The sequence below is a fragment of the Gouania willdenowi genome, chromosome 9 (genome assembly GCF_900634775.1).
Source record: "Gouania willdenowi chromosome 9, fGouWil2.1, whole genome shotgun sequence".
Taxonomy (NCBI): Eukaryota; Metazoa; Chordata; class Actinopteri; order Blenniiformes; family Gobiesocidae; genus Gouania; species Gouania willdenowi.
In genome coordinates this window covers 38,257,762-38,834,477 of record NC_041052.1, presented here as the reverse complement: position 1 = coordinate 38,834,477, position 576,716 = coordinate 38,257,762, and the positions used below count along the sequence as shown (strand labels likewise).

Below are 576,716 nucleotides of genomic sequence, written 5' to 3'. Positions count from 1 at the left end.
CAAAAAAATATACTAAAAAATCACACTGACCATGAAAAACAAGTTATGAAAAAGGAAGTTATGTTGAGTATGAACACTCTTCATTACATTTTACTTCATAATTGCAACCACGTGTGTTCTGTAAATAGTTCATTTGCTATTGTGATCTATTTGCATCAGCAAAGTGATGTAGCTGTGCAAAAACTTGTAAACTTGAGGTCCACTTTTTCCAGATTTTCACAACATGCTCTGGCAGATCTTCATCCCAGATGTATATCTGCCTACAGAGATCTTGGAGAATTATTTTGGGGGACAGTGTCAATTGACCTAGAAAGCCCAGGAGTCCCACCAGAGAGCTTGTGAAGTCAGGTCCCTGCAGGAGCTGTTGGTTCACTGACGTTCCTTGAAAACTTGCTCCACAGTCAAAGACAACACACAGCTTTTGCTTAACTCCATGGTGAAGCAAATACCATGTTCGTCCATCATTTGTCCTTTTACCATCACTTTCAAGCTTTATTGCATAGTCTTTTTTCGATGTCATCCATGAAGGCAACTTACTCTCCGTAAAACTTGACATCTCTGGAGATTATTTTCCGTAAGTTCAACACACGTTGCTCAGCGACAGTTCGGTTGTTTGGCATATACAATGATTGGTTCCTAGTTCGAAGGCAAATAGTGTAATGACCACCCACAAGTTTCAATGATTGAGACACCATGTTGATTAACTGGTGATCATCCTTGGACATCTCAATGTCTGCATTTTGTCCAGCATTAAGAAAGTCCTGCTTGAACTGCAAAAGCCAGAGCTCCTCTACCCTGGCCACAGAGATTCGATTTGCAGTAACTTCTGTCAGTTTGTCTGAGTCCATTTAACTTCCACCTTTCAGAGGGCCATTCACTGTCCAGCCTAATATTGTTCTCACGCCATACGGTCCATCATCCACGCTGTTGACCATTTGCAGTGGCTCCATCGCCTTGGGAACATTTTCTCCAATGCAAAATCCAATCTGTGCTTCTATAGTGGGAAGTTTCACCTCCTTTAGATGAGGCCAGCTGATAATATCCTCTTGGTGGGGAATATTATCTTTGGTTATTGGGATGTTATCTTGTGCATATACCTCTGGAAGTTCAATAAACTGCATGCCTTCAAGGCTGCTGATTTCCAGTCCAGTCACAATGCAAGTGTTCACCACAGATCCACTTACCATCGTTCGCAATGAGATACTTGTATGGTGTCCATGCATGTTAAGCTGACTTATCAGTGACTCTGTAGCAAAAGCAGCAGCGCTACCAGTCTCCAAAAATGCGTATGTAGTCACTATCCGGGTTCCCTTTTGTGCCTTGTCCCACACTGGAATGATTGACAAAACACAATCACCCATACCAGCCCCAGTGATGCTAAATGTTTCAGTGGTTTGTACAAGAACACTTGAGATAGATTGTTGTTCACAACTCTGTTTTACTGTTTCTTTTTGTGAATCTTTGTGCAGCAATGTGGGATGCAGTTGAGAGCTTTCATGACATCGGATCTTTTCTTTACAGCTGCTACTCGTACCATTTTAAAACATGTGAAACACAGACCTTTGCTTTTCAGAAAGTCAATCTTATTTTTATGTGACTTGTTCTTGAGTTTTCTGCAGATCGTGAGGTTGTGTTGCTCTCCTTTGCAAAAAACACAAGGCTTCCTATTTGCGTCCACAGTTAGAAGTGTTTTATTGTTACCTGTTTGGCATTATCCGTATTGTCTCTGTTTTCAGTTCTGGGGGGAACAATGGTTGTTGTGAATACCTTCTTGGATTTGAAAGTTTCATAATATTGGGGTTTTGGTTTCTGTCGTACTTTATCTTTTTTGCCTGTGGTAGTTTCTATACAGCGGATGTAACATATCCTTAACTTGCTTGGTGACAAAGTCAGACTCCACCTGCAGGTGGATCACAGACTTCCTGTCTGACAGGAAGCAGCACGTGAAGCTGGGAAAAACCATCTCTGCTCCCCGGACCATCAGCACTGGATCTCCTCAGGGCTGTGTTCTTTCTCCTCTGCTCTTCTCCCTGTACACCAACAGCTGCACCTCCTCTCACCAGTCGGTCAAACTCCTGAAGTTTGCAGACGACACGACCATCATCGGTCTCATCGCTGATGGAGACGAGTCTGACTACAGGTGGGAGACAGACCGGCTGGTGTCCTGGTGCAGCCAGAACAACCTGGAGCTCAATGCTTTAAAGACAGTGGAGATGATAGCAGACTTCAGGAAGAACCCAGCCCCCCTCACCCCCCTCACCCTGGGAGACTCTACAGTGAGCTCTGTAGAGTACTTCTGCTTCCTGGGGACCATCATCACTCAGGACCTCAAGTGGGAGCTGAACATCAGCTCCCTTATCAAAAAAGCTCAGCAGAGGATGTACTTTCTGCGGCAGCTGAAGAAGTTCAGTCTGCCAACAAAGATGATGGTGAACTTCTACAGCTCCATCATCCAGTCCATCCTCTGCTCCTCCATCACCATCTGGTACGCTGCAGCTACGGCCAAGGACAAGGCCAGAGTGCAGAGTATCATCCACTCTGCAGAGAAGGTCATCAGCTGCAATCTGCCCTCCCTCCAGGACCTGTACGCCTCCAGGATTTTGAGGCGTGCAGGAAAGATTGTGGCCGACCCCTCCCACCCCGGTCATAAACTGTTTCAATCTCTCCCTTCTGGTAGGAGGTTTCGGTCCATCAGGACCAGAACCTCCAGACACAAAAACAGCTTCTTTCCCTCTGCCACCATCCACATGAACACACCCCAAGTCACCCACTGAACCCCCCCCCCCCCCCCCCCCACCCGATCACCACCTCCACCAGCTTGATACCATGCTGCACTGTATATATATATTTATATTTATCCTATTTATCCTTTATTCTCTATCTATCCTTTATTTATCCCTCATCCTTTATATTTATCATTATTATTATTATTATTGTTGCTGGGTTGTTCTTTGTTGTTTTGTTTTTATTTCTTCTATTTCTTTTTGTTGCTTGTTTTGTGCACCAACCACCAAGTCAAATTCCTTGTACTGTCCTCAAAACTGTACATGGCAAATAAAACATTTCTGATTCTGAATCTGATTCTGATTCTGAAGTCTTGGAAAGTTCTCCAACTTTCTTTAAGCTTGTAAGGAAGCTTGTCAACAAAGGCCTTTATGTTTACTGTGTTGTCCAAGTCTTCCATGTACAGTATCTAATATTTTTCATAGTGTTGGAGCAGCCTGTAAGAAACAATGCAAATGCCTGCAATGCAGCCCCATCTTATGACCTGGTTGTCTGCCAATCCAAGGCCTTCCTTATGTAGGTTTCTGCTATCTTGTAGTCGTCACCAAATAATTCCTTTAGCGTTTCGCTTCAGCATAACCAGCTGATGGTTCCATGTGAACACAGCTCTTAACCAACTCCTGTGGTTGTCCACTTGTGTACTGCAGCAAAAATTGCAGACAGTCACAATCATAATCAGTGCGACCTTCAATACCATGTTTGATAGACCTTTTCATGATAACTGGAAGTAGCGCCTCTTGGTGCCGACTTGGAATCACTTCCTGTTTTTGCGGGTCTAAGGGAAAATGGCTCTTGCTTTTTCAACAGCGTTGTTCAACTTGCCAGCTTTTTCATTCGCTGATGCGGAGGCAATCGCATTGGCAAATACCCGAACAAATAAACTTGATAAGGGGTATAAGTTCTTCCATAAAAAATATATCCAGATCTATCAAGGTCAACACACTGGTGCTGTATCATGCCCTGCAAATGTAGTTATGGTTATATTTGACTAAAATTATCTTGTATAACAAATATATACATTTACATGACAAATTTATTAGATATTTCTTAGATATTTACCTGTGGGTGGATGTGCCACATAATTGTAGTCCGCAGTAGCAGCTTCAGTCTGGCTAGCTTGCTGTGAGAGGACAAGCTGCCTTTTCTGAGCCCTCTCAAAGGCAGACTGTTTCTTCGGTGGTGCGATAAGATTATTCCACTGCAAAAGAGATGAAACAACTCCACTTTTAAGGCGACTGATAGTGGATGCACTGACAAAATCCTCCTGAATGAAGTGCCGGCTGCATACAAAAGTGCTCCCTGGCTTTATAAAGAATTCCGAACCCTCATTCCTCCTAACTGTTTGGATCTACTGCCTCCTTTGGTCCGGGTCTGTCTAGTTGCTCTTGCCCCACAAGAGCAACTAGGAACAGAACAAAAACAACCATGTGGAGACTGAGCAATTTTTGTCACTGTCTAACGCTAAAGCTATAGCCACAAAAAGTTGTTGCGCACCATTTCCAGTTTAAAATGCGGAAGTGTGAAAAAAGTTTATAGATCTGATAAAAGGATTTATACTCAAGTGGGTCACCCTTGAATATTGAAATGTGGAGATCAGGAAGTAATGATGCTTTGTGATTCTTCACAAGGTATTCTGTGACAGTGGCCATGGTCACATGATGTTTTTTTTAATTCGGAACTAGTTATTCCAAATTAAATAATTTGGAAATAAAGTATTCTGCTTTGTGTTTACATGGAAATAGTAATTCCCGAATTGAGGTTTACATGGAAAACCGGTTTATTCGGCTTTAGTTTATTCCGCTTTAGGTCTGGGGGTTGGGAACACTCTGATTGGACAGGGGCTAACATGACGTATCGTGTCGATCACGTTTATCGGGAGAAACACAACGTTTTATTGTTGGTTGTATCACAGAAGACCACACATGAGAACTGTTTTCACCTTTACTTTGATTGTAGTTTTGAAGCAACAGCTCGACAATAACACACTTTGGTCTACGGAGCGGAAGGGAGAGATGACCTAATCACCAGAAAATAAAGCCCAGTAAAACTCTGGAAAACAATAACCAGGAATAAATAGTTTCTCCCTGGTAATTATAGTATCTCTAACAACTGTTACAATGATTAACTTGGTGATATTACAGCCTGTGCAGCAATATGGGGACACATTTACTCCGTCTCCGGGTGAACAGGCTTCACCCGTCCAATGAAGCCTGTTCCGTTTGCTGATCTCCGTGTGTGATAAGTTCATGTGTCCGTGTGAATGTCTGCATGTTTATGCCTCTGTCCATCCCCTCTTTTCATTATTTTCATGTCTTTTAAGGCTCTTATTAAATAGTCGGCTCCATTCCGGGCCGCCAGGTTGGATTATGTCATCACCAGCGCGTCATTGCCGCAAGTCGCACATGTGCAAAACCGGAATTAATTTAAAGCTGTTTACGTGTTGTTAACTGTTTACAAGAAAGAGGAATTATTTGATTCAATAGTAAAAGCGAAATAAACCAGCCACTTAATTTGGAATTAAGTTTAATTTGGAATTAAATTTCATTAGGTATTAAGTGTTTACATGGTCAGGTTAAAGAGGAATTAACTTTTATTTTGCTTTAAAGAGGAATTAAAGCTCCCATATAAATGTGGCCATTGGCTTGCTGAGAGATGGCTTTGCATAAATTATCAAGCACTGGTCCATTATTGACTTCCACTTTCTGAGCGGTTGAGGTTATTATGGCTGTTGTTGGCTGTTCGTAGTGTTAAACATTGGGTGCAGAGTTGTCGAATAATGGTGTTTTATCATTCTGTGCATCAGTCTCAAAAACGCTATCTGTTTGTTTGTATTCATACTAGTACAGTGCCCATTGGAAGTATGCATTCATATAGTGGGAGCTTAAGTAGCGTTGTCAATTATGGCCAAATGAGTATGTGTTTTAAGGTTGTATGTACAAGAGGTGTAAATACTCTGTAGTGTTATAAAGGGGTTTATTTGTGGGTGCAGAGTAAAATAGCGTCTGCAATTTTACTGGTTTATTTCTGACTAATTCGGACATGCGCATGATAAATGTATTTGCTGTTTTTTTTACTCATTTTTATATTTTTTTCGCTTGGTGTATTTTTCTGGAACGATGGTATGTTTTTTGGAGTCATTATGTGTAATTTTTTGTATCTTTCCGTTGTGTTTTTGTGCATTGTTTGTAAATTAATTGTTGTTTTTGCCATTGTAGTGCAATTCTGGAGTCATTTTGTGTATTTTTGTATCTTTTTTGGTGTAGTTTTGTGCTTTTCTGTTGTCATTTTGTGTATTTTTTGTATAAATATTTAGTTTTGTGTATTTTGAGTCATTTTCATATTTTTGTTTTTGTTTGGTGTATTTTTCTGTAATGTATGTTTTTTGGAGTCATTTTGTGTGTTTTTGGAGACTTCTTGTATGTTTTTGTGCATTTCTGTTGTCATTTTGTGTATTTTTTGTATAAATATTTAGTTTTGTGTATTGTGGCTCACACACACATGCACGCACTTTAGCCGCGCACATGCACGCACATCAGTGACTCGCATCAGGCCCAATAAGTGAGACTTGACAGCTTCAGTGTGAGCGCGGCTACTCAGAGACCCCTCCCCCCTCTTCAGTCTAAACTCTCTTCCTCTCTCTCACTCGTGTGTTTACAGTCTGTCTGCTTTGCTGTGTGTGCAGCGATTGGCTCTGGCCGCACACGTGACTCTTGCTTGGGTGAAGAGCTATGCAGTGAAATAGATATAGATCGTGCGCTAGCGCCCCCTCACACACAGAGGTCAAAAGCTGAATAGGTTTCACTTCTTGGCTGTCCAGAAGTGAAAAAGAATTAAAATAAAAATTTAGAAATTACCAAATTACTCCAAAATAACAGATGCACAAAATCGGGGTTTTTGGAAGCCGTTGGCTAAGTTTCAGGTTGAACTCATACCGCGTAGGGGAGATATTTGTTCCAGACACATGCACGCACGCACAGACCTTCTTTGCTTTTATAGGTAGATTTTTGCAAAATTTCCATTTTTGCATCTGACTCAGCAAGAGCATTTCTTTTTTTGCCTGAATTGCAGCTTCAATACCTCTTTGTTCAGCTTCAAACTCTGCTTTGCGACATTTTTCTTCTGCTTGCAGTAGAACCTCTCCGTATCTTTTTTGTGCATGCCAATCTGCTTCTTCCTTTTCTATGGCCAACTTCTCCTTTAAAGCTTTAGCCTTTGCCTGTAATGCTGTACGATCTATTTCTGCCTTCAATCTGATTGACGAAGATGATGATACACTTCCAGATTGTGATCTTAGTCTACTTTGATGTTTAGTGGTCGCTTTTGAAGATGTAGACTTACTATCTTCTGCCTGCTCAATGTGCTTCATGATCTCTTTCATCCATTCCTCACATGTCCAGAAGAAATAAATCATTGACTTATTTTTTTTTAGAATAAATCCATTCTTCTGATTTTCCAAGAATTCTGCCTCTGTCATAAATTGTTGCAAACTAGAATTTAGGTCAGAAAACTATTGCTGCAAACCAGTGAATTCAACAGGTAGTTTATTTTTCACAATGTCCACATTGGCATCATCTTAGATTAATTGCTCAATTTGCTTTTCTATGCTTGTTTGTTGGGATAGCTTGTGCCTATGAGCATTAACTTGTTTAGCCTTACACTCTTCTACAACCTTTTCAGTCATTTTTACTTTTTTCACTGTCCTCATCCTCCATAACTAGTGAAAGTTCCACACTTACTGCATTTAGAAGAAATGACTGTTGAAGAATCAGCTTTTTACGTATGTGTATGCTAACCCGATCCGATCCTAGTGTGCTAGTTTCAGCTGAAAGTCCATGGCAGAGCAAGAAAAGATGCAACTTACAGTGTTTTTTCCTCCCAAATTATCTGTGAAATCCATGAAAAGTTAGTATTCCTTCATCTGTTTCCATGCAGAGCAAGTCTTTTGACTAATAATGTATGTGTCGACTGAATGCAGCCTTCAGCTTGACGCTCCCAAAAACTCCTCATACGTTATTTGCAGTGTTTGGAAAAACGACGTAGGTAACGGCGTTTTTTTTCCAGTATAGGGGGCAATCTAACGAATTACTTTTTAAGCCGTTACAACGCCGTTAACGTTAAATGCGGTGCGTTACATGCATTGATTGAATAAACTGTTATCCCAAAGCAGCCCCGGCTTTATACTCAGCTATAGTGAGGAGGTGGGTTTAAAACAAGGTGAGCGATTACGATTGGCTAAGGCGGCGTCATGTTTCATGGTAGCCAATCAGAGCCTGTGTTTTTACATATGCCAGCACACTCACTACAGATTTGATGAAGCAGCAGAGATGGCGAGCGTGGAGCAGTCCGATGAAAGGTTGGCTTTTTTAAGGCGACGATACAAACACTACTTTAAATGAATTGTGGTCAAAGACAAGGACGTGCATGTGAAGTGTTCATTATATCCAGGAGTGAAGTTTGTCGACATCTGTTGTAAGCAACTCAAATTTAATGAAGCACCTCAAGGACACACGCATTTCTTTGACATATAGCAACTTTTTTTTTTTTTTTTTTTTAACAGTAACGCAAATAGTTACTTTACTTGGTAATGAGTTACTTTCATTATAGAGTAATTCAGTTACTAACGCAGTTACTTTTTGGAACCAGTAGTGAGTAACTATAACTAATTACTTTTTTAAAGTAACGTTCCCAACACTGGTTATTTTTATGCAAAAAATACACAGGACCACGTAATCAAAGTTAAAATGTTTACTTGAAGAAAAATTTACAACAAAATGGATACAGGTTAATCCAAAGATATACAAAATATGAAAGAGCTGGGAAGAGAGGTCAAAAGACTATGCGGCTACCGGTTTCACCAACCCCAGTCAAGTCCACAAGCCCCTCCCACTCCCACATTCAATGGACTAAAATTATTTCTTGCAACCTTAAATTTAACATGAGCAATACAGCTCCTACACTAAACGATATGAAAAACACATGTACAAAAAAAAACACATAAAATGACAGTAATAGAGTCAAAGAGTTAGTGCTCCTCAACTATTGTCTGTCAGAGTTCAGGTGTCTTTTGAAGCGTCTCTATAGCAGCAGTCAGTCCTGCTTCCTCTGCAGTGTGTGAGGCTGTGGTGGATGTGACATGGAAGCACACACTCACACATCTCACCACCAGATGGTGTCTCCAGTCCCTTTGCAGAGGAAAAGGAAGGAGGTGCTTCACTTGTGTCTTTTTCTCTATCCATCTCCATGAACACAAGCATCTGAAAACACCAACACAGATACATTGAGGCAAAGCTTGGTTGGCTCAGGCTAAAGACGATGTGTTGTTTGGTTTCACCAACAGGCCATGGGAATAGAACTTGGTCATTTCACCAGAACACTGTGATAAGGTGTTAACCTTAATAAAGGACTTGAACCTTTCACGCATTTGACTTTTTGTGAATTTAGATTAATGCAATTACACAAAAGCAAACATCAGTAAAAACTTACTTTGTGTACACTTTAAAGCAGAGCTGGGCAACTTTTATCACAGCGAGGCCACAAACATGCGATTGTATCTGATCTGAGGGTCACATGATCAATATTCAGCATTAAAATAATGACCAATTAGAGCATTAACAGCAATGGGTTTGAGTGTTTTTGGAGGAATTTTATATTTAACCCTGATTTTGCGTATTTTTGTAATTTTGTAATTTTTTTTTCCTCTGTATGTTGTATGTTTTGTTTGTTTTTGGTGTTTGTTGTGTTTTCATTTTGTTTGTTTTTATTCTGTTCATTTGATGTTTTTATGTCATTTGTGTGTTTTTGGTATCATTTTGTGTGTTTTCAGTGTCATTTTTGAGTATTTTTGGAGTCATTTTTGTGTGTTTTTGTTGTCATTGTGTATTTATTTTTACCTCTCTATAAAGTATTTGTTGTTTTAAATGTTTTTTCAATTTGTGTGTTTTCAGCGTTATTTTTTAGTCTTTTGTGTGTTTCTGTTTATGTTGTCAGTTTTTTTTCTGTTTTTGTGTTTTTGGTGTCATTTTGTGTATATATTGTCATTTTTCATTTTTGGAGGACTTTTTCATAATTATGTTGTCAGTTTCTCATATTTACAGTATGTGTGCATTTTGTGTGCATTTACTTCAGGGGGTTAAGAAAATGATCCCACATGTGGCCCCATATCTGCATTTTAGCCTAAAAGCAAAGCAGAGAGCGATTTATCTTTTTAACCACCCGTCAGATCCTAAAGCAGCAGAGCGGACATGCAAAGCACCAGCCAACCTCGGCTTCAGTGATTTGTTCAGAGACACTTTGAATTATGGACAAGAAAAGTCAATCTGAACAGTAACAGAACCTGCTCTACCACTGCAACACCTCAGAAACACCCAAAAGCTGCAGTTTATGTCTTTGTGTTTAAAGAAGCTCTGTATTATATGACGATTATTACCATGAATTAGGAAGGTATTATCAAACCCACATAAATCTGTGTGCTCTTGACAAAGAAAGCCAATTCTTAGGAACTGATGCAAATTTGTTGCTTTGAAGAAGTGTTTGATTTCATTCATTCATAATTTCATATAAATTGTGACAAAATAATTGTTTTAAACACTTAAAAATGGTTCAGAGTCACATTAAAACAATTCAGAAATTAAAGCAAAACATAATCAGAAATTGAAAGAGCCCTATAACAGGACTAGACCATGACATTACAAGAATGACTTTGAAGGCGTGTTCACACTCGCAAATTTTGCTGCGTTTTCTCAAAGTGAACATGCAAAGTCTAGAGTCTCAAGATGAAGCGATAGTTTTGGACAATTTCGGAGTGTTTTTATTCAAATTTATACCGCTGCAAGTGAAAACACAACATGAAGCATTAAATGTGGCTCATATGCAGACAGAAAGCAGTAGCGTTCATCAGTAACCTTCGAAGGAGAAGTTCAGGAGAATGTTGACAGGAAACCCCAAAATTCTTTGGTAAAGTTGTGTCATTTCAAGGTTGAAAAGAAACAAGGCTCGTCGTAGTTCATGTACGTCTGACGCACACGTTATCATCCAAATATTATGATGAAGTGGGACAGGTGAACTTCAACCAAACATGAAAATGCAGCTTCTGTCAGGTTTTCCAACCTTAAGTCCTACATTCCTCTAAAGGGCGAGTCTACAGAGATTTGGGAGGAAGAGCCTCCCAAATATTTCTAGATTTTGTTTAAGTTGAAAAGCTGCAGGCCCCAGTCATGCCCCACAATTTATAGGCCCTGTCTGCCTCCTACACTTTCTGAGAGCTTTCTACGTCTGATCTCATACCACACCATCTCCTTGAATTACTGTGCTTCTTAAATATCTCTGCACATCTTAGTGTTTTACAGATGAATTGGCTTTGATTAACCACGTTACTGAGTAGTTGAAAGAAAAAGGAATAGTAAGGAAAAGGTTTACTTTTTCAGTCAATTTAAACACTGAACTAAAGTATTAAAATCAAAAAGAAAGTTGATGTATGTGGCCATACTTCAGTGTTGATAAAAAAAAAAGTCAATTATATACACTGTATTAAGGAATTAAGACTTTAGTTTAGAATGTATAAAACATCCTAAGGCTGCAAAGAGTCCGTTCATTTTCTGACCCGCTTTTTTCAGGTACACCGTGGACAGGGCGTCAGACGTCAGTCCATTGCAGGGCAACACAACCACTCACACTCACTCCTGTGGGCAATTTAGAGACTACAATTCATCTTACAGTCATGTTTTTTGGATTGTGGGGGGAAAAACACGCAGCACGGGGAGAACATGCAAACTCAACACAGAAAGGACCCAAGTGTCCACCACAGGACTTGAAGCCAGGACCTTCTTGCTCTGAAAATACTGAAAAATAAAGTACATTTCAGGATTATACAAATAGGCCTTTTTCAGGGAACACGAAGTGGGTTAACAATTTAAAGCTGTTCTGCAGCAATGAAGGTTGAATCAGCCTTGAAAGCTGGTGCTACTCATTCCTACAGGTGTTTATAATACAGTTTATAATAAATTTTGGTCATTAAATTGATTCCGTGATTCATTTTTCAACTCAAATTTCTTATTTGTTCTATGCTTTCATTTCAGAGTGCAATGACACAATAAATGGAAGCATTTTCAGTAAAGAACTAGAAAAAGTGTGGTGTTCTAAAACCTTTTGACCGGTAGTGTATATTTTGTTGACAACTCAATTTTTAAACTCTGCATCAGGAGGTTGTGAATTTGTTCCGCAAACAAAAGAATAGCAAAAGCCGAATTTGTGACAAATTGTGTAGATTGAAGAAGAGCTGATGTGTACAGTAGGAGTCCTGACTCAGGACGTGCAGCCATACAGAAATAAGCTGTAACTTACTCAATACAGCCTAAAGCTAATGTTGTTGACTGCTATTTTTTACGCTGATGTCCTGGTGTGAACCTTCCGTTGGAATGAAATGCTCATTGTTCCTGTGTTTCAGCTGTGAATAATTACTCAGTGCTAACGTGGTTGTACACGGTTCAGGAATTTAACAATTAATGTTGCCTTAAAGCAAAACACTTGGACAGTGTTGACCCAAAGTTATTTATATGGTTATTATTCAGTGTGCTCTAAACCAAATAAAGCACATTGAATTGTCTTTTGTATGAAATGAGCTATACACACACAGTCAATGACCCTTGCTGTGTGTGTCCTTGTCAGTGTTTTGGTGTGTTTTCCTTGTAAATGACTTGCAACATGTCCAGCAGACTGTGCAGTGACTGTAATTGTCACAGTGTAGTAGCAAGCTGTGTTAGTGGTTACTAGTCATTCAGCCTTAGAGCCAAATGATCTGGATTTGATTCCTAAGCATGACCCTGGGAGTTTTATGTGTTAGTATGTAGTGCATTCACATTAGATAGTATGAAAAGATTGAGTATGAATATATATTATATGGGGACATTTTTAGGTATGCATGGTGGGCACACTAGTCATACTCAATCGTCCCATGATGCATTGCGAGCAGAGCTTAAAATCATCCTGGGACCGGTTTCAAGCTAAAACTCAAACATCCCCTTTTCAAAACAAAAGCATCTCTTTCTTGTCTTACATTAACCTTTTTGTAAATAGGGCTCTTATTTTGAAGGTAACCGGAAGTTTTGTCAGTAGCACAATGTGGGGCAATATGGAATCTCCGAAATGTCGGAATCCAATGTGTATATTCAAGTTTTATGGTTCAAATGACCACATGTTTATATTCTACTTCATCAATTTCTCACTTAAAATGTTTTCAGAACTTTCAAAGGTGGAGAATCAACGAAGATATTTAACCTCAGCGTGATTCAGGTTTTTGTTGTCGTAGGTTCCAAATGCATCTTGGGAAACTTGGAAGTATACTTCAGTGGGAACGCTCATCAGCCTAATCATATTCATAGTATATAGTAGACCGTATGCACTCATTAGTGTATAGTACATTAGTGGGACAATTGGAGATAAAAAATAAACCTATGAATGTCAATTTCAGTCTTTTACATCTTTTTTTTCCAGCAAAGTTTCTTTGATTTATTGATATGAGGCCTACAGTTTGTCCCTATCTGATAAAAAGAATGATTGTTTCCAGCAAGTCAAAGGGCATCTCAATTTTCCTAGAATCCTGCTATTTTCCTTAAATTATTCCACAAAATTATATTAAAATTGGTCAAAAAATCAAGGAAATTTAAGTAAACATCCAGCAGGGACTGAAATCTGTCACTTAGTGCTTGGATATAGTCAGTGCCTTACATACGAAGTGCAAACTCGGGCACATTAATGTTGAAATAGCTTGTTTGATCTGAGGCCCTTTTGACCTGAAACTGCTCCATATTTAACTCCTGAACGTCAGGGTTAAATGGACACAGAAGATGAATTAGCAAAGTCGTGAATGAAACTCACTTCAGCTGGTGTTTTTTGATTCAGGATGACGAGTCAATGAGTGTGAGTGTGGTATTAAAGCAGGCTGTGTATTCCTGTTTGATCCTAATCCTCCTCCTCACTGTGTGCAGGGTACAGTCAGGCCATTCCGGCTGCTTTCCAGGCCTCAGCAGATGCAGTCGTTTGCTTGCAGGTAACACTGCTGGTGCCAAACGTTCAATCAGCACTACACACTCACACACTTTTGGGCAGTTCACACTGCATCCATGGTAACAGAAGAATTTTACTAGTTGGCAGGAGCCAATAGATGGGCACTTCCTGCTCAGCTCTGTCCAATGACGGAGCAGCCTGCTGCCCAGCCCACCAAGCAGTGACACTGATGGGCCAGTGCAGAGGATTTAGGTGTGTGTGTGTGCGCGTGCATGTGTGTGTAAGAGATTGTGACCAGGTGAGGCTGGAACATAATCTGATCAGAGGATTCCCTCTCATTTAACCTCAGCCTGTAGACATACAAAAAGACGTTTGAGCATAAATGTAATATCAACCATAGTTAAGCTCTACTAGTACTGTACTCAGTTTACTCAATATCGGTTTACTAGTGCATGAGTACACTTTACTAGTATAGTGAAGCAAAAACTGTCACTAGCATCAGTGTGTAGCTAGTATAATTTGCATTAGGTCCACTAGAGCAGCGGTCCCCAACCTATTTTGCCCCACGGACCAGTTTAACGTTATTTATTGATATTTTCTCGGACCGGCCTTTAAAGGTGCAGTCTGCAACTCTTTTAAAAGTGACTTTTTGTCATATTTGCTAAAGCTGTCACTATGTAAGGACAGCTTTACATCAAACTAGTAGATTGCCAGAATGCACCGTGACCGAGCAAAAAGAACCAATCAGAGCCAGGATTGTGTTTGATGGACTGTCTGACAGCTGTTGCTCACAGTCCCCGCCCCTTTTCCCGTAGCTGGAGCGCGATCTTTTTTACAGTGTATAGTTTGGAGGAGTAGAAGATGGAATTGGTGACTTTTCTGTTTGAAAGGTAATTACTGCTGCTTGATTTACACGTTTATATGTTTGATTTGTAATTGTTTCGCTAGAACTCTGTAGTGCATGTGTTCATGTGCGTGCAGCAGCCTCCATCTGGCTGCTGTAAGTGACACTGTGTTGTTGCTGCTGCTAGGTTGGTGTACTGTGTGCACATTGAGAGATGGAAGCACTACAGTAATATGCTTTTAACATAGCATGTTATATTACTGTGATGTTGCTGTCGGACTAACGTTAGCTTGTTAGCTCCTCTGAGGGAGGGACTTGGAAAGTTTGGAGGCAGGGCAAGAGAGAGGGATCTGAGAGTCGCGGACTGCAGCTTTAATAATGAAAATAATAATGGCTTGAACTTACTGTATATAGCACTTTTTTTCATGGAGACTCAAAGCACGTTACAGAAACCATTATTTATTGACCCCAGTCACTAACATCAGTCATACAGATGGAGATAAGCTACATTGTAGCCACAGCTGCCCTGGGGCACACTAACAGAAGCTTGTCTGCCCTTTCGTACCTACGGCCCCCCTGACCACCACCAACATTCATACACAATTCATACCCATTCATACACTAATAGTAATAGTAAAGCCAAAAGATTCACTAGTAGTTCTAGTAGACCTAATGCAAACCAAGTAGGAGGGATTATAACCAAATCCAGCTCCCTGATTGGTTGAAATATTTTTTTTGAAGCTAGCGCAAGCATGCATTTACTTATCCTGCCCACTTATTAGCATATAAAGCTAAGTAGTTGTACTAGGTACACTTTTGGCAATCTGTTTGAGCATAATTACGCCAAAAACCTTTAATAATAAAACTTTTTTGTTTACTAGTACTACTAGTACACTAGAAATATCTCAGTACTATATGTAGAATGTTTTTACTAGTAGTATTACACTGTCAGCACAACCAAAGTTGTCGACTCTACCCCAACCCTTCCATTGTCTTACCCTAACTTCCTCTTCCCTGTTCCTTTCCCCCCACCAAAGTGTAACACTGCCTTCTGTTTTTATATCCTCCATTTAATAAAGTTTTTCTTACCCTTCCTTAGGGAGGGCTGGTGATGGTCACAATTATGCAATAAAATACATGTATTTATTCACTTGCACTGATAAAATATGCAGAGCTGTCATAAAAAGATTGCACTACATGTATTGTTGACCTTCGACAGCATGTGCAGACCAGGTAGAAAAAAAACCTAGTAGTACTAGTAAAGCCGAAATATTCACTAGTTGTACTCATAGACCTAATGCAAATGAAGTAGGAGGAATTATAATCAAATCCAGCTCCCTGATTGGATGTAATACTTTCGAAAGCCGACGGCACGCCTTAATTTACTTTCCCCGCCCCCTTATGAGCATGTGATGCTTATTAGTGAGGCTTTTTGCATCACTAGTGCCATTTTGCTTCACTAGTACTACACGTGCACTAGTAAACCAAAATTTTGTACATTGATTTACTGCACTCCAAATTTGAGCAGTAGTAGAGCTGAATAGTTGATATGACTTATCAAATGTATGCTCAAACTGTTTTTCATAGTAGCAGTCTTTATTATATTGACATTCAACTGTGGAAACACGCACGCACGCACACACACACACACACACTGATGAAGACGCTTCCCACCACAGTCAGCTGTCCATAAAGTCATTTATTATTTCACACAATGGATAACATGAACAACTTCAAAATGGAGTTCTTCTCAATAAGTGCTCAATGTTGCCAGCCAGCAGAGGGGTAGCAAAAAAAATGAGCCTTTCTTTTAGAGGACAGAGAAATAAAAAAAAAAATAAAAAAAAGAGCCTACGAGATCATGAAAGAGAAACATGACCAAAAGCATGCCAGCAGACATGGCTATACATATACATTACATGTATATATGTGCTGAAGACATATATCTGTTTGCTACCGACTGCTAACACAAAATACATGTACATTTACACATACATACTGTAAGATATATATGCATAACCATGAGCATCTAGTATTTACTCTATATTTCAAATATTTGCAGTTTTTGATATTCATACAATGTACAAAAATGCATCATGAATTGAAAAATTTATTACAAAAAGAAACATATCAAACAATGTACAGGTCTTGGTTCAAATTTAATCGAAATTCGACTTTCGGCTTGTCTAAAATATTTATGCATACAACCAAGTTGAGCATGCAAATAAAGAAAAGTCACTCTAGAAAAAGGTTCAAATACACTATGTATACAAACTAAAATATGCCCACACTGTTAGTAGAGCTCACTTTGTGCTCTAAAGTAGTACATTTATTGGTTCTTCTTAACTTTTCATGTGAATTTACACCTTTGAACATGTTTTAGCTTAGATTGGTGGTGTGTGCTATGAGGACGACCACATGTACATGGATGAAGTTGTCCGACACTCCACGAGGAGGACTTTACAAAGGGAATGGTGGGGTTATCAGGGTTTAGGGGGCGGTTATCTCAGTCTCGATGCTGCGCTGTCTACTGGTCAATACAGATTACAGTAAATGATTCCCCCAAAACGAATGCAACATCAAACACCGCAAAGACAAGAGAAAGGATCATTATAACCAGACTCTGCTCTAATACATGAAGACAACTCAAACCTCAGATACAAGCGCATCCCTCTCTGCAGTCTCTGTGAAGAGTGAAAGCTCTGAATTTAGGACAATACTCGTCAGTGTTAGAAGGCACTGCAGCATTGGCTGGTAGAAAGGACAGACAGGACAGACAACATCTCTAACTTCAGACGCTCTTTAACTCTAGCCTCAGAGATGCTTTACGTTACTATGTGTGTAATCTCTTTGCATCGTGACTCAAGTATCCAGACCTCGTCTTCACCCTAACAGACTGCAGACCCACTGAAAGTTATGGAGCAAAGCGATGTTCGGCATAGCAATGTCAGGTGTATTTTTGGCTAATTCCTCTGAGAGCTAGCCCAACACAAGAGCATCCTGTGCGCAACTAGCTGCTGGCTAAGTAGCTCTTCCTATTTTTGGTCAAGCACACTACTTTCAGTCTCCGACAATGTTTGAAAGTTTAGGACGATAGAGCACATCTTGACGCTTAGCGTACGAGGAAGGAACTATTACTGCTATGAGAAGTGTGTATTTTAGAGCGTTATCGTGTGTCTGACGCAGTCCGCCTTAATAGAGAGAGAAAGGTCAACTGTGGTAGTAGGGGACAATCCCGGCTGGTATCCATTTAGAAAGGACTTACTGACACTATTTACAGCAAACACGTTAACACTATGGTTTATATCTGTTTAAGGCGGTGCTGCATCCAGCTGCAGCAACTATAGTTTCCATGAAATGATAGTCACTTTAGTTATTCATTCTTGTTAGATGGGTTTACTCTAATAATAAGTGGTCTACTTAAATAAGACCACTTATTATTCTTCGTCTGAGGGTGGAGCAAAAATAGAAATTCATCGCCAGGCACGGCCTAATGCATAGCAAACGTATGGAAATATGTGTTTCATGTCAACCTCCTTACACTATATGTTCACACTTACCGAGACGACATAATGTCACTAGATAGAAGCCTGTTAGACGTGTACTGTATGTATGAGTGACATGTCATCATCAGCCTATGGTGACAACCAGGGTTGGGGTCAATTACGTTTTTAAAATACAATTACAACTTCAATTATCCATGTTCAATTACGACTCAATTACAATTACTTTGACCAGCATTTTTTCCAATTATAATTAAAATTACAATTATTATTTTTGCCCTGAAAGTCAATTACAAATATTTTGTCAATTATTAAAGTTCAATCACAATTAGTTAGCCTTTAATAAATCCCATAAAACGTAACCTTCCTCAGGTGGTAGCTTTCTGTTAGCATCTCTTATTATTATGGGTCGGTTTAGACCCATGTCTAAAGTCAGCTGTAAATTACACAAAAAATGTAATATCTATATCTAATTTTGTTTCATCTCTTGGTTACATTGTTATGATTCTTTATCCATGAAAATAATAGTATTAATGTTTTGGTGTGGGCGTCTGAGCCTGTTTTGTGTCACTATACCCCTCTATTTAATTTATTTTTTAATGGTAAAATGATCCTTATGAGAACAAACAGTTCAAGTCCAAGTTTTCTGTTTAATTACATTGTAAATGACAGTTTTAATAGAATGTCCATGCCAATACAATTATCTGAACTCAGTTACAATTACAACAGCAAAATATTTTTTCAATTACAATTACAATTACAATTGGCCCCAACCCAGGTAACAACCCTTCAAAGAACACGTGGGAAGCTGGGAACCAGGGAGGATACTGGGTGTCATGGAGAAAAACATGTACGCAATATCACGAGTCGTCCCTCTTGTTGCCACTTGGTTTTTCTCAGGTCAACTGCACGTGTCGGTAGGAAAGAAAAGAAGTATAAGGCACGAGTCGAACTGCTGCGACCAAGAACCTTAGCCCGGCCTAAAAAAGCTCCAGAAACAAAACACTGATAACATCCAAAATACTCTTTTCTTTTCAAAAAACAAAAAACCAAGCACTAGCCAAAGCCACAGATACTGTAAATAGAAAGTTGAACAAAGGCTTAACATATTGACCCAGAAAATGGCTACATTCTACGGTGCGCATGGGAATGCTTTACATTGGTGCCAACATGTTGGAGACTTTGTAAATAATACATCCTTACGTTGAATACTGAAACTTTGGTTTCAGACGCTGAATTTACATTTCAAAAATACTTCCAAAGATATGGGTTCAAAAAAGAAAATAAAAAAAAAAAGACAGGGATTAGCTAATCAAATACACTGGCCGAAAGCCCACCAATCACAATTCAGAACTGGGCTTGGTGTTGACGCTTTTGGCTGCGCAGCCTGCATATACAAATTGATTAAATAACGCTCTCTGGGATGGACGTCCATACCATCCAATGCCACAACGTAAGGCTGGGACAAGCAAGTAAGTGCTGCTTTTGATTGATCCAACTGTACGTTTTAATAGTGCATCAGACCAAGTTTTAAGGTTTACCAAAAACCAACCTGACAACGCTCCTGTAGCAATACCCCCTGCTTACACAAACACAAAGAATGAGCGTATGAATGAAGACATGTGGAAAACAACAAACTTGGCTTGAGTCACACCCATGTCTGTTTTTGGTTATAAAATGATGCACACTTTCATTGTCTATGGTACAACAATTCTATTTAATACACTGTATGTCAGTACACAAATATGAGCTGGTTTCCCATTGTACAAAGCAGGCAACAGTGGATATTTTTTCTATATACAGTCTAGGACAGTTTCGTCCAACATATTGCCTTCATGTCGTGCCCAGGAGCGGCCTGAGCAGGTCGGGGAAACAAAACGCAGGGACGTCAAGGACGCAAAACAAACCATAAAACCCTGACGGGGTAAATCATATATGAAGCTGAGAAACTGTGAGTAGGGCCTCCGATTGTCCGTGATTGCAGAAAACCATGGAGAATATCAATTTCACTTCCTGAAACGACAATATTGTTGTTGTTATTATTATTATTATTAACTTCACCAAGGAGGCATGTTTTAGGGTTACGTCAAAAGTACTTCACGGATTTTGACAAAGTTCTAACCAAAGATAGACCTTACACCATAGAAGATTCGATTAAGTTTTGGTGGGGATCCAGATCAATATTCTGATTCTGGGTCAGTTTGAGGAATCAGAAAATCCCCATCTGTTATCATTGGTGAAATCTTAAATATGCATATCTTGGTAATTAATTAACTGATCTTTATTAAATTTGACTCAGGTATGTTGGATTGGTTTCTTAAGCACCACACCGAGTTTCATTTGGATCGGATCCGGATTGCAGATTTAATCGTGATTTTTCAACAAAATGGGTGTTTCCATACATTGTGACCTACTGTATGTATGTTCATTAAGGAAATATTTCTTCTAAGACTTTATAATGTGAATAATCAAGGTACCATGTTCAGGATTACTGGTCCAGATAACTGACAATATCTTGAAAGAGGAGAGTCTCTGAGTACTTTGTCTAGCTGAACCGATGAATTCTCGCACAAAAACTGACGTACAATTATGCAACATCAGACTTCACGTTCTGAAATGGAAATACCTGCATGACACGGACTAAACCCTCACCCATATGCTTTAGGACAAAATCACACATTTCCACCATATTTTTCACAGTAAAACAGGTGGGCTATTATGTAGCTTTAGCATGTGTATTAAGCACACCGTAAGAAGCATTTTTGGCACAATTTGAAGAAGTTAAAAGCGAAAACGAAAATGTGTAAACTTACGGGGAGATGAGTAAACTCTGAGACGTAAAATCGGAGGCTCTAACCGAGGGTTACTCAGGAGGGGGGAGAATAGAGAGAATTACCTCTCAAATGTAGCTAAAGAACAAGGGAGTGCAGATGGCTAAGGACAGAAACATGAAGAGAAAATGGCATTCGGAGGCTTATTTAATGATGCATTATCTCATGTTACTCAGGAAGGCAAAAGTAAGTAGAGCTGCACAGTTTTCAACCAACCGTTGGCCCTCCCTTTGCTGGTAAATACATGGCAAAAGCCACATTCAGATATAGCATCATGAAGTACCACATCACTGTATCAGATACATTAAGAGTCACATTATCCTACTCTATCATAAGTACCACACACTTCTATAGCATCAGAGTCCGTTTAAAAAAAGTACCACGTAGTGCCACTGTGGATGAAGGTCCAACGTGTCTCTCAAAGGCCCATATCTGCTCGGTTTGGCAATACTGCGCGACATCACTGGAAGTGTTCTTTCCTTACGCATCAGCATCAACCAACTGTGGAGAAACAAGTGAAAGTGCACCGAGGAGTCCCAGGTTTAAGGGCACTGCATCTGGTAGTTCTAAATCAGCAGACTCCGATAACTGCTCAGCAGGTCTATTGATTAGTGGGAGCCCATAACTCGTCTCTGCTTTGGCCCCTGCCTCTACGCTTCCCCGCTTTAGGCAGCGCAGACACGGAGCGCGCCTGATGCACAACAGTCTCAATAGTGGCTGAGATGGAGTCATGATTGGAGAACTCGAGAGGTTCGGGGGTGGCGCTGGGCCTGCTGCTCTGCCTGCCTGCTAGACTATCACACCTCTCCAGGACAGGCATCCCCAGAGTCCTGCCGTTACCTCGCATGTTGACCAGCATGTCCAGGCCCTGACCATCGGCCCAGTCAGCCTCCCTCCTGTCGGCTGCTTCCGATTCCTCTGGGGGTTGTTTCCGGGGCCGTCCAGGCCGTCGTTTGATGACGTTGTTCCCTGTCTTGGCTTGTCGTTGTAGCCGTTTGGCACGAAGGATCTTCTGCACGTGCTCAAAGTTCAATGAATGCATTCGCCGAACATCCTTCTGGATCTGCTCCACCTCCCGACGTTTATACCTTTGCTTATTGGGAACACCTGCAGAGGACAAAATGTCATAGAGTGAGGTGAGACTTCACCGAGTGAGTAAATAAAAAATCACATCAGAATTCAGATAGTGGTGTGTGTCAAAACGATCTGTATTATGAACACTAGGAAACACATCAGGCCAATTCAGCTCATCTACAGAATGTCCTTTTTTTGCTTCAAGAGCTTCCTGCTAATTTTGAGACATTCATGTAAGCTTTTCAAAGCCCAGCTGAGCCAAGAATGAAGATCTTATCTACTAATTGTCTACAAGAGAGCAGAGTTAAGAGGAGAGAGAAGGAGATCCTATTCTGCTGGCAGGAAACCCACAGAAATGTCTCCTTTAACCATTCAATGTGCCTCTACACAAAAACAACCCTGAGCATCTGGAGGACAGGCTGTTTAAAAAAATAAAAATAGATTTAAAAAAAAAAAAAGCCACACGCACACACATGCATGCACATACACACCTATGCAAACATGCACAAATAATGAATTCAGCAGTTCAGAATGGCTGAGCACAAGAAACTGGAGCTGTATTGTTTCCTTCACGTTGGTGAACTGGGCTCTTTGCCCTGTACACGCTGCTCCATCCTTTCTTCCTCCTCCCACTGTCCCCATCACTCCTATTTTCAGCGGCTTTCTGACTTTGTATCAAACTGCTAGTGCCACACCATTTTAATTTCTACAATTGTTACAGAAACTGCTTCCTGATCTTGATTCTTCATTTTGTTTTCCATCACTGGAACAATCCCTTGCCACCTCCTCCTCCTCCTCCTCCCTTGCTGGGCTCTGTTCCTGGGGCTCAGACGGAGGTGCAGCCAAAAGGGAAGAAAAGCACAATCAACCCCTAACCAGTCTGCAGAGAAAAAGCATGATTTCTTTCCCGTCTCTTTGAGCTTTAAGGCCTCCTTCAGGATCTCATAACCATCTCCTTTAACGCCAATGTCAGGCTGAAATGAGAGATCCGGTCTAAGCACCCAATTGACATTGACAGTTTATTTCAGCGGCTATAACACCAAACCAAATTCTCGTCAATTTTTCTTTCTTTTTTTTTTTTTTTAAACCCTTTTGGCCAAACCTTAAACAGTTTAGGACACAATTCACCAGTTTGGTATTTAGGATAAACATTAAAATGCAAAAACATAAAACCTAGGCAGCAAAATAAGATACCTAAATGATAAATTACTATAGTTACTCAACAATACCTCTTAAATTGAATGTAGTAAAAATTCATTTCTATTCCTATAAAATTCCTATTAATTTCTATTTCTATACGCACAGCAAATTCTACTTCAAGAAATCATTAAAATCAACAATAACATAAGGTAACCTTTTCTTTTTTGTCTCAAAGGTATAAACATGTGGCACATGATAGACAATATTTTCAAACACCTGCTGTGTTTAAACCCAATAATATGAATCTTTCTATACCATATATTTCTACGTCAGAGATGGGGAAAATGTAACTGAATCTGATCCGAGGGTCACATGATCAACGTTCATGTCAGCATTTAGAATTATGACCAATCAGAGCATTAACATAGGCAACAACAAAGAGTGTAGTCTGTTTTTGTGTGTTTTTTTTGGTCTTTTTTGTGTATTTCATTGTTTTTTTCAGGTTTTTGTTATTGTTTTGTGTTATAGGAGTCATTTTGTGAATTGTTGTTTTGTGTGTGTTTTTGGAGTCCTATTTTGGTGCTGTTTTGTATATTTTTCAGTTATTTTTGTGCGTACTTGAAGTCATCTTGTGTGTCTTTAGAGTATCTTAAATTTGTGTTAGTTTGTCGTCCTTTTGAGCATTTTTCTGTCATTTTGTGTAAATTTGATGTTGTTTCGTGTACTTTTCTGAGACTTTGTGCATTTCTTTTTTCATTTCTTTATTCACTTTGTTGATGGCACAATATTAGACCGAGGGCCGCATGTTGCCCCCCAGCATGTCTGTTTTACATTAAAACACTACATACTACATTTTAAAGCTTGGTGTTGAATGGAATAAATAGTTTGTAAAAGACTGAGCATCCTCAGTGACATCAGTCTATTGTTTCTGAGGACGACCGTGCAGACAGTGACATTAGTTAATGCAGAAAGCACTAAGTAGCAGTAGTTTATGAGCTGAGCAGAGGTGAACACACACACACACACACACACACACACACACACACCACAAAGTAGCACAAATTTATGAGCTCCATACACGGAACATAAAACCAGTGACCTTCAGCCGTGTGAAGGGCTTTATAGCACTGTGGAGTGTTCTCTCAGTGGCTCCACTGGAATACATGCTCACTGGTTCCCAATCACAGCAAAAGCTCCGATCAGGTTCAGAGCAGCAGACCATCCATGGTCGCTTAAAACAGACGGAAAATACGGAATTTGCTTCCTGAAAAGCCAATGGCAATATCACAAATATTATTGTTGTTGTGAAAAAGTTGAAAAGCCTTCTGTTGAGATCATTTTTCCATATTATTATTATTTTTCTGTATGTTTTATTCACAGATTATCGTCCCTCACATTTAATCTGATTATACCAACCAGGTTGCCTCAGCATGCTCAATATTAAGGACAATCCTGCTATGGCCTGGCATTTTGCTAAGTTTAACTAAACATTTTTTAATTAATCAATATCGTTATACTGACTCCGAGGGGGAATACTGAGGGGAGTAGCCTTGTGAGGTCCAAGGACAGTAAAACAATATTTTGATGTTTGTCTTTGAGCGACAAAATTGGAAAACAGCATTATTTTGCAATTTATCTGTACATTTTCTTGTTATTATTAAATTATTACTGTTACTTTTTTGAAACAAAATCAAGCAAAAATGGCAATATGAGATGTTAAATACCCTCACATGCATGTTTTATGACAATATCATGCATTTACATGCAATTTTTCCCTGTAAACGGTTGGTCAGAGAGACAGAAATGTCAATTGTCACACAAAATATGATAAAATATGACGTGGACTAAAACGTCAGTGACATGTTTTGGGAGAATATCACACATTTCCAGCACAATTTACCCATAAAACAGGCGGTCTAATGTTAGCTTTTACAAGTGTAGCAAACTTTGTGCTTTAGGCCCATAGAAATATGAAAATGAAAATAGTAGTTAAACTTATTAAACAAGGGAACGATATCAAAGTATTAAATCTGATCATCCATTTTCGTGGAGAGAGATGGATAAACTCTGAACTGGAATTTGGCAAATTCTGAAACTTAAAATGGGAGGGTCTAAACCAGAGATTCATAATCTAATTTTACTCATTCTCGACCAAGGACGGCAAACGCCAGGTTATCTAAAGTTTTCTAAGATGATCCTGTGGTCTGAGGTCTGTTCAGAGTGAATTTGTTTTGATAGTGGACTCTGAAATGAGTCGGGGACGACAATCGTAAATTAAACTTCAATTAACCAATATTTACGACCAAAACTCCTCGTGTGTGGAAAGCCAATGTAATGCTGCGTTTAAGGCAACTTGGAACTCATCATTTTCCAGTTAAATAATTTCATGTTCAGTGGCAGCACATGGAAAGATCTCACACTTGTCTGACACACAGTACAATCAAATCAGTTTTATGTCTGATTTTTTTTATCTTCATGTTTACAATTCAGATTTAGAAAATCCTTACATGTGTGTGTGAGACGCTTTAGAGAGCAATAAGCTATGTGACTCCTCTTCATTACAGCTGCACTTTACTTTCTAAACGTACTCAGTCTATTTGTTATTGTAACTGTCTGATTACTCCAACTACATTTATGGTTCCACTCCTGATATGGTATATTATGCTCATTATGAAATATCATTATGCTCCCATCCATATAAGAAATGCACTTATCCGGAGTGCACCGTGTTGATTAATGAAAAACAAACGCAGGCGTGCACACACTGACGCACACGGCTACGGTGATGGATATAAATTCATGATTTACCCACATAATGATATGAATATTGCATCTGTATCAGCTGCTGGATAAGCAGCTATCTGCATGCGTGCTTTTTTTTTTGCGTGTGCATGCACTCGTGCACACGCGCCTGTGTTTTAATTGGGCTAAAGCTGTGAAGTGAAGCAGTAAGTCATGCTAGGGGAAAGGAAGGCAGGGGAATGGAGAGGGTGGTGGGGGAGAAAGGGGGAGGGGAAGCGAGAGGAAAAGCAGATAGAAGAAGGGAAGAAGGAGAGACATCAGAGGAGGAAGAGGAAGGGGACAACAGGAAATGTGCGCACTGAGAGAGAAGGCAGATCTGCAGAGGCTGCAGAAGAAAGAGGAGGGATGTGGAGGTCTGTTTTTGGGCTAGAGGATGGAGCGGGTGTTTATGAGTCATCCGTTCTGGATCCCCGGGGTGGGGGGGGGTGTATTCTAACAGAGCCCCCAGCTTCTCCTCCCTACAACTGGACTAGGCCCCAGTCATTAAACCCCTGGCTGCCAGCCAGCTCTTTTAACACAGGCATGGGCCTTTTACAGCATGTCTGTAGAAAATAAATCACACTGTGTGAATAATATATCTCTGGCAGAGGCATTGGCAGGGGAAAAGGAGATGGGGGGGGTTAGGGGAGAGCTGGTGGAGGAGGACGAAGAGAGATTGTTGAATTATAGTCATCTCCATCCATGCATTACCTTCTCTTTATCCCCAGCCAGATGTGCTCAAAGACAGCATATCACACAATGTTCCAAAACACACAAAAGCATGGAGGTGAGCATTCAGGGTGATGCTGTGCTGTCTGCTTTGTGTCCCAATGAGGCTGTGCGTGAAGTCTTTAGGAAAACAAAGTAGCTTGGTAAGTTATTTAGCCTTTACAGCTGGGATAAACCCATTAATAGCATTAGTACACAATCAGGAAGGAACATAGAATTACAGTTGTCCCTCGGTATATCACGGTTCACCTTTCACCTTGGTGTTTCGCAGATTTTTTTACAGTGCAATTTTGGATGCATATTTTTAACAGCGTATGAATGCGCATTGTGTTCTGCGTCCTGATTGGCTAAAGCTGCGTTCACCCACCAGCGACACATCCAACTCTGTGAGTTTCACTGCCTACTGAAGAGAGGAGCTGTGCTCCTTTTTCTCCTCTCATAAACATAAACCACCAGTGAAAAAAGCCGGTGTGATTAGCAGCTAATGCTATGCTAGCTCAGTGCTACAGAGACCTGCTACTACCACCTCCTCACTGATTCTCCTCCATGCCTAATCCTTCCTAGTCCGGTCCTGGTTATAAAGGCCGTGTCATACAGCTCCAGGTGGTCACACACAGCTTCTACTCCATGGTTGAATGGGTGAACAGACTGGTGTCTATGTTGACGTGACATCATCGTCAACAAAGACTCTGAATGCGTTCGGCATCAATGTCTGATCGCTAGCAGTGTGACTCTGAAGTGCTGTATGTTTTAAAATCTACGAACGTTTGAACTTTGAGAGAGTTTAAACAAGAGATAAATGTTCATTCCTGTCTGAGAAAAGTGTATAAAGTGTGTGATGAGGGGTTTTACAGCCTTAAAACATGTAATAATTAAATAATAATTAAATTATTATTACGTGTAAAAATAAAGCTGACTACTTCGATTTTGCCTATTGCGGGTTATATTTAGAACGTAACCCCCGCGATACATGTGGGACTACTGTATTTATTTTAGTTCAAAGCAGAAATGGCTACGGTAATAATAAATGTGAGTTTTCTTTAATTCTTGGGTCAAAGTCACGCAGGCGCGTCTCACCCGTGAGGGATGCAAAACCCGCACTTTCATAAAAACAAAAATTCATCTGCCTGACTTTTCAAAGAAGGATTCATTGTTGAAAATGTATTGGTTCAGTTAGATTGATTGAATGATGATCAAGCCAATCACAGCCATTCATATGAAGAAGCTGCTGTTCCAAGAAGTCAACAGCGATGCGTAAAATACAAGTAAAGTGACAAAAAATTAGTAAGAGGTGGCAAAAATGTATCCAAAAGTGACAGAAATGTGGAAAAAAGAGTGAAAACTAACTAAAATGGGCCAAAAGCAGTAAATAGTGGCAAAAAATGTAAAGGCAAAAAGTAGCTTAAATAAGCAAAATGTGGCAAACAATAGTGAAAAAATGTGGAACAAAAAAAGGGCAAAATCTAGGAAAAAAGGAATCAAGTGTAATTTATTGGGCAAAGTTTGCTATTTTGGATGAAAAAGAAAATGGCTGAAGAAATTGGATAAAAATTTATTGAAACGCTAAAATCTGAAGAAAAAAAAAAAAGTGTAAATTTTTTTGGAAAAGGGGCAAAAATGTGACAAAGGAAGCTGCAAAATGGCCAAAGAAAAAACTAAAAAAGGGGTTAAAAAGTTTCCCCTTTTAGGGTTTTCTGGGGAAATAATAATATAATGATACATAAAATGAAGACAAGAGCCACACGTTGAGTATCACTGACTTAATAACAGCTTTATCATAGTTTTAGTAAACTAAAGTGGGAGTCGACGATTGCCTACCCTTAGAACGCTCTCACTTTTAAAATTGCTGCTTCACCCCTGAAAATGCCATGTAAGCACGTCATACAGGGCGTCTTATTTTCCGCAATTGCAGAAAACAGACAAAAAATACAGAATTCTAATTCGGAAATACCAATATTATTACTTTTATATATTTGTATTTTGCATGTTCTCACAATTAGTATCTCTCCAAAATATGACAACATGATGGACTTGACCTTCTGAAATTGTAGACAGCGATACGACAAGGACTGAACCCTCATCAACAATATTTGGGTCAATATCACAGACTTACACCATAATTTTTTCCGTGACACAGGTGGTCTAATGGTCTAATTTTGGGATGTTTAATAGATTAGAGAAAGACGATGAAACAGAAATAAATTGGAAAGGGGTCAACTGAAACAAAATTGGAGACATTTTACAACTAAAAATGTGAGGCTCTACAATAGCACAAATAATTGTGAGTTACATTGTGGATGTTCAAAGCCACCGGATCTGTATAACAAGGCGATGTTTCAGCATACACACACAGGGCACTATAAAAGAACAGCTATTCATGAGGCTGGTTATAATTACCAATGACTTCTATTCACATACAAGTGTTCTCATTATTTTATAATTTTCTCTCATTATTCGATGAAGTCCATGATTCAGTTACCCACAGTTGCTTTACGAATTAAGATATAAAAGTTAGAACCTTAAACATCACTCATCTTATCAAAAGTTAGAATTAGAGTGCATAAAAAGTTTAATTTGTCTCTAGGAACACTCCACCTCAGAGGAGTTTCTTTAAGGCACCCACAGTTTGTTTTGCTAGACATAAAGTGGTTTTAAAGAAACAAACTTAACTTGCCCAAGCAGCTGAAAGTGATTTACAACAGCCATAAGTATGCCATTTACTACACTGTCAAAGGAGGAAGACTTCCTCCTGTCAGACTTTATGATTATGAATGCTGCTGTGTAAATAAACACAAGAACAAAAACAACATCTCCTACCTTTGAGTGATGGACTTGAACACTGATTCGTCTGTTCAGGCTCCTGCCTGGCGGATTGGAATGACATCATGCCCTGATCTCCGAAAACATCCAGCCTCGTCCTCCTGTTTCTTCCACCACACTGGTCCACCTGTGACCCGAAAAACAGGCCAGAAGCAGTTTCTGCTCTCTGCGATTGGCTACTGTAGCTTTTGATGAAGCTATTTATTGGCTGTCCACTTTGACGGGAGAGGAACTGGTTATCAGATAGAGGGCGTGTCGAGATCTGGTCCGTGTCAAAGATCCCCAAGTTGGATCCCATGCTCGTGTGGCTAGCAATGCCCCTTTGTTTATCCAGATGGTTTGCGGACCCCTGACTGGACAAGTCTCTCCTCTCAGTCAGCATGCTGAGACGTGCATTGCTCTTTGCTCCACTGAACAGTCCACCCAACTCCTGCCGGTCTCGCTGTGAAAGTAAGGGTTCGTCCTTGTGCTTATGTTTATGCTTGTGCTTCCTCTTATGGAGACGAACCCCAGAAAGACCAGCAGTGCTGGCACTGCCGAGGTGTGCTAAGCCCTCTCCTCGGACAGAGGGGCCCTGAAGTGGACCGAGCTTGCCACCCTGCTGAAGCTTAGACAGTCCACTGGGGTGAAAAGCCTTGGGAGGAGGGACAGCAGGCCTCATGAAGGGAGATGGAGGGGCAGGGCCTAGTGAGTGGTGGGGAAGGTAAAACGGGGGAGCAGGGGGAAAGTAGCCCAGGCTTAGAGGAGCTGCGTAAGGCATGGCATAAGGTGCTGCATAGTAATTATCCCCTGCTAACGGATAACCGTATCCTTGAACATAGGGCAGCTTTGACGTGATTGGCTCGCTGGCTTTAGCTGGGCGACCGCGTCTCCTCTTGGCTTTAAGGTCAGCGTTCCTCCGAAGGTAAGAGCCCGAGTCACAGGAGTAGGAGTCGTACGTAATAGGGTAATAATGATGGAAGTTGAGGCGGAAAATAGAAGGATAAGGATGCTGTGGGAAGCAGGTGAATCGTCTGTGAGATACTCGAAGCTGCTGAAGCTTTACCACAACCTGCAACAAGGATGAATACGGAACAAAATTAAATAAAAACAAAACGCTCCCTCATGAGTGCTTGTGAAGAAAAACTCAATTCATGTTTGTTTCTCACCTCTTCTAGTTCAGAGAGAAAATGAAGATGATCGCGACTTTGTAGGCACTTCCTCTTCCGTCGATGATGTTTCTGCTTCTTCTCTTGTTGGGACAGGAAGTTGTCAACGGCGGCAACCTGTCGTTCACAACGTGCTCGGTTACTTCTGTTGGACACGTCCACAGTTGCTGCTTCTGGAGTCTCAAAGCCGCATAGATCAAATGAGTACCTGGTTAAGAATGACAAATACACACATTTTAATGCAATCTGCAAACAACCCTTCATGATATAAGGAAAGAAGGTACGTTATCTGTACTGAACCTGCGTCGGGAGGCGTGACCCTTCTCAGTTTGATCCGAGGTGCTGTTGTTGTCTGTTCCAATCCCACTGTCACTTGGGATAGTCTCCTCACTGTGGGACTCACTGATGGGGGATAGAGTGACTTCCTTCACTGAGGCACCCTCTGACAGGTGAGATGGAGAATTAGCCAAAAGACGAGGAGGAGACAGTTTCCAGCCTCCTGAGAGAAAGCTCCTGCCCAGCGGTTTAGTGGGGAGAGCTGAGATCGGCTGCAGATTGGGCATCGTGGCCTCTGACATGCTGGATCTGATAGACAGGCCACTGGAGCTGGGCGATGAGGTCGTGGAAGGCACTGCAGAGCTATCGTAGAGACTACTTGTGGCGAGAGGAATCAGTGGCTTGTCCTTGGTGATTTTGGGAGGGTTGGGGGACTGGTTCCCCACTCTGGGTTTTCGCCCCCTCTTCTTCCCAATGTAGATAGTCCCTCTTTTGCTAACATTTATTTGTTTTCCAAAGCGAGCCTCGATAGTTGATGCCATTGCGCTCATTGCGGATGAAACAGGGACAGAAGGTGACTTCAAGCCCAGTGTGCCGTTCTGACTGGAACTTGAAAGAATCTCATTCAGGATGCTCTGCATTTTTCCAAGCTTTGTCTTATTTATTTGTCCGGGATTACCTCGGCCGCGCTTCAGTTTGGAGCTGGCATTGTTTATGGACGACGCTGTTTGCGTTAATGTGTTGACTATATGTGTCTTTTGTCTGCAGTTCACACCAACTGTGGCTTCCTGGGCCAGCGGGCTCGGTGGAGACGTGGAAGTGCCTTCATGAATGGTCTCCACAGTGAGGAGTGGCTGTTTCTTTGGACGTCCCCGTTTTCTCTTGATGGGAGTGTGGACAGTCAGACTGTCTGTGTTTGTGTAGAGTGGACTAGACGGGGTAATGGGAAAAGCGGACGGTGGATCAGCTAGGGTGGAGGCACTGCCCAGGCTGTCCCTCTGTGGTGATGTGAGGCTAGCATGGCTTTTAGCTTTTAAGTAAGACCATCTATCAGTGACCTTGGATGGTCTGAAGCTGGCTGTAGAGCTGGTGCTGTGGCTAGGACTAGGACTAAGGTCCATCCTGGATCTTGGGCTTGGGCTGATATTAGCCCTCGGTTTGGGGCTGGGAGCTGGACTAATGCTACCCCTTGGGCTGGGGCTTGGATTAGGACTGGGGAGTCTGGTGTTCATGTTCAGACTGGGCTTATGAACATGATTGTAGGAAGGCTCTCTCAGCTTCAGGGTCTCCGTGCTGAGCTTCATGCGGCTGGCAGAGTTCTTCTTGGACTTGTCTGACTCTAGATTGGGTCCACTTGTCCCAGTCTCTGCTCCATGGTCTGCCTTATCTTCTTTTTCACGTTTATCAACTCTCTCTATCCTCTCTCCACAAACATCTGCTAGCATGGTGACTCTAGAATCACTTTTGTGTGTTTCCAGCTTATGTCCTGCTTTAGGTTCTGGAAGTCCAGGGGGGTGTTTGTCTGTAATGGCTGTGTCTAAAAGCTGATCGGTTTGCTCTACCACAGAGAAGGAATTGTCCAAAGATGGCCTCCTCCTCCTTTTTCTTCCTTTCCCTTCTTCTGCTAATATATGAATCCTTCTGTCTTCGTCGTCTCCTTTCCTTCCAGAAATCAGTCGCTCTCTTTCCTCCGTTCTCCGTTCTCCTTTTTCCTCATGGAATTGCTCAACCTGCTCCTCCTGCCGGTGTCTATGGCTTTTCTCTGAAGTGGATGGGCTTGCTGATCCTTTTTCTGGCTGCCTGCTCCAGAGCGTCTCAGCACCTTGGGGATTTTGAAACACTCTCTGGGAGTCCTTCCTACCATACTTTCTCTTGATGTTCCCAAAGAGTTGCTCACTGACCTCCTGCAAGCCTCTCCCTCTGGAAAGACATCAATAGATATAAGAAGAGAGATATGAGAGTCTATTTTGTTTTTAGCCACAATACACAGTTGGAATTTTTAATTTAAAAAAATGTATATCATGAATATCGTAAAACATAACTCCTGATGGATAGATCAACTTAAGATCCTTAAGATCAAAAACATCTGTCTGTCTGTTTGTCTAAATGCTTTTTATCTATATGGTTTCCATCTATCTATCAATCTATCTAGACACTCTCAATCTAGACTCTTTCTATATGCTTTCCATCTATCTAGATGCTTTCTATATATATGTTTTCCATCTATTTAGACACTTTCTATCTACTTTCCATCCATCTATCTAGACGCTTTCTTTCTATATGCTTCCATCTATTTCTCTAGATGCTTTCTATCTAGATGCTTTCCATCTATCTAAACACTTTTTGTCTAGACACTTTCTATCGGCTTTCCATCCATCTATCTAGATGCTTTCAATCTATATGCTTTCCATCTATCTATCTTGACGCTTTCTATCTGTATGCTTTGTCTATCGAGATGACACTTTCTATCGAGACACTTTCTATATGCTTTCCATCTATCTTTCTAGATGCGTTCTATCTATTTATCTGTCTGTCTGTTATTACAGAAGGATATTGAATGGGAGGTAAGCAATGAGATTGACACACCAGGTCAATAACAAGAACCAAGGCAAAGCATTTATTTGTCTTCTGAATTGACTTGACTTCCACCTAGTTACGAGATCAGATCATTTTTACTTGTATCGTAGATGATTACAGGTTGAGAAAGAGGAAAATACAAAAGCAATGCTTGTCTTGTTCTCTAACGTGACACATATAAAACAGAGGGAAGCACAGCTTTTACCTGCTGAGAGAGGTCAGATTGAGGATACTGGCATCTGTAACCACTGGCAGCTGCAGCTCTGGAGTGGAGGATCTGTGAGGTGAGGGGCTCTGAGTGGCTGTGCGTGAGAACGCTTGGGCTAGATCAAGCAAAGAGCTTCTGCCCACTCCTGCCAAATCTCTGGCTGGCTCGGACTCCAAAGTCTGGGCTGGGGATGCAGAGGGTGCTGTAGACGTGATCCAGTCCGGGCTGACGGGGTGCGGGTGATGTTGGTGCTGGCTTTTTTGGGTGACGGTGAGCTGAGTTTGTTGTGTGTGGGCAGGGAGAAAGGAAGTGGGAAGCTGGTGCTTGGTTGGAGTTTGATCTCCCAGCTGGCGCTCGTACGTCTGCAGACGACAGAGGAGACAGACAAAGACCGCTTAATACAAGCTGCCATCATACGACAAATGCTATGATAATGATAATGTGATCATCTCTATTTCCTGTCTTCATAACATCAATCTGAGTTTACAGCTTAATGCAACACAATGCAGAGATGCTTTATTTAATTGGCTCATATAAAGTTTAGGATTGTTTCTACCATTTTTTCGCTTTACTGTACACCAGAAATGAAATCTGAATCAATTTTGTGTGCATGGGCAGACGGTGTACAACACAACAAAGGCTTGTTTACAGAGCAATTAAATTCCCGTGGAAAGGATGAAGCTTTTTGGGATAGCCAAGGGGACGGAGCGTGAAACGTGGAGGTGGTGCTTCACTTCTGACCTACAATCACAAGGCTTTGCCTCATATCTTTACTGACAGTCGTAATTTACACAAATTATTATTAACCACTGTGTTGTGGGGTCCCCTAATGTACCTAAAGGTGGTTGAATACAGACAAACATTCAAGAACAGTCATGTGGTGACAGGGCCATCGATAAGGGGGGATAAATCCATAAAGTCAGCAAAATGATGGCCCATTGTTCTGTGAATCTGTGATAACCATGTTTATTTATTTATCTGAATAATATCCACTGTTATCCAGGAAGTTTATTATTATTTGCACCCTAGTATAAAGTCATTGTAAAGATGTATATCCTTGTTTTACTCAGAAATATATTGGGTTAAAAGTTACCAAAAATTGTGAGAAAAGTGGTTGAAAGGGTTTATAAGTGCCAATAATGTCTTGAAAGTGGAAAATGTGCAGAAAAGTGAAATTTAATAGAGAAGTGGCAGAAATTGGAGTAATGTAGGAAAAATGCATTGAAAGGAGCAAAAATATAGCAAGAAAAAGTGATGAAAATAGGTAAAAAAATATGACAAGTTTAGTGTAGTTGCAGAAAATGGGCCAAAATGGACTGAAATTGTTCAGAAAACATTCTTAGTTGCAGCAAAACAATGACGGAACTTTATTTTTTGGGCTGACAGAGAAAAATCCCCAAAATTTTAAGTCTGGTGGAGTGAGTTAATGTCACGGGGAATACCGGGAACAAAGAAGAAACAAAGATGAAGTCAAACCAATCACTGTCCACTGTTCTAGAATCACATTAAATGTCTCTTTGACATGGAAAAAACCCTCACTTCCATGTTTTGGGAAAATATCACACATTTCCAAGATATATTTTTTTCGGAAGTTAGCGAGTAATTAACTCACTCAGTGCCATTGATGAGATAACTCGTTATTTCAAATCCAAACGCTCAGTGCCATTGACGAGAAAACTCGTCATCTACGTTTTTTCACGGAGATTACTAGAAAACACCCTGGTGGAGGTCCCTCATCAATATCTAAGCTGTAGTGTAGCAAATAATAATAATTTTGCCATCAAAAGCCTTGTCTGTGTTGTTATTTTTTTAGAAGGAAACCAATGTTCAGATGTTGTAGTTTTCAATAAAGCAAAAAAAAAAAATGCTTCAAAGTCTCTGACAGATTTTTTTTTTAGAAAAAGCCTGATTTCTCTGAAACTGGCAATTTGTGTAAAACTTGCTCTATTCAACTGCTGATTACAGGAGAACGAAACAAGCCAGAAACATTTTTTTTTTCTGATGAAAGTAAAGGCTTCAATCTTTCAGAATCTGGTGTCAGATTTCAGATAGTCATAGTACACAATATTATGTAAAAAAATATTTGTATTCTTTAAAAATCAGTCAAAATGCTCAAAAAACGGCCGGCACTCAGGGATAGAAATTTTGAAAATGGCTGGCACTGAATGAATGGACAGTTAAAAACTCAGAACAGAACGGAAGGATCCCACCTAACTTCAGCCACCAGAGCGTCAGCCATGCACTGTTTAAGGGAGAGTACAGAGAGTAAAGAGACAGAGTTGGAACTGTCCCCCCAGCGGTCACAACTGTTTTTATCCTCTTTTGGTAAACAAAAAATGTTTACATCGACATTTTTAACTTTTCCTTGTTTTTCAGAGCAACCAAAAGCAGCACAAATTTAATTTTGACTAAAAAAGCTGTTAAATGATCTAAAAATGCTGGATGAATGTTTCACTCCAATAGAAAACAATGGGATGTTTCCAGTCAGTGGGGCCGTGTGACATCATCAATCACGAAAACTGTAAAGTAGTCCCATTTTTAAAAAGAATATGGTGCACAATATTTAGTTTTGTTAGACATCAATCTTCAAAGATTTAAGGCCAAATTTGTAAAAAAAAAAACAGTGAAGGATCCTTTTCACGTCATGTCCTGCCTTTTCAGGCAAACTTAAACTTACACCATAAATATGAGCAACTAATATGACATGGATGTATTTCTTAAAAAAATAATAAATTGATTGTAAGTCCCAACATAACATAATCCATAAAGTATATTTACAAACTATAAATGAATGATCTTTACTCAGTGCATACTTGTGCATGCTTGTTTAGCTGCGCTAACATAAGCGTGTGTTGTAATTCGACGTGAACATGTGCACATATCGTAGCAGAATAATCCACGTAGTGTTGACGGATGGGAAGCGAGCGGCGGATGGCCTTTGTGGTTTAGCCTGTTATTAACAGGCTCAGTGTGATGCAATGAGACACTGTTCTACTGCGCTGCAGGGAGATGTACCCTAACCACAGGCCTGCCTCTCAGCGTGAACACTGCCGCACGTGCACGCACGCACACACAAACACTCTTACAGTAAATGTCCACATTTCAAAGGCTTCACAGGAGTCCAGCATCATGCAGTGAAACAAAAAATGCCAATGCATGAGGACAAAATCTGTCTTATTTGGATCAACATGCACACACACACACACACACACGCAAGCACGCACGCACACACAAAATGACTCCAAAAACAAACAAAATGACTGAAAAATACACAAAACAGCAAAAAAAAATTGAAAATATCTCTAGAAAAACAAAACATACAAAGTGACAGAAAATGACACGAAACAAAAGCAAAACTACACAAAATGACAAAAGAAATTATAAGAAAAAACAAAAAAACAGCAAACCTACACAAAATGACTCCATAAACACGCAAGATGAACACACAAAACAGCAAGAATACACAAAATGACTCAAAAAAATAAGAACATGACTTAAAATACACAAAATAAAAAAGCAAAATGACTCCAAAAACAAATGACTGGAAAATACACAAAGCAACAGCAAAAATACACACAATGACTCCAGAAAACATACAAATTGACAGAAAATTACATGAAACAAAAGGAAAAATATACAAAATGACTACGGCAAACCTACACAGAATGACTCCATAAACATGCAAGATGACTTCACTACACGGAAAACTGAGAAATACATAAAACAAAATACACAAACATAACTATAAAGACACACAATATGATTCATAACAGACACAAAAAAAGTACAGAATGACAGAAAAATATATGGGCAATAAAATTATGTAAAACAACACACACACACACACACACACACACACAGGTGTCCATTTGTTTGCAATCCATCTTCCACATTTGTTGCAGTAGCTTTTTGCTGAACAAATAAATGAATTAAAACTACAACGTCACAACAGAGCACACACACGTGAACAAGTTAGCTGTGAGAACGACTAAACAAAAACAGCAGCTCTCATTTAGCTATTAAACCTAACTGTCAGAGGTGATGTGTGTGTGTCTGTGCATGAGACTCCAGGGGGGTATTCCATAAAGTGGGTTATGTTGTTATGAGGGAAACTCTGAGCATCTCATTCCTAAATGCGAGGTATGTTCTTCTCTGAGTATGTTACCATGGCAACATTGTCCGTGAAGTAAACCTGGTCGCTGGCAGGTTTTATCAAAGAAACCCTGGGTTTCTACCTGGCTCCGCCCACCTGAACACTGTTTCTGAACACTTTAATGAAACACATTAGTAACATCACACACCACAGACGTGTTCACATCATTACTAATGTTGTGTTGCTTTACGTTTTTTTTTTTTTTGCGTAAACGGTAGTTTTCTTTCTAACATTGTAGATGTAGATCATTAAGTGAAAGACACTGAGAGGTTGATCTACATTAAAACATCTACTGACGTCTGTAGTAAAGTTCACTGAATACAAACCTGTGGATAATAAAAAGGAGATGATAATTTAAATGAATCCACTTTTAGGACTCGATTATTGTTTTATATTGTTATACAGTTAAATCTGTAGATCATCCATCTTTGAAGGTATGATGGCGCAGTGAATTATGACGCTGCTCTTGAAAGCGATTGATCGCGGGTTCGTGTCCCGCGTCAAGGTTTCTTTATGACATTTTTTAGGACGTTGAGATGACTCTGGCGACAATATTACATTAAAAATCAATATAAATGATTCGATATCAAGCGGCAGTTACTGTCTTTATATCCAGTGTAACAGGAGGACTCTCTATGCAGACATCCTATGCTGCTGCCACGTCTCCTCAGACACATTTTATTCATATTATTCTCCACTCGTCACGTTACTGAAGTAATAAAGTGATGAAGTGACCAAAAAGTGTGACTAATTACGGGTGATTTAAGCCACTATAGTCACTGAAGACTGAACGCACCTTTAGAACAGGCTCATATTCATCAAACACTGGCTTATTTCACCCATTAGGGTGAATAAATCACTCTTTTCTGGGTGGTTACCATGGCAGCTCGAATAAATCTCTGATCCATTGATGATGGCTTTTTGTGGTGCGCATGCACATCAGTAACCCAAGGTTTACATACTCAGGGTTGATTGACCCACTTCATACCAGCTGTAATGGAATCAGATACCCAGAGTTTTCCATCGTGGGGTATGTTGACCCAGAGTTTATGGATAGACTCAGAGTTTGTTAACCCTCCTTTATGGAATACACCTCTGAGTACAGACACTAAGTTTGGAGCAGATAAGATGACTGACACTTGATACACTTTCTCATTTAACCTGTGCCTGCGTACCTGCTGCTTCAGGTTAGAGGAGAAAGGGAAATAGACAGACAGAAACAGACAGACACCTTCACTTTCACGTTAGCGCTGCATTACTGGCACCAGCCTCAGCTTTATGCTGTCCTGTAGTAGACGTGTTTGTCTCTGAACTACGGAAGCAGATTAGGGACAATTTTGATAAAAGAATTTTGGGAAAATGAAGAATAAAGTTGAAAATACAAGATTAAAGTCGAAATTTAGAAAATAAACACAAAAGACACTATTGTGATAAAAGTCAAAGGTTTGCTAATAAAGTCAAATCTACGGAAGCTGACGAGGATAAAGTCACTGTATGACAACAGTCTCCATCAAAACTGGACCTAATCTGTTTCCGTACAGCTCCTCTTCTCAATTTGACTGTTTTTTCCTTCTGATCAGATTACATTTTGGCCAATATCTCTTCAAAGTCCTTAAAAAGATTACAACGCCGTGTTCATGATCTAAAAGAGAAATAATCTCTTTGTTATTAAACCCAACTTCGAAGTATAGTTTAATGCAGGGGTCACCAACATGGTGCCTGCGTGCACCAGGTATTCCACATGGACCATAAGAGGTACCCTCAGGCCTTTTCTAACAAGAACACTATTAACCAATGATCTGGTTTACTTGCCAGGCTTTAAACTCATAGAGATAAATACAGGTGACAGATGTAGTCAGAGCTTCACTTAATAAGTTTTTGTATTAATTTAACCATCTTTAAATGTTTTTTTTTTTTCCGCTGAGACATTGAGGAAAATTTGTTTAAGTGTTGCAGATAGGATTTTGTTAAAAAGCCCATGTTGCGCTAAATAGAGTTTTCTGTGCTTTAAACATCATAAAGGTCTATTATGGCTTCATACACATGTCTAAAGTGTGTTTTTCATTGATTCCCTCAATCATTAGTTAGAGGGTGATTTACTCCTTTCTTACTACAGGGTGAGCCCAAACACCTCGCTATAATTTGATGACGCGTTCCCACTTTGATGACTAATTTGACGCGGCACTGAGCTGGAGAAGCCGCGCCTCCAGGAAGCTTTCTGCCGTGATTGACATGTAAGCAGACACGCCCATGAAGGTGAGCATTTCAGCGTCCTTCACGCAGTGCTATGTATGTATTTTCTACAGTCTATGTATGTACCGGTGAACGCCCCGCCCCCACGCTCTGTCTCATGTTCATAAAGCAGCATGAGCTCAGCTACGGAGTGGGTGGGAGGAGGGTGGGCCGTCCTCTGGCCCTACGTCACCGTGCGGGGAGGAGGAAGTCAGTGTCCCATCTATAGACACGCCCACTCATGAATATGCATAAGTTGGAATAAATCAGCCTGTTTGTGTAGAGTTGCTCAGAAAGTGATTTTTCAGAGGCTAAAACTTTGAGTTTGAGAAAATAAACCTCAAATACTATGTTTTTAGGGTTCTTAGAACAAATGGAGATGAGTGGAAAAATAGCATGACATGCTGCAGATTGTGATAAGATATGTGCTTTTAAAAAAATGCAGAGTGGATTTTTCTAAATATTTCTAAAATTACACAAAATCGTTAATTTGTACAAATTTATCATGTTTTAAAATTAGTTAAAAGTTGCCAGTTAGTGGCTAGTTAATAGGAACATAAATATTTTCTATGAAATGGAATACAAATGGAACAATTGCATGAATTAAGAAAAAAAAGTGTTGCATGTTGAAACATTTGTTATCCTTTAATTAAAGTGAAACGTGAACATTTAGTATTTTAGAAGTGTATATTAAACCAGTCGTCCTTTGGATTACTCAGTACCTTTGAAGTAACTCAGTTTCAGAAAGGTTGGTGACCCCTGGTTTAACGCATTCATCGATACACAGCCTTTTGTAGACGGCCACGATCCGCTCTTGTCGTATATGGCGAATCGGCCCTCGTCAGCTTCGACTTCATTAGCAAACCTTCGACTTACATCATGATGTTGTATTGTGAGTTAATTTTCAATTCCAAAATTCAACTTTAATCTCAAAATTTCTACTTTAATCTTGACATTTTGACTTTATTCTTTATTTTCTCCATGAAAATCATCACTACTCCACTTCCCTACTAAACCGTTTCCAATAACAGGCTGATTTTCACTTAATGAAAAATAAGCACTGGTTCATGGTAATAGATGCTTTGTTCTCTGAATAAAAACCTTTCCAATTTGTTTTTATTCTTAGCCGTGACTTCATCTTAATCAATACATCAAACGTCTGCACTCGCTGTCTGTCTCTTTTATCACTCTGCTACTTGTGTTTATCAGTCACGCTCCTAAAGTTTAAAGCAAACTGATAAATAATGTATTCTACACTGCCCACTCTTCTCACAGTTCTCAGTTGGTCTTAACTTTATGCTGCTGCTGGTCTACAGCGGGGGGGGGGGGGAAGTGGCAGTGATTGGTAAAAGCATGGACTCTGACCCCTGAAGCAGCTCAGCCACTCACACAGATAATCCTACAGTATCGACGCATGCGTTGTGTACGCGTAGTTCCCAATCGATTTGATCCCGTCCTTTTCCTTCAGGCTCTCCTGGCTCCACTCAGGAATATTTCACACCGAGGTCAACAAGCATTTCTCAGATCTCCTCTTTAGGTCAGCGCTGTGGCAACGAGGATTTAGCAGCACAAAGCCTGTCCAACACCTGAATGCAGCAGCACATTCCTTTCCTTTGGTGATGTAACTATCAGATAAAGACAGAGCACAGCGCAGCGGGCCAGGAATAATACGCCACTAAGTGCTGCAATCATCCTCCTGAAAAGCACTTTGCAAATGACTCAGCGTATATTTATTGGCACACCAGAAAGTGTGTCTGAATTTATCCATAAGGCGTGTGTAACCGCAGGCACGGGGGCCACATTCAGTCTAATTTATGCGGCCCCCAAAATAAACGCACAAAATGAGTTCACAAATAGTTCGAAAAATACACAGAAAACAGCAAAACTTTACAAAATGACTGAAACAAAACACCTAACAGCAAAAGTACATAAAATGACTTTAAAAACCATACAATGTGACCAAAAAATACACAAAAAAAACAGCAAAATACACAGCATAACTCCAAAAAATATCCAAAGTAAATATACAAAACAGCAAAAACACACAAAATGACTTAAAAAAATAAGAAAATGACTGAAAAGACATAAAAAACAGCAAACCTGCAAAGCAATCACTTCGACAAACAAACGATGTGACAGAAAAATACACAAAAAAAACTGCAAAACTAATAACTGAAAAATATACAAAACAACATAAGAAAAAGACTCAAAAATGACTTTAAGGACACGCAAAATGATTCATAACACACAAAAAATGTACTGACTGACAGAAAAATATATGAAAGGACAACAAAAATAACAGAAGAGAACAACAACTAAAACAAATCTGATTGGTCATTATTTTAAATGCTGACGGACACACCCAAGTCACCGTTTACATGTAACAAACAAACATGTACACAAAGTCCACGCACGCCCACAGCCTCGCACACAAACACGCTACACTTCAAATACTTTTTCACAGCCTTTTCTTTGGCACGGCGCCCGGCAGTTAGAGTGTTTCATTTTTGCCTGTGTAGAGAACTGGGCAGCTGTCCAGACAGACACACAAAGAGAAGGAGAGAGAGAGAAAAACGGCGAGGAAAAGATGGGAAGAAGGAGGGGAGGAATGGGCGGTTAGGAAAAGAATGAGAGCGACTGAGGGAGAAGAAGGAGACCCGCAGAAAAACAGGAGGAGAGGTGCCTCGACTAGTTTAGGCGTCTGAAAACAAGATGATTTATACAATCTTCTCTGTTTCACCTTGTTACATGTTCGCTCTTTTGCTACAAAACAATTTAGGATCCTAAAAAGATCCTGCGTCCACACAAAAAGGCCAAACACAGCAATAGATCACACTGTACAGTAGGACCATTGCTTCATTTTGTTGACAAAAAGAGACTAATTAAAGAAAAACACGTGTTGACGACATTTTAGTCGACTTATAAAAACTCATGGCATGAAATCCAAGCAGATGAATGATCACATGAAAATATGTCTGTGTTTACAAACATTAATATCCTCCAATATCAGGTTGATCAATGCTAATTGAATCTTTAAAAAATTCATAAAGTCTTATGCTTTACATTTTAGTTGACTACGTCTGTAACAGATTTAGTCGACTAAAATCGTAACTATAACGTTATTTAGTTGATTAAAACTTGAACTGAAATAGTCGATGATTAAATTGTGGACTGAAACTAAGTGGAGTTTTAGTCAAAAGACTAAAACAAAATTAAAATTGGCTGTCAGAATTCACACTGGATGGTGTACAAAACCTATGAAAAATGACTCAAAAAACATACAAAGTGACGGAAAAATACACAAATCAACAGCAAAAACACACAAAATGACTCCAAAATCATGCAAGATGAAAATGAAAATATACAAAACATAAGAAAATGACTACATTAGGACTAAAACTAAACTATACTAAATTAAATTGAAATTGGCTGTCAGAATTCACATTGGCTGGTGTACAAAGGTTTTGTGCTCATGCAGAACATACAAAGTGAATACACAAAACAGCAAAAATACACAAAATTACTTCTTATTTTACTAAAAAATGAGAAAAAAACAACACCAAACCTACACAAAATGACTCCAAGAGCATACGAAGTGACTGAAAAATAGACAAAATGACTCCAAAAAACATACAAAGTGACAGAATAATACACAACAAACAACAAAATGACTCCAAAAACAACCACAAAAAGACCCGCAAAATGATTCATGAATTTCGTTTAGTGTTGAAGTACAACAACAAGAAGCAAGCAAACAAAAGGGATGAAAAGGAATTTAACAAAGTTACTCTTTTTCCTCCAAATCCTTCCATAGAAAGACTAAAAACTGCTCATCTTCCTGTGGCTTTGCTGCAAACACATGCTAACGGATGCTAGCGCTATGATTAAGAAATTTATAGAACAGTTGCCATGTGGACAGCGCCTCAGTTTGAACACCATTGGCCTCCTCCTCCTCCTCCTCCTCCTCCTCCTCCTCCTCCTCCTCCTCATCCTTTTCTTCTTCTTCTTCTTCTCTTTTCTGAGGCTGACAATTCCCACCCTGGGAACTACCACCCGTCCCCCCCCACTCACCCACCCTCCGCTTCATTCAGGGTGCTGGTTCTCTGTGATCTGTGCTTGTGACAGTTCTGACAAACACACACACACACACACACACACACACACAAACTGCAAACAAACCCCATGAATACTAACAGGGCTTTGTATCGACAGCACTTAAAACGTGGTGGACTAGGGGACGGGGGGGGGGGCAGAGAAAAGGAGGGAAAACTTTGTTGATCTTGCAGCCACTCTTTCAGACCTCCTCTCTCTCTTCTTCTCTCTCTCTCTCCCTCCTCTCAACCCTGTTTCTCATTCCCTCGTTCTTCCCACCAGTTCTCCCGGGAATAAAGACTTCCATTCATGTGCCGAGGGAGACCCACAGCAGGGGAGAGGATAGAGGAGGGGGTGTCAAGGTGGGACAGTTTGCGGATCACTGGGATCAGGCCAGCTGCCTGTGCTCGTGTGTGTGTTTGTGCGTGTGTGCATGTGTGTGTGTGTAGGTCTGTTTTCACTCAGTGTGCAGCCTCAGCCAGCTATTCCCTCTCTCAGATCTGGTGGCATCTGTGCCAGACAAAGCAGCTTCTGGGAAAGTTAGTTGGGTGGGAAAGTTTAGGAATTGGGCTCCATTCAAAACTTCCAATCTTGATCTAATGCTGCGTCTCTGAAACAAACGCTTGAGCGTGCAATCCCAGTGTACACACACACACAGGAGGGAGATTTACTAGTTTATTTGTCCAATAACTCACATTTATACATAGTACTTTCCAACTTTCCACCAGTGTTTGCTTTCAAAACACAAAATCATTTTACACACAGTAGCATAGCCTTGAATTTCTTTTTCCCTTTGTCTGCATTTGTTGTTGAAGGTTAATGCTTCATATTGTGTGATCGTTTTGTGACAGATATGCATCTTTTATTCTTGCAAAAAATAAACCATCGCCAGCCCTCCCCTAAGGACGGGTAAACTAAACTTTATCAGAGAGAATAAATAAAAAAGAGGGCAGTGTTACACCCTAGAGAGGGGGAGTAATGCTGCGTTCACACCGGATGCGTCACGAAATGTTCGATTACATACAAAGTCAATAGATAGATCAGAATCAGAATCAGAATCAGAAATGTTTTATTTGCCATGTACAGTTTTGAGGACAGTACAAGGAATTTGACTTGGTGGTTGGTGCACAAAACAAGCAACAAAAAGAAATAAAAGAAATAAAAACAGAACAACAAAGCACAACCCAGCAACAATAATAATAATAATAATGATAAATATAAAGGATGAGGGATAAATAAAGGATAGATAGAGAATAAAGGATAAATAGGATAAATATAAATATAAATATATATATATACAGTGCAGCAGGTATCAAGCTGGTGGAGGTGGTGATCGGGTGGGGGGGGGGGGGGGTTCAGTGGGTGACTTGGGGTGTGTTCATGTGGATGGTGGCAGAGGGAAAGAAGCTGTTTTTGTGTCTGGAGGTTCTGGTCCTGATGGACCGAAACCTCCTACCAGAAGGGAGAGATTGAAACAGTTTATGACCGGGGTGGGAGGGGTCGGCCACAATCTTTCCTGCACGCCTCAAAATCCTGGAGGCGTACAGGTCCTGGAGGGAGGGCAGATTGCAGCCGATGACCTTCTCTGCAGAGTGGATGATACGCTGCAGTCTGGCCTTGTCCTTGGCCGTAGCTGCAGCGTACCAGATGGTGATGGAGGAGCAGAGGATGGACTGGATGATGGAGCTGTAGAAGTTCACCATCATCTTTGTTGGCAGACTGAACTTCTTCAGCTGCCGCAAAAAGTACATCCTCTGCTGAGCTTTTTTGATAAGGGAGCTGATGTTCAGCTCCCACTTGAGGTCCTGAGTGATGATGGTCCCCAGGAAGCAGAAGTACTCTACAGAGCTCACTGTAGATGCGGCCCAGAGGCGAAATTTTTCCAGTGCGGCGGTGCGGTTCGATCGGCGCGTCAGGAGCGTCGGCCGTGCGATTGCGCTCCCGATTTTTTGTCATATTCGCAAGAGTTGAAAATATTGAACTCCTGCGACTGTTTCGCATGACGTAAGCCAATCAGAGTCTTTGTTGATGATGACGTCTGGCCGTTCACATGGACACCGGTCTGTTCACCCATTCAACGATGGAGTAGAAGCTGTGTGTGACCACCTGGAGCTGTAGGACACAGCCTTTAAAACCAGGACCGGACTAGGAAGGATTAGGCATGGAGGAGAATCAGCGAGGAGGTGGTAGTAGCAGGTAAAAGTTCTCTCTGTAGCACTGAGCTAGCATAGCACACCAGCTTTTTTCACTGGTGGTTTATGTTTGTGAGAGGAGAAAAAGGAGTGCAGCTCCTCGCTTCAGCAGGCAGTGAAACTCACCGAGTTTGATGTGTCGCTGGTGGGCGGGGCTTCACTTCAAACGCGCATATGAAGCAAATGGGAACATTTTTTGATCCTACCGAACGTTTTGTGGGGCAGATGCGTCCATGTGCTGAAAATATAATGCGATGTTGAGTTTCTGATTTTCAAAATTTCCAAAATTCCAAATGAACACATTTCTGTTTTGTTTCCGTTTTCTTATCAGACGTCATTACAGGTTATTAATCTTCCAAAAGTCATGCCAAACATGGTTAATATGATTGATAGAGTTACTATTGTATTCATTTCATATTCATACATTCAGTTATCACCCAGCCGTTAGCTATACTTGCTAAAGCTAACATTAGACCACTTATTTCAGTCAAAAATATCACTAAAATGTGTGATAATGTCCCAAAACATACAATGAGAGTTTAATCTGTGTCATATTTCCATTTAAAAAAGGTGAAGTCCGTCACATCGCCTCATATTACGTCAGATTTTGTGCAACAATTGACATTTAAGTCTCTCTGACCACTCGTTTACCAAGAAAAATTGTGTGCAAATGTGTAATATTCAGGGACTCAAAAGGAACACAAAAAACAGATTTCACGTTCTGAAGCAGAGAATGTAATCCATCTGTTTATTTTTCTCTCTTTATTTAAAATCGGGCTCCAACATGACATGGAAATTCTTCACATGCAGAAGTCATTTCTGCTTCAATTTTGTAATAAAAAAATAAAATAACAATATTACCATTTGCCTTTCAGGAAGTGCATTCCGTATTTTCCATTTGTTTTCTGCAATCACAGCCCTAAAGTACTGTAGCAGCCACAATGTAGCTTTGTTATGCTACCTGCTGACATGTAGGAGTATTTATGTAATCTGTAGCGAAACAATTAGAATACAAATCTGAACATTTTCAGGAGGCCTGGATAATGATCTCTTACTGTTGGATTCATCTACATCTATTCATCTATAAACATAAAGAACAATATACAGATTTCCCTCCTACATTCACAGCAGTAATCCTTCAGATTTGAAGAGGACCTAAAGATAGCAGCTGAACATTAAGTAGTCTCTTCGTCACACACACTCTTCAGACATGCTTACAAGTAGATGACTCAATTTGAACAAAAGCTGGTGATTGGCTGAACAGAGGCATGTTATTACTGTGCAATTGAAGGCTTTCACCAGCTCCATAATGACAGACACATTTACATGCTGCACAAAGTGTAAGCACGAGCATGTGTGTGTCCTGTCAGTGATTAGCTCTAAGAAGCAGGTTTGCCCCTAATAATAATGACCACGGCCTGCCCTCGATCTAATTTTGAAAAAGGAACTCCGAAAACCCAATCTGACAACAAAAATACTCAAAATGACAGAATAAAATACAAAACTACACCGGAAATACACAAAATCACCCAAAATGACAAGAGAAATCACAAAAAAATATACAAAACAACTACAGAAATGCACAAAATACCAAAGAGATGCAAAATAACCACAAAACCATGCAAAATAACAGAACAAATCACCCAAGACAACTATAAAAATAACAAAAATATGCAAAACAACTAAAATACACAAAATGAAAGAAAAGAATACACAAAAAAAACCTCCAAAGACACCCAAGGTGACTATAAAAAAGCCAAAAAATATACAAAATATATACAAAAATGTACAAAATGAGTCCAGTAATGCAAAATGACCACAAACGTACACAAACACGACCCAGGACGACTACAGAAAAACATGCACAAACACAAAAAAAATGTATTCATGTTAAGATTGGTTGTTATTCTAAATGCTGACATGAATGTTGATCATGTGGCCCTCAGATCAGATTATAATCACAGTTTTGTGATTCCCATCCCTGTCTTTATGGATACAACCATGTGTGTCACTACTTGTTGTGCTTGGCGGTTCTCCGTTTGACCCAAACCATGCCACTTTTGTGCAACAGGAAACAATTACCAGCCAATGAGCAGCTCTAAATCCTAAAGGATGACTTCCTGTGTGGAATGATGGGTAATTCAAGTCAGAGGAGGGTGAAGACTAAACACTTCCTCTCTGCAACGGCACTGCTTCCCTCACTCATCACCCATTGAAAGATGGAAACACTATTTGTGTTATTGTTACTCATATCATCTGTTTGGTTCACTAATACTTCATATTCAGCAGAAGCTTCCATTCAAAGTGATGCAGAAACAAACATTAATTTAAATCAAGCACAGCTTCACTCAGTTTTCTCTACTTTAAAGCTTGTAAATTGGAGGAATAATTCATTTTACTACAAAGATCCAACTATCCAGGTCAAAATGAGTTTATTACAAAGGAAAAATAACTGCCTTACTCCTACAATACTTTAGTACGTTTCAGATGACCTAACATTAGTCTGTTGATGGGACATAAAAATCAAAAATAAGTGCTCAGATCTTCTCTAAACTGTGATGACTCCTTTGGAAATAATTTTAAATTTTTAGGTCCAAAATGTCAAATGAATTATTGAAGGACAAACAAACATCTGAAGAATAAATATATATAGAAGGCTCTTTCATCGTCTACTATTCAAGTTTCAAAGTTTAGAGTTGCTCAATTTAGGACTGTAGGGAGGGACTCCAATTTTTTTAAATCACAAAAAACCAAAAGAAAGAAATGCAGATTCCACATTCTGAAATGGAAAACGCAACATGAACATTCTTTTTTTTAAAAATGACATATCATTTATATCAGGCCCCAATATTTGGGGTGCCCCGATCTGATATTGATATGGTATTATGTCAGCCTGCATCTCCAATCTCTGATATAAGCAGTCTATTCCAGACTCCACTCCAGTACTTCTATCCAGCCGCTGACAGAACCAAATACTGAGATTAAAAAAAATCATTCATCATTTGTTTTTACTGAGGTTATTTTTCAGGTTCTTCTCATTTATTTTCAGTGTATTCTTAATGTTTAATAATAAATAGGTCAGTTTTCTTCTCATGGCAACAGCAGTTTACTGTTTCTAAGCAGTCACACAACACCTCAATGGGACCATAGTCATCTGGGTTCAGTGATAGATATAGTTGTGTGTCATCTGCGTAGCTCTGATAATCAACCTTACAGTTCTGTAATATTTGTCCTAAAGGAAGCATATAAAGACTAAACAGAAGAGGTCCAAGAACAGAGCCCTGAGGAACCCCACAGGACTTTGGTAATCTATCAGATTCAAAGTTTCCAATGCTTACAAAATAACTTTGCTCCTCCAAGTAGGACTTAAACCATTGCATTACTTTTCCATTTAGTCCAACCCATGTTTGCAATCTGTGCACCAAAATTGTATGATCTACAGTGTCAAATGCAGCACTTAGATCCAATAGAATGAGAACAGACACTTTTCCTGAATCATGTTTTTGATAAAACCTGCTGTTACTGACTATTGTTCTAAGTTTGTGTAATAAAACGTGATTAAGCCTTGTCTAACATTCCACACTACAAAATAAGTCTTAAAAGTAAGTATGATCCAAGCTGATATTGCATCGGATTGATATCGAAATCGGCCAATATAAAAGGCAGCAATATCGATATCGTATTGGAAGTAAAAATGTTAGGTTGGGACATCCCTATACAATAGGTTACAGGAATATCCACATGCATGTTTTGGGACAATATCTAACTTTTATAAGCTATTATTCCCAAAAAAAAAAAAAGGTGAATTAATGTCTATCAACTGTACAAACGCAAGAATATGGCTGTGTTGGAAATGGCATACACTCTGTACCATGCACTACAAACTCAATGAGTATATCTATCTATCTGCTATATATCTGCTATATACAATAAGTATGATTAGGATGGTGACCGTTCCCACTGAAGTATACTTCCAAGTTTCCCAAGATGCATTTGGAACCTACAATGACAAAAACCTGAAGCACGCTGAGGCTAAATATCTCTGTTGATTCGTCACCTTTGAAAGTTCTGAAAACATTTTAAGTGAGAAAGTGACCAAGTAGAATATCATCATGTGCTCATTTGATCCATAAAACTCACGTAGACACATTTCATGCCGACATTTCTGAGATTTTTGGAGACCCGCCATTGTACTGCTGACAAAACTTCATTTCAAAACAAGAGCCCTATTTACAAAAGGGTTAAAAAACTAATGGAAGAGATGCTTTTGTTTTGAAAAGGAGATGTTTGATTTTTGGCTTGAAGCCGGTCCCAGGACGTTCCGCTCGCAATGCATCATGGGGCGGTTGAGTATCTCTACGTTCACAGTGCACAGTGCAAATGCGACCCAAATCCAATGTTTTTGCCCATATGTGACCTTAATCCGATCTGTTAAACATAGTCCAAACAGCACAACTCAAATTTTTTCACATCCGACCCAGGTCGCTTTGATATGGGGTTCTAAATCCATATCCGTTTTTTGCAATGCGACTGCAGTCTGGACGGTCGAGGCACTTTCTATCCGACTCCCACATCATCGCATCCAAACAGTCTGTTGTAAAGACGGAGCAGCAATCACAGCAAATGGCTAGAGCAATAATTCTGGCTCTCTTCTTTTTCAGTCTCCTTGAAGTTATGAAGTGTTAACTTCTGTTGGAAAGAAAATTTCTCAGCGCAACACACAGTCCTACACGGGACGCCTCCGTATTTACTTATGTTAACACCGTACGTACTTCTTCTGCTCATGCGCGTCAGGGTCACATTCTATTTATACTCCAAACTGATTGAAAACACATTCAATTTTTAAGATCAACATGACATTTTGAAAAAAATCCCCAATTGTGCATGTAAACTAGTGTTAAACTAGTGTGGCCACCGTGCACACTTAAAAATGTCCCCATATACGTACATCCGGGTATTTCTCGCGTACTTAATCTTTTCATACTATTTAAAGTGAACGCACTACATACTAATTTTCAGACTTAGTATGAGTAGTTCATTAGTATGGCATTTACATTACAGCCTATGTCACATTTCTCTCAGGTAGTTTAACAGTAGTAAAGTCTGAACAGGGAAAGGATGAAACGGAAAATCCGAGGCCCCATCCACATGGAGACAAAACGAAAAGCGTTGTCCCATAAAATGACACAAAAAGGTGAAAAACACTGTTGTCAACATTACAGGCCTCTATGTGGCGCTGTAACGCTGCCACAGAAATAGACAGAAACAGGGAAGAAGACGCCCAGAAAAAGGCGCCCTCTGTTACCAATGTCTGGATTAAGAGTTGAGGTTTTTTCTATTTTTTCTTTATTTGGTCATAAAGAGAACCACCAGATGATTTTTAAGGCTGTGTTGTTGTTCCTGCATGACACTGGAACATACGGGAGGATCTAGTTGTTACAATAAAGACCAGTGAAGGGGAGTAATAGTACATCGTGTGGCGTCCACTCTGCCGTAAATACAGAAGAAGGAGAAGGAGACACCCGAGGTGGCACATAAAACTCATGTTAGGAAAAAACAGGACATACAAAATAAAAGAAGAAAGAGATGGAGACAAAGACATGACAGGAGATTTGCTTGTGGACGGTTGACAAAGTAGAGCTGCTGCTTTGTTATTATGACTGTTGTTGTTGTGGGGGGGTCGCACATGCGTGTTAAGTGAGAGGTGGGGCTATGGCGTCATTGTTTGCACAGTATGCGTATACGTTGTCCCACTCTGGGACCCGTTTTCATTGGTTATCGTATTCGACTTCCAAATCCTCATTGCCGTGTGGACGATTGACCGTTTAGATAACCCGTCTCCATGGGGACAGGGCCTGAGTATGTTTCAGAGGTCCTCAGATGATCCCCGGTTTGTTGTGTGTGAGAGTGGGTAGGGGGAGGCGGGAAAGAGTCAGAGCGCTGCTGTAATGACCTCCTCAGTGACAGCGAGAATGGCCAAAGTGAGACATAATAGTCTTAACCAATCAGACGGTCAGCCTCCCCTCAGGCCCCCGCGCACTAACAATAATGCCTTTGTGTAGGGCTGCACTCCACTCGTGTGTGCACGCACGCACGCACGCACACACACACACACACACACACACACACACACACACACACACACACACACAGAATGTGATCTAAAGTACAGCATCCTGGACGTTCTCAGCCAATTAGCGAAGAGAGGCGGCCCAAGAGGGGACCCAGTCCAAGTTGTAACACACAAAACTATGCTGGAGTGGCATGTGTGTGTGTGTGTGTGTGTGTGTGCGGCTCTTTGCAGGCCTGGGCACATGACTGCAGCTGCCCCCTCGTTCCCTTGTCTAAAGCAGCGCCCCGCCTCGCTGTAGGTGAGAGGTCACACGGCGTGGCATTCCTCTCGCTCTGAGAACAAGCGAGCACAACTCAGAGCAGGGGCATGCACACGGGGGGGGTCAAAAACACAAGCCAACAGGGCAGGTAAAAGTGAGTGTGTGAGCATGCACGGACGCTGAAATGGAGCCGTAAACAGACGACCCTTGTGGTTATCCTTCGCTTATTAAACACAGCTGTTTGTTTGGTCTGAGCCGTCCCGAGGGACGGACAGGACGACAGACAGACAGACAGACACATTTATATTATTTATTCATGATGACATCCAGAGGAGACAACCAGCTAAATAAACAGCAGAACAACTTTCATCTTTTTTTTTTACTTCCATAACCTGTGCGTTACATGCAGTGTTATTTAAATGTAATCCAACTATTACACTAGCTGCGTTTCCATTACCCTTGGAAATGCAAAATAAACTAAATAGTGCAATAAAAACTGGTAATGAATTTTGAAAAAACACTCCAATATCGCAAAAAAGTGTTTATGCTTTCATGAAGAGGTTTTTCCACACGTTTCGATATTGAAATGTATGGTAAAAGCTCAATAGAAACACTTTTTCTGCAATTACACGTCACAGAATGTGACGTATCTGGTCACATGACTACTTCTCTCTGAGAAAACATGACGTGGTACGTGTGAATAGAGGAGGAGACCGAGACATATCTTTGCAATATACTTAAAAAGCTAATTGTGTTATAAGGAGGTTTTGATCGTCCAACTTCCTGCAGCGAAGTCTCACGGGATGAGATTTCCCGAGAGATTCCAGCTCAAAACAACCTTCAATGGAAACACGTTCAAAGCGCTGTTGTTAAAATTTCAAAAATATCGCTTTTAATTTGCGTAAAAATGCAATGGAAACACAGCTACTGATGGTCTGTTAAAAAGCTCCGCCTCTAACCCTTAGTTAGGTGCCTAAATTTCACCTAACATACAACCAAAGGTGTTTATCCATACCACTCGTTTCAGTTACTTTAAGTGTAGAAAAAGTATTACGAGAACATTTTCAGTGGAAGTTACCAAAAGTACTTCAAAGTGTTGTTACGTTAAAGTGAAAGAAAAACAAATTGCAGAGATACTACATTAAAAATTCATAATACTTCTGAATTTCATAGAAAAACGGATAATTAAATTAATTAAATTAATGATTTAAAATCCTAAAATGGAAATAACATTATCATTATTGTTATTTTACATTCTTATTATTAATGTCTTATTTGTTGATATGTCAGTTGTGTTTGCTATGGACCTTGTATGTGTCCGAAATAAAGTTTTGATGATGATAAATAATAAATAATAATAATAACTAAAGCTGAAATTACATTACATTATGTATGTTTTCGGACTAAGCGTGTGAGATCTGATGATATTAGATCGTTATGGATTTCAACATGACAACAATCTCCCAAATCACGGAGATCGTAGAACCGTCTGTAGTTCACATTTTAACCCTTGCGGTGCCGTGTCTGCGTCATTTGTCTGTCGTCCATACACAGAACATCCAATGGTTTTTTTTCTCTGCAAAATCACACCATTTGCTAGTCAACATGTCAGCATAACAGACATTATAGATTATTAAGCGCTTAAACAGAGCAGAAGTACGCTCCGCTCCCCCTCCCCACCAGTGCACGGACACAGAGTTAGCTGTGCTGCTTCCTCCGTGTTAGCGACTGTCTGTCAGAGGCTCAGTGCAGATGTCTGTCTGTCTGTTAAACTCCATCAGTTCTGAGTGTTGAAGCACTGAAATATGTTTGAGAAAACACTGCATGTGTTTCTCTTCTCTAACTAACTCTCTGTCGCTGCGCTGTAGCAGAGATCTGCTGCTGTAGCTAACGAGGCTGTTTCCACATTCTTAAAGAGACAGTGTCCTGAATGTCATTTACTTTAAAAACTACTTTCATCAACTCAGAGCTGCCCTGAAAAAAGCAACACTACACAATTTAATCACATTTATGCCTGAATTAAGGAAGAAGTCATAAGTGACACAAAATGTTGTTATTGTGCTGCTAATGATTAATAAAAGAGTCTTTGTGGCATTTTTATCCACTGACTTTGACCCATTATTGTTTTTCTTGTAAAACTACTGAAAAAAATAAAAAATAATAATAAATGGAGTTTATATCACCTATTGCCATTGTGAGGAAAAATATATTGATATGAATATTGGTCCATATCATCCAGGCCTAATGTAACCAAAGCAGTAACGTTTTATCTTGTAAAGGATATGATTGTCTAAACTGTGTGAAATTAGGCGTTCAAACACTGCTTAAAGTAGGATTTTATTAATATGAGTGTGTTACCTCAATAACAAATAGAAATCACTGATTGATATGCTGCCTTGTTATGTAGCAAGTGATGCTAATGCTAATGCTACACCACTTTAGCTAAACAAAGTAAAAATACTTTGTTTGATGTTAATTGTACTAGGAACCAGTTTGATGATGTGCTTACATACAATAAAATTAAAAAAAATTAAAAAAGATAATTACCTTGTCCTAAATTATCTTTTATTCCTTTTTTCCATTTAGGGTGATGATTTTAAGAAGGTGATTTGGTTTGTTTTATTGGTAAATAACTTTAAAATAGTCTAAATTATTTGAATGAAAAAAATCGTGATAAAATCGTGATTGTGATTTCACAAAGAAAAAATCCTGATATGATATTTTTCCCATATTGCCCACCCCTATTTCGCACAATATTCCACATTCACATGCAATTATATCCCCTTAAACATTTCAGCAAAGAAGCAAATATGTCAATCTGGAGCAAAGTTTGACAAAATACGACGCTAGTAGGTAGCATTAGGTAACACAACAAGGCTACATTATAGGGCTGGGCGATATGGATATATTTAATTTTTTGTTTGGTTACTTTGAAGGCCACACGAAAATAGATTGAGGGCCGCATGTGGCCCTGTGGCCACAAGTTGCAAACAGACTTCATTGATACATTCGGACTCCAGCTTAACATCATCTACAAACCTTTAACTAACGACAGAGGCAGACGTTTCATCATGTTTCCCTCATCAAACTCATTAGAGGCTACTAAACTTCCTGAAACTGTGACAAACATGGTTAACCCGAATAATGAAAATAAAGCTGATCGATCAATAGATCTTCAGATAAAGACACAGTGTTACAACAAATGATGTAAAAGATTGATATTGTTGCTAAAAAGTTTCGTTTTATCTCCACTGTAAACACTCACTTTACTGATGTTGTTGGAAAGGTTTGGTGCATTGCATTGTGGGACGTGGAGTGATTTCTTGTGATTCTTCTCTAGACAAGGAGGACTGGCTTCATTCTATTTTTGTTCTAGTTGGTTCCCAGTATTTCCAGTGATATATAACAACTTCAGATGAAAACACCAGAAATGTGTTGGGAAGTTACATTCTTAGAGTTTTTTGGGTAAAACACAAGAAATCACAGTAAGAATGAAGTAAAAACTCTTCTATGCATTTGTCTACAGGACTCCACATCCCACAATGCATTGCACCAAACCTTTCCGACAATGTTTGAAGTGGAGATCAAAACAAGCTTTCTATTGGAAAATTCAACCTTTTCCATCTTTTTTTAAGCAAACAATCTTTGATTTATTGATCTATGAGGCCTACACACTGTTTTGTATCTAATGAAACATTATTGTCTTCAGCAGCTTTAACCATATTGTCATTAGATTCATAATTACCACAAGCACGCACTGAGAACACGCCAGATTTTGTGTGAGATTTGACGTTAGCTACACTTGCTAAAGCTCACATTCGCCCATGAAAAACATGGTGAAAATGTGTGGGTGTGGGTTTAGTCTGTGTGTCATATAGACATCTACATTTAAAGGCGGAGTTAATCATGTTATGTAATATTATGTCAGATTTGTGTGAGAATCGACATTTACGTCTCTCTGTTCACCCGTTTACGAAGACAAATTGTGTGTAAATGTGTGATGTTGTCCCAAAATATGCATGTGAGGATATATTCAGTGTTGGATTGCAATTTCTGCTGGATTTTGTTGTAAAAAGTAATAATAATATCAATAATATTTCCATTTCTATTTAAGGAATTGAATTCTGTATTTTTCGTGTGTTTTCTGCAATCATAGAAAATCAGAGGCCATATAAAGAAGGAGCTTTAAGTCTTGATCACATTGCGTCTCAGACCAAGCCTGCTCTTATTGTCTGCCTGCATCTGCCTGAAGAAGAACAGCAGCCCACTGGGACCGACACAATAAGGAGTGAATAGGGCTTGACCTTTGGCTCAGGATTCAGGAGACGGTATGTGTGTGTCCGATTTAGAAATTAGCTACACCTCCGAGCAAATGGTCAATACACACACACAAACACACACACACAAGCATAGACACCGCACACAGCAACACACAAGCATGCACACAGATGCCTAATCCAGCCCTAGGGGAAGAAAGCAAAGGCCAGACTCCAGTTGTCTCAACCCTGACCCACTCGCACAAACAACACACACACATGTACACACGTGCGCGCACAGACACACATGCAGCACAAAGGTGCAAAAAAAGTGGTACAAGAGGAGATGAACTTTGACCCTGCAGGACTTTCAAAAAAGCGTTGATGATATCTGAACCATTGTGTGTGTGTGTGTGTGTGTGTGTGTGTGTGTGTGTGTGTGTGTGTGTGTGTGTGTGTGCGTGTGCGTGTGCGTGTGCGTGTGCGTGTGCGTGTGCGTGTGCGTGTGCGTGTGCGTGTGCGTGTGCGTGTGCGTGTGCGTGTGCGTGTGTGTGTGTGCAGTCACTCATTGTGGATTTGCTACACTACAGCAGCTGATACAGGAGATTCGTGTTGTGTTTTGTGTGTATTTTTGATGTAAATCTACATTTTATATTTTTTTAACTCTTATTGTGAAGCAGGATGTATCCAAACAGTGACAAAATGTATATTAATAGTATATATTAAAGTGTGGAGTTTCTGTTCAATGAATGGGGATCAGTGTATATATTCTTCTGTCATTCCATACATTTTTTTGTGCGTGTTGCGAATGATTTTGCATGTCTCTAGAGTCATTTTTGTGTATTTTTCTTATGTTGTTTAGTATATTTTTCAGTTATCCATGTAGTAAAGTCATCTTGCGTGTTTTTAGAGTCATGTTGTGTATTTTTGCTGTTGTTTTGTGTATTATTCAGTCATTTTGTTTGTTTTTGGAGTCATTTTGTGTAGATTTGCCGTTTTTTGTGCATTTCTGCTGTTTAATGTTTTCATTTGTATGTTTTTTGGAATTATTTTGTGTATTTTTGCTGTTTTTTTGTGTGTGTGTGTGAGTAAATCTGAACAGATTGTGTTTTGTCTGGACTTTCTTAAGATTTGCGAGACACACGGGGGCAGATCAGAGGTGAGATAAGACGTGCACGTGTGTGTGTGCACGTGTGTGTAAGTGAGGGTGTCGGTGTATGTTTCAAGTGTGTGCGGGGCGCGCATGGGGGTCAGACGCAGATGGACAGCTGGTGTTTCAGTGGTGCTAAATCACTCACCCCTCCCCAGCGTTCGACACACACACATGCACACGCACACACACACACGCACACATTTGTGTCTCCCATCCCCCCACCCACCACAGGGAAACGCCCCTTAAAGCATTCCCAGTTCATACCCTCAAAGACTGCATACCTAGGACACGCAAAAAAAAACACACACACACACACACACACACACACACACACACACACAGAGCTTGGAACAGAACAACTGATTTCATCAAATCAAATCAGTATTACTTTTATTAATACACACACACACATACACACAAACACACACACATACACACAGACATATAAATGCACGCACAGACATACACACACATGCACGCTTCTCTTTTATGAGCTCATCAAGTCCCTCAGGTCACCAAACGCCATCTCAGCCAGGCTCACTACCTTATCACCTACACACACACACACACACATACACACACGCACATTAGTGTAGTAGCTGCAGGAGCATTAATTTTCTTGTGAATGCACCCGATTAACACAAATTAATCCCAAACACTACTAATAGTACACACACACACACACACACACACACACACACGGAGTGCCAAGAAGACCACCACACACAGAGAGGCTGTTAGGACAAGATAAGTGTGTGTCTAGCTTTCAGATGCAGCTCTAAACACACACACACACACACACACACAGAGCCAGTGCTGGACTGCTGGAAAAGCTCTGTCTTATCTCTGCTCACAGATAGTGGAATGGATTAAGAGCCACATTTGGCACGTCCAGGGAAGTGGACCGATAACCAGGAAAACACTCACTAACTGCAATCACTGCTCACCATGATGTCTGTGCGTGTGTGTGTGTGTGCGTTTGTGAATGAGAACGACAGGGATGGAACTTGAACTAGCATCTGCTGCCCCATGTGAAGGCATCAGAGCGCTTACTGTGTGTGTATGTGTGTGTGTGTGTGTGATGGTCGGAGTGATGCAGCGGTTGACCCAGGACCCGATCCATATTCATCTTCCAAACACACACGGCGAGCGGGCTCAAACAAAGAGCTGTGTGTGTGTGAGGGGATGTTCAGCATGTGTGTGATGTCAGAGCAGGGTAGTCCATCAGATCTGCTTAATGTGTGTGTGTGTGTGTGTGTGTGTGTCCTGACACAGCATTGACTCACTCTCCTGGTCGTCTGCCTCCCATTGGATACTGAACCATGCAGCATCACTGATCGCTCACATTGTGTTCTATTAAAACTGCTTTATTGATTGTTTTAGAACCAATGAGTTAATTATCCAAAAAGTTCACAGCAAAAGGTTTGTTAACAAACACAGGAAGAATGCAAAGAATGAACATCTACAGATAAATACGAGTTTGTGTTGTTTTCTGTCAATAAATTAACCATTGGCTTCATAAGCATCACTTTATAAATGATTGAAGAACCTTTTTACACCATTAATCTAAAGGTTTTTGCCTCATTCTTCACATAACTGTACATGTAACGAAGCATCAAAACTTTAATCACAGCAGCGCCACAAAAATGTGTTTGATCTAAGGGTCACATGATCAACATTTATTTATGTCAGCATTTAAATTTATGGTGAATCACAGCATTAATCGCACAGGAAACAAACAGCAAAGGGTTCTGTTTACTTTTGAAGACATTTGGTGTGTTTTGACTTTCATTTTAAATTTTCTGAATATTTTTTGTCTGTTTTTTGGTCATTTTTGTCTTTTTTTCCATGTTTTGTCACTGTGTGCTTTTGTTGATTTTTTTGTGTGTTTTTATGTATGTTTTTGTGTGTATTTACTTTTCTTTTGTGTAAATTAGTTATTTGGTATTTTTGTGTTTTTCGAGTCAATTTTGTGTGATTGTGTTGTCACTTCCTGTTTTTAAAGCCATTTTGTGTATTTTTGTTTATTTCATTTCTTATTTAGTTTTATTTTTTTCAAGTCACTTCGAGTTATTTTTTTGTGTTATTGTTAATTTTATTTGTTGTTTTGTTTTTTTGTGTTTTTGTTGCCCTATCTTTTTGTTGTTTGTGTACATTTATTGTTTTTTTGTATATTGTTTTCTCAACAACAACAAACAAACAAACAAAGCAACAACAAAGTGACAGATCAAAGTGTTCCGTTGACCTGTAAATTGATCAGCAAATTACAACGAAAGTCATCTCAAAGCACCATCAAAATATAAAATTTGTAATAAAAAGGAAAAAAAAAAACCGACAAATCCACATGAACAAGCATTTAGTGACAGTGGGAAGGAATGAGTCCCTTTTAACAGGAATAAATCTCCAGCAGAACCAGGTTCAGAGGTGGCAGCCATCTGCCTCGACTGGTTGTTTTCAAGTTTCGTTGCTTTCAACTTTTCAAATGAAAAAGCAAAAGTTGTGTTGCGTTTTGTCTGTCCGTGTTTTGGTGCTTGAAAAGTGAACTTTTTAGAAACGGCCAGTGGAAGGTTTTGAAAACGTTTCCATCTCCGTCTACATGTAAACAGGGAACCAACACTTCCTGTGTCACGGGCATGTTGGTGTGCATCACTCTTTGGAATTTAACTGAACTTCTACAACAAAGTGTTGATTTATTCACGGACAGTATCTGGACCAGATTCTGACCACAGTCACAGTGCTGCACTCTTACTTAGAGCTGCAGATATTTACCCGAGATTCATTTCTCTTTTTAACACAGATTCTGACTTGGACGCTGCACGAGTGAATGAACGGTCAGGTGATGTTTAGATTAGTGCGAGAAAGAGGCACAAATGTTTGCTGAGGAGGTGAATGGAGGCTGTCCTCTGGTGCATTACTAAATGATGTTAGGAGATGTAGAATCACAAGAAGCTGCTTGTCATGTTTATAGTTGTATACAGAACAAAATGTGTTTTTAAAGAAACGCCACGCACTGATTTGCATAGGTTCTGCAGCAATGGCTTCAGGCTTAAAGAGAGATCGGCTTTTTTTGGGTTTGGGCCGTATTCTGATGGCTACGGGCCAGGTCACGCTTATTTCATTCATCGCATAATCATACCGCCATCTATTGGCCTGGCATGTTTACTAAATCATTTTCGATGCTTCCCGCAGTCACGTGTGAACAGAGATCCTTTTGAAAACGTTGCTGTGTCAATGCGGAACTTTTTGGAAACAAAAACGTAAACAGTAGCAAAACGTTGTTACGTAAACAGGGCCTTAGAGCCTAGAGATAAGAATTGCACATTCATCACACGTCTCTGTGTCCAGTTAAAGTCCCTCACAAACCTTCATCCCAGGCACAGTTTGGATGTAGAAATAAAAGTGGATTCAAAGCCTTTAATAGGACTAACTTGTCCTGTAAACTTTGAGACGTGAGCTCTTGGTTTTGTCAGTGAGTGGAAATGATTAACATGTAAAAAACACACTGTGGGTTGGTTTTTCCTCCATGTCTGCCTGTCGGCTTCAGCCCTTCTCTGGCTATTAGAGTCAAATCTCTGTCTTAATGGGTTTCTATTGTATCCTGCATCTCCCCCTCCTCTATTCACCGCGCTACCACACGCACATACCCTCTTTCCCTGTGAGTGGGCCCCTTAACCAGGCTCTCCATATGCCTGACCCCCACCTTCTTTCTTCTTCTCCTCCTCCTCCTCCTCTTTCCACAACCCCCTTTTCTCTCCCGCTCTCTCGCTCACACCCTGGCTTCTGCTCGGCTGCTGCTGCTGCCCCTCGCTACCATCTGGTTCAGGACAACGGAGGGAGGAAAAAAGGGAGGATAAGGATAAAAGAATGAGGAAACAGAACTCTTAAAAAGTGGGAAGGCACGAGGAAGCAGAGTGTGGATAGCGGGGGGGGGGGTACTGATGGGAGGTTTGAGCGGGAAAGTGCAGACGTGGAGCCGTCCATCTGCTCCTCTTGACACATTCACCACAAAGAGAGTATTTAACCTCAGCAACACACAAAACACACGCAGAGGCACAAGAAGCTGGCCAGCCACTCACTTTAACCCCTTCCTCTCCTCCAGTCCGACCATGAGGTGGCAGGTGATGGCTGATGAAGGGAGGGGGAGGGGCTGATTGAAACTGATCTGAATCAACACCAACACATCCTCCCCATCCCCGCCCTCCTCAAACCTCAATAGGGAGCAGCTTGCTGCCCCTGTCACTATGACAACCTCTGTCAATCACACCAAAGCCGTGCGCTTCCCCATGATCGACGGCGCCGTTTGATTAGGAAGAGCAGCCCAAACGTCAAGATCTCCCTCAGCTCACAGAGGAACGTGAGCAGCTAACTTTGTCATTTCCAAACTTTGTTTACACAGAGGTGAACGCAGGTCAGACGCTCTCCTTTGTGCACAAAATCCCCATCACTCAGTGAAAATAGCAGCAATGCTGGGCTGCAGATGACTGTTAACTGCCCACAACAAAGCAGCAGCCGCATATTTTTATTTGACAGTAAACACTCCAATTATTAAAAAAAAAAATCCTTCAGAAAGTGAACAAAGAAACTCGTATTAGCAGAACTAAACACACATAACCCACAATTCTAAAGGCCATTGTTTATAAAATAATCACAATATGAAGTGTTTGTAGCTGAATTCACAAAAAATGTATGAAAAAAAATTGAAAGCACATTCTGAAACTGAGAAATCAATCTGACCTGTTTCTATTTTCGCTCTTTATTTAAAATTGGGCCCCAACATGACGTGAAAATACCTCACGTGCCTGTTTTGGGACAATATCACACATTTACACACTATTGTTCACTGGGAAATAGCCTCGGTGATTGAATGTCCAGCAAGTGACGCAAACAAACAAATATATCAAATTCAATCCACAATCCTGTTGAAAATCTCACGATACGTGTTACAGTTGGACTCGTGATCATGTTATCCTGTGCAGAGCTTCATCTTCAAGTGTGTTTTCATTTTTTTGGTTCAGATTGTTATGCCTGCATTCAAATGTGAAAAGGTTCTGGTACAAGACAAGTTAGGATGATGACGAACCAAATAATCAGTAAATTAAATAAGTTACTTTTTAAAGGGGTAATCAGCAATCAGTAGTTTACTTTTTCAAGGCAACAATGCTGATTAAGGGTAGAACGATTGGTTTCGATTCGTTGTTACCGATTCGATTCAAGGTTGTTAATGGTTAATTTAGAACAATTCAATTTGAATCGATTCAGTAACTTTTTAGCCAAAATAATAATGTAACTAGTGTCACCTGAATACTGGGCAGTGCAGGTGAGGTTTCATAGATTCCAGTTGATTCCTATAAAGGAATCATCTACATAAATTGTCTATGGACATAATCTAGCAAGTAAACAACATTTAATGGCAAATGTATTCACATTTTATTTGAATAAAGTTCAACCAACACTTCAGTTTAAATTAACAGCATGTTAATTTTTTTGTTCTCATTTTCAATAAAAATGAGGTTTACCTGACGCTTCTGCTTTGTTTTTTCAATATAAAAAAATTTGATGCAACCAAATTCTGTTCAGGTTAAATGAGAAGTGGTTGAACCTGCTGCTTTTCATTTTAACGTTATGTTTATCATGAAGCTTCTGCAGCGCTAATGCTAACGAGCAAACGCTGCATGTGCTGCTGCTCCTGCTACAGTGAACACTGTCAGAAGGTTCCGGTGGTCTATGGTGGAGTCAGTCCTTTAGAATATCTCTGTCTGTGTTAAAACCAAAGTGTTTCCACACACTGGACCCCAAAGGTGATTAATTCATTTCTCGTTTAGTATCTTCTCCTCCATGCTACGTTTGTTGTCTGCTGGCGCGTGGCAATGACGCCACAGACAGTAACATCTTTATTACAAAAAGAACACATCCTTATATGTACTAAAATCCAATGTGTTATTTTCTTGTATCGATGCAATCGATTATCTTTTAAAACTATTTTAGATCAATTAGCGTCATCAGGAAGGCCAACTTGCCGGACACAGATCAATGTAGTTGGATCATAGGAATATAAATCGTGTCATCGATCTAATGGATGAATTGTTACACCCTTACTGGTGACACGTCACAACAGAAGCCTCTCCAATCACACGACTTAACCAGTTTTTGTGCTAAATGTGAAGTTAAAACTACGATGGTGGTAATTTCACAAATAATGTCATTTTCATGACATTTCTCCTGTTAAACGGGTGGCTAAGGGTTGGCAGTAGGGATGCACAGAATATTCGGCCGAATATTGCAAAAACAGCATCATTCGGCCTTCAGTTTTGTGAATTAAATGCAAGGCCGAATAGTAACGTGTGACGCAATCAAACAACGTGCAGTGATTTTGAGTCGGAAAAGTGTGTGCGCTTTGCTGCAGGAGCAGAGCAGCAGCAGCTCCTCCTTTCCGTACACAAACACCAATAAAGTATAATATATATTCTTTATTAAACAGCAGTCTTTGTTTTAGCTGTTAGATAGTTGGAGAGGGAGGAGCTCACATTCTAGGAGGCGTGTTAGGTGACGTCACCTGCCAATGTGGGAAAAATCCAACTGTCCCGTTTGGAGCTGATTTTTTACTAAATGTGGAATAACAAGGGAGGAAACAGAACTTCTTAACTCTGTCCCTCTGAATGAGGCTAAAGGATGTACATCACTGTATCTAAAGTATCTAAACAGAGAAAGATGATGAAAATGAAACAAAAAAGGAAAAAATGCAACTTGAAGCAGAAATGGATAAACCCTGAAACGGAATTTCGGAATTTTTGAGACAGAAAATCAGAGACCCTGCTTATATGAATGTATTTACATGACTTGAATATAAATATTTCTAAAAGCTCATTATCATTATTGACTTTGAGTAGAAATTGTCTGATGATGGAGTGATGGAATCAAACCGCTGAGAGCCCAACGGAGCTCAGTGACATGGAGATAGCATTCAGGTTTGGACACACACACACACACACACACACACACACTGTGTAGGTCAACACACACAGTGCAAACATGAGATTCCCCCAAGGACCCGTACATACACAGTGTCACACACGACAAACAGCGGTGTGGTGTGTAAAGGGTGTGTTGGAGGAGGAGGAGAGTGAAAGCAGGGACCCACATGGGCTGATTTCATTACAGCAGAGCAGAGAGGGAAGGAGAGGTCTCTCTGTGTGAGTGAGTGTGTGTGTGACCACAAATGGAGACAGCGGTCACCAGCTGTCAGCCCTATTCCCAGCTCCAGTATGTGTGTGTGTGTGTCACTGTGTCCAGTTTCAATCACAGAGCAAACTTTAAATACCTAGAAACCATTGGCTGACATTACGCTGTCATTATTATGACATGACACCTGTCATTGGCATGACTATGGTGTCATTAAGGTTGTCCTTAAGTGTCATTCGTTACCCTAACCCCCAACCCTAACCCCACTAGATCCCTCCACCTCAGCCAAAAAATGCCAACATAGCTCCAAAGGTGTCATAATTTAGCGAACAACACTTAAAGAGTAACTAAACCCCAACCTGTTCCCTCTCTCCTGTAAAACATGAATGCGGTGGAAACTGTGACTTACCCTTTTTCTGGGTGGGGCTCGCTCTTCATCTTTAGAGCCCCTCCCCGCTGCAGACCCCCCTCCACGTGCTAGCCGCCCCCCTTTGGCCTCTCCGCTGGAGGGTCTGATGGTCATCCTGATCTCAGGAGGACATATGTAGTTCTCCAGATTCTTCGGGGGCTTCTTGGCCCGCTTAGTGGTTTGTATCTTCAGTTTGAGACTTCCTTCCTGGAAACTCGCTTCCTTGATGGAGAACTCCTGCTCTTCCATAAGCCCCTCCCCTTGTTCCTCAGGCCCCTCCCCTTCACTGATGGTACCGTTAATCACATTGTCACTGCGCACTAACCCAACGGGCCCTACTCCATCTCTGTCCCCTTCATTCAGCCCCGCCCTGCCTCCTTGAAGGTCCGCCTCTTTGGGTCGGGCTAAGCCAACCAGATCTCTTGACTCCATCCAAGCTCCAACCAGCCTTTCAGGTTTGGGGAAGCAGTGGTTGTTCAGCCAACAGGAAGTTCAAGAGTAGTGGTCTTTCTGCCTGGATGCGTGTTGTCAATCAGCTACTGGTGGTGGGTGGGCGGTCCCACATGAACGCAGAGAAGCCAGGGACAGTCTGTGGGAGGAGGAGGTGAAGGACATGGTTAGAAACAACAAGGCATCGCCAAAGCATCCCGTTACCGACCCCGGTCTGCTACCATTAGCATCACTGCATGTCTGTAGAGGGTGAAAACCCACACATACTGTACACAGAGGAAGGCCTACGATTTACTGGAAAAAACAAAAAGAATTCACGAAAAATAAATCTGGTACGTTTCTTTTCTCTCTCTCCCTACACGGAAGTAGTCTCACAATATCAGCTCATTCACACACCAATGGGACTGAGCTGCCATGCAAGGTACTGGTCAACCACTGGGAGCAATTTAGGGTTTAGTGTCTTGCCCAAGGACACTTTGACACATAGATTGGTATAGATTGGGATCGAACCCCCAACCTCTTGCTTAGAAGACAACCTCCTCTAGCCATGCATGTTTTGGGACAATATCCCGCATCTACATAACATTTCTCAGTGGAAAAGTGTGACACTTATGTCCAATCCCATTCAAATTTACGTGTTAAGATTTGTGTTATCATGTTATCCTGTGACTGAAAATGAATGCAGAGCTGAATCGTTTTGTGTTTTTCAGATTGAGAAATGAAAATTCTTGGAGAAAACCCAGGCAGAGGAATTAAAATAATGACATAAAACACGTATTTTTTAGTGTAGTTGTTATATTTAAAACAATCATTAATAAATGAAATGTCACAAACTTAAAGTGCAAGTTGTCTTGAACAAAGTAGTAATAATAGTAAGCAAAGAGTGTAAATAAGTAACTTTACAAAGCTGAAGCTAACCTGCCTGTAGGTTGTGGAGGTAATGAGGTTTAAACCAAACAAATAAATAATAACATCTTGTTTGAAAGAACTCTTACACATTAAGAGGTGTCTAATTCATGTTATCCAAATCACCTAGTTGTTAATAAATTAAAGAAGTTTAATTTTCAGAATAAACACTAGTAATATTTCAAAGCAGGTACGTCACTAACTCACTGATGAAAGACTGTCGGCGAACAAACACATTTGCAGGTAATTAGAAATGAAAGATTGGGGAAATATCAGCAGTAGTGATGTCACTCCTCTCTCGGTCCGTGTACAAACCGGAGCTACGCTGTGTTTCTGTTTCAGGTGTCCGCGGATCTCCTTCATGCTTTACTGATTGAGAGTTTACACTTCAGTGCTTGTTTTTGCTGAATAGTTCTGAAGCTTTAGAAACTTTAGGTTGAGTTAATCTTCTTCACTTTTTTCCTATTCCCTCCATTCTTCTTCACTGTTTACTTGCACAAAGTTGGTTGTGCAACATCTATCAGTCAATGTGAAGTACTACAGCAGAAAGAAAGCAAGAAGCGGCCACGGGCTGGATTTGATCATGAAATTACAATAATAAAGAACACGTTGAAGATACCTTTTTGAAAACCATCTGAAGTAAGGCTAGGCGGTATACCGGTTCATACCGAATACCGGTATATATTTTTGTTATGATATGCATTTTTAATATACCGCCACGCTGCGCCGCGTTTCAGACCGGATCCTTTTCAACATTGCACTTCTAAATTGGAAGGCAAACAGTAGCGCTCTGATGTTAGTTATGGTGTAAATCATACGTGTAAATAGATAAGAAAGATACATTTGAAAGCTCTGAAGCTACATGTGAGCATGTGCCTGCGTGCGCATGCCTGTGCTACAGGAGAACAACACTCGGAGACGGACACGGAGGCACGGTTAGCTCAGCATGTCGGCAGTTCGGCAGTAATACACAAAAAAAGAATCGCAGTTTGTAATTCCTGTAACGCAGAAATAAGTCCTGGTGGAGCTGCAAACAAAACGTTACCTTATTCACCATAAGAAACCACCACACCACTGAGTATGCAACATTTAAAGCTAGAAATCAAGCTAATGCTAAAGCTTAGCTAGTGTGGCAAAGAGCCATTGGGCTGTATAACTACAATTGTGGATTTATTCTACAATATTCACTCATAACAGTAAAATAGACCATTCTAAGTCAATATACTGCAGTAATTCCTCTCTCAACCAGTGGAAAATGCTGTGAACACCTGATTATGCATGAAAAAAAGCAAAATACCGTCATATACCGTGAAGATGTGAAACCGTTAGAATTTTGAAAAATATCGTGTTATACATTTTTGGTCATACCTCCCAGCCCTAATCTGAAGCATATAAAATGTCAAATTAATTACAGTAGTTGACTCTATGAATATGAACCCTATTTATCATGTTTGATATGATTTCAGGAAGTTTAAAAGCAATGAAGTTTCTAAACAGGGAAATCGTTAAACCTTGGAACAGAATGAAAATAAAAATCTGAGGATCTACCAGAGCTGCAAAAAAAAACGCTGCCGCTCTCTCATCTGCGTTCAGAACCTTCCATAAACAAGCTCATGTTTCCTTCACTTTCCCTTTGTTACCCACTATCCTCACACAGCCTCTCAGACACACAGACAGTGATCAGCGTGAAATGAAGATTTCTCTCTCTGCTCTGAAATCCAGCTAAAGTAAGCCTGAGGGACGCAGGACACACCGACTCAACTCAACTGACTTCTGTTTGTCTTTTTTTTTCTTCTACTGGGCAGAAAACGAGGGAGACAATCCCAAAGGCAGCAGACGGAGGAAAGGAATCTAAATTATTTCCCCAGATGTGGTTTACGAGGTGGTTTGGAAAAAACTACGTCTGAGCTGTTTTACGCACACACGTTCAGCAGCATTGCTACACTCGTGATTTATTTAAAAAACAAAAAAAAAACATGCATAGCTACACATCCAAATGACAATGTTGCTGTGACAGTGTACGGTTCTGCGACCGCGCTGCTATTTCTGCTCTATGGGGAACATGTCTCTATGGACTCACTATTTCTGTTCATAGCACAAGAGGTGTGTATACTACACATCATGATCTGACACACATACTCACACAGAGTGCAGGGTTTTCTCAGGTGGATCACATTAACAACTAAGATACACAAAATAACAAAAACCACAAAAAACTACAACAAAAACACTTCAAATTAGAGAAAATACGAAATAATCCCCAAAACACACAAAATAACAGAGAAATACACATTCTTCCGCTCCCTGGGGACCATGTTGGGCGACCCTGTCTCAATGGATTAGGGCTGAACGATTTTAATTGCATTTGCGATATTATCACGATATCATTAACCGTGATTTTCTAATCGCAAAAGCTGCAATTTTTTTTTTCTTGTCCTGTCTTGTACTGGCCTGTTAAGTTCAGAGAGTGTTTAAGAAGTGCAGTCCACATGAAACGTGAAGTTAGTTAGATATGTTGAAGAGGTAAAGCCACAGATTTCTTTGCTTTATTGTTGTAAGTTTTAAAAAATGTACATTTTATATTTATTTAAAGTTTAAACAAATCTGAAATTGTTCATTATGAAACAGATTGATTTATTGCTTGTGTTCAATGAAAAATACATGACAAGAGGCCCTTGAAAAAATAATCGCATATTAAATCGCAATCGCAATATTGCGGGGGAAAAAAATCGCAATTAGATTATTTTCCAAAATCGTTCAGCCCTACCATGAATTCACTATTTCTGTTTGGATCATAGCACGAAAGGTGTGGATACTGCACACCTAACACACACACACACACACACACACACACACACACACACACACACACACAGGCATATAAACAGAAAGCAAGCAAAGCAAACACTGGGCTACACTTCTCACTGCAGCTCCAGGGAATCCCATCAGTCAATATGACATGAGGCATGAATGAGCTGGAAGTGGGGAATGCTGCCTCACACACACTGTGTTCAGTCCCACTCCATTTACACTGATGTGAACCCAGTCCAGACCACTACCTGTGCACTTGGTGTAAAAGACTTACAAACACACCACAAACAGTCACATCATCGTTCCATTCTGACCCCCTTTCCGCCAATGTTATGTAGGCCTGGTTTTTTTCTGTCCAAAGAGCCCAGAGTTGTGACTGCAGAGGATAGATCGTGCATTGATTGGAGCACATTGTGTTGCACAAGCCTCAGGGTTGTGGTTTGCTCAAAACCAATCCTGAAGCCTTTCCTCTTTGTGTCACAGCATATCCTCCAGCTGCTGCTGCTGCTGCTGCTGCTGCACATTCAAGGTTAAACACAGCCTGTAAAAATGCCCCAAGTATCACCTTCACATGGATGCAAGAACCTACTGATGAACGTTAGCCTTTTATACCAGAGGTGTAAAGAGTACTGATATATCCCTACTCAACTAGAAATGCTGTTACTTAATTGAAATTGTACTCAAGTACAAGTACAATTAAGTCATACATAAAATAATCATGTGCAAGTAAAAAGTATCTCAATGAAATAGTCTTCAAACTAAAAGTGACTTTCACCCCCCATGTTTATTTTTGGTAATAAATCTTGCCACGGTTCCCTTGCATACAGTAAACATCTCATGTAGAAACCTAAAAAGGAATAGACCAAATCTACCACAATTGAAACTTAATTTATTTTCCACAAAGGTAATTTAATGCAAAATAAATTTAAAAAAAAAGTATAGCTCCATTAATCAACTCTAAAACTGAGAAAATAACCAGCATTCAAAGCTGTTTTGATGCGATACATTTGATTTAGTCGTTGATTAGTAGTTTCACAATGTCCGTTGATCATTTTAAAACAAAAAAAATGTATTTACTCAGTTGGGTGTAGAAATGTAATGAATTAGTTTACTTCTTTTAAAATTACTGATTTAGAAATATACTATGCTATATATACAGCAACTCAATTACAGTAACATGACTACTTTCACCTCTGCTTTTCCTCCAGTTCCCATCAATCAGTGGTTCCCAAACTTTCCACAGTCTCGTACCATTTCAGACATTTAACCTAAACCATGTACCCCCTACTCCTGCACACTTAAAAAACATAAAAATGTAATGTCATAAACATTGTTTATCTACATTGAAATTTGTCTCTGAATTTTACCTATCCTGTTGAGTAATTATATATAATAAAAAAAACAATATTAATCTGTATAAGCACAAGAAAACGTCTTATTCAGAATGATCACTTGTTCACTTTATATAATTAATTAATTAATTAATTAATTAACCTACTGGCATTTGTTGATTGAACATATACCAGTAATACATTCATCATCCTAAAACTGTGAAATACAACTCGCTACAACTTTAATGAGAAGGTTGAGGTTGAAAGGATGCACAGAACTCTGCAATGTTTGACTGAATTTTATGTTTTTCTAAACATGGCAATGCATAGAGGCTCCTGACTCCAGGTCAATTTATATTCTTGTTTTTTTTCATTTCTATTCACGTACCCGCATGACAATTTGCGTACCCCACTTTGGGAACCTACACCATAGATCACACTGGTAGCCTATGTGATAAACATGCACCGATTCATCCATATGATCCAACAAATGTGAGCCAGCAGTTCATGAAACTGTCATAAATGATGACTTTACGTCATTTTTTCTTAACTCACGCAGTACCATTGACGAGATAATTCGTCATTTCAAATCCAAAGGCTGAGTGCCATTGACGAGAAAACTCGTGAATTCCGTTTATCACGGAGATTACTAGAATACACCCTGGCGGAGGTCCCTCATCAATATCTAAGCTGTAGTAAACAACTGGTGCCCTGAAGGTGGCAGCAGCGTACCTTTAGATGATAGATTAGCCACTGATGCTACCATTAGCTAAGGAGGAAGAAGCAGGAACGAGGGAAATTATGGTGCTATGAAGTGACATTGTAAAGTATCCAGCAGCTCAAAGCACCACATACTAAAGGCAGGCATACACTGTGCGATTTTTGGCCCATTTTGAGCCGATTTTCGACTTGTGCAACTATTTTGTGGGATCGTGCTAGTCTCTGCTAGATCGCGTGTCGTGCATCATGTAGTATACATGGGGTCACGAGAAGTGATTAACACCTCACTACCAGCTCCTGATCAGCAATCGTAGGTTGTAAGGAAATCAAACATGTTTGAAATCCAGTCGCTCCTCATGAGGGTATCTCACAGTTGAAGCAGTGCCAAGGACCGGCTTACCGTAAACGCTCACACTGCGCATGCGCGAACACCGTAGGAGCGCTGTAAAATTGACGGACTGTAGTGCCCACGTCTGTCCAGCAGCTCCTGGTCCATCACGTCGCTGTCTTTTCTTTTTTAAAGCTCTTTTTGCTGAGATTTGCGAATGTCTCTCCACTTCCGGGTTTTTCTTCTTTGTCTGTTTTAATGGCGACGCTTCAGTGCTCTTCTTCTTCTTCTTCTAATTTGTACGTTGCATTTACGGAAACAAGACTCCAACGTGTCGTGTATGAACGCACAGTGTGAGCAGTCAGATCGTGTCAAAGTGTCGGTCCATACAGTGTGAGAACATGAATCATGAGCTGCGCACATTCGGGCTCTGCGTTTGAGTCGCACAGTTTGAGCTGGAGCTGAGTACAACGATTGAAAAAAATCGCACAGTGTATGTGCGATGTCAGATTTTATAGTTTTCAATAAAGCAAAAAAAATTGCTTCAAAGTCAGAGTTGAGAAAAAAACTGTTTTCTCAGCTTTTTGCTCTGAAACTGGCAAAAACTTGCTCTATTCAACTGCTGATTACGGAAAAACAAAACAAGCTACAATCAAGATTTCAGATTGTCATAGTACAAAATATTCTGTGGGCTGGCACTGAGTGAGTCAATGGCAACACGATTCCCTTATATTCTTCCTGCTGAAGGAAACGACTAGTTTCTCTGCTGCTTGACAATTTTTTTTCGATCAGCACGACGCAAATTTGTTGTCAATGTCATTGATCACTTCAACCATAAACCAAACCATGAATGAAATGTTCTGATAAAATGCATCTGCACAAAATGACTTCCAATTAAAACACGAGTTTGAAAGTCGTGTCCCGGAGCACAAAAATGATGCAGAAGTCGTGTTGACTTGCACGAAAATTTGTGACAGTAGCTGTGTTTCCATTACAGTTTTTCAAAATTTCGACAAAGTATAACTGTCCTTTGAACATGTTATCATTTAAGGTTGTTTTGAGCAGGAGCCGAGTTATAACTCCTGTGAAATCTCATCCTGCGAGACTTCGCTGCAGGAAGATGGTTGTCCAAATCTCCTTATAACATTCCTTTGTTGTTTGCTGTCTAATGTGGCACTAAAAAGCTTTAAGTATAATTCTAAGACATGTCTTGGTCAGAGAAGTGGTCATGTGACCAAGTACGTCTTGTCATGTGTGTAAGTGCGGAAAAAGTGTTTCCATCGTGGTTTTGCGGAACATTTTTATTTCGAAACGTCTGAAATTCCTTCTCATGAAAGCTTAAATACTTTTTAGCTACATTTGAGTGTTTTTTTTTTTCAATATTAAGGTATTTCCATTCCCTTTTTTATTGCGCTATTCAGATTTTGCACATAGAAATGCAGCCAGTGTCACGTTTCCCTGTGAGATGGTGTTGGCAACTGGATAACCTTCTTCCACGTGGTTCTGATAGCAACACGGCCATTGTTGATGCTTTCTGTAGTGGACCGTGTCAACAGGGACGACATCCCAAATGATGAATAACCGCTAAGTAGGACATGATATGATGATGTGATAAAAAATGTAGGCGAAAGTTTAGTCCGTGTCGTAATGCTTTTTCACGTCATATCGCCAGATTTCGTAGCGACCTTTTACACGAGATCTGAAATGTCCTTTTCTCTGACCTTCCATTTACAGTGTGTGATAATGCCCCAAAAAATATGCATGCGAAGTGAAGCTTTATTCTGTCATATTTAAATTTTTGCTTTATTTTTTTTGAACAAAATGTTATAAAATAACAATGTTGCCATTTCCATTTCATGGAAAATGAAAGGACAGATGAAAGCCAACTGAGCTTTAATTTAATTTAATAATTTAATCCGGTGCCAAACTAAAAGGCAACAAAGCCATTTTTACAAAGATTACAGTCACAATTTCATTTATCAGACACTTTTATCCAGTGTACTGACGTACAACACCAGCAGTTAGGGTTAAGGGACTTGATCAACATCCCATAGTGATGACCCAGGTTGGATTCACACTGGTGACCCTCCGATTACAAGCCATCTTCCTTAACCGTTACAATAGATAATAATTGTTAGTTTGTGTTTGCAAACAATGGATGTCATGGAGTGACTCCGATGTCACGTGATCACTGAAAACAGCAGACAGATTTATTTATTTAAAATCAGGCCCCAATATGATGCAGAAATACCTCACATGCATGTAAACCAATGGCTATGTCGAATTTCTCTCATTGCTCTATGTCGCATGTCAAACTCAAGGCTCGGGGGCCAAATCCGGCCATTTAGAGCATCAAATCCAGCCCGCTCGAGAAAGGAAAAATGATAGAAAACGCATGAAACCATTAGGAAATTACCAACCACATCAGATGTATATATCTCAGCCCTTCCAGATACAAAAATTCAATTAAAATCCACAATATTTGCAGAGGTCAGATTTCCACTTCTCATAGTCATTTTTAATCTCAAATTGTTGAAAGAACTCTCAAGATTTTCAAATCTGGCAAATTTTCCTCAAATTATTCCACAAAATTTCCCTAAGTTCGCAAAATCAGGAACATTTTAGTGAAAATCCTGCAGGGACTGATATACTCACAATATCACTTATCATTTAAATATAATCCAAACATGGAAGTGCAAACCATGGCATATTAATGTTGAATTTGACCTTTTTCCAACAAACAATCTATGGCCTACTTAAGCTCAAACTGGTCCGTATTTGGCCCCGAACTAAAATGAGTTTGACACCTCTGCTCTAAGTAATCACAAGGCTACACGAGATTTCATGGAAAGCATTGGGGTGGTAGTTGGATAAAAATAAAACGGAACTTTATCTCACCCTCACCCTTCCATATTTTGGGACCAAATATCACGCATTTCTATGTTATGCTTCCTGAATGTCAACAAGTGCAGTAAACATGACACGTCAAATTTCTTGTGACTTAATCTCGCATGAGTCAGCGTAATTCTCCTGGATTACGTTGATCATCTGAAGCATATACTGTAAAAGTGAAACTGATAGTTGACACTATTAACCCTATTTAGCATGTTTTGTATAATTTCAGGACGTTTAGTAGACGCAAAGTCATCTAAAGAGGGAAAGAAAATGAAACAGAAACAAAAAGATAATTGATAAAGTGACGTGGAAATAAATGAATTCTGAAGCAGAATTGAGGAAATTTTGAAACGGAAAATAAGAAGCTTTGCTTTTCTCTTGTATAAGAATGGAACAAATTATTTTCATAGCATGTTCTTGCACTTTGTATTTGGTTTGAACCAAACCTAATGTGTTTTTTGAGCCTTTCTTTTTAGAATAGAACATTCACTGTAGCATTGCTTGCAGTCATGCTTGTTTGTTAAACATTAGCATTATAATATGGAAAATACGGAACATTTTTACTGCTTTCATACAAAGTCCTGATTCTTACTGACATGTTTCCAAGATTAAGGATATAAAGCACCTATTTCAACCATTACTCTTTACTTTTTCAACCTAAGTAGAGTCTTTGATTTTCTGTGTCAAAGTTCACACATTTCCACGTCAGTTTTACACATTTCACAGGCTAATAAACCTGCCAAATTATGCCAAACATGTTTAATACGGTTAATGAAGTTACTATTGTCATTAATGTCATATATAGATACAGCAGAAATGAGCTAAAAGGGAGATTTGACATCAAGCTAAAGTTAACATTAACTCATCTGTGTTACAGTGAAAAATATGGCGGAAATGTGTGATATTGTCCATAAACATGAGGGTGAGGGTTTAGTCCGTGTGTCATAGAGATATTTCCATTTCAGAAGCGGAAGTTTGTCATTTTACGTTAGATTTAGTCTCTCTGTTCACCCGTTTACGAAGACAAATTGTGTGTAAATGTGTGATATTTGTCCAAAACATGCATGTGAGGCCATATTCAGAGTCAGACTGCAATCTCCCTTTGATTTTGTTTAAAAAAAATTAAAATAACAATATCATCCTTTCTGTTTCAGGAAGGGAATTTTGTGTATATTCCGTCCATTTTCTGCGATTGTAGAAACCAGAAGCCCTACATGAATCGCAAAAAAAGCTTTTACAATTGCTAAGCGTTTGTAAATGTTCAGAAATGTTTTATTAAAAAGTCCATGTTTTTTTTTTTAATCATCTGTATCATTAGGTTCTCATCCATAAATTTTCAAAGCCTGTTTTTTTCTCTAAAAAGAACTGATCATATCATTCAAATCCCTAATTAATATTAATTGTTAGTCTTGTGTTAATATAATCATTGTCTTTTCCTTTTTAATCATGTATGTATGTCTTGTTAGTGTTTCTTTTCACCGTGCTAGAATTTCTACCTGGAGTCACTGTAATAAAAGTCATTTCCCCCTGGGATCATTAAAGTATTCCTAATTCTGATTAAATAACAACAATCCACAGAGAAGCCTGGAAACCAAGGCTAAGGCTGTGCTGTAAATGTCTACAATAGCTGCTGACAAACAGCTCATGGGCTGATATTCTATGGAATACATTTGTACATGTGGATCACTCTATTATTTTCACTGTATGTAATTCATTCATTTCCTCTCTTAAAATGACATTATTTTCTAAAATAAAAAAAGTGTTTTTACTGCTGTAAATCTTGTTTATTTTACATCTGATAATGAGTTACATAAAGTTATGGCTGATAAATATTTCTCTAATAATTCTTATAATTAAACCAGATCAAGCTTGATGATTTAATCATTCAGGATATTTAAGTGTAATAATCACATTAGTTGAATTACTGTCTAATGGGACCAGCTTTGTCTCGTGAACAGTAACATGTGAAATATAATATAAAAATATTGCGTTTCACAAGCTGGGAAGGGTGAATAGTGACATTAGTATTTATGCTAACATTTATTTCACACGACGTGTGACATGTTAGCTTTTAGCTTTCCATGCAGGTGTTAAATCTGACCATAAGCAAATAGGTGGTTGTTTGTGGTTTGATGACAGTAAGCTGTAATTTTTTTACTGGGTCTATTCCTTTTATGAAGTTGTTAGCTTTAGCTCTTAGCCCGGCAGTGGTGCACACCGCGGAGGCTCCGCGGCAAAGCTCCCATGAACCGCGCTCCACTTCAGAGAATAATGAGTTGTTGACAAAAAACATGGGGGCAATTTTGACCCGTGGAACAAGGTTTTTATGACATTCTTGGCTAAATTGAGGGAAAATGGCCCTTGGTCCTCACTAACTTCCAACATGGGAATTTATAGTTTCTATCGTAGGATGAAATATTCTTACCGGTGAGAATGTTTTTGACGATATAAACGATAACAAATCGCACATTCTTACTACATGGGGACATTTGTATGTATAAGTATGCAAGGTGGGCACACTAGTCATACGCCTCATGATGCATTACGAGCAGAATGTAAAATCATCCTGGGACCAGCTTCAAAATAAGATTCTAACATCCCCTTTTCAAAACAAAAGCAACTCTTCTTGTCTTACATTAGTTTTTTAACGCTTTTTGTAAATAGGACTCTTGTTTTGAAGTTAACCGGAGGTTTTTTAACTTGTAACAATGGAGGGTTTCCGAAAATCTCCAAAATGTGAGAATGAAATGAGTTTTATGGATCAAATGAGCACATGATGATATTTTACTGAGTCACTTTATCACTTAAAATGTTTTCAGAACTTTCAAAGGTGGAGAATTAACAGAGATTTTTAGCCTTTCCAAATGCATCTTGGAAAACTTGGAAGTATACTTCAATGGGAACGCTCATCATCCTAATCGTACTTATGGTATATAGTAGACAATACTGTATATACTCATTGAGTTTGTGGTGTATAGTACAGAGTGCCATTTCAAACACAGCTTAAGTCTTAGCACTGGCGTTGCATTTGTTTGAGAAGGATTACAGGGATAAGTGAAAGGTCGCGAGTCCAGGCTTTGCTTCCAGCTCGACCCTGTTTGGTGCTCCAGGAGCCGCCCACTCAACCAACGTGAGCTGGGTGACTCGCCCCCAATGGCATGTGTGAAAGCCACCCTGACTGTCATGTGACTGAAGACAATGACAGGAAAACCAAGCAGCTGCCAACCACAACATCGCCGTGTCAGAATGTTTCCAAAGTGTGTTGAAGGCACGATTCTATTCTATCACTCTCTATTAGCTCTGTTAGCAGCCGCAGAGTTTATATAAGTCTGACCCCTCCTCGGGCCTCCCTCACTTACGTAGCCTGAGCCTTAGTGTCTCTCTCTTATGTACACACAAACACTCTGCTACACACACAGCCTCAGACAGCAGTGTGATTGTGAGAGGCCAGACTCGCTGCATAAATAGCTTTATTATGTTCTCCAAACTGCCAGCACTCAGCAGCTTCCCTCTTCCCTGAGCTGGATGTGAAAGGTTGGGCAAGAAGCTCCTCCAACACTTGGCCTGTGGCAATTATAAAGCATCAATAAGATGCACTTATGAGCAGGACGGAGACGGCCAATGAAACAGACACGCCGAGCAAACAGAGTGAGTGAGAAACACAGGCAAGAAACGGCAGCAGCGCAGACGCAGCCTTTTAAGGCTGCAGAGCCAGCAGCTCAGGGGCTGAGGTGGGCTCACAAATAGCAGCTCACACACACACACACACACACACACACTCCCCCCTCTTTTGATTGGACGTATGAACGTTTCCCGACTGGATTTGAGTGCAACTTCCAACCTTGACTGGACGCTTTTTTTTTTAATCCCATAACAACTTTTTATTTTTTACCCCAAAGCAAAGTAAGATTATCTCTTCTTTACCTTAACTAATGTAGGGCCTCCCATTGTCCGTGATCGCCAAAAGCAGACGGAAAAAAATGAAATTTACAATCTGAAACCCGTTTTTATTTTCTTCCCTCTTTATTAAAAATAAGGCTCCAAAATGACTATTTTCACACTAATACCTCACATGCATGACACATTTAAACACTATTTTTCACCACAACATGCTAATTTCTAGAAAATGTGGCTGACAAATATCCAACTAGAGCACTCGGAGAGCGCAGACCTCCGCCAAGTCCAGCACGAGTACCGGGCAGGACATACCCACAATGCACTTCCCTACCACTACTACATTACCCATAAGCCACGGCGCTTAAAGCAGCAGGCCCAAGCTCACCAAAATTTCACCTGTTCCTTGTCCCATTATCAACATTTCCTGAAAATTCCATCCAAATCCATTCATAACTTTTCAAATAATCGTGCTGACAGGCGGACAGACAGACACGGGGTAAAACATAACCTCCCGCTCTGCGCTTCACACTTGGCGAAGGTAATTACAAGATTACAATTCCTTTTTACACGATCAGTTTGGAGTCAAAGGACTTGATCAACATCCCACAGTGATGGACCAGGTTGGATTAGAATCAGTGACCATCCGATTACAAGCCCGCCTCCTAAACCGTTACACCACCGCTGCCAATTCCACCAATAATCCTGTTCAAAATCTCTTGCTAAGTGTTATGGATTGAGTAGTGACCATGTTATCCTGTAACTGAAAATGTGTGTTTTTGATGTGTTGGGATAAACAAGTGGTTCAGATCATTTTCACTGCATTCAAAGACAAAGGCTGTGTTGTAAATGTCATACAAACTTATGACTCATACTAAGTTTTAGGGGTGTCCAGATTCAATATTGATATCGGTTATCGGCCCAATATCAGCCAGAAAACTAAAATCGAAACGTATCGGACAGCATCTAAAATCTCCGATATATGTTTTATTATATTTATTTAATTGTAGAATACTATAGATACTATGTTGAAAGCTCTCATACCTACTGTTGTTGACTATTGTTCTTTGTTTGAGAAACATCACTTGATCAAGCCTTTTCTAACATTCCACACTACAAAATAAGTAATAAAAGTATGATTGATTCGTGCTGATTTCGTATCGGATCGATATAGGTATCGGGACATCCCTAGTAAGTTTGACGTCAAAATTGGTACGTAGTATGTTCTCAATAAAAGATTGAGTATGTGAGAAATACCCGGATGTATACTACATGGGGACAGTTTTAAAGTGTGCACGGTGAGCACACTAGTCATACTCAACCGCTCCATGATGTATTGCGAGTAGAATGTGAAATCGTCCTGGGACCAGTTTCGAGCTAAAAATCAAACATCCTCTTTTCAAAACAAAAGCATCTATTTTTGTGGTCCAAAACTTTTTTAACGCTTTTGGAAATAGTTCTCTTGTTTTGAAGTCAACCATAAGTTTTGTCAGGAGCGCATGTGGCAGGTCTCTGAAAATCTCTGAAATATCGGAATGAAATGTGTATACGTGAGTTTTATGGATCAAATGAGCACATGTGGATATTTTACGTGGCCACTTTCTCACTTAAAATGCTTTGGGATCTTTCAAAGGTGGAGAATGAGTTATGGGCCAATGGAAATAGTAAAAAAAAAAAAGTCTTTTTTCAGAATTCAAGAGACTGTCACCCAAGAACCAATGCATATATGTGACTAATCATTAGTGATGTGAACAGTCTATGTACATAGCTCACAGCTGATCGAATTACAGGGAGCTGAGGCATATATGAAGTTGTTTACTGAAGGCCCAAACATGTTCCAAACCCCAAAAAACTTTTTTCCAAATTTGGGGGTTGGCATATTCACCAGATAGGATGTATAGCAGATATTTTTGCTATATTCTGAGAAAGTAGATGTATTACGATTTGTAGTGTAGTTCCTGAGATATTCAAAGCTGAAAATCTAAGAAAAGTAAAGATGAGCGAAAATCGACATACAGTACATCCCTCACTTAATAGGCCATATCTCAAACAGTATTCATCCGATCAAACTAAACATTTACAGTGTGCCACTATTGGATAATCACAAAACAATTGGTAAATAATTCTTTTTTTTTTTTTTTTTTTGGACCAAAGCGCGTAGGCCATTTGTGACATGGAATGACCCTCCTGTGTTCAGTCAGCAGGAAGGACAATGGTGTGTGGGACAGCCGTAGACATGTAATGATGGCCTTGGAGCCACTTTGTGTAATCAGACGCTGTAATGGGCCGTGGATGAGACTCATGCCCGGGTCTAGAACTCACACATCTCCTCCTTCACCAAAGCTCACAGTAACAAATCCAATGTTAAACCATTTGAAGTGCAGCAGAAGCCACAAAATGGCTGTCAGCAAAAACACCTCCCCTTCTCCCTAACTGTGTTCCTCCATCCCATCCCCGCACCTCACTCCCCCAACCTCTGTTCTCTCCTCTCCTCTCCTCTCCCCCTCTCTCTCTGTGTGCTCTGCCAAAAGGTGCTTCAGTGCTGATATTCTGTGCACAGTGCCTGCCAACAGTTAGATTTGTCCTTGGATCCCGTTCACATTCCCTCCTCCTCCCCCATCGCTGTGATCCTGTTTCGACCCGAGGTGTCCGGCTCAGGGGAGACGGACCTCATCCATTCCTTACGCTGTCATTTAAAGGTGGCAGGAGCATCTCATCACTTCCTCACTTTGGGAGTTGGATTCCTACTTTTTCACCTCACAAACACTGCAAAGACAGTCTGAATCCTCTCTTTTTTTCCTCTTTCATCACTTATTCAGAGTGTTTCTGGGTACCCACTTATCCCATGTTGATAGAGCTTGGATCACACCGGTTATAACCTCCATGTGATACTGAGCAGGACATCCTCTATAGTCCCTTTATTGATGATGATGATGATGATGATGATGATGATGATGATGATGATGATGATGATGATGACAAGGAGCAGGAGGAGGAGGAGGGTTCTCTATGAATGTTCTGCTACGGATGAAGATGCAGAGTGCCATCCCATAATGTGACACCTGTCCCTGTGTCTGTCTATCACTGCATGTCACACACACACACACACACACACACACTGGAAAGCCATAAGCCTGCAAAGAAACCCAAGCATGTGCACTGGGAGCACTGGTTTAACTGGACTCCTCTGTTCATTAGACTGTAATTAGCGTTAATATGTCACTTAATCATCATGAAGGTGTTCCACAGTAAAGATTAAAGATGGATGAAGGCGCAGGCTGGAGCTTAGGGACATAAAAACGCGCTTAAATCAAGATCATGGAGAGAGAGAGAGAGAGAGTTGTTGGCTATAAAAACGCACAGAGTCATGGGAATCATGATACACATAAGGACGTGTGTGTGTGTGTGTGTGTGTGTGTGTGTGTGTGTGTGTGTGTGTGTGTGTGTGTGTGTGTGTGTGTGTGTGTGTGTGTGTGTGTGTGTGTGTGTGCGTGTGTGTGTGTGTGTGTGTGTGTGTGTGTGTGTGTGTGTGTGTGTGCGTGCGTGTGTGTGTGTGTGAGTTTGGACAATCACTTACCCATGTCTGATGTAGTCACGCACTGTAAATATTTCATCCTGATCACTTACAATCCATTTACGCACGTTTTGCGGCAGCGGGGGACGCGCTGACAACCTCCCGGGGAGCTGTCACAGGAGCGGCTGCTTCTTCTGACAGAAAAGCCCGAGGAAGATGGCGTCAACCGGTGAGGAGGGGGGGGAAAGGTGAGAAAAATAAGAAGGAGATCTCAGTCGATGAGGGGGAACAGGATGGGTGAAGTCCCGCCGAGGATGAGCGTTTTGTTCAGTGTGAGGAAGAGGAAGAGGACGGTGCGTCTCTGCTGCTCTGCGGGATCCTCTGGTCACACGGTGAGAGCTGCTCCAGCCCAGAGCCCTCACAGATCCGCTACTCGGACTGTGAGGAGGCAAATGAGGAGGAGGAGGAGGTGTGTGTGGGGGGGGGGGGCACCGAGCACGGCCGTGCGTGCAGCCAAAACAAGCCCCGAGGACGAGCCCGAAATCCAAAGAGCGCGTGCAGCGGAGCGCAGCCACGGTGCCCGCGCGCCTCTCTCTGCGTTCGTTTCCAGGCGGTGAATGAGAGTCCGCCCCCGGAGCCTGGAGACGGTAATGATCTCAGCCACTGGCCTCACACACACACACACACACACACACACACACGCACACACACGGAACGACATTGCCTCCCACTGGTGGCGAACACGCACACTTCAGCGCGTCTCCGCTCCTCAGGGAGAGCTGTAGCCTCACGTGCACGGATGCACGGGCACGGTGCGGGTTTAATGCCATACATGCAAATTAAAAAAGCAACATCTGGATAATAGCGTATTTACCATATTTACACACAGTAGTTCACTGTTAATAAATAACAACAATAACGCAACATCATTAGTGACCGTGTTTACATTAAATGTCAAATAATTTTAATGTTAGAACTGAAGTTAGGCTCTAAATTGTCCAGTGTTGGGAGTAACTAGTTGTTTTTGTAATATAATACAGTAATATATTCCTTTTTGAAGTAGCTCAGTATGTAACTCATTACAAAAGTAAAAAGTGGTAATATATTACTAGTTAAAATTAAGTAACTCAAGTTACATGTATATTAGATTTAAGTGCATATTTGCTTTGTTTTCTCACTGTTTGCATTTATTTGAGGAAAAAAATATGATCATTATAGTTAAATATAACTTAGGGGGAACAAAAAATAGCTTTGTGCTCCTGAAACAGCAGAAGTATTAGAAACAAAACTTAGATGGATGTTATTCGAACACTATCAGTGTGATATAAAAATAGTTATGGACCAAAAGTAACTCAAAGTAGTGTAACTGAGTTACATTTTTAAAAAAAAACAGTATTGTAATACAAATATATTACATTTTTATCCCAGTAACTAGTAATATAAATATTATAGTACCCAACACTGACTATAACTGATTATAGCTCAGCATGGGAAACGTTTGGCCCGCGGACCACATGCGGCCCTCGATCTAATTTTGTGTGGCCGCCAAAAGCAAATACATTTAATGACTTTTTAAAACCACCCTGGTGAAAGAAACAAAAGTACTTTATTGTATTTCAAGTATATAAAAAATCTTCATGAGTATTTTGAAAATGTACTTACACAAATTGTACTTTTTGTAAATATATAAAAAGTATACTAACATCACACTTTCACAAAAACATTTTTAACACACTTCAAAGCAATTGTGATTTATTACACTTTATGAAAAACATATTTTACTGAAATATACTTTAAAGAATTGTATGTGTACTTTTTAGTGTTCTTATTTGAAATTCTCTATTTCGGGTTCATTGCAATTAAGCCAAATTAAAGGAAAACAACAACAAAATTTCAACATAAAAACACTAAATGACACAAACGACAAAAAACAGCAAGAAAAACACACTAAATAAAACACACACACACACAAAACAACAACAAAGACACACAAAATGTCAAACAATATCATACAAAATGACATAAACACACAGAAATACTCCTAAAACTCACAAAATGAAAGACAAACACACAAAAAAAACCAACAAAAACACACAAAATGAGAATAAATAAATAAATAAATAACACAAAAAAACTGTGAAAATTTAAGAAAAACATAAACAGGAACACTGAATATGACATAAAAGACAGAAAACAACGAGAAAAAACACACAAAAAGAGTCTAAAAACATGACAGAAAAAGAAAAAATAATTTAACAAAAACACCCAAACCCTTTGTTGTAGTTTCCTGTATTACAGTAATGCTCAGATTGGTCATTATTCTAATGCTGACATGAATGTTGATCATGTAAACTTTAGATCACATGTTTGTGACCCCGCTGTGATAAAAGTTTCCCATCTTTGCCTATATCGAGGGCTCTTGTTTTGAAAGGATCAAAGGGAAGTCTATGTGAGCAACAAAGCATTTAAGTTCATTTCACAGGAAGTTGCAGTCACAATCAGGATGTTGTGGCACTGTAGGAATAAAAAGCATTGGTCAGATGTGTTTTACATAGAAAGAGAAAATCTCAAACCTGCGATTGTGCGTTATCGAATATTATGAGTCGGAAATAACTTCTACTGACTCACAACAGAGGGAGGAGTTTAACCCTCTGGGTTTCTCAATTTGATCAAGTTTAAAGTAGGGATGATGAACTTTTATTACAGCAGGGCCATGAACATGTGACTGTGTATGATCTGAGTGTCACATGATTAATATTCATGTTAACATTAGATTACTGACCAACAACCTGAGCATTATAGTAAAACTATAAACAACAAAGGTTTTTTTTTTTTTTTTTAATGTATTTATTTATGTCATTTTGAGTGTTTCCATTTTGTGTATTTTGTTTTTGTCGTTTTCAATATTATTTCACATTTTTTGTGTGTTTGTTGTTTTTGTGTGTTTTAGGAGTCATTTGGTGTATTTTTATTGTTTTGTATTCTTTCTGTTATTCTTCTGTCACTTTGTTTGTTTTTACAGTAACATTTGATTATTTTAGGGTTTTTTTCCTTCTTTTTTGTGTATTTTTTTTTTTGTTGTCATTTTGTGTTTACTTTGGGGGCTTTACAAAATGAGTTGCACGTGACCCCTAGATCAGCAGTTGAGAGGATGTCAGTAGTACTTGAAGACTTTCTGAAATTGGTGTGGAGATGGAGAGTTATAGGAATTACAATGAAAACAATTATTTTAACATTGTTGTGGTAGAAATGAATGGAAATATGTGATTGATGTCACGCAACAGATGCTGACCTGATAAATGTGAACAAGTGAATCCAGCTCAGGATGATTTGGGTCAATCTCTAAAGCACTAGGAGCAGATAATCACGTTCTATCAGGAAAAACAGAGCCATTCTTCATCATAAGCTGTAACAGACAGTCGACCCTCGATATCCTCTGAGGTTACAATAAATCAGACCTGCTGCTCCATCACAACCTACACGCGCGCTGTTTTAATGACATCACACCTGAACCAGTAGTAACCACATCAGCAACTTCCTCTCACCTGTTTTGATGACTTACATTTCTTCCACCATCTTATTCTATATATCCAGTAATAAATGTTTACAAACAACGCTTGGCTCTATAATCAATGAAGCAATATCATTTTTGATCATATAAACACACAGTGTAGGCCTCATGGATCAATAAATCAGATATAATTTGCTAATAAAATAAAAAAAAGATGTAAAAGTTTGTTTTGATCTCCACTGTAAACACTCTCCTATTGACATTTTTGGACAAGTGGAATCCATTGCATTGTGGGATGTGGAGTCCTGTAGATCAGTGGTTCCCAAACAGGGGTACGTGTACTCCTAGCGGTACAGAAGCACATTGCAGGGGGTACTCGGAATGATTTACCAATCAATTAAAAAAAAAAATCGGGAAATGTTCCCAGTTCCTTTTTAGGCTATTTTTTGGACAAATTCACTACAAGCTAAAAGTAAAATTGCTCAATAAAATACTGTATTTTCCTGTAATTTATTGAAACATGATTCTTTTATGCTGGAGAGGCCATTTTATCACACTTCTGACAATAGACAATAATTAGCTACATTTTGCATAGGAGACCGTATTTACTTACTATAAAAGTAAATATATACTATATACGATACTATATAGTATATAGTACTATAAAATACTATAAAAGTTGGATTGATGTACTCATTGCTTTAAATTTGTAGATTAAGCCTTAGGGAACCAATGTTTAAGAGACATTTAGGGGTTTAGGAGATAAGTGATAAAGCATTTGAAATTATGGAGACAGTTGTTATGATATGGAGAGGGGGTACACAGGACAAAAAACACTGCTGTAGATGGATGCATAGAAGTGTTTTTACTTAACTTCTGCCCAAAAAAACTCTGTCAAAATGACTTCCAACACATTCCTGTTGTTTTTTTACCTAAAGTTGCAGCAAAACAATGCTGGATGTTTATTTTGGGGGTTTACACAAAAAAAAACCTGAATCTGGGCAAAATTGAATGTCTGGTGAAGTGATATCACTGGGAAAACTGGGAACAAACAGGAACAAAAATGGCGTCAAACCAATCACTGGCCTTGTTGCCTGGAGAAGAAACACAGTAAATCAAAGTAAGAATGAGGTAAAGAAAAACAACAATAAGCCTTTTTGCACTCGGAAATCGTTCAGTTCTCGCACGTGAGGTCAAAGGTCAAGAGGGATAAACTTCCCATAGCTGACAGTGTAAACAGCCAGTCTGACAGAGATTTAGATTATGTTTTATATGTTGGAGCATTGATTCTTTGAGAAAGAAAGCTAACTTTTTCTCCTCTAGGGGACAGCATGTGTGAGTGAGTTCTGTAGTGTGGCTTGATAGGGAAGGTCTGAGCTAGGACACACTGAGAAATCTAACAGAGCTTCTCATGCTGTTCTGAGAAGTAGCGAACGCAGCGACTCCTATAAAATTTATATATATACTGTATATATATATATATATATATATATTGTTCTAGGTAATATTGTAATTTTCTGTATCGCCAAAATAAAAATATTGATATATCTCGAAACTTAATACAGTGCCCAGGCCTACACAGCTACCGTATATGTTAAATATTAGCTTATGCCGGTAGCCGATATTGTCCAACGCTAAATTTCTAATTACCAATATTAATTATTACCTATATATACACAGATTACCTCCCCACAAACCAAATTTAATCTTGTGTTATATATTTCCAGGTCCAGGCTACCTTTAATGTGATGCCCCACTGGATGTGTTACATATATAAAACATTATCTGTGTAAAATAAGAAAACATATTCAACTTTAGGAAAATAAAAATTGTAATTTCTTTTTGTAATTTGTTGCCTCAAAAGACAACACATACCGATTTTTCGATATCTTTGGAAAAACAGAAAACGATGTCAATCGATAACACATTTTATAGCAAATATCGTCTGATAAAATCAGCCATCTCTATTCACGACCCATACTGTATATCATCATTCTTCAAAAAGCAGGCAGCAATGCGCCAAGAGAAACAGGAAAATGCTAAATTTAACTTAAGATTGACATATAGTCCCCTCCAAAAGTATTGGAACGACAAGGTCAATTCCTCTGTTTTTGTTACTACACTTTTAGATCAAACCATGAATATGAGACAAAAGTTCAGAATTTCAGCTTTTATTTCATGGTATTTACATCTAGATGTGTTAAACTCAGGACAGAGCACCTTTTGTTTGAACCCACCCACTTTTCACATGAGCAAAAGTATTGGAACATGTGACTGATGGGTGTTTCTAGTTGCTCAGGTATTGCCTTTTAGATTGTTTGCTTAAACATGAATTAGTTCTTGTTTTTGTCTTTGGGTTTCACCTGAGAAGAGGGAAAATCAATCAGAGCTATTACACAAACATTGGCCATAGCCAATACAACATTTTGGAATGTCCTGAAAAAGACAGAAACTACTGGTGTACTGAGCAACAGACATTGAACAGGTCGGCCAAGGGTATCGACTGTAGTTGATGACAGAAACATTGTGAGAACTGTGAAGAAACACCCAAAGACAACAGTCAGTGACATCACTGTCAACCTCCACAGGGCACGGGTGAAGGTATCACAATCCACTGTTTGAAGAAGAAATATAGAGGCCATACCACAAGATGCTAACCACTCATCAGCAAAAAGGCCAGATTGGATTTTGCAAATAAGAACAGAGATGAGACACAAAAGTTTTGGAACAAAGTTTTATGGACTGATGAGACCAAGATGAGCTTCTATCAAAGTGATGGAAAGACCAAAGTATGGAGAAAGAAAGGATCTGCTTATGATCCAAAACACACAAGCTCATCTGTGAAGCATGGTGAAGGTAATGTAGTGGCTTGTGCTTGCATGGCTGCTTCTGGAACGGGCCCACTCGTCTTTGTTGATGATGTAACTCATGACAGTAGCAGCAGAATAAATTCTGAAGTCTACAAAACCATTTTGTCTGGAAATTTACAGAAAAATGCATCCAAACTAATCAGGAGAAGCTTCATCATGCAACAAGACAATGACCCAAAACACAACAAAGAACTTCATCAGGGGAAAAAGTGGAAGGTCTTAGACTGGTCAAGTCAATCACCGGACCTTAACCCAACAGAGCAGCCATTTTCAACTGGTGGGTCGGGACCCAAAAGTGGGTCGCAGACCTGTACTGGGTGGGTCGTGAACAGCTGGTCAAAAATTAAATTGTCTCTCATGTTGGACTTGTCTTTTATTTTTAAAAGAACCTTTTCTTTTGACAAGCAGGCTGTAAAATGCATGTTGCAATGAAAAATATATGGATTTATGTTTAAAAAAATATTATATATGTGTGTATGTTTTCAACAGGTTTTTGAAAAACTAAATTTAATTGGTTGAAATCTATAATAAAAAAATAGAAAAATAAATGGGTTGTGATTGAATGACCATGAAAAAATGTGGGTCCCAGGGTGAAATGTCAAAATGTCAAGGTGAAGGTCGCGTCAAGTGTTAAAAATCATAATTTTCCATATCTCTACGAATATTTATTGTACAAGTTCGATGCTTACATTTACGGAAAGTTCATCTCAAGTGGAGTATTTTATTTAATTGGACTGAAGCTGTACGACCTACCAGTAAAAGGATCAGTAGGGGTCAAAGTTCATGACATCACAAAAAAAACAAAAGAACACTTTTTTTTTCCCATATAACTTGGCCACAAATTGAGATACAGTGCAGTGAAGAGGAAAGAAGCAACAAGTCATTAGCATCATTGCACTTGTTGAAGATCAGATCAAATGTGAAAAAAAGCCCCAGTACCACATTAATGATGTTAAACTTGTGAAAGGACAGCCATTCATTTGGTTTGTTAAAAACCTAATAGTTAAATATTCTGTCCAGAATGGTCTGATAGGTGAAAGCATACCAGGCATCATCCTAGTGGGCCGTCGACCCAAAGTGGTCCGGTCCGCTAAGTTTCTTTTTTTGATGAGCAAGCAGAGGTAGACATGGTAACAGGTGGCCAAAACCTGGCAAGAAAAGAGTGAGAAGTGACAACAATGGGCCAAAAGCAGTCAAGAGTGGCCAAAAAATGGGCAAATAAAGTTGGTATGTAATGGCAAAGGGTAGCTTAAATGGGCAAAATTTGCCAAACAATAGTGAAAAAGGTCAAAATGTGGCAAAGGATAGTGAAAAAGGGCAAAAATGTGAAACAAAAACCAGCAAAATGTTGGGGGAAAAGGAAACACGTGATATTTATTGGGCAAAAGTTTGCTTATTTGGATGAAAAGTGGCCCAAAAAATAGGGGGAAAAAGGGATATTTATTAGCAAAAGGTAGCTAAAGTCTGAAAAAAAGTTGTTATAAAGAGCCACATGTTGAGCATCACTGACTTAATAACAGCTTCTCGCTAACTGTTTAGCTGTGCTAATCTTAAACACACAGACACACACTCTAAACTGTGCTGAGGCCGAGCTGCCAAACGTGTAAATCATATCAGACGTTTCAGATTCAAATTCACGAGGATGTTTGGACATGAAACCTTCCTGTGGGCTGAACTATAAAGAAGGTTTATCACAGTTGTCAGCGTGCTCGTTCGCTTCGCTCATAAACTGCTGCTACGGCGATGACTCGCAATGATGTTGTGCGACAAACCAAGTGTAATTCACTCTGAGGCGACGTGCACGTTCATGCACATTCACTGAAACCAAAGCTGCTCACGTCACACTTGGTTGACACCGTTATTCCAGGTTAGAGCAAAGTGGGCGTGTGAGTGGGAGTAAGTGGATGAAGCAAAGCCAAGACTTTTAAGCGCGTGTGTGTGTGTGCGTGGGTGTGTGTGTGTGTGTGTGTGTGGGTGTGTGCTGGTGCTTTCCCCTGTATATGTCAGGCATGAACGTTCCATTCATTCATCTCTGTCCTTCGTTCTGTTTGTTTGTGCACAGGAGAGGTTGTTCAACACTAAACATGTGATGCTAATGATGTCACATGACCTTTCCTCCACTTAATGTTACTGGTGCTCGTCTGCTCTGTCAGCGTGCACGCCACCCACTGTGAGCTGCTTCATTAGCCAAGGTGATAATGGTGTAAACAACAACACAATCTGCAATGCTACCAGCGGTCGTAACCAGGCACCAACCGTCCTTTCAATATATACAATCATTTCATATTTAAACTCCATAAAAAAAGTAATCTTAATAGTTAGAGACTTTGTAATTAATTGATATAAATTATTCACAACAATATTTCACACGAGTAGCCACATTTTTCAGTTTAGTTAGAGTTTGGTGTATGACTGAATCAATGAAAATAATAAATGACCTTAAACAACAAAATTGTGTTTATTTTCATCACTGAGTGCTAACATAATGTGCAATATGAATAAAGAATATTATGAATGCATGGTTCACAACGCACAAACTTGAAATTTAAGTAAGCCATATTCATGCTTTTCAGGATTTTTTGTAAACTTTCTAAAACAAATGTGTTTTTGTGTATTAAAATATAAAAACAGCCCTTGGTTCAGAACATTCCAGAGAAGTGGAAACTGAACGCAAAATAATAAAATAAACTGTGCAACTGATGAAGCTGATGAATTTCATTTGAAATAGTTTTTACTACGTATAGTTCATAAGTTGGATCAGACGATGTTATTTGTCGCAGCGCTTCTAGCCCCGCCCACATCCTATACCACCGATAGTGGTCGACTGTCCACTACAATCATTTATACACTAACTTTGTTCATGTGTTACTCATGGACTTATTCATTTTGGTTCTGAAACCTGTCATCCTGTCCAGTGTGGATTGGAGAAACTGCCTGCTCAGAGCATGTTGCAGCTAGCACTGTCTGAGTGTCTGTGTTAGCTGTCCATCAGTGACGTGCCGTGACCACTAGGGTTGGGTAGGCACGTTGCAAATCGAGACCACCAATGACAATTTCATGTTTCTGCTGGCAAGTGTTAATTCGACTCAAATCCATTTTATTTGTATAAAGCCTTTTCCAACAGTCATCTCAATGTGCTTATCAAAATATAAAATTCATAATAAGAAAGAAAGAAAAAACCCAACAAGATCCACATGAACAAGCATTTAAGCCATCTCACAAAATCAACATCATAAACACCATTAAAGAAACATAAACAATTATTTTATATAGCCTCCATACTCTCCTAACAAGATATATCTCATGACACAGCAGCGCATCCGTTGTTTGTGTTGGAAACACAGAAACAGAGAAAATGACAACAACAACAACTCAGAACAGCCTCAGTGAGGATCATCCACAAAGTCAATCCTTCCTTTTGTTCCATTCACTGTGAAAAGTATGAAACATTTTCTGACCTTATCTTAGCTGAAGCTCTGGTAACTCAGGTGTTGGTCTCCATCTTTTAAAAGCTGTCGTTTTTCCTCAAAAAAGGTTTCTCTATCATCTCTTGCGCTGTCATCCTGACTGTAGTGTTATCCCGCCCACTAGCTAGAGAATGTAGCAGCAGCGGCCACATGGCATCAAAACTACTACTACAACTAATGTACTGTGAACTTACGTATAACATTTAGCACAGCGCGGTTACGTCCAAAGGCAGCTCTCTACGCTACCTTTGGACGTAAATGGTTTTCATCTTGGGGACCTGACTGCGCATGCGCAAACACGTAAAAACACGCAATGGGAACAGAGGCAGAGGAGCAATGTGCCTTTGGGAGGGGGTGTGGCCTCCTTCTGCCTTACAGTGGAGTGAGACTGTGCAGCTGTTCCAGGAAATAGCGCTGTTTAGTAATTTGTGCAATGAAACTCACAAAATGCTGACACTTTCAAACTTATAGGTACTGTAGGTTATTGGAAATGAAAAAATAAATAATTTATAATTATATTATAATTAAAACAAATAATCAAAATATAAATTCACCCTTGGGTAGGCACTGCCTACCTTGCCTACCCTGACGGCACGTCACTGCTGTCCATGCTAGCTGCTACATGTTTAGCATTGAGGTGGTAGCGGAGGCTGTGAAGCCACGGTGATCGACAAACTCTTTCTTGCACAGTTTGCACACAACTGGACTTTTGTTTTCCATCCAGTTTTTTTAGGCCGGGCTACCAGACACAAAACGCCTCTCACTTTGTTGTTGTTGTTGTTCTTCTTCTTCTTCTTCTTCTTCTTGTGTACACGAGTTAAATTCGCTACTTCTCTGTTATTCGTGAACGGATCGGGCTAAAATTTGGTATGTTTAATCTATGGATGTGTACGTATCGACGCTCAGAGCCCGATTTTTGATTTGGCACTTTGGTACTAAACAAAAGTCAATTTCTCATTTGTTTGCGAGTCAAATATTACGACGGTTGGTGGTACCAAATCATTAGCACATACTAATATATAAATGGGGCCCATTACCTCTAAGTGTCCCAGGGGCCCCCTGACCCCATTTTTCAAATGACTATCCTCTGTTAGTTCTCATTAGATTGGAATGTAATTTGGTATGAATACTCTATGAATGAATATGATGAGAGGCTCGGAACCCTTTTCCGATGATTTCTAAATTTATGGGAACATATTCATGTAATATTTTGTTTCAAAAGTAATTCAACGTAGATTACGATTATGCCTCGCACAATTCGATTAGGGGTCCACAATTTCTATTAAAGTTGTTTTCTCATTTATTTGTGAATCAAATATTGCGACAGTTAATAGTACCGAATCATTGACACATACCAATATATGAATGGGGCACATTACTCCGTATGTGCCACGGGGTGCCAGGGGGCCCTCGGGGGCCCCATTTTTTTGCTCGGTATAACCGAGTCATTTGACTGAATTCTTGGTAACGTGGTAAGTGGTAATTGGCGCGGAGACATTTCGAATAAGAGAGTTCATTCGAACTTGTTAGTTAAGCTAAAATTAACGCCCACAAAGCAGAGCAATGACCTGTTTCTTCTATTGTACTCTGTCCATCAGTATATGGGTATATCCTTTGTGAAAGGATTTTTTTTTTGTGTGTGTGCATTATTTGAATAATTTCTAGCTTGGAAATGCAGATTTCTGAGTTGTATCGAACCCACCACTAGCCGTACTGTTAGAAGCCATACAGTATGTGGTTGAATTTTGTATAGCGGCTCTTTAATTTCTTCTTTATTTTATGTGGAATTCATAGAAACAAACTGCACTTCTTTAATTTCTAGGCTTTTTTTATCGTAACTTCAGTAACACAAGTGTTGACTGTCATAATCATGTGACTATTCCTTATTTTCTACTGCCTTGTTGTGATATTCTGTATTACTTCAGCTGAAAGCTGCTCCATATTTGTATTTATTGGTATTCAAGTTTAATCTTTTCCTCACTTTGTGTCATCTGTGTGTGGATCATTATTTAAAGGTGATGTTAGTTGGTAATCACTGTATTAAAAGGTACATTTAAGTACCTATAAAGCACATGCATCAGGAGGCCAAATCCGGCCCTTTTAAACATCCGTACATGCAGGGTAAAGTAAAAATGACTGAGAAAACATCAATCATTGTGTAAATTATAAAATAATTTAGGTGTGGATATATCAGTAGGGTTGCAAAGGGGCATAAATTATCTGGCAAATTTCCAAAGGAACTTGAGCTGGGGAATTTTGACAATATTAAAAAATTAAAACTTATTTATTTATTGAAATTAACCAGAAATTGGGAATGATTTTACTTGACTGTATCATATCAAAATATAAATATGCACTTTAAAAAACATATTGTTTCAACAGATTTATCGGAACTAGAACTTTACAATTAATCAAGTGGAGTTTCATTGAATTTGTCACAAATTCATTGAAACTCAACAATATTTGCAAGGGTTTTTAGTTTTCCCATGCTTGTATAATACGATCAAAGACATTTTTACTCTTGAATTGTTGGAACAAACCTAGTTTTTCCAAAATCCTGCTCAATCCTCAAATTATCTGCCAAAGTTTCCCCAAATTGAAAAAAACATTGTCACTACCTTTCACGTATTGCTTGGATATTGTCAGTGCTTTATATCATTTATACACGGAAATGCAAAGTAGCAGCGCTTGTTAAGCACGACTAAATGTCCTATATTTATGTAGTTTTTTTTTATGTTATTTCATGGCTTTGCAGGAACAGGAGGAAGTTTGACTTTAAATTGATTGTGTGGGCACAATCATGAATCGATTCTGGGCGTGTGCGAGAACACAAAGAGACCCCTGAGAGTGAAGGGTCAACAGCTGCTCCCCAACAACCAATCAATGTCAGTGTATCAGTAAACACTCGACACTCTCGCTCACACAAACACGATCGTGAAGACGGCGCTGTGTCTTTTCTAAAGTGTTGCCATGACTACCAGATAGCAGCAGCCAAGAGGGAGCCGTTTTCCAGCTTAAACTGTAAATATTGAATTATGATGGAGGGGAAGGAGACGGCCGCGCTGGGCTCATGTTCCTGCCTGAATGATCCAAATATCTGGATAATCTGTTCATCTTTATGTACGGCTGCAGGAAATCTGGTGCATCATTCATGTTCATTAAATTCAACATCAAAGAGATCAATCTCCCTTAGCTGTGCAGCGAGAACAGAGCTTATACCCTCATTCCTTCATCCCTTCTTTCTTTTCTTTGGGGATGATCCTTTCCTCAAGTGTGTAGCAAAGGAAAAGGGATTTATGCATGTGAAATCTAACATTTAAAACTATTAAAGATGACACGTGGCAAGAATTGATGTAAAATAAAGCTCAGAACAGAAGAAACGAGTAAGTGAGGAAAGTGAACATTAATGAGTGTTTCAAGCTTGGCCACAGAGAGAAAGAGTGAAAGGAAAACCAAGGAGACACAGAGGGTGGAAGCCTTCTTTATAAATAATACAAGCAGCAAAGGCAGAATAATAATGTCCCACTAAAACCAGTAACGGAGCTTAAGCACTTGGTCTGTCCTGAGGAAAAAGTCAGCGGCTGACCTTGAGCTGACATTGCGAGCAGCAGAGACTCGTGTTGAATCGATGAAGAGCTTTTCACTAATCTGGCAACGCACAGAGGGTTGATCAGAGCTGAGAGACCCTCGGGACGGTAATGGGAGAAGACCAGTACAGGTGTACGAGCTGGAGGAGAGACCATGAATGCACATGAGGAGCCTCAACATGTGTGTGTCTATGCTAAAGCTAACGGGACATTAATGTGACATGGTTGATTACCAAGGCCTCCCTGATCTGAGTGAGTTAATGAAGTGAACGACTCACTGCTGTGACCTTCTGCAGCTTCTAGTGCACACTATAGGGATGTAATGAAATCTCACGGTTCGGTATAATCACAGTAGTAACCTCATTGTACAATAATTATTGCTATATTGTGGAAAAGCTCACAGTTTTACACGGAGGCACACAGTTAGCAGCAATGCTAACAATAAAAATAACGATGATCTTTGAGAAATTGTCAGTTTACTATTTTGACTGTATTCATTGTCATACTTTTAGATTTATGACATGATAAACTGAATACTGTCTACTAACACATACAGATTCTTTAGAAATGGTCTACTAACAACACTTTTTAAAACAGCCAAGGAAATCAATCAAAGTAGTGCAAACTGCCTTATTCTGTGTAGAGATTAAAGGTGCAGTCCGCAAATCTCAGATCCCTTTCTCCCCCTCCCTCCCCACTGCTCTCTTGCCCTGCCTCCAAACTTTCCAAAGTCCCTCCCTCAGAGGAGTTGAAGTTAGTCCAACAGAAACATCACAGTAATATAACATGCTCTGTTAAAAAACGTATTACTGCGGCACTTCTCTCTCTCAATGTGCACACACCTCAGCAGAAGCAGCAGAAAAGTCACCAATTCCATCTTCTACTCCTCCAGACCATACACTGTAAAAAAGATGGTGCTACAGCCCGGGAAAGGGGCGGGGCCTGTGAGCAACAGCTGTCAGACAGTCAATCAAACACAATCCTGGCTCTGATTGGTTCTTTTTGCTCGGTCACAGTGCATTCTGGCAATCTGCCAAAGGCTGCAGGAGCAGCAGGGGGTGGGACTCAATGAGCCTGTTTTTTTCACACAAAGTGCTAGTTTGATGTAAAGCTGTCCATACATAGTGACAGCTTTAGCAAATATGACAAAAAGTCACTTTTATAAGAGTTGCAGACTGCACCTTTAATTCTTGGTTTTCGAGAGAAAGATGAACAAGTCAACATTTAGGGTAAGGAGCAATCTCTAAGCATTTAAAGTAGAAAGTGTCTATTTGTACGGTTGCTGTACGGACAACCCCCGGTGCTATTGGTACGGTTATCGAAGTACACGTCTTACTGCGTTCGCCCACCAGCGACACATCCAACTCGGCAAGTTTCACTGCCTACTGAAGTGAGGAGCTGTGCTCCTTTTTCTCCTCTCACAAACATAAACCACCAGTGAAAAAAGCCGGTGTGATTAGCAGCTAATGCTATGCTAGCTCAGTGCTACAGAGAGAACTTTTACCTGCTACTACCACCTCCTCTCTGATTCTCCTCCATGCCTAATCCTTCCTAGTCCGGTCCTGGTTATAAAGGCCGTGTCATACAGCTCCAGGTGGTCACACACAGCTTCTACTCCATGGTTGAATGGTTGAACAGACCGGTGTCTATGTTGACGGCATCGTCAGCAAATACTCTGAATGCGTTCGGCATCAATGTCTGATCGCTAGCAGTGTGACTCTGAAGTGCTGTATGTTTTAAAATCTTTGAAGGTTTAAACTTTGAGAGAGTTTAAACAAGAGATACATGTTCAGAGAAAAGTGCATAAAGTGTGTGATGAGGGGTTTTACAGCCTTAAAACATGTACAATAATGGTAAAAAATTAAGCTGACTACTTCGCGGATTTCGCCTATTGTGGGTTGTTTTTAGAACGTAACCCCCGCGATAAACGACAGACTACTGTAACCCAATAACGCAACAATTTTAATGTTAGAGTTAGAGTTAGGGTTAGATTTAGGGGAAGGTTTAGTCTTAGACACGCGACATAAACTGACCAAAGACTGACCTATCACGTGACCTAAACTGGCCAAATAGTACGGATAGACTGTCGGTATATTGATACGGCAACCGTTTGGATAGCCACTGCCTTAAAAGTATCCACTAACCTTTTAAAGCCCTTGTTGTCACCAACAGAAAACGTTTTTTTATTTCTTGAGCCCTTGAGCTGCTCTAAGGGAGCATGGTTGTAAATCTTTCCTGTAGAGTTTTTTGACCAGACTAGATTGTTTGTTTCACACGATCCTTGAACTTTTCTGGATGCCGGGTTGTTAAGTGGTTTCTCATGTTGCTTGTATTTCCTGAAAAGTAGCACACGGTATTCTTGCAGTTTTGGCGTGTTCACCACATTTGCTCCTTTATGGTTTCTTGATGCGGTGAAACCAACATTTTTCCACACCTCTGACTTGTAGCTGCTGCATTATGCACAATTTCTACAAACTCCTTTGTTTCTCGCTCTGCCAGCTGCCACTATCCGCCATGTTTCCTGGAGGTAGATGTAATAATGAAAATAAACCTAAATAAATACAAGACAATCATTATGAAACAGTATTTGGTGACGATACGTCCATGCGTAACAATGCACGATATTGGATTTTTGGCCGATTTCCAATACTTTCCAACTCGTTTACCCTACATTGGGAACCAAGGGTCTAGATTCTGTTGTAGAATTAATAAACAGAATTATTCTTCATATTCTTTATCAAATCTCATCTCAATACCTGAGGAGGTTAAACATCTAACCACTTACAAGGTCTTTACAAAATGGCTCATTAATATTTGGATACCATCACCTTTTGAACATGTTTTGTTTTGTTTTGTTTTAATATTGTAACAGGTACTGTGTGCCTTTAGCTATTTAACAGTGTCACTTATATTGTTGTTATTGATTTAATAATAATAAAGATACCAAATCTCAAAGTGCTACAAGATTAAAACAGTACAACACAACATATATGACAGGACTAAAACAAGCATTTGCTGTTAATAAAAAAAAAAAGAAAAAAAAAGAAGACAGGACTAAAAAGAGGCATTAACTGTTAAAATAAGCTTGTGTAAAAAGGTGAGTTTTAAGTCAAGTCTTTGATTGATTGATTTACAACTCTTTGATTTGTCAAATACATGTAAATGCATTGTCATGTTTGTATTTTAATGCTTTTTTTACATCATGGCCAGGGGACTACGGATGAAAAATAGCCTTCTGGCTAATTCTGGCTTTTTTAAAACCATGATTGTTCATGTGTGATATGAAATTCCAATCTAATCTAATCTAATCTAATCTAATCTAATCTTATTGTCGAACCGCTGGAAAATGCAGACATAAAACGAAGCTGAAAAGATAATCATTCCTTTTGCAAAATAAGAAAAATACTTCAACTTACATTATATAAAACATGTTATATATTCATGACAATTGTTTTGAAACCAAAAAAATGTAAAAACGTGCAGCCTATCAGTTACAATAAGATCCAAGCATTCTGTCATAGCTATATGTGAGGGAAACAAATGTAATTGTTTGGAAATGTGTATATTCAGTGATTAATTCTACTTTGAGACTGTTGAGTGTCTCTTACCTTCATTGATTTCCAAACACTCCTGCAGTCTGCTCCACTCACAGAAGATGGCGGCGCTTAGTCAAGCATCTCCACGGGCGATGAGGCGTCATCTACGTTTACGATGTCTACGGGTCGATCAAGGAAAGAAGGAAACCTATTATATGTGTTCATTATATCGACGGAATCGCCGATATCCAATACTTAACTTTAAAGCCGTTAGCGGCCGAAACCGATATAACTGTACATCACTGGAACATATGATTTCAGAACAATCTCAAACAGTTTGTGAAACTATGACGAAAATTGCCAAAAAAAATCTTGTGTGCGTGACAACACCATTTCCTCATATTTCTTTGTGCTGAGCGGCACAAATTTGTGACGAGCTGCTTGGAACGGTTTGCAAACCAGTGTATATCAAAGAGATTTATCACCCCAATCATAACCCATATGTGTCAAACTCAAGGCTCGGGGGCCAAGTCTGGCCCTTTAGAGCATCCAATGAGCCCTGCATGAGTAACGGTAAAAATGACGCAGAAAATATGAATCATGGTGTACTGTAAATGACCAAATAATTCAGTTGTAGATATTTCAGTCCCTCCAAATACACACACTCAATGAAGCTCCACAACATTTGCATATGTCACAGTTTTCTCACACCTAATTTCACAGGATGGAAGTCATTTTTAATCTGAAATTGTTGAAAGAACTAAATTTTTTCCAAGTTCCTGCAAATTTCCTTGAATTATTCCACAAAATTCCCCTAATTCAATAAAAATTGGTTACAAAATCCAGAAAAGTTGAAGTGAAGCTCCTGCTGAGGCGGACATCTGTCACCTATTGCTTTGATAATGTTGGTTCCTTACATGTTATTTATTTTTTTGGAAGAGCAAACTCGGGCTCAATAATGTTGAAATCACATATTTTTCCGCCTAGAATCTGCGTCCGTATTTGGTCCGTGAACTAAAATGAGTTTGACACCTCTGCTCTAACAATAACCCAAGACCTGAATTAAATGTTCTAATAAGATGTTATTGCACAACATTTCTTCCAATCGGAACACACTACAAGAACCCGGAAGTCGTGTTGTTTTCGTGTAATTAAAAACAGAAGTGACATTATTTAATCCTTATTAATGAGCCTTTACACCTCACAACACTGTAGAAAGACTATTTAGCTGCTCCCTCATGTGAAATAATCATCAAATATTGATAACAAATGAAAACTACTCACATATTTACATATGAAACACAGGAAATTCTATCGACTGTTTGAGTTTAATTAAAGAAAAAAGCCTATATTTACATTAAAACTACATGACATTCCATGTTTGAATTAGTTATTAGAAAATTCCATTTATTACCAGTTTATCATTTATAAGTACATTGCATGAGTGTTTTCTGACATGTATCAATACAAGATGAGTTGTTTCTGTGCAGACACAGCTTGTCCAAAGCACCAAACGTACAAACAAACAGATAAATACAAACATCCTCCCCCGACTTTGTTGTGCATTTGTGACTGAAATGGGAGATGGTCCTAATGAGAGCGATAATGATGTGTGAGGAGGAAAGACGCAGAGCAGGAGAAAGCAACAACAAAGAAGGCCTAAATGTATTGGACTGTGGACTCCCTGCTGGCTGTGTTTCTGTCTCTGACAGGAGGACAACAGTGCCCATCCCCCTGCTGCTACTTACAGGGACATTATCATAATGTTGGCTCGCTATGAGCCCAGCGATCAACTCATGAAGTGCTCCACAAAGCCCAGTGTATGCTAATGCCCGAGAGAATCTGCCGTGAGATGGATTCACACTGACAGCTCCAGCATGAGACGATCACGACTCAGCACTGACAGATCTCTGTTTGTCCTTCTGTTTGTCCTTCTGCTCCTCGCTGGCTCATCACCGTCCACACACATCTGCACAAAGTGAGGACCGTTGGACACGTGTCTCCCATAGCGACACTGGTGTTCTCCCAGTCTGAAGGAATGTGATGAATCAAAGGAAGGAACAGGAAGCAGCTAAAGATGATGGGACATTATTTTCTCTCACATCGATACTGCTGAGGAACAGAAAACGTTTGTCACGGCTTGTGTAACCTTCACACCTCAAACACCTACAGACAGCATCCTGTCGTGTTAGAAGTGTGTGTGTGCGTGTGCACGTGTGCGTGTGCGTGTGTGAGTCAACTCGAAAGTGAGTGGCCACTTCCCCACAGGCTGAGTAAAACAGAGACAAACACTGACAGCAGGTGTAGCATCACACTGCACACACTGAATCATTTGTCACTTACACCCAGTGGTTCTCAAACTTTTTCGGCTCACGTACCTCCTTTCTCTAGCTTTTGAATCCAAGTAGCCCCTTATGTTTGACTACTATACATACATTTTGTTCAGAATTCTGTGAAAAAATTACTATAGAGCACAATTATGGAATGAAAGAGTGATAACACATTTTAAAGAATCAAATTTTGTTAAAGAAGTGATGAAACACTATTTAGTTCCTCCCAAATAGATTTTTTTCAATTAATTTTCTCATCAAGATCATTTCTATCATCATTTTGTGTGTTTTTGTGTCATTTTGTGTGTTTTTGGTGTCCTTTTGTGTATTTTAGTGTTGTTTGTCTGTTTTTTTTTAGTATTCAGTAATATTTTTTTAATTTTCTGTGTTTTTGTGTGTTGTTGCGATTATTAGGGTCCGAAGGCCATAATGGCCGTAGAGAACCTATTGTTCTTGCTTTTCTTGGGTATTTTTGTTTTGGCCGCTTAGAATGCCCAACGTCTCACTGAATAATTAGATATTTTGGCGCAATGAAAAAAATTGCTAAAAAGATGCGCGCACAGCGAGCATTAAGGATGCCAAAAATGCAATGGAACCGCACGACCGGCAGGTTTGCCCGATTCATACACAATTCACCACATGTATTCTTGACCCCAAGATGAACAAACAGGAAGTCAGCCATCTTGAGTCAAAGGTCAAAAATAGCAAAACGCATTTGCGCAAATTAGTCTGAGGGGCTTCATCCGATTCATTTCAAACTCAGCCAGAACACTTAGGACCCACTGAAGATTAAAAACTGTCAGAGGAATTTGCGTATCTCTAACGATTTGATTGTGGCGTCGCCACAAATTTGTAATGCTAATTTCTGAAGCATGGAACAATTTTAAAAAACCCATATCTCTGACACACAAATGACATTTGCGGTCATGTTCCCTGTTAGCAACTGTGGCACGCCATAACAGAAAAATGCATATAACTCTAATATTCAATGTTCAAATCTCCTCATATTTGATACACATGGTGGTTGTCCATCCCTAAACAAGAATCAATGTAATCATTACCCATCATGCCTTGCGTTCTCAGAGGGCGCCGCTTTTAGTGGCGTCCAATGCTTACAGCTCTAGCGGAAAGACGATATGTCGTGCTGACTTCAAAATAGTGTTGGATTAATTTTATAAGATGGGAGCAGGACGCTGATGAAGAAAAAACAGGCTGTGAACAGTGGGAGGGGCCTATATTGTCATTGGAAAATCCTTCGCCATCACATTCTAAGTGCAGTGACGTGCAATGATTTATTTTTCATTTTCCAATAGCCTACAGTACCTATAACTTTGAACGTGCCAGCATTTTGTGCTTTTCATAGCCTAAATAACTAAACATCGCTATTTCTTGGTACAGCAGAGACGCTGCACAGTGTCACTCCGCTGTAAAGCAGGAGAAGGCCACACCCCCTCCCAAAAGCACACGGCTGCTCTGCCTCTGTTCCCATAGCGTGTTTTTACGTGTTTGCGCATGCGCAGTCAGTTCCCCCAAATGAAAACCATTTAAGTAAAAAGGCAGCTCTCTACGCTGCCTTTTGACCTAACCGTGCTATGCTAAATGCTATACGTATATTCACAGTGCGTTAGTGAATTGATCCAGCATGGCTGCTGCTGCTCTAGCTAATGGGCAGGATAACACTACAGTCAGGATGACAGCGCTAGAGACGATAAAGAAACCTTTTTTTTGAGAAAAAACTACAGCATTTAAAAGATGGAGACCAACACCTGAGTTACCAGAGCTTCAGCAAAGGTAAGGTCGGAAAATTGTTCGTATTTTCTACAGTGAATAGAACAAAAGGAAAGATTGGCTTTGTGGATGCTCCTCACTGAGGCTGTTCTGATGTTGTCATTTTCTCCGTGTCTCTGTGTTTCCAACACAAACAACGGATGCGCTGTCGTGTCATGAGATATATCTTGTTGAGGAGAATATGGAGGCTGTATTGAATAATTGTGTTTGTTTCTTTAACGGTGTTTTACGATGTTAATTTTGTTAGATTAACACTTGCCAGCCAAAACTTATGAAATTGTCATTGGTGGTCTTGATTTGGAACGTGCCTACCCAACCCTAGAGGTCACGGCACTGTCTAAATGCTGTATCTTGGCTATTTTTCAATGGATTCGCATCAAATTTGCTACATTCAGTCGTAAAGATCTACTTTCAAGCCTCCAACTTTGAAGCTCCTCTTCATCCTCTCTCCACCTTGGTGCCATTTAGCACACCATAATAGGAAAATGCATATAACTCTCAAATGCAAAGTTCAAACTGCTTCATATTTGATACACATATTGACTGTCCATCCCTAAACAAGACTCATTGTAATAAATACCCATCATGCCTTGCATTCTTAGAGTGGCCTCCAACGCAAACAGCTCTAGCAGAAAGATGATAAGTCTTGTTGAATTCAAAATAGTTTTGGATGAATCTAATAAGATGGGAGCAGGTCGCTGATGAAGAAAAAACAGTCTATGATCAGTGGGAGGGGCCTATAATGTCACCCCAAAATCCTTCGCTATCACATTCTAAATGCTGTATCTTGGCTATTTTTCAATGTATTCGCATTAAATTTACATGTATTTTTGACTCCAAGATGAGCAAAATGTTACATTATGACCCTGCCCAAAACCAAACAGGAAGTCGGCCATCTTGGGTTAATGGCGTTTTGATATACTGTAACTCTCAAATGCAAAGTTCAAACTGCTCCATATTTGATACACATCATGACTGTCCATCCCTAAGCTGGGCTCAATGTTGTATTTACCCATCATGCCTTGCGTTCTCAGCGGGGGCCACTTTTAGAACAAAGAGGTCAGAACACATTACTCCAGTTTTAAAGTCTTTACACTGGCTCCCAGTCAGCCTCAGAATAGACTTTAAAGTTCTGCTGCTGGTTATAAATCTGTGAATGGGTTTGGTCCAGAATACATCAGTGACATGTTAGTCAGGTATGAACCCAGCAGGTCTCTCAGATCTATGGACACAGGTCAGATAGTGGAGCCCAGAGCTCACAGTAACCATGGTGATGCTGCTTTTAGTTGTTATGCTGCAAAGAAGTGGAACAAACTGCCAAGCAGAGCTGAAGTCAGCATCACATGTGAACATTTTTAAATCAAAGTTAAAGGAACTTTTTTCTCTACTGCATCTGATTAAGAAGGATATTTTTGGTCATGTTGTTGTTGATGTTTGTTGATGATTTTAAATGTTTTTACTGATGATTTTAAATGTTTTATTGCCTTCTTTAATGTTCTTATTGATTTTAAGCTGTTGTCTGTTGCACTTTTTGACCATGTAAAGCACATTGAGTTGCCTTGTGTATGAAGTGCGCTATATAAAAAAATCTGCCTTGGCTTGCCTATGTATATATATCAATATGGTTCATTCTGTGAGAGCCATGAATGTGCAAAATGAAGATTTAAATTTTAAATTTAAGATTTTATTTTTAACATTTTTACTTATATTTTGTATTTAGACCTGCATTTAAAATTAATTTACATTGACATTAACATTTTATGGAAAATGGATGGAGGGTGTATTTTAATTTCTGTCTTCAAGTGAAGAAAGTGAACTAAATATTGAAAATATATTTGAAAAAAATTCATCGCAAAGTTTTTAGATTCTCCACAATCTTAAGTTATTTTAACTGTTGATACTCCAACAACAAACAACATTGCTGTATACTTGTGGAAACATCAGGGCCTCTTTCCACACATCATTTTCAGACATGACATTGATTTATTTGTTGGTTTTCTATAATCCAAATGTCCACACATCATGTTTGGTAAGAAGAACAGCATGATCACAGACACCTGTTGTTGTTTACTGTAGCTGGTGTGAACGCTGTCCCATCAGCAGCAGGATGTGGTGAGGCGACACATCCTCGCTCAACAACAACCACTTCCTCTGAGTTTGATCAACAGTCAGTGGTTTCTCCTGCCTGTCACTCAGAGACATCGCTACACTAATACCAGAGGTGGATTACAAGTCCTCACGTTTCTGTAATTTAGTTGCTTTTCTGGGAACTTGTACTTTTCTGACTATATTTCTAAATCAGTTAGTTTACTTGTAGGCTACTTAAAGGGACACCGTGGACTTTATGACCTAAAGAGTTGACCCACATGAGTTATTTTAAATGATTCTTCAGGCCAATATACAGCACTTGACATTATCAATGCTCCGAGCGGAGCTTCTCTCTGGAAATACCGACTAGTTTGGAGAGACGGACCGTCTTTCACCAGGTCATGTGTCCTGGAGAATGCCTGGAGAACGTTTCACTTTACGACAGTCACGTGACCACAGGCTTGGATATAAATAGTTCCCACGTGACGTCACAACATATGGGCATTTCCCGATCCGGCGCCATTGTTATGGGCAGCTAAAACGAGTTAGCCTCTGTTTACAGCCAAAAGAGCAGAATATGGTAGTTTTGTGTTGGGTTAATGGTGCACTAATCGCTGTGACAGTTCAGTTAAACGTGGATTCTTTAGTAAGGGAAGTCGGCAAGTCAGATCCGTAACTTCGGGACAAGGATTGGCTCTCAGGCATGGACTCGCGCCGTGGCTACAGTCTATGGGCCGTGAAAGTTTCCTACGGTAGACAGTGGACATGTGCATGCGTGTCCGTCATTTTGAAAAAAGGTAATAATCTGTCCTTTAATTTTTAGGGTTAGGGTTAGAACTAAGGTTTATCATAGTAGGAATAATTAAGGTAGCAAAATATTGTACGTATTAGTGTAAATTTTTACTACGTTATTAGTGTGCATGTGTCTGTAGGAGGCTTTCATGCCAAAGATTATTTTTCACTACACCTCCATCGCCGCACTCTTCTCCCCGCCGCCGGAGAAGTGGGTCTGTCTCGCCACGTCGTGGCGCTCCCCCCCAATCCCTGGCCTCGCCCCAGTTGTCGGCCCCCCTTCGCCTGCTAATTTTGAATTTAATTGAATTTATTGGTGTAATAATAATATACAAATATATACCAATATGATTCAGATATTTACAAAAATTATACAAATGTGTGTAAAGATGTTGAAGGACCTCAGCCGTCTCAGAAGATAGAGGCGGCTTTGGTCCTTCCTGTAGAGGGAGTCAATGTTCCTCCCCCAGTCCAGTTTATTGTCAATCACCACCCCCAGGTATTTGTATTCCTCCACAATGTCCACACTGACCCCGTGGATTGAGACAGGGCTGACTGGCCTCTTGGTTCTCCTCAGGTCCACAATCAGCTCTTTGGTCTTTGTCACATTGAGCTGTAGGTTCCGCTCACTCCATGTGACAAAGCTGTCCACAGCAGCCCTGTACTCCACCTCGCCCCCCTCCCTGATACATCCAACCACTGCAGAGTCGTCCGAGAACTTCTGGAGATGACAGGTGTCAGTGCAGTAGCTGAAGTCCGTGGTGTAGGTGGTGAAGAGGAAGGGAGAGAGTACAGTCCCTTGAGGGGTCCCGGTGTTGCTGACCACTTTGTCAGACACACAGTGTCGCAGACGTACAGTACATACTGTGGTCTGCCAGTTAAGTAGTCCACAATCCAGGACACAATGGAGGAGTCAACCTGCATCTCTGTCTGCTTCTCACCCAGTAGAGCCGGACGGATGGTGTTAAAAGCACTGGAAAAGTAAAGAAACATGACTCTCACAGTGCTCGCCGGCTTGTCCAGGTGAGAGTAGACACGGTTGAGCAGGAAGGTGATGGTGTCCTCAACTCCAACCTTGGGCTGGTAGGCATGGGGGGTGAAGGTAACTAGTAACTTTGGCACTATTAAATTGAGTTACATTCTCTATTAATTTGTACTCAATTATTTTATGTATGACTTACTTGTATTTGTACTTGAGTAACAGTACTTTTATTGAGTAGGATATATCAGTAGTCTTTACACCTCTGGCTAACACTGCTGCTGCTCATGAGCATCACCATTAACCACTGAGACCAGGGTGACACACACAATGTTCTCCAAGGCACCCAATGATTTACTGTGACAAACCGCATGAATGCTACAGGAATCACTGACGCACCTGCAGCCACAACATCAATGTGTCACATTTATTTTAGAGCTCAGAGAATGGGAGTTATGCAATAACCAGTATATAAAGCAGGGATTTTAGTTCAGGGGCCAAATATGAAGTAGTTTGATCTTAAGTGGGCCACAGATTTTAGGCTTGAAAACCAACAATTTCATCCTTAATGTACCAGAGTTTACATGATGTATAAATGATACATAAAGTTTGTATAAGTGAAATGATTTTCCCTTTCAAATTTCAGTGATATTGTGACCAATTATTATTTAATTTGTGTAAATTATGTGAAACATTTTCAGGAAAATAGAGTTATTTGAACGATTTGATAATTAAAATGACTGCAGTCATGTGATAAAAGAATAGAAAAATTGCGATCTTCCAAATATTGAATTAGTGTATTTAGAAGGGAGGAAATATCTACAACTGAATTATTTGGTAATTTACACAATAATTCATGCTTTTTCTGTCTTTTTAACTTTCTCCTGCGAGCCAAATTGGATGGTCTAAAGCAGGGCCAGGACCCCATTTGGGGTCGCGAGACACTGTGAGGGGGTCGCCAGATGCCTTCAAGAAACGAAGAATATTTTTAAACAATTTGAGCACATTTTTGCTTGTTTTTTACCCTTTTTCTGCAACTACATCAAACTTGGCATAATTTAATCCATTTCATCACTTTTTCTTGCCATATTTTTTGCTACATTACTCCCATTTCTGCCACTTCTCCATCAAATTTCAATGCCTTTTTTTCATATTTTTTCCACTTTCAAGACATTTTCGGCCTTTCCACCACTTTTCCCACCTAATGTTGCATATCTTGACCCATTATTGTTGCTTTTAACCTCTTTTCACCATATTCCATGCTTATTTTTGTCAATTTAACCACATTCACGATTTGTCATGCCCACTATTTGCCAGTTTTAACTTGTTGTTCCATTATTGACACTTTAAACCCTCTTTATTTACCACTTTTTCTGTCCATTTTTGGCCACTCTAATTTACAATCTTTAACCAATTTTTGTGGTTTCTAAAATCCTATTTCACCAGCTTTTCCATCATATTTGTGGTCATTTTTAACCCATTTTATTTCTTATTAAATCAAGGATTTACATCTTTAAGCTGACTATATACTAAGGCACAAAACAGTAGTTCCCAATCTTTTTGTTCCATGTACCCCCTCTTCATATAGGTAGACTAACCATAATTTCATATGTATTTTCATTTGTAGAACAGCGGGCTCTCCTAAACCCCTAAATGTGTCTCAAACATTCTCTAAGGCTTAATCTACAAATAAAAACAATGAGTGGAATTGAGTTAAACCTCAACTTTTAGTAAATATTTCAGTAGTAGGTAAATACAGTCTCCTTTGTAAAATGTAGCTAATTATTGTCTTCTATTGTCAAAAATGTGATAAAATGGCAACAACAGCATAAAATAATGCTGTTTCAATTCATTATAAGAAAATATTATAATAATTGAGCAATTCTATTATTAGTTTGTGGTGAATTTGTCCAAAGAATTGATTAAAAAGGAACATTATTTTCATATTAATCGTTAAATCATTCCATGTACCCCCTGAAATGTGCTCGTGTACCCCTTTTTGGAACCACTGGCGCAAAAAATAATAAACTTCCTGTATAACAGTGGATATTATTCAGATTATTAAATAAATATGGTTATCACAGATTCATAAAACAATGGACCATCATTTTGCTGACTTTATGGATGGACCCCAAAAATCTCTCCCCTTTATTCCCCCTTATGGATGGTCCTGTCTCCACATGACTGTTCTTCAATGTTCATGTCTGTGTTCAACCACCTTCAGCTACAGTGGGGGTCCCCGGTCTCTGGCACCTTTATTTTAGGGGTCCTGGGCTGAAAAAGTTGAGAACCACTGGTCAAAAGGGCCAGATTTGGCCCCCGGCCCTTGAGTTTGACACCGATATAAAGGTAGACAGCTGCAGCAGGCCTCATCTCTCTCCTCCTCTGTCATTCTTTGCCAGTCGTTGCATGCTTGCACGGGCACATACGGTCCTGTCAGTCACATGTGTGAGTTATCAGACTGTCAACGTGCACACATCTGAGGAGGCTTGTATTAGGCCTGCTTAGCCTTCACACTCTTCTTGTCAAACGTAACATGAAAATGAATGAAAGCCAGCCTTGGCTGCTGGTGTCCACGCCTGTGTGTGTATACGTGGGTGTGTGTACGTGGGCGGATGAAGCAGGAGACATGGAGGGTCAAAGGAGAGGAGGCGTGCCTAATCCTGTGGGATGAGAGGCTTTTATACAGCATATGGAGATGGGATGTAGAGATGTGCTCAGCCGGGCATGGATCACAAAAACCTTCCTAACTGACAGAAGAGACTCCCAGGAGAGCAGTGTTCAACTACTACAGGAAGAAAAACATGGAAAAGGCAGAATTTCAAGGAAAACAACTTTTCGTGCAAAACATATACATAGATATAGATTTTTTAAAAATATAATAGATCGGGAGTGTATAATATATTTTAGTTTAGGGGCCAAATACAGACCACTTTGATCTCAAGTGGGCCACAAATTTTAGATGGGAAAACAAGAAGTTTCAACATTATTCTGCCCTAAATTCAATATAAAGTAATGAAAGTTAAAGAAAATGTCCAATCTTTAAATTGCCTTGAATTTGTGGGCAATTTTTATCCAATTTAAGAAAAAAAAATGTGGAGTAATTTTAATAAATTTGCAGGATTTTGCAAAAGATGAAAAATTTTGTGATTAGAAATGACTGTAATCATGTGATAAAAGCGTGGGAAAACTGTCCGCCCTGGGCAAATATTGTGGATATTCATTGAATTTATGTATTTGGAACTGCTGAACTATTTTTACTCAAAGATTCATGTTTTTTGTAATCTGGACTTTATCCTGCGGGCCGAGTTTGATGCTCTAAAAGGCCGGATTTGGCCCTTGGGCCTTGAGTTTGACACAAATGGAATAGATGTCAAAATGCAGCAATACATCTGAATAATGACACAAAGATATTTCAGGATTTAATCTTCCAGCTCGAATTTCACACATTTAATAGTAGTAAACCGTTGTTTAATGTAACTTTTATGAATTATTTCAGTCATTTTGGTTTGTTGTCATATAAAACAAATATGTATATATATAAAAAAAAAAAAAAACATGTATACAAAACAGGTCAGAAAATCCGAGTAAATTTCAAAGTAAATTTTCTGATAAATGTTGTTTGAATAAATGAAACTTTAACATATTATTTTAAAAAAAGAAGAGAAAATGAACTTGCTGGAATTATGTATATCTGCCTAACTGGATTCTATATTTGCTGCTGTAGTGAATGTGTGGAAATTAAACATCTTTATTTATTTATTTCAAACAAATGAATAAACAGAAGAAAAATAGATTAAATTAAATAGATGAAAATGAATAAACAAATCTTTTATCATTTATGATTTTAATTTTATTATTAACAATTTCTACTTGTATCTAATGGACAAATACTAGATAATGATAATAATCATAAAGATTATGTTTCTCTTGTAACTGTAAAAATGACAGAAGTGTGTACAGTTGTTGACAGAGTCCACCGCTGGATGTCGCTCGTGGATAAATTAACCGGAAAAAGCACGCACGGACTTTTAACAAAGCGGAAGCGGCTCTCTGTTAGCAGTTAGCATTTAGCATTTAGCCATCATGGCGCAAGATGTGAAAGTCAGAGCCAAACGATATGAGAAATTGGATTTTCTGGGAGAGGGTCAGGTAGGTGGCGTGGGGGATTCTTTCACATGCATGCCTGTATTTCTCTCTGTGGTAGTTTGTAGATATTTACTGCTCCAAAATACACAGAGAAACAATGTAGGATGGTTGCTAATGTCAACAGTATCTAAATGGTGTTATGCATCCACTGGTAACACGGCTAACTGATGACGGTTTGGTTACGGTTTAGATTCGTCTATTTTTTGACGATGTAGGCAAACGTTATTATTATCCTTCTTGTTATGGGTTTGCTTCTAAAGTTTTGTGTGGATAAAAGTATTTTTATTTTATTGAAAGTGAGGATATAAAAATATTGATTTATCTTTTTTTTTTATTTTTTTATTTCTTTTTTTCAATTCACTGTTTGAACTAGTACGACTATTCGGATACAAAACTAAGTGTTTTCTTTTCTGCTATTTATTTATTTATTTATTTAATACTTTTAATTGCCAGCCAATGTACTGAAGTTAGAAGTTGGTCACCATTCTCCTGGAGAACCAGTCGTTCCCAAACACCGGACAGGAGTCACAACAGCAAAGCTAAATCAGTGTGTGTTTTATTCTCTTTTTCCAGTTTGCTACAGTATACAAAGCCAGGGATAGAACTAATGACACCATAGTTGCCATTAAAAAGGTAAGAACAATAAGAAGTGTCATTTTGGTCCTATAGGAACTATAGGAATTTGTTAATTTGTTGTTGTTTCTTCTTTCAGATTAAGGTTGGTCACCGCACTGAGGCTAAAGACGGTGAGTCATGACTTCATTCTAGCTTACTTGTACTTTTGTACTCACAACATAACTAAACCGTCCTCACTGTAGGTATTAATCGAACTGCTCTGCGAGAAATCAAGCTGCTGCAGGAGCTGCATCATCCAAACATCATTGGGGTACTTTTACTCACACAGCCTGTGGTTACTGGGGTTACACACTGGTTACACACTGGTGTCACTATTGTCTGCCCTGTTTGTTACAGCTGCTGGATGCTTTCGGACATAAATCAAATATCAGCCTGGTGTTTGACTTCATGGAAACAGACTTGGAGGTGAGATGAATTCCTGATCAGTCTAAGAAAACGTAACCCTGTAGTCAAACTACTCATAAACACTGTCAGGTGTTTGGGGATGGATGAATGGTATCTGAAGACAGATGCACTACAAATGATAGTCGTTGGTTGTCGTTGGCCCCCAAAGTAAATGCACAAAGTTTGTTTTTTTTAAAGCACAAAATGACAGCAAAAATAACAGGAAAACAATAAATATACAAAATTATATACAGAAAAAATATAAAATGACTCCAAGAACTCACTAAATGTCAACAAAAAATGACAGAGAAAATATATAGAATGATCACAAAATGACATAAATAGACAAAAAAGGCTCCATAAACACACAAAATGACAACACACACACACACACACACAACATACGATATTTACACAAAATGACAGAAAAATATACAAAACCACAACAAAAATACACAGAACAAATCCATAAACACACAAAGCAACAAAAAGTCAGAGAAATATACACAATTACAACAGAAATACAGAAAATGACTCCAAAAAACACACAATACAACAAAATTGACAAAATACATAGAATGACAAAAAATAAATACACTAAATGGCTTCAAAAATACAGATCAATAGACTGGCTCCAAAAACGCACAAAACAACAACAATACACACACACGCAACATGCTGTAATTACACAAAATGACAAAAAATGATACCAAACCATAACAAAAATAAACAAATTAACACTATAATTACAATACAACAAAATGTCAGAGAAATATACACGTTTACAACAGAAACACACAAAATGACAAAAAAAACACAATGCAACAAAATTGATAAAATACATATGACAACAAAAGTACACTAAATTACTTCCAAAATACACATAGACTAAAAAGGCTCCAAAAACGCACAAAACCACAACAAACTACATACAACATACTGTAATTACACAAAATGACAGAAGAAAAAAAAACATAAATCCATAAATACACAAAGCAATAAAAATGTCAAGGAAATGTACAAATTTACAACAAAAACACAAAAATTACAAAATACGTAGAATTGACAAGAAAAAAAAAAGCACTAAAGGACTTTCCAAATTACACATAAACACACAAAATCACCCCCATAAACAACAACCTAAAAACAAACTGTAATTACATAGACACAGAATGACAACATAAATATATACAAATACCTGAAATGGCTACAAAAACATACACAACGAAAAGTATGTGTCAAAATGACAGGAGTACAAATTGACGGCAAAAACACCCTTTGTTGATATTGTTGATGAAAACACGTCGTTGTAATGAACAATGCTGAAGTATTTGTTGTTTTATAACGTTTTTCAAACAAACACTGTAGGTTTTTGTAACACTGTGATATATTTGGACTTGTAATTAGAATTCATGGAAAACTCAAGTGAATCCAGGTCAGGGGTTTTGAATCTGGGGCGAAACAAAAATAAAGCGAGGACAAAGAAATCAATGTGAGCCCTCAAGGTCAGAACATTTTTCCACTTCCCGCCTCTTCTTCGTACATCACGCTGACTGAACCGTTGCAAAACAAGATAGAAATGCTTGAAAGGAATCAATATCACACAATAAACGGATGCCCTTCGCAGCTCACAGGCCACAGACCCACCTGTGTGATTTAATCACTGCTGCTGAAAACCTATTTGGAGCTCACATATAGCTCACTCACACGCTTGGATTTATTCTCACCATTTGGAATTTTTTAACTGCTCCATCTGCCACAATGGGTGTAATTTCATTTTCAAACGTGTGGACAAAAGGCACACGATCCTAGAAAAGGTGAACAATGATTACACTCATTAGGTCAGACGTGGACAAATGAGCAAAACACAATAGGAAAAAGAAAATACACAAAATTGCTCCAAAATACAAGAGGACTACAAAAAGAACTAAAAAATATATGAAACGACAACAAAACTCCACTTGAATAACAAGAAAATATATGAAATGACCACAAAAGTAACTCCAAATATAAAATCTGACAACAGAAATACACAAAATGACAGAAGAAATGTACAAAACGACTACAGAAATGCGCAAAATGAATCCTAAAACACACAAAATGCACAAAAACAACTGAAAAACATATAAAAGGGCAACAAAAATAATAGGAAAACATATACAATGGCAACAACAATCTGTTGAAAGACCACAAAAACAAAAAATGACTCAAAAATTGCACAAGACAGCTGCAAAAAAAGTATGACTGAAAAGTATGTAAAACGACCACTAAAATAACTGGAAAATACATAAAAGAACAGAAAATAACAGAAAAAATGCGTGAAAAAGTACAGAAAAGGACTTCAATGATACACAAAAAATAACAGGAAAATATATAAAATGATGACATAAATAAACAAAATGACTCCAAAAGTACGATCTAACAACACAAAATGATAGAAAAACGACTTAGAAAACACGCAACACATCTAAAAATGCACAGAAGTAACTGAATAATGTATGAAACAGCTACAAAAACACACAAAATGCACAAGACACCTACTAAAATGGAAAAAAGAAAAAAACAACTGAAAAGTATATAAAAACGACCACCAAAATAACAGAAATATATATATATAATGACTACAAAGATACACAAAGGGGGTATGCTACGAAGCCAGATTACCTTATCGCGCTAACTTCCGGGATTTAATCAGTGTGTGCTGTCCTACGAAGCTCGCTAACGTTTTGCAGAGCTAAATCTCCATGGTAACTTAGGCTGAACGAATAGCCTGGTCAGGACCAGATTTTTTTTTTTCTGGCTAGGATGGGAGTGGTGGCCTAGTGGTTAAGGACGCCTGGCTTGTAATTAGAAAGTTGCCGGTTCAAACTTCACCTGGGCCATCACTGTGGGATGTTGAGCAAGTCCCTTAACCCTCCCCAGGTGCCGCAAAAATGGCTGCCGACTGCTCCTCAGGGATGGGTTAAAATGCAGAGGACAAATTTCATATGTGTGTAACAAACATATATATGACCAATAAAAGCAAAAAGCCCAATTTAATTAAATTTTTTAATTTAATCAGAGCCATATAAAGAGAGTTGCGACAATGGAAGTCCAAAATGCTTGACGGTCACGTGATTCATGTAGACGAATTTGTTTCCCGGAAGTTGTTGGCAGACAATTCGAATTCATTGATTCCTAGTGACATAACTGGGATTTTTGGTCATTTGTCATTAGGGATGTAACGATTCACTCAACTCCCGATACGATTCAATTCACGATACTGGGTTCACGATACGATTTTTTCATTTACAAAATGGGACTGTAGACAAATTTTTTTTTTTTGGGAAAAAAACTAGAAAATACTGTACTATTTTCCTTTTATTTTTCATTGTCAAAATAATTCCTTGATAAACTATTCAAAACAATGCAATTTAACTAAAAATAAATCTTGAATGAAATAAATAAAGGAATAATACAAATGAAAATGAAGTCTATTAATTTAAATTCTGGTTCTATAATAAACAATGCAAAACTGCATAATAGTTATTTTTCTTTTAAAAGTGCAACTGAAAATGTATTTTGTGCCTTAACAATTGGACTTTAAAAAAAAAACAAAAAAAAAACGTGATTGCACTGATTTATGTCATATTTGTTTGGACCAGCAGAGGGCGCTGGTAACACAGTGGTCGGTTGGCATGCAGCTATCTTGCAGTGAAGAAGAGAAGCTATGCTAGCAGACAGAGCTAATAGAAAAACGTGAATTTTACAGATATTCAAGTAATATTACAGATATTCTTTAGGTGCTAAAGGGGTAAGGAATCATTTATTAACATATTTAAGAGTAGAAGGCGGCCAGAAAAAAAGTATTAGCAGACTCCGCCCGCCACCTAAACTAGTGGATAAAAAAAGTACTGCGATTCAATTTTCAGAAAATCGATATCAACCGTGATACCTATTAATCGATTTTTAACTGCCTTGCGATTAATCGTTACATCCCTATTTGTCATCAATAACTGCATTCATTTACAATATTTATACAGTACACCATCATATGTATATGTATATACAATGTGTTTATGTAGTTTCCATAAATAGTTTTTTTTCCTAATGTGAGTTTGTTTTAAAATGAGTGTAAACTGCTAACTTACCTGCTTTTTTGACGTAGTTGAGGCCAACATTAATTTTTGGTTAAAATGTAACCGTGTTAATATGTATTATATACAGGATGTATTGCTTTGAATTTTCTTTTATGTGTGGTATTAAGAGCAATCACATTTCAATGTTTATTGACATACTAATAGCCATACAACTGTTATGCATACAACCAACTTCTATGTAGAAGGGGGAGGGTGTTTAAAAATTCATACTAGTTTTTCTTCCATTTCAGTAATCCCATGGTAATTAAAGGTTTATGTAATCTTAATTTAATTTGTAATTTTTTCAGGTATCTATATATTTCAAATACCCCTGTATGTCATATTTATAACACAATATATAAATGAATACATAACATTTACAAGGCTTAGGGTCAGAATAACTCCACTGTCTACTTTTTGTTTTGGAAAAGGCAGAAATATATCTTTCGCTTGCATGTGCAGAAATCTGAAAAAACATTTATTATGTTTATACATTACATATATAAAAATAGACATTAGATTTTTACTATTCACTTATGTACCAAGATGAATGTATTAAATAAACGTCCAGTCGCCACTCGCTCTGAAAAAGGAGTGAAAATGTTTGGCTTCTCAACCGAACCAGAGAAGAGAAAGAAATGGTTAATAAATCAAGATTATAACTATAAAAAAATCTATGAGGTAATCATATTCAAACACCTCATTTGCACTTTTTCACAAATGACACAATTGAAAAGCTTACTGTTTAATTTTTAAAAGAAAATGAAGATATGTAGCCTATGTGGTATAAAACTGAGTTGTGTGTGTGTGAAGTAAACTCAAGTTATTCTGCAGGCACATTTTCAGGCATTGATTGATTAATTATTATTATTAATAATTTAATTTACTACAGCAAAATAATACACGTTTGAAAGTGTTATCTCTAATTTCACATCGCATTAAGAAAATAAATTGAACTTTGTGGTTAAGGCTGTGTTTATCCAGTAACGTTAGCATATCCTAGCCTCATCATATATAGGAATAATCCACTAACTGCTTTAATGCACACATTAACGGGTTTAGATACTCTGATGATGATAATAATAATAATATCCAAAATGATTATTTAAATGTCTTATCGTTCAAAAGTGCATCACAAACTGTCTAATCCGCTGTAGCTTCATTAGCTGCAAAGTCAACTGTTCACTTCCATCGAGCGATTGAGGCTCCATGAGCCATTGCTGTAAAAAAAAAATGAACCATTGGAGTGAACGGAGGTGTCGCAGCTCTTTCTCTATACGGCTCTGCTTCTGACCAATTAATGGAGAACCTGGCAGAGCGACCATCTTTTACAATATTCTCTCCTGTCAGCTGTCAGATCAGATCCACACAGACGTGTTCACACATCACCTTTTATTGGACTTGTTTTCTAAGAGAGCTGATTGGTCAGAAGGCGGGACTTTAGCACTCACTCAGATCCTAGCCAGAGCAAAACCTGCTCCCAACCAGGCTAGTCGTTCAGCCTAAGTTACCACGGTGATTTAGCTCCGTAAGATGTTAGCCAGCTTTGTAGTCCAGCACACAATGATTCAATCTTGGAAGTTAGCGTGATAAGAGGAAATCTTGCTTTGTAACATTGGCCGGGCCCTAAATGCTAACATAAATGTTGATCATGTGACCCTCAGAACAGAGAGAATCACTTGTTTGTGATAGAATTTGCTCATTAAATGATAAAATGTGCTGAAAACTCTAATGCGTATGTGTGTTTTCTAGGTGATCATCAAAGACACCAGCCTAGTTTTGACTCCAGCCAACATCAAAGCCTACATCCTGATGACTCTGCAGGGTTTGGAGTACATGCATCACCACTGGGTGCTCCACAGGGTGGGAAGCCCCGCCCACCACTCACTGCTCTGTGTAAATTCTCAACACAAAACTTTTTAACACACATGATTTTTTACATATGGTCAGGATCTGAAGCCAAACAATCTGCTGTTGGACGGTAGTGGAGTGCTGAAGTTGGCGGATTTCGGCTTGGCGAAGTCGTTTGGCAGCCCGAGCAGAGTCTACACACATCAAGTCGTTACACGGTTTGTCTCAGTGTTGAAAGGAGATTTTTTACTGTTGATATTTCAAAGTAGATGATCGATTAACAGGGTTCTCACCATTAACTTTTCACATCATATGGATGCGAGTGAGCGCCACCTGTGTGGAAAATTTTGAAATATATAACTCTCTGAGGGCCAAATTTAGTGAAGTAAAGCTAAAGTTTTTTTTTTTTGTTGTTTTTTAAAATCTTTGTTCCAGTCTTACTTTAAAGCCAAAAGTTATTTGTTGAATTGGTGAAGGGTCATGATGAATGTAGTTAGATTCTTTTCTTTCTATAATGCTGCTGGAAATGTAATTTCCCTGACGGAGCCTTCCCAAGGGATTAATATAGTTTATTTAGTCTAAACTAATCTAGTCACTCATGCATGGTATATATTTTCCACTAACAAATCCTCACACACACTGTTTAGACAAGAAATAACATTTTATTCCAAAGGATGATTCCAAGATGCGCTTTTCAAATTTAAATGAGGTGTTCTAATCTGAGTAGCATTCGTTCTTTGGTTAAAGTTTGTTATCAAAATAACAAATATGCGGTGTGGTTATTTTGTTTTACTAACTTAACACCAAAACGGAAAAATACAGAAAAATCATAAAACAGATAAGCAGCGTTTTTCTGTTTTAAAATTAAATCTTGTTTTGTTTGTGAGATATTTGGATATTGTTTTAATCTCATCACACAGATGGACTTTTACTCCTAGACAAAGGAGCAATAAGGCACATTACTGATGAACTGGTGAAATGTAACGTTATTAATACATTAATAAACTGGATGTTAAGTAAAACATACACATGATATGTGACAAAAGAAAACAGAGGTGGTGTAATGAATCTACTGGTGCTCCTCATTTCTTGTGATCAACTTCGTGTGTGTTGACGACTGCCGTCAGTGACTAGTGGTATTAAAACGTGCAAAATAAATACTTTCACCGTCCTCAAAAAGCTGTAATTGTTTTCGTAAAAGTTCTAACATCTACAGGTATTGTTCCTCAAACCAACCTCACAGTCGATAGTCAGTCACCAGTTTATTTGGATACTATTTGGAACATAACATTGTAAAACAAAACCACAACGTGAGCAGCTTTTTACGAGCTACAACATCCACAGACGACATAAAAACAAGAGCAGGACCAGGAAACTGCTGAAATAAATCCTAAACAGTCCTATTGTTTGAGGAGACCTGGTCCAGGACCTGTGGAGGGAAATGAGGTGCCGCAGACTTTAGTTCTCACTCTAATTTCCCCGTAAATATTCAATTATCTCACAAACGGAACAAGTTTAAAAAAATTAAATCATTCAATCAATCAATCAATCAATCAATCTTTTATTTGTATAGCGCCAAATCATAACCAATGGTATCTCAAGACACTTTACAGTAGAGCAGTCTTAAGGACGGACTCTTCATTTTATGGATATACACATGCATATATACGTATATGCACATACATATATATCCCACACCCAACATGAATTCATCATGGAGGCAAGGAAAACCTTCTGTTAAGCAGCATGAACCTTGTGTAGATCCCATTCCTATGATGAACAGCCATCCATTATGCTGTGTTGGGTGTGTGCAGAGGAAAGGGTGGAGACAGAGTTGTTTAGACTCTGTAACTCCACACTGAGGATCCCACGGACCTGCAAGACAAAAGCCTGAAGGAGTACAGGAGCAAACACACAAGGGAAGAAGCAGACATAGAGGGAGTGTTTGAGAGAGGAATGGGACCCTCTCCGGTCTCTCTCTAACCTAAATGACCTCTCTCTTAAAGCCCTCTCCAACCTCTCTCCAACTGAGCATGCCAGACCCCCCACCGGCAGTCTATGCCTATTGCATCTTAACTATGAGCTATGAGCTGGTTCCTAACTAAAAGCTTTACCAAATAGGAATGTTTTGAGCCTAACCTTAAAGGTAGAGAGGGTGTCTGCCCCCCGAACCGTGGTTGGTAGATGGTTCCAGAGAAGTGGGGCCTGATAACTGAAAGCTCTTCCTCCTATACTACTTTTAGAGACAAATGGAACAACGAGTAGTCCAGCATTTTGAGAGCGTAGTGTTCTGGGGGGATTGTATGGCACTACAAGCTCCTTGAGATAGACTGGTGCCTGTCCATTTAGGGCTTTATAAGTGAGAAGAAGAATCTTGAATTATATTCTATATTTTATGGGAAGCCAATGCAGAGAGGCTATTGCAGGAGTAATGTGATCTCTTCTAGTTTTAGTCAGTACACGTGCTGCAGCATTTTGAACCAGCTGAAGTGTCTTAAGCGACTTGCTCGGGCAGCCTGCTAAAAGAGAATTACAATAATCCAGTTGAGAGGTAACAAAAGCATGGACTAGCTTTTCGGCGTCGCCCTGAGACAGGATAGATCTGATTTTAGCAATGTTACGGGGATGGAAGAAGGCAGTTCTTGAAGTTTGTTTTATGTGAGAGTTGAAGGATAAATCCTGATCAAATAGAACCCCAAGGTTTCTAACAGTTGTTCTTCGTGCCAGAGTAATGTCATCTAGGGCAGTTAGGCTAGCATAGGTTTCTCTAAGGTGTCGTGGGCCCAGTACAATGACCTCAGTCTTGTCTGAGTTGAGAAGAAGAAAATTTTGGTCCATCCAGGCCCTAATGTCCTTTAGACAGGCTTCAAGTTTAGATAGCTGATTTGTCTCACCTGGCTTCATTGATACATACAGTTGGGTATCATCAGCATAGCAGTGAAAGTTAACAGAGTATTTTCTCATAACATTACCAAGGGGGATCATATAGATACAGAAGAGGATTGGACCTAGCACAGAGCCCTGAGGAACCCCGTAGCTTACTTTAGTGTACACAGAAGACCTATTATTCACGTGTACAAACTGGTACCTATCAGATAGGTAGGACTTAAACCAGTTTAGGGCAGTCCCTGTGAGTCCAAGTAATTCCTCTAATCTCTCTAGTAGAATATAGTGATCTATAGTGTCAAAAGCTGCACTAAGATCTAATAAAACCAGCACTGAGAGTCGTCCTTCATCTGAAGCCCAGAGTAGATCATTAGTTACTTTAACTAAAGCAGTCTCTGTGCTGTGTTGAGCTCTAAAACCTGACTGGAAGTCCTCGAACAGGTTTTGAATGTTTTGAAAGAAGTCACAGAGCTGAGCCGCCACAACTTTCTCAAGAATCTTTGAAATAAAAGGAAGATTAGATGTAGGCCTGTAGGTTGCTAAAGTGCTGGAATCAAGAGTAGGTTTTTTGAGAAGGGGTTTGATTACAGCTACTTTAAAGGACTGTGGTACGTAGCCTATTGATAGGGATATATTTATTGTCTCCAACAAAGATGGGCAGACTAGGGGAACAACTTCTTTAAACAGCTTAGTTGGGATCGGATCTGAAAGGAAGGTCGATGGTTTGGAGGATGAAATAATAGAGTTAAGTTCCTGAAGTCCTATATGTGTGAAACAGTTTAGGTTAGGCCTATTTACATTTAATGGTACAGCAGGCCCAGGTGAAGGCAGGGAGTGGCTAATTTTATCTCTAATCTTATGAATTTTATCGTTAAAAAATGTCATAAAGTCCTCACAGCTGAGGGCTAGAGGAATCATGGGCTCAATAGAGCTCTGACTTTGTGTTAGCCTGGCTACAGTGCTGAAAAGGTACCTCGGATTATTTTTATTTTCTTCAATTAGTGAGGAATAGTATGTAGATCGACTATGTCGTAAGGCTGTCATGTATTTACTATGGCTTTCTTGCCAGAGTATTCGTGACTCCTCTGTTTTATTGGAGCGCCACATTCTCTCTAATTTACGGGTTGTTTGTTTGAGTGTGTGAGTTTCAGAGCTAAACCACGGAGCTTTCCTCTGACGTTTAGTAGTTTTTTCCCTCAATGGGGCAATTGAGGCCAAGGTGGATTTTAGTAGACTAGCAGAGCTATCGACAAGCAGATCCAGTTGAGAGGAGTTATAATTAATATCATAGTTATTTATTGGATGGTGCACTGAGTTTAAGGCAGCAGGAATGGCCTCTTTAAATTTAGCCACAGCACTATTGGACAGATTTCTACTCGTAACTATTTTATTGCACAGTGCGAGATCCTCTAGGATAATGTTAAAAGATATTAAAAAGTGATCTGATAGCAGAGGATTTTCAGGGTAGACTTTTAGTTCACTAATATCAAGGCCATATGTTAGAACAAGATCAAGAGTATAATTTAAACGATGAGTAGCTTCATTAATAGTTTGAAAAAAGCCAACTGAGTCTATTAGGGACATAAAGGCTGAGCTCAGGCTATCACTATCTTTGTCAACATGGATATTAAAATCTCCTACTATCAGTATTTTATCAGAACTGAGGACTAAGTTTGATATAAACTCAGAGAATTCTGATAGAAATTCAGAATAAGGGCCTGGAGGACGGTAAATTATCGCAAATAAGACTGGCTGGCAGGTTTTTGATTCGGTATGAGATAAATTTAGAACCAGGCTTTCAAAGGAAGTGTAACTGGCCTTTGGTTTAGGATAGATTAGGAGAGAGGAATGATAAATAGCTGCTACACCACCTCCACGGCCTATGTCTCGTGGCATATGAGTATTTAAATGACTGGGAGGAGTGGCTTCATTTAAACTAACATATTCATCTTGATACAGCCATGTTTCAGTTAAACAGAATAAATCAAAGTTATTTACTGAGATAAGGTCATTTACTAGTAGAGATTTGGATCTCAGTGATCTAATATTTAATAGAGCACATCTAATGGTTTTATGTTTTGGTGTTTCTAGATTTGAGATTTTAATTTTTTTCAGATTTTTATAATTGATAGCTCTTTTATTTGATTTTATGTTAAAATCATTGTGAAATTTGGGTCGGGGGACAGACACCGTCTCCATAAAATAATATTCATCACCATCACAACAGTTGTCATGGCGATGAACACAGCTATCACAATAGCAATGGGAGGGAAACTGTCCTAAGGCAAGCGCAGAGGGGCGTGGAGGACTCCACCTCTGTAACATGGTCTCATTCATGAGATGTCATAACAGTGACTGTGCCATGTTTTCTGATAGTAGAGATGCTCCCGCCAAAGTAGGGTGGATTCCATCTCTTCCTATCAGGTTCGGTTTTCCCCAGAAGGATCTCCAATTATCAATGAAGCCCACCTCGTTTTCTGGACACCACCTCGATAGCCAGCGGTTAAATGATGACATGCGGCTATACATGTCATCACTGCTCAGATTTGGTAAGGGACCAGAGAAAATTACGGAGTCCGACATTGTTTTAGCATAAGCACAAACTGATTCAATGTTCACTTTGGTTGCTTCCGACTGACGACGTCGGGAGTCATTAGTGCCGACATGGAGGACTATCCTATCAAACTTACGGTTACTCTTTGCCAGCAACTTTAAATTTGATTCTATGTCGCCCGCTCTGGCCCCTGGGATGCACCTCACGATGCCCGCTGACTTTGCTAGCTTCACGTTTCTCACTATGGAGTCGCCAATTATCAGAGTTTGTTCCCTGGTGAGTGTGTTGTCCTCACGGAGGGGGGAGAACCTGTTTGAGACGTGAACATGGTGGTGTCCCGAGCGGCTTTTTGACCTTCGACTATGCTTACCACGGACAGTAACCCAATCATTGCTGGCCGGGGGGGAGGCTCAGCTAGAGCTAGCACGGTCCGCACCGGCTAGGTCCTGCTTGCTAGCTTCGGTTTTGGTATCAGAGGTGCGGAACCGCTTCTCCAGATTGTTGATCCTCGCCTCCATATCTAACAGTACGCTACACTTTATGCAACTACCATTGTCCCTAAAGGAGGACGAGGAGTAACTAAACATCTGACACACCGGGCAGGAGAGCGGAGGGGAGGAGAGAGAAGCCATAGGTGCTAAATTTAAGCTATGCTAAGCTAAGGACAAAAGGAAGTTTAAAGGAGATTACGCTGCCTATAAGAGGCGAGATTGCTTTTTACTTAACCTTCGTACGTTTAACTGTACGGTAAAAAATTTAAACAAGTGTTTTCAAGGCTAAAATATCAATGACAACAAGTTTGATTAGAGTTAGCAGAACACAGTAGTAGAGCGCTGCAAGCAGCGGTAGAGCGTAAACAGGAAATGATCGATACGTCAGCACGTCACAAGCCACCAGCACGCCACCAAATAAATAAATAAAACAGGAAAAGAAACAAACCTGTACCCTTTGTTCTTTGGTTATTTTTTTTCAAAACCAAATAAAAAAATAGAAAAAACTGATTACCGGTATTTTTTTGTTTTATTCATTTAAAACCAGAAACAGGAAAACGTAAAACCAAATTCCAAAAGAACTGTGTATTTCTGATTGGTTTTAATATCCAAATAACAATGGCCACATATTATATTGTTTTGTATGTTTGTCTTTTCAAAAAAGCGCAGTTGATTCTATATCTATACCGGTGTTATAGTTTAAATGGCGATCATTTTAACTGGAGACTGACTTTCCATGTAACTTTACATTCAAGTTGAAAATAATATTTGATACAGAAGTGTATAATGCACCCCATAATCATGTTTAGCCAGCTGTTATTTATCGTTTAGTGTCTTTGAACAGGTTTATATTTTATTCAGGCCCAGGCTACCTGTGAGCAGCTGTAACCTGTGGGATGTTGCTACTGTCAGAAGTGGGTCACCAGTTGACATTGACAAGAAATAATGCTTTGCTCAGTTAAAAAATAATAATAATTTAAAAATATATAAATGTATACAGTATATAGAAAACTCTTCTCACATCACTATATTTGTGTGGATTTACAATAATTCCATCGCAAGTTAATATGAACTCATAGCGTTTGTTTCGCTGAATACATTGCATACGTGTGCTGTGATTAAACCTGTGATGGGATAGCTGAATTTATAAGGTGTTGGACACTCGTTGGACACATAATAGGTCAATGAAAATGTGCAGCATAAATCTCTATGTGTAAGACATGTCTTCTGCATTATGTTTAAGTGTGTTTATGTCATTTCACTTGCTTAACGTTTACCGCCGACACATTCAAGTCGATGTACAAACAATGAAACACATCTTATAATCATATTTAGTCAGATGTACGTGTTATTCACTCTACAGTGACAGTAAATAGGCTAGATTTTATTTTTGACTATACACTACCTGTGACCAGATGTAACCTGTGGTATATTGCAACTGTCGGAAGTAGGTCGCCAGTTGATCTGAAACAAAATCATAGTTTTGGACCGTGAAGGCACCGCGCTTAAGTTTCGCGGCACAGATTGTTTGAAAAAGGTTAATTTGTGAACAACAACAATTATGGAGATAGCTTCTACGTGTGTAAACTCAGGTAAACGCGGTCACAAGTTAACAGTGCGTTTCTCCTGCGACCTCTAGTATAAAAGGTATGTAGAAATTAGAATAGTGAGCTGACAGCTGATCAGTGACCGAGCGGTTAATGCAGCGGATGGATTTAACTTTTTCTCAATGACGCAGGATCGATTCCCAGTGGAACTGACTCAAGTGTTTATGTAATTTTATTAAACAGATCATATACGTGTTCATTGTTTTATTGTTTCATCACATTATACAGACTGTAGATTTAGTAAAAATACAATAAGATCACATGGGGTTGAAGAAGTGCGAAACACGTAACTTCCTGTTTACAACGGTGAGTCCACTTTACAGTCCAGCTGCAAACACGATCACATATTAACACTTTAAACAGATGTACAACGTAAATAAAAGGTACCCGGCATCGACGAGAGCAGTTTAGCATCCTGGTCCTCTTTGACCACATCTGCCGTTGCTGTAGCAACTAGCCACACTAACGGAAGTCGGTCACCAGTTAAAATGGTCGCCACTTAAACTATAACACCGGTATAGAATCAACTGCGCTTTTTTGAAAAGACAAACAAACAAAACAACATAATATGTTGCCATTGTTATTTTGATTGATTATTTAGAAATACACTTGTATTTGGTTTTTCCGTTTTCCTGTTTCTGGTTTTAAATTAATAAAACAAAAAAAAACACTTTTATGGACACGCCCCCTACACACAACTCGACTATTCACATCTGTGTGCGAGCATGTAGAATGATCCGTGACGAGCAGCTTCATGTGTCGCTACGCGCTACGTCCGATTGAAGCTCACTATTGAACCGTAATTACGTTAACCAAACGGAGGATGCACACAGGCAGCAACGGGGGCAGCTAAGTGGCTGCAGGGCTCCTTGGGGTCCTCAGGTAAAGACGGGAACAGATCGCCTGTAATAAATAGACGGTGTGGCTGATGTATGCGTTTCTGGGTTATTCAGATTAAAATGCAAGCCTGGAAGTCCCTTTTGTGTCCAAGTGTGCACCAATTATTATGACTGTACCAATTAAAACAATAAAAAACAGAAATCCCTGCTGCTGAAAACGCACCGTAGCGGGTGGCATCGCTCCGTATGGGATCAAAATTAGGCCCGGGCCCCCTACGCGAGAATCCTGAGAAACATGTCTGCCATTGTTTGGTGTTCATTCTTATTAAAATCCAAAGTGAATCAGGTCATGAAGCGACTGCATGTGTTGTGCAGGTGGTACCGCTCACCTGAGCTTCTGTTCGGTGCCAGGATGTACGGCGTGGGCGTGGACATGTGGGCGGTCGGTTGCATCCTGGCAGAGCTGCTCCTTCGGGTATAGCAGCCGCCTCCTCCTCCTCACTGCTAACATTAAACCCACCACCAGGGGGCAACACTGTTCCTTCACACATCTCTGTTCTCTCTCTGCTGCAGATCCCTTTCATGGCTGGAGACTCAGATCTGGACCAGCTAACAAAGATCTTTGAAGCTCTCGGGACTCCCACAGAAGAAACTTGGCCCGTGAGTGTGTGCTTTCCTCTTCATTGCTCGTTATCTCGATGAAACATGCATCTTATATTGCCAGTGTCTCCACAGGGAATGAGCAACCTTCCAGACTACGTGTGTTTTAAACAGTTTCCCGGCACACCTTTGGAACACATCTTCAGTGCAGCCGGAGATGATTTACTGGAGCTGCTGGAGGGTCTCTTTACCTTCAACCCTTCAACACGGACCACGGCCACACAGGTAATGCTTAAAACCACCAGAGCTGGTCCTAGTTTAGTGTGTGAGGTTTAAACTATTGACAATAACAATTTGTTATAAATAAAAAGTATTATTATTATTATTATTATAAGAGCTTTTCAGAAACTCAGACACATTACAGTTGTCAAAACAACTCGGGCAGTGCCCGTAGGAAGTATGTATTACTATAGAAAAGTGGGAGGTTAAGTAGCTTTGGATGGCCAAATGAGGTTGTGTTTGAAGGTGTATCTGAATGTGCAGAGTGATAACTATTGTTTTCATATATTTAAATGAATAAATTGGGAAAAAGCAACGCACCAGCATGAAGTTATGCCTGGAGAAACACTTTGAGACACTCACGTTTACGTGGGAGCTTTAATTCCTCTTTAATTCAGAATAAAAGTTAAATCATCTTTAAACTGACCTTGTAAACACTTAATTCCTAATGCAAATTAAATTCTGAATTACACACGCGCGTGGTTCAGCCAAAGCGAGCAAAAAATTAAGCCACAGTGGAGCATCGTTCCTTGAGTTCCCCTGTCTCAAGTCTGCTTTCCCAACACAGAGCCTCTGCCCGTCCCGCTGCGCACTCGCAAGACACACACACAGCGGATCGCTGCTCCCCTCAAAATCAGTAGGCGGGGGTGGGCTCTCCAGCGATTGGCTCTGGTGCACATGTGACTGTAGTGGCTCCGCTCTGGTGGACAGTTTTATGAATTAATTAATCAACAGTACTATTGCAGTCCAAATGAATCCGACATTGCACACCTTTGAACCAAAAGGCAGCCATGTTGAACGTCTCAGCTCTGTCTGTCCCTGAACGACAGAGATGGTAAATGGTAAATGGACTTGATTTTATATAGCGCGTTATCACCACACTGAAGCAGTCTCAAAGCGCTTTACATGTCAGCGCTTTACATGTCAGCTCATTCACCCAATCACTCTATTTGAGACACACACAGAGACAGACAGAGATTCGTTGCTTTTATAGAGATTACACACAAGTCAAAAAAGAAACTAACAACAACAAAGGTAAATGCGTAACAGTACGTTAAAAGCTTGTTTAAAAAGGTGAGTTTGAGAGTTGGAGGGTCGGTGCAGTGTGTGTTCCAGAGGGAGGGGGGCAGCTATGGAGAAGGCTCTGTTCACCCAGGTTCCGTGCTTGGTTCTGAGAGGGAGAGATAGGAAGTTGGCTTTTAAGGAACAGAGGCTGCGTGCAGTGGCATGAGGGTGAAGGAGAGCCGTGAGGTGGGAGGGGGCGGGGCCTGGTGGTTCAGGGCTTTATGTGTGAGGAGAAGGATTTTGAATGGATACGGTAAGGGACAGGGAGCCAGTGGAGATTTTGAAGGACAGGGATGATGTGTTGGTGTGTTAGGTGTGGGTGCGAAGGCGCGCAGCAGAGTTTTGGATGTATTGTAGTTTATGAAGGACTTTAGATGATGTGCCAAGCAGAATGTTATTGCAATAGTCAAGTCTGGATGTGATGAATGCATGGATAAGGGTTTCAGCACCAGAAAATGAGAATAGTGGACGCAGGCGGTTATGTTTGAGGTGGAAGAAGTTGGGTGACATGGTGGTCAAAGGAGAGCTGAAACTCAAAGATGACTCCCATATTTAGGATATGAGGGGAGGGAGAGAGAGTGGAGTTGTCTGTTGTGAAAGGAATTGGTGAGTGATTTGTGGGCTGATGATAAGGTGAGAGAGAGGAAGTTGGTGAGCATTTATTTCCTCTTTTAGGCAGTTTGTCAGGGTAGAGCGGGTTTCAGTCGTGATTGAAGTGGTAGAGATAACCGAAAAAACAAAGTACAACCTAAATTTAATTTTTTTTTGTTGCTGTAATCATGTAATGCTTCTAGTTACTGTATGTTTGAATGCAAATATGTGTTGAGAACTTGTCCATCCACAAAATAATAGTTTAATTACAAACTACAGAGCATCTCATTATAAAAGCAAGGGATCTCTGTCTGTCTGTCTGTCTGGCTGTCTCTGGATCAGGATCAGACTGACCTGAGAGTTTCAACATGGCTGCTGCTTGTTTCAAGGGTGTGCAGTGTCGGTTTTGTTTGGACGCCCCACCCCCATGCCACAGTTAGAACATTGGAACATTGGTTCTTTCTCTACAGTGATGTCATCAGTCCTACCTCCACAGTGATGATGTCATCAGTCCTACCTCTACAGTGATGGTGTCCCACCTTCAAACACAACCTAATTTGGCCATCCATGAAAAAGCTACTTAAAATCCCACTTTTCTATAGCATTACATACTTCCTACGGGCACTGCACTAGTTGTTATAAGTATTTATTGCTATCGATTTCTGTGGTCATTCATATTCATGCATTTAAGCTTCAGTTTTTATGTTTATGTTTTTCATATACATGATGTTTTGAAAAATTTATATGTAGTTACAGTGGGTACATGTGATTTAATACTTCAGTGCATCCATTCACATGTAACTTTATTTTTAATAAGTAATTAAATTGACAAACTTATGGTTCTCCACCCATATTTACAGGTAAATGTCGGGCTACATTTAGAATCAGTGTTTTGCAAAGAAAAGTGATCAACCTGACCTGTGGTCACCCTTTGATAAGTCCGCAGCATTAAATAGATCCTCCTGTTGAGCTGCTGCTGCTGAAATGCTAAAAATGCATCACATTGAACACCGCACACACTGATATGCTTTTGTTCAGTGTGTAATGATCCCACACTTTCAGCCACCATCTTTTTCTTCTCCATAAACTTTGATTTTGGACGTTTTTAAACTACTTTTTTATCTAATAATTTGCATAGATTCCTTTTCTCAATGGGTTTAGTTGGTTTATTTTACGAATCATTTTGGCCCTAGATCCAAATATAGATTGTTGGTCAAAAAAAAGGGTCAGACACCAAGCTGTTGATAGTCTGTGCTTCACAAATTGCATCACAGTTTTAAGTCCTGGAGTTAATTAATACTTTATTGCATTAATTAACAGACAGCTGTCCTCAAAAGTACACTGCATATTCATATATATGCACAACACAACACAAAACAGACAAAAGCAGAAACAAAATAAATAATTGGGGATAAATAAAAAGTGTAAGTGCCTTTTTTGTCACACATCCTTTGATAAGTCTACTTAGTCTATTTTCAGAGAAATTTTTTTTCATGTTTTGCAAGTTATCGCTAATTGTTAATTTGTTATTTTATAGCAAATTAACAATTAGCTGCAACACATTAAAAAGTGGGATATCCGTCTTGTTTATTATTAATAGTACTGGTATTCTTAAAAGATGTTCTAATTTCAGGTTTTTATTTAGTTCAAAGATATGTCGGTGCTCTCTCTTCCTCTTTCAAGAATTTGCTCAGAGTAGGGCATTTACGAAGCATATGTATATCATTTGCTTTTTCCTTTCCAGTCCTGGACTTATTAATACCTGTAACTTAATAATTTTCTCCAACAGGTCTTGGACATTTTTTTATTATCACGCAAGAGTAATGACACCTTTTTAAAGGTATGATTACAATAGAGTTTTACTACAATCAATGGCAAACAACTTTCACAAAATCTGTTGGAGTTGTAATGGGCCACCTTTATCAAAAATGTGATTGTCTGATCTGAGTGTCGTGTGGTTTTGTGCATTTGTGTTGTGTTTGTTTTTGTATGTTTTCTGTGTCTTTGTAGACGTCTTGTGTATCTTTCTGTAATGTGTGCTTTTATTTTGTGTTTTTGTTGGGTTTTTTTCTGTGTGACTTTTGTTGTCGTCGTGTGTTTCATCAGATGTTTTGTATTTGTCTTTCTGTGGCTTTGTTTCAGGGGCCACACAAAACGAGACCAAAGGCCGCCTGTGGCCCATGTCTGTATTAGAGTATAACAAAAATGTCATATTATTAAAAATACTAAAAACTAGACTAAAACTAAAACTTCATTATACGAACTAAATTTTAAAGGTCCAGTATTTTGCTACTTTTCACCCATTTCCATTGAACCCCAACAACATAGTATTTGAGGTTTATTTTCCCAAACAAGAGTTTTAGTCTCTGAAAAGTCACCCTTTGAGCAGTTCTAAAAACGGACTGTTTTAAGGCCTACTTATGCATATTCATGAGTAGGCGTGTCTGTAGATGCTGACTCCACACGACAGCTGATCACTAGTAATTTTCTTTTGCTAATCACGCACTAAACTGCACATTACAGTAAAATACATGGCTATTTAAGCAGCTATTGTGAATGTGAGTCAGACAAACACAGTTTCAGGGTGTGTGTGCAGCAGCAGCAGTGGAGTCAATCAGCTGTATCAGCTGCTTCAAACACTCACCGGTGCTTCTACATCGCTTTCTTCTCCTCTCCACTACTTATTACAGGAATAGTCCATTCAAGGTGATGGTCCACTGTTTTGTCCAACCGGGTCACAAACACGTCAGATCATCTCAATGGCGAAACGAGGCGGCATAACGGATACTAAAAATGGAACTGATTGTAACTGCTCCTTGGGCGCTACTCCGTGGCTACCCACTGCTCCTATACAGTTAAAATGCTATCAAACAATTTTACGAGTTAATGGATTTGATGGGCTACAAAAAATAACTTGAATTTGATAACACATGATTATATCAAGCATGCATAACTAGCCAGCACGTTAAATATATATTTCCCCACATAAATAAAATCTCTATTTTCTTCCACAATAGTATTTTTGTTAGTTTAGTTATCTTACGCTATAGGGAGCCATTGCACAAGAGTCAAAGAGCCACATGAGGCTCCAGAGCCGCAGGTTGCAGACCCCTGACCTAAGCGAATAGAAATCAAGGAACAAAAGGTCACGCAGATGTCGTGACCCAGCTGGCATAACAGGTGCTTTCCAAAGGGTGGTTTTTAAACAAGGTGTTGCATTTGTGGTTAACACGTGCTTTACAAAACAGGGAGTTATAACACTTCAGCTGTCTGTCAAGCAAAGTGTTACTTCTAATACCTTCTGTTGAAGTAAGGTGCATGTCAGAACAGGAAAATAGCTGTCATGATTAAATAAGCATTTTTGCAGGATAATAATGAATGATTAATACACATCATACAACAAAAACTAAAATGAGTCAAAACAGAAAAACACTGCTTGTCTGGTTTTGGATTTTTCTGTATTTCTGTTTACGTTTGAAGTCAGGAAAACAAAATAACCACACAGTTTATTTTAATTTGGTTTTAAAACAGAATAACTAAAGAACGAACAGTACACAGATTATTTTCCAACCAAGTAATACATTATTTTCTGGTGCGACGCCGACTCACGTGATTTGAAATTGAGTCGTTGGCCCTCCTTAGAGCGAACATGGCAGACTCGGAGAATAAAGAACCATATTAAACAATCACCAACTGCAGCTTTGTGCTAACACATGAGATGCTAACCCTCCAGCTGTTCTTCTTCTTTTCCTTCCTCAGGCTCTGAAGTCGAGCTACTTCAGTAATCGACCTGCACCGACTCCCGGTCCTCAACTCCCTCGACCAAACTGTCCACCAGACGCTTTACGGGAGAAGGAAGCTGTGGGACACAAAAGAAAAATCGAAGGCCTCGATACAAGTGAGGAACAGCCACTCTGCTTCTGCTCTGAAGCACCTTTCTTACAATTGAATTGTGGATCAAAGTGTTTCACAGAAAGTTGCTAATGTGATTAACAAAAGTTAAAAATGATTAAAAAAAAGCTTTAGAGATTAATGCACACAGATGTAATTTAATAAAATAATTATAAAGATGATAAAATAAGAGTGTTAGAAATAAAAAACAAAGCAGAAAAGGTAACAATTTTAAAAATATAAAACATTAAAATTAGCATTAGAAAAATTGAGAACCCTAAAAGTTATAAAAATCATAAAGCACTACATAAAAGCCAGACTGAATGAGTAGGTTTTGAGCTTGCATTTAAAAATCGTGATACTCTCGGCTCATCTCTACTGTTCCACCGTCTTGGAGAACAAAAACTAAAGGAGTCTCCAAACTTTTTAGTTTTGCTCAAATAAAGCTCCTGAATATTCTGTGGTTAGCAGAGTTTCTACTGTGGAATGAGGTGTGAGGCAGCAGCTTCTCAAACATCCCATTTAGACCCAGAACGTGTGACACGCCCTAAAAGCTCCCACTCCATTTGAACCTTTCATTTCAGTGGGTGTTGGCTGCAGTTAGAGGCCCAGAATAGAAAGAAAGCGGAGCACGCGTTACGTTTGTTACTAAAACACGGACCGCTCTGAGAAGTTCAAAGCGTTCCCAGTTCTTCCTGTGGTTTGCAGCATAACGGCCACTGACTAAAGTTCACAGTCAGCACTGTGCTGTGTTACAGGGAAACGCTCCTAACACAGGGGATCCAAACCTAAAGCTGCTGGAGACCATCTGTTTGTACTCAGATAAAGACATGAAGTATAGTCCTCATAGATCAATAAATCAAAGATGATTTACCTAAAAGGTTAAAATTGCCACTTAAAGTTTATATTGATCTCCTCTGTAAACATTCTCTTATTGACATTGCGGGAAAATTTCCCCACATTACCTTGTGGGAGGTGGAGTCTCATAGACTTGTTTTATTTTTGCAATGAAACAAATGCATTTATTACAGGAAAGGTCTCCAGATATACTTTTTAAGTTTTTGGTTGAAATTGTCTTTATGCCCTGACAGAAATTAAGATCTTATGTGCTCTGAAAAAGGAAAGAAGAAAATATGTCATCTGTAGCAGCTGTAAACCTGAAAAACTTCGACCAATGAAAAAAGACTGCGCGTCACCGGTGACGGAGTTAAAGGCGGAGCCCTTGGAGGAAGCTACGTTCAAAATCATGCTAGCTTTCGAAAATTACCTACCCTGCCTTTAAGTGAAGTGAGCTGATTGTGTTTGGTGGCTCGTGATTGTACACGTTGATCACATCAAATCTGTGTGTGTGTACAAACATTGATACATCAAGGTTAATCTATGCCAGTGGTTCTTCACAGTCCTGTAGCCTGTAGTATGACATTTACAACATAGCTGATGTCTTTATCTGATTAAAAAAAAAAAAGGTATTGTCTCCAGCGACTTTCAGCAGCGTCCAGGTTTTCTTCCGTGTGTGAGCTTCTATCTAAAATATGAATACATTTTTGTTTTTTTTCCAGCTGTGATGAAGAAAAGGTTGATTTTCTGAGCGGATCAGACCTGGCACGTCCCACGGTTCCCGCTGAAAGAACTCCGACTCCTGCTGCAGTCTGGAAGTGTCGTCAGGAGTTAAAAACTACAAAAGGTCCAAAACAAGCAGCTGTGACTAATGTCATGTTGTGACCTCTGCCTGGAAACGGTTTGTGAGCTTTGGCTCTGAACATGTTACAGTGCAGCTATGAACAGAACTGTGTGTGTGCGTGCGTGTGTTCACTACTTGAAATGAACTGTTATAATGTGTATTTATATACCGGAGTAGACAACAACAACAAACAGGAAATCTGTTTCACAGAATGGTAATTTTATTTTGTATAAAAATAAATAATTGGTGTAAATGTTCATAAATCTTCTACGTCTCTGACTTTGTCTTTCAGTTTGTTTCTCTGAGAGATTTGTTTAATAATTGTGCGCCTGTCTTTGACTCTATTACACAGAATCGAGGATTCACTTATTTTAGTTTGTTATTCTGTGACGGAAAAATACACTGCTGCTCTGTTTCTGAGTGACAGCTGACATTTTCTGAGTTTCCTAAATGTATTTTTGTTTATTTTTTATAGATTGAATTAGAGCTGAACGATTTTGGAAAATAATCTAATTGTAATTTTTTTCCTCAATATTGCGATTGCGATTTAATATGCAATTATCTTTTTTTTATTTTAGTATTATTTATAAAATGTAAATTTTAAAGCACAGATTACAACAATCAAGCAAACAAATCTGTGGCTTTAGCTCTTCAACAAATCTAACTAGCTTAACGTTTCATTAAACATGTGGACTGCGCTTCTTAAACACTCTGAACTTAACAGGACAGTCTGTAAATAAATAAAATAAACAGATATAAATAAAGCTTACTAATATCTAGTCCGTAACATCACACATACTAAAGTGCAGGAGAAGTAAGAACTAATATCTGCTTTAACCAATTGGATGTTTTTTTTTAGGTAAATCAAACTCCCAACAAACTTAAAATAAATTAAATAAAAAATTAGAAAATTGCATTTTAGATCGCGATAATATGGCAAATGCACCAGCATTTTTCCAATTACAATTAAGATTATAATTATTTTCCCCCTGAAATCAATTACAATTACATTCTCAATTACTAAAGTTCAATTGCAATTACTGAGCCTTTAATTAAAAAAACCCCATAAAACATAACCTTTGTGTTAGCTTTCTGTTAGCATCTCTTATGATAAAGGGTCAGTTTTGACCTATGTCTTAAATAAGTTGTAAAATACACTAAAAATAATATCTATGTAATTAGTTTCTCATCCCTTGGTTAGGTTTCCTTATCTATGAAAATATTGGTATTAATATTTTTTATGTCGGTGCCTTTTTTCTGTCACTATACCCCTCAATTTATTTTTATTTTTTAAATGGTATATTGATCCTCAAGAGAATGGACAGGTAAACTTGATATGAAACATATTTCAATAGTAGTTTGATGGAATTTCAAAAGTCAATTATCTGACCTCAATTACGATTGCAACAGCAACAAATTTTTTTCAATTACAATTTTGGTTATGATTATATCGTAACTGTAATTGATTACCAATTACAGTTATAATTGACCCCAACCGTGTGTGTGTGTGTGTGTGTGTGTGTGTGTGTGTGTGTGTGTGTGTGTGTGTGTGTGTGTGTGTGTGTGTGTGTGTGTGTGTGTGTGTGTGTGTGTGTGTGTGTGTGTGTGTGTGTGTGTGTGTGTGTGTCTGTGTCTGTGTGTGTCTGTGTGTGTCTGTGTGTGTCTGTCTGTGTGTGTCTGTCTGTGTGTCTGTCGTGACCAGGGTTGGGGCCAATTGTAATTGCATAATTGATAATTAGTTACAATTAAGATATAATTGTAATTGTGATTTTAAAAATCTGTTGCTAGTTTTGTGTTTTTAAGAGTATTTTCTGCGTTTATATCTTGTCTTTCACTGTGTTTTTCTGCGATGTTGTAATTCTTTGTATTTTTTATGTGTTCTTGTTTTGTGTATTTTTCTGTCATTTTCTACATTTACTTTGGGGGCAGCTAAAACTTAGACCGAGGGCCGCATGTGGCCCCCGGGGCGCCAGTTGCCTACGTCTGTCATACAGAGTTCAGTCAAATACATTTGAATTAAATAAATATGATGATAATAATCTATCTATGAAAGCAAGGAATTTCTGCATGTGCGCATGTTTGTGAAGAAAATTTCTTGCTGACGTGTTGTCGGTTCGACCTGAAACTTGGATTATTACACACACCCGGAGAGTAAACGGAAGCAAACGGCAACAGGCTTCATCGTACGGGTGATAGTATAACCCAGAGACGAAGTAAATGCGTTCCCATACTGCTGCACAGGCTGTAATATCACCAAGTTAATCATTGTAACGGTTGTTAGAGCTACTATAAATACCAGGGAGCAAATATTTATTCCTGGTGATTGTTTTCCAGAGTTTTACTGGGCTTTATTTACTGGTGATGAGGTCATGTCTCCTTTCCGCTCCACTAAGTGTGTTACTTCAAAATTACAATTAGAATAAAGATGAAAACAGTTCTCATGTGTGGTCTTCTGTGTTACAGCCGACAATCAAAGGTTTGTTGTGTGTTTGTGTCTGTACAATCAGAGCCTTCCCAACCATCAGACCAAAAGCGGAATTAACTTAAGCCGAATAAACCAGTTTTCCACCTAAACCTCAATTCGGGAATTACTATTTCCATGTAAACACGAAACAGAACACTTTAATTCCGAATGATTTAATTCGGAATAACTAATTCTGAATTTTTAAAAAAACATCATGTAACCGTGGCCAATGATATACTAGCAAAGCTCTCAAGTCTCACACATTGGGCGTGAGACACACGCATTTCAACCTGCTGTGAGTGACTGAAAACATGCCAAATGAAGTTATTCTCAGTCTGCTCGCTAAGTTACATCTGTTTGTGTATTAATTACTAACCTTGGATGATAAGCACCCCTACACTAAGAAATGTTAAATGCTAAATAAATAGATTTATTTGTAAGAATGTATGTCTTTTATCAGATTCTACCTAAACCGCTACATTGGTGCAAACTTTGTCAATTTATCATGCACATGTCCCATAGAATTAAACCAGGGAAATTGCACATGCTTTGTACATCCAACATTCAAACTCTACTTAAAGCTGATATCCAGAGTTTCTGAAAACTCTATGTCTCCTTGTTATGTTCCGCGATGCAGAAAAGTCGAGGCGTGGCTTATGTAGATTGGCAGAAGCAGGGGGAGGGAGTGGGGCTGTTTAGGGCGGGACATAGAGACGTTTCTCAGAAACTCCGCATATCAGCTTTAAACTCTCACATGAATACATACCACTGTACTGGTAATAATAATGAACCAATTTCATAATAAAAAATTTTGTCTTTTGTTTCTTTAAAAAAAATATGGTATATCGCATCGTGGGCTTAGTATATCGTCCCACCGTTTATAATAATAGGTGTCAGTTGACCAGTACAGATGTGCGGTGTGTGTGCGCGTGCGTGTCAGTGGGAGGGCTCAGAGGGAGAAGGAGGCTGTGTTGGTTTCAGGAGGAAGAGGAGGAAGAGGAGGAAGCTGCTCGTGGACTTCCTCTCACAGGGATTTGACTGATATCGTCTCTTCGTCATGTGCACACCGTGTTGTGTATCGCAGGTGAGGAGCAGCAGTGTCTGTAAATGTCTGTTCATGTCTGTCTGCTCTTTGTTTGCTTCTGTCTATCGGAATCATAAAGAGTCACCGACGGACGGAGCTCTGTGTTTATCACGTCTGTCTGTCTGTCTGTCTGTACTGGTCACTTCTTCTCAAAGGTGTCGGAGCTCAATTTATGAACTTATCATCAGCCGTTTAATGTAATATAATTCATTTTAACGGTGTTTTCCCGATAACTTGACTGTAGTCTGTCAGCTGCTCGAGACAAAGAGCGGAGCTCCACGAGCGTTACGTGACGTTACCCTGACAGGTTTTACCAGAGCTGTGCATTGCCATCACTCCGACGATACGATTCACGATTTTAATTTCACAATACGATATACATCGCGATATTTTTAAATAAATAAATAAATGAAAATATTTTTGCATATGAATTTTACTTTTTATTTCATTTTTTATTCATAATTATTATTCTTTTTTTTAATTTAATATTTATAACGCAGCAAAAACGTTTGGTCAACAAGTGGGAAGTCATATGCTTTTATCTGGGAACACTTTGGGTTTGATGATGAAAACCTAGAGCAAACATCACGTGCAAGAACTGTTTTGTTTTGTGCAAAAGTGAAAAATAAAATAACATTTTTAGTTGACGAATAATCGTGATTTCAATTATAACTAAAATAATCGTGATTGTTATTTTTTTTTTAATAATCAAGTCACCCTAGAATTAGGGAAATTTTGAAGCAGAAAATCTGAGGCTTTAGACACACAGTGTATCTTTAACTTTAGACTTTAGGATACTTTATTGGCTGTTGCTATTGGTCCGGAACCGGACCTCAGACAATCCTCACTATAGTTCCGGCACTTCCTGTGCTCGTGTCCGTATGCGTCGTAAGCCGAATGCCGGTAGTTCCGTCACTGCCGGACCTGTGTGCTTCTAGCTATACTTCCATCGCCCAGGAAATATCCTATAATGTTTCTTTTTTTTCATATACTGTATGTATTTTTAAAGGTGGAATTTGCCGTGTTAAATATGTTCAAATGAAGATAAAAAAAATGTCATAAGTGGGATTCAAACCCACATCAGCGGAAGGAAGAATCCTTGAGTCTCGCGCCTCAGACCACTAGGCCATCTGAACATGGTGGAAACACAGGCACATTATGCTTATGTTTTTCATAAAAAAAAACTGTGCATATGCGCACAGGAAGTGCCATTGTTGAACTACAGGAGTATTGATCACAGAAATGAAGAAATGGGAAAACATCGTCCATTAGCAGGGACTTAAAAGACACAGAGGAAAATGTTTCAGCCAAACGAGGCGAGTCCTGGTCTTTGTGATCGTTTCTGACCACTAAGTCACCACTGCTGAGCTGGTTTTGGCAGGAACTTATTCTTCATCTTAGGGAAGCTCTCTTCTATTTCCTGTTCTTTTCACAATTTAACGACGGATGGTTACGGCCTGAAGAGTAAATCAAGGCAAACAATAATCACTTTTGTGTCGTCTAATCCTTGTTCCAAAGCCTGGGTTTGGTTTTTCTTTGCCTGCGTTTGTGCTGTTAGCTTCTTAAAGTGAGGCTACTTGTGGAGCTGTGGAGGTCGAGAGCAGGTCCAAATAGATGTGTGGTCTTTTAATTTCCTCTTTGGCTCAAAGGTGCAAATTAGAGATGGGTGGGCCTTGCTTGGGTTAGATCAGAAGGAGGTGGGCGTGCAGGCCCAGTGTGGGATAATTACTAGTGTAGTTTCTCAGTAGGTTTGGGCATGTGTGCCACGCTGGAGACGACGGAGCCTGGATTTAAACTCACTGTTGGTGACTGATGTCCGCATGGATGCCAGGGTTGGCTGTGAGTGTGGGACTGGACTTAAAGCAGGCATGGCAACTGGTGGCCCAGGGGCAACGTGCAGCCCACCCCACAAAATGAATCCAATAACACACACAATGACAGAAGAATGAACAACAATACACACAAGTACTCCAAAAACAGACAAAAACCAACAAAATGACAGAATAAACAAGAAAAATACAGAAAATGACTCGAAAAGCACATAAAACTGCTACAAAAACACACAAACTGACTATAAAAACACATACATTGACAACAAAAACACATAAAACTGCTACAAAATCACAGAAAGAGGAAACAAAATGACTCCAACAACACACAAAACTGCAACAAAATGCACAAAATGACAGAAGAATAAATATATTAACAAAAATACACAAAATGACCCCAAAAACGCATAAAGAACTGTCACAAAAACTCACAAAAGGATTCTAAAAACACATAAAATAACAACAAAAACACACAAAATGACAGAAGAATATTAAAAACACACTAAACAGCGACAAAAACACAAAATGATTAGGAAAATACACAAAATGGCTCGAAAAAGCACAAAACGGCTATTAAATTATACATAAATGGTGGGAAAGCGATATACAAAACAACTCTTTGTTGTTTCCTGTGTTAATGATCAGGTTGGTCATTATTTTAAATGCTGACATGAATTCTAAAAATGTGGCCCTTAGATCAAACAATCGCTTTTTTTGTGGCCCCGCTGTGATAAAAGTTGCCAGTCCCAAATGTAAACTGTGTGGGTTTTGTTTTGTTTCCGTATCTTCGTCTTTCCACAATCAGACGTCATTACAGGCTACTAAACTTTCTGAAATTGTGACAAACATGCTTAATACTGTTAATATAGAGTTACTATTGTTATTAAATGTGTATTTTTTCACTGTAGAAATACACCAAAACACGTGCTGAGAGATTTGATGCTACACTTGCTAAAGCTAACATTAGCACAGCCGTTGTACAGTGAAAAGAGGCTTTAAATGTGATGTTGTCCCAAAACACGCGGGTGAGGGTTTAGTCCGTGTCATGCTGAGATATTTCTATTTCAGGTAAATAGGTCTGTCGTATCGCGAGATTTTGTGCTGACATTTTGCGGCAGATTTGAAAGTAGAATGTGTGATATTGTTCTAAAACAGGGGTTCTCAACAGATCTTGCCCTGGGACCCACAATTTGCCACGGTTATTAAATCGTGACCCACTTTTTTAGAATTCAACCAACCAATTGTAGTTTTTTTTTTTTTTTAAAAAAGCTGTTGAAAACAACACATATATAAACTTTTCAAAAACATAAATCTATATGTTTTCCTGTGCTACATGTATTTCACACCTGTCAAAAGAAAAGTTTTTATCAAAATAAAAGACAAGTCCAACATGAGAGACATTAAGTATTTATTTAATTTTGAAGAGCTGTCCGCACCCCACTTTTGGATCCCAACCCACCAGTTGAGAATCGCTGTTCTAATACATACACGTCAAACTCATTTTAGTTCATGGTCCACAAATTTTATGCAGGAAAACAAGTAATTTCAACATTATTGTGCCCTAGTTTACACTTCTATGTACAGTATATACATGAAATACAAAATATGTAAGAAAGACACAATATCCAAGCAATAAGTGGTAGATATCAATCCCACTTTAAATTTCCTTGATTCTGTGACCAATTTCTATTTAATAAGAGAAATATTATATAATAATTTGAGGAAAATTAAAGGATTTTGTAAGAATTTTAATTTTTTCAACAGTTTAACATGAAAAATGACTGCAATCGTGCGATATAAGCAGCGGGAAAACTGTGAGCCCCTGCAAATGTTGCTGAGTTTCATTTACACAATGATTCATTTGTTTGATTTGTGAAATAAATCTCTAGATTAGTTATATGTCTGGAATTGCCTCTCTACTCTTTTCATGGAATACACGTGTTCTATTTTCCACTTCCTCTCTGGAATGTTTCCGTGGTCAGCAGCAGCAGGAATTGCTTTTCCCACGAGGACAAAACTTGCAACTTTTTCCTTGCTTTTAGCGCAGACTGACTGGTCATGTGACACAGGATGTCTTTATCAAACTTCTTTTTGACTCTGTGACAATGTTGGGTTCAATTATAATTGTAATTGCATAAATATAATTGTAATTTTAAAAATCTGTTGCTGTCATAATCATAATTAAATTGTAATTGACTGTAATTGTAACTGCCATGACATTTCAGGGCTCTACACTAACTTTCTCAGTTGGTTCAATAATCATTAATAACCTCTGTAAAAATTTAAATAGTTTTTTTTTTTTAAAGCTATAGGGAGCCATTGCATAAGAGTCAAAAAGCCACATTAGGCCCCAGAGCCACAGGTTGCAGACCCCTGCCCTTAGAGAACCACAGCTGAACATCTGGCCTGGCATCATAGTCCATCAGTTCTGGTCCCTCCATACTGGTTCTGATGATGTCCTTCTCTTTGGTGTGGAATTGTGTATGCGCTGCGCGTGTACGCTCTCCGCTCGGTGCCCCACATGCACCCCGATCGCCAGCCAGTCTGCTCGTCACGCCCCCCATGCTCTCTGTTGCTCTGCGTGCTCGGACGCCTGTCCCCAGCGTGTATTTGTCCCAGTATCCGTGAACGCAGCACGGACCGTGTCCCTCCCCAGTGTTGGTGCAGCAGCAGTTGTGTGTTTGGGGACATGGCAGCGCGTGTAGTGACCATGTTGGACCCTGATTCACAGGAGGAAGACTCAACAGGACGAGGAAGTTTCCTCCTTTTGGATTTTCACTGGCACTCGTACAGATGCGACCACATGAAATTTTTACTTGCACACACTGAAAAAATAGTCGCATATGCGACCAATTTGGTCGCAGTCTCGAGCCCTGCAATTTTAAGAATTGTCAATTATAATTTAACACAAAACTGGGAACCATGTTACAGGTCTATGTACAGTTCTACACATATGTAGTTAACAATTAATAAAATATGATTCATATCAAGCTTTCCCTTATTTTACCATTTACAAAGAAATGAAATCGAGGGCTATACTGACACAAAAAAGGCTCAGATGCCCACACCAAAAATATTAAATCCTATGTTTTAATTGATTAGGAAGCATAACTAGGTAACCAATAGATAGGAAAGAAATTAGATGATAGATATTTATTTAGAGATGCTAACACAAGATGAAGGTTAACTTATTTGGTTATTTGGGATTAAAGAAACAGCGCTGGGTTGGTTTAAATCCTACCTATCAGACAGAACCCACTTTGTTCATGTTAATAATCTCTCCTTAACGCACGCCAGAGTAAATCATGGAGTTCCACAAGGTTCAGTTTTAGGACCAATACTCTTTACATTATATATGCTTCCACTAGGTAACATTATCAGAGAACTTAATATAAATTTCTATTGCTATGCGGATGATACACAGCTCTATTTGTCAATGAAATCAGATGAAACTCATCAGTTGTGAAAATTCCTGGCTTGTCTTAAAGACATCACATCCTGGATGAGCTGTAAATTTCTTCTTCTTAAAAAGGATAAAACTGAAGTGATTTTATTTGGTTCAAATCACCTCAGAGAGAAATTATCAGAGCAAACATTGTCTCTGGATGGGATTACTCTGTCACACGGCTCAGCTAGTTTAGCACACTCTCTAGGGCCGGGACAACGCATCGACGTAAACAATGACGTAGACGTAGCAAAATATGCGCGCCGATGCGTTGTTTGACCAAAACAAAGATGGCGGCGCCAGAGAATAACTAACGTGTGTGGCTCCGCCGAGTTTCAAAAGTGCAAGGCAGCAAAGGCAGGTACTCGTTTGTCATAGGTCGATGGGACAAGGAGGAAACACCCATCATGACATCAGCGGCAGCAGCAGCAACGCGCGCGCACACACACACACACACACACACACACACACACACACAAAAAGGAAAGTTTTTGTTGGAAAAGCACTTTCTGATTAGTATTTGGAATTTTGAGCACGTGACGTCACCTAACACTCCTCCTAGAATGTGAGCTCCTCCCTCTTCAACTATCTAACAGCTAAAACAAACACTGCAGTTTAATATAAAATATATATTATACTTTATTGCCATAAATGTAAATACAAACGGCACATTGGACGCCCAAACTGCACTAGTTTTTCTGTTGCTGATCGTGTTGGGAGTCACTGCTTGGAGCCACGGACCCATTGCACTCTGTGCTAATGCTACACTAGTCTATGCACCCGGTGTAGAGTAAGGAGGAAACGATGGGAATGTTTATGGATTCGTGGCTCACAGCGCTAATAACAGACTTTGTTGTGGAATTAAACGGTTTCCAACTTTGACACAGAGCGGAAAGGAGAGAGTCTGGTTGTGTTTGTGTGCGGAAAAGAGGAGCTGCTGCTGCTCTGGTTCTGCAGCAACGCGTGCACACTTTTCCGACTCAAAATCGCTGCACATTGCTTGATTGCATCATTGCATCACACGCTACTATTTGGCCTTGAATTAAACTTACCAAACCGAAGGCCGAATGTGGTTCTTTTTGCAATATTCGGCCGAATATATTCGGTGGCCGAATATTCGATGCATCCCTAGAGATAATTGAATCGAGTCCAATCGAATCGAACTGGAAAAATTAATCGTTGGATTTATCAATGCATCGAAAAAAATAATTGCTAGATTAATCGTTTAAAAAATAATTATTTATGACTACTGTTGTAATTTGCGCTATATAAGTAAAGTTGAATTGAACTTTAGTAATTGAAAACATAATTGTAATTGATTTTCTGAGGACAACAAATAATTGTAATTTAATTGTAATTGGAAAAAATGCTGGTCACTTTAAGTGTAATTGAACATAAAAATGTAATTGTAACTGAAAAATGTAATTGACCCCAACCCTGCTCTGTGATGTTGGAAGCTGCTGGTGTAGCTGTGCTAACTCCTAAACTGTTCCCACTCAAAGTAGAAAAGGTCGCTGGGTAAACACAGTATGTTGCGGTAGGGAGCTGAATGAGGTTTTTTGGGGGGCTCTTCATGGTCTTTCTCTCTGCTGGTTGGAGCTCGGGCTATATTTGCAAAGACAGAAGCAAAGGCCTCCCTTTGTGTACAGGAAACGGAGCAGTGTTACATTTGTGCTGTGTGTATACAGCTGCCTAGCTATACGCACAATAGAGGAAAGACCGTGTGAGAAAGCTTTAAACTCACATTCACTAACCTGCAATTACCACAAGTCCTTCACTCATATCCTGCAGAGCCTCAACACAAAGAATTGTAATTTGAGATAATAAAAAAAAAAAAAGAGGGCGTGTCTGTTTCATCTGAGTCTCTTCAGTTCATGGTCGGCTGCATCCAGCCAAGAACGCCATTAGCACGGAGGTCCTTCAGTCCACAGTGAAAGATGTCTATACACCAGGGATGGGCAACTTTTATTACAGCAGGGCCACAAATGTGATTGTAACTGTTCTGAGGGCCACATTATCAGCATCCAGAATAATGACCATTAACACAAGGTTATTTTAGTATATTTGTCTTGTTTTGTGTGCTTTGGAGTCATATTATGTGTTTTTTGTTCCTGTTTTGTGTGTTTTAGTTGTCTTCATGTGTGTTTTTGGTGCCGTTTCCTGTGTTTTTGTCATTCTTTGGGTTTTTAGGTACATGTGTGTTTTTGTTCCTGTTTTGTGCATTTTTGGAGTCATTTTGTGTGGATTTGCTATTGTTTTGCATGTTGTTGGAGTCATTGTGTGTGTTTTGTTGTTTTAATAAACTTGAACTTTGTGTATTTTTGTTGAAGTTTTGTGTGTTTTAGTTGTCATTATGTGTGTTTTTGGGAACGTGTGTTTTGTTTCTTTGTTATTTTGTTCAATCTTATCAATGTTTTTGTATTTGTTTTGTGTGTTTTTGAAGTTTGTGTGTTCTTTTGTTGCTGTTTTGTGTGTTTTTTTTGTTGGCATTTTGTGTGTTTGGAGTCATTTTGCATGTTTCTGTTGACATTTTGTGTTCTTGTGTTGCTGTTTTATGCATTTTTTGATTCGTTTTGTACGTTTTTGGAAGAATAATGTGTATTTTTGGTATTTTGTTTGATCTTGTGTGTTTTCTGAGTAACTTGGTGCGGTTGCTTTGGGAGCCACACACATTCGACTGAGCGCTGCATGGATTACCTCTTATGTCTGCTCTAAACTTTACATATTGTAAGCAAGAAACAACACGTCGTCGTGTCGGTAAGATCCATGAAGCTGTGTAGTTCACTTGTGTTACGGTCCGACAGGCGCTGTCTGCCCCCTCCCTCGGCAAACAGGGAATTGCAGAGATTTGGTCAAATAAGAGGTTGAAGTTATCGTCTTTTGGTGTGAGTCATCGTGTGTGTGTGTGAATATTTTTGTTTGGGGTGGTTTGCTGGTGGTTGTGTATCTGAGGTGTCTGTCTTTCCTTTTTAACAATAAGTCTCAGAACACATTCATAACATCTGTAGCTGAGTTCTGTCACTGATGGTCAGGCTACGTCTTCTTTTCTTGGTTCCTGATCGAGGAAACCGCTAGCACAATTGATATTTTTTCTTGCTCTACTGTCCATGATCTAGTGTATGACCTGTTTTTGCATTTGACCTGCATGTTTGCATTGCATAAGCACGTGTGCTCCAGTTTTTGTTTGCTTTTGTGGCTGCCCTTGATGCAGACTTCAGTTTCCATTTCCTGTTTATCCAAAGCTGCAGCTGCTGAGATGAAAAGCTGGTTTAAAAATGGAGAAGGCTTGAATCTGATCTACATTATTTCTTCATAAAACAGGTCTCAGTCTAATCCAGTATGTAATCTTTGGATTAAATGTCGCAGTGTGTCAGATTGGTATATGAGGCTTTGAAAAGTAAAGGTTTAGTGACTGTTTGTGAACAAAGAGCTCCCTGTCTGTGAATAATTTAAGAGCCCACTCAGTGGTTTGTCTGGCCAACCCTCCTAAAGTAGGAATGACTTCTTTTTATCTGTCCGCTTCGAGTGAGGGAGTGAAATCTAATCTTTCTCCTCTTCTGGACACATTGCAGCAGCACATTTAGGAGTGAAGGCTCGAGGTCAGCTGATGAAAAACAAAGAAAGGAATTCACATTCCCACAGAGAAGGTGGGAAGGAAACAACAAAGTGTTCCCAAGATCAGTGGTTCTCAACCTTTTTAGCCCGCAACCCCCTCAAAATACAGGTTCCAGAGACTGGGGACCCCCACTGTAGCTGAAGGTGGTTGAACACAGACATGAACATTGAAGAACAGTCATGTGGAGACAGGGTCATCTATAAGGGGGAATAAAGGGGAGAGATTTTTGGGGTCCATCCATAAAGTCAGCAAAATTATAGTCCATTGTTCTATGAATCTGTGATAACCACATTTATTTATTTATTTATTTATTTATTTATTTATCTGAATAATATCCATCACTGTTATCCAGGAAGTTTATTATTATTTGCTCCGTAGTATTGAGTCATCTTAAAGATGTAAATCCTTGTTTTAATCAGAAATAAAATAAAATAAAATTAAAATATGGCAAGAAAAAGTGATGGAAATGGGTTCAAATATGGCAAGTTTGGTGCAGTTACAGAAAAGGGTTAAAAAAATTCTTCATTTTTTAAAGGCATCTGGCGACCCACTCCGAAAAGACATTCCGTTTCAGTGTTTACACAGTTCCGCATCACGCACACTTAAGTTTAATCATATTTCGGTATTTCAATGACTTTTCTAGCTTTTAAATGACCAAACATGCTAAATGGGTTTAATATAGTCAACTACTGTTAACAATTTTAGATTCTTCCAATGATTTATAACATAATGATGGTAATGATGAAATCAATCAAAATCGAGATTACATCACCCTCACGTTTTTTTTAGAAAATCCCACGCAGCCATGTTATTGTAGATGCTTCTGCCATAACGTGTCACTATGTAAAATGATCACCAGCTAATACACCAACAGCTAAACCTCCTCAATGATAACAGATGGGATGTGGGTCAAACTGTAAAGTTGAAATACTCATCACATCATTTTTTTCCAAACCTAAACTCTGCTGTGATCATTAGTTATCACCCTACATTGTGTTCAAGTGCTCATTTTTATGTGAAGTTTGTTTTAAACAAGTTATTTGAAGTTGAAAAACAGGATTTGACGTCTCATATGAATAGCATAAGCAGTTATGTCGTGAAGGAAAGCCGAGACGCCATTTAACTTTTCCGTTCAGTTGTTAGTACTAGTACTAACCTCCATGTTCTGATCATCTATACAAGACGGTGGTAGAATTTCCAGTGGGAAAGATACTTAAGTTCTTGGCGTAGCTGGGCTGCGTAAGTCATCAGGGCAGTATGCAAAATGGGCGGGGCGTGTTACCAGGGCTCCTCCCGCCATACTGCGCACTGGTCGTGAAATATTTGTCCATTTGCGTGTCTTCAAAGTGTGACACTCACCCATTTTCATGTGAAAAATGGCGTGTAAATGCATGATATTGTCCCAAAACATGCATATCATATTGGGGCCTGATTCTAAATAAAAAGAGAGAGAAAATAGAAATGGGTCACATGCTATTTTCATTTCAGAACGAGCATTAATTTTTTTCCGTCCGTTTTCTGCGATCATGGAAAATCAGAGGCCCTACAAATGTTATTACGTTAACATTTCTATGTAGTAGAAATGTGCCAAAAGCACATGCTGAAATAGCAGATTTCTCGTCCAGTCGTTTGATGCACTTGCTAAAGCTAACATTAGACCAGCCGTTTTACAGTGAAAAATCCAATGTAAAGGTGTGATGTCCCAAAACATGTGGGTGACTGCTCAGTCCATGTCATAATTCCATTTCAGAAAATGACGTCTGTCTTATAGCGTCGTATTATGTCAGATTTTGTGTGAGAATTAACATTTTGTCTCTCTGACCACTTGTTTTCCGACAGAAATTGCATTTAAATATGTGATGTTTTCCCAAAACATGCATGTGATGCAATATTCATTGTCTGATTAGAATTTCTGCTTAAATGTTTTTGGAATTTTGCCATGGCGTGACTGTGACTCGCAGACACGTCCACCACCTGTCGACATGTTGGTGGGACAGACGGGCGGCGGAGGGTGGTAGGGGGCGGGGGGACCCTATCGAGTGGGTAGGGTCAGCGCTGGTTCCCATGGATACTGTTGTTATATCTGTGTGCTGGAATTCCTGAAGACATTCTTCCTGGCTCACACTGAGCTCCGTTTGCTGCTGGGGCCCCCCCTCACTGTGTGCAGTGTGCTGGTGAAACACCCCCTAACTAATGAAATCTAAACACCCTCCAGACCTAAATTGTCCTGTTTTTCTCCCCACTCACTTTCAGTGTTTTGTGGTTAATTAATCGCTCATTGACAAAGTCATGTGGGTGCAACAGAGACCAAAGGAAATGGATTATCCTGTTAAGGGCTGTGCAGGCCACTGAAGACTGGGAGGGTACTGGTAATACTGGTAATAATGAGACTAAGTCATTCACGTATGGACTGAATTCTAACCCTTCCTAATGGACACGATGTAGGCGCCAAAGGTAACTGTGGCTCTGTTTCACTATGTGCAGCTTATCCTGTATTACATGGAACACTAGACCAGACACGGGCCACGTGCAGTACACATTATGATTTTAAATGGCCAACGAGTTTTGGAAAAAAAGACTCACACACCTAGACAACAAAAAACTCACAAACATAACGGATTTTTACAAAATGACAGAAAATACACATTAAACAGGAAAAATACTTTCAAATTGACTGAAAAATGCATTAAAAGGAAAACAAAAATTCACAAAAAAATGGAAAAATACACAAAATACCTACAAAGTTACAGAAAAAAACCATTTAAAGGAAAACAAAAATACCCAAAATGACTCGAGCTCACAAACGGAAATTCATTAAATTATGGAAAAATATATAAAATACAGGAAAAATACACAAAAAAAACTGGGAAGACAAACAATACACAAAAGCCTTAAGAATTACAGAACAATGCATAAGTAGGACAACAAAAATACACAAATTGACTCCCAAAACACACAAGATGACTTCAAATAAATAACTAAAGAATATTTACAAAACAACAACAAAAAGCACAAAATTGACTCCAAAATGCCTAATAACACAAAACAATAAAAATATAGAGACAGTAAGAACAACAACAATGACATAAATACACAAAATACCTTCAAAATTAGAGGAAAAATGCATAAAAAAAAAAACAAATGTACGTATACAGAAAGACCAAAAGATATACTAAAAGTAATCTGAAATTACACTGACCAAAAACAGAAATGACAAGAAAAATATACAAAACGATCAAACAAAGCCTTTGTTGTTTCCTGTGTTAATGCTCAGATTGCTCATTATTCTAATGCTGACATTAATGTTGATCACGTGACTCTCAGATCAGATAAAATCACATTTTTGCTGTGATAAAAGTTGCCCATCTCTGTCCTAAAGGGAGTGAGGAGAAGGTCCATTGTGGATGTTTAAAGGGTCAGAGGTGACTGAGGACCCTGAATGTATAATTACTTCTTTCCCTAAAACAACACAGAGGGTTTCTTTATGTTGCTATGCTTCAATATCACAGCCTGTGTGAGTAGGCCTCTGTTTAGAGTGTGTGTGTGTGTGTGTGTGTGCGTGTGCGTGTGTGTTCCTTCACATCTGAGAAGTTGTTTTCACAAAGGGGGGAGAACAATGATTTTTCCATTTCAAAACTTCCGTTTCCGAGTTGACATATTTCCGTGTGATCTGCGTGTCAGATTACACATTTCTTTGCTTTGTTTTTGTTTCTACAGCACATGTCAAACTCAAGGCTCGGGGGCCAAATGCAGTGGTTCTCAAACGTTTTTGGCTCAATTACCCCCATATTCTTATTACTGAATCCAAGTCCCCCCTTTTGTCCAACTACAACAACTATAGAGCATTATGATGGAATAAATGAGTGATAATACACGCTAAATAATATAGTTTGTAAATAAGCAGAATGAAACAGTATTTAGTGCCTCCTGAATATAATTATTTCTAAAGTTTTTATCATTTCAGACTGACCCTTGTATTACAAGATCATTTCCATCACAATTATTATGATTATATTTTAAAGGTCCAGTATTATGCTATTTTTTACACATATCCATCTATTTGTTCTAAAAACCCCAGCAACATAGTATTTGAGGTTTATTTTCCCAAACTCACCTTTTTTCTGGAGTTTTAGCCTCTGAAACGTCACTTTTATGACACTTCTATAAACAGGCTGTTTTGGGTGGGCGTGTCTGTAAACACAGACTTCATGTATCGCTCTTGCGAGGCAGATCAGTGATCACCAAAGCAACCTTCTTTTGCTATCCACACACTGTTGTTATTGTTTTCAGCCCAAAAACTGCACATTACAGTAAAACACACGGCTATTTAAGCAGCTAATGTGATTGTGAGTCAGACTCAGCGTTAGTCATCTATTTCAAACACTCACCGGAGTGTTAAGCTGCTATGTCACGTTCTTCTTCTCCTCATCGCTACTAACTACAGGAGTAGTCAATTTAAGGTGATAATAATTAGTTTTATCCAACTGCTGTGTCGCATTGTGTCACAAACACGTCAGATCATGTTAAACGTGATACGAGGCGATATAACGGATACTAAAAATGGAACTGCTCCCCGGGTGCTACACTGTTGCTGCCCACTGCTCCTCAGGGAGGGGTTAAATGCAGAGAGCACATTTTGTGTATGTAGCTTTACATATATTACAATAAAGCACAATATAAATTCTATATTAAATCGCAGTGTTTGTTTTAGCTGTGAGGTAGTTTGAGAGGGAGGAGCTCACATTCTTGTATAGGGTAGGAGGAACCAGGATTGTCAGGAGGAGGAGTTTCTGCGAGGTGACGTCAGGAAAAAATCCAACTCGGCCGTTTGGAGCTGACTTTTTACAAAATGTGGAATAACAAGAGAGGGAGGAAATAGAACTTTTTTTAACTTTAACCCCCTGAATGAAGCTAAAGGAATGTATTATAAAACCCTATATTTTTAATACTTTCATTTATTAATTTTTCATTTTCTTTATCTCAAGTAGTGCCATCACATATGCCTAGGGGTACACGTACCCCTGTTTGAGAAATGCTGCTTTAGTGCATTCAACTCGCCTAATTAAACACCCCTGATCTACAGCTATCAATTCTATCACATTAAAGAACGGATTTGAAAAATGTGCAAAAAAATTTTAAATAGTTAAATGAAATATGATTAAAAAAGAAAAAAAACTAGACTTAAAATGATTGACTATTGCTACATATGACAAAGTCATTTATTTAATAGTTTTTCTAATTATTTACATGGACAGAAGCTAGATGCTGTGTGCAGTTAACATCTGGTAACATGGCGTCCATTTTGGGATCATTCTGAGCAACGGCCGAAAACCGAACCAAACATGTCCCTTTTTTCTTTATTATATTCATGGTTATTTATAATCCTGGTGGTGAAGTGTGTTGCAACATTCTGCCTCTTTGCCTCCCATCTATGGTGAAACATTTTGTGTATAAGCGTGATATTCTGTTTAAGGAAATCAATTTTGTAATTTACGTCTTTTTTTTTCAATCACAGAAATTGCACGACCCTGTTTAAAATGCTGAGTACTGACATTTCCCTCGTCCTGTCTCTAATCTTCTGGTCCTTGTGTCCTACAGCTGGCCTGCTGCTGTGGCTCTGCAGCTTGCTCCTGCTGCTGTAAGTGCTGCCCTAAGATCAAACAGTCCACAGGGACCCGGATCATGTACGCCTTCTACTTCCTGTTGGTCACCATCATCTGTGTCATCATGATGTCCCCCACGGTGCTCAAAGATCACGTAAGTCCATAACAGACTTTTTAATGAGGAGACACACACACACAGGTTTAATAAAATGTGGAACAACAAACTTTGAATTGAATGTATTTGAACTAGTCTTAAAGGGATCATCCACTGTTTTACCTAGTTTGGCCAAAAATCTTCTAAATGTTGTTATTGGAAGATCTATACCTAACAAAACACATTATTATGCATCATATTCAGTTAATTGGGAGTTTTAGAGCCTTTGTTCAACCTTCTTGAAATCACGTGATTGATGACATCACAAGGCCCCACTTCCTGGACACATCCCATTGTTTTCTATTGGAGTGAAGCATTCAGCCTGATTTTTTTAGATCATTTAGCAGATTTTTGATCAATATTACAATTTGTGCTGCTTTTGGTTGATCTAAAAAATCAGGAAAAGTTAAAGATGAAGAAAAAGCTTTCCTACAGGACCTTTACTCTCCCTTAAACAGTGTGCGGTTGACATTTTGGTGGCTGAATTTAGTGAGTAATCACGAACTGTTGAAGATACGCAAACCCTGAGGATCTATCTCCTTTTGGGTGGAAAGCCTTCAACAGTCTGTGATTACTCGCTAGCTTCGGCCATCAGTGTGTTAGATTTCTCGGGTTCTTTTTTTATCTAGAATTGGATTGAGAAACAGTTATTGAAATTTGTCTAACAGTTTTAATAAAGATTTGATGGACACACAAGATACATGTATCAGTGAGGACTTTTCGGCGCCTGCTTACGAGGCCGCTAGTGTCGAATCCTCTCGAACCAAGAAATACACAGAAGTTTATACCCTTAAAGGGCCGGATGTCCAGTCCCAAAAAAGAGATGTCATTTCTGTTCCTGCCTGTAGCCTGATGATTTACAGTTAGAAGTGTGTTGAAATCTGCTGACCGTCTGTCTGGAATAAGCTGGCTGACTGTAGGTTTGTTATTTCTGGCTTTTAAGGAGAACTTATATGTACAGAGTCAAAAGCAAGGTTTTATGCTGGTTTTCACATATGGTGATGTCTCAGGATACTAAGCAAAAGGTAGAAGGTAATGGTGTTTATGTTACCGTAAATCAGCCACTAGTGTTATGTTATCGTTAAGTCATGGCCAAAGTATATTGGTAAATGGTAAAAACATATGTCAGAGTGTTATGCTGGGACTAAATGTGCTGACACTGCAAGAAGGCATACAACAGACAGGAGCAGGAAGTAAGTGTCCCTGCTTTGCACTGTGATGACCTAATGACCTGAGCTAGACACAAAGTTCCCCATAGCAGAGCCCTGCAGCGAGGATGTTAACTATAAAAGAATGAGAAGATACATTGATATGTATTATCAAGTGTCAACAGTGCACTGCTTAAGGAAGAGTCAATGTCCCTTAGGAGAGCTCTTCATCTCTGCTTCATTGTCTACTACCACGTAGACACGTAAAGTTGGAACTGTCGCCCCCTATAGTCAAAGACGTTTTTTGGGTCACAACAGTTTTTATTCTCTTTCGGTAAACATAAGAGGGTTACCTCAACATTTTTCATTTTTTTCAGTTTTTTTAGAGCAACCAAAAGCAGCACAAATTGTCGTTTTGACTGAAAAAACTGCTAAATGATCTAAAAATCAGGCTGAATGTTTCACTCCAATAGAAAACATTGGGATGCTTACAGGCAGTGGGGCTGTGTGACATCATCAATCCTGTCATTTCAAGATGGTGGAACACAGGATCTAAAACTGTAAAGTAGTCCCATTTTAAACAGTTAATAAAATGAATATGGTGCACAATAATTTGTTTTTGTTAGGCATAGATCTTCCAATAAGGACATTTTAAAGATTTTAGGGCAAACTTGTAAAAACAGTGCAGTTCTGTTTTCTTTTTTTAAGCCTTCTCCAACATCTCCTGAATATTATAGTCACAAAATGTGTTTGAAATTAAACCATTTACGTTTGAGAAAATACAAATGGGTCAAAGGGAATGATAAAAACTGCTGAAAATGTCATCCCACAAACAGGCATCGTGTGAAATATGTAAATGTCTACTAAACACGGGTTTTAGGGTAGTTAGTGACACACACACACACACACACACACACACACACACTAGTGGAAAAGAGAGCAGCCATTGTGTCTTTTCTTCTCTGAAGTGATTTAAAGGGATCTAAAGCAGCCCCTCCCTCACACCATGCTAATGCTAGTGCTAACACCACCCTCCACTTGAGACTAAAGAATATGTGACTGTGTGTTTCTGTTTCTAATCATAATGAGATATGACTGCTCACTCTTCACTGTGTATCTGAAGGACAGCGCGAGCTCATCGTCTGCTTTAAAACCATTTTTATTCATAGTTTCACGTTAGCATTTCTGTGCCTGTGCTTCCCCTCCTCCTCCGTCGTTGTGCGAGTCGCTGACAGAAGGCAGTTAATTTATTCATGTCAGGCCTTTGTGTGTGTGCACTGACAGTTGTAAAGGCCTCTCTAACAGGCTGTAGTCTCTTTCTGCTCCTTTAGAGGCGTGACGTCTTACAACGGGACACGTACTCCACAGACATGAGCAGAGGTGGCGCTCTTTTCATCCCCGCACTCGTTCCAATTTGATTATTTGCTTTCAGATCCCGCTCTACAGCAGCCTCTGTGAGACGGCGACTGTTGGGGAGGTCTGTCAGACCCTGGTGGGATACGCTGCGGTATACAAGGTGTGCTTCGGAATGGCCTGCTTCTTCTTATTCTTCGCCATCTTCACCATTCGAGTCAACAACAGCGTGGGCTGCAGGGCGGCCGTTCACAACGGGTATCACTCATTCCTTTTTTTTTTTTAACAAACAATTTTTAACCGTCAACCAATCACAGCTTGATCATTCCCATAAACACGTGCTTACACAGTTTACCTAATATAATGTTATATATAACATTATAAACCAAAGGGTTCAATTTTGAAGCTTTCAGTGCCTCAATTATATTTCTTAACATTAGGTTTGAATCATATCTGTAAGTTTTTATTGATTAAAAATGTACAATTAATGTGTTGATGTACGATTATTTATTAATCAATGCTTGTTACACTGGAGTGATTTAGACATTACAATAGATCAGTTCCTCCAAAGCAGAGATGGACAACTGTTATCACAGCTGGGCCGCAAATCTGATTTGAGGGTCACATGATCAACATTCATGTCAGCATTAGAATAAAGATAAGTGTGAGCATTAACACAGGAAACAACAAAGACAAAGAAACAAAAACCCACACAAAATGACAACAAAAATGCAAGAAAAACACACAAATCCAAAACGCAAAACAACAAAAATATACTAAAATTACAGGAAAATATGCAAAATAACAACAACTGACTCCAAAAATGCAAAAAAATAAACAAAACAACAAAAATACAAAAAACAACAAAGATATTTTAAATTGACGGGAAAATAAACAACACAAAAAAAAGACAAATACACAAATACAAAGCGCTAAAAAATGTACTGAAAAAAACAGCAAAAATGTTCGGAATGTTAGAAAAATATACAAAAACACAACAAAAATACACAAAATAACATCAATAACACACAAAAACACACACAAACCCTTTGTTGTTTCCCGTGTTAATGCTCAGATTGGTCATTCTTCTAAATGTTGACATGAATGTTGATCATGTGACCCTCAGATCAGATACAGTCACAGTTTTGCGGCCCTGCTGTGAGAAAAGTTTCCATCCCTGTTGGTTGTTGATTTGCTTCATTGGAACGTGTACGTTTAGTATGTTTATCTTTGTTTTTGTGATCAGACTTTGTTGCACTGCATGTGATGCTGAATTTCAGATTTTGGCTGCTGAAGTTCATTGTGCTCGTGGCGTGCTGTGCTGGAGCTTTTTTCCTTCCTGAAGAGAAAATCTTTCTCGAAGGTGAATTAAAAAAACAAAAAACAAAAAAAAAAAAACAGTTTATGTTCCTGAATAGGAGTGAGCTGCTAACTTGTGTTCCTTCTCTCAGTCTGGCGATATGTGGGGGCCGCTGGTGGCTTCTTATTCCTGCTCATCCAACTCATGCTGTTGGTGGAGTTTGCACACAGATGGAACACAAACTGGTGAGAGAAATGTTTTCAGTGTCTTCCTCCTCTTAGGGAGCTCTGAGGGTGGGAATCATGTGCTTTTAATTTTTGTGGGTGGAGTGCAGTCCGTGTTGATCTAATGCACAGGAAATGTGGTTTATCTAACACACACACACACACACGCACACACACACACAGAGACACTTCAACCCAGCGTTTAAAGCAGCTGGAGACAATCAGTTTTTAATCAGATAAAGATAAAGTGTAGACCTCATAGGTCCATAAGTCAAACATCATTTCATCTAAAAAAAAAAAAGAGATGGAAAAGGTTGAAATTGCAGCTTCAACGGTTGTTTTTATCGCCTCTGTAAACATTATCTTATTGACATTGTTGGAAAAGTTTCCTGCATTGCATTGTGAGATATGGAGTCCCTTAGACCTGAGTTTCTCAAATGGAGGTATGTGTACCCCTAGGGGTATGTGATGTCACTATGGGGGGTACTTGAGAGAGAGAGTGGAAAAATTAACAAATAAGGTTAGATGACCCAAAATTATAAAAAAAAAAAAAAAAAAAAACTATAGAAATAAATGTATTCAGGAGCCACTAAATCAGTGTTTTTCAACCTTGGGGTTGGTACCCCATGTGGGGTCACCTGGGGTTTAAATGGGGTCACCTGAAATTCCTGAAAAATTGAAATGTATTTTTTTTTTTATTATTCGTTCTTTTTTTAATTAAAGCAACTCACAATCTTAAACAACTGTATTTCTATACGTTCACTTTGTGAAACATGAATCTAGTAAAAAATATATATCTGAGCTCAAACATGATCAAAAACTAATTCTTGATATCAAAATGAGGTCACAGTTTGGGCTGGGTATCATGGCCAACTTCCTGAATCCATTAGATTTCGATCAAAAAGGTTTTGAATCGATTAATCACGATTTGATTTCGATTCAGTATTGATTGATTGATTTTTAAAATTTGACTTGGATATTGATAAGATGGTTCCAAACTTCTGACTGGTGTGTCTCACCCAGCAGAGCTTTGACTGCATCCGTCATATTTGACTGAATGCAGTTTTGCGTTACACAGACTCAGTAATTGATGTTGCTATCTATAGTGTGAGAAAACAATTATTTCAGCATCAATGAATCGATTTTGGAAAAGTTAAATGAAATCGATTACAGATAAGTTAAATCTATTTTTTTACTCGGCTCTAGTCACGATCCAAAAAACTACTCCAACTACTGCACTAAATACTGTTTCTTTCTACAAAATGAGATTCTTTAAAATGTGTTTTCACTCTTTCTATTCTATCATTTTGTTCTATAGTTACTAGAGGTGTCCCGATCCTATATCGATATCGGTCTGATAGCAGCCAGAAAATGATTATAGGATTTTATCCGACTGCATCTAAAATCAGTATAAGCTCTCCGATAAAATGTTCAGCTCCAGCACTTTTATCTATAGGTGACAGTGGTTCACACTCCAACAAAGTGACCTATTGTTACTGACTATTGTTCTCTGTTTGAGTAACATCACATGATCAAGTCTTTTCCAACATTCCACACTACAAAATACAGTAAATGATAAAAGTATGTGTGATTTGTGCTGATATCATATCGGATCAATATCGGCTGATACACAAAGCTGCAATATCGATATCATATTCGAAGTGAAAACGTTGTATCGGAACATTAGTTGTTTTGAAACAGTTTTCTAAGCAAAATGTTTCAGTCGGACAAAAGGGGGTACATGGATTCAGAAATAAGAGAAAGGGGTACTTGAGCTAAAAGGTTTGAGAACCACTGCTGTAGACAGATGCAAAGAAGTGTTTTTACTTGATTCTTACTGTGATTTCTGGTGTTTCTTCTCCAGACAATGAGGACAGTGTTTGGCTTCACTTGACATTTTTATTCCCTATGGTATCTCCTCACTCTGCCACACATTTATTTTTATGCTGGATTCAAATCTTTCTGTGTGAACCTCAAAATAAACATTCTCCATTGTTTTGCCACAACTTTCAGTGAAAACATCATGTGTTGGGAAGTCACTCTGGAAGAGTTCTTTGGAGCAAAATCAAGAAATCACAGTAAGAATGAAGTGAAAACACTTCTATGCATCTACGGGACTCCACATCCCACAATGCAATGCGCAAAGCTAATCATACAATGTAAATAAGAGAGTGTTTGCAGTAGCGATGAAAACAAACATTTAAGTGGAGATTTCAACCTTTTACCATAAATTCCAAACTATAAGGCGCTGCTTTTTTCCCACGCTTTGAACCCTGCGGCTAGAGTGTAGAGTGGGTCGTCCAGTAACCGAAGGGTTGGAGGTTCGAATCCTGCTCTATCCAAGTCATTGTCGTTGTGTCCTTGGGCAAGGCGCTTTACCCACATTGCCTCGTATGAATGGGTATGAATTGTGCATGAATGTTGGTGGTGGTCAGAATGGCGCAAAATGGCAGCCACGCTTCTGTCAGTATGCCCCAGGGCAGCTGTGGCTACATTGTAGCTTACCACCATCAGTAAGACTGATGTGAGTGGCTGGTGTGAATGAATAATGGTTTCTGTATCGCGCTTTGAGTCTCCTCAAAAAAAAGCACTATATAAATCTAAGCCATTATTATGTTTACAGTGCAGTTAGTGAATAAAGTACAGCTCTCTAACAACAAAACGGCTTCTTCTTTCTGCGCTCTACCACTTTTATTGAGCGTGAGGTCTATGGGAGTTAACCCCGGACGAGAAGCTGGAGAGTACGGATCTCCCCTGTCTCTCCCAACCACGGTTAGGAGGCGAAAACAGAACAGAAACAATAAACCATATGACGTTGCCAAATCACCATGTTTAGTTTGTTCAGAAGCGATCACGTCCGTATTCTGACTCAGAGTCCGGACTCGGTGTGATCGCTCCGCAGTAGTTCATGGTAAGAAGAACGGACGGACGGAGGTAGCGGTGTATCAGTCTGGTTCCAGTAAGAAGTGACCATAAATAGCTGTAAATGGACTGATATACAGTACGTGGAGGAGATGGAAACTCATCAGTTGAAATGCGGATATCTCTGTTAAAGCGCACGCCTATCTGCCCGTTCTAACTGGCCTAGTTGTCTGAAGGGCACCCTCATCAGCCAATACTGTTCGGCCTATGTGACAAGGCCGCCTTTGTATGGATTTTTCTTGGCTAATACAATTAACTTTATCAAAGGTTTGCTATCATTGCCTTGAGAAGCTCCTTTGGTTTGTAAATGAAGGTTTTTTGGGGGGATTTTAAACTAAATAGATGTAAAAATGCAAACTGATTTTGTAAATCTATAATCCTTTTTTCCTTTTCTCCCCACCTTTGAATTTTTCTTTAGGACAATTTATCCTGAGTTAATCTTCTTTGCTGTTTCCCTTTTTGCTAATTTTAATTTGCTCTTTAAAATCAGTTTTTTTTACTTTGTGTCTTTGCCCTGCTCCCTCTGCTTTCTCCCTGCAGGACTTCAGGAGTGACCTATAATCGTATGTGGTACGCAGCTCTGGCCCTGGTGACTCTGCTGTTGTTCACGGCTGCAGTGGGAGCTGTAGTGTTCATGGGTCTTTTCTACACTCACCCTGAAGCCTGTTTCTATAACAAGCTTTTCCTGGGCATCAACGGCAGCCTTTGCCTCGTTGTGTCCCTGCTGGCCATCTCTCCCTGCATACAGAAACGTGAGAAACACTACACAAGTTTACACACATTCAGAACACCAGCACAGATATGGGCAGCTGGTGGCCCAGGGGCCACACGCGGCACTCGAGCTGATTCTGTGCAGTCTCTCAAAGTAAACACACAGAATGACTCAAAAAAACATAAAAATAGACAAAAAAACTAGAACATACAGAATGATGGAAAAATATACAAAACGACAAAAAACACAAAACGAAAACGCACAAAACAACAATATTACACAAAAACAACTACACGACAATATACACAAATGACAGAAAAACTCACAAAACATCAACAAAAATTAAACCGCATCAAATATTACAGAAATGCACAATAAGGACCTATACTACGAAGCTAGATTTCCTCCTCGGTGCAGGCCGTACTACAAAGCTGGCTAACATCTTACAGGGCAAAATCACCGTGGTAACTTAGGCTGAACGACTAACCTGGTCGGGACCAGGTTTTGTTCTGGCTAGGATCTGAGCGAGTATGAAAGTCTGCCCAATAAAAGGTGGATCATTGTGAACACGTCACTGTGTGGCTCTGATGTGACGCTGACAGGAGAGAGAATATTTAGACATCGACGCAATCCTTTAATTTACCGATGACATCCTATAAGAAATATAGGTTTATGTCTGATGGACTGACCTACATTAATCAGCTGATTAAAACCTGCGTGCGTCGGGCACTTTCAGACCAATTAATTAATTAATTCATTCATATATTCTGTGGTGACGCTAAGAGCCTCAGTCCTATAAGATAATATAAAATACAAATATATATCAAGGTAAAAGAGAAAGTGAAACTGATCAGTGTCTGTTTATTCTGCGTATCTCAAATATTTAAGCGTTAACACTCATCAATTCCTGCATTCATTCCTTCCTGCTTTTACTGCAGCAACTGTGTTGTTTTTGTTCTGAATTATGTATTTTAATTCTTCATATTTTGAAAGAATTATTCCTCAATTGTGACATAAATTGCTCTCCAGTTTCTCAGTGGTTGTGATTGGTCTGACGCTGTAATCTCCACATTTGCCACAAGAGCGCGTACGTAGCCAGGCTGAAATCCACTCACTTACTGTAACTTAGCGCGTTGTAATCGAGATTCGTTGTTCAACAAAAACACAAAAAATTGACCCTAAAAATGCACAAAACAACAAAAGCAGAATGATGGAAAAAATATACATAACTACAACAACAACAACAACAAGAAACCACAAGATAAAAATGCACAAAACAACAATATTACACAAAAACAACAACAATTTCCAAAAAAAAAAAAAAAAGCACACAAAATGACAACAAAATTGAAATGGCAACAAATATTACACAACTACACAAAACAATAAAATAGAAAAAAATACTCCAAAACACACAAAACAAAACATATTGAATGACGAAAAAATATACAAAACGAAAACACACAAAACAACAGCAAAAATAAAACAGAAACAAACATACAAAGAAAAAAAAACTACTCCAAAAACACAGAATGATGGAAAAATATTCAAAACGGCAACAAAACACGACAAAAATGCACCAAACAACAATATTGCACAAAACAACAATATTACACAAAAACAAAAACGACAATGTACAAAAATGACAGAAAAACACAGCAACCTTCGCATCATTGCTAAATTGACCAATTGCATCAAGTCCAACCCATTGTCCGAGACATGGCCGCCCAAGAACAAACACGGAAGTATAAACAATCTCTAGGCCCTCGGCTGTTTTCCTGGGAGCCAGTCGCCGTCCAGCGCTGCCATTGCATTTGACTATCTTGCACGAATAAATAAATGTAGGCCATTTTATAAGTTGTCACAGAGTTTGCTATTCAGGTTGTAGCCAAGCATAGATCCAAGACCCCAGGCTTAGGTCGGATCGAAAAGCACACAAAATGACAAAAATACAAAACAGAAATACAAAACACACCAACAAAGCTCCAGAAAATGACCCCATAACACACAACAAAAGTATATGAAATTACAAAATAAATACTGAAAATTAATTCAAAATGCACAAAATGACTGGTAACACACAAAACATTAACCAAAAAGACAGAAAAATACACATTACATCAACAAAAAATACACAAAACAACAAAAATAATGGAAGAAAAACACACAGCAAGAAATTTACACAAAAACAACAAAAATGACTCCAAAAACACACTAAACACAACAAAAACACACAAAAATGCAAATAAAAACAACAAAAATGATAGAAAAACACACCATCAACAAAAATACACAAAACAGCAACAATAACCCTTTGTTGTTTCCTGTGTTAAGGCTCAGATTGATTATTATTCATGTAAGTATTGACATGAATGTTGATCATGTGATCCTCAGGTCAGATGCAATCACAGGTTTGTGGCTGTGCGTGATATAAGTTGCCTATCTCTGCATCAGTCATATGAATTAAAAGATTTTGCAAAGCAGAAAAGTTCAGTTGTAAAGTCACTGTGTGACTAACACTAGTTAGTACGTTTGTGTGAGACAACAGGACGTCACTCGGCTTCATCTTGAAGCTCCATTGTTGTGTGTTTGCAGTGCAGCCCACGTCAGGCCTTCTGCAGCCCGGTGTCATCAGCGTCTACGTCATGTACCTCACGTTCTCAGCGTTCTCCAGCAAACCTGCAGAAGGTGAGCATCAACACGCACGTGGATTGTACATGACGGAGCTTTTTGTCCAGATTCATGAGCTCAGTGTGTAAACATCTGCAGGAAATGTTGGTTTATATCTGTTGACAATATGCAGAAATCCATTTCATGAGTTAGTAACAGATGTTCATTTTAAACCCGCTCATTCATTTTCTTTGTTTTTTTCTTGTTTCTGGTTTTCTTTGTCCAGTGTTGGAGGTCGATGGTGTCAACACAACCGTGTGTGTGTTCCCTTTCAAATCCGGCAGAGAAAGCGACAAAAAGATTGTGACGGCCATTGGCACGGTCATCCTGTTTGGCTGCGTCCTTTACTCGTGGTAAGACACGTAAAAGTTTAGGGCTCTATTCTCCCATACGCTAAAAAAAAGCCGTGCAGTGGCGCTGTACTTAAGTCAGTCGCTGCGTGCCTTCATCCCACTTACGCACTCTGGGTGGAGCAGCCCTGAAATGTGGGCGTTCCCATTCAAATCTGGTCTTGCACGTATTCTCACATCATCTTAAGTTGTTTTCCTCTTACGCGCTTCTGAACCTGGAATAAGTGCAGCGCCTCGATAAGGTGAAACATTATATTTCACTAGAAGTTTGGACTTAAAATCAGGCTTTCCACACAAACAAACGTTAATCTGTCGTTAATATGAGATTTTAACTGTGTCTCAGACAGAAAAATGTGTCCGATCCTCACACTGCAACAATCTGATACATTGTTTATCAAAGAAGTCGTTTCAAATTTAAAGTGCTCTTTATCATTATCACGGATTTCAATGACATTTACAAGCATTAGGAAAACTCCCATGTTCCGTGATTTCTAGACAGCCCAAAAATAATGACATCATGGTCCAGTCTGCCTCCTTTGCTTCAGACCGCCTTCATTTCTAGACTACGTGCTTTTGGTCGATTTACGCGCGCAGGGCATGTGAATAACCTGGACCAGAGAATACGCACAGGAGAGAGACGCGTATTCTCCAGACCATAGTTTGCTCCTCAAACCAGTTTCTCTCTCCTTCCTTCTGGTTTTTCTCCAGCTTGACGTCGACCACAAGACGAAGCTCTGCGGCGCTCCGAGTGTGCAGGAACAGCGAGCCAGCAGCTGAGGTAAACACAGAATAATGAGTGATGGTCAAAGTGAAGCACTGATGCTGAATCTGTTCCTCCTGCAGAGAGCTCGCTGCTGTTTCTGCTTTGGAGACGACACAGGTGAGAGAACACCTGAGCACTTCCTGTAGTTTCCATCCTTTCCACAGTCTGCATTAGGTCATTAATAATCCTTCTGAGCCACAACAAAGATGATGTCACTGTTGCTGGGATGAAGCACGCCGCCCTCTGCTGGAGGACAAAGGCTCTTTCAGCTCTTTATTGTTTGTCCTTCAGAGGATTACGACGAGGAGAAGACGGGCTCGGGTCAGAACGTCCTGTACGATGAGAAGGACGGAACCATCTACAGCTACTGGTATTTCCACTCCGTCTTCTTCCTGGGATCCCTCTATGTCATGATGACCGTCACCAACTGGTTCCAGTAAGTTTTATTACAAGTGCCTTTAAACACTGAATGAGTCTTTATTATAACACTGGGAACAACATGTATCACCACTGAGATGAGATTTGCTGCTGTTTTTGTTATATTCATCCATCCATTTTCAGACCCGCTTGTTCCTGTTAATCAGGGTCACGGGGGTCTGCCGGTGCCTGTCTCCAGCTCACACTGGGCGTTAGGCAGGGGTACACCCTGGACAGGGCACCAGTCCATCGCAGGGCAACGCATACACAGACAAACACTCACACTCAAATCAACATAACAGTCATGTTTTTGGATTGTGGGAGGAAGCCGGAGTAACCGGAGGAAAGACAGGGAGAACATGCAAACTCCACACAGAAATCACCAAGTGTCCACCCCAGGGCTTGAACCCAGGACCTTCTTGCTGTGAGGCGGATGTGCTAATGTACAGTTTTAAAGTGGATAAGTCCCTATGTTCAGCTCTTCCCGGTATACCCATGATACTGATGCACAAGCTACAATACAAGACTGGAGACTACCCTGAGACCACGGAGCTTCTCAACTTTGTTTACGTTAATTTTGGCTGATAAAAACACCGGATGGAAAACACATGCCCAGTTGTGTGCAAATTGAGCAAAAAAACATGTAGCAGCTAGCACAGACAATGCTAACTAGAGATTAGAGTTTAGATTTTTGGTCCGAGTCCGACCCAAGTATTTTTTTAAACTTCTATTACATTAGCATTATTTTTTAATAAACACAAAAACACTTCTATATTGTTGTGGTATCATTTCTAAAGTGATTTCTGCTTGTAGAGGGACGGGATATCGATGGCGTTGTGTTGCTTTTAGTTGTTCAGCGTTCACATTCACTGAATATTATTTGCTGATTTTGCTCATTCCTCACTTGCTGCTGGAGCACAGAGAACAAATATGATTGTGTTCTTCAGTCTGATCTGTGATCCACGTCTGCATACTGTAACGGACTGGGTTCTATGTTCTGGTTAACTGATGCTGAGATTTCCCATGGCCGTGAAGGCATCGTGGTTACGTGCAGCTTTCTCTGCCAATGTGTGTCTTTGTTTACATGTGTTCTGAGCGTTGATTGGCTGGGAGGCTGGGGAAAGGGCGGGCGTAAACGGGGAACAGACTAGTGAACAATTCTGTTCCCCCCTCTCTCCCCCCTCGCTGTGCGAGACACCGCACTACCAATCTACCGGCTGCAATACGTTCAATAAAATAATAATTTACGTCGGGTTTGCTTTGTGCAGTTTAAATTCTAAACTCTACTAGGGATGTCCTGATATTTTTTTCATTTCCGACATGATACCGATATTGCAACCTTGCGTATCAACTGATACCAATATTGATTCGATACGATATCAGCATGAATCATACATACTTTTATTAATTTTTTTTTCCTAAAAAAAAAATTGACTTATTTTCTAGTGTGGAATGTTAGAAAAGGCTTTGATCAAGTGATGTCACTCAAACAGAGAACAATAGTCAGCAAAACTGACCCATTTATTATTAACCAATAGGTTACATACATTTTAACCTTTAACATAATATCTACAGTATTCTACAATTGAATAAAATCAATAAAAAGTTAATTGCAAAAAAAAAAAAAAATCGGAAATTTGAATTCGATAACCGGTATTTGTTTTCAGGCTGATATTGGACCGTTATTGATATCGGATCGGGACACCCCTAGTGCTAACTACAACATGCTCTGAGCATGTTGTGTTGTCAAAACTGGACAAGATGACAGGGTTCAGAGCCAAAATAAATAAGTCCTGATGTTATCAATATGACAGGTATCCATTAAAACTAGTCTCATATACAGTAGAATGTAAATGTTACGCCTGCATCTGTTCTAGTCTTTATAAAGTCATTTATTGTTTTTAACAGACACTTTGTTTTATATCAATGTTTTGATCTGCCACAATAATGTGATTTAAATGAAAATACATCAAGTTGAGGGCGTTTCTCAGCTATTTTTAAGTGCGATTAAAAAATAGATTCATTTATGACATTAATTAATCGCACCATTTTTTTAATCTCTTGACAACACGACATACAACAGCACAACCACGTGGTAGAAATGTCTTCCAAGCCTTTAAGTGTGAATGATCACGTTACCATGATCAGGATCATTGATCCAGATAACTGAGATTTGGAGCTTAGAGGAGATTTGTGCTCTTGTTTATTATTATTATTATTATTGTTATTCTACCCTTGTTAATCATCTTTTATTTATATTTGATGTGCTAGTTTATTTTATTCTTCTCACTGCTGCACCAAAAATACATCCACACTGTAGAAATCTTATCCTGATCTCTTTATTTGATTTATATCACTTCATCTATCTCATTCCTCACCCTGATCTCTTATTTTAACCTTCTTTGATTTCCAAATATTGAAATCCACAACATATTTTCTTTGTTTTCCACAGTTATGACAACCATGAGATTGAGAAGCTGCTGGATGGAAGCTGGTCCGTGTTCTGGATTAAGATGGCGTCCTGCTGGGTGTGTCTGGTTCTCTATTTGTGGACCCTGGTGGCTCCTATGGTCTGTCCCAAGCGTTTCGAGGCCTAGGAGGACCAGGACCAGGACCAGGATCGCTATGAGCTCCACCAAACACAAGCCCAGACGGTTCAGCAATGGCTTTAGTTTTACTTTATTCCACATACCTCAATGGTAAGATTTAACTCCCACTGAGTTCTGGAGGAGAGTTTTTTTTTAAATTTGATTTGGATTCCAATGAAGACTGGTTTACATAGTAAAATGATTGGCTGCAACAGAAACCCTCAGTGTTCCCTTCACGTTGTGCTTTTACTCTCAGCCTTTCCCTTTGTTTTTAGAGCCGGACTGTACAGAGTTTACAAAGTTTTGGGACAAATTCATGACAACAAAAGAAAAGGAAAGATGACTGGACTGCTGGATGAATAGTATTTATTAGAAAGGATTGAAGTGAACTCATAGATTTGTCTCAGGCTCTGTTGAAAGCTCATCTCTCAGGCTACCTTTGATATTTGGTTAAATTGTGTCTTTTTGTAAAAGTTTTTATGAAGCTGGTGCTCCTTTTTGAGCCAAATCTTTTCACAGATAAAAGTCACACATTCCCACGGTTAAACCAAGCGTTTTCCAGCCAAATGTAGCAGACGTAGCAGGCTGGCGTTACAGAGGAACTCTTTGGAGGAGCTGTTTACTTTCCACATGTTTGATGGCTATTGTTACATCATTAAGAACCTGTTACTGGTCACACGTACAGTAAGTGTTTATCAGAGTCTATTCAACACTGGATGTTGAGTTTACTGTCTTTACATTTTCATTTTTAATTGTCTTTGTTTTCTATAAAACAAAACTGTTTTATTGCTCCAAATGTGTCTGATTTATTTCCGTCTGATTACATTCCTCACAAACTGACGGATTAAAGAATGATTTTTGTTTTAATTTCAACTCATTTAAAGATGCATTGAAATTAGAACATGTGCGCAAAATCGTTCAGCCCTACGTTCCACACTACAAAATAAGTAATAAAAGTATGTTTGATTCGTGCTGATATCGTATCTGATTGATATCGGTATCGGCCAATATGCAAGGCTGCAATATCGTATCGGGAGTGAAAAAGTTGTATCGGGACGTCCCTAAAAAAAAAAAAGAAGGTAAAAAGAAACAACTGCATTTTAAAAATACGAAAAAGGACATGATTGTGTTTGAAAAAATCAGAAAAAAAAGACACGACTAAAAAATGCAAAAAGAAAAAACTGAAAATAATAAAGACACATTTAATGATCTTCACTCAAACGAATCCATCTTTTCTTCTTTTTTGCACATTCCTCATTGCTTTAATGCCCTAAATTATATGTACAATATGTAAAACAACATTTCCTGTTAAAGCGTAGAGATAATGCACATAGAACGCCTGTTTATAATGGCTTCACTGACACTACTTTCCCTCCAATGGAAGTGTTTTCTCCATCTTTGGCCTGTGTGTGCGTTATTTCCACATGCCGTCAGTGTCTCCGTCTGTAGTTGGGCTCTGTTCTGTGGCCGTGTAATCAGTGGGAATGGCGTCTGTGGAAAAGAAGAAGAACAACAACACGCTCAGGGGGTTTTTGTGGGTCAACGTTGTGTTAGCGATGCTCACCGTTGCAGCGATACTTTAAGTTGGACCAGATGATGTTTTCCTGGGAGAAACAGAAGACGCCCAGACGTCCTCCTCTCATACTGGTGTCCAGTATCACCCCAGTGTCTGCCACCAGCTTAGAGCCCTCATAGAAACGAGCCCTGGTTTATAGGAAGTAGCGTTGGGGCCAATTACAATTATGACGTAATTATAACTGTAAAAATAAAAATCTTGCTGTCATAAACATAATTGAGTTTAGATAATTTCCCTAATTGTAATTGACATGTGAATTCTATTAAAAAAAAATGGGAAACTATGTTACAGTTCTATGGTTCACACATATGTAGTTAACAATTATTAAATATGTTTCATATCCTGTTTACTCATCACTTCTTATTGAGAATCATTTAAAAATAACTTAAATCTAGGGGTAAACTGACTCAAAAAAGGCTCAGACGCCCACATCAAAAACATTAATACCAATATTTTTCATTGATTAGGAAGCCTAACAAGGTCACTAATAGATGATATTTATTAGTTTATTTTACAGCTGATTTAATAAATGTTATAAGAGAAGTTAACACAAGAAGAAGACTATGTTTTAATTTCTGACTCATTAAACGTGATTAATTACAATAGAACTTTTGTAATTGAGAACATAATTTTAATTGAAAAAATAATTATTTTAATTTTAATTGTAAAAAAAAATGCTTGTCAACTTAATCATAATTGAGTTGTAATTGAACACTTAACGCTATTTAAAAATTGTAATTGACATTAAGTGTGTGTGTGTGTGTGTGTGTTTTATTGTTATGAATAATGCTGTGTTCCAGGACACTCAGAACGTCCTTGTTGTTTTGTGTATTTTTTATGTTGCTTCATGTGTTTTTGGATTAATTTTGTGTGTTTTTGTTGCTCTTGTGTGAGTTTTTGTGGTCGTGTGCAGTTTTTGGAGTCATTTTGTGTGTTTTCGTTAGTTTTAAAATGCTTTTCCATCATTTGTGTGTTTTTAGAATAATTTAGCATATGTACGTTGTACAATTAGATGGTGTGTGTGTGTGTGTGTGCGTGCGTGCGTGTGTACCTGATGTATCCAACCTGTGGCCTGTGCTGGAGGTACCAGCGATAGGAGACTTTATCCTTCCATCCTACGTTCCTGGGGTCTTTCCACAGCAGACGGACCTGCTCCGAGGTGTTCCCAGTGTGCCACAGAGAGTTCCTCATGTACTCACCAGGACCCGTCCTGGATTTCACCGCCTGTGCACGTGGAGAGCAGGGTTGGGGTCAATTATGATTGTAATCACGTCATTTATATTTAATTACAATTAATTATAACTGTAATTTAAAAAATCTGTATGGAAATTCTATAAAAACTAATTTCATTAAACACAAAACTCAGGAACTATGTTCTACGTTCTATAGCTTACACATGCATAGTTAACAATCAATAATAACAAACAATAATATTTATATGCTTAATAAAATATTTTCTATATATATAAATATAGGGGTATACTGACAGAAAAAAAGGCTCATACGCCCTAACCAAAAATATTAATACCAATATTTCCATGGATAAGGAAGCCTAACAAGGTAAACAATAGGTGTAAAACTAATTAGATGATAAATAATATTTTTAGTGTATTTTACAGCTGATTTAAGACCTGAGTCAAACTGACCCGTTATCATAAGAGATGCTAACAGAAAGCTAACACAAGAGCAGTGATACGTTTAATGGGGTTATTTATGAAAGATTCAGTTATTGTGATTAAATGAATTTGAACTTTAGTAATTAAGAACGTAATTGTAATTGACTTTCAGGGGGAAAATAATCATTGTAATTTTAATTGTAATGCCGGCCATTGTAATTGTAACCCACCTAAAAGTTACTGTTATTTGATGTGTTAAGTATTCAGCATTTATAAATACATATTTAAGTTTTCAGTAAATCATTAACAAAGTACAAGTTTTCTATGTCAGTGTGTCAGTGTTTATATATTTGTGACAATTTTTAGATTTTTTTTTACGACACTTTACAGCAGTTGACAGACACTTGAGGGCAAACTCTGCTGGGTGGGAGTGTGACTGTGGGGTTTTCCACGTGCACTGTGGAGGGAGGTTGAGTGATAGTCAGCTTTCTTTAAAACTAAGGAGAAAAAAAAGATCAAAACCTGGGATTTTTGTCGTGGTGTCTGAAACTTTGTACTTGTCATGATAAGTAAGCTCATATATATTGTTTTCTGTAACTTTCTATTCTGTTAAAGATGTTAAATATTATTGTAAAGCCATAGTGAATGTTCCGATATTTTTCTGCAATACTGAACTCAGCATCAAACCTGTCAAGTTTTGGATTTGAAAATAAGGGAAATTTTCTGGCGCCCACTACGAGCCGTCCCACCCGCCCAACCAAGCTCCAGTATCCCTTATATTTTAAGACAAGTGTACAAGAAATGTAAAATACCCACTTATCAACCACTTACTAAACACAATTATGTGATTAGAATCTGGTAGGTCAACCTTAATTGACATTGAAATGCTGTGAACATTCCTACTAGGGCTGGTGATATAGACCAAAACTCATATATCAATATATTTCTCAAAATGGTGATATATGATATAAATCTTAGATCATTTTATCAAATAAAGTCTGACCAGAAAAACAATTCTGGGTTAAATTTGCTGATGCAAAATGCAAATGCTACATAGAGACATTTATTAACAAACAGCTGATCAATATGTGACACTCATTAATCATCTAACTGATCTTTACATGTTGTTCTGAGAAGTAAAAGCAGCGACTCCTAAAACTAGTATTTTGTTACATAATAATAACCCTATTATAAATATATATATATATATATATATATATATATATATATATGAAATAATATAGTTTTCTATATCGCCAAAATAGAAAACTCGATACATCTTGAATCTCGATATATCGCCCAGCCCTAATTCCTAAATTATAAAACAGCCTAAATAAAAACATAAATGTGTATATGAAGCACATGTGTTTATTTAATATACTTAGTGTTTATATACAAGTCAACACGTTGCATATATACTGTTAATTTCACATTGCTTGTCTTTAAGTTCGACATTAACATTTTATTTTTATTACATATTTTCTTTTAATTTCTCATGCTCACTCATGTGGTTCTCTGGTATTCACTAATGACTTATTAGACACGTTTATTACAGACTTTACATTCTTTAACACTTTTTAAAACAGTGTATATTTGTGGCGCTTGTGATTGGAAGATTTTTCATGGTGACGTTAAAATCTCAGTTATTAATTTAACAGAACGTGTAACTGTGTCACATCCTGATGGTCTTTATGAAGATAAACTCTATGTCACATTTTACAACATATTTACACCAGTTCTTTGTTTTTTTTCACCAGAACGTCTTCATTCATTCATCATCTCTTTTCTGAGTTGTTTCCAGGTTTATTGCCGCTGTCAGCACTAATCTCGCGAGAATTGCCACCCAGTCTACTTCAGGTGGCAGTTCTCGTGAGGCTACTGACGGCGTTCAGTTTAGTAAGACATCTTTTAATAATTATTATATTAAAATACGGGATATTTACGGGAAAATACTAATACGGGAAGATGGCGGGAAAGAGGGGTAAAATACGGGAGTTTCCCGGCCAAAACGGGATACATGACAGGTATGATCAGGAATAGTCTGAATGTCGTTCAATGTCGTGGCTGTAGAGTTGACAATCGTTTCGGATTCTCAGTGCTTCAGTAGGACTTGGATTTCATGTCTCCTACACCTAGTAAGATCTTTCCAACACCTGTGACTCAGAAAACCACTCCTAAAAACTAGGGATGTAACGACTCACTCAACTCCCGATACGATTCGATTCACAATACTGAGTTCACGATACGATTCTCTCACGATTTATTTTACAAAAGGGACTGTACACAAATGACTGAAAAATATTCCTTTATTTTTTTTGTGAAAATACTGTATTATTTTCCTTTTATTTTTCATTGTCAAAAGAATCCCTTGATAAACTATTCAAAACAATGCAATTTAACTAAAAATCTTGAATGAAATAAATAAAGGAATAATACAAATGAAGAAGAAGCCTATTCATTTAAATTCAGTTCTGTAGTAAACAATGCAAAACTGCATAATTGTTCTTTTTCTTTTTAAAAGTGCAACTGAAAATGTATTTTGTGCCTTAACAATTGGACTTTAAAAAAAAAAAAAAACAGTCATTTCACTGTATTTACATCAGATATTTGTTTGGACCAGCAGATGGCGCTGGTAACCCAGTGGTCTGTTGGCATGAAGAAATTCTTGCAGTGAAGAAGAGATGCTTTGCACTAGCAGACAGAGCTAATAGAAAAACGTGACTTTTACAGATATTCTTTCGGTGCTAAAAGGGTAAGGAATCATTTATGAACATGTTTAAGAGTAGAAGGCGGCCAGAAAGAAAGTAGTAGCAGATTCCGCCCGCCGCCAACACTTTTAAACAAGAGAAGGATAAATATATATATATATATATATATATATATATATATATACATATACATATATATATATAAATATATATATATATATACATATACATATATATATATAAATATATATATATATATATATATATATATATATATATATATATATATATATATATATATATACATATACATATATATATATATATATATATATATATAAAGCACCCTCCGCTGTTTTAAAAAAGTACTGCGATGAAATTTTCAGAATATCGATGTGAACCGTGATACCTATGAATCGATTTTTAACTGCCTTAAGATTAATCGTTACATCCCTACTAAAAACTGGTTTCTTTTCAACATTTTTTTTTTGGACTGAGTTAAAGTTGTGCACAGCAAAAAGGGACTAAAGCTGCAGCGTATTTATTTATTTTTTCTGGCCAGTGTTTATTTTATTTTTGTTTTGGGGAATTAATTGTGATGTTGTTAATGCAAAAACTTGTGAAAATTGTTAAACTATAATTTTGGTATAACAACCTAAGCAGTTTGTGTCTGTGCATCTGTGTGAAGTCATTCATTTTCTACAGCCAAAGACTAATTTGTTTATGTTTTTTTTTTTTTTTTTTTTTTTCCCTGAACCAGGACATCATTTAATGTAAGTGGTGATTCCAGACCTTGAGTTCAAATTTTCACAAAATTTGTTTAGAACCGGTTACATAATCATAATTGAGTTGTCATTGAATATGGATAATTGGAGATGTAATTTTAATTGAAAAATGACCCCAACGCTGAGTGAGAGCCATGTTGGACCAAAAGAAAAACAACAGACAAAGGATTTGGGAAGTCGGGCATAGTTGTGACGTTTGTGCCTAGCAACATCCGTCGCCATATTTGTTTGCAAGTAAAACAACGTTAACAACGTATTAACTCTCGTTGTAACGGAAGAGGTATGTATTATATCATCCCAAAAGAAAGAAACGCATTTTTTTCTTCATAGGACGGATGGAAATGGGTAAAAACTGGTCTCTAAAAACGTCTCATTCTTACGTGTGCTCTACATTTCATAACGAGTAAGTGAACAGTTAAGAACTGAAATGAGAATTTTAGGGGCATCTCAGTGGCTTTAGTTTTAATTCTAGATGGTAATATGTTGTATTTATATCCATTGTAAAGTACACTGTGATTAATGGTATGTGAAGTACTAATCTAGTACTCAAGTGAAATATAGATACTTGAATAAAAAATAACAAAAAAACCCATGGCTTATGTTGTCTGTACTCATTAATGTACGCATTAAAATAAAAATTAAAAATAAAATAAAAATGTAAATAAAACTCGTGCCCCTCCCCCGCTTCCAGCTCCGGCAAACAGCTGAGAGATAACTGCGTGTCAATGGATGTGCTACAGAGGGAAATTTCTTTTAGTATTTCTTGCATTTTCCCCCCAAAAATGTAGGTAACATTTATTTGAGTTTGCTATAGAATGGTATGAGCCAGGAAAAAACATGATCCCCTCCTTTAAGAACTTGTAGAAAACTGGTACATAGAAATTAATTGAATATGTTTTATTAACGCCTGGAGAATTTAGCGCTCAATATAGATAAAATTTGTAAAAAAAAATAAATAATTAAAACTACCAAAATTGTACGTCTTTTTACATCGTGACGTCATCTTGGAAGGTCTTCAAAGTAACGCGCTCATTTTTAAAATGTAAGGAGTAGAAAGTACAAATATTTGTTTAAAAAAGTAAGTAGTAAAAGTAAAAAGTACTTAAAGTAAAAGTACAGATACCAGAAAAAACAACTTAAGTACAGGAACAAAGTATTTTTGGACTTTACGTGATATTTCATAAAAGCAAACAAAAAAACTGAATAGATTTAGCGTTATTTTAAAGATTTTTTGAAGCAGCAATCGTGTCCAGACAGTCGCACCACATGATCATTTAACATTCCGGGATATAAATCCCTCTTGTATTGAAATACAGTAGTCCCTCGCTATATCGCGGTTCGCCTTTCGGGGATTTTTTTATAGTGCAATTATGGATGCATTTTTTTTTTTACAGCGCATGAACGCGCATTGTGCTCTGTGTCCTGATTGGCTAATTCTGCGTTCATTCACCAGCGACACATCCAACTTGTTGAGTTTCACTGTCTGCTGAAGCGAGGAGCTGTGCTCCTTTTTCCCCTCTCATAAGCATAAACCACCAGTGAAAAAAGCCCGTGTGATTAGCGGCTAATGCTATGCTAGCTCAGCGCTAAAGAGAGAACTTTTACCACCTCCTCGCTGATTCTCCTCCACGCCTAGTCCGGTCCTGGTTATAAAGGCCGTGTCATACAGCTCCAGGTGGTCACACACAGCTACTACTCCATGGTTGAATGGTTGAACAGACCGGTGTCCGTGTTGACGGCCTGACGTCATCGTCAACAAAGACTCTGATTGTGTTCGGAAACAAAGTCTGATCGCTAGCAGTGTGACTCTGAAGCGCTGTATGTTTGAAAACAGGTTTTATGTTTTAAAATCTACGAAGTTTTGAACTTTGAGAGTGTTTAAACAAGAGAGAAATGTTCATTCCTGTCTGAGAAAAGTGTATAAAGTGTGTGATGAGGGGTTTTACAGCCTTAAAACATGTATAATAATAGTAAAAAAATAAAGCTGACGACTTCGTGGATTTTGCCTATTGCAGGTTGTTTTTAGAACGTAACCCCCGCGATAAATGAGGGACTACTGTATAGACGTTTCTGTCATCGGACGAGTCGTTTACTTTATTTACTACTGCTACCGCTATTTATTTTTCTACTACCGCTAACGTCATCAGTGACGTAAGCCCGACTTCCTGAATGAGCAGAACCAAACCTTCAGCTGAATCCCCGGCTCGGCCACGGCTCTGAACGGCGCCGCCTGCCAGTACGTCTGCTCCGTCTGTTTCCACATCACCACGTAGAAGGAGGAGGAGTCCTGGTAGCCGAAGATGAAGCCGACGTAGTCGTCGTCTGTCACCGTGTTCACGTGGAACGTTCCCTCAAAGTCCACTCCGCTGAAAGCTTTGTACCCTACGGACGGGAGACAAACCAAACGCACCAATGGGTGAAGGACACAAAGGGAAATCATCTGCAGGGGTTTTTACTCACCCACAGCTAAGCCGGGGTCAGAGTTCATGGTCTGCACGATCTCCATTCCCTGTCATCAAACACACAAACTCACTATCAAATAATAACGCACTCATTCCTCAGAAACGCTTCTGTTTTTTGTGAATAGGAAACCAGTGACATGCACGTCAGATCTTTGCTGAGTGCAGAAGGTTTTCTTACCACAACAAAAGCTTCTCAATTTGTCAAAGAAATTAAGATTAAGATTAAGATTAAATCGGGCTTTCGCCTTTAATTGGCCATGTAATGTTAGTACATTATTGGAATTTGTCTTCTGCACTTAACCCATCCCTGAGGAGCAGTCGGCAGCCATTTTGCGGCGCCTGGGGAGCAGTTCGGGGTTAAGGGACTTGCTCAACATCCCACAGTGACGGCCCCGGTGAGGCTTGAACCGGCAACCCTCCGATTACAAGCCCAGCGTCCTTAACCACTAGGCCACCACTCCAAATACAGATATATCAAATCATTTTGTGTTTTAGGAGTCATTCTGTGTATTATTGTTTGTCATTTTGTCTATCATTGTTGTTGTTTTGTGTGTTCTTGGATGAATTTAGTTTATTTTTGTTGTTTTGAGTATTTTTCTTGTACTCTTTGGTAACACTTTACTTGAAGTTTTATACCTAAGGCTGACATTACTCTGTTATTATCTGTCATTAGCATGAATAAGGTGTCATGAAGACTGTTATTAAGTGTCGTTGGCTATGTTTTTGGGGTTAGGTGGAGGGATTTAGTGGGGTTAGGGGTTAGTGTAACAAACGACTCTTAATGACAGCCTTCATCACACCATGTCCATGCTAATAACAGGTCTTATGTCATAATAATAATGACAGTGTAATGTAATAGTCTATACAATTTCAAGTAAAGTGTTACCTACTTTTGTATATTTTTGGAGATATCCTCTATATATGTATTGTCCTCATGGGTTTTTAGTATATTTTTTATATTCTTATGTGTGCTTTTGTGAATTTTTGTTGAAACTGTGTTTTTTGGAGTTGTTTTGTGTATTTTACTTTATGGTTTTGCATGTCTGGAGTCATTTTGCTGTTTTTGAAATAATGTATTTTTGTTGTCATTGTGTATTTCTGAAGTTGTTTAATTTAAAAAACATTTTTGTAATTGTTGCTTTTTTTTGTGTTTTTTTAATTTTTATTATTTAGTTGTTTTGCCGTCTACTAACGCCCAGTGTGAGCCGGAGATAGACACCGGTCGACCCTCGCGACCCTGAAAAACAAGAACAAGAAGGTCTGAAAATGAATGAATGCTGTTTTTTTTTGTGTTTTGTGTTTTGTGGTGTTGTTGTTCATTTATTGTATTTTTCTCATTTTGTATGTCTGGAGACATTATGTGTGTTGCCGTTTTGTGAAGTTATTTTGTGTATTTTTTTGGTAAATCTGTTTGTTTTGTTGTCTTTCTGTGTGGTTTTGTTGTCTTTCTGTGTGGTTTTGTTGTTTTTTGTTGTCTTTTCTGTGTTTTTGTTGGCTTTTTGTGTATTATGTTCACTTTGTGAATTATTTCTTAAATCTGTTTATTTTGTTGTCTTTATGTGTGTTTTTGCTGTTTTTTTGTTTTGTTTTTTTTAGCTTTGTGTGTTTTATTAGCTTTGTGTGTGTGTTTTTCTGTCTTTATGTATTTTTATTGTCTTTTTGTGTGTTTTTATTGTATTTTTGTGTATTATGTCCCCACTATTGTCTTTTTGTGTATTATGTTCTTATTGTTGTCTTTTTGTGTGTTTTTATTGTCTTTTTGTGTATTACGTTCCTATTGTTGTCTTTTTGTGTGTTTTTATTGTCTTTTTGTGCGACCGTGGCTCAGGTGGTAGTGGGTCGTCCTCTGATCGAGAGGTTGGGGGTTCGATCCCAGTACCTGACTATGTGTCGAAGTGTCCTTGGGCAAGACACTGAACCCTAAGTTGCTCCCAGCGGTCGACTAGCGCCTTGCATGGCAGTCCTGTCCCATTGGTGTGTGAATGTGAGAGTGAATGGGTGAATGAGCTGATATGTAAAGCGCTTTGAGACTGCTTCAGTGTGGTGATAAAGCGCTATATAAATCAAGTCCATTTACCGTTTATTGTTGTCTTTTTGTGTTTTTATTGTCTTTTTGTGTATTATGTTCCTATTGTTGTCTTTTTGTGTGTTTTTATTGTCTTTTTGTGTATTATGTTCTTATTGTTGTCTTTTTGTGTGTTTTTATTGTCTTTTTGTGTATTATGTTCTTATTGTTGTCTTTTTGTGTGTTTTTATTGTCTTTTTGTGTATTATGTTCCTATTGTTGTCTTTTTGTGTGTTTTTATTGTCTTTTTGTGTATTATGTTCTTATTGTTGTCTTTTTGTGTGTTATGTCCCTATTGTTGTCTTTTTGTGGGGCCTCCAGTTGCCCGTGTGTGCTTCACCTGGTTGAGGACGACCCAGTGAGGATCGATCTGTGAGTCTCCCTCTGGGTCCAGCACTACGGTCTGATAGGCTCTGAAGTCGGTCAGGGTGATCTCAGCGTTCTCAGGGCAGTGGTCGATTGGATCCAGGATGTTGTCTTTGTCAAAGTCTCCTTCACACGCGTCTCCCACGCCGTCCTCTGAAAAACAGTTGAACGTTGCAGTGAATCATTCCACAGAGACGAGGCGAGACACTCACGGTCAGAATCCCACTGGTCTGGGTTGGAAACTATTCTGCAGTTGTCGTCTTTATCCAGGATGCCGTCGTTATCGTCATCATCATCACATTCATCTCCCTACCAAAAGAAGGAGGAGGCTCAGCACAAACAGAAACATCAGTGTGATTCATTAGTGAGGATGAGATAGTAACCGTTCCATCTTTGTCCGTGTCCAACTGTGCAGAGTTGATCACTGTGGGACAGTTGTCCTTTGTGTCCTGGTGTCCATCACCGTCACTGGAAAACAAATGAAATACTGCACAGCAGACATTGGCAAAGGGCCTCCAAAATAAACACAAAATAACTGAAAAATACATGAAAAAATAAATATGGCAAGACAAACAGCAAAAGAAATGCACAAAATGACAATAAAAATACAATAAATGGCAGCAAAAACACAAAAAATGACACAAAAAAACAGGAAATGACTACAGAAACATACGAAATGGCAACAAAGAAACACTCTGTTTCTTGTGTTAATGCACTGATTGGTCATTACTAGTGAGGACGTAGGAAACCTTCACAAAGTTCCTGAGATGTATGCTTGTACTTTTATAATTTATAACATTTAAACTTTTTGAGTTTTGGACAGCTCGTTAAGCTGGAGTGCAGCTGCTCCAGTTTTTACCTCCAAACCATTCAACCTTTAACATGTTCAGCTAATACGTTCAACACAATTCAACCTTTTTCAATCATATTGCTAATGTTAGGGTATTGCTAAGTTGATGCTTAGCTAATGATAGGTTAATGCTATAGACCAATGCCACATGACCTCACAGGTCACGTGATGTACGGCCCTCGGCCATGTTGGAAGAACAAGCCACCGTGTGGATTTGAAACCATAGACTGTACACAGTGTGTGGGTGTTGTACGGGACATTCCTGCTGATCAGACCCACTTTCTCCTTGTACCGACTTCTCTCAGCTTCTGGTAAAGTGTCAACATAATCCTTAGCCTCCGACCTATTGAGGCCAAATGGAGACGACCTTCAACAATTGTTTAGCATATGGGCTGCTTTCAATGAGTCAAAAAATAACACTATTATTCAAGTAAACACACCCACGCAGGTGCATCCGTATAGGGCCGTCATCTTCCAAGATGGCGCTGGGTCAATGTACCGTGACGTCAGTCATAAGGGTCTATTGCTTGGCTAATGCTAAGTTAGTGTTGATGCTAGGTTAATGCTAACGCTCATGCTAGGTTAGTGCTAATGATAGGCGAATACTATTAATAAACTAATGTTAGGCTATTGCACAGCTAATGCTAATGCTAAATTAGTCTTAATGCCAGGCTGATGCTATTGCTAGGCTAATGTTAATGCTAGATTAATGTAAATGCTAGGCTAATGCTATTGCTTGGTTAATGCTATTGCTTGGTTAATGCTATTGCTTGGTTAATGCTAATTATAGGCTAATGCAAACATTAGGGTAATGCTAAAATTAGTTAATGCTAATGTTAGCTAATGCTATACTAAGAGTTAGGGTTCTTCTTATATCGGCTTTCCGGCAGGCTGTACACTGTATAGTGTAATGCTGCCCTCCACTGTTATTCTTCTTCTTCTTCTTCTTGAGGTTTTAAGGTGGTTTTAGTGCATTACTGCCACCCACTGGAGGACGAACTACCGCTTCCGCCTCCACTGTTCTGACAAATTTGGAACTTTGCAATATTTACCTTCCTTATTTTCTAACCCTAACCTAACCCTTCTTTTAAGGGGCGTCGCTTGCACTGTACCCGCAGCTGCAGTTGGATATACTTGAATGCTAATGCTAATGCACGGGCCAACACCTGCATAATATTCTAGTTCTAAACGTTTACATAAATATTGGTCATGTAACCCTCAGATCAGATCTAATCACGTTAGTGATCAAAGTGGTCCATCTCTGCTGCATCTCAGACCTACGTGTCAAAGTTATCATCACACATGTCCCCCACGAGGTCGTCGTCTGAGTCCGACTGCAGAGAGAGAGAGGAGGGGCGGGGTCAAAGCTGAGTCAGCAGGACATCCAATCAGGCTGGTGGTCTCACCTGGTTTGGGTTGAAGACATTAGGGCAGCTGTCACAGGCGTCCCCCACCCTGTCCTTGTCTTTGTCCCCCTGCCCCGGGTTGGGGACCCTCGGGCAGTTGTCCACAGGGTTTTTCAAGCCTGGAAACAAAGAGTTATGAGCAGATGGCTCATATATAGAACAGGTTTCAGGCAAAGGTGGAACAGTTTCCAGTGGGTTTCAGTGTCTGCCAGAGAATCCTTTGGAAAAACACTTTGGAGAAGTCAGACATGAGCAAGCGTTCAGCAATGAGAGGAAAACGGCCCCTAAAGCCAGTCCAATCATCCAACACAACATAAGAGATCACAAGCTAAAGAAACAGCAATAATACCCACTGAAGTGTTTGTCACAATAAAAATAAGAAATACATTTGCATAATTAAAGAAGTCAACTAAAATCCTTCTGGGACTAGAAACATTAAGTAAAATGTTCAGAAAGTCACCTGTCAGAATCAGATTTATGAAAATAAAAGAAATACTTAAATTTGAGAATAGGATGAAATATTTTGACTTTAACAAGCATTCATTTGAAATAAAACTGAATGAGAAAATCAAAAGTATGCATGGATTTAATTTGTCCTGCATATTTTTTTACTGTTCAAAAGTTTTTCTTTTTGTAGCTTCAGTAAATGTTTAATAATGTAGTTATATTTAGATTAAATATCATCCCAGAAAAGAGTAAATATGCAGGGGAACAAAATGTGTATTTGATGAACATTTGCATTCATATTTATATTTTCCATTCTCTGTTTGCTGTGATCACATTGTGGTCCAACCTGAGTCTTACCGTCTCCGTCCATGTCGTCGTCACACTCGTCCCCTAAGCCGTCCTGATCCGTGTCTCTCTGGGACGGGTTTTCAATCATTTTGCAGTTGTCGCAGGCGTCGCCAAAAAGATCCTTATCGCTGTTTTTCTGCTGCACGTTAGGAATCAGCAAGCAGTTATCCTGAAACACAAGCACAAATTCTATTATTATTATTATTATTATTAATAATAATAATGATAACTTACTGTAAATACATGTTTTCGTGCACCTAAATATTTAGGTTTACTATCAGCAACACATCACCTAAATTTACCATTTGGATTAAAATTGATTTAAATTTACCATTTAGATTTAAATCTATTTCCTTATTACATTTAAATTTAACATTAGCATTTAAATGTAAAACTTAGACTCAAATTTAACATTAAGATTAAAATTTTACTTAAATATTTTTGATGTAATAATAGCATTTAGATTTAAATGTAACATTTATTTTAAAATTTAGATTTCAGTTTAACATATACATTTTACATTTAGATTTAAATTTAACATTCAGATCGAATTTCTTAATCTAATTTAATCTAATTTAAATCTTGAAAATGTATTTGCACTTAAATTTAACATTTAAAATTAACATTTAGATTTAAATTTAAATGTTGAATTTGAAATTTAGATTTAAATTCAAATGCTATGTTTAAAATTTGATTTAAATGAAAGATAAATTATGATAAATTATTAATTATAATTTAGAATCAAATGTATTTAAATTTATCATTTGTATTTAAATTAATCATTTAATATTTCAATTTAGTTTTTGAATTCAAATTTCATGTTTACATTTAAATACATTGCATTTAAATTACATATATTTTTACATATAAATATATTGTTGACAATTACATGTAATATTAGCTAAATATGAAAAAGTAATGTTTTTACATTCAGCTCTCCATACAGTAATAATAACATTCACTAATAAAAGCCACTTTATTTTTAGTGTCTTATTAGTTTCTTGCAACATTGTTATTGTGACTAATGTGAACATGTGTTTTTGAGCTACACATGAAGATGACTGATACATTGTGATGTAAAAACATGATGAAAACCAATAGTTGTATGGTGTGCTGAATGTAAAAACTCGGTTTCTTTTTCATAACTAACAGATTTAGCTAATTTTTCTTTCATTTGAGACATAAATTCATGTAAAACAGCATGTTTTATGTCATTGTTAACAATGTGTACACATAAAAAATAAATCTAAATGTAAATTTTAAATCTACATGTTAATGTAAATCTAAATGTTAAATTTATATCTAAATGTTAAATCGGTCGCCAAGTGAAAAGCTAAATGTTTAGAAATTATGTGAAGTGGGCAGGTCAGCACCTGTCAATCATGAGGCCCCGCTCACACTCCACACACCCCACCACTTACTGAGCCGCAGTTGATCGACAGGCTCTGGCCAGCCCACTTTGTATAATATCTAAATATTTAGCTTTACATTTGGTGACCGAATTAACATTTATATTTAACATTTTGCTTTAGATTCAACACTTAGATTTAGATTTAACATTTAGATTGAACTTTTACATTTAGATTTAACATTAACATTTAGATTTATTTTTCATGTTTACACATTTCTAACAATGATATGTAACATGCTGTTTTACATAAATTTGTCTCAAATGACAGAAAAGTGAGCTAAATATTCAAAACATGTCGGCTATGAAACAGTGGCTGAGGTTTTACATTCGGCAGCCCATATAGTTGATCATATTTAGTTTGCATGCTTCTTTTAAAGGCTTATCTACTGAGGTGTCACTGAAATGATGTCACCTACGTCGTCATTACGAATGCCATCATTATCTGCGTCATTATCACAGGCGTCTCCCACTCCATCCCTGTCTGCGTCCTCTTGGCCGGAGTTGGGCACAAACACACAGTTGTCCTGTAAACGATGAATGAAGGAGCGTCTGTCACAGAGTGACACAGACAAGAGGGCAGAGATGCAGAGGTGAGCACCTGTAAACAGCTTCTCTCGCTGCATTGGAGCTTCACATCAGGATAACCATCAATGTCTGTGTCCTTTCCACACACGTAGCCACTGCCGGCCCAGCCAACACCACACTGACATCACAGACAGAGATGGAAGAAACATTAGAGCAGGCAGCAGGCAACGGGGCCCCCAAATCAACTGCACCGAAGGACTCAAAAATACACAAAACCAGAGGAAAAAACCCAAAAAGCACACAAAACGGCAACAAAAAAGACAAAAAATGACAACAAAAACACACAAAATTGGAGAAGAAAACCAATGAAGCACAAAAAAAGTCCATAAAAACACACAAAATCATTCCAAAAACACACAAAATGAAAGTTAAAGCCCAAAAAGACAAAATGTGAGGAAAAAAACCAATGAAGCACAGACAGTAAAATGTCAATAAAAACCCACAAAATGACAACAAAACCACAGAAAATGACAGAAAAATAACAATAATAGACATAATAGCAAAAAAAAACACAAAACGGCAACAAAAAATGCAAAAAATGGCTCCAAAAACACAGAAAATGACAGCAAAAAAAACACATAACTGCAAAAAACACAAAACTGAAACAAAAAACCCACAAAATGACAAAATTAACAAATTAACAAAAACAAAAATAAAAATTAAACCACAAAACTACAACAAAAAGCATAAAATTATTACAAAAATGCAGAAGACAGTAACATAAACACTCAAAATTACTTCATGACAACAAAACAAAAAAAGAAAATATATCAAAATTATAGGAAACAAAACAAAAACACAAACTGTTAATGCTCTGATCGGTCGTTATTCTGAATGTTGATCATGTGACCCTCAGATCAGATACAGTCAGAGTTGGGATCAATTCACAATTATACTTGTAAGTGTATTTGACAAAATCTGTTGCAATCATGATTGGGTGTATAAAAACGCCAAAATATAAATATGGAACAATTTTGGATTTTTTTTTTTCTGAGATAAGGCTGTCATAAGACCCTAAAAACTACAGTTCAAATATGATGAGCACAACTTAAACTGGGGTGAAAATGTAATCAGTATTTGGTTTACACATACGTAGTGAACAATCAGTAAAATATGTCATATCAAGTTTATCTGTCAGTTCTCTTAAAGATCATTTTAATATTAAAATGAAATCCACACCAAAAACATTATTACCAATATTTTCATGGATAACAAGGAAACCAAGAGATGAAAAACAAAGTGAATGATAGATCTCTTTTTTTAAGTGTAAAAAATGTTGGTCCCCATAATCATAATTGAGTTGTAATTGAACGTGAATAATTGAAGACGTAATTATAATTGACAAATGTAATTGACCCTAACCCTGGATACAGTCCCATCATGTTTGTGGCCTCGCTGTGATAAAGGTTAATGATTTAGACTCAGTTGTTCTACTTGTGGTTGAGTCCTACCAAACAGCTGATGCTTCCATCTCTCTCCACCACACACTCAGCGTGGGCGTTACAGGGATTAGGTTTTCCATTGGGACACAGTCTGCTTCCCTGGCAGCCTGTCACTTGGTCGCCTGTGAAGCCGGCTTTGCACTCGCCACATTGGAAGGATCCCTGTGAGCACAGCACCAAGTCAGGAACACACACACATGCTGCTACAAAACATCATAAAACACGCACAACAGCAACAAAAAAAGATAAAAATGAGTCCAATAACACAAAAACATGACTCCAAATAACACTAAACTGCAACAGAAACACAACAAAATGACAGAAAAACAAACAGAATAACAAAAAGACACAAAATGACTCTAAACTACAATAAATTAAACACACAAAAATTAAAACAAACACTGTGTCTGTTATGCTGCTCTTCACACCGAAAGCGTCTTCTGCAGCACCGGACGCAACTGCCGTACGAAATGTATCGCAGGGTCCGCAGGATCAAAAAATGTCCCCATTCGCTTTATACGTATGAAGCAGCAGCTGTGCGCATGCATGTGAGTGAGACGGAGCACAGAGGGGAGGGGGAGGGGGATAAAGGCAAAAATCGCCTACCCTACCTTTAAGTCCAGTTTTAACACGTTCAAAAATGACATCTTTGTTTTGTTCCACCTCAGATGTAAGGATGCCGATTTTCATCTTAAAAAAGCTTTGTTTCTTTTTTGACCTCAGTGGGCGGGGCCTCCGAAAACAGGAGGGCTCAACAAGTTAAAGATGACCAAATTCAGCCGCCAGATTTATCAACGCTGGGATTGGTCAGATACGAATGTTTCATAAATCATACGTTGGTCCTGTCGTACGAGCAAATGTGAACTCAAATTTACACCCGTTGTCACGCAAGGTTGATAAATGACAGTCAGTGACACCACAAACACACATAATGACACCACAAACACACCAAATAACTTCACAAACACCAAATAACTCCACAAACACACCAAATAACCTCACAAACACACCAATGACTTCACAAACACACTAAATAACTCCACAAACACACCAATGACTTCACAAACACACCAAATAACCTCACAAACACACCAAATAACCTCACAAACACACCAAATAACTTCACAAACACACCAAATAACTCCACAAACACACCAATGACTTCACAAACACACCAAATAACCTCACAAACACACCAATAACCTCACAAACACACCAATAACTTCACAAACACCAAATAACTTCACAAACACACCAAATAACTTCACAAACACACCAAATAACTCCACAAACACACCAATGACTTCACAAACACACCAAATAACTCCACAAACACACCAAATAACTCCACAAACACACCAAATAACTCCAAAAACACACCAATGACTTCACAAACACACCAAATAACTCCACAAACACACCAATGACTTCACAAACACACCAAATAACTCCAAAAACACACCAATGACTTCACAAACACACCAAATAACTCCACAAACACACCAATAACTTCACAAACACCAAATAACCTCACAAACACACCAAATAACTTCACAAACACACCAAATAACTCCACAAACACACCAATGACTTCACAAACACCAAATAACCTCACAAACACACCAATAACTTCACAAACACCAAATAACTTCACAAACACACCAAATAACTTCACAAACACACCAATGACTTCACAAACACCAAATAACCTCACAAACACACCAATAACTTCACAAACACCAAATAACTTCACAAACACACCAAATAACTTCACAAACACACCAAATAACTCCAAAAACACACCAATGACTTCACAAACACACCAAATAACTCCAAAAACACACCAATGACTTCACAAACACCAAATAACTCCACAAACACACCAAATAACTCCACAAACACACCAATGACTTCACAAACACACCAAATAACTCCACAAACACACCAAATAACTCCACAAACACACCAAATAACTCCAAAAACACACCAATGACTTCACAAACACACCAAATAACTCCACAAACACACCAATAACTTCACAAACACCAAATAACCTCACAAACACACCAATAACTTCACAAACACCAAATAACCTCACAAACACACCAAATAACCTCACAAACACACCAAATGATTCCACAAATGCACACACAGTGTCCTGCTGTTGGACTGCTCAGTAAAGGTCTCACCATGGTGTTGTAGCAGTAGGAGTTTGGAGTGCAGCCGCCATTGTCCGGTGGACTCAAACACTCATCCAAGTCATCACACACCTGAGGAGGAAGGATGTTATTGAAATAATTTCAAAAGAAATAAATGACGTCTCAGCTCTCCATCACGTGTCGTACCTGCTTGTTAGTTTGAGCGTAAGACACGCCCACTCCAGTCAGCTCTGGTCCCGTGTATCCTAATGGACATTTGTCACAACGGAAACCAGGAGCCGTGTTGACACATCGCACACCAGGAAAACATGGATTAAACTTGCACTGAAACACACAACATGTGTCGACAGATTAATGCACGGTCACTTCCTGTTTACACAACGCAGAGCGTACCTCGTCCACATCATCGCAGTGCACTCCGTCTCCAGTTAAGCCATCAGGGCAGGGGGCGCAGCTGAAGCCCCCCGTCTCCAAGGGGACACACATGCTCTGTCTGAAACACGTCCCCGCCGGGCACGACGTTTGAGCCCCCAGGGGCACTTTGATCACCCCGGGGCCTGGACCTGGGTTGGGGTTGGGGTTAGAGTTGGGGTTAGGGTTGGTCGGGCTGCCTCCGAGACCTGGGACACCCAAACAGGAGCAGAAAGATTCACATAAACTCCCCATGGAAGGGAAGGACTCTCTACAGGGTTCACTGCTTACCACAGGCCAGACACTCGGCTATAGTGTTCCTCAGGAAGGTCGTCTCTTTAATCTGAGATAAAAGAAAGAAAGTACGTTTACTTTACCTTCTACTCAAGAAGAAGATTTTAGGCAGGCAAACAAGTTTCAACTTTAATGTGCCCTAACTTGGACTTTAATGTATAAATGATATAAAAACCACATTTTTAATGAACTTGGGGAAATTCTGTTGAATAATAGATTTTGGGAAAATCTATATTTCTTTAAATCTATATTTCTTTCCACAATTTGAGATAAAAAAATGTCTACCATAATGTTATATAAGAATGAGAATACTGTGAGCCCTCCAAATATAGTATAGTTTCATTGAATGTGTGTATTTTGAGGCACTGAAATATCTACAACTGAATTATTTGGTCATTCACACAATGTTTCATGTTTTCTGTCATTTTTCTTTCTCCTAAGGGACACACTGGGTGCTGTAAATGGCCACATTTGGCTCCTGGGCCATGATTTTGAAACATGTGGTCTATTCTATTAGAGTGGCAAGGCCAATGCTGCATTCCAGGCAACTCTGAACTCAGGGTTTTCTGACCTCCTACTTGGAAACGTGACTTGGAACGCCACCAGATGTTGGAGCTCCCACTTGGTAAATGGTAAATGGACTTGATTTTATATAGCGCTTTATCACCACTGAAACAGTCTCAAAGCGCTTTACACATCAGCTCATTCACCCAATCACTCTCACATTCACACACCAGTGGGACAGGACTGCCATGCAAGGTGCTAGTCGACCACTGGGAGCAACTTAGGGTTCAGTGTCTTGCCCAAGGACACTTCGACACATAGTCAGGTACTGGGATCGAACCCCCAACCTCTCGATCAGAGGACGACCCACTACCACCTGAGCCACGGTCGCCCTCGAGTCGGGGGTAAAATTTACCCCAACTTCTTCTGGAATCAGTTCTCTGACGTCGCACAATAATGGCACCAGTGAAGAAACCCGTTAGTAGTAAAACATTGATTAAAAGCCTTAAAAATCAGGAAATAAAATACACTTAGAATTGGAGATTACAGTGACAGTAATAGTCTATATTTATATCATTCATTCATTTTCAAATTTAAATTTAAATTGAAAATGCTTCTTTAACGTGTTGCAGATAAGATTTTGGATTTATCTGAAATATTACAAAAATAGTGAAATTGTACTAATTTGACATGTTTTACGATTAGTTAAAAAGTTGTTAGTTAGTGGCTAGTTAATAGGAACATAAAGATTTCCCATGAAATGTAATGAAAATGAAACAATTGCATGATTTAAGAAAAAAACATGTTGCACTTTGAAACATTTCTTACCTTTTTAAGTTACTGCTAGTTTTTCTTATTATCTTACCCTTTAATTAAAGTGAAAATGTTAAAATGTTGTATTTAAGAAGTGTATATCAAACCAGTAGCCCTTCAGATTATTCAGTACCTTTGAAGTAACTCCCAGTTTCAGAAAGGTTGGTGACCCCTGGTTTACGTCAATCAACTTTCAAGGCCTTGTTGCTGAAATGTGCTAAATTATGTTAGCTTGTGTGGCCAATTAAATAAAAAGCTATTCTGAAAAATTACAGTTTAAATAACACACAACCCACACACACACACACACACATACGGCCCTCTGTCGAATTGTGTGGGGCCCCAAAGTACACACACTAAATTGTTCTAAAAACACACAAAATGATGGAAAAACATTTCAGAAATAACAAAAACAAACAAAATGACACGGCATCAAACACGACCACAAAAATACACAAAAGAGCAAAAAAAAACATGTAAAAAAACAAAAAAAAAAACACAACAAACCAGATAAAAAATACACAAAACAACAGGGACGGTCCAAGTTCTGAGCGGATTTGAACGCAGCATTATCCATCACAATAACACACACACACACACACACACACACACACACACACACACACACACACACACACACACACACACACACACACACACACACACACACACACACACGGCCCTCATATCCACACGCTAAATTATTCTAAAAACTTGTAAAATGGCTCCGAAAACCACACAACGATCACAAAAACGCACAAAAGAGCAACAATAACACAAAATTAATCCAAAAATTGTGAAAAATACACAAAACAACTAGGACGTTCCAAGTTCTGAGCGGGCCTGGAACCCAGCATTATCAATCACAATAACACACAAAAGTGTACGTTTCGTGTGAAAAACCATGAAAAACTTCTTGAATCACATCCAATCAAATCATTTCAATAATCCAAATTATGGGATGGGATTTTATGGGATGAGTAGCTGAGTTCTCACCTGCTGATGGAGCAGCTGCTTCATCTCAGCCATCATGCTCTTCAGCTGGTCCATGGTGGTGTGGTCTCTCGTCACATGGCCTCCCTGCACACCTGAGGAGGGGGTTCAGGTCCCACTGATCAGCTGTGCTTCCTGATGCGAGCGTGCACGTGCAGCATGATTCTCACCCAACAGCTGCAGGGATTCAGGCGAGTCTATGTTGCAGTCCTGCAGAGTGGCAACGTTGTCTATGGTGTCCTCAATCACCAGCTTCAGATCCGTCAGTTCATCCTTAGAGAAATATCACAGCTGATCACACTGATCAATTACTGTGGGATCATCAATTACTGTAGATATCTGCTGCTGGTGTCTCTGCTCTCTTTAGGGTTGGGGTCAATTATAAATTGCATAATTGCGTAATTGATAATTAATTACAATTATTGAGTAATTATAGTTGGAATTGTAATTTTAAAAGTCTGCTGCTGTTGTAATCATAACTGAATTGTATTTGTAATTAAATGCAAACCTGGTGAACCATGTTATAGTTCTATTTCTTACACATACATTGTTAACAATCAATAAAATATGCTTCATATCAACTTTTCCTACAACCTGTTCTCTTCAGGATCATTTATCATCTAAAAAATAAAATAAAAATGAAATCAAGGAATATACTGACAGAAAAAAAGGCTCAGACGCCAACACCAAAAACATTAATACCAATATTTTCCTGATAAGGAAGCCTAACAAGGTAACAAAGAGATGAGAAACAAATTAGATGATAGATAACATGTGTGGGTGTATTTTGTAGTTGATTTAGGACATGAGGTAAAACTAAGAGATTCTAACAGAAAGCTAACACAAGAAGAAGCTCACGTTTTATGTCATCGGCTCAATTGTAATGGAACTTTAGTAATTGAGAATGTGATTGTAATTGACTTTCAGGGGGAAGAAATAATTGAAATTTTACTTATAACTGGAAAACATGCTGGTCACTGTGATCATAATTGAACATGGATAATTGATGACGTAATTGTAATTGAAAAATGTAATTGATCCCAACCCTACTCTCACCCGCCCACCCGCCTGCAGGGTCCTCAGGGCCACTTTGTTGGAACCAGCAGGAAGTGACCCGAACGCAGCGGGCAGATCGTCTAAAGTGTGAGCCAGAACACAGTCCACGTAGATGTTGAGACGAGGGGGGCCTCGCTGAAGCCCGGATCCATGGAGTATGACATGGTGGTCACGCCCATCTGCCAGGGAACCGTGGATGAAGCTGGTCGTGCTGAACCTGCCATCGCTCTTCATGTAGCGGACAGTCACTGCAGAGTGAGGACACGACGAAGGAGTGAGAGTCTGACACCAACCAATCACATGAAGGCGCTTTAGCTCTCATTTAAAGGGGACATATCATGCTAAGTCCACTTTTTGGTTGTATATTTAGAGTGTTTAGAAGTACAGAAAAAATCAAATTAGTCTCTTCAGGTGCTCCGTTGATATCTTTATGTTCTGTTTTGCTCATATTTTTCAATCTGTTTCGATGTTTCTATTCTCTATTACGTTTTTTGAACAATAACGTCACAGTATTTGCAGCGGAACTGCCAAATTAGGACATCAACTCCAGGTCCAACACTTCGAGCAATCCGCCATTTTTATTTCTCGCTTTTATTTTGTAGTCCAAGCTCAATGATGCCGAAGTTACGAAAGGATAAGTCCAACTGTTCGGTTGTTGGATGTAGTAACCCACACGCTTCATTACACCGTCTCCCAGCATCAGAACCTTTTCAAAGTGCCTGGTTGAGTTTTATTTTTTCTCGCTCCGCCGGGTCAGACTCTGGCTGGAACATGTAAGGCTGGATGGACAAGTCTTCTGTTGTTGACATTTTGTAAATAACGTGTGAATAAAAAGTTTATGCGCCGCTACATAGCCATATCTCTTCTATCAAACTACAAAAATGGCCGAGCACGTTCGGATCTCATCCAAATTCACGCAAGCTTCGGTATTTAACAATTCTGACGTGAGTGTACGCTACGGTCAGTTCTAACGTCAGGTTTGACCTTGTGTACGCAAATCTAAGTGTGTGTATTTGTGGTACAACACATCAAAATCTGACTGAGACTGAAAATAAAGTATTCTCAGCTGTCATTTAAGCATAAGCAGACAAACATTCAGGCCTAATAAACACAGATGGGACAACATTTAGTCATTTCTTTTAACGCGTTATTTATTGCCTAAAGCGTGCGGATAACTAAGGCCAGTATAAATGCCATATCCATGCGTGTCTCCAGGATCTCTGTTGTGAAGTTACTTGCAGCGCACACAGGGGGGCAGACTTCACCTGCTCGGTAGCTGATTCCTTTCCACAGAGCGTTGACATTAGCTCCTAAGTCCAATTTTCACACGTTCAGAAAGCACATATTTGTATTGCTCCACCCCAGATGTGAGGATGCCAGTTTTCATCTTGGAAATGCTTCTTTTCTTGTTGGACCTCAGTGGGCGGAGCCTCCAAAAACAGGAGGGCATAACAAGTTATTATCGATCGAATTCAGCCGCCGCATTCATCAACACCCAATCATTGGTGTGCTGTGATTGGTCAAATACGAATGTTTGATGAATCACACGTTGGTCCTGTCGTATGACACAATGTGCGCACAGATTTGCACCCGTTTTCACTCAAGGTTGATAAATGAGAGCCATTGAGATTATTTCACTGACAGTATCCAGAATATCTTGATTATGCGCATGGCTCCTGGAGTAGTTAAGACACGCCCAGTCACTCTCTAACAGCAGCCTACTGGCTACTAGCTAACTAGCTACTCATTGCTCACTAAACCTGTTTATTCACAATTCTGTCAATCCAACCTACTCACCACAGATTGCAGAGCCCACCTAATAGAAGGGGCGTTGCCAACAGCGCTGGTTCATGACGTAACAAGCCACCAAAACGTCACAAACCTTCATTCTCAGCCAATAGCAAAATTTGGTTATAATAGCTGGGTTTCCACCCATTGAGGGCAGTCACTCTTACATATTTACGACAAAATACACCAAATTTAAAGTGTAACTAAACCTCAGGGTTTTTGCTGATCTGACACTAAGCAATTTAAAAAATTGCCTTGATTATGGGCGGGGCCCCTGGAGCAATTAAGACACGCCCAGTCTATACTATAAAATCTCCAAACAACAAGCTATAATATGCTAACTAGCTACTCAAAACTCAATACCTCCCTATTCACAATTCTCTCAGTTCCACCTACTCACCAGATTGTAGAGCCCACAGGTGCTAGGTTTTATAAAAGGGGCGGGGCTAACAGTGCTTGTTTGTGACGCATGATGGTCCCAAAACGTCACAGAATTTTGTTCTCAGCCAATAGCAAAATGAGATTGTAATAGCAGGGTTTGAACAAATAGAGGGCAGTCATTCTGACATTTTACAACAAAATACGCCAAATTGAAATACTTTGAGTAAAATGTTGAGAGTTGGATCAGGAACAATTAACATAAGTTTTCAGCAGAAAAAAAATGGTCGTGCGGTTTAGTTACTCTTTAAATATCAGAATCACAATCAGAATCAGAGAAAACTTCATTTATCCCCGAGGGGTAATTAGAAACCCCTGATATTTTGACAATAATGTCAACAGTTTGACAAGACTGAAATGACAACCCTTTTTGATACCTATACATTTGTTATTTATCAGACAAAACGTGTCTTTAGTTACTTTATGACGGTAAAGCAATAAGATGCACGTATCAGTCTCTCCATCTCGACTTCAGCGACTCTTAAATTTATATCCTTTTTTTTCCCTCAATCTAATTTATGGGAATTGTATAGAATGTATAGGTGATGATTATTTTTAATGATGATATATTTTCAGTGTAACTTTACCTTTGAACAAAATCATCCTATGATCCGAATGGTAAGATCTAGCAGGCCGGATTTGGCCTACGGGCCTTGAGTTTGACACCCATGTTTTAGATGATCATTCCAAAGCTGAATTATAAAACTGTCATTAGCTATTGTCATTTATATTAACTTTTAGCCTCTAATACTCATAATATCACCTCTTTATTCAGTATGTGGGAGCCGCCATTTTGCAGATTTTAGCCAATCGGTGTTCACACATCATGTTGTCTTTGTATTTCTGCTACTATAGAGTGTATGGGGTTAGTGATCCCACCTTTGCTGAGCTTGGGCTGCACACTCAGCTCCAGGTACTTGGTGTTGTCTTTGGGGTTGATGATGCTGTACAGGGAGGAGGGGCCTTTACTCTGGAGCCTGAAAGACGACAGCAGGAACGCTTCATCCCGTCCTTTGTTTTTTAGGCTTCCTTGAAGTAAATCTGGCAGGCAGTCCGGAGACACCAGCAGTTCGTACACTAACAGGAGACGATATAGTTAGAAACGACTGGAAATGCTCTGTAGTATTAGTTTGAAAAGGCATCACAACAAGAGGCCCGACATAAACACAAGCATTAGAGACATAATTAAGTGATCTTGTTTTGTAAATTTTTCCTGTGATTTTAGGATATTTATGTTGTTTCATGTATTTTTTAGTCATTTTGTATATTTTTGTTGCAATTTGGTGCATTTTCTGAGTAATTTTGTGTGTGTGTTTTTGGAATCTGTGTGTTTTTGTTGTTGTTTTATGTGTTTTTGGAGTCACTTGTGTGTTTTGTTGTGATTTTTTGAGTTTACGTTGCAGTTTTGTGTTTTTTGTTGTCATTTTGTGTGTGTGTTTTTACTCATTGTGTGTGTTTTTGTTGCTGTTTTGTGTTTTTGTAAATAGAAATGTTGGTGCTTCTGTTGTTTTCATTTTGTACGTGCGTGTGTGTGTGTGTGTGTGTGTTTATTGAGTTATGTGCTGTGTTTAACAGAGTAGCGGGAAAAGCAGTAAACTCTTTCCACTGACATGCAGAAACACACTAGAGAGAGAGAGAAGTTTGGCAGACACACACGATAATGGATATTTTACTGGAAAAACTTGCAAAAGCTTCCACTCAAACTCTTTATTATGTGATTTAACCTTTATATTAAGCCTTTGCGTGTTAAACTACTAAAACAGTCATTTCACATGCATGCAGAGTGACTCAGTGTAAATATGTCAGATAAAAACTGACATATTTCATCAGCATAATTTTGTATTTTTTGCAGTGTTCTTTCTAACTCACAGTAAGTGCAAATAAAATCTATATGACTCAATTACAATTGCTTTTTACATAGTATACAAAAATGCTCTGATGGAGTAAACTAATTAAACTAATTTACCTCAATGATCAGTTGAGAAAGAACGAGTATGCATAATAATAAATACAATATAATAATAAAAATACATAAATACTACAATAATACATACAAATAAAATAAATACAAAATATATAAAAATAATAAATCATGCACAATGTAAAAGGAATTTCAGAAAATTTGCAAATAAACTTCCAGATTGCATTCTGACAGGACTTACCAATGCCTTGGGCGGTGACAGTGAGCAGCAGCTGCAGAAGCTGCAGCAGGGAGAGAGAACCTGCAAACCTCATGGATGCACTCACCCACTGGACAGCACAGTCTCAGAGGTGTCCACAGACTTATTGTCCACAGACCTATTGTCCACAGACAGAGTTTGAAGGAAAAGGGGGTGTGTCCATGTGGGTGTTTAACAGCCAGGGGAGTGTCCCTTCAGAGGCTGTGGTCCCTGAGGATGTTCTGGTGCTGCCTTCTCACGTTTGGTAGAAACAGTAGAAAAAATGAGTCACAGCATCTGGAAAAACAAAGAAGTTCAGACTATAAATGAAATTAAGACAGAAATGTATCTCCTAGAACTTTGCAACACTTTCCCGACACTACAAAATATTTTATGCCTGATTTCCTTTTATAATTTCCATTTTAAATATGAGCAGTGAAGCTATTTTACAGTAGGCTAACTGTCTCTTATGAAGTAAATACTCACAGCTTTGGATGTGAGACTTTTTTTTCATGATGTATCCAACTATTGCATTGCAGCATTAAATATCTATGGTTTCTAATGATGTACTGTGGCTACACATTAACACACTACTACACACACTACTCTATCTACATTCAATATACAAACAATGTCTTAGTGTGGCGTTTGATGAATGTTTTATAGAAACTATGTAAGTAAAGTGAACAGCACCCACAACACCAAACACAGAATACTCAGTTCTCATGGTGCCATACACAGTCCTGTTGACTAATATTATTAGTATTATATTTTTGATCATCTGTTGACCCCCCCTTTTAATTTCGACATTTATCATTCATAAAATATTGAAAGGTTTCTACATTAAACTGGCTTCTTCTCTCAAGCAAATGAGATCATTTTAAAATGTATTATTCATTTAGTATTTATTTATTTACATGTTCTATATATTTTAAATTAATTTATTTATATTCATGCTTATTTCTAATTTTTTTATATATATGTTTTAATTAAATAATTAATTTCTTTTTGTTTTTTCATTTTAATTTTCTATAGATTTTTTCAAAAATATTAATTTGATGGATTATATATTTACATTTATTTATAAACGTAGTTATTTATTTCTATTATTGTTTACTTATATCTATTTTCTATATTTGTTTTTTTGAAATTATTCAATGTACTTATTTCTTCGGTGCTGTTTTTTTTTTATATTTATATATATATTTCTGCAATTAATTATTTTATTTTATTACTATTTTTTTATTTTATACCTATATATTTTTACATTTATTGATTTATTTTCTGGCTTATTTACTTATTTAATTTTTTGTTTATTCCTTAAATGTATGTATAAATTATTTTACTTATTTATATATTAAAAGTTATTATTTTTATCTATTTCCCTACACGCGCTGAAATGAGCGGTGCGTGGTGACGTCACTAGCCCGTGCACGAATGGAAACATGGCGGCCGCCCTGGAGCTGAGGTGCTGGGGAGGAGACTGGGGCTTGCCCTCCGTCCACTCCGAGTCCTTGGTAGTCCTGGTAAGAGTCTCTGCCGGTCCGCATGCAGTGTTGTCTGCGGTCGCTTCTGGTCCTGCTCCGTTCAGGTTTCTGTAGGCGGTCTGGAACGCACGTAAAAGGCCGTCGTGCGTGCGTGTGTGTGTGCGCGCGCGTACGTGCAGTCCTTGGTTTGTCCTGCAGTTCCGGGTCTGGTTCTGGTTCTGGTTCTAACTCTGAGCTGATGGAGGAAAAAAAGCACATCTACTGACATTTGTCTGTAATTGTTCACTGTTCTGACCACAAGGAGGCGCCGTCACAATGTTTCCATTTTAAAGATAAAATAAGGCAGCGGTAGGGCTGGGCGATTTTGCCTAAAAAAAATCTCCGATTTTTTAAATAGAATTTAGAATTTCGATTCGATTTTTTTTCTTTTAATGCACTTAAAAATGACTGCAGAAATCAGATATATTGTCAAAAGTGCAACTTTATTGTCCGAATTTAGATATTCAATTATGCAATACACTATTAAAGGTGCTGTGAGGTGTTACGCAAGAGAATATTTCAGCAGCTGACTGAAGTTAAATGGAAGATCAACAATCAGCAATAATCAAAATTTAATTGATAATTGTTAGAAATCATAAATTGGTTTGTAATTGAATTGAGACTTCAATAATCTGAATTGAATCAGGAAATTAGGCTGATTAATCACCCCTGATAATACATAATATATATATATATATATATATATTAAATATAACTTTATGTTATGTTGAATTATTTAGTTTTTTAATATATTTTTTTTACTGCTCTTTGAATATTTTTGCTGTAGTTGTTTTTTAAGCTTTTTGTAATAGAAAAAAAAACTTGCTGCTCACCACAATGTGTTAAAATTCTGGCTGTGCTTGTCATTAAAAACAAAACATGAAGTAATAATAATCATGATCAGTCTCTGTGTCGTGGGAGTTTGGTTTGTGAGCTACAATTGATTTGTTTTATTGCACTAATTATTATGTCTGGAAACCTAACGTTTGCTTTCATTCAAAGTCTAAAGTGATTTATTTTGTTCCTTCCAGGCTTACAGCAAGTTTTCAGGAGCTAAATTGACAGTTTGTCCCATAGACTGGACATGGAAAACAATAACAGGTAAGCTTTGGTTCACGTCTGTGCTGGAGATGAACAGTTATTTTTGTATTCATCCTGTCACAGCTGCTAACGCAGGATAATCTCTCCATGCTCGGGTACTTGTTCCTCAAATAAATAGAAATTAGATGGTTTTTTTAAGGCAGACATTGGCATTGTGGGGTCCCCAAACCAACAGCACAAAATGACTCCAAAAACACATAAAAGGACAGAAAAATAGATATTTCTAAAAAAAAAAAAAAAATACACAAATTGATGCTAAACACACACAAAATGAATCTATAAACACACCAAAGGACAGACAAATGAACAAAACAACAAAAATACACAAAATCACCCAAACGTACACTGAATTACTTCTAAAATACACTAAAGGACAGAAAAATTAGCAAAACAACAATAATTCACAAAATGAAGCTAAAAATACTCAAAATATCAAGAAATACTGAACACTAAATGATTCTAAAAACACGTGAAACCATGCTAAAAATACACAAAATGACCCAAAAATACACCAAAGGACAAAATTTCCTCTGAAACTCACTAAAGTACAGAAAAATGAACAAAAATACACAAATAGACTCCAAGAATACGCAAAATGAATCTAAAAATATTCAAAATAACGCACCAGAAGACCTTAAAAATACACAAAAGGACCCAGAAATACACAGAATGACTTTAAAAACACATGAAACGACTCCAAAAACACACAATGACTGGAAAAAAAAATACCACAAAAGGAATTAAAAAGTACACAGAAGTGCTTCAAAAACACACAAAACAACAAAATCCCACAAACCCGTTGTTGTTTCCTGTACTAATGCTCAGATTGGTCTTTATTCTGCCGACATGAATGTTGATCATGTGACCCTCAGATTAGATACAATCACATGTTTGTGGCGTTTAACGTAGCCGCCTCCTTCTTCTTCTGTTCTTCTGACGTTTGTTCCCAGCGAGCGTCCCAGAGCTGCTCTGTGGAGACGCCGTGGTTCAAGAACCTGCACAGATTCTCCACTTCCTGAGAAAACAGGTGAGGGTTTCCTGTTTCACAGTCACCAGTGGACCAAACAGTGGATTCACAGTGACTTTGTGTCTCAGAGGTTTAATGCTGACTATGAGCTGACAGCCAGACAGGGAGCAGACACCATGGCCTACATCGCCCTGCTGGAGGAGAAGCTGCGCCCGGCTCTGGTAAAGCCCCTCCTCCACTTCTGATGATTGATGATGATGATGAACGTTCTGCCCACTGTCTGTGTGACGTCCCTATCCTGCAGCTGCACACATTTTGGGTAGATGCAGAAAACTACAGCAACCTGACGCGACCGTGGTTTGCTTCACGATCTCCGTTCCCGCTCAACTTCGTGGTCCCGAGTCGCCAGGCCAGCGCCGCACTGTCCCGGATCCTGGTGACCAAAGGAGAGGCGCCGCTACACAGGATCAGTGAGGTGGAAGGAAAGGTGGGGAAGAGTTTGTCTGTGAGGATTCAAGAGCTTCACAACAGACTGTTAATGTGTGTGTGTGTGTGTGTGTCTCAGATCTACAGCGACGCCAAGGAGTGCCTGAACCTGCTCTCCTACAGACTGGGAAAGACCAAGTACTTTTTTGGAAACTCGTGAGTCCTCCTCCTGGCTTTTTAGTTTGCTTTTAACAATGGGAGCTAATATTCAGGTACTTTATTTTTCAATCAATTATAAATTTAACAACGTTGAGGATACTGCTTTGACTGGACTATTATTTTGAAAAGCACTTTGAGCTAACGGCTTTCCTAACTCGTCTTTAAATCGCACAAAGTCTCAGCTTAAGAAGAAATGGTCTCAACTATAAACGTACAAGCTTAAGTGTGTATGATGTACATGGAGCAGACATGGGCATGTAGTGGCACCAACTGCACAAAAAGAAAACACACAAAATAACAACAAAAACACATAAATTGACATCAAAAGTACACAAAATGACTCAGGAAAAACACAAAATGACATCAAAAACACACACAATGACATCACAAACACATAAAATGACAACGAAAATACACAAAGGGCTTATACTACGAAGCTAGATAATGATATCCGGGATTTTTCTCCGTTAGCGGGCTTCACCTAAGTTAAACGAGTTGATTTCAGCCTGGCAACGTGCGCGCTCCTGTGACAGAGGAGGAGATTACAGCGTCAGACCAATCACAATCACTGAGAAACTGTGGAGAGCAATTTACGTCACAATTGAGAAATAATTCTTTAAAAATATGAATAAGAATCAAAATCAATAATTCAGACCAAAAACAACACTGTTGCTGATGAGTGCTAATGCTTAAATTGGTGAGATTATAAACGAGAATAAACAGACTTTCTTTTACCTTGTCCGTGGCTCTGATGATGCGTTCATACATATCAGAATAAATCATAAGGTGGAATATATTTATATTTTATATTATCTTCAGGACTGAGGCTCTTTGCATCACCCCAGCGTACATGAATGAATGAATGAATTAATTTCTTATTTTACTTTATCAGTCCATCAGATAAAAATCTTTCTGTGTCCTATAGGATGTCGTCGGGGAAATGAAAGGATTGCATTGATGTCTAAATATTCTCTCCACACAGTGACGTGTTCACACAATGATCCTCCTTTTATTGGACAGGTCGCTTTCTAAGAGATCTGATTGGTCAGGAGGCGGGACTTTAGTATTTGCTCAAATCTTAGTCAGAACAAAACCTGGTCCCGACCAGTTTAGTCATTCACCCTAAGTTTCCATGGTGATTTAGCTCCGTAAGACATCCAGCTTTGTAGGACAGCACACAGCGATTAAATCCCGGAAGTTAGCGCGATAAGAGGAAATCTAGCTTCATAGCATAGGCCAAAAATGACAACTGAAATACACAAAATTAGTTCAAAAACACATTAAAGAGCATCGAAAACACACTAAATGACACAAAATCAGTCCAAAAATAGATAAAAACACACAAGTGGCGAAAAACAGAAAGTGACAAAAACCCAACATACACTAAAATGACTAAAATTAAACACAAAACAGCAAAATCCCACAAAGCCTTTGTTGTTTCCTCTGTTAATGTTCAGATTGGTCTTTATTCTAATGCTGACATGAATGTTGATCATGTGAAAGTTGCCCAACTCTGATGTGTCTGAAGCTCTGAATGTTCCTTTCCTGTGTGTGTGTGTGCGTGTGTGTGTGTCTGCGTGCGTGCGAAGGCCAAGCAGTCTGGATGCCTTCGTCTTTGGCTTCCTGGCGCCGTTGTTTAAAGCCACACTTCCCAGCAGCACGCTGCAGAGCCATCTGAAGCAGCTGGACAACCTCACACACTTCTGTGACAACATCCTGGCAGTTTACTTCAGCGCTCAGAACCCAAGTACGACTTCTTTGTATCCCTCCACGAGAACACAGAACTAGAGCCTCCCATTTACCATGATTGCAGAAAACACAGGTTTCTATTTCTCTCTGTCGCTCTTTATTTAAAATCAGGAATGAAAAGGCTTCACATGCATGTTTTAGGACAATATCACACACTACTTTTCACCAGAAAACAGGTGATTGGATGTCTAGAAAGTGGAACAGATGGACAAATTGTTACAAGTTTGGCCGAAAGTCTTTGAAACGTACTTCAATTCAATCCAATCCAAATACATATTTATATATAAAATTTGTGCTGCGTTTGGTTGCTCTAAAAAAAGCAAATGTAACCCTCTTGTTTACCAAAAGAGGAGAAAAACAGTTGACGAGATTTCAAACTCTGCAGTTTGGTAGTAGACAATGAAGCAGAGAAGAAGAGCTCTCCTAAGGGACCTTTACTCTCCCTTAAACAGTGCACAGCTGACGCTCTGATGGCTGATGTTAGTGAGTAAATCATGAACAAACAAACCCTGAGAATAGCAGTGCTTTTCAACTTCAGCCATCAGATCTGTAAATCATGGTAAGGGCCCCTAGGAGAGCTCTTCTTCTCTGCTTTATTGGAACTGTCACCCCCTGTGGTCACAGATTTTTTTTGGGTCACAACTGTTTTTATCCTCTTTCGGTAAACAAAAGAGGTTTACATTGACATTTTTAACTTTAACCTGTTTTTGTTAGAGCAACCAAAAGCAGCACAAATTGTCATTTTGATTGAAAAAGCTACTAAATGATCTAAAAATCACTCCAGTAGAAAACAATGGAATGTTTACAGGCAGTGGGGCCGTATGACATCATCGATCACGTGATTTCAAGATGACGGAATACAAGCTCTTAAACTGTAAGTAGCCCCATTTTTAAAAGCTAATTAAATGAATATGGTGCATAATAATGCGTTTTGTTAGGCATTAGTACATTTCAAAGATTTTCGGCCAAATTTGTAAAAACAGTGGAGAATCCCTTTAATGCAAACCGTGAGGGTGATTTTGTTCCAGTTGGCGGTAATTATATCACACATTTCCATGGGATTTTTCCTGTTAAACGGGAAGCTGGGGGTTAGCAGTGTGGCTATCGGACATGCTAAGCTCTTGCGATGTGATTTCAGCATAACCCTTATGGTGGATATTTGAGGCTTTCTTTTTAACAAAGCTTCCATTACAAATTCTCTGTCTAACACCAGCGTCTCTTCCTGTCTGCGTTTTCTGCTTTACTACTTCCTGTTTAACGGCCTAACGCTGCTCCTGTCTCACCGTGTTCTTCCTCCCTCACTCGTTCGCTCTCCAGGTCTTCCTCCGCCTGTTCAGGAAACCATGGACGCCAACCTGCAGAAACTAACTCAGCTTGTAAACAAAGAGTCCAACCTAATAGAAAAGGTGCTTCTGCTTCGTGTTTGTCCTCCAAGCCGCTTTTTTCAGTTTCGTCTCTATAGACTCGTGTGGAGTTGAAGCATATGTTCTCAATCTGCTGTGTTGTCTTTTTTGCAGATGGACGACAACCTGCGCGGCAGCCCTCAGCACAAAACCCACAGAGCTGAGAGCAGAGCCAGAGTTTCCACAGTGACTGACTGAAGCTTGATTTCAAACCAAAATGACTTTAAAATAACCATATAACTAAAACTATATAACTAAGATCTATTGACTAAAGGAAAGATAAGCATATTATTTATTTTTACAGGAAATGGTGATGAAATGGTCATGAAAGCTGAGTAAAAGTGTGTGGATGAGTGTGACTACAGGAAGTGGCGCTCGATGAGGGACACAGGAAGTGCAACGAAAGCCAAAGCAAATGAGAAGTCCAGCAGGGAAAGACAAGGCTTTATTTTATAGACATACGCTCTCTATGCACCGTCTGATTCTCCATCCAATGATAACATCCTAAGTTATCCCATGAATTCCTAACGAACGCCTTAAATGTGTACACGATACAGCGTTCATAGTTGGACTCTAAAGGGCCTTACGCGTGCTTTCACCTTATTTATTCATGTTGTGTGCAGAAATATTTTGTTAGAAGACGAGAAATTATGTGATATATCAACAAGCACTTTTTAAATCTAGTAACGTTCACCTGCCTACTTTGTGTTTGGTTACAGTGTGCCTTCATAGCTGACCTCACTGTGTCCTTTGTTTGGTTTCATGCGTGTCAAAAAGAATCATTCATATTCTGTCTGTTGTAAAACAAATGATCTTTGTTGCCTTTTTCCCTTATTTATTAAAACTCTGTCAAATCTTTTTTGTTGCCTGTTTAAAATATCTCACTGCTTAAATATCACTGCTCTTCCTTCATATCGTTTTTTTTTTTTTTTTTTTTGGACATTTTCTGTAAATCTAAAACATGGTTGGATGAATAATCCAGTAATCTGTTTCCAGCCGTATTGGGCAGTTACGCGTTACTGTAATGGTGTAAGTTTCTGTTGTAGCGAATACTCAGTTACTGTATGTCCATGATGCGTTACTGCATTATTTTTATGTAGTAAACTACGGTACTTCATGTTTGGCCTAGTTCTATGTCTTCCATTTCTAGACACATGTAGACATGTTGTGGATGTTTTTGTTCACCCTGAACAGTCTGAAAGGCTGCTGCAGGTGGGCTTTGCTACTGTGAGGTAGCTGATGGTGGCAGAACTGGTTCACGTTAACCTGTAGCTGTTCTATTGGTCCTCTGCTCTTTGGCTCCATCTTTCATGAGCTTTCGTTTGCTACAGCTAAGCAAAATAGTTGAACCAGGTGAAGACAGTGGGAAAGTGAGGACAGGAAACGTTCTATTTAGTGGGGCACAGTTTAAATCTCAGCCAGGGTCTGCAACCTGCGGCTCTGGAGCCTCATGTGGCTCTTTGACTTTTTTGCAATGGCTCCCTATAGCTTGCAAAAATATTGAAATAAATTATTTTCTTACAGAGGGTATTAATGAGTAATGATTTTGACACCAAATAAAATCACCATATAACAATTTGTTAACCTAAAAATAAATCAATGACTCAGCTGCTTTCCTACTTCACCTGTGGCTAACCTTAAGTTTTAAATCCCTGGTAGGAAAACTAAACCAACAAAAACACTATTCTGGAAGAAAATATACATTTTAATTGTGTAAGGACATATTCATTTAACTGCCAACGTGGCTGCTAAATATGCATGCTTGATATGTGTCAAATTAGCAATTAGCATGTGTTGACTGACATTGTGTTATCAAATTCAAAGTTTTTTTGTGTAAGTCTTCAAATATTCTTTAAATAACATTATCAGATATCATTTTAACTGTATAGAATTTAATACACTGTATTGTCTTCATTAAAAAGATATTTTTTTGGCTTCAGGAGGATTTTAATCCAGGTGAGATGACGCAAAATGGCTCTTTTGAGAGTAAAGGTTCACTTCTGGAAGAAAGCATGAAAATTTGTTCATGGGTGTTTTTGAATATGCTAAATCTATTTTTAATGGGAGCCACGCTGACAAACCAGTGGTTCCCACTCAAAATCGAGACACCAAAGATAATCGCCATCCATATTTCTAATTTGGATATTTTCTCATAACTTTAATTCTATTTGACATAGAACTATATGATCTCAAAATACCGTAAATTGTGCTAAGAGCAAGATCCAAGATGGCCGAAATTCATAATGCGAATTTAGATCTTACCATAACTTCGGGTCTGTTAGATGTAGAAACACAGGCGTTACTATCGACTGTGCAATAGGTGCAGTGCACCAGGGCCCAGGTGCCTTAAGGGGCCCATCAAGGAAAGAATAATAAAAAAAAAAACAGCAGAACTCTCAAGAAGCACCATCCCTATGGTTGCCGTATCAATATTCAATATTCCAATTCTATCCGTATGCAGCGCCCATATTTTGGCCAGTTTAGGTCACGTGATACGTCAGTCATTGGCCAGGTTAGGTCTCATGACTAAGACTAAACCATACCCTAAACTTAAAAATTGTTGCGATATTGGGTTATAACTTAACCCTAAGACAATACGTACTTTGTGTTTCGGTTACTGTACCAATTGCACCGGGGGTTGTCCATGTGGCAACCGTACAAATAGACACTTTCTTTTGTGAATAGAATAGCTTGGGTCTCATTGGTAAGGTAACGCTTAGTGGCTGGTACGGGAGGGGGAAATTACAATTTATCCAATCATCTTGACACCTGTGAGTCACGACGACTCATTCAACATGGAAAAAAAAAGCGGTGCGCAAAAGAGGAAGGAAAGAAACAAATAGGATGAGAGTAAAGCTGAAATGACCAAGTTAGACAAGTTCTTTACTCAAACCCAGGCGGCCACAGTTAGCATCCCGCCGGAGGCTCACGGTAACTTGACAGTTAGCTCCACAGAAGTGCACGGGCAACATCATCGTCACTACCGCCGCGTCTCGCTTCTCCAAGCGCCCAGAAGGAGAGAGATGGAATTGGTGACTTTTCTGCTTGAACGTTTATTACTGCTGCTTGATTTACATTGTTTGATTTGTAATTGTTATACTAGAACTCTGTAGTGCATGTGCTGTTCATGTGCGCGCAGCAGTGAGCTGCTGTAAGTGACACTGTGTTGTTGCTGCTGTTGCTGAGGTGTGTGCACATTGAGAGAGAGAAGCGCTGCAGTAATATGCTTTTAACAGTGCATGTTGTATTACTGTAATGTTGCTGTCGGACTAACGTTAGCTTGTTTGCTCCTCTGAGGGAGGGACTTTGGAATGTTTGGAGGCAGAGCAAGAGAGCAGCGGGGAGGTAGGGGGAGAGAGGGATCTGAAAGTTGCAGACTGCACCTTTAACACAAAATGCTTGAGTTGTTTGACTTGGACGTGTAAATACAAAGTTTTAACTAAAAAAAGTAAACTTCTTTATTGGAATTGTTCTGTCTTCTATTTCTAGACACACGTAGACATGATGTGGACGGGTTTGTTCACCGTGAACCAAACGAGGCCTCATGGCAGTGCCTAGTGTGAGTGCTGAGACGCATTGCTACACACAGAGATATTCTCACTATTTCACTTTTATAGAGGACAAAGATTAGAAGATTGTGGTTAAATGTGAGCTAAAAGCTCCAATCTACTGCCAGAAACTAATTTTAAATTCTGAGGATTTAAAATCATCAATCAGATCATATTAAATCTGCTGTGAAATGTTTGACCACCGTTAAAAGTAAAAAAAATGTCACTTCTGGGAAGGAAATACACACAATAATAATAATAATAAAAATAATAATAATAATAATGCCGTGTTTTATTTCAAGGTGGCATTTAGAGACTAGATTAAAAAAGCAGTAATGAAATACATTTTGCTCCATAAGCCCTGTCTAGTTTTCTTCTAAAATAAAAAGAGAAGATGAGAGTGTTTGTGTGCTTTGTGTTTGGATGTGAGAACAGGAAGCTCTTTTTTGTACGTGATGAACTCCTCTTTTATGTTTTGGTCAAACTGAAAGTCAAAGCCATTACCTTGCTGCTGTGTTCACATACAGGAGAGATCCAGCAGCTGTTCTCTGATGGGTTGCATGTGTGTGTCCTCCACCCAGTAATTCCACTCTTCCTTCCATTCCTCAGGCGTTTTTCCTCAGAAGTGAGGGGAGGTGTCTCACATGTAGGGAAAAGACAAGGCCTGCATGGAAAAGTGAAACGTCATTGTTATGAATGTGCTCTGGAAAACCCTGTGGATTGACGGAGAGGACATGCACTAAATACCTTCCATTAATTAGTTAACTAATAGACATCCATATCATGTTCTTGTACACACAATTTGTAACACAATAGCATGATTTAACTTTTTTTTTTCCTTAAAAATAGAACGAAATAAAAATGTGACTATCAATGATGAAAGATGTCTCCCCTATTGGAACATTATCAGCATAAACAAGCTTAGACGTTTCATGATGTCGTGTGATTTCTCTCCATATTTTCAGTCACTCTTCCAAACTAGAAACACACACTGGGTTACTGTTTTCATTTAGAAAGTAGAAAACACAAAATCAACGAGACGAACTGGTTTTAACAAAGAAATAGAATTAAAAAAAAATTATATTATGTATGATTTTTAAATAATTTATTTGTATTTTATTGCACAACATTTGAACAACAAGAGCTGTGTGGAGGAGTGGCCCAAACCTCTGTTGCAGTGTGTGCAACCCTGGTCAAAAACTACAGGAAGTTTGACCTCTGTAATTGCAAACAAAGGCTTCTGTACCAAATATTGACACTGATTTTCTCAGGTGTTCAAATACTTACGTGCAGCAAGAAAATACAAATCAATTATCTAAAAATCATACAATGTGATTTCCTTTTTATTCGGTCTCACAAAATGCACCTACAATGTAAATTTCAGACACCTCCATAATTTCTAAGTGGTAGAACTTGCAAAATTGCAGGGTGTTTAAATACTTACTGTATGTTCCTCACTGTAATCCCCCTCAGAGTCAGTATAACCCCTCAGAGTTAATATAACTCATTCTTAGAGTCATTATAATCAGCACTCTTTTTCTCTACTGTAATGTGTTTGTTGATGATTTTAAATAATTTCACTTATTTTTTTGCTGACTTTAAAGCTGATATCCGGAGTTTCTGAGAAACGTCTCAATGTCCCGCCCTAAACAGCCTCACTTCCTCCCTCTGCTGCTGCCAAACTACCAGAAGCCACGCCTCTACTTTTCTGCACGTGCATCGCAGAACATAACAAGGTTACATCGGGGCGCATTGATATAGGTCTATGGGTCAGGTAAGAGCCAAAACCATATTTACCTGTTTGCTGTTGTGACGCGGGGCCTTGTTTCCATGCATTCACTTTGATTGACAGTCTCAAAAACAGGAAGTTGAAGCCTATTGACTGGGCGCACTTGGCGTTTGTTTCCATTTGTATAGGAGTCTATAAGACGAAGGAGGGACTTATATACATCAATGTATATGAATGACCACCAGCAGTAGATCATAGTAAAGGACTGCTTTGGTTTTTTTCACATTTCAAAAGAATCATACATAAATATAGATATCTCAGAAACTCCGGATATCAGCTTTAATGATCTTATATATTTTAAGCTGTTGAATGTTTTCTGTTGCACTTTTTGATCATGTAAAGCACACTGAGTTTCCTTGTGTATGAAATGCACTATACAAATAAATTTGCCTTGCCTTGCTTATAACCCCTCAGAGTTAATATAACTCCCTCAGAGTTGATAGAACCCTTCCTTAGAGTCAGTATAACTCCTCAGAATTAGATTCTCCTTGGAGTCAGTATAACCATCAGTACTATAACCCATATGAGTCAGTATAAGAAGAAGTCAATAATCTTTAAACTCTAGTGCATCCTTTGTTTGTTGTTGCTAATGCAGGACAAAGACTTTACAGGACAGTGATCTCATGGTATTTTATTTGGGTTATTTACACGATACAGAACTATTCACATAATGAAACACAAAGTGCTGCAGTGTTGTTATGAAGAGAACAACACGTGGTACAAAACACTCAGCTCTCCTCCTTCATTCTACTAAACTCTGATATTTACAAAATTCACATGAACAATGAGCGGACACAGGTCATTTGTTTTCATAAACACTCTGGAGTGGAAAATGTAAGCATGCATGAACCTTTTTCTACCAACGGGCTTAAAACATCAAGAATCGGTAATTGTTTTAAAATCTAAACTAGAATTAGACCTTTATCACAGCAGGGCCACAAAACTGTGATTAAATCTGATCTGAGGGTCACATGATCAACATTCAAATGACAAAGGAACTGTGTGTTTTTGTTGTTTTGTTTTTTTCTGTATTTTCATAGATTTTTTGTGGGTTTTTGTTGCCATTTTATGTGTTTTTGGAGTCAAATTGCATGTTTTTGTTTCTGTTTTGTGTGCTTTGTTGTCAATTTGTGAGTTTTAGTTGGAGTTTTGTGAGTTCTTGGGACCTATGCTACGAATCTAGATAATTATATTCTGGATTAATCTCCGTTAGTGGGCTTCAACGAACCAAACATCGTCCGTCAGACAGAAGCTGTTTTACGAAGCATGATCACAACTCAGCGTGTTGATTTCAGTCTGGTTAACAGGCGCACTCCAGTGACGGAGGTGGATATTACAGCGTCAGACCAATCACACATGGAGGAACTGTAGAACGTCACAAATGAGGAATAATTCTTTAAAAATATAAAGAAATAAAATCCATAATTCAGACCAAAAACAACACTGTTGCTGCAGTAAAAGCAAAAAGTGTGTTAATACTTAAATTAGTGAGATAAAAAAAAACAGAGAATAAACAGACACTCTGATCAGTTTCACTTTCTTTTACCTTGTCTGTGGCTCTGATGCTGCGTTCATGCAGATCAGCCTACATCATAAGGTGGAATATATTTAAATTTTTTATTATCTTACAGGCCTGAGGCTCTTTGCATTACCCCAGAATACATGAATTAATGAAGGGATTTATTAATTTATCGGTCTGAAAGCGCCGGATGCACGCAGGCTTTATCAGCTGACTTATTTTACTTTATCAGTCCATCCAGATAAGAATCTCAGATGTAATCGGTAAATGAAAGGATTGCATCGATGTCTAAATATTCTCTCTCCTGTCAGCTCAGATCCACACAGAGACGTGTTCACACATCACCTTTTATTGAACAGCTCCCTTTCTAAGAGAACTGATTGGACAGGAGGCGGGACTTTAGCACTCACTAAGATCCTAGCCAGAGCAAAACCTGCTCCTGACCAGGTTAATCATTCAGCATAAGTTACCATGGAGATTTAGCTTCGTAAGACGTTAGCGAGCTTCGTAAGACGTTAGCGAGCTTCGTAGTCCAGCACACACTGATTAAATCCCGGAAGTTAGTGCGATAAGAAGTAATCTCGCTTCGTAGCATACCCCCGGAGTCTTTTTGTGTGTTTTCGTTGCCATTTTGTGTGTATTTGTTGTTTTGTTTGTTTTTCTGTCTTTTTGTGTGCTTTTGTTGCAGTTTTGTGTGTTTTTAGAGTCACTGTGTGCAGTTGCTTTGGGGGCCACCAGGACTAAACCATTGTGGGTGTATCACACCAAAGGTGTCTTCACTCAGACCAATGTCAGTGGTTTTCCATTGTGGTGTGTAAACATTGAGGAGGAGCAGAGCTAGCAGGCTTTGCTAAAGTGCGGTGCCTCCAGCACCATGCTGATCTCCAGGCTGCCCGGCAGCTCCAGGGCCAGAGCCGGGTGGCAGGGCTGGGTGAAGGTGTGTCTGAAGGTGCCGATCACCTGACCGCTCTGGGCGTTGTAGAAGGACAGACGTCCCCCCTGGTAGTCCAGGAGGGTCCCCACACGCTCAGGCATGTCAATGAAAAACACACTGGACTGGATGTCCCCATGGAGCAGCTGATACCTGCACCTGGACACACACACACACACACACACACACACACACACACACGTTGGGCGTCTCCCAGCTCACAGAGAGCATTACGTGTCACACCTACCCCAAAGGTGTAGGAAAACACTGCAAACACCAACTCAGGCTGTTCTCCCCGAGGAAGCTTGTCCTATTGGCTGAGCTGTAAGCCACGCCCACCCTGTACGCAGCACATCTGGATACAAGCGTCTCCCAGTAGTAAACGCCGTGTGAGGGCAGCAACTCCCCCAGGATGGACGGACACCTAGAAGAAAACCACACAAATACTCACACTGAATAAGAAGTGGGGGCGTGTAATTCACATGTGTCAAACTCAAGGCCCAGGGGCCAAATCTGGCCCTTCAGAGAATCCGATTTGGCCCGCAGGAGAAAGTGAAAATAACATGTGAAAACATGAATCATATGTTAAGGTTTCATTTATTCAGATAAATGATTCAAAAAGAGTCTGCAATATAACGCGGAAGTCAAGAAAACTTCAAATAATTTTTTGTTTTGTCCAACCGCTTTGTCAAACTGTGTCACAAAGACGTCAGATCATGTCAAAGGTGATACGAGGCGGTTTCACGGCTACTAAAAGTGGAACTGCTCCCTGGGCGTTACACCGTGGCTGCCCACTGCTCCTCAGGGAGGGGTTAAATGCAGAGATACATTTTGTGTCTGTAGCTTGCAGTCAGGGTAGGTAGTGCTTACCCAAGGATGAATTGATATTTTGATTATTTGTTTTAATTATAATATAATTATAAATTAATTATTTTTCCATTTCCGATAGCCTACAGTACCTATAAGTTTGAAAGTGTCAGCATTTTGTGCTTTTCATAGCCCAAATGACTAAACATTGCTATTTCCTGGTACGGCAGAGACGCTGCACAGTCTCACGCCACTGTAAGGCAGGAGGAGGCCACACCCACTCCCAAAAACACATTGCTGCTCTGCCTCTGTTCCATAGCGTGTTTTTATGTGTTTGCGCATGCACAGTCAGTTCCCCAAGATCAAAACCATTTACATAAAAAGGCAGCTCTCTACGCTGCCTTTGGACGTAACCGTGCTATGCTAAATGCTATACGTACCTTTAGAGTGCATAATAGAATTGATATCACCTGGCTGCTGCTACGTTCTCTAGCTAGTGGGCGGGATAACACTACAGGCAGGATGACAGCGCTAGAGACGATAAAGAAACTTTCTTTGGAGGAAAAACGACAGCTTTTAGAAGATGGGAGACCAAAACCTGAGTTACCAGACCTTCAGCAAAGGTAAGGTCAGAAAATGTTTCATACTGGAACAAAAGGAAGGATTGACTTTGTGGATGATCCTCACTGAGGCTGTTCTGAGTTGTTGTTGTTGTCATTTTCTCTGTGTTTCTGTGTTTCCAACACAAACAACGGTTGCGCTGTCGTGTCATGAGATATTTCTTGTTGGGAGAATATGGAGGCTATACTAAATAATTGTTTATGTTTCTTCTTTCAATTTTATTTGATTAACACTTGCCAGCAGAAACTTATGGAATTGTCATTGGTGTTTGACATTGGTGGTCTCGATATGCAACGCCCTGCCTACCCTACCCTTGTGCTCACGGCACGTCAATGCTTTACATATATGAAAATAAAGTATAATATATATTCTATATTAAACCACAGTGTTTGTTTTAGCTGTGAGGTAGTTTGAGAGGGAGGAGCTCACATTCTCACATTGTTGTAGGGTAGGAGGAGTAATTTCCAACTCGCCCATTTAAGCTGACTTTTTACAAAATGTGGAATAACAAGGCAGGGAGGAAACAGAACTTTTTCGACTTTGTCCCTCTGAATGAGGCTAAAGGAATGTATAACACTATAGCAAAAACATCATAAAGTGATTTTTTTCACAATACTGCCTCTTTAAACGCAAACCTGGGGAACCATGTTACAGTTTTATGTGTTACACAGACGTAGTCACTCATTTTTTACTAATCTTGAGGAACATTTTCCCATTTTTAAAATAATTGTAATCCAGGGGTATAGTGACAGACGCCCACACAAAAAATATGAATACCAATATGTTCATGGATAAGAAAGCCTAACAAGGTAACCAAGAGCTGCAAAACAAAATGGATGATAGATAATATTTTTGAGTGTATTTTACAGCTGATTTAAGATGTGGGTCAAAACTGACCCGTTATCATACGAGATGCTAACAGAAAGCTAACACAAGAGGAAGGACAAGTTCTATGGGCTTATTTAATAAAGGCGCAGCAATTATGATTCATTGTAATTGATCTTTAGTAATTGAGAACGTAATTGACTTTCAGGGGAAAAATGATATTTGTTATTTTAATTGTTATTTGAAAAAAATGTCGGTCACTGTAATTGTAATTGAGTTGTAATTGAAACACCTCTGAGCGGGGGTACAGGGGAGCATGTGTTTGTGCGTCACACTCACTGTTTGTCTGAAGCTGCTGCAGCTTTGTGTGCGTCCTGGCTGTAGGTCAGCGTGGTGCCGTCCTCTGAAAGCTCCACAGCTGGGTGGGCCGACTCCCTCAGCAGCTGGAACCTGCTCCCTGTCATGGATGATGAATCATGGATCAGCTTTCCTTTACAGAGGCTTATTCCCTGTGGTGCTACTGCATGGATATCATTAAAGTTAGAGTTTGAGCTCTATCTTTAACCAAGCCAGTCGTTTATGTTTCTTTGTGCTTTATCACACAGGAAGTTGCACACATAAGCAGTAGCCCCACAGATAATGTAAAAACTGCATTGGAACGCTGTAAGTCGGACACGGGGTCATATGAGGCCATTGGTTTGAATGTGTTTTTGTGTGAGTGGTCCAAATGTAAACACAAAATTACTCCAAAACCATACAATATTGCAGAAAAATATACAAAAGAATGACAAATCGACACACATTTACCCTAAAAACTTACAAGATGACTACAAATATAGAAAAGAACATCGCAAATACACAAAATGACGACAACAAAAAAACATAAAAAGAGTCCAAAACCACACAAAAATCACGAAAGACTTTAAAAACATACAAAACAACAAAAATACACAGAAAGTGGGGAAAAATATACAAAATGACAACAAAAATACACAGAATGACAGAAAAATATACGAAACAATAAAAATACATAGAATGACAGAAAATAGACAAAACAAGAAAAAATACACAAAATTACTATCAAACAAACAAAAACACAAAAAAGACTCAAAAAACACACTAAACCACAACAAATATACACAGAATGACAGAAGAATAAACAAAACAATGAGCAAAATATACAAAATGACAGACAAATATACGAAACGACAACAAAAATACACAAAATTACTACAAAACACAAACAGTAAGCTAACTTGGCTCATAGATCATCCATAAAGAACTGAGAGTTTGTATTATTTGTTAGTATTAATGTGGTTAAATGGATGTGTTTTTTTGCACCTCTTGTAGAAACGAGAGCAGCTTCACTTTGCTCACTGGCTCCAGCTTCATTCACAGCTTTGATGTAGAACAGGTAGCTCTCACTGGGCTGCAGCACCACTTTATGTTCACAGCTGCTGATCCCTGCGATGGATCTGAAACATTTAATGCACACAAACATGGAAAGTGAGTGAGGAAAAACTTCTATTTCTGACTGAAATGATGTGCGCTCTCCCACCTCAGCCCCTCTCCCTCCACTTCGTACTGACGGCAGTACTCCAGTGTGTAACTCTGTCCAGGAGTGTGTTTGGAGGAAGTCCACCTCAGTGTGGCTGAATCCCAGAGAACAGTGCAGAGCTCAGTGTTGATGCTCGGAACAGACGGAGCTGTCAGGAACACACACGAGAAACACCAGTAACTCACCAGGACTCATTGATTTATACAGACAGACATCAGAGCCGTTCACTTTGTAGTTTGTCTTTACTTTAAAAGGAGAAAAGAAGAAGAAAAAAGGGGGAGAAAGAAAAGGAAAGAAAGGACAAATAAAAGAAAGTGGAAAGAAAAAAGCAAAGGAAAAAAGGGGTAATATGTATTTTTATGTTTACCTCCGTACTGAGATTATAACCCGAACATAATCCAATAAACAAATAGGACACGTGTACGTTCACTTTGAAAACAAAAATAAAGAAAAATGAATTTTTTTTTATTATTCTTTTTAGCAAAAATTCATTTTTCGGTAGTGTGCATGTGCATATATGTGCATATACAATCTCAGTACGATGTGAACTCAGTACATGACACCGGGCTACCGGACTCAAAACGCCACTCACTTTGTTCTTCTTCTTCTTCTTCTTGTGACCACTAGTTAAAATCGCTACTCCTCTGTAATTTGTGAAAGGATCAGACTGAAATTTGGTAGCTACAGTATAATCTATGAATGTGTACGCATTGACACTCAGAGCCTGATTTTCAATTTGGGGTACGGGGGTCCCCAAGGGGCCCCCAAAAAAAGAAGAAAAAAACCCAAAAGTCGATTTGTCATTTATTTGCGAGTCAAATTTTACGACGGTTGGTGGTACCAAATCATTGACATATACCAATATATAAAGGGGGCCCATTACCCCGTGCGTGTCACGGGGGTGCCAGAGGGCCCCCGGGGGCCCCATTTTTCAAATGACGACTACTCTGTTGGTTCTCATGAGATTGGAATGCAGTGGTATGAATACTCTATGAATGAATATGATGAGAGCCCTTTTACTAAAATGGGGACTGGGGGCCCACCCCCTATTTCCGGTAATTTCCCAACTTATGGGAACATAGTTGTGTGATATATTATTTCAAAGGTAATTCAACGTATATTATGATTATGCCTCGCACAATTTGATTCAGGGCCCCCCTTTTCCAGCAATTTCTACATTTATCAGAACATAGTCGCGTTATATATTGTTTCAAAGGCAATTCAACGTAGATTACGACTTTATGTCGCACAATTTTGTTTTACTCGGTGGAACCGAGTCATTTGACTCGGCCCGGCCGTAATTCATCCAAACTTGTTTTTTAAAGAATAGGAAAAAAGAGGAAAAGAAGGAGAGAAAAAAAGGACATTGCAAATTAAAAAAGGGAAAAACAAAAAACAAAAAATAAAGAAATCTGAAAAATGGGGAAAAGAAATATGGAAAATAAAACAGTAAATAAAGGGTGGAAGAACAAAGGAGGAAAAAAAGGAAAAAACAAGATCAAAAAATGAAAAAGGGTAAATATGAGAAAAAAGAAAGGAAATAAGAAAAGAAAAAGGGTGTAAAAAGAAAATGTAGAATGTGGAAAGAAAAAAGAATAGGAAAAAGAGCAAAAGAAGGGGAAAAGGACAATGCAGATAAAAAGGGGAAAAAGGAAAAAAAAAAGAAAAAGAGAAAAGAAATAGGGAAAATAAAAAAGGGGAACCGAAAAGGAAAAGAAAAAAAGGTGGGAAGTAACAAAAATGAAAAAGGGTAAATATGCAGAAGAAAAAATAAAGGAACAAAAGTAAAGAAAAAAGAGTCAAAAAGGGGGGAAAGAAAAGAAAAAAATGATAAAAATAAGAAAAGTAAAAAATTAAAAAGAAGAGGAAAAAGAAGTGTGCATTAAAAATGTTTGATGTAGGATGATTTAGATCCATGTTACCTGTTCTAAAGAGCAGTCTGTCACTGGGCAGGGAGCAGCCGGAGTAGTTGACGGCCATCACCCACACTTTGTACATCTTATCAGGCTCCAGCTCCTCCAACACACAATAACTCTCCTTCACAGTCACTCGATATTCCTCTGATACGGCTGTGAGCAGGAGGACAAGACAGGAGTTCATCCTCCATAAGATCCACTTCAGAGAATAATCAAATGTTCTTTTTACTAAGTCCAACTACATATCATTTCTGATCATTTGATTCTTTAAAATGACAAAAGGATGGAAAGACTTTACCGCCTTGAGGATCCTCCATGCAGTAGACCTGGAAGCAGTCGATAACGTCTTCAGGGTTGACCTTCCAATAAACGGTGACACTGGTGCTGGTGGCTGAGCCCGGCTCCTGCACATGTAGTGAAGGTCTCTGAGGAACTGGGACACAAACCAGCAAGAACCATGACTGCCACAGCCACAGTCTGTGTGCATTGTGTCTTTTTGTTGTTATTTTGTATATTTCTGTTGCAGTTTTATGTTTTTGTTGTTTATTTTGCATTTTGTGTATTTTTTTGATGCAGTACTGTGTGTTTTCTGCATATTTTTGTGTATTCGTGTTGCAGTTTTTTGTTTTCTTGTTGCATTTTTGGGTGTTTTTGTTGTTGTGTTTTGTGTTTTCACACTCATTTTGTGGCTTTTTGGAGTCCTTTTGTTGCTATTTTGTGTATTTTTGTTGCTGTTTTGTTCAGTGTATTTTTGTTACACTTTTTGAAAGTTTTTGTTGATGTTTTGTCTGATTTTGTTGCAGTAGTGTGTGTTTTTGGCATTTTTTGTTGCAGGTTTGTGTGTATTTACAGTCATTTTGTGTATTTCTGGAGTGGTTTTGGATATTTTGCTTGTGTTGCTATTATTTTTTGGATTTCTTGAGTCCTTTTGTTGCTGTTTTGTGTGTTTTTGTTGCCGTCTGGTGCATGCGTGCGCGTGTGTGTGTGTAACCTACCGGGGATTCCTTTACGCTGTGTGAGGTTTGAACTGGAAGAATTGGCCTTGGCATAGTCCTGAAACACCAGCAGGCCCTTGGGACCCAGATCCAGTGAGGACGCTGTGACCAGAGCGGCTTTGAGTCTAATTAAATAACAGCAACATTTAGTTCTGTGTCCACACGCACACGCACGCACACACGCACATTACCTTTCCTGAATGTCTTCAGGTGGCTGGTGAGAGAGAACAGAAGGGATTCATTAGTCATAAACCCTTAATGCAGATGTGGGCAACAGGCGGTCTGTGGGGCCACATGCGGCCCTCGCTCTAATTTTACGCGGCCCCCAAAGTAAACGCACACAATTACTTTGAGAAAACAAACAAAAAAAATACTCTGGAGTCTAGACAAAAAAAATTAAAAAAAGGTAAACAAAGAAACATGAGAAAAAACACTCAAACAACAACAAACATACACAAAAATGACAACAAATACACACAAAAATACACAAAATCAGAAATTGACATCAAATATACACAAAATGACTCAAAAACACAACAAACAACAACAAAAATACACTTACGGAAGAAACATAAACAAAAGGAACACAAAATGACAACAAAAACAGGTAATTGGTCATTATTGTAAATGAATGTTGATAATATGACACTCTGATCAGATACAATCACGTGTTTGTGGCCCAACTATGATAAGAGTTTCCCGCCCCAGCCTTAGTGTGTGATGAATAAACCCTGAGGACTGACCCGTGCTTCGGTCTCCGCCTCTCTTAAAGCGCTCTCTATCGTAGCCTTAGCAGAGTCGATGCTCTCCTGAAAGGAGACGATCTGGTCGTAGAGCTGCTCCAGCTTGGCCTTCTTCTCCTCCTCCATGCTGACGGACATGTTATTGTACTGGTCCATCACCAGCGCCATCATCTCCTCATTCTGAGCCTGCATGGCCACCTCGCTCTCCACACACTGGTCCTGAAGCAGAGACAAGGGACAAGTAGCACACTGTGTGTTCTGTTGGCAGTGTCACTGTGCTGTGGGATGTACCTCCACAGAGTTGTAGGCCAGTTCCAGCTCAGACACCAAGTCCTCAATGTTCTCTGTTCTCTCCTGAAGCTCAGAGATCCAGCCGCTCAGCGTTTCCTGTTGGACAAGGGTCATTTCCACAAATGGTCCATGCACTTTGGTCACAAAAAGTTCTGAAAGTTAATTTAATTATATTCAATAGGCACACTGTACATTTTTTGTTTGATTGGATGAATACTTTTTGAGATATGCCTAAATTAGTTAGGGGGGTATGTGTTGATTTTTGTGTGTCCTTATTTTTCTTCCATTTTCAGGTTCCTATAGATCGTTGCAACTGACATCACGGCACATTGACCCAGCGCCATCTTGGAAGATGACGGCCCTATACGGATGCACCTGCGTGGGTGTGTTTACTTGAATAGTCTCTCATCTAGCTCACACACAATGGACCACATGAAAAGTTTCAAGGGACTGGAAGTTTACAACCAGTTTGTTTGTGGCTGGATTTGTGAAGTAGCTGCTTTTATTCATAAAGGACTCCATGTGGTTAAATCCAGGGTCATTTTCATAATTCATCTGTAATATGAGCGTGTTTTTCAGACTCTGAGCTATTTTATTGACGACATAAATTTGTGTGAAAAGTAGATCTGCACACTTGGATCAATGTAAATAAAACAATTAAGTTTAGTTTAGTTTAATTGAATTTCCTGAAGAATGACTTGTGTACTCCAGTCCCAGCCGTGTTATAACACCCAAACACAGCGCTAAGTTTACCATCGCTGTGGACTCTCTGCTTCGCTAAAACGTTTCCTGCGGTGACTTGTTCTTCCATCATAGCGGAGGGCCGTACATCACGTGACCTGTGAGGTCATGTGGCATGGGTCTATTACTCAGGAACTGCATCACATAGGAATCTGAAATTTAGTATAGTAACATAGCTCCACTTACTCTCTCAGAATATACAGTCTGCTATACGTCCTCTATGGTGGATATGCCAGCCCTTCAAAATTGCAAAAAAAATTGTTGGAATTTGGGGCTCCAGCATGTTTGGGTCTACTATACACATGTCTCAGCTCACAGTAATTTCATCAGTTTTGAGCTATGTTTATAGACTGTTCTATTTCATAATACTACGTGAGATGTCTAGTAAAGTGTATTTGGCGGCGATCGCAGCCTGTTATGTGGGTTTTGGGATCAAACGGTGAGTCAGCTCCCACTGATTGTCCGTTTTTTATGAAGTGAGCACACGGGCTCCCCCAACCCTCCTCCTCCTCGCCCCTCACGTTTGTCCGGGTTTACATGCTGGACTGTTTGCTGTCCTGATGAATGACGGACTCTGCCCTGCAGGCTGTTTTTTTTGCTCGACTACGGGAGTTGCCATATCCCATAGTGAGAAATCTCACAAAATATTAGGAAATAGAACTTTAGGTTATGTATATGGACTTGGACTTGATTTTATATAGCGCTTTATCACCACACTGAAGCAGTCTCAAAGCGCTTTACATATCAGCTCATTCACCCAATCACTCCCACATTCACACACCAGTGGGACAGGACTGCCATGCAAGGCGCTAGTCGACCACTGGGAGCAACTTAGGGTTCAGTGTCTTGCCCAAGGACACTTCGACACATAGTCAGGTACTGGGATCGAACCCCCAACCTCTCGATCAGAAGACGACCCTCTACCACCTGAGCCACGGTCGCCCTCATAGAACCCCAGTTCTATGAGTAATATGAGTGAGATGTCTCGCCAGACAACCCTTCTTGCTCGAACAAGTGAGAAGAGGTGCTTATTTTGAATGAGGAACCGTACATCCGCCCTCCCTCTTTTAGAGGGTGGGAGCGTCCCCGGCGGATGAAAAGTTCTTTCCAGCCAATCAGGGCTTGGCGGATTGAGAAAGGTGCTTCTGAGGGCTACAGGGAGTGTGTATCCCCATAGTGAGATATCTCACTCATATTACTCTATTTTAACATATAGTATAAAGGTTACTCTTTCTTGAGATATAAAACACATTTATGCAACTTCCCCAACTTTGGGTCTTTTCACCACTCACAAATATTGAATATCCTTTACATGAGGCCATTGTAGCTTGCCTCTGTGTCTTACAATCATTAATTGTTTATTAACAAATGTTAAAACCATTGCATTTATTTTTTGACATGGAATGTGCAGGTGGAAACCACACAGGACTGACATGGATGATAAATATCTTCATAATCTTATTATTTTATCACAGCATTCAAAGACTGTTTCTAAAAACTGGATTATTCAAATATCAGACACTTTTTTTGCGTTGCTTTTGCCCCACAATGAATTAAAACCCAAAGAGTGAGTCCTTGAGCTGAAAGGCAATTACATTTCCACACAAATGTTCAAGGATTGATGCAAAAAGCATATTTTGGACCAAATGAATGGACTGAGTGTATCCTGTTCCAGGACCTTCCTATGTGAACGTAGATTTGTGTCTTTATTATTCCATCAAAAAGAAGTTGCTTCAATTCAATGAATTAATAAATTAAAAAAAAAACGTACACAACATAAACATTCCTTTTTATATTGCTATTGTATTTCATAGCAGAAAGTGGAAGTTGACGTGATGCCACTTTATCACGTAGAGCAGGGTTGTCAAACTCATTTTAGTTACGTTTATTTCAACAATGTAAATTATATATAAAGTATGTAAGACACCGACAATGACATACATCAGTCCCTGCAGAATCTTCACCTTAAATTCCTTGATTTTGTGAAATAATTTGAGAAAGTTACGGGGTTTAAAAACAAATACGAAGAGTTCTTTCAACAATTTGAGATTAAAAACAAAACAAAAACCCGCCATCATGTGACGTAAGCATGTAAAACTGTGAGCCGTGGGAAACATTGTGGAGTTTCTACAACTGAATTATTCTGTGATTTCCACAAGTTTTTTCTGTCATTTTTACTTTCTACCACGGGACATGTTGGATGCTCTAAAGGGCCGGATTTGGCCCGTGTGCCTGAAGTTTGACACGTGACGTAATGAAAACATACGCATATACATAACTAAGGAAGAGTCAACAGTGAACTTCGCTGTACCTGCACAGGGAGAACATGCAAATGACACAGAACAAGTCGCTGACATGTTTTTGTCCAATAGATATGATTTGTGAAAGATGGATGGGAGTATATAAGGTACATTTAACTCTCTATAGATGCTTGTTTATGCTGAAAATTTTATTTTTATATTGTTGTCCAACTAAAATTCCTAAAAGCAGCAACAAAGGAATAAAACGGCTGAAATAAAAACAAGAATAATGATAAAAATAGAATTTATATCTGGAAAGAATGGCCTGTTTGTGAACGGATCACATATCGGTCTATGCTTGATGAAGTCATGTTGAACCTTTGCACTGATAAAAGCAGAGCATTGCATCATCAACACTTCATGAGCTGGGCCTGAAGTCTGGGAGACAGGAAGCTGCAGCTTTACTGGAAAAGTCAGAGAGAGAACTGGTTTACGGTCAACCAAAGCTATGATAGTGTGTTAGCTGCACCTTCAGCGCTAGAACTCGCATTAGATCTTTTGATTATATTTTTTACCGATTTTATTTTTTATTTTATCTAGTTATCTATTTATTTATTACCTCCACAAAGGAACTATCATTTTTTTCCTGTGTTTATTTGTTTCTCTGTTTGCAGGATTACATACATCAAAAATATTGAACCGATTTTGACCAGATTAAAACCTAAGACAGACTTTAGGCATGGAAGATTCCATTACATTTTGGAGAGGATCCAGATCCATAATCTGATTCAGGATCAGTTTGAAAAAAAGTCCCTGTCTCTCATCATTGGCAAAATTTTAAAAATTCATATCTTGGTTCGTTACTGACCAAACTTGATAAAATTTGACTCGATTATGCCAGGTTGGTTCCTCAATAACCCCCACCGAGTTTGGGGGTGTCTCTACATTTGGACACTGTATGGTTATTAATGAGGGTAAACATTTCTTCCAAACCTTTAAAGTGAGAATGATCATGAAACCATGATCAGGATCATTGATCCAGATAATTGATAAGATCTAGGAAAGAGCAGATTTGGAGCTTGGCGGAGGTTTGAGCTCTCTGAGCGCTTTATTTATTTATTTATTTCATTTTGTTTATGTATTTATCTTATTCATTTATTTTGTTTTAATCTTTTGATTTCTTTTTTTTTAAATTTATTTTTATTTTAATCCCAACCTAATCATTAAGATTACAATTCAAATGTGGATGGATGGATGGATGAACGGATGGACGGATGGCTGACCTTGATCTCCTCGTAGCACTGGTCCACTGAGCTGATCTGGTGGCTGTGGTCTTGCTGGGAGCTGTGGTGTTGCTGGTCTTCCAGTGTGAGCAGACTCCCACAGGGGACACAGAACCAGTCCATCCCCTGCAGCTCCGCGGCCAGACGAGCCTCCCTCTCCTCCTCAGCATCAATGATGTCATAGTCGGTTTCCATCAGCTCCTCGTCCACACACATATCCTCCTTCTCTGTCTCCTCCTCGTTCTTCAGGACCGTCTCACGTTCTCCAGGTTCTTCCGTTTCTCTCCATGCTTCAGGTTCTTCTGTTGCTCTCTGTGCTTCAGGCTCCATGATGTCCTCAGCCTCCTGTGGATGTATCACCTCATACTCCAGCTCAGTGAGCACATCCTCAGACTTCACTAAGGCGTCCTCTTCCTCCTCCGTCTGTCTTTGTTCTTTTTTGCGCAGATTAAATTCCTGAACAGCTTCTTCTGTGATAATCTCAGCCTCTGGACCATCCTCCTGCTTTTCTTCTCTGTACTGCTTTGTTGTTTGAACATCATCTTCTTGAAGCTCAGACAAATCCTCCAGAGGAGTGAAGCTCCTCAGGGAACACTGAACATCTTCCTCCTTCTCCATGTATCTCTCCAGTTCTTCTCTGTTTGTGTGAAGCTCCTCAGGGGGAGCAGGTTCCTCACACTCATGTACCGGTTGTACTTTCACAGGAACTTCTGCTTCTACCTCCACATGTTGGTCAACTTTAGAGTCTTCCTCTTCTGTCTGAAGTTCAGGTTTATCTTCAGGTTGAGAAGTTGTGGTGGCATCACTTGTGGCCGCCTCGATGTCCATTTCTACAGCTTGTCCTTTGGGAACCAGCGGGACAAACTCATCACCTGCACTGATGATGTCCTGGACAGAAGATACAGTTTCTTCTGTCACTGATTTTGCCTCTGCGTGATGGTAAACCTTAGAGTCTTCCTCTTCAGTCTGAAGTTCAGGTTTATCTTCTGGTTTAGGAGTTGTGGTGGCATCACTTGTGGCCGCCTCGATGTCCATTTCTACAGCTTGTCCTTTGGGAACCAGCGGGACAAACTCATCACCTGCACTGATGATGTCCTGGACAGAAGATACAGTTTCTTCTGTCACTGATTTTGCCTCTGCGTGATGGTAAACCTTAGAGTCTTCCTCTTCAGTCTGAAGTTCAGGTTTATCTTCTGGTTTAGGAGTTGTGGTGGCATCACTTGTGGCCGCCTCGATGTCCATCTCTACAGCTTGTCCTTTGGGAACCAAGAGGACAAACTCATCGCCTGCAATGACGATGTCCTGGACAGAAGATACGGTTTCTTCTGTCACAGATTCTACCTCCATGTGTTGGTCAACCTTAGAGTCTTCCTCTTCAGTCTGAAGTTCAGGTTTATCTTCTGGTTGAGGAGTTGCGGTGGCATCACTTGTGGCCGCCTCGATGTCCATCTCTACAGCTTGTCCTTTGGGAACCAGGAGGACGAACTCATCGCCTGCATTGACAATGTCCTGAACCAAAGATAAGGTTTCTTCTGTCACTGATTCCTGCTGATGCTCAGTTACGGTAATGTGATGTTGCTCCTGTTGAGTTTCTTCTCCTTTCACGTCCATCTCCTGCTCAGTTTGCAAAGCTTCGGGTAAACATTGAGGGACCTTCTCAGCAGTCGCTTCTTCTGTTCGTAGTTTCTCTCCTTTGGGTTCCACACATGTGACATCCTGAAGGTCAATCTGCACTTGGGTTAGACTCTCTTTTCCACTCACTGCTGTTTCTGTGACCTCCACCACGGTGTGCACAGCACCGTCACAGTGAGTGAGAACCTCCACTGGAGCATCATCTCCTGGGTGAAGCTCACAGGGTGAAGGTGCTTCAGCCTCAGTCTCCATCTTCTCATCAGCTGCCAGAACCATGACACCCTCTGCCTCACAAGAAGAAGAACCTACATCAGCGGTTTGTGGCCTTGTGACTACATGAACCTTCTCACATCCTTCTGGTGTCACTATTTCCTCACACCTTTTTTCTTCGTCTTCGTCTTCTTTCTGTCGTTCTTTACTCGTCCCTTTGGTTCCAAGATTCCAATCCTCCTGGTGAGTGCCGGGAATATTGACCTGCTCTGTTTTTAACTCAACCATCACTTGTTGATCTTCTCCTTTCATCCCTGGAGGCTCCTGAGAATAATCCTCGCTTACATCCTGGTGATGATCCAACGCAGGAGGAAGCACATCTTCACTCTTCTCCTGGATCTTCGCTCCCTTCATCTTTGTCCTCTCCTCGTGTTCCTCATTGACGGCTCTGGTTAGACATCCAGTCATTTCAAACATACTCTGTGGCCACATCATCCTGACATCACTCCTTTTATCCTCCGTCTCCTGTGGTGGATGGTCCACTGAGGGGATATCATCTTTCAGAGTGAATTTTTCCAAGTAGCCCTCGGCCTCCTCAGGATCAGAGAAACGTCTCCTGTACGGCGGCTCAGACACGACGCTCTCCGCCTCAGAGCGCTCCTCATCGCTCCTCCTCCTGTCGCCCACGGCGTCTTCGTAAAGGTCTGAGTACATGAAGGACATTGCAGTAGGCTCCTCCAGCAGGATGGGGTCGATGATTTTGGGAGGTCCAGGGGAGATGAAGATGGGTGTCAGGATGGTCTCTTCACTCCCAAACAACACAGAGCCATTCTCCTTTGTCGACCTTTCAGTTTCCCGGCGTGTTCTTGTCGGGGCCTGGTCCACCGGAGCATCTGCTGGAGGAAGTTCTCCATAAAACATCTCATCCAGGTGCTCCCCATTGATGTCCACATCTGTCACAATCACGAAGGGTTCCTCTGAAGCATCAGAGCTGTCTTTGGGTGTCTCCTTTGCAGGTTCCTCTGGTGGTAATCTCTCCTCAGGTTCCTGAATCTCCTCCTGATGTTCAGGGACTTGCTCTCCAGGAACCGTCTCATCCAAAAGGGTGAACTTCTCAAAATAGTCAATGTCACTGCTACTGTCCTTCAGAGTAGACGCATGGACGAGCTCCACCTCCGTCTCTGCTTTTGATTTCAATGGCTGTGGAAACAACAAACGCAAGGAGTTAATAAAGCAACGTCTGCCCTCACAACGCGAATAAACGTGGATCATTTCATGTAATTTCACAAATGGCCCACGCACTTTGGTCTCAAAAAGTCTGATGATTTTTACCAATTGCTCCGTGATTATTCAATTGGCACACTGTACATTTTTAGTTTGATTGGATGAATACTTTTTGAGATATGGGCATTTTAATGGAGGTTATGTGTTGATTTTTGTGCGTCCTTATTTTTCTTCCATGTTCGGCTTCCAATATCTCAGAAATGACATCACATGGGAAACAAACCTTTTTCCAATTTTGAGGGGCTGGCATGTCCACGGGATTAAGCAGGTGTTTTTGTATACTCTGAGAAAGTAGGAGGAGCTTTATTACTATACCAAATTTAAGTTTCCTATGTGATGTAGTTCCTGATATGATCTTTTCATTGCCTTGAATCTGACGATACGATGCGCTTTACGATTTGCATGTCATATTACCATATATCCCGATACTAAACAATACGATATATCGCAATATCAATAGTTACAAATTTCACCTATACAAGTACAAAATTGTATGAAATACAACTTTCGAGAAAAATTAAATGGTAACTGACTGTAATTCAAGTAACGATATCAAAAACATAATTATCAAAAATAATATAATATAAATAATAATATTTAACAAAAGTTGAACTTTTGCTTTTACAACAGATTCTGTTAAATTCTTAAATTCTTTAAGAAGTAACCACATACAGTATATCTATAAAAGTGCCCAGTATGTTTTATGAAAATAAAACTTGTAAGCTGAAATGCATTGATTAGTGAGGTCGTTTAACAAGGTCTGATGTGGTTCACTGACACCTAGTGGCGTTTACGTGCTACACATATGTTGGCGCAATTAAATGGGTTTTTCGTTAAAAAACATGATTAAAAAAATCGATTTGGAAATTTTTTGGATCGATACGACAATCTTGCAGTGAAATATCGCAATATATTGCCGAATCAATTTTTTCCCACACCCTCAATATCTACGACACAGAATGCTTGGATCTTAATGTGAATAAATACGACATGTTTTACATAATGGTGTCAGTTGAAGTATTTTAACTTATTTTGCAGAAGGAATGGTTATTGATGCTCCATCATTTTGAGCTTCATCCTATGTCTGCGTTTGCCAACATGATGAAGAGTAAGAGAATAAGTCTGGATCTGTAAATAGGCGAGGAGGGAACAATATTGGTATCTGTGATCGACCAAATGAGTTGTGATGAAATTAGGAAATATCAGCACAAACTCCAAAATTGAGCATCATTATGGGTTGCAGATAGACGTATGTGGTTGAAGCAGTGATTATTCTGATTCCTACCTGCTCCTCTGTCACATGCTCAGTGTCACTGGGCTGTGACGTGTCGAGCTGATTTCTGGACTTGATTTTTGATGTCTGCTTTAAATAGGACAAGTTGTCCTGGAGCTCTGTGCTCTCCTCCTCGTCCACAGTGGGAAGCTTGGAAGGAACTCTGATGTTGAGTATCTCGTATCCCTCAGAAATCAGGCTGAAAAGCTGCTGATCTTTGCTCTTTAATCCTTCCAGGTCTGCCTCGGTGCTGCTTTTCTCCTCTCTCACGTTGGGCAGGGACACTTCCATCATCTCAGGCCTCTCTGCTCCCAGAGCTGACGCCGACCTGGAGCTGCCGGCTCTGCTCAGCCTGTCTCGCAGCCTGCTGCTTCTCCCACCAGACCTAGTCCTCCTGCGGACGATCTTCTCCTCGTCAAAGACAATGGTGATCTTCCCAGCGGCCCCGGAGCCCTCCATGCTATAGGCCTCTGAGGTGGAGCTTGTCTCAGAGGCCCAGGGCGTGGAGCAGCGACTGGAGGCTGTCTCCCAAACAATGCCGCTGTCCTCGCTCTGAACAGTCACCATGGAGAAGGACGGATCCACCATGAGACACTGCAGTCTGGGCCTCACCGAGGGGTCCTGGACCACTTCTCGAAGACTGAGGGAGAGAAGAGCAAACTCACGAGTTAGAGGACTGAGTTTAGAGTGTTTGTGTCATTCATTGAGAAGAGGAAGAGCAGAACTCAAAGGCCAGAATAAAGCCAGGAATCAAATATAAATCTACATCACAAACAGGTGACATCTGTGTCTGCTACACGCTGCTCATACTCCAGGGCAGTAAATCCTCAAAACATTCTCAGTCAGAGTGCCATTGTACTAGGAAGCAGGATATAAACATGCTCACTTAACCCAGGTGATTTCAGCCTGGCTACGTGTGCGCTCCTGTGACATGGGTGGAGATTATAGCGTCAGACCAATAACAAACACTGAGAAGAGGGTTGTGGGTTCATCCAAGAAGCTGTGATTGTCTTTTTATGCTACTAATAGAATCACCAAGTAGTTACAATGCCTAACACTAGTGTTGTAGTAGTCGAGACCGGTCTTGAGACCAAATTTTAAAGATCTCGGTCTCGTCTCTGCAGCATTTTGACTCGGGCTGCCCAGACTCGGGATTTTCCCTCAAGACCGTTCAAGACCAGCATTAATTCCTGCTATTTTTAAACTTTTTTATAATGTGATAATAACGAGAAGAACGGGATAAAACAATCCTTTATTCATTCTTTAATCTACCCCGTATAATGACTGCAACATTCCTTAATGTGACTGAGTGACGTGTGTGACACACGCACACACAATCAGGAGAGAGAGGCGGAGCTAAACATGTCCTCTAACTTGTTGGTTGTGAAATTTGGTTTCACGAACCACAAAGAATACATTTGTAAAAGCACAGCAAAGAGGAAACACTCTGTGGTGTGTAGGTGACCAGACATGTTATTTCTTGGCATAAATACTTTTAAACACTAGCTGTACATTCAGCTGACATAAAAATCTTGTTTTCAAATATGTAGAATAATTGTGAATTTATCAGTAGCAGTAGTAGTTTTAATATTTTAGTTAATTTTTTTGCAGGCACCTTTTTTGTCCGTCAAATGTATTAAAAAGAAACTAAAACTAAAGAATGTTATTTGACTGTCGAACCTTGTCATAATTTTATTTATTTATATATTTTTTTAAATTTAAAAAAAATGTTTATGGTCTTGACTCGGTCTCGGCTCCCGAAAGTCTCGGTCTTGTCTTGGTCTCGGTGCATTCTGGTCTCGGGCAAGACTTGGTCTGGGATAGTGTGGTCTTGAACACGACACTACCTAACACACAAACAGCTGGAACAAAAGGAGGTTTGATACCCACTAGTTTCTCTAACTCTTTTTCTATACCTCTCCAGAACTCTACTATCTTGGGGCAATTCCAAAATACATGAGTAAAATCCCTCATCGCTCCACAGTTCCTCCAACATAGATTAGATGTTAGTGTTGTTGTATTTTGCTGTAATAGTTGGAGTAAGAAAAAAGAAGATCTTTCTTTTAAATGTTTTAATGACTCTGCGTGATTGTACAATAGTTCCTATGTGTGTAGACTATTAGTGTGTGCACACATGGTTTCATCAGCTGACTAATGTAGGTCAGATAGAATCTACGTATGTTTCCTATAGGATGTCAACGGGGTAAATGAAAGTATTGCATCAATGTCTAAATATTCTCTCTGCCTGCGTCACATCAGATCCACATAGTGACGTGTTCACAGAATGATGATCCACCTTTTCTTGGGGGGGTTATTTTTTAAGAGAACTGATTAGTCAGAGAGCAGGACTTTTAAACTCGCTCAGATCTTATCCAGAACAAAACCTACTCCCGACCAGGTTAGGGTTCATCCAAGATTTAGCCCTGTAAGAAGTTAGCCAGCGTCGTAGTACACCACACACACAATAGATCCTGGAAGTTAGCGCGATTAGAGGATATCCAGCTTCGTAGTACAGGCCCAAAATGATCAATCAATCAAATCCAGGCTTGAATATATGGTCTCAGAGCACGGTGACATCCAGAAGCGTCGACAGATGCCTGGCAACATATCAATGCTCGCTTATAATTCCAACATGGCAACATTAGCAAAGGAACCCAGAGTGAATCTAAATAAATGTCATGTGTGACTAAATCCAGAGATCATGCATTAACAAAGCACTGACCCTATAATGTGTTCACAGGAAGTCGTGCTTTATTTATATCCTCAAGAGAAGAAGAAGAGACCTCCAAGCTTCTCTCTCCCAACAAGAAGATAAGATTAAGAACCAACACACTTGTTTATTGGAGACTTAAACCAAGTCTCACCTGTTTTGTAGCTCCTCCACTTCGTCCTCGTCTGAAGCTTCACACTGAAACTCCGGCAGGCTCTCACACTCCTCCATATCGCCTGATCTTCACTGGATCCGGGAGTTTTTCTGTGTTTCGGGTTCTCCTTTGCTTTGCTCAGGCTGTTTGTGTGTGTCTAAGTTGGGAGCTGTCCATCTGACTCAGCGAGGGACAGAAATAGAGCAGTGGGGACTGAAAGAGGAGAGTGGAGGTGAAGACGGGCAAATAATGCTCTCAGATAGTAAGTGTTTCACCTGCTGCTCAACCATCATGATGGGAGGTAAAAGCTGGGAATTATCTGGTTTTAAAGAGCGTGATTATTAAAAAACAAAGGGGAGTGTTTCAGAGTCCGGGGGCTAATGGAGTAGTGTGACTTTAAGTTCAAAAGGGTTAAATATAGGCCTCAGGATGAAACATTATCCCAGACCCTGCTGCTGCTGCACACAATACAGACACACACTCTCACACGTGTGACACATGCAACCTCACAAAACCACAGAACAGGGAAGAGTTTTATCATTATATTTATCCAGACAGTGAGTACACAAACACAAATCTGTATAAACATGTTTTGATGAACTACGGACGGGCCTGTGGAACGTCTCAGCGCCAAATACCACGTACTACGTTCTCGAGGATTCAGTGAAATGACTTGGTTCCACCGAGTAAAACAAATGAAGTTGTGTGACATAAAATTGTGATCTACGTTGAATTGCCTTTGAAACAATATATCACACGACTATGTTCCGCTAAATTTAGAAATTACCGGAAAAGGGGGGGTGGGCGCCCCCCCTTTTAAAAAGGACTCTGAGAGGCTGTTGACATCTGCTCATAGAATTTTCATGTCAAATTACAGCACGATTCAACAAGCATTAACGGAGGAGTAGTCATTTGAAAAATGTGGCCCACGAAGGCCCCCTGGCGCCCCCATGACACATACAAGGTAATGGGCCCCATTCATATATTGGTATGTGTCAATGATTTGGTACCACCAACTGTCGCAATATTTGATTTGCAAATAAATGAGAAATAGACTTTCTTTTTTTTTTTTGGCGGGGGCGAAAACAGAGGAGTAGCAATTTGAACTAGTGTACACAACAACAACAACAACAACAACAGTGAGTGGCGTTTTGAGTCTGGTAGCCCGGCCTAATAAACAGAGACAGGGAACTAGCATCACAGCAGGGACACAAACATGTGATTGTATCTGATCTGAGGGTGTGTTAATTTATAGTCGTTGTATTTTTAGTGATTGTGTGTTTTTATGTCATTTAGTGTTTTTGGAGTCATTTATGTGTATTTTTGGGGTAGTTTTGTATACTTTTCATATTTTGTGTTTGTTTGTAGACGTCTTGTGTGTTATTAAAGTAAATTTGTGTATTTTTTTCTGCTCTTCAAATAATTTCTGTTTATTTAGTTTGTGTTTTTAGAGTAAATTTGTGTATTTATCTTGTAATTTAGTAGGTTTTTTGTGCTTCTGAAGGCATTTATGTATTTTTGTGTACTTTTTCAGCTATTTTTGTGTAAATTTGTACTTTTTTAGTGATTATGTAAGGTTTTTTGGAGTCAGTTTTTGTTATTTAGCATTTTTGGAGTGATTTACTTTTTTTTGTGTAGTTTTTATACTTTTTAGTTATTTTGTGTTTATTTGTAAACGTCGTGTGTTTTGAGTAGATTTGAGTATTTGTGTAGTCCTTCCGTGCATTTTCTTGTGATTTCGTAAAATTTTTTATGTTTCTGAAGTGATTTATGTGTTCATTTAGTGTTTTTTCTTTATCATTTTGTAATTTTTTCTTTTTTGTGTGTAGTTTTGTTGTAGTGATTTTGTATGTTTGTTGTCATTTAGTGTTTTTTGAGTGATTTATATTTATTTTTGGTGTCTTTTTTGCATACTTTTCAGTTGTTTTGTTATTTATTGATGTGTTGTGTGTTTTTAAGAGTTCATTTGTGTATTTTTGTAATTCTTTTGTGTTTCTTGAGTAATTTATAGGTATTTTGTGTCTTCTTGTGCATTTACTTTGGGGGCTGTATAATACTAGAGCCGCATGTGGCCCCGGGGCCGTCAGTCGCCTGCATCTGATATGAAGTATCAAGTTTAACTTGACTTAATCATATGCCAATGATCATTGTCTTTACATGCAATTTGGATAGAACAGGGCAGAAATGTTTACACATTATTGCGTTTTAAACCTCCTGCATCTCATTATTGTACTCGACCAGCCAGTGTGCATCTTCATTCTCCCCATGCATATTAACTCATTCAGTGCCAGCCATTTTCAGATTTTCTACCCCCCTCAGTGTCAGCATTTTGACTAATTTTAAAGACACAGAATATTTTCTACTATGACTATCTGAAATCTCACCAGATTCTGAAATATTGAAGCCTCTACTTTCATCAAAAAAAAAATTGTTTCTGGCTCGTTTTGTAATCACCCATTGAATAGAGCAAGTTTTACACAAATCTTACAGTTTCAGAGCAAAAAGCTGAGAAAAAAGCCTTTTTCTAAAAAAAAAAAAAACCCTGTCAGCGACTTTAAAGCCATTTTTTTTTTTTGCTTTACTGACAACTCTGACATCTGAACATTGTTTCCTATATAAAAAAAAAAAACACTGAGACAGGGCTTTTAATGGCAAAATTATTATTTATCTATCTGGATCAGAGTTGAATGGATTTCTTACTGTATTTTGGTGTTCCTCCAACTTTCTCTCCTGTCAGTTTGCACACACGCAACTTCCTCTTCCTCCTGGACATGCAGAGTATCACTGCTTGCTCCGTTTTTTTATGGTATTATCTCACCATCGCCACATTATCCATGAGTTCCACATATGCTCTGATTGAGTATGCGCTCTCGCATGTAGCACCAATTTCTGTCTCGTAAACGCCTTTCTTCCTCTCCCTCTGAGCTCTGCTGAGCATGGATGATCTCTTAACCAAAGGTGCGCTGCTACCTCCTACATGTCACCTATTATTTTGCTATCTGTTTCACAGGCTGGGGGTATTTTGAAAAAAATGCAAATGACGAGTTATCTCGTCAATGGCACTGAGTGAGTTAAATAAATGTATGTTCTTAAATCAAAAAGTAAAAACAAATGTAAAGTTTGTCATCAAGTGAGTGAAAATAAGTTGAATCTAATGAAACATGCACATGTCTGCATATCATACTATGATTTAAGCACATGGCAGTAGAAGTATTCACATGGACACATAACGGTCAAAATAAAACTTCATAAAAATAAAGAATAAGCTGAATCAGCTTTTGTCTTTTTAAGCATTACCTTTCCTCACACAGATTGAAAACTTCAGATAGTTTCATATATTTACAGACATTAAACCTGTACCGTGCACCACTTGTTCAACCGCAACTGACCCTAAATCAGGTCACCATTCCTTCTTAAATTTTAAAAAAAAGTAGTTTCTTAGTGTTTGTGTATTATTGTCTCATAAAATGATTACACAGCTGCACCACAGTATGCAATATAAATAATCCAACATATTTACAAGTTTATTTTGTCCCCACGTAAACATTTTAATCGTGGATAAAGCACAAAAGGTACAAAAAAAGAGTGGGGAAAGCAAACCCTGAGGAGAGAAACACTAAAAAAGTGTCAGATACATAATCAGATACAAAAGTCATTCTTATCAAAAAATAAATGAAAAAAAGACTCACATCTGTTAATAAAAAAGAACGCACCAGCACCGCAGGAAGCAGGTGACAGATGTTGGAAGTCATGAAGAACCTTAAAGCAGATGTTTGTCACGATCAGAAGTCTATTCAAAAACACTTTTCAGAACAAATAGCAACACTAATGACTCAAATGTAGAGTTGATCAGAAGAGAATGGAATTATTAATGAATACAGAAGGTTGTAACATGGACTCAGATGCTTCTCCTGGACACTGTGGTCTAACTGTGGGAAACCTCCTTGTTAATGATGTCTCTCAGTGGGAGGATGGAGTTCAGGTTCCCATGGCTTTGCACGATCCGATAGGACTGCACGGACAGAGAGAAGCAGCAGGATGAGAATGAATGAATAAAAGAACACCTTCTGTTTGGCTAACGAGGATAACTCTCAGGATTATGAGTGAGTTACCTTCTCAAACTGAGCAGTGATCAGGTCAAATTTGATCTTCTTGTGAACGGCTTGGGCCACGTTTCTTCTTTCGAAAGGCTCTGAAACACGAGCACTGCGTTAGCTTACGATTCCTCACGTTTCGCCCTGTGATGCTAATGTTTACCTTCCACACAAATGAACTTGTTCTTCCACACTGTAGAAGACGTTGTGGGAAAAGCTTTGGCCAATCGGACTGAGATCACCTGTTGATCCCACCTGTTCAACCCAGAAGAAAAAAGAAGAGTGGATTACAAAGATTCTCCTTTTATTTTGACGTGAAAACAATGTTAAACTTCCCACTTCCTTTTAAAGTTGTAAGGTAACATTTAAAGCTGCTGGAGTGATTTATATGTATTTTTGGGGTCGTTTTGTATAGTTTTTTATTTATTTTGTGGTTATTTGCAGACGTCTTGTGTGTTATTACAGTAAATTTGTGTATTTTTGTTGTCCTGCACATTTCTTCAAATAATGTTTATTTATAGTTTGTGTTTTTAGGGTAAATTTGTGTATTTCTCTTGTCATCTTTATGTGATTTAGTATTTTTTTGTCAGCGTTTTGTGCTTCTGGAGGCATTTATGTATTATTGTGTATTTTCAGTAACATTTTTCAGTTATTTTTCTGTAAATTTGTACTTTTTTAGTGATTTTGTAAGTTTTTTTGGAGTCAGTTTTTGTTATTTTGCATTTTTGGAGTGATTTACTTTTTTTTGTGTAGTTTTCATATACTTTTCAGTTATTTTGTGTTTATTTGTAAACATCTTTTTTCAACATTTCACACATTTTCATTTGATTTTGTCAGTTTTTTGATGTCCTTTTTTCCTTGTTTCTGCAGTGATTTATGTGTACGTTTAGTGTTTTTTCCTTATTATTTTGTAAATTTTTCATGTTGGTGTGTGTAGTTTTGTTGGAGTGACTTTGTAAGTTTTGTAAGGTAATATTTAAAGCTGCTGGAAACATTATATATACAGTATATTCCGGGCTATTGAACGCACCACTGTATTGGCCGCATTACACCATACCAGCCTGTCATTACCCGACCTCGTTAGATCTCAGAAGCTAAGCAGGTCTGGGCCTGGTTAGTAGTTTGATGGAGACCACTGAGAATCCCAGATGAGACGGTGGGGGACAGTCACCCCAGTGGTATCTGTCATTGTGTCCATGGGCAAGGCACTTCACCCACATTGCGTAGTGACTGTTGGCGGTGGTCAGAGGGGCCGATGGCGCACTATGGCAGCCTCGCTTCTGTCAGTCTGCCCTAGGGCAGCTGTGGCTACAATAGTAGCTTACCACCACTAAGTGTGGAATGACAGAATAATACCGTAATTCTGTAAAGCACTTTGAGTGTACTTCAAACGACTTGTTTCTATCATAAACCGGCTGATTTTTACTTTATTCGGAGCGTTTCAGGGCGCACTCTCTAATCCGTGTACCCTTCGTTCTTTGGTTATTCTGTTTTAAAACAATCACACAAACAAAACAAGTTTAAAAAAAAACAAACAGAAAAACCCCCCACGATAAGAGGCCGTCCTGCACAAGGACCATGACGCATCCATGAGTTATTAAAGCTGTGAGAGCTTCACCTTTTCCTACATTATCCCAAACTTGTGTTTGAACGTTCAGTTCATCGTGATGTTCAGTGGCTTACGCATCAATCATTCCACTGTAGGGGTGACTGTCAGTAATATTCTGCCTCCCGACACCCGCTTTCACTGGACACATGATGACTGACTGAAAAATTCACACAGAGCGCATCGCCGCACTCTCATCTTTAAAGGGTCCACAATCATGCTATTTTTCACCCATCTCCATTTATTCTAAGAACCCCAACAACACAGTATTTGAGGTTTATTTTCCCAAACTCGCCTGTTATGCAGAGTTTTAGCCTCTGAAAAGTTACTTTTTGAGAGTTCTAAAAACGGGCAGTTTTGGAGCCAACTTATGCATATTCATGAGTGGGCGTGTATATAGACACTGACTTCTTGCGAAGATGATCAGTGATCACCAGAGCCATTTTCTTTTTGCCATCCACACACTGTTATTGTTTTCAGCCAAAAAACTGCACATTACAGTAAAACACATTTAAGCCGCTATTGAGATTGTGAGTCCGTCTCAGCACTTCAGGCTGTGTGTTTATCATTGCAGCAGCAGCAGCGGAGTAATTAAGATGCTTCAAACACTGAAGTGTTAAGCTGCTATGTCACTTTTTTCTGCTCCTTATCTCTATTAACTAAAGGAATAGTGCATTTAAGGTGATAATCAGTTGTTTTGTCCAACAACTGTGTCACAAACATGTCACAGATCAAGTCAAAGGCGATACAAGGCGATATAACGAATACTACAAATGGAACTGCTCCCTTGGTTCTACACTGTTGCTGCCCACTGCTCCTCAGGGAGGGGTTCAATGCAGAGAACACATATTGTGTATGTAGCTCGCATGCCTTTAGCTCCAAAAGAGTGGGCGTGTATGTTCACTGTGGAGGCGCGGCCGGCAGCAGGCACTTCCCAAAGTGGGCAATTCAGATTTCTGTGATGATTGGTCTATAGTTAACCAGCATAGAGGCATCCTGTGTTCTCTTTTTAAACGGAAGCGGTCTTCGTATATCACAGAATTTTATCCAAACGGAAATGTATTAAGTGTGTGTATCCCATACCGATATTATGGAACCAACGTCTGGATAACTGACTTAGTGTTGTTATTTGGCTTAGAGACTCAAAATAAATGTTTCTGCTGGGTTTTTCTCTTATTGTCATAGCAACCATTGGCTTTACACTCCACCATTGTTCAGGAACTGTAGACCAACGGACACAGTTGCCTAACAACAGCTAACAGGAATCAACGAATGCGAGTCATATCCTGACCAAAATGGCAGCTCTACATAGTTTACGCCCCAAGGTTTGTTTTAAAAAATGTGTTTCAATGTGTTTTTTAAATAAAAAGGTGCATATATTTTGTTTATTGGTAATACATCAAACACATTTTTATTATATACATTTCCACTGCATGTACCCTTTAAAAAAAGAATAAAAATAGAATAAATTCATGAAGTGAAGATTTAGCGTTAACGCTTCATTTTTAGGTGCTTTGGGTAGAAAGGCAATGAATGAGCTCATTTAGTAACAATTAAATATGCACACTTATTTTAAATATACACAAATGGATGTAAAAAAGAAAGAAAAAGAAGATGTTTTGCTCTAAGAAAGCTGAAGATTTCCCCACTTCTTGAACAAAGTTCATAAACATGTGTGAGCTGTTATTTGATATTCGAGCCACTTTAATAAAACTGCATGTGTGTGTAAAGTAAACTTTCCAGCAATGCCCTGGCACGATGACATGCATGCTGAAAAACACGGGGACGGAGGACTCCATCTGTTCCTGCCCCTCAGCCACAAACCTGAAACCAGCAAGGAAGAGGAGGAGGAAGAGGAGGAGGTGCACGGATCTCTGTACCTGAACTCTGTGGAGTAGTATCTCAGGAAGCCGATAAACAGCTTTCCCAGTGAGGAGGGGTTCTTTGACGCAAAGGGAGGGACACGCTTGGCTTCCTCTGGAATCTGGTCCACTAACAAGGAAGGATCAAAACAGGTCTGAAAATTAAAAACACAGGAAAACTCTCAAACTAAACTGACACAATGCTGGAGCCTAAAGCAGCTGTAGACAATCGTTTATTTTAATGAGATAAATACACATTACATCAAAGATCATTTGCTGGGAAAAAAAGATGTAAAAGGTTGAAATTGCATCTTGAAATGGTTTTTTATCTCCACTGTAAACATTCTCTTATTGACATTGTTGGAAATTTTTGGTGCATTGCATTGTGGGATGTGGAGTCCAGAGGGGTATTCAATAAAGCGGGTTATGTTCAAACTGAGTATGTTCAGGCTCAAATGAGGGAAACTGAGTATCCCTGAGTATGTTACCATGGCAACATTGTCCGTGAACTAAACCTGATCGCTGGCAGGTTTTATCGAAGAAACCCTGGGTTTCTACCTGGCTCCGCCCACCTGAACACCGTTTCTGAACATTTTAATGAACCTTGACACTCTTCACTGAAACACATTAGTAACATCACACACCACAGACGTGTTCACATCATTACTATTGTTGTGTTGCTTTACGTTTTTTTTCATTTATTTTTTTTGTGTAAACGGTAGTTTTCTTTATAACATTGTAGATGTAGATCATTAAGTGAAACACACTGAGAGGTTGATCTGCATTAAAACATCTGACATCTGTAGTAAAGTTCACTGAATACAAACCTGTGGATAATATAAAGGAGATGATAATTTAAATGAATCGACTTTTAAGGCTCAATTGTTGTTTTATGTTGTTATACAGTTAAATCTGTAGATCATGCATCTTTGAAGTTATGATGGTGCAGTGAATTATGACACCGCTTATTAAAGCGATGGGTCGCGGGTTTGCGTTTTTACGACATTTTTTGGACGTATAGATGACTCTGGCGACAATATTACATAAAAAATCAATATAAATGATGTGATATGAAGCAGCAGTCACTGTCTTTATATCAGCCATCCTATGCTGCTGCCACGTCTCCGCAGACACATTTTATTCATATTATTCCCCACTCGCCACGTCACTGAAGCAATAAAGTGATGAAGGGACTAAAAAGCGTGACTAATCACCCTTAGAACAGACTCATATTCCTCAAACACCGGCTTATTTCAACCCATCAGGGTGAATAAATCCCTCTCTTCCGGGTGGTTGCCATGGTAGTTTGTGTAATCTCTGATCCATTGATGATGGCTTTTTATCGCGCGCGTGCACATAAGTAACCCAAGGTTTACAGACTCAGGGTTGATTGACCCACTTCATACCAGCTGTAATGGAATCCGATACCCAGAGTTTCCCATCGTGGGGTATGTTGACCCAGAGTTTATGGATAGACTCAGAGTTTGTTAACCCTCCTTTATGGAATACCCCTCTGTAGACCAGTGTTATTCAACCTTGGGGTCATGAATAGGGTCGCCTGAAATGTATAGTAAATTGTTTTTTAAAACTATTCAAAATAAAACACAATCTTAAACAAAAGGATTGCATATTTTCACTTTCTCAAATATGGAGTTATAATATAAAAAATTACAATATAATAAATAACATAAAATAAATAACTAATAATAAAATATTAACATAATAAAAAAACAAATAAATATATATATTAGGCTTTACACCGATCTGATCGGCCGTATCGGATCGGCCGATATTTTGCATTTTATGCAATTAATGTGATCGACTGTCACCTCTTAATTCGCTGATCTGATCAATGACGTCATTGTCATGAGGAAACTTTCTGTAGATACTCCCATTGCATTGTTTTATCGTCTCATTTACACCAAAGAGTTGTTTGCTTTAAGTGACACCGCTTTATTTCCCTCACATTTGTGCCCAAAGGTAAAAACCTATGTGAGAACGGCAAAAATGTCTCTTAGTTGGAGCGAAGCGCTGGACTTCTTCCCCAGTCTACCGGCTCTGAAAGCGGGGACAGCGTTTGCTGTTAGTGAGAGTGTGTGTGTGTGTGCGCGAGGTTGATAAAATGTAGAGTCCGAGAGCGGAGCGCTTTCATACCGGACACTTCTGTCCGTTTCAGGGTGGTGGTGGACACAGAAGCGTGCCTGTGTGTACACCCCACCTTCGCTGTACACCTGGAAGTCTAACGCACCCACACACACACACACTATGACAACAAATGTTATGTTTATGCCCTGCATGGAAATTCTTCAACTCTTCCGCTCCCTCATAGTCACAAGGCTGAGTTTAGGCCTTGAAACATGGTACCGTTTGATTTTCTCTAAATCTGTATCAAGTAGTACCAAAAGAATTCGGTCAGCACCTAAAAAAACCCAACATAAGTTCATATGATCGGATCGTGTAAAGCCTAATATGTATATATATTTTTATTTTATTTTAAATCACTAATCCTAGCTACCCTGTGTTTGTTACAGTATAACAAACATGATTGATCCGTGTACCCTTCATTCTTTGGTTATTCCGTTTAAAAACCAAATCAAAATAAGAAATAAACCGTGTGGTTATTTTTGTTTTACTGACTTAAAACCAAAACACAAATTCAGAAAAATCAAAAACCAGACAAGCAGCGTTTTTCTGTTTTAAAATGTAAGCTTCTGTTTGTGTGATATTTGAATATTTACGGGGAAACTATGGACAAGAGCTTCATGTTTTAATCTCACCACACAGAGTGGACCCACAGAGGGGGGCAGCTTTTTTTTTTTTTTAAAGGATTTTTTTGGCTCTAGTGGCCTTTATGTGACAGTTGCTTGACAGGAATAGGATCAGAGAGAGCAGGGAATGACATGCAGCAAAGGGTCCCAGGCCGGGAATCGAACCTGGACCGGCTGCAGGTGAGGAGCTACAGCCTCCGTACATGGGGCGGGCGCTCAACCCACTGAGCTACACACCACCCCCAGACGGGGGCAGCTTTAACTCAGAGCTGAAAGAACACAAAGGTGAAGTGCAAAGGTGATGGAGAGACTTACTGGGAAGTCTTTCTGTAAACAAGGAAGCACTGGTTCTTTAAGAGCTGCAGGAAATACAACACAGTTTAACAATCAAAGCAAATCACACATGGAGTGTGTGTGTGTATACAGACTTTGGAGGTAGTGAAGAGTCATCAGCACCAGTGAGTAGCTGCTTAACGTGCCCTGACTGGCATCATTGATCTTCATGTGCCGCGCCCACTTCTTGATCACAAGGATCAATGGCCTCACTCTGAGATCAGCTGATGATACAAAGCAAATATAGTCGCTCAAAAACACACACACAAGTCCTCACATATGCACACACACACACGTCCTCACCACACATACACACAAGTTCTCACACACGTATACACACACACACACACACGTCCTCACACACGCATACACACACAAGTCCTCACGCACGCACAGACACACACAAGTCCTCCCGCACGCACAGACACACACAAGTCCTCACGCACGCACACAGAAGTCCTCACGCGCACACACAGAAGTCCTCACACGCACACACAGAAGTCCTCACACACACACACACGCACACACACCCCAGTAGGATCAGGGGAGACTCGGGGCAGTGTCGTCACCCACCAAAGGCGTAGCTCCTGAGTAGGAATGTGTTCCTGATGCCGACCGTGTTGTTGATGTTCAGATCAAACTCCAAACCACTGCAGAAAAACACATAGTGACGGTGACTTTGTGTGTTTGCTAGGGATGGGAATCGAAAACCAATTCTTTCTGAGAACAGGTTCCTAATAATACAATTCCTTGGAATTGTTTGTTTGCTTGCCTGTCAATTTTCCTTATCGGTTCTGCTTACGTCATGACATCAGCATATTTTGGTTCTCAACTTTTCCAACATGGCGCCAAGGCAGAAGCACTGGCTACACTGCACTGGCTACATTTCACAATATTTCCACCACAGAGAATCCATCTCCTCAACCCGCAGCTGCGCTGTCCTCCGTGCTGCGTTTATAGCATCTCTGTTGCTACGCTACTCACTTCCGGGTTCTAAAAGTTGCTTCTTGCACGGACTTTTCTTCTGAAAACAACAAACTTCAGCAAGAACACAGACCTTGTCGCCAGTTTATGTCCTCATAACAAGTAATCAGACACGGCAGACGGACTGGTACTGATCATTGTCTTTAGTTTGCTCTTTCACACGTTCACACACACGGCTGATGACGTCACATAACAACCAGGGGACGGCGTCTCTGAAGGTCCATTTATAGATATGTAAACAAAGCCAATTAACTAAAGCTTTACCATTTAAACACATAATAAGTGCAGCTATACTTTTGATTATTATGTTCTTTTTTTACAAAGGAATTATTTGTTTTATGTCTTCAAAAGGAGCACTGTAAATATTCTCTAATGTTTGTAGCCAAAAAGTGTCATATTTTGTATATATTATTATCCAGTGAAAACAATCTATACCTGGTGGATTAAAAGAGAGCTGATGTCCCTGCAGGAAATTAAATAGACAAAGAACATAATAGAGTAGGGCTGCTCAATTAAGCAAAATTAGATTACGATTTCGATTATTACTCTAAACAATTATAAAAATAACAATCAAGAAAAAAAACGATTTAAAAAAAAAAAAACTTATGTTTTATTCACTAAATAAAACAAACCCACTATTTCAGACACCTACAAATAATGAAGCTTGGCACACACGTTATTAATACTAACTTTGAGTTGTTTAATCCACGCATATGCACGCTCCTCCCCTCTGCCCCGCCCCTCTCAAAGTTAATGCTAGCCTGCAGGCCAACATGAGGAAAGTTGTTGCTAGCAGCAGGAGAAACGCAGAAAAAAATGTTTGGGAAACAAGTAGCTAATCAAATTCTCTTCTATGGGAACATTTTGGGTTTGATGATGAAGACCTAGAGCAAAGACACATCACGTGCAAGAAGTGGTTTTTTTTGTGCAAAAGTGAATATACTTGATTTTATTTTATTTATGTTTAAATTATTTTTTGTATAAAAAATGAATAACTTTTTGGTTGACAAATAATCGTTTGAATAATCGTAGTTTAATTTATGACTAAAATAATCGTGACTATTATTTTTTCTATAATCGAGCAACCCTAATAAAGAATTAAAGCAAACAAATCCATTTGTATTATAATTCCCTCACCCAATGAGAATTGGCAAGGAATCAAATGGATAAGCTGAATCGATAATGGAATCTCTAAATTCTTACCAATTCCCATCCCTAGTGTTTGTTTTTCTGGGTAAATGTCATACATTTCTCTCACCTGCTTCTCTCTTTGAACTTGAGGATTGGAACTTTAGCTCTGATCACGGTTGCTTTCACTATGTACGCTGCAAGTCAAAACACATGTCAAGGTTCTCCTTAATAAACAGCTCCATCTAGTGGAGACTGACAAAAAGACAAAGTGTGAAATACATTTTAGGATAAAACAAAGCGATTTTACAAAGGAAAACTGAAGTTTACACAAAATGTGACTCTTTTACTCACAAAGAGTTCGAAACAGCTTCTGCAGCTCAGAGAGGGCGGCAACAACATCGTGTTTCTTCTAAAAAACAAACACGTGAAATTAGTGGAAGGCGTTTAAACAACAGCTGGGAGTAAGAAACACTCACCCTCGCCTCAATGACCAGGCAAAGATCAGCGTCGCTGCTACGGCATCCCAGTCCATTCATGGACGACCCCGTTAAATAGAGCCGCGCCACTGAGAGAAAAACACACACACCAGCTGAAGGGCAAAGACAGCACAAAGAGCTGAAAGTTACTGAACGTGTGCTGCTTCAGTACCTGGATAGAGTCGCCGTATATCTTCTTGAAGCTGGACTCGGCAAACCTCCTTCCAGACCAGATCTGACGACTGCTGCTGACACGCCTCGAACAGCTCCAGCATCTCGCTACTCAGCTGTGTACACACATACTTCACTCCTAAACGGTGTACATTTTAGGACTACAAATCTGGACTTCCTCTTATTGCGCTAACTTTTGGGATTTTGTGTGCTGTACTATGACGCTGGTTCACTTCTTACCGGGCTGAATCACCATGGTAACTAAAGGCTCAAACATACTGGGGTGTACACCCGCAAAGCGGAGTCCGCACGGAGTAATTAATTAATGCAAAGCTCAAATTTTACAACCGCGCAGACTTCTCCGCGTAGTTGGTGTCACACAAAACACTGCTCAGTATTGTATCGACCCACATTAAATGTAACAATGACCTGTTTTTCACCCGCCTGGTGAAAACAGAGCAGGATAGATGAGCACGAGCTTAGAAGAGAGACTGGCAGACAAGCTACGACAGTAGCAATACCTTTAAAACACGTCCCAGGAGAATCATGGGACATGTAGGATTTTAATGGAAACTATACTACGCGGAGTTGCGTAAGCTCTGAGGAGAGCGGACAGTCTGCACTGAGTCCATTGTGTCTGAATAAATGAAACAACGTAGCTTTCAACGTACTCCCGTATCAAAAGCAGCACATATTGATGATGTCATATGTATTTCTGGTTTCTTAAAAATACATTATGTTGTGTTTTACTATGGAGGACCAAAGCTGCCAAATTTAAAATTAAATGAATAAATAAATAAAAAGTTAAAAATAAAAAGAACAATTGAAAATTTATTGCAAATAAATAAATATACAGTAAGTGGAAAAAAATGTAAAAGTTAATATAAATACATAATGAAATAAATGCCAAACAATAGATAAAACAATTGTCCAGAAATTTTTCATAAATTGATAAATAAAAGTGAAATTTCTTTTTTTTTTTTTTTTTTACTTCATGTAATCATTTACTTTATGCATATAAAAATGTTTATATATTTGCTTTGTTTTTATTCTTACTTTTATTCTTTTTTTAAATTTTTATTTTGGCCGGTTTGGGTTGCAATAAAATATAAATGTAAATGACAGGGCTGTCCTAAGTGTCTATTATAGTGTCTAGTTATCAATCTATATTTAATTTTTGGACAATATTTTTTTATTTTTGCAATCATATTTTTCCACTTTTTATTTATTTATTTGTATTTAATTTTAAATTTTTCTTTTTGATATTTTCACGTTTATTTAGTTGTTCATTTATTTTTAAATTTGGCAGGTTTGGTCCTCCATATTTTACGGCCTGAGGTGGTTTTTTATTTGAGGCCGTTTAGTCTGATGACTTTTATTTTGAAGCCTGAGGCCGTTTTATGTGATGGTTTGGTTTGACAAATGACAGCTGTTTTCCTGATACCCGACTCTGAGACTTGAGGATGTCCTAAAATGGAGACAATGCGACACACACACACTTACCCGATCAGTGGAGCAGCTCTGGAGCCAGCTGTGGCTATCAGAGGGCGGGGGCACCGCAGGGCGGAGCTGCATTGGGAAGCGAGGATCACCATGCTCAGCTGCTCTCATGGGCTCGCCCACTTCTGGAAAGTGACGCCGAGGTGAAACGGGAACCTGAGCGGGGGACATGTCGTATGGCGGAGGGGCGGAGTCAAAGCATTGGCGCTTTTCAGCATATAGGAACGGTTGGTTAAAGCGCCGCCTGCCACAAAATAAGCCGTCAGATCAACAATAAAAGACAAATGTTCACAAATAAAAGAAGAACCTGCGAACAGAAAGTCAAAACTTGTCCTGTGAGAAGCAAAGTGAGGGACATACTTGCGCGTCTCCATGTGATGAGGGACATCTATGGAGGACGATGTTTCTGAGCCGTGCCAGCTAACACAAACACAAACACACAATAAAGTAACTTACAACCATTCAATTTAAACTTACAACTCGTGCAAGTCCAGTAAAAGCTGCTCTCATCAATGCACGCTGCTTCACGCTGCTTCACGCTGTGAGAGCATGGAAATGCTCCACATGCACATTTTGGGAAAATGTCACGCATGTACATGCTATTTTTTTACTGGAAAACAGATGATTGAATGACAAACAATTATGTTCAATTCTGCTCAGAACTACCTTTATAATGGAGCACTCCGTGTCATGGTTCATCTAGTGATAATGTTATTCTGTGACTAAAATTAATGCAGAGTGTGTTTTTAATGTGTTCAGATCATAATGACTACGGACGCACCGAATATTCGGCCACTGAATATATTCAGCCGAATATTGCAAAAAAAGCCACATTCGGCCTTCGGTTTAGTGAGTTAAAGGCAAGGCCGAATAGTAGCGTGTGACGCAATCAAACAATGTGCAGTGACTTCCAACACGACCGACAGCAGAAAAAGTAGTGCAGTTTGGGCGTCCAGTAGTGCAGTTTGCATTTACATATACGGCAATAAAGTATAATATATATTCTATATTAAACAGTAGTGTTGTTTTAGCTGTTAGATAGTTGGAGAGGGAGGAGCTCACATTCTAGGAGGTGTGTTAGGTGACGTCACCTACCAACGTGGACAAAATACAACTGTCCCGTTTAGAGCTGTGGAAAAACAAGGGAGTGAGGAAACAGAACGTTTTCAACTCTGTTCCTCTGAATGAGGCTAAAGGATGTATATCACTGGAGCAAATCCATTATAAAGTGATTTTTTACATCATACCTCCCCTTTAATGCACTTTAGCTTTTTTTTGGGATGCATGTTTTGTTTTATTTGGAGGGCTAATGTAAATGAAAAACTTTGTTGTGCTTTTTTTGAAAAGCAAAGGCTACTGGAATATTTAAAAAATGTCATAATATTCAATAAACATTTATTTTCTTTAAAAAACATGTATTCTAGGCTATTTATGCACTATTTAAAAAAAAAAACAGTGAAAAACTTAACAACCGCATTCGAGATTCAGCCAAGCGTTTATATTTTATTCGGCTTCGGCCTCAAAGTTTCATTTCGGTGCATCACTAATTATGACTGCATTCAAAGATGGATTTAGCTGGGGGTGCAATTGCTGAATTGGTGATCAGTTTACCTGGTGACATGTCAGCAGAAGCATCTCCAATCATACAACTTTGCGGGATTTCATGCAAAATGTGAGCATAATTCTCCGGTGGGCGGTAATTCAGTAATTAAAGGGGACATATGAAAGATCCACTTTTGCAGTGTGTTTTTTTCACATGAGGTAACTTGAGTGTCCACCGGCACACAACACGTGAACTAAAACTATCCAGTGGTTTGTTTATGGTGTGTGTAAGTCTTATAATAGAGAAAATTGCTCCATTTAAAATTTTCAGTTTGTGATGTCACAAGCAAAAAAAAAAAAAACACTCCTCTCCACTGGTAACTCCACCCGCAACCGGAAAGGGGGAGGTCTATGCAAATCTATAGACACCCCCCCAAAACTGAGCGTTCTCACAAAACTTGTTTTTACAGGGTCTTGAACCTCTTCTGTTGCTTAATTTATGTTACTAGTACAGTGCCCGTCGGAAGTATGCATTCATGTGGGTGCAATTTTCCTGGTTTAATGTCATCATTGTGTTTTTTTATCTTTCAGTTGTCTTTTTGTGCATTTTTTTCTATAATTATGGTTTTTGTTGCCATTGTAGTGTGATTCTGGAGTCATTTGGTGTAATTTTTGTATAAATATTGTTTATTTTTTGTTTTATTTTACTCATTTAGTTAATTTTTATTATAAATACTGTGTGTGTGTCTCTCTCTCCATCCATCTCCATGCGTTATCGCTCCTGCGCGTCTTGCACACAATCCGTCGCAGGTTGTTAAGAGAGAGACAAAAGTACCACGAAAAATAAACGTTTTGCAACACCAAAGTCGCAACTCTCTAAACGGCTTTGTGTGAGTTCAGTATTGTCATCCCAGCGTAGTGCACGGACGTGCATCAGCCGTGTGTGCGTGTGTGTTTACATTGTATCTGCTAGCATCTTTCTTAGCACATAGAATAATATAAGAAAGACTCACCATTGCGCAGAACAAACAATCATACTGGAGCCGTGTTGTGGACCTATTATTATTATTATTAGGCAAGGCAAGGCAAATTTATTTGTATAGCGCATTTCATACTCAAGGCAACTCAATGTGCTTTACATGATAAAAAATTAAATTGTTTAAAATCAATAAGAACATTTAAAATCATCAGTAAAATCAATTAAAATCATCAGTAAAATCATCATGACATCAACAACATGACTAAAAATCTCTCTCTCAATCATATGCAGTAGAGAAAAAAACTGCCTTTAACTTTGATTTAAAAATGTTCACATGTGATGCTGACTTCAGCTCTGCTGGCAGTTTGTTCCACTTCTTTGCAGCATAACAACTAAAAGCAGCATCACCATGTTTACTGTGAGCTCTGGGCTCCACTATCTGACCTGTGTCCATAGATCTGAGAGACCTGCTGGGTTCATACCTGACTAACATCTCACTGATGTATTCTGGACCAAACCCATTCACAGATTTATACACCAGCAGCAGAACTTTAAAGTCTATTCTGAGGCTGACTGGGAGCCAGTGTAAACTTTAAAACTGGAGTAATGTGTTCTGACCTCTTTGTTCTGGTTCAGACCCGAGCTGCAGCGTTCTGAACCAGCTGTAGCTGTTTGATGCTCTTTTGGGGGATTCCTGTCAGAAGACCATTACAATAGTCCAGTCTGCTGGAGATAAAAGCATGGACCAGTTTCTCCTGATCTTTCTGAGCCATTAAACCTTTCACTCTGCAGATGTTCTTTAGGTGGTAGAAGGCTGTTTTTGTGATAGATTTGATCTGACTGCTGAATGTAAGATCTGAGTCAATCACAACACCAAGGTTTTTGACTTGGTCTTTAGCTTTTAAAGAACGAGACTCAAGATAATTGCTGACAGCAGTCCTCTTTTCCTTGTTTCCAAAGACAATCACCTCCATCTTGTCATGGTTTAGTTGAAGGAAGTTTTCACTCATCCAGCAGTTTACTTTTTCTAAGCAGTCACACAACACCTCAATGGGACCATAGTCATCTGGGTTCAGTGATAGATATAGTTGTGTGTCATCTGCGTAGCTCTGATAATCAACCTTACAGTTCTGTAAAATTTGTCCCAAAGGAAGCATATAAAGGCTAAAGAGAAGGGGTCCAAGAACAGATCCCTGAGGAACCCCACAAGACATTGGTAATCTGTCAGATTCAAAGTTTCCAATGCTTACAAAATAGCTTCGCTCCTCCAAGTATGACATGAACCATTGCATTACTTTTCCATTTAGTCCAACCCTTGTTTGCAATCTGTGTAACAAAATTGTATGATCTACAGTGTCAAATGCAGCACTTAGATCCAACAGAATGAGAACAGACACTTTTCCTGAATCAGTGTTCAACCTTATGTCATTGATCACTTTGATAAGAGCAGTTTCAGTGCTGTGATGAGAACGAAAACCTGACTGAAATTTATCAAATATTTTGTTGAATGTTAAGAATTGACTCAGTTGGTTGAAAACCACCTTATCAATGATCTTGGCCATGAATGGAAGGTTGCTGATTGGTCTATAGTTAGCCAGCATAGAGGCATCCAGTGTTCTCTTTTTTAACAGAGGTTTCACAGCAGCTACTTTCAGGGATTTTGGTACGGTGTCTGATTGGAATGAGCAGTTAATTATCTGACACAAATCAGTGACAATTGACTTTACAACAGTTTTAAAGAAGTTTGAGGGTATTGTGTCAAGGCAACACGTTGATAGATTCAGCTGCTGAACAGTCTCCTCTATTGTTTTTGGGTTCATTGTAATAAACTAACATTGTAGTTGACTCATCCCTCAGTGGTTGAAGCTGTTCAAGCTTTTTGTGATTTTGCTGGTTTGTTCTGATGTTTGACCTTATTGATTGTATTTTTTCATTGAAATATACAGCAAATTCATTGCATTTTCCAGCTGACAGTAATTCAGGGGCTATCTGATCTGGGGGGGTTGTGAGCTTTTCAATAACAGAAAACAACGTGTGAGAGTTGTTGACATTTTTGGCAATAATTTCAGAAAAGTATTGCTGCCTTGCTTTGAACAAGCCATCATTGAATTTTCGCAGACTTATTTTGTACAGTTCTAGATGAATTTGGAGTTTTGTTGATCTCCATTTACACTCAGCTCTTCTACAGTCAGATTTCAAATTGTGCATTATCTCAGTCCTCCTCCAAGGGGTTTTCTGTGTGTTTGGTTTTCTCTTAGTTTTGATTGGAGCCACCACATCTATGACATTACAGACTTTTCTATTATACTCATCCAGAAGATCATCAACTGTCTCAGCACTCAATGTTGGTGTCATTGCTATGGCTTCCATAAACTGTGCACTTGTGTTCTCATTTATGTACCTTTTCTTTAAACACACATAACTAGGGGGAACAGATGTTACAGTCTCTAGGTCAAAAAAGACACAGAAATGATCAGATAGAGCTAAGTCTCTGACATCAACAGCAGAGATATCAACACCTTTAGAGATAACCAGATCCAAAGTGTGACCTTGAGTGTGTGTCGGACCAGTCACATGTTGTATAAGACCAAAAGTATCCATTAAAGCATACAGTTCTTTGGCAGTATTGTCCATGTTATTGTCTACATGAATATTTAAGTCACCTGTTATTATTAAAAAGTTTTATTCAGTGCATACAACTGACAGCAGTTCAGCAAACTCATCCATGAATTCTCCAGAATATTTTGGGGGTCTATAAACAACTAAAAACAGAACTCTTGAATCACCCTTCAGTAAGAATGACACATATTCAAAGGAAATAAAATCCCCAAATATTATTTCTTTGCACTGAAATATTGATTTAAAAATGGCAGCAACTCCACCACTTTTCCTGCAAGTATGAAACTTATTTAAATAAATAAAGTCTTGTGGTGCACTTTCATTGAGAATAGTATTACTGATACCATCATTCAACCACGTTTCATTAAGAAATAAAAAGTCCAAGTGATGTGTCAAAATAATATCATTAATTAGTAATCTTTACTTCATACAAAACTACAGTACGCCAGTTAAATCAACTATTTATCAGCATGCATGGCAATACTGTACACCCCCTCGACCAACAGAGAAAGTCCAGTGCCACCACTGGATAAGTTTCTGTAGAGCCCTGAAAATAATAAAGATGATGATAAGAATATAATAGTATTAGCAAAAATAGTAATAGTAATAATAGTAATGTTATAATAATAATAATAATAATAACAACAACAGTAAGTATAGACAGGACACTGATTTCCTCCTCCCCGCACGGTGACGTAGGGCCAGAGGACAACCCGCCCTCCTCCCACCAACTCCGTAGCCGAGCTCATGCTGCTTTATAAACATGAGACAGAGCGTGGGGGCGGGGCGATCGTCATCAAAGTGGGAACGCGTCATCAAATTGGAGCGAGGTGTTTGGGCTCACCCTGCAGTAAGAAAGGAGCAAATCACCCACTAACTAACTATTGAGGGAATCAATGAAAAACACACTTTGGACATGTGTATGAAGCCATAATAGGACTTTTATTATGTTTAAAGCACAGAAAAGTTGATTTAGCTTAACATGGGCCCTTTAAAGGAGTTGCTGAGGGTCGTGCAACGCAATCTCGTGTGATTTCTGTGTATGATTCTGTTTTTTTAAATCATATAAATGTAGCTAACTCTATAACCCTTAGTCATTATGTTTGGTACGCTTTCAGGAAGTTTAATCACAGTAAAATCATCAAAACAGGGAAAGATGAGAGAGAAAAGTTTAACGTAACGCGTATGTGGGTAAACACTGAAACTAGATTCAGATAAATGGTGATAGTATAATTGTGAGTTCTCCAGATAGAATGAAAGTCCCTCTAGGACAGGACTGACCTGTGGATGTCTGCCATGTTGAGGTGGTTGTATTCATGGTGATTGACAGGTGGTGGGGAGTACATAGGGGCGGGGTTACTGTAGTTTGCTCCATGGCGCCTCCGTCCAGTGTGATGGCGAAGCATGCTTTGCTACTCTGGAGACTCCCAGCATGAACTCAGATACTTCCAGGGAGATCCTGAGATGACAACAGCACAGAAGAAAACTTTAAAAAACTATTTTTAATGTTGATTTTAAAATTATTTATTAAAATGTTTTTAATGTTGGTTTTTAAACTCTGTTTAATATTTGTAATTTAGACTTTTCTTTTAATAACTCTGTTTAATGTTTTAATTTTTAATGTCAATTTTTACTCGATTTAATAATTTTAATGTTGATTTTTAAACTAATCTTTTCAATGTTGAATTTTGAACTCTTTAATATTTTTTTACTTTGTTTAATGTTTTTAATGTCGATTTTTTAAAACTGTTTTTAATGTTGATTTTTTTTAAACCCTTTTTAATGTTTTAAATATTGATTTAATGTTGATTTTAAAACTCTTAAAAATAGATTATAATGTTGGTTTTTAAAATCTGTTTAATATTTTCAATTTAGATTTTTTTACAACTCTTTTTAATGTTTTTAACGTCAATTTTGTTTTTAAAACAATTTAATAATTAGAATAAAAATAATAACTTCTTTTCAATGTTGAATTTTTAACTCTTTTTAATATTGATTTTTTTACTGCTTTTTAATGTTGATTTTAAAACTAATATATTATATCTTTTTAATATTTTTAACTTTATTTAATGTTTTTAATGTCAATTTTATAAAACTCTTTTTAATCTTGATTTTTAAATTACTTCTACCGTATTTTTCGGACTATAAGGTGCACTATCAATGAATGGGTCTGACTGGGTCTATTTTCATACAAAAGGTGCACCGGACTATAAGGCGCACCGGTTTGTTATTATTATTATTATTATTATTAAGACGCGTTAAGCTGAATATATTCAGCCACCGAATATTCGGTGCATCCCCATCAATATACAATATAAATCTTTATCATTCTATTTCAAACAAAAAGACAGTCATCAACATCCCCCGCCAGATTGGTTCTCAAATAACTCACAACCTTTTCCTAAATGTCCTAAATCTAACTTAGATGTAGGGCTGGGCGATATGGCCTTTTATAAATACCGCAATATTTTTAGGCCATGTCACGATACACAATATATATCTCGATATTTTGCATTACCCTTGAATTAACACTTTGATGCACAAAATCACACCAGTATGATGATTCTATATGTCTACATTAAAACATTCTTGATCATACCGCATTAATATATGCCAATTTTAAACTTTCATGCAAAAAAGGGGATATCACAACTAAGTCAAAGTTGACATAACTGTATTTATTAAACAGTGAGTGGCTCAAACATAAAATTGTCAACAGAAAGTGCACGTTCTGTGCAAAACTGTCACAGAGACATTTCAAAACAAGACATTAGTGCAGGATGCAACTCACATGGCATTTCAAAACACAAAATTAAAGTGCACTTTTTGTACATAATGCCACTACAATATTTTAAAAACAAATAGTGCCCTTTTGTGCATGTTGTCATTAAGATGACATTTCAAAACAACACTAAATTTAAGTGCACCTTTTGTGCATAATGCCACTAAGATATTTAAAAAAAAAAAAAAAAGTCCGCGAGTTTAACGGTATGGTCATTTTCAACACCGCACAGACTACAAGCTGCGATATATCGAGTATATTCGATATATCGCCCAGCCCTACTTAGATGTATACATGAAAAAATATTATCACATCAGAATATGAAATTACTAACCATCTTAAACGTTTTCTAAGAAAAACTGTCCTCTTTGAAGATACTGTACATCGAACAGAGTAAAAAAAACGGCACATGGAAAATATTGTGTGCTTCTCATTTTCAAATTCCATCAAGGCACTGATACCCTGAAGCCACACACCGATAGAATGAAACAAAGAAGTAAGGACACATGTTATTTAGTTGGAGTTAATAATAACTAAATCAAACACTTTCAACTCTACTTAGAGGGCTTTCTATATAAAACTTAGGAATTCATTAATAAGAACTAGTACCAAACTTTGAGATGCACAGTAGTGTACACGTCATAGGAGGTGAAGTCCAGGATCACAACCTTCGCTCCCCTGGATCCCATGCAGAGATTTAAGCAGTGGTTCCCAACCTTTCACAGGTCTTGACCCCATTTTTATATCACAAATTAGGGCTGAGCGATATGGACCAAAATGCATATTTCAATATTTTTCCTCAAAAGGGCGATATCCAATATAAATCTTAATAATAATACATCTTATTTGTAATTAGGAGTGTAACGATATCTCGATATGGCGATATATCACAATATTTTTTCCGCACAATCGATTATCGATATGCTCACGCTAAACATCGATTTAAAAAAAAAAAAAAAAAAACAAACATTTTATATAATTTTTTTTCCTCAAAACCTTTTTATGCTTTTTCACTAAAATGTGCAGGTACGTCTTCACAGAAATGTTGTCACTGCTTGTTGAAGGAACCAATATGTTGCACTATAATGCTGTCACTGGTAAGAAAACCTATTTTTTTGTTTACAAAAAGCACTATTGGAGATAGTTATTTGTTTACATTGGTATGTTGACACTTATTTACAGAAATGATGCACTAAAATAGTGTCACTGTTCATAGGACACTTTTTCAATTTATTGTCTTTCAGAGATATGAAATAAAAATTTTATTTTTTCACTTAATCTTTTTTTTCTTGTTATGTCATAGATTATCGTAGATTGATTTCTGACCAATATATCGATAATCACAGTATTGTCATATCATGAGATAATTGTTATTGTATGTTTTGTATCACATATCATATCGTGAGGTACCCAGAGGTTCCACCCCTATTTGTAATGCACTTTACATTTGATACCAAACCTCAAAGTGCTACAGGATTAAAACAATACAACATATATTAAAAGACAGGACTAAAAAGAGGCATTAACTGTTAAAATAAGTTTCTGTAAAAAGGTGATCTTTAAGTATTTTCTTTAAAGTGTCCATCTTGATCATTCTAATTCAAATAAACTCTTAACAGAAAGACAATTCTGGGTTAAATTTGCTGATGCAAAATGCCACAACACAGGCAAAAACATAATCACAGTGCTTTAAGATTGGTCAAAAAAAATATTAAAAACTTGTGCGACAGCAAAGTATACACAAAATCACTACAAAAAATTATGAATAGAGAAATATACAAAATAACACAATTACACAAAAAATGCACAAAAGGAGGAAAACAAGGCACAATGGGACAACAAAAATACATAAAAGAACAACAAAATACACAAAACAGAAAAAAAAAATACACAATGGGACAACAAAAATCCAAGAACAACATACCAAAAAATACACAAAACAAAATCAGAAAGACATCCAAAATTACCCATAAATACACAAAAGAACAACAAAAATAAATAGGACAACAAAATACACATAAAAAAGGAGAAAAAAAAAAACACAATGGGGCTGGGACATTTATTTAACAAACAATTGCCCAGTATGTGCCACTTTTGGCTTTTTCTACTATAAGAGACAGCAAGTGTGAGTGAGTTCTGTTGTGTGTGGCTTATTTAGGGGAAGGTTGGGGTTAGGACGCACTCAGAAATCCATCGAACTGTCCTCATCATGCTGTTCTGAGAAGTGTCGATAGTAGAGACTCCTAAAATTTGTATTTTAATACAACATAAATTGTATTTTAATCAGTATATATATTTTTTTAAAGTGTCTGGAGGTACTTTAAACGCCAGGACAGTCTAATGGTCTAAGGTGCCGTGCTCACCGCTATTGTGGGCTTTGCTAACGGCTAACGTGGGTTCGAATCCCACTTTTGACACATTCTTTTTTTCCATTTTAACATATTTAACACGGAAAATTACACCTTTATAAATACATATCCGACAAAAATAAACATTTTTGGGTTAGAGTTAGGGATAAAGTAACAGTTAGGGTTAGGGATAGAGTTAAGGTTAAGGCAAAAATATGTGGGTTAGCTAGGGTTAGAATTAGCTAAAAATAAATATGAGCTACACGAAACTAAGTCACGTGGTGCACCTATCACGTGACCTAAACTGGCCAATGGCGGCGCTGCATATCCATAGAGTGGCAGTCTACGGATGCATTTAACGTACCCGTAGCCACGGCCTTTTTTTTTTTTGTTTAAATCAATTACTAGACCAGGGGTTCTCATCTGGTCTCACCCTGGGACCCACATTTTTCCACGGTCATTAAATCACGACCCACTTTTTTTTCTTTTTTTTTTCCAAAGAATTCAACCAATTAAATTAAATTTTTCAAAAATAGCTGTTGAAAACATATATATATATGTTTAAAAAAAAAAAAAAAAACAAAAAAAAAAAAACATACATCTATATATTTTTCCTTGCAACCTGCATTTTACAGCATGTCGGTCAAAAGAAAAGGTTATTTTAAAATAAAAGATTAGAGACATTAAGTATTCATTTTTGACCAGCTGTCCACAACCCACTTTTGGGTCCCGACCCACCAGTTGAGAATCACTGTACTAGACATTTCAGGGGACCCCACATTAGGTCACAAACCCAAGGTTGAAAACCAATAGTTTAAAGCGTTATTACTGCCAGTCCCTCACACATAGAGCCACATTTTATTGTGCTTTCAGTTGTTGGACAACATGAACTTTTCTGCATGTTAATCATTGTTTTCACTTCTTGAAATCAAGGATATCAGAAAGAACTACAGATCAGTTCATGCAATAATAAGCACAAAGAAATAACTATCATCGGCTATCATAACATTTTGTCAATTAATCCCGATAAAAAAAGTCATGAGATTAGTTAATTGTGCTAAAACTATTATAACAGCCACTGAGGGAACCAGAGGAAACGAAACTTACCAGCGGTGCGGCTAACTGCTAGCTAACAGTTAGCCGATAAAAACAATGTCGGGACGTTTCACTCAAGGTGAGTCAGACGCCTATTTTTGTCGAAACTCTTTAATGGAAAACGCGGAAGTCTGAAGCCACTGAGCCGGCCGTGCAAACAACATTTTAAGTCACATGTAAACTAAACTGGAAGAGTGAGAATCCAGCCCACTTACTTCCGCATTCAATGATGACGTACAGGAAGCTTTATTAAAGGAGACACGCCTTTCCGCACCAGTACGTGCAATTATGGCAACAGTCGAGTCGAATAATAATAATAATAATAATAATAATAATAATAATAATAATAATAATAATAACACGAACGCATTAACATTAATAAAAATACACTATTATTATAATTATTATTATTATTATTATTATTATTATTATTATTATTATAATTATTATAATTATTATTATTATTATTATTATGCATAGATTAGCTTACTAAATCTACCATTACTCCTGAAAAGTAGGCAGCATTTATCTAATTAATTTGATTTTCATCAAAGCTGCTGTTAATCTGAAATCTAAAATCGTATTATTATTAATCTAAAAGAAATCAGATTTGAAAGAAATCTCAATGTGCTCACAAGTTTAAATATTTATTTATTTATTTTTTAAATCTCGCTTTAAAGATTTAGACAACTTCAATAATGGTGACTTTAATCGATTAAATGTTATTCTGATGACGAAATTAAAACAATATTTAAGTTTATTATTTAATCAAAAACAAAATTGGCAAATTATTATTTCATGGAAGGGTTTGTTTGCTCTTCATCTATAAGCCTCTCATAGGATAAGATAAGATAATATAATTATCTGTATTTTCCCTAATGTATATAATCATCTTATGTGTTCACCAGGTTCTCAAGTATCAACATGGTCAAATATAGGTAAAATTAAAAAAAAAATACAACAAAACAAATAACAGGATAACAAACAAAATATGAACCTGTGTTTACAATAATTAGCAGCAATAACTAAGCAAACTTATTGCATTTCCCAGAAAGTCAGTATAAGCCCTTGCAGTCATAATTACCCCTTGTAATCAGTAAAACCCTGGAGTTATAATTACCCCTCGGAGTCAGTATAACTGCTTGGAGTCAGTATTATTAATACATTAAATTGTATTATAATGAATAGCAGCAGAGAGTGTTGTGCTCACCACTGCAATAGGTTTGAATGGAAAAATGTCGATTTCATTTGGACAATTAATCAATAATGCTTAACTTATAAAAACAGCAAAAGATTATTAAATAATTCTGTTTACTGGGCAGGGTACACTGGTCAGTAGAATCGGACAAAATTTTGGGGATGATCTTTCGAACAAAAATCTATCATAAAATAGTACCAATAATACGGAAAACTCAATGATATACTATGATAATATTATAACATATTATAAGTACAACATAAATTTATAATAGGCCTAATATTACTATTATATAACAATAAATAAAAGGGATGTGCGGATATACTGTATCCTAAATCAGCTAAAAATTGATGCAAACTAGAGGGGACAATAATCAATATACCACAGTAGTGCTTTGATACTTTAGTGACTTTAGTACTGATTGTTTTGACATCATGGTCTCTGGTTCAGCCGTACACACTCAGCTGAACTAAGAGCAGCGGCAGCCCAGCGAGATATATGTAAATATAAATATATATGTAAATTCCAATTTAGGAACATAAACTTATCTTATATTTTCATTTTGACATGTTTTTTGTTCAACTTTGCATGGTGATGAATGAAGAAATGTGCAACTTACTTTTATTATTATGAGTTTAAACAGTTCAAACAGTTTATAAGAAGTTTATAAGAAGAAAATATGTTAGTTGAAAAAATTCTTGAACATTTAAATAAAAGAATAAGAATCTGGATTTTAACTCATCTGTTTTGTTATCTTCTGTGTTCTCCAAAATATGATATCTATGTATTAAAATTGAAAGGAAGTACATTGATTTGAATTGTTTTCTGTTTTTTTTTTAATAATCGGGATTCAAATTGTGGACCCAGTATCGAAATTCAAATCGAATCGTTGGTTGTGTTCCCTCCTTCCGCCCCTCATATCTAATATATATAATATAAATGTACCTAGTAATTCTCAGAGGTGAAAGTAATGGATTACAAGTACCCATGTTGTTACCCACGTGACACATTTGTCATGGCACATGGTTCAACGACAATTAAATTATTATCACAGTGACCAGCATTATTTCCAATTACTATTAAATTACAAATGTTTTTTTATCCTCAGAAAGTCAATTACAATTACGTTCTCATTTACTAAAGTTCAATTACAATTAATTACAATTACTGAGCCTGAAATAAATAACCAAAAAAAAGTTAACCTTCCTCTTAATTGTGTTACTTTGATAGGCTTCTTAATCAATGGAAAATGTGTATTTTTGGTGTGGGTCTGAGCTTTTTTTTTGTGTCAATATGCCCCCCTCAACATTTCTTTTTAAATGGTAAAATGTGGGAAAGCTTGATATAGAAGATATTTTAATAATTGTTAATCACATGTGTACAGCTGTACATAGAATAGAACTGTAACATGGTTCCCCAGTTTTGTGTTAAATTATAATCGACAATTTTTTACAGAATTTTTATGGCAATTATAATTACAAAGTGAATTATCTAAACTCAAATACAATTCAATTACGGTTACGACAGCAACAGATTTTTGTTTATTACAATAATAATTATGCCATAAATGTTATTAATCATAAATTATATTACAATTATATTTTACCCCAAGCCTGATACATTAGACGTTAACTTTATGCAAGGGAACTTTTTACTTAATTCTTGTACTTGTACATGAGAACAATTTCAATCAAGTACCAGTATTTCTACTTGAGTAGAATATATCAGTACTCTTTACACCTCTGGTTATGCTACACATACTTTATTTTTTATTTTTTTACCCATTGAAGACAATATTATGGGAGAGACTTTACTAACTCATAATTATGACTTCCTATCTCATACTTATGACTTTCTTTCTCATAATCATGACTTTCTTTCTCATAATTATGACTTTCTAACTCATAATTATGACTTTCCTTGGTGATTTTTTATTTTTTTAAGTGGCAGAAACGGGCTTCCATAGAATTCTGAGATTAAAGTCAGAACTCCAATAAAAAATTCACATGTGGGCCAAATCTTCTTCCGTACAATATTTCAGGCACAACATGCTTTTTAATTATTAGCTACTGCTGCTGCTGACAATTGGCTATCCGTCCCCGGGGCGCGCTGTGACGTCACTGCGGAGGCTGGTGCGGTGACGTCGGCGGCTCGATACTGACGTCAGGTGAGTGGGAGGGAGGGAGGGAGGCATCAGATGTGGAGGGAGGGGGTGGGGGGAGTGGGTGCATGTGCGTGTGCGTGTGAAGCACCGAGGCCGAGGAGGAGCGTGCGCGCTCACCTGTGCACGCGGCTCCACGGTGAGTGTCATGTGCTGCAGGAGCAACGATAGGAATGAAAGCATGAATTCATGTTGCAGGAAAAGAAAGAAAGAAAAAAAAAAAGAGGTGATGTGCGTGTGATGAGGGAACGCACGGAAGTAGTGCGCGTGCGTGTGCGTGTGGCGTGTGGGGGTGTAGCCTGTGAGAACTAGTGATGCTGTGTCTGAATGAGCTGAGCTGCTGCGTCCTCTGTAGTTCACAGACACCAGGACACCAGGGCTCCTCCACCTCCACCTCCACCTCCACCTCCACCCATCATCCTCTGAGGCTGTGTCTGTGATCCACTGGGTGCTCCATCACGGACGCTGCTGCTGGAGGTGTGCTTTCCATGCGTGAGTGGATGCGGTGACAGAATGGAGCGGTGCTCATCATCAGATTCCTGCGGTGATAGCCAGGCTGTGCTGTAGCTGTAGCTGTAGGAGAGGAGCTTCACATATACGCAGTAGCCAATCCGCCAGGAAAAAAAGGAGGATCAGGTGTCGTCTCCCATCTTCACCTCAACAATGGGGTAAGTCTGACTTCTCATTGTCAACATCTGCTGCAGCTGTTTCCCAGACTGGGAACTTCCATGGAAACCAGAGCAGAGCACACAATAATCATCATTAGACTCTTTTTTTTTTTTTTTTTTTTAACCCTAAACATGTTCACATTTGTCTCCACTCTCATGTCCTCACATGTAGAAGTTGATCCTTAAACTTCTAGAATGAATCCTGCATTCATTTATCACACATTTCTATCATAATGTGAACAAGCTGAAGCCTGGTGTTATTATTTCCTCTTTCTGCTCCTGTTTTTCTGGGTCTCACTGTTGTTTACCCCCACCCCACCCCCCCACCTACAGTATATAGACAGTTATGTAATTGTGAAGGAAGGCATGTGCAACAGCAGCATTCTTCTCCATCAGCTGAACATGCTGAAGAATGTGAGAGAAGCTTCTCTTTCTGCCTCCTGTGGTGCACAGCCATGCACAGCCATGCACTGATGCTCATTTGCATGTCCCTCTAACCCTGAGCTCAGCGGTCCACCTCCCCCCCACCAACGCCTGCCGTTCATTACCGCCCGTCTCTCACACTGGATTGTGATTAATTGCACAGCTGGAGGTTAACAATATGGCACAGGCATGATGTGTTACTAAGGCCTGCATTAATTATTGACAGTATACACTGTGAAGGCTGTGTTCAGCACAACGTTTAGCTCAATCCCACTCAAACTCCTGCTCTCCACTAGACTCACTCGGCCATACTGGTGGTGACTCAGTTAGCGTTACGCAACACACTGAAGATGTTCAACTGAAGGAATCCACATTGGAAGAAAAATGTAAACTGTAATCTGAAACACTATCCTTTCTGAGCGTGTTGGTGCAAAGCTGATCCCTGTCCCTGACAGACTGGAATACGCTCAGTAACACGTCTGTTACACTTCTGACCTGTGTAAACACACAAAATGACTCCAAAAACCTCAGAAAAGTCAGAAAGATACACAAAAGAACAATAAAAATGACAGAAACACATAAGACGACAAGAGAAATGCATAAAAGTAAACAAAAATACACTACAATAGCACAAAAATACACACAATTAAGAAAGAAACAGAAAATGACTAAAATAGCAATAATACAGTGGAATTTAGACAGAAAAACACAAAAATAGCCATAAAAAAACAGACAAGATGACAAAGATGCACAAAAGTAACATCAACATTTACAAAATGATCCAAAAAACACATGACATTACCAAAAAATACAAAAACGTCAACAAAATAAACTAAAATAGCACAAATATATATATAACGTGATAGCAGAAATACACAAAATAAACCAAAAAAACCCAAAAAGATGACTAAAATACATAATGATAACAGCACAATTTAGAAAATCACACCAATAAACACACCAAAATAGCCAAAAAAAACAGACAAGACGAAACAAACGCCGAAAAACAACAGCAAAATTTACAGAATGACACAAAATGATTCTAAAAATATATAAAATTACAGAGAAAACACAGAAAAGATTATTTAAAATTTAGAAAATGACACCAAAAATACACAACATTACAAAAAAAAACATACAAAATTACAAAAGAATAGAAAAAAGTTAACAAAACTATATGAAATACACAAAATTACAAAAAACAACAGAAAAGACGACTGAAAATACACAATAATAACAGCTGAATTTAGAAAATGACAACAGAAATACAAAGATTACTGGTGGTGACTCAGTTAGCGTTCAACTGAAGGAATCCACTTTGGAATAAAATGTAAACTGTAATCTGTAACACTATCATTTCTGAGCGTGTTGGTGTAAAGCTGATCCCTGTCCCTGCCAGACTGGAATACGCTCAGTAACACGTCTGTTGCACTTCTGACCTGGACGCCACAGAGTCAAGGAAAGTACAGAAAGAAACAGAAAAAGACAACAAAACTCACAGAAACATATACAAAGACAAGAGGAACACACAAAAGACAACAGAAATATACAGAAAGACAACAGAAAACATACAACATTACAGAAGAATACAAAAAAGTTAACAAAAATACACTGTCATAGCACAAAATTATATAAAACAACAAAACGGAAACACAAAACTAAGCAAGAAACAAAAAAGATGACTAAAAATGCACAATGATAACAGCAGAATTTTGACAGAAATACAACAGAAACACACAAAAACAGCCAAAACAAACAGACAAGTTGACAAAAATAACAGCAAAATTTACAAAATGATCCAAAAACAGATATATATTTACAGAAAATTACAAAAAACATCAACATAAATACACAAAATAGCACAAAAATATGTAAAATGACAACAAAAATACGCACAATTAATCAAAAAACTGAAAATATGATTAAAAAGACACAATTAAAACAGCAGAATTTAGAAAAAGACAACATAAATACACAAAATGACCCAAAGAAAATACTTAATAAATAAATGCACTAAAATAGCACAGAAATATATAAAATGACAATAGAAATACAAAGATGACTACAAAAGCATGCAACTACAAAAATAGTAAATAAAAATGCAACACAAATACCCAAAAGTGACTTTATTAATGCTCAGGTTGGTCATTATTCTAAATGCTGACATGAATGTTAATAATGTGGCCCTCAGAACAGATATTGTCACATTTTTGTGGCCCTGCTGTTAAAAGTTGCCGATCCATGAAGTAACCTGTTCCAGATATCATCATGTTTTTATCTGTCGTAGGCTCACGGTCAATGTTTGCATCTGCACTTTAAACACACCACATCCCTCTATTACCTATAATAATAATAATAATAATAATAATAATAATAATAATAATAATAATAATAATAATCACATACTGTATGTGTGCAGTGTGTGCGTTACATTCAATGTCTGGAAACTCTTTTAATTGATTTTATATTGGAGTATATGTTAAGTCTATGATCTTGCAGGACGAAAATTGCAGAAAAATGAAATAAAATACAAAAAACTTCAACAAAAATAGACTAAAATACCAGAGAAATACATAAAAATAAGCAAAAAAACAGACAAGACAACTAAAAATGCACAATGATAACAGGAGAATTTTGACAGAAATACAACAGAAACACACAAAAATAGCCTAAACAAACAGACAAGAAATAACTGCAAAATTAACAAAATGACACAAAATGATCCGTTCATAACTGTTCAAGTTCTCTTGCTAACACACAGACGGATAAACGGAGGGGAAAACAAAACCTTACCGCTCTGCGCTTCGTACAGGTAATTACAGAAAAATACAAAAAGTAAACAAAAACACACTAAAATATACAAAATGACAACAGAAATACACAAAATTAGAAGAAAAGGAAAGGAAACTGTAAAGACAACTAAAATACACAATAATAACAGCAGAATTGAGACAGAAATACAACTGAAAGACACAAAAATAGCAATAACGACCAGACAACAAAAATAACAGCAACACTAAAATAGCACAAAAATATATAACGTGATAACAAAAATACACAAAATTAAGCTAAAAACTGTCAAAACGACTAAAAATACACAAAAATAAGGTTTACAGGTGCTCATACTTTACCCTGCGTTGATTAAAAGCCTAGAATCTATTATTTTCGTCAGCGTTTACTGAAAAATGTTGGCAAAGTGTGCTCGATTTGCGCCTAGGCATCCCATTTTATGTGGTCGCGGAAAACGAACGAAAAATGTTAGAAAAAAAAAATGCATTTGTGCACAATTTTTTCCCCCGAAAGAATAGTGACTGAATGTTTAGCAAGAAGTGCAGCAAATGGACAAATATGTCAGATTTAGCTCATAATCTCACTCAAAAATCACTCAATTTTTTTTTCATTTTTCACTTTCACTACCAACATTTATCCATACATGTTTTATATCAAAATGATCTTTGGGTTCTCCATGGACAATAAAGATCAATAACACTAAAGAAAACGCCTACACACGACGAAAGTAATAGTGAGAACCTAAAAATGTAGCAGGAATTAAAAGAGGATTAAATCATTAGACTGCATTAGATATGCGACCGGTAACAAAATGTAACGTGGAACTAAAGTGGAAAAATAATGAGTCACGTCAGCATGTATACTTCACATGGAGGAATAATAAACAAACCTTAAAACACTTTAAACATACATTTCCTTTTTTGTTTTATAAAGCTTTTTGGCACAGATCCTGTGTTTTTGAATTCTGAACTTTTACATTAGTTTTTTTATGAAGGTGATTAGTTTTAGAGTTTTGATTTATTATGACGCTACTTGTTACCTGTTAGTTTAATACATTTGAAAATATTTTATTTGGCATGATTATTTGGGGGGCGTTTGGCGCAGGTAAGGCTTGAAATTTCATCTTCGTTCAAAGTGGGAAATACCCCAAAAGTTTGAGAACCACTGCTCTACGTATGTAAAATTAAATGGAAATATTTCTATGACTAAACCTTCACTTCCATGTTTTGTGACCACATCACACATTTCCACAATATTTTTCCTGTAAAACAGGCGACTTTGAGTGTCTACAAGTGTATTTTCTTCATCATCTGCAGCATATAAATATAAAATTAATAAGTGTAAGGCATGGCAAATTTATTTGTGTAACGTGTTTCATATAAAGGGAAATGTGCTTTACATGAACAGAAAACATTTGACAGAGTTTGAAATTGACAATAAGATGATTAAACCAACAATAAAATGATTAAAAAGTGCCCTCTCAGTCGACTCCATTAACCCTATTTAGCATGTTTGGTCTGATTTCAGGAATTTTATTAGCAGTAAAGTCATTTAAACAAGAAAAGGCAATATGGGTAAACTAACTAGAGCTGGGTACCGATTTCCCAAATCAATTTATTTCGATTCACAAGTTCTCAATTCGATTTGCAATTCAATTCGATTTTTTTTGTTTGTTAAGCATATTTCAGTTTCAGTAGGGCTGGGCAAAAATTGATTTAATCGATTTAACAAATTTGTCGATAAACTATTTTTATTTAGCAAATTCAAGTTATTTAATTTAATTAAATTTAATTTAACTGTATTATTAAAAAAAAATCATAATAATTCCCACCAGTTTTTTCTGACTTTTTAATTTTTTAGTGCATTGAAAAAAAAAATTGAATGGAAACTCAAATTTTTCTTTAAAAAATCAGACTTTTTTTTTTGGGCAATATCGCCCAGCCCTAAGTCACAGCATCAATTGTACTTGAATATCGAAGAGATTCTCTGAGATTTAAGGCTGTAAATGGTAGAAAGTAACTCTAGTATTAAGAATACCAATATTTACATTAAGCATTGGGCCCACAGCACTGCATTAGACACAGTAGAAAAAACTTAAGGTAAAGTACAAAACTACAAGTAAGTTATACATAAAGTCCAAATAAAAAGTTACTCAAATAAAAAGTATTTAAAGTAAAATGTACTTTTACTTACACCCCCCACATTTAATTTTGGTAATAAGTCTTGCCACGGTTCCCTTGCATACAGTAAACATCTCATGTATAAACTTAAAAAGGAAGAGATGAAATCTTGCACAATTGGAACTTAATTTATTTTCCACAAAGGTATCTGTATAAAATAAAAGGTTTGTCAAAATGTACAATTCTTTTAAAAAAAATAAAATAACAACATTGAATTCAATTCAAACTAAAAACAAATTCTCAGGCTTTAAGTATAGCTACTCTAGTAAGTAAGTAAGTAACATTTATTTCTATAGAACCTTTCACGGACAAAAAGCGACAAAGTGCTTCACAACGCAGTTTAAAATCAAAAAGTACACACAATATAAAAGGCAGAGACAACATAAAATCATAGCAGCCCAAGAGTAGCTAATTAAAAGCTTGAACAAATCAATAGGTCTTAAGTTGGCTTTTGAAGGTGTCGACAGAGTCAGTAGAACGCAGAGAGTGGAAGATCATTCCAGAGCCTGGGAGCAACAGCCTGGAAGGATCCGTATCCTCTGGTCCGAAAACGAGTGCGAGGATCCATCAGCAGATTCTGATCCACAGACCTCAGAGCCCGAGCAGGAGTGTGAGGCTGGATCAGATCACTGATGTAAAAAGTCTGACCCTGCAAGGCTCTGAAGGCTAGAACCAGAATTTTACAATTGATCCTAAGAGGCACTGGCAGCCAATGAAGTTCATTTAGAACACAGTATATGTGAGTCATCCTATTAGTACGGGTCAGAATTCTAATTCTAATTGCAGTCGAAACAGCTCCTTCTTGTTCAGACATGAAAACAAACTATAACAATTGTCTAAACATGAAGACACAAAAGAATTAGCAAAAAGAATTAGGGCTGGGATAACCAATTATTTTTTAAACGATTAATCTAGTGATAATTTTTTGATGCATCGATTAATCAAAGGATTTATTTTTCCAGTTCGATTTGATTTGACTCGATTCGATTATTAGAAAAAACATGAATTCCATAACATTGAAATATATGTTTATTGCTATTCAACTCAAAATTTCAAAATAAAGTTCAAGTAAGAATATAAAATTACAAAATAATGTATTCAGAGTGAGATGTAGCATTCAATAAAAAATAAAAAGGCAGTGGGAGCCGGCAGCCTGTTATGGTGTCCTTCCTGAACCAACAGAATTTAATATTTATGTTGAAAACACATAGGCCTAGCTTACTGAAAAAAGTGCATTTTTTAATTCTTCATTCACATGAAAATAATAACAACTTAAAGTAATACACTGTCATTTTTCTTTTTCTTCCAAATGCTAATCAGAAAGTGCTTTTCCAACATAAAAAAATTTTTTTCTATTACCTTAAGAATAGTGTGTGTGTGTATGTGTGTGTGTGTGTGTGTGTGTGTGTGTGTGTGTGTGTGTGTGTGTGTGTGTGTGCGTGTGTGTGTGCGTGTGTGTGTGTGTGTGTGTGTGTGTGCGTGTGTGTGTGTGTGTGTGTGCGTGCTGCTGATGGCAAGGCAAGGCAAATTTATTTGTATAGCACATTTCATACACAAGGCAGCTCAATGTGCTTTACATGATAAAACATTCAACTGTTTAAAATCAATGAGAACATTGAAAATCATCAGTAAAATCAATTAAAATCATCAACAAACACATTACATCAACATGACCAAAAATCTCCCTCTCAATCATACGCAGTAGAGTAAAAAAGTTCCTTTAACTTTGATTTTAAAATGTTCATGTGATGCTGACTTCAGCTCTGCTGGCAGTTTGTTCCACTTCTTTGCAGCATAACAACTAAAAGCAGCATCAAGAGTTATCGCTTAGCCATTGTTTTATTTCCACTAAACAATGCAGCAAGGAGTTTATTTTTTGGGTCTCAATTGGCTTAAAGGAGCAGTAAAGCTGGATATCATCAGCGAATAGGTGTAATAAATGTTTCCCAAGGGGGTCAAATGCAACAAAAATAAGACAGGACCCAAAACGGAGCCCTGAGGGACTCCACACAACAGATCCAATGACTCAGACCTTATTTGGTTAGCTGTAACACTAAAGCTACTCCCAGAGAAATATGAGGAGAACCACTGCAGAACTGACCCTGACAGTCCTACTTGAACCCTCAATCTTCGGTGTCGAAGGCTGAGGACAGATCCAAGAGAACTAGAACAGTGCATTTTCCAGAATCAGCATACACCATCATGTCACTGGATACTTTCAGTAAAGCCGTTTCCGTATAGTGTTGTTTACGGAAACTGGACTGAAACGTCTCATGGATGTTACTTTGATCCAGGAAAAATGTCAGCTGATCACAGACCACCTGCTCAAGGATCTTAGACAGGAACAGGAGCTTAGACATAGGCCTGAAACTATTGAGTCCGTCGGGTTGAAACCTAACTCAAACAGTTGAAACCCCAACCTGAACCCAAGAAAGTAGTAAAATGCATTTCATTTGTGTCTGGTCATTGAATTTTTTGTAGTTTGACAATGTCCGTTGATAATTTTAAAACAAAAAAATATTTAGTCAGTAACGGTTGGGGGTAGAAATGTAACAAATTACAAGTACAAGTGAAATTACTCATTTAGAAATATACTTTAAAAAGTACAAGTGCCCATAAAAGCAACTCAGTTACAGTAACATGAGTACCTGAGTAATCCGTTACTTTTAACTCTGGTTTTTGGGATTATTAAAGAGGTTCAGTGAGAGCATCTAAACCACTCAGAAAGACAGAAAGAGTTGGTCTGGAATAGATGATGGTTGAAGTGTAACACCTCACACTCACAGCTCTGCGTCATTGTTGGAGCTTCCCACTCTCTTCTTTTCCCAGAAGATTCATCAGCGATCGCTCCATCTTCCCCCACGTTCACCTCCTCCCCCAAGCTTTGCTTCTTCACCTCCGCCAGTCTCTCATTCTGTTTTAGCATTGATATTTCTTCACCTTCCCTTGTGTTCGCTAACGCAGCGGTTCTCAACCTTGGATTCAGGACCCCATTTGATGTTGTGAGACACTGGGAGGGGGTCGCCAGATGCCTTCAGGAAACTGGGAATATTTTTTGAACAATTTGAGCCCATTTTGACTTATTTTTACCCTTTTTCTTCAACAACACAAAACTTGCCACATTTTAATCGATTTTCATCACTTTATCTTGCCCTATTCTTGCGCTTTTTAATACATTTTGCTACATTACTCCCATTTCTGCCACTTCTCTATCAAATTTGAAAGCCTTTTCTGCACGTTTTCTACTTTCAAGACATTTTTGGCACTTGTAAACTTTTTACACCACTTTTCCCACCTAATGTCACATTTAATGCCACTTTTAGGCAAATTTTGATATTTGGAACATTATTTTTATAGCACTTTTTGTGTCTGTCTTTATCCACTCTAATTTGCAACTTTTAACCAATTTCACCACCTTTTCCACCATTTTTGGTCACTTTTAACCCATTTTATTTCTGATTAAAACAAGGATTTACATCTTAAGATGACTATTTACTATGGCACAAATAAATAACACTAAGATTCCTGTATAACTGTGGATATTATTCATATGAATAAATAAATGTGGTTATCACAGAATCATAGAACAATGGACCATCATTTTACTGACTTTATGGAAGGACCCCAAAAATCTCTCCCCTTTATTCCCCCTTATAGATGGTCATGTCTGTGTTTAACCACCTTCAGCTACAGAGGGGGTCCGTGGGCTCTGGAACCTTTATTATAGGGCTGAAAAGTTTGAGAACCACTGTGTTAATGCATGCTAAACGCTACCTTTCTCTGTCCCTCACGCACATTTCACTGATATCTTTGCTTCAGTGTGTGTGTGTGTGGACGTGGCAGCGGCGATATTCACTTTCTGATTGGATCTTTCAAAAGTTCAGTTGTAGGAGTGAGTGCTGCTTCATTTCTTTTTTTTTCACAACTGGTGGTGGTGGTGGGCGTTGAGTTTGGACTGGAACAGTTTGGCACAGGCGTTTGTGTAAAAGAATCAAAGGCTGCGTTTGACACACACAGTCCAGCTACAAGCAGAGCAGATTGTGCTCCTGCTCGGCCAAAATTATGCAATGAGAAAACCGACAGTAGCCAAGCGGCGAGCGCACGGATCGTAAGGGGGGGGACGGGCGCATGTTTGGTGGGGAGAGTGACTCACAGTTGCTGTTGATGACTGTGATCATTTGCACAGACAAATCTTCCAGATTCACTCACAGACATTACCGTCGTTTTTTTTGCTTTTTCTTTCGAACCTTCCCGACCGTTTCCCCGTCTTTGTGTTAATCGCACGCAGAAGGGCTTGAATTTTAATATTCATTTATACAGCGCGCCTTTGATGTTCCCCATCACCCCCACAGTGCAGTGTAAGCACTTCTCTATCTTGTGCTTTGCCAGTGCTGCCATCCCAGAATATCTCCCTGAGCAGCGCTCGCTGTGAATGTGCACTGACTGTAGATATTTAGCCAAGAAGACCCAACAATGCTGCAAGATTTGAGGGGCAGTAATAGAAAGAGGATACAGGTGTAAAGGTTCAGTGCACAAAGCACAGACGGTTAATTACCACCTTTAAAGAGTCGCACAGAGTTCAACAGGGAATCAAGCTAATTCAGACATGGGCAACTGGTCGCCTGGGGGCCACATGTGGCCCTCTGCCTAATTTTGTGTGGCCCAAATATACGCCCAAATGACAACAAATAGTCACAAAAATTACTCGCACAACAACAACAGAATCCCTCAAAAGGACAGGAAAATACACAAAACCACTTCAAAAGACGCACAAAAATACACAAGACAACAACAAAGATCAACAAAATAAGAGGAAAATACACTAAGATACCCCAAAATGGCACAAAATTACTTCAAAAACATCAAAAATTACAGAAAAATACAACAGACAATAAGAATACACAAAATGACCAACAAAGACACAAATATACACCCATTTGACTTCAAAATGACAATGAATATTCACAAAAATAACTCCAAAAACACAAATGACAACAGAAATACACAACCTGACTCATAACACACAACACAACAACAACAAAATCCCTTAAAAAGTACAGAAAAATACACAAAACGACTTCAAAAGACGCACAAAATGACAACAAAAATACACAAAACAACAACAAAAGTGCACAGAATTAGAAGAAAATACACAAAACTACCCCAAAATAGTACAAAATTACTTAAAAAAACCTCAAAAATTACAGAAAAATATGATGGACAATAAAAATACACTAAGTGACCAGAAAAAGACACCAAATGACGCCAAAATGACAACGAGTATTCACAAAAATAACACCTAAAACATAAATGACAACTAAAATACACAACCTTAGTCCTAACACACAACAACAAAATTTCTAAAAGGACAGGAAAATATACAAAACGACTTCAAAAACACACAAAATTACAACAAAAATACTCAAGACAACAACAGAAATGCACAACATAAGAAGAAAATAATGAAATGATGCATTAAATTTTATATAGTGCTTTTTCATAGACACTGTACATTGATGTGCATTGTTCTTTTACTCCACACACAGTGGTGGTAAGCTACTATTGTAGCCACAGCTACCCTGGGGCAGACTGACAGAAGCGTGGCTGCCATAGTGTGCCATTGGTCCCTCCAACCACTACCAACACTCACTCACACACCACATCCATACTAGGAAATGTTGGCAAAGTGCCTTGCTCAAGGATTCAACAACAGTGACTTTGCTAGAGCGGAATTCGAGCCCTCATCCCTTCGGTTATTGGAAGACCCATGTAGTCTACCACTGTGGTTCACAAAACTTCCCCAAAATAGCACAAAATGACACTGAAAACACACTACGTGACAACAATAACACACAAAGCAACAACAAAAAGACACAAAATGATCACAAAAACAGACAAAAGCCTTTGTTCTGTCCCGTATTCATGCTCAGATTGGTCGTTTTTATAAACGCTGACGTGAATGTTGATAATGTGGCCCTCGGATCAGATAACCATATTTTTGTGTCTCCTGCTGTGATAAAGGTTGCAAATCCCAGAGCAAATTTAATCAAAGTATCACAGAAGTTTGATATCTGCAGCTCTAAAGCAGACATACTGTACACACACACACACACACACACACACACAGACAGGCCCATACAGTAGTTCTGCAGCACAGTGTCCGTGCGTTGTGTTACTGTTTGCTGTGGGGTGTGTCTGTGGTAGTTAACTGTGGCCTACTATCTATATTTAGCCTGAAACTCTCTCCTTTCCCCCAGTGTCCCCCCCTGTGACCCTCACTGTATGCTGCTGCAGGCATTCCCATGTCCCACAGAGAGACAGACAGAAAGACAAGACGCAGACTTTCCAAATCTTATTTACTAGACTGGTTTTCAACACCAGAGGCCATGAACCTAATGGGAGGATGAAGGTGTGAGAGGAAGCTCAGTCAGTTTAAAGATGGAGGCTGGTGAGGTGCTTGTTCGGTTACCAGTGAGATCTGATTCTCCCGTGGACGGCGGGAGCTTCGGTGCCGGTGCCGGCTTCAGTCAAACGCTGGTGCTACGGCACAAGGAGGTTCACAACTTCTTCTTCGTCCCCTTCAGGGAGCAGCCCATCTACAGCACGAGGGCCCACGTCTTCCAGATCGACCCCAACACCAAGAAGAACTGGCTGCCCACCAGCAAACACGCCGTCACGGTGTCGTACTTCTACGACAGCACGCGCAACGTCTATCGCATCATCAGCCTCGACGGCACCAAGGTGAGGAAAAGTGTGTCTTTCAGGGTGGGGGTCAATTACATTTTTTAATTACTATTGCATCGTCAATTATCCATGTTCAATTACAACGCAATTATTAGTACGGTGACTGCCATTTTTTCAATTACAATTAAGATACAGTTGTTATTTTCCCTCTGAATGTCAATTACAATTACATTCTCAGTTACAATTACTGAGCCTTCATTAAATAACCCCATAAAATGCAACCTTCCTCTTGTGTTAGCTTCCTGTTAGCATCTCTTATGATAACTGGTCAGTTTTGACCCATGTCGTAAATCAGCTGTAAAATACACTAAAAAATATTATCTATCATCTAATTTGTTTCTCATCTTTTGGTTACCTTGTTAGGCTTCTTAATCCAGGAAAATATTGGTATTAATATTTTTGGTGTGGACGTCTAAACCTTTCCTCTGTCACTACACCCCTTAATTTAATTTTTTTAAAATGTTTTATTTATTATCCTCAAGAGAATTAACAGGAAAACTTGACATTAAACATGTTTTAATAATTGTTACCTACTGTACGTATGTGTAAACAATAGAACAACTACGGTATAATGGGGTTCACCAGTTTTTGCATTTAATTAAATTGTAAAAGACAATTTTGAAATAATTTCCATGCCAATTACAAATACAAAGTCAACTATCTGAACTCAATTACAATTCAGTTATGATTTCAACAGCAACAGCTTTTTCCAGTTAAAATTACAATTACAATTGTATCATATTTGTAATTAATTATGAATTATTATTTACCCCAACCCTGGTGTCTTTGTTTCCTTCCTCTAACTTTTATTGAACATTTTCAAACATAAAAACTCTCGATGAGGATAATAAACTAAACTTTCAACTTTTTCAAAAGCAAAGAACAAAAAAAAAAAAAAAACAACAACAACAAAAGAGGGTACATTTAAGGAAAATAATTTTTTTTTTTAAATGCAAATCAACAAATAATGTGCTTCAGGGCTCCCATATGAGTTGGGCATGCAAAAAAAATAAATAAAAAAATCTCAATATCAACAAATGGTCAGTCTATAAACAATGAATAATAAATCTGGGGCAATGGAACATTTTAGTTAAAGTGTCTTTTTGAGCATTTTCTGAGGGAAAAATAAGACAAATATGCACATAAACATATCTACATACAAATATATACATACACAAGTGAACATATACACACACTTCAAATTAAAACATTATATTATTAGCAAAGTTTAAACATAACTTACATGTACATTTACTTGTCTGAAGTTTTTTCAGGGTGGATAAATTATTAATTATTGATAAATCCAGAATCAGAAATGTTTTTAATGGCCATGTACAGTTTTAAGGACAGTACAAGGAATTTGTCTTGGTAGTTGGTGCACAAAACAAACAACAACAAAAAATAAATAAATAAATAAATAAATAAAAAAAACAAAGAACAACCCAGCAACAATAATAATAATAATGATAAATATAAATTATGAGGGATAAATAAAGGATAGATAGAGAATAAAGGATAAATAGGATAAATATAAATATATATATACAGTGCAGCAGATAATGTCATCATGGAGGTGGTGATCGGGTGGGGGGGGGGTTCAGTGGGTGACTTGGGGTGTGTTCATGTGGATGGTGGCAGACGGAAAGAAGCTGTTTCTGTGTCTGGAGATTCTGGTCCTGATGGACCAAAACCTCCTTCCAGAAGGGAGAGATTGAAACAGTTTATGACCGGGGTGGGAGGGGTCGGCCACAATCTTTCCTGCATGCCTCAAAATCCTGGAGGCGTACAGGTCCTGGAGGGAGGGCAGATTGCAGCCGATGACCTTCTCTGCAGAGTGGATGATACGCTGCAGTCTGGCCTTGTCCTTGGCCGTAGCTGCAGCGTACCAGATGGTGATGGAGGAGCAGAGGATGGACTGGATGATGGAGCTGTAGAAGTTCACCATCATCTTTGTTGGCAGACTGAACTTCTTCAGCTGCCGCAGGAAGTACATCCTCTGCTGAGCTTTTTTGATAAGGGAGCTGATGTTCAGCTCCCACTTGAGGTCCTGAGTGATGATGGTCCCCAGGAAGCAGAAGTACTCCACAGAGCTCACTGTAGAGTCTCCCAGGGTGAGGGGGGCTGGGTTCTTCCTGAAGTCTGCTATCATCTCCACTGTCTTTAAAGCGTTAGAGAGGAATATCCCCGGTAACGGTGTGCGTCGGCCGCGCTGGCGGAGGCGCACAAGCGCACCAGCTCTTTTTCCTCTCCTCCGGCGCTTCACTGCGTGAGCAAAGGTGAGCGCACCTTTGAGTAAAATGTCCAGTAAATCCACAGAGGAAGCGATGAAAGTGGGAAATAAATCTTTGGGGATTGTTGCTCTGACGTTCAAGAGCTCTTCTCTTGAATAAGAGCAGCCAGTTGCGGATTTTACGACAAAAACAAGACGTAAAAGTGCGCACCAACACACCACAGCAGCCATCCGCGGCGCCATCTTGCCGATTAAGACAGAAAAGGATCAGGGCTTATTTTTTCTACACTTTCAACAATGATTATGATATTTCCTTAGTAATAAAATAATATTGACAATATTTGAAACATAAGAATCCTAAATGTCCCTGTGATAAACAATATGATGTAATTCAAAGGTTGGAACATCAATTATTTTTTTAATAAAATTCCATTATAAAGATTTGACCAAAAAGATTAAGAGAAAGGACATAGAAAAATTAAGTCGATAAGCCCCAGAGTAAAAACTGAACATCTCAAAAAACTGCTCTGAGTCAGCAGTTCCTGCTGTTTTTAGGAATCATCTTTTTTTTAATCTTAAGATAGTCTTCCTGTGTTTTTAATGCTGGTTATTGAGCAAGGCAGGGTGAATTACAAGTAGAGTACAGATGACTGAGTGAGGGACAATGAGTGAAAGAAGCTATTACTACCTAATATTCTTCTTCTTATGTCATGTTATTTTATGTTATGTTATGTTATGTTATGTTATGTTATGTTATGTTATGTTATGTTATGTTATGTTATGTTATGTTATGTTGTGTTGTGTTGTGTTGTGTTGTGTTGTGTTGTGTTGTGTTGTGTTGTGTTACGTTATGTAATGGAAAAACAAAATAGATTAATATAAGAAAGCAACAAAAAAAATTAAAAATTCTTCTGTCTGTAACTATGCCTGGGGGGCACTTATTAACACTTATTATAATATTAAAAATTCTTCTTCTTCTTCTTCTTCTTGTAGTTAATGCTAATCACTCACTAGCGAGCTATATATTGTGTGTTCTCCAATAGCTCATCTTCCCTTTGAAAACTCATCATCATGCATTGATTGCAACCCTTAAACCAACCGTTATGTAACATGAGTTAATTGATCACTTTTTAATTGGTTCCCTTCCAAATTATTATTTAACAAAGTCAAACACGACTATGAAACATTCCCGTCCTGTCCATTCCGTCTCTCTTTAGCAGCTGCTGTATGTGAATGTGAGACAGTGTGATTTTGTTGTCCTGTTGTCCTGTTACAGATCTGATCATTTGTGTTGTTTCCACTGGGAGACTGACTAAAAATAAACAGCCTGTCTTCATTGTGATACATTTCCAGAGCAGTGATGTCACTCTCATTTGGTTTTTAATGAGATTTTTATTTTTTATATATATTTTATTTTATTTAAAAAAAAAAATGTAAGACCCGTTCAGATAATTTATTATGTTTTAATATATTTATACATATATATTAGCAATGGCAAGATATCTGGCTCAACGACATCTTGCACTATTGAAACCAGATGTTTTTAAGAGTGGCCTCTGTTGTAGTTGTTGTGTTTCTTCTTCTATTGTAGATTAGTGGTCAAAAATAGAACAAGACTAATATTGATTGGAATCAATCATATTACAGTTACATACCTTTTTCCATACTAGTGGAAAAATTTGGCATAGTTGTAGCAAAGTGGTTTTTTGTACAAAAACATGTGAATCTTTGGCCTATTGTTTATTATTATCACCAAACTTGCTGCATTTGATGTCCATACATTAGTTGATTTTTTTCCCCTTTGTAGCCTTCCCTACTGAGAATTGGCTTTATATTTGATGTATATTTCTGATTTTTTTGGGGGGCGGGCTACAGATTTATGCATTTAAAACATTATTTATTCATTGTTTATTTCCAAAATTTCTCATCATCTGTAACCACTAAGGTTCCTACTTCAATGTGAAAAAATAATTGCCATTTGTTATGGGTATGTGCTTTTTTAGAGAAAAGAGGCTGGGGGTAGAAGATGATGTTGTGATGATGACAATGATTAGCATATATTCGCTGTGTGGTTCTAGTTTCAGACTGGAATACAATAGATTTGGTACTTTAAAAAGGAAAATTAAGTCTTATTTATTATTATCATCTTGTACTTTCTTTTATTTTATTAGTTTGAAATTTGAAAAGCTCTTACAGAGTTTAAAGTCACATACATTTTAGTTCATTCATTTGATAATAATAAATAATATTTGTAATTTTTTTTAGCTTTTTCCTTTTCAAAATAAAATATTGTATCTTATCGATCATGTGAACACAACATCTTGGAACTCAGTCAATTATCGCACTTCTAATTTTATATATGTACAGTATATAAATCTGCCTCTATTATAAATGATTGTAGTAATTTAGGACAAGTGCCAAATAAATCTAGTCGAGGGTTAAACACACAGCCCAGTTTGCTTGTAAATGAGCTGCATCAATGAAATGAACTATTAGCGTCTCTGTTATTTTATTTATTTAATTTTGACTTAATATTTATATGATATTAGGTTTTGATTGTCCCGTGATGAAGTGTTCAGCGGTTGAATGTAAACATCTCTTTGTAAACTACAAACTGTAGTTTTAGAGTATGATCGACCCTGATGCTGTAAACGATTGATTTTTTTTTTCCCCAGATAAAGTGACTTGTTCTTCTTTGGCAGGCGATAATTAACAGCACCATCAGTCCCAACATGACGTTCACAAAGACCTCACAGAAGTTCGGCCAGTGGGCTGATAGTCGAGCCAACACTGTCTACGGCCTGGGATTCTCCACAGAGCATCATTTAGCAAAGGTACGAGCGCCATCCTCACACACACAAACACCTTTCTCTTCCACAATGGGCACTGTCTCCTCTGTGTGTAGTTTGTACTATCGTTTGCTAATTTTGTGAGACCCCTAAAGTAAAGGCAAAAATTTACCACACTCCAAAACACACAAAATGACCACAAAAATGATGCCTAAACCACAATGTGACGATAAAAATATTCAGAATTACTCTCATAACAAGCATAATACAAAAATACACAAAATGACAGCCGAAATGCACAAATTAGCATAAAAAACCCATAACATAAAAACAAAAATACACCTAATGACTAAAAAATACACAAAACAACATCACAAATACACAAAATGACTCCAAACACACACAAAACAACAAAAACACACCATAAATGGCACAAAAAATTGCTAAATGACAGAAAAATACACAAAATAACAACAAAAACACACTCCGAAGCTGGATAAGTATATCCTGATATCTCTCGTTAGCTCCACCTAACCAAACATTCGCCGTCACAGAACAGCTGTACTACGAAGCAGGTTATCAACACGTTCACTTAACCCAGATGATTTCAGCCTGGCTACGTGTGCACTCACATGAAACGGGAGGAGGTTGCAGCATCAGACCAATCACAAACACGAAGAAACTGTGCAGAGCAACTTACATCACAATTGGGGAATAATTATTTTAAAATATGAAGAATTAAAATCGATAATTCAGACCAAAAGCCATGCTGTTGCTGCAGAAAAAGCAGGAAGGAATGAATGCAGGAATCGATGACTGTTAATGTTTAAATTAGTGAGATTATACAATATTCATTTGGACACTCTGATCAGTCTGTGGCTCTGATGCTGCGTTCATACAGCTCAGCCTACATCATAATGTGGACAATATTAGTATTTTATACAGCCTGCATTATTTCACAGGACTGAGGCTTTCTGCATCACCAGCAACATATATAAACATGAATTAATGAATTTATTAGTCAGAAAGCACTCGACGCAATCAGGCTTCATCAGCTGACTAATGTAGGTCAGTCCATCAGATAAAAATCTATATATTTCTTATAGGATGTCATTGGGTAAATGAAAGTGTTGCATTGATGCCTAAATATTCTCTCTCTCCTGTCAGCGTCACATCAGATCCACACAGAGATGTGTTCACAGAATGATCCTCCTTTTATTGGGCAGGTTGTTTTTCAAGAGAACTGATTGGTCAGGAGGCGGGACTTTAGTACTCGCTCAGATCTTATCCACATCTTAACCAGGTCCTGAACAGGTTAGGTGTTCAGCCTAAGTTACGATGGTGATTTATCCCAGTATGAAGTCAGCCAGTGTTGTAGTACAGGACACACAGAATAAACTCTGGAAGTTAGCATGATAAGAGGAAATCCAGATTCGTCATACAGGCCTGAAATGACAAATGACAATAAAAATATGCAAAATGACTCCAAAACACACAAGATGACAAGAATAATAAAAATAATCACTAAATAAATCCAAAATTCACAACAAAAACATACAGAATGAGAGAAAACATCCAAAGCAGGTCAGAAAAGTGATGGAAATACAATCTGCCTTGTACATGGAGTATTTTATTTTAAAATTAAACCGGATATTTAATTATGTGTCTGTGCACTACTTCCTGTCCTGCAAGGGTTTGTATTTGTCTAACCCTAACCCTACCTAACCCACTAGATCCCTCCACCTAAACCAAAAATAACCAACAGAAGTCCAAAGGTTTCATAATTTAGCAAATGACTCATAATGCTGACCTTCATGACACCTTATTAATGCTAATGACAGATAACAACAGCATAATGTCAGCCTTATGTATAAAACTTCAAGTAAAGTGTTACCAATTAATGCAGCATTGGTCTGGCGATGGGCAAAAATAGAAGGGCTGAGTATCTGCTGCAGAGGGCTTCGCCATGGTGGAGCAGTTACACAGCTGTGGAAATTGGGGTTTAGAGCACGGGTAAGTTACAGCACACTGTTGGGTTTCTGCAGTGTTTTCTAACACTGGCCACGTTTACATGGGAGCTTTAGTTGTCAACAAGATGGCGCCTATGTTTGGCTGTGCCGCTGCCTCTCTGCTACAATGTCTGTTACAATGTCGGTTTCCTGCATCATTTCTAATAATCTCTGCCATCATATCTTTTCTGATGACCAGCGACTGTGTTGTCGCTGTGCGGACGTATGATCGCAGCTCTCTTTTCAATATCAAAGCGGCAATGGAACACCACTTCAATGACTGGGACAGCTGCAGGAACACTTTCCCGCCCCCGTTCGCGTGCGCCCCCAATTCCCGGGATTACCTGTTGCTGGTGCGACCCCCGGGCAACCCCAGGAAGAGTGCGAGACGCAGAGGCTGCAGGGCTGGCGTCCTGGTCCTGATCCGACGAACCGCATGGGGTCTGTCAGGCTTCAGGCGGCCTGTGCGAGTCTACAGGTGGCTGCGACCTGTTCCCCTGCAGCAGCAGGAGTGACAGTGTTGCCTTGCCCCCGCTCTGCGGGTCTCCATCCTACGAGGGAACAGTCCGGTTCTGAGCTGGAAGTAATCCCTGGTCACCGACGCTGCTCTGGCCTTCCGTGTTTACCTCGGCGGAGCGTCATCTGAGCAGTCGCGACAGCTGGACGTCACGTGACCACACAAGATACCTGCGGCCAATCACAGAGCACTCAGATGGGATACCTGCTTCTCCTTCGCCCAGCCGCTTTGGATTATTAAATACGCGCTCCATTTCAAATAAGGCATTTTCATTAAATGAACTATTTTCCAGGAAAAACCTGCAGTTTCTCTTCCTTGTCGAGACATGGCAAAGGGAGGGAGAATTCATTCATCTGAACGCATTGTGTCCAGCCGGCTGCTCAGCTGTTGGCATGCCCCGCCCCTCTCGCCGCAGCGGTGGTCTGGCTACTGTATATAGTGATGCGTTCACATGCAGAGTGATGAGCACGGAGAAATTTAGCACTTTTGATGCAATTCGGTTCTGAAAACTTGTTTTATTGTGTTTTAATTTATCGTCCCCCCCTGGTCCTGCTGGTGCATTCTTATCTGATTTCACTGACTTTTTATCATCAATCATAAGAGTGGAAAAGGTTTGAATTCTGGGGGATTTTAATCTACACATTGATAATGATGTTTCTACCCCAGCAGTGGACCTTTTATCTATGACAGAATCTTTTACCTTCATTCAACATGTCTCAGGCCCCACCCACTTGAAAGGTCATACTTTGGACCTGATCTTTTCACTTGGTCTGAAGGTGGAAAACGTGAGTGTTGAGGACGTTCACGTAAGCGATCATAGTGGTGTGTTTTTTGACATGGGGGTCAATCCTGAGCCCCGCCCTCTACCCGTTAAAGTAGAGAGGAGGATCATTACAGAGACAACAGCAGATAGATTCTGTGACAGTTTTGACTCCTCTGTTTTTAATGGCTGCACTGAAATTGATGAACTCCTGCATTGTTTTAACAAGCACTGTACTACTATCCTGGATAAAGTGGGGCCTTTTAAATCTAATACTGCGTCCCTTCAACAGTTTTGTCCTTGGATTAACGACAAGATTGTGAATCTACGGAGATCATGTTGTAAAATCGAGCGCCCGTGGCACTCCTCCAGGCTCGAGGTCCATAGACTCCTTCTAAGGGAACTTAAACAATCTATTAGAGGAGGCTAGATCAAGTTACTTTCACCAGCTGATAGCCTCAAATAAGAGAAATGCTAAAGTGCTCTTTGATACAATTAGTTCTATTGTCTCACCTGCTGTTACCGCTGTCTCTGCACAGTCCATGGATGAATGCAATGACTTTCTGAACTTTTTTATTGACAAGGTTAGGAAAATAAAACAGAATATTGCTTCTCCTCCTTCCTGCAGTCAAGCCTGTGTTGATCCTGCTCTTCATAGTTGGTCTTCTTTTAAGTCAGTCTCCCAAGTGGCTGTCCTATCGACCATAAAAAGCATTAAAGTATCATCCTGTCATCTAGATGTCATCCCAGCTTGACTTTTTAATTAATGTTTTGTAATCAATTGGCCCATTGGTCACTAAAATGTTTAACATTTCTTTTGCTGCTGGTGTATTCCCGTGTTCTCTTAAACATGCTGTTGTGGAACCTAAATTGAAAAAACCTAGCTTGGACCCAAAAGAACTTCAGAACTTTAGGCCAATTTCAAAGATCCCATTCCTGGCTAAAGTTTTAGAAAAGTTAGCCTGTAATCAGCTCACATTATTCTTGGAGGCTAACAACATTTTTGACACTTTCCAGTCTGGTTTCAGAAAGTTCCATTCCACTAAAACAGCACTGCTGAAAGTGTCCAGTGACATCATGATGGCTGCCGACTCTGGTAAACGTTCCGTTTTAGTCCTGTTAGACCTGACGTGTGCGTTCGACACGGTCGATCACGGAATCTTGTTTATGCGACTGCGGGATGTGGTCGGCATGATTTATTTACTCCCTCTTGGCGAGCTGATCCAGCAGTTCAGTGAGGTCTCCTATCACCTGTATGCTGATGACCTTCAGTTGTACTGCTCTTTCAAGTCCTCCGAACTTCAGAGACTGGCTTCTCTCACAAACTGCCTCGCCAAAATAAAGCAATGGCTAAGGGAAAATAGCCTCCAGCTTAACTCCTGTAAAACAGAATCCCTAGTCGATGCTGCGTCTTATTAAGCAGCACCTTGGCGCCCTAAGTAGCTCTGTAAAAGGTAGTCTGAGGAACCATGGAGTAACTTTTGGTGAAGGGATGTGCCTAGAACGGCATTCTAAACAGCTTATTAGGAACTGTTTTTTTCCATTTGAGAAACATCTCTAAGCTGAGACACATGGTCTCTCGTCATGAGCTTGAGATTGTGCATGCGTTTGTTTCCTCACGATTAGACTACTGTAACAGCCTGTTTACATGTCTTAGTAAAAAGGACTTGGCTCGCCTACAAGTAGTCCAAAACTCTGCTGCGCGGCTCCTGACCCGCACCCACAGGACAGCCCATATTACTCCTATTTTAAAATCTCTACATTGGATCCCTGTCATATACAAGATTAATTTTAAAATCCTGGTACTGACGTTCAGGGCTCGCCATGGTCAGGCACTGTGTTATGTCACTGTGCACAAAGTTTGTGTGATGGTACGCCGGTGAAACACCACTATTCTAATCATTTTGTCACTTACCTGGTGAGGCCAGCCCCCTCCGGGGACAGTGGCAGGTAGGGAGTTTGACTGGTGCCATACAACCTACCAAGTCAAGATTGATTGTAGCACATTTTGCAGTTCATGGGACGCTGTCCGCACCTTACCACCGACGCTGTAATTTCCCCACGTTTCCAAACGGTTTGTGCACCAGGCTCTGATGTGCTTGGCACTCGGTCAAAGAGTTTGTCAAACACGGTGCACAGTTCAGCTTCTAAGTACACGACGTGTCACTAGACGTGTGTGGCGGTTGTGCGTTGCGTGGTCCTTCACGTCCTCTCTTTCTTTAAGCCAGGCAGATGTCCCGCCCCCAGCAGCCACAAACTCCACTTTGCGCATTATAGGGATTTTCACAATTTTCCATTCACATAAAACTCGGGGGCTGCACTAATATTAAACTTTCATATCAAAGTCGGGGCCACAAATAATTTTTTTGGCCGCAGTTGGCCCGCGGGCCCCAAGTTTGAGACCCCTGCTCTAAAGCATCTTTAAAGCCTAACTTTGGACTCAATTTAAATTATGGTTAAGAATTGAAGTTAATAAGCTTTATTATATCATAACACGAAGCAGCATCACCCATTGGAGTTTGTACTTCTGCTGATTCACTGACGCCACACAATTGGACTGATTTCCTTTGGTTTAAAATTGAAATGATGTGATTCACTCTGAGATAACTCATCTTAGCACTTCCACTAAAACGCCTGCATTTATTTCATCCTTTACCGAAGCTATAATGTTCCTCTGAAGTGAAATAATATTGAGTTACTTTGTGCAATGCACTAATGGAGGATACCAGACCACCTCCCGCACAGGCGGCGATTAGATTTCCTCAGCACTTAGTCCTCTGTTAGCTGAATTAAATCCAAAGTATGTTTGTGAGAAAGTTTGAAGTGTTTCCAACTTTTTCATGTGGCCTTGTTGGATGAATCTGAACCACTTCAAAAACTCCCGGTCACAGTGACTTTATGTGAATATCCTGGTCATGAAAACCAAAGGCACTATGGGTGAAGTGTTTCAAGGTTAAACTGTGGCTTTGTTATTGGCAGCGCCCCGTCCCGATCCTTCACAGCTGACCTATCACACACTTATCTACCGGTTCACCACTGGCTTTAGTGTGCAGATTAAAAGCAGCGCTCGAAGAGGAATTAGTCCTCATGGATTGTCCTCCTGTGTGTCCAGTTTGCAGAGAAGTTTGCAGAGTACAAAGAGGCGGCGCGGCTCGCCAAAGAGAAGAGTCAAGAGAAGATGGACATGGCCACGTCTCCTTCACAGGTATGCATGGAATGGAAAATGCTTCATCATATGCAAATAGAGAAGTTACAATAAGACACATTGCATGTTTGTTTACATTGCAGATGTCAATGTACATTTCAAAAGAGATTTGACTGTGTGACTGGACGATGTTGTATGTTTTTAAAGAAAAATTCGAGTTTCGATTCGATTTTCAATTTTTTTAATGCACCTAAAAATGACTGCAGACATCAGATATATTGTCAAAAGTGCAATTTTATTGCTGTGAGTGTCCTCAATACTTAAAATGTAAAGAACAATCCCAAAGTAAAAAGTAAATGAGACTCTGTCATTCAACTATTTCAAGCTTTAACCCAGGTTTAAGCAAAAGTGCAACAGCAACTTCACAGTAGCTTCAATTTTCTGATTAAGAAATCACATAGCTACATACAGTATGTGATCACATATAACATTACAATTAAAAAATTAATAAACTCTTCCCTTAGCATCTCAGCATAGTGCAAATAAGACATTAAACATGTCTGTGGCACACATATAGCCTACTCAAAGGGTAAACAATGTAAACAAGGAGGGGGCTGGCTCACAACGGAATGCGAAAAAGTAAAAAAATAAATAAACTTGAATTTGCAAAATAAAAATCGTTTTTATCTACAAATTCAATTAATCGATTAAATCGACTTTTTGCCAAGCCCTAAAACAAACATAGAACACCGACTGTGTAAATGTGTTCATGTTTATATACAGGGGTGCACCTACAGTAAGTAGTCCCCAGGTGCACCCCTGCATCCTCTAAGACAGTGGTTCCTAATCTTTCACAATCCCGTACCCCTTACTCCTCCACTGTAAAAATCATAATAATGTAATGTACAATGTAGCCCTACAGCAGGGATGTCGAACATTTTCAACATTAGTGCTACTCTGCATTTGCATGTTTAAATGGTATAAAAGTATTTATAGTAACGTTACTAAGCTAGCTATCATCTGGACAAATGTACCAGGCGCGACTACAGGCTTGTGTGTTAGCTTTTCTTCTACACATGAGATGTGCAACTGTTATAAACAGTGATTATATCTGATCTGAGGGTCACATGATCAACATTAATGTCAGTATTTAGAATAAGAACCCATCAGTCCATTAATACAAGAAACAACTACAGAAAGTTTGTTTTTGTTGTTTCAAATGGTTTCCTGTAGGGATGTAACGATTCACTCAACTCCCGATACAATTCGATTCTCTCACAATTTATTTTACAAAATGGGACTGTACACAAATGACTGAAAAATATTCCTTTATTTTTTTTTTGGGAAAATACTGTACTATTTTCTTTTTATTTTTCATTGTCAAAAGAATTCCTTGATAAACTATTCGAAACAATACAATTTAACTAAAAATAAAAATTTGAATGAAATAAATAAAGGAATGATACAAATGAAGAAGAAGCCTATTAATTTAAATTCTGATTCTATAGTAAACAATGCAAAACTGCATAAGTGTTCTTTTTCTTTTTAAAAGTGCAACTGAAAATGTATTTTGTGCCTTAACAATTGGACTTTAAAAAATAAAAACAGTCATTTAATTGTGATTACGTCATATATTTGTTTGGACCAGCAGAGGGCGCTGGTAACCCAATGGTCGGTTGACATGCAGAAATTCTTGCAGTGAAGAAGAGATGGTATGCGCTAGTAGACAGAGCTAATAGAAAAACGTGACTCTTACAGATATTCACGTAATATTACAGATATTCTTTCGGTGCTAAAGGGATAAGGAATCATTTATGAACATGTTTAAGAGTAGAAGGCAGCCAGAAAGAAAGTAGTAGCAGATTCCGCCCGCCGCCAACACTTCCAGACAAGTGAAGGAAATACAGCGCCCTCTGCTGTTTAAAAAAAGTACTGCGATTCAATTTTCACAGTATCGATGTGAACCGTGATACTTGTGAATCGATTTTTAACTGCCTTACGATTATTCGTTACATCCCTAGTTTCCTGTCATTTTTGTTATTTTGTGTATTTTTGTTGTTCTTGTGTACATTTATTGATAATTTCTGTTTTATTATTGTCCTTTTTTTCTGCAATTTTGTGTATTGAGTATTTTTGTTGGTTAGGTGCGCGTACACATAAAAGGGGTGGAGACTGGACTGAGGTTGCCCATGTCTGTTCCACACCTTTATGTATCCTATGAAATGTAGAGTGCCCATTCATTGGTTCATTCATCACATTTGGAAAAGGCCTTACTAGTTGCTAAAAGTGAATACTGTAGTTACTATAAGTGAATATTCACGCAGAAGTCCAGCGGCTCTTTTACTGATGCTACTGACACTCAAAGTGTTTTTGCTCAGGCTTTAGGTATCACCTAGAGGCCCTCAGTCCTGTCGAGGCAACGTTAAATCACCACTTGATATGCTGATAGAATACATTTTCTGTGTATGTGTTGCTGAACATCATTAGCTCCAACATTGGGTATTTGTTTATGAGACAGATCTCATGATAAAGTGTTTTAAAGTTTGTCTCTGTGAGAAAATGAGCTTCTTTAAGGGAGAAGTCTCTAGAGAAATCTGTTTTTTAATCCAGGAGCTGTTAAGGCGTTCATTACAGAGGCTCAGAGAACCCCCCCCCCCCCCACCCCCTTGTGCTGTACTCTATTACCTGGACTTCTTCTTTCCATGTGAGGAGGAGTTTTAATGAAGCCAAGAGGACAGCTTCTCACTCACTGGGGGCAGTAAAACTACACCAAGGCCTTTATGATAGGATGCGTGTGCTGGGTTTCAGCGCTGACAGCTACTGTTTTACCCACACTAGTACAGTGCCCGTCGGAAGTATGCATTCATGTGGGAGCATAAGTACAGTTGTCAATTATGGCCAAATGAGAATATATTTGAAGGTTGGATGTACAAAGAGGTGTACATACTCTGTACTCTGTAGTGTTATAAAGGGGTTTATTTGCAGGTGCAAAGTAAAATAGTGTGTGATTTCTCAGGTTTAATTTTATGGGACATGTGCATGATAAATGTGTTTTTTTTTTTGATGTGTTTTTCTGTGATGTATGTTTTTTGGAGTCATTATGCATATTTTTTTTTAATATCTTTCTGTTGTCTTTTTGGGAATTTTTGTATAATTATTGTTTTTTTTGTTGCCATTGTAGTGATTCTGGAGTCATTTTGTGTATTTTTGGGTTTTTTTTGCTGTAGTTTTGTGCATTTCTGTTGTCATTTTAGTGTATTCTGAGTCATTTTCATGTTTTTGTTGTCGTTCGGTGTATTTTTCTGTAATGGATGTTTTTTGGAGTCGTGTATTTTTGTATCTCTGTTGTTTTTTATAGTCTTTTGTTGCCATTGTAGTGTAATAGAGTTGTCATTTATGGCCAAATGAGTATGTGTTTTGAAGGTTAGATGTACAAAGAAGTGTACATACTCTGTTACTGTTATGAAGGGGTTTATTTGTGGGTGCAAAGTAAAATAGTGTGTGTGATTTACCTGGTTTAATTCTATGGGACATGTGCATGATAAATGTGTTTGTTTTTTTACTCATTTTTAAATTTTTTTCGTTTGGTGTATTTTTCTGTCATGGATGTTTTTTTTTTGAGTCATTGTATTTTTGTGCATTTTTTTCTGTAATTATAGTTTTTTTGTTGCCATTGTAGTGTAATACTGGAGTCATTTTGTGCATTTCTGTTGTCATTTGGTGTATAAATATTTATTTTTTTGTGTATTTTGAGTCATTTTCATATTTTTTGTTGTTTAGTGTATTTTTCTGTACTTTTTTTTATTGGAGTCATTTTGTGTGTTTTTGTAGAATTTTGGCATATTTTTGGGAATTTCTGTTGTTGTTTTCTGTACTCTATGTATAAATATTGTTTATTTTTTTGTTTCATTTTACTCATTTAGTATATTTTTTATTATAAATACTGTGTGTGTGTGTGTGTGTGTGTGTGTGTGTGTGTGTGTGTGTGTGTGTGTGTGTGTGTGTGTGTGTGTGTGTGTGTACCTCTATCTCCTCCGTGCGTTACCTCTCTCACACGTGCGTGCACATTATGCTCATAATCCGTCTGGTTGTTGATAGATTTAAAAAAAAAAAGAGAGAGAGAGACCCGAAAGTACCACGAAAAATGAACGTTTTGCAACACAACTCTCTCTCTTGCGCAGAACAAACGTTAATCATAGTGAAGCCGTGTTGTGGAGCCACAAAATCGTTACATTCCTCTGTCTTAAGAACCAGATAGTTTGGTCGGCTCTCTCACTCATGTGTTTACAGTCTGTGTCTGCTTGGCTGTGTGCGCAGCGATTGGCTCTGGCCGCACACGTGACTTTTGCTCGTGTGAGGAGCTGTGTAGTGAAATAGATATAGATGGTGCGCTAGCGCCCCCCTCACACCCTGAGGTCAAAAGTTGAATAGGTTTCATTTCGGGGCCGCCCAGAAGTGAAATAAAATTAAAATAAACATTTTGAAATGACCAAATTACTCCAAAATAACAGATACATACACTCGGGGTATTTGGAACCCGCTGACCAAGTTTCAGGTTGAACTCGCACCGCGTAGGAGAGATATTTGCTCCACACGTACGCACGCACGCACACACACAGACGTCCCTTGCTTTTTAGTTAGATGCCCAACGCCTTTTTTCTAAATGAATAAAGAGTAAGCATGATGGGAACCACAGGGCAACATACAGTTCGTTGTGCTGGTCCCAGCAGACCGAGTTACAGGGTGAAATACATGATTAAACTAATGTATGTGGAGCACAGTATGCCATCATTTCTCTCTATTTCCCTCTGATTGTCTATTAGTGACACACAGGCAGAGTCTCTGCGATGCAGCACGCACTCAATCCTGTCAGCTTTGTTTGTTTGAGGGGAATGCTGCAGCTAACGGAAGGTGTTTTTAAAGGTTTTAGCAGATTCCTCGATCACATTAGATTCAGGCTTATAGCTTTATTACAGTTTTTCCCATTGCTTGAACATGTTTTGCAAAATTTGGCTCATTGTGTCAAAACTCTAAACACAAGCAAATAAGACACAACACTGGGAAAAATAAAGCATTCACATCTATGTCAAATATAAACTCTGCTATCATCACCTAACAATCCTTTATCAAAATGTCACTGTGGTGACAAAATGATAGCCACTTCTATCATAAGAATACACGTTTAAATGAGCAGCAACACACTAGTGTACTTTATATAAAACACTGCAGTCTTTAGTTTTCACTGTTTTTATTCAGTTCCACAGAAGGCTAGTTTTCACATCGAACAAAAAACAAAATACTCAATTCAAAATCATTACAGTAATGTATTTTACAGTCCAGTGAATTCAGTTAAAGCAGAAATCAAACAAAAATTTAAAACAAATTACAGTAATACAGTAATACACTACTGTAAACAAATAAACACAATTGTGAACGTGGGCTTTTGGATCCATCCGTCTCATCAACATCTCAAGCCATGTTTTATCTCGTTAAGCATTGGTAAAATATCCACTCCCTGCAGAAGAAGCATAGAGGCATTATATATTCACTATACAGAGTCCAGTATAGGATTCAGAAATGGCGAGTAATAAGGCAAGTACACAACTTCATATTGGTCATGGTTGGTGAACCAGTTCTGGACCAGAGCAGCCCAATGGAAACCAACATTATCCCAGACAACAACAAACCTGGGCTGCTCTGGTCTATCCTGTACGACTGCATCATGAAGTGTGGTAACGTGATATGGTACAGTTCTGTAAATACTCTAGATACAGTCTGAGTAGAGTAGAGAGTTGAAGACATACCTGTTTTCCAGTGGGAATGTCATTATGGATGAAACTGGGAACCGGTTTAGATTTGGGTGGACTCTCTGCCCAGCTGAGACAGTGGTTTATGACATGATCCACCAAAGTTTCTCTGATGTCATCTGAAATATTTGTCCTTGAATGGCCTCTTCAACCACGTCCTCCTCTCTGTCTCTCTATCTTCCTCTACCTCTGCCTGCCTCCATGTGTGCAAAGTTCTCAAAATGGCTAAACTGAGGCCTTTTTGTAGCTGAATGATTGTTGTTCAATTTTGTCCGTGAGTCTTTTCAGGTGTGTGTTTAAGTATTTTCAAGTACCCAATGTGTGTGTTGTGGTTTGAATAGATGTGTTTCTCCAATGGTACCCTGAGATTTCCTTTTTGAACTAAGTGTCTTATGTATGAAATAGTGCGTAGTGTGCAGGAGCAAGTGTGTTACAGAACGGCAACTAAAGTGCAAAGCAGGTATGGTTACACTGTGTTTAAGGTATAGTAACAACAGCTTCAAGTTATTTTACTTTGGTTTAAGCATGTGTCTGTGTCTCGAGCAATAGGTGAAAAACTGTAATGTTCTGTGAGAGGGAAATATTTTTAAAATAAAAAAATAAACCCAGAGAGCAGAGATGGCAAACTGTTATCACAACAGGGCCACAAACATGTTATTATATCTGATTTGAGGGTCACATGATTAACGTTGATGTCAACATCTATAAAAGCAAGGAATCTTTGTCTGTCTGTGTGTCTGTCTGTGGCTCAAGTATATCAGGTGTTTAGAGACAGACAGAGCTCATACTTGCTACATAGCTGCAGCTTGGTTCAAAGCTGTGCGACATTGCATTTGTTTGGACTGTAATGCTACAGTTAATGACTAATTTCATAACATTATCTACCGTGAGCGAAGCAGAGCCACTAGTGTCACGTGTGCGTCCAGAGCCAATCACTGCACAGCTCTGCTCTGGTGCGTGCCAGAGCCAATCACTGCACAGCTCTGCTCTGGTGCTTGCTAGGAGCCAATCACTGCACAGCTCTGCTCTGGTGCGTGCCAGAGCCAATCACAGTGGCGAGCTAGAGTCAATAGAGCCAATCGCTGAAGAGCTCGAGTGCTATGTGAGCACACAGCCAAGCATACACGGACCACTGATATACTTTGCATTGTTTTATCATCTCATTTACATCGAAGAGTTGTTTGCTTTACATGACTCAGCTTTATTTCACTCACATTTGTGCACAAACGTGAAAACCTATGTGCTAAAGGCAAAAATGTTGACCGATTGGAGCGAAGCGGCTAAGCGCCGACTTCTTCCCGAGTCTACCGGCCTCGGACAGCGTCTGCTGTTAGTGTCTGTGTGTGTGTGTGTGTGTGTGTGCACGTTTTGTTTATTCAGTCCGAGCACGTTAAAAGAGAGTGACCTGGTGCGGAGCGATGCACTCCCGTTTACTTTCACTTTCACAGCGGACACTTCTGTCCGTTTCAGGACACAGAAGCACATGTGTGTGTGTGTGTATCCCACCTCCACTGTCCACCTGTCAATATAGACCAGGGGTCTGCAACCTGCGGCTCTGGAGCCTCATGTGGCTCTTTGAGTCCTTTGCCATGGCTCCATATAGCTTTAAAAAAATACTGAAATAAAGAGTTATTTTCTTACAGAGGCTATTAATGATTAATGACAAATAAAATCATGATATAACAATTTGTTAACTTAAAAATAAATCACGTTGTGCACCTTCCTGCTTCATCTCCTGCAACATCTACAGACCATCAACTTTCCTGCACCTGTGGTAAACCTTAAGTTTTAAATCCCTGGTAAGATAATTAAACCAACAAAAACACTATTCTGGAAGAAAACAGAGATTTTAATTGTGTGGGAACAGATTCTTTTAACTACCAATGTGCCGGTTAAATATGCATGCTTCATGTGTGGCAAGAAATTAGCAATTAGCATGTGTTGACCACATGATCATGCATTAATACATTAAATACATTAACATAAAAAATGTTATTTATATAAATTGTGTTCATGTAAACTGAAATTCGTAAGAATTTGAAGATGCAAGACACGGTTTTGTTATTTTTTTATGTCAATTCATTTTATTTTATTTTAAACTGCTTTTAAGTTGCCAATTACTTGATCAATATAAATCAAATCAAATTAAATAAAACATTATTCTATATAATTTTAACTGTATAGAATTTAATACACTGTATTGTATACATTAAGGCGGTATATTTCCGGCTCCAGGAGGACTTTATTCGGGGTGAGATGAGGTTAAATGGCTCCTTTGAGAGTAAAGGTTGCAGACCCCTGATATAGACTATAACATTTATTTTGCCATTTATGCAAAATGGCATACACAGCTTATAAACGATCTGCTCAGCTCACATACACTCTGTCTCTCTGCTTATGGTGGAGTGATGACTGGGACATTCATTCACAGTTAAAGACACACACACACACACACACACACACACACACACACACTTACTTTGCACCCGCAAATAAACCCCTTTATAACACTAGAGTACAGTATGTACACCTATTTGTCCATCCAACCTTCAACTCATTTGGCCATAATTGACAACTCTACTTAAGCTCCCACATGAATGAATGAATGAATAGTTTTATTTGTCATTGCACAGGTTACAGAGCAACAAAATTTCATTTCAGTTTCATCCCGCCCAAGAAAAACATGAAAAGACAGTATTCTAATTTTTTGAAATCCTGTTTTCGTGGGTTTTATGAGCTGGAAGACCAAATTATGTAAAAATAAACAAATAAATACTTGGAAACATTTAAATTGTGGGCCCTGAATCTATAATCTATGAACGTTTAACTTTTTGAATGAAATTAAGGAAATTAAACAACTTTTCCATGATATTAAAATTTTTCGGAAAGGGTCTGTAGTTTGAATAATGACCAATCGGAGCATGAACAAAGGAAACAATAAGGGCTTTGTGTGTTTTTTCAAGTCCAACAGATGAACTGAGCGTGCTTGTCTCTGGTTTCTCACCTCAGGAGTCTCCAGGAGGGGAACTGTCCTCGCCCCTGACCCCCGTGACTCCGCCCATGGAAGCCCTCAACGGCACGGATGAAATCTGCGACACGACTCCAAATTCAGGCAGCCGCCCTGAGCCGTCACAGAACGCACTGGCTTTTGCACACAGGTACGCTGACATGTTAAAGGTTTAACAAACAAAGTGAATAAAGTTGTATTGCATTGACCAAGGGATTCATTTCTACGATGTATAACATGCAATAACACAATGAAACAGTTTATAAGGTGATGATGAGGATTGGCTGATTCTCAGACTTGCAGATGTAAAGATTTTTTTTCCACTTGTGCTTGGTGTCAAACTAGTAATACGTGAATAAAAGTGTCTGACCACATTTTTTGATCAACATCTCGATAAGAACTTGTTCGGAGCAGTTTCTCGCTTAAATAAATACTTTGTTCTCCTTGCACTTTGAGCAGCCAAGTGGGCAACTTTTACTACAGCAGGGCCAAAAAAAGTGATTGTATCTAATCTGAGGGTCACATGATCAACATTCTTGTCAGTATTTAGAATGAGGACCAACCTGAGCGTTAACACAGGAAACAGCAAAGAGTTTTGTTTGTTTTTGTGGTCATTTTGTGTAATTATCTGAAGTTATATTGTTGATGAGTTTGTTTTTGGTATTTTTTGCCGTTGTTTTGTGTAATTTTCTGTCATTTTGTTTAATTATGTTGGCATTTTCATTGTCTTTGGGATCATTTTGTATACGTGTTGTTGTGTTATGGGTTTTTCTCGTCTTTGTGTGTGTTTAGGTGGATGCTTTGTGTGTTTTTGTCATCATTTTGTCTGTTTTATGAGTATATTTGCTATTTTCTTTGAGTTATTATTAATACTTTGTGTCCTTTTGTTGACAATTTGTGTATTTTGGAGTAATTTTGTGTTTATGTGATTGCTTTGTGTGTCTTTGTCATCATTTTGTGTATGTTTGCTGTTTTGCTGTTATTTTTCTGTCATTCTGTGTAATTACGTTGGCATTTTCTGTCTTTGGAGTCATTGTGTATGTGTTATGAGTCATTTTATGTACATTTGGTATTTTATTTTTTATTTTTGTTAGTACTTTGTGTACTGTTGTTGACATTTTGTGCATTTTAGAGTCTTTTTTATGTGATTAGGTGGTTGCTTTGTGTGTTTTTGTTGTCATTTTGTGTGTTTTATGAGTCACTTTCTGAACATTTGTTATTTTCTTTGTCTTATTGTTAATACTTTGTGTACTTTTGTTGACATTTTGTGCATGTTGGAGTCTTTTTTGTTTACGTGGTTGCTTTTTGTGTCTTTGTTGTTATTTTATGTTTTTTTGCTGTTTTGCTGTTGGCATTTTCTGTGTCTTTGGAGTCATTTTGTATGTGTTATGAGTCATTTTCTGTACATTTGGCATCCTCTTTGTATTTTTGCGAATAATTTGTGTACTTTTGTTAAAATTATGTGCATTTTGGAGTAGTTTTGTGTGTTTAGGTTGTTGCTTTGTGTGTCTTTGCTGCCATTTAGTGTGTTTTATGAGTAATTTCCTGTATATTTGGAGTTATTGTTAATACTTTGTGTATCTTTGTTGACATTTTGTGCAATTTGGAGTCATTTTGTATATTTTATGATTTTTATATTTTTTTTATAGATATTGGGTATTTTCTTTGTTGCATTGTTAATACTTTCTGTACTGTTGTTGACATTTTGTGCATTTTGGAGTCTTTTTTGTGTGTTGAGGTGGTTGCTTTGTTGTGTGTTTTTGTTGTCATTTTGTGTGTTTTATGAGTCACTTTCTGTAATTTGTTATTTTCTTTGAGTTATTGCTAATACTTTGTGTACTTTTGTTGACAAATCTGTGGATTTGGGAGTAGTTTTGGGTGTTTTATGAGTCATTTTCTGTATATTTGGTATTTTCTTTGTCTTACACTTTGTGTACTTTTGTTGACATTTTGTGCATGCTGGAGTCTTTTTTGTGTGTTTATGTGGTTTCTTTGTGTGTCTTTGTTGTAGTTTTTTGTGTGTTTTTGTTACTCTGTGTACTTTCATGCATTTTGCTGTCATTTTGCGTGTTTTTGGAGTTATTTTGGGTATTATGTCGTGCTCCAAATTCCTTCCAACTTCTTCAATTACAGTCCTTTAAGGATTTGTTTTGGGGGTATGTCTAAACATAGACTGAGGGCTGTCAGGTGCCCATATCTGCTGTAAGTGATCCAAAGCCCTGTGTGTGTGTAGAGGGACACTGATGTAAGGCCTTCCAGGACCAGGATTGGTCAACACAACACTTATGTTCCTTCTCAAACTGAAATAAATCTGCCTGAAGGCATCAGTGCAGCATTTTCTGCTCCTCTGACTTCACGCCCTGTTAATGTCTCATGTCAGCGATGCCCAACGCTCCCTCTATTCACCGCTGCTCTTTCGTGTTTCTCTCCTCCAGGGAACAGTTTAAGACATGTCGGGTCTGCTCTTTCTAATAGGGATGTCAGTACGACTGCGGCGACAAAACCCACGCCACGTAAAAGAAAGACAGATGAAAACGTACTGAGAGGAAAATGCTCTGACAGTAGTTGCCTGATGGCTGTGTACATGTGTACTTGTATAGGGCATCACTAACTGCCTGTTGGAGTGTTGGAGTTCATCAGTTAATGTCTCGTATTCGTGAGGCATAGGGATTGTTCCGCTTACGTCCGCTCACTGACCGAGCAATGCATGCTGGGTTATTATCAGAGTTTCCTGTTATCACTGCAATAATAATGGGTTTCTCCCTCCCTGTTGGTGTCACCTCTATGCATGCATGCTTCCTTCTCTCGTGTGCACTGTGGACTGTGTAACATGTACAATGTTCCCTGTAACTCTGTTCTCTGTGTAAATTGGCTTCATCTCCAAAAAAAAAGGTGCAGATGAAGCATTTATGTAAGTCTTATGTAATGCATCGAGGGTAGTGGGAGGCATGGAAGGAGCGAGACAGACAGATGGACAGACGTGCGTGCGTGAAAGTAGCTAAAATGTTCTCTGTGCTGCTGATCCCACTTTTTACTTGTAATATCTCTGTAAGATTTATTCCTCTGGTTGCAATTAATATTTATTAAAGATATCAATCAATCCCTTAACGCATTATCGTTCATTTTTGTTTCCTCGGTCGTTTTGGGAGCGATTAAAAGTCATTCGGATCTGTTAGAAAATGCTGTAAAGTGAAAGAAGTATTTACTCAGGAATTCTACACAGGGAAGTGTGTGTGTGTGTGTGTGTGTGTGTGTGTGCGTGTGTGTGTGTGTGTGTGTGAGGCTCGTGCACGTGAGAGGACACCCACTGCCTGCCTGCTGCTGATGGATCTATAAATGCTGCATGCGTAGGAGAGCAGATCCGCTCGGGAGCGTTGGCTACGGCCATCCTAGTCCTCACAGCACAGGCAGCGTTTCGTCCTCCTTCCTAAGAATTCATGTAGCTTTAGTGTGTAAACCTCCTCTGCCTTTGTCATACCTGCTTTTCACATGCGTTCATGGCGTTTACGCTGGTGGGAAGGCAGCTCCCGAATGTGTGGGTGCAGAGCGAGGATGGGATGGGGTGGGGGGTGGGGTCAGATTTAGATTCAGATTCACTCTGATTGGCTCCTATCACCAGGATTGTTGTGAGGACTTTGTGCGTTGTGTTAGAGTGTGTAGGCGTTTCTGAGTGTGTGTGCTGCCTCGTTCTTTCTGTGCTGCCATGGCAACGGCTCAGCCTCCCCCTGCTCCTTCAGTATCTGCGTGAGGATGAAGTACCGTATATACTTTTTTACTCCTCTGCTCTTTCTATTTCTTCTATATTCTATATTTTGTTTTCTTTCGTTTTTTGTGTTTTTGGAGTCATTTTGCATATTTTTGTTTTCATTTTGTGTATTTTTTTCTCATTTTTTTGCAGTCATTTTGTATATTTTTCTTTTTTATGTAGACATTTTGATATTTTGAGTTTGAATTTTTCTGTTGAGTCATTTTGCCTGTTTTTATCATAATGATGTGTTATTTGAGTCATTTTGTGTTTTTGTTGTAGTTGTTTTATATGTTTATTTTTTGTGTCGGACAATTTGCTGTATTATTATATTTGTATGTTTATCTTTTTTGTATTTGTATTCCTGTAGTTGCCTTGTGTGTTTTTGGAGTCGTTTTGCATATTTTAGTTTTCACTCTGCTCCACCACGCTGTGATTTTTACGCTCACCAACACAAGAGGGCTCCTTGGGTTTTTAATTCATAGTGTGTGTGTCTGTGTGCGTGTGTGTGTGTGTGTGTGTGTGTGTGTGTGTGAAAGGAAAATCATTCAAACACTTAAAAACAGAGTGGTAACGATTTATTTCAAGGTGAGCATAAAAAAGGAGGTCAGGGTGTACAAGTGACTTCCGAACAACAACTTTCCAAACTTGTTGGATCACAGCGTAGTTACAGTTTGTAGTTTATAGTCAACGTGAGAATGTAAACGTTCATTCAAAACCGATGCTAAAGAGATGGCAGCTTAGTTTTAAGGCGATACAGAGAGAAAAAACCTTACAATAGCTGTGTGACGGCAAAATAAAAGTCATGAACAGAATGTTATCCATTAACATTGTAAACATAAACACAGTGTGAGCAGCAGCTAACTTACCCTCAGTGTGTCACACACAGAAGATGTCCTCAGATCAGGTGAATGGGTGGAAGCTCCTAGATTGTCAAACGCGCTCTGTATCCTCTCGCTCCGACGCTCGCTTTGCTGTCTCTGACCATCTCTGACCATCTCTTTCTGTCTCTGAGGGTCTCTTTCTGTCTATTTCTGTCTTTGAGGGTCTCTTTCTATCTATTTCTGTCTCTGAGGGTCTCTTTCTGTCTATTTCTGTCTCTGAGGGTCTCTTTCTGTCTATTTCTGTCTTTGAGGGTCTCTTTCTATCTTTTTCTGACTCTGTCTTTGAGGGTCTCTTTCTGTTTCTGCCTCTAATCATCTCTGACCATCTCTGAGCGTCTCCGTCTTCTCATCTTGACGTCTGTGCAGTTCTCGTGCTCTGCAGGCTACTGTGTGGGGTTCATCCATTGCCTTGGTGACAGCACGGCTCTATTTGCATGCACATTTGTGTGTGTGTGTGTGTGTGTGTGTGTGTAGGATGAAGTGTTGTCACCCTCCTCTGCGTCACACACATACCAACACACTCACAGAGGGGGTGGCTGTTGTGTAAGAAGTGAAGGAGAACACGGAGGATGTGATTTGTGCTTGTTCTTCTTCTTCTTCTTCTTCTTCTTCTTCTTCTTCTTCTTCTTCTTCTTCTTCTTCTTCTTCTTCTTCTCCACTTTGACTGTACGCAGAGTGGGTGTGATGATAGCGCAGCAGATGTGAGCTGTGTGTCCGTGTGACATCAGGGGGCGGAGGAAGGAGGAAGGAAGAGATTTGTGTGTGTGTGTGTGTGTGTGTGTGTGACGTGGACGCAGAGGCTTTGTTTGGCTCAGGTGAAAGTTTACGGATGTGTGAGACAAGGAGTGAGCGTTAGGTAAACCTAAACCCGACGGATTCAAACTCGCTTCTTTACACTTGAAAAATGTTCTCCACACGTTAACGTGTGATGATGATTCTTGGACCTCACGGAGATGATCTGAGAGTTTAATCTGAGATTTAATATTTAAAAATTTGTGTTTGAATAATAATAAGGATAATGATACTACTACTACTACTACTCATAATAATAAATAATAATAATAATAATAATAATAATAATTTTAATTTTAATAAACATTTTTCATGTTTTGTCATATTTGTCATTACGTGCAATTTTTGTTGTTGTTTTGTATAGTTCTCTTTTTTCTGTAGTATATTTTTATATTTTGCTGTATTATACTTTATGTAGATATTTTGTGTTTTATTTTGGGGGATTTTGTAGTTATTTTGTGTGTTTTTTGATTAATTTTGCATATTTTTGTTTTCAGTTTATGTATTTTTCTGTCAATTTGTCTGTGTTTAGTGTCGTTTTGTATATTTCCCTTTTTGTGTAGTAGATTTTTACATTTTGCTATATTATACTTTTATGTGTATTTGTTTTTTTTTTTTGTGTTTTTGGAGTCATTTTGCATATTTTTGCTACTGTTTTGTATATTTTTCTGTCATTTTATCTGTTTTTAGTGTTATTTTGTATATTTCCCTTTTTTGTGCTGTGTATTTGTATGTTTTGCTCTATTGTATTTTATGTAGATATTTAGTGTTTTTATTTTTGTAGTAATCATGTCTGTTTTAAGAGTAATTTTGCATATTGTTGTTTTCATTTTGTATATTTCTCTGTCGTTTTTGTGTGTATTTGGTGTCATTTTGTATAATTGTTTTAAGAACCACAGGTTACCCATGTCTGGGATGTAATAAAGGATGCGGTCACAGTCACACACCCTATGTGGATGGTTCTTGTATTCATTTGATATGTTTTCCTTGTGTTCTGCAGCCCGGCCATGACTAAACACTGGGAGGCTGAGCTGGAGGCGCTGAAGGGGAACAATGCCAAGCTAACAGCGGCTCTGCTGGAGTCCACAGCCAACGTCAAACAGTGGAAGCAGCAACTGGCCGCCTACCAGGAGGAGGCTGAGAGATTACATAAACGAGTGAGTGAGGAGAGCACAGCGATGCTGCTTTGTGTGATTTCATCCTTTTTATCACATGGGAGACATCTTTTGAAACGAGAGGCTCTGAAGTGCACATCAAAAGAAAGGGAGAGGGAGGACGAGCCTGGAAACTTTCAATGTTGTGCCCATCTCTCCTCCATGGATGTGACTCCTGTTAAATGATGTGTTTGTAGGTGACGGAGCTGGAGTGCCAAAGTAACCAATCGCCTGTAATAAAGTGCCAGAAGACTGAACTCAATCAAACCATAGAAGAACTAGAGGCTACACTAAGAGACAAAGAGGAGGTGTGTGCAATATACTGGTTTATCAGAGCAGACATACACACACACATGGGTCACATGATCAACATTCACGTCAGCATGGAAAATAATGACAAACCAGGAAACAAAAAGGAAAAGGCAACAAGTTTGTGTGTTTCTGTTGTTGTTTGGTCAATTTTTTATGTCATTTCTGGATATTTTTGTGTAATTTGTTTTAGTTTTGTGTATTTTTGTTGTATTATTTATGTTTTTGTTTCATTAGTATTTTGTCACTTACTTTACTTTTTACAAGTTTTCTGTAAAATTTGTGTATTTTTGTTGTTGGTTTGTGTGATCATGTCATTTTCAACAAATTTTGTGTATTATCGCTGTAATTTTGTATATTTTTTAAATAATTTAGTTTTTTGTTTTGTGCATTTTTTTGTAATGTGTATTCTTTACTCATTTTGGTGTCTTTGTTGTTGTTTTGTGAACATTTTGTGTGTTCTTGTTGTCATTTGTTGTGGTTAAAAAGTCATTTTATGAATTTCGTTCTAATTTTGTATATTTTTCACTCATTTTGTGTGTTTTTGTTTTGTATGTTTTCGTTGTTTTGTGTAATTTTGATGTGTTTTGTCAATTTTTCCCACTAATTTGGCGTATTTTGTTGTAATTTCAATATTTTTTCCACTCATGTTGTGTGTTTTTGTTGTTCTTTCGCGAACGTTTGCGTGTTCCTGTTGTCATTTGTTGCGAGAAAAAGGAGCGCGGCTCCGAGTTGGCTCTGTCGCTGGTGGGCGGTGCTTCGCTTCAAACGAGCATATGAAGCAAATGGGGACGTTTCGTGTGGCAGACGCGTCCGATATTATCAGAGGGTTCCCGGTTCAAGCCTCACCTGGGCTATCACTGTGGGATGTTGAGCAAGTCCCTTAACCCCGAACAGCTCCCCAGGCGCCGCAAAATGGCTGCCAACCGTTCCCCAAGGAATGGTTAGTGAATTTCTCCATTGTGAGATAATAAAGTATACAAAAAAAAAAAAAAAAAAAAAGACGCATTCGGTGTGAACGCAGCATTAGAGAGCGAGCTGTCCAATAAAAGGGGGTTCATTGTGTGGATCTGATGTGACGCTGACAGGAGAGACAATATTTAGACATTGATGCATCTTTTCATTTACCAATGACATCCTATAGAAAATATAGAGATTTTTATTTGATGGACTGATAAATTAAAATAAGTAAATAATTCAGCTGATAAAGCCTGTGTGCGTCAGGCGGTTTCCGACTCATAACTTCATTCATTCATGTATTCCGGGGTGATGCAAAAAACCTCAGTCCTGTAAGATAAAATAAAAATATAAATATATTCCACCTCATAATTTAGGCTGATCTGCATGAACGCAGCGTCAGAGCTACAGACAAGGTCAAGTGAAAGTGAAACTGATCAGTGTCGGTTTATTCTCAATAATTTAAGCATTAACACTCATTAATTCCTGCTTTTACTGCAGCGACAGTGTTGTTTTTTTATCTGAATTATGGATTTTAATTCTTCATATTTTTAAAGAATTATTCCTCAATTGTGACATGAATTGCTCTACAGTTTCTCAGTGATTGTGATTGGTCTGACGCTGTAATCTCCTCCTGTGTCACAAGAGCGCGCCTGTAGCCAGGTTGAAATCAACTTGCTTAACTTAGCGTGTTGTGATCGAGAGTCGTAGGACAGCTTAGGTCTGACGGAGAACGTTAGGTTTGGTGAAGCCCACTAACGGAGATAAATCCAGGATATCATTATCTACTGTAGCTTCGTAGTATAGGCTCTTTGTGTATTTCTTTGTGACATAGTATGTTTTCCAGATTGATTTTGTGTATTTTTTAATGTGAGGATTGTTGTGATGTCACACACGCCGTTGATGTCCTCAGGAAATGGAGAAGTTGAAAGAAGAGCTTGAAAACATGAACGACCTGATGGAGCAGAAGGACACGCTCACACAGAAGCTGGAGGTCAGTGAATGCAACGTTCACATTCAGAGGAGGACAAGCGCCTTCCAACAGACCTCTTCCTTCCTTCTTTTTCCTCCCCAGGAGACGGAGCTGCGGGGTCGGGTGCTGGAGGAGCAGCTGGCGGGTGCTGAGCAGCGACTGGAGGAGAACCAGGAGGAGCAGGAGAACTTCAGGAAGAGCCTGCGGACACTGCTGGAGCTGCTGGATGGAAAGATCTTTGAGCTGACGGAGCTCAGAGACACCTTGGCTCGACTCATAGAGGAGGCCAGCTAGAGACGGAGCCATACCATAGGATTTACACAATGATCACGCCCACAACGATTTGCCCCCGCCCTGCCCCGCCTCGCCCCTCCCACACACACACACACACACACACACAATATTACATTTGATTTCTAACATCTGCTGCTGGTTTCCCCTTTTTTCATGAAATAGAGACACTCCTACATGACATCAAACCAGGGGTTCTCAACCTTGGGGTCGGCACCTCATTTCGGGTCGCGAGACACTGGGCGAAGGTTGCCAGATGCCTTGAAAAAATGTTTCTTTAACAATTTGAGCCCATTTTTGCTTATTTTCACATTTTTTTGCAACTACAGTAAACTTGCCATAATTTAACCTATTTTTATCACTTTTTCTTGCCATATTTTTGCTCCTTTAGATGCATTTTTCTACATTACTCCCTTTTCTGCCACTTAAAATTTCCACTTTCAAGACATTTTCAACACTTAGAAACCCCTTTCCAACACTTTCCCCACTTATTGTCACATATGTTGATCCATTTTTGTAGCTTTTATCCTCTTTTCACCATATTTCATGCTTATTTTTGCCAATTTAACCACATTCACGATTTGTCATGCCGATTATTTGCCAGTTTAAACTAATTGTTCCTACTTTTTTCTGCCACTTTTAAGCAAATATTGACACTTTGAACTCTTTTTACCACTTTCTGTTTGTTTTTGGCCACTCTAAGTTTTTAAAATCCCATTTTACCACCTATTTACATCTTTAAGATGACTATAAACTATGGTGCAAATAATACTAAACTTCCTGTACAACAGTGGATATTATTCAGATAAATAAATAAATGTGGTTATCACAGATTCATAGAATAATGGACCATTTTTTTTGCTGACTTTATGGATGGACCCCAAAATTCTCTCCCCTTTAGATGGCCCTGTCTCCACATGACTGTTCTTCAATGTTCATGTCTGTGTTCAACCACCTTCAGCTACAGTGGGGGTCCCCACTCTCTGGAACCTTTATTTTGGGGGGTCATGGGCTTAAAAGGTTGAGAACCCCTGCATTAAACCACTAAGAAACACGCTTAGAACTGTGCCTCAGTGCTATCTACTGTTTCCCTGGTAGAGCTACACACACACACACACACACACACACACACACACACACACACACACACACACACACACACACACACACACACTTACAGAGTCACACTTGTTCCCCAAAGGGAAACTGTGCAAGTCACATGGAAACACCTGCTGTTGAGTCTCAGAGATCTGCGCTGCCAAAGCTGCCAAATCGCCCCAAAAATTCTCCTCCTCCTCCTCCTCCGACCTGCAGATGCTTTGCTCCAAAGTTCAGAGAAGCTGTGAGGCGTCCCATCAGCGTCACTGGGCACATTGAATGTGAGTCCCACAGGAACTGGATCCTCCAAAGGAAGTGTTCAAGGTTTCCACATCCAGGCTGCTTCCACCGTCCACGGCCGATGACCCGTCTTCCTGCCAGACTCCCAACGACGCCGGGCCTTCAACATGTACTGTGTGCCTTCTCCGCGCGCGCACACACACAAACACACACACACACACACACACACACACACACTGAGCAATATCACACAGGCTCCGTACAACATGTCCACCCTCTCTATCAGGTACTGACTCAGTGGACTCTGTGCTGATTGGTCCACTAAGCTGATTGGTCGGTGTGTGTCTCAATCATTGGATTCTCTGGTCAGAAAATAGTTTATTTGATTTTCATTTTCAAATTTTAATTCAATTCAAAGCATTTTTTGGGAACACTTTTCTTTAATCAGTCATTAGCATGAATAAGATGTCATGAAGGCTATCAATAAGTGTCATCCGTTACCCTAACCCTAACCTTAACCCTACCCAACCCCACTAGATCCCTCCACCTAACCCAAAAAACTCCGACATAGCTCCGAAGTGTCATAACTTAGCAAACGACACTTAAGGACAGCCTTCATGGCATCTTATTCATGCTAATGGCTAATAAAGACAGCGTAATGCCCAAGTGTGACCCAATTTTCTTTATCGGGGTTGAGAAGAGATTAAAAAAACCTGTAAAACCGTTTGACTTTCATATTTTGTTTTGAAAAACAAAAAAACTCAAACGCTTGAAGACAGAAACAACAAAAATGTAATACCGTGGGACAGGAAGTCGTCGTTTTGTGAGGACGGTGCTGTGTTAGAGTTCTAGTCTAACATTTAACAGAAAAACCCAATTCAATCGCTTTAAAGTTCTGTTTATCCCTTATTGAGTTTTTTGAAGAAAAAATCATTGAGTTTCATCTTTAATTTTGATATCAAAATCCTTTTTTATACCCCCACTAAAAATTAGATTGAGATGAATTAATTACTTTTTTGTTTTTGTACTGAACAGATTTTGATCAAATGTTAAACCAAAGATAGACCTCACGTCATGGAAGATTACGTTAGGGGATCTAGATGGAAAATATCTCTCACCATTGGCCAAATGTCATAAATTCATATCTTGGTTTGTGATTGGCTGATCTTTATGAAATTTGACAGAGTTTTGCTGAGTCGGCTCTTCCATTGGCCTGCAGAGTTACGTCTGGATCGGATCTGGATTGTGAATCTATGAAAAGACTGAGTAACATTAAACTAAGTTTTATACATAAGGCTGACATTACACTGTCATTAGCATGAATAAGGTGTCATTATGTGTCATTCGTTGAATTATGACACCTTTGGAGCTATGTTGGCATTTTTTGGGTTAGGTGGAGGGATCTAGTGGGGTTAGGGTTAAGGTTAGGGTTAGGGTTAGGGTATGACACTTATTGACAGTCTTTATGACATCTTATTCATGCTAATGACTGATAAAGACTTATAAAACTTTAAGTAAAAATGTAGGTAGGGTTAGGGTAACAAACAACACTTAATGACAGCCTTTTTGACACCTTATTCATGCTAATAACAGGTGCCATGTCATAATAGTGACAGTTTAATGTCAGCCTTTATGTATAATACGTCAATTATTACCACAAATGGTTACTAATGGGGATAGAAATAGAGGAAATTTGGAGCTTGGCGGTGGTTCGCGCTCTTTTAATGTCATTTTCTGAACAGAAAATCCATGACAAAACCACACACAGACCCTGATCTCTTCTCCACAACCACCAACAACAGAAAGCGTTTTCCTGCTGTCGACCGTGTAACTGTGGCGGCGCTGCGTGGTCGGACGAAGGGCTCGCGCGGCGACAGATCTCCAGCTTCAGTGAAAGTGTCCACAGGTTCCCAAAGCTCAAAAGCCGAACTCTACCAACTTTCTATTGGGACATTTTTTACACAATGAACATGAAAACACTTCAAAGGATTCTATTCTAATGTTCAATACCACTTTGTATTCATGACAGCGTTGTAAATGAATGGACTGATTGATAACTTACTCAAGTGCAGTAACACCCTGCAGTGGCTTATTGTTGTGTATTATTAACCCACCAGTATATAGTGTGTAGATATATAGGGGACTTGTGTATATTTCCAATGTAACCACACTGTTAAACTCTAAAACCATTATCCCCTAAACTTCCTCCTCAATGATGACACCAGTACCTTCTAATGTAAAGCTACATCTTCACCAGGGGCTGCCTCTCTTTTTTGTCAACAGGCAGCGGTTGAACTGTGAGCACACGCTGAAGCTCCATGGGAAACCGTATTAGCACAGTATATTATTGTACTTGGATTTCTTTGTGTAGGTAATCCCACAGGTGAATCCAGTGGAACAGTTGGAACACAGAAATGGAGTACCTTAATATTCACGCTGTTGTTACTGAATGCCTTTGTACAGTCGTGGATACGAAAGCTTTTCATTCTCCTGTTTTGTAACTTATGGTATTTAAATGTAGGTATAATTATTGTATTTAAAGGTATGAGAAGACTGGCAATATTTTTGACTATTTAAAGTAATTTTGAACTCATGATATTAAAGAGGTACCTCAGGCTGATGGTGTGTGTACAACTGTGAAGTGTGTGTGTGTGTGTGTGTGCGAAAACAAGGGCCACATGCAGCTTCCAAATTAAATGCAAAAAATGACTCCAAATATATGTAAAAGTGGACAAATTTCCAATATATGTAATATACAAAAACACACAACTACTAAAGAAAACCCACAAAATGATTCCAGAAACACACAGAATGACTAGATAAACCACAAAAATACTACAAAACACACAAGATTACTCAAAAATATGATAAAATGACAACAAGATACACAAAATTACTGTAAAAAAACTAAAAGTCACAAAAAAGGACTGAAAAACACACAAAACAAACAACAGAACACACAAATTTACTCACAAGAACACAAAATTACTGCAAAAACACAAAACAACAAAAATACACAGAATTACTCATTCTCCTATTTTGTAACTTATTATTTTTAAATGTAAGTATAGCTATTGTATTTAGAGGAATGAGAAGAATGGCAATATTTTTGAATATTTAAAGTAATTTTGAACTTGTGATGTTAAAGAAGTATACCTCAAAGTGCAAAATTACAGAAAAATACGCAATACAATAGCAAAAATGCACAAATTTAAAATGTACAAAAAGAACAACTGAAAAATATACAAAAATGACACCAAAAAATACACGTTAATGCCTCCAAAAACATAAAATTACTCCAAAAATTTGCAAAATTACTCCAAAAACTCACAGAATTACTCAAAAGAACCCACAAAATGACTACAAAAATACACAAAATTACTCAAAAATCAGATTAAATTACAACAAAATGCACATAATTACTCCAAAAACAAACTAAAAGCCACAAAATGACAAAAAAAAAACAAAACAAAAACAAAACATTAACAGGAAAGATGAAATTACCGCAAAAAATACAAAATTACTCCAAAAACACACAAAACAACATCAAAAATACAGAAATGTACTCATGGAACTCACAGAATTATTCAATGAAAACCATTCAAAACAATGATGAAAACACAAAAATATTACAGAAACACAAAATGACAACAAAACTCAAAATTATCCAAAATCAGTTTATTGATCCGGATCCCCTCCAAACCTTAATGGAATCTTCCAAGATGTAAGGTCTATCTTTGGTTTAAAATTTTATCAATATCCGTTAAGTACTTTTGACGTAACCCTGCTAAAAGACAAACAAATAATTAAATTCCGGTGTGTGAAAAACACACAAAAAATGACAGAAACAAACACAAAACAACAGCAAAAATGCACAAGTTTACAAATGTACAAAATATATAAACAGTATATACACACACAGTGTAAACGGCATCAAAAAATACAGGTAAATGACTCCAACAATACACAAAATGAGTCCAAAAACACACAGAATTACTCAGAAAACACAAAATAATTACTAAAATCCACAAAATGACTGCAAAACACACAAAATGACTCACAAATTAGATAAAATGACAACCTAATACACAAAATGATTCCAAAAACACACAGAATTACTCAGAAAACACGAAATAATTACTAAAATCCACAAAATGACTCCAAAAACACACAAAACAACAACAAAATACACAAATTTACTGACAAAACACACAATATTACCTAAAAAACAAAAAGAAATAACTACAAAAATACACAAAATTATTACAAAACACACAAACTACTAAAATAAATCTGATAAAATGGCAACAATATACACAAAAATGACTCCAAAAACACACAAAACAACAAAAATGCACATAATGACTCATACAAGAAGAAATCTCAGAAACAGAAAACTCAATGTGGTGGTGGCACAAATGCATGTTTTCACATCCAGAACTGTGAGTAACAGTTCCTCCCACTGAGGAGTCCCGCCCACTGAGAGCAAACCTCCATCACACGAGATGTCAAGTGGAAAGTCACTCATTAATACTAAGCGTGACTGCTTCCTCCGCTCCACCATCACAGTAAAGTTCAGCACACGCCTTCACCTCGACATCCAGCTTTCTCATAAAACGATACAGCTCAACATCCTCCACTAAATCCCTCCTCCTGCTTTGGATTATAATAGTTTTATATGGTAAATAATTGGCCATATGGTGCGGTGGAACAGATGGGTCGATACATACTCCCTCACCCACACACTGGGGGAGGGAGCTGATACTGGGCAGAAGAGGACGAGAGTGGGGGCAGGGTGCACTGTCTGCCTAATTACTTCCTCTTACTGTGAACAGAACAGGGAAGGCCATCATGGGAATGGGATTCACCTGCACACACACACACACACACACACGGAAAGACCAACTCAAAACCTGTCTCTGTACATTCATAACCAAATAAGACTAAAACTTAAATGACATTTTCCACTCCAGCATGAGTAAAAACAGACTAAATGAAGTGATTTAGAGTTAACTGAAGCTAAATCAAACTAGGACTAAACTGGAAGGAAGGAATGTCTTGGAAATACAGGAAAGAGCAGCAAAAAGAAGGGAAACAATAAATAAAGGAAGGAATATTCAAGAAATGTGTAGGATAGGAGGAAATGAAGGAAGGAAGGAAGCAAGGAAGGAACAAACAACAAATTAATGAATCAATATTTTTATTGTAAGTTTTTGTAAAAAGTAAAATATTAGTCAGAAAAAATTTTAAATTCTAAAGGTTCGATTTTAAACAATTTTTACATATTGATTAAAGATTTTTAGGATAGAAAATCATTTGAATGAAGATTCTATCGTCTCTGTCCATCCTTTTCACTCGTTCGGTGTCATTTCGGAGTCACTTCTGGTCGGAGCGTCACTCTGACGCATTTTAAAAGATCCGAAAGCATCGCGAAAATTCTGCGAGCCAAAGCAGTAGAGCAGTGGGTCGAGGCAGCTGTTGACCCCGGCTAAAACCCAGGAGAAGTAGTACGCTGTCTCCGTCCGCTGCAGAGCGTCACACTCCTTGGGGTAGTACTTCTTCAGGACGACGGCCACGGTCCGCACCACGTTCAGAGGCAGGAAGGAGATGACGAATATCAGCAGGCAAACAGCGATCATCCTCTGAGACTTCACCTTGACCTTCAGGCCTTTGACCGTTCTGATGTTGAGACGAGTGAGGGTGTTGGCCAGGCGGCCGTAGCAGACGGCGGACACGAGGAAAGGAAGAAGGAATTCAAAAACAAGGAGGAGGAAGTTGATGACGAAGTAGGTTCCTGTCAGGTTCCTCTGGTAGATGGAGAGACAGCGGATGTTCTGACCTTCTTTGCTGGGTGGAAGAACCAAGGCGCAGGCGAGAGCCTGAGCTAAGAGCAGGGTCCAAACACCCGCACACAGTTTTCCCACAAACTCCTTCTTCTTCATGCACGAGCGGCGGTTGAAGTGCACCACGGCCGTGTAGCGGTGGACACTGATGAGCGTGAGGAACGCCGTGCAGCCAAAGAAGTGCGAGGTCAGCAGGGCGATCTTCAGCCGGCACAAGAATTCACCGAAGGGCCAGTTGTTTCCCAGGGCGAAGTAGGCGGCCATCATGGGGGCGACGGGGATGGCGAGGGTGTCGCTGAGTGCCAGGTGGAACTGCAGTGTGGTGCCGGACGTCCAGCATGGCAGACGGCAGCAGAACACCCACAGGCTGAAGGTGTTGAGGAGGAAGCCGGCAAAGTAGACCACAGACACCAGGACGGTGAGGGAAACATGCAGTTGCTCACCGAGGCATGAGGAGGAGGAGTTAGAGCTGTTAGTCCAATTAGTAGCGTTCATCTTCAACCAACTGATGAGATCGCATTCACTTCCTGTGTGTCAACAAGGAGGCGTTAAGGTTTGATTCAAATTAGGAAATAAAGATAGGAAGGAAAGAAGGAAGGAAGGAAGAACGGAATGGAAAAAGGAAGAAAGGATGAAAATGAGGAAGAAAAAAGGAAGAATAGAAGGAAGGAAGGAAGGAATTTCATAGACAAGGCAATTCAATGTGCTTAAATGATTAAAAAGTGCAACAGAAAAATAATTAACGGTTTAAAAATCAATAAGAACATTAAAATCAGCAATAAGATGATACAAAAAATCTCCTTCTCAGTCATAAGCAGTAGAGAAAAAGAAAAGCTTTTAACTTGGATTTAAAAATGTTCACATGTGATGCTGACTTCAGCTCTGCTGGCAGTTTGTTCCACTTCTTTGCAGCATAACAACTAAAAGCAGCGTCACTCTGGGCTCCACTATCTGACCTGTGTCCATAGATCTGAGAGACCTGCTGGGTTCATACCTGGTGGAAAGGAAGGAAGCAAAAAAAAAAAGGAAAATATAATAATAATGAAAAATTATAGAAAGGAAGGAGTGTTCAGGAAATGTAAAGGAAACAGCAACAGCAGGAAGGAAGGAAGGAAAGGGTGAAGATTCTCCCTGAAATCAAACCTATTTGCAGTTTGCACAGCTCACTAAACGATGCTCGTATCTCTTTGTCACAAATTCACGCTGAGGAGTTCAGATTGGTTGGTTGGTGCTTTCACTTCTGCTCGTGCTGAAGAACTGCGATTACTGAGCGCCCTTTACATCACAATGGCTTTATAAATACCGAATAATTCAACCACACATTTCTGCTCATTTTCTATTGTCACTGATCACACATACATACCTCAGTTGAAACACTTTACTGTCTTAACGTCTTACCTGTGGTAGTCGGTGTCGCACTAACAGCTTCTCTTTCTCTGCTGCTTCCTACATGTGGAGCTGCCAGTGGGTGGAGCTGCCCGACAGTGGCTTTGACTTCTTTCCACCAGATTTCCCCTTTATCGTCACAACTGTGTGGTCTTCCAAGAAGAAACCAAGCCCTCTACCAGCTGTGGCTTTCACCACTTAGCACACCAGTAACAGGGCTGCAGTCCATCACAGAGAATGTGAAGGACTTCTTTTTTTTTTTTTTTTTAATTAAATATTACATTTTATTTATTAATTCATGAACTGTTTCTCATGTAATATATTTTCTATTTCCAGGACACAAATGTATCTGTTGTTAGTGGGAATATGACTTCAGCAGGTCATTATTTACTCACGTTTAATCATCGTACGAGGCTAAAATCTTACTCTGGATACAAAGATGAGATACAACACAGTATAAGGTGCAAACAACTTCCTGTTATGAAACGTTAGCACTTGGGCTGTTTGATGCCTGTGCTGTTAGTAAGAAGTGTGAAAATACACACAGCAGAAAAATGTATCGCTGCTCACTGGTGACCTGAATAAAGCTGAGTATTTACGTATAATAATAATAGTAATACGTTCCATTTAAAAGTGCTTTTCATGTCACTCAAGGACACTGCACAGAACACGATAAAAACAGATACAAGTAGGTTTAAAATGTAAAATACAGCTTACAATGAAGGAGGTGAGGGACAATATGATGCAGTTATAGAGTGTAGGCGGGTTTTCAGTTTGGATTTATACGTGGGGAGGTTTGTGGAATTACGGAGGTCAGGTGGCAGTGAGTACCAGAGCGACCGAAAGCTCTGCTCCCCATGGTGCTGAGACGAGCAGGTGGAACAGCAAGATGGATGGAGGAGGAGGATCGGAGTGAGTGGGATGGAGTGACAACCATGGAGAAGGTGAGGGAGGTATGACGGGGTGAGGTTATGGATGGCCTTGTAAGAGTGGAGAAGTGCTTTGTAAATGATTCTTTGGTTGACCAGGAGCCAGTGAAGTTGTTGGATATGGGTGAACAACTGGGGTTTATGGAGAGACTTTTGAGGGAGGGCGAAGAGGAGGGAGTTACAATAATCCAGACAGGAGATGACAAGACTGTGGATGAGGTTGGTAAAATGGTAAATGGACTTGATTTATACAATATAGCACTTTATCCCCACACTGCAGTAGTCTCAGCGCTTTACAATATCAGCTCATTCACCTATCCACACACCAATGGGATAGAGCTGTCATGCAAGGCGCTGGTTGACCACTGGGAGTAACTTAAAGTTCAGTGTCTTGCCCAAGGACACTTCAACACATAGACAGGTATAGACTGGGATCGAACCCCCAACCTCTTGATCAGAAGACGACCTCTCTCTCTGGGAGGAGTTTGCCCTGTCCCCCTCTCGTCCTCCAATGCCTGCCCAGTTGGGCCCCTCTTTCTCTCTCGACGCCAGGGCTATATATAGTATTTTCTTAATTAAAATTATTCAATTACATTTTTGTGAAGATCTTTCACTGTTAAAGTTGCAGTATGTAGAATCGTGAGGCGCTCCGCACTCCCCCTCCCCTCTTGAACAAAACTTACTGGTCTTCTTGTGCGAACAAGCACACTGTGGAACTATTTGCGACTGTTTTCTCCATAGAGACCAGTAACAAATCCAGGGACTTTATTTTGTGTTATTGGTAAGTTTTCTGATGTTTTAAAGACATGAAAGCACGTATCACTTGCTGCTGTGAGGACAGTAAGAGACTCACAGTCAGAGCCGCTCCTCACACACAAGCAGCTGCAGCCGATCCCAGAGCAGACACACTCCGTTCACACTGCAAATAAATTGTCTTTGTTCTTTGTCTCTACCTTAGTTAATGTTTAATTAAGGTTTACAAGCCATTTATCCCATCAGTTCTCTCTCCCTCTGACTTGTTATGTGTGGCAGACTGCGCACGGACTGAAAGCGGATCACGCACAGCCCGCCTCACAGACTGAGAGGGACCTCCATGAGTCTGTTAATCCCGAACGCAATTGTGCCTTTATTCTGTTGCTTCTCCACCACGGTCTTCCTTTTTCCTCTTGCTTTGCCGTGTAACCGCTGTGCCAAAAGCCGCATTAGAGACATCTGCTATCACACTTTCCCTACTCTCAGATTGTGAACGTGCATAGACTTTTGATATGCTTAAAGATTATTATGGATTTTTGACCAAATAACACCAAAAAACTTACATATTGCAGCTTTAATTTATTTATCTTTATCTGCTTTTTTTATTTCTGTCGTCAGTCATGTTTTTTTTTTTTTTCTAACTTTGGGCCCTATTCTCCGGTCTGCACTTAAGTGTTTTTTTTAAACGCCTGCAGTTACCCGCCTCTCTCCTGCGCATATTCTCCAGTCCAAATTCCTGACCCACCCACCGCGCATAAATCGACCAAAAGCACGTATAGTCTGTGAATGAATGCTGTCTGAATCTAAGGAGGCAGACTGGGCCATGATGTCATTGTTTTTGGATTGTCTAGAAATCACGGAACATGGAAGTTTTCCGAAAGCTTGTAAATGCCATTGAAATTTGTGAAAACGAGTGCACTTTTAATTTGAAACACCTTCGTTGATAAACGATGTGTGCAATGTGCAAGCTCTCCCGCTTAAAACGATGAGAGAGGCCTGTATTGTTCATCATAGATATACCTCAACTATGAGAGACAAAATGAGGAAAAAAAAAATCCAGAAAACCACATTGTAGGATTTTTTTCATGAATTTATTTGCAAATAATGGTGGAAAATAAGTATTTGGTCAATAACAAAAGTTCATCTCAATACTTTGTAATGTACCTTTTGTTGGCAATGACAGAGGTCAAACGTTTTCTGTAAGTCTTCACACACTGTTTCTGGTATTTTGGCCCATTCCTCCATGCAGATCCCCTTTAGAGCAGTGATGTTTTGGGGCTGTCGCTGGGCAACATGGACTTTCAACTCCCTCCAAAGATTTTTTATGGGGTTGAGATCTGGAGACTGGCTAGGCCACTCCAGGACCTTGAAATGCTTTTTACGAAGCCACTTCTTTGTTGCCCGGGCGATGTGTTTGGGATCATTGTCGTGCTGGAAGACCTGAGTTTTTACCAAAGAAGTTTTATTTTGGTTTCATCTGACCATATGCATTCGCCCAATCCTCTTCTGGATCATCTAAATGTTCTCTAGCAAACTTCAGACGGGCCTGGACGTGAGCAGGGGGACACATCTGGCACTGCAGGATTTGAGTCCCTGGTGGTGGTGGTAGTGTGTTACTGATGGTAGCCTTTGTTACTTTGGTCCCAGCTCTCTGCAGGTCATTCACTAGGTCCCCCTACTGCATATTCAGTCTTCCCAGTGTCGTGACTTCCCCAGGTGATGATGTAGATGGTAAAAAAAAGGTGTAGTGTGGGAAAAAGGTCTTCGTTGAAACTGACTTGCAAAATAATACAAAGTTTAATAAAACGAGCAGGATCAAAAAACACAAGAACAGGAGACAGCGGGCCTGTGAGAGCAAAGGAGGTCAGATCATGCTCTGGAGCAAAAACAGGACAGCAATCACATATATGTTTTGACGGGAAACCTGAAACCCAACAGGTGGAGCTTAAAGCTTTAGCTTTAAGACAAAGAAGGGAAGCAACAAATGTTTATTACAGTGGTCAAACTCCCATGCATCAACAGACAAGCACGGGAACAGGCAACTTCCACGATTCACAAGGAAATAAAAATTCCAACAGCAGAGACTGGATTGGATTGTGAAACCATTTGTTCAGGCAGCCTGACGAAGGCAATACTCAACTTTAAGTGAAAAGGTATTTCACTTAAATTGCATAAATTTAATATCATATGGCGCAGTCAATACACCTCACCAGCCTGGTGCAGGTCTACAATTTTGTTTCTGGTGTCTTTGACAGCTCTTTGGTCTTGGCCATAGTGGAGTTTGGAGTGTGACTGTTTGAGGTTGTGGACAGGTGTCTTTTATACTGATAACCAGTTCAAACAGGTGCCATTAATACAGGTAATGAGTGAAGGACAGAGGAGCATCTTAAAGAAGAAGTTACAGGTCTGTGTGAGCCAGAAATCTTGCTTGTTTGTAGGTGACCAAATACTTAATTTACCGAGGGATTTACCAATTCATTCATTAAAAATCCTACAATGTGATTTTTTTGGATTTTTTCTTCTAATTTTGTATCTCATACAGTAGTTAAGGTATACCTATGATGAAAATGACAGGCCTCTTTCATCTTTTTAAGTGGTGGCTGACTAAATACTTTTTTGCCCTACTGTATATGTAAATATAATTAAACGTAACACATTTGTCCCGTTTAGAACTGGTAAATGTGAACATATTAGAAATGCTGATGGTCAATGTTTGGCATGTTTGTGTGACTACCCTCACCCACCGCGACGACAGTGTGTTTGTATTGGGCTGCCGTAAAGCAGTACGTCTTGCTACCGGGTCGGAGGCAGGAAAGTTGCAAATGTGGTTTTCTGGTCAAAGACAGCAGGGGGTGATGAAAGACCCCCCAATCACCCCATAAACACTTGTATTACCATCACAGTGACTATGAGAAGGATTTATTAAGGTGAAAAAGTTACTGAGTTCTGCTTTAAAATGTAACTAAGTTCATACTTCTTGTGCAATATAATGTTTCACCTTATTGGGGAGCTGCACTTATTCCAGGTACAGAAGCGCGTAAGAGGAAAAGAACTTAAGCAGATGGGAGATTTGAATGGGAACGGCCACATTTCAGGGCTGCTCCACCCAGAGTGCGTAACTGGGATGAAGGCGCGCAAGCGACTGACTTAAGTAAAGGGGGAGAATAGCACGCAGCCAAATACAGGGCCGCTGCACGGCTTTTTGGACTTATGCGCATGGGAGAAAAAAGCCTTAAGCTATTTATTTTTAGTGTTTCTTCATTTCCCACCCCTTCCAGTAATTTTCCACACACACACACACACGCACACAGGATTTGCAAATATAATTTACAATGTTGTCTTTGTCATTGTCTTGTATGTATGTTGCAAAGTAAACTCCTCTATCACCTGAGCCATGGTCGCCTAGGATGGTGGTGGTTTGTGGGGTGAGGGAGGGGCGGAAACAAGCAGACCGGGTGATATTATTGATGTAGAATAGGAATGATAGTGTACACTGAAACCCAGGCTCTTAAACTGAGGAGTGAGGAAAACTGAAGTACATTCAACTCAACTCAACTCACATCAATGCAAAGTGAGAAGTTGTTGACTTTGGAAAGGTTGGACTTGGTACTACTACTACTAATAATAATAATAATACATTTTATTTGTAATTCAGCACCTTTCATGTCACCCAAGGTCACTTAACAGTACATGATAAAACCACAGTAAAATTTAAGGTAAAACAGTATATAAACAACAGTAAGAATGAAGCTAATACACAGGGACAAGGAGTTAATGTTTAATCTAAGAAAGTTTGACGTGAACCATGACTTTATTTCAGAAAGGCAGGAGGTGAGGGGGGGGAGGTGGGAGAGAGGAACTGGGTTTGCAGGAGAGGTAGAGCTGGGTGTCATCTGTGTAACAATGGATAGAGATGTGGAATTTTCATAGTATATGGCCAGGGGGGAGGAGGAAGGTGATGAAAAGGAGGAGTCAGATGGGAATGACTTGAGCTGAACAAACCGAGTTAGGAGAGGAACTACTGACCGGGTGTATGAAAAGATTTGATCTGTGAAAAGTGAGAAAATGTGAAAATTTGGTAGCCCAACAGTTAAAAATGAATATATTGGCTGAGTTTCCATGTTCTCCCTGTGTCCAAAGCCCGAAAGGTGCTAAATTTGAGATTTTACAGTCACTATATAATCAAGCACAAAAGTACACATCAGATTGTTCATTTGACATAAATTCATAATCCTGAGATGTAATATAAAATAAACAAAACAAAGCTCCATATCTTAAATAAACAGTAATAGTTATGAGATAATAGGAAATTTAATTAATTAATCAATGAAATAAAATTTTATTCCCTATAGCAAAATAAAAGTATAACTATGGGATAATTTAATAAGAGACAAGTTGTAAATATGAGATATAATATCACAGTTATGACACAAAAGTCCTAGTTATGGAAGAAAAAATAATTATAATGATCTTAAAAACATATTACTAACAAGTCCCAAGATGAAATGAGGTATTGAGATATTGAGATTAACATAATAAATATAATACAAAAAGTTGTATATATGGGATATAAAGCCACAGCAGTAATATCTAAATAAGATAGTCATAAGATTTAAAAAAAGTATACAGACTAATAATGGATTAAGGTAATTGTTAAAATGTCTCATCATTATGAGCGTTTACGTAGTACAGAATTAAGGCTCTGAACGCTGTTAAAATAATCTGTAACATTCACACATTAAGTTCCTTCCCGTTTCTTTTTAAAAAATCACTTCCTGTCTCAGTGTCGCTGAGGAACTGAAAAATGATTAAAGAGACCTTGATGCCATTTATCACGACAGCAAGACATGAAATAAAAAACCCTGTCGTTTCAGTTCAGTGTCAAACACAGCACGGGGAACTGGTTGCTATGGTGAAGAAAAACAAACAAATTTGGTTTGTTAGCTCATTCCCTTTAGGTGTCTGGGTTGGTGTTGGTGCTGATTCTGAATGATTACGTTCAAGATTCTGATCAAATATTAGTTTTTTCTACGTTGCTGCTGAAGTATTCATATTGACCACTAGGGGCCTCCACACACCAACCTATCATGCTTTCATTTTGGAGCTTGAATAACAAGGCCAGTGTTTGTAGGAAATGCTTTTAATACAGGCACAGCATGACAAGATTTAAGAATCTGGGCATCAACTAAAAGGCAAAAAAAAAAAAAAACTTGTACAAAACAGAACGATGCCAAACATCTCCTGAAATAAAACAATAACCATTGGCTCAGTCTGTGGTTGAAGAGCAAATAAGTCGGCGGATGTCAGATGGGCGTGGTCGGGGTGGAGGCGGTGGTCGGCACCGTCACTGGGTGTAGCCCTAAATCCAGAGAGGGCGTTTCCTCTGGGGGCGCTGGACTTTTCTTCTGAGCCTCCAGCTTCTCCGTCAGCTGAGTGTGGAGCTCCTTCAGCGGCTCGCTGCACTGCGAGGGTCAGAAAACATGGAAAGGGGAGGAGCTTATTGACCATTTTCTCATTTTACTGAAGAAAACCTTTAGTCACAGCAACAACAATCTGACGCAGCCTCGATCTATTAGGCAGTGCTTCTCAAAGTGTGTGGCACTGCCCCTGGTGGGGAATAGAGGTATGACAGGTGAGGCGCGACAAATTTTTCTATTTCATGCAAATGCATTTCTGAAAGCAATAACACTAAACAAAATGCCTACGCACAAAGAAAGTAATAATGAGAAGCCTAGAAATGAAGCAAAAATTAAAATAGCATTATATTATTAGACTGCATTAGATATGAAACCGGAAACAAAATGTAACACAGAACTAGTGTAAAAAATAAATATTTAAAATGACTGAATGACTTTTGGTTTTCATAGGATTTTTGCCACAGATTTCAACAGATGTTCCTTTATTTCCTGTATTTTTGACTAATTAACAAACAGTCATGAACTTAAACACTTTAATTTGGTTTTCATGCAGGTGATTAGTTTAATTTAGTTTTTGAGTTTTAATTTATTCATAAAATATGTTACTGGCATTATGAAATATGATATGATATGTTACTTGTTCCCTGTTAGTTTATTTCACACGTGCACTGCATTTCCTTTTTGTTTTCTTTAGCTTTTTGTCACAGTTTGCAAACAATGCTTCTTTATTTCCTATATTTTTGACTACTGTACTTTTACATTTGTTTTTCATGCAGGTGGTTAGTTTAATTTCGTTTTTGATTGTTGATTCATTTTTAAATATGACATTACTTGTTCCGTTAGTTCAATACATTTGAAAATGTGTTATTTGTCAGGATTATTTGGGGGGGGGGCGATGGGTGCAGGTGGGGCTTGAAAGTTCACCTTCGTTCAAAGTGGGGAACAGCCAAAAAAGTTTGAGAACCACTGCTCTACAGCAAATAAATTAATATTCAAAGGCATATTCAATGATAAAAATGATGTTGTATCTTATATATACTTCAAACCGACCTGTGCAGGAGGCTCCAGGGTCTTTATCAGCGTCTCCATGTACGACGGCACCACTTTGTGGTGAAGGTGCAGCAGCATGCGCAGAGTGTGTCTGTGGACGTTTTCCTTACTGGACACAACAGACGGACACACGTCATCAGATTCACCTGCTCAGTGTTTCTGACGCTGAACGCACAGAGACAGGCTGAGGACGCCACCAAACCAAACTCATTTCAAACTAATTATCAATCAGGCGCCAGGAAAGATCAGATTCAGATTCAAATTCAAGGTGTTTGAATAAAAAAACAGAAAATAATAAAACACAATTAAATATATACAAAACTAAAAGACAGTCATCAACATCCCCCGCCAAATTGGTTCTCATTATAACTCACAAACTTTGATTAAATATCCTAAATCTAAGAACTTAGATGTATACATAAGAAAAAATGATCACATCAGAATATAAAATTACTAACTATCTTAAATGGTTTGTAAGAAAAGCTGTCCCCTTTGAAGATACCTTGAACAGAGCAAAAACAAAAGATCAAGAGCAATAATCCGGAAAAACTAATTGCGCATTTCTCATTTTCGAACTCCATCAAGGTATTGACACCCTGAAGCATCACACCAAATTAGGTTATCCTGTCTTAAACAGTTTCTGAGAAAAGCTGTCCCCTTTAACTTTGACAGACTGACGGAGGTCAAACCTACAGTATATCCCCCTTTGTGGTGGATTATAATAAGGATGTAACAACTAGGCTTTACACCGATCTGATCGGCTCAGCCGACATTTAGCATTTTATGCAATTACTGTGATCGACTGTAATGTCTACATTTGTCGATCCGATCAATGGCATCATAGTCGTGATGAAACTTTCCGAAAAAACACACAAAAATATTAACAACAATGACTCCACAAAGACAACAACAAAATATATCGACAACAAATATACACAAAACACGTATAATAATGGCTACAAAATTATATGGAATGACTCCAAAAAAAAAGAAAAAACAACAACAACAGACAAAACAAGTCAACCACAATAATCAGCAACAAGATTATTCCAACTACAAAATGACAAACAAAAAGAAAAAAGTAAACAAAACACAAAAATGACAATGTTTCTAAAAAAAATTCTACCAGAAAGATGAGAATAATAAACTAAAAAACTCCAAAAACACACTCAGACTACAAAATAACAAAAAGAAACAAAAAAACAAGAACAATAAACTAAACAACTCCAAATATAGATAAAACTAGAACAAAATTACACACACTATAAAAGACAAAAAATGACAAGTCAAATACAAATAATATCGACAACAAAATTATGGAGATGATTCCAAAACGACAAGAATATTACATTAAAAAACTCCAAAAACACACAAAAACTACAACTAAACGATTCAAAATGATTAATAAAAAACAAAAACAACAACCTGATTATCTTATAAGACCATTAAACATAAGTTGACTCTTTGACAGAGCTCCGCCCTTTTACCCTGCTCAGTCAGCATTGCTACATGCTAAGCTAACCTAAACATGTGGGACTGTCTCTGGTAAGGAGTTCCTTCCCAGTCTTAGAGGAAAAATCATGGAAGAAATATGAAAAAAAACCAAAATTATTTACTCATTTAATTACCAATTAAATGATTCGCCAAATGTATAAAAAATAAGGTCGCACAACAGATAATGGATGTATCAATCCTTATCGGATGGTAACAGGATAATTCAGTTTAATCTTTTCAATTTCATTCAACACAAAAACAACAACAAAAAACACAAAATAATAACAAAAATGACTCCACAAAGACAACAACAAAACATATGGACATACAGTATAGACACAAAAACGCAGAAAAACGTATACAAAAATATACTGAAAGACACCAAAAAGAAAAACAACAAAAAATATAAACAAAACAAGTAAATCACAAAAACTAACAACTAAATTAAACAAAAACTACAACACTAATACTCAAACTGCAAATTGACAAAGAGAAATATGAATTATTAAACTAAACAACTCAAAAAAAAAAAAAAAAAAAAAAACAGAAACAGAATTATTCAGACTACAAAAACTCAAAAAAAACCCCAAAAAAAACAGAAACAGTAGGACTGAGGTTAGATTTTTGGGAAACAAACATCAGTCATAAAAAGTTTGATTATCACATCATGCATCCCTAATAAACAAAGTGTCTGCTCCACAGTTCTCCCGTTCCTGTCCCCCCATGTTATATGTGATTGTCTTTTCATGTTTCTTGGTCGGGATGTAACTGGAACTGAATTTCCCCTCGGGGATTAATAAAGTAAAATCAATGTATATTTGGAGTTATTTAGTTTGATTTTTTTGTCGGTTTTGTGTTTCTGTTTGTCATTTATTAGTTTGAGTAATCTTGTTGTAGTTTTATGTGTGTTTTGAGTGGTACAGTTGAATATTTTCATCTTTTTGGAACAATTCTTTCAAATTTAGTTGTTTGTGTTTTGCATCATGAGCTGTAGCGTTTCCTATCCTAGTTCTGAAGAGTCCGGACTGACCTGGAGAACGACGTGAGCAGGAATCCGTCAAAGACGACAGAGCAGAACTCCTCTGATCCAAAGTCGTCTGAGAGCAGCGTGAGGTGTCCGGTCAGCAGGTGGAGGAAGATGTCTCCAAAGGCCATGTCGTTGTACGTCTCCACTGTGTGGACACAGAGTCGGGTTAAAGATCGCACAGGAAACAAAAACCCTACGACGTCCGGGACACGTTGCAGGTGCTCACCAAGGGCCGGCAGTAACCGCTGCAACGCGTTCTTGTTCCTCAGCTTAGCGATGTGGAGAACGTAGTAGAGACCCATTTCACACGCCACTCTGTTCTCCTGCAGGAACCTGAGAAACAGGAACATATTTCAACGTCAGATTAAAGACACAAACAACTGCTAAGACAGTTTTACAAGAAGCCAACACGGATCAAAGGATCCTTTGTGGCGTCATTAACCAAATAAAAGTTTAAATAATTATTACAAGTGTCCAAGGTAACATTTAGAGCACAGCTGGGACGGACAGACAGAAAAAGTAGTAAAAAGGGTTTGAAGTGTCAATATTAGAACAATTAGTTTAAACTGGCAAATAATGGGCATGACAAATCGTGAATGAGATTAAATTGGAAAAAATAAGCATGAAATATGGTGAAAAGTGACAATAATGGGTCAACATTAAAATATGGCACATTTGGTGTAGTTGCAGAAAAAGGGTAAACAAACCAAAATGGGTTCAAATCATTAAAAAAAAAAAAAAAAAAAAAAAAAAAAACAATCTTCGATTCTTGAAGGCATCTGGCAACCCTCTACCAGTATCCCGTGACCCACAATGGGGTCCTGACCCCAAGGTTGAGAACCTCTGGTCTACTCTACACATTTAGTACACTGTTCTTTCATTTTGTTTGTTTCAGATTAAACATGTCCCATTTCTCACAGTATAAGTTGGTGTTTCTTTCATTTAAAATCCATTAGGTCTGTGGATTCTTCAGCCAGTCGGCAGCACCATCTAGTGAGTAAAAAGGAGAACTGCAGGTAGTCTGTATGGATTAGTTAGCAGTTAGTGAGAAACCAATGACCAAACCCAGCACAGGTCTTCTTTGTGGGAACACTTCACCCATTGGTGTTACAGCTCAACTGCTGATCATTATAAATGGTGAAGCTTTAAAACTGTCACTCAGTGTTTACATTAATATTCAGATCACAGCTCTGCATTCCTTTACGGCAGTGGTTCCCAACCTTTTTTGTGTCTTGACCACATTGTTATATCACATATTTTTGGCAAACCTAGAGACTTTTTATTATGTTAGCGATAAAGTGTTACAAGTAGTGACGAGATGTGCTAGCTCAGATATTTTTATACCATTTTTTTAATTACTAGATTTATATTTGAGGAAGTGAAAGTATAGAATACAGTTAACTGAGATTGTGAGTGGTGTTTTAATTTAAAAAAAAAAAAAAAACAATAATTACAAAAATATATATATATATGTTTTTATTATTTAATTATTCAATTTTTATACCTTTTTTCAATTACTAAATTTATATTTGAGGAAGTGAAAGTATAGAATACAGTTAACTGAGATTGTGTGGTGTTTTAATTTGAAAAAAAAAAAAAAAATTACAAAAAAAAATATATATATATATTTTATTATTATTTAATTATTGAACGACTATTTAATTATTCAATTTTTATACCTTTTTTCAATTACTAAATTTATATTTGAGGAAGTGAAAGTATAGAATACAGTTAACTGAGATTGTGAGGTGTTTTAATTTGGAAAAAAAAAAAAAAAATTACAAAAAAAAATAAAAATTATTTCATTATTGAAGGACTATTTAATTTTCATTACCTTTTTTAAAAAACTAGATTTATATGCGAGGAAGTGAAAGTGTATAAGTTGTTTGAGAGTATGCGTGGTGTTTTAATTTGAATAAGAATAACAATCGTTGTAAAAAATTACAAAGATCCACAGCATCCACTTCCTGTTTCACCTGTTGAAGGCGGCTGGCAGAGCGCTCGGGTACGACTGCGAGCTCTTCTCCTCGCTGGGAAGCTTCTGCTCCACCGTGAAAATGTGATCGTCCACAACCACCGACATCATCGCAGGCAGGAAGCGAGTCACCACCTCCAAGTCCTGAATACAGAGCAGACGCGACAGGAAGTTAACGTCAAACTTTGAGAGTCCACTAACCGAACTGAAGAGGCCTTTAAAGTGACTGAGGATAGAAAAACATGTGAAAGTAGTTCAGCTTCTTTGGGATTTAAAATTGATTGAATTCTCGAGAGGCATCTTAGAAGTGGTGAAGCCTCTTTAAACCAGGGATGCATCCGAATAGTCCTTCCTATCTAATTTCCTATCCACGTTTCCTTAACCCCTGGAATTTTTTAGGTGGCAGCCGTGATAAGGATCGTTCCAATTCTCTTAAAGCTAAGGAAAGGAGGTGCAATACTTCCTATATAACCTTTTTTAGCCTAGGAAATACTGATGCATCCTTTAATAAAGGAGACCACATAATGCTGTCCCACAATTCCTTGCAGTGACAACATTTAAAGGAACCAATCTCCGCCGAGTGTCAACAAAAACTCACGATGACTCAAAAGGGACACATGTCAAGAATATGCCTGTAACAACTTTAAATAATCTAAAAGCCATAATAATAATAATAATAATAATAATAATAATAATAATAATAATAATAATTCATTTTATTTAAAAGTGCCTTTCAGGCCACCCAATGACACTTTACAATAAAAACAGAATAACAAAAAGTGAAAAATAAAACAGAATAATAAAAAACAGTGCCATACATTAAAAACAGTATAATACAAAGAAGAGAAAAGAAAAGCAAAGCAAGTAAATTTAAGGATGATAATTTAAAGAGTGGCCAGATTAGAAGAGATGGGTTAGTCTGCTGGCTGGGGGCGCCGGGCCCCGTGGTCGCCGGGCCCCATTGAGGAATGGAGAGGCACCATAACAGGGTGGTGGGTAGTTTCACACATTTGGGCCTGTCGGGTGGGGACCCGGCCCCTCTGTTGATGGCTTGGCCGCCGTGAAGAGTACAAATACATCAAGATGGTTGCGGACGGAGGGGCGTGGGGGGTGGGTGTTGCTGGGGGCTGTCTTTGCAGGAAGCTGGCGGGTGGCCTTGTGTTTGGGGTCGGTGGCGGGATGCGCTGGGTGCTTGGCTCCTTGGGGCTTTCTCGGATGTGTATGTGGGGGGCAGTGGCTGCTTCTCGGCCTGGGATCTCGGGGGCATCTGGGGCGATGCTCGGCCGTGGGGGGGCGGCCTGGGGCTCCTTGGCCCCCACTTTTTCTGCTGGCCTGGCTGCATCTGCGGGCCCGGGGTGGCTCCTGGGTTTGCAGTAGCGTTTTTTGTACATACACTGGTCTACGATGCAGTGGCACGCATTGGGATGTGGGATAAAACTTGTACTGGGCTGAACTTCAGACACGTTGATCCCAAATACCTGCTTTAGGTATTACCACTCACTCCTTCCCTCTGTCCACAGCCACCACCATTATATTTAAGCTTCACACGTCACCAGACTGACTTGATTACACAACATAATACGCACAATATGTTCTACTACAACATCACATCTCATTTAAAATAATCACATTCTCATTTAAAATGATCAATTCTCCCCCAACCTTTCCATTTCCTGCCTTGAGTCTCTCCTCCCTGCTCCCTTCCCCCTCCCCCACCACCCCCTCACCTAGATGTAACACTGCTCTCCCTTTTTATATCCTTCCTATAATAAAATGTTTCTTACCCTTCCTTAGGGAGGGCTGGTGATGATCACAATTAAGCAATAAAATAATATAATTTGCAGAGTTTTGGACCAGTTGGAGTTTATGGGGAAATTTGTGAGGGACATCGAAAAGGAGCAAGTTGCAAATACTGATCCGGGAAGTGATGAGAATGTGAACAAGGATGCAGTGGAGTGAGGAGTGAGAGATGGGCAAAGATGGTTTATGTTGCATAGGTAGAAGTATGCAGGCCGGGTTGTTATTGATGTGGGAGTGAAATGATAGGGAGCTGTCGAGGATGACACCCAGACTCTTGACCTGAGGGCAACAGGACACGGTGGAGCTGTCAATGGTGAAGGAAAAATAGTTAGTTTTGGAGAGGATGGATTTGGTGCCAATGAGGACGAGTTCTGTCTTATTGGAATTAAGTTTGAGGTGAACCAGTTTTTAATTTCTGAATCGCAGTGAGTAAGGGAGGAGGGGGGAGAGTAGAGTCAGGTTTACTGGACAGATAGAGCTGGGTGTCGTCCACAAAGCAGTGAAATGAATGCGTGAATGAGTGGAAGGAGATAGATGATAAAGAGAAGGGGGTCCAGGACGGAGCCCTGGGGAACACCAGAACTAACGGGTGAGGGCTGGGAAGTGAAGGTTTTGAGTTGGATGAACTGAGTGCGGCCTGAGAGGTAGGAGTGAAACCAGTGGAAGGGGGTGTGAGTGACGCCAATGGAGGAGAGTCTATTGAGGAGGATGGTGTCGAAGGCCCAACTCAGATCAAGGAGGATGAGGATGGAGATTAAACCGGATCATTGGTGATTTTGAGGAGTGCTGTACCAGATTTTTTCAGAATGGGGGTGATGATTTAAAGAGAGAGGGGACGATTCCAGTGAACAGGGAGAAGTGCATGAGGGCTGATATGAGAAGAGAGGCAGGACTTGACCAGGACTGTGGGGATGGGATTGAGTTGACATGAGGGTTTGGATTTTTTAATGAGGTTTGAGATTACTGACCGGGGGGAATTTTAAGGGAGGAAAAGGGTTGCGTGGGCTGAAGAGGTTGGAAGGACGGGAGGGGGGAGGTCATGGGTGATAAGTGTAGGTGGATGTTATTAACTTTATCAATGAAGAAACAGAGGTGGGAGTTACAGGTATCAGAGGAGTAGAAGTGGGAGGAAAAGGTGTCAGGGGGTTGAATGATGCTATTAAATACAGAAAAAAAGTGTCCTGATATTTCCAGCGTTTGAGCAGATGAGACCAGACTAATATTGAGATTTAGCATGAGAGATGGAGTCCTTGTAATGAGATAAATGAGCTGTAAAAAAGTCTTTGTGGTTGATGAGACCGGATTTCCTGTAAAGCATCTCATATCCGAACTATGAATGTCATGCAGATGTTGTAAAATGAACACAGTAAACTTTTTGTGCAGCCTATTCTCAGTTTGCATATATTAGTTATTCACGTGGCAGCCATAAACAATATCATAAATAACGTAACATTTTCCTACAGTCACAGATGCTGAAACCCTTGCCTTGATAAAAGGTCTAGGATTATAATATTTTTCACCCATTTCCATTTGATCCAAGGTTTATTTTCACAATATTGCCTGTTTTCCAGAGTTTTAGCCCTCTGAAAAGTGACTTTCAGATTTATCCTAAAAACAGGCTGTTTCGGGGCAGCCATGTATGAGTGTGCATGTCTGTAGACGCTGACTTCATGCTTCGCTCTTGCATTTTTCTTTTGCTATCCACACACTCTTGTTATTGTTTTCAGCCAAAAAAACTGTGCATTACAGTAAAACACATGGCTATTTAAGCGGCTACTGTGATTGTGAGTCCAACAAACGCTGCATCATGGTGTGTGGCAGCAGCAGAGTCAGTCATCTGTTTCAAACACTCACTGGAGTGTTAAGCTGCTATGTCACTTTTCCTCCTCTCTTCTCTTAACCACAGGAATAGTGCATTTAAGGTGATAATCATTTGTTTTGTCCAATCACTACATCGCATTGGGTCACAAACATGTCAGATCATGTCAAAGGTGATATGAGGCGGTACAACGTATACTAAAAGTGGAACTGCTCCCTGGGTGCTACACCGTCGCTGCCCACTGCTCCTCAGTGAGGTGTTAAATGCAGAGGACAAATTTTGTGTATGTAGCTTTACATGACAATATAGTATAATGTATATTCTGTACTAAACCAGTGTTTATTCTACCTCTGAGGTAGTTTGATAGGGAGGAGCTTACATTCTTATAGGGTAGGAGGAGCCAGGATTATCAGGAGGGATTTCTGCGATGTGATGTCATAACGCGAGAAAAATCAAACTTGTCCGTTTAGAGCTGACTTTTTACAAAATGTGGAATAACAAGGGAGGGAGGAAACAACTTTTCAACATTGGCCCTATGGATGAATGTTTTCACAATACTGCCCCTTTAAGGCACACCTTAAGGTAGCCTCTTCTCCTTTGATTTCAATTAAAACCTTGTGATATTTATTATATCAGCGGTCAGAAATCTGCTAACACCTTTTCTTAACCACGTTTAGTCATCCACGGGAACTTCTGCTTAGTTAGCACAGTCAGTGGCTTATTGTGACTCTGAGGGGGAAAGTGACACCTGGTGTTGTTCACACGTACCAGTCGAGGCTCTTTGAAGACTTGGCTGTCGATCATGTCCCAGGCTCCCTGACCCAGAGACAGCATCCTCAGCAGCAGCATCAGGTCCGGACTCTCCTGTTCACACAAAAGCATTGCTGACATCACAGCCAATCAGAGGCTGACTGCATTACTGTTAGATTTTTAACGTGACTTCATATATTATAAGTAGTGCTGTCAAAATTAACGTTAAAATGTAAAAACGTAACGTAAAAAAACATTAACGCAATTCACAGTTTTGTTTACTTCCGGTGTTGACTGACCCGTGTGCAGCCATAGACATAGAGACATAGAGCTGCTGAATACCGACGATGGGAGACAGAACATCAGGCGCAAAGTTTCACTTTAAAAAGTTTCCTGATGGCTCGTCAAAAAAAAGCTGAATTGAACTGCCACAGGAAGTAATACGTTCCATGGTGCATCTTCTCAGAGCAAAACAACTTATCAACACAATAAGAACAAAAAAACACAAACTAATAACAAAAATGACTAACAACAAAATATATCGGCAACAAGAATACACAAAAAACGACTCCAAAATTCTACTGAATTACACCAAAAAGAAAAACATAGACAAAAAAAAAACATAGAACAAGCAAACCACAATAATCAGCAAAAAAATATACAGAACAATATACAACAAAATTACTCAAACTACAAAATAACAAACAGAAACACTCAAAAATGATTTACAAAATACAAATAAGATAAGAGAGCTTTATCCGTCCCACAAAGGGGAAATTTGGTTTGTTACGGCAGGAAGATATATATATACAGTGTATATATATTATATTTATATCATTATTATACATAGAACAACAAAAATTTAATAGTAATATAGCATATATTACAGTTAATATTATAAAAATAGTAGATATATATATATATATATATATATATATACATACATACACAGTGGGGCAAAAAAGTATTTAGTCAGCCACCACTTAAAAAGATGAGAGAGGCCTGTAATTTTCATCATAGATATACCTCAACTATGAGAGACAAAATGAGAAAAAAAATCACATTGTAGGATTTTTAATGAATTTATTTGCAAATTATGGTGGAAAATAAGTATTTGGTCAATAACAAAAGTTAATGTCAATACTTTGTAATGTACCCTTTGTTGGCAATGACAGATGTCAAATGTTTTCTGTAAGTCTTCACAAAGTTTTCACACACTGTTGCTGGTATTTGCAGATCTCCTCTAGTGATGCTTTGGGGCTGTCGCTGGGCAACACAGACTTTCAACTCAGGCGGCGTGTTTGGGATCATTGTCGTGCTGAAAGACCCAGACACGTTTCATCTTCAATGCCCTTGCTGATGGAAGGAGGTTTTCACTGAAAATCTCACGATACATGACCACATTCATTCTTTCCTTTACACGGTCCCTTTGCAGCAAAACAGCCCCAAAGCATGATGTTACCACACCCATGCTTTACAGTAGGTATGGTGTTCTTTGCCAAACACGACGAGTTGAGTTTTCACCAAAAAGTTCTATTTTGGTTTCATCTGACCATATGACATTCACCCAATCCTCTTCTGGATCATCTAAATGTTCTCTAGCAAACTTCAGACGGGCCTGGACATGTACTGGCTTAAGCAGGGGGACACGTCTGGCACTGCAGGATTTGAGTCCCTGGTGGTGGTGGTAGTGTGTTACTGATGTAGCCTTTGTTACTTTGGTCCCAGCTCTCTGCAGGTCATTCACTAGGTCCCCCGTGTGGTTCTGGGATTTTTGCTCACCGTTCTTGTGATTATTTTAACCGCACAGGGTGAGATCTTGCGTGGAGCCCCAGATGGAGGGAGATTATCAGTGGTCTTGTATGTCTTCCATTTTCTAATAATTGCTCCCACAGTTGATTTCTTCACACCAAGCTGCTTACCTATTGCAGATTCAGTTTTCCCAGCCTGGTGCAGGTCTACAATTTTGTTTCTGGTGTCCTTTGACAGCTCTTTGGTCTTGGCCATAGTGGAGTTTGGAGTGTGACTGTTTGAGGTTGTGGACAGGTGTCTTTTATACTGATAACCAGTTCAAACAGGTGCCATTAATACAGGTAATGAGTGGAGGACAGAGGAGCATCTTAAAGAAGTAGTTACAGGTCTGTGAGAGACACAAATCTTGCTTGTTTGTAGGTGACCAAATACTTATTTTACCAAGGGATTTACCAATAAATTCATAAAAAATCCAACAATGTGATTTTTTTTCTGGTTTTGTCTGTCATAAAATCACAAGCCTCTCATATTTTTAAGTGGGAGTACTGGCACAATTGGTGGCTGACTAAATACTTTTTTGCCCCACAATATTATGATAATAAAATACATATACGGTACATTGTGTTATTACTATTATTATATTCTTCTAAAACACATAATAACAATGCATATAATTAACATATAACATAAAAATATTTAATAATAATTTATATAATATTAAATTGTTATTAAAAAATGAGAAAGTGGCAATTTTCTCATTAGTTACACCGTCGTTAGTTCCTGTAACCTTTGTGTGTGGAATTTGCATGTTCTCCCAAACATCAAGTGTGTTCAAGCGTTTCTCAAGGCAAACAGTTCAGTCTGGGATTTCTGTGACTGAATGATAAACAGGTCAGTGGGCCCATTCCAGCCAATCAAAGCACCCAACCTGGCAACGCTGTGTCAGAATTACAGACTCACTCTGGGCAAAGCGTCCTGACTCAGCAGCTCCTGCAGGTTCCTGATGAGGCTCAGCACCAGCGTGTTGCAGGCGAACGGGTCACACAGGATCATGGACAGGTCTCTGCATCACAATACCACACAGAGATGCTTCACGGGTCAACACCGGTACAATGGCGGCGCTCCAATCGTCACGCCAGGCTTCAGCGCTTACCCGAGGACCTGCTCCTGTCCCTTTTTCACTCCGTCCAGGAAACCCTGCAGCTCCCGAGCTCGCTTCCCGTCCACAAACTTCTCCCGAATGCAGGCGTCCAAACACCAGGTGAACTGCAGACAGGGGACAGAACCCAGGATGGGACAATGGTGATCTATAACTAGAACAACTGGAACAGTCTCACAAAGGACACACGCAGCATTACACTGAAATACTGGATTGGATGAAAATGATTACATTAACATGAAATAAATAAATGAAATAAAGTAATTGAAAAGAAAATATAAATAAAAAAAGTTAAATAAAAAAGAAAGGAAAAGATAATAAAAGAAAATAATTTTAAAGAAAATATAATACAAATAAGTCAATTTTAGCATTTTTTGCAACAATACTCACATTTTTGACACTTCATCAAATTTTATTGCCTTTTCTGCATATTATTTTCCAACCTTCCTGATATTTTGGACACTTATAAACCCTTCCCACCACTTTTACTAACCTAATGTCACATATGTTGACCCATTATTGTCACTTTTAACCATATTTCATGCTTATTTTTTTTTCCAATTTAACCACATTCTTGATTTGCCATGAACATTATTCGCCAGTTTAGACTAACTGTTCGTACTTTTTAAATTACATTACCCCAACCCACCCATTTCTGACACTTTTAAGCCAATACTACCACTATGAACTTTTTTTTAACATTTTTTCTGTCTGTTTTTGGCCACTCTCATTTGCAACTTCTTCCCATTTCACCACCTTTTCCAACATGTTTGGTCACTTTTAACCCAGTTTATTTCTGATTAAAACAAAGATTTAAATCTTTAAGATCACGATATACTCTGGCACAAATAACAATAAACTTCCTGGATAACAGTTGATATAAATAAATAAATGTGGTTATCACAGATTAATAGAACAATGGACCATCATTTTGCTGACTTTATGGATGGTCTCCAAAAAGCTCTCCTAAATATCCCCCCTTATAGATGACCCTGTCTCCACATGACAGTTCTTCAATGTTCATGTCTGTGCTCAACCACCTTCAGGTACAGTGGGGGTTCCTGGTCTCTGGAATATTTTGATGGTTGCAGGCTAAAAAAGGTTGAGAACCACTGTACTAGAGGCGCTAGAGGGAAGCTACTGAAAATGTTTGCAAACAAAAAATTTTTTTTTAATTTATTCAATAAGTTTAATCAAACTAAAATAAAATAAAAGCACACAGAGGAAACTACGAGACTTTTAAAAATAAATTTGTTTTATTTTTTGCACTTGATGCGTTCTCATCCCTGCTCGTCCTTTCATTTTTCAGTAAAGCTTGATCTCATGTCGTGCTTCAGGGTGAGAACGCAAACGACTCGTTTGTTTTCTCACCCTGAAGCACCACATGAAAAAAAGCTTTCCTGAAACATTAAAGGACAAGCAGAAGTCGTCATCCACGCTATTGAAGGATGAGGGGGCGGGTGCGTACCTTGTGGCAGGGGTCCACCGAGCAGATCTCGCTGATGTCCAGGTCGTGCAGAGACATGAGCAGCTCGGCACGCAGCGTGCAGTAGTGTACGTTGCGCGTGCGCAGGAAGAGCGTGCGCAGGAACTGCAGCACCATGTCGTACAGCTTCACATTCTTCCCGATCATCTGAGTCAGCTTTAGAACCACCTGCAGCCACAAGGGGGGGAATCAGAGCTCCAGAGCAGCCTGTGGCTACTCAGCCTCTCTGCTGAGGCTAAGCAACGACTCTGTCCCTCTAATCACAGAACATAGTTCTTATTTTTGTTTATTAGTGAGGACGCAGGATGCACTGTTTTTAAAAATTTGGCAGAAAATCTTTGAAATGTACATATTAGAAGATCTATGCCTAACAAACTGCATTCATATACACCATATTAATTCATGGGACTACTTTACAGTTTTAGAGCCTGTGTTCCACCATCTTGAAATCACCTGATTGATGATGTCACACGGCCCCACTGCCTGTAAACAGCCCAAGAAGACTCACAAATCCTTAGGGTTTATGAGACTTCAACTGTTCATGATTACTCACTAACTTCAACCACCAGATCGTGTCAGCGCACTGTTAAAGGGGAGAGTTCAGGTCCTTTAGGAGAGCTCTTCTTCTATGCTTCATTGTCTACTGCCAAACCGCAAAGTTGACAACTGTCGCCCCCTGTGGTTACAGCTTTTTTTTGGGGGGGGTCACAACAGTTTTTATCCTCTTTTGGTAAACAAAAGAGGGTTACATCAGCATCTTTAACTTTTCCTGATTATTCAGAGCAGGGGTCACCAACATGGTGCGCGTGGGCCCACATGGACCAGAAGAGGTGCCCTCTGGCCTGTTGTACTAACCAATCAGATTTGTCCAAAATCTCTTTTATTTGCCTGGCTTCAAACTCACAAAGATAAATATGCAGCTGACAGATGTAGTCAGAACCTTAGTAGAGTTATAAACTGCTGCACTTTAAAAGTTTTTGCATTAAATTAACCATCCTTAAATGTTTATTGTCATTGAAACATTAAGACAAATTTCAGTGTTGCCGATAAGATATTCTTAAATAAGCTCCAGATTGTGATAAAATGTGTACAAATGTTACATGTTTTAGGATTACTTTTACATTAGGTGGAAAATGAGACAATTGCATGAATTAAGAAAAAAAAAAAACATTGCATGTTGGAACATTCTCTACCTTTTTAAGTTACAGTTGTCCCTCACTATAACGCGGTTCACCTTTCATGGATTTCTTTTTACAGTGCAATGTGGCATGCATTTTTTTTTTTACAGCGTATTGAACGTGCATTGTGTTCTGCTTCCTGATTAAAAATATTAAACTCCTGCGACTGTTTCGCATGACAAAAGCCAATCAGAGTCTTTGTTGACGATGACGTCATGTCAGCATGGACACCGGTCTGTTCACCCATTCAACGATGGAGTAGAAGCTGTGTGTGACCACCTGGAGCTGTATGACACGGCCTTTATAACCAGGACCGGACTACGAAGGATTTGGCGTGGAGGAGAATCAGTGAGGAGGTGGTAGTAGCAGGTAAAAGTTCTCTCTGTAGCACTGAGCTAACATAGCATTAGCCGCTAATCACACCGGCTTTTTTTACTGGTGGTTTATGTTTATGAGAGGAGAAAAAGGAGCGCAGCTCCTCGCTTCAGCAGGCAGTGAAACTCACCGAGTTGGATGTGTCGCTGGTGGGCGGGGCTTCGCTTCAAACGCGCATATGAAGCGAATCGGGATATTTTTTGATCCTGCGCACTCTGAAGTGCTGTATGTTTGCAAGTTTTCTCCTCCTCAACAAAACCCACAATGTTGACGTCTGTCTGAGGAAAGTGTATAAAGTGTGTGGGGAGGGGTTTGACAGCCTTAAAACATGTATCATAATTGTAAAAAATAAAGCTGAATACTTTGCAGATTTCACCTATTGCGGGTTATTTTTAGAACGTAACCCCTGCGATAAATGAGGGACTACTGTATTGATATTTTCCTTTTATTTTAGTTGTTAATTAAAGTGATATAGGGAAAATTTTGTATTTAAAAAAAGAAAATCAAACCAGTGGCCCTTCGGATTATCCACTAGCTTTGAAGTAGCTCGCAGTTTCAGAAAGGATGGTGACCCCTGATTTAGATCAACCAAAAGCAGCACAAGTTGTCATTTTGACTGAAAAAGCTGCTAAATGATCTAAAACTCAGGCTGAATGTTTCACTCTAATAGAAAACAATGGGATGTTTACAGGCAGTGGGGCCCTGTGACATCATCAATCATGTGATTTCAAGATGGCAGAACACAGGCTCAAACTGCAAAGTAGTCCCATTTTAAAAAGGCAATAAAAATGAATATGGTGCATATTAATGTGTTTTGTTAGACATAGATCCTCTAATGATTACATTTCAAAGATTTTATGCCAGATTTGTAAAAACAGTGGAGGATCTTTTTAATAGTGTGTCCTGGACTCACCTCGCCTTGGCGCCGTGTTTTGGGAGAGGGGCTAAAGAAGTTGTGCAGAATGGAGAGGTCGCTGCTGAACAGCGCCCCCTCCTTCTCCACGATGTACTGCTTCAGCAGCGGTGACACCTCGTCCCCAAACAGAGCCTGGTTGTCCTGCCAGATCTGCCTCTTCACCTCCACGGAGCAGACTTTGTACAGATCCTTATCAGCCATCACAATCTTCAGCTTCTTCTCTGGGACCTGCAGCACAAACACAGTCAGTCCCACCCCACACTGATACCACAAGGAGGAGGAAGATACAGGTTGGTTATGGGAGCTGAGCAACAGTGAAGAACGATTTATAAAGTTCTAAAAAAGTGGAAAAAGACTCCTGGACAAAAGGTGAAGGAAAGCCGTTTACCTTAACCACCACACTATAGCAAAAATATAATTAATCTATCATTAAAAAAACAAATGTATATAAAACTGAAATTAAATAAATAAAACTGGTGAATGCAGATAAATAAGAATAAAAATATACAAATAAATAAAACGCAAAAAATAAATATATAAAGAAATAAAATTGATATGCAAAGAAAAAAGGTCAAGAGTATAAAAAAAATCAAAAATGAATAAAAAAACAACAATTAAAAACAATAAATATATAAAACTGATAAATGCAAATGCATACATTCAAGAATAAAAATATACAAACAAAAGACAAAAAATAAATATATATATCACTCAATAAAACTGATAAAAAAAGAGATTAATGCACATAAATAAGCTCAAGAATGTAAGAAATACAAATGAATAAAAAAACAACATTAAATGAAAATAAAGTACATGAATATAAATTGAATAAATAACTAATTGATGACAAAGAAATAACAAATTCATAATTAAAACAAATAAATGAATGAATAAAATTGATAAATGAAAATGGATAAATATAAATAGTGAATATATATATATTCATATATAAATATAAATAGTGAATATATGTAAATTAATATAAATAAATAATTGACAATAAACAAAAACAAACAAATGCATAAAAGAATAAATAGAACTAATCAAAACAATAAAATAAATAAGTTCTCCTAGTTTTTAAACTGGCAAATGTTACCAGAAATACATTGAACAGAAAATAAACAATATCCTGGAAATAAAGCAGAAATGTGAAAATCACACGAGTGAAAAGGTGGATTTTTAAAAAAATTTTATTTTATTTTATTAACGATGCCATTACTACATATTAAATTACTTACAGGAATGACTATGTTTGACAGACTGTTCAAATAAATAAGAAGGGACTCCAACTTTCTGTGATTGTGGAAGTTATTGATGTCAAATTCTCACGCTATGTAATATCATGTGGTTTATTGCTGAGAAATATGAAATGAATAGTTAGTATTAATAGTTAAGTACATTACCCAAATTAATGATGTGTGGGAAGGAAGTTTAATAACCTGTAATGACATTTGATTAGGGATCGGAAACTGAATGGAAATGTTTAAACTGAGGTAGAAAACAAAGCCACGCCCCCACAGAGCTCACCTTTGGGAGGTGTTTGAGCACCCTCATCACCACGGGCTGAATGGAAGGCATTTTAACGAGAGGGAAGCTCTTCTCCAGCAGCTCCTCCAGCTTCTTGTACCTGAGGAAACACACGCGTCAGTCCCTGAGCTGCTGTTCTTGTGTCTCAGCGACTCAGAGGTCTCGCGCACCTGTCGTCCTCCTTCCCCTCAGCGATGGTGGCTACTCGCTCCATCAGCTTGTCGCGCAGCTCGTCAAACACCGACTGGTGAAACTCCAGCCGCGGCGTCCCGTGGAGGTCGAGGAAGGGTAGGGCAGACTGCAGCGTCGGCAGCAGGATGCCGTTTTCCATCTAGAGTCAGAAGGATGACTCGTCAGAAAACAACAGTTGTTCATTTGAGCTGATGTCAAAAACCACAAACACCAACCAAAACAAACATTATAAAAACACTCCCAGTTTGTTTAAGAACATCGACATACAAAACCACCAACAGAGGGAACGTAGAGCTTTCTGATCACGGAGTCTAATGACTGGTTCATTAGCAAAAAACCAAGCATGGGCAACTGGTCTAATTTTGTGTGCCCCCCAAAGTAAATGTACAAAATGACAGAAAAACACACAAAATTACAACAAAAATACACAAAATGATAGAAACACCTACAAGATGTCAAACGACCAGCAGACAACAACAGACAATATGATCCAAAAAATACACAAAATGACAAAAAAAAAACACAAAAAACAACAAAAATACACAACTTACTAACAGAAACACACAGATTACCATAAAATAAATTAAAAATAACAACAAAAATACACAAAATGATAGAAACAGACAAAAAATTGCAAACATACACACAAATGATCAGCAAAGCTAAATTACAGAAACATAGGACGACTACAAATATACACAAAAAAATAGCAAAAATACACAAATTATCAGAAAAAATATGTACAAGACACAAAAAACACAATAATGAGAGAAAAACACACATAACAGAAGAAAATACACAAAATTCCAACAGAAATACACAAATTACCATAAAATAAATTAAAAATGACAACAAAAATAAGCAAAATGATAGAAACACATACAAGACGAGTAAAAGAAATACATAAATTATCAGAATAAATATACAAAATGACACAAAAAAATACACAAAATGACAATAAAAACCCCACAAAAAACAGCAAAATACACAAATTATCACAAAACTAAATGATAGAAACATATACGACAACTACAAAAATACGATAAATAAAAGCAAGAATACACAAATTTTACCAGAAAAAATATGCAACATGACAACAAAAAATATACTTACGAGAGAAAAACATACAAATCAATGGGGAAAAATACACAAAAATATACAAATTACCAGCAAAAATACACAAAATGATAGAAACATGTACAAGATGACTACAAAAAAATTAAAAATAACAGCAATACACAAATTACCAGAAAAAATATGCAACATGTCACGAAAAATACACACATGACAGATAAACACACAAAAACAGCAAAACATACTAAAATGACAAAAAAATAAAAATACAAATTACCAGCAAAAACACACAAAATGATAGAAACATATACAAGATGACTACAAAAAATACACAAATTACCAGAAAAAATATGCAAATTACCAGCAGAGAGACACAAATGACCATAAAAAAATTCAAAATCACTCAACAATACACTAACTACTCCAAATCACACAAAAACAGAACAATATACAAAATAATAAACTAAAATTCACAAAAATGACACCACAAAACGTCCAAAATTACAAAAATAAATAAATAAATAAAAATCACAAAACGATTGCCAAAATAACTGAACAATACACAAAATGACAACAAAAACACATGAAGTTTGAGAAAAATACAAATGATTACCGTGTGTGTGTGTGTGTCACACACTCACCTGGAACTGGTCGATGGCTTTGAGCGGCTCGGTGCAGTTGGTCAGAGTCTCCTTTAGGTCCTCCCCGTTGGAGATGCCGAGCTCCGGCAGCCCCGCGAACATCACGGCGCAGGAAAAGCACGAACACAGCCGCAAAATACAAGAATAAAACCTTAAAACACACACAGACACATCTCTGACACAGTGAGCTTCCTGTGACGTCACCTCAAAGACGGTCCGTCAGAAACAAGAGCGGAAACTAAACGTTCCGGCTCCGCGGAGGAGGAAATACACAGCAAAGACACTACATTATTCACCGAAGTACACCTTTTTATTCAAAGCAAATAAAATGATTTATTTATTGAAGTCAAAAGTCTTCATGTAGTTTAAGTTCTTAAAGATAATCATTATTACCAAATGGTAAAGAACTGATATATCCTAGTCAAGTAGAAGTAGTTACTTGATTGAAATTGTACTCAAGTACAAGTAAGTCATACATAAAGTACTACAAGTAAAAAAGTAGCTCAATTAAATAGTGTTCAAAGTTACTAGTTAAATTAAATACATCTTACATACAGTAAACATTTCATGTATAAACTTAAAAAGGAAGAGAAGAAATTTTGCACAATTGGAACCTAATTTATTTTCCGCAAAGGCATCTGTATAAAATAAATCAAAATGTACAATTATTTTTCTCAATAAAATGACATCAATAATTCAATTCAAAAATTTAAAAAACAATAATGAAGTTCTAAGTATAGATACATTTATGAACTCTAAAACTGAGAAAATAACCAGCTTTTAATGCTGTTTTAGCGCCGGTGCATTATGTTTAATCTGATTGGTCGGATATGATGCGATGCATTTGATTGTTGTCTGGTCATTTCATGTTTTGTAGTTTCACAATGTCCGTTGATCATTTTAAAACAAAAAATTGTTGACTCAGTATAAAAATGTAAAATATGACTTTACTTCTTACTTTACTTTACTTGTACTTATAAGTACAAGTAAAATTACTGATTTAGAAATATACTCAAAAAAGTACAAGTAAGTACCCATTAAAGCAACTCAATAACAGTAACGCGAGTACTTTTAATCCATTGCTTTCACTTCTAAACATTACATATAACGTTAACTGGTGCATGTGCTTGTCTGACATAATCTTACTGTCTTTAACTATGAATGCTACTTTATAATAAATGTTAAGATTTCCTGTTATAAAAGCTTTTTAAACCTGAGATATTGACAATAAATTATTTACGCCAAAGGTATAATTTCTAAAATAGACTGTTATTGAGATCTTTATAAGTCTAAGATGCATCAAACTGTAAATTACGGAAGCATTCACTGGAGAGAAAAAAAAGAAGCTTTTTTTCAAATTCCAGAATCCAGGCCCAAACTTTATGTGGCATGTTGACACTTATGATAAACTTAAACTGTATGGGAGTCCCCATAGAATGGATGTTCTTGCAGGATTTCAAAGTTTCTCGATAATTTAAAAATAAATAAATAAATAAATGCAAAACAGAAACAAATATTCATAAAAAACAGAAAAACAGAGAAAAATAGCTTAAAAAACAAACCAAATTAATAAATTATTCAGAAGAAATTAATTTATTTATTTTTCAAGCGAATGCAATACGCTTCTGTAGTAAATTAAGGTTACGATCTCCAGAAAAAAAAAAGATCTTTTTTTTAACCCAATATTTATCCCTTCATTGTTATGGAGGCCACACTTCTAACTTTCAAGCCCTCAAGGATCTTTTGCTACATGCTAAGCTAACCAAACATGTACGAGTTGACTGCTCTTTAGTATTTAGTTCCTTCCTAGTCTCAGAGGAAGAAGCATATTTACGTCTGAATTAAGAGGAATGCAAATATACATCATTGTCAAGTGTCCTTATTTAAAACCTGGAAGAATACGTAATACGATACACAACACGATACACAACATGACAACAAAAAACTACATTTTTTTTCTCTACCTTCTTCCTGGATCTTTTAATTGAACAGCTCAGAGGACAGATGACAAGAGTAGTATGATTTTCTGGTTTATTCCAGTTACAGTCACAATTAGAGTTAGTGCAGAATAAGTCCACGCGCAGGAGGCCGGAGGAGGAAGTCTGTGTCTGTCTATGTCTGTGTGTCTGTGTTCTCTGTAATTCTCTGTATATTTGTGTCCGTGCATTCAAAAGTATGGCTGGGCCCTCCTTCTTGCACCGCACACAGGAGAGGCTGGTACAGACGTGATCTATTACATGGGCAGTCTAGCTCTTCTCCGTTCGCTCAGTGACCTTGAGGTCATGTGAAAACACTGCAGTGTGTGTGTACGAAATGGCCGCTGCACAGACTGTCAGAAAAAGAGATGTTTTTCACCTTTTCAGTTCAACACCTTCATGTGAATATGCCTTCATAGATGATTTCATTCAAGTCTGTACATTTAGGAACAGATCTATTCTTTATAACAGTGTTTCTCAAATGCTGGTACATGTACCCCTAGTAGTATGCAATGACACTACAGGGGGTACTTGAGCGCGAGAAACTGGAAAATTAACAAATAAAAGCATTAAAAATACGGGGTTTGATCATGTTTATCTTTAGTGAAAAATAATAATCATAATAACAATGATGGAAATTATGTTGTTTAGAACATGAACTAAAAATACAACAGTCAGTCTTGGTCCCACACCAGGCGGGATATGACCAGAAATGATAGAAAAAAAAACTATGGAAATAAATCTATTCAGGAGGCACTAAATACGGTTCCATTCCACTTATTTACAACATGAGATTCTTTAAAATGTGTTTTTTCCACTGATTCATTTCATCATTGTGCTCTACAGTTGTTTTTAAATAGTTTTATGAGCAAAATGTTTAAATTGGACAAAAGGTGTACTTGGATTCAGAAATAACAGAAAAGGGGTACTTGAGCCTAATAAAGTTTGAGAAACACTGCTTTATAAGTCTGTAACAAAAGGACAGGAACATATCTAGAAGATGTTTTAGGTGTTCCATAACAAATGTGAGACACCTCCAAAAAGAGAGACAGTTTATTCTTTGGCTTTTTTCTGGACACATACAAACATGCGATTCTTCAGGAATAAGGTGCACACAAACACAACAAATACTTGGAATGACTTCAGGATGAATGAGTGCAATTTTTCAAAAGACTGATAGCAGCGGGCTCTGGCCTACACTACGTCTTGTCTAGTTCTTGCGTTCCTGAGGACAACCAGCAGGTTCGCTAAAGCAAAGAGGAGGATCGCGATGAAGAGAAAGAGGATGCCGGCCCAGTTCCCTGGAGGTAACGTCTTCATCAGCCCCAGTTTCTCTGCAGGAACCTGGTAGCTTAAGTTTAGCATGTAGCCCAAAGCCCAGCCCACGGACGTTCCTCCCGCCTGAGGAGAAACCAGCAGGGAGAACTTCAGCATGTCAGCACGTGAAGCTTCAGATTTTAACATCCTGTGGCCCATGTCTGTTTTCAGCTCACCTTTTTCTGAAAGGTGATCGAGGGAAAAGACTTCTCATCGAACTGGTAGCCGTTGATCAGTAGCACGTAGACAAAGTTGGCCACAGCGCAGACGTTCTTTAGGTGTTTCTTATCCTCTTTTGTCTTCTCCCTCATCTGTCGAAGAAAAGTTGACAAGTCAATAGCTGTGTTTCCATTACTCTTGGGAATGCGCAAAATCGAAATAGCGCAATAAAAACTGGTAATGGAAACACCTGAATTTCGAAAAAAAAAACTCAAATATCGTTAAAAAGTTTTTCCGCTTTCATGAGGAGGAATTTCTGACGTTTCGATATTGAAATGTGTCGCAAAGGCAAAATGGAAACAATTTTTCCGCAAATACATGTCTGTCACATAATGTGACATACCTGGTCACATGACCACTTCTCCCGAGAAACATGGCACGGTACACGTCGACAGAAAAGGGAGGTCGGGGCATTTCTTAGCAAGTCTCGCAAGATGAGATTTCACGATAGTTACGAGGCTCCAAAACAACCTTCAATGGAAACACGTTCAAAGCACAAAGAATTGTCAACATTTAGAAATATCGCTTTTAATTTGCAAATATCTGTAATGTAAAACCAGCTAGGGTCTTTTAATTCTGAAATGTCCAAAATAACATCAGCAACCTGTTTAGTGCCTCTGGGCGGAGCTTGTAGAACGTGCAAAACCTCAGGAGGAGGAGCCGCAAACAGATGAAGGTGATTGGCAGGCAGGTGTTCACTGTCACAGATTTACTCACAGATGGCTGCAAGTAGAACCAAAGGCCATGCAGAGAACACAGCTGTTTTGCTGACTCAGCACTTCAGGAATGAATGAAAAATAATGTAAACATGTTTCTTTTTACATCTTCGCTTGATTTCATGTGCTGTTCTGCTTGTGTTCCCCACAACATTGACTTTCTCACAAACAGCCATTCATGCGGTGTTTCTTACGTTCACTTTTGTTTCTACTCCAGTGTCACGGACTGAGTTTACCTCGTACTGAGATCGATTATGAGCATGCGCACTACCGGAAAATGAATTTTTGCTTGACAATCTCAGTCAACAACCTGAGTAAAGTAATAGTGTCTCATGCAACAATGTCAATACGAATAGGAATAGTTTATTCTCAAAAAAAAACATTATTATAATAAAACTCAATAAAAAAAGGAATAATTTATTTAAAAAAAATGTGATTATAATGTACATTGCAATAAACAACAGTAATGTAACTTTACAATAATAAGCTGTTGTATTCATATAAATTAGAAATCTGATCATAACAGTCATATTTTTTTATCATTGGTCAATTTTTTATCAATGGTCGACTGATGTGATGTTTTAAGCATTTTTTTATATCAGTACAGCAATCTCTGTAGGACACTGCACACGGCAATTCTAGTATGGGTACATCTCAGTACGGAGGTAAACTCAGTTCGTGACACCGGTTTGATATTTTCATGAGATTATGGTATGTCGCAGTGTTGTAGTAGTCGAGACCAGTCTTGGTCTCGAGACCGGTCTTGAGACCAAATTTTAAAGGTCTCGGTCTTGTCTTGGACTCGGGATTTCCCCTCAAGACCGTTCAAGACCAGCACTAATTCCTGCTATTTTTAAACTTTTTTATAATGTGATAATAACAAGGAGAAGAACGGGATAAAACAATCCTTTATTCGTGCTTTAATCCACCCCGAGTGACGTGTGTGACACACACGCACACACAAGCAGGAGAGAGAGGCAGAGCTAAACATGTCTGCTAACTTGTTGGTTGTGAAATTTGGTTTCACGAACCACAAACAATACATTTGTAAAAGCACAGCGAAGAGGAAACACTCTGCGGTGTGTAAGTGACCAGCCATGTTATTTCTTGGCATAAATACTTTTAAACACTAGCTGTTCATTCAGCTGACATAAAAATCTTGTTTTCAAATATGAAGAATACTTGTGAATTTATCAGTAGCAGTAGTAGTTTTAATATTTTAGTTAATTTTTTGCAGGCACCTTTTTTGTTCGTCAAATGTAATAACTAAAGAGAGAATGTTATATAACTGTCGAACCTTGTCATAATTTTATTTATTTATATATTTTTTTTAATTTAAAAAAAATCATTTATGGTCTTGGTCTTAGTCTCGGTCTCGGCTTGTCTCGGTCTTGGTCTTGACTCGGTCTCGGCTCCCAAAAGTCTTGGTCTTGTTTTGGTCTCGGTGCATTCTGGTCTCGGGCAAGTCTTGGTCTCGAATAGTGTGGTCGTATGTCGTATTAATGCAAAGTTATAGAACATTCACACATATGAAGTTTATCTGAAAACAATCACACTCAACATGGTGAGGGAAAAGAGCTTTTAGGGTGAAATATGAGGATAAAAAGTAAAAAATCAAAAAGTCTGCGTTTGTTGGTGTACCTCGGACAGGCTCAGGTTGCAGACGAGCCGAATTGCCTTGGCCATGCCGTTGGGAGACTTGATGGTAACGTTGGTGAGGCGTGTGAGGTAGCTGTGGGTGAAGTAGTAAGCTGCGAAGGCCTGCGGAGAGAAAAATACTGCAGTGAACACACAAAAACCCAACCCGCCACAATCAGCACATGAGCAGGACTGTAGAACAGACATGGGAAACAAATCTGGCACTCTGGTGGATTTTGTATGGCCCAATAACTCCAAAAACATACAAAATGAGAGTAAAATATACAAACACACACAAAAAAAAACACACACACACACACACACAAAAATGACTCCAAAAACACAAAATGACAACAAAAATAAAAAAAAAGAAATTGAAAATAGGGCTGGGTGATATGGACCATCTCAATGTTTTTTCTCAAAATTTAACTCAATGAAGTCTTACAAAAAAGACATTTCGGGATTAAATTTGCTGATGCAAAATAGCTGGATTAGTATATCCTGATATCGCTCTGTTAGCTTCACTTAACCAAACTCTCTGTCACAGAGCCCCTGTCCTACGAAGCAGGATATCAACACATTCACTTAACCCAGGTGATTTCAGCCTGGCGACATGCGTGTTCACATTAAAGGGGTGGAGATTTCAGCGTCAGACAAATCACAAACATGGAGAAACTGTGTAGAGTAACTTACATCACAATTGAGGAATAATTCTTTCAAAATAGGGAAAAAATAAAATCCATACTTCAGACCAAAAACAACACTTTTGCTGCAGAAAAAGCCAGAAGGAAGGGACACAGGCAGATCATTGATGACTGTTAATGCTTAAATTAGTGAGAATATACAATACGTGTTTCTATTCACGTTGGATGCAGTCTGTGGCGATGATGCTGCATTCATACAGCTCAGCCTACATCATAAGGTGGACAATGTTTGTATTTTATACAGCCTGTATTATCTTACAGGACTGAGCTCTCTGCATCTCAGAATACATGAATTAATAAATGTATGGGTCTGAAAGCACTTGACAAACGCAAGCTTCATCAGCTGACTATAATGTAGGTCAGTCCATCAGATACAAATCTATACATTTCCTATAGGATGTTATTGGGTAAATTTAAGTATTACCCTGATGCCAAAATATTCTCTCTCTCCTGTCAGAGTCACATCAGATCCACACAGAGACGTGTTCACAGAATGATCCACCTTTTATTGGGCAGGTCGTTTTCTAGGAGAACTGATTGGTCAGGAGGCGGGACTTTATACTGGCTCATATCCTAGCCAGAACAATACCTACTCCCGGTAAAAAGTTAACCAGCGTTGTACTACAGGACACATGGAATAAATCCCGGACGTTTGCGCTATAAAATGAAATCCAGCTTCATCGTCCTGGCCCCTAAGGTTCATGTGGCCTCAGTTTCTGGGTCTTGTTAATATGCGTTGTATAACATGAGGAGGATCAGACCCTACCTGACACAGCTCCTGGTACAGGCCCTTGTGACCTCCCTGCATGAACATTTAAACCTCTGCAGATGATCCAGAATACAGCAGCACGTCTGCTCTTTAACTAGCCTAAAACAGCACACGTCATGCTGCTGTTCATTTCACTTCACTGGCTTCCAGTGGAAGCTCGAATCAAATTCAAAACTCTTCTTCTGGCTTACAAAACAGTGACGAGAGCGGCCCCTGCCTACCTGGACTCTCCGATCCAGATCTAAAGTCCCTCTGGCCTTTCCCACACTTTGTCCTAAGGGCTAGAATGAGTTAGACCATCTAAAACCAAGCTCTGAGTGAACATTTAGCAATGACTATGCTGAATGATGAACAACATTGTTGATACTGATGTTGAATTATTGCTTGTGGTTAGTTGTGGCTACATTATGTTATTCTAGTAAGAGATGACCACACCTGCAGCCAAGCAAACTGGAAGCACTTTCTTGCACTTACGAAGGGTTTTTCCTTCTGTTTAAATTCTTGCTTTTGTTGTCACTTTGGACAAAAGCGTCTGCAAAATGAAATTGTAGAATTGTTGAAAAATACACAAAAAGATAACAAAAACACACAGAACAACAAAAATATTGGACAACAAAAACACACATGAGATAAAATATGCATTAGAGATGAATGAATGAAATACAGTATCTCACAAAAGTGAGTAGACCCCTCCCATTTCTGCAAATATTTACTTAGATCTCTTCATGGGACAACACTGAAGAAATTACACTTTGATACAATGTAAAATAGTCAGTGTACAGCTTGTATAACAGTGTAAATTTACGGTCCCCTCACAATAACTCAACCCACAGCCATTAATGTCTAAACCGCTGGCAACAAAAGTGAGTACACATTGGGCCCAATTAGCAATTTTCCCTGCCCGGTGTCATGTGGCTCGTTAGTGTTACAGGGTCTCAGGTGTGAATGGGGAGCAGGTGTGTTATTATTGGTGTTATCACTCTCACATACTGGTCACAGGGAGTTCCACATGGCACCTCATGGCAGAGAACTATCTGAGGATCTGAAAACAAGAATGCTGCTCTGCATAAAGATGGCTTAGGCTATAAGAAGATTGCCAACACCCAGAAACTGAGCTGCAGCATGGTGGCCAAGAGCATACAGTGGTTTGCCAGGACAGGTTCCACGCCTCGCCTCGCCATGGTCAACCAAAGAAGTTGAGTGCACGTGGTCAGCGTCATATCCAGTGGTTGTCTTTGGGAAGTAGATGTATGAGTGCTGCCAGCTTTGCTGCAGAGGTTGAAGGGGTGTAGGGTCAGCCTGTCAGTGCTCAGATCATACGCTGCACACTGCATCAAAATGGTCTGCATGGCTGTGGTCCCAGAAGGAAGCCTCTTCTAAAGATGATGCACAAGAAAGGCCACAAACTGTTTGCTGAAGAAAAGCAGACTAAGGACATAGATTAATGGAACCATGTCCTGTGGTCTGATGAGTCCACGATAAACTGATTTGGTTCAGATGGTGTCAAGCGAGTGTGGCTGCATCCAGGTGAGAAGTACAAAAACAAGTGTGTCTTGCCTACAGTCAAGCATGGTGGTGGGAGTATCATGCTCTGGGGCTGTATGAGTGTTGCCGGCACTGGGGAGCTACAGTTCATCGAGGGAACAATGAATGCCAACATGTGACATGTATAGCATGATCCCCTCCCTTGGAAACTGGGCTGCAGGGCAGTATTTATATACAAAATAATAAAAGAAAACACAAAATTAAGGTAAAATATACAAAAGGACTTCAAAGCACAAATCACAACAAAAATACACAAAACAACATGAAAAAATACACACAAAATGGCAACAAAAACACAAAAAATGACATAAAAACACGAATTAAAAGAAACACATACTGAATAAGAGAAAAAAATATATATAAAATCACAAAAAGAAATACACACAATGAGGGTAATACACACAAATGACTCCAAAAACACACAAAACAACTTGAAAAACATACATAATAAACAAAAAAATATACAAATTGACACAAAAAAACCACAAACTCTTTGTTGTTTCCTGTGTCAACGCTGTCATGATACACTCTTATTTTGAAGAGTCTCCCTGCCTCCTCTCAGCCTTCTCATCAGCTGGCATCAATCCTGCAATCAGCACCCTCTACTTTAAGCTCACCTGTGTCTCTAAGTCACTGCCAGACTGTCTGTGTTCTCCTGTTTCTAGAAGTTCAGCGGTCCTTCCTGATTTTTTCTTCGGCTCTGTACCCTGCTCGGCTTCTCAGACCTTCCTCTGGATTATCCCCTGGACACCTCTGCTCTCTCGGCTGGTCTCTGTTACCGAACACTACTCTGCCTTCTGGTCTTCCTGCTTCGTCTTCCCCTGGTGCCTCTGCCCGCTTGTAATCACGGCCTGGTTCCAAGAAATAAAGAAACTAAATCCTATTCCCGCTTCTGAGTCCTCTTCTCCTCATACAGCACGACGGTACAGTCTGGCCAGTATGGACTCAGTGGGTGGGATGGATTCTTACCTTCAGGACATGCAGCAAAAGCACGAGCAAACAGCCACCCTGCTTGCCCGGATGGAGCAGATTTCTGTCCAGGTTCTGCAGTGTCAAGCCCAGGTTTCCGAGGTGATCTCTACAGCTTCTGCCAGGGGCTCCACTTCTCATGCGGTGTGTATTAGGAGCCTCGCCAATCCGTCCAAGTTTTCTGGGGAAGCTGGGCGCTGCACTCCATTCTTGGTGCAATGCAGTCTGCATTTCGAGCCCATCCTACAGAGTTTCCTTCAGAGAGGTACAAGGTTGCGTATGTCTTATCTCTCCTCGAAGGTCGAGCGGCCGAATGGGCCACTGGTGAGTGGGCTCAGGATTCCCCACTTTGTAGGAATTATCTCGTTTACTCGTGCTCTCTTCAGACTGTTTGATCGGCAGCGGACGGGACCGGAGGCCACTCAAGCCTTTCTCAAGCTGCGGCAGGGTCGCCGCTCTGTAAGCAACTATGCAGTGGGTTTTTGCAAGGCAAGGCAAATTTATTTGTATAGCACATTTTATACACAAGGCAACTCAATGTGCTTCACGTGAAACATTCAACATTCAATTGTTTAAAATCAATAAGAACATTTAAAAACATCAGTAAAATCAATTGAAATCATCAACAAACACATTATATCAACAACATGACCAAAAATCTCTCTCTCAATCAAATGCAGTAGAGAAAAGTGCCTTTAACTTTGATTTAAAAATGTTCACATTGGATGCTGGCTTCAGCTCTGCTGGCAGTTTGTTCCACTTCTTTGCAGCATTGTACACTTGCCCTCGACTGTGGCTGGAACCACGCCGCTCTCGTGACGCTTTCCAGCATGGATTTTCTGATGCCGTTAAGGATCATCTGGTGACCGTTGACATTCCTCAGGACCTGGAGGAATTATTTGATGTCCGGGTCGATCAACGGCTGCAAGAGCGCGAGGCGGAGCGCTCACGCGTGCCCCAACCTCTAGGTTTTCCGAGATCACGGATCCCGGAGCCCATGGCGTCACAGTTTCCTGACGAACCAATGCAACTTGGCTGATCCCGTCTCTCCAAGGAAGAACGAGAGAGACGTTTTAGAGAACATTTGTGTCTTTACTGTGGTGGACCTTGGCACGTCGTTCTCTCCTGTAAATTACGCCCGTCCTTCCCCAGATATCAACGGGTGAGTTGAACCCTTTCTTCGTCGTCCTTCCGGCATCCCCCTGATGGACATTTCACTGTCATAACAATTCTACTTTCCATTCCAGGGCCCTCGTGGATTCCAGAGCTGACCAGAGCTCCATGGATTGGGATCTGGCTCATCTTCTGAACATCCCCAGCGTGCCGCTTCCGGAACCACAAGAAGCCAGGGCCCTGAATGGACGCATCATTTGGAGGATCATCCATCAGACTAAACCGGTGAGGATTTCCATGACACAAGGACACCATGAAGAGATGTCGTTCCTCCTTTTCCAGTCTCGGGTTAACCCCCTGGTGTTGGGTTTTCCGTGGCTTATTGCTCATAACCCCACAGTTGACTGGAAGACGGTGAGAATTACCCAGTGGGGTCCAGGCTATTCGGCCATCCTTTGTAAGGGGCCCGTTTCTAAGATCCCCCCCAAAGGCTGAATTGCCCGGGGGCCCAGTTGCTACCATGAATTACATGAGGATTTTTCAAAAATTTGAGCCTCATCTCTGCCTCCACATAGGGATTTTGATTGTCCCATTGATCTCCTCCCAGGGTCTGTGCCTCCCCGCGGTTGCCTATACGCGTTATCTGCCCCGGAGAGACAGGCCATGGAGAGATACATCCAGGAGGCCCTCCAGAATGGACTTATTCGACCTTCCTCCTCCCCGGCTGGTGCTGGATTTTTCTTTGTGGAAAAAGACAGTTCTCTCAGACCATGTATTGACTATCGCAAACTTAACGACATTACCATCAAGAATCGTTACCCCTTCCTTTAATCAATGAAGCATTCGACCAGCTACAGAAGGCCACAGTCTTCACGAAGTTGGACCTGCGTAATGCCTACCACCTTGTCCAAATAAGGGAGGGGGACGAGTGGAAGATGGCCTTCAACACTCCATCTGGTCAGTATGAATATTTGGTGACGCTGTTTGGTCTAACTAACGCTAAGAAGCTCCAACAGTTCTTGGGGTTTCCTAACTTCTATAGGAGGTTCATTCGTAACTACAGCTCTGTGGCTGCGCCGTTACATGCCCTTACCTCTCAGGCCCACAAGTAGCAGTGGACTGTGGAGGCCGAAACCGCCTTTAAGAGGCTCAAGACAACCTTCACCTCAGCACACATCCTGCAAACAAGTGATCCAGAACGTCAGTTCATCATAGGGGTGGATGCGTCCGACATAGGCATTGGGGCAATTCTCTCTCAAAAAATATTTATAACTTTAGTAATTGAGAACGTAATTGTAACTGACTTCTGAGGAAGAAAAAATAATTGTAATTTGAAAAAAAAGCTGGTCACTGTAATCCTAACTGGAAAATGTAATTGACCCAAACCCTGGTGCCAAATCCGGCCCTTTGGAGCATCCGATTCCGGCCGCATGAGAAAGTAATTACACTTTCAATTATAATTATGGTAACCAATTAAAACACATTTCAATTAATATTTTCCCCCTGAAAGTCAATTACAATTACTTTCTTAATTAGTAAAGTTCAATTACAATTCTACTAACTTTTATTCACATAGCGTTGTGATTTATTTATTTTTGCATGTTTTGTTATTGCAATTAAATAAATTGATTTATTTTATTGCATAATTGTGAGCATCATCAGCCCTCCCTAAGGAAGAATAAGAAACACTTTATTAAAAAGAAGAATTTAAAAAGAGAGGGCAGTGTTACACAGAAGAGGAAGTCAGGGTAGGAGAATGGAAGGGGTGGGGAAGAGTAAACAGTTTTAAGGTAAGAGTGAAATGTGATGTTATAGTATGCTTACTGTATTGTGTAATCAGTTCAGCCAGTCTGGTGACAAGTGTGGAGAAAGACTGGCAGGAGATTAAAAAAAACCTTGTCTGAATAAACGTAACCTCAACTTAACATACTGTTCATAAAGAAGACAAAATTAATCCTGCTGGAACTAGAACTCTTACGTTCAATTAAGTTTTAACTGACAATTTTAATACCCTGTTCATGCCAATTACAATAATTGATTACAAAATAATTGCAATTAATTACGTGATTACAAGTAGAATTAACCCCAACCCTGCTGTGTGTTTGTTTCACTATTGGTAAAAACTAATATCTATGAAACTCTGTCCTAATAGAAGTGATTTAGGGCGTGAACATTGCTCAGCCCACGAAGGCAAGGCTTGTGGTTTTCTTTAGGCAGTGAGCGGTTGTTGATCCTCACCATGAAGCTTCCCGTCACGTTGGGCTGAAACACGCCATCGAAGGAACACTTGCTGTACGGGCATTTCTCGAAGGAGAACAGCTCCTTCACGCTGGCCGAGCAGTTCTCGTAGTCGCCCGTTCCTACCATCGTCACGCTCGTCCACGGGTCGAACTTGGCCGGGCGGAAGTTTTTGGTGCAGGGCGAGTCGAAGACGTCGGCTCCCAGTTTGATGGTGGTGTTAAAGAGTCGGGGGTAGCATGGGTGGAGGATGTTACTCTTTACACCCTGAGTCTGAGAGGATGTTAGAAATTACAAAACATGTTTTTGATCGGCTTTTATTCTGAAAAACAGAGGCTATAGAGTTCATAATCCGTGTACCCTTTGTTCTTTGGTTGTTCTCTTTTAAAATCAACTCGAAATAACAAATAAACAGCGTGGTTATTTTGTTTTACTGACTTAAAACCAAAAGAGAAATACAGAAAAATAAAAAAACCAGAGTTTTTAAATTAAAATTAAATCTTTTTGTGTGATATTTGGATATTCATGGAAAAACTATGGACAAGAGCTTCATGTTTTAATCTCACAACACAGAGGGGACCCACAGACGGGGGAGACTTTTACTCTGCTGCGTTTGATAAAAATTATTTTGTAGCATGTTGTCCACTTCACACCAATGGCAAAGAGGCGTAATTTGTGTGTCGATGACGTTTCGGTAAAGAGTTATTAATGCTGTAAGTCCGAATCTGTGAATATCGAATAGTGTTACGGTCCAACCAGTATCTAAATAAACTGGTGACTGGCTATCGACTGTGAGGCTGGTGTGAGGAATAAATGTTTGAACTTTTTCGAGATATTTGACGCTTTTGCAAAAATGATTGTCTTATAGTAAAAAATATTTTGAAGGTTTTATTATTACTAGCCACTAACGGCAGCCATCAACAAAGACGGAGGTTGATCACAAGAAACGAGGACACCAGTAGATTCATTACACCACCTCTGGTTCCTTTAATCACATATCATGTGCATGTTTTACGTAACATCCATTTGTTTTATTTATGTATTAATAAATTTAAATTCACCAGTTCATCAGTAATGTGACTTATGCGTTGCTCCTTTTTTGTGCAGGAGTAAAAGTCAGTGGGTCCCCTCTGTGTGGTGAGCTTAAAACATGAAGCTCTCGTCCATAGTTTTAAACCAATTGCAGGGCTACTTATATGTGTGCGCATACGCAGTGTTCAAACAATAGTGTGGAGAAAATGTAAGAAGCCTTATGATTGGCTGAAAGTAAACACACCTGATTGGCTGATGAATCTGTCAATCAGTTTTATCAGCCAACGGTGACATTTGTTGACCCGCGACGTCAGGGCAGTCTCATAATTCACCACACACACATTTCTCTCACAAATGTGCAGATGTTTCACAGCACAGAAGCAGTTTGTAAATGTACATTCAGCAATTTGCATTATCTGTGGATTTATATTACAAGTGTGCAAAATAATATATATGAAGTAGAGCGTGTGCATTTCAGAATTTATATTACAATTTTGCATAAAATATATATTTGTGAAACAGATTGTGTGCATTTATGAATCTGAAATACAACTGCAAAACAAATATATATTTGTGAACCAGAGTGTGTGCATTTGTGAAACAGATCGTGTGCATTTGTGAATCTGAAATACAACTGCGAAACAAAGCATGTGCATTCGTGAAAAACCCTGCAAGAGTTCATTCATTATGATACTGTTGTGATTCCATATAAAACTGCTGAAATAAATCCTAAACAGACCTATGTGTGCAGGAGACCTGTGCCCGTATTCACAAAGTAGTATAAAAGTAATTCACAAAGCATCTTAGGCCCTAGGAAAGCTCCTAAGGTGAATAACTAGGAGTAGTGAGGAGGACTTTTCAGAAGCCTAAAAGTGTCTTAAACAGAGAGGACTGAGAGATAGTCTCTGTATGTTTAACGACAGTGATTTAATAAGACGCTACCGGCTTATTTATTATTATTATTATTATTATTATTATTATTATTATTATTATTATTATTATAGTGTTTCTAGTTTGTTTTAGTTTTGTCACACCATCCACCAAGTTGTATTGTTTTAAACTCTAACTGGCAATAAAACTATTCTGATTCTGAATTTTCTCACACAGCGTAATGTAATAGCAGCCTTGTATTGCTGCGCGATTTGTTCACTCCCTTGCTTGTGCTGTAATCTCCACCCTCGCTTTGATTGCAGCAGGTAACAGTGCTTCACACAGGAGAGGGAAGGATGGATTGATTAGCAGGACCAGCAATCACAGTAATCACTGACAGCTGTGTCTGCTCCACCATTAATATCAAATACATAAAGCGGTGAAATTACCAACGTAGACAGTTAACGACAGTAAGTAAATCAATATAATAATCGGCATGTGAATGAGGTTCAAACATTTTAAGCTGTGTACAATTAAATTCATTTCATGATTACACCTTTCTTAATATCCGAATATCACACAAACAGAACAAGATTATTTTTAAACAGAAAAATGCTGCTTATCTGGGTTTTTTTTTTTGGTTTTATGTCAGTAAAACAAAATAACCACTGTTTACTTGTTATTTTGATTTGGTTTTAAAACGAAATAACCAAAGAACGAAGGGTACACAGATTGTTGTGTCTTGTTTGTATCTCGTATGTGTCGGAGCGGTACCTTGATGAGATGAGCCAGCAGCTTCATCAGGAACTGGTTTTGTCCGTAGCACAGGAAGCTCTGCGTGTACAGTCGGTAAGTCTGTCCGTAGAGATTCAACTCCATCAGATTGATCTCACTCTCCACTTTCTCAGATGTCTCAAATGTTATCTGTGTGGAGGCCCCTCCCAAATCCAGAGCTCCGATGGTCTCTCTGCCAGGATTCAGCCACCGCCCGACAAAACCGTACTGAGGGAGAGGAGGGGGCAGGACCCATGAGATTATTCATTTACTGACTTACTTTCATTCATCAATTTCATTTGTTTATCTATTTTCAGTTATTTTCTAACAATAGGAACAGATCAATTATTTGTACATCTGTAACAGAGGACAGGAACAGGTCTATTTTTCCTCAAAGCTCTATGTGCTATCTAAATGAAGATTTTTAATGCTTCGTTCATATTTTAACAGCAAGATTTGGAAAAAGAACAAGTATAGTGTTTGTTTTTTGGTAAATTGTCTAGTTTATTCTTAATACCATTTGGTTATATCGTTAGAGTAAGTGTGGGTAGTACAGTGCCTTCTGTAGCTAAACTCCAAACCAAAAATGTGTTTGTCTATTAAGTAGTGCTGTTGATTGATCCTTGTCCACCTCTCAACATTTTAGTCAAAGTATTTCAATTTGGCTCTTTTGTTGTCAAATGTCAGAGTGTAGGATTGTGTAGTGACAGAGATTTTATAGTATAGACTGGGCGTATCTTAACTGCTCCAAAAGCCCCGCCCATAATCAAGGAATTTTTTTAATTTTCCCCCTGGTGACAGGTCAGCAAAAACCTGAGGTGTGTCTGAATTTTCCCTCCTATCCACTTTTCCTCAACTCCGTGGATGACGTCACAGGGTTAAGCAAAGGTGTTAGGAGACTTCCTAAAGGAGTTAGGAAAAGGCCATCACACATTGTTTTGAGAATCAGACGCACTTCCACTATTACGTAATAATCCAACAGAAAATGGACTACTAATAGCACATTTACAACACTTTCCACTCCAAATCAAAGGAAAAGAGGCTACCAGGCTACGAGAGACAAAAGAGAAACAAAAGAACGTCACATTGAGAATGGTTGCTCACACTCACCTTCCACAGATATATGAATTATGTTGAATAAAACATCATGTGGCTAAAATGTCTCTGATCCTTTTTTCTTGAACGACAGAGTGCTATGTTTTATGCCAGTTATTTTCTGATAATATGGTTTAGCTTAAATTATTGCATTGGTAACTTACATGATCAGTCATCATGAGTTTCCATGAAGGCTCCAATGAGCGGGCCCCTTTAAATGTTGTCGCCGCAAAGAATTGTGGGGCAGCATTATCTCGTCCCCTTTGCTAAAGGACGATCAGAGTTTCCTAGGCTAAAGGAGGTTAGCTTTTAGAGTACTGGAACACTCCTTATCATGGCTGCCATTTAAAAATTTCCGGGGGTTAAAGGTGCAGTCTGCAACTCTTATAAAAATGACTTTTTGTCATATTTGCTAAAGCTCTCACTATGTAAGGACAGCTTTACATCAAACTAGTAGTTTGTGTGAAAAAAACAGGCTCATTGAGACCCGTCCCCTGCTGCTCCTGCAGCCTTTGGCAGATTGCCAGAATGCACTGTGACCGAGCAAAAAGAACCAATCAGAGGCAGGATTGTGTTTGATGGACTGTCTGACAGCTGTTGCTCACAGCCCACGCCCCTTTCTGTAGCGCTGTCTTTTTTACAGTGTATGGTCTGGAGGAGCAGAAGATGGAATTAGCTACTTTTCTGCTTGCAAGGTAATTACTGCTGCTTGATTTACATTATGTTTGATTTGTAATTGTTACACTAGAACTCTGTAGTGCATGTGTTGTTCGTGTGCGCGCAGCAGCCTCTGTGTGAACTGCTGTAAGTGACACTGTGTTGCTGCTGCTATTGCTGAGGTGTATGCACATTGAGAGAGAGAAGCGCTGCAGTAATATGCGTTTATCAGAGGACGTTATATTACTGCGATGTTGCTGTCGGACTAACGTTAGCTTGTTAGCTCCTCTGAGGGAGGGACTTTGGAATGTTTGGAGGCAGGGCAAGAGAGCAGCGAGGAGGGAGGGTGAGAGAGGGATCTGAAAGTTGCGGACTGCACCTTTAAGGAAAAGTGGATAGGAATAAAGATAGGAGGGACTATTTGGAGCCTGAGCTTTTAGTTACTCTTTAAATAGAAAACAATATGGGGTTCAAATATATAATATGGTGGCAGATATAATGCAACTGCCACACATCACACTAATATTCAGAGGTCTGCGACTTACAGTCAGGTGAAACTTATTTGTTGAATTTGTAAAAATTCTGAGTGCTGAGAGACCTTGATGAAGTTTTCCAGCAGGTAGTTGACGCTGACCCATCCGTACGCGCCCTCCCTCTGTCCGCTGAGGATCACCGCCTCTTTGAAGAGGAAGGGATAGGAGCGAAGTTTGATTTCCACCTCCTTCATTATCCGCTGAGACTCTGTGGCGTTGACGTCACTGTTGACAAAACCACATCAAAGCCTTTATACATCCGTCTCTATGCACACATACATAATTGATGGCTGGTTTGATATCATAAAGTGTTGATGGGAAGAGTGGTGCACTGACCGCAGCAGCCTCATGCCTGCAGTGGCGCCCAGGCACAGAGGAGTCTGACGGTGCCTGGATTCAGGGATCTTCACCAAAGCTTCATCCAAACAGATCTTGAGGCTGTTGGCCGCACCTCCTCGGTTGCCTGCGTAGCTGGAGATTCCTTTATCTGCAGAAGAGAAGTTTTTTTAAATGAGGGGAGACCAACAGAAACAGGAAGCTCTTTCTAAACAGTTAGGAGAGGAACCAGAGGCGAGAAACTAAAGTGGCATGACCTCAGTGAGGAAGTGGAGAGGCTGAGGGATGAAAGTGTTGCACAATTCCAAATGCCAAACACAATTAAAGGTACCAAGATCAGAATCTGTAGGATCCCATAGAGGAAGTGAAAGCTGAAGAGTGTTATTTTGATTTATTGTGTAATTTCATTTTGTAAGAATAATTCTTGTTGTTTTGTATGTTTTTTGTGCATTAACAAATGTAAATGTATGTACTTTACTGGTCATTTTGTGACTTTTTGTTATTGTTTTGTGTGCTTTTGAGGTCATTTTGAGACTGTACTACGAAACTGGATTTTTTCTTATCCTGCTAACTTCTGGTAAATCTCCATGGTAACCTGGGGGGTTTTTCATCAAAGTGTTCTTAAAGAGCCAGGCCTACGGTTTAAAGTTAATTTGCCCAAGCCATCCCTGACCATGCTGGCTTTTTCCATTTCATCAAACTCTTCTCAGCTTGAAGCTAACACAGTCTTAGCCAAGCCAGCTGTCAATGTGGAGGTTTTTAGGGGCCTGTACTACGCAGCTAGATTTCCTCTTATCGCGCTAACTTCCAGGATTTATTTACACTGGCTAACTTCTTACCAGGCTAAATCACCATGGTAATTTAGGCTGAACACCTAACCTGGTTGGGAGTAGGTTTTGTTCTGGATAAGATCTGAGCGAGTACTAAAGCCCCACCTCCTAACCAATCAGTTCTCTTGGAAAATGACCTGCCCATTGTTAGAAGATCCTGGTTGGTGCAGATCTGACAGCTGTGTTTTGGAAATAAAGATTATTAATGGTTAAATGCAATCTTTAGAATTATGAAATGATGAAATCCTTCAGGAAATTTATAGATTTAATCTGATGGATTGATCTACAATCAGCTGATGAAGCCTGTGTTGGACATTCTCCGTATTGTGGAAGGATGAAGTAATTCATTCTTTCATTCATGCATACATATTCTATAGTGATGAAACAATGTGCTCTCATCCCAGTGTGTGTGTGATAAATTGAGGAGGACTACCTGAATAGAAACACGTCTGTGATGCAATAAAGTGAAACTGATCAGAGCGCTGTCTGTTTATCATCAGATGGATTAACATTGGATAATCTCACACTTTTATGCATTGACAGTGTCAGCAGCTTCCTGCCTGCATTCCTTCCTTTCTGCTTTTTCCGCAGCAACAGTGTTATTTTAGGTCTGAATTATAGATTTAAATTCTTCACATTTTTAAAGAATTATTCCCTAATTGTGACGTAAGTTGCTCTACACATGTTTCTCTGTGATTGTGATTTGTCTGACGCTGCAATCTCCACGTCTTTCACGTAGTCAGGCTGAAATCTCCTAGGTTAAGTGAACATGTTTATAACCTGCTTCATAGGACAGTGGCTCTCTGACAGATGTTTTTGTATCAACTAGGGTTGTTATGTGTTTTTGTTTTCATTTGTTGTGGTTTTGGAGTCATTTCGAATAAGTAATTTTGCACTTCCTTTACTCATTTTGTGTGATTTTATTGTTATTTGCTGTGGTTTTCTAATAATTTTGTGTATTTTGTTGTAATTTTACTTATTTTTCACACACTTTGTATGGTTTTGCTCTAATTTGTTGTTGTTTTGGAGTAAATATATGCATTTTTGTTGTGGTTTTGGATATCTTGTGGTTGTGTATCTTGTTTTTTTGTGTGTATTTTTCACTCATTGTGTGTGTGTGTGTTTTTTTTTTGCCTGTTTTCATTGACAGTCCGTGAAGCTTTTTTTGTTTGTGAGTCATGTTTTGTGAATCCTGTTTTTTGTATACTTTCATTGTGTTTTTGTTCCCATTTGTTGTGGTTTTGGATTAATTGTGTGCACGTTTGAGTTTTTTCTTTGTAGCTTTTACTTTTCTGCGTGACTTTGTTGTGGTTTTCTAATAATTCTGTGTATTTTGTTGTAATTTTGCATATTTTTGACTCATTTTGTGTGTTTTTGCTGTAATTTATTGTTGTTATTGGAATAATTTTGCATATTTTTGTGGTAATTTTGTACATTGTTCACTTGTGTGCTTTTGTTGGGGGTTTTTTGCCTGTTGTTGTCAACATTCTGTAAATTTTTGTTGTTTTGTCAGTTGTGAGTCATGTCTTCATTTTTGCATATTTCTCTGTAACGTATGTTTTACTTTATATATAATTTTGTGTATTTTTGCTGAGATTTTTTGTGTATTTTTCTGTCATTTTGTATGTCTTTGGGGTCATTGTGTGTGTTTAATTTTGGGTGGACCAGGCCACCTGTCCAGTGTTTCTCTGAGCTCACCTGGTACGTGACACTCGCTGTGCTGCGTGACGACGCCGGTGCCGTTCAGCTTGTCGGCTGGCCATTTGTAGATGTACATGGCCGTGTGGGAAGAACCTGCATCCACAACGATCCCATACTGGAAGAGAGGAGTCACACAGTACAGTATATGGGCGTTGATCTGCTTTACTGGTGTATATTTGAGCGAATAAGTCCAATGTAATTGAATAATGTTGTCAGTGAGCTGAGCGTTTGATCTATTACGTCTTTCTCTTGTTGCATTTACAGTACAGGATGGATGTGGTTACATCTCAAAGCTTCCTCTGCATGTTCACCCACCCAGCGTGTCGTTTTCTTTCTTTATCACTGCTTTGCTGCAATGGATGCAGACACAAGCCAAAGGCCCTGCAGGAACAGCCTGTGGGTTGTTTGTTCACTCTTTGGAAATCCCAACTACAAAGAATCAGCTTCAGTTCATGCAAAGGCATCATTGTTAATCATGAAGCCGTTGATTTCAAACTTTTTCTTTTCTTTGATATGAACAAAGGGACGATCATGTGACGCTCTGCTGAAACCTCCTAAAAGGTTGTTGCTGTGTCCACGATGGTGTATTTTATCTTCAATGAAATCAAAAATGTTTGTAAGATACATACACGTTAACGTCACCATCAAACCATCATCCATCTATCCAATAAACTTAAAATTAAAAACAAAAAATGCATTAAAAAAAATGTAAACAGCAAAAATCTTGAGTAAAAAGGATAATTTTTTTGGGGGGTGTGGCTTCGGATGGAGTCCCAATGGGTGCCAATGAGGAGGGGGAGGAGTGGGTGGAGCTTAGAGGGAGTCTTGCTAGCTCGAATCACACTGGCTTTCCAATAGTGAGGACTGTACCTTTAACACTAGGGCTGTGCCAGATTTTGTCCTGATTTGATTTCATCACGATACTCGGGTGACGATTGTAACATTTGATTTATTGCGATTTGATCGTAAGAATTTTTATTTCTTTCTTTATTTATCCTTATTCAAAAACAATTCATGAGTTCTAGTTCCAAATAAACAATGCACATCAGAAGTCAGTCTGTCTGTTGCTCTGACATTCATGTACAACGTGCACTACACTGTATGTAGTGTCAACCTGACATAGGAACATCTTTCTTTTTTTTTTTTAAATTAATAAAAAAAAAATCAATTCTGGGGAGAAATATCGGTTTTTATTATTGAAAAATGAATAAACAAAGGACAAAATATCGTGAATATTTCCCCCCCCCACCAGTAACTAATATCCTTGGCTTTATGAACTTTATATATATATATACATATATATATATTTTTTACAGTATTGATCAATCAGTCATCCAGTTTGGTTCATTATATTTACTGTTTATATTATATTTACTGTTTATATGGTCTTTGTGCCATCAGCATATTCAGTCAGATTTTTGCCATCTATGTTAGTTTCAGTTGCTCTTAGTTCAGTTTAGGTTTCTGTTCTTTGACCAAATCGTGCCCACTGACAGTACCCAACACTACATTTAGCTTCTAATGCATTTTAGACACATAAAGGCCGCAGCAAGAGTCCATCATAAATAATGCAACCGGCTTTTAATTCAATCACTAATAAATTAATTGTTCCTTTCATTAAAGTGCGCAATAACGAATCACATTTGGAACTGGGTGAGTGGCCTGTTATTAGGCTATACTACTTACAGTTGAAAGAATATAGATATATCATGTAAAAAAACAAAACAAAACAAAAAAAAAACATTAAAGTTCAGTAAAAATGAGATTCTTCCTCCATCTTCAAATTAAAAAAATGGCTTTTGTTGCTCATTATGCAGATGCAGAACAAATTAAGATGTGTTTTAATATTGTATCTATAGACACATTGGGAAGGTAAGATTAAAATGTGAAAAACGTAGTGAATACATTCTTTTGTTTTTAATCATATAAACCTAAGCACAGATTTTTATTACAGTGCATTTTAGTCAGCAAGAGTCCATCATAAATAATGCACCTGGCTATACGCATTAATTTAATCACTAAGAAATTAATTGTTCCTTTCATTAAAGTGCACAATAAAGAATCACATTTGGAACTGGGCGAGTGGCCTGTTATTAGGCTATATTACTTTCAGTTAGAAAAATATAGATATATCATGTAAAAAAAATTAATTAATAAATTAATTAACAAGTTTTAATAGCAAGAAACAATACAGTTTGAGGAAAATGAGATTCTTCCTGTATCTTGAAAAAAAAAAAAAAAACTGGCTTCTGTTGCTCATGGTGCAGATGCAGAATAAATTAAGATGTGTTTTAATATCATATATATATATATATATATATATATATATATATATATATATATATATATATGTATGTAGACAAAATTATTTTAAATTTTAAATCATATAAACCTAAGCACATGTTTTTATTACAGTGAATTTTAGACCGAAAAATACAAAAACAAAAGACAGTCTCTCATGATGCACTTCAGCGGGATTCAAAAGCGAAAGCATTTCAACAGCAAACACTACAATATACAATGAAAAGTAAAATTATTGGAAGGAAAAAAAATATTGCTTTTAAAAAAAAAAAAGAAAAGAAAAACAAACAAACATGCAGGCTTCTGTCCATCATTCACAACATTGTTGTCCTACAGTCAGCAGTTACCGAGTACTCAGGAGGAGACTTCAGCTCTTTGGACCGCAGAGCCACCAGCAGGATTCCGACCAGGGCCAGGATCAGCAGCAGCACCGGGGGAAGGAAGCGCAGGAGCCGGGGAGACATCTCTGCAGCAGCCGGAGGGTGAGTGTGTGTGTGTGTGTGTGTGTGTGTGTGAGCGCTCAACACCCGCTTTGAATCTGCCCATGGGATGTGCACGCCTCCAGACACGCACGCACCCACGCGTATGCACGCACGCGTACAAGAATTGTTCCTGTTGGTGATAAACGATCGACCGAAGAACCGATTATTCCATTGAGAAGTTTATTTCATTCTGTAAACTTGACGTCTTCACGTGACTTCAGTACTGATGTATCTTACTCAGGTAGAACTACTGTTACTTGATTGAAATTGAACTCAAGTACAAGTACAAGGAAGTCATACATGGACATAGAACGTAGAAGTAAAAACATGTTTATTTTTGGTATTAAATCTTGGCACGGTTTCCTTGCATACAGTAAACATCTCATGTATAAACTTATAAAGGAAGAGACCAAATCTTGTACAATTGGAACTTTGTTTATTTTCCACAAAGGCATCTTTATAAAGTACAAGTTGTGTCAAAGTGTGCAATTCATTTTTTTTTTTAAATTTTATTTATTTATTTATTTTTTATAAAACAACACCAATGAATTCAATGCAAAATGTAAATAATTCTCAGGTTCTAAGTATAGCTATAGTTATGAACTCTAAAACTGAGAAAATAACCAGCATTCGATTTTTGACGCCTACTTTTAATGTGATTGGTCGGCTATGGTGTAATGCATTTGATTGTTGTCCTGTCTTTTCATTTTTTGTAGTTTCACAATGTCCGTTGATCATTTTAAAACAAAAAGTTATAATTTAATCAGTAACGGTTGGGTGTAGAAATGTAATGAATTACTTTACTTCTTTTAAAACATACTTAAGTACAAGTAAAATGACTGATTTAGAAATACACTGAAAACTCTTCCCCACCCTTTCCATTTCCTACCTTGAGTCTCTACTAACAAATAACAAAATTGCTTTGGAAAGACAAGACATACCAATGTCATATTCAGTAGAAGTCATTTTTGTTGAAAAATGTCTCACGTAGACTCACTGTATTTTGGTCTTTATTTTTAGTATACAAAATAAACACTGTTTTTATTTTATTTTATTTTATGAATATAGATAAAAATTGTTTATGAAGCAGTTTACAACATACAACATATTGGAAAAAGTGTGGGACAAGGTAATAAATGACAGGAAAGGAGCTTGAGTCAGAAATCGTGAACGTTAATTGGATTCAGGCCCTGTTTACACAGCAATGTTTTGCTTCTGTTTGCGTTTTTGTTTCCAAAACGTTGCGCATTCACATGGCGACTTTTTAAAAACGATCTCTGTTCACATTAGACCGCGGGGAACACCAAAAATGAAGTCGTATACATGCCAGGCCAATAGATGGCGGTGTGATTTTAAAATAAGCGCAGAGACACATCCTCTAAAAACAAATAAGAATAGAGCTTATATCAGACCTACAAAGTTAGACCCGGCCCGAACCCGTCCGAAGCCAATCTCTCTTTAAACCTGAACCCATTGCTGCCCAAAAATAGTTAAATCTGTGAGCGGCGCACACATGTAGCACACACAGCTGAGAGCTGCACTCTCTACAGCACACAGCTCTACAATGAGTCGCTTATTCTTTTTTAACATCATTTATTCACGTACCAGAGGACAGCCTCCATTCACCTCCTCAGCATTCATTTATGCGTCTTTCTCGCACTAATCAAAACACATCACATGACAGTTCACTCACTGTGCAGAGTCCGAGTCCAGTCCAACCAGAGTCTGTGTTAAAAAGATAGAATTTCAGCCCGACCAACTGCAGCCACGGGTTCAGTACAAGCGACGCCCTCTACAAATCAATCAATCAATCAATCAATCAATCAATCAATCTTTATTTGTATAGCGCCAAATCATAACCAATGGTATCTCAAGGCACTTTACAGTAGAGCAGTCTTAAGGACGGACTCTTCATTTTATGGATACACACATATGCATATATACGTATATACACATACATATGTATCCCACACCCAACATGAATTCATCATGGCGGCAAGGAAAACCTTCTGTTAAGCAGCAGGAACCTTGTGTGGATCCCATTCCTATGATGAACAGCCATCCACGTTATGCTGTGTTGGGTGTGTGCAGAGGAAAGGGTGGAGACAGAGTTGTTGAGACTCTGTAACTCCACACTGAGGATCCCACGGACCTGCAAGACAAAAGCCAGAAGGAGTACAGGAGCAAACACACAAGGGAAGAAGCAGACATAGAGGGAGTGTTTGAGAGAGGAATGGGACCCTCTCCGGTCCCTCTCTAACCTAAATGACCTCTCTCTTAACGCCCTCTCCAACCTCTCTCCAACCGAGCATGCCAGACCCCCCCCCCCGGCAGTCTATGCCTATTGCATCTTAATTATGAGCTATGAGCTGGTTCCTAACTAAAAGCTTTATCAAAGAGGAATGTTTTGAGCCTAACCTTAAAGGTAGAGAGGGTGTCTGCCCCCCGAACCGTGGTTGGTAGATGGTTCCAGAGAAGTGGGGCCTGATAACTGAAAGCTCTTCCTCCTATACTACTTTTAGAGATGAATGGAACAACGAGTAGTCCAGCATTTTGAGAGCGTAGTGTTCTGGGGGGATTGTATGGCACTACAAGCTCCTTGAGATAGACTGGTGCCTGTCCATTTAGGGCTTTATAAGTGAGAAGAAGAATCTTGAATTCTATTCTATATTTTATGGGAAGCCAATGCAGAGAGGCTAATACAGGAGTAATGTGATCTCTTCTCCTAGTTTTAGTCAGTACACGTGCTGCAGCATTTTGAACCAGCTGAAGTGTCTTAAGCGACTTGCTCGGGCAGCCTGCTAAAAGAGAATTACAATAATCCAGTCTAGAGGTAACAAAAGCATGGACTAGTTTTTCGGCGTCGCCCTGAGACAGGATAGATCTGATTTTAGCAATGTTACGGAGATGAAAGAAGGCAGTTCTTGAAGTTTGTTTTATGTGAGAGTTGAAGGATAAGTCCTGATCAAATAGAACCCCAAGGTTTCTAACAGTTGTGCTTTGTGCCAGAGTAATGCCATCTAGGGCAGTTAGGCTAGCATAGGTTTCTCTAAGGTGTCGCGGGCCCAGTACAATGACCTCAGTCTTGTCTGAGTTGAGAAGAAGAAAATTTTGGTCCATCCAGGCCCTAATGTCCTTTAGACAGGCCTCAAGTTTAGATAGCTGATTTGTCTCACCTGACTTCATTGATACATACAGTTGGGTATCATCAGCATAGCAGTGGAAGTTAACAGAGTATTTTCTCATAACATTACCAAGGGGGATCATATAGATACAGAAGAGGATTGGACCTAGCACAGAGCCCTGAGGAACCCCGTAGCTTACTTTAGTGTACACAGAAGACTTATTATTCACGTGTACAAACTGGTACCTATCAGATAGGTAGGACTTAAACCAGTTTAGGGCAGTCCCTGTGATTCCAAGTAATTTCTCTAATCTCTCTAGTAGAATATAGTGATCTATAGTGTCAAAAGCTGCACTAAGATCTAATAAAACCAGCACTGAGAGTCGTCCTTCATCTGAAGCCCAGAGTAGATCATTAGTTACTTTAACTAAAGCAGTCTCTGTGCTGTGTTGAGCTCTAAAACCTGACTGGAAGTCCTCGAACAGGCTGTTGTTTTGAAGAAATTCACAGAGCTGAGCTGCCACAACTTTCTCAAGAATCTTTGAAATAAAAGGAAGATTAGATATAGGCCTGTAGTTTGCTAAAGTGCTGGAATCAAGAGTAGGTTTTTTGAGAAGGGGTTTGATTACAGCTACTTTAAAGGACTGTGGCACGTAGCCTATTGATAGGGATATATTTATTGTCTCCAACAAAGATGGGCAGACTAGGGGAACAACTTCTTTAAACAGCTTAGTTGGGATCGGATCTGAAAGGCAGGTCGATGGTTTGGAGGATGAAATAATAGAGTTAAGTTCCTGAAGTCCTATATGTGTGAAACAGTTTAGGTTAGGCCTATTTACATTTAATGGTACAGCAGGCCCAGGTGAAGGCAGGGAGTGGCTAATTTTATCTCTAATCTTGTGAATTTTATCGTTAAAAAATGTCATAAAGTCCTCACAGCTGAGGGCTAGAGGAATCATGGGCTCAATAGAGCTCTGACTTTGTGTTAGCCTGGCTACAGTGCTGAAAAGGTACCTCGGATTATTTTTATTTTCTTCAATTAGTGAGGAGTAGTATGTAGATCGACTATGTCGTAAGGCTGTCATGTATTTACTATGGCTTTCTTGCCAAAGTATTCGTGACTCCTCTGTTTTATTGGAGCGCCACATTCTCTCTAATTTACGGGTTGTTTGTTTGAGTGTGTGAGTTTCAGAGCTAAACCACGGAGCTTTCCTCTGACGTTTAATAGTTTTTTCCCTCAATGGGGCAATTGAGTCCAAGGTGGATTTTAGTAGACTAGCAGAGCTATCGACAAGCAGATCCAGTTGAGAGGGGTTATAATTAATATCATAGTTATTTATTGGATGGTGCACTGAGTTTAAGGCAGCAGGAATGGCCTCTTTAAATTTAGCCACAGCACTGTTGGATAGATTTCTACTTGTAACTATTTTATTGCACAGTGCGAGATCCTCTAGGATAATGTTAAAAGATATTAAAAAGTGATCTGATAGCAGAGGATTTTCAGGGTAGACTTTTAGTTCATTAATATCAAGGCCATATGTTAGAACAAGATCAAGAGTATGATTTAAACGATGAGTAGCTTCATTAATAGTTTGAAAAAAGCCAACTGAGTCTATTAGGGACATAAAGGCTGAGCTCAGGCTATCACTATCTTTGTCCACATGGATATTAAAATCTCCTACTATCAGTATTTTATCAGAACTGAGGACTAAGTTTGATATAAACTCAGAGAATTCTGATAGAAATTCAGAATAAGGGCCTGGAGGACGGTAAATTATCACAAATAAGACTGGCTGGCAGGTTTTTGATTCGATATGAGATAAATTTAGAACCAGGCTTTCAAAGGAAGTGTAACTGGCCTTTGGTTTAGGATAGATTAGGAGAGAGGAATGATAAATAGCTGCTACACCACCTCCACGGCCTATGTCTCGTGGCATATGAGTATTTAAATGACTGGGAGGAGTGGCTTCATTTAAACTAACATATTCATCTTGATACAGCCATGTTTCAGTTAAACAGAATAAATCAAAGTTATTTTCTGAGATAAGGTCATTTACTAGTAGAGATTTGGATCTCAGTGATCTAATATTTAATAGAGCACATCTAATGGTTTTATGTTTTGGTGTTTCTAGATTTGAGATTTTAATTTTTTTCAGATTTTTATAATTGATAGCTCTTTTATTTGATTTTATGTTAAAATCATTGTGAAATATGGGTCGGGGGACTGACACCGTCTCCATAAAATAATATTCATCACCATCACAACAGTTGTCATGGCGATGAACACAGCTATCCTGATAGCAATGGGAGGGAAACCACACCCACGCAAGCAATTTCTTAATGCGCTGAGCCGTTCCATTTTTAGTATCCGTTATACCGCCTTGTATTGCCTTTGACTTGATATGACATGTATGTGACACAATGCGATGCAGCGGTTGGACAAAAAAATGATCAGCTAAATGTACTATTCCTGTGGTTAATACAGTTGAGGAGGAGAAGAAAGTGACTTAGCAGCTTCACACGTGTTTGAAGCAGCTTAATGACTCCGCTGCTGCTGCTGCTGTAATAAAAGACAGCCTGAAGCGCTGAGACGGACTCACAATCACAATAGTTGCTTAAATAGTCATGTGTTTTACTGTAATGTGCAGTTTTTTTGGCTGAAAACAATAACAACAGTGTGTGGATAGCAAAACGAAAATCGCTTTGGTGATCACTGATCTCCCTCGCAAGAGTGAGGCATGAAGTCTGTGTCTACAGACACGCCCACTGATGCATATGCATGAAGGCCTGCTCAAAAAGTCACTTTTCAGAGGCTAAAACTCTGGAAAACAGGCGAGTTTGGGAAAATAAACCTCAAATACTTTGTTGTTGGGGTTCTTAGAACAAATGGAGATGGGTGAAATATAGCATATTGCTGGACCTTTAAAGCTCTAAGTCGGAGTGCAGCTCTGTGATTATGGGCAGGATCTGATCCAAATGATGGTGAAGTAAATCAACTCTTAGTTATGACATACTGTTTTATTTCGAACAAATGCAATAATACAAAAAACAATATTACAATAAAAAAAAGATTTGATGCCAATGGCTTTCCTCCAATTCGATTCAGTTCAATTTTTCAATTCAACTTTATTTGTATAGCGCAATTTACAACAAAGTCATCTCAATGCCCTTATCAAAATATAAAATTCATAATAAGAAAGAAAAACCCCAACAAGATCCACATGAACAAGCATTTAGCGACAGTGGGAAGAAACAACTCCCTTTTAACAGGAAGAAATCTCCATCAGAACCAGGTTCAGAGGTGGCAGCCATCTGCGTTGACTGGTTGAGGTTAGTGGATAGAAGGACCAACAGAACAGGATAGAGAGATAGAACATCAGAGTGTCTCAGACTAGTTGAGCCGTGAACCACAGATCAGGAACTGTCATCATCAGCTTCACGACACCTGAAACAGAGCAGAGAGAGAAGGACGAGGAGAAGACACTGACTGCAGAAAAACATGATACATTATTATCACGGTGATGAATCTCTTACCGTATATTGGTAATCTAGCAGCAACTCCAAGGTCTGTAAATGTGACCGTTCACAGACGAGCCCATGTTCACTCTCGTGGTTAGGTTATGTTATGATTCAGTCCTGTGGATGCGGACTGTCAATCATAACCAGCTACTTCAGAATTTGAATCTCTTCCTGTTTATTGAAATGCGACCTTTTACAGATGAACCCATGTCTGCTCTATCAGTTAGGTTGTTAAGATTCAATCCTCTCCAGAAAACAAAAACAAAACAATTACATATAGTACTGCATACATTTTTGTGTTTGAAAGGGAGTAGGTATAAGTATAAACTTATTAGTCCCACTCATTTTCCAACATTAGTTACAAAAATAATTTTTTTAGCATCCTGTTTTTCAGCCATTGCTGCTGTCAATATATTAATTTTGTCATATCTTTGCATGATTTTGATTAAATACACACAAAAAAGTTTCAAAATTGTCACACAACATAAAAATATTTTCTGGCATAATATATCTGGCATTATGTATATAGCGTATTACTTTCTTTTGACATTTAACTATTGATTGTTAAATTCCAAAGAGTGATGAACACAGTGTTCCTCACTTTGAGGCTCTGCAGCCTCAGTGAACAATAATTGCACAGAAAGTGTTGTTTCCCTGGTTACACGGAGACAGAGAGGGAAGCGTTTAAAAAAAGCTACACTCTGGAGCCCATTTAAAAAAAAAAATGTCATTTTCAAGCAACCAAAACACTGTTGACGTGCAAACGGACAAACAAAAAAACAGGACCTTATATCCATTCATTCATCTTCTCCAGCTCCCATTGGGCTTGAGGCGGGGCACGCCCCAGACAGGACGCCAGGGTTGCATTTGAATCTTGCGACACCTTCAGTGGAACACCACCGCCACACCACACCCACACTGTACACGCGGCTCGCCACGCTGATCTGTTAGATGCATGGCCTTTCTTACAACCACAGCCAACATCCGTTCTGTTGTTTCAGAGATGAGTAAAGCTTTCCATCAAAGTTCATTTTGAATCAGTGTGGTCTTTCTAAGTGAACCACAACACTTTATTGTAGTTGCACAATTATTTTCCACATTAGTGCCACAGAAACAAACATTTATCACAAGCAGCAATAATAAGAAAAAACTATCAAGGGCCATTGAAGACCAAGGATGATAAACAGTAACTATTAAATATGAGAGAGAGAGAAAAAAAAAGAAGAAACAATCTGAGAAAATGTTTTATTCAATGCATCCATACTGTATCAGATGCAAAGAAAGCAGATAAGGAAACTGAGATAACTGGGTCAAATATAGTTGGAATAAGATGTTTGTGAAGGTTGACATGTTTGACCAACTGTGACTAGAGGTACTCAAAGACGTGCTCCATACACGCAACTGTTTTGATGAGGTTAAAGGCATCCAATGGTTGCCATGGTAGCGTACACTTCCTTTTTTAAAGTTTCGTCCTTGTTCATCTGAAGCCATTGTGGCATGTGTATAATATCAATGACGACCATTTGAAACAATAAAAGTTTTTTAGAATTACATTTAGTTCATTTCGGGGTGTTTTATTTTGAAAATGGGATTTGGAAGGTTGACGTCAGTGACGCATGAAATGCTGAGTAGTCCCAGGTATGATCACGTGTGTGATGGGCATTAAAAAAGTTGAGGACATACAGAGTCATTATTATAAGGCTATGAGCACCCACACGGACAACACAACATGGTGTCAGAAGCGGAGCAGCCTGGTTTAAGGTTCAGTGTCAGGACCTACGCCGGGGGCATGCCGTCAACGTAACGCGGAGGTTGGCCGTTTTTACTTCTGCGTGGAGGGAACACCTCGCTATGCGATTGGCCGCCATGCCAGTAGGGGGTGTGGCTGTGTGTTGTTGTTACAAATGAGCATTAAGAAGCCCTTGTTTATCTTCCAGTCACAGAAAAATATGTGTTATGTTTTTTAAGCATCTTAAAATGTAATTTATTTCTGGATTATTACTTACCTACTGTACCTAACCATGTATGTTATGTTGGACACAAACATTACAGCGCTGTAGAGATCGCTTTAAACATAATGTCATGTCTGCTCCTCTGGCTCCTCTACAGCATGTTGGTCATTGTTTACTGTTAATGAAACACACACACACACTGTAGGTACAGGGACAAGGTAGTAGTAGCAATAATAACAGTAAACACACACCTTTTGTCTGTGACTGACTCCGTTTGGCGGTGTTTTGCTTGTGCTGCAGCCTTTAAAGGAAATAATAAAACTCTGGCACTTTTAGTTTGTCTTGGTTCTCTCTTTGACTCAATCCACTGTAGAAACAACTCTCGTATCGCCAACATCACTTTTGACAGTAACTAGTACTGTAAAGCAATATTTTTTTAAAGAAATAACGCCATTACTGATACAATATGGTGCGTTTGTCCGTTACTTTGTTAGCAGCAGTGTACTTCCTGTTTACAGTGGCGCTACATATTTTTACGGGATGCTGTGCCAAACACGGTAAAACGGCAGGAGCAGAAGCGTGTTTCTGTTTACATCGCGTGCGCCAATCATGGTGAGTCAATGCGAGAACAGGACGAGCTTCTCAGAGTGGAAATACACGCATTATTTTTGTGAAGCTAAGCTAACGCTGCGGCTGGATTTTAACAGACTGTGACTGTTGTCCAGGGCCAGATCAGCCAAACTATTGCACGGTATGTTGTTGAAAATATGAAGCCTGTCGCTGCTGCTGAGTCACTGCTAACAGCAGCTCATTAGCCTGATATGTTTAGCATTGTGCAGCTGAGAAAAATGCTGTGAATTAGTTTTTCCACATTTATTTTTATAAGCATTTTCAACAGCAGAATGTGCACCTGGAATATGCTCAGCTTACTGTGCATATAACACATTACTGTGCTAAGGCTTAAAAATTACTGTTCTAATTTGGAGCAGCTGTTTTGTGCTTTATATGCACATCATTTATGGTTGTTTCATAGCAGTTGATCAACAGTGGATTATTATATTATTACAGCACTGATATGAAGCTGTATGGACACAAATGACCCAAAATAAATAATACATTCTTTAATTATAAGTAACTCAAAAGTTACTTTTTCCAGTAACGCATTACTTTTTGGTGTAAGTAATCAAAATAGTAACTGAGTTACTTTGTGAATGAAGTAACTAGTAACGGTAACTAGTTACTTTTTGTCAGTAACTAGCACAACACTGCGTATCGCTCTGCGAAAAGTTGAAACATGGCGGTGTGACTGGAAAAGGCAGAGACTGGGGCTGAGGTTTGGAGCTTACCAATCACAGCCCTAGCTGACTACACAGAACCTTAAATCAGACTTTAGTCATGTTACGCTAGACGTGAGCAGCAGTGATGGCGTCGGGACCGCGGAGATAGCAGGCCATAGTGATGATGGATGCGCCGCTTCCGACCGGCCCAATGGCTACCTTAACCATTAAACCTCCGGACGTATTCGAGGAGATTTTAACGCTTCAGGCTGGCAAGTAACCTTCACAAGTCATCTGAAGCTAACCAGGTGAACACGCTTGTTTACTGCATGGGAGACGAGGCTGACGACGTGCTACGGGGGCTGGACTTAACCAGTGTGCAGCGTGAGCAGTATGATGCTGTTAAAAGGGGATTTGACAGCTACGTCGTCCCTAAAAAGAATTTTATAGATGAACAAACCAGGTTCATCAAAAGAGTACAGCAGCCAGGAGAGCCTGTGGACTCATACAACACAGCACTGTATGCTCTGCAAGAAAACTGTGAGTACAGTCAACTGCATTATGAACTCTTGAGAAATAGGATAGTTGTGGGTTAGAGAAAATGCAGCTTGATAAAAACCTCACTCTCATCAAAGCGATCACCATGGCTAGGAAGTCAGACGAAATTAGACTCCAGCAATCAGACCTGAGAAGCACATTCATGAAAAGCAGCAGTGGATGCAATGCACTTTAAAAAGAATAAACAGTTCAAAGGAAATTCATAGAACAGTCACAGGGACAGCAGAAGGCATTCAAAAAGCCCATTCAGACTAAGGTGGGAATAAGTCCATGTAATAAATGTAGAAAATCGCCTTCTCACCCCCGCCCTGCTAGGATGTGGAATGCCACAACAGTGGTAAACGTGGTCATTATGGGAGAGTGTGCAGATCTGCCAGTTCAGTTAATGCAGTTGTTATGGGCCCCGGCTGGCATGGTGATTACGTTAACAAAGATAATATCTGCAGAACACTGTAAAGTACATGTAGAGTGTAAGAGTAGGTACCACACAGCACTCTCGTCTTTTTCCAGACTGCATATCTTAATTCTCTTTGAAGCTCATTTACAATACATTTCAATGTTTTCAATGTCCAGTACAAACAATGACTAATTCAGTCACAATAAAGTGCAATTCTATATTCATTCATCTTTTGTTACCTAAAACCATATGTAATTACAGCTTTTTACACTTCAAGATGACTTATTGTAATACCAGAAATTGACACATACTGCAGCTTTAATGTGCTATAGGTTTCTATGTAAATAGTGCAAAACTCAGTTACTCGTATGGTCCTTTAGCTGTGCATATTTAACTTACTTAGAATTGGACTTAGCATTTAGAAATATTCATTATTTACTATTAACGCTTATGGCATTATCATACTTCCCAAATACAAGAAATAACACTGACAATCTGGTTCTAACTTAACAATCTAACCATTCTGAACCAATACAGCATTCAGTGATTATAAAAACATTCATTAAAGGGGACATATCATGCTAAATCCACTTTTTTAGCCCTTAAATGCATTTTGTTGTATATTTAGTGTTTAGAAGTACAGAAAAGTTCAAATTAGTCTCTTCAGGTGCTCCGTAGATATCTTTATATTCTGTTTTGGTCATATTTTTCAATCTGTTTCGATGTTTCTATTCTCTATTACGTTTTTTGAACAATAACGTCACAGTATTTGCAGCGGAACTGCCAAATTAGGACATCGACTCCAGGCCAACACTTCGAGCAATCCGCCTTTTTTATTTCTCGCTTTTATTTTGTAGTCCAAGCTCAAGGATGCCGAAGTTACGAGAGAATAAGTCAAAATGTTCGGTTGTTGGATGTAGTAACCCACACGCTTCATTACAACGTCTCCCAGCATCAGAACCTTTTCAAAGTGCCTGGTTGAGTTTTATTTTTTATGGAAATGTACCCACATCTGTGGGTAAGGTCATTTTTGTGTGCGTGAAGCACTTCAAGGATTCTGCAACCTTCGCCAGTATAAAGAAGGATTTGCCAAAAGACTTTGTCTGATTGAGGGTTCAATTCCTTCTATCTTTGGAGACGACGAACAGAGCACTTCAGTAAGCTGTAAATAACGCTAAAAAGTGTGATGATAAGACGTCCCTGTCATTGTTTTGTTAGCATTTGCAGTTGCACCGTCTTCATATGTTAGCGCTGTGTGCTCGTTTTAGATCCTTGATGATATGGCCTACGTGATTTAATTTAAGTCTAATGTTTTCATTAGTCATTTCATTTTGCCGTTTTTGTCTCTGAAAAGCCTGTATTAAAATGCATTTCGTGACTTTAGCTTGGTGCTAGCGTTAGCTTGGCGCTTGTGTTAGCTCACTTGTTAGGGTTCTGCAGGTTCATCATCTTCATTTTCATCTCGCTGCGCTGAGTCAGACTCTGGCTGGAACATGTACAGTAAGGCTGGATGGACAAGTCTAACGTTGTTGACATTTTGTAAATAACGTGTGAATAAACATTTTCTGCGCCGCTACATAATCATATCTCTTCTATCAAACTACAAAAATGGCCGAACAGGGTGGAGTTCAACCGAGTGTCACCTCTGCAACCTTGAGCGGGGGCGGGGTATGAAGTGTCTCATTTGCATTTAAAGAGACCGCACCAAAACGAGTTGCTCTTAGAAGCACATCAGAAAAGAGGTAGAAAAGGGGTGGAGCTATAATAATGAGGAATTCAGACCCAAGCAGTGCAGTTCCGCTTTATATAGACCACAACTGTATGATTTATATGTAAAAAGGAAGGCTTTAAATGCATGATATGTCTTCTTTAAGTCACATCAGGAGTTATACGAAATCAACAGGAGGGAATTTGCACATGTCTAATGCATTCATCTCTGTTCTAACACACACATTTCAGGTGCGGCTATACTAAATATCACTATACTATTGTGGCGATGCGATTTGGCCTTACCACTGTTAATATCCAACAAAACTGACATCACAAGTTACACAACTCATCAAACAAAGTGACTGAGTGACTTAGAAGTAATGCAAAGCCTAAAGCTTTCATTCACAGTTGTTTTAAACCGAGCACTAACCTGTAAAATACATGTAGAGCAGTGGTCTCCAACCCTTTCAAGCCACCTTGGTGATGGCAAGATGTACCTAATGAAGTGTAAAAAAAAATAATAATACAGATTTTACTTCCACTTTCACACTTTTTATTCAGGCTAACTTTATTTGAATCACATGAAATGCTTTGGTCCAACATTCAAGAATAATGAACCCAAAATGCTATCTGTAACTAGCATATTAAACTGGCCATATCATTTGATCCTATTGGTCAATTTAATGAGCCTGTTATGCTGAAAAAATACAAGGACTGGATCAACTGAAACATTAATAAGCAATTATTTATTTATTTATTTATTTTATTTTTGAGATTATTACACATGTCCTATGTTTCATTTGTGTTCCGGTGGTTTTGGTCAGGCATTTTAAAGGGCAGCTATTGTTTTTTACGCCGTTGTATTCTGGATTGACAGAAACAGAGAGAAAAAGTGCGCTCGCAAAAGTGAACATTAATTAGCCATAATGTAGTATTTTTTTTTATTCATTTCTTGCGATTATTGTAAATTTCCTGTTTCATTTGTCTTCCGATTGTTTTGTTCAGGCATCTAAACGGGCAGCTATTGTTTTTTACACCGTTGTGTTCGGGCACTAAGGGGTCCTGACCGCGGAATGTACGGGCGATAATATTCTCCGTCACCCTGGATTTCCACTGGATGTGTAACTGCACCGTAACTGCTGCAAAACAGCAAAGCAGCTAATTTTAGTTTTTAGTTAAAGTCAATGTGCCAATTTTCACTGCGTGCGAATCTGCTCCAGCACAGCACCGTAACTGCAGAGTCATGCTGCTGCCCTCTGCAGCAAATACGCAGCACTTCTATTTTTGCTGCCGGGGATGTGGTGTTATGGGATTTGGAAGTTTGATGATGTCAGTGAAGCATGGAATGCTGGGTAGTCCCAGGTATGATCACATGTGTGATGGGCATTAAAAAAGTTGAGGACTTACAGAGACAGTGTCGTTATTATAAGGCTACGAGCACCCACACCGACAACACAACACTAATAGACAATGACAGCGTAATTTCAGCCCTATATATACAACTTCAAGTAAAGTGTTGCAGAGAAAGATTCTTTGCTGTTTAGGGTGCAAAAAAAAAAAAGAGATCAACTGTTTTTTTTTTGGTGCATTATTTTTCTGTCAATAATTGATCACAATTCAAAATAATAAAAGTACAATATTTGGCTCTTCCTCTTTGTGTAAAAAAGAGCTTACGTGCTCCGTTATTCATGTTGAACAGTGGCTGAGGATACAATGTATATGAATATTAAGAGACAGAAACGTTCGCTGTGTCTAAAGTCATATACATGCTGAGAAAAGTAAGGGCTGAATGGCTTCAAACACATAAATCTATAAAATCCCTAAAAACCCTGATCAGAGCGCCTAAAAGAAGATGTGCACCATCAGCCAATGAGCGGCGATTGATTTTCTACTCACTGTATATATAATGGACAGTGAAACAAGACAGGAGATCAGAATGGACTCCAGTCCTCTGTAATGTATTCCCTCTCAGGGCCTTTGAATGGAATACCGTAACTCCTTTAGGATGGATGTGAAATCCACCTGCAGATGAATGGTATCTGTTTTCTCTTTGATTGTATTTCCTTCCTCTCTGCAGCTCACATCCTGTGAGATCAGACACATTCACACCCAGTGCATCCGTCAAACCTCTTCCACTATTCACAGAATCAACAGGAATCAATATATACAGGCGCTGAATCCAGGATTTAATACCTTTCGGCTGCATTGAGAGAGATTTCTCACAAATGTTCTGGAACAATCAAATAGGGAGTAATTAGGACAGGATAAAACACAGTTCAGTATTTATTAAAAAAAACATTAACGCAACGTTGAACTTAAAGAACTAAAATCATTGAAATATCAAATCCTTGAATGTAAAGTGATTTACCTTACAAAGAGGGTTTGACTGAAGATTTTATAATCATAGACTCCAATGTGACTTCATATTTATTTATCAGGGTCAACGCTCATTGAACTGAAACTAAATAATAATAATAATAATAATAATAATAATAATAATAATAATAATAATAATAATAATAATGTTAAATAAATAAAAATTAAAAGTGATTTGGTGATTACGCTGCAAAGCGTTTATTTTAATTTTATTTTGAACTCGGGTTAGACCGGACATGGGGGGGGGGGACAGGGGCGTCCATTTGTTTATAACCTAATGCGCACCTTGGATGTACAGTACATGTCGCCCGCACACAGAGCCGTTCAGACACAGACGCATTTTGACCTGATGTGACTGACAGAGTGGGTGCATGCGTACGGCTGAGTCACACACACACACACACACACACGCACACACACGCACGCACACACACACAAAAGATAAACACCCCTGCACTAAGAAATGTTAAATGCTAAATAAATAGTTTTATTTCTAAAAATGCATGTCTTTTATCAAATGAAACTGCCGCATTGCTGCAAATTTAAATCAGAGAAATCACACACACTATTTTACTTTGCACACGCAATACACTCCTTTATAACACTACAGAGTACAAAGTATGTACAGCAGTCTGCAACTCTTATAAAAGTGACTTTTTGTCATATTTGCTAAAGCTGTCACTATGTAAGGACAGCTTTACATGAAACTAGTAGTTCGTGTGAACTCTGTAGTGCATGTCTTGTTTGTGTGCACGCAGCAGCCTCCGTTTGGGCTGCTGTAAGTGACACTGTGTTGCTGCTGCTGCTGAGGTGTGTGGACATAGAGAGAGAGAAGCACTGCAGTAATATGCTTTTAACAGAGCATGTTATCTTACTGTGATGTTGCTGTTGGGCTAATGTTAGCTTGTTAGCTCCTCTGAGAGATGGACTTTGGAAAGTTTGGAGGCAGGGCAAGAGAGCAGCAGGGAGAGAGAGGGTACTGAGAGTTGCGGACTGCACCTTTAAGCTCCCACATGAATACATACTTCCGATGGGCGCTGTACTAGCATAATGAATATAAATCCATGATGACAGCAAAGAGCAACAGTGTTAGTGCAGCGCTCACCAGCAGGGAATGCTGGCAGCAAATCGCCGACTCTGTGAATGCGTGAAAGCGTGAGATTAATTTTTACATTAATCCATTAAATGGGATGATAAACGGACAGCACTCTGATCAGTTTCCCTTTATTACAGCACACACATTTTTCAATTCATGTAGACCTATTTATTACACACACTGGGACGACAGCACATCGTTTCCCTGTAGTATGTTCCTGCTGATGCGGTCAGCCTCACTAGCATATGAATGAATGAATGAATGATGAATGAATGAATGAATGACTTCACCCGTCTGCGCATACGGAGACACTAAGTTTATGTTTTTTGGAAACAAAATTTAAGAGGTAGTGTCATTGTCTATAGATGGTAATGAGATTGAGAGAAAAACTGAGTTTAGATTCCTTGGAGTTATTTTGGATGATCATTTGCCATGGAAAGCTCATGTATCATATGTAAAAAGTAAGGTATCTAAAAAACAAATAAGTAAAGTATGTTTTACCTTGCAATACTTTGAGAATGTTATATTGTTCTTTTATTTTTGCCATATTTTATGTATTGTGTTGAAGTTTGCGGGTAACACAATATTTTATTATTGATTTTGATACAAAAAAAAACACAATTATCAGAATTATCTACAAAGCTAGTTTTAGAGACATGCAACTTCTTTATTTCTCAAATCAGGGTTATTAAAATTTGATTGAACTGCAAACATTAGTTTTTATGTTTAAAGCTGAAAGCAGAACACTGCCAGAGTGAGTTCAAAGGTTATTTGTAGTTGTGTCTGAGGATGAGGATGATCATTGGAGGAAATTTGATTTTAAACACCAATTGTACTACTTGAAGACTAATGTGCTTGTCTGTTGTCAGTGTACAGTTGTGGAATGCTCAAGATAACGATTTGAAGGTTTGTACAGATATTTGTCAATTTAAAAAACAAATATAGAGCTGTAAATCTGACAATATGCTGTAGAAAGTTGACTCGTGAGGTGATTTATAAATGTGTTAAACAAAAATGTGTGGACTGATGGGAGAAGGTTGGGGGGTCATTGATCGATTGAGTGGCAGAAATACAAGAATTGAATTCTTCTGACTGTAATATTGTTTGATGCACATTGGGAATCTATTGGTTTGCATTTTAATGAAAGGAACTCATAATATCAAGGAAAATGATTGTCCCGCTAATAAATCAAGGAAGTTCTGCGTGTGTGTTTGTGGAGAGAATTTCTCCCTGACACGGTGTGTATTCGACCTCAAACTTTTTTGACTGCTTGCACATAGGTTGAGTGTGTGCATGCATTATTTTTTGACTTATTTGGTGCTGTAAAAACGTTTATTATAATTTATCTTAGCTCGGACGGCACATTCATGTGTGCCCAGAAATGAAACCTATTCAGCTTTTGACCTCAGTGTGAGGGGGTGCTAGCGCACCAATCAGTTCATTTACAACCTCTAATAATCAGTAGAAGAAGACCCTCCTCCAGTCAACAAAAGAAGGTCAATATTAAAAATGTTATTTTTTTTTTTACTGCTAAAAGTTATTTAAGTGTGTTGCAAAACATGAGATCACGGCTCCCAATTTCGATCGTGTCGTGTTACTTCCGGGTCCGTTTTTTTTTCGTCACACACACACACACACACACACACCCTCAACACACATAATGTATTTATAATAAAAACACACTCTTCAAAAACATACTTTACAGAAAAATCTACCAAATGACAAAAAAATATGAAAATGAGTCAAAATACACAAAACTAAATATTTATACAAAAAATACACAAAATGACTCCAGAATCACACTACAAAGGCAACAAAAAACAATATTTATACAAAAAATGCACAAAAACACAACAGAAAGATACAAAAATACACATAATGACATCAAAAAACATACAATACAGAAAAATACACCAAACAAAAAAAATATAAAACAAAACAAACACATTTATCATGTTCATGTCCCATAGAATTAAACCAGGGAAATTGCACGCGCTATTCTACTTTGCACCCGCAAATATACCCCTTCATAACACTACAGAGTGCAGAGTATGTACACCTCTTTGTACACCCAACCTTCAAACACATACTCATTTGGCCATAATTGATAACTCTACTTAAGCTCCTCCCACTATATGAATACATACTTCCGACAGGCACTGTACTAGTAATTATAATTATAATAACATTAAATAATAATAGCTGTTTTAAGGCAGAGAACCCTCAAAATAACATCTTATTGCACATTAATAATATATTTATTTACATGAACTTACCAATGTTAGCTCGGGTATGTAGCCTGTGCTACTAAAGTTATCAATTAGAGGTACATTTATCATTTCAAACCCTTTAAAATGACCGACAGAGGCTCAATAAACTATTTAATAAGTCCATGATCAGCAGCTTGTAGTAGCTTATCTACATTATTGTGCCCTAGTTTGCACTTGTACGTATGCACAAAATACAAAATATGTAAGCAGAGCCGGCCCTAGACTTCTTGGGGCCCTAAGCGAGATACCTTATGGTGGGCCCACACAACCAATTATGGACAGTTAAGGAACACAAAAGAGTATAATGTATTACATATGTCTGAATGCTGAACATTTTAAATGACTTTAACTCTGATGACCCATTTTATCCTTGTGGGTAAAATAAAATGTATGTAAAGCCACTCTAATGGAAGATAAATCAATACAACAAAAGGTTAAAGCCTGATTTTTTTATGTATTCATAAATTATCATTTTCAATCAGCCAATAATAATTTATTTGCATCAGGGATTCCTTCAAATACACGTCCAACTCTGAACTATTCCTCTTAGCAGAAACACAAGGAACAAGGTAATAACTGCAAAAATAAAATGTTCTTTCATTTATTTACATAAGAAACCTACAGTAACCCAGCAATAAGTGTCTCAACAGGATCTTCATTTTAAATTTCCTAGATTTGTGACCAATCTCTATCTATTTAAGGAAAATGTTATGTAACAATTTGAGCAAAATTAAAAGACTTTGAAATAATTTCGGAGGTTTTTTTTTCAACAGTTTGACATTAAAAATAACAACTGCCAACATGCGATACATACGCACCAGGAAAACTTTGAGCCAATGCAAATATTAAGGTTTTTTCTATGTCATTTTTACTTTCTCCTGTGGGCCGACTTGCATGCTCCAAAGGGCCGGATTTTCCCCCCGGGCCATGAGTTTGATACATTTGCCATAAACGGTCCAAACTCCACCGAAATGTCGCCAACAAGCACCTCTTTCAAACACTCTAAAACCAACCTGGCAACCCAGCTTCTGCAGCTTGGTTCATTCTCCACTGCTGCTGTTTTCATACTTTACTCCCTTATAGTCACCTCTTATTCCTTCATAAAGAACAATGACTTATATATATTTATTGTTTACTTTTAAAAAAAAATAAAAAATTATAGACAAATTAAATTAGATAGAATGTATACGCATGTATTTGTAGATTTGCCTGAATATTTACAGTTTAAAGATGAGTTTTGATGTATCAGGATATTGAAATCCTTTGTGCTGTTTTACGTAATCTTTAAAACAATACAAAAATGCTCAAATACTGCCATAAAGTGAATATTATAGCTTGTCATTAGCTTTAACAAGCTACTAGTCGCTACTATGTTTATCTATGTTTATCAATTAAACTGAATTAATATTAAAAAATATATATTTTCCCAACAGGAGTTATTTTATAACAGCAAATACATTATTATGCCTTTTCTGTATCATGACTCTGACAAACCACCAGAGGGCGCTCCGCTATAATTCATCACAGATGAGACGTGTATTGTTTATTGACTACAAAATAAAATAACATTAAAAAAAAAAACTACAGTAAGTGCAAAATGGATAAAACAAAATTGTTTTCATATGTTTTTGTACATGTTCTCTAAAATTGTATTATATTATAGATCTCCAACTCTGCAGTTTTCTTTTTACATGGTAAAAAAAATGATCAATAAAAATAAATTCTTAATGATTAAAAAAAAGAAAAGATTCCCATACCACGAACCCAATTACTATTATTCAAGATAATAGGGAATCAAGTTTTTCTGCACAGACAAACAAAACATTTTTACTGTGTATTTTTAATTCAGATGTTTTTTTTTTTTTTTATTATTTTTAACCTGTTTTGTTGTTACATATGCAGTTATTGAACAAACATCATACATCATCATAAAATGTCAGCATTTAAAATGATGACCAATCCAAACATTAACACGTGAAAGAACAGCCATTTTGTGTATTTTTGAGTCTTTTTGTGTTTACTTTGTGGATTTTTATTGTTGTTTTTTGTGCATATTTTTCTCTCTCATTTCAGGTGTTTATTTTGTGTACAGTGCAAAGTTACAGAGTTGTACATGTATGTTTTATGCAGATGTAACAAAATATTGTGAAAATGATTTTTTTTACCTTTTGTAAAGTCTTATTTTTTTTAACGTGTGCAAATATATTTAAAAATCAAAACACTTGTCAGGAGACTTCAAAGATTCAATTCAACTTTCAACTTTATTTGTATAGCGCAAATTAGAGGCCACTGTAAGCTGGTGTGTGTGTGTGTGTGTGTGTGTGTGTGTGTGTGTGTGTGTGTGTGTGTGTGTGTGTGTGTGTGTGTGTGTGTGTGTGTGTGTGTGTGTGTGTGTGGTGTGTGTGTGTGGTGTGTGTGTGTGTGTGTGTGTACTGAACTGTAGATGACTCTGCTGTTTGAGGTGGGGGGTATTTCTCTGATTGCCTGAACAGAACTTGCCACGGCCTGATGGGGGGGGGGGGGGGGGGGTCGGTGACACAAATGGCCGTGAGGTGAAGAGGTCGTCCACATATTTCTGAAATGCACAGATAAATCAGAAGTGTCCAAGCCACCACCTGATGTTTCCTCTACAAACATTTACAAACACACACTCCCTCCCCACGCCGTAAAAACCCTGATCTCTGAGGGACAACCAGTGACAGGACCAGATACCAACACCAGTTTTCCAAATACCAGTCTGATGGGTTTTATTAGAGCTTCAGTCATAGTTATGAGTACGGTTGGGATTTTGTTCTTCACAAATGTGTTCATTGGTATTTTGTAATTCTACAATTCTTCAATTTCATTTAGCAGATGCTTTTGTCCAAAGTGACTGTAACAAAGGACAGGAACAGATCTATTCTTTATACATCTGTAACAAATGACAAGAACAGTTCTATTATTTATACATTTGTAACATTAGACAGGAACAGTTCTGTTTTTTATACATCTGTAACAAATGAACAGTTCTATTCTTATACATCTGTAACAAATGACAGGAACACTTCTATTCTTTATACATCTGTAACAAATGACAAGTACAGTTCTATTATTCACACATCTGTAACAATAGACAGGAACACTTCAATTCTTATAAATCTGTAACAAATGACAGGAATAGTTCTATTATTTATACATCTGTAACATTAGATAGGAACAGTTCTGTCCTTTATATATCTGTAACAAATGAACAGTTCAATTATTTATACATCTGTAACATTAGACAGGAACAGTTCTATTCTTCATGCATCTATAACAAATGACAGAAACAGTTCTATTCTTATACATCTGTAACAAATGACAGGAACAGTTCTGTTCTTTATGTATCTGTAGCAAATGAACAGTTCTATTCTTTATACATCTGTAACAATAGTCAGGAACAGTGCTATTCTTTATACATTTATAACAAATGACAGGAACAGTTCTATTCTTTATACATCTGTAACAAATGAACAGTTCTATTCTTCATACATCTGTAACAAATGAACAGTTCTATTCTTCATACATCTGTAACAATAGGCAGGAATAGTTCTATTCTTTATACATCTGTAACAAATGACATGAACAGTTATATTCTTTATACATCTGTAACAAATGAACAGTTCTATTCTTCATACATCTGTAACAATAGGCAGGAATAGTTCTATTCTTTATACATCTGTAACAAATGACATGAACAGTTCTATTCTTTATACATCTGTAACTAATAAAAAAAATAGAACTGTTCCTGTCATTTCATACATCTGTAACAAATATCAAGAACAGTTCTCTTCTTTATACATCTGAAAGGAAATGTTTGCTTTGATAGTTTCTATGAATTATGGGTAATTTTGACAAATATCAGCCCATCAATCGCTCTGCTCCTTTCTGTGTGTGTAGTGAAAGCAGACGCGTTATTTGACTCTAACAGTATCAACACAATCACCAATGAGCAGCTTTCAGGAACTCCAATCCACGTCTCCTCCTCCCAGTGATGCTATTTCCAGCCATGCTAATAATACCCATCAGGCTACATGCTAATTGTGCTGCTGGAGGTGTGAAGTGATGACTAAATGCAATCGGTCGGCATCCATTCAGCTTTCCATTGATCATTCAGCCAGCAAACGTTCCACATTAAATCACTAAAGACTCTGTGATTGAAGCAGTTAAATGATCATCATTAAGTCTTTATGTTACAGGGAAAAAGATCAACAGCAGTAATCACAAAACACAGCTACGACGTCAAAACACAAATCTAATCAGAGCGTTTACACTCACTTTAAACACATTCACGTAAAATAAACACAAACTGACGAAACATACACAGAATGGTTCCAATAATGAACAAAAAACAGCAACTAACTAACAAAAAATACACAAAAATACCAACACAAAATCACTCCGAAAACATGCAAAACACACAAAACACATGAACAAAATGACAGAAAATGCATGAAATGACAACATAAAATATCCCAAATGGCTCATATAAAAAAAAACAAAAACACCCAAAAGTGCAATAAAATCACCCCAAATAGACACAAAATCTCTTTAAAACATGCAAAAGTGAGAACAAAACTATACACTATGTGACACAAAACACACAAAAGCAAAACAAAAATACACAAAATGACAGAAATTACACAAAATGGTTTAAATAATGAACAAAAAACTAAAATACACAAAATGACAGAAAACACAAAAAGACAGCAAAAACTACACAAAATTGGCAGGAATAATAAACAAAACACACAAAAGTGCAACAAAAAAAACCCAGAATCAATCCAAATAAACACAAAATCACAAAAAATATACAAAAAACATGCAAAACCGTAAACAAAATTTCATTCATTACAGCAAAAATTACTCCAAATAAATGAAAATCACAGACCTGTGTGGATTTCGTTTCCGTGGATACAACTCAGACACAATAAATTACTGTCAAAACTATGATTAAAGTTATGCAATGCAAACACTTTGTTTCTAGTTTCGACCAGTGGTGGCGGTATTGCATCAAAATGCTTGATGCTAACCAGTTTTCACTGGGATTTTGTCAGTTTCCACTTATTCAATTAAACTTTATTTATGTTGGTCTAAATACAAAAAGTCATCTCATGGCTTATGATACTTACAGTGTGAAGTTATAAAAGGTTTGGATGTTGTTCTTTTACAGCCTTTGTGTAATTGTGTATTTCTGTTATTGTTTAACTGTTGGTTTTATTTTAGAACTTACTTCAACAAAATATATTGATGTCATCAGCATAACACTGCACATTAGCGCGGCCTGTGCTATCACTGCTGTTATTTCTATGAACCCATGTCATGGTGTGACCCTTTGAACAGTGTGAGCGCGTCCTCCGTCTGCTGCCTGATCAACATGTTTTCAGGCTCGGGGCACGCAGAGGGCGTTCACACCTTGTTAACTTTTACAACTGCTGCATTTGTCGTTCCCCGGCTTCTATTGCCCTCGTGACTCGGCCCCAGCTTTGAAGTGAACTTCTCTGAGGAGAGAGGTGAGGCTTTCTCTGTGATGAATGTGATTACGGAACACCTTTGGGTGCAGATGGCCCCAGCAAAGGGAGAAGGAGGGAGTCAGTGAGGGAATCAGGGTTTTAGAAGTTTACGGGCCAATCATTGATAGATAGGGGTTTGGATTCAATGTAGTCCAATTTTCAAATGCATGAACACAACACAGTGGCTTACAGTTTTTCTCAGTCACTTTGGTACATTTTGCAGATCAGTATTGAAATGGTCAAAACTATAGTGTTCAGTCTTCACATCATTGTGTCACTTGTGCACATCAAAAAAGCAGTTTCTCATTTCTTTGAACAAGTTGCAAATGCTTTGGTACATCCATGCAAACGATTATGTACAATTCTCTGCTGTTTCCTACATTATCAGTTGCTTATGTCATGTTGATCCAAATGTATTGTAAGGGGTCTCTGTTGAATAGTCTCACCCCCCACAACATTTAGTTCAATAGCATCAGTCTTTACATGCAAATGGTTGAACATGTTGTCATAATTTGTCAAGAATATTTCTGTAATTGTCTCTGTCTTTGCTTTGTATGTGGCAAAAAAAAGATAGAGTATAGATCCATCTATGGATGGATGGATGGACGATGGACTGATAGATGAACAGATAATTGAAGGATGGATGGATGGTGGACGATGGGTATAGGATGGATGGATGCATGGATAGATGAATGGGTGGATGTTGGGTGGATGGATGATGGATGGATAGTTAGCGGAAGTATGGATGGATTAATTAATTAATTAACGAATGAATGGATGGATGATGATGGATAGATGGATAATGAATGGATGGATGAATAGATGGATAATGAATGGATGGATGGATAGATGATGGATCCTTTGCTCTGCTGATCGTGACAGTGCAGAAGTAAACAGTAACTAAAGTTAAAAGTGATTACCAAATAAGAAACTACAACAGGAAGTCAGACCAGGAAATGTAAATTACTGCAGAAAACCAACATCACCATTAACCTCAAACTCTAACTTGAACTGGTTATGGACGCTCCCAGTTTGGTCATTGGTCACCAAATAATCCTGATTGATTTCCACCAGGTGTGTGTGTTTGTTTACAGGTTTGTTTGTGTGTGTTATAGGATGCTGCTGGAATGAATCATGAAGTGCAGCGGACACTGTGGATGTGGCCTTTCTAACAGATCTGACTTTTCGTGCAGGATTAAATCCTCTGAGCTCTGGATGAGAAATAAAGGCCACTGTAGTGTTTCCCCCTGAGGCCCTCACACACACACACACACACACACACACACACACACACACACACACACACACACACACACACACTCTCTCTCTCTCAGCCCTGGACCATCAATTAGTGGGTGGAATCCAGAGCTCCGCACTCAGGGCTAATTGTTTCTGTCCGGCCTTTGTAAAGTGCTGTGTTGTTTCCATTCATGGCGGCGTCTTTAAGCCCTCCGAGCCGACTTAATTCACACCTTCCCTTCACGGTTCAGGTGCGCCTGTGTATTGAGGCGCTCAGAATGTGCAGTGGGAGGGCCCTGCCGGGTGGATACAGTACCTCACAGGACGTCATTCAGCGGTGGCTTCCGGACGCTGATAAAAAAAAAAAGTGTGTGTGTGTGTGAGTTTCTTCTCATTCCTGCGTTTTTTTAACACTGTTTCTCAGAGGTGGGAGTTCAAACAGCTATTCAGACATGAAACGTAGGACGTTTCTTCACACGCTGCAGGGCGCGTCGCATTAACCGCCCCCGGGTTCGATTCCGTGGGAAGTTTCATTTTGCCGCGGTGTCAACAAGCGACCGCACTCAGAGTTTGGGTCAACGAAACAAACTCAGGCCCGCTTAGAGCGCACTTGCAATAAACTGGACTTGATTCCCGCCCCATGACATAGAGATGACAGACAACTAGCTTGTATGCAGAGGTGGAGTGGTGGGCAGGAGCAGCTTGTGTAGATGTATGCGATGTTGATATAAGAACACTCTAGAAATCGGTTACCGACTTAGTTTTTTAGTAATCATAAGTTGTAACTCTGAAAACGACCGTAATCTCACGTAAACCACAGATTTTAGACGAGAAAACATGTATTTTCAACATTATTGTGCCCTAGTTAGCACTTTAACGTATAAACGATATATAAAGTGTGAAAGGAATATCCAGAGCCACGGCACCGCCCAGATTTTGACCGGCACTTATTTGATTGACTCTAGCCTTATGAAAGACAAGGTGGGAGGGGGAAGGGAGCAGGGAGGAGAGATTCATGGTAGAAAAATGGAAGCGTGGGAAAAAGTTGATTATTGTAAAGTGAGAGTGAGATGTGAAGTTGTAGGCATGAGGCTTAACTACAGTATAATGGTGGTGGCTGTGGACAGAGGGAAGGAGTGAGTGGTAAAACCTAAAACAGGGATTTGGGATCAATGTGTCTAAAGTTAAGCCCACTATGAGTTTTATCCCACAGTCCAAAGCATGCCAATGCATCGTAGACAGATGTATGTGCAAGAAACCGTTACTGCAAACCCAGCGCTGCCCCGGACCCGATGATGCAGCCAGGCTAGCAGAAAGAGCGGGGGCCAGGGAGATCAGACAACCCCCCCACGGCCAAGCAGCCCTCCAGACGCCCCCAAGACACCAAGCCGAGATGCAGCCACTGCGCCCCACATACACACCGGAGAAAGCACCAAGGAGCCGAGGACCCAGCATACCCCGCCACCGACCGCAACCCCCAACCCCAAAGCCCTCCACCGACATCCACCCGACCACCCCCACCCCCACCCCTGCACCCAATCCCCCAAGGAGAGGGCCCAGAGAGCTCCCCGCCCGAGACCCCAGCAGAGGGGCCAAGACCCACGGCCAGCAGACGGCCAGAGCCGCGCCGAACGGGCAACCACCGGGCACCCGCCAGTGGGCCCAAAGCCATCAGGGACCCCAGGCCAGAAGGACCCGGAACTGAAGCAGCACCGGGAACAGCCCGCCCAAGGACAACGACCACACCCCCAGCCACCCTGGGCAACGAGGGGACGCTGCATGCCGCACCGACCCAGCCAGTCATAAACAACACCACTGAGCATGATGACTCAGATTAACCATGTGTTCAGAACCTTTCAGCATTGCAATGCATCTTTCATGTTGTGTGCACACATAACCCTGTTTGAAAGATGCTCATAAAACAAATATTGTCTTATTATCTTGATGATTGATTGATTAATGTACTCAGGTAACCCTGGTTGGGAAACACTGAGGGCTGAGGTTTGAAATGTGTCTGCAGACTACACACACACACACACACACACACACACACACACACACACACACACACACACACACACACACGCACACACACAAACACACACACACACACACACACACACACACACACACACACACACCCTGCTGTGGACCCCTGCCTGTCAACCTGAGCAGGAAAGGAGGGAGTGCTGAAGGGAGGAATGGGCCGACTTTTCCTCAGGAATGTTGGGAGCTATCAGAAGTGACATGAAACCGTATCCGCTGTCAGATCGGCAGCTTTATCTCTGCTGCGCTGTTGACGACTGCTTCAGTCCACTCATGTCTCCTGTCTCAACCCGAGAGCCCGTTCCTGCACATAGATCAGATTCTTATTCCTCCTTTTCCAGCCTTGAAGCAAAGGTGGGCAACTAATATCACAGCGGGGCCACAAAAATTGTGATTGTATCTTAGGGCGACTAAATTTTGACTTCCCAAAAAGAGGAATCTTGGGCCAACCTCGGCATACTCAAATTACTCAAAGTTTTTTTGAACAGCAAAATACAATATAGTAGATAAATAAGTAGTTATTGTCCATAAGCTTTAAAAATGCATTTCTCTCTTTATAACAAAGACTTTAACAACATCTAGAATCAGTGGTGATTCAAGTTAATCATGTTTATTATAAATTATCGCAGTGGTTCCCAACCTTTTTTGGATCGTGACCCCATTTTTATGTCACAGATTTCCAGGAGGATCTTCCTACTGATATTTTTTAGTTAAATCCACGAGTATTTGCTGTCTTTCGATCCATCTTGAACTTTAGTCTCTCTTCTCTCTGCTCATGTCTATCGATTCAGTCAAAACAAAGCAGCATCTTTAATGATTCCGTCATGTTTGGTTAAAAAAATGTAATGACATGACACTGGCTTAAAGAACTCTTAGAAATTGCTGGAATTTCTCCAATAGAGCAAATATTAGAAGAGTTACGGTCATTTAAATGAACGTTTTCCCCGGAATGCGTTCAGGCTCCCTGGGAATCACGGTCATTTTGATGAGTTTGTCGAGTTAGCACGTAGTAACCAGTCCCACTTGTTTGGGTTAGCCTACCCCTTACAACCAGTCCCACATGTTTGGGTTAGCTAAGCATGTAGCGATCAGTCCCACATGTTTGGGTTAGCTTAGCACGTAGCAACCAGTCCCACTTTTTTGTCGTAGCTTAGCAGGTAGCAACCAGTCCGTCATGTTTGGGTTAGTTTAGCACGTAGCAACCACCACATGTTTGGGTTAGCTTAGCATGTATCGACCAGTCCAACATGTTTGGGCTAGCTTAGCACATAGCGACCAGTGTCACATTGTTACAGGCACGGCCTGTCACTTTAAGAGAGGTGTTGCATTGTGGGAGGTGAAGGCATAACCGGGTTGTTTACGTGTGGGAAATGGAGTGTTTTTCCTGACGGTCCGGGGGTAGATGGTCCCATGTGCGCTCTCTGTAAAGTTTGGATGCAGCGTGTTTATAACCCAAAAAGAGAGGATTAAAGCACATCATACCCTCAGATACCTGCCTGCTTCTTCCTCCCTGCACTCACCCGGTATGCAGAGTCGGCATTACGGACCGCTGTTGTTACCAGTGATAACGAGCCACGGCTGGGGTAAAAAAGACCTCCTTACCACGGTTCGGAGAAAACCTGGCGAAGGTAGCAACATGTTTGGGTTAGCTTAGCACGTAGCAACCATTACCACTTTTTTGGAATAGCTTTGCAGGTAGCAACCAGTCCGATATGTTTGGGTTAGCTAAGCACGTAGCGACCAGTCCAATATGTTTGAGTTAGCTTAGCAAGTAGCAGCGCTGGCTGACTGTAAACATGCTTGATTTTTTTGAGAGGTGAGTGTTTAGAGTACAGTCGGGAAATTAGCAATGCTGCCTCTGGGTTAAAAGTGTAGGAGTTTGCATTTTCTTGTTTTAAAATATATGTATGTATCCTGTAATTAAAGTGCTTGATTTGACCCTAGAAGTGAATGTGTGTAGTGGAATGCTGTTTTATGCCTTAAAAACAGACTTGCAAACATCAGCTAGTGTCTCTTCTTAAACATACAGGTTCAGATTTAAGGACTGAAGCAGTCTTTATTATAACAGTCCTTACATGTAGCTATGTTAAAGGGAGACAGCGTTAGATAAATTAAGTTAAACAACATAGTTTTAGGTAGAAATTAGTAAAAAAAAAAAAACAACATGCAGCAGAAACAAATTGCTGTTTTAGAGGGGGAACCTGAGAAATGAAAGCTCATTATTTTTTCATTATTTTTTTTTAGCCTTTATTTAGTCAGGAGAACAACATTGTGTGTCCTGCCCCAAAAATGACAAACTCTTATATTGCTGACAAAATTACATTTGTATGTGTATGTAATTGAAGTTTCTGTATGTAATTGTAACTGTAGGAATGTGTTAAGTTGTGCTGATTGTTCTCTGCATCCTTCTATGCAACTGCTGTGAGCTTTTTTAACCTTTTCTGCTTCATTTCCACTGAAACTGACGGCGTTCCCGTGATCCGCTCTACTGACAGGGTGAAGATGGTTTCAGCTTTCCTCAGCACTGCCTGAATACCTCTCTGAACATCTTTTCTTATGCAGGCTATGCACGGCTTAGCCCTCGCCCAGTAGGTGACATTTTATCTTGGAAAAAGCTTTACTTAACTACAGTGTAATTAAAAGGCAATTATTTACCTCGGCGCGCTGTGCTAACGCCTGTTTGAGGCTTCACAGGCGCCACACCCCATTAGTTCACGCACTTGCGACCCAACTGAGTGTGCTAATGGCATTAGCGCAAACGTCTTTGACCCCCAGCGGTGTTTGCTTTCCACTCAACCAAACAAGATCAAACGCTGTTATCAGAGCGCGCTCAGACAGAGGCGGTCGCTCGGCCACCAGTGCCTCCACAAGTGAGAGCCAGCACGGCGAGGGCCTAATGGAGACGATCCACGGCTGAAATGGACCGCAGCTCCACTGACGGAGAGGTGACGGCTCCTGCAGCGACTTGCTCCTCGCTCTGCTGTTGTTTTAAGGGTTTAAGTGCAGTGTTTGAAAGTGTCTTGTTACGCTGCTCCCACCGTGACCACATGACCCTGTCCCCCTCCTCCTGCACAGGTAGGACCCCGACTCTAGTTGCAGGGTTTTTGGTTTTTTGACATTTTGTTACCGTTTCATCCTCTTTCCATGTTTATATTACTTAATTGACTATTAAAGTCACTAAAATTGTGATCGTGTTTATTTCATATTAATAAGCTTCAGATGAGTTACGGAGCACACACAGAGTCTGAATGTGCGCAGCTCACGATTCATGTTTTCACACTATACGGACGGACATTCTGACGTGACCTGACTGCTCACATTGTACGTCCATACACGACAGGTCAGGGTCTTTGTTTCCAGAAATGCAGCATACAAATTAGAGAAAGAAGAACCCTAAAGCCTCGCCATTAAAACAGAAGAAGAAGAAGAAGAACCCGGAAGTGGATAGTAGACACTTGCGAATCTCAGCAAAAAGAGTTTCAAAAAAGAAAAGGCAGAAATGTGATGAACCAGGAAATGGCTGGGAAGTACGATCCGTCAATTCTACAGTGAACCTATGGTGTTCGTGCATGCGCAGTGTGAGAGTTTGAGGCAAGCTGGTTTGTGGCACTGTGTCAACAGTGCAATACCCTCACGAGGAGCGACCAGGATTTTAAAATAGTTTGATTTTCTTACGACCCGATTGCTGATTGGGAGCTGGTTGTGAGGTGTTAATTCTCATGACCCCATGTATAGTACACGATGCACGACACACGATTTAGCCGAGACTCCGCCCGATCCCAAAAATAGACGCATGAGTGAAAAATCGGCTCAAAATGGGCCAAAAATCACACAGTGTACGTCAGGAGGGTTACGCTGAAATCACGCAATATTACGCAACAAGAACGTCCGCTACACTAGACTGAAGCCCTGTTCACACGACAACATTTCCAAAAAGTTCCTCATTCACACGGCAATGTTTTCAAAACAATCTGTTTACGAGCAAGTGGGAAACACCAAAAACGATGTAGTTTACATGCCAGGCCTATAGATGGTGGTGTGATTATGCAATGAACCAAAATAAGCGCAGCAACACTTCTTCTGAACACAAATAGGAGTAGAGCTTTATTCGGACCTACAAAGTTAGACCTGACCTGGCCCGATGCGACAGAATATGACCCGAACCCTAAAAAAGCAGATCTCTCTTTAAAGTGTGAGTCCAGCCTAAAACTACTTCTTTGGCTGAATACATATATGATTAGGTATGAAGTGATGTACAGTAGTCTATTGATCCTTTTCCCACTCTTCACATTTTATTCAAAGTATTTACATTTCGTGTTTTAGTTGTAAAATATCAGTGACTGCCCTTTATGGGTTGAACGTCAGCTATTGCAATTGAATTAATTGACTAAAATCTGTGTTGAATATATAAAAGCTTGCACGTATGAGAAGAGAAGAAGTTATTTTTCAACATGTGCGTTTAGCTTTTCTCAGGAAAATAACACTAACTGTCATGTACGAGTTTCATTCTGTCGTCCTGTCACATTTTGATGGCCGCGTCGCCTCTTCCTCCTTGTGGCGCGATGGCGGTTTTCCCTCCTCCTCAGTTGCATTAACACCAGGCCATGTTTGCTCAGGTCATTGACTGTGTGGACCTGCTGACTGATGGCTCTCTGAAGAGTTAGCAGCAGGAGCCAGGGGTCACAGGCAGGTAAGAGGGCAGCCACACCTGACTCAGTTATTAGGTGGAAACAATCGCATCACTTTGTCCCGCAGTGCAAACACCCACTGATTCCTCATTGGATTGGTTCGAATCTCAAAACAAACAAACAAACAAGGTTTTTAATGGTCTTACCTTTACACACTAACACAGGTAAGCTGTGGTGTTCAAACCATGACTCAGCAATAAAACTCAGAAATTCTGTGTTGGGCCAATTTTCCTTGATTATGGAACATGGACAGAAAATACGTATTTCACTTCCTGTTTAACACGTCCGCCTCACAGCAAGAAGGTTCTGGGTTAAAATAATACTTTTCAAATAATAATATATAATATAATAATTCAAATAATATTAAAAAAAAATCTTCAGATCTTCAGTCATAATAAAGAGATACTAAGCAATAATTATGAGATACTTTCTCATCACTATTATGTACTAAGTCATACTTATGAGATACTAAGTCATAAAAATGAGGTACTAACTCATAATTATGGGATACTAATTATGAGGTGCTAAGAAATAACTATGAGATGCTAGGTCATAATAATGAATTGTTACCTCGTAATTATGAGATACGAAGCCATAATTATGAGATACTATCTCATCACTATGAGATACTAAGTCATACTTATGAGATACTAAGTTATAATATTGAGATACTAACTCATAATTAGTTGATACTAATTATGAGCTACTAAGGCATAACTATGAGTTACTGAGTCATAATAATGAGATCCATCCATCCATCCATTTTCAGACCCGCTTGTTCATGTTTTTTAGGGTAGCGGGGGTCTGCCGGTGCCTATCTGCGACTCACACTGGGCGTTAGGCGGGGGTACACCCTGAACAGGGCACCAGTCCATCGCAGGGCAACACACAGACAAACACTCACACTCACATTCGCTCCTATTGGCAATCTAGAGACTCCAATCAACCTAACACGGAGGAAACCTACACAGCACGGGAAGAACATTAGCACGTCCGCCTCACAGAAAGAAGGTCCTGGGTTCAAGCCCTGGGGTGGACACTTGGGTTCTTTCTGTGTGGAGTTTGCATGTTCTATCTGTGCTGCATGGACTGCCACCCAATGACAGCTGGAGATAGGCACCGGCAGGTCCCCGAGACCCTGAAAAAAGGAGCAAGCGGGTAAAAAATGGCAGAAATTGTAATATAACTCTGAATGTAGCCTCACATGCATGTTTTGGAAAAATATCACAGATGGTCAGAGAGACAGAAACGTCAATTCTCATGCAAAATTTGACTTAATATGAGGACTTCACTTCTAAAATGGAAATATCTGACATGCACCCATATGTTTTTGGACATTTTCACCATATTTTTCACTATAAACAGGTGCTCTAATGTTTGCTTTAGCAAGTTAGCAAACAGCTGGATGTCAAATCTCGCACAAATCTTGTGTGATCTTAAATCGTATGAAATTAGCAACAATAGTGTTTGGCATAATTTGGTTGCCTTAATATCCTGTAATGACTTCAGATTCAGAAAAATCCGAAGCTCTAGCTGTGGTGTTTAAATTATAAACTTGCAATGACACAGAGGTATGGGTTGAGTTTCAAACCATGACTCTGCACTAATACTGTTCTAAGTTACAGTGTTTCATCCTTAATTTAATGTTGCTTTGACTGTGTCCTGATATTTTGACTTTTCAGACCTCCCCCCAAAAGAGCCTTAAATCCGTCCGTCTTGCATGTCTCTATTCTCATCCCCCACCCCCAATACCCGCGTCATCAACCGCCAGCACTTGGTCAGCCTTAAGAAACACGTTGAGAAAGAAAGAAAATTGGTAAAAGAGAAAAAACAAGAAAAAAATACAAGGATAAAAGGAAAAATTGAGAAAAAAAAATATATATAGGAAAAAAATAAGAAAAAGAAAAGAAATGGAAAGAAATATGAAAATAACAGGAAAATGTTTTTGAAAAAATAAGAGGAAAAAAAGAGAAAAAGGAAGAAAATAAGAGAAAAATTTTAGTTCTATTTGGGTGCGGGGGGGGGGGGGGGGAACATAATTGGGGCTCGTCCGGGATTTACTTTTGGTGGCCCCCCGTATCATTGGGGTTAGCCTCCCTGAAAGTGACATTTGGCTTTGTTTGACGGGTGCAATATTTCTGACTGTGCGTGTGTATGAGGTAAATTGTACTTCAGTGGCATTGTGTGTGTGTTTGTTTCAGTTATTAGTGCACTGCAGTACTTGGTTTGAAGTACACTAAAGTTTGCTGTCTTTTATGTTGCAGCCCCTCAAGTCTTTTGACAAAACATCCTAGTGGGGGCCGTAACAATCAATTCAATTCATTTCAACTTTATTTACAGCAAAGTCATCTCAATGCCCTTATCAAAATATAAAATTCATAATGAGAAAGAAAAAACCCAACAAGATCCACATGAACAAACATTTAGCGACAGTGGGAAGAAATAACTCCCTTTTAGCAGGAAGAAATCTCCATCAGAACCAGGTTCAGAGGTGGCAGCCATCTGCGTTGACTGGTTGGGGTTAGTGGACAGAAGGACCAACAGAACAGGATAGAGAGATAGAACATCAGAGTGTCTCAGACTAGTTGAGCCGTGAACCACAGATCAAGAACTGCCATCATCAGCTTCACATCACCTGAAATAGAGCAGAGAGAGAAGGACGAGGAGAAGACACTGACTGCAGAAAAACATGATACATTATTATCAAGTCAGCCTGTCTTGACCTTGGGCCTCACTCCCAGTGGCCTAGTCAGCACTTATTATAAAGGTGACCAATCTCTTCCCGTTTATTGGTAAGCTAACTTCGACTCTAAGGTCTGTAAATGCAACCGTTCACAGATGAGCCCATGTTCACTCTAGTGGTTATGTTATGTTATGATTCAGTCCTGTTTATGCGAACTGTAAATCATAACCAGCTACATCAGAATTTGAATCTCTTCTCGTTTATTGAACCAGTAAATGCGGCCGTTTACAGACGAGCCCATGTCCGCTCTGGCGATTAGATTATGTTATGATCACTAAAAGTTTTTAGGCTTTCATGAGGAGGTTTTTTTTTTGACAAGTTTCCATATTTGTATGAAAAAGAGATCTGCACACTTCGATCAATGCAAGTAAAAATATTTAATTTCCAAGCTTCGGTCAGAGTAACAAACAGCATGGTCACAATGAACAGGCTTATATACAGTAATGCTGGCCATCAGTCACACCTTTGCTCTACCTTATCACATGTGAGATGTAGTTCAGAAGCAAGAGGAGGAGGAGTTTGTCGACACGCTGTCATATTGAAATATATCGCAAAAGCGCAATGGAAACACTTTTTCTACAATTACACATCACCTTGGTACCTGGTCACATGACCACTTATCTTCGAGAAAACATGGCGCGGTACTTGTGGACAGAAGAGAACAAGACATTTCTTAGCATTATACTTAAAAACTATTACTGCCACATTGGAAAGTAAACAACAAAGAAATGTGTTGTTATAAGGAGGTTCTGAGCGTATATCTTCCTGCAGAGAAGTCTCATGGGATGAGATTTCACGAGAGTTACGAGGTTCCAAAACAACCTTCAATAGAATGTTCAGAGCGCAATTATACTTTGTGAAATATTGCTTTTATTATGCAAAAAACTGAATTGGAAACACAGCTATTGACTTCGTCCAAGAATTGGAATTGTAGTGATGGTGGTGGTGTTCAGGAGATCTTCACGCACCTTTGCAGTTCCATTCGCTTCAATAATAAGTAATAGGAGCGTGCCTGAAATACCAGGCGTGCTGTTGTGTCAAATGTGTGTGTGAGTGTGTGTGTGTCACCAGCTTGTAGGTCACCACTTGCCGTCGGTCTGGTGGCTGTGGTGGGGGGAGGGGGGGAGGAGGGAGGTGAGTGACAGAAAATAGAAAATGGAAAATTCCTGTGTGAAGTGTGGTCGTTGTTGATCAGGTGTGAAGGGAAGAGGCGGAGGGAGCGGACAGCTGCTATAGCTTCACACAGCAGCGCACCAACTGGGACTGAGGCTGCTCTCAGACCACCACAGTCCTTGGTTCACTCCAGTGGACTACAGAAAGCAAGTGACAGGAGAACCTCGTCAGCTACAACTATCACCTCACAGTCAAACTGCTGCTGGGTCATTCCGTGTCATTTCAACAAATTTACCAATCGTTTCTTAGTAATTCAATAAGCACACTGTAATTTTTTAGTTTGATTGGAGAAATACTTTTCGAGATATGGCCAATTTAGTGAGGGGGGTATGTGTCAAGTTTGGTGCATCCTTATGGCACGTTCACACCAAAGGCGTCCAAAGCGTCAACAGTGTCAGGTTTACATAGACAAAACATCGTGGACACGCTTCTAGAAGCGTCGAGATGTCCTCCTGCATGGCGCGTTTTGAAGCTTTTTGCGCGTTTCTAAATTTCAAGCTTTTGACATATGTCTGGCGCCTCCAACGCGGCCGACGCTAGAGTTGGGATTGTTGAACTTTTGGGACATATCGCGGCACTTCGACCAATCAGGAGCATCCCCCAACCGTGAAGTATTCAGAATAATGAAAAACAACACTAACCGGAGACAGATGGATAGGCGCTCTTCTGCTGGAATAGAACGCCGAGGCGCAAATAAAGCCAAGCCACTCTCTGGATAATGTAGAGCCGATGAACGGAAGTCGGAGGCGGCGTGTTCAGCAAGGAACTCCAAACTTTATTCTCCATTCACCCACACTTCTCTATAGCCTTCTAACATCACAGTCCACACACCAAAATACATCCGACCGGACACACCACTTTCTCAACACAACAAAATTCCCCACCACTTCACAGTCACTGGGTGAATTATGAACGTAACTGATCACCATAATATCATCCATTGTAGGAACACCACCGGCAACAGAGAAGCCCCTCCCCTAAAGGCGCTCAACATGCTCTCTTCCCAACTTGTTTGGACGCGCTGGGTACAAACGTCTGATTCAATGAGCACAACCATCCAACTACAGGCGTGAGACACAATTTTGACGCCCGAAACGCGTTTGGTGTGAACGCAGCATTATTTTTCTACCATTTTCAGCCTCCAATTTCTCAGGAACTACATCACATTGGAAACTAAAATTTGGTATAGTAATACAGCTCCACTGACTCTCTCAGAATATAGGAAAATATATTCTATACATCCTACCTGGTGGACATGCCAACCACTCAAAATTAAAAAAAAAAAAATTGTTAGGGCTGAAACATGTTTGGGCCTTCAGTAAACAACTTTGCATATGCCTCAGGTCCGTGTAATTTGATCATCTTTGAGCTATGAATATATACTGTTCACAACACTAACGATTAGTCACATATATGCATTGGCTCTGGGGTGACAGTCTCTTGAAATCCAAAAAAAATACTTTTTTTGACTATTTTCATTGGCCCATAACTGCATGTGGGAATGTAAGAAAAAACATCTGAACTCTGTTTAAATTTATAGTATAAAGATTACTCTTTAAATATAAAATGTTTTTTTCTTTATGGGATTTTTGGACTTTTGAACCCCAACTTTGGGTTATTTCACATTGAAAATCCTTTACATGAGGTAATTGTAGCTTGGATTTCTGTCCCATAATCATTTATTGTTTACCAAAGTGTGTGAGCCATTTGTGAAATTACATGGTTGATATGATTTTAGCATCAAAACAAAACTATATCGAATGAGTTTGTCCATCGTTTCCCCTTAATAGGTCACAGACCTTCACACTGCTCCTCCTCACTGCTCCACGTCTGCATACCAGTCATTGTTCATCTGCTTATGGTACGCATTCACACCGGCGAATCCTGGAGCGTCTCTCCCTCTCGAGGATTGAGCGGTTTGCGAACACGCAAACAAAGTCTGGAGCGGATCCGTCAGGCAAATTCTGAAGCCTTTGCTTAAGCTGGACTCAGAGTGTTTCCAATCAAATTCACACCCTCTGACAGAAAGCAAGTAAAGTTAATAAAAACACAATAAAACATTAAAAAAACAGGTCACACGCAGACAGGAAGCAGTGAATGATGAGGAAACATGTCGGAAAACAAGGTTTTAGCATGTTTAGGATGAGATGATGCAGCAAAGTTTTCCCTCTAAAGTTCTGGCAATGAAAACAGAAAATATTGGAAGTAAAATAGGATTTGAGTCAGATTTTTGCTTAAAAACTAAGGTTTGATTGTTAGTTTTTCATCCATCCTCTCAGTCATCCAACAACAACCCTCAGGGTCCAGAATGAGTTGGTCTGTGATCATCTATGTGTGTTCACTCGATGATGCACTGCAGATGACCTTTCCAATGTGCCCCCCTCCCCTCCTCCCGCCTGTGACGACTCTTAGGTGCTCTTATTTTGAAGGGGCTCCACTCTTGAACTCTCTCGGGGGTCTGAACCGTGTTTGGACTGTGATATCCTGTGACTCATTGACAAATGTGTGATGACAGAATAAATCTTGTGAAGTGCCATCCGAGTGTTATTGAAATCCCACACTGCGCAGACATAATGAGGAGCAGGTCACATGGTTCTCCGTCCGTAGCTAATTTCAAATTAATGGTCGCTTCTCTGCAGCCGGAGCTCAGAGGTCAAATTGTTTGCATGCTTTATTTTTTTTCCCTCCACACATTTGCTGCTAAAACAGTACAAGTAGCCACAATATAATATTAAGATAGTATGACCATTGTGTGTGTGTGTGTGTGGGTGTGTGTGTGTGGGATGCGTTCTCGATACAATATAGACCACATGTGTCAAACTCAAGGCCCCTGGGGTCAAATCCGGCCCTTTAGAGCATCCAATTTGACCCGCAGGAGAAAGTATGTGACAGAGAAAACATGAATCATTGTGTCAGTTACCAAATAATTCAGTTGTAGATATCTCAGCCTCTCCAAATACACAAATTCAATGAAACTCCAGGGCCCACTGTTACGCCATGCTCATGTCACACAATGGCAATCAAGAGCTCATTGTTCATCTTCAAAAATCCGGCAACTCTCCTCTAATTTTTCCACAAAATGTCCCCAAATTAAATAAAAATGGGTCACAAAATGAAGCAAACTAAAGTAATGATCCTGCAGAGACTGATGTCTGTCACTTACTGCTTAGATGTTGTTGTTGTCCAGAAAAAAAGTAGTAGGCTTAAAAAAAAAAGTAGAAGGCTAAAACTTGAGCCACCACACCTATGGGGGTCGGGGGGCATGCCCCCTCCAAAAATGTTTCCAAAAATGATGCTATATGGTGGCTTTAGGTGCATTATATTAGTGTAATTGTGGCTGGTAAGTGTGTCTATTTTGTAGCACTTTTCTTAGCATGATGTGTTTTCTCACATAGTTTTTGTTTGCATGACGCATTTACGAGTTTAAATCTGGTATCCATGATAATGACGACAAAGAACTGAGCTCATAGAAAAACCTGACTTTAACAGATATTCACGTAATATTACAGATATTCTTTCGGTGCGAAAGGGGTAAGGAATCACTTATGAACATGTTTACAGCTTTAAATCTTTGAGAATATTGTAATAAAAGTGTCCTGAGTGGACTGTGAAGCTATTCTCCTTCTCCTGGCTCTGTAAAATGACATTAATAAATCCAGGAGCGTGATCAGAGATCTTTCTACCAACATGTGTGCTCCATGAGTGGTTTCTGGCATTACTATTGGCTGCTCGACTAAAGTCGAGGGGCGTTCAGGTACCCTCGGTAGTAAAAGTGTAATGACAGACGTCCCAGCAAAAGTCTCCATAACAGCGTTAGACACAACAGCAGGAAAAAACAAGACCGCGGAGGAGAAGCAACAGTTTAAAGCCACAAACATACTGAGAAGGAATGGACCACTTTGTGTCCTCATGGATCCCCGTGACTGTGCTGGGTCCGCCCCACACACACACACACACAGGTGTCAGAGAGAGAGTGATAACAGACGTGTGTAAACCAAGATAAGCTTATTTAAGGTAAATTAATTCTATAGTCTGGAAGTGAAGTGATGGTTGTCAGCAGTGTCGGCGTCATATGGGGGCATTCGCGGGCTGTGCTCCCCCAGTTTACCTACTGTGCCCCCCCCCACTACACCCCCAGCTTTTTATTAATCAAAGATACTGTATCTGATTTGCACGTTCTAAATAACTGCTAACAGCAGCCGTCAACACACACGGAAGTTGATCATGAAAAACGAGGGGCACCAGTAGATTCATTACATCACCTCTGGTTCCACACACGTGCATGTTTTACATAACATCCATTTTTGGTTTTGATTTATTCATGTGTTAATAACGTTTCAATTCACCAGTAATGTGACTAATGCGTTGCTTCTTTTTATGTCCGGACCGGGAGCAAAAGTCCACCCAGTCACTAGTTTATCTGGATACTATTTGGATCGTAACACTGTTCGGTAAAGTTGGCACATATTCACAGCATCAATAACTCTTTAACAAAACGTCATCGACACACAAATTACAGGTGAGGTGGACAACATGATACAAGATCATTTTTATTAAACTCAGCAGAGGTAAAGTCCGTCTGTGTGGTGAGATTAAAACATGAGGCTCTCGTCCAAGTTTCCCCGTAAATATCCAAATATCACACAAACAGAGCCAGATTTAATTTTAAAACAGAAAAATGCTGCTTGTTTGGTTTTTGGTCTTTCCGTTTTTTTGTTTCTGGTTCTAAATTAATAAAACCAAATAACGCCCCGTTTTTTTCAATTTGGTTTTGAAACGAAATAACCAAAGAACGAAAGGTACACGAATTCATTTGGTTGTCGTTAAATGCTCATTTACTATTTTTTAACTTCTTTCTTTCACCCCAGCACACTGTGCACATAAAGCTGAACACCCTGATCACAGTCGCCTCTGTGAGCTCTCTGGAGGAGACGACATCTCCGCATCATGACATCTGATGATGATGTGTGATTTTATACATGTTTTGTATCTTACCAAAGTTTCATGGCATTTTGGACATTAACTGGACCTGCTGTGATCCACAAGATTCTTATCATAACCAGCGCCAAGACAGTTGTACTAAAAAGTACTTTAATAAGATATTAAAGATACTATATAGTTCTTATTATATACAGGGCTCTCGCCAGCGCTGTTGAGCGCAGGGGCCCCCGAAGTTGTATTTTTGATCCCCTATGGAGTGATGTCGCCCTCTGCGCTCCATTTTCAGCAGCGTAGGGAGGATTTTCTGTTGTTTTTAACGTTTATAGTGGATACTGTTGTAATAATTGTTGCACACTTGGACACAAAAGGGACTTCCAGGTGTCCATGGCTTGTTTTAACTTTTTAATCAGCATAACTCAGAAACACATACGTCAGCCGCAGGGTTGGGAGGATTACTTTTAAAAAGTAATCCGGTACAATTACAAGTTACCAGATAAAAAATAAAATCAGTAACTTATCAGTGTCACTATATTAAAGTAATGTAACTGATTACTTTTGGATTACTTCAATACCAAACATGCAAATAAAGACACAAAAGGATAGAATACGTGTAACCTGCTCACTGTATTATTTTAGACAAACATAAAATCACCTTTTACAGTCACACTGCATTAAAGGAAATGTTTGAGTTTAACACAGACTAAGATAAATTACAGTAAATAAATAAGGTGTTGAAAGATTATCAATCGATTTACTCTTTAATTATGAACAATTAAGTTGAATCATTGACCTTGACCAGGGGTGTCCAATCCTGGTCCTCAAGAGCCACTATCCAGCATGTTTTAGATGTTTCCCTGATTGAAATGACCAGGATCGTTATCAGGCTTCTACAGAGCTTGATGATGAGTTAATCATTTGAACCTAGACCACAGACCATAGTATAATGATTATTGTATTGTATATAATAAATGTTATTGTTACAGTTTTGTAACCTGAAAGTGTTATGTCAGGTTTCAATAAGTTCTATAGCTACAAAGGTTACATACACAAAATACAAAAAACTGTCATTTTTAATAGAAAAAAGTGCCACCTGAAGTAGGTGTTTTAGGTATTAACATGCTCCAAGTAATTTCCCTACACTGTTGTCAGCATTGTGTGTTATGTGTTACCATAATAAGTGTCTATTTGTACGGTTACCGTACGGACAACCCCCGGTGCTATTGATACGGATACCGAAGTACACATACGTAGTGTCTTAGGGTTACGGTTAGGTTGTAACCCAATATTGCAACAATTTTTAGGGTTAGGTTTAGGTTTAGTCTTAGTCATGCAACCTAAACTGGCCAATGACTGACCTAAATTTGCCAAATAGGGGTGCTGTGTACGGATAGAATGTCGGTATATTGATATGGCCACCGTACGGATAGGCACTGTCTATATTATAACAATTCTGCTGTTTGTTGGATGTGTTTGTTGTAGATGTTCCTAATTCCTACAGTTTGAGCAGTCTCTGAAGGCAACATGAGGGTGCAGTAGACTAAGAGAAGGTGGTTAGTGCTTAGGCCAACAGTCAATAACGCGCTTGTGTTTACAAATCGATCCAGTTTCTTTACAAAGTCAGTACAGATGTTACGACATAAACTGAGTGATGAAGCTTTTTGAGGACTAACTTCAGCACCTACCATCCATTTTACCCCAGATACTAGTTACGTCGTACTGTTTTAGCAGTAAGTAGAAGTAGAAACAGCAAGCTAACAAAGCTTCACTTTATCTTACTGTATTTCTGTGTTTTGGTAAATTTGCCTTTCAATGATTCTTCAGATTGGACGGGGAATCCCTGGATGATGACATTGTCATTGTACTGAGATAGTCTTTCCTTTTTCAGAAAAATTACGCAGGAGTTTCCATACATTAAAAGCTCCGGGTTCATGATGATAAACAGCCAGGCAGCATTGCCGGGAATTGTCGCAATGCGTGCACGCGCACTGTGTGTATCTCCATATGCACGATGTATATTCCGCTTGCTTTTGAAATGTAATCCCACTAAGTAATCCCCATTTTGATCAAAAATGCCGGTAATCTGATTGCATGTTTTTAAATATACTGTAACGGATTACAGTTACATTATTTCTGTATCCAGATTATGTGACGCCATTACTTGTAATTTGTTATTCCCCAAGCCTGGTCAGCCGCGCCGTCTAATTAATACAGACTATTGGCTCAGATTTGCTCCCGTCTTTACCTGACGACCCCGACAACCCCTGCAGCCGCTTAGCTGCCCCCGATGCTGCCTGTGTGCAATGATGAGCTTTAACCAGACATGGAGTTTATTGGCACGTGAGACGGTTCAGGCTTAAAGAGACAGTGGCTTCATTCAGGTCGGACAGGTTCAGGCTGTGTTATCTTGCGTCATGTCTAGTCTTTTTTTGGCCCGATTAAAGCTCTAGTGTGTGCACCCTCCGCTTTGTAACCTATAATCACTGCCCAATATAAACAGTGTGCTTCACAATCAACTAAATAAAACAATAGAAAAATATCAAATTAATGAGTGTGTGTTGGGAGGGGGCTGTCCACAACAGTCCCAATATTACTGCAGGTCCAACATATTTCATATAAATTTGAAAAGCGTGTTTTAGAATCAGTCTTTGAAATAAAATAGTATGTCTTGTCTATACAGTGTCTGAGTATTTATTAGTGGAGGATCTATATCAATCAAGCATGAATAAATCTCATTACATTCATGACTTTTCACCAATTCAACAAATACATTTTGGCTTTAAAATAAGGCAGTAACAAAGATTGAACAAAAAAACACTTTGGCTTTACTTCTCTAAATGTGGCCTTAGCCTCAGAGAGTTTTTTTTGTGCTGGTGGCACTTTTTCGCAAGCCACACAAGCCCCCTACACTGTGAAAAATTCTTGGTGAAAACCCTGATATAAATATATATACATATACTATGTAATAACTATAGACTATATAGCAGTTAACTATATTATCAACATGACGTGCCTATTAACAGCCGTAGACCTAATAACATCAGCATCTCTCTTGCTCAGAAATAAGCAACCGCCCACTCAAGAAAGTGGAAGTAGAACAGGAATAGAGTTGTGCACAGAGCAAATTGCAGCCTTGTTTTGATGTTATTGTTTTGATTGAATGTGATCACTTGGTTACAATGTTGTGTCTAATGGATCAATAAGAAATAGTTCCCCAGAACTATCAAAGACTAAAAGCAGCCCTGCTTACAGAAATAGCTCATCCTGGCAGCTTAAGTGAGCACATGCCGCCGCAATCAGCGCTGAGTTAACGACAAACTTCTCGGGAGCTTCGGTTACGACTTCAAAGCGGCAGCGTGTGCGTCCGTGGCGTTTACATCAGAAAGCGATACGACCTCGTGTCTCAAACGGCTTGTTCGTTGCTCGCTGACATTTTGTGCCTGAAAAATAACACAGATGCTTGGCATATATGCGTGACACACACACACATACACACTCACTTGTGCGGCTCACTTCATTAGCAGCTCCACGGCCTGCAGATAAAGCGTTCAGCGCCCCGACTACAACTGTGTTAATCACAGATCAGCGAGTTGGGTTTCACCTGTCGGCCATCGCAGCACTGAGGGATTGTGGGGGATTTGCACAGTCTGGTCGCCCTGACGATGTTGTTATCTCTTGTTTGTCCACACACACACACACACACACACACACACACACACCACATACAGTACATGAAAATCTCAGACTGTAATAATCACCCAGAGAAAATCCTTTAGTGATGATCGCTCTAATATTTACCTTCACCAAGGAGCTCATATTTCCACCACCGTTGTCCGTATGTTTGTTTGTTTGTCTGTTCACAAGATTACGTCAAAAGTACTAAACAAATTTTGACCTTAGGCAATGGAAGATTTCAATACATTTTGGAAGGCATCCAGATCAATATATGATTCTGCATTTTAAATAGTCAAAAAATCCCAATCTCTCATCATTGGTGAAATTTTTGTTGTTTTAATACTTTTTTTTTTAATATGTTAAGGTTTCCTTTATTCAGACAACTGTTCCTCAGGAAATTCACTTTGATCTCCTGACACATTTCAACTGTCAACTGCCAGTCTTCATCAGAGGAGTCTGCTGATTGATTTGATGTTTCCTTTGATGTTTCCTTTGATGTTTCCTTTGATGTTTCCTTGACTAATACTATTTTTTTTTTTTTAAAAAACATGTCAGGTGATTTAGATGGATTTCCTGAGGAACAGTTCTTTGAATAAATGAAACCATAACATATTATTCAAAAAGAAAACAAAAAGAATCTTGCTGGAATTATTTATTTATTTTTTTTGCAACTGACCGATCTTTATGAGATTTGACTCTGTAATGTCGGTTTGGTTACCTTACTGAGTTTATTCCACATCAGATCCAGATTGTGCATTTCATCACAATTTTTTTTTTTTTTTAATGGGTGTGTCCATTCATTGTGAACTACTGTGTGAATATACCTGTACATTTCTTCAAAGCCTTTAGAGCAGGGGTGTCAAACTCATTTTTGCTCAGGGGCCAAATACACGACAGTTTGACCTCAAGTGGGCCACAGATTTGTTTGAAATAAAGTGCAATTTTAACACTAATGTGTCCTAGTTTTAACTTCCATGTATAACTGATATATACATTTTGAATGGCGCCGACAATATTCAAGCAATAAGTGACGGATATCAGTCCTGCAAGATCAACACTTCAAAAATCCTTGATTTTGTTTGTAATTTAGAAATGTTTTTTTTTTTTATTTCCACAATTTGCAATAAAATAAGACTGCAGTTGTGTGATATAGGCACTACTGCTCCTGTGTCTTTTTATCAAATGTATTTGGAAAGAAAAAGATAGCTACAACTTAAATATTTGGTAATTCATGCAATGATTCATAGTTTCTCTGTCACTGGGTGATCTAAAGCAGCGATTCTCAACTGGTGGGTTGGGACCCAAAAGTGGGTTGCAGACCTGTACTGAGTGGGTTGGACTGGGCTTTTATATTAAAATAAACTTTTCTTTTGACAAGTATGCTGTAAAATGCATGTTGCAAGGAAAAATGTATAGATTTATGTTTTTAAAAATATTATATATTTCTATATATGTGTGTGTGTGTGTGTGTGTGTGTGTGTGTTTTCAACAGCTATTTTTGTAAAAAATAAATTTGGTTGGTTGAATTAAAAAAAAAAAAAAATTAATGATCGTGGAAAAATGTGGGTCCCAGGGTGAAACCAGATGAGAACCCCTGATCTAAAGGGCCAGATTTGGCCCCTGGGCCTTGAGTTTGACACAGTGTGAATGATGATGGCACCGGATCTGGATCACTGATCCAGATAACTGACAATATCTCTCTGAGAGCTCTTCTTAGAAGAATACATTCACTGATGTGTGCAACAGAAGAGTCAAAAATACACAGATCCAGTTTTAATAATTTCCTCTTTGTCTGTTTCCTGTTTGTTTTCTTCATCCACACATCTAAGTTTCTGTAGGATCTCACAGTCACACGCTAAAGCTGATGATTCCACACGGAAATGTCCTCCTAAAGACACAATTATCCCAACCTGGCCACACTTACTATTTTTACTGTACAGCACTGTGGTTAACAATGTGCTCTATTAATAAATTGACCTGACTTGTCTATATAGTGATAATACTTAAAATCCGTATTTTCTCTGCACTTTTTACTTGGAACGAAATCCCGCCATGGACCAAATAGAAAGCTCTAGTGGGCCAAATTTGGTCCGCGGACCTTGAGTTTGACACGTCCTTAATGGGAGCAGAAATATGAAGAATTAGTATGATGTGACGACAACATGATATGTGAATCCTGATTGGCTAAAATTTGGAAAAAAGCGACATCCACATATAAAGGGTTATTATGTGTGTTTGAGGCTATGTGTGTGTGTGTGTGTGTGTGTGTGTGTGTGTGTGTGTGTGTGTGTGTGTGTGTGTGTGTGTGTGTGTGTGTGTGTGTGTGTGCGTGCGTGCGTGCGTGCGTGCGTGCGTGTGTGTGTGTGTGTGTTCAAAGGCTTTCATTATGGATAAAGGAGGAGGCGGGAGGGAAAGGGAGGGGGTGGGAAAGTAGTCCAAATTTATTGCCTGCGTCAGCTGTGTCAAATTTGGTGAGCTCAAATGGTGGCCGTGCAAATGGCAGGGCAGCGCTAAGGGTCAGCCGCCTGTGGAAGGAGCTGCTGGTCCCTCATGGCCGGCAACGTTTGTAAATCTCATCCATGTGCACTCACAGAGAAGTCGGAAGAATCCTCAAGTCATGGGTTGGGACCTGAGAATGGGCCGCTGCAGATATATCGGTGTAGGAAAAAATAAAGAAGCAAACTTTACATTTCTAAAATTTCCCTACATGTGTTTGGTTTCTGTTTCACCAGCTTTCCCTAACCGGAGCTCTTTACTGGCCTTCAAACTTCCTGAAATCATGCCAGACATGCTTGATACGGTTAATGTTGTTAACTATTGTCATTAATTTCACATTTGAGGTGAATTCAAATCTTGTGAAATTACATAACACAAACTTTTCCATGTCTGTTTCTGCTGAACTGTTTAGGCCAGTGTTTTTTTAACCTTCGGGTCGTGACCCCACATGGGGTCGCCTGAAATTTAAATGGGGTCACCTGGAATGTGTTAAAAATAATTATTGACTTTTTTTTTAAAAAATGCAAATTAAAACACAAACAATCTTAAACAACTGTATTCTGTACTTTCACTTTATTAGATATATATATCTAGTTAAAATAAAATGCATTACTGTATATAAAAAGGAAGAAAGAGAAAATGGAAGAACAAAGACAAAGAAATACAGTATAATAATATCTGATCCAATATGTTTAAAGAAGTAATTATAGAAAAAAAAATACTCACAAATTTGTGATATGAAAATTGGGTCACGATCTAAAAAAGGTTATAGGCATTCAGCCAATCAGCACTTTTGCAGAAAAGTGTTATATTTGTTTGCTAGTAATTACTGAGATGTTTATGCATGATTTACAGGTTAGAGTTGAACATAGTTCATGCTCCATTTTTGTGTTCCTGAGATGTTTTCTTTGTGCCTGAATTCAAAAGCTTGAAGCTAATTTGAGGCAAAAGCATTGAAACGTTCATTAACATGTTCTTGAGTCTTGACCTAAAGTCTGATGGTGAGACCCAAAGCCAGATCAGTCTCTGATGAAGAAGAGCAGCCTCCGCTCCTCTGAGGGTTCATAAAGCAGACCACCCACTTTCTGAGGCTGTTGCCTTTATTTTGCCTGCAGGGTCAGAAAGAGTGGCCAGTTGCTCTTTATGGTGGATTTTTACGATGTGGTCAAAGCTGTTTGGAGACCACCAGTTCTCCTTTCACTCAGGGCCTCAACCAGGCCCTCACTGTACTACACAGGGTTCACAGTGAGCTCATCAGGGACGATAAAACAGCAGCAACATAAACCAATGATAAAAACTAGGCTTTGAAAAAATAGAACTGATCAACCCCAAAATCATGTCAGGAAAAGTTGGTAAATATTCATACTTTCTCATTTTTGCATTTTAACATTTGGTAAATAGTGTTTTCAGTGAGAAATAGAGCTGCATGATGAAAGAAAAAGAATTATTTTTTATTATCAACGTTTAATTTTTTCTCATCCAATCTTGCTTTGTGGCAGAGAGTGTTCACGATTTGCATGTCACAATACAATGTATCACAATATATCTCAATTAGTGGTGGGACTAAATTTAAAAAAAAGAATCTAATTATTTTGAGACTTTGTAATCAATTAATCTTGATTGTTCTAAATTAATCACATAACAATATTTGGCACGAGAAGCAAAGTTAAATCCTCTTTAAACTGTCCTTGTAAACACTGCAAATTTAATTCAGAGTTAAACACACACACACACACATACGTACATACACACACACGTTTCAAGCAAAGCAAGCAGGGGTTCTGTCGGGCGGGACAGGCCGCCTCCAACCCGGCCAACTGCGCCACTACCACCCGGTGATCAAAGCCAGCAAAGGCTCATCAGTCCTACCTCCACAGTGATGATGTCATCAGTTCTGACTCTACAGTAATGATGTCATCAGTCCCAGCTCTCCAGTGATTGGCTCTGGCGCGCACGTAACTCTGCATTAACGGAATTTGTAAAGTGATGATGTCATCATCACTTGAATACTTTATTAATGGTATTAACGTATTAACGGTATCATTGCAGTCCAAACAAATCTGACGTCACACACCCTTGAATCAATCAGCAGCCATGTTGAAACTGTCAGGTCAGTCTGATCCTGATGTGTAGAAATATTTGAGGAACACAAACACACACACACACAGACACACAGCGATTCCTTGCTTTTATAGAGAGATATTAAACGTGGTGTTAGTTCTTACGGTTTTCCTCTCATTAACTATGTGTGTGTGTGTGTGTGTGTGTGTGTGTGTGTGTGCGTGCGTGCGTGCGTGCTTGTGTGTGTGTGTGTGTGTGTGTGTGTGTGTGTGCGTGCGTGTGTGTGTGAGAGAGAGAGAGACAAAAAGTCTTGCAGTAGATCATTTGAACACAAATCTCTGTGCTGCCTCCTTTTTCTTCTTCTCTCCCCCTGTTTCTTAAACAAGCTGCTGACAACACAGCATAGCTACAGATCTGTGACTTCCACCGTGATGACAGCAGGTCATGCAGAGGCATTTGCACACAGCCCAACAACAAGTCATCGAGAGCAGAAATTATCACTGAGCGCTGAGAGGCAACTCAGTGAGTCCACGCAAGACTCAACTCTGACTTAAAGAACCAGTCCGGGAAATGGTTTTACAAAGTGGATTTGTTTTCTGATACAAACTACCACCAAATCATTGTTTAACATGAAGCTGTTTAACGTCTACATATAAATCAGTCTGTGCAGTGGCTGTTTCCTTTCTAATGTTGTCTGTTCGATGTTGTATTTTCAGGAATAAGGAAAGGTGAAGAGTAGTTTTTGGTGTCGCTTTGATGTTTTTTGTGTTGCTTTGTTGTTTTTTGGCGTTGCTTTGTTGTTTTTTGGTGTTGCTTTGATGTCTTTGGCATTGTTTAGATGTTTTTTGTGTTGCTTTGTTGTTTTTGGTTTTGTTTTGTGTGGTTCTTGATGTTGTTTTGTGTTACTTTCTTGTTTTTGGTGTTGTTTTGTTGTTTTTTGTGATCTTTTGTGTTGCTTTGTTGTTCTTGGTGTTGGTTTATGTTGCTTTGTTGTTTTTGATATTGTTTTGTGTTGCTTTGTTGTTTTTTGTGATCTTTTGTGTTGCTTTGTTGTTTTTTAAGTTTAGAGTTGGTTTGATGTTCTTTCTATTGCTTTGTGTTGCTTTGTTGATTTTGGTGGTGTTTTGTGTGTTCTTGGAGTCATTTTGATGTATTGCAGACAGTAAATGTGCTTCCTCCATTGAGAGTGTGAAGACACTCCATATAACAACGACTATGTCATGTTTTGGTTAGCTTAGAACGTAACCACGCTGTCCGAGCATGGGTCAGCAGGTAAAGGAGCGTGGCTACTAGTATGTTTAGGCTCAAATGAGGGAAACTCTGAGTATCTCATTCCTAAATGCGAGGTATGTTCTTCTCTGAGTATGTTACCATGGCAACATTGTCCGTGAACTGAACCTGGTCGCTGACAGGTTTTATCAAAGAAACCCTGGGTTTCTACCTGGCTCCGCCCACCTGAACACTTGAATGAACCTTGACACTTTCTCTGAAACACGTTAGTCACATCACACACCACAGACGTGCTCACATCATTACTAATGTTTACGTTTTTTTTTTTTTTTTGTGCAAATGGTAGTTTTTTTTATAACATTGTGGATACAGATCATTAAGTGACAGACACTGAGAGGTTGATCTGCATTAAAACATCTACTGACGTCTGTAGTAAAGTTCACTGAATAAAAACCTATGGAAAATATAAAGGAGGACATGATAATTTAAATGAATCCACTTTTGAGGCTCAATTGTTGTTTTATATTGTTATACAGTTCGATCTATAGATCACACAACTGTGAAGTTGTGATGGTGCAGTGAATTATGACACCGCTTTTCAAAGCGATTGGTTGCAGGTTCGCGTCCCGTTTCAATTTTTCTTTTATGACATTTTTGGGACGTTGAGATGACTCTGGCCACAATATTACATTAAAAATCTATATAAATGATGCGATATCAAGCGGCTTTTACTGTCTTTATATCCAGTGTAACAGGAGGACTCTCTATGCAGACATCCTATGCTGCTGCCACGTCTCCTCAAACACATTTTATTCATATTATTCCCCACTCCTCATGTCACTGAAGCAATAAAGTGATGAAGTGACCAAAAAGCGTGACTAATCACAGGTGATTTTAAAGACTATATAGTCACTGAAGGTGCGTTCTTAGTGAACGGACCTTTAGAACTAGTCTCATGTTCCTCAAACACCGGCTTATTTCAACCATCAGGGTGAATAAATCAATCTCTTCCGGTAGGTTACCATGGCAGTTTGTGTAATTGTCGATCCATTGATGATGGCTTTTTTTTTTGCGTGTGCACGTCAGTAACCCAAGGTTTACATACTCAGGGTTGATTAACCCACTTCATACCAGCTGTAATGGAATCCGATACCATAATAGGAAAAAACAAGATCCACATGAACAAGCATTTAGCGACAGTGGGAAGAAACAACTCCCTTTTAACAGGAAGAAATCTCCAGCAGAACCAGGTTCAGAGGTGGCAGCCATCTGCGTTGACTGGTTGAGGTTAGTGGACAGAAGGACCAACAGAACAGGATAGAGAGATAGAACATCAGAGTGTCTCAGACTAGTTGAGCCGTGAACCACAGATCAGGAACTGTCATCATCAGCTTCACGACACCTGAAACAGAGAAGAGAGAGAAGGACGAGGAGAAGACACTGACTGCAGAAAAATATGATACAGTATCATCAAGTCAGCCTGTCTTGACCTTGATCCTCACTCCCAGTGGCCTAGTCAGCACTTATTATAACGTTGAAGAATCTCTTCCCATTTATTGGTAAGCTAGCAGCAACTCCAAGGTCTGTAAATGTGACCGTTTATAGCTCATGTCAGCTCTAGTGGTTATTATTATGATTCAGTCCTTATCTGTTCAAACTGTCTATTAAGACTGAGGATTTACCTAAACGTAATTACATATTTCATATTGTATGATTTAAAAATTTAATTATAATTAAAATGTAATGTAAACATAATGTACCATTTTTACATTTTCCATTAGATATTTTTTGTTTTATAGTAAATTTATCGAAAAAAAAAATTCTTTGTATTTATTTATTTATTTATTTTGGTTCATAGGGTTTAACTTGTCCTTTTGAATTTGTATGCTACTGTATACATTTTTGTATCATTTCTTTATTTTGGTTTATAATATGTAATTTAAATTTTGAGCACTTTTGCAGATATTTTGGTGAAATTTGGTTTTGTTCCCTTATAAAAGATTTGAAGGTTAGTTTGCTTTCTTTCTTTTGCTCCTCATCCTTTTTTGATAATATATTGGATTTTATTGTGTCATATGAACATATTTCAATTGTTTAAAGTATTGACAATTATTTATTTATTTAGTCATACATTCACCTTTTTATTTATGTATTTGATTGGTTAGTTAGTTTGTTAGTTATTTACCTATTTTAAATACATTTCAATTGTGTAAAAGTATTGACAATAATTTTGTTATTTAGTCATACATTCAACTGTATGTACTTGTTTATGTATTCAATTACCTATTTATGAATGTATTTATTCACATATTTACCTTTTTAATTATTTATTTATTTACTTGTTTATTTATTTATTGGGGTAAATTTATATGTATATTATATATATAATATTATATTTATATATTTGTTGTTTTTCATTTAGTATTCTTTCCATCTTTTTAGGATTTTACTTGTTTTTGTTGTTTTTTTACATTAATTATCAAATCATTGTAAATGTCTATCATATAATATGTAAATAAAGTAAGATATTCCATTGTGACAATTACCGTGCATCTCTGAGTAATTCATATGTTGTGTGTTCTAAACATTCTCCATTCATTTCTAACGTTTCCCCTGATGATGACGATGGTCGAGCAGCTGTCACTCACATCACTAAGTGCTTGTTTATCTTTTCTGACTGAACCAACAGTGGCAGCAAAGCCGACGGATGGATTGACGCGGCGTCCCGCGTGACGTGACGTCACATCAACAAGTGGTAGCGAGAGCCAGCGGCCCCTGTTAGACACTTAAAAGCAGATCAACATGTCGGGGAGGCCTAACGGCAGCGTTTTACCGCTTTGTGGCTCCTCCTCAGGGGTCACAAGAATGTGAGAAGGACAAGATGTGACGGCACTTGAAGCTTTGCGTTACGCCGTTGTTCACAGAGTGTAATGGAGTCTCCATGTTGTTCTGCGGTCCTTACAGGCAGGAGAGAAGGCCTACAAATGTTGATTGGGTCGGTACCCTTTGCCAGTGCTTTTATTTTGAAGGGTCCTTATGCAGCAGATTGAAGACGATGCACGATTACAGATTTAGTTGTAACAGGCACATTTTTTGGGGCCCTTTGGCCGTAGTAGTTGAGTATTTTGCTTGGGAAAAAAATATTGTTTTGTGTGCTCTTATTTTGAAGTGGAGTGCTGCCTTAAAAATAATAATAATAATAATAATTGAATCAGTAATAATGGGTTTTTGAGGGATCTTGTCTTATTTGCGGATGGTTTTTATTCATTTTAATATTTTATTTAAATCTAAATACTATTCATTTTTGCCGAATTTAACGTGTGTAACTGCAGGCAGATAATTATTATTATTATTATTATTATTATTATTATTATTATTATTAATAATAATATTTGGTACATTGAAATCAACACAATTAGCTTCAAATCACAAGCAAAATAATACATGTTAAAAAAACCAAACATGAAAATTGAAAGTTTTTACAAGTTAAAATAGAATATAGGTCATCAATAACTAATTTAAAATCAGCAGACTGCTGACGATGCACGATGCTGACGAGGGCCATTTTTGGGGCCCTATGGCTATAGTAGTTGAGCATTTTGCTTGGCAAAAAACATTTATTCTTGTACTCTTATTTTGAAGGGGAGTGCCGCCTTCACACATCTAACACAGATTAATCAAAGCAGGATGATTATTACTGGTAATGAATCAAAACATTTTATTGGTTCGTTTTGACTTTGTCAGCGTTTAAATGAATTTTAGACTTTGAGTTTTGAAGAAGAAGAATTTAATGGTTTTAAATGAAAGAAAGGAAAAAGCTCAGATTTAAAGTGATAAGGTAACATCCTGCTTGTTTTTCAGCGTGTCCCTTTGGTCTGCCTTCTTCACAATAGCAGGTCTGGGAGTGTGAACAGTTAGCATGAGATTAAAGGAGAAGTGTGGTGGGGTGAGGGTGGGGTGGGGTGGGGGTGGGGGCTTCTTTAGCACCTCACCCACCGGCACACCCGTCAACTTTTAAATACAATGATGTGGAAGGGCTGCAAACACACACAGGACCTCCTTATTTACTCCTGAACTCACTCTAGTAATCTGATTACTTTGACTTTATAATGGGCTCAACAAACCAGTCGTATCATACTTTTTGACTGTGGAGAGAAATAACAATAAACTCCAAACTGGAAACCACTGCCTTTCATCCTTATTTCTTCTCTACTGTAATTCATTTATTTTTGTTTGATGATATATATTTTTCTTATAAATATATCAAACTTATTCAACTGGGTATTTTTTTCTTTATCTATTTGCTTGTTTGTTTGTTTGGTTTTTTTTTTTTTTAGAAGTTAACATAATTACACAAAATCAATAACAAATCACACAAAATACATCACATACCCAATATTCTGTGTTTATTATTATTATTATTATTATTATTATTATTATTATTATTATTATTATTATTATTATTATTATTATTATTATTATTATTATTTGTTGTTGTTTTAATTGTATGGTATTTGTTAACATTCGTCATCTACGGAAGCAGATTAGGGCCATTTTTGATGGAGAAAATAATTTTGGGCAAATCAAGACGACATTTGAAATGTGGAAATTAAAGTCGAAAAACGAAAATGAAGTCAAAATTTAGAATAAAAAAAAAAATTAAATAAATACAAAATCGCGATAAAATGAATTGGCCCTCATCAGATTTGACTTAATTAGCAAACCGAATTCGACTTTTATCAAAATTTTGTAGTTCATTTTCAAAATTTCGACTTTGATCTCAACATTATATTTCAACTAGTCTCGAATTTTCAAATTTAATCTCGACATTTTTACTTTATTCTCGATTTGCCCCCCAAAAAATAATTGTCCATCAAAATTGGCCTTAATCCGCTTCCACAATCATCTTATCAGATCATATAAATTGTTAATATCTATTTTCGTTGAAGGTTATTGCTTTATGATACAATTGAGGTATATTTTGTTTATATATACACAGTATGTCTTGTTTCAAAATATCTTTTGTTTAATTTACGCTACGTGTTTTTAATGTGATGTTATGATGATGTGTTTTTTATTTGTTAATAATGGTTTAGTTTTGGTCATATTGATGCCCGGTGTTGCATACAGTGAGTGATGATCAGAGGGATGCTTCCCACCCACTGACCGTCAGTCTCAGGGAGGCACCGCCCCTCTCCCATTTAAACCAGTGGAGTCACTGGGAGCCGCTCCAAACCTGGACTAAACCACCTTGGCACCGGTTCCATGTCTCCTCTCTGCCCGTGATGGATGTCTGCGCCCGTGACGCGCTGTTGGAAAGCCGTGCGTCCTTCCTGCGGCACCGCCGGGCTTCAGGTTGACTCCGTGCAGGACGTGCGCGCACCAGTGGATTTTATTGAGCGCACCCGACTCTGGGATCTATGGTTACAGAGTGGGAGAATGTACGGAATAAACCGGCGCTGCCTTTACATGTAAGAGGAACGGCGGCGCACGCACGCTTAACGCACGGCACGGCGGGCTTTTTTGTTTTGATAATTTTTTAATTTCAGCTTAATTTGTGATCTAACTTAACACCATGATTTATCGTTGCTTCTGCAGATCGTTTCACTTCTTCGTGCTGTGGTGCCAAGCTCAGGTAAGAGGCTGTAAACTCTCCCACATCAGCAACACACACACACACACACACACACACACACACACACACACACACACACACACACGAAATACTGTATAACATGACTGAATACACGAAGAGGACACACACTATGAGTCTGAGCCAAGCTATAATAATAATAATAATAATAATAATAATAATGGGTTTTTGGGGAATCTTGTCTTATTTGCATCCGGTTTTTATTTTAATAGTTCATTTAAGTTTAAATACTGTTAATTTTTGCACGATTTAACGTGTGTGACTGAGATCATCATCATCCTTATTATTGTAATAATTATTTAGTACACTGAATTAACACAATTAGCTTCAAATAAGATAATAAATTCGACTAGAAGTAAGCTTGTTCTCTAAGACCCCAAACATTAAAATTTACAATTTATATACATTTATATACGAAATAATATTAATTGTACATTTTAAAATCGTTTGTTAAAACCTCTGTACTAAAAATATTTATATACAATTGTTTACTATAACATGCAGGCCTTTTTTAATCCAAATAATTATTTATAAAACTATCCTTCCCGTTTATGTAAATAAACGACAAAAATCACCGCGTTTGTGTTTAATACATAGTAATTCGTTTATTTTGTTAATATCTGTAAACTCAATATAAGCATTTTTTTCTTTTTTATTATCCTGGCTGCATTAAAAAACAAAACAAAATCCAATATTCTTTTTCTGCTCGTTGTATTTTGGCCTATTGTGCATTTGTGTTTATTTCTTTCACCATAACTCTGCTTTTACCTCTCCTATTAACACCATTTCCAAACTGGTTGAAGTTTAAAGTCTTTATAGTTGATCCAGAGATTTGTGCGTGCATGGCCTGCGTCCTGCCTCTACGTCGTCCTAAATTAGTCACGTGATCTGAACGCACCGGCGCCTCCTCAGACTTCAGAAAGTTTAACTCAACTTTTCTTTAAATTCAGTGTTAAAGTTTTAGAAAGTCAAACCTATAAGGTGAGTCTCTGGACTGTTTATGAATGTTGTCACTGCTTTAATTAAAGTCTATGGTTTAAAGCTATTGATTTTATTAAACAAAGGAAAACTATGTATGAACAAAAATATTATATTCTTAAAATTATTCCACTGTTTGGGTTCTGGTTTAGGGCTTGTTTGTTGGGTTTTTTAATGAAAGTTGGAGAATATATTTTAGTTTCCAGCAGAAGTAATTAGATTTTGAATTTTAGCTATTTTCAACAGCTAAATGATTTGGATTAACAATATTTCTTTTAGCAGATTAAATCAAATAATTACATTAAAATAATGGGAATGGTAGGAATGTCTGATATGATTATAATAATGTAAAATCAGTATATTAATATATAAAAATGATAAAACTCTAAATCCTAAAACAGTAAAAAGAAAAAAAAAAACCTGACATCCCCAATTTTAAAACAAACAACAACAAAAAATGACGATTGGTTTACCTTAAATACTTAAATGTAAAAATTGTAAATCATGTACTTTAAGATCAGTAAATACCCAAAGTTGAAACAAGCTGTCTCTTTTTATTGAGATAAATTATACTTTTATTTCTTCGTTGGAATAAATATGAGTTTACTTGTGTGTGTGTGTGTGTGTGTGTGTGTGTGTGTGTGTGTGTGTGTGTGTGTGTGTGTGTGTGTGTGTGTGTGTGTGTTTTTTAAGGCAGAGGAATCTTAGTGAACTTATGCTCAGTTTAAACCAAAAGTCATAAATAGTCTGTAAATACAAAAATACAAAATATATGAAAAATACAATTTTTTATATTTTATTTACAAAATTAATGATTTTAACATATATCTGGTTGTAAATTTTATCAGAAAGAAAGACAAAAATAATAAACAGTATTGTGCTTAATTCTAAACATATAGGATTTAAAACCGGAGCTTGCTGCTTTTCTAAGTGGCGTATGAAAATGTTAAATGTTATTTTAATTTGGTTTATATATTTTAATGCTTTTCACCATCTGCTTCAAAAAAAATACATGCGTTTTCATTGGTGCCATGTTGCAACTATTATAATTTTTTTAAAAATACATTTAAATTAGTATTAGCAGGCTAAAACTTGTGAAATTACACTATTTTTAATCAATTGAAACACAGTCTCATCACAGCAAACATGGTTTTATGAAGTAACATTTTCAAAGGTGATCACACAAACAAACACATTCTCTCTTTACGTTGAAGAGAAAAACAAGTGTATCATGTACAGGTAATAATAACAGCATCTAGTGATTCAAAAGTTGCCAGTGACGGCCATCTTTAAAGATGGCTGCCAGTTTCATAGCATCCAAAATTCAAGATGGCGTCCTATTCGCTGAAAACGAACATTTTGTCAATCATTAGCAGCACCGAGGGAAAAGCTTAGGGATGAGTTTTTAGATGATTGTAGGTCATAAAAGTAGCTTTAAAATGTGTATTTTTTTAATGGCAGCTTAGAAAAGTTATGTACTTTATTTTTCCCTTTTGCATAAAAAGGGGGAGAATCACCCGTCTCCTAATTTTAAGCAGTATGTGAGGACGCAGGGCGCAGTGACGGACCAGCTGAGCCGCAGACAGGTCCGGGTCTACCAGCTCTACAGCCGCACCAGCGGGAAGCACGTGCAGATCCACGGGAAGCGGGTCAGCGCCACCGCAGAGGACGGCAACGTGTACGGTAAGAGACACGTTGGATTGGTTTTATTATCATAAACACACTTCTTATCTCCAAAAAGTAGTAAAAATATGTTTTAATGCACAATATTGTTACATCTGTTTGTAGAAAATGTCTAAAATCGTACATTTTATCAACAAAAAGTGCTAAAAACATTGTTTTTAAACCTCCAAAAAATATAAATAAAAAATAAATAAATATGTCTTTACACAAAAAGGTCTGAAATTACACTTTTTAATATCAAAATAAACACTTTCTATCACAAACATATCCTAGAAACATTTTATATAATACATAATATTTATGTTAAAAGGTCTAAAATCATACTTTTTAAATCAACAAAAAGTACTAAAAAAAACTTAAAAAGGTACAGTATTTTATCAACAACATAAACACTTTTTTTTTACCACCAAAAAGTACCAAAATATTTCAAAATATATAATATAATATCTTTTAAAAGGACTGAAATTGCACTTTAAAATAAAATAAAATGAAACATTTTTTTTTTTTTTTTATCACCAAAAAGTATTGGAAACCTTTTATAGAATATAAAATAAAATATTTACATTTAAAAATTACGAGAAATCACACTTTTTGATCAACAAAATACTTTTTTTTTTTTTACCAACAAAAAGTACCAAAATATTTCAACAAAATTTATAATATCTGAAATAGCATTTTTAAATAAAAAATAAAATAAAATAAAACACTTTTATCACCAAAAATTACTGGAAACATTTTAAATGATACAGAATAAAATATTTACACAAAAAGGTCTAAAATCACATTTCTTATTATCAAATTAAACAATGCACGTTGTTATGATCTTATATAATAGGACACAATTTATTATTTAGGTAAAAGACGAACTTTACAGTTTTATATCTCATTAAAATAACTAAATTTACACTTTTCAATCATCTGCTATCCTGATATCGACCAATGGCTGAACAGTTCCAGGTCACATGATCTTGTGATAAAGTCGGGGTGTAGCACTTTTTAGACCAGAGGATTTAAACTTGTGGGTAGCAACCCTAAAGGTGGTTGCAGACAAAAAAGTATTAGATTGTGTGCTCTTATTTTGAAGGGGAGTTCTACTTTCACACGAAGGACAAAAAAAGGACAAAAAAGTGTGTTTTTTGGGTGAAATGTGAGGATAAAAAGTCAAAACCAGCACAAACACATTGAAGTGTGGGGTTAAAGAACTGTGGTTTGCCTGTAATTGGGCTTTAAAGCAGCTGTTTTCTTCTGTGTATTCGTTTTATTGGGACAAAAAGGGGTTCAATGAAGTGAAGAAGTGGTGTTTTGTGTGTCCCTGCTGGAGGTTGACGTCCTCGGGCACACACAGCGGTTAGTCGCCCCACGGCAGGGTTCCTGGGCTTTATGTGGAGTCGGCCTCCCCGCTGCATCCATCACGACCTCGTCTGGCGAATTAAGGGCCGGTTAACGGCGTGGCTTTGTCCTCGCGGAGCCAATACACAGGCCTGAGCTGGCCCTTCTAATTGGCTGTGATTAAGTGCTACTGGGAAATCAACGGGTGTGTGTATTGGGCCTAACGCGGCGCTTTAATGTGCACTGATAACATTAGTCTTATCAGCTGCTTTCATTCACTGTTTAGAGACCGTCCACAGCACAGAGGGCCAATTCTATCACAGCGGGGCCCCAGACACGTGATCGAGGGCCACAATTTAGAACAATGACCAGCCTGATTATTAATACAGGAAAGGACAAAGGGTTTAGGCTGGTTAGGTTGTCCTTTTGTGCGTTTTATGCATTTTCATTGATAGTTTGGAGTAATTTTGTATCTGTGTGTCATTATTTGGTTTATTTTTGTTTCCCTGTTGTGTGATTTGGGGACATTTTCTGTATTTTCTAGTTTAATATTGTGTCTTATTGTGTCATTTTGTGTGTTTATGAAGTCATGCTGTATGTTTTGTCGTCATTTTGTGGGATTTTCTGTATTTTACGTCCTTTTTCTCAGGTTTTTGGAGTCATTTTGTGTGTTTTCCAATCATTTTTGGCCTTTTCATTATGCAATCTTTTGTGTTTTTCTGTCACTATACTGTATATGCATTTTTATGTCACATTGTGTGTTTTTGGAGTCATGCTGTAGGTTTTGTCATCATTTTGTGTCATTTTGCATGTTACTGCCTTTTTCTCATGTTTTTGGAGTGTGTGTTTTCCAATCATTTTCTGCCTTTCTATCATGCTCTTTTGTGTTTTTCTTTTGTCATTTTGTGTGTTTTTCTGCACTTTTCACTTTTCTATACTGAACTTCCTTTTTCCCATGTTTTTAGAGTCATTTTTTTGTGTTTTCCTTTCATTTTCTCCCTTTTTGTCATGCTATTTTGGAGTCATTTTGTAAGTTTTTGTCATTTTCTGCCTTTTTGTCATATTCATTTGTGTTTTTTTGTATTATTTTACTGCCTTTTTCATGTGTCTTTGGAGTCATTTTGTGTGTTTTTCCTGTCATTATTATTATTATTATTATTATTATTATTATTATTATTATTATTATTATTATTATTATTATTATTATTATTATTATTATTATTGTTGTTTTTATTTCTGGATTCATTTTGTGTGTGTTTTGGTCATTTCTTATGTATTTTACTGCCCTTTTTTCACACATAAAGCACAGGCTGATCTTTAAAAATAAATTCATTAGAATACATACTGTGTGAGATCAGTTAGCCCTCACTTTTTAAAGCATTTATCAAAATCTAACACATGACAGTGTTTCCTCTGTGGCTGATCCTATGTTAGAAAAAATTATTGATCAGTTAAACAGTTTGTTTATGTAGAACAATGTGTGGTAATATTAATGAGTACGGCTGTTAATAAAATAACAATAGGAGCGACGCTGGCTGTGTTTTAGTGAGTTAACCAAAGTATCTGTATCTGCATCAATAGTATCTCAAGGAAATAAACTATGTATCATTTTAAAACTTTATTCTTTCTTTGCAGCCCGACAGTAAATGGTCCACGCACCTCTGGTTGGGAACTTAAATCAATTTAGTTAATAATTATAGCTTTTTTTTTAATAAGTTTGAATAAGTTTTCATTTATTTCATTTATTTAGACTTTTTTCACGAAATGTACTTTGACCTCCTGACATGTTTCGACTGCAAACTGTCAGTCTTCCTCAGAGGTGTCTGCTGATTGCTTTAATGAGCCCTTATGAGTTCTTTTAGGGCCAACTTTACACTAACACACCTTGCACTTTCTTCTCGGGGGACCATCGGGCAATAGGGGGCGTGGCCAGCCTGTCAGAACTGTCACGTCGGCAACGCCTAAAAATAACTCATAAGGACACATCAAAGCGATCAGCAGAGGCCTCTGAGGAACACTGACAGTTGGCAGTCGAAACATGTCAGGAGATCACAGTAAATTTCCTGAAAAAAGTCTGAATAAATGAAACCATAAAATATTTTTGAGTTAATGTTTTTTGTTGGACTATTCAGATCTCCACTTCAAGTGAGTTAAAGACTCATGGTCTAAACATTAAATCAAAGACAGGACAAAGTCTTTGCTCTAGTTTGGTTGTGTTGCAATAAAACAAAAGCAGAATCTGCACTCAGTCATTTTTAGACACGTAGTTTTTCTAAATTCCTGCAATTTCTCATAAAAAAATAAGTTGTCTCTAGTATCTATTAGTGTTTCTAGTATCTCTGACCATCTTGGGATGAAATTGGGCCATGCAGGCTTTGGAAAACCAAGCCATTGAATAACTCCAGTTACTTTAATTGAGTTGCTTAATGAGTACTTGTACTTTTTTTAGTATATTTCTAAATCAGTAATTTTACTTGTACTTAAGTACATTTTAAAAGAAATAAAGTAATTTGTTACATTTCTACACCTAACCGTTACTGAGTAAATTATTATTTTTTTTTTTTTAAATGATCAACAGACATTGTGAAACTACAAAAAAACAATCATTACATCATAGCCGACCAATCAGATTAAACATAACGCACCGTGCCAATACAGCATTGAATGATGGTTATTTTCTCAGTTTTAGAGTTCATAAATGTAGCTTCACTTCATTTTTTATATTTGGAATTGAATTCATTGGTGTTGTCTTGAAAAAAAGTGTTGTACATTTTGACAAACCTTTTATTTTAGATGCCTTTGTGGAAAATAAGTGGTTACAATTCAGCAAGATTTGGTCTCTTCCTTTTTAAGTTTATATATGATAGGTTTACTGTATGCAAGGGAACCGTGGCAAGATTTATTACCAAAAATAAACATGACTAGTAACTAGTAACTTTTACTTTGAGTACTTGAGTATTTTATGTATGACGTACTTGTACTTTTATTTTCATGAAGTAACAGTAACAGTATTTCTACTTGAGTAGGATACATCAGTACTCTTTACACCTCTGTCTGTGACACACATCTATTTACCTGCAGCTCGTCTGTTTGTGGAGACGGACACGTTTGGCAGCAGAGTGAGGATCCAGGGAGCGGAGAGCGGCCGTTACCTCTGCATGAACCGCAGAGGGAAGCTCGTAGGAAAGGTACGTCTCTCCTCACAGATCTCCGCACGCATGCACACACACACACATACACACACAGTGAGAGGTGTGCGTTCAAGTGCACGAGGAAATCACACAGGGAACAGTGTGGCCGTATGCTATGAATCTAATCACCTAACCAAACATTCCCTGTCAGAGAGAAGCTGTCCTACGACGGGCGATCACAACACGCTAATTCAAGCCAAGTGTTTTCAGCCTGGGTACATGTGCGTTCACATAAAAAGGGTGGAGATTGCAGCGTCTGACCAATCACTACAATGGAGAACATTTGTCAGAGCGAGTGTCTTTACAAAGAGAGGAACAGCTTATAATCTTAAACAAATATAATGAACTTAAATCCATGATGAATTTGTGCAGCACACACCAGGAAGGAATGCTGGCAGCGAATCGCAGACTGTGTGAATGCGTGAAAGCGTGAGATTATTTATGACAATAATCCAGATGGGATGATAAATGAAAAGCAAAACTGGCAAGGAGACATGCACACCCCGAGCCAAAAACAGCACATTGAAAAAACGACAAAGATCCGCAATTGCAGCAGCCTGTGCGGGATGATAAACAGACAGCACTCTGATCAGTTTCCTTTACAGCACACACGTTTTTCTATTGAAGTAGACCTATTTATCACACACACACACACACACACACTGGGATGAGAGCACTTGTTTCGCTGTAGCATTTTCCTGCTGATGCGGTCAGTGTGTTATGGCGTATAAATGAATGAATAAATGAATTAATTAATTAATTAATTACTTCACTCGTCCGCACATACAGAGAAACAGGCTTCAGCTAACTGCAGATCAGTTCATCAGATATAAATCTATCATTCCTAAAGGATGTCATCAGTAAATAAAAGGATTGCATTTATCCAATAATAATCTTCTTTCCTAAACGCAGCTGTCAGATCTACAGCAACCAGGATCTTCTAACAATGGGCAGGTTGTTTTATAAGAGAACTGATTGATGAGGATCCTAGCCAGAGCAAAACCTGGTGTCGACCAGGCTAGTCATTCAGCATAAGTTACCATGGTGATTTAGCTCCAAGATGACCTCCTAATGCGTTAACTTCCAGAATGTAATCAGTGTGTGCTGTCCTTCGAAGCTAGCTAACGTCTTACGGAGCTAAATCACCATGGAAACTTATGCTGAACGTCTCGCCTGGTCGACACCAGGTTTTGCTCTGGCTAGGATTTTAGCGAGTGATAAAGTCCCGCCTCCTGACCAATCAGTTCTCTTAAAAAGTGAGCTGTCCAATAAAAGGTGACGTGTGAACACGTCACTCTGTGGATCTGATCTGACAGCTGACAGGAGAGAGAATATCTAGACATCGATGTAATCCTTTCATTTACCAATGACATCCTTTAAGAACGATATAGATTTATATCTCGATAGCACATAAGGATCGAGACACAGGCTTCACCAGCTGACTCTGTGAATGAGGAAAAGTGTCACATTATTTATGATATTAATCCATTGAATAGGATACTTCATGATCCAATGGATTAATATGAGGAATGATCTCACGTTTTTATGCATTAACAGTGTCAGCAGCTTCCTGCCTGGGTTCTTTCATTCCTGCCTTTTCTGTAACAACACTGTTGTTTTTGGTCGGAATTATGGATTTTAATTATTCATCATTTTAAACTTAAGCAACACCTAACTGGTTGGGACCAAGTTATGAAGTGGATCAGACCAAGTACAGTATAAAAGCTCCGCCTCCTGGTGCACTGCACTAACACTGTTGATTTTCGCTGTCACCATCGGTATAAATTAATTATATTTGTTTAAGATCATAAACTGTTCCTTCATTGTAAAGATGGTCGCTCTGCCAGGTTTCTCCAGTGACTCTCCACCCCTTATATGCGAACGCACACGTACCGAGGCTGAAAACACTTAAATTAGCGTGTTATGATTGACCGTTGTAAGACAGCTTCTCTCTGACAAGGAATGTTTGGTTAGTGGAAGCCTGCTAACAGAGATTAATCCAGGATATAATTATCTGGATTTGTAGCCTAGGGCCAAAATGACCACAATTCACACAAACAACTAAAACTCATTAAAAAACACTCCAAAAACACACAAAACTTGAACAAAAATACAAATAATGGCTCCTAAAACACAAAAATGATGACAAAAACCACACAAAACAACATCACAAACACACAAAATAAAGTACATATATACAAAAAACGTTGAAATGATATTGAAAACAAACAAAAATAGTAACAAAAATATTTTTAAAAATCCTAAGGGAAAAAAACTACATGAACACAGGAGCAAAATGACAATACATCGATAAAAAAACACACAATACACACAAACAATAACTAAATCTCATAAAATGACTTGAACAGAATCCAAAATCCACAAAATCCACAAACCAAATCACACAAAATAATAACAAAAACATACCAAAACTGAACAAAACAGTCACGATACAAAAACATACAAAATGAAAGAGAAAAAATGCTTCCTAGAGGGAAAATGACAACGCTCCACAAATGAGGGCCTTTGGAAGAAATATGAAGCGGCCGCTTGCACAGACTGTCAGAAAGCGACATTGATAAACCTCAGCGGTGAGGAAGACACATTGTTGATGATGATGATGATGATGATGATGATGGGCTCATGGTAGGCCTTGTCTCGTGTGAATCTGGCACTGTGAGTGTTTTCTTTATCTCACTCCCAACAAACACATTTACGACTCGACCCGTCAGCGCTCTGTGTGAATCCATCATTTCCATTTCCACCACGGAAGTGTATGTGTGCATGCATGTGTGTGTGTGTGTATATGTGTGTGTGTGCATGCATGTGTGTGTACATGTGTGTGTGGCTCAGTCGTGACCAATGAGCGACTGTCACTCTTTCTTCCCATTCTTCCAGGCGTGCATCATGTCCGGAGGTGACAGACGAGCTACAGTGTGTGTGTGTGTGTGTGTGTGTGTATGTGTGTGTGTGTGTGTGTGTGTGTGTGTTTCAGTGTCTCTGAGAGGAACTCTTTCTTTTCCATAAGACAGGAATTCCAACATGTTTTCCTCTAGCGTGACGACAGCAGACCCTTTTTGTTCCCACAATGCAGCTAAAGACCCTTCATCTGATAAATGTGTGTGTGTGTATACATGTACATGTGTGTGTGTGTGTGTGTGTGTGTGGGGGGGGGGGGGGGGTAACAGGTGGAAAACCATACTAGAAACAAAATAAAAATACGAAGAAAAAAAGCCCTCCAAGAACACACAAAACTACAAGAATAACATACAAAAGCCCAAAATCAACATAAATACACAAAAACACACACAAATAAAACAATAAAAACACACAAATGAAATGAAAACACTCTAGAACACTAACAGAAACTTCCAAAAAGACCCAGACCTACAAGAATTATACACAAAATAAAAAGGAAAACACACAAAACAAGAGCACAAATGCAGAAGGCTACACAAATAAACACATGTAACAACAACAACACAATTACAAAAAATGACACAAAACTACAAGAAAAATTCTCAAAATCCCAACAAAGCACTGGAAAAACACAAAATACACACAAAGCAACAACAAAATCAACTAATTGATTCTGAAAACACACGAAAAAACAACAGCAAAATTCACCAAAAATATACAAAAATTACTTATAACAAATCAAAAATAAAAATACACAGCATGACAGAAAGTATACAAAACAAAAACACATGAAATTAGTTTTAAAAATACCGAACTATAATAAAAATAGACATTACTCCAAAACCACAACAAATGACAACAAAATCTTCTATCTATAAAAGCAAAGAAGGGTCTGCGTGTGTGTGTGTGTGTGTGTGTGTGTGTGTGTGTGTGTGTGTGTGTGTGTGTGTGTGTGTGTGGAGCGAATTTCTCCCCGACACGGTGTTTGTTGGACCTGAAACTTTATGAATGGCTTCCAAATAACCCAAGTGTGAGCATCTGTTCATTTCCGTTATTTTAATTTTATTTCGACTTGACGACACATTCAAGTTCACCCAGAAGTTAAATCTATTCAGCTTTTGACCTCTGTGTGTGAGGGGGCGCTAGCACACCATCTATGTCTATTTCACTGCACAGCTCCTCACCCGAGCTGGAGTCATGTGTGCGGCCAGAGCCAATTGCTGCGCACACAGCCAAGCAGACATGACTGCAAACACACGAGTGAGAGAGAGGAAGATAGTTTAGACCTGAGAGGGGGGAGGAGCATCTGAGCAGCCGCTTTCTCACTGAGATACTATAAAAAAACGAAACAATATTTATACAAAAAGTACACGAAATGACAACAGAAATGCACAATAATATACAAAAGGCTCCAAAAACTTACAAAATGACCCCAAAAAACACAAAACTAAATAATTATACCAAAAATACCCACAATGACAACAGAAATGCACAAAACTACACCAAAAAAGATACAAAAATACACAAAATGATTCCAGAATCACACCACAATGGCAACAAAAAACAATAATTATCCAAAAAAATGCACAAAAACACAACAGAAAGATACAAAAATACACATAATGACTCCAAAAACAGACGTTACAGAAAAATACACCAAACGTAAAAAAATACAAAAATGAGTTAAAATAAAAGGCACGTCCCATAGAATTAAACCAGGGAAATCACACACGCTATTTTATTTTGCACCCACAAATAAACCCCTTTATAACACTACAGAGTACAGAGTATGTACACCTTTTTGTACATCCAACCTTCAAACACATACTCATTTGGCCATAATTGACATCTCTACTAAAGCTCCTCCGACTATATGAATACATATTTCCGGCGAACACTGTACGAGTCGTGATCAATTATAACAGCTGCCCATCCTTGCTTAGTTTAGATCAGTAGAGACAGTGTATTTTTGTTGTAGTTTAGATTTTAATTTTTTTTTTTTTTTGGGGTGGGGTGGCTTTTTACTGTAGTTTTGAGGCAATTTTGTGCATTTTCCTAATTGCTTTTGATGTTTATTTAAGTTGGTTTTGTAATTTAGTTTTGTCGTTTCTTTCTGTCAGCTTGTGTATTTGTAGTGTGGTTTTTTTGGTCTCATTTTGTCGGTTTCTTTTTCGTCGCAGCCCAACGGCCGGAGCAGGGACTGCATCTTCACCGAGATCGTGCTGGAGAACAACTACACGGCCTTTCAGAACGCCAAGTACGAGGGCTGGTATGTGGCCTTCACCAGGAAGGGCCGGCCCATCAAAGCCTCCAGGACCAGGGAGAACCAGCGCGAGGTCCACTTCATCAAGCGGCTGCACACGGGCCCACCCCCCTTTCCCAACACGGACCAAAGCCAACACTTTGAGTTCATCCGATTTCCGTCTACTCGGCGAGCCAAACGGAACAGGAAGGGGCGTGTCACGGACTAAAGCGAGTCGCTGTGCCGCATGGACAGATAAATTCTATTTTTGTATATTTTTGATAGATAAACAAAGGCTCCGACGCTGTAAATGTACAATGATCGAGTGTAAATAATAAGAGTAAAGCAGACGGGTTATATTTAACTCTGGTGTGTGTGTATGTGTGTGTGTGTGTCATCACCTGCGGCTCTCGAGCCACATGCAGCTCTTTAGCTTCTCTGCTTAGGCTCCGATCATTACCGATGGGAAGATTAACCTGAGGCCTGTACTATTAAGCTGGATAAGTATATCCTCATATCTCTCTGTTAGCTTCATCCGACCAAACATACTCCGTCACAGAGCAGCTGTACTACGAAGCAGGTTATCAACACGTTCACTTAAAGAGTAACTAAACCTCCAGGTTTTTCCTGATCTGCCAAATCCAAAAAATGTCTTGATTATGGGCGGGGCTTCTGAAGCAGTTAAGACACGCCCAGTTTATACTATAAAATCTCAATCAATCTTTATCAACCTTGGGGTCACGTGAGATGTCTAGTAGTAATAAAACGTAAAAAAAAAATTAAATGTTTAATTTATGCTTAATGTATTTATTTTGCACAAAAAAAATAAAAATAATAATATTACAGAAATAGATCAACTGTGCAGTAAGAGGCAGAAAACTCAAAGAGCTTAAACATTATTATTCTTTTTCAAATTAAAACACCAGACACAATCTCAAACAACTTTATTCTATACTTTCACTTTCTTAAATAGAAATCTAGTCAAAACAAAATGCAGTGTAAACATATCTGAGCTAGCGTTTATTGTTACTTTGTGCACTGATAACTACTCTATTTGTAACTCAGTATAAAGAGCATAATTAAAAAAACAAATTAAACAGAAAAAAATACTCTGCGGTTCCCATAAAATTTGTGATGTAAAAATGGGGTCACGACAAAAAAAAAAAGGTTGGGAATCACTGATCTATGCTATGCTAACTCGCTACCTAATTCTCACTATACCGTTTTTTTTTTTTACAATTTTCTCAATCCAAGTCCACAGGTGAAACTTCCCATAGGAGGGCGGAGCCTACAGTGCTTGTTTGTGATGGTCCCAAAAGATAACAGAATCTCATTCTTAGCCCATAGCAAAATTAAATTGTAATAGCTATAGTTTTAACAGCGAAGTCGCATTTTACAACAAATCACACCAAATTGATTGGCTTTAACTAAAATGTTGAGAGTTGGACCAGGATCAATCAACAACACTACTTAATACACAAATACATATTGTGGTTTTGGGGTGTAGTCACACTTTAACAGAGGTGATTTCAGCTTGGCTACTTAACAGGAAGAATTAAAATCCATAAACCAGGCCTAAAGCAACACTGATGCTGCAGGAAGGAAGTAAAGAAAACTGCAGACTGAGATAATACATTAGAATCAATCAGATGATAAATGGATGCACGTGTTGCACAGAAGTGTTTCTATTCACGTATCCGCCTCATTTTGGGTGCAGTCTGTGGCTCTGATACACCACTTAGCATAAAGCAGCACAGCATGTGTCCTGCTGAGGCTCAGCATGGCTAACAGTGTGCATATAGGCACCTATGAGTGAATGAATGAATAAATGAATTGGTCCACGGATACGGAGAACGCCCGACACGCTCGTCAGATGACAAATGTACAGTAGCTCAGTTCGACAGATGAAAATCTATACTTTATTTATAAGATTGGTCAGGAGGTGGGGCTTCTATGCTCGCTGAGATCTTATCTAGAACTTAACCTGGTTCCGACCAGGTTTGCCGTTCAGCATCAGTTACCATGGTGATTTACCTCAGTAAGAAGTTAACCAGCGTACATGGAATTTAGTGCGGTATGGAAATCCAGCCAAAATGATCCTTTTTGTGTATTTGTGTGTCTCTGGAGTCTTTTTGGTATTTATGTGGGTTTTTTTTTATATAGCTTTGTTGTCATTTTGTTTTTTCTGTGCTTCTGTCATCTTTATGCATATTTGTGTTATTTTAACACATTGTTGTGTGTCCTTTTGTGGTAATTTTGTGTCTTTTCAGATCATTTAGTGGTTTTCTCCTTGTTCTTTTGTGTGTCTTTACAGTCTTTTGGGTGTTTTTTTGTATTTTTTAAATGTTTTGTTGTCATTTTGTGTATAATTCTTGCAGTTTTGTGTCTTTTGAGGTTTTTGTGTGATTCCGTTGTCGTTTTGCTTGTTTTTTGCTGGCATGTTCATCTTGATCTTTGGCAGACTGCAGTGCATCTTGGGCCATTGAGGACTGGCAGCTAGTTTGCAACATGGGGCTCATTCTGAGAGACAGCTGCAGTACGAGCATTTAGTGATGTCATAAATCCACTGGCATATCACGTTAACTACAGAGTGTCAGTGGGAAGTCATTCATTAGGTAAAATGGTCATCAGTTTTCACACAACACCGGTAAACCTCCATTGAAACGCAGAATAACATCAATAGAATGTTTCACACTGAGGAAAGTAAGGAAACAATAACATTTCAAAGTAGTCCAAAACGTTCACGACTGTTTTCGTCTTGGTTCTATTGCCGAGATAGATACTGTATACCCATTACAGCAGCCATGGCTACAATCTCATTTTGTGCGTCCCTAAAGTAACTGCACTAAATCAGAATCAGAATTCCGGTAACAATTTAGTTTAGGGAACGCCCATTAACCATTAATTAGTTGCTCATTAGCATTAGTAACATATTGGCTCTTACTTAGTCATCATTACTTACTTATTAATGCCTTATTACTGTAAGTACTTATTAATGCATTACTCATAATAATGCCTTATTATAAACTTAATGGCAGTCTTGCAGTCCAAACAAGGTTAGGGTTAGGATTAGGATTAGGATTAGAATTAGGGTTAACGTTAACACTAACCCAGCCATGTTGAGATCGTAATTCATGTACAACAACTTCTTTATTTACTACTAATAAGTAATAATTCTGAGGTAATTGAGGGAAAACTCTTAGTTAATGGCTTACTGGTTGTATAATAAGGCCATGCAGAATAAGGCTTTAATAAGTACTTAATAATGAATAATTAAGTCAATATGTTACTAATTTGCATGGTAATAAGCAACTAATTAATGGTTAATAGGTGTTTCCCTAAACTAAAGTGATAACAGAATTCCTGACTCCAAAATACACAAAACGACAGAAAAACACTCAAACAAACAATAATAATGCACAAAAATGACTTGCACAATTATTTGAAACTTAATTTATTTTCCACAAAGGCACCTGTATAAAATAAAAGACTTGTCTAAATGTAGAATTATTTTTAAAATGAAATAACATCAATGAATTAAATTCAAAATAAAGAAATTCTCATGCTCTTTGTATCGCTAAATGTATGAACTTTAAAACAGTGCCATTCCAAATGTTCCATGTCTGTAACTATATAATAGGTAGAAACCACAACCTGAACCATAGAAAGTGGCTGTAGGTTGATCAGAAATGGCATGACTAAAAACATATGGATTATGTTCAATGTGTCTTCATAAACTGCTGACCTGTAATCAGTACAGTACTGTGGTTTAAGGCAGGAGTGTCAAACTCATTTTAGTCCAGGGGCCAAATACACAGCAGTTTAATCTCAAAATTAGTAATTTCAACACTATTGTGCCCTAGTTTACACTTCTACGCATTCATAAAATATGAAATATGTAAAAACCGACAATATCCAAGCAATAAGTGACAGATATCAGTCCCAACAGGGTCTTCACTTTAAATTTGTATTTAATTAAGGGAAATCATGTCAAAATTTGAGAAAAATGTAAAGGCTTTGAAAGGATTTTGCATTTTTAAACTGTTTAACATTAAAAATGACTGCAATCGTGCAATGTAATAAATGGAACAAATGGAACTTCATTTATTTTCCACAAAGGCATCTGTATACAATAAAAGGTTTGTCAAAATGTACAATTCTTTTTTAAATAAAATAATACCAATGAATTCAACTAATATATATCAAGCTCTAAGTATAGCTACATTTATGAACTCTACAACAGTTTTGGCGCCATGCGTTACGTTTTATCTGATTGGTCGGCTATGATGTGATGCATGCCTGTTGATCATTTTAAAACAAAAAAAATAATAATTTACTTCGGGTAACGGTTGGGTGTAGAAATGCAACAAATTACTCTATTTCTTTTAAAACGTACAAGTAAATTTACTGATTTAGAAATGTACTAAAAAAACTACAAGTGCCCTAAAATTCTAAGGGCACTTGTACTTAACTCAACTTTCCTTTAGGTAAAACAGAGCTAATTCTAACCTTTCGTTGTGATCCAACAGGACTGAAGCAGATCAAGAGGAAGGTTTGGGTCAGAGCCGCTCTGTAAAGCTGCTTTAATGGAGTTGGCACAGGGAAGAATGAGAGTTTGGTCTACAAACAAAACAAAAGCTAATTTTATCAGTGAGAGGAAAGGAGGAGGTGGACAAGCAGAGAGAGAACACCGAACCACCACAAAACCGCCACAAATAAGGTGAAAGCTTCACCTTTTACATGTGATTTCAGGTGTTTTACATTAGGAGGCCGCGACGGGGCAGTGTAATGCTTTGAACGTCAAGTTTAAGAAATTATCTATTTAACCCTTGGTTCCCAAAGTGGGTTACGGGTATCCCAGCGACACATCAAATTGTCATTGGGGTAAGTGAGGAGAAAGTAAACAATGTGACAACATTGGAGACTAGAATATAAATAGACCAGCAGTCAGGAGCCTCAATGCATTGCCACAATTTACGCATTGGCCATACGACTAATTTCTCAGACAAAAATAATCTCGTCAAAAAAATAAAAAAAAATAAAAAATGCGAATTTGGTGAGAGCTACATTGCTTTGAGCTAACCAAAAATGTTTCATGCCTTTTGCCACCACGTACTTTTCAGCTTTGACAAAAATAAAAGAGATCTTTTTCACATCAAAAATACCGTTAAGCTAATTAATTAAATATATCTATCAACACAAAATACACCTATACAGAAAAAATTAGCACAACAGAACAGATCATTAATTTAAACAACAGGATTTATTAGTATTACAAACAGGATTTATTAATATTACAACATAGTTGTAGGCCTGAAAGAAAGAAAGAAAGAAAAATCAAATGAAAAGAGATACTGTAAAGTTAAAAAGTAAAAAAGAGAAAATAATGTGGAACCTTTCAGATCCAACAGTAGAGTATTCATTTTCTTATTTTTAGGACACACTTAAAATGTTTAATCTTCTGTCAGTTACATTGCAAACATGAGAAAGATCAGATTATTCTGTATCTTTTCAAACTTTTCATGGTTGGTGTTTTATCAATAAGGAAAATATTCCCAATAAACCGTCTGCCTTCTCGCTTTCATTGCTCAAATACAGTGACGTGCCGTGAGCACTAGGGTTGAGTAGGCAGGGCGGGGCAAATCGAGACCACCAATGTCAACACCAATGACAATTTCATATGTATGCTGGCAAGTGTTCATTCAATTTAATTTAATTCAATTCAACTTTATTTGTATAGCGCAATTTACAACAAAGTCATCTCAATGCGCTTATTAAAATATAAAATTCATATTAAAGAAAAAACCCAACAAGATCCACATGAACAAGCATTTAGCCATCTAACAAAATCAACATTGTAAAACACCATTAAAGAAACAAACAATTATTTAATATAGCCTCCATACTCTCCCAACAAGATATATCTCATGACACGGCAGCGCATCCATTGTTGTGTTGGAAACACAGCAACATGGAGGAAATGACGACAACAACAACAACTCAGAACAGCCTCAGTGAGGATCATCCACAAAGTCAATCCTTCCTTTTGTACCATTCACTGGAGAAAAAACCAACAATGTTCTGACCTTATCTTTGCTGAAGCTCTGGTAACTCAGGTGTTGGTCTCCCATCTTTTAAAAGCTGTCATTTTTTTCTCAAAAAAAAGTTTCTCTATCATCTCTGGTGCTGTCATCCTGACTGTAGTATTAACCCGCCCACTAGCTAGAGAACGTAGCAGCAGCGGTCACATGGCATCAATTCACTAATGTACTGTGAACTTACGTATAGCATTTAGCATAGCGTGGTTACGTCCAAAGGCTGCTCTCTACTCTGCCTTTGGACGTAAATGGTTGTCATCTTGGGGACCTGACTGCGCATGCGCAAACACATAAAAACACGCAATGGGAACAGAGGCAGAGGAGCAACGTGCCTTTGGGCGGGGGCGTGGCCTCCCTCTGCCTTACAGCAGAGTGAGACTGTGCGGCTGTTCCAGGAAATAGCGCTGTTTAGTAATTTGGGCTATGAAATGCACAAAATGCGTACACTTTCAAACTTATAGGTACTGTAGGCTATTGGAAATGGAAAAATAAATAATTTATCATTATATTATAATTAAAACAAATAATCAAAATATGCCTACCTTGCCTACCCTGATGACACGTCACTGCTAATACTTCACACACCTCCTCGTGAGTGAAAGCTGAAGTTCACTTGAGAGCAATTGTTCAATTTAGGAGACATTTCCGGGAAAAAATGTTAAAGAAAGGTCTAAAATTGACCTGGCAGAATTTGATAACTAGTTCAACAATTTTGTATGTAATGACTGAAACAATGAAATGAAGACTATTAGTTTGATTGGGAATGACTATTCAGCATCCATAAGTATAGTTAATTTTGACTGACATGACATAAGCAAATGATGATGTCATAAAACAGCAGATAATTGTATGAAAGCAACTGATAATTGTCCAAAAGCATTTGCAATTTGTTCAGAGGAAGGAGAAATTGCTACTATGATGTGCACAAATGACTAAATGTTGTGAAGGTTGAACTAATAGTTATGAGAATTTTCATTCTGCTCTGAGAAAAGCACCAAAGTGACATTGAGCTGTGCGTCAGTCTGTCCTCTACCTTTTAATACACTGATCGTCTCATCCAATGACGCCCTCTGGCGGCTCGTGCTCTCCGAACTGAGCGCTCTGACTGGTCACGTGGAAAGTCAGCTGATGTGTAGAGATCCAGGAAGCAGCAGCAGTCATGTAAAAACAAGCTAACCCTGTTCGGTTTTTTTTTTTTGTCAAATAAAAGCTCAGCTTTGGAATTTCAGCATGTTTGGAGGAGACGATGAAGATGGAGACTTTCTCTCTTCCTCTGGGGGGTGAGTTTGTTTGTTTATTTTGAAGCTAACGCTCATTAGCCCTCGAGCTAACGAGCTTAGCTGCCTGAAGTTTTCATTCCTTGTTTGAAACATTTGCCATGTTTTATCCATTAAAAACATCTTGAAATGTATTTAAACCCCAGGTTGAATTGTTATTCGTCGTTCGGCGGGTTGTTATAGCAAAAGTTATCTAAGTTGTTTTGTTTTTGTTTTTTTACTTAGGTTAAAACTCTTACAAGTATAACGTTAAATGAGGTAGTTCTTATAATCTTTATTTTTCTTCAATAAAACTATTGCCGAATTAAATAATGGTTACATAGTCGTGCACGGATTAATATTGTTGAAAGTTTGAGTTTAAATGCACTACATATCTCCGCAGGGAATCTTAAAATAACAGAGTTATTAAAGGACTTTGGCAGTGAGTTTAGTCTGGTTGATTGTTTCTCCATTGATGGGGTCATCTCTCATGTGATTTATTGCTTTTGAATGGTTTGTTTTATGATGATCATATTTACAAGGGTTACATTTTCACACATTAACTTTAATTTTAACAAATTTGATTCAAAAACAAAAAGTAGCCTTAGATATTTCAATGCTATATCATCACCTTTTTCACTCCCTGAGGCACTGGTGCTTAACCTGTGGTTCGGGACTCAAACGTGGGTTGCGGGAACGTTGATTGCTTGATTGTGGAGAAAAGGCAAAAATATTCTTTTTTAAAATGGGATCTTATGAAGTGCATTCTTTTTACGTGTCTAACAATAAGTGGTAACAATTTAATACGTGGGTTGCTTCACAACTTCAGCATGTGACCCACATAAGCCTTTGGCTGCGTCCGAATAGTCCCTCCCATATGGTCCATCCTTATCTCCTTTCCTATCCACTTTTCCATAACTCCGTGGATGACGTCACGGGGTTAAGGAAAGGTGTTAGTAGAGGAGTTAGGAAAAGGCCATCACGTTTGTTTTGACTATCAGACGCACTTCCACTTGGTGACGTAATAATCCGACGGCCGCGACGGTTAGTGACGTCTGCCGTGGTGAAAAAACTACAAATTTCCGAAAATGGATTAAAAGTGCATTTATAACACTTAACGCTGATATAATCTCAAAAATCACAAGGTTTGATTGTAAATCAAAGGAAAAGAGACTACGAGGCTACGAGGAACAAATGTGAAACTAAAAGAACGTCACATTGAAAATGGATGCTCACACTCACCTTTCACTCATTAATATGAAATATTGTTGAATTCAACATAATGTGGCTAAAAATGTTTCTTATCCTTTTTTTGTACGACAGAGTGTCTGTTTTATGTCAGTTATAATCAGATAACATGTCTGCATATTGTAAAATATGGGGTTTAGATACTTTGACAAGACAAGACATATTATTGCATTGGTGCTAGGGATGTACCGATACAACTTTTTTATTTTTCATATAATACCGATATTGCAGCCTTAGATATTGATCCGATATCAGCATGAATCATATATATGTATTTATTTTATTTATTTATTTTAATAATAAAAAGACTTATTTTGTAGTGTAGAATGTTTGAAAAGGCTCGATCAAGTGATGTCACTCAAACAGAGAACAATAGTCAGCAACAGTAGGTATGAAAAAACTGACCCATTTATTATTAATCAATTTGTAACATAAATTTTAACCTTCAAAATAATATCTACAGCATTCTACAATTGAATAGAATAAATAAAAAATGAATTGAAAAAAAAAAACCCAGTAAATCTGGAAATTTGAATCCGATATTCGTTTTCAGGCTAATATCTGATCGATATTGGATCGGGACACCCCTAATTGGTACGTTCATCATGAGTTTCCATAAGCGCCCGGCGGTGCGTATACCTTTAAATGTTGTTGCTGCAAGGAATTGTGGGTCATCATTATTTCGTCTCCTTTGGTAAAGGATGCATCAGTGTTTCCTAGGCTAAAGGAGGTTATAAAGGGAGGAATGAGCCTCTTTTCCTCAGCTTAAAGAGAACTCAAACGCTTTTTATCATGGCCACCACTTAAACACTTCTGGAGGTGTAGGAACAGTGGATAGAAAATAGATAGGAGGGACTATTCGGACGCAGCCTTTGCCTCTCCTGGGGACAGCACCTGTGGTTGAGCTGTGTAGCACGTTTTGGGACAATATCACACATCTACGCACAATTTGTTCCCAGTAAACAGGTGGGTAAAGAGACAGTAGTGAAATCTTACAATATCACGGGCTTCACCTCCTGAAGTAGAATTATCTTTATGACACAAACTAAAACCTCACTGACATGTTTCGGGACAATATCACACATTTCCACCACATTTTGGGATATAATATGGGTGATTTAAGGTTAGCTTTAGCAACTAGGGTTGGGCGATATTGACCCAAATTCATATCTCGATATTTTTTCTCAAAATAGCAACGTACAATATAAATCTTGATGTTTTTAACTGAAGTCTGACCAGAAAATCAATTCAGGGTTAAATTTGCTGAGGTAAAAAAACAGCTGCACAATATGTGCCACTTTTGGCTTTTTCTCCTCTAAAGGACAGCACATGTGAGTTAGTTCTGTAGTGTGGCTTGTTTAGGACAAGGGTTCTCAATCTTGAGCTCAGGACCCTATTTGGGGTTGCGAGACACTGGGAGGGTGTCACCAGATGCATTCAAGAAACTAAGAACATTTTTTTTTTAACAATTTGAGCCCTTTTTTGCTTATATTTAGGCTTTCTCTACAACTACACCAAACTTGCCAAATTTTAACTTATTTTCACCACATTTTCTTGCCATATTTTTGCTCCTTTTAATGCATTTATGCTACATTACTCCCATTTCTACCACTTCTCATCAAATTTTAATGCCTTTTCTGCACATTTTTTCCACTTTCAATACATTTTTGCCACTTATAAACTCATTCCACCACTGTTCCTACCAAATGATGCATATGTTAACCCATTATTGTCACTTTTTACCTCTTTTCACCACATTTCATGTTTGTTTTTGGTAATTTAACCTAGATATGTAACAAATTCACTCAACTCCCGATACAATTCGATTCACTATACTGGGTACACGATACGATTCTCTCACAATTTATTTTACAAATGTAGACTGTAGACAAATGATGTTTTTTCTTCAAAAATAAAAATAAAAATGCTCTTTTATTCTCTTTTATCTTTCATTGTCAAAAGAATCCCTTGATAAATAATGCAAAACATCCATACATCCATTTTCAGACCCACTTTATGGATGGGCCCCAAAAATCTCCCCCCTTTATTTCCCCTTATAGATGGTCCTGTCTCCACATGACTGTTCTTCAATGTTCATGTCTGTGTTCAACCACCTTCAGGTACTGTGGGGGTCCCCGGTCTCTGGAACCTTTATTTTGGTTCCAGAAACCACTGGTTCCAAAGGTTCCAAACCACTGGTTTAGGGGAAGGTCTGTGTTAGAACGAACTCAGTAAAATCCTTTTAACTGAGCTTTTCATGCTGTTCTGAGAAGTAGTGAAAGCAGTCGTGACGAAGAATGAATGCTGGCTTTACTCTTAGTGGTGAGTTCTGCCTCTGTGATGGCTAAGAGCTGCCGTGTGATGGCGGTTAATTCTCCTCACATGCTGCCTGTTAGACGAGAAAGGCTCCTCCTCCTCTCCTCCTGCTGTTGAATCTTCCATAGTGGTGTGACAGCAGCTCAGAGGTGGGCTTTTCTCCTGGTTTGGAGCTTTATCCAGGTTCTCCATGCACTCAGACTGCTCTGCCTCGCCACAGCTCCTCATCATCGGAGATGGAGGCCTGGCAGAGTTTAACTCGTCTGCTGTGGGAGACGGAGGAGGCGGGGATTACCTGTGGAAGGAGTTTCAGGGGTCGGTTTGAGGAGCTCAGACTAGAAATGTGCTTTATCTGCGAGGATGGGAGGATTTGTTGGTGTAACTTTTTATCGCTGTGAGGTAGGGATGTAACGATTCACTCAACTCCCGATATGATTCGATTCACGATACTGGGTTCACGATTCGATTCTCTCACGATTTATTTTACAAAATGGGACTGTAGACAAATGATGATTTAAATATATTACTTTATTTTTTTGGGGGAAAAAAAAATAGAAAATACTGTATTATTTTCCTTTTATTTTTCATTGTCAAAAGAATCCCTTGATAAACTATTCAAAACAATGCAATTAAACTAAAAATAAATCTTCAATGAAATAAATAAAGGAATAATACAAATGAAGAAGAAGCCTATTAATTTAAATTCTGGTTCTGTAGTAAACAATGCAAAACTGCATAATAGTTCTTTTTCTTTTTAAAAGTGCAACTGAAAATGTATTTTGTGCCTTAACAATTGGACTTTAAAAAAAAAAAACAGTCTGCACTGTATTTACATCAGATAATTGTTTGGACCAGCAAAGGGCTCTGGTAACCCAGTGGTCGGTTGGGATGCAGCTATTCTGTGCAGTGAAGAAGAGATGCTATGCTAGCAGACAGAGCTAATAGAAAAACGGGCCTTTTACAAATATTCACGTAATATTACAGGTATTCTTTCGGTGCTAAAGGGGTAAGGAATCATTTATGAACATATTTAAGAGTAGAAGGCGGCCAGAAAGAAAGTAGTAGCAGATTTTGCCCGCCGCCTCAGCATTTGGACAAGAGAAGGGTAAATATATAGCGCCCTCTGCTGTTTTAAAAAAGTACTGCGATTCAATTTTCAGAAAATTGATATGAACCGTGATACCTATGAATCGATTTTTAACTGCCTAACGATCAATCGTTACATCCCTACTATGAGGTGTAAAACATGTTTGCTCAGCAGCTTTTTAAAGGTGTGGATAGGAAACATATGAAGTTTAGTCACTCATTTTTTTGTTTTTTTTTGTTTGAAACCTTCATTTTACACATTAGTGCATGATCTGTAAAAATTTACATTAGTGAAAACTGTTAAAGAACATGATACAATATTTAGAATTCAAATTTTATTTATTTAATGACTTATTTAGATATTTAATTATTTACCTACTTGTTGTCTTATTGGTTTACTTACATATTTAGTTGATTATAATTATGATTCACCTACATCTTGTCCTATTTTCTTAGGTAATTATTTTCTTATATTATTTCTTATTTACTTTTTTACTTACCCATTGTTATATTTACTGTTCATTGTATTTATTTATAATTCACATACCTCTCGTCCTTTTTTAATCACTTATTTATTAATTCATTTCATTTTATTTATTTATTACTCATTTACCAAGTTATTCATTATTTTTTTTATTATTTGCCTACTTGTCTTATTTTCTTATTTATTCATTTACTCTTGTAATTCCAAAATACATTTTTGAAACTTATTTATTCGTTTTTATTTGTTATTTCTCTACTTGTCTTATTTATTTATTTATTTATTTATTTATGTATTCGTTTTGATAATTTATTACTCATTTACCAAATTATTCATTGTTTTTTTCTTGTCTTATTTTCTTTTGTATTCCTATTTTACTCATTTACTTACTTTACACTTTAACTTATTATTATTTGTTATTTATTTACTTATCTTATTTATTTGCTCATTTCATTGGCACTTACTCATTTGTACATTTCCCTGTTTATTTATTTATTGCATTTATTTATTACTTATTTACCTACTTCTGTCTTTTCTTCTTTATTTATTTACTTGTTTATTTATTTACTTATGTCATTGTGTTTGTATTACGTGTATGTGTCATATCATTACTTATTTATTTGCTAATTTACCTTAGTACTTTTTGTATTTATTTATTCATTCATTACTTAATTATATTTTACCAAACATTTAAACCAAACATGGTATGGTTTAAACCAAACATCTGAGTATTTTGATCCGTGTTTTGTTTTATTTTTATTTTGTGAAGTTCCATTTTGTGTCAACATGGTTTTAAATGATATTCAAAGTGTGGTCTGTGGTCTTCATGTCATTAGCTGTATGTATGGTGATTAATGCAGCAATTATGTCATGGTTCACAGATTTCAGACTGGAACTAACCCAGTTAGATTTACACATTTCATGCCAAACGCAGTGATGTACAGACGACTTGTTGTGTTCCCCAGTGCAAAGCTAGCGTCTCTGTTCGGACTGGACCAGGACACCAGTCAGGGAAACCAGTCCTTCCAGTACACGGCTCCCAAGCAGCCCCGAAGGAGCTCCAACCCAGGTAGGAACGTAGAGGGTCTCGATAACCACGTCAGGATCTCCAGGTGTGATGAGGCACCGCCTCTGATTGGATCGTCTTTGTCTTTGTTCCAGCACCAGCCAATCAGAAATCAGCTCCACCAACAGGAGCTCCTGCTGTCCTGTTTGCCACCGCGGTCCAAGCGTTCAGATGGTGAGTGTGAACATGACTAATCATGTTCTCTATTCTGGAACCACCAAGTTATCATCACGTCTGCGTTCAGTCTGTTTTTACGTACGTTTAGTCTGTATTTAGTCAGTTTGTAGGTACTTTTAGTCAGTTTGTAGCCTGTGTTTGGTCTGATTTTCGTTACTTTTTAGCCTGCATTGAGTTTGTTTTTAGGTACTTGTAGTCAGTTTTTAGGTACTCTTTGTCTGCTTTTAGCCTGCATTTATTTGGTTTATAGGTACTTTTGGCTTGTTTTTAGGTACTTTTTGTTTTTAGCCTGCGTTCAGTTTGTTTTTAGGTAATTTTTGTCTGGTTTTAGGTACTTGTAGTTAGTTTTTAGGTACTTAAAGTTTATTTTTAGGTAATTTTAGTTTATTTTTAGGTACTTGTAGTCAGTTTTTAGGTACTTAAAGTTTGTTTTTAGGTAATTTTAGTCTGGCTTTATGTACTTGTAGTCAGTTTTTAGGTAATTATAGTTTGTTTTGAGGAACTTTTTGTTTGTTTTTAGATACTTTTTGTTTGTTTTTAGCTACTTTTTGTTTGTTTTTTAGGTGCTTTTAGTCTAATTTTTGTCTGTTTTTAGGTACTTTTTGTTTGTTTCGTGTTCAATGAAAATTTATTACATTACAAGTTTTTTTTTATATAATGCAGCCTTACCATCGTACATAATGTCCTTTTATACGCCTGCTTTCTGATTTAAGTATAAATCCATATTACTTTTGTAATGTTATACTATATTTGTGCAACTGCTTTTGAATGTTTCTGGTTTTCACCATGAAAAAGCATTGTTCACTGCAGTATGCTAGAATTAAAAAAACAACAATGCAGATAAAAGAAGTGTTGAGGGTAAAATATGATGGATATTGGTAAATATTTAAATAAACCCAGACCACAGAGGTTTAAAAGGATGTCCACACTAAGCCCCTTGTTTTTTTCTGTCGCAGTATTAACGGACAGTACGTGAAGCAGGGGAAGCTGGGAGCGGCCGTGCTGGGAACTCACGCAACAAAAGAGGTGCGAGCCCTGCTGAGTGGTCACTGGTTTCAGATTAATGCTGCTGTGACTTATGCATTCACCACTGACACGCCTCTGCCTTCCAGTATAAGCTGCTGCTGTACCTGAGCCAGCAGAAGCAAGTGACCGCCGCCAAGATCCACTCACGCTTCGCTCTGACGGTAAGTGTCGGAGAAGCAGAAACGCCATTAAAATCAATCAATAAACTGTTTTTAGGTACTTTTAGTTTTTTTTATAAACCAATTTTTAGTCTGTTTTAATCTGTTTTAGTTTGTTTCAGGTAATTTTAGTCTGTTTTAATTCATTTTTAATCTGTTTTAGGTACTTTCAGTGCTTTTTGTTATTTTATTTTTTTTCAATTTGTTGTTTTAATCAATTTTTAGTCTGTTTCATGTAATTTCAGTCTGTTTTAGGTACTTTTAGAGTTTTTTTTTTTTTAAACCAATTATTAGTCTGTTTCAATCTGTTATTTGTCTGTTTTAGGTACTTTCAGTCTGTTTTAATAGTTTTTTGTCTGTTTTAGGTACTTTGTCTGATTGAATCAATTATTTTGTTGGTTTTAGGTACTTTTAGACCGTTTTTATCTGTTTATAGTCTGTTTCAGGTCATTTCTGTCCATTTTAATACATTTTAATTGGTTTGAGGTACTTTCAGTGTTTTTTTGTTTTTGTTCTTCAAACCAATTATTAGTCTGTTTCAATTGTTTTGTCTGTTTTAGATACTTTTAATGGGTTTTAATATGTTTTTAGTTTGTTTTAGGTACTTTTAGACTGTTTTAATCAATTTTTAGTCTTTTTTAGGTGCTTTGTATGGTTTTTTTGGTACTTTTTTTTCTGCTTTATGTACTTTTAGTCTGTTCTCTGCACTGATGTAACCTAGACAAGAAAAAAAGCCCCCAATTAAATTAAATTGGGGGCTTTTGCCTTTATTGTTCATATTTGTTGTTCCACATATATGAAATTTGTCCTCTGCATTTTAACCCATTCCCTGGGGAATTCCCTGGGGAGCAGTCGGCAGCCATTTTACGGCGCCTGGGGAGCAGTTTGTTAAGGCGAACAATTTAATTTAATCTCAATCTGGTAAACCTTGGTAGAACTAAACTTTCTCCTTGCTTCTCCTGCAGGTGCAGCCAAACAATTACTGCTCCTTCTATGATGACCAGAGACAAAACTGGTCTCTGATGTTTGATTCGGACAAAAACGCCTCCGACTTCTGCAAAGAGGTGAGTGATCTGGGTGAGTTTCTGCTGCGTTTGGATGAAATATGAAACTTTCTGCGGCATGTCAACTATAATGCGGAGAAGGGCAATAGGCCCTGTCTAATTTTGTGCGGTCCCCGAAAGTAGTGACTCCAAACACACAACGTGGCAGAAAAATACACAAATTGATAATAAAGCACACAAAATGGTAGAAAAATGCACAAAACAAAAGCAGAAAATACACACAATGACTGACAACATGACAACAAAATTAAAAAAACGTTACTCCAAAAACACAAAATACAACAAAAATATGACTGAAAAATTTACAAAATGACAACAAAACACACAAAATGAGAAAAAATCATACCAACCAAGACGAGCACAAAAATATACAAAGATGGAGGGAAAATATTCAACACTTCTTTGTAATTTCCTGTTATTGCTTAAATGTCTTTATTCTAAAAGCTGACATGAATGTTGATCTTGTGACCCTCAAATAAGAAAATCTAATTATGATAAAAGTTTCTGCCTTAATGCATGATTTAGTTTTAGTCTGGTCTCTGTGAGCCACATCAGTGTGTGAACCAGGGTTGGGTTCAATTACATTTATTATTTTCAATTACGTCCTCAATTATCCATGTTCAATTTCAACTCACTTATGATTAAAATAACTAGCATTTTTTCCACTTACAATTACATTCTCAATTACTAAAGTTCAAATTCAATTAATCACAATTACTGAGCCTAAAATAAATATGCCAATAAAACTTAACCTTCCTCTTGTCTTAGATTTCTGTTAGCATCTTTTATGATACCCATGTCTTAAATCAGCTCTAAAATACAGTAAAAAATATGATCAATCATGCATTTTGTTTTTCATCTTTTGGTTGCCTTGTTAGGCTTCCTAATCAATGAAAATATTGGTATTAATATTTTTGGTGTGGGTGTCTGAGCATTTATTCCGTCAGTATACCCATTGATTTATATGTATTTCTTATAAAAATGATAAAATAATACTCAAGAGAAGTGACAGGTAGTGGGAAAACTTGATATGAGTCATATTTTATTTATTGTTAACTTCATATGTGTAAGCCATAGAATTGTAACATGGTTCCCCAGTTTTGGTTAATTACCATACCAATTACAAACTCAGTTATATGAACTCTATTGCAATTCAATTAAGATTACAACAGCAATGGATTTTTTCAATTACATTTACAGTTATAATTATGCCATAATTGTAATTAATTATTGTTTACGCGATTAGAATTAGAATTGACTCTAACCCTGGCGTGAACACTGCTGACTCTTTCTATCGTGTGTTTCAGGTTTGTCTGGCTAAAGCTAACAGCGTTCCAGCTTTGGACTCTGTGATGGTCCAGGATCTGAGTCCTGGTGAAGGCCAGGCGGTGGAGAATGGAGATTCCCTGGAGGTGGTTTACACAGGCTGGCTCCTGCAGAACCATGCCATCGGACAGGTCGCAATACAGCTGTTTTTAAATAATAATTGCAGTTGTTTGGACTTTATGGAGCTTTAAATATACTTTTATGATCTCCTTTTAGATGTTTGACACCAACCAAAACAAAGAAAAGCTGCTACGACTGAAAATTGGAGCTGGGAAATTGATTAAAGTGAGTCTAAAAACTGTATTGAGTCTATTCTCAGAAAGAGGAGATGCTTTTTTAGCTACTGCAGCTTTTCTGTTACTTTTCTGTTTAATTTTTCTCTCATTTTCCTACATTAATTTCCCCTGTAATGAACATGCTTCCCCATCGTGGGGCGATAAAATGTTCTCCCGTCGTATGATGTCCTTTCATGTGTTATTGTGTCATATTTCATCTTGTCGTGTCTTATTTTATCTTGTCTTTTGTCATGCCTTGTTATGTAATTTTGTCTTCTTTGTCTTGTCATACCTTGTGAGATTGTGTCATTTCATATAATTTTTTGTCATATCTTGTCTTAAGTCTTGTCTTAAGTCATATATTGTCTTGTCATATAATTCCTTGTCATATTTTTTCTTATGTCTTGTCATATCTCTTCTTGTTATATATTGTTTTGTCATCATGTCTTGTCATATCTCTTCTTGATATATCATTTGTTGTCATATTTTGTCTTGTCATGTTCGGTATTGTCATGTCATGTATTGTCATACATTTTGTCATACCTTGTCTTGTCATATCACGTCATGACACTACAAGCATCATGTGTTGTCTTGTCATATCTTGTCCTTTCTTGTTATATGTTTTTTTATTATGTCTTGTCTGGTCATATTTTGTCATGTCTTGTGTTGTCCTGCTATGTCGTGTCCTGCCAGGACTGTCCAGATCTCAAGCACATTGCTGGACTGGTTGCTGTGTTCTAGTGTTTTGTCCTGTGGTCTGAGCAGGGATGGGAGGAGGGGATGATGGGGATGAAAAAGTCCGGCCGTCGTCTCATCGTCATCCCCCCCAGCCTCGCGTACGGGTCAAAGGGCGTTCCTGACCGTGTCCCTGCCGACAGCACTTTGGTCTTTGAGGCGGAGCTTCGACGGGTGAGTCCCACTCTGCTTTACAAAAGCCACGCTACATACATTACAGAAGGGACAGGCAACTCTTTTGTGGCCCCAACTGCGATTGTCTGACTGAGGGCCACATTTTTTACATTCACCAATCTGAGCATTAACACAGGAAGGAACAAAACTTTTACTTTTGTTTTTGTGGTAGTTTTGTAATTTTTTTTTGTCATTTTAGTACATTTTGGTTTTGGTGTATGCTTTTGTTTTATGTATTCTTTGTTGTTTTGTGTCGTTTCTGTATTTTTGTTTGTTTGTTGTGGATTCGTATACAATACAATAGTCTATTTTAATCTGTTTATAGTCATTTTTAGGTTCTTTTAGACGGTTGTAACCAGTTTATGGTCTGTTTTACTTACTTTTAGACTGTTTTCATCTATTATTAGTCTGTCGTAGGTACTTTTAGACTGTTTTAACTAATTTATAGTCAGTTTTAGGTTATTTCAGACTGTTGCAATCTGTTTATAGTTTGTTTTACATACTTCTTGACTATTTTAGTTCGTTATTAGTCTGTTTTAGGTGCTTTTAGTCTGTTTTAATCTGGGCAATGGTAGCCCGTGTCTGACACACAGGATGTGTTGCTACAGTCACTTGTGTATAAACCTTTCAGCCTTAACTCGTTTGAAGAGATGCTGAGTAGCCTTGTTTTTTTGTTTCTTTTTGGTGCCTCAGGTGAAGTTTTCCAAAGACAACAGCTCTGACCAGATCAGCGTCGGCTCCAGAGACTCCGCCGCTCCATCTCCTGCTCCATCTCCATCCACCAGAGTAGAAAACCTGTCCCCAGACGCCTCAGTTCAGACGGCTGCGTCTGGTCCTGGCAGACCAGGGTGAGAGGAGAGTCCGCCCTGGAGAAATGTTGAGCATAATCCAGTCCTTTGTGTACTGACACATTTTGTTTTTGACTGTTTCCCAGAGATCCTCCTCTTCGTGCAAAGTCCAACTCACTAAATGAGCAGCTGACAGTATGAATCCACTTTATGATGTGTTGTCTGTACTTTAGGAGCTTTTATTAACCTGATGTGTCTGTGGCTCAGAATCCAGATGCTACCAAAGCCAAACTGATATCACGCATGGCGAAGATGGGCCAGCCCATGCTGCCTTTTCTGACTGGCACAGCAGCTCATCCTGAATCCAGTGATTCCGAGCTCGAGGTCAGTGGCAACTTTTATTTGTCAAACTGGATAAGAATAGAACACACAAACAAACAAACCACTGAGCCAGACATGATGCAGCCTGGTCTACTCTATATGGATGTTTCTCTGACACGGAGGAACTTTTTAAGCATTGTAGTTAATTGAACATTGACACATCATGCAGTTATGTTATTACAGCTTAAAGAAACAGAGTGAGAATATCTCAGAAAGGAAAGTGCAAGTGATGTTTTCATTTCATCCATTTCTGGCTCTCTAAAGAGTGTTTCATTACCTGAAGTTTATTAGATTTGGATTTTGTATCAGAAAATTACATTTAGAAGGAATATGGAACACACACAAAGTCTCCAAAAATACTCAAAAGGACAACAAAAATACAGATTGGCATAAAAAATACACAGAACGACTCCAGAAATGCTCAAAACAAGTCCGTCAACACGCAGATTGACTCAAAAAATACAAAAAATGGCACAAAGCAACAATAAAATACACAAAACAAATCCGGAAATACACTAATTGACAGGAGAAATACACAAATTGACCATAAAATTCTCAAAACGACAATAAAATACACAAAACTACTCCAGAAATTCAGAAATTCACTCCAAAAACACATCAATTCACTACAAAAATAAACAAACTACAATAAATGACAGAAAATTACTCCATAAATGACTCAAAATAGCTGCTGAAATACACAAAATAACTGTAGAAATACACAAAACGACAATAAGATGCACAAAGTGACAATAAAATAAACAAAGACAAATAGACAAACGAAATTTAATTGCACAAAATGACCCCATAAATATATATATAATTCCAGAAATACACATAACGACAATAAAATGCATAAAACGACAATAAAATACACAAAATGATTCCAGAAATTCACAAAATGACTTCAGAAATACACAAAACATCAATAAAAATACACTAACACAATAAAATGCACAAAACGACAATAAAATACACAAATTGACTCTAAAAATACAAAAAATGGCAATACAAATAGATAAAGCGACAATGAATGACTCTAAATGACTCAATAAATCCACACAGGAATGCAGAAATACACACAGGCAGGTGAAGTAGCTGTGAAGGCTGATCTGTGTGGATCTCTTATATTAATGACAGTCTTATCTCCAGGAAACAAACAGTAGCTCAATGAAGCCACGTCCAGCTGTGGAGTCTCCAGTGGCCATCACCTCTGCTGCTCCTCCATCTGCACACGGTAAACCTCCCGCTCACTTTCTCTCTCTGCCTCGGGCATCATGTGACCTCTAAACCTCCCTCTTCCACCTGATCAGCACATCCTCATCCCGTGATGACCCCTGGCACCACACAGTTGTCCTTACCGGGCTTCCAGGTGAGCTTTAACCCCTCTCTCTACTCACTGAGCTTCTTTCACATGATCTCCGTTCACATCAGTGTGTTGTGTTGTTTCCCAGCCGTACTCCTACACACAGAGCGCTGCAGCTCACTCCCAGCTGCAGCCTATCGCACATGTCTACCCCACACAGGCTGCACCTTATCCAGGTAAGAGGAGTCCAACACACCTCAGAGTCTTGAATAAAAAGGATGGAATTTTTGTGCTCATTTTGTGTTTTTTCTGTGATGTATTGTGTATTTTTGTTGTCATTTTGTGCATTTTTGTTTCAAAAAATACACAAAACGACTCCGGAAATACTGAAAACAACAATAGGAATACACAACTGACTCCAGAAATACACAAAACTAATCCAAAAAAAAGAATGGAGAAAGCATTAATTAATTTCACAAAATCACCCCAGAAAGAGACTAATGACTACATACCACACCAGCCTGTCATTGCCCGATCCCGTTAGATCTCGGAAGCTAAGCAGGTCTGGGCCTGGTTAGTAGTTGGATGGGAGACCACTGAGAATTCCAGGTGCCACAGTGGGGTGGCAGTCACTCAGTGGTATCTGTCATTGTGCCCTTGGGCAACGCACTTCACCTACATTGCCTAGTATGAATGTAGTGTGTGAGTGAGTGTTGGTGGTGGTCGGAGGGGCCGATGGCGCACTATGGCAGCCTCGCTTCCGTCAGTCTGCCCCAGGGCAGCTGTGGCTACTATAGTAGTTTCCCACCACTAAGTGTGGAGTGAAAGAATAATGCCACAAAACAATAATAAAAATACACAAGACAACAAGAGGACTCCAGAAATAGAGAAAACAACGATAGGAATACACTAAACGACTCTAGAAACACTCAAAACAACTCCAAAAACACACAAACTGAAAATGTTGTAGATTTTTTTTTGTGTGTTTGTGTTTTTGTGTTTTTTGGAGTCATCGGTTTCATTTATTAACTATTCCTACGCTCAGATCTGTGTGTACCACCATATTTACGCAAGCTTCTGTATTTATCAACTTTGATGTGAGCGTACGCTATGATAGATCTCACTTCAGGTCTGAGCTCGTGTATGCAAATCTGAGTGTGTGGATTTGTGGTTCAGCACAGCAAAGTTAATTAATATAATTGTTTATTAAACAAAGTGCTTAATTTTCTTCTTTTGTGTGTTTCTGGAGTTTAAATGGCTCCTTTTTGAGTACACGTTTGGAAAGCTTGATTCAAACCTTTTGTTTCTGTGGTCAGTGATTGTATCATGATTGTCTGCAATAAAAAAAAACATCCCAACAAGCTTGATATCAATCATCTTATTCTGGTCGATGGATGTGACTCTGAGCGTGATGGCTTTGTTTTCTCAGGCTCGGGAGACGTGACATCATTCCTGATGACAGAAGCCCGGCAGCACAACACAGAGATCCGCTTAGCTGTGGGAAAAGTGGCTGATAAAGTGGACCAAATGCTTTCTAAGGTACAAACTCATTGAAAACACTTTAAAAATACTCATTAAGATGGTAGGCTGTGCTTAGCCAGCAGGTGGTAGTATAACACATTAACTTTATTAGCATTAAATAGAGAATCAAAAAAGATTTGTGCTAAAAAGTAAATGTGGTGATTTGCATACTCAATGCCAGGTATTATTTTCAGGTTGCTACGATATATTATATATCTATACATTTTCTGTTTAAAGGCACATGAGGCTCCCCTTATTATGCAGACATTTACATTCAAAAACGTCTTTTAATGTTCCTGTGTGTAAGTATCTTGTGATATCATCTATATCAGTGGTTCTGAATCTTTTTGTGCCCAAGGCACACCAAAGAAAAAATGTGAGGGCACACCCCATAAATACCTTTATAACACAAGTGTTATAACACTCGTGGTATAAAGGCAAAATAGCCTTTATAACACACATGTTATCACTCATATCATGTGCAATATCTGTAAATGTGCATAATTATTTACTAATGCCAAATAAAATGTGACAACTATGTTACTCATGAAAGATTTATATAAAAAACAAGTATAGAGTTTGCCTCTATTATGAAGAGTGCATACAAAGTAGTAAATCAAAAAATAATTATTTTTGTGTAGTTGTATGGTTGTCAGAAAATCCCACGGCACACCCGGACTTGCCTCACGGCACACTAGTGTGCCGCGGCGCTCTATTCGGGAACCACTGATCTACATGATGACTACGCCCTACCATTGACTCCAAAGAAAATACACAAAATGATAGAAAGATACACAAGACAACAGCAAAAATACAAAGTTACTCCATGGACACACAAATTTACCCCAAATACACACAAAATGACAGAAAAATATGCAAAATGCCAATCAAATACACAAAAGGATGATCGAAATTACACCAAATGACTTCAAATACACATAAGAATTACAGAAAAATGCACAGATCAAAAAGATGATAAAAAAAAATACATTTGAAAAACTGAAACTGTCATAATAATGACAACAAAAGCACAAAATGAGAGAAAAATATACTAATGGACAACAAAAATGAGAAAAAAGATTGGATGAATGGGGAAAAAAATACAAAATGACTCAAAAAACACACACAATGAAAACCTAAACGCCTAAAATGAGATAAAAATGAACTAAATAAGAACAAAATGACACAAAATTTGAGAAAAATTGAAACAATGACAAAAACAGATACAAAAAAGAGGAAACAACAAAAAACTTTGTTTTTGTGTTGTTTTTTTGTATTAATGATCAGTCACTATTCTATATAGTGACATGAATGTTGATAATGTGGCCCTCAGATAATTTTCATATTGCACAGATGGATGAGACCAGTCTGTTCATCACAGACACTAACAGCACTGACAAAAGCTACAAGAAATCAGCTCCCAATCAGCAGATCTTAGGTGTACAAATGTGCAACGAGTGATTCAGTGCGTGTTGGTTATTTTAGCTTCGCCCATGCACCACTTATGTGCACCCCTGGATATTAACCTTTAATCTTGACCAGGCGTAACGGGTAATATTGCATTAAACATTTTACAAGGAAGTAAAGAAACGTTTATACATCCGTCTACAGGACTACACATCCCACCGTGCAATGTGCGCAAATGTCAACAAGCAATGTTTAGGGTGGAGATAAATACAGACTTTGGGAGTAAAAAATGTTTGATTCATTGATTTATGATGCATATATTAGCTTTATCTAATAGAATATTATCAGGGTAGGAGCTTTATTGAATGTTATTGGTATTGGTGTTTACGACTAATGGGAGCTGTCGTCAGTTCTTTGTATTTATTCTGTTGATACTGAATTTATCATTGTTCCCTTTAATATTTACCTTTAAAATACCAATCTCTGTATGACTGACTGTGATGTGAACATGTATTTTTGTTCCTGATCACGTTTCATTGTTTATTTATTTTTTAACATTGTATTTTGTTATCCGTGTTTATCTATTTATAAAGCAAGGAACCTCTGGAAAACAGACACACACACACACACACACAAATATTTCTGCGAATCATGCTCAGAGACTTTCAACATGGCTGCTGCTTGGTTCGAAGGTGTGCAACGTCAGATTTGTTTGGACTGCAATGATACTGTTCATAAATGTCTTGAATACAGCTCTCAATGTTGACAGGTAACTAAAAAAATAAAAAAATACCATTGCAACTTTTATGTGATTACTTCAATAGTAAGTAAATACGGTCTCCTTTGTAACTAAAGATAATCATTGTCTGAAGTGTGATAAAAGGGCTTCTACAGCATTAAATAATCCTGTTTTAATAAATTACAAGAAAGTGTGGTAGTGATAGTACTGCTAGTTTGTCGTGAATTTGGCCAAAACATTTCCTAAAAAGAAACTAGGAATGTTTTTAAATTAATTGTTTATTGTTGCACTAAATTTGTGTTTTGTCACAGTTGGTCATCATGTTATCCTGTGACTGGTTTCTGAAAGTGCTGCTGATAAAAAAATAAATAAAAAATAAATACAGATTAAAGGAAACACTGAGTGACGGCATTAAAGCGTTGCGTCTGTAGTGATGAGTCACCAGTTCTAATGATCACCAGGTGACGTGACAGGTTTTGTTTACTTGGTCCTGATGGCAGGAGAAGCAGTAGCTACAATGAACAACATCCACTACAAACCTTTAGACTTTATTGCACATTTTAATTGCATCAATATTGAATGATGAATGAAAACATAGCCAATAGTTAAACATAGCCATAATGAATGACAAAGTTCCAGATCTACAGTATCTGAATTTCTGTTTTACCTACTGTTTATTCTACCGGGTTATCTGACCAGTGAGAGAACAGCTGCTCTGCGAACGGCGTTTGTTTACAACTTCGTACCGATACAGGCTGTTGCCGTGTGAACAAAAACGACCCAAATGAAATATGCGAATATTGTATCAATTTAGCTTCAAAGCAAACGAGGTGTGAATACAGCCTAAAAATAAAACGCGTCCCTGAAATGTTTGAATTTCCTGTGAACGTTTAAACAGGTGGACGACATCCACAGACAGGGCGGCGTGTCCATGAATGTGTCCAACATGTCCCTGGAGACGACTATGATCATGCACAACATCCAAAGGATAATCCAGGTGTGGTATCATTGCTCGGCGTGGTACACGTCCTCGTGTTCTTCCTCTAAAGTCTCTCCTTCGCTTTTCAGGAAAACGAGTGTCTGAAAAAGGAGGTGTTCGACAAAAGCTCTCGCATCGAGGAGCAGAACAGGAAGATCGGGGATCTCATCAACCAGAACCAGAGGTAAAACAGAATTCATCAGCAAATCTTTTTAAATAAACACCTTGGACTGTAACCCAAACAGTTTACATCTGCAGTGATTGTAGATGTAAATGCCAAGATGCAGGGAAGTAGGAGTTCTGTTTGTAGATGTTACCACTAAACTAAAATGAGCCAATCCCGCAAAAGCAGTGATATTTTCTTTAAGTTTTCTTTTCTTATAGTTGTGCATATATTACTGCTGTAACAACCAAGTCTAATAAAGTATTATTGTATCTTATCCTATTTCATATAATCCTAGCTGATCGTAGTTTTTTTTTGCGTTTTTACGTTTGGTATTGTATCTTGTCGTGTGTTGTGTTGTCTGGTCTTATTGCATTTTTTTGTATCGTATTGTACCTTGTGTTGTGTCTTGTTGTCGAATGTTGTATCTTTCAGTACCTTGTCTTTCTTGCCGTACGTTGTTGTGATTTGTTTGGCCATATCTTGTTGTCTCTTTACATATTTTATTTTGTCTTTGTTGTCATACCTTATTGTACATTGTTGGCTTTTGTCGTACCTTGCTGTACCTTGTTGTGTTTTGTCTCATCGTACCTTGCTGTACCTTGTCTCTTGTCATATCTTACAGTACCTTGTCTTTCTTGTCGTTCCTTGTTGTACCTTGTCGTGATTTGTTTGGCCATACCTTGTTGTCTCTTTTTGTATCTTACTTTGTCTGTCTTGTCATAGCTTATATCTTGCTGTACCTTGTCGTGGTTTGTCTTGTCGTACCTTATCATACTTTGCATCTTGTTCTTGTCTTATATTGTCATACCCAATTGTATATTGTACCTTATCGTACCTTGTTGTATCTTGTTATTGTTATACCTTGATATTGTATCTTGTACCATGTTTTTTTATTGTTCTTGTCGTACCTTATTGGACCTTGTTGGCTATTGTCGTATCTTGCTGTACCTTGTTGTCTCTTGTCATATCTTCCCTTGTCATTCGTGTTGTACCATGCTGTACCTTGTCGTGTCCTGCCGTGTATAGTTATATCTTGTCATATCATCTTCTATCGTGTCATGTTCTCTTATCACGTGACATGCTTCGGCCTGTAGAGTCCATTTGCCTAATTACCTAAAGAAACACAGATAGTATGCGTGATAAGCTCAGCACAAAGTGATGTGTCAGTACAGAAGCATATGAAACAGAAGAATGCAGCCTTTGGAGCATCTACACCTATCTTGTTTTCCAGGTACATGGAGGAGAGCCACGTGTGGCTGGAACAAAGGAGCGATTCGCTGAAGTCGACCAGCGAGCAGAACCAGACCCGACTGCTGCAGGCTGAGCAGGACAAGGTGAACAAAGGTTTCGGTTTGTGGAGCTTTCCCAATTCAACTCGTTTCCCTGTTGGTGTGTGCTGACTTGCTCTCTTTGCTGTGCTGTGCTGCTCTGAGAAGGTTTCTCTCTCCTCTCAGCATATAAGCCTTCAGGACTGTGACTCTGCTCAGGTGAGCCTGTATCCTCTCTGCACACTGGGATCAACTCAAAGCTGCAAAAAGGAAACAGAACATCACCACCACCTCTCAGCACAGGCTCAGAGTAAAACGTTCAAATGTTCGATGAGGAAAATTTACAAATGACAAGAAAAGACTTTTCACTTGAAATGAAAGAAAAATACTTGCAGCATTTTCTTATATTTTATTGCTTTATAAACCCTTTTTCCAAATTAGCTTTATTTCTTTAAACTAAAAAAATATTCACAGTTTGATTTGTTATACCCTAAATTTGTGACAGATAACATTTTCTGTTACCATTTATGTCTAAAACATTTTGTTTTTTTAAATTTCATGTTTTTTTGCGTTGACTTCTTTTTTAGATGACCTTACTTCCAATTACATTCTTACCTTCTTCTTCTTTTTAATTGTATTTGGCAATGTTCTTGTAGGAGTTATTATTATTATTATTTTTCTTTTTCAACTCCTTTCAGATTTAGATTCAGAGAACTTTAGTTGTCCCCGAGGGGCAATTCAGTTTCAGTTACATTCCGACCAAGACACTTGAAAGACAATAACATATCACATGTATGGTTGGAGTGTCAAATCAACAGCATTCCATCCAGACTTTGACAGACTGTTCATCTCAGGGAGTCGAATGAGATAAGAGAAGTTTTTTTTTCTTTCTTCCGATGGGCTAGACATAACATGACTGCCGGCCCGATTGTTCCTGGTCAATTCCAATAAATTCCAATAACATGGTCATTCCTTGAAACAAACTCTCCACTCCTCTTAAGTTCACACGGTGGAATCCATCTGAGTTCTGAGACATTCGACTCATTTTATCGGTCAAAATGCTTCCAACGTAATCCAAGTTTTGTGATAAATCATGAAAACGCCAGATCCAATCAGCAGAAGACCCGTCATCATAAATTCTAATCTGGTCTGGTTGACGTCTTCCACGTCCTCAGGACTTACGGACTCTCTCGTTGCCCGTAATCCTTGTTGAGAGATTTGACGAAAAGTGAAGAAATACCAGATAATCAATTTCATGATTAGATTCATGATTGGAATGCAGATAGAGGCTCCTGTTAGATTAAAACAAAACAAAAGAGCAGGAAAAAGGAGGGAGCGAGGGAAAAAAGCGTCCTCTCCTCAGAGTGCAAGCATTTGTGCGGAACTCCTCCTAGGCTATTATTGCAGCACTAATAACATGTCATCTCACAGGGGCAATGTCAAGGATGTGCAGTCAACCTTTTTTGGAGCCAAAATTTGCGTCAAGTGTCAAAAACCAAAATTTTCCATATCTCATCGAATATTTATTGTACAAGTTCGATGCTTACATTTATGAAAAGCTCATCTCAAGTGGAGTATTTTATTTCATTGGACCGAAGCTGTATGACCTACCAGTAAAAAGATCGGTAGGGGTCAAAATTTATGACGTTACAAACAAAAAAAAAATTATATATATACTTTTTCCCCTATAACTTGGTCACTGGTACCATTGAACAACATTTCCTTTCGATGTGTGACCTTGACCTTTGCTCAAGGTCACATATTGGTCAAGAACTCCTCAGGACGACGAAGCTTTGCCAAAACAAAAAATACTTTTTTCCCTATAACTTGGCCACAAATTGAGAGAGAGTGCTCAGACTGGTACCATTGAACAACATTTCTTTTCAATGTGTGACCTTAACCTTTTTTCAAAGTCATATTTAAGGTCAAGGTCAGTCTTCTGTTTTTCCTGCATTATTACTTTCAATTTCATTAGTAAAAACAACAAACTTCCAGATAGAGGTTGTCATTTTTGCCAGTTTTCAACTGCCAACTACGTAGTCGCCTTGCGAATATAGGTCTTGCCTAGATTTTAAATGTTTTTACTAAATAACTTTAAAATATTTTAGTGTTGAAATATATAAAACTTCAGTGTGGTGCTTTATATTTTTTTAAAAAAAATGTTGTTCTTTGATTATTTTTCTCGCAAAAATGAATAAAAGTGCAATTAAAATTCTGTTACAATGAGTTTGCATACAAAGGAATATGTGGCGTAGTGCAAAATTTCCAGTGGTTTTGATGAGAATGAAGTCCTTTTTGCAGGTTATACCTGAACTTGATCCCAGTTTGACATTCGTCCTCATCGTCAGTGCCATCGTTTGATTGAACTGTTCACTCTGGCCTTCTTCTCCATCTTCATCTCTCACACGCTTTGTCTTCTCTCATCCAGGCCGGTGCTCCCTCTGTCTCTGTGTGCAATGATGCTCTGCTGGTCCCACCTCTCCCTAACCTCCATCTCTGCCCTCAGGTCCGTCTGACGGAGGACCTGGCGTCCTCGGCGTCGCGCATCTCTCAGCTACAGCTGGAGGCGTCGGATCAGCAGCAAAAGGCGGCAGAGCTGCAGAGTAAACTCAACACGGCGCTGAACGACGTGGAGAATTACCGTCAGAGCGCGTCTGCTCTGCACTCGCAGCTGGAAGGTCTGTGGAGGTCACCAATCTGCATCAGTGACACTGTTTTCCAATGCATTCAGGGAAAGCATAGACACTACAGGCCGTCTGTGGGGCTCAGGCCTGCTTTTAGTCAGTGTCAGGCTTCATTCTGTGATGTAAACATTCAAAGTTGGTACCCACAGGCAAGACTACTCTGAAACCAATCAAAAACGTGTACAAACAGTCCCTAAAAACTCTAGATAAAAACCCAAAAACTCATCATCACTGTATAATCTTAAAGAAACACAGTATACTAAGCTAAGAAAACATGATTAAATTTGCAGACTTTACCCTCACATACAAAATTATACACGCATTGGCCCCTGCTCGACTACAGGAATGTGTCACTAAAAACAATCAAAACAGACCCACAAGAGCAAGGTCCAGAAGTGACTATAAAATCCCATCCAGAAAAATCACCTTTGGTCAGAATGTATTATCATACCCCACCTCTCATACATGGAACACCATGCCAACAACAATACGAGAGCTCTCAACTTTTAGCTCCTTTTCCAACCAACTGGAATCTTGGATGTTGGACAATCAAAATTGTCCACACAACTGAACAAAACTTTGCACAGAAGACAGGAACTTCAATTATATTTGGTATTTTAGATGTTTAAATAGATGATTTTTATATTGTGTGTGAGTATGCAGTGTTAGTGTAACATACATGTTAAGAATATATGAGGGTGAACTCGGATGTTGGTAATGTGTTGAATTAAATGTAGTGTGTGGGTAATGTGGTTGGCGTTTGGTCCAGCAGGGGACTGAGAATGGAAATGAGCTTGGGCTACAATCCTGCATATTCATAAGTACATGTTTTTTAGCATTCTCTTGTTTTTAATATGCATTGTCCCTTGAAAAAAAAATATTATCCAAAATCAAAGCATTTAATCTGTGACAAAATTCAAATATCTTGAATTAGTTCTTGACCCACAGCTAAAATTTGAAAAACACAATCTCTAAAACAATACAAAGCAAGCTAAATTGTTTCAAATTAATCAGACATTACTTTCCAACCCAGGCCGCCCTCCTTTACGTGCACGCTATGATATTCTCACACATATCATACTGCATTACAGCTGGGGTCCAGGCTGCCACAAAGTGCATTGGCTCACTTTACAATCAAGCAATAAAATGTATGGACAAAAAAACCAATCCGCTACCATCACTGCATTATTCTGGAGAAGCATAAGTTGCTAAGCTTTTAATGCTTTAGCAACTTCTGCTTTCTCAAACTAACATTCAAATGTATCAATAATCTAGCACCCAAACTACTCAGTTCTTTTATCCAGAGACAAAACAGCACCAGAGGTTCCATCAATCACAACTGTCAGATCCCACACTGCAAAAGTGCCGAGCTGTGGAATCCACTACCAACAGAACTCAAAACCATATCAGATTTTAAAACGTTCACCTGTAGGCTTAAGTCTTAGCTGACAGAAAATATTAATTATACCCATTTGTAAATAGCTGCGTGTGTTTTTGACTGTTGCTTATTTGGTGATTACGTTTCAAAACGTTTTTTTCATTTTATTTTGAAATCACCACAGAATCAACGCGGGTTACACCGGACGAAGACCGGAGAGGAGGAGGGCCGTCACACTGATATACTAGCAAATAGGGATGGGAATTGAAAACCAGTTCTTTCTGAGAACTGGTTTCCAGTAATCCAATTCCTAGGAATAGTTTGTTTCCTTGTATTTCAGTTCCACTTATCGGTTCCTCTTACGTCGCAAATACGTAACGATAAACTATTAGCTGCAAACTTTTGTATCTATATTGAATTGCATTGTTCCTGTAAAATGAATAAATAAATAAATGTGTGTGTGTGTGTGTGTTTCAGAGCTGAAGGAGGCGGCGGAGCGAGCTCAGACTCAGTACCGCATCGAAAAGCAGCGACGCAAAGAAATGGAGCTGAGAGTCAACAACGCAGAGGAGGAGCTGCTGGACCTGAAGACAGACAAGGAGAGCCTGGAACGAGTCAGTGTTTCACAATCAGACACTTCACACTTGCACACAGTGCCTCTGCACTCGTCCAACAGACTGACAATATCTCCCATTTCACCGTCGTTTTCTGTGGTTCTTTTTGGATGATGTAGAGTGTATTATTGTTGTCATTTTGTGTATTTTTTTAAACAATGTGGTTCAATGTGTTTTTATTTTCATCATTTTGTGTACTTTTGATGTATTTTGTGAATTTTTGGTTTTGTTTGGTGTATTTTATGTGGTGTTATTTTTGGTGTTTCTATATATTTATTTTGTAATTTTGTGTATTTTTTGTCTTTTTGTTAGGTGCTTTCTTAGAAGCATGTTGTGTGTTTGTGCATTTTGGATGTCGTAGAGTGTATTATTGTTGTTGTTTAAAGTGTTAAGTCTTCTTTTTGTATGTTTTTGTTATCATTTTGTGTAATTTTGATGCAGTGTAATGTGTTTTTGTCATTTTGTGTAGTTTTTTTAATGTGGTTTTATGTGTTTTTTTTTGTCGCCATTTTATGAATTTTTGATGTTTTATGTATTTGTGATGTTTTGTGTGTTTTTTGTGTTATATATGTATTTGGCCTTTTTGTGTGTTTCTTCTGTCTTTTTGTTGTTAGATGTTTTCTTAGAGGCATTTTGTGTGTTCATGTGCATTTTTGACATTGTATAGTATTATTGTTGTTGTTTAAAGTGTTTTGTTATATTTTTGTATGATTTGGTTGTCATTTTTTATATTTTTTATGTGGTTTATAGTGTTTATCATTTTGTGTACTTTAGAAGACATTTTGTGAATTTTTGGTGTCATTGTGCATTTTTTGTGTATTTGTGTTGCTGTTTTGTGTGTTTCTATATATTTAATTTGTCATTTTGTGTATCTTTTCTATCTTTTTGTTTTCTTAGCGGCATTTTGTGTATTATTTGTTTAGTTTTGTATTTCTGTTGTAGTTTTGTGTGATTAGGATACAGAGTGCAGAAAGAGTCGATGTGATCATTGTGTGTTGTATTTACACGAGCTGAAATAAAGCAACACGGTTCTGATGAGAGCTGCACTCGTCCGGTCTGATAGAAATGAAATCTTCTCTCCTTCGTCCTTAGACTCTGGCAGAGAGGAAGAGCAAATGGCAGGCGGAGCGTCAGCGTCGGGACGAGGAGGTGGAGGAGCTGCGCAGGAGCAGCCAACAGGAGCTGGACAAAGTCCGAGCTCAGCTCCGGAAGGCCCGGACCAGCAGCGACCACGCGACATCCGAGCAGGTCAGAAAAGGCAATAATCATGGGCTTATATTTGTTCCACAAATGGTGCAGGAACAAGACTAAATTCTGCATGACATTGACGGATTTTGCATTAGCGTAATGAAATTCTGAGCAATTCATTGTTTGTTCAGGCAAAATTTGTTTTTGCTAGCAGAAGTAGTTTTTGCTTACACATAAGGCTGGGCGATATGGACCAAAACTCATATCTCGATATTTTTTCTCAAAATGCTGAAATACGATAAAAATCTTGATATTTTTATTCAAATAAAGTCGGACCAGAAAGACAATTCTGGGTTAAATTTGCTGATTCAAAATGTCACACAGGCTCATTTATTAACAAACTGCTGCATTAGGGCTGGGTATCGCCAGGTACCTCACAATATATCGCAATATTTCTTATTCCACGTTAACGATTATTATTGTGATACGGCAATAATCAATATATCGCGGGAAATTTCATCCACGGTGCATCACGATATCTGTCACTGAAGAAATTCAGAATTTATCTACTGCACTGAATCCATTTCACAGGAATTACAAAACATTGTGTGTGTGTGTTGTGTGTGTGTATATATATATGTATTGTTTTCTTCAGATATTTGGTGCCAGTGAATCGATAACGTATTGCGAGACGAAACCTTGCAAAAATTTGTTGTATCGATATTTTTGGCACACACCTACGCTGGATGGTATGTGCCACTTTTCTTTTGGCTTTTTTCTTATAAGGGACAGCATGTGTGAGTGAGTTCTGTAGTGTGGCTTGTTTAGGAGAAGGTCTGATTTAGGACTCGCTCAGAAATCCATATCACTGTGCTTTTCATGGTCTTCTGAGAAGTAGCGAAAGCAGCAACTCCTATAAAGTATTTTAATACAAAATAAGCTATAGAAATATAGCTTATATAGCTATATATCGATGTAGGCGATATTGTAATTTTTTATATCGCCAAATATAAAACTCGATGAATCTCGATATATTGCCCAGCCCTACTCACACGTAGAATTGTTTTGCACGTGCAGTACTTTGTTATAAATATAAGGTAACAGATAGCAGACTGACTGCAGTGCTCTTCGTCTGGTCACAGCTCTCTCAGCTGCAGGCTGAACTGGAGGACGAGTGGAAGGCGAAGTGCGCGCGGACGCTGGATTCAGCTGAAGAACAGCATCGCAGAGCGGTGACGGAGCTGATGGAGCAGAGGGACATCCTGCAGGAGAAGCTGACCCAGCTGCAGGAGAAGGTCAGTCATTGGGTTTTTTAATCTGATGCAATTTGTAACTCCTTCAAAGGTCCAGTATTATGCTATTTTTTACCCATCTGCATTTGTTCTAAGAACCCCAGCAACATACAGTAGTATTTGAGGTTTATTTTCCCAAATTTGCCTGTTTTCCAGAGTTTTAGCCTTCTGAAAAGTCACTACAGACCGTTTTTATAAACAGGCTGTTTTGGGGCCTTCATACATATGCATGAGTGTTTGTGTCTGTAGACGCAGACTTCATGCCTCGCTCTGGGAGAGGGTGATCAGTGATCACTATTGCGGTTTTCTTTTGCTATCCACACACTCTTGTTATTGTTTGCAGCCAAAAAACTGCACATTACAGTAAAACACATGGCTGTTTAAGCGGCTATTGTGATTGTGAGTTCGACAAACGCTGCTTCGGGGTGTGTGTTTATCACATCAGTAGCCGCAGCAGAGGAGTCAGTCATCTGAGTCAGCTGTTTCAAACACTCACTGAAGTGTTAAGCTGCAAAGTCACTTTATTGTCCTTCTTACCTCTCCTAACCACAGGAATAGTCCTGTTAAGGTGATATTAATTTGTTTTGTTCAAACCGCTGCGTTGCATTGTGTCACAAACACGTCAGATCATGTCAAAGGCGATACGAAGCGATGTAACGGATACTAAAAATGAAACCGATAGTGAGCTCTCACAGTCCGCTTCAGATTATCTGTATACTGGATTATCTATATACTGAATGCAAATATATTATCTGTGAATAAAGGGACCAGTGGTTAAGGGAGAAGGCTTGTAATCGTAGAGTCACTGGTTTGAATCTCCCTGGTCTGGTCCATCACTGTGGGATGTTGATCAGTCCCTTATATTAATCTTAAATGCTCCCTGCTCCCGTGGCTGCTCACTGCTCCTCAGGGAGGGATTAAATGCAGAGACCACATTTTGTGTATGTAGCTTTACATATATGACAATAAAGTATAATGTATATTCTGTATCAGTGATTCCCCGAACTTTCCACAGTCCCGTACCCCTTCAGACTTTTAATCTGAAGCCATGTAACCCTACTCCTGCACACTTAAAAAACATACCGTATTTTTCGAACTATAAGGCGCACTTAAAATCCTTTAATTTTCTCAAAAATCGACAGTGCGCCTTATAATCAGGTGCGCCTTATGTATGAAATTAGCTACTGTGCTTCAACATACTGAACTGAAAAAGTGAGTGTATTGTTCTATATTTTATGTTAAGCCTGAACGATGTTGAGAGTTATTGTTAATGAGTTGAATAAAGTTTGACTTATCTGACTATATTATTTCGCTTAATGCGTCTTAATAATAATAATAATAATAATAGTAATAACAAACCGGTGCGCCTTATAGTCCGGTGCGCCTTATGTATGAAAATAGACCCAGTCAGACCCATTCATTGATAGTGCGCCTTATAATGCGGTGCGCCTTATAGTCCGAAAAATACGGTAATCATGTAATGTCATATACAGTATAGCACTACAGGGAAAATTGTCTCGTTAAGGGGTTGTATATATTTCATATTTGAATTTTTTGAAGAAAATGCAAGTGAGGATGCTGGTGCTGGCCCGCGTCATTGAACACTGCATTAGCATAAGCCTAGTGTTAGCATTAGCCTAGTGTTAGCTATCATTGGCCTATCATTAGCATTAACTAGCATTAATTAACATAAGCATTAGCCTAGCATTAACATTAGTATTTGCTAGCATTAGCCTAACATTAACATTAACTTAGCATTAGCATTAACATAACATTAACATGAGCTTAACATTAGCATTAACATAGCACAAGCATTAGCTTAACATTAACATTAGCATTAACCTATCATTAGCATTAACTTAGCACTAGCATTTATCTAATGTTAGCATTAGCTACCGTTAACTAGCCTTAGCTTAGTATTAGTACTAGTACCCCCATGACAATTTGCGTACCCCTTGGTGTATCCTTACCCCACTTTGGGAATCTAGATTCTATATTAAACCGCAGTGTTTGTTTTAACTGTAAGGTAGTTTGAGAGGGAGGAGCTCACATTCTTATGGGGTAGGAGGAGCCAGGGTTGTCAGTAGGAGGAGTTTCCAACTAATGATGTAATATTGGGGCAAAAATCCAACTCGCCCATTTGGAGCTGAATTTTTACAAAATGTGGAATAACAAGTGAGGTAGGAAACCTAACTTTTCCAACGTTGACCCTCTGAATGAGGCTAAATGAATGTATATCACTGTAGCAAAACCATTATAAAGTTGTTTTTTTTTACAATACTGCCCCTTTAAATGAACATTCAGCTGATTGTTTACATGTGTCTGATGCCTTTTTTGACCTGCTGTTAAAACAGTGCACGGCTCTGAAGCAGAGCAGAGACTTGGAGGAGCAGAGTTTACAGGAAAACGAGCAGCAGAAAGAGGAGCAGCGAGCCCTGCAGGAAAAGGTAAGACACGTGATGAGTGAGTGTGACTCCAGTCAGGTCAAAGGTCTGTGTTATTCTTGCTTTTTCAGAGTGAAGATCTCATAATCACACAGGTTTGTTTTTACTGAGGGCATGCTGTGGTTGTAATATTAATTAAAATGAAAGAAATATGGATTAAAAAGGTTAAAAACTAATTAAAGGCACTATTCAACTATATACTGTAAGTATGATTAGGATGATGACAGTTTCCAAGATGAATTTGGACCTGCAACGACAAAACCCTGAAGCACACTAAATATCTGTGTTGATTCTCCACCTTTGAAAGTTCTGAAACCATTTTAAGCGAGAAAGTGACCAAGTTGAATATCAACATGTGGTCATTTGATTTGTAAATCTCTCAAACACATTTCATTCTGACATTTCAGAGATTTCCTTAGACCCTATATTGTGCTACCGACAAACCTTTAGGTTAACTTCCAAATCACAATGCATCATGGGGCGGCTCAGTATGCCTAGTGTTCCCACCGTGCATACTTAAAAATGTCCTCATATAGTATACATCCAAGTATTTCTTGTGTACTCAGTCTTTTCATACTATCTAATGTGAACGCACTACATATCGTATTTTGCGGCATACAGTATAGGATTCTATTTTTTTTACTTTAAAGTTGAGGGCGCGGCCAATGTAACGGTGCGCTTTATATGTGGATTTTTCATGTCACCCCTAGAGTGGAATGACTGAAGTTTAACAGCCACTGAACATCACGCTGTTTGTTAATAAATGTACCTGTGTGGAATTTGGATAATCAGATTTAACCCAAAATTGTCTTTCCGGTTGCACTTCATTTGAAATAAAATTATCCCGATTTATATTATATACGCTATTTTGAGAAAAAAATATTGTGAGTTTTGGTCTATATCGCCCAGCCCTAGTCTGTTGTACTCTGACAGCTCTATGAAGCCTCATTGTTAGCTTCTTGCTGTTTTTGTAGTACTCGGCCCTGCAGCAGCACGCAGCACAAGTACAGGATGAACTGGAGCGCAGAGTGGCTGAGCTGGAGAGGACCCGGGAGTCCTCAGGAGACACCGCAGCAGAGGTGAACCAGTCTACGTTTGTGCAGCCCACAAAACCAATACACAAAATAACTAAAAAAAAAAACACACGCACAAAAAATAGCTTCAAAAACAAAGGAAATTATTTTGAAAACCTACTAAAAACAACAAAAGTACAATACAGCACAAATACACAAAATGACTCCAAAACCAAAAAAAAACTAAACAAATAAGATTTCAAAAACACACAAAACAGCAACAAAAATACACAAAAGAACAACTAGCATTCGCAGAATTACTTCAAAATTGCACAACACACAAATTCACACGAAATGACTCCAAAAGACACACAAAATCGCAAAAGGCTACTCCAAAATCACACAAATCAACAACAAAAATACACAAAACAACAAAAATACACTAACTGACTCCAAAAACACACGCACACAAAAATAAAAATAAAAAATTAGCCTGGAACAATTCCAGACTCAGCCCCTGTAAAATCGACAGAGATCTAGCTGTAATACTGATAGATTTCTTTCTTGATTTCTAGGCTGAAATATCATATGAAAAACTAAATGAAAATAATAAAATAAAAAGCACAAAATGATTTGGAAAACACACTAAACCGCAACACACAAATGTAGACAAAAGGATGGCAAAGACAGACTAAATTACAAAAAACAGTCCAAACTACATCAGAAACACACACAAGTATTTCAAAAACACACTAAACAACAACAAAAATACATGAAATGACTCCAAAAACACACAAAATGGCTCCAATACCCAACAACATTAATTTATTAACACACGAAAGGACTCTAAAATCATTGCACAGTGGAGGCACCACCTGCAGATGACGCTCTGACCCTTTGGTGCTGGTGTTGTTTGTGCAGGTAAAACGTGTGATGAACGGCGTCTTCCACTCGCTGCGAGCAGAGTTTGACGTGAGGGAGTCATACAGCGGACAGACGGTGCTATCAGTGATCGTCTCCACCATCAAGGTCTGTCTGTACGTCAGAGAGGGAAACAGCAGAATGCGGGACTTTCAACAATGTCAAACATGATGATGATGATGGATGTAAATAAATAAATGGGAGGAAAGTTAAAAAAAAACAAACAAACTATTTAGTAATAAATAAACAAAAGTCTAAGAGAAATACATTTTAAAAAAAAAATAAACAAAAACTATTTAGGTCTGAAATGTGAAGAAAACACCTCATTATTTATACTTTTGTAGTACTGCATAAATAAAAATAAGCCTCTTTTTTTCTTATTGTAGAAAATAAATATAAACAATCTAAATAATAGTGTCTGGCTCAAAAGAATGACTAAAAAAGATTGGAATAACGCCAGTAAATTTATATTAGTAAACCAATAATAGTAATAATTATGATGAAGAACATAATATCTTTATTAATGGAGCACTCTTTTCAAAATTACATAAAACAATAAATATCTGGTTTGACAGACGATTACAAAAACCAAAAAGATAAAAAAATATATACATTTTATTAATTTTTATAAATATAATAATGATAATATATTTAATAATATAATATTGTTATTATTTATGATTATAACTATAACTATTATTAACTTCAATGACACACACACTCTCTAACTCACATTGTTGTGAGTTAGAGAAAGGAGAGAGTGTTGGTGTCACCATATTTTCCTAAATTCTGTTGTATGTAAATCCATTTCCTTTTGATCAGTTTTCCATAATTTGCTGTAATTACTGACAAACTAAACCTACAAAACTTGTGCTTAATTTACTTACTAGTTATTTATCACGTTAAATTTGGTAAACAATTGTAGATTAAGTTGATTCAGAATCACAGTTTGCTCAAATTACGCCAAGTTCTTAATAGCTTTGTACATTATTTATGACATATAAAACTTTTGTGCGTGCATGTAGTAGTTTACGTGCTAATGAAGTACTTGTACGTGGACACGTTGAAGTTATACGCACCCATGTAAACTTTTACATAGACACATAATACTTTTACGCGCACATTTAAACTTTTACAGACATGTGGCAGTTTTACGCGCTCATGTAGCAGTTGTACGCAGACCCGTAACAGTTTTACATGATCATTTAGAACTCTTACACAGACAAGTAACCATTTTAAGCACTCATGTAAATTTTTACACAGACACGTAGCAGTTTTACACGCTCACATAAACTTTTACGCAGACACGTACAAACTTTTCGGGGTTTTCCAGTGGAGCTCTGCTGCGGTTGATGCATCGGAGAGGACCGTCAGAGCATGTGCAACGAGACAGCAGCCATTAAGCCTGAATAGGAGTATGCCTCCTCCAGGTAGACCTAGGGGCCCCTCTGATGTCCCTCATTTCCGCCCTCCACCACAGGTTCACCCCAGGGGTAATTACGGTCCGCAGTAACTTTTACGGAGACCAACCGTGGACTTTTGCACCCTTGCTCCTTTGCCACCCAGGCAAACCCGAGTTGAGGGTCCCCTCCGCCATCCCTCCAGAGCCCCGAGGGGCCGGAGGGTCCAGAGAACGAGGCCTCTGGTCGTTTTTTTCCACCCAGCAGCTCAGTCACTGGGCTGCTCATGCTTCGGACCCATGGGTGGTTTCCACCTTGACTCATAGGTACAAGCTTCATTTCTGACGTCGGCCACTGTCTCCAGTTGGGTCAAAGCTACTGTCATCAGCGACTCGGCAAAAGCCTTAGTTCGGGGTTCTATGAATCGCCAGAGCGTCATGTCACTCAGAATCCTTGTGTTCCCACAGGAAGATTTTGTAGAAAACCAACCTCGGGTGACACCAGAACTTATTACCTTTCTTGGGACATCCAGGGGTCACAGGTGACATTGTTGGTATGCATACTCAACCTGTGCATGCGCGAAGGGAACATTCGGTGCTTTAAGCACCGCCTCTGGCGATCATTCGGGATTCATGGAACCGTTGTTACATTTGTAACTTTCGCTTTACTCACTCGTGTTGCAGTTGTACGCAGACACATAACAGTTTTTGATGGTCACGTAAACTTTTACGCAGACATGTAGCAGTTTTACACGCTGATTTTAAACTTTTACGCAGACATGTAGCTGTTTTACGTGCTTGTGTAGCAGTTTATACACATTCATGTAAAGTTTTGCACCGACACGTAAGTTTTACACATTTATGTAAACTTTTACGCAGACATTTAGCAGTTTTGCATGCTTGTGTGGATATTTTATGCAGGCAAGTAGTAGTTTTACATGTTCACATAGAACTTTTACGCAGACAAATTTTGATATTTTGTACCTGCTAATAGCTTAATAATGGTAATAACGATGATAAGTTTGTTAATAATTGCGGAATGATGATGTTTGCATATTTGTTCTCAGAGTGTGACTCTGCAGCTGCTCAGCGGCACTGAGCAAACTCTTCCATCCAAAGAAGAGAAGGAAGAAGAAGAAGAAGAAGAAAAAGAAGAAAAGGAGGAGCAGGAGGATGGAGGTGAGGAAGAGAAGAAGAAGCACGTCGAGGAGGAATCTGCTCTGCACACACTCATGAACGGAGAGCGAGCAGATGAAGAAGATGAGGAGCGGCAGGATGTGAGCAATGAGGAAGGAGCACCAGTGATGGAGAAGGAGAAGACCAAGCTCTCTGAGGAGCTTCATCCAGGTTCATCAGCTGAGGCTCAGGGACAGGAGGAGGAGAAGGAGGACCATGGCTCTGCTGTGGACACGCCCACACACCTAGAAGTGAAAGAAGAAGAAGAATATGTGTGTGAGCAGCTCGGGGAGAGTTCACCTCCTGAGAGATCAGAGTCACAGAGCAAACACACAGAAGAGGAGGAGGAGGTGGAGATAACGCATGGACCACCAGCTAAACCACCTCCTCCACCCACAGAGAGCCACACCGAGTGAGACGCACACACGCACGCACACACGCACGCACACACGCACACACACACATGCACACACACACACAGAGAAACAAAGAAGAAACAAAGTTTTACCTATAAATAAATACAATACAGTACAGTTCAAATTAGAGCATCACTAACAATAATAATCATGCTATAATAATACTGATAACAATAATGATAGTATTAATAATGATAATAATGATCATGACAATAATGATAATAATACTAATGGTAATGACGATAATGATGATAATAATGATGATGGTGATAATAACAATGGTAATAACACAACATAATATCATTTGTTTAACTGTGATAATAACATTAATAATAATAATAATAATAGTAATAAAATATAAATAATGAATAAAATCAAGTAAAAAATCTATCAATCAATAATGTATAATATTTATAAAAATAATTAATTAATTAAAATCAGGAATTAATTAGAAGGTAATAAAAAGTAAAGAAATGCTGAGATTGATGATTCAAAGATGAGCTGAATGTGTTACTGTAGTAATGATCTGATCTGTAGATCTCCTTTGATCTTCACACGATCAAAGCAGGTCTTTCACGTGATGAAGATCCATGTCCATTAACACGTGTGTCCTCATGTCTGTCCTGTGACTAACAGCGTCCCTCCACTGTCCCTGCTCTGTGGCTCCTCTCCCAGTCCCACTGGGAGCACTGGTGAGGAACATGGAGAGGAGCTGTTTTTCCACGACGTCTCCAGTCCTGATAAAAGCTCTTTACCTGCTGCTGCTGAGGAGGAGGAGGAGAAGCAGGATGAAGAAGAGGAGGAGATGGTGAGGAAGGAGCAGCATCCCAGCCTGACCTGTCTGTCTGTGTGCGTTGTTTAAGCATCAATGTTTGTGTGTGAGTACATTAGTGTGTGTGTGTGTGCGCGCATGCATTTGTTTGTGTTTGTGCGACCTAGTGCGCGTCTGTGTATGTGTGCGCGCTCATTAGTCTGTGTGCGCGCGTCCTGATCTTGGTTCCATGACCTGATGGTGGTGTTTCTAATCATCTTCCTGCTCCATGGATCAGTGTGAGGGGGATCGTTTGATCATGTCTAGTCTAAGGCTTCGCTCTAACTTCCTTTTCTCGTCTCGTCTGTGCAGAGCCTGAAGGGCCGCCCTCCACCTGCGCCGCTGTTTGCTGAGGATGACGATGAAGATCTGGACTGGCTCGGTTGAAAACGTCTTCTCACGGTCTGAACATTTCAGCCCGGAATCCGAGCCCCGCCCACTGAATGCGTGACTTCTCTGCCAATTCATTCATTCATTCATTTGATCCATTAGATGGTTTTTAATGATGATCTTTTTCACTTTTATGCTCAGCAGAAGATCAATCCACAGAATAAACCAATAGACATCTGAGGCCTTCACTTCCTCTCTGTGTGGGCTCTGATTTTACAGCATTTGTGTGATGTCATTCTACCTGAAGTTGTTGTGGCCTGGCCAATGAAATTGTTGTTTATTAAGCCCCGCCTCTTTATTGAACCGCTGATTTAAAAACAAAAAAAATTAAATAACAATGTGAATTAACCGTCGTACAGTTAGAGGAGGGAGTGTTAGTATCACCATTTTCAGATTTCCTGTTTTATATTTTCCCAAATTCTGTTATAGGTAAATCAATTTAGTTTTGATCAGTTTTCCATAATTTACTGTAGTTACTGACAAACTAAACCTACTAAACTTGTGGGTAATTTTTTTAGTAATTCATCATGTTAAGTCTTGTAAATAATTGTAGGTTAAGATGCTGCAGAAATTAAAATTGCTCAATTCACGCTAAGTTCTTAACCCGATCCACGCACGCTTCCTCCAGCCGTTCTGGGGGAACCCTGAGGTGACACCAGGCCAGCTCAGAGACATAGTCCCTCCAGCGTGTCCTGGGCCTTCCACAAAGCCTTTTCCCAATAGGAAATACCTGAAACACTTCCCGAGGGAGGCGACCAGGAAGCCTCCGAAAAAACACATTTTTTTGGATACATATTCAAAATGTATCCAAAATTGTCATCTGGTTGGTGTAAATTGACTTATCTTTTAAATTTCCAGAGCTATCCCACCTTATTACCTCTTCTTTTCATTATTTTTCCCAACACTGCTGTCGCTCCTGTAATCACAGATCCCCAGACCCCTTCCTCAGCTGTAAGGTCACGGCCCAGGTCACATCAACCCTCTCTTTAGGATTCAAGATTGATCGATTCCTTTTTGTCTTCGCCAGAGTAGTATTTCCCATTTCTCTGGAAACATATAAATGCATGTTATAATACCACATTTTCCAAATTTCCATTCAATCAATTTTCAAAACACTCCCCTCAGTCCTGCAGTGACCTGACCATCAGCTGTAGAGGGGAAGGCTGAGAACCGTCTGTAAAAGCTCTGCTGATCCTGTGTAACAAGGAACAAAAGAGGAAAAAGTCATATCCCACTCAGTATTCTAATACTATGTCATTTAAAATCCCATATTTTTCTCTTTCTTCCCTTCTCCTCTCTTCTTTTTTTTTTTCTTCTTATACCTTTGCACAAACCATCTTATCAGGAGATCTACAGACGTACTAAGGTTAGACAACACTTCCCTAGGAATTTTGAACCTTTAACACTTTACTGATGATCAACACCTTCTTCATCCCTTCAACCCAAATGTCAAGTTGTACCTTTCTGCTATCAACAACTTATTTACTGTGAACTCTGGGCAAAACATTTGGTGATAAATAAAAAAATATCTGACCAGATTTTATGAAGATGATTTTGATGTTTTTATGTATAACAAATCAAAATAAGCTATTTGAATTCTTACTTAATAATTTTTCGGGTATTGAATTCGATTCATAATAACTGTTAAAAAAATAATAATGTTAATAAAAATAAGCTAAAAAAATAATTTTGAAAATACTTTAGGCCCACAAACAAGAATATTATTAATAATATTGATAACAATGATAATAAAAAATAATATAAAAGTAATTCTCCATTTTGAATAAGGTTTTTTAATTCTCAATAATTACATGCTTCCATCGTACTATTTAAAAGGTTGAAATCTTGCTATTTAAAAATCATTCGAAATTCATGTTTTGAGTAAATTCTGATTTATTTTGTTTTTTATTTGTTTTGTTTTTGATTGCCATTGTTGTGTATTGTGTTTTAATCCGTTTTTGTTCCTTTTTGTCTTTTTTTAATTGACAATTAAAAACACCACAAAACAGTCGAATATATATATATATATATTAAACAGAAAAAAAAACAGTCACATATTTAAATGTATACTATTGAAATATTTAACAAACGTGTGGTCGGTTTACGTTCAAATATCACTTCCAAGCCTATCAGGAAGTGACGTGTGTATACGCATGCGTTGTAAGGATTGGGCACTGACAGTTGAATTCAGTAAACAGAAAGTAGCCCATTGCTCTCAACAGCAGTAGTCGTTACATGCTAACGTTACAGCTCTATATCGTCGTATCGCAGCCATTTGTGTGTTTTTCTCTCACATACTTTGTGTTCGGATAAAGAAGTCCTTCTTCCACTGACTGTTTGACCGAGTTTTTGTTTTTTTAAAAACAACACGGTCACAGGATCATGGCGTATTTCAACGGTAAGAGACTTCTGTACTACGTTGTAACTGCATCTATGGATCCTTTTAGGTTATGTAATATCTCAGCATTAGTTATGAAGGCGTATGGTTTGGTTTTACTGAGCTCTGAGACAAAGCACAGGGCAACGGTTGTTCTTGTTTGTGGGGTTTAAACTCATTTTATTTTTGTGGGGTCAATAGGGCCCGATCTATAAACAAAACCCCCAAAACACTGTCAGAGTGAACAGAACCAGACCTGATGTCCACTACATCTGGTCCTCAAATGTCAAAAGGTTCACATTAAAATACCTGTTTATTAGGGATGTAACGATTTATCGTAAGGCAGTTAAAAATCGATTCATAGGTATCACGGTTGACATCGATTTTCTGAACATTGAATCGCAGTACTTTTTTTAACCAGCAGAGGGCGCTATCCACTAGTGTAGGCGGCGGGCGGAGTCTGCTAATACTTTCTTTCTGGCCGCCTTCTACTCTTAAATATGTTAATAAATGATTCATTGTCCCTTTAGCACCGAAAGAATATCTGTAATATTACTTGAATATCTGTAAAAGTCACGTTTTTCTATTAGCTCTGTCTGCTAGCATAGCTTCTCTTCTTCACTGCAAGAATTTCTGCATGCCAACCGACCACTGGGTTACCAGCGCCCTCTGCTGGTCCAAACAAATATGGCGTAAATCAGTGTAATCACGTTTTTTTTTTTTTTTAAAGTCTAATTGTTAAGGCACAAAATACATTTTCAGTTGCACTTTTAAAAAGAAAAAGAACTATTATGCAGTTTTGCATTGTTTATTATAGAACCAGAATTTAAATTATTAGGCTTCATTTTCATTTGTATTATTCCTTTATTTATTTCATTCAAGATTTATTTTTAGTTAAATTGCATTGTTTTGAATAGTTTATCAAGGGATTCTTTTGACAATGAAATATAAAAGGAAAATAATACAGTATTTTCTAGTTTTTTTCCCAAAAAAAAAATTTGTCTACAGTCCCATTTTGTAAAATAAATCGTGAGAGAATTGTATCGTGAACCCAGTATCGTGAATGGAATCGTATCGGGAGTTGAGTGAATCGTTACATCCCTACTGTTTATGCACATTACACATTTGCTTTATCTTTGGTTGTTAGTAAAGCCCTACATATACCAACATTTAACAACTCGGATTAATTTAATTTCACTGACTAAATTTGCTTATTCAATTCATTTATTAAAATATTTCATTATATAATTATACTGTAAATTTATAATTTTAGTATTTTGTATGGCAACTGAATGCTGGTACAAAAATACATTTTACTGCACATTGCACAATCCAAGACAAAGCATAGAGATGCACCGTGCTATAGGACAATTCTTGGCCAAAACCAAAAATGAAAAAAAACTAAGACCAAAAACTGAAAGAATTAATTTTGCCATTATTAATAACATTGCATTTATAGCTAAGCATGTGTACTAAACTCACTAAAATTACAGGTTAATGATGTGGATTTTCTTTTTACAGAAGACAATGACAGAAATGCACCCCTACATTTTCGCAAACACCGAGGCCCCTACAAGGCATCAGCGTTCCGCAGAAACCGGCAGCAGGGGAACCACCGTGGCGGATTTGGAGGACCTGGACTGCGGTCCAGGTTTGTCATCAATAGTGATGTGACCATGAGCAACAGCTCTCAGGACAGCAGTTCTCAGCAAAGATAAGTATTGACTTTCATTAAATGTTGTCTTCCTAAGAATGGCATGGTATTCCTGAAACAACATTCAATTCATACATTGTAATCGAAAAAGTAGCTTAGTAATACAATGATAATTAATAGCTGTGCAGCGCTCGAGCCAATGTGAATAAGATGTGCTTTTTCAAATTTTGGTTCACAGTTGGAGATGGTCTCACATGTTTTAACCCAGAAATTTAATTTAATTGTCACAAGGCTGTTTCTTACTACAGTATCTATTTATAAAGCAAGGTGTGTGTGTCTCTGAAATATGTCTGTGGATAAGTAGGGCTCTATAAAATCAATTTTTGAAATTTTGTTTTTTTAGAAATATTTACCATTTCCTAAAGAAAATATTAGTTTTTAACTGATGTGAGGAAACAAAATAAATACTAGTAAATAAAAAAAATTCATAATAAACAAAAATGTATGTCAAAAATAAAATAAGATACATTAAAAAGTAGATATAAGTTGTAGTGACAAGGATTATTCTGAGTTCTCCTTTTTAATTATTTAGAGGTCATATAAATATGTATGAGAACAGCATTGTCACTATATTTCCTCTCAGGCAGATCTGATCCCCGACTACAGAAGCTAGCGTTAGGGACGTGGAATGTCACCTCTCTGGCGGGGAAGGAGCCTGAGCTTGTGTGCGAGGTGGAGAAGTTCGGACTAGATATAGTCGGTCTCACCTCGACACATAACAAGGGCTCTGGAACCAGCCTTCTCGACAGGGGTTGGACTCTCTTCTACTCTGGAGTCGCCAATGGTGAGAGGCGCCGGGCCGGGGTGGCTATACTTCTTGCCCCCCGACTTAGTGCCTGTACGTTGGAGTTTACCCCGGTAGACGAGAGGGTAGCCTCCCTCTGCCTTCGGGTGGGGGGACGGATCATGACTGTTGTTTGTGCCTATGGGCCAAACAGCAGTTCGGAGTATCCACCCTTCTTGGATTCCTTAGAGGGAGACTGGAGAGTGCTCCTTCTGGGGATTCCCTCGTTCTGCTGGGGGACTTCAACGCTCCCGTTGGCAGCGACAGTGAGACCTGGAGAGGCGTGATTGGGAGGAACGGCCCCCCTGATCGGAACCCGAGCGGTGTTTTGTTGTTGGACTTCTGTGCTCGTCACAGATTGTCCATAACAAACACCATGTTCAAGCATAAAGGTGTCCATATGTGCACTTGGCACCAGGACACCCTAGGCCGCAGTTCGATGATCGACTTCGTAGTCGTGTCATCGGACTTGCGGCCACATGTCTTGGACACTCGGGTAAAGAGAGGGGCGGAGCTGTCAACTGATCACCACCTGGTGGTGAGTTGGCTCCGATGGCGGGGGAGGATGCCGGTTAGACCTGGCAGACCCAAACGTATAGTGAGGGTCTGCTGGGAACGCCTGGCAGAGTCTCCCGTCAGAAGGAGCTTCAACTCCCACCTCCGGCAAAACTTCAACCATGTCTCGGAGGAGGCGGGGGACATTGAGTCCGAGTGGGCCATGTTCCGTGCCTCTGTTGCTGAGGCGGCTGATCGGTGCTGTGGCCGCAAGGTAGTCGGTGCCTGTCGTGGCGGCAATACCCGAACCCGTTGGTGGACACCGGGGGTGAGGGATGCCATCAAGCTGAAGAAGAAGTCCTACCGGGCCTTTTTGACCTGTGGGACTCCGGAGACAGCAGACAGGTACCGACGGGCCAAGCGGAGTGCAGCCACGGCGGTCGCCGAGGCAAAAGCCCGGACATGGGAGGAGTTTGGTGAGGCCATGGAGAACGACTTCCGGACGGCTTCGAAGAGATTCTGGACCACTATCCGGCGTCTCAGGAGGGGGAAGCAGTGCACCGTCAACACTATATATGGTGCGGATTGTGCGCTGCTGACCTCGACTCGAGACGTTGTGGATCGGTGGGGGGAATACTTTGAAGACCTCCTCAATCCCACCGACACGCCTTCCAATCAGGAAGCAGGGCCCAGGGACCCGAGAGTGGGCTCTCCTATCTCTGGGGCTGAGGTTGCCGAGGTGGTTAAAAAGCTCCTCGGTGGCAGGGCTCCGGGGGTGGATGAGATCCGCCCGGAGTTCCTCAAGGCCCTGGATGTTGTTGGGCTGTCATGGCTGACACGACTCTGCAACATCGCGTGGACATCGGGGGCAGTGCCTCTGGATTGGCAGACCGGGGTGGTGGTCCCCCTTTTTAAGAAGGGGGACCGGAGGGTGTGTTCCAATTATAGAGGGATCACACTCCTCAGCCTCCCCGGTAAGGTCTATTCAGGGGTACTGGAGAGGAGGGTCCGCCGGATAGTTGAACCTCGGATTGAGGAGGAGCAATGTGGTTTTCGTCCTGGCCGTGGAACTGTGGACCAGCTCTACACCCTCAGCAGGGTCCTTGAGGGGTCATGGGAATTTGCCCAACCAGTCCACATGTGTTTTGTGGACCTGGAAAAGGCATTTGACCGTGTCCCTCGGGGATTCCTGTGGGGGGTCTTCCGGGAGTATGGGGTATCGAACCTCCTGATAGGAGCTGTTCGTTCCCTGTATGACCGGAGTCAGAGTCTGGTCCGCATTGCCGGCAGTAAGTCGAAATAGTTTCCGGTGAGGGTTGGACTCCGCCAGGGCTGCCCTTTGTCACCGATTCTGTTCATAACTTTTATGGACAGAATTTCTAGGCGCAGTCAGGGCGTTGAGGGGGTCCGGTTTGGGAGCCTCAGTATTGCATCACTGCTTTTTGCAGATGATGTGGTCCTGTTGGCTCCAACATACCGTGACCTACAACTCTCACTGGATCGGTTCGCAGCCGAGTGTGAAGTGGCCGGAATGAGAATCAGCACCTCCAAATCCGAGTCCATGGCTCTCAACCGCAAAAAGGTGGAGTGCCTTCTCCGGGTTGGAGATGAGGTTCTGCCCCAGGTGGAGGAGTTCAAGTACCTCGGGGTCTTGTTCACGAGTGAGGGAAGGATGGAGCGAGAGATCGACAGGCGGATTGGTGCGGCGTCTGCAGTGATGCGGAGTCTGCACCAGTCCGTCATTGTAAAAAGGGAGCTGAGCCAAAAAGCGATGCTCTCGATTTACAGGTCGGTCTACGTTCCAACCCTCACCTATGGTCATGATCTTTGGGTCATGACCGAAAGAACAAGATCACGGGTACAAGCGGCCGAAATGAGTTTCCTTCATAGGGTGGCTGGGCTCTCCCTTAGAGATAGGGTGAGAAGCTCAGTCATTCGGGAGGGGCTCAAAGTAGAGTCGCTGCACCTCCGCATCGAGAAGAGCCAGATGAGGTGGCTCGGGCACCTAATTAGGATGCCCCCTGGACGCCTCCCTAGTGAGGCGCTTTTCTGAACGAGAAAAGCGTTCAGGGCACGTCCCTCCGGAAGGAGGCCCCGGGGAAGACCCAGGACACGCTGGAGAGACTATGTCTCTTGGCTGGCCTGGGAACGTCTCGGGGTCCCCCCGGAAGAGCTGGAGGAAGTGGCCGGGGAGAGGGAAGTCTGGGCCTCCCTACTGAGGATGCTGCCCCCGCGACCCGGGAACAGCTAAGCGGGAGAAGATGGATGGATGGATGGATGGATAAAGCAGTGTTACATAAAGCAAACAACTCTTTGGTGTAAATGAGACAATAAAACAATGCAATGGGAGCATCTACAGAAAGTTTAATTACGGCAAATTAAGACATTACAGCCAATAACATTAATTGCATAAAATGCTAAATATCGGCCGATCCGATAAACCTGATCAGATCGGTGCAAAGCCTATACGTACAGAATACTACAATAACCAGCAAAACTATTGCACATCTCACACCAGGGTCCAAATAGTGGGGAAAAAAAACAAAGACATAGTCATTTATATCGTTCTGTACACGTGGAATTTACTCTACATATACTTTCCGACACACTATAGTTTAGTATAAAAAATCATTCTGGTGACTTATAAATTGCTTCCTTTCCTGTGATTAACATTTCTTTTTCTTGCTTAAAACTAAATGTCATCTGGCACTTGAAACCACATTTTATTTTTTTGTCACTCAGTCTCTCTGTGGGATATCTTTCTTTTTACGCTTTGGTTCCCATGAAGCTCTACCCAGCTTTCCTGTACTCACATCCTGGTTAGTTATCTTATCAACTGCTACAAAACACAAGCAAACTGCTAAGGTGTTATATATGTCAATTTATTTTAAATATATAACCAATTTTTACAGATCGTTAAACATTTTTTAAAAGGAAAAGCTCATAGGATCCTTTGGGCAGTACTGCAAAACCATACATATCATGTATGTGGGATAGAGCAATGAATGCATCTGTTCTATTTATGATAAGCCTCACTGAAATCAAGGAAACCCACAGACGATACAGCCCCTCCCCTCAAAGCAAGATGGCCCATTCAGCTCCCTGTACAGGCGGGTATGGAAGGCTGGATAGCCCATGACGGGTAAGATCCCACTACCAACCCCGGGACAACCTAAGGCAGGCACAGTCACGATTACTCAGCCTCAAGTCCTGTGGGATTGTGCTCGCTGAGCGCAGCCATGAACGATGGAGATAACAGGACTCTACGGGTGATGCTGTTGGGTTGAGGTGGAGGGGGCGGGGCTCATAATCAGTGGCAAGCCAAAGACGTAAAAACCGTCCTCCTCCACACACAGTCTCGTGTAGGCCTAAAACAAGCCTCTTGTTTTCATTGAAGTGGAGAGTTTGGCTCATATCTTAAACTGCAGATGTAAATGTGTGTGGATGGAAGGTTGAAGCTCGACCTTTGCCTGAAAAATAGTTGAGAAAAGCCGGTGATGTGATCAGTACACAAAGCTCAATCCAAGGTAGAGCAGTGAAGACGGCAATCACTCTTAAGCTACATTTACTCTCAAAACTCTACCATTAATCTAGTTTATGAAAAGATAATCACTTTAAAAAATATATTTTTTTAAATGTATTGACCTAGTTACCGTGGCTTTGAACTAGGGTTGAACGATTTTGGAAAATAATCGAATTGCGTTTCTTTTTGTTCCCTCAATATTGCAATTGCGATTTATTATGCAATTATTTTTTCAAGGGCCTCTTGTCATGTATTTTTCAATGAACACAGGCATTAAATCAATCTGTTTCATGATAAACAATTTCAGATTTATTTAAATTTTAAATAGTTATTAAATATACATATTAAAGCACAGTTTACAACAATAAAGCAAACAAATCTGTGGCTTTACTTCTTCAACATATCTAACTAACTTCACTTTTCATGTGGACTGCACTTCTTAAACACTCTCTGAACTTAACAGGACAGGACAAGGAAAAAAATGCAGCTTTTTTATGATAAAAGCTCTGCTGATCCTGTGTAACAAGGAACAAAAGAGGAAAAAGTCATATCCCACTCAGTATTCTAATACTATGTCATTTAAAATCCCATATTTTTCTCTTTCTTCCCTTCTCCTTCTCTTCTTATACCTTTGCACAAACCATCTTATCAGGAGATCTACAGACGTACTAAGGTTAGACAACACTTCCCTAGGAATTTTAAACCTTTAACACTTTACTGATGATCAACACCTTCTTCATCCCTTCAACCCAAATGTCAAGTTGTCCCTTTCTGCTATCAACAACTTATTTACTGTGAACTCTGGGCAAAACATTTGGTGATAAATAAAAAAATTATATATTTTATAGATTTTATGAAGATGATGTTTTTATGTATAACAAATCAAAATAAGCTATTTGAATTCTTACTTAATAATTTTTCGGGTATTGAATTCGATTCATAATAACTGTTAAAAAAATAATAATGTTAATAAAAATAAGCTAAAAAAATTATTTTGAAAATACTTTAGGCCCACAAACAACAAGAATAATATTATTAATAATATTGATAACAATGATAATAAAAAATAATATAAAAGGTTTTTTAATTCTCAATAATTACATGCTTCCATTGTACTATTTAAAAGGTTGAAATCTTGCTATTTAAAAACCATTCGAAATTCATGTTTTGAGTAAATTCTGATTTATTTTGTTTTTTATTTGATGTTTTGTTTTTGATTGCCAATGTTGTGTATTGTGTTTTAATCCGTTTTTGTTCCTTTTTGTCTTTTTTTTTATTGACAATTAAAAACACCACAAAACAGTCGAATATATATATATATATATATATTAAACAGGAAAAAAAAGTCACATATTTAAATGTATACTATTGAAATATTTAACAAACGTATGGTCGGTTTACATTCAAATATCACTTCCCAGCCTATCAGGAAGTGACGTGTGTATACGCATGCGTTATAAGGATTGGGCACTGACAGTTGACAAGTAAACAGGAAGTAGCCCATTGCTCTCATCTTAACAGCAGTAGTCGTTACATGCTAACGTTAAGATTAAGATTTAAATCGGGGGCTTTCGCCTTTAATTGGCCATGTAATGTTAGTACATTAATGGAATTCGTCCTCTGCATTCAACCCATCCCTGAGGAGCAGTGGGCAGCCATTTTGCGGCGCCTGGGGAGCAGTTCGGGGTTAAGGGACTTGCTCAACATCCCACAGTGACGGCCCAGGTGAGGCTTGAACCGGCAAGCTCTATATCGTCGTATCGCAGCCATTTGTGTGTTTTTCTCTCACATACTTTGTGTTCGGATAAAGAAGTCCTTCTTCCACTGACTGTTTGACCGAGTTTTTGTTTTTTTTTAAAAACAACACGGTCACAGGAACATGGCGTATTTCAACGGTAACAGACTTCTGTACTACGCTGTACCTGCATCTATGGATCCTTTTAGGTTATGTAATATCTCAGCATTAGTTATGAAGGGGTATTTTGAATAAGGTTTTTAAATTCTCAATAATTACATGCTTCCATCGTACTATTTAAAAGGTTGAAATCTTGCTATTTAAAAATCATTCGAAATTCATGTTTTGAGTAAATTCTTATTTATTTTGTTTTTATTTGATGTTTTGTTTTTGATTGCCATTGTTGTGTATTGTGTTTTAATCCGTTTTTGTTCCTTTTTGTCTTTTTTTTTAATTGACAATTAAAAACACCACAAAACAGTCGAATATATATATATATATATATATATATATTAAACAGAAAAAAAACAGTCACATATTTAAATGTATACTATTGAAATATTTAACAAACGTATGGTCGGTTTACGTTCAAATATCACTGCCCAGCCTATCAGGAAGTGACGTATGTGTACGCATGCGTTGTAAGGATTGGGCGCGACAGTTGATTTAAGTAAACAGGAAGTAGCCCATTGCTCTCATCTTAACAGCAGTAGTCGTTACATGGTAACGTTACAGCTCTATATCGTCGTATCGCAGCCATTTGTGTGTTTTTCTCTCACATACTTTGTGTTCGGATAAAGAAGTCCTTCTTCCACTGACTGTTTGACCGAGTTTTTGTTTTTTTAAAAACAACACGGTCACAGGATCATGGCGTATTTCAACAGTAAGAGACTTCTGTACTACGCTGTACCTGCATCTATGGATCCTTTTAGGTTATGTAATATCTCAGCATTAGTTATGAAGGCGTATGGTTTGGTTTTACTGAGCTCTGAGACAAAGCACAGGGCAACGGTTGTTCTAGTTTGTGGGGTTTAAACTCATTTTTATTTTTGTGGGGACAATAGGGCCCGATCTATAAACAAAACCCCAAAAACACTGTCAGAGTGAACAGAACCAGACCTGATGTCCACTACATCTGGTCTCCAAATGTCAAAAGGTTCACATTAAAATACCTGTTTATGCACATTACACATTTGCTTTATCTTTGGTTGATAGTAAAGCCCTACATATACCTGTAGCTGGCGCTGTTTTATAAGTTTCCACAAGAGCTCAGACTATGCTACTTTAAGATTAATTTGTTAAGTATTAAAATGAAAAAATAATGTCCACAGCATTAAGTAACACAGCCTTTAAGTTGTAAAAGTTTATTTAATATTTTATTTAACATGTAAAAGGAGTAATTTACCTGTTGATGGTCACATGACATGACGTTTGAACCGGATATGAAAGTGTGTAAATACACGCGAAAGGGAACCAGATGTAAGAGTGTGAAAATACCTGCAGAGGAGAGTCAGGACGGAAGGTTTGGTGATGAAAATGAGATTTTTCTCCCTTAAAGAGACTATTCTAAAACTGGTCAACTAGGCGCACACGGTAATATGATTTTCACCTTGTTTATGTATTGTTGTGCATTTGAAATGTGTAATTTGTGATCAAAATACTATATATTAATGGGAGAGTTGACAACATGTCCTATGTGTTGTCCCACTTATAGTTTTCACGGTGTTTCACAACTATTTTCTACTGCTGTGAAGAAATAAATGCCTGTGGACATCAGTACGAGGCGTGAAGTCCTTTTTTGAGCCGACCAGGAGTAGCTACAATAACAACATTTAACAACACGGATTAATTTAATTTCACTGACTAAATTTGCTTATTCAATTCATTTATTAAAATATTTCATTATATAATTATACTGTAAATTTATAATTTTAGTATTTATGGCAACTGAATGCTGGTACAAAAATACATTTTACTGCACATTGTACAATCCAAGACAAAGCATAGAGATGTACCGTGCTATAGGAAAATTCTTGGCCAAAACCAAAAATGAAAAAAAACTAAGACCAAAAACTGAAAGAATTAATTTTGCCATTATTAATAACATTGCATTTATAGCTAAGCATGCGTACTAAACTCACTAAAATTACAGGTTAATGATGTGGATTTTCTTTTTACAGAAGACAATGACAGAAATGCGCCCCTACATTTTCGCAAACACCGAGGCCCCTACAAGGCATCAGCGTTCCGCAGAGACCGGCAGCGGGGGAACCACCGTGGCGGATTTGGAGGACCTGGACTGCGGTCCAGGTTTGTCATCAATAGTGATGTGACCATGAGCAACAGCTCTCAGGACAGCACTTCTCAGCAAAGATAAGTATTGACTTTCATTAAATGTTGTCTTCCTAAGAATGGCATGGTATTCCTGAAACAACATTCAATTCATACATTGTAATCGAAAAAGTAGCTTAGTAATACAATGATAATTAATAGCTGTGCAGCGCTCGAGCCAATGTGAATAAGATGTGCTTTTTCAAATTTTGGTTCACAGTTGGAGATGGTCCCACATGTTTTAACCCAGAAATTTAATTTAATTGTCACAAGGCTGTTTCTTACTACAGTATCTATTTATAAAGCAAGGTGTGTGTGTCTCTGAAATATGTCTGTGGATAAGTAGGGCTCTATAAAATCAATTTTTGAAATTTTGTTTTTTTAGAAATATTTACCATTTCCTAAAGAAAATATTAGTTTTTAACTGATGTGACGAGACAAAATAAATACTAGTAAATAAAAAAAATTCATAATAAACAAAAATGTATGTCAAAAATAAAATAAGATACAATAAAAAGTAGATATAAGTTGTAGTGACATGGATTATTCTGAGTTCTCCTTTTTAATTATTTAGAGGTCATATAAATATGTATGAGAACAGCATTGTCACTATATTTCCTCTCAGGCAGATCTGATCCCCGACTACAGAAGCTAGCGTTAGGGACGTGGAATGTCACCTCTCTGGCGGGGAAGGAGCCTGAGCTTGTGTGCGAGGTGGAGAAGTTCGGACTAGATATAGTCGGTCTCACCTCGACACATAACAAGGGCTCTGGAACCAGCCTTCTCGACCGGGGTTGGACTCTCTTCTACTCTGGAGTCGCCAATGGTGAGAGGCGCCGGGCCGGGGTGGCTATACTTCTTGCCCCCCGACTTAGTGCCTGTACGTTGGAGTTTACCCCGGTAGACGAGAGGGTAGCCTCCCTCCGCCTTCGGGTGGGGGGGACGGATCATGACTGTTGTTTGTGCCTATGGGCCAAACAGCAGTTCGGAGTATCCACCCTTCTTGGATTCCTTTGAGGGAGACTGGAGAGTGCTCCTTCTGGGGATTCCCTCGTTCTGCTGGGGGACTTCAACGCTCCCGTTGGCAGCGACAGTGAGACCTGGAGGGGCGTGATTGGGAGGAACGGCCCCCCTGATCGGAACCCGATCGGTGTTTTGTTGTTGGACTTCTGTGCTCGTCACAGATTGTCCATAACAAACACCATGTTCAAGCATAAGGGTGTCCATATGTGCACTTGGCACCAGGACACCCTAGGCCGCAGTTCGATGATCGACTTCGTAGTCGTGTCATCGGACTTGCGGCCGCATGTCTTGGACACTCGGGTAAAGAGAGGGGCGGAGCTGTCAACTGATCACCACCTGGTGGTGAGTTGGCTCCGATGACGGGGGAGGATGCCGGTTAGACCTGGCAGACCCAAACGTATAGTGAGGGTCTGCTGGGAACGCCTGGCAGAGTCTCCCGTCAGAAGGAGCTTCAACTTCCACCTCCGGGAAAACTTCAACCATGTCTCGGAGGAGGCGGGGGACATTGAGTCCGAGTGGGCCATGTTCCGTGCCTCTGTTGCTGAGGCGGCTGATCGGTGCTGTGGCCGCAAGGTAGTCGGTGCCTGTCGTGGCGGCAATACCCGAACCCGTTGGTGGACACCGGGGGTGAGGGATGCCGTCAAGCTGAAGAAGGAGTCCTACCGGGCCTTTTTGACCTGTGGGACTCCGGAGACAGCAGACAGGTACCGACGGGCCAAGCGGAGTGCAGCCACGGCGGTCGCCGAGGCAAAAGCCCGGACAAGGGAGGAGTTTGGTGAGGCCATGGAGAACGACTTCCGGTCGGCTTCGAAGAGATTCTGGACCACTATCCGGCGTCTCAGGAGGGGGAAGCAGTGCACCGTCAACACTATATATGGTGCGGATGGTGCGCTGCTGACCTCGACTCGAGACGTTGTGGATCGGTGGGGGGAATACTTCGAAGACCTCCTCAATCCCACCGACACGCCTTCCAATCAGGAAGCAGGGCCCAGGGACCCGAGAGTGGGCTCTCCTATCTCTGGGGCTGAGGTTGCCGAGGTGGTTAAAAAGCTCCTCGGTGGCAGGGCTCCGGGGGTGGATGAGATCCGCCCGGAGTTCCTCAAGGCCCTGGATGTTGTGGGGCTGTCATGGCTGACACGACTCTGCAACATCGCGTGGACATCGGGGGCAGTCCCTCTGGATTGGCAGACCGGGGTGGTGGTCCCCCTTTTTAAGAAGGGGGACCGGAGGGTGTGTTCCAATTATAGAGGGATCACACTCCTCAGCCTCCCCGGTAAGGTCTATTCAGGGGTACTGGAGAGGAGGGTCCGCCGGATAGTTGAACCTCGGATTCAGGAGGAGCAATGTGGTTTTCGTCCTGGCCGTGGAACTGTGGACCAGCTCTACACCCTCAGCAGGGTCCTTGAGGGGTCATGGGAATTTGCCCAACCAGTCCACATGTGTTTTGTGGACCTGGAAAAGGCATTTGACCGTGTCCCTCGGGGATTCCTGTGGGGGGTCCTCCGGGAGTATGGGGTATCGAACCTCCTGATAGGAGCTGTTCGTTCCCTGTATGACCGGAGTCAGAGTCTGGTCCGCATTGCCGGCAGTAAGTCGAAATCGTTTCCGGTGAGGGTTGGACTCCGCCAGGGCTGCCCTTTGTCACCGATTCTGTTCATAACTTTTATGGACAGAATTTCTAGGCGCAGTCAGGGTGTTGAGGGGGTCCGGTTCGGGGGCCTCAGTATTGCATCACTGCTTTTTGCAGATGATGTGGTCCTGTTGGCTCCAACATACCGTGACCTACAACTCTCACTGGATCGGTTCGCAGCCGAGTGTGAAGTGGCCGGAATGAGAATCAGCACCTCCAAATCCGAGTCCATGGCTCTCAACCGCAAAAAGGTGGAGTGCCTTCTCCGGGTTGGAGATGAGGTTCTGCCCCAGGTGGAGGAGTTCAAGTACCTCGGGGTCTTGTTCACGAGTGAGGGAAGGATGGAGCGAGAGATCGACAGGCGGATTGGTGCGGCGTCTGCAGTGATGCGGAGTCTGCACCAGTCCGTCATTGTAAAAAGGGAGCTGAGCCAAAAAGCGAAGCTCTCGATTTACAGGTCGGTCTACGTTCCAACCCTCACCTATGGTCATGATCTTTGGGTCATGACCGAAAGAACAAGATCACGGGTACAAGCGGCCGAAATGAGTTTCCTCCGTAGGGTGGCTGGGCTCTCCCTTAGAGATAGGGTGAGAAGCTCAGTCATTCGGGAGGGGCTCAAAGTAGAGTCGCTGCACCTCCGCATCGAGAAGAGCCAGATGAGGTGGCTCGGGCACATAATTAGGATGCCCCCTGAACGCCTCCCTAGTGAGGCGTTCAGGGCACGTCCCTCCGGAAGGAGGCCCCGGGGAAGACCCAGGACACGCTGGAGAGACTGTGTCTCTCGGCTGGCCTGGGAACGTCTCTACTGAGGATGCTGCCCCCGTGACCCGGAAACAGCTAAGCGGGAGAAGATGGATGGATGGATGGATGGATACTATAAAGCAGTGTTACATAAAGCAAACAACTCTTTGGTGTAAATGAGACAATAAAACAATGCAATGGGAGCATCTACAGAAAGTTTAATTACGGCAAATTAAGACATTACAGCCAATAACATTAATTGCATAAAATGCTAAATATCGGCCGATCCTATAAACCTGATCAGATCGGTGCAAAGCCTATACGTACAGAATACTACAATAACCAGCAAAACTATTGCACATCTCACACCAGGGTCCAAATAGTGGGGAAAAAAACAAAGACATAGTCATTTATATCGTTCTGTACACGTGGAATTTACTCTACATATACTTTCCGACACACTATAGTTTAGTATAAAAAATCATTCTGGTGACTTATAAATTGCTTCCTTTCCTGTGATTAACATTTCTTTTTCTTGCTTAAAACTAAATGTCATCTGGCACTTGAAACCACATTTTATTTTTTTGTCACTCAGTCTCTCTGTGGGATATCTTTCTTTTTACGCTTTGGTTCCCATGAAGCTCTACCCAGCTCTCCTGTACTCACATCCTGGTTAGTTATCTTATCAACTGCTACAAAACACAAGCAAACTGCTAAGGTGTTATATATATATATATATATATATATATATGTGTCAATTTATTTTAAATATATAACCAATTTTTACAGATCATTAAACATTTTTTAAAAGGAAAAGCTCATAGGATCCTTTGGGCAGTACTGCAAAACCATACATATCATGTATGTGGGATAGAGCAATGAATGCATCTGTTCTATTTATGATAAGCCTCACTGAAATCAAGGAAACCCACAGACGATACAGCCCCTCCCCTCAAAGCAAGATGGCCCATTCAGCTCCCTGTACAGGCGGGTATGGAAGGCTGGATAGCCCATGACGGGTAAGGTCCCACTACCAACCCCGGGACAACCTAAGGCAGGCACAGTCACGATTACTCAGCCTCAAGTCCTGTGGGATTGTGCTCGCTGAGCGCAGCCATGAACGATGGAGATAACAGGACTCTACGGGTGATGCTGTTGGGTTGAGGTGGAGGGGGCGGGGCTCATAATCAGTGGCAAGCCAAAGACGTAAAAACCGTCCTCCTCCACACACAGTCTCGTGTAGGCCTAAAACAAGCCTCTTGTTTTCATTGAAGTGGAGAGTTTGGCTCATATCTTAAACTGCAGATGTAAATGTGTGTGGATGGAAGGTTGAAGCTCGACCTTTGCCTGAAAAATAGTTGAGAAAAGCCGGTGATGTGATCAGTACACAAAGCTCAATCCAAGGTAGAGCAGTGAAGACGGCAATCACTCTTAAGCTACATTTACTCTCAAAACTCTACCATTAATCTAGTTTATGAAAAGATAATCACTTTAAAAAATATATTTTTTAAATGTATTGACCTAGTTACTGTGGCTTTGAACTAGGGTTGAACGATTTTGGAAAATAATCGAATAGCGTTTCTTTTTTTTCCCTCAATATTGCAATTGCGATTTATTATGCAATTATTTTTTCAAGGGCCTCTTGTCATGTATTTTTCAATGAACACAAGCATTAAATCAATCTGTTTTATGATAAACAATTTCAGATTTATTTAAACTTTAAATAGATATTAAATATACATATTAAAGCACAGTTTACAACAATAAAGCAAACAAATCTGTGGCTTTACTTCTTCAACATATCTAACTAACTTCACTTTTCATGTGGACTGCACTTCTTAAACACTCTCTGAACTTAACAGGACAGGACAAGGAAAAAAATGCAGCTTTTTTATGATATTTCACAAATGCCATTAATGGTTCAGCCCTTCATTGAACAGAAACAGTAACTGGGATGTGTGGTGGGACTGCTGGGTTTAGCACATGGAGACACCTTCTGTCCTTCTGGTTTCACTGTGTCTTCAGGTTTGGTTTCTCTGCTGATAATTAGACTCACTCACTCAACACATCCTGACCAATGTTTTTTTTACACTGTGTCTGTAAAATGTACTTGATATTTTTTTCACCCAGACTCTGTTTTGTTCTTGAGTGACAGTGACTCGTTGGTTGCCCTGCATCTTCACCAGAGTGGGGGGAGTTAACACCAGACTGGTGGTAACCACCTCTCCCAGCAGCGCATCACTTCTCTCTTTAGAAAAAACCATTTGTTTTGCAGTTTTCAGCTCAAACTGGTAGACCGTGTTTGTGTATGTGTTGCTTTGCCACGTCAAATTTGTGTATCACCAAAATGGGGCAGAGGGTGAGCATACCTGCTGGTAAGTACACTCCGGGGTGGGCATTCAGGGGAACGTGGGACATGGTCATGTATGTTAGCGTATACTCAACAATGAGGAAGCTGAAATCCTTCGTGGCGCTGGTCATACTGAAACAGATGCTTGAAAGTTTGTTCCAAGTTTTGTGCATTGCATTGTGGGATGTGAAGTCCCATAGACGGAAGGATAGAGGTGTTCTTAATTCTTATTGTGATTTCTCATTTGTCCCTAAAAACTCTGTCAAATAGACTTCTCAACACAATTCTGGTGTTTTCACGGACTGAACGTTGCGGCAAAGCAGTGGTGGGAGTGTATTTCGGGGCTTACACGGAAAGTTCTATATATCCGGCTGAAATTGAATGCCTCACTTAGTGATGTGATGTCTTCTTTGCCTATGGGAAGAACGCGAGAAATCCTGATAAGAATGAAATAAACTTTCAAGCAACAATTTCAACCTTTTACATTTAGAGTGATCTTCCATCTATTAATCTAAGGTCTACAGTATGTCTTTATCTGATTAAAAAAATAAAAAGATCATATCTAGCAACTATAAGTACAGTATATTGTAGTTGTTTACAAGATGTAAAATCTTCAAATAATTAAGTAGTTTGGTTTCCCCCAAATATTTATTTATTTATTTTTCAGAGACGATGCAATCAACATAGTTACAATTAAGGTTTACAGCTGATGCGACGCATAAAGAACTTCTAGCTAATGCTTATTCACAGCTCATGTCCCTGGTTGGGCCTTTTTACACAATTTACAATAATAAAATACATTTATACAACATTTGTATAAAACTTTTTCAATCACACACACACACACACGATCACACATACATTCACACAGACTCAGTGTTATTTACTTTAGTTTATTTTCAGCCAACACTAAACCCTAGAAGTGAACATTTTAAACTCAGATATGGTTTTAAATTCTGTGGATAATGAGTTCCATAGCTTCAGACCTGAGTATGATGTACCAGTCACTATATATTTATTGACTGGTTCGTTTAGTTTGAGTTTTTTTTTTTTATCCACTTGGACCAACCAGATTAGTTCAGAGGTCACAGATTGGCTTTGTTCTGGTATCTTGAGTTTAATTTGTATTTTGGTCCAGTGGTTTTTAAGGATAATGTTATGGCCAGTGTCAGTCATGTTTCAAATAACACCAGATAATCACCAAATGAACTGATGTTTTCCAACTTGTACTAAACTGTGTATTGTCCCTCATCAGGATGGAAATGACCTCCCCCCACACATTGGCTTTGATGTGGAAGCACCCACCACTCTCCCACCTTGCAAGGTTAGTCAGTGTGATGCTGAATTGTCTGTTGTGTTCAAAAGTACAAGAATATAGAAGCCACTATATTTTAGATTCAAGCCTTTTCTGTAATGAACGTCTCATTTCTCCTGCTAAATGTTGACCATGTGATCACACAGGGAAGCTGCTTTGGCTCTGATGACGCTAAAGTCTACATTCAGCGCTTTTTGCAACAGTGAGTTTCTAGCACTTTTCTCTATGTCGATTCACAGCGTTTATAACAATAAGTAGGAAATGACATCAGTGATTGGTGTTGATATGCAGAGTGTGTTTTGTTTGTTGCACAGGTACTACAGTGTGTACGACTCTGGAGACAGACGGTCACTGCTGGGTGCCTACCATGATGAGGCATTATTTTCACTAACGACACCGTACAACGTCCAGAATCCATCAAGGTAAGGACACACACACACACACACACAGGTGTATAACTTTGATTAAATGGCTACGTTTTGTTTGAGTGGTGCTGATTTTTTTGTTCTGGCGTTGTTTTTCAGGAGCGGTCTGAGAGAATATTTCAAAGACAGTAGAAACCTGAAGAGGACCAAAGACTCCAGTAAGTTCTCCCGAAGTGAACGTATGACTTGTAATGATTAGGGTTGGGTACCGAAACCTGGAACAAGTATGGGACCAGTTCCTATGGAAACGCTAGTAACCAGGTCCAATAAGAACAAAGATTTTGGTGTCACATTACTTGTTACACATGACGTCGGTGCCGCTGCTCAGATCATTGATCAATGTCCTCATTTCTAACCGTAGCACATGCACAAAACATGGCCTGAAAGAAGGTGCATGACATTATCCTCCATAAATAAATGAATGTGTGGGAAACCCTGATGTGAATTTGATCTAATAATAGTTTATTTGTTTAGTTAAGTGTGTTAAATTTGGCTCTGGAAATAAAAGGGCATTTTGAGATTTTTGAAGTTAGTTTAAAGTAATAATTTTGCACCAGCGTTGAAAAAGTAGCGAGTAGTAACCGACACCCAACCCTAGTAATGATGTAGCCCACCTGATGTTTGTCTTGTTTTCACCTGCCCTAGCGATGCGTTTCCATCTGCTAAAGCACAAACGGCTGAATGTGGTGGCGCTCCTCAACGAGCTGCCAAAAACTCAGCATGACATCACCTCTTTCACCGTGGACGTAAACGCCTACACAGTGAGTTCACGTCTGATCTGCCACACACTGAGTTACATCATTTGTGTTGTTCACACTCAGCCAAACTGCTTTGTTTTCACAGAATACGCTGCTGTCATTCACAGTGGGCGGAGTCTTCAAAGAAGGTCATTATCTTAGTCGTCTTAGTTTTAAGAAGATCAACTGCAACTCATCTGTTGCTCACTAACGCTTTCCTGGGTTTTTTGGGGTTTTTCACTTGTTGTAGATGATAAATCTAAAGAATCTACAAGGGCCTTCTCTAGAGTTTTCATCACAGTTCCAGCAGTGAATTCTGGGTAAGTTACACACTTAAAACCAAAGTGCTGATTGGCAGCTGTAGCTTCAGATAATGCTTGCCTCCACTAGTATGACTGGAATGAACAAACGGTTGCATGTTCAATTTCATGTCAGTAAATACTGTTTCACCACGTGTGTTTTCTGTGTATTCCTATATTTACCTAATGTATGTTTATTTGTCCATAAAAGAAAATGATAAACCATAATGCTTTTACACAACAACCATTGTTATTGTAGAGATCACTAGGGATGGGCACCTTTCATATTTAAACCGATACTCGGCACTCGTAAATCAGTATCGGTACTCAACGATACCACTTTTCAGTACTTTTGTGCAGTAATGAATATTAAATAATATAATCTCAAAATATTCCAATTTACCATATTTATTTCTCTTATCAATATTAATAATGATAATAATAACAAACAACTTTAACAAATATATCAAACCAACATCTGTTTGTATTGTAGCACAATATAATCAGGGTTGGGGTCAATTATAATTGTAATTGCTTCTTTGATAATTTATTACAATTATGGCATAATTATAATTGTAATTGTGATTTTAAAAGAACTGTTGCTGTCAATATCATGATTAGATTGTATTTGAGTTCAGATAATTTACTATTTAATCGTAATTGCCATGAAAATTCTATCAAAATTGTCAATTATAGTTTAACACTAAAGCGATAAACCATGTTACAGTTCTATATGTACAGTTCTACACATATGTAGTTAACAATATGTTTCATATCAAACTCACATTTTAGCATTTTTAAAATATTAAAACCTATATTTTCATTTATTAGGAAGCCTATTTCTAATAGATAGGAAATAAATGATATATTTAGTGTATTAGTGTAAACTTTTATTAGGTTATTTATTTCAGGCTCAGTAATTGTGATTAATTGTAATCGAACTATTAATTGAGAACTTAATTGTAACTGACTTTCAGAGGATAAAAAATAATTGTGATTGGACAAAATGCTGGTAACTGTCATCGTAATTGAATTGTATTTGAACATGAGTAATTCAAGATGTAATTGTAATTGAAAAATGTAATTGACCCCAACCCTGCTCACTACTATCAGTGAAGTCAAACGAAAGATGAACTAAGGCTTAGGCTGTGTCTGAATAGTCCCTCCTATCTCCTTTCCTATCCACTTTTCCTTAACCCTGTGGAAGACGTCATGGAGTTAAGGAAAGGTGTTAGGAGAGGAGTTAGGAAAAGGTGATCACGTTTGTTTTAACAATCAGACGCACTTCCACTAGGTGATGTAATAATCCTACAGCCACGCCTTTTATCACAGCCACCACTTAAACATTTCCGGGTTGTTAAAGGACAGTGGATAGGAAAGGAGATAGGAGGGACTATTGGGACGCAGCCTTGGTGTGGCCCTATAACACTGTAATATTAACACCATAGAAAGTCTCTAACCTTTGAACCCTGTGGTCCTCGTTCATACTTGAACAGTTTGTGCATCATCAATGACCAGCTCTTCATCAGAATGGCTACAACGGAGCAGATCAGCAGAGCTTTTGTGGCGCCTGCCTCGACCCCTTCCTCCAGCCCAGTGCCCACCCTCACTGCCCCACAGCAGGAGATGCTCAGCACCTTCTCCCTGAAGTCAGGCATGAACCTGGAATGGTCCCTGAAGTAGGTGTCCTCTCCTAATGCCGTCTACCAGACTGGGATGAATGTCACAGCTCACTGGTAAACACTGTCTGTGTGTTGCAGGTGTCTGCAGGACAACGAGTGGGACTTCAACAAAGCAGTACATATCTTCACTCAGTTAAAGGTGACACGACTCTAAACAATCCACGTCATGGTTTAAATGTGCTGATGTCTAAAGTAGCAACTGTTTCTGTTTCAGACGGCGGGAAAGATCCCAGACGTGGCGTTCCTCAAGTGAAATGTTGAAGAAAGAAAAACAGTCTTTGTATATTTGTATTTATTAAAGTCAAAGTGAACTCATATGAACCGTTTCATCAGATATTTGACCTGAATACTGTTGGATAGTGAGTCTTTTAGTTACATTAGTTCATTGATCCCCTACAGAAACCACAGCTTGCTTTATTGGTAATAAAATCACAGTTTTGACTCAAACTTTAGCTGCTTTTTTGGTACGTTTGATTAATTTAAGAGACTTGAAGTAGGTAGTGAACCAAATAATAAACACATTACACAAAGGAGTAGTCTTTCCATTTACAAGTATGAATAAAATATTTATTAAAATAACAACATCAGAGATATGTGAGTCATAATTGTCCATGAAATAAATGATGTCATTTGAAGAAAAGGGTGGTACATTGATTTTTAGAGACTGCCAGCTGTGAATGTCAGTTCAAAAACATTTGTCTTTACATAACTAAAAAATAAATGTTCAATTGTTTCTGTGGAGGATGAACAAAAAGTGCAGGGTTCAGTGAGACAGTGCGGGAGGGACGATCAAGACTGCTCCTCTGATCAACAGAGAACTGATCAACTCTTGTAATACACGGCTCACATTCTTATAGGGTAGGAGGAGCCAGGGTTGTCAGTAGGAGGAGTTTCCAACTAATGATGTAATATTGGGGCAAAAATCCAACTCGCCCATTTGGAGCTGAATTTTTACAAAATGTGGAATAACAAGTGAGGAAGGAAACCTAACTTTTCCAATGTTGACCCTGTGAATGAGGCTAAATGAATGTATATCACTGTAGCAAAACCATTATAAAGTTTTTTTTTTTTTAATATATAATACTGCCCCTTTAAATGAACATTCAGCTGATTGTTTACATGTGTCTGATGCCTTTTTTGACCTGCTGTTAAAACAGTGCACGGCTCTGAAGCAGAGCAGAGACTTGGAGGAGCAGAGTTTACAGGAAAACGAGCAGCAGAAAGAGGAGCTGCGAGCTCTATGAAGCCTCACTGTTAGCTTGTTGCTGTTTTTGTAGTACTCGGCCCTGCAGCAGCACGCAGCACAAGTACAGGATGAACTGGAGAGGACCCAGGAGTCCTCAGGAGACACCGCAGCAGAGGTCAACCAGTCTACGTTTGTGCAGCCCATAAAACCAATACACTAAATAACTAAAAAAAAACGCACAAAAAAAAATAGCTTCAAAAACAAAGGAAATGATTTTGAAAACCAACTAAAAACAAAAGTACAATACAGCACAAATACACAAAATGTCTCCAAAAACACACAAAACCAAAAAAAAACTAAACGAATAAGATTTCAAAAACACACAAAACAGCAACAAAAATACGCAAAAGAACAACTAGCATTCACAGAATTACTTCAAAATAGCACAACACACAAATTCACACGAAATGACTCCAAAAGACACACAAACTTGCAAAAAGCTACTCCAAAAATCACACAAATCATTAACAAAAATACACTAACTGACTCCAAAAATACACGCACACAAAAATAAAAATAAAAAATTAGCCTGGAACAATTCCAGACTCGGCCCCTGTAAAATCAACAGAGATCTAGCTGTAATACTGATAGATTTCTTTCTTGGTAAAACGTGTGATGAACGGCGTCTTCCACTCGCTGCGAGCAGAGTTTGACGTGAGGGAGTCATACAGCGGACAGACGGTGCTATCAGTGATCGTCTCCACCATCAAGGTCTGTCTGTACGTCAGAGAGGGAAACAGCAGAATGCGGGACTTTCAACAATGTCAAACATGATGATGATGATGGATGTAAATAAATAAATGGGAGGAAATTAAAAAAAAAACAAAAAACTATTTAGTAATAAATAAACAAAAGTCTAAGAGAAATACATTTAAAAAAAAGATAAACAAAAACTATTTAGGTCTGAAATGTGAAGAAAACACCTCATTATTTATACTTTTATAGTACTGCATAAATAAAAATAAGCCTCTTTTTTTCTTATTATAGAAAATAATTATGAACAATCTAAATAATATAGTCTGGCTCAAAAGAATGAATAAAAAAGATTGGATTAACGCCAGTAAATTTATATTAGTAAACCAATAATAGTAATAATTATGATGAAGATCATAATATCTTTATTAATGGAGCACTCTTTTCAAAATTACATAAAACAATAAATATCTGGTTTGACAGACGATTACAAAAACCAAAAAGATAAAAAAAATAAATTTTATTCATTTTTATAAATATAATAATGATAATATATTTAATAATATAATATTGTTATTATTTATGATTATAACTATAACTATTATTAACTTCAATGACACACACACTCTCTAACTCACATTGTTGTGAGTTAGAGAAAGGAGAGAGTGTTGGTGTCACCATATTTTCCTAAATTCTGTTGTATGTAAATCCATTTCCTTTTGATCAGTTTTCCATAATTTGCTGTAATTACTGACAAACTAAACCTACAAAACTTGTGCTTAATTTACTTACTAGTTATTTATCACGTTAAATTTGGTAAACAATTGTAGATTAAGTTGATTCAGAATCACAGTTTGCTCAAATTACGCCAAGTTCTTAATAGCTTTGTACATTATTTATGACGTATAAAACTTTTGCGCCTGCATGTAGTAGTTTACGTGCAAATGAAGTACTTGTACGTGGACACGTTGAAGTTATACGCACCCATGTAAACTTTTACATAAACACATAATACTTTTACGTGCACATTTAAACTTTTACAGACATGTAGCAGTTTTACGCGCTCGTGTAGCAGTTGTACGCAGACCCGTAACAGTTTTACATGCTCATTTAGAACTCTTACACAGACAAGTAACCATTTTAAGCACTCATGTAAATTTTTACGCAGACACGTACAAACTTTTCGGGGTTTTCCAGTGGAGCTCTGCTGCGGTTGATGCATCAGAGAGGACCGTCAGAGCGTGTGCAACGAGACAGCAGCCATTAAGCCTGAATAGGAGTATCCCTCCTCCAGGTAGACCTAGGGGCCCCTCTGATGTCCCTCATGTCTGCCCTCCACAGGTTCACCCCAGGGGTAATTATGGTCCCCAGTAACTTTTACAGAGACCAACCGTGGACTTTTGCACCCTTGCTCCTTTGCCACCCAGGCAAACCCGAGTTGAGGGTCCCCTCCGCCATCCCTCCAGAGCCCTGAGGGGCCGGAGGGTCCAGAGAACGAGGCCTCTGGTCGTTTTTTCCCCCCAGCAGCTCAGTCACTGGGCTGCTCATGCTTCGGACCCATGGGGGGTTTCCACCTTGACTCATAGGTACAAGCTTCATTTCTGACGTCGGCCACTGTCTCCAGTCGGGTCAAAGCTACTGTCATCAGCGACTCGGCAAAAGCCTTAGTTCGGGGTTCTATGAATCGCCAGAGCGTCATGTCACTCAGAATCCTTGTGTTCCCACAGGAAGATTTTGTAGGAAACCAACCTCGGGTGACACCAGAACTTATTACCTTTCTTGGGACATCCAGGGGTCACAGGTGACATTGTTGGTATGCATACTCAACCTGTGCATGCGCGAAGGGAACATTCGGTGCTTTAAGCACCGCCTCTGGCGATCATTCGGGATTGTGTAGCAGTTTTACACAGACGTTTACACACACGTAAACTTATATGCATAAGTATCATTTGTTTTATGCGCGTGCGTAAAACTTTTACGTGCGCGTTTTATGCAGACAAAGCAGGTTTACGCAGTCACGTATAACCTTCACGCAGATATGTAGTAGTTTTACGCACATGTGTAGAACTTTTACACGGATACGTTACCGTTTTATACGCTCACATAAATGTTCACGCTGACATGTAATAGTTTTATGTGCTCATTTTGAACTTTTGCATAGACGTCAGTGTTATGCACACACGTTAATGTTTTACGCAAACACTTGATAGTTTTAAACACGTACGTAGAACTTTTAGATTGACACGTAACAGTGCTATGTGCTTGCGTACAACTTTTATGCAGAGCTGGCAGTTTTATGCAGTTATGTAGAATAGTTTTATGCTCTCTCGTAGCAGCTTTACTTTTACGCAGACACAACAGTTTTACACACACATTTACGCATACACAATAATTTTACACGCGTGCGTAGAACTTTTACACAGACACCTAACAGTTTTACACACTAATGTAGAACTTTTACAATAAACCCTGGCTTTTCCCTTTATTATGGTTATATATTTTTAGATGTATGAAATTTGTCCTGTGCATTTGACCTTTCCCTGGGGAACAGTTGGATTGGGGTTAAGGGACTTGCTCAACATCCCGCAGCGATGGCCCGAGTGAGATTCAAACTGGCAACCCTCTGGTGATTACAAGCCCAGCGTCCTTAACCACTAGGCCACCACTCCTTAATACAGACATGAAGCAGGTTTACGTGCTTGCATAGAACTTTAGGCAGACACGTAGCAGTGTATGCAGTAATGTAGAACTTTCACCGAGATATGTAGCAGTTTTACGTACTTGTGTAGATCTTTTACACAGACGCGTAACAGTTTTACATGTGTGCGTAGAACTTTTACTCAGTCACCAGTTCTACATGCTCGTGTAGAACTTTTAAGCAGACAAAGCTATCCCTGGGGATAGGTCAAATGCACCTAAAATTTGTTTGGTGTGTCTTCAAGAGCTTTGTAGCATCATGTGGAAAACTCGTTCAATGGACAGGTAGGACAGTAAGGATGGCTCTGGAGTAAGGATTGGATACTGACGCCCCCTCCTACTCTGGGATGTTGTGTAACAGACCTTTTAATAATATTTGAGCACTATTGCAGGCTTGGTTTGGACTAAAAGTGACTGCATGGACATCTTCAGAAAACCTTTGATGTGTCTGACCTTCACATGTGGTGCGCAGTGTCTCAAAGGGCTCAGTGTGAGCGAGTATCGGTGCAAACACCTCGTTTTAGTCCTTGACAACAGGCAACATCTGTCAGGGAGAATTAGCTCACGCTGCCGGACAAACTTGGCCCAGTGCTGAGGTGGAGCGTCACTCCTACAATACCTTCAGCGATCGCTCGTCCTTCTGAGTGACTCACTTCCAGTTAGTGCAGATTGCTTTTCCAGGCGGCGCCGGGCACAGGGAGCTTCGTGGAAGCTTTTCTGTTTACGGCTTTGCTGCGATAACATTTTCCCTTCTGAATCACAGGCAGCGCTTTGTGATGGTGCCACTTCTTCCCGCCCTCCAACAGCACGGGCTCTGTGGGCACCACACTAAAGTCCCTTTGAAATGACCGTTTGTTTACTCTGCTGCTGTGAATATGCACTGTGTGAGCTTCAGGTAACCTCAGATTCACTGCAGGGAAAGGCTGATGTCCTCCTCCTCAACATGTGCATTTTTAAGAAATGATCCCATCACCGAAAACTTTGAACTTCTGTGTCTATGCTACGTTTATTTTAAATTTTAACAATGTGCGAAGCTCACCCAAAAAGACGGCAATAAAATAATAGCAAACACAATTTTCAGGTTTCTTTCAAAAGTCAGAATTGAGGAAAAACGTATTTTGTCGATCGGGGAAAAAGAAAAAAAATAGACACAGAAAAGGACTTTTGGAAAGACATTACACAACAACGAAAATACCAAAAATCAGCGATTATTAAAAAAATGTCTTTGTGCAAAAGACAGGAACATATCTATTTTCTATAAGTCAGTAACTGACAGGAAATAATTATTATAAGTGGAACTGGTTAACCAATTCAATAATATTTAGAATAATAATTACCTCCAATATTAATACAATAAAAAAAGAGAATCATTGAAAACCAATCAGTTTGTGTTTTTATGATTGTGTTACAAACACAGAGACGTCCATTTCAACAACAAACAAGCAAATCTAAGTCGAACAAACACTAACTGGTGTTGATGGGGCCTGTGCTCTGGGTCCAGTCTGACACACACACACTTCCTGTTTATCAAAGTCGGACTCAAGACGTTTTATAAACAAGCTCTACAGCCACATATCTGAAGTCTAGGAAACGTTTTGATTCGAGCCCTTCAAAATAAAACCCATGATTCTCATTTACAAATCTTAAATTAATTATTGATCATTTCATGTTCCCACAACAACAGACTACAATCTTTCTAGGATTCATGGATCTCCTGTCTTCATTATCCTCAGAGAGAGGCTGCAGTGCTAAACTCAGCATAAACACAGTAGGTCACAATCACTATCGATTCACTGACAGAATCCCAGAACGAGACAAAAAGGAGACCGGAGGAGAAAGACGAGAGGAAGATATACATGTGTCTCGTTCTGGGCCTTAGATTATTATGAAGAGCTTTGTTAAAGACTTCATGTAAACAATACAGTCTTAAACATAAAGTTGTGCTCAACAAATGACACCAAGCCAGCGAGGAGAAAAATGTTTTTGTGCAAACTATGAAGAGAAAAGTCAAGTACTGCTAAAAATACCCAGAGCTCTAAGAGTTTAGAGAGTTTCAGAGTGTGAGCTGAAACCCCATCAAACCACGTTCAGTTTAAAGTGTCGGTTTGCCTCCTGAGAGCAGGTGAGACGTCTCTGCTCTGATGTGGGCGTGTGTGTCTGTGTGTGTACAGACAAATCAGTGACATGTGGCGAGAAGAATCAGATTCACTGAAGTATGAAGACAACAGAGGAGCTTATTCAGTGCTGTAATTATATATTTTTATGACATTGAAGTCCATGAGCACCAATTCTTCTGAACATGTCAATTAAAACAACAACATTCGTTACAACAAAATATGTGTTATGCCAAAACTTCCTCATATGACGGAAATGACAGTCACTCAACACGGACAAAAATGACAGTTATGACAAAAAAAATTGTTATGCTCGAAAAAACCTTCCTTTTGTCGGTCAGCCAAAAATAACAGTTTATGACAAAAATACACAGAAATGTGTTACACCAAAAATAGCTAATGATACGTTCTTTACGCCATAAATGTCAAGTTACGGAAAAAACTTTGACAGAAGAACAAAAATGTCCATTAGGCCGAAAACGGAATTTAAAACAAGAATAAAAGTTACGGCAAACATGTCAATTAAGATAAGAATATTTGTTTTGCCAAAAACAGCTGATGACAAAAATATTAAATAAGACAAAAATATTTGTTATTCAAGAAACGTTCGTTGCGTCTCTTAAGATAAAGATCTTTGTTTCACCGAACACTTTGCTTACACCATAAATGTCAGTGAAGCCAAAAGCTTCAGTAGAAGAACAAAAACATCCATTACGCCAAAAACTTTACGCTAGAAATGTCAGTTACGGCAAAAATGATAGTTTCCCCAATGACGTCAGAAAATATTTGTTACGCCAAATACTTTCTCTACGGTAGTGACAACAAAACATTAGTTACAACAAAAAGGTCCATTACATCAGTTATGACAAAATGTTTATTATGCTAAAAACTTCCTTTACACCAGAAATGTCAATTATGCCAAAAAAGATTTGTTAAAGAGTAACTAAACCCCAAACCCACTTTTTTCTACTGAATACCTATTTATCTGGCTATGAAGTAGTTGATTGATTCTGATTGATTCTAGTCCAACCTTTAACATTTGAGTTTAAAGCTGATCTCCGGAGTTTCTGAGAAATCTATGTTTATGTATGATGTTCCGTGATGCACATACAGAAAAGTAGAGGTGTGGCTTCTGGTAGATTGGCAGAGGCAATGAGAGGAGGTGGAGCTGTTGAGAGCAGGACATCAAGACGTCCTCTCAGAAACTTCGGATATCAGCTTTAAGTATTTAAAGTTTGTGTATTTAGTTGTAAAATGTCAGAGTGACTGCCCTCTCAGGGTTGAACGCAGGCTATTACAACTGACTTTTGCTATTGGCTGAGACAGATTATTGTGACCATAGCGCGATACCAACCTTCACTGTTGGCTCCGCCCCTCCTATAAAAGCTGAGAGGAGGGAGGAGGGTTTCCTCCAATCACAGCTCGACAATGCTCACGGAGCAGCTGAGTAGCATGCTTCGTGCTCAACTGTGGAGATGTCTGTGAATCTAGCTTCTACGCTAATCAGAGGGTTCATCAAGCTATGTGTGTATGTACAGACACGTGTGTATTCCCATCTGTCTCTCTGTGTGTGCGAACGTGCGTGTAGTTATTGTCATGTGTGCATCTTTCTGTGTGTGTGTGTGTGTGTGTAAGATAAGCGGGATTCCAGAGACTGTTTAGTGATAGTGGGTTTGTGGGTGCAGCTTCACGTGTGGATTGTGTGTGTGTGTGTGTGTGATTGTAGTGGTTGAACACAGCGCCCTGTCACTGCAGGACTCAGGAGCCCCGCCCATAATCAAGCCATTTTTGGAATTTCCCCACTAGTGGCAGGTCAGCAGAAATCAGGGGTTTAGCTACTCTCTAAGAAAAAGTCATTTACACCTAGGGTTGCCAACTCCCTACAAAAAAAATAAGGAACACCCCTGCCCAACAGCAAGGACCCCCCCCCCCGGCACAACTCCCACCCAAATCCACCATGTAACCCCCCCCCCCCTCCTTCCATGGAATACACAGAAATAAATTGTTGTTACAACATTTATCTATTTATTGCACTGGAAAAAATATAATTTCTGTAACAGAAATTATTCTGAATAGTTCTAAAAGCTTGTAAAATGTGCAAACTAGCAACAAAACAAAAAAAACAGAAACAAAAAGTTTTTCCTTTAAATAATGAATTGTCCTCGTGTTCTAAAAACAGTGGGATATGAAGACTGAATGTGCAAAATGCAAAAAAGGTTTCTCTTAAGAAAAAATAGTCCTCTTTAACTTAAAACAGTGTGCAATACAGGACTGTTAATGTACAAAATGGTAAAGACAATTTCAAAGAACCATTGCACTGTGCCAAAAAAAACCTTTTTACCTGAAATGCCTGGAATGTTCATTTGTATTGAAACAGAAATGTGAATGACCTTGGGATCCTAAGAGCTCAGTGGTACATAACCTACTTTTTCCACTGGTATTTCTTTTGACTTCTTGCTGCAGCAAGGAGCTGTTTGTCTTTCAGTGCTGCAGAGTAAAACTCTGAGCAAGACATGTCATAATTGAGGCTGACAATAAGCTCACTCCTAATAAGTTCAATGGAACATTTGTTCCGCACATCTGTCCATTTGCTTTTCATGAAGGAGAAAATCCTTTCTACAAACCCAGTGGAAGATGGGATGCTGAGGACAAAGGATACAACAGCCTGAATGTTGGGGAGATCAGTTGCCTGAAGAACTTGCATCCACCTCTCTGCTGTTCCCTTGCGTTGCCACTGTTCCTTTTCTTGGGCCACTGTGGTGAGGTGTGCAAGAAGGTTATTTGTGGTCATGCATTCTTCATAGAGGCTGTCCATGGAGATGTTAAGTCTTTCAGAGGAGAAGAAAGGTTGTGTTAGTCATAAATGGTACACAGGCCATAAGGTGGTCAATACAGAAATAAAACACATTTCAGAACTTTATACAGTATTTTGCAGTTTATTTAACTAAATTAATTATATGTGTAGAAAGTTGTGTGTGTATATACATGTATTTATTTGAATATTTCTATGAGTTGTATGGACTTTCATAATCATCAACAATAGTAAAACATGGTTTACATTTGCATTTTGTATCTAACTTACCTATTAACCATGTGAAGCCGCTCAGTGATCTTCTCCATCTCATCAAAAGATATCTTCCCAGACTCTAAAGAGAGGGGCTGCAGGTGAAAAAGCCAGTTTTCCTCTGAAAAGTCAAACCACTTCTGGATGTAACTAATGGCAGTGTTTAAGAAGGCAGTAAACTCCTGCTTGGCAACATCAGCTTCAGATGGTGAGAGATGCTGGAGCCTCTGTCGTGTGAGATAACCGTAGAAACCATCATCTCTTCTCTGAATTAGTCTCCTCAGAAAGGATTCCATGATGCAATAAAGGTCAACAGACGAAGTTACGTTTGTCTCCAGCTTCTTCACCACCTCCTCAAACAAGGACATGATATTACTGCAAAAGAGAAGGTACACTTCTACAATGTCTGCCTCCTCCTCTGGTCCAGGAGCGTCTTTTCTCAACCTCAGCAATGTTTGAAGACGCTTTGGACATTCCTCACCAATGCTAATCAGATATGATTTTAGTGGCATCCAATTTTGGAGCAGGCGGGTGATTGCAGGGTTCAGTGACAGCCATCTGGTCACTACATGGCGCAGGATTTCGTGGAATTCAGTATCACAAAACTCACAGAACTCCTTCAGAGACTCTCTCCTTTTGGCAGAGATGGAGAAGAAGCCATAAACTTTGAGGACAATATTTTCAATATCCACTGAAAGCTGGTCCAGAGCTTTTCTCACTGTGTTATGAATGATATGTGCATGACAGTTGCCACGAAGTATCTCACAGTTGATCTCTTTCAATTTTGTGAAGACAGAATTGTGGACACCATAATTGACATTTGCATTATCAGCACTGAATGCAGACACATGATCAAGGAATAAACCTGTGTTGTCAAGGGAGCTTTGGATTGATCTGACTATTCCCTCTGCAGACTCATCTGGATTTTCTACAAAATCTATTACTTTGTTGACTATCCCATTCTCTGGTGTGAAAAACTGTACAGCCAAGGGAAACATCTTGCGATTGCCTTTGTTTGAGGCATCTGTATGAAGAGAGAATGGTAGTGGATTACCATCTCTTTTTAACTGTTTGATAACAGCTTCTATCGCCTTTGGAGACAGGACATCTTTCACAATTGCCTCAGCTTTTGTCCTCCCACAGGACATCTTCTTGGCAATGTTGGAGTCACTCAGCATTCGGGTGATCAACTTGAGTGCACAGTCGGCTGAGTTATAACTTAAACCATGTTTGACTGTGTGGTACACATGAGCTACCTCTGCAGCAGTCACCTATCAAGAAGGAAAAAAATAAATTATCTTATTAGCCTATAGTCGACGTGTATTACTAAACCCAGGTTAACAAACAGAAGCATATTATATCTACAGAATAACTAATATTCAATAACTCTGTTACAATAATCAATAACTCTGTTACATCAAGGGTTACCAACATGCAATTAATATATATCTGTCTGCACATGAAAATATGCATATGCATATGAAAATATCTATGAAAAGTTTGAACTTATTAGAAATGTATAAGGTCTTTGTGCTCATCAATTAGCCTATCTATGTATTTGTAGTTATTTTTGGAAATACATTTTATGCATTAATCCACCAATTGCAATTATATTCAATAAATCAATCATATTTTATTTATAAAGTATTATAAAATATTAATGATAGCCTACTGTAGACTATCATTAAAGCCTATTGTAATATCGCTGGCAATAACATGCTGAGTCTGACATTTATTCATTGCACGTTTCTATAACCAGAAGTACTTACCACATCTGCCTCTGGAGTTGCCTGATGGACAACAAATCGGTCAAGGTTTCCCCTTGTTTTGTTGGCCCGTTGTCTTTCGACATGTCCAGTACCACTTGCATGCTGTTTCACGTCATGAATGCCACCATGGGCAATTGAAAATACGCGCCGACATATTATGCAGTTTGCTTTATATTCATTGTCATGCACTTTCCCCAGCCATGCGTGATCCTTTTCCCATTCAACTCGATATTTTTGTAAACGTCTTTGTTTCTTCCTGGGAGGTGTAGCACTGTCAGTGCTTGTAGAAGCAGTACTGGTTGGCAAATCTTGTATATTCTCCGAGCCGGTGTCGTCCATGCTGCTTTGTTTTTCTCTGTTTCGCCGACACATCTTCCTTACAAGCAAGTGAGCCTATCTTGACCAATGAGCTGAGTGGGAATGTAAGTGCCCGTATCTCATTGGTGACAACAAAACACAAGAGTAGGAAATTGGCATACCGTGCAGTTTCAAAATAAAACGTCCTCTCTCGTTCATTGATTAATGTTTGCTCATTTTGGCTCTGACAGAAATACGGAACAAATGGCGTTCCTTCTTACTTTAATACGGAACGCATCCATTTTTTTCTAAATACGGAACGATTCCGTTTTTTACGGAACGGTTGGCAACCCTATTTACACCAGAAACGTAGATTACAACAAAAATGTCTATTCTGACCAAAATGTTTATTACCACAAAGTATGTTACAACCAACCAGCAAATATTTATACAAAAATTCTAATTTGTTGAAATTGTGAGTAAGATAAACAGTTCAGTGGACAATTGTGAACATTTATGTAATTATTTGGTTGAGACGTGACTGACGGGTCTGCAGAAGCGATGCTGGCAGCCGAATGGATTCCTGGCATTCCAGACCCACAAAGGCAGGATGTGTGCACTGCATCCGACACGGAGGCAGACCGGGTTGCCAGTTTGGCAGCCTCTCGCCTCGGACACGTGCCAGCCATTGTTCGTGAGCCGCAAACTTCTCCGATGCTCTCAGAGGTCAAAGGTGGTCTGTGATTTATCAGCCTGCTGCTGTTTTTGTTTTCTCAGTTTGGTATGGGACACGACATCACATGTTGCACATGTTACACAACATTACACAACGCTACACAACATTACACAATGTTACACAACGTTACACAACTCCTCACTGTGGGAACCAGTGAAATATGTCATAATTTGAGGAAAATTGAAGGAATTTGTCAGAACTTTTTTTTTTAACTGTTTAACATTACAGATGACTGCTATCATGCGATATAAGCACAGAGAAAACTGTAAGCCCCTGCAAATATTGAGTTTAATTTACACAATGGTTAATGTTTTCTCTGTCATGTTTGCTTTCTCCTGCGGGCCGAATCGGATCCTCCAAAGGGCCGGATTTGGCCTCTGGGCCATGAGTTTGACACGCGATTTAAAACAAACAATAAATAATGGTTTCGAAGTAAACACCCGGCGACCTGTTTTAAAACAGAGGGTTCCATCATGATAAAGATAAAACACTAGAATATTTGCATTTCCGGAAGAAAATGCAAGGGAGGATGCAGGTGCTGGCCCACATTAGCATTAGCTTAGTATTAACATTATCGTTAGGTAGCATTAGCATTAACATTTTTCTAGTATTAACATTAGCAACTATTAGCCAAGCATTAGCTTTAGCTAGCATTAGTCTAGCATTAATATTAGCCTAACATTAACTTAGCAATAGCATTAGCTAGAATTAGCATTAGCATTATTCATCAGACAGCTGAACATTTGAATGGTTGAAATCTATTGAAGAATGGCTGAACAGCTGAAGTTCAAAGTTGAAGCCGTTAAATCTCAAAACACTGAAATTCCCAATTGGAATGAATGGGAATGTTTTTGAACAAAAAAATTGATAAAAAGTTACAAATCACAAAAATACAAGCACCCCTGTGCAGAATTTTGAATTTTCAAAATGGGTCAAATGCTGAAGGCTCATTGACAGGCTCAGCCTTAACCTGTCGCTAAGCTAACCACAATAACATGAGGACACATGAAGTTTCTCACAGACATGGACGCTACAACTCTGAAAAGATACGACAAAACTGGTGTCGTTTGGAGGGAATATGAAACAGATAAAAAAAGATGTGACATAATTCCCTCGGCTTAATTATTCAATCTGTGATGCACTAATGCACTTTGCTTTACTTCATCCGTAAAGCATTTGTCCAAAGAAAGCAAAACCACACAGTTTTACTAGTTATAGAATCTTGATCATATCATATGTTCACTTTCTCATTTTCTATAAAGAGATGCAAACACACCTTTGGGACTTTGGTTGGAATGTTAATAATAATGGCACATTCTTCCGTGTCTTGGCTTGTTTTGTTTGTTCTTGTTGTTTTGGCGAGCAGCGAGGAGACGTGTTTCCTCTCCCTGATTTGGTGACAGAGCGAGCCGCTTGGCCCTGATGCAAGACATTCCTCTGCCGTCCAACGACAAAAGGCACGTAGAGCTGTTCCCTCCCATTATGGGAACACGAGGACTTTCAGGAAAGCGACGGAGGGGAACTCAGAGCATGTTTTCCTCCCTAACGCTTGGCTGTGATGGAGCGGGATTCCCTGCTCAGGGTTTCCTCTTCCAAGGTCACAGTCAAGGTCAAGGGTAGGTTGAGTCATATTCACCTTTCACATTTTTTAAAACAGTGTTTTCTAGGCATTGTGAAGTGTTGTGTGCCCCAAACAATTAAAAAAGAAGCATATTTGTGTTTTTGTCAAATGGAACCAGTAAAAGACCAGCAAGAAACAGTTTAGACCAGTATAACCTAATTTCAACCAGTATAAACCAGTACAAACCAGTATAAACCGGTTTGAATCAGTTGATTTAAATGGGTTTAAACCTGATTTAAATCAGTACAAACCAGTTTGAACAGTGAAAAACAGTTTAAATCTGGTTTAAAGGGGACATATCATGGTTTTAAATCCTTCCTTTTTACATACAAATCATACAGTTGTGGTCTATATAAAGTGGAACTGCAATGCTTGGGTCTGAATTCCTCATTATTATAGCTCCACCCCTTTTCTACACCTTTTCTGATGTGCTTCTGAGAACAACTCGTTTGGTGTGGTCTCTTTAAATGCAAATGAGACACTCCATACCCCGCCCCCTCTTCAGGTGACACTCGGTTCAACTCCACCCTGCTCGGCCATTTTTGTAGTTTGATAGAAGAGATACGGCTATGTAGCGGTGCAGAAACTTTTTATTCACACGTTATTTACAAAATGTCAACAACAGAAGACTTGTCCATCCAGCCTTACATGTTTGAGCCAGAGTCTGACCCAGCGGAGCGAGATGAAAATGAAGATGATGAACCTGCCGAACCCTAACAAGTGAGCTAACACAAGCACCGAGCTAACGCTAGCGCCAAGCTAACGTCACGAAATGCATTTTAATACAGTCTTTTCAAAGACAAAAATGGCAAAATGAAATGACAAATGAAAACTTTAGACTTAAATTAAATCACGTAGGCCATATCATCAAGGATCTAAAACGAGCACACAGCGCTAACATATGAAGACGGTGCAACTGCTAATGCTAACAAAACAATGACAGGGACGTCTTATCATCACTTTTTAGCATTATTTACAGCTTACCGAAGATAGAAGGAATTGAACCCTCAATCAGACAAAGTCTTTTTTCAAATCCTTCTTTATACTGGTGGAGGTTGCTGAAGCAGTCATCCTTGAAGTGCTTCGCGCACACACAAATGACCTTACCCACAGATGTGGGTACATTTCCATGAAAAATAAAACTCAACCAGGCACTTTGAAAAGGTTCTGATGCTGGGAGACGGTGTAATGAAGCGTGTGGGTTACTAAATCCAACAACTGAACATTTTGACTTATCCTCTCGTAACTTCTGCATCCTTGAGCTTGGACTACAAAATAAAAGCGAGAAATAAAAATGGCGGATTGCTCGAAGTGTTGGACCTGGAGTTGATGTCCTAATTTTGCAGTTCCGCTGCAAATACTGTGATGTAATAGTTCAAAAGACATAATAGAGAATAGAAAAATCAAAACAGATTGGAAAATATGAGCAAAACAGAATATAAAGATATCAACGGAGCACCTGAAGAGACTAATTTGATTTTTTCTGTACTTCTAAGCACTCTAAATATACAACAAAATGCATTTAAGGGCTAAAAAAGTGGATTTAGCATGATATGTCCCCTTTAAGCGAGTATTTACCTGGTTAAAACCAGTATTAATCAATTTAAACCAATATAATGCAGTTTAAACCAGTATATACCAGTGTAAACCAATATAAACCAATTTAAACAGTACAACCCAGTGTAAACCAGTTGAAACCAGTATAATTATGTCGTGTGCTGAGGAATATCAGCACTAAGACACTTTGAGAGTTCCTGTAATTTTCTTGTACTGGCGTTTTGGTGAAAATGGTGTCCATTGGAACTAATGACTGAGTTCTGAACATAACATGCTAACACTCAGACACAGTCACCAGTTAACATGAGACACCAGTTCAATTCAAACACCAGTGGTTCAGCACTGATGTTAAAAGGCAAAGAATGTGAGTGTGATGATGATGCACAAGATGATCAGAAGGGACAGCCCCCTCCTCCTCTGAAGAGAGTCTGAGTAGGTGGGTGTGTGTGTGTGTGTGTGTGTGTGTGTGTGTGTGTGTGTGTGTGTGTGTGTGTGTGTGTGTGTGTGTGAGGGAAACCTCTCACCCTCTGAGGGGAGCAAACAGGGCACTTCTCTCTCAAACGGCACATTTGCACATTTCTCTGCTGGGATGAGGATGTTTGAGGCTCAGCAGCACGGCCTGTGTGTGCTGTGTGTTCTGAGTGTGTTGCTCCACGCTGCTGCAGCCATGGTGAGCGTCTCCTACTACTCTCATGCTTTCAGAGGATGAAGGAACAAATCTGATGGTTCTCAGTAGCTCAGCCTGATCGGATGAGTTTTACTCCAAATTTGCATGAAGGATTTAAAAAGGAAATCATTTCAACAGGGTTACAAACATGTGACTGTATCAGTTTGCATTTTGAATAATGACAAATCTGAGCATTAACACAGGAAAGAACAAAGGCTGTGTGTAGTGTGTAGTTCTGTGGATTTAGATACATTTTGTTTGTTTTTGTTGTGTTTTTTAAATGATTTAGTGTGATGATAGTGTCATGTTATGTGTTTTTGTAGTTGTTTTGATTATTTTGGCTGTTGTTTTGTGTGTTTTGTTTTTGAAATAATTTTGTGTGTTTTTGTTGTCATTTTGGGTTCTTTTTTAAATAATTTTTTGTTGTTTTGGTTGTCATTTTGTCTGTTTTTTGTTGTTTAGTGTGTTTTTGAAATAATTTGGTGTGTTTTTGGACTCATCTTGTTTATTTTTGTTGTTGCTTTTTGTGTTTTTGAAACAGTTTTGTGTCTTTGTTGTTGTTTTGATTGTAACACAGTCACTGTGAATACTTGCTGTCATTTAGTGTGGTTGTTTTTGTCGCTTTGTGTGGATTTGAAATAACTTTTTGTTTTTGTTTATGTTTTGGGGTTTTTGTGTGTTTTTAAATCATTATGGGCCTGTACTGCGAAGCTGGATTTCCTCTTATCGTGCTAATTTTTAGGATTTATTCTGTGTGTGCTGTATTACGACGCTGATTAACATTTTACCGGGCTAAATAACTGTGGTAACAGGCTGAACGGCTAACCTGGTCGGGACCGGTTTAGCCGTCTCTGACCACGCTGGCTTTTCCCATTTCATCAAACTCCTGCCACAGCTGTCAGTGTTTAGCTTTAGCGCACATCTTCAGAAGACCCACAAGGTTGATCACAGATTAAATGATCAGAGACGTCTGGGAGGCGCTCACGCTCAGCGGCAGCCCGCTCAGGAGCAGAGGACCCATCCATGGCACTGTGGAGCCCTCTGCCTGTGGGACACATCTATACCCCAGGGGCGAACGTGCAGTAGCATTCGTCCCCAGGGACAGCGTGACGACGGGGACCCCACAGCCCCCGACCCGGAGGGGGCCGAGGCCTCCCGCCAAGTGGGAACTGCCACCATGCTGCTTATAGTGGCAGATTTTGCTTTCACATGTTGCGCCCCTGGCCTTTGGCTGGGTTGCTTGAGCGATGTACACATCACTCTTGTTTGTACAGGTGTATGAATGCGTGCTTGTGAACATGAAGGGGTGGCAACAGCCAAACTTCCCGTGGAACATGTTCTTCTCTCCCGACTGTCAGAGGGCCGTGCCTTGGTGGTGGGGAGGATGGGGCATGAGGACCCCATGGATGCATGCGTGAAAGCATAACAAGTGGAGTGGGGGAACGAGGAACATCCAGCTTCATTACCAGGGGCGAAGAAAGTGGTCAGGCAGTCTTCTTCTTCCTCCTTGATTGCGTGTGCTGAGCAGACTGTGCTGGCACAACTGCAGCCGAGGCTGGGGGTTTTGCGGCCCTAGCCAGGCGGAGAGCTTCATCATCCCTCTTCTTAGCTTCACAGCACCGCTGCATTGAAGACAGCGCCGAGGGCAAATATCCCCTCCAGGATCACAGGCGCATCTAGGATGTCGGCCTTTTCCACATCAGACAGCTTAGCAAGGTCGAGCCATTGCGCTCGCTCCTGAAGCACCATGTTGCCGCTTTAATCATGGCTTGCACAGAGCAGCGCCGGGTGCGGAGATGCACATCGGCCATGGTTGATATCTCCTCCATCGTTGCTGGGTCCTGTGACTGAGGGAAATTCTCACATAGTTCTGCTTGGTAAGCCGTGAGGAGGGAGAGGACATTCAGCCCCCTGACCGAGAGCGCAGCTGCAGCATATGTCCTGCCAGACAAATACAACTGGAGACGGTCCATCCTGGTCAGTAACAACCAGCGGCTCCACCGGTGGCATTCTGAGCAGTCCGACGCTCTCTATCGCCTCGCAGTCGAGGAAGAGTCACCTGCCACTGGAGACTTTCCGACAACAGAGTCCATGAGGGCTGTGTCCTCTTCGCTCTCTGCGACATTTGGAACACTGTGAAGAGGAAGGAAGGGGTTCTGCCAGCCGGGCATGTTCCAGACCCAGGCAGTCGGAACAGACCTTGTGCTTGTCTTTGCTTGAGATTTTGTTCCCACATTGACCGAGGCGAGCCTGAGTGCATCTCGTTTCCTCAGTGAGGGGAGCCTTGGCTTCCATGGCCATACTTGATGCAGGCAGGTAAAGCAGGTGGATTAGCCTCAGCTACCACGTGGCGGATAGCAGGTGCTAGCAGGGATGCAGGCCTACGCATGCTGAGACGTCGAGGACAGCTTTCGGCTCGAGACAGCAGCTGGCTCGCTGGTATCTGGAGGCTCAGATACTGTGGTATGGAGCTTTTGGCCGGGTTGCTCACTGCTGTGAGTGCTCGGGAAAAGGACCAACGTGCCGAGGAGCCCGGAGATCTCCTGGGCTCTCCTCCAACGCTGTCACTTTGGCGCACATTGGCTCCTGAGTGGCTCTCTCACTCCGGTGACCGCCACGCTTAGAGCTAGGTCTAGAGCTCCACGGCTTCAGCAAAACCAGCTGTGGGACCACAGATTCCAAGTGGTCAACCCCAGGCAATTGAATCAGAGTTCTGAGTTGCATTGAACACAACATGAGACAGAGATTTCCTGGTGATGGTGCCGCCTGTGGGTGGGGCCTAAGAGTCCACATGTGTGTGTCGCTCAAAGATTTCCTCAGGCTGGGTATTGGATGAACAGCACCTGGGTGGGTGGGCCTTGATCAAAATGGGTCTTCACCGCGGGTGGTTTGAAGTTTCATTTCTGATACTGAAGAACTACTTTTACTTCATTCTTTGTCTGATTTCTTGAGTTTCTTCCTAAGACTCACTAGATATGATGTCACTTAGTGAGACATTTCAACCGTATTCGAGTGTTACATTGGAAAGACTCAAAATCAACATTCATGAATGTGTTGAGAAGTCCATTTGGCAGAGTGTTTGGGGTCACACCTGTATCAGTAATGGATGAAAGGAACTTTTGTATGAGATGCAGGCAGAGTTTACACAATGTTAGGGATCATGGCCAGCAGCTTTAAGCCTTAAAATAAACAAAAATGATTAAAATACACATTTAAAGAAGGAGGCAAGACGTTTAAGATAAAAAAGAAGCAACAAGTCAGTCACCAGTTAAAAAGATCGCGAGTTAAACCATAACCATGGCCATCCAGGAGCTGGCAGAGAAAAATCCGCCCCCGGAACCACTAAACAACGCAGAAGATCTCAAATAAATGTATTTTTTCTTCTTATTGTAGCTTTGAATAAAGGATGAGGTATAGATTGAGTGTTGTGATGATATATTGTCGATCAGAAACAGTGATTATACAGAGATCGCCATCCAACAACGTGCGCCGATGTTTACTATTTACCGTCAAATAAATTACGGAATGAAGAGTTGCACTTTTTCTAGATGGGTTTGGTTTATATCCAAAAACAAGACAATTTTTCTATAATCTTGCTATCAAAGGAAATGTTTAAATATATTTTCATTTCCTTCTGCTCACCTTACTTATAACCTCTGGCCCCTCCCGTTAGGCTGAATCCGAGTGTCCGGCTGAGTGCTCCTGCGCTCCGACGCCCCCACTCTGCCTGCCAGGCGTCAGCTGGGTGAGTGACGGCTGCGGCTGTTGCAAGGTCTGCGCTCGGCAGTTCAACGAGGACTGCAGCACCAACGAACCCTGCGATCACATCAAGGGGCTGCGCTGCCACCTGGGGGTTGGAGGAGACCCTGACAGGGGGCTGTGTCGAGGTGAGGGAGTATCTCAAAGTACTACACCCGTATTCAGTGTGGATTTAGGCTATTTTAAATGAGAACTGGCCAATTTAACACTGTTGATCCTATCTTCAAAGGGATTTATCTTTAAATATTTCCCCAGTAGTTTATGAAAAAAAATTACTAAAATGGTTACAGGTGACCGCTGTCTGTCTCTATAACATGAATGAAATGTTCGTAAAAAAAAAATGTACCTGAAGTGAAAATGTATATAGCTAAACAGTGTTTAATGTCTTACTAATAAATAAAATATGTGCAAGTTTTATTTTAAAAAAAACACATTAAAATGACTTTTTAAATAAACTTTATACCTTCGGGCATAAACAATGGAGAGTTGCCATTTTGGTCAAGATATGCTGCACGTTTGTTGATTCCTATTTACTGTTGCTAGGCAACAGTGTTCTGTTGGTTCTGAACAATGGCGGAGTGTAACGATAATGGTTGCTATGACAACAAGAGGAAAAACCATGCAGAACCAATTATTTAGCGTTTCTAAGCCAAATAACTACACTAAGTCATAGTTAGCCAAACGTTAGCTCCATAATATCAGTACAGGATACACACGTGAAATGTTTTGTTATGACTAAATTCGGTGAGCTACTCTGTGAGGGATCTGCGGGCTAAGCTAATGGGCTAAGATGTACCAATAATTAAAACCCTGCACTGAAGAAAAGCAAAAAAAATAGCAAGAAAGCAACAGAAAGTCATGATTTTTACATTTAAAGATGTATAAATATGCAGAAATATTCAAGTAACTCTTGCCAGTTGACCTTTTGCCAGGCTCAGGTATCCTTCAACTTTTTTTGTACGGTGTACTGTTTGACATCAGGGCAAACTACTGAGTGCATGAGGAGGTGCGTGTGTGATTACAGTCACGGTTGGCTACACTTAATGCATGATCTAGAGATATAAAAGGGAACAGCTGATCAGCTGTTGTATTTAAGTGTAGGTCAGTGGTGTTTATTTAATGCTTAAAATGTAATTAAACAGAGGAATAAAAGGATAATATTGTATCCTTTTGTACCTAAATTATGAGTTCAGGTTTAAAATGTGTCAAACGTGCATTTCTGACTGATTGGTTGATGGTTTTTGTCTCTCCTCCACAGCCGAGGCGTACGGTTTACCCTGTGCCTTCAACGGCCGCGTCTACCAGCACGGCGAGGACTTCCAGCCCATCTGCCAGCACCAGTGCACGTGCATGAACGGGGTGGTGGGCTGCACGCCGCTCTGTCCCCCACAGCTGCCCCTCCCCTTGTGGCTCTGCTCGTGGCCCCGCCTCTCACGGGCCGACGGCGGATGCTGCGAGCAGTGGGTGTGTGACGACAACAACCGCATCGCCGAGGGGCCGGACGAGCCGAGGGCCACACCCACCGTGGACCAGCTCCACCCCAATCACATCGACTCCCTGCTGAGGGCCCCGACTCCTCCTCAGCAGCCAGGAGAGAACGCGTACAAAGAGCGTCTGTCCTTCCCCGTGTCCAAGGCTGCCCTGGAGACGAGCTGCATCCCTCAGAGCAGCGGGTGGACGCTCTGCTCCACCACCTGTGGGATGGGCGTGTCCAGTCAGGTTACCAATCACAACCCAGAATGTCAGCTGACCAGAGAAACCAGACTCTGCCAGATCCGCGACTGTGAGCAGCGGCCCGCCATCATCACCAAGGTTCGAGGAAAACGAGATAAAGTGCATTTTTAGCCACCATTCATTTCAGTTTCAGTCTTCGGACAATAATGCAAAAAAGTTTTTGTTCTCGATAGCTGATGAAAAGCAAAATATTTGTTAGTCACATTTGATTATCCTTTTTAAGCTATAAATGTCTTTTTACGAGCCAAACACTTAAAGCTGCAGTACGTATAATCATGAGACTTGTATGGAATCAACCACACTCCCCCTTCTCTGTTTTGAATTTACCGGCATCTTTGTGAATGCTCCAACTGTGGAGCTCTTAGTGACTTTTTTTCAATAGACTAGTGACAAATCTATGGACTTGTGTTATTGGAGAGTTTTCTGATGTTTTAGAGACTCCGACATGTTACTGTCAGAGTTATGGTACAATCACACCAAACGCGTTTCGGACGTCAAAATCGTGTTTCACGTGCGTAGTTGGACGCTTGTGCTCATTGAATGCAGACGCTTGTCACTAGTGTCAAAGAAGCTCGGGACGTGCATTGAGGGGAGGGGCTTCTCTGTTGCCGATGGTGTTCATACAATGGATGATATTGTGGCGATCAGTTACGTTCATAATTCACCCAGTGACTGTGAAGTGGTGGGGAACATTGTGTTGAGAAGGAGGTGTTTTCGGTCGGATGTATTTTGGTGTGACTCAGTGTGTGCACTGTGATGTCAGAGGGCTATAGAGAAGTGTGGGTGAATGGAGAAAAGTTTGGAGTTCCTTGCTGAACACACCGCCTCCGACCCCCGTTCATCGGTTCTACATTATCCAGAAAGTGGCTTGGCTTTATTTGCGCCTCGGTGCCGTTTCCGGATTCACCAGGGAGCGCTCTTCCGTCTCTCCCATGCCCAGTTTGACGACTTGCTGACCGGCATCGGTTCTTGCATCTCCTACCAGGACACTAACAACAGGTGTTCTATTCCAGCAGAAGAATGCCTGTTTATCTCTCCGCCTTCGGTTAGTGTTTTTTTTTCTTCTTCTCATTATTCTGATACGTCACGGTTGGGGAATGCTTCTGATTGGTTGACGCGCTGCGATATGCCCCAAAAGTTCAACAATCCCAACTCCAGCGTCGGCCGCAAAAACTAATGTATGCTTTGTTATGTTTCTATCATCAAAGATCTACTTTTAACTCAACTCTCACATGTATATAATATGTACGTATGATTGACGTCTACGATTTGAACTACTACTAAAGAATGTTCCCTTATGCAAAATACAGTATTGTTGAGCACATGACGTTGTGTGCTCACGTGTAATTTTACGTAAAGTTTTTACATTTGTCCTAAACTGATAAGAGCACATGCTGTACATATGCGAGTTGTTACGCATAATTGAAACTTTTACACTCGCACAACACAAAAAAATTAAGGCTGCAGTATGTAAAATTGTGAGACTGTAATGGAAACAATCCCACTCCTCCTTTCCCTCCCTATTTCAAATCCACAGACATCCTCGTGAACGCGCACAACTGTGGAGCTGTTTGCAGCGACTTTTTTCTCAAAAGTGACTTTTGACAAATCTAGTGACTTTTTATTATGTTAATGAAGAGTTTTCTTTTGATTTAGAGATTGAAAGCACGTATCAGTCTGTAGTTACTGTCATAAACAAGCAGCGGGTGAGCCCCTCCCCTGTCCCAAAGCGCTCACAGGCAGTCAGGTTTGTAGTCCCTAGACACAGCGCTCCCAGCTGCAGGTCAGAGCGGAGAGGAGGCCCACACCATTCTTGTCCATTATGTATAAGGTTTACAAGCAATCTGTCCTGTCTGTTTTCACTCTCCCTCTGACACCAGTACGTGGCGTGGACTTTGCGCGCTCACAGACGTCCGCTTTGAGTACGCTCGAACCTCTGCGGAAAATGTTTCACTTGAGTTTGTTTAGAACTTTAAACTGTTGCTTCACCACATCAGTCTTCCTTTTTTCCTCTTGATTTGATTTCCTACCGAAATGCCTGCCTTTGCACTTTTACTACCGATAGAACGTGAACCAGCATCAACTTTTGTTGAGCAGCCAAAACAGCTCATGGAGCACTCCGTTTGTAAAAAGATCTCTAATTGGCTGTAAAAGCAGCATAATACTCCTTTTTCTTCTAAAGCTTGAATACAGAGCAGAGAGAAGGAGCAGAAGTCCAGAGTCCTTTCAGAAGACTTTGAATTACAATGTGATCAAAGATTAGGATGGATTTATGAAAAAACTTACACACTGCAGCTTTAATATCACACTCCAGAGACCTACTATGCACTGCAAACTCAATGAGTATATACTGTCTACTATATACAGTACTATAATTATGATTAGGATGATGAGCATTCCCACTGAAGTATACTTTCAAGTTTCCCAAGATGCATTTAGAATCTACAATGAGGCTAAATATCTCTGTTGATTTTCCATCTTTTGAAAGTTCTGAAAACCTTATAAGTGAGAAAGTGACCAAGTAGAACATCAACATGTGCTCATTTCATCCATAAAACTCATGGAAATCCACATTGCTTGCCGACATTTTGGAGATTTTCGGAGACCCTCCATTGTGCTACTGACAAAACTTCCAGTTAACTTCAAAACAACAGCCCTATTTACAAAAGCGTTAAAAAACTAATGAAAGACAAGAAGAGATGCTTTTGTTTTGAAATGGTGATGTTTGATTTTTAGCTTGAAGCCGGTCCCATTCCTCCCTCAATGCATCATGGGGTGGTTGAGTGTGACTATTGTACCCACCGTGCATACTTAAAAAATGTCCCCATATAGTATACATCCAGTTATTTCTGACGTACTTTTCATACTATCTAATGTGAACGCACTACATACTCATTTTGAACTTATTATGAGTAGTAGTTAGTATGACATTTACAATACAGCGACAGATGTGAATCATGTTGAGCGGGACCACGAGAAGCTGGTTACGTGTGTTTACATGACCGTGTAAAGGTAACATGTGCGGCACACAGCTGAAGATAGATGTTGAAATGCGTGAAGTACATCTTTGATAACAAGGGGCTGTTGTTTTACTGACCTGAATTAATTTAATAACGCTGTGTAAAAGTTGTGTTAACTTATAGTTTTGGACCCACGGCTCTGTGTGTGTCCCTAACAGGGGAAAAGGTGTCAGCGGACCGTTCGTCCGGAGGAGCCCATGAGCATCACATTTGGCGCCTGCTCCACGTCCCCGAGGTACCGGCCGCGGTTCTGCGGTGGCTGCAGTGACCGCCGCTGCTGCACGCCGTCCTCGTCTCGCACCGCGCGGCTGCGTTTCCACTGCCCGGATGGAGACACTTTCTACAACGTGATGTGGATCCAGCGATGCAGCTGCAGAGCGAGCTGCCGCTTGGACGACGGCGCCTTCAGCCCAGCCATCGACCTCTCCAACGACGTGCACACCTTCATGGACTAAGGGGCCTTTTAGCAACGCCCCCACACGCTCGCTTGCACTTTAGGCTTCCCGCCTCCTTGACGTAGCTTTGTCCGTCCTCGAGGCTGCGTCTCTTGCACAACACGCAGACTGAATATTTATTCCAACAGATTTCTACGAACTTCATCAGAACTGATGAGTTTGCTTTTAATTTTAAGGTGTAAAGAACAAGAACGTAGCATTTTATTTTGTGACTGTACTTCCTGTTAATGAACGGAGGTGAGAACAGCTCAGACCAACCTCTAAAGCCCTCTCTGTGACACCACTTTTTATGACCCGTCGCCATCTTGGACATCACCTGGAAATGCTGCCAAATATTAACAAAACTACAAAAAGACAAAATTGTGACAAAATAAACAAAATGACAACGAAAATAAACAGAATCACTCCAAGAATCTGCAAGAGGACAAAACATCCCCAAAATGATGAAAAAAAGACACTAAATGATGACAAAAATACACAGAGTAATGATTAAATTACACAAATGAATAACTAAAATACAAAAAATAATGACAAAAATACACAAAATGATGACAAAAATACACAAAATAATGACAAAAATACACAAAATAATGACAAAGGTACACAAAATGATGACTAAAATACACAGAATAATGACTAAAATAGATAGAATAATGACTACAATACACAAAATTGTTACAAAAATACATAAAAAAATGACAAAAATACACAAAATAATGACAAAGGTACACAAAAGATGACTGAAATACACTGAATGATCACTAAAATACACTAAATAATGACAAATAACACAAAATGGTGACTAAAATATACATAATAACTAAAATACACAAAATGATGACAAAAGTACACATAATATGACTAAAATACATAAAATTATGACAAAAGTATGCAAAATGATGACTAAAATACACAATGATGACAGAAATTTACAAAATAATGACTAAATTACTCAAAACTATGGCAAAATTACACAAAATCAAAACTAAAATACACAGAATAATGACTAAAATACACAAAATGATGACAAAAACAAACAGAATTCCTCCAAAAACACACAAAAATGACAAAAAAAAAACCAGATTGAACTAAATTTTTGTTTCCTGTGTTAGTGCTCCTATTGATCTTTTTTCTGAACACTGACATGAATGTTGATAATGTGACGATCGGATCAGATACAATCACACGTTTGTGGCTGATTAAAGTTGAACGTCTCTGGTGTAGGAGAGAGCTTACAGTGTATATAATGTAGACTTCACTCAGTGTGGAGTGGAAATGTGTAGATTCACCTCATTTTTCGGGGTCTGATATGATTGTGTTCTGTGTGTGTGTGTGTGTGTGTGTGTGCGTGTGCGTGTGTGTGTGTGTGTGTGTGTGTGTGTGTGTGTGTGTGTGTGTGTGCATGCTTGAAATTGTCCCAATTATTATTGTGTTGGTTTCACATTTTTACATCAACATTATTAAAAGGATACAAAGCGTGTTCAGTTTAATGTGATTTTGATGGGGAGAGTTCCCGACATCCTCAGCTTTCTGTAGATCAGTCCATCAGATGTAAATCTATATTTTTCCTAAAGGATGTCATTGGTAAATGAAAGGATTGCATTTATCCACTTATAATCTTTTTTTCCTAAACGCAGCTGTCAGATCTGCACCAACCAGGATCTTCTAACAATGAGCAGGTCACGTTCCAAGAGAACTGATTGGTCAGGAGGCGGGACTTTAGTACTCGCTCAGATATTATCCACTTTATAACCTTCCATCAAAGTGTTCTTAGTAGAGCCAGGCCTACGGTTTAAACCTGGTTTAGTCAAGCCGTCCGTGACCACGTTAGCTTTTCCTGTTCCATCAAACTCTTCTCAGCTTGGAGCTCCCCAGCTGAGCCAAGCCAGCTGACAGTGTTTAGCTTAAAAGTACGTCTTCATAAGATCCAAGAGATCGATCACAGACTTAATGATTAGAGACATGAGGGTGCATGCGCTGCAGCTTTTACGATGATTAAACAGCCAATAGAAACCAATGCTGAGACCAACGGGACGTGACATCATCTGTTACTGAGCAGTGAAAATAAAGTTTTAGAAGTTTCTGTGGTTTGGGTTCAAGATGGTGTTATTTAGTCAATTTATCACAGAGAGCAACTGAAGCATGTGATCACACACTGATCATGTGAGTTTGATAAGTTTTCAACACCTTTTAACACGTAGTTTATGAGACTTGTGAGGGTTTGATGAACTCAGCACTAAACATTAAATTCAAATGAACAGAGGGAGCAGCTCAGCCGTGCGCGTCGCTGGATGTCACGTCCAACACTGCAGACGCTCCCGGTGCAGGTGAGCAGAGCGCACAGGATGTGTAGCACTGCGCGCACCTTACAAAAAGCAATAGTGTACTTTTGTCATTGGGGAGCCTTCACTTTGCCCTGTGACTGTCCCTGAACAGCCCCTCCCTCTCTGTATTATCACAGATTCCTCATTATTAATCTCTGATCAATGAATGGACATTTATGCCGTGCGGTAAACGGAGACAATGGATACACACGTATCCTTATATATTATTACTGATGGTTTAAACACATACTGTAAACATTCCATTTAAATGTACAGTACACATTAAACACGTAATAAGGCTATGATTCTATCATCATTTGTATCGATTTAAAATCATATTTAAACGTTTATCATGATATTCTGTTGAATTTGCTTTTAAAATACCGTGTTAAAGCTGTATTTTTAAGTATGACACATGTCTTTTTCTTTTGTAGGTCTTTGTTGAGTGTTTTAAAGCATCACTAAATGACTTCTTTCAAAATGATGACGTGGTTTCATATGAGCGCTTCTGCAGCTTAAGCCAAACCTGCTGCTTAAACCTGGTCAGGAGCAGGTTTGACCACGGACTGTTACTATGGTAACTAAGGTGTTTTCTCTTTGATGAAACGACCGTTCCAGTTCGAACCCGGCTTAACGGAGCCGGACTCTCAGGTTAAACCTGGACTTAACCCTGAGCTGGGTTTGATGAAATACCCTTCTGGTCACGACTAGGTTAGGTGTTTAGCCTGTTACTATGGTGATTTAGCCCAGTAATACGTCAGCCAGCGTTGTAGTACAGGACACACTGAATAAATCCTGGAAGTAAACGTGATAAAATGAAATTCAGCTTCATAGTACAGGCCCGTTAGGTTTGATTTCTGCTACAAACAAACAAACAATGTGGATGTTTCCATTAAAAGCTGAGGTGGTTTCCTGCCTGTGGAGGTTGTTAGTTTGAGGGCCCAGTGGGAAACAATCACACAGAGGTTGACCAACAAGCTTCCCATTCATGCAGTTGCACTGGGAATGTGCAGAACCAGTGACACACTACCAGTATTCATCACCGTGTGATCATGATGCACTTTGTGCTTTGTTCAAACTATTCAAGGGCTGAGGAACGCCTTTCCGGGTCCACACAGAGCAAACATGACGCGGGAACTCCACATTTCTGTCTCCATCCCAGAGGAGGGAGGAACGCAGTGGCCTCCTGACTCCAATTCGCAGACGGAGAGGGAGAAACCTTCCTCTCCTCATTTCAAAAAGTACCAAAATAATAATAATAACAATAATATTATATTGAATGTCCTTCCACTTATTTAATATAATCAATCACATTTTATATTTTTCATTCAATATAATTGAAATATTTTAAGAATCAATAAATATCTTAAAGCCAAATTAATGAATTGTTTCATTTATTTATTTTACTTGTAACAAATACAACACAGGTATCTCATCAAAATTATATGAATATTATATAAAATTATATAAAATCCTTTAAATTAAAAATTTTACATTTTACATTTTAAAAAAACGTTGGTAATTATCTAGGTTTATCTTAAGCTTTAAAAAAAAAACTAAATATTGTATTAATTTGTATTCTTTATGGGCCCTATTCTCCTTTATTTATTTTTTACACGGGGGGAGGGGGGGGGGGTTCACTCGGGTCTTTCATGTGTGGAGTTTGCATGTTCTCCCCCTGTGAATGCATGGCCTCTTACCTTCTACATCTCCAAGGAAATGAAGGGTTTTTTTTCCATTCCATCACACTGTGATAACATGGAGGTGCTGAGCCTGCTCACAGAGTGGATGAAGTGACAGTCTTCATTGATGTGTCTGCGTGTGATGCAGCGCGGAGGTTTATTTTGGCGGGAAGCCTTAAGGTGAGACACAGCCTAGCACGGACGTGTGAGTTTGGCACCACCTCGACAGAGGAACAGGAAGAATGTCGGAAAGGGAAAGCGACGTGGTACAGGGAGCGATGGAAAGTGGCTCATAGTGAGGAAACAACACAGCCTTTAACCCTTCACACAGGTCAGAGGTCAGAGGTCACAGAGCATCATGCTGATGATCCTTCACCTCAGGGATGGGACAACAAACATATCTGATCCACATTTATCTAATCCCAAATAATCCCACCTAAAATAATTTCATCGTCATCGCAATCTAGTGTAAAGTAATCTATTTACAACTTCTTTAATTTAATCTAACCTAATCTGATGTAGTCTAATCTAATCTAGTTTTGTTTTATTTTATTTTATTTTATTTTATTTTATTTTATTTTATTTTATTTTATTTCATTTTATTTTATTTTATTTTATTTTATTTTATTTTATTTTATTTTATTTCATTTTATTTCGTTTCGTTTCGTTTCGTTTCGTTTCATTTCATTTCATTTCATTTCATTTCATTTCATTTCATTTCATTTTATTTTATTTTATTTTATTTTATTTTATTTTATTCTAATATGAAGTAAGATGATCTAATTTTTTAAAAACAAATATAATGTAATGTAACCCAAAATGATTTGATCTGATGTAATGTAATTTGTTCTATTCTCAGGTAATGGAATCTATTTTAAAGTAATCTAATGTATCCTCAATTAAAACAATATGAATCAATATAAATTAAATCAATTTAATATAGTGTAATGTTATCTAAACTGACCTTATTGAATATAAACTGATTTGATCAATTTGATCTAATCATTATAATATATTATATAAATAAACCCCACAACACGATATGCAGTATGTAGTGTCGTATTACACTTTCAGCAACACCAAAATAGTTGACAACTTACTCTCCCCCTCATTCTATTGTCCCACCCTAACTCCATCTCCCCTGTTCCTTCCCCCCACACCAAGGTGCAACACTGCCCTCTCTTTTTATATCTTCGCTCTAATCAAGCTTTTTTTTTTACCCTTCCTTAGGGAGGGCTTCTGAAAGTTAATATTATGCAATGCAAATAAATGTATTTGTTTCACTGCAATAATAAAACATGCACAGCTGTCGTAAAAAGAATGCACTACACGTATGTGCAGGGTTAAAATCAATTACATTTTCCAGTTACAAATATGTTCTCAACTATCCATGTTCAATTACAACTCAACTACGATTACAGTGGACATATTTTTTTTCAATTACAAATATTTGTTATCCTCAGAAAGTCAATTAAAATTATGTTCTCAATTAATAAAGTTCAATTACAATTAATCACAATTACTGGCTGAAATAAATAACCTATTAAAATGAAACCTTGTGTTAGCTTTCTGTTAGCATCTCTTATGAAAACGGGTCCTAAATCAGCTGTAAAATACACTAAAAACAAATATTTATTTCTTTTCTATCTATTGGTTACCTTGTTAGGCTTCCTAATCAATGAAATTATAGGTTTTAATATTTTTGGCGTGGCCATCTGAACCTTTTTTGTGTCATTTTTTGTAAAATGTGGGAAAGCTTGATATGAAATTTAATAATTGTAAACTACATATGTGTAGAACTGTGCATATAACTTTAACAATTTCATGGCAATTACAATTACAAAGTCAATTATCTGAACTCAATTACAATTTAATTACGATTACGACAGTGACAGGTTTTTGAAATGACAAATACAATTGTAATTATGTCATAATTGTTATTAATTATCAATTATGCGATTACAATTATAATTAACATTAACCCCAACCCTGGTTAAAATAATAATAATAATAATAATAATAATAATAATAATAATAATAATAATAATAATAATAATAATTTTAAACTCAACTTTTATTTTCGGGTGTTTTCTGCCCTCTAGCGGACATAGAGTGAATTGTAGCACCTGAAGTGGAGAGATAACTAAAGAATAGATCGTTTCGTGCCTTTTCCACAGCGTAGTATAAATAATGCATCTCACACAGAACGAGGTAAGGGCTCAGTTATGACATTTTGAGATATAAACATGTCTCAACTGAGCTTTGAAAACATCTGTACGCTGCTGCCCTCTTCTGGAAAATCATAGGCGGTACAGCAGGAGGCAGCTCTCAGTGACATGCGCTGTAAACGTCACAAAGTGCCGCAAACTGTCACAAAATGCCGTGAAATGCCGTGTGTACAATTTTTTTTTTTTTTTTTTTTTAGCGGACATTAAAGAATTAATTCACTAGTAAATATGGATAGTTGGGCTACGGGCAAGTTGAGTTGAGGAACGGGCCAGTTTTGGCCCGCGGGCCGCCAGTTGAATAGAATGCACTACATCATGGACAACAGTGGATATTATAATATTCAAATAGATAAACCGGACCATTGTGATCCATTAGCCAGCCACGTGGACTGCGACTCAAATCACCGTTATATTGTCACGTAAAGCCTCTACACACACAAAAAACTACGTTTTGTCGAAGAAAAACATATCTATATATAATGTTTTTCATGTATGTTAGTGTGAAATTGATAAAACGTGATAACTGATCAGTGTCACACTTTTTCACCATTTCGAGCGGGTAACAAGATGAAGTCTGCAGTGCAGAGTCAACCGAACTAGAGATTTCGAGCGCGTCCAGCCAATAGCAGCAGAGGAGTCTGATGCACGATTGGTCGAAATTGTTGTCATTAAGTGACATGACTGCGTGTTAGCCAATGAACGTTCACTTTGAGAGTCAATGGGTTGAACCCAGTGGGACTATAAATACCGGTGTCACGCCTTCAGTGCTCTTTTACCGCTTAAACAAAGCCTGTCGTGACCTCTTTGTCCATAAGACGTCTCATCTTTTTTCCAAAATGAGGGAAATTGTCCATCTCCAGGCCGGCCAGTGCGGAAACCAGATTGGTGCCAAGGTAAGTGAAAGGATATTTATAATTTTGAGTCCGACTTTGTTGTTTTAGTGCTGTGAGTTGGCGCTTTGTGCCTAGACTTACTGAAGCCACACCCTGTATTTATCGAAGCGTTCTACTTGACGTTTTTCTCAGTAATGTCCAAAATGAAATGACTGAATGTTCATGAGAGTTATTTAAAAAGAACAATACGTAATATTGACGAATAAAACTAAAATTTAAGGGTTTTAATGTTGAGGTTTTCCCTTAATGTGGAAAACAATGTTGGTTATCTCGGGCCCTACAAAATCTGTTTTATTTTTTCCAAATCCCGTTTTTCCCACTTTGATTTTTTTTTTTTTTTTTTTTGTTTTGTTTAAATTCCCCCTTTTTTTAATAAATATTTGTCATTTTCTCCAGAAAAAGAAAATTTGTTTTAAGGTCTGAAGAAACAAAATAAATACATTAAAAAAAAAAAAATCATAATTAAGCAAATGTAAAAAATAAAGTAAGATAATTAAAATGTAGATAAAAGTTGTAGTGACATGGATTATTCTGACTGCCACTTTTTAGTTATTTGTCATATAAAGATGTATGAGAGCAGAATTAATGTCACATATTTTCCTCTCAGGGATCAATGGTTTACTGAATCTGAGCAGCGTTATTGATAGGTTTTGATCAACTCAATTTAAATTACCCAAATTTATTTTGTCTTCTGTAGCCCTTAAATGTTTTTTGAATGACGTTGCTTCTCCGGGCTTTTATTTTGTAAACCGGAAGTTCCCATTGAAACGTTGTACTTTAGGTAGCTTGTTGACTGTGAACGTGTACCTACGAGACACGGACAAAAGGCTGGAATAAAAATAATTAAAACAACGCGGACTGAGTCATTCTTCGTTCACCAGGCACAACAGTTTAAACACTGAGCAGGGGAAGATGATTAAAACTGATCACGTTCGCACGGAGCGCTGCTGCGTTACACAAAAAATGGGCGGAGCTTCACAGGCACAACAAAGTTAAGCGGTCACTGGCTTGCCTTGTTTATAGACAGTTTGTGGTGTTTTAAGATAGACAAAGATATATCTAATAAATTAATTAAAGTTTTTTTTTTTTTAGATAACCTACCGTATTTTATATATTAAGGCCAGTAGATAATATTTGACAATCCGTCTGGGTTCCTTTATTGTCTTTCGTGAATTTGAATTGGAACAGATTTGCAGAGAAGCACGATAAAGGATTCATAAGGGTAGCCCCCCCCTCCCCCCCACAAAAAATACATTGTATTTTTTCCAAATTAATTTTTAAATATTCCATTTTTAGACATAATCATTTTTTTCCCCCCAGAAAATATTAGTTTAACTCCTGTGAGGAAATAAAATAAATACAAAAAAAAAACGTAATTAAACAAGTGTATGTAAAAAAAAAATAAAGATACAATTAAAACTTAAAGATAAGTTGTAGTGACATGAATTATTCTGACTGCTACTTTTTAATTAATTATGCCATATAAAGATGAATGAGAACAGCGTTAATGTCACCCAATTTCCCTTTGGGATCAATGGTTTACTTAATCTAATCAGGTTTTGATCACTTTTGAATTATACAGTTCTGGGAGGTGATTAGTGACGAACATGGAATTGACCCAACTGGTACTTACCATGGGGACAGTGACCTCCAGCTGGACAGAATCAATGTCTACTACAATGAAGCCTCGGGTAGGTGACATTAGATAAAGTGTTGCATTTGGATGGCTGTTCATCATAGGAATGGGATCCACACAAGGTTCCTGCTGCTTAACAGAAGGTTTTCCTTGCCGCCATGATGAATTCATGTTGGGTGTGGGATACATATGTATGTGTATATACGTATATATGCATATGTGTGTATCCATAAAATGAAGAGTCCGTCCTTAAGACTGCTCTACTGTAAAGTGCCTTGAGATACCATTGGTTATGATTTGGCGCTATACAAATAAAGATTGATTGATTGATTGATTTGTTCAGCTGATGTTTCTTCCTCCTGTTTCTGATGTGTTTAATTTTTTCACAGGTGGCAAATATGTGCCCCGCGCTGTGCTTGTGGACCTTGAGCCTGGTACCATGGACTCTGTCAGGTCTGGACCTTTCGGGCAGGTCTTTCGGCCAGATAACTTTGTTTTTGGTGAGTTATTCAATTGAAAATGTCTTTCTCTTAAACTTGGTGCACAGAAAACTGAGTTAGCTTTTTGTGCTCAGGTCAAAGTGGTGCTGGTAACAACTGGGCAAAAGGCCATTATACAGAAGGGGCTGAACTGGTGGACTCCGTCCTGGATGTGGTGAGGAAAGAGGCAGAGAGCTGTGACTGTCTGCAGGGCTTCCAGCTCACTCACTCCCTGGGGGGCGGTACCGGCTCCGGAATGGGCACACTGCTCATCAGCAAGATCCGAGAGGAGTACCCCGACCGCATCATGAACACCTTCAGCGTGGTGCCCTCCCCCAAAGTGTCCGACACCGTGGTGGAACCCTACAACGCCACTCTGTCCGTCCACCAGCTGGTCGAGAACACAGACGAGACATACTGCATCGACAATGAGGCTCTGTACGACATCTGCTTCCGCACCCTCAAACTCACCACACCCTCGTACGGAGACCTCAACCACCTGGTCTCTGCCACCATGAGCGGCGTCACCACCTGTCTCCGGTTCCCCGGACAGCTCAACGCTGACCTGAGGAAGCTGGCGGTCAACATGGTGCCATTCCCTCGTCTGCACTTCTTCATGCCGGGCTTCGCCCCCCTCACGAGCCGTGGCAGCCAGCAGTACAGGTCGCTCACGGTCCCCGAGCTCACACAGCAGATGTTCGATGCCAAAAACATGATGGCCGCCTGCGACCCACGTCACGGCCGCTACCTCACCGTCGCCGCCATCTTCCGCGGTCGCATGTCCATGAAGGAGGTGGACGAGCAGATGCTGAATGTGCAGAACAAGAACAGCAGCTACTTTGTTGAGTGGATCCCCAACAATGTGAAGACTGCTGTGTGTGACATTCCTCCCAGAGGCCTAAAGATGGCCGCCACCTTTATCGGAAACAGCACGGCCATCCAGGAGCTGTTCAAACGCATCTCTGAGCAGTTCACAGCTATGTTCAGGCGTAAGGCCTTCCTCCACTGGTACACCGGAGAGGGCATGGACGAGATGGAGTTCACCGAGGCAGAGAGCAACATGAACGACCTGGTGTCAGAGTACCAGCAGTACCAGGACGCCACGGCCGAGGAGGAGGGAGAGTTTGAGGAAGAGGAGGGTGAGGAGGATTTGGCCTGAAAGACTTGGTGATTGTCTGTCTTGTTTGTTTGTAAGGCACTAAAAAGCCTCGTTATTGAAAAGGTTCTCTTCTAATGCCGAAATAAAGTTCTGCATCTGACATGTGTCTCTAATTACTTAAGTACACTTAGAACAGCTCAATTAACACAAAGAGTTTTAGTGTTTATTTTACACAATGATCAGAAGTAAAGCAGTGATGCTTCACTAACAGCAGGTTCTTCTCCAGATGAAGTAAGTCAGGATACAGACTGTTAATGTCCAGCTGTAGACCTTCACCAGTTCAACTTTGTTCCAAAATGGGACACGAATCCACTCTGCCAAAGAGAAATCACCTTGGTTACAGCAGTAAACATTTCTTTTCTGGTAGAAATTAATAGAGAAGTTAAAAAATACTTTAACAAATGAAGTTTACAGAAAGTTAATCTAATCAGCCAGTAATGTATCTATGACCTGTAATATGTTACTGGATAAAACCATTTTATATGAATGGTGGTCATGTTTCAAATCTACATCCTGTATTGACGAAGTTTCTTAAATATTTAGACCTTGAACGTGATACTTTTCATGCACAATTAAAACAGTTCTAGGATTTTATTTTGCAGGATTTGTATAAAAAAAAAAAATTGTAAAAACAATTACTCAAAACACCAAATAAAAGATCAATCTGATAACGCACAACCACAAAAAAAAGCCCCAACTTACTCCACCAATGTTCCTGTATTAGTGAGAATTTGATACACAGCCACACATCGTGCGGCTTCATCCTCTGTCCACTGGGGGGCAGCATCTGTTCAGGAAACTTCTGAATTGTACAAATAAAAACGAAAAGGCACCTTTTAACATTAATACAGATTATAGACGAGGTAAAAGACAAAGGTCAAAACAAAAAAGAACCAAGGGGCTAAACAATGTACTTGCAGTAATAATTAAAAAAAAAAAAAAAGATTGAGTTAAATCAATTTTTTTTTCATAAAAGAAGTGTCTGAAGGCATTTCTGCCATGAAAAAAAGATTAAAAAAGTTGAAGCTCTTTTTTCCAGTGCGTAAAATTAGGCTAAGATTTAAAGAAACATTTATGAAGATATTTACTTAACGAAATATTATTCACACCTCAATCTACCATCTTATTAACAAACAAGCCACATTTCACATCTGATACAGTGAACACATTAAGATGAATCCCTTTAGACAAACCTGTCAAATTTTGGATTTAAAAATAAGGGACATTTTCTGGCGCCCGCTACGATCCATCCCACTCACCCAACCAAGCTCCAGTATCCCTTATATTTTAAGATAGGTGTACAAGAAATCTAAAATACCCACTTGTAGGTCAACCTTTATTAACATTGAAATGCTGTGAACATTCCTACTAGGGCTGGGTGATATGACCAAAACTCATATCTCAATATATTTTCTCAAAATGGTGACGATATAAATCTTGGTAATTTTGTCAAATAAAGTCTGACCAGAAAGATAATTCTGGATTAAATTTGCTGATGCAAAATGTCACACAGGGTCATTTATTAACAAACAGCTGATCAATATGTGTCACTCATTAATCATCTAACTGAGCTTTACCTGTTGTTCTGAGAAGTTAAAGCAGCGACTCCTAAAACTAGTATTTTGATACATAATAAGCTAATATTATAGTTTTCTATATTGCCAAAATAGAAAAAAAAGGTGAAATAGGTTAAAAGTTACAAATTAATGGCCAAAAACACACAGAAGAAGTGGTGAGAAGGGTTCAAAGTGTCAATAATGGCTTAAAAGTGGCAAAAAAGTAGAAACAATTGGTTTAAACAAGTGATGTCCCGATACAACTTTTTTACATCTGATACAATACCGATAATGCTTTTAATCGATATGGATCCTTTTATTCTCTCCTATGTTGTTTAACTTAGTGATTTACAACTGCCAGCAAGTCTATCCCTCCATGTTAAATTATATCTAGTGCTGTATGACACATCATGTAGAACATAATAAATAATTACATTGCTTAATTTGAGCAACTTTACTCTCTCATTCTTTAAGTTACAGTGGGTGCTGAACATTTCAAGTTGCATTTTGGATTTATTTTAGCAGGTCCATAACACAGCTTCAGAAACATTACAAGAAATGAGAAATAATAATAATAATAATAATAATAATAATAATAATAATAATAACAGTTCAATTGATACATTTCTTTTCATTCCTTATTTGTGAAGCAAAACTGGATATGTTCTATATATTAATATTTTATTAATACATTTTTTTTTTTTTTTTTAATTGTTTTTTGCTGCTCCCCTGGCAAGAATCTCAAACTCCGCCTATGGAATCATACATACTTTTATTAGTTTCTGTATTTTTGTAGTGTGGAACGTTTGAAAAGGCTTGATCAAGTCATGTTACTGAAACAGAAAACAATAGTCAACAATTCAAGTTTACTTCAGTTATTTTTTACTGTCAGTATATGGTGGAAACAACTGAGGGCGAAAAACAACAAAAACTTATCAGAGTGCTTATATTGGAGATTTTAGATGCAGTCCAATAAAATCCAATATTCGTTTTCTGACTGATATCGGACCAATATCCGATATCAATATTGGAGCGGGACACCCTAGTTTAAACTGGAAAATAATGGCCTTGTAAATGTGGTGAATTGGCAAAAAATAAGCATGAAATATGGTGAAAAGAGGTTAAAAGTGACAATAATGGGTCAACATATGCAACATTAGGTGGTACAAGTGTTGGAAATTGCCAAAAACTTCTTGAAAGTGAAAAAAACTGCAGAAAAGGCTTTGAAATTTGATGGAAAAGTGTCAGAAATGGCTGTAATGTAGCAAAAATGCATTAAAAGGTGCAAAAATACGGCAAAAAAAGGTGATGAAAATAGGTTCAAGTTTGGTGTATGTGCAAAAAAAAAAAAAAAAGCAAAAATATTCTTAGTTCCTTGAAGGCATCTAGCGACCCCCGCCCAGAGTCTCGCGACCACAAATAGGGTCCTGACCCCAAGGTTGAGAACCCCTGCTATACTCAATCTATATAATGATGTAACAGGACACGAGCCTGTGCTCATTGCTGCTCTGCATTATTATTTTATTATTAGTGATGTTTAGATGTTGATGGTTGTCTCTCCTGATCATGTCCATCTTGGAGCAGCTGGAGGAAACGTGAACGCGCATATTAATGAAGTACTGAGGTCATTAATCATTTTGACGGCGTGCACGCCCCTAGCGGCGCTCCCATTGGCGGCCGCGCGCTAAGCACGCCCCCTGCCATGTTTAAAACGAGCGCTGTCAAAAGGAGCGCACCGGAGACGGAGCCACACTCCGACACACGCGCACAATAAAACACGTACACACGCACGCACGTAGGAGGGTCATTGCACGGAGATGGAAGTGTGAGAGTTCAGCACTGCTATAGATTTTCTCCTTCACCTCCTCCCGGAAAAGCGATGGAACGCGCATTTTCCGCACTCACATTCCTGTGAATTTCCCTCATTTCCAGCCGGAGTTTGGATTTCTTTGTCCTCATAAGGTAAGGCAGCTCCTCTCCTGTCTTTGCCTGCACATTCCTGTGGTTTCTCTCCGCTTTTACGCGCACACTGGGGCGGAAAAACTCCCGTTTTTGCGTCATGCGCTTTCCCACGCTGGCGCTTTTCCCAAAGTCCCATTTGGTTCAGATTCAAGTTTACTGTAATCCAAATTGGGGAAAACTTGTTTTGCGCAGGCGCCAGAGGAAAAACAACATCAACAACACATACATTTACACATATTGAGCACACCACTGCAGTAAAAGTCTGAAACCAATCCAAACTATTAAAATGTGATCAATGTGCGTAAAAGACAGCACCGACATTCCTCCCCGCACAACCCAATACTATGATTTATCTATATATTAATGTGTGTGTTATGGTAAATAATTCCTCATATTGTATAATGTTAACCAATGCATGAACACCATGAGACAGATATAACAAATAGGCTTCTCACTCCATTTAAACTGGTAATTATATTATTTCTGTTATTTATTTGACTTCTTGTTGAAAATAAAGCAGTGATTCACTCATTGATCACACTGTGATACACGTGCATCCACTTCCTCCACCTAATGCTCATTTTTTACACTAGAGGATTATGGACAATTTTGGGCAAATCAAGAATAAAGTCGAATCGTGAAAAATGTCATTGAAGTTTCGAGAATGAAGTTGAAATTTTATGTCCAGATTAAAGTCGAAAAGATGAGATTAAAGTCAAAATTTTGAACCCCCCCCCCCCAAAATACAATATCATGTTAAAAGTCAAAATTTTGCTATTAAAGACAAATCTACGGAACCTGACTAGGGCCAATTCACCACATGACAACAGTCTCCATCAAAACTGGCCCTAATCTGTTTCCGTACAGCTCCTCAACCACCTCTTCCAAAGTTTTTGGTAATATGTCTTCAAAGAGATTACGACGCTGTGTTTATGAGCTAAAAGAGAAATAATGTCTTTCTTATTAAACCCAACTGTGAGGTACAGTTTAATGCATTAATCGATACACAGAATTTTGTAGACAGCCACAATCTGTTGTTTGTCGTCATATGGTGAATTGGCCCTTGTCAGCTTCCGTAGATTCGACTTTTATCACAACATTGTAAAAGTTCAATTTCGACTTTAATCTCGTTTTATTTACCAAAATGATTTTCTCCATCAGAATTATCCCCCAATCCTCTTTTGTTGCCTGAATGTTTCAACATTAACTGTCACAATAATGAAAACACAATTAAAAAACAGCATATGTTGCAACGTTGAAACCCAATGTGTTGGATTTTCTAAGGGTTCAACGCAACAGTGACAGAAGCTTGGTGCGAGGCTGTGAGGACCCCTTCATCATCATCATCATCATCATCATCATCACCTCCGTCGTCATGGTGAACAGCCAGGCGTCCGGTCCAGCCCAGAGGTCGTGCGCTGGATGCGGTGGGAAGATCTGCGACCGCTTCCTGCTCTTCTCCATGGAGCGTTACTGGCACACACGCTGCCTGAAGTGCTCGTGCTGCCAGGCTCAGCTGGGAGACATCGGCTCCACCTGCTACAGTAAAGGAGGGATGATCCTGTGCCGGAGCGACTACATCAGGTGAGGGACCTGAGGAGGAGATGATAGGGGAGGGCGGTTTGGGGACACGGAACAGTAGCTGGATTTCCATTACAGATTTTCGCAAAATAAAAGCGATATTTCTCAATGTGGACAAAGTATAACGGTGCTTTGAACAGGTTCCTATTGAATGTTGTTTTGGGCAGTTGTTTCGTATCTCCTGTGTAATCTCATCTTGCGAGACTTCTCTGCAGGAAGACGGACGTTCCAAACATCCTTATAACACTGGCCGATATAGACCCAAACTCAAAATGGCAATATGCGATATGAATCTTGATTTTTTTAACTCAATAAAGTTTTACCAGAAAGACAATTCTGGGTTAAATTTGCTGCTTAAAAATGCCACACAGGCACATTTATTAACAAACAACTGCACAATATTTTCTGCTTATGGCTTTATCTCCTCTAAGGGACAGCACGTGTGAGTGAGTTCTGTAGCGTTGCTTGTATAGATGAACGTCTCGGTTAGGACAAACTTAGAAATCCATCTAATTTTGCTTTTCATGCTGTTCTGAAAAGCAATGATTTTAATCCAAAATAGTAACCATTTTAATCCAAAAATTGCTAAAATAGAAAACTCGATACATCTTGATATATTGCCCACACCTAATTGGTACTTGAAATACAATTAGGTACTATTTACTTGTTTTTGCAAGTTAAACATTTTTTAAATACATTTTATTTCATACCAATTTGTACTTGTAAAGGGGAAATTTGTAAGTATTGATATCGCGTTGTACATATATTGAGATATATCGAATTGTATCGTCAGATTCATGGCAATGCACACCCCTAGTCTGCAGCGTTATCTTCTATTTTGAATCAGGCTTCGAGGTGTGTGTCCTCACGTTGTTTAACTTTACAGGACAAATAAGACTAAGTGAGAGAAAAGTAAAGTCAGAGAGGGGATGATTAACACTGCTGTGGCTGTGTTGCCAGGTTGGGTTTTATTCTGTCTAAAACAGGAGGTTAAGGCCAGCGACGTCAGACATGTTTGAGTTTAGAGGCCATCAAAGGAAGGGGCAGATGTTGTTATCCTGGACGAGCCCCCATATCTGCTTAAAAATGACTTCTGTAAAGACAGGCAAGATGTTGGATCAAAATTCACAGTCATTTGAATGATTTTCCTGTACAGGGAATAGCGAACGGCAACTTCTGATGCGTCGTTGAATAATAAAATGATTGAATAATAAATAAAAATGATCGAAGTTATTAGTCATACATGGAAATCAGTTGAAGCATAAATTACACACACTTTCAGTGGTATTAACCCTAGTTAAGCTCTACTAGTACTACTAGCAACATACTGTAAAATTGCTCACTCGTAAATAATTTTTCTTTACTAGTAAAGTGTACTCGAACACTAGTGCACAAAGAATGTTCCAAGTGAGTCATTTTTTGTTTACTTGTACACTTAAAATATCATAACAGTGGTACTCTCAGAGATATCAAGTACTGATATATACTACTCAAGTAGAAGTACTGTTACTTGATTCAAATTGTACTCAAGTACAAGTAAGTTATACATAAAATACTCAAGTACAATTTAAAATAGTATTCATAGTAAAAGTTACTAGTTACTTTCACCCCCCACATGTATTTTTGGTAATAAATCTTGCCATGGTTCCCTTACATACAGTAAAAGTCTCATATATAAACTTAAAGAGGAAGAGACCAAATGCACAACAATTGACATTTTGTCAAAATCTACAACTTTTAAAAAATAAAATAACACCAATGGATTCAATTGAAAATATTGAATTCAGTACGTTTAACCTGGTTGATCGTCTGTGATGTGATGCATTTGATTGTTGTCTGGTCATTTCATTTGTTGTCGTTTCACAATGTCCGTTGATCATTTTAAAACAAAAAAATAATAATTTACTCAGTAATGTTTGGGTGTAGAAATGTAATTAATTACTTTACTTCTTTTAAAATGCAAAACTAAAATGACTGATTTAGAAATATAATCAAAAAAGTACCCAGAAAAGCTAGTCCATTACAGTAACGTGAGTACTTTTAATCAATTACTTTCAATTCTCGGGGTACTAGTTAAGCTAAAAGATTCACTATTAGTACTAGTTGACCTAATTCAAATGAAGTATGAGGGATTATGACTGAATCCAGCTCCCTGATTGGTTGGAATACTTTCGAAAGCCAATGACAAGCTTGTATTTTCTTTCCCCGCCCCCTTATTTTACTTCACTACTAAAGTAAACCAAAACTGAGTACATCTACTCCAAAATTAGCACTAGTAGATCTTAATAATGATTGATTTCACTGTTATTCATATTAGGTCTACTAGTACTACTAATAGACTCGTTTTCTAGTACTGCTAGTCGACCCATTAATGCTTACTAGTACTACTAATAAGCCTTTTAAGCCAATTAAGGGGCGGGGAAAAACAAATTAAGGCTGGCTATTGGCTTTTAATTCCAACCAATCAGGGAGCTGGATTTGGCTATAATACCTCCTACTTCATTTGCATAACATTTACTAGCACATTTAGTGAATGTTTTGGCTTTACTAGAACCACTAGTAGACTAAAAACAGTCTGAGTAAGATTCAGAGTTTACCAGTGACTAGTTTTGTTTTACTAGTAAAGCTTTTCGGTGCTGGTAAACTTTACTAGTAAAGCTAAAGCTAAGTCTACTGATTTAGCTTTTTCAGTCTACTACTAGTACTAGTGATTGCTAGTAGTAGTGCCAAAGTTGAGCTCCACGTGAGTACTAGTAAAGCTTAACTATGGGTGATATCATCTAATAGCGTTAAGGCTAATTTATGATTTTTATAGTCGTGCATGTTTGAACGTGTAATTCTGTTTAAATTCTCAAACCTTTACCAGTGTGTCAAACTTAACGGGGCAGTATTATAAAAAAATCACTTTATAATAGGGCTGTGCAATTAATCAAAATTACATTTCTATTAATTACTACTAATTATTACACCCAATGATTACAAAAACAACATAATCGAGAAAAAAACGATTGTTAAAAATAATAATAATATATTTTTTATTTTATATACACTTTATTTGCCAAATAAAACAAACTTCGGACATCTACAAATATTAAAGCTTGGCACACACCGATTATCAATACTAACTTTGAGTTGTTTCATTCAGTGGTACACGTTTTATTCATGTTTAAAGAATATATTTTACATTGTTTTGTACAAAAAAAAACTTTGGTTGACAAATAATCGTGATTTCAATTATGACTAAAATAATCGTGATGATTATTTTTTCTATAATCGAGCAGCCCTACTTTATAATGGTTTTACTATAGTGATATACATTCCTTTAGCTTCATTCAGAGGGCCAACATTTAAAAAGTTCTGTTTCTTCCCTCCCTTGTTATTCCACATTTTGTAAAAAGTCAGCTCCACACGGGCAAGTTGGATTTTTCTTGCATGTGATGTCACATCGCGGAAACTCTTCCTGACAGTCGTGGCTCCTCCTACCCTATATAAGAAATAAATACTGCGGTTTATTATAGAATGTACATTATACTTTATTGTCATATTTGTAAAGCTACATACACAAAATATGCTATTTGCATTTAACCCCTCCCTGAGGAACAGTGGGCAGCAACGGAGTAGCACCCGGAGCAGTTCATTTTTAGTATCTGTTACACCGTATTGTATCACCTTTAATTTGATCTGACGTGTTGGTGACACAATGTGACGCAGCGGTTGGACAAAACAAATGATTATCACCTTAAATGCACTATTCCTGTGGTTAGTAGAGATGAGGAGCAGAAGAAAGTGACTTTACAGCTTAACACAGAGTGAGGCATGAAGTCTGCTTCTACAGACACTCCCACTCATGCATATGCACGAAGGCCCCAAAACAGCCTGTTTTTAGAAGTGACTTTTCAGACGCTAAAACGCCAGAAAACAGGCAAGTTTGGGAAAATAAACCTCAAATTCTATGTTGCTGCGGTTCTTGGAACAAATGGAGATGGGTGAAAAATAGCATAATACTGGAACTGTAAGGCCCAGGGGCCAAATCCGGCCCTTCAGAGTATTCAGTGCGGCCCTCAGGAGGAAATGTAAAAAATGACAGAGAAAACCAATCAAGTATCTCAGCCCCTCCAAATACACAAATTATGTCTCTGCAGAGCTTTATGTCACACGATGGCAACCATTATTATTCTCAAATTTGAACTTATTTTTATCAAAATTCTGCATTTTTCCTCAAATAATTTTCACCCAATTAAATAAAGATTGGTCACAACATTTTTTAAAAAATAAGTAAGTTTGAGGTCACTCAATGCTTTGTCATACATACTTTACAGGAAGTGAAAATGATGAAATTGCCGGTTTTCTCACCTTAAATCTGCAGCGCACGTGAGATCAAAATGCTCTGTTTGTCCCAATGAACTAAAATTAGTTTGACGCCCCTGTATAAACACATGCTGTCTAGGGGTGTGAAAAAAAATCGATATCATGATATATCACAATTTATTGGGTGCCGATTTTAAATTGATTTTTTAAATTCAAAATATCAATTTAATGAATATTTGTGCAATATTTCGGTGGTGGTTACAATGCTTTCATTGTGTTGCAATGGTTATTTGATGCACTTGATTTTATGACGGCAGTGTGTAATGCCTGCAATATTTATGTATACACAGACATTTTATTTTCATATAATCTGTTCAGATCAGTGTTTAAACTGACACAATAGGATCAATTATTTTTTCTTAATTTTCTCACTTACAGTTGTTACACATGTTGTCATGGTTACTTTGAGACTTCTACACAGTAGTTTCAGTGAAAAGAAACTTGTTGCACTTTATTTCACGATTTTGTGACTTTATTTCAACACCGCATTTTCTTTTTTTCAGTGAAAATGTGCAAAAACACTAATAATGAATAATAAATATGATGTTTTCAAGCAAATAGTTTTGACTCAAATTGTCCTCTGAATGATCAATATCTTCTGATGAATATATACAGCAACTTGATTTTTCAATGTAATTTTCATTTTGATATCAACTGGGTAGAATATCGCGATAATATTGTATCGTGATACGTATCGTATTGCAACATCCTTGCCAATAAATCACCCCTAATGCTGTCTCTCTCTTTCTGTGTGTGTGTGTGTGTGTGTGTGTGCTTTCTGCTCTGCAGACTGTTCGGACACAGCGGAGCGTGCAGTGCATGTGGTCAGTCCATCCCAGCCAATGAGATGGTGATGAGGACGCAGGGCAACGTCTACCACCTCAAGGTAACGCTTTCTGTTCTCAGACTGACGTGTGTGTGCTCGCACTTACATTTGTGTTGTTTGATAATTAACTAAATACCTGGAAAAGAAAAGAAAAAAAATATATATATATAAATAAATACATTTACATATAGATATATAATTTTGAAAAATACAAAAAACTGGAATGTGTGTTTGATAATTGGCTAAAACTGGAATGTGTGTGTGCGTGTACTTACACACTGAATTATGAAAATTGCCTCACACGAAGCAGAGACTTTAACCTCACTCCATTTTTTTGATAATTGAATAACGTTGGAATGTGAACTTACTGCGTTCACTGTTTTTTTGCATTATTATTATTATTAATTATCCCTGTGGCTTAATTTGTCTTGTAGGGCCTTGATCACGGAAAATGTACCAAAAAATCTGAATTTGCTTAACCGTGAATTGCAATCGGACCCTGAATATATCCTCACATGCATGTTTTGAGAAAATATCACAATGGCCACGGTTACATGATGTTTTTTTTACTCCCGCATTATTTATTCCAAATTAAAAAATTTGGAATTAAAGTGTTCTGCTTCGTGTTTACATGGAAATGGTAATTCCCAAACAAGGTTTACATGGAAAACAGGTTTGTTCGGCTTTAGTTAATTCCGCTTTAGGTCTGGGGGTTGGGAAGGCTCTGATTGGACAGGGGGAAAGCATGACATATCATGTCTGTCAGGAAAACACACAACAAACCTTTTATTGTCGTCTATAACACAGAACACCACACATGAGAACTGTTTTCACCTTTATTTTGATTGTAGTTTTGAAGCAGCAGCTCAACAACAACACAGAACGGAATAAAGATAGAAACTAGTCACCGGTAATAATCCCAGTAAAACAATCACCAGGAATAAACATTTGCTCCCAGGTAAAGACAGTAGCTCTAACAACTGGTAAAATGATAAACTTGGTGATATTACAGTACGGGGACACATTTACTCCGCCTCTGGGTCCTAGTACCTGCCGTCCAGTGAAGCCTGTTCGGTTTACCGAGGTCTGTGTGTGATTAATAAGTCTGCATGTTTATGCCTCCGTGCATCCACTCTTTTCATTATATCCATGTCTTTTAAAGCTCTTATTAAATAGTCTAGGCTGGAGTCCGGGGCCGCCGCCATCTTGGATTATGTCGTCATCAGCGCGTCATCGCCGCAAGTCGCACATGCGCAAAACGATACGAATTAACTTAAAGTCGCTTTAACCAAGTGAAGTGTTTACAAGAAAGAGGAATTATCTCTAATTATAATTAAAAACGGAATAAACCAGCCACCTAATTCAGAATTAACTTTAATTCGGAATTAAATTAGCATTAGTAATTACTTTTATTGCACTTTAAAGATGTAAACGTGGCCAATTACACACAATTTGTCTCAGTAAATGTGTGATCAAAGAGACGGAAATGTCTATTCTCGCACAAAAAGGCGATTTGATGGACTTCAGCTTTTGAAATGTGTACTAAACCCTCACACACACGTTTTTGGGACAATGTCACACTTTTCCACCATATTTTTCACTGTGAAATAGATGGGCTAATTTTAGCTTTAGCAAGCGTAGTAAAGGGCTGGACGTCAATCCTGGCGTGATCTCAGTTTGTTTTGGTGGATTTCTTCTGTGTGTGAATATGAAATGAATGACAATAGTAACTCCATTAACCACATTAAGCATGTTTGGTACAATTTTAGGAAGTTTAATAGGCTGTAATAAATCTGATTAAAGAAAAAAACAAACCTTAATGTGTAAACTCTGAAACCAACATTTAATCCTTTAGTTTTACTAAACTTTTCCATTCAACTGCATTGATCTGATAAATGATTTCACTAAACCAACAAAGCAGTTCTCCATTGTGTCGCTTTTGTTTTTAACCAAGGCTTTGAAAAGTTAAACAGGAAAGAATTTTGGGTAAAGACAAAGAAACCATCATAACAGTTAGAGTTACTAAATGTTTGACTAAACAGGAGAAAAGTTCAGTTACTATATATTATAGTGATAGGAGGGGTTTGCATGTTCTCCTGAAGAACAAGAACAGCATCAAAAAGAAATGAATCACAGTGTACATGGAAAGTTTTTACATTTCTGGGTTAAAACAAATACGACCTAGGGATGTCCCTAGCTTTTTCATTTCTGATATGATACTGATATATATTTTTTTTCTTTAATAAAAAAACAATAATAACTTAAATTGTAGTGTGATGTTACTCAGATAGAGAACAATAGTCAGCAACATTAGGTATAAGAAAAACTGACCCATTTATTATTAACCAATTGGTTACATGGATTTTAAAAATAAAAAAAAAATGAATCGGGGGAAAAAATTTGAATCCGATATTTGTTGTCAGGCGGATATCAGACCGATATGCAATATCGATATTGGATCGGGACACCACTAGTACGAACCAACTGGTTTTGCACATTATTGGTTCCGAGCTTGTTTGTACGTCTGTTTCCAGTTGGTTTATACTGGTTTAACTTTTTTTTTTTTCCTCATAATGGTTTTGTAGCTTGTTTTTCGACTGCTTTCAGGTTTTTTTTTATGGGTTTAACTGGTTTTTTAAACTAGTACTGGTTTTGTAGCTGGTTCTTTGAATTTGGATTTCAGCTATTTATACTGCTTTTAGATTGGTTTAACTGTTTTTTTTTTTTTTACACTTGTGCTGTTTGTAGCTTTTTTTTGTCTGTTTACAGTTTGTTTTTAGTTTTTTCTGGTTGTTTAAACTAGTACTGGTTTATAGCTTATTTTGAAGGCTGGTTTTTACTGGTTTTTGACTGCTGTGATGGGATTTGGATGCAGTAAACGGAGCTGCCCACAGTGCTCATCCTCCCTCTCTCTGCTCTCCTCCACAGTGCTTCAGCTGCTCCACGTGTCGAAACAGACTCATGCCCGGCGACCGCTTCCACTACATCAACGGCGCCATCTTCTGTGAGCACGACAGACCCGGCGCCGCCTTGCTCAGCGGCCACCTGCCTCCTCTGCAGAGCAGCTCAGCGCTGACGGACCAGAAGGTGAATACACACGACGCTGCAGATGGTTCTCAGTGGAGGAAAGTGTCCTGTGATGCAAAGTGAAAATCTAAAGTGAAGAAGGAGCAGCAGAGACATCCTCAGGTTACTTATTGGCCTGAGATTTGATTCATTTTACACGAAAACCTCATTTGTCACAAAAACATGATTGAAAAATTGTTCAGCTTCATATCAAGGTCGCACGTGTGTTTCTGGATATTTTTAGTGAAAGACTGCACTCTGGGAGAACATGCAAACCCTACTAAATAATATATGAATCTTCAGGTTCCCATCATGCAAACACATTTTACTGTCACTCAAAATTATTTTTAAAACACTTCAATGAGGGCGCACGGTGAATTAGTGGTTAGCACGTCCACCTCACAGCAAGAAGGTCCTGGGTTCAAGCCCTGGGGTGGACACTTGGGTCCTTTCTGTGTGGAGTTTGCATGTTCTCCCCGTGCTGCGTGGGTTTCCTCCGGGTACTCCGGCTTCCTCCCACAATCCAAAAACATGACTGTAAGGTTGATTGGAGTCTCTAAATTGCCCATAGGAGTGAATGAGAGAGTGAATAGTTGTCTGTGTTGCCCTGTGATGGACTGGGCAACCCAGCGCCCTATGAGAGCCGGAGATTGGCACCGGCAGACCCCCGCGACCCTGTTAAACGGGAATAAGCAGGTATGAAAATGGATGGATGGACACTTCAATGAAATAAAACATAATAAAATAAATGTTGCCTCTCCTCTCAGATGATGGAATATAAGTTACACTGTCAGGAAAAGTCAGAATGCCTTTACTTTTCTTTGCATTTAAAGAATAAAGTAGCATAAAATATACAAAACCCGCCCTGCAGAACTAAGAATTATATAATAATACAATAAAAAATAAGATAAATAATAACAGTAATAGCTGAAGCCCTGATAACTTTGTGTTATCTCGTCCACGCACAACAACTTCGCACGATGGCTGGTGCGGTGTGGAACAGGGCATAAGGTGTCATGAAGTTTGCTAAATTATGACACCATTGGAGCTATGTTGTCATTATTTTGGGTAGATGGAGGGATATAGTGGGGTTAGGGCAGTGCTTCTCAATTATTTTCTGTTGCGCCCCCCCTAGGAAGAAGAAAATATTTTGCTCAAACTCAAGCATCTTATTGGGGTGTCTTTAATTGACGCCCCGCTTCCTCCGGTGGGGTCCGGGTCTGTCCCTCTCCCCCCGCAGACAGCTTTGACCGTGGGCCTGCTCAGCGCCCCTCGGTCTCACCTGTCAAGCGACGGGCTCGCTCGTGGTGGGATGCATCAGCGTCCGTGGGGCTGCGTGGGCACCGCCCCCGGCCAGGCTGCGGCCCGGTTTGCCATCACCCTGTCCAATGCGCCCCCCAGGTACCCAGCAGGAAGGCGGGCATCTCCGGAGGGCACGCGTTACCCTTGTCTCGAGGGCAAAGAGAATATATATTGGGTGTCGCGGACTGAAAAGTTTTGGACCCCCTGCTCTATGGTCTCTAATAGAAGGCACATTAACACAGATGAGAGTGCCACTGCCCCCTACAGTAGTGGATGTGTAATTACACGTTCCCGGGGGGGTGCCCCCCACTATTTGAGAAGGGCTGGGTTAGGGTTAGATTTAGGGGTAAGGAATAAAGGTTAGGGTAACAAACGACACGTAATGACAGTCTTCATGACACCTTATCATGCTAATGACAGGTGTCATGTGATAATAAAATAAAGTCAAGTGTTACCAGAAAGTTTACTTAGAGTTATTGTGTTAAACTCACTCTGAATCAGAGGCCATTTGATCTGAGGTGGACAAAACCAGAAAGATCAGAATTTCATTGAGGGTCGAAAAGGTTTGAAAAAAAATGATAAATATTATAATTTAATTCACTTTTCACTGCGTAAACAATGTACATGATTCATTTCTTAGAACAACCGTAAGCACAATCATTTCTAGTATTTCACTTGAGGAATTGTTGAATTTGGCATCATTTTTATAAAAAATTATGTGACTATTTGTGAGAAATTGCAGCGTTTGTGGAATGTTATTTTGTTTTATTGGCAGAGCCTACTGAAAATGAGTGATTTAGAAATACAAAATGTTTGAATAATGAGCATTGAAAGATTGCAAACTTAGGGTAAAATCACTGAATGTGTGAATTTGTAGGATCTGAAATATCTAAACTATATTCATTTATGTTTTCGGGCCGAACAGTATTCGGCCTGCGGGCCTTGAGTTTGAAACCCCTGGTCAAGACTGAGTTAATGTGTCCTGTGTGTTATTCCTTTTTTCTTCTTCTTCTCTGCTTCCTGTTCCTTTTTCTCTTTCTATTAGAATGGTTTCTTTGACGGTTATTTGTTTGAACCTGTCTGGTATATTTTTTAGTTTCCTTTTTAGATTGGACTGAAATGGAATTTGAATTATTATGAGGTTAAAATGGAAAAACATTTGCACCTTAAGCAGTACCGTCATATTTTTGTTTTACTAATTTATCATTAAAGGTCCCATGTCATGCTTTTTTTCACCCATCTTTATTTATTCTAAGAACCCCAAAAACATAGTATTTGAGGTTTATTTTCCCAAACTTGCTGGTTTTCCAGAGTTTTAGCCTCTGAAAAGTCACTTTCTGAGCAACTCCACACAAAGGGCTGATTTGCAGCCTACTTATGCACATTCATGAGTGGGCGTGGGCTGGGCGTTTGTCGGTACAATCATAGACTGTAGAAAATACATACACAGCACTGCACGAAGGACGCTGAAATGCTCACCTTCGTGGGCGTGTCTGTTTACATGTCAATCACGGCAGAGAGCTTCCTGGAGGTGCGGCTTCTCCGGCTCAGCGCCGCGTTAAATTCGTCATCAAAGTGGGAACGCGTCATCAAATTGTAGCGAGGTGTTCGGGCTCACCCTGCAGTAAGAAAGGAGCAAATCACCCTCTAACTAATGATTGAGAGGGCATGGGTATGAAGCCATAATAGCACTTTATGATGTTTAAAGCACAGAAAAGTTAATTCAGCGTAACATGGGCCTTTTAATAAAAAAAACATTTTAGCAGCACATTTTTGAGAATATACTGTAGTGTTGAAAGCATCGGTGTTATACATGATGTGTCAAGTGTAACATGACCTTTGACCTCCTGCAGGTTTGCTGAGCAGCACTCGATGGTTTTCCCGTCCTGGCCCCCCCTCCCCCCACCCACTCCGCTCCCCCTGAGGACACCGTGACGCTCCTTCACCCTGTCAGACGCTCTGCGCTTCATACCACGTCCTGTTTGATGTTGTGTTGGATGTGACGCACAGCGGAGGAACAAACTCCCTCCAGGACTGTGATTAAAGAGGAGGACAGCGGACACGCTCCAGTGGATGAACTAACAGACTGCGGAGGGAAGTGTTTTCATGTTGAATCTAGAGATGATATAAAAAATCACACAAATGTACAAAAACGCGCAGTGAACCTTTTTATTTTGTGGATGAACACGCTCCGGAGCAGACGCTCGGAAAGAAAAAAGGTCTTTAAGGCATGACTGAAGCGTTTTATAGGCTTTAGAAACAAAAGTCTGCAGCTTTTCTAACTTCCTGTGTTTGTCGTCTTTATCAGATGTTTAAGTATAAATCAGTGTGTGCTTACAGTCCTGTTTCAGTCTGTTTGCTCATTGTGCTGAAGAGACCAGGCGTGTCAAACTCAAGGTCCACAGCCCAAACCCCGGCCCACCGGAGCGTCATGATCCTTAGAGAAGATTCTTGTCCAATCAGTGATTACAGCAGAAGCAGGAAGTAGATAGTTAGTGTGGCCCCAAAACAAGCACACAAAATGACTCCAAAAGTCTCACACCTAAAACAAAACTGCATAATTTGACTCCAAAAACACACAAAACAACAAAAAACACAATCACAGAATGCACAAAATTGAAATGAAACACAAAATATTCCAAAAAACATACAACAAAACTACACAGAATGAGTGTAAAAACACATAAAATTACAACAAAAACAAAAAATGACTCCAAATATACACAAAACAACAACAAAACCACAAAATATTTCTAAAAAGACGCAAAAAAAAAACCAAAAATACCCCCAAAATGACTACAATAACACAACTGACCCGAAAAACACAGAAACACATAAAATGACTACAAAATGACAGCAAAAAATACACAATTAGTCAAAAATCCCACAAAATGACTAAAAAACAAAAACACAAATCCGTTGTTACCTGTGTTAATGCAGATCTTTGATATAATTACACGTTTGGAGTAGATCGGCTTAATATTCACACCTTTTTTCTGCTCTTCACAACAGGATTTTATTCAAAAAACTTGGGATTTCCTGCAAAAACAATCCCACAAATTTCTCACAATTGTTTGGGAAATTTGCTGCACATTAAAGAAATGATCTGTGACTGATTAAAACAGATTCATTAGACATGTAAGCACAAACTAAGGCACGTTATTATCTGTATTTTCCTGCTTTGGACAACTTAAAATCAAACTTGGTGGTAAAGTGAGTTTGACACCCTTGTTATAGACTCTCTCTCTCCTATTTTCTTGTCATGGACAGGAATTCTGACATTAATGTTTTCCATCTTTCTTTTTTTCTTTAGAAACAGAAATCTGCACCTTTGTTTATCATCAGATGTTTAAAGTATAAATCAGTGTGTGTAATTCAAGTCCCATTAAAGGCTGTGAAAAGTCTGTTCTGAGGCGGAGGTCACTGCTGGAGGTCACACACACACACACACACACACTCTGTGCTTTGCCCTGTATGGTGAAAACATGCCTGATTACCCTGAGGAATGGCATTAGGAGGCCTGAGCTCTGACCATTTACAGAAGCAATTAAACATGAGCCGTGTATCTGTGCAGCTCCTGGGAGCCTCAGCTCAGGGCACGGCCCGCATGGCACGCTGGGAAGCTAATAAAGGCTAATCTGAGAGCAGGCTAATTAAAGGGGTGTGGCCTCCTTTTCATCCAGGGGCGTCTAAAACAATCCAATGTATTTGCTTTAAAGGGGACATATCATGCTAAATCCACTTTTTTAGCCCTTAAATGCATTTTGATGTATATTTAGATTGTTTAGAAGTACAGAAAAGTTCAAATTAGTCTCTTCAGGTGCTCCGTTGATATCTTTATATTCTGTTTCGATTTTTCGATTCTCATTTGATACGTTTTGCACTGAAACCTCTCATTTGACACACGCATTTTGGTAAAACATCTCGGCGTTCAGATAAGATGCATTATGATCTTATCTCAGCATGCACTGTGGGAGAACATGCAAACTCCACTAATTAGATTTGATACATTTTACACAAAAACCTTGAGTTTGACACAGAAACGTGTGTAAAAACTGCCAAAGCTCTGCTTACTTAGGGGAGGGGAATGAGAGAGTTCAGCACACCTGTGTGGAAACAGGATGAATCCTGTTAACTCGTTCATTCACACATACAGTATACTGGCAAGACCAGGGGTGCCACACTCAAACAAGGGACAATAACCCACAGACACGGGGACTAAATCAGAGGAGTAAATATGATCCCTGGCAACAATAATATACAAAAAGTTTACGAAAATCCACAATACACTCCAAAAACAAACAGATACACACACAGAATTGTTCTCAAAACATAGAACCAAAACAGAAACACACAAAATGAATGTACTACAAAGCTGGATACATTTATCCGGGATATCCCTCCATTAGTCGTCAACCTAACCAAACATTCTTCATCACAGAGCCCCTTATATGAAGCAGGATATCAACATGTTCACTGAAGACAGGTGATTTCAGGCAGCCTACATGTGCGCTCCTGTGACAGGGTGCGAGATTGCAGCATGAGACCAAGGATCAAATGTGTAGAGCAACTTAGGTCACAGTTAAGGAATAATTCTGTAAAAATATGAGGAATTAAAGTCAATAATTCAGACCAAAAACAACACTGTTGCTGCAGAAAAAGTAGGAAGAAAAGAACACAGACAGGAAGCTGCTGACACTGTTAATGTGTAAAAGTGTGAGATTATCCAATATTAATTGATGGGATGAGAAACAGACAGGGCTCTGAACAGTTTCGCATTATTACAGCACAGACATGTTTGTATTCAGGTAGTTCTCCTCAATTGATCACACACACACTGGGATGAGAGTAGTATGTTCCTGCTGAGATTGTCAGCGTCACCATAGCGTATCTGTCTGAGCCTACGGAGAGCACATCAGCTGAAAGGATTACGTTTAGCCAATAATAATCTTTCTTTCCTAAACATACTGTAACTGTCAGATCTGAACCAACCAGGATCTTCCACTTTATTCCACGTGTGCTGTACTACAACGCTGGTTAACATTGTTGTTTTTGGTTTGAATTATGGATTTTACTTCATATTTTTAAAGAATTATTCCTCAATTGTGACGTAAGTAGCTCTGCACGGTTTTGCCGTTTTTGTGATTGGTCTGACGCTGAATTATCCGTCCGTTTCACTTGAGCACGCACTTGGCAGGCTAAAATCACCGGTCTTCAGTGGACCTATTTATAGCTGCTTTGTAGTACAGCTGCTCTGTGACTGAGAATGTTTGGTTATGTGAAGAACGCCAACGGAGAGATATCAGGATATACTTATCCAGCTTCGTAGTACAGGCCCAAAATGCCCAAAATTTCAACAATTATACCAAAATACACAAAGTCAATCCAAAAACACACAAAACTATATAAAAACACTCAAAATCACTTTTAAAACAAGAAAAAAACAAAATCACTCCGAAAAACAAACGAAATGAGACAAAACATATATATTTTTAAATGGCTCAAAAACACACACAAAATGAGACACAAAACAAACAACAATTTTTCCTTTAACTGCCTTATAATGAACTTCATTCAGTTTTTAAATGTTGAAAAAAATAATTTTTAAAAAAAAATAGTTTTACTGTTTGTGGTTAAAAGAAATGCATATTTGCAACAGCACACAAAGTATAGTTGAAGCACTTTGATTTATTGTGGAGCACATTTGAGCAACATCACACGAGAGGGAGTACGGTTGTGCTGAAATATCACAACAGTGTGATATTGCTTTTATACAACAGTTCTACAAGCGCATTTTTATTAGTCAACGGTAATAAGTGACATTAGATTGTGATATGTTTGTGCATTTAATCATTTGTCTCCACCAACAAAAATAGTTCCACAAGTGGAGAGCACAATGTTGCAGTGTAACGGTAATTAATAATATTTAGATCATCTGTGCAGTGGAGTGTTGTAGCTCTATATCAGCACTCTTGGAATGTTTGTTGTTGAATCAAATGACTTGGTCAGAACTAACTGATGTATAATTTGAGTTAAATTTCACTACATTCAATACACATGGAGTTATTTTAGAGATTTATTGCAGTTAAAAAAAACATGCAGATACTTTCAATCAGTCATGTGACTTCAGAGCTTTGCTCTAATGAAAGGAGATGCAGCGTTTACATGAGGAAGCTGGGAGCTAATCTCCAGCAGCTGATAACATCTGTTCAGCCTTCACACCTTCGTTGGGAGCGCGGCAGCCTTCAAAGTTGCACCTTAATGCGCTTAGCTCCTTCAAAAAAAAAAAAAACGTCCCACTTGTCACGGTGAGGTGCTGATACGGCATCAATTATTTATTCCACGTCTGATCAGGAAGCGTCCCGCAAATTCATTAACGTATGCAAATGATCACAATTACAATTATCTTTGTATCGCGATGGCGAGGCAAATAAAACCTCGTCCCTCCGCAGCACAAGTTACACTTTGCATTCAAACTAATCAAGCCTCATCTGCCTTTCCCTAATTAGCCGTAACGTTTTCAGATGCCAATTAACAGCTCTGGTGAAAAGGCTCTTTGCCACGAAGCGTTGTCTTTTATCAGAGCTGCTGCAGGTGTGTGGCTTGCCGCGCGGCTCGCCGTGTCATAGGAAAGTGTTTATTCCTGCTAATTAATCATATTAACACATGCAGATGAGTGTAATTGCCTGAGCTCCTCCACCTTTCACTGTGTGAGGAGATGCCAGGATATTTTTACATGCCTGTGATGAAGAGGAGGACACGCGGTGACACCATCGTCTTCCTCTGTCTGGATCAACCATCAAAACAAGCTCAGCCCAAACCGAAGGACGCGGCTTTGACTCGACGAGAAGCTGAGAGGATAATAATCAGTGAACAATATGAGCAGGTGACCCACTTTAGTCTGTGGGTGTGTCCCAATACTTCCTCCTTATCTCCTTTCCTATCCACTTTTCCTTAACCCCGTGGATGACGTCACGGGGTTAAGGAAAGGTGTTAGTAGAGGAGTTAAGAAAAGGCCATCACGTTTGTTTTGACAATCAGACACACTTCCACTTGGTGATGTAATAATCTGACGACCGCGATGGTTAGTGACGTCTGTCGTGGTGAAACTGGTGGACTAAAAGCTCATTTATAAAACGTTCTGCTGATATAATCTCAAAAATCACAAGGTTTGAATGTAAATCAAAGGAAAAGAGGCTACCAGGCTACGAGGAACCAAAGTGAAACTAAAAGAACGTCACATTGAGAATGGATGCTCACGCTCACCTTCACTAATATGAAATATGTTGAATAAAACATAATGTGACTAAAAATGTCTCCGATCCCTTTTTCATGAACGACAGTGTCTTTTTTATGTCAGTTATAATCTGATATTATGTCTTACATATAATAAGATATGGGTTTAGGTGATTTAAAGTTGTTCAAGGCATATTATTACATTGGTAACTTTCATGATTTTTCATTTATCATAAGTTTCTGTGAAGGCTCGGATGAGCTCGGTCCCTTTAAATTTTGCTGCCGCTAGGAATTGTGGGGCAGCATTATCTGGTCTCCTTTGGTAAAGGATGCATCAGTGTTTCCTAGGCTAAATGAGGTTATAAAGGAAGCATTGAGCCTCCTTTTCTTAGCTTTTAGAGAATTGGAAGGCTCCATATCATGGCCGTCACTTAAACACTTCTGGGGTTAAAGGTGCAGTCTGCAACTCTTATAAAAGTTAGTTAGTTATATTTGCTAAAGCTGTCACTAAGTAAGGACATCTTTACATGAAACTAGTAGTTTGTGTAAAAAAAACAGGCTCATTGAGTCCCACCCCCTGCTGCTCCTGCAGCCTTTGGAAGATTGCCAGAATGCACCGCAACCGAGCAAAAAGAACCAATCAGAGCCAGGATTGTGTTTGAAGGGCTGTCTGACAGCTGTTGCTCACTGGCCCCGCCCCTTTCCTGGGCTGGAGCGCCGACTTTTTTACAGTGTATGGTCTCGAGGAGTAGAAGATGGAATTGGTGACTTTTCTGCTTGAAAGGTAATTACTGCTGCTTGATTTCCATTATGTTTGATTTGTAATTGTTACACTAGAACTCTGTAGTGCATGTGTTGTTCATGTGTGTGCAGCAGCCTCCGTTTGGGCTGCTTTAAGTCACACTGTGTTGTTGCTGTTGCTGCTGATAGATTGGTGTGTGTACATAGAGAGAGAGAAGCGCTGCAGTAATATGTTTTTAACAGAGCATGTGATGTTGCTGTTGGGCTAACATTAGCTTGTTAGCTCCTCTGAGGGAGGGACTTTGGAAAGTTTCAAGGCAGAGCAAGAGAGCAGCGGGGAGGGAGGGGGAGAGAGTGATCTGAGAGTTGCGGACTGCACCTTTAAGGAAAAGTGGATAGCAGAGAAGACTATTCGGACACAGCTACTGTCTCTCTGAGGGACAGCACGTGTGAGTAAGTGAGTTCTGGAGCCTGGACGGTCTGTGTTACACACTCTTCCTACTGTAGGAGACGCTGGTACGGTGCACATTTTAGGACATCTTCAGGTCTCACAGTGAGTTATTAGGTATCAGGAAAACCTCCGTCGTTTGTCAGACCAAACGGACTCATGACTCAGCAAAACTTCAGTCAAATCTAACTTCCTCACTTGTCAAACCAAGTGCCGTCAAATGAAATGGCCTCAGGCTTCAAAATAAAAGGACTCAGACTGTAGAACACGCCATGACATTGCATTTTGAAGGTTTTTTAAAGGTTACGGTATATCAATATTTTATTTAACTATGTATTTATTAATCAAATAAAACATTGATATATCTTAATTGCTATGTGTGTACTTTCGGTTCCTTAAAAATCATCTTGTGAACTTTTGGTTCCTTCAAATTAAAATGCCATGTTGTGTTTTAAGACCTGAGGCCATTGAGTTTGATGACTTGTATTTCGAAGCCTGCCCTGATAAGTGACGCCGTTTCATTTGACAAAGGTTTTACTGATTCTGGAGGAGATTAGAGGTTCTCTAACTTTGCACACAGACTTTTTCTAGCACATGAAGTTATTCGCAAAGCACTCAGTCGATGTCAAAAACACTTAACAAAAGTACATAATACCAAAATATACAAAATCCCTCCAAAAACAGATCCCAAAAACACACAAAATGACTCACAAAACACGCAAACAAAACAAATTACATCAAAATGACACCAAAATACACAAAATGACTCAGAAAACACAAAATTGTCACTGTTGCGCAAAAATGGCCATGGGCTGTGTTGTAAATGTCATGCTAACGTATTCATACTAAGTTTGACATCAAAATGAGTATGTAGTGCGTTCACATTAGATAGTATGAAAAGATTGAGTATGTGAGAAATACCTGGATGTGTACTATTTTTAGGGCACACTTGCATACTCAACCGCCCCATGATGCATTGCGAGCGGAATGTAAAATCGTCCTGGGACCGGCTTCAAGCTAAAAATCAAACATCCCCTTTTCAAAACAAAAGCACCTCTTCTTGTCTTACATTACTTTTTAACGCTTTTGTAAATAGTCCTCTTGTTTTGGAGTTAACTGCAAGTTTTGTCAGTAGCACAATCGCGTGCCTATGAAAAAACCTTCGAAATGTCGACATGAAATGTGTCTACGTGAGTTTTATGGATGAAATGAGCACATGATGATATTCTACTTGGTCACTTTCTCACTTAAAATGTCTTCAGAACTTTCAAAGGTGGAGAATCAACAGAGATATTTAGCCTGAGTGTGATTCAGGTTTTTTGTCATTGTAGCTTCGAAATGCATGTTGGGAAACTAGGAAGTACACTTCAGTGGGAACGGTCATCATCCCAATCGTACTTATGGTATACAGCAGACAGTATATGTTTGTAGTGTGCCATTTCAGACACAGCCATCCTCTATGTCACTGAGTTAACTTGCACATGGAAATGTCACCTGGAGCTTCACTAATTGACTAATCCAGTCACCTGTGTGCAAGACAGCAGCTGTTAGCGTTTAAAGGCAGCTTTCAAAAGGCTGTCAAAAATCCCGTTATTGAGACAAAAATCTGAAAATACACACACTGAATCTAGACATCATGATGATGTTAGTCATTGTTTTGTTTTGTTTTTTTAATTTGCTCCATAAATGACAAACTGATGTTTAAAAATGACATTTTACACCGACTCCACTTGTTTAAGAGAGAGCGAAATTCAAAATGATGTAAACATCATGTACAATGACTCCAATGTTTAGTCTTGTTTTAAAATGACCATTGAAAATGCATTGAGCAATAATTTACATTTACAGTTCAACATTTTGATGCTCCGTCAGTCTGACAGTGTGAAGACGACAGGAGAAATTTACAGTTTTTGATCAAAACAGAGTGATGGACTTATGGACAGGTTTGAGTCCAGAAAATATGTTTTCTATTGGGCTACATTTTGGTAAACGTAGCAAATCTGTGACACATTTGGTTGACTTGTAGTGAATTTTTAAAAAGGTGAACTTTAGAGGCTTTAAGACGATTGGCCTGTTTTTGCAGCTGAGGGAATCTGGGATGGGACTGGACCTTTGTGCAAAATTTGGTAACTGTTTGCCTATTGTAAGTAGGATTTTCCTTGAAAGAAAGAAAGAAAGAAAGAAAGAAAGAAAGAAAGAGTCCCTAATGAAACTAAAAAACACACAAAAAGACACAAAATTACTGCCAAAACACACAAACCAAAAAATGCCCAACATTATGACAAAAATACACAAAACACTAAAATGCACAAAATGACAAAAAAAAACAAAATTACAGGCAAATCACACCTACTATTAATTAGGTTGCAGTTGTTGGGTTGCCATTGTTGATCCCGTGTTGGTTCAATTCAAGTAAAGCTGTTAAAATGACGCTGATTTTACACACATTCAGAATAAACAAATAACTGCTTCATGCTTTGCATTTTTTTTTAAGGTCTGGACTTCTCTGCTTAGGATGTTGCCCCCATTACCCAGATGCATGAAAACACAAGTTCCTGATGACATTAATTAATCTAAAATAGTTTTAAATGTAATTAATCGATTTTATCGATACAAGGAAATAACGCAGTGGAATTAAGCACGGCAGACTTTAAATGGATGCATTTTAAAAGTGCTTTTAATATTGAAGACTTTATGGCTGACTCTGTTGGCGATCTGTGACATCACACGCCAGCATAACATACAACATTGCAGGATTGTGAATGACTCATGTTTCAAATCGAATCTTTGTTAAAGCAAATCGTTAAACCCTACTTTGTACTCTTACTCAGATTCATCTTAGAACAGCTTTCTTCTTCTTCTTCTTCTTCTTCTTCTTCTTCTTCTTCTTCTTCTTCTTCTTCTTCTTCTTCTTCTTCTTCTTCTTCTTGTGTAGTTTGCTAATTTGCTAACTAGTCCTACTTGGGTAAAATATGCGTCTCCCTGCCCCACCTCTGGACACGGATCATTACTTTGAGCCTGTTTGGCTTGAATCCGACTGCACTGGTATGGGATTATGGAGAGAGCTTCAGTATGAGGATGAGCTGATAGACATCGAGCTCAACATGAGAATGTTTGCTGTAAACTTGCCATCTGGCTGTCACTGTTTTCCAACCCAGGCATGTAGATTCACTGCTAGCAGCGCAGAGACTGTCCGTGGCGTTTAGCCGCCCTGACAGTCCGCCTGAAAGCTGCTGCCAAAGCTATTTACAGTCTCCTCCAATCCCCCCGAGCTCACCGTGACTGTTCAGAAAAGCGGTTACGGCAACTTCCAGGAATGCAGCTAATTTGTCAAACCACGGCGTGTTTTAACGCTCGCAATGATTTCAGAGGCCGCTTTGAAGTGGCTGCGGCCCACGTGTGCACGGGAGGGAAACGTGAGACGGGGTAGCAAGCCAGGCATGTAGCGGCTATAACTCAGCGCCTTCAGCAGGGGAGCAGAGGAGCATAATGACAAAGGGAGCCACTTTACAACTCCGAGACTCATTCAGGAATGTCACTGAGGGAGGGGGGAGGCAGAAAACTTCTCCTGGCCAATCGGAGCGCTTTGAATAATTAAAGTGATCGGCTTAATTAGCTCAATTACGTTAATTTGACCACGGAACATGGCCATATGGTGAAAGGAAACAAAAGAGGGGGGAACTAATTAAAAGTAAAATAATGAGGATTTTAATTAACTGGCTCCCCAGACAGCGGAGCGCAGGGATCAGGAGCCTGCTAGCATAATTAAAGTGCTGTAACGCTGGCAACATCTCTCCTCGCCGTCTTCTATCTGTGAGGGCTCTATCCATCTAATTAAATCTGTAAATAAATTAGCAACACTGAGGGTTGCTGCTTGACTTAACACTGCCTGCAATCTACCTCCCCCTCAACACGCCGCCTTCCCAATAACACACTCACCTTACCGTCAGCGTGCGGCGGCGCCCGAATCTGTGCAAGGGGTGAGCTGTCATTAGAAAAGTGTGCGTTTGATGCTCGGTCTTATTTATTTATTCAGTCCGGTGTTATTTATAATAACACCGGACTGACTCAAATAGAATCAGTAAATCTGAGTCGCTCACTAAAGTGATCCATTTCATTTGATCTCTCTACCCGCTCCGTAATAAGACTGCATGTCCACTAACTTGGGTCTGTCACTGCCAACGTGTCCTTAACCCAGATCCACACAGTCCTGACTGTTTCCAGGAAGACCTTGACTCGGATTGTTTGAGTCCTGACTGTTTCTGGGACTTTGTTAACCCAAGTCCTGACTGTGCCTGGGAGGTCCCTAACCCAGATTGTTTGCGCCCTGACTGTTTTCAGCAAGTCCATAACCTGAACCATTTGATGCCAGACTTTTCTGGGAAATCCTTAACCCGAGTCCTTAAGAAGGATTGTTTGATGGTGTTTCTGGGATTCTGTCAGTGAATCAATTCATCTGAATTGTTTAAGCTTGCCGTGTTAATGCTGAGTTTGCTGACTTTACCTTCTTTATGTAGCAGCAGTAGAGTCTCAGAAGATTCAGGGACCTGGGTTAATGGAGTCACGAGTCATGATTCAGAAGAAAGATTTGACTGTTTATCAGCCATCAACCACCTCTGGAATCATCTCTGTCACTATGTGCTTTTGGGAGTCGGTTTCGTTTTAGGAAAATAATGGTGAGAGTAGAAAGTAGACCATGAGGAGATTGAGCACACCTGTGTGAAGACAGGAGGGAGGCGGGAAACTTACTCACACACAAACTATGGGTGAAGGAACAAAGAGGAGTCTTAACGGAAACGGACAAACAAATATACAGAAATGTACATAAAATTACTCCATAAACACAACTACAAATAAATAACAGCAAAAATGTACAAAAAAAATAATACATAATGATACACTGAATGACAACAAAAACACACAAAACAACAAAAATACACAAAATGAAAGAAAAATATCCAAAATTACAATTAACAAAACTCCACAAAATAAATTGAACAAAACAACAATTGACAACAAAAACACACAAAACAACAAAAACACACAAAACAACAAAAATATTCAAAATGTAAGGAAAATATACAACAAAAATATATAAATAACATAATGAGAGAAAAATATACAAAATTACAATTAACAAAAAATCTACAAAGTAAATTGAAAAACACAAACGACAAAACACACAACAATGAAAATACCCTAAATGGGAGGAATATATACAAAATTACAACAAAAATATACAAAAACACCATAACAAAAACAGAATGAGCACAAAAACACAAAATAGCCAAAAGTCCAGGAAAATATACAAAATGACCACAAAAATATATAAAAAACCACCAAAACAAAAAACAGAATGAGAGAAAAAAATATAGAATATTGCAAATAACAAAAATAAAAAAATATGCATGTAAAATGGGAGGGAAATATACAAAATTACAACAAAATTATACAAAAACAAGATAACAACAAACAGAATGAGAGAAGAATATACAAAATTGCAATTAATAAAAAAAATCCACAAAGTAAATTGAAAAACACAAACGACAACAAAAACACACAAAACATTGAAAATACCCAAATTTGGGGAAAAGCAAAGCAAACACACATGCACACACAACAAAATTACAGAAAATGATACAAAACAACAAGAAAAACTAAAACCTAAATGAGAGAAAAATTTACAAAAATACAATCAACAAAAAAACACAAAATAAATAAAAAAAACACACAAAAAAACAATAGTCAAAGGGGGTATGTTACGAATCTAGATGACCTCCTTTTGCGCTAACTTCCAGAATTTAATCAGTGTGAAATGGACTACAAAGCTCGCTAACGTCTTACGGAGCTAAATCACCATGGAAACTTATGCTGTACGGCTGGCCTGGTCACGAGTAGGTTTTGCTCTTGCTAGGATTTTAGTGAGTGATAAAGTCCCGCCTCCCGTCCAATCAGTTCTTTTAGAAAGCGAGCTGTCCAATAAAAGGTGATGTGTGAACACGTCACTGTGTGCTGTCAGATCAGATCCTTTCCATTTACCGCTGACTTCCTTTAGGAAAGATATCGATTTATATCTGATGGACTGATCAACAATCACCTGATGAAGCCTGTGTCTCGATCGTATGCGCGGATGAGTGAAGTTTGAATTATTATATGACATCACCCATCTGCGCATACAGATCGAGACTCTGTGAATGCGTAAAAGCGTCACATTATTTATGATATTCAGTTATTGAATGAAATATCCCATGATCCAATGGATTAATATAATGAATAATATCACACTTTTACGCATTTACATATCAGCAGCTTCCTGTCTGGGTTCTTTCATTCCTGCCTTTTCTGTAACAACAGTGTTGTTTTTGGTCTGAATTATGGATTAATTATTCATCATTTCAAACTCAAGCAACACCTAACCAGTCGGGACCAAGTTATGAACTGGATCAGATCTGAGCGAGTATAAAAGCTCCGCCTCCTGGTGTGCAGCACTACTGTTGCTCTTCGCTGCCTACATGGATATAAATTTATGATATTTATTTAAGATCATAAACTGTTCCTCGCTCTGCCAGTTTTCTCCATTGTAGCGATTGGTCAGATGCTGTAATCTCCACTCCTTTCATGTGAACGCACATGTAGCAGACTGAAATCACTTGGCTAAAACGCGATGTGATCGACTGTCGTAAGACAGTTGAAGCCCGCTAACGGAGATTAATCCAGGATATAATTACCTAGATTCGTATTAAAAGGCCAAAATTATTCAATGTTGATTCCTGTGTTAATGTTTAGCAGTGTCAGCATCATGGGGGGGGCACCTACTGTGCCCCCCACTCTTATTAATCAAAGATATCTGAACCGGTTGTATCCTTGACTGTCATTGTTAAGATATTTAGCATGTTTGTTTAGCAGTGTTTGGAATTATGGCATTTAAAATAACTGTGTTAGGTAACGGCGTTTTTTTTTTTCAGTAATGGGGTAATCTAACTAATTACTCTTTACGCCGTTACAACGCCGTTATTGTTACTGAACGTTAAATGCGGTGCGTTACATGCACTGATTGAATAAACTGTTATCCAAAAGCATCCCTGGCTTCATACACAGCTGTAGTGAGGAGGTGGGTTTAAAACAAGGTGAGAGGTCATGATTGGCTAAGGTGGCGTCATGTTTCATGGTAGCCAATCACAGCCAGTGTTTTTACACTGTGCCAGCACACGTGCCACACACACAACCACTATAGATTGGATGAAGCAGCAGAGATGGCGAGCGTGGAGCAGTCCAATGAAAAGTTGGCATTTTTAAGGTGACGATACAAACACTACTTTATATTAATTGTGGTCAAAGACAAGAACGTGCATGTGAAGTGTTCATTATATCCAGGAGTGAAGACTTTGTCGACATCCGTTGTAAGCAACTCAAATTTAATGAAGCACCTCAAGGACACACGCATCTAAAAAATCAGAATTATTTGACATATAGCAACTTTTTTTTTTAACAGTAACTCAAATAGTTACTTTCCTTGGTAATGAGTTACTTTTATTATAGAGTAATTCAGTTACTAACATACTTTTATGCGCTTTCATACGCAGTTTTCTTAATGCCCCCCCCATTTAATACTGCCTGGCACCGACTCTGATGCTCAGGTTGGTCTTTATTCTAAATGCTAACATGAATGTTGATGTTGAGCATGTGATCACGTGATCAGAGAAAGACATTTGTGTGGCCCCTGGTCTGATAAAAGTATTCGGATGATGGTTGCACTGTGTGTGCGTGCACAGGACGATGCACGTGTATTTCTCCACCTTTCTTTTGGAAACTCTTCTTCCATCTCGTCTTCTGGAGGTTTTCTCCTGCAGCTGCACAACCTGCAGCCACCCGCTGCCTCGTGAAAGCTTTTTCATTAAAATTCATTCAGATTGGAGAGAAACTCAATTTGCATATTAAATTAACAAGTGCTTAAGAGTTGGGCGTGCGCTGTAACACTGCCAGCTCCGAGTAAATGAGAAGCGGCCCAGCGAACGTTTGACTGTCATTACCCACGACTGGCGGCGTTGGACACGGATGAGAAGTGTTCACAGATAAAAGAGACACAAACGTCGATAGATGAATATGACACTCAACGCAAAATACCTGCTGTCACGATAATGATGCTGCACAAAGGCAGAGAAGAAAGGCAGGTTTGCAGCTTTGGTGGGAAAGAAAACAGGAAATGTCTGTTTGAAAGGCCACATGATCAGATTCCACATCAGAAGCAATGACCAATCTGAGCATTATTACTTATTTGTGTGGTTTTGAGCTATTTTGTGTATTTCTTGAAATCATTTTGTATATTTTTCTGATCATATTTTGGTTTAAGTATTGTATGTTTCTGTAGTGAGTTTTTGTGATTTCGCTGTTGTTTTGTGCACTTTTGAAGTCATTGTGTGTCTATTTTTTGTCATTTTGTGTATTTTTATTGTCATATTGATTGCTTTTTGTGTCTATTTCTATTCGATTTATATCTTTTTGGAGAAATTGTGTTTATTTTTAAAATAATTTTGTATGTTTTTGTTGTATTGAGTGCCATTGGAGTCATATTGTGTCTTTGTCCGTTCGTTTTGTTTGTTATTTTGAGTGATGTCTTGTTTTGTGTGCTTGTTAAATACTTGTGTGTATTTTTCTATCATTTTGTTGTTGCTTTATGTGTCATTGTGTGTTCTTTCAGTTATTTTGTGTATCATTCTGTATTGTTTTGTTGTTTTTTGAGTCATTTTGTGTATTTTTGTTATCACATTGATTACTTTTTGAGTCTTTTTAGGACTTTTTCTTATATTTAGTTTATTTTTATAAATAATTTGCATATTCAGATTCAGATTCAGAAAACTTTATTGATCCCAAAGGGCAATTTCGTTTGTAGTAAACCTCAGAACAGAACATTTACACAAACAAACAGTCACTGTGTGTCTCTCCCAACAATTCAGACCAAAGTAGACGCTCAAGATAACAGTAGTCCATAACAATAGAAATAGAGCACATTTCAAAAGGCCTGTTACTTAATAAACACATTCCCTTCAGAATTCAACAGTTCAGTGAAAGAGGGGACAAAAGAGTTGGAGAGACGATTAGTTTTCCAGAAAAGGTACATACAATTTTGTGTGTTGTGTATTTTGACAAGTGATTTTTTAAATTTAGGTATAAATAAATAATATATTTAGCTAGAATATCCACTTCTCCATTCCGTTCATCATAGCTCTTTTACTTCGCTGAAGTCAAACAGCGGAAATTACATCTTGTCAGCCTGCCTCGCAAACAACGTTCTGATTGGTTACTGAAAAAGTCCCTCTAGGGTGTTCTGACAGCCCATCAGGAACACCTGATGGTGCCCGACCCTCCTCTCTCACTGGCTTGTTTTGATGTTAGGCTGATCTGGGCCTCTCTGTTTTATCTGTAGTTTTTCCACCAATGTTCTCCTTTTGATAAATTGAGTTTGGAGAGAAGAGACCGTATAGTTTCACTCTCCACGTCATCCATCGTTATTGTCATCATTGTCATCACATCAACATACTTCTTCTTCGAACTTCCGGCAGACGAGATGCATCAAAAGCACGTTCCTGGGCTCCACAGGTCCCTTGTTTCCCCACACCATAGGCAACCTTTGCTTGCCACTCCGGAGATATCTCCATCGCCCAATCATCATCAGATTCAACGATGCTGACTGGATTGTTGCTATGTCGAATCTCTTGTCGGTGATTGGCTGCTCTGCTGCACTGGCTGGGCAATTGTTTTATTGCCCAAACGAGTCAACAGACATTAACAGGAAGCTGCAGGAAACCATTTTCCCTGAAAAGTATAATTTATATTTTGTACATGACACGTCATTGCAAATTTAAACACACAAATCGATTATTGTTTTTTTTTTAAAATATTTATTTTAAAAAAGAAAAATCAAAAACATCTCACTCATATTACTCAGAGAACCGAGGTTATGTAAATAATTTATAGTTATTTTGTATATTATTCTGCATGGTTTTGTTTTTTTGTGTGTTTTTCTTTGTCATTTTGTGTATTATTGTAGTTTGTGTGTTGTTTGAGTCTTATTTTGTGTTTTTGGAGTCATTGTCAGACCTGCAGTTACTGTATATGTCTTAGTTCCAGAGAAGCAGCACCAAACCTGGTCCTAAAGGGTAACAGTCCTGCGGGAGAGACTCATTACAGAAGACAACATCCTTTGAGCCTCGTGTGTCAGAGCAGGATGATATCTACAGCCTGTATCTACTGCTGATATGCAGACATCCATCTTGACTATTAGGTTAAATGCTTAGAACAGCGTGATGCTGCAGCTGCAGCAGTAATCTTATGGCTAAACGATGTATTACAATAGGGAAGCAATTACCTCCAATTGCACCAAATCATATCAAACTTAATGTGTGTTAGTTTAATGGAGGTTTGTAAATCGCTCATCCCTGAACAGTAGAAAGGTCATAGCGTCCCTGTGTGTGTGTGTTGCCAGAGCATCACTTGTATCAATCCAAGCCTTTGGACCAGAGGGACATCTTCCCACCGCTGGGACTCGCCCACAGCTGCGGGGTAACATCACCAAGCTGTTTGTGAGGTGATTGAAAGGCGTCTCCTTGGAGTGTTTGTTGGAGAGAGAAAAGAGAAAACGCAACAACACCCGCCCGATGACCTGACGATGGAAGACGTGTACGGAGCTCGTTTACTCTGAGTCACCCATTGAAAACACAATATCGGTGGAGTACACAGTTAAGACTGATTTTTATTATTCTAGCTGACTCACTTAGCAATTAGCATATCCTGGTTAGCTTAGGGTGACCAGATGTCCCGGATTTTAAGATTTACGTCCAGTGTCCCAGTCGATTTCCCACAAACCATTGATTTGTCTCGGTTTTTCCCAAGGTATGTCCCGTTTGTCCCATTTATTAAGAAATGAACGTCTATTGCCATTGACACAAAAAACTGTGAAAGCAGCAGCATATTTCACTTAAAAAACATGATCTCTGTGGACTGTGATCTGTCAATCACAACAGTTGAAATAGTAGTGCTCGCAATATAAACCAATTTAAAAGCTCAAAAGCTAGTTTTTTTGATTAATAAAAACAATTTTAAGAAACAAACTTAAAATGTTTATTTTTTTAACTGATGGCCATTTTTAATTTTGTTCAGCCATTGTAATAATACATTTAATCCAAAAGAAAGAAAATATAAATAAAATAAAAGCATATGCAAATAGTTTTTTTGAAAATCAGTCAAATTACTGATAAAATTACTGTCCCGGTTTTGAGAAATCTGGTCACCCTAGGTTAGCTAAGAGGCTAACGGTGTTAGCTTGACTACATTTAGCAATTTTCGGCACGTGTTACTACAGATGAAGTGTTACAAAGACAGGTTTGTAACTTTTGTAGGTTAAGTTTACGGGTCAACATACAACGCTAGGGGTGTAATGATTCGTTTGAGCAATGATTCAATTCAAATCACGATTCGCTGTTGCTGATTCAATTCAAGGAGGATATTGGTTCAATTTAGAAGGATGTGATCAGAAACAATTCAGTAACTTTTCATCCATATAAAGTCTTCCATGCTTAAATCCAATGCCTTATTTCAGGACCTTTTACTTTTGTTACATTGGGTTTCCCAAACAAGAGTTATGGTGTTTCCAGGTGGAGTCACATCCGTCACAGCAGCATGGCCCTCGCCATTAGCCCAGCGTCCCCAGCTCCTGTGTTTGTCTTATGACAGCAGAGCCCCCCCCAACACACACACGCACACACACATGGACACCCCTCCCCAAACCAGGTGGAACACACGTGTGTTCATTAGCGCCCTTTAATGAGCAGCAGATGCAACGCCGCCATTGCCTCTCACTCTCTGTCGCTCACACACATAAAGAGCTGCACATAATGACAGGATCACACACACACACACACACACGCACACACACACAAATAATGCTGTTAATGCTATGGAGGGTCATGGAGGTGGATGTTAACGTGTATTTATATTCATCCACACATCCACGAGCAGTCATTCACGCAGATTGAGGCTCCCACGTTAAGATAAATAGATGTTAACACGTGAAAATACGCCCCCATACCCCTTCCTCACACACACACACACACACACACACACACACACACACACTGACCTGAGGGGGGGTGCACCTCATTTGTCCATTTTAGACAACACTCTCAGATTATAAATCACTGGCTTGATGTCAGACCATTTCTGCCTGAATGCAGGTCGATACAGACGAGTCCGAGACGGGAGCTTTGGGTGTCTTGTTAGATTAAACATGCACAAACTGCTGCTGGACATGTTGTTGTTCCTGCTAACGCAGCATTACGTTAGCCTGGTTAAGCCTAAGGGCAAAATCATATCATCACTAAACTTTGCAAAGCCAACTTTGTTCAAACTCCATCACAGCCAACGTGTGCCGACATTACTTTGACAGGATTAATAACACAATAGCAACATGGAAAAACATGAGTTTTCTTAACACTTGGTTGGCCATGACTTTCCTTTTCTCTGGGTCAAGGGTTTGGGCCACAGTGATCTTTAGTGACACCAAATCAAACCATCCCCAAACACGCTTGTCTTCCAAAGTGGGAGGTGACTTACTACCTCGCTGCTAGAGCGCCCACCTTCAGAGCTACTATCCCCTCATTGCCCATTAAAGGGAACTCGTAACATTCCCAGCCTTGTTCCCTAATTGTGGCCTGTAAAGTGGGTGAGCAGGTGGGCTTAACTCTGCCACGTAGTGTGTGTGTGTGTGTGTGTGTGTGTGTGTGTGTGTGTGTGTGTGTGTGTGTGTGTGTGTGTGTGTGTGTGTGTGTGTGTGTGTGTGTGTGTGTGTGTGTGTGTGTGTTTGAGGGTTTAAGTTATGTGGACCAATGATGCAGAAAAGAAAGAGGTGATAACATCACCAAAAAAACCAAGACACAGACAAAACAACAACAACTGACCAAACAACAAAACAGCAGACCAAAATACAAAATAGCTACACACATGAAATACACATGACAATCCTGGGAGGTGTAGAAACACAAACAAGAGCCCTGACCCACGAACTGAAACTAGAAATCAGCTAAAAAGAAAATCAACCAAACCAGACAAATTGTAACAGGAACCCAAAGGTATAAAGGTGCGTTCACACCGAACGCGATTTCACCGACTCTGGCGACTAGATTACATTTAAAATCAATGTATATGACACAATGTAGAGCGTCGTCCCTTTAAGCTACGCGACTCACTCAAAGTTGAAGATTTTCAACTTTTCAAGCCACTTCGAGTGACGCTGTGTCGCAACATTGGCAATGAGTTTCTCATTTACTGGGGCCAAAATAAAAGTGATTTGCTTCTTGAATAAGCTTTTTGAATTTTAAGGATATTTTGAGTGAACTCATCGTTTAATAACTCTGTAAGTTGAGCTGAATAAGTGCAGCTGTCTGTGATAAGAACGGAGAAGAAGTGTGCAGCCCTCTCAGTGCTGCCTACACACACACACGGTACACATACTATTGCCGGTCGTCATGTCACTCGATGCGATGAAGCGACGAATCAAGCAAGAAGCACGACTATGTTCAAGCAACTCATCACAAGCGATTGAAGCAACTACAGTTGCAGAAGTCGCATTCAAATGTGACTCCAGTGACTAAATGACATTTCAAATCAATTTAAATGATGTCAAGTGCCGCTACTCGCGCGAGTGACCCTATGTCACGACATCCAATCGGCAATGAGTTTCTCCCCACGACCCTCCCCCGGTCATCACGTCACTGGGGTGGATGAAGCAATAAAGAGAAAAAAAAGCATGACTATAAAAGTGATTCATCATGGGATATTTAAGCAACTATAGTCACTGAAGTTGCATTTGGTGTGAACACACCTTTAAACTCCCAACTCCAGGATTGGCAGAGTAATGACTTAAAGAGACAATCTTTTTTTTTTATCAGATAAAGACAAAGCGTGGGTAACATAGATCATTAAATCAAAGATCAGCTGCTGGAAAAATTGCTGCTCAAAAGTTTCTTTTCATCCCCACTTTAAACACAATTTATTGACATTTCCAGAAAAGTGTCCTGCATTGCATTGTAGTGTGTGGAATCCCGTAGATGGACACATAGAAGTGTATTTATTTCATTCTTACTGTGATTTCTTGTGTTTGCCTCCAAAAACTCAGACAAAGGACTGAGGTCATATCAAGGGAAATACTGGGAACAAACTAGAGCAAAAATGGAGTCAACCAATCACTGTCCTCCTTGATTAAAAACGATCTTATCCAGCATATTTGATCTGGTACGAGTAGCCCACAACATCCTTATGACATAACCATTACATAAAAACAAAACAAAAATACTCATAACAGAAATATTGGACCGATAACGGCTAACAGAAAGAAAAATCTTGGTCTGGAGTTAAGTTTACACCAAGAATCAGTTCAGGTGGGATGCGACTGTGCCGTCTTCCTCTGAGACTGTGAGTGAACTCATTACCTGAGATTGGTTCCACATTCTGTGGTTAGCTTAGCATGTAGCGGCGCAGGCCAACACAGGCTTGTGTCACACCGTCACCAAACAGCAAATCACATTTTGAGTCGCATTTCATTATCTAACAAATCAGTGAAATGGTGTGTGGACTGGAAATAGATGTAAGAAGAGGGAAGTTAGCACACAGCGCTAAAGCTAAGCTACTTAACGCAGATGTCTGAGACATGAGTTGGGTTCGAAATGGTACACTCCGTACTTTACACTACAATCTCAATGAGTATACTGTCTACTACATACTATAATTACGATTAGAATGATGAGCATTCCCAATGAAGTATACTTCCAGGTTTCCCAAGATGAATTTGGAACCTACAACGACAAAAACCTGAAGCACACTGACGCTAAATATCTCTGTTGTTTTGCCACCTTTGAAAGTTTTGAAAGCATTTTAGGTGAGAAAGTGACCAAGTAGAATATCAACATTTGCTCATTTCATACATAAAACCCGCGGAAACACCTTTCATGCTGATGTTTCAGAGATTTTCGGAGACCCTCCATTGTGCTACTGACAAAACTACTGGTTAACTTTAAAACAAGAGCCCTATTTACAAAAGAGTTAAAAAAAAACGAATGAAAGACTAGTATAGATGCTTTTGTTTTGAATAAAGGATGTTGGATTTTTATCTTGGAGCCAGTCCCAGGACCATTTTCTATTCCACTCGCAATGCATCATGAGGCGGTTTCAGTATGACTAGTGTGCCCACCGTGCACACTTAAACAATGTCCCCATATAGTATACATTCAGGTTTTTCTTACATACACAATATTTTCATACTATCTAATGTGAACGCACTACATACTCATTCAGACGTCAGACTTAGTATGAGTAGTACGTTAGTATGACATTTACAACACAGCCATGGAGCGTCATTCTTTCATTCTTATCAGAGTTTGGGGAAACATTCACTCTGGAACAAACAAAGCACACTAAACCAGGCAACAAACCAAACTTCGGCTACAGATGTTGATGATTTGAGGGTGAAGAGTCGAGTGTGAGCGTGTGCAGCTGAAATGTCAGCGTGCTGTGTGTGTGTGCGTTTGTGTGTGTGGCATTTCACACGGCGATATCTCTGCGCTGCTTCAGAAAGGATGAGCGTTCACTCTAACTCACAGTGCTGGACTGTGGCTCTCCTGAAACAGGCCGAGGTTGGCTGGGCGTCCGATCCTCGCTCCTGTGTTTGATAAGCTCTGTCGCCCCTGCCCTCTGTGGCGGTGGCGTCCTCGGTTGGAAATGCCAGCGTGGGGCTGAGGGCGGAGCTTAGCCACCTCAGTGAACCTCAGGGCTCACACGCTTCTTATCAGCACGCACACACCTGCAGCGCTATGACAATGGGATGTACGGTGCGGAAAACGAAAAGCTTTGATTGTGTTTTCAATTATATTTACTACAAAACTTGTTTATCTTCTCACTCAACAGTTGCACATATTTGTACAGAGAACAAAACTGTCATGGACTGAAACAAGGTGCATGTACCCCCCTGTTCAAATAATAAATAAATCCCACTTGAGCGTTTGGGGGAAAAAGCCTTGCTCATGGGCCCACAGACATGGAAATTATTCCAAACACACTAACACCAAAAACAAGTGCCTGAGAGAAAAGCTGCAGGTACATGGAACCCAAATGTCAGGCAACTAGAGGACTACAAAAACACATGTGACTCAAAACACACACAAAACAAGAAGAAACAGACACAAAATGACTCTAAATGCATGCAAAACAAATCCAAAAACACACCAAACAGCAATAAAACGCACAATATGACTCAAAACACACATGTGGGTGGAGATTGCAGCGTCAAACCCATCACAATGACGGAGACACTGGTAGAGCAATTTACGCCACAATAAAGGAACAATTCTTTAAAAATATGAAGAATTAAAAATCCATAATTCAGACCAAAACCAACACTGTTGCTGCAGAAAAAGCAGGAAGGAGACATAGAGCGAGAATTGATGACCGTTATTCCTTAAGGGCCTATGTTACAAATCTAGATAATTATATCCTGGTTTAATCTCTGTTTACTGGCTTCACCTAACCAAACATTGCCTGTCAGAGAGAAGCTGTCTTACAACAGTCGATCACACCACGCTAATTTAAGCCAAGTGTTTTCACCTCGGTAAGTGCGTGTTCACATAAAAGGGGTGGAGTCTGACCAATCAATAGAGAAAAATGGCAGAGCAACCTTTTTTTTTTTTAAATGGAGGAACAACTTATGATCTTACACAAATATAATGAATTTAAATCCATGATGACAGCAAAGAGCAACAGTGTTAGTGCAGCGTGCATCAGGAAGAAATGCTGGCAGTGGATCGCCGACTGTTGTGAATGCGCAAAATCGTGAGATTATTTATGATATTAATCCATTAGATAGGATGATAAACATACAGCGCTCTGATCTGTTTCCCTTTTTTTTCACCTTTATTACCTCTTGCACATACACTTTGCACTGATATATTTATATATTTATACTGCATCCTTCTCTGACCTGGTTTTTATCCTTTTTATTCTTTTATTCTTGCTGTTTATCCAACTGTTTTTGTTGTGGCTAAAATGCAACGTAATCTTGTTCTGCTGTGCATCTCTGATGTTATGTTGAAGAACAATAAAGGAATCTATTATTTAACTATTTACTGAACACACATTTTTCTACTCAAGTAGACGTATTTAACACACACACACACACACACACACACACACACACACACACACACACACACACACACACGCACACACGCACACACACACACACACACACACACACACTGGGATGAGAGCACATTGTTTTCATTGTGGTCAGCCTCAGCATATCAATGAATTAATATAACTTTACCCGCCCAGCAACATACAATATGTGAAAGCACACAACATACGAATAGATATATCTGCACATTGTATTGTTTCAACAAATTAAAACAAGGTGTATCAGCCATATGGAAGAGAGTAACCAATTAAAAGTTTCATATGTTTTTATAGCTTATATTGGGAGAGCTGACCACAGTGTCACCATTCCCATCCTGAAGGGAAAGTGGATGTCAAAGGAACACTGCTAGAGGTGTCTTTTTAGTGTTTAATGAAATATACACTGTTTATTCAAATACACAATTATGCCCACGTAAGACCATTTATCCATGTAAAATGATAATAAAATACATAGATATATTCAGTTATATTTTTCTCTCACACACACACACCATGGTGACCACCTCCAAACCAGTAAAGACAAGGTTGTAAACAAAACTCTATAGACATATTATTATGCATATATTGAGTTTGACTGAATACAATGAGTCTTGTTATAATTTACTAAGTTGAGCATTTGTACACTTTAGCCTAAAATTTTCCCAAAAATTATTAAAGGAAAATGTGTCTCTAATAATCTTTGATAATAATGCAATTATATAAATTCAAACTGTTTTCTAACTTTTTCTTACCCTTTTGTGTTTTATTATTATTATTATTATTATTATTATTATTATTATTATTATTATTATTATTATTACTAGCATCCCAAAACATTTGTATTGATAATTCCATGAGCTATCATCATCTAGGCAGTCCAGACAGTTTTTCTGACTGCTTGGATTTTAGCTATTCTGGCAATAAATATCCTTTCCCCTTATTTTTTTTAAACTTTCATCCAATTTGTGTCTTTTCTTTAACCTTCTTTTTGCCATTTCCTTCAAATAAGCTACCTTTTGCCCAATAAGTAGCTTTTCTTTCCAATAAATATACAGTTTCCTTTTTCCCCTATATTTTGCCTCTTTTTGTTCCACATTTTTGCCCTTTTCAGAATCAGAAACATAATCATAATCAGAACTGTATTTATCCCAGGGGGAAATGACTTGTGTTATAGCCACTCAGAAAAAATAGATCATTATCTGCAATTTTGTAGTTTTTTTATATCGCCAAAATAGAAAACTTGATATATCTTGAATCTCGATATATCGCCCAGCCTTGAAAACATAAATGGGTGTGTGAAGCACATTTGTTTAATATACTTACAGTTCATATACAAGTCAACACATTGCATATTTAATTTAAGACTGCTTGTCTTTAAGATAGACATTCACATTTTATTTTTATTACATATTTTCTTTTCGTTTCTCATGCTCACTCATGCCATTGCCCGGTATGACAGATGGCCAGTCCATGCCTGTGTCTGACACAGGCTTCATCAGCTGACAGTAGATCAGTCCATCAGATGTCAATCTATACCTTTCCTAAAGGATGTCACCTGTAAATGAAAGGATTGCATTTATCCATAAATAATCTTTCTTTCCTAAACTCAGCTGTCAGATCCGCGCACCAACCAGGATCTTCTAACAATGGGCAGGTCATTTTCCAAGAGAACTGATTGGTCAGGAGGCGGGATTTTAGTACTCTCTGAGATCTTATCGTTGGGCGTTCATGGCTCTGGTGGCAAAGGGGTTGCCTTTTGATCGAGAGGTTGGGGGTTTGATTCCAGGGCTATACCTATTTATGTGTAGAAGTGTCCTTGGGCAAGACACTGAACCCTACATTGTTCCCATTGGTTGATTAGCGCCTGGCATGGCAGCTCTGTCCCATTTGTGTTTGAATGTGAGTGTGAATGGGTGAATGAACTGATATTGTAATCAATTTCATTTACCATTTATCCACCAGTTTAGGTGTTCAGCCTAAGTTACCATGGTGATTTAGCCCTTTAAGAAGTTAACCTGCGTTGTAGTACAGCGCACATTGAATAAATCCTGGAAGTTAGCGAGATAACAGTAAATCCAGTTTCGTATTAGAGGCCCCAAAAGCAGACAAAACAAAACAAAAAAACAAAGAAATTCTCAATAAACAAAACAACCTCAAAATACACAAAGTGATTCTAAAAACACACAAAATTGCAACAAAACTTGTGTTAATGCTCAGATTGGTGATTATTTAAATGCTGACAAGAATGTTGATCATGTTGATCAACCTCAGACCTGATACAATCACAGTTTGTGTGGCCTTGTTGTGATAAAAGTTGCCCATGTGTGTTATTCAACTGGTGAAAAGGTCGGGTTTCTTTGGTTAGAAAGAAAAGGAAACATAATAAATTCATCAAACAATTTAAACATGCACCCGGCACATGCTGAGGTGTACGTTTGCTCGCAGATGCATGAATGAATCGATGATAAAGGAGTAAATCAGGCTGTGGCGTTTGAGGTTTCCTGCATCTGGATCTGCTGCTGGTGACCTCAGGAGTAGTGAGCAAGCTGAGGCGGCGCTGCGTTGTGAGTTCTTCTTATTGGTGGAAGTCTCTTCCGTAAAAGTGTCACTCTAACAGTCTGTGTTGATCTATTTTGGCTTTAAGAGGGCTGCCAAATTCCTATTCTAATGCACGTGTGTGTGCGCACGAGCGTGGCTTTCTGTGCATGCGTGGCTACACACTTTAGTGTGTGTGTGTGTTTTCTATAATTGTGTAAGCCAATGAGGAACTGATAAGCCTGTTGGAGCCAGACAGCAGACACTTAGAGATGTCTGCGTTGATAGTAGAGGGAACGTTTAAAGCAGCAACCCTACACACACACACATGCACACACACACACACACACGCACACGCACACGCACACGCACACGCACACGCACACACATGCACTGTGTAACCTGGGCTCCTGCGGTGAACTGTATACACAGTTGTATGTGTCTGAATAAACGTTCCTTCATGAAAGCAGGTAAACACATTAATCTGGATGGAGCTCAGGGTTGATTCCCGGCCTGTGCGATATCATCAGGACGCCACTGCTCGTACTAACCGTCCCAACCCTGCGGCGCCGCATTCTTGTGTTTGATGGGTTTAATGTACGGGTGAATTCAGACCAGCCCTGTTTACAGGGATGGGAAATAACAGATACTTGCGTAGGTACTTCAGGTATCTGTGCATAATGTCAGCATTGTCTTGTTACTCTTCTTAAGTCCCCACCCAAAGGGTCATGGATCATAAAGTTTAAAATATATAAAACGCATAATAAGTTTAAAAAATAGATATTTATTTTATATCAGGGTTTTTTTTTGAAAGGCTATTACTTTTGCTTTAATGCTGATCACTCCTGCTCTTGATTGATGCAAGCAGCCACACACAGACACACACCAACCCACACACACACAGTCAACGCAACCACACAAAAACAAACACATACATGTATGCACACACACAAACTTGGCCGCTGTGTTGCCAGGTTAGATTTATCGTGTCTGAAGGAGGCGCTTCAGGGCCACTTGCAGATTTGTTGTTGTGTTTCCGTGAGGAAATCATCAGCTGTATCTGACAACACAGAGAAGTTGGCTTTTTGTGAGTGAGAAGCTCCAAATGTTGACACATTACCACTTGGTGTGAAGCCAGCAACTGCTTGATTCTGGCAACGGCGTCCGACACGAGAAGCTCTTGTAACTGCTGGGGGTTATCCTGTCAGTTTGGAGCAATTCAAAACCTGCAGTGCAAATGGAAAATGGTAAATGGACGTGATTTATATAGCACTTTATAGCCAGCAAGGTAGTCCCAAAGCGCTTCAGCTCATTCACCCATTCACACTCACACCCATACGTACATCAATGGGACTGAGCTGCCATACAAGCCGCTAATCAGGGTTGAGGTCAATAATGTCAATAATTTGTTGCAGATGTAATTGTAATTGAATTGTAATTGATTTAAGATAATTCAATTTGTAATTGTAAATTTGTAATTGTAAAATTCAATAAAAACTTTCAATTAAAATGTAATTAAATGCAAAACAGGTCTATGTCTTACACAAATATTAAATAATGTTTCATATTAAGTTTTCCCACTATCTGTC

General features: G+C 38.9%; 17 protein-coding genes and 3 long non-coding RNA genes across 29 annotated transcripts; 12 read left to right on the top strand and 8 right to left on the bottom strand.

Moving 5' to 3' along the window:
• Positions 1 to 18,762: 18,762 nt before the first annotated feature.
• setbp1 (SET binding protein 1) lies at positions 18,763 to 83,212 on the bottom strand. The gene is made up of 7 exons (XM_028457578.1): positions 82,627 to 83,212; positions 65,715 to 66,303; positions 33,714 to 34,078; positions 30,956 to 32,851; positions 30,656 to 30,863; positions 29,505 to 30,558; positions 18,763 to 22,070 (listed from the first exon to the last, which is right to left on the bottom strand). The coding sequence occupies exons 2-7, from the start codon at positions 66,144 to 66,146 to the stop codon at positions 21,565 to 21,567; spliced, it is 4,461 nt and encodes a 1,486-aa protein (XP_028313379.1). The 5' UTR covers positions 66,147 to 66,303; positions 82,627 to 83,212; the 3' UTR covers positions 18,763 to 21,564.
• A 28,325-nt stretch (positions 83,213 to 111,537) lies between these two features.
• On the top strand, positions 111,538 to 135,636 carry cdk7 (cyclin-dependent kinase 7). The gene is made up of 12 exons (XM_028458610.1): positions 111,538 to 111,663; positions 112,234 to 112,293; positions 112,373 to 112,406; positions 112,479 to 112,546; positions 112,633 to 112,701; positions 118,551 to 118,661; positions 118,749 to 118,867; positions 127,402 to 127,501; positions 127,600 to 127,686; positions 127,762 to 127,911; positions 133,321 to 133,459; positions 135,012 to 135,636. Exons 1-12 carry the CDS (start codon positions 111,598 to 111,600, stop codon positions 135,038 to 135,040), a joined length of 1,032 nt encoding a protein of 343 aa, XP_028314411.1. The 5' UTR covers positions 111,538 to 111,597; the 3' UTR covers positions 135,041 to 135,636.
• A 2,909-nt stretch (positions 135,637 to 138,545) lies between these two features.
• Positions 138,546 to 168,571, top strand: serinc5 (serine incorporator 5). Its single transcript, XM_028458236.1, has 12 exons — positions 138,546 to 138,681; positions 153,170 to 153,328; positions 155,909 to 156,087; positions 157,110 to 157,192; positions 157,281 to 157,374; positions 160,816 to 161,027; positions 163,583 to 163,675; positions 163,884 to 164,010; positions 164,716 to 164,785; positions 164,851 to 164,887; positions 165,062 to 165,206; positions 167,640 to 168,571. The coding sequence occupies exons 1-12, from the start codon at positions 138,655 to 138,657 to the stop codon at positions 167,782 to 167,784; spliced, it is 1,371 nt and encodes a 456-aa protein (XP_028314037.1). The 5' UTR covers positions 138,546 to 138,654; the 3' UTR covers positions 167,785 to 168,571.
• A 386-nt stretch (positions 168,572 to 168,957) lies between these two features.
• thbs4a (thrombospondin 4a) lies at positions 168,958 to 196,702 on the bottom strand. The gene is made up of 23 exons (XM_028458579.1): positions 196,461 to 196,702; positions 195,178 to 195,375; positions 192,073 to 192,320; positions 191,187 to 191,289; positions 191,020 to 191,111; positions 188,704 to 188,755; positions 188,395 to 188,621; positions 188,188 to 188,325; positions 188,032 to 188,112; positions 185,852 to 186,004; positions 184,414 to 184,518; positions 184,232 to 184,339; positions 182,414 to 182,573; positions 181,610 to 181,728; positions 181,485 to 181,537; positions 179,737 to 179,821; positions 179,566 to 179,662; positions 179,328 to 179,506; positions 176,921 to 176,969; positions 176,646 to 176,842; positions 170,403 to 170,575; positions 169,340 to 169,479; positions 168,958 to 169,266 (listed from the first exon to the last, which is right to left on the bottom strand). Exons 1-23 carry the CDS (start codon positions 196,531 to 196,533, stop codon positions 169,190 to 169,192), a joined length of 2,907 nt encoding a protein of 968 aa, XP_028314380.1. The 5' UTR covers positions 196,534 to 196,702; the 3' UTR covers positions 168,958 to 169,189.
• A 1,158-nt stretch (positions 196,703 to 197,860) lies between these two features.
• mtx3 (metaxin 3) lies at positions 197,861 to 204,706 on the top strand. Of its 2 annotated transcripts, XM_028458580.1 has the most exons (9): positions 197,861 to 197,983; positions 199,015 to 199,084; positions 200,035 to 200,111; positions 200,180 to 200,272; positions 200,356 to 200,538; positions 200,617 to 200,693; positions 202,286 to 202,443; positions 203,763 to 203,851; positions 203,963 to 204,706. In XM_028458580.1, the coding sequence occupies exons 1-9, from the start codon at positions 197,903 to 197,905 to the stop codon at positions 204,044 to 204,046; spliced, it is 912 nt and encodes a 303-aa protein (XP_028314381.1). In that variant the 5' UTR covers positions 197,861 to 197,902; the 3' UTR covers positions 204,047 to 204,706. The 2 variants fall into 2 exon arrangements, with proteins under 2 accessions (XP_028314381.1, XP_028314383.1); XM_028458582.1 differs by lacking the exon at positions 203,763 to 203,851.
• A 6,650-nt stretch (positions 204,707 to 211,356) lies between these two features.
• Positions 211,357 to 231,282, bottom strand: cmya5 (cardiomyopathy associated 5). The gene is made up of 14 exons (XM_028458578.1): positions 230,919 to 231,282; positions 228,067 to 228,694; positions 223,656 to 226,697; positions 219,392 to 219,487; positions 219,101 to 219,319; positions 218,549 to 218,571; positions 218,358 to 218,482; positions 217,661 to 217,795; positions 217,369 to 217,515; positions 215,447 to 215,594; positions 215,230 to 215,363; positions 214,228 to 214,345; positions 211,883 to 212,059; positions 211,357 to 211,794 (listed from the first exon to the last, which is right to left on the bottom strand). Exons 1-14 carry the CDS (start codon positions 230,993 to 230,995, stop codon positions 211,542 to 211,544), a joined length of 5,322 nt encoding a protein of 1,773 aa, XP_028314379.1. The 5' UTR covers positions 230,996 to 231,282; the 3' UTR covers positions 211,357 to 211,541.
• A 3,128-nt stretch (positions 231,283 to 234,410) lies between these two features.
• Positions 234,411 to 257,436, bottom strand: tent2 (terminal nucleotidyltransferase 2). Of its 3 annotated transcripts, XR_003674750.1 has the most exons (16): positions 257,221 to 257,436; positions 252,265 to 252,442; positions 246,204 to 246,263; positions 245,847 to 246,087; positions 244,345 to 244,459; positions 244,173 to 244,261; positions 244,048 to 244,105; positions 243,824 to 243,890; positions 242,155 to 242,231; positions 241,677 to 241,805; positions 241,564 to 241,607; positions 238,499 to 238,635; positions 235,176 to 235,267; positions 235,031 to 235,110; positions 234,608 to 234,930; positions 234,411 to 234,519 (listed from the first exon to the last, which is right to left on the bottom strand). XR_003674750.1 is itself a non-coding variant. In XM_028456614.1 (15 exons), the coding sequence occupies exons 2-15, from the start codon at positions 252,387 to 252,389 to the stop codon at positions 234,844 to 234,846; spliced, it is 1,401 nt and encodes a 466-aa protein (XP_028312415.1). In that variant the 5' UTR covers positions 252,390 to 252,442; positions 257,221 to 257,436; the 3' UTR covers positions 234,411 to 234,843. The 3 variants fall into 3 exon arrangements, 2 of the variants coding, with proteins under 2 accessions (XP_028312415.1, XP_028312416.1); XM_028456614.1 differs by having other exon boundaries at positions 234,411 to 234,930; XM_028456615.1 differs by having other exon boundaries at positions 234,411 to 234,930; positions 238,499 to 238,610; positions 241,564 to 241,575.
• homer1b (homer scaffold protein 1b) lies at positions 238,440 to 306,699 on the top strand. Of its 4 annotated transcripts, none has more exons than XM_028456619.1 (11): positions 238,440 to 238,633; positions 260,923 to 261,235; positions 273,213 to 273,369; positions 278,305 to 278,436; positions 284,790 to 284,882; positions 293,639 to 293,787; positions 300,058 to 300,214; positions 300,409 to 300,519; positions 302,391 to 302,471; positions 302,553 to 302,849; positions 303,844 to 306,699. In XM_028456619.1, exons 2-10 carry the CDS (start codon positions 261,231 to 261,233, stop codon positions 302,742 to 302,744), a joined length of 1,077 nt encoding a protein of 358 aa, XP_028312420.1. In that variant the 5' UTR covers positions 238,440 to 238,633; positions 260,923 to 261,230; the 3' UTR covers positions 302,745 to 302,849; positions 303,844 to 306,699. The 4 variants fall into 4 exon arrangements, with proteins under 4 accessions (XP_028312420.1, XP_028312421.1, XP_028312418.1 ...); XM_028456620.1 differs by lacking the exon at positions 238,440 to 238,633 and adding an exon at positions 260,682 to 260,706; XM_028456617.1 differs by lacking the exons at positions 238,440 to 238,633; positions 260,923 to 261,235 and having other exon boundaries at positions 272,895 to 273,369.
• A 2,731-nt stretch (positions 306,700 to 309,430) lies between these two features.
• Positions 309,431 to 311,395, bottom strand: LOC114470118 (P2Y purinoceptor 4-like). The gene is made up of 2 exons (XM_028458131.1): positions 311,321 to 311,395; positions 309,431 to 310,449 (listed from the first exon to the last, which is right to left on the bottom strand). The coding sequence occupies exon 2, from the start codon at positions 310,415 to 310,417 to the stop codon at positions 309,431 to 309,433; it is 987 nt and encodes a 328-aa protein (XP_028313932.1). The 5' UTR covers positions 310,418 to 310,449; positions 311,321 to 311,395.
• Positions 311,396 to 318,198: 6,803 nt separating this feature from the next.
• Positions 318,199 to 338,835, bottom strand: nelfb (negative elongation factor complex member B). The gene is made up of 13 exons (XM_028457602.1): positions 338,623 to 338,835; positions 336,886 to 337,046; positions 336,716 to 336,815; positions 335,186 to 335,416; positions 332,702 to 332,887; positions 331,228 to 331,340; positions 331,035 to 331,137; positions 328,341 to 328,436; positions 323,955 to 324,097; positions 322,205 to 322,311; positions 321,982 to 322,123; positions 319,458 to 319,566; positions 318,199 to 318,452 (listed from the first exon to the last, which is right to left on the bottom strand). The coding sequence occupies exons 1-13, from the start codon at positions 338,722 to 338,724 to the stop codon at positions 318,294 to 318,296; spliced, it is 1,752 nt and encodes a 583-aa protein (XP_028313403.1). The 5' UTR covers positions 338,725 to 338,835; the 3' UTR covers positions 318,199 to 318,293.
• A 2,800-nt stretch (positions 338,836 to 341,635) lies between these two features.
• On the bottom strand, positions 341,636 to 362,470 carry LOC114469731 (ectonucleoside triphosphate diphosphohydrolase 2-like). The gene is made up of 9 exons (XM_028457507.1): positions 362,303 to 362,470; positions 359,652 to 359,769; positions 357,124 to 357,274; positions 356,853 to 357,012; positions 354,503 to 354,730; positions 351,827 to 352,099; positions 344,492 to 344,611; positions 342,092 to 342,226; positions 341,636 to 341,999 (listed from the first exon to the last, which is right to left on the bottom strand). Exons 1-9 carry the CDS (start codon positions 362,417 to 362,419, stop codon positions 341,793 to 341,795), a joined length of 1,509 nt encoding a protein of 502 aa, XP_028313308.1. The 5' UTR covers positions 362,420 to 362,470; the 3' UTR covers positions 341,636 to 341,792.
• A 55,315-nt stretch (positions 362,471 to 417,785) lies between these two features.
• Positions 417,786 to 431,061, top strand: fgf17 (fibroblast growth factor 17). Its single transcript, XM_028457737.1, has 5 exons — positions 417,786 to 418,007; positions 418,135 to 418,171; positions 420,673 to 420,850; positions 425,261 to 425,367; positions 430,470 to 431,061. The coding sequence occupies exons 1-5, from the start codon at positions 417,826 to 417,828 to the stop codon at positions 430,758 to 430,760; spliced, it is 795 nt and encodes a 264-aa protein (XP_028313538.1). The 5' UTR covers positions 417,786 to 417,825; the 3' UTR covers positions 430,761 to 431,061.
• A 6,686-nt stretch (positions 431,062 to 437,747) lies between these two features.
• On the top strand, positions 437,748 to 473,486 carry fkbp15b (FKBP prolyl isomerase family member 15b). Of its 3 annotated transcripts, none has more exons than XM_028456346.1 (30): positions 437,748 to 437,909; positions 443,982 to 444,085; positions 444,178 to 444,256; positions 445,216 to 445,285; positions 445,372 to 445,446; positions 446,409 to 446,507; positions 447,815 to 447,964; positions 448,050 to 448,118; positions 448,874 to 449,017; positions 449,711 to 449,865; positions 449,952 to 450,000; positions 450,073 to 450,189; positions 451,339 to 451,423; positions 451,500 to 451,558; positions 451,641 to 451,728; positions 452,922 to 453,031; positions 456,058 to 456,156; positions 456,228 to 456,322; positions 457,536 to 457,638; positions 457,759 to 457,791; positions 460,079 to 460,250; positions 462,112 to 462,248; positions 463,341 to 463,496; positions 464,579 to 464,731; positions 467,083 to 467,175; positions 468,147 to 468,251; positions 469,107 to 469,214; positions 471,573 to 472,093; positions 472,734 to 472,905; positions 473,221 to 473,486. In XM_028456346.1, the coding sequence occupies exons 1-30, from the start codon at positions 437,860 to 437,862 to the stop codon at positions 473,293 to 473,295; spliced, it is 3,525 nt and encodes a 1,174-aa protein (XP_028312147.1). In that variant the 5' UTR covers positions 437,748 to 437,859; the 3' UTR covers positions 473,296 to 473,486. The 3 variants fall into 3 exon arrangements, with proteins under 3 accessions (XP_028312147.1, XP_028312148.1, XP_028312149.1); XM_028456347.1 differs by having other exon boundaries at positions 472,734 to 472,946; XM_028456348.1 differs by lacking the exon at positions 457,759 to 457,791.
• A 1,990-nt stretch (positions 473,487 to 475,476) lies between these two features.
• On the top strand, positions 475,477 to 477,614 carry LOC114469138 (uncharacterized). The gene is made up of 2 exons (XR_003674728.1): positions 475,477 to 475,696; positions 477,197 to 477,614. It is a non-coding gene; the product is annotated as an uncharacterized LOC114469138 (long non-coding RNA).
• A 6,482-nt stretch (positions 477,615 to 484,096) lies between these two features.
• Positions 484,097 to 486,524, top strand: LOC114469139 (uncharacterized). The gene is made up of 2 exons (XR_003674729.1): positions 484,097 to 484,809; positions 486,107 to 486,524. It is a non-coding gene; the product is annotated as an uncharacterized LOC114469139 (long non-coding RNA).
• Positions 486,525 to 491,415: 4,891 nt separating this feature from the next.
• Positions 491,416 to 496,774, top strand: LOC114469136 (nuclear RNA export factor 1-like). Its single transcript, XM_028456350.1, has 10 exons — positions 491,416 to 493,325; positions 493,463 to 493,518; positions 493,631 to 493,738; positions 493,841 to 493,899; positions 494,387 to 494,502; positions 494,585 to 494,627; positions 494,729 to 494,798; positions 496,274 to 496,456; positions 496,538 to 496,598; positions 496,674 to 496,774. The coding sequence occupies exons 5-10, from the start codon at positions 494,389 to 494,391 to the stop codon at positions 496,710 to 496,712; spliced, it is 510 nt and encodes a 169-aa protein (XP_028312151.1). The 5' UTR covers positions 491,416 to 493,325; positions 493,463 to 493,518; positions 493,631 to 493,738; positions 493,841 to 493,899; positions 494,387 to 494,388; the 3' UTR covers positions 496,713 to 496,774.
• A 9,169-nt stretch (positions 496,775 to 505,943) lies between these two features.
• Positions 505,944 to 506,544, bottom strand: LOC114469140 (uncharacterized). Its single transcript, XR_003674730.1, has 2 exons — positions 506,292 to 506,544; positions 505,944 to 506,037 (listed from the first exon to the last, which is right to left on the bottom strand). It is a non-coding gene; the product is annotated as an uncharacterized LOC114469140 (long non-coding RNA).
• A 6,251-nt stretch (positions 506,545 to 512,795) lies between these two features.
• ccn1l2 (cellular communication network factor 1, like 2) lies at positions 512,796 to 522,638 on the top strand. The gene is made up of 4 exons (XM_028456349.1): positions 512,796 to 512,923; positions 516,594 to 516,807; positions 517,938 to 518,491; positions 521,592 to 522,638. Exons 1-4 carry the CDS (start codon positions 512,843 to 512,845, stop codon positions 521,886 to 521,888), a joined length of 1,146 nt encoding a protein of 381 aa, XP_028312150.1. The 5' UTR covers positions 512,796 to 512,842; the 3' UTR covers positions 521,889 to 522,638.
• A 6,219-nt stretch (positions 522,639 to 528,857) lies between these two features.
• Positions 528,858 to 532,389, top strand: tubb2b (tubulin, beta 2b). 2 transcript variants are annotated; one of them, XM_028458060.1, is made up of 4 exons: positions 528,858 to 529,015; positions 530,598 to 530,706; positions 531,041 to 531,151; positions 531,226 to 532,389. In XM_028458060.1, the coding sequence occupies exons 1-4, from the start codon at positions 528,959 to 528,961 to the stop codon at positions 532,287 to 532,289; spliced, it is 1,341 nt and encodes a 446-aa protein (XP_028313861.1). In that variant the 5' UTR covers positions 528,858 to 528,958; the 3' UTR covers positions 532,290 to 532,389. The 2 variants fall into 2 exon arrangements, with proteins under 2 accessions (XP_028313861.1, XP_028313862.1); XM_028458061.1 differs by lacking the exon at positions 530,598 to 530,706 and having other exon boundaries at positions 528,900 to 529,015.
• Positions 532,390 to 535,555: 3,166 nt separating this feature from the next.
• On the top strand, positions 535,556 to 549,584 carry LOC114469871 (LIM domain transcription factor LMO4.1-like). Its single transcript, XM_028457754.1, has 5 exons — positions 535,556 to 535,807; positions 537,092 to 537,391; positions 542,546 to 542,642; positions 545,511 to 545,669; positions 548,804 to 549,584. The coding sequence occupies exons 2-5, from the start codon at positions 537,183 to 537,185 to the stop codon at positions 548,810 to 548,812; spliced, it is 474 nt and encodes a 157-aa protein (XP_028313555.1). The 5' UTR covers positions 535,556 to 535,807; positions 537,092 to 537,182; the 3' UTR covers positions 548,813 to 549,584.
• Positions 549,585 to 576,716: the final 27,132 nt, after the last annotated feature.

What these genes read in the sequence shown, in the direction of transcription:
- LOC114469136 (XM_028456350.1), top strand. Translation starts at nt 494,389, where the DNA reads ATGCGTTTCCATCTGCTAAAGCACAAACGGCTGAATGTGGTGGCGCTC. An exon ending in TGGACGTAAACGCCTACACA is followed by an intron (nt 494,503 to 494,584) that starts GTGAGTTCACGT and finishes TTGTTTTCACAG; the next exon opens with AATACGCTGCTGTCATTCAC. An exon ending in GGGCGGAGTCTTCAAAGAAG is followed by an intron (nt 494,628 to 494,728) that starts GTCATTATCTTA and finishes CACTTGTTGTAG; the next exon opens with ATGATAAATCTAAAGAATCT.
- cdk7 (XM_028458610.1), top strand. Translation starts at nt 111,598, where the DNA reads ATGGCGCAAGATGTGAAAGTCAGAGCCAAACGATATGAGAAATTGGAT. An exon ending in ATTTTCTGGGAGAGGGTCAG is followed by an intron (nt 111,664 to 112,233) that starts GTAGGTGGCGTG and finishes CTCTTTTTCCAG; the next exon opens with TTTGCTACAGTATACAAAGC. An exon ending in AATCGAAGGCCTCGATACAA is followed by an intron (nt 133,460 to 135,011) that starts GTGAGGAACAGC and finishes TTTTTTTTCCAG; the next exon opens with CTGTGATGAAGAAAAGGTTG.
- mtx3 (XM_028458580.1), top strand. Translation starts at nt 197,903, where the DNA reads ATGGCGGCCGCCCTGGAGCTGAGGTGCTGGGGAGGAGACTGGGGCTTG. An exon ending in TCCACTTCCTGAGAAAACAG is followed by an intron (nt 200,112 to 200,179) that starts GTGAGGGTTTCC and finishes TTTGTGTCTCAG; the next exon opens with AGGTTTAATGCTGACTATGA. An exon ending in AAGTACTTTTTTGGAAACTC is followed by an intron (nt 200,694 to 202,285) that starts GTGAGTCCTCCT and finishes GTGCGTGCGAAG; the next exon opens with GCCAAGCAGTCTGGATGCCT.
- tubb2b (XM_028458060.1), top strand. Translation starts at nt 528,959, where the DNA reads ATGAGGGAAATTGTCCATCTCCAGGCCGGCCAGTGCGGAAACCAGATT. An exon ending in GAAACCAGATTGGTGCCAAG is followed by an intron (nt 529,016 to 530,597) that starts GTAAGTGAAAGG and finishes TGAATTATACAG; the next exon opens with TTCTGGGAGGTGATTAGTGA. An exon ending in GCCAGATAACTTTGTTTTTG is followed by an intron (nt 531,152 to 531,225) that starts GTGAGTTATTCA and finishes TTTTGTGCTCAG; the next exon opens with GTCAAAGTGGTGCTGGTAAC.
- serinc5 (XM_028458236.1), top strand. Translation starts at nt 138,655, where the DNA reads ATGTGCACACCGTGTTGTGTATCGCAG. An exon ending in CCACGGTGCTCAAAGATCAC is followed by an intron (nt 153,329 to 155,908) that starts GTAAGTCCATAA and finishes ATTTGCTTTCAG; the next exon opens with ATCCCGCTCTACAGCAGCCT. An exon ending in CACAGATGGAACACAAACTG is followed by an intron (nt 157,375 to 160,815) that starts GTGAGAGAAATG and finishes TTCTCCCTGCAG; the next exon opens with GACTTCAGGAGTGACCTATA.
- fkbp15b (XM_028456346.1), top strand. Translation starts at nt 437,860, where the DNA reads ATGTTTGGAGGAGACGATGAAGATGGAGACTTTCTCTCTTCCTCTGGG. An exon ending in TGTCCTTACCGGGCTTCCAG is followed by an intron (nt 451,559 to 451,640) that starts GTGAGCTTTAAC and finishes GTTGTTTCCCAG; the next exon opens with CCGTACTCCTACACACAGAG. An exon ending in TGCAGGCTGAGCAGGACAAG is followed by an intron (nt 457,639 to 457,758) that starts GTGAACAAAGGT and finishes CTCTCCTCTCAG; the next exon opens with CATATAAGCCTTCAGGACTG.
- tent2 (XM_028456614.1), bottom strand. Translation starts at nt 252,389, where the DNA reads ATGCTTCGCCATCACACTGGACGGAGGCGCCATGGAGCAAACTACAGT. An exon ending in CATCACATGGAGACGCGCAA is followed by an intron (nt 246,088 to 246,203) that starts GTATGTCCCTCA and finishes ATTTTGTGGCAG; the next exon opens with GCGGCGCTTTAACCAACCGT. An exon ending in GCCTGGTCATTGAGGCGAGG is followed by an intron (nt 244,106 to 244,172) that starts GTGAGTGTTTCT and finishes TTTGTTTTTTAG; the next exon opens with AAGAAACACGATGTTGTTGC.
- fgf17 (XM_028457737.1), top strand. Translation starts at nt 417,826, where the DNA reads ATGTCTGCGCCCGTGACGCGCTGTTGGAAAGCCGTGCGTCCTTCCTGC. An exon ending in TGCTGTGGTGCCAAGCTCAG is followed by an intron (nt 418,172 to 420,672) that starts GTAAGAGGCTGT and finishes TTGCATAAAAAG; the next exon opens with GGGGAGAATCACCCGTCTCC. An exon ending in AGAGGACGGCAACGTGTACG is followed by an intron (nt 420,851 to 425,260) that starts GTAAGAGACACG and finishes ATTTACCTGCAG; the next exon opens with CTCGTCTGTTTGTGGAGACG.
- LOC114469871 (XM_028457754.1), top strand. Translation starts at nt 537,183, where the DNA reads ATGGTGAACAGCCAGGCGTCCGGTCCAGCCCAGAGGTCGTGCGCTGGA. An exon ending in TGCCGGAGCGACTACATCAG is followed by an intron (nt 537,392 to 542,545) that starts GTGAGGGACCTG and finishes TCTGCTCTGCAG; the next exon opens with ACTGTTCGGACACAGCGGAG. An exon ending in GCAACGTCTACCACCTCAAG is followed by an intron (nt 542,643 to 545,510) that starts GTAACGCTTTCT and finishes TCTCCTCCACAG; the next exon opens with TGCTTCAGCTGCTCCACGTG.
- cmya5 (XM_028458578.1), bottom strand. Translation starts at nt 230,995, where the DNA reads ATGGAGGAGTGTGAGAGCCTGCCGGAGTTTCAGTGTGAAGCTTCAGAC. An exon ending in AGTGCTACGAGGAGATCAAG is followed by an intron (nt 219,488 to 223,655) that starts GTCAGCCATCCG and finishes CTTGTCCAACAG; the next exon opens with GAAACGCTGAGCGGCTGGAT. An exon ending in AGGCGGAGACCGAAGCACGG is followed by an intron (nt 218,572 to 219,100) that starts GTCAGTCCTCAG and finishes CTCTCTCACCAG; the next exon opens with CCACCTGAAGACATTCAGGA.
- setbp1 (XM_028457578.1), bottom strand. Translation starts at nt 66,146, where the DNA reads ATGGAGTCAAGAGATCTGGTTGGCTTAGCCCGACCCAAAGAGGCGGAC. An exon ending in GAGCCCCACCCAGAAAAAGG is followed by an intron (nt 34,079 to 65,714) that starts GTAAGTCACAGT and finishes TGTCGTCTGCAG; the next exon opens with ACGTACGAGCGCCAGCTGGG. An exon ending in AATCTGACCTCTCTCAGCAG is followed by an intron (nt 32,852 to 33,713) that starts GTAAAAGCTGTG and finishes ATGTCTTTCCAG; the next exon opens with AGGGAGAGGCTTGCAGGAGG.
- ccn1l2 (XM_028456349.1), top strand. Translation starts at nt 512,843, where the DNA reads ATGAGGATGTTTGAGGCTCAGCAGCACGGCCTGTGTGTGCTGTGTGTT. An exon ending in TGACAGGGGGCTGTGTCGAG is followed by an intron (nt 516,808 to 517,937) that starts GTGAGGGAGTAT and finishes TCTCCTCCACAG; the next exon opens with CCGAGGCGTACGGTTTACCC. An exon ending in GGCCCGCCATCATCACCAAG is followed by an intron (nt 518,492 to 521,591) that starts GTTCGAGGAAAA and finishes TGTCCCTAACAG; the next exon opens with GGGAAAAGGTGTCAGCGGAC.
- LOC114469731 (XM_028457507.1), bottom strand. Translation starts at nt 362,419, where the DNA reads ATGTCTCCCCGGCTCCTGCGCTTCCTTCCCCCGGTGCTGCTGCTGATC. An exon ending in TGCTGGAAAACTTCATCAAG is followed by an intron (nt 354,731 to 356,852) that starts GTCTCTCAGCAC and finishes CCTCTCCCTCAG; the next exon opens with TACGGTTTTGTCGGGCGGTG. An exon ending in ACGTGACGGGAAGCTTCATG is followed by an intron (nt 344,612 to 351,826) that starts GTGAGGATCAAC and finishes TTCTCTCCGCAG; the next exon opens with GCCTTCGCAGCTTACTACTT.
- thbs4a (XM_028458579.1), bottom strand. Translation starts at nt 196,533, where the DNA reads ATGAGGTTTGCAGGTTCTCTCTCCCTGCTGCAGCTTCTGCAGCTGCTG. An exon ending in ACGCTCAAACTAACAAGCAG is followed by an intron (nt 188,113 to 188,187) that starts GTACGACACGTG and finishes CTTCCTCCTCAG; the next exon opens with GTGTGTGATGACTTGGATGA. An exon ending in AGACCAGTGGGATTCTGACC is followed by an intron (nt 179,507 to 179,565) that starts GTGAGTGTCTCG and finishes ACTGTTTTTCAG; the next exon opens with AGGACGGCGTGGGAGACGCG.
- homer1b (XM_028456617.1), top strand. Translation starts at nt 273,067, where the DNA reads ATGGAGGCTGGTGAGGTGCTTGTTCGGTTACCAGTGAGATCTGATTCT. An exon ending in TCAGCCTCGACGGCACCAAG is followed by an intron (nt 273,370 to 278,304) that starts GTGAGGAAAAGT and finishes CTTCTTTGGCAG; the next exon opens with GCGATAATTAACAGCACCAT. An exon ending in CTGAGAGATTACATAAACGA is followed by an intron (nt 300,215 to 300,408) that starts GTGAGTGAGGAG and finishes ATGTGTTTGTAG; the next exon opens with GTGACGGAGCTGGAGTGCCA.
- nelfb (XM_028457602.1), bottom strand. Translation starts at nt 338,724, where the DNA reads ATGTTCGCGGGGCTGCCGGAGCTCGGCATCTCCAACGGGGAGGACCTA. An exon ending in GGACAGGAGCAGGTCCTCGG is followed by an intron (nt 331,138 to 331,227) that starts GTAAGCGCTGAA and finishes ATTGTGATGCAG; the next exon opens with AGACCTGTCCATGATCCTGT. An exon ending in CTGCCAGCCGCCTTCAACAG is followed by an intron (nt 322,312 to 323,954) that starts GTGAAACAGGAA and finishes CCTGTTTCTCAG; the next exon opens with GTTCCTGCAGGAGAACAGAG.
- LOC114470118 (XM_028458131.1), bottom strand. Translation starts at nt 310,417, where the DNA reads ATGAACGCTACTAATTGGACTAACAGCTCTAACTCCTCCTCCTCATGC.